Source organism: Amblyomma maculatum, chromosome 2 (assembly GCF_055883805.1).
Source record: "Amblyomma maculatum isolate TAMU_Amacu chromosome 2, ASM5588380v1, whole genome shotgun sequence".
Lineage (NCBI taxonomy): Eukaryota > Metazoa > Arthropoda > Arachnida > Ixodida > Ixodidae > Amblyomma > Amblyomma maculatum.
In genome coordinates, this window is record NC_139345.1 from 158303488 (window position 1) to 158880203 (window position 576716).

Sequence of the window (576716 nt, forward strand, 5' to 3'; positions counted from 1 at the left end):
TGAAGGCATTTCTCTAGCCGACCTCATCACCCTTCTCTCCTCTGAGGAATCTTGCTGCACTGAAAGAAAGTGCCGGATGCTATTCCAAGTGCAAAACTGGTAACCAGTAGCAAAGAAACTAGGCTGTACCTGACAAATTTTGTTTCTCTTGTGACATTGTGGTGTGATGTGCACCTGCATCAGACGAGCAGTGTTGCTACTTTTATAAAATGTTTTTATGCAACATGCTCAGAAACCAAGCAGAATAATACCGACAGTTTTTTTTACGAGGTAATTAATACTGTCACGGTGTTGGCGACTGGGGCTAGATTAACAGAGCCGGTACAGGTAGAGTCACACGGTCCAAGGTTTAGATACGTCCTGCGAGTCCGGAGCCGATTCACTTCAACGTCGTCTTTCACTCTGAGCGCCCCCTGGCATTCCTCCCTCCTTAAGCGTAATGCTCACAGTTGCACGTGCACACAAGCGTACAAAACTAACCTCCCCCCCTCAAAAAAATGTTTGTAGATGTAGTTTGTCAGTCAGCGTGCAAAGTACGGCTTCAGTCGCAAGACATGAACTGTCTCTGGACGAGGTAGTCGATGGCCTGTGTGCTCTGATCCATCCGGGAGCACCTCGTAATTGACGTTACTGATGCGTCGCACGATTTTATACGGTCCGAAGTAGCGGCAAATTAGCTTGTCTGAAAGGCCGCGGCGTCGAACAGGAGTCCACACCCACACCTGGTCCCCGCTGTTGTAGGAAGCTTGTCTGTGGCGAAGGTTGTACCGGCGTGAATCCCTGTCCTGTTGCTGGGTGATGTGGACGCGTGCTAGTTGGCGTGCTTGCTCAGCATCTTGGGCAAACTGCTCGGCGTCAGAACAAAGTTCGGTATCTGTTTGGTAAGGGAGCATTGCGTCCAGCATCGTCCGAACCTCCCTGCCGTTAACGAGGCGAAACGGCGTGAAACGCGTAGTCTCTTGGACTGCCGTATTGTATGCGAACGTCACATATGGTACGATCGCATCCCAAGTCTTGTGCTGGGCGTCGACGTACATCGCCAGCATATCCGCGATGGTCTTATTAAGCCTTTCCGTCAGCCCATTGGTCTGCGGATGGTAAGCAGTAGCTTTTCGATGCGCCGTACCACTGAGATGAAAGACTTCGGCCATCATTTTTGAAGTAAAGGCAGTCCCTCTATCAGTAATAATACAGGTAGGAGCACCGTGCCGTAGTATGATCTGGTGTACAAAGAAATGGGCAACTTCAGACGCTGTACCACTAGGTAACGCTTTGGTCTCGGCATAGCGAGTCAGATAGTCTGTGGCGATGATTATCCAACGGTTGCCACCAGAGGACCGAGGAAAAGGACCGAGAAGGTCCATGCCGACTTGATCAAATGGTGCTCGTGGTGGTATTATGGGCATGAGGAGGCCCGCAGGCTTTGATTGCGGAACCTTCCGACGCTGACATTGCCGACAGCTCTTGACATAGTGCTTAACAACAGAGGCAAGGTTGGGCCAGTAGAATGTCTGTCGTATCCTAGCAAGTGTGCGAGAATAGCCCAAGTGGCCAGATGTTGGTTCATCGTGGCACGCGGAAAGGATTTCCTCTCTCAGAGCTGTGGGTACCACGAGGAGGTAGGTTCTTGACTCGGATCTAGAGTTCTGCTTATAAAGCACACCACCTCTCAGGCAGAAAGTTGAGAGGCTCCGAGAAAAGCACTTAGGTATGGTGGCTGGCTGACCTTCTAAATAATCAATCAGTGCTCGTAAATCTGGATCTGCACGCTGCTGATGTGACATATCTGAAGCATCAACAGCTCCGAGAAAACTGTCAGCGTCATCCGTGTCTGGTGGAGCGAGCTCGACAGGCGCGCGGGAGAGCGTGTCAGCATCTTCATGCTTATGTCCGGACTTATAAACAATAGTGAGATCGAACTCCTGTAGGCGAAGGCTCCATCGCGCCAGGCGGCCGCATGGGTCACGCAGGTTGGCCAGCCAACACAAAGAATGGTGGTCAGTGACAACTTTAAATGGGCGACCATAAAGATAGGGGCGAAATTTCGCACCAGCCCAAATAATGGCGAGGCATTCCTTTTCAGTAGTTGAATAGTTCGTCTCGGCGCGGGATAAAGTACGGCTGGCATAGGCGATGACTCGTTCAACACCCTCTTGACGTTGCACGAGAACCGCCCCAAGGCCAATGTTACTGGCGTCGGTGTGTATTTCTGTCTCCCCCTGCTCATCGAAATGGGCTAGAACAGGCGGCGATTGGAGACGGAGACGCAGCTCGGCAAAAGCAGCTTCTTGTTCGTGCGTCCAAACAAAAGGGGTGTCTCCCCGGGTGAGCTGAGTCAGCGGTTCAGCGAGATCAGCGAAGTTATCGATAAAACGCCGGTAGTAACTGCACAAGCCGAGAAATCGGCGAACAGCTTTCTTGTCACGTGGAATCGGAAAGTCCGCAACAGCAGCAATCTTGTCAGGGTCGGGCTTCACGCCGGCGGCGCTGACGACATGGCCGAGAAATTTAAGCTCTCGGTAGCCAAAGTGGCATTTCTGTGGCTTAAGTGTCAAGTTAGCGGATCGAAGGGCTTCGAGTACTGACCGCAGGCGCTGAAGATGTTGTGCAAATGATTCTGCGAAGACCACCACGTCATCTAGGTAGACTAGACAACACTGCCATTTAAGGCCGGCGAGGACAGTGTCCATCATCCGCTGAAATGTGGCCGGCGCGGAACACAGGCCGAAAGGTAGAACTTTAAATTCGTAAAGGCCGTCGGGTGTGACGAAGGCCGTCTTCTCACGATCTCGCTCATCGACCTCAATCTGCCAGTAGCCACTTTTTAGATCGATGGACGAAAAATACTTTGCACGCCGAAGGCGGTCGAGAGAGTCGTCAATCCGCGGCAAGGGGTAGAGATCCTTCTTGGTTACGGCGTTCAGTTTGCGGTAATCGACGCAAAAACGTAACGTGCCGTCTTTCTTTTTAACTAGAACGACCGGGGAGGACCACGGGCTATTGGAAGGCTGGATAACCTCATCTTCGAGCATTTCCTTAACTTGTGACCTAATAACTTCGCGCTCGGTCGAAGAGACGCGGTAGGGGTGCTGGCGGATTGGGCGCATATTATCGAACGTCACGATCTGGTGCTTGGCGATGGGAGTTTGATTCACTTTTGACGACGATGCAAAACACTCTTTGAATTCGAGTAACAATGAAAACAGCTGGTCGCGCTGGCTGACCGATAGCTCTGAGCTGACATCGAGATTGTCGAGGGATGTGGGCGGTGGCACGGTTTCTGCGGACAAGCACTCGGAGACATCAGATATGCGTTCGGCGAAAGCTACGGAAGTGTCACGAAAAAGGTGCCGATACTCGTGCGAAAAATTTGTAACAAGTACCTTGGACTGACCACGGTGAAGATGTATCAAACTGCGGGCCACGCAGACTCCTTGTGTCAACTGTAACGATACGTTAGTTTCGGCTATTGCGTCACCATCGTTAAGGGCATTGCATTTGACATTAACGAAGGTGCTGGTTCGGGGTGGCAGAGTGACACTGTCCTCATAAACTCGAAGCACATTGAGTGGTCGCTTTGCACCGCTGAGGGCCACTGCTTTCTCAGTAGAAAACGAGACCTTAGAATTCCGGAGGTCAATAATTGCGCCATATTCACGAAGGAAATCTACGCCCAGAATCAGGTCACGCGAACAGCTTTTCAGAACAAGGCAGCTTACCACAAATGTTGATTCTTGAATTTGAACTCTGGCCGTGCACATGCCCAGACGAGTAATCAGATGACCACCCGCGGTGCGAACGTTTGTGCCAGCCCACGGAGTCAAAACATTCTTGAGAACTGCGGCAAACTGGCTGCTCAAAATAGAATAATCAGCGCCAGTATCCAACAGAGCCCGAACATGGCGACCATCAAGTACTACGGGTATGTCCAACGAAATCTGCTCGCGAATGTCAGGCTTCTGAGTCTTTGAGTGCTCTGCGTTGGCGTACGCGGTCTGCTTCACCTGCAATTCGTCGTCGTTGCAGGTGTGTTGTTGCAGCGTCCGTTCCACCGGCAGTTCGTCGTCGTTGCGGGTGCCTTGTTGCGTCATGTGTCCCACCGGCAATTCGTCGTCGTTGCGGGTGCGTGATTGCGTCGTTTGTTCCACCGGCAATTCGTCGTCGTTGCGGGTGCGTGGTTGCGTCGTTTGTTCCACCGGCAATTCGTCGTCGTTGCGGGTGCGTCGTTTCGTCGTCGGTTCCACCGGCAATTCGTCGTGGTTGCAGGTGCGTCGTGGTGGCGTCGAGGTGGCGGTATGATCGGTAACCGCGGACTTTTCCAATATGGATGCGTAGTCTTTCCGTGTCCGCATCAACGGGGGTCTCCCGCGCCGCGATGTCCAGCGAGCCTACCCCCGAAGGTCGCTGGTTTCAGTTTTCCCTCTGGGGACTGAGCGAGCGGCCCTGCGCTGCCCATGAGGAACTCGTAGCAGATGGCGACGGGCGAGACCTGGGTGACGGTGATCTAGATGGTCGCAGACGAGACGGAACGATCCGGCGCTGATCATTGACGAAATCTTCAACGGCTCGAGGCCGTTCGCCGTAGCGAGGCCGCGGAGAATCAGCGGAAAACCCTTCGAGACCTAGTCGACGGTAGGGACAGCGCCGATAGACATGACCCGGTTCGCCGCAGTGAAAGCATAGCGGCCGTCGGTCGGGGGTACGCCACTCGTCTGCTTTCCGTGTAGGCGGTCGAGAATCTGTGACGTACTGGATCACGGGGGCTGCTGTTTTCGGCCCAGCTACGTTCGGAGGAATCAGGGACGGCGACGAGGGCGGAGAGTATTGCAGCACCTGGGAGTATGTAGGGCGGTGACACTCTGGTGGTGTAAGAGGAGGAGTAGGGCCAGGTTCACCGATTGGAAATGGAGGCCGTAGCGCTTGCTGCACCTCGTCGCGGACAACGCTGGCGATGGAGGAAGGAGCTGGTTGAGGTGTGCCATACATCAGTCGGAGTTCGTCGCGCACGACGGAACGTATGAGCTCCCGTAGCGCCGATGTGTCCATGCTATGCGATGGGAACTCAGCAGAGACGGAGGCGGCGTGGATGGTGGGATCCCGTGCCGAAGCTCGCTGCTGAAGCACTTTCTCTATAGTGGATGTTTCAGCAAAGAATTCTGTAACAGTTTTCGGCGGGCTGCGCACCAGGCCAGCGAAAAGCTGCTCTTTGACGCCACGCATGAGGTAGCGCAGCTTTTTGTCCTCGGACATCGTAGGATCCGCACGCTTAAACAGGCGCGTCATGTCTTCGATATACGCCGCTACAGTTTCGTTAGGCATTTGGATCCGAGTGTGTAGAGCGCGTTCGGCCCGTTCGCGGCGATCTGAGCTTCCGTAAGTTGCCGCAAGATGACGTTTGAACTCACTCCAAGACGACAGCTGCTCTTCATGGTTCTCGAACCACGTCCGAGCGCCATCCTCGAGGCTGAAATATACATTTCGAAGCCGTGCGGCGTCATCCCAGAGGTTGAATGTAGCTACCCTTTCGTAGTGCTGCAACCAGTCGCCGACGTCTTCATAGGTGTCCCCGCGAAAGGTCTTTGGGACGCGGGGGTTTTGCAACGTCACGTAGGTGGGGGTCGCGCCAGGCATTGCGACGACGTCGTGGCTACTGGTAGTCATGCCCGAGGGGGAAAACTCAGGTGGTAGGCCTCGTTGCCTGCGGCTAGTGCGGTGAACGGGCGTTTCCTCGAATATATGACCAGCACTCCTGCTTAGCGTAGGGGTACGGGACATCAGACCTGACCTCCACCAGATTTGTCACGGTGTTGGTGACTGGGGTTAGATTAACAGAGCCGGTACAGATAGAATCACACGGTCCAAGGTTTAGATACGTCCTGCGAGTCCGGAGCCGATTGACTTCAACGTCGTCTTTCACTCTGAGCGGCCCTTGGCAATACATCTGCCACAACACAGTGACCCTCTGCATGCGGTGAAATGTGCATACAGCGTGCTATGTCTAACTCAGGGCACATTAAATGCCATCAGCGTGAAAGCTAACCTGTTGCTGCCAGTGGGCATCTGGATACACTTTTTATTGTATTTTCATTGCTGCCAGAAAATCTTATCTGATTATTTTTGCGGCTGCGTGAAAACGTCCCCGCCGCGATGGCTCAGTAATGATCATAGACGCTCGGCTCTCTGACCCACAATATGTGCGTAGCCCAGCTACGACGATCGCATTTCGATGGAATTAACACGCTAAAGGTGGTCCGATGTCAGCGCATGCTAAGATCGCCAGATATATGGCCTAATCGAGCTCTCCACTATGCGTGCTTTCACTACGCCACTCCACCGGGCCGATATCCACACGCTACGCCACTGAAGCCGACACGTATACCCGTAGCAGACTTGCTAACATGATGGAAACGGTGGGCTGCCGCAGGCAGTTTCCAACGACAGTGATAGCCTGAGAAGGCCAGCGTTGTCGTCGGACAGGTGCGTCTCTTCTCTAGAGGCAACTGCAGCCCGAAAATCTGTTGGGCGCTTCCAATTCTCAGTATTCGTAAACAATTCTTTAATCCTGATACTCGCCGATTTCTCTGCGCGACTAAGTCCATAAATGAAACACACACAGCTAGCCACATGCGGGCATCTCAAGTAAGGCATCGCTCACACTTGACGCCCGGCTGTTTGTGGGGTTTGCGTCGAGTACCGCCGTTCGCTCAGCCTAGCTGCTGCTGGACGTCCGACAGCGTGCACTGTGGTCGCAACTACCGTAACTATAATAGTACAGTATAACCGCTACGTATACGTAAGTATCTCACTATCTCCTCAGCCTTGCCCTGCCGCGCGACGCGTATATGCAGCGTAAACACTGTTCGCACCGACCCTTCAGCTTCTCGGCATCGCAGCGTTGGCATTTTTGTAATCGGCGCCAAGTATCAGATGATGGCGTTATTTTTTGTCACTTTTTTTCTTGTTTTTTAAATTTCGTCATCAATTTCTGTTTATACGCGTTTTAGCACCGCCCCAATTTTCACGTCACGGGTACGTCACAACATTGCCGAAAAGGTGAATATCGAGGATCGGGCCCCGGGTGAATAAACCGGCGGTGGATACTAGCAAAAAACGACTGGAATATTGGTGGCTTAAAAGCAGAGAAGTGACATAATGTTAGTAATGTAGAAACAAAAGTTTAATAAATAGAATGATGGTTTAGTTAACCAATCTAAATCAATAATTAGGATATAGGGAGAAAAATGAGCATGATAGCTACTGCTACCACCCCGTTTCAAAGGGGACGCTCCTATATTCCATCCACCCATCCATCCACATTGTCGTGTACTGATATTAAAATGCAGTGCACTAACATTGTACTGGCCTATATTTTAGTACAATCTTGATGTAATAACAACATAGGCATTTATGTAATGATATAATATTCCAGAGCACGATCCGCGTAATTTATCAAGGGACTATATGCTGGTGCGCAGTGAGCTGATGCGTTTTGGCTCTGTACCTTTGGCTACATAGCCACAAAAAGTTGTCCGGGAGTATAGAATAAAGAAAGGGATTGTGTAAAGAGCGGATACTTGGCGAAATATGGCCCCAGAAAATGACGCAAGACTGATAACGTTAGTATTAGCTTCACGATCCACGAACTGGATGGCGCCACCAGCATTTGTCGCGCCGCGTGCGCGGGCATGGCAAGGGCCGTCTACGCGGGCTGCGTGCGTGTTCGTGAGGACTGACTGCGGCTTCTTTGGCCTTCGAAGCGGAACTACTGCAGTTGGTCAGGACGGCAAGGGGAGGAACGTTATTCTGGTTTAAAACGTTGCATTTTGAGCAGTTTATGCTGATCGCACCGGCCGGTTTCTTGAATTGCGCAGCTCGTGAACAGGCGCCGGTGCTCACGTCATGGGTCGGCCAGTTCGTGACAGCCCGGCAGCTTCCAGCAAAGGCAAGGGGAGAAATTGTTGTTTGCAAACGGCGCTGCATTTCAAGCAGTTTAGCTCAGCACTCTGGCTGGCGCGGTTGTGAAGGGAAGGCCAATATGTGCTAGTTAATGGCGCAACAAGGGCTCGCCGGTTACTGCGCAGTTAGATAAGAGCGAACCCACGCCTGACGCTCGTTGCTTGGTTTGCCTAGTGGTTTCTTTTGCGTGGTTTCTCGTTGAGTTTTACGTGTTAGGGTGTTTTTTATGGCCTTCACCAGTCCGCAATCTCTTTTAGGTGATGTGTTGGCCGGGTGACATCTGAACATCGAGAGTAGCCTAATGTGTTAAAGACGAGCGTTCTCACGTGGTGTGTACGGGACAGTTATTGTTAAGAGGGCAGGAAAAAAAGCTACCGCACGAAATCTGAAGAACCAGAAAATTGTGTGTCGAGGATCGTCATCTGTAACGCAAAACCCACGGGAGTGCGCTTTAAAAAAAAAACAATAGAAAAGAAACGCCGAGGTGCTTCTAAACAGCTTGATACTAAAGAAGTGGAGCGCCGATAATTCCGTCTTCTCCGTTTCTGAAAACATGCATTCCACCCGCGCATTTATTTTCAGTGCTCCTAACGCGCACTGTGGTATCCCCTGTGTTGTTGTCGCCGGGTATCAAATATTTTTATCAAATGAAACGCGTAATCGGCTGTCTATGCAGCTTTTAAAACCAGACTAACATCGGGAAATGAAGCACTGCTTGGAATTTATTGGTAGAGATCTTCGCCGTGTAGCTTGATTTGTGTATTTTACGTGGGTATGCACGCGAGGTTCGATAAGTTCTTGACCAATCTGTTTACACAGTGTCAGTAAAAGGCATACCACGATGACATATATTTCCACTGTAAATTTTCCAGCTGATGCTAGGATTCGGCATTCTCTGCTGTGTGCCCTGGTGAGACAATTGCAGCATATGTGCAAGAGGTACGGACCAATATCCCGCATTCCACGAGTCGATATATTTGAGCCTTCGGCTAGCCATTTCACGTGATTTAATGTGCACATCAAGTATTTCTAAAACGATATAATTGTTATTTAACATGGCAAATATGTTAATGGGCATGAAATAAATGTCCGCATTGTTTCCTGAAGTATTTATATTAGCACATATTTTCACATTTCAACAAATTGACCATCTGAAATTATGCAGGCTAAGCTTGATTGCTTTCTATTTACCGTCCCAAAGAGACCCAGGCTATAAAGACGCGCACAATAGACGAACCATTCTTATATTGAGACTGTTGAGCATTCTGGCTATGAATTTAACGAGTGCTAGTTACATTGCCATTGTAAAATGAATACAGGGCACTTTGTAGCCTGAGTCAATGTTTTCCAGCTTATTTCGGGCTTACAGAATATTTGTGATTAGGACCCCTTCAGATTTTCTGAAAAAGGTAATGCTGAGGATGGAAGAAGTGACCGTCTGCTGAAATTTTGCTGCCAAGGTCATACCCAAAAACACATGCTTGTATGGGAAAGGGTGCGCATTTAAGCTGAAAGCAATGTGTCTGTGGCATAATACCCAAGTCTACTTCGAATATATTTGTTTGAAATCTGTGCTTAAAATACAGGGTATTGTGACGAAGCCACGAATATATTTTGAGCATAGTGTATGTCTGTTTTCTTGTGTATCATTTTCCATACTTTCTTTGTATATCTGGATGTAATGCTACATTTGTCTACCTATATATTGTTCCTTGCCTTGTTTGATTTTTGTTTTACTTTTTATAATGTATACGTGGGCTGATGTATCGTACGTTTTGTCTGTGTTCCTGGTTGCTTTCGTGCACCAAACTGACAGAATTGTATCTGTTTTGTATTTGTATGAAGCAAAATAAATGTTCATTTCACAGAGCTCTTGGCGTCTTTCCTGCAACACTGCTGTTTAGCAAAGGCATTGACGCAGCTGCTTTGATGGCCAGTCAGCAGTAATTGTTACCTAATTTTATATTTCATTGCTGAAAATGAGTAGAAAAGTAATACCACACCGTACAGAATAGAAATAATGTGCCAACGGGGTACGGAAGTACGGCAAGCACTTGCTAGCATTCAAACTGCGCGCCATGGCGTACCACATTTCAGCACTCAAACTGCGCGCCTTCAACCGAAAGCGGATGTGCGTCAAGCATCAGCCGCTTGGTGCGCTAAAGTTAATTGGGCCGCTGGGCCAGCTGGGCCCTATGGAAGTGTCCGCTCTTTACCCTGTCCCTTTCTCTATGAGTGTAGCGCCATGTGCACACAACTGCCCAGCGGTCAATATGACGACGCTCGGGGCGCCCTCTTTGCAAAGATACTGCCGGACAACGTTTCCTGGCTATCCAGCCAAAGAGCCAAAGCTACAGAGCTGAAACGCATTAGCTCACTACACATAAGAATATAGTCCCTTCATAAATTTCGCGATTCGTACTCTGGAATATTATGCCATTACCAAAATGTTCACGTTATTATTACATCACAATTTTATTATAAACAAACCAGTACAACGACGGTGTATTGCATTTTCTAATCAGTACACTCAGCCGTAAAAACTAAACTTAGTGCTAACAGTGCAAACGGGAGGATTGCGCCAACTGTCGGTAATATCCCGAAGCGTACGTCGACGGCTTCTGTTAAGCAATGCGCTCTTTTCCGCAACGTATGTAGCGCGTGACATTTTTGAACTGTAAATTTACGTTCACTGAAGCCTCAAGTTGTCTAAAGAAATACATTTCTGCATCGTTGGCTGCTCCAAAATTATTATTTCAAGTAAAGGTTGAACTCAAACTGAAACCGTAGCCCAGATATGCTGGACTTAGATGGTGTAGTAATAATAATGTGACGAAAGTTAAGTCCTTGTAGCCTTGGCTGCATAGCCAGAAAAGGCTGTCTGCGAGTAGCTTGTTCATGCTCAAAGTGTACTGTGGGCCAGACCCTACCCGGAAGGTCAAACCCCGAGAGGCTCATAGGCTCTTTCATTTCACTGGGTCTGGAGCCCATATTAACTGTGTTATTCGGTCATTCTGACGTATTTCCGGTATCTTTTTTGCCTGCTTAGACACCCTCCCTTCAGTAAGATTTTCTATTGCTACTTTTTAAATCACCCATGATTGTAGTAGCCGTTTTCCCTGCTATCGCAAGGGCATTGGCTACCAATCTTCTACGTGTAAAGGAGAAAATGGACAACAGTGCCTGAACTTTCTTATTCTACTAAAGGCTTCAAGAGTCACAAAATTGGTATTTATCATGCTGTGGGGCAGATAAAAAGAGTTGTGGGCAGGTAAGGAGCTCACTCAAGGCGCCAATTGGGCCAACAGGAATCGAGCGCTCTTCTATGAATGACTTCAATATACCTATTAGATGTTGGTTATTTTAGACCGTTAGCGTTCATGACCTCAGATAGTCATAAGAGAAGCTGGTAAAGAGCAGTGGTAGTTGTAGCAGTAGTATATGACATATTCCACCGAAGATTACAGGTCGAGCATTATGACTGTCCAGATACCCACGAAGTTGTTCTTCCCAGTCAGCGCAATCCGATGGATCCAACTGGTGATAGAAGGGAGGGCGGGCAAGAATTATCTGTAGAGCAGCCGGAAAATATAAAAAGCAATGGGATAGACGATGGTATTAGGGCAGCTAGGTGTACGAACAATCCTCGCTGGCTTGTCGTGCCGCTGCTCATAGTGTGCCGGTTCTGCAGCAGGCGGTGAAACCTTGCTCGAGGCCTTCGACACAAGGTGCACAGCTGCGAAGCGCTCGTAAATATGGGAACAGGGTCGCGAGGATTTGTACAGAGCACGGTGAACGCACACATTACATTATTTTGTGAGAGCCAATTCAGCCTTGGACGAAATAAGCCGAATATATTGTGGTGCTTTGTATTGAATAATCTTGTGTTGAAAAACGCAGGGCGCTAAATAACAGATGTTCGCTCTCGCTCTCACTTAAGTTCATATTGGTGCAAGATGTAGATGCAGCTACGTTACGATACTTCTGACAGTGTTTCTGACATTTCGTGCACATTTTAGGCTATAATTTCAGAAATGTTGCGCGTAATTATTCGAAAGACTGCTCGTGAAACTGCTGACAAAAAACTTGTGGAAGATGGCGTGCGTAAACTAGTTCCTCTTGCTTTCGTTTGCAGCTATCAATTATACGAGGAAATTCCTGCATATGTTTCGGACGCTGAATATTGTACACTTCCTTCTAAAAAAGCATACATTGCTCAGTTGCCATTTATTTCAAACAAATATCTGTAATGAGCGCAAACCAAATCCGCTATTACGCTAGGACCTCACTTGGTGAGGCTTATCTAGAAGTTCTGTTCTAGTAACTAGCCTGCACGAAATGTGATGTTAAAAGGCTTGATAAGATTAGCAGAACAATTGAAGGCTATACTGTACTATAGGGCGGGCCCATGCAACCTTGGTTGAGGGGCGAAACAATATATGTACGATTCCTGATCGAGAAGTCAGTTCAGTTCAGTCGTTCAGTCGTGTCCGACTCTTCGTGACCCTATTGACCATGTCACGCCACGCTTTCCGGTCTCTCACTATCTTCCTAACATCACATAACTTCATCTGCAGTGCCTCGAGGATGCCATCTAACCATCGCGTTCGCTGCCTACCCCTTCTCCGGCGACCCTCAACCTTTCCCAACATCAAATCTTTCTCCAGCGACTCCTCTCTTCTCATCAGATGACCAAAGTAGCTGAGCTTTAACTTTAGAATTTGACCCTCCAATGAGCAGTCAGGGTTTATGGTCGACAATATTGACTGATTTGATCTTCTGGCAGTCCAAGGAACACTCAAGAATCTTCGCCAGCACCACAATTCAAACGCGTCAATTCTTCGGCGGTCAGCCTTTTCCCCAGTCCAACTCTCGCATCCATACATCACAACTGGAAAGACCATAGCACGAGTTATACGGATCTTGGTTGGCAGACTAATGCCTCTGCTCTTTACTAGGCGGTCAAGGCTAACCATTGCTCTCTTTCCCAGAAGCAGGCGTCTCCTAATTTCATGGCTGCAGTCTCCTTCCGAGGTAATCTTGGAGCCTAAGAAGAGAAAATCTGTAACAGCTTCCACTTCTTGTCCCTTGATGCTCCAGGACTTGATAGGGCAAGACGCCATGATCTTTGTCTTTTTAATGTTCAGTTTAAGCCCAAACTTCTCACTCTCTTCTTGTACGCGCATCAGAAGTCTCTTGAGCTCCGCTTCACTTTCTGCCATTAAAGTGGTATCATCCGCATATCTAAGGTTGTTGATACGTTTTCCAGCAATCTTCACTCCAGCTGAAGACTCGTCCAGACCAGCCTTCCTCATGATGCACTCTGCATATAGGTTAAATAGGCAGGGCGACAGTATGCAGCCTTGCCTCACTCCTTTCTCAATTGGAAACCAATCAGTAAGACCATGCCCAGTTCTGACTGTGGCCTCTTGCCCTTCATACAGGTTCCTGAGGAGACAGATGAGGTGAATTGGAACTCCCATCTTTTGGAGAGCTTGCCATAATCTGCTGTGATCTACGCAGTCAAACGCTTTCGCATAATCAATAAAGCAGAAGTAGATGGGTTTCTGGAACTCTCTTCCTTTTTCCATGATCCAGCGAAGGTTGGCAACTTGGTCTCTAGTTCCTCTGCCCTTGCGAAACCCAGCTTGCACGTCCGGAAGCTCCCTATCCACATACTGCTGCAGACTACCTTGGAGGATTTTCAACATCACCTTGCTAGCATGCGAAATAAGCGCGATCGTGCGGTAGTTGGAACAATCTTTGGCACTGCCTTTCTTTGGAATGGGGATGTAAACTGACCTCCTCCAATCCTGTGGCCACTGCAGGATTGTCCAAATCTTCTGACATAATGTGCGCAGAATGTTAACAGCGTCATGGTTGAGGTTTTGAAGCAACTCAGCTGGAATGCTATCAATTCCGCTAGCTTTGTTCTTAGCAAGGCTGGCTAAGGCCCATTCAACTTCACTCTTCAGGATGCCCGGCTCGAGATCAGTGATCACAACCGTCTTATGTTGGGTTTGCACATTCGAGTCTTTCTTGTACAGTTCTTCTGTGTATTCCTGCCACCTCTTCTTTATCTCTGCGGCTTCAGTGAGGTCCTTGCCTCGTTTGTCCTTTATCACGCCCATCTTAGCACAGAAGCTTCCTTTGATATCTTTGATTGTCTCATATAGAGCTCTTGTGTTCCTTAATTGGCTGTTGTCCTCAACTGCTTGGCACTGTATGTTCAGGAAGGCATTCTTATCTCTCCTTGCTATTTTCTAAAAATCCGCATTGAGAACCTTGTATCTTTCTCTTTCCCCCATAACTTTTGCCATCCTCCTTTCCTCAGCTATTTGCAAAGCCTCTTCAGATAACCAGTTTGCTTTCTTGCATTTCTTTTGCTTTGGAACTACCTTAGTAGCAACTTCTTGTATTATATCACGAACATCAGTCCACATCACTTCGGGCTCTTTGTCTTCTAGATCTAATTCTTGAAATCGATTCCTCACTTGCACAGCATATTCTAATCGAACTTGATTCAGATTATACCTGAAAGGCCTTCTAGTTTTCTGCGTTTTCCTCAATCGAAGCTTAATCTTGGCAACAAGAAGCTGATTATCGGTGCCACAATCGGCCCCAGGCCTTGTTTTTACTGCTTGTATAGCGCTTCTGCATCTCTGTCGGCAAATAATATAATCGATCTGATTCCTGTACAGACCGTCCGGCGAAGTCCATGTGTACAGGTGCCTCTTGTGCTGTTGAAAATGAGTATTCGCTATGTTCAGGTTGTTTTCTTGACAAAACTCTACTAGCCTCTGCCCAGCTTCATTTGGCTCACCAAGACCGAACTTGCCTGTAACTCCGGATATTTCTTCACTCCCAAACTTAGCATTCCAGTCTCCTATGAGAAAAACGACGTCTGATGATGGGGTACGGTCTAAAAGGCATTGTAGGTCCGCATAAAATCTCTCAACGTCAGCTTCTTCAGCAGTAGTGGTCGGTGCATAGACTTGGATAACTGTTATGTTGAAAGGGTGACCTTGGATCCGAAGTGAAATCATTCGGTCGTTTTTGGGGTTGTACCCTAGCACTGCTTTGCCCATTCTTCTGTTTACTATGACAGCGACCCCATTCCTTCTCTTGGATTCGTGCCCACAATAAAAGACATAATGGTCGCCGGAGTTAAATTCTCCCATTCCGGTCCACTTGAGCTCGCTGATACCCAAGATATCAATGTTCAATCTGTCCATTTCTCGCTTGACGATATCCAGTTTACCTTGCGTCATAGATCTTACATTCCATGTTGCTATGTGATACATCTCCTTGCAACATCGGACTTTCCGGTCGCTCCCCGACACATCCACAACTGAGCGTCCTTTTGGCTTTAGCGCAGCCGCTTCATTCGTCCTGGAGCTACTAGGAATCGCCCTTTGTTCATCCCCAGTAACATATGGGACGCCTTCCAACCTGGGGGGCTCATCTTCCGGCGCCATATCATTATTGGTATTGTGACTGGCCATAGGGTATCAGTATCAGTATACTATGTAGCTGGGGACAACAGAAATTTTATAGCATTAACGGGAATGTTGCAGGTATTGTAATTATGCTTCTGAAGAGGTATAAACTGAATGTTGTTGAGAATTGCGCGCATGCATGTAATTACGGTGCCCACGCACTCTCTGGAGACGGAACCCCCACTGGTAAAGCAAAAACACAGTTTACTGGAATCGTATGAGATTTGATTGCTAAGGAAAGCAAATAGTAGTCTACAGACTAGGGAGTTAGTGATTATGGCATATTTTCTATAGAAATTGTAGAGGGGAGTTATTTGTTGAGATCAAAATAATTTACGAATCATAAATACCTTGTTCATTATTTGTACTTGTTTAAAGAAGCCTCACTCTAAAGAACTCACTTTGTACTCACTCTAAAGAAGCCTTAAAACATTTAAAGAAAGTCCATGACACTTTCTATTGCTACTTTTTAAATCACCCATGATTGTAGTAGCCGTTTTGCCTGCTATCGCAAGGGCATTGGCTACCAATCTTCTACGTGTAAAGGAGAAAATGGACAACTGTGCCTGAACTTTCTTATTCTACTAAAGGCTTCAAGAGTCACAAAATTGGTATTTATCATGCTGTGGGGCAGATAAAAAGAGTTGTGGGCAGGTAAGGAGCTCACTCAAGGCGCCAATTGGGCCAACAGGAATCGAGCGCTCTTCTATGAATGACTTCAATATACCTATTAGATGTTGGTTATTTTAGACCGTTAGCGTTCATGACCTCAGATAGTCATAAGAGAAGCTGGTAAAGAGCAGTGGTAGTTGTAGCAGTAGTATATGACATATTCCACCGAAGATTACAGGTCGAGCATTATGACTGTCCAGATACCCACGAAGTTGTTCTTCCCAGTCAGCGCAATCCGATGGATCCAACTGGTGATAGAAGGGAGGGCGGGCAAGAATTATCTGTAGAGCAGCCGGAAAATATAAAAAGCAATGGGATAGACGATGGTATTAGGGCAGCTAGGTGTACGAACAATCCTCGCTGGCTTGTCGTGCCGCTGCTCATAGTGTGCCGGTTCTGCAGCAGGCGGTGAAACCTTGCTCGAGGCCTTCGACACAAGGTGCACAGCTGCAAAGCGCTCGTAAATATGGGAACAGGGTCGCGAGGATTTGTACAGAGCACGGTGAACGCACACATTACATTATTTTGTGAGAGCCAATTCAGCCTTGGACGAAATAAGCCGAATATATTGTGGTGCTTTGTATTGAATAATCTTGTGTTGAAAAACGCAGGGCGCTAAATAACAGATGTTCGCTCTCGCTCTCACTTAAGTTCATATTGGTGCAAGATGTAGATGCAGCTACATTACGATACTTCTGACAGTGTTTCTGACATTTCGTGCACATTTTAGGCTATAATTTCAGAAATGTTGCGCGTAATTATTCGAAAGACTGCTCGTGAAACTGCTGACAAAAAACTTGTGGAAGATGGCGTGCGTAAACTAGTTCCTCTTGCTTTCGTTTGCAGCTATCAATTATACGAGGAAATTCCTGCATATGTTTCGGACGCTGAATATTGTACACTTCCTTCTAAAAAAGCATACATTGCTCAGTTGCCATTTATTTCAAACAAATATCTGTAATGAGCGCAAACCAAATCCGCTATTACGCTAGGACCTCACTTGGTGAGGCTTATCTAGAAGTTCTGTTCTAGTAACTAGCCTGCACGAAATGTGATGTTAAAAGGCTTGATAAGATTAGCAGAACAATTGAAGGCTATACTGTACTATAGGGCGGGCCCATGCAACCTTGGTTGAGGGGCGAAACAATATATGTACGATTCCTGATCGAGAAGTCAGTTCAGTTCAGTCGTTCAGTCGTGTCCGACTCTTCGTGACCCTATTGACCATGTCACGCCACGCTTTCCGGTCTCTCACTATCTTCCTAACATCACATAACTTCATCTGCAGTGCCTCGAGGATGCCATCTAACCATCGCGTTCGCTGCCTACCCCTTCTCCGGCGACCCTCAACCTTTCCCAACATCAAATCTTTCTCCAGCGACTCCTCTCTTCTCATCAGATGACCAAAGTAGCTGAGCTTTAACTTTAGAATTTGACCCTCCAATGAGCAGTCAGGGTTTATGGTCGACAATATTGACTGATTTGATCTTCTGGCAGTCCAAGGAACACTCAAGAATCTTCGCCAGCACCACAATTCAAACGCGTCAATTCTTCGGCGGTCAGCCTTTTCCCCAGTCCAACTCTCGCATCCATACATCACAACTGGAAAGACCATAGCACGAGTTATACGGATCTTGGTTGGCAGACTAATGTCTCTGCTCTTTACTAGGCGGTCAAGGCTAACCATTGCTCTCTTTCCCAGAAGCAGGCGTCTCCTAATTTCATGGCTGCAGTCTCCTTCCGAGGTAATCTTGGAGCCTAAGAAGAGAAAATCTGTAACAGCTTCCACTTCTTGTCCCTTGATGCTCCAGGACTTGATAGGGCAAGACGCCATGATCTTTGTCTTTTTAATGTTCAGTTTAAGCCCAAACTTCTCACTCTCTTCTTGTACGCGCATCAGAAGTCTCTTGAGCTCCGCTTCACTTTCTGCCATTAAAGTGGTATCATCCGCATATCTAAGGTTGTTGATACGTTTTCCAGCAATCTTCACTCCAGCTGAAGACTCGTCCAGACCGGCCTTCCTCATGATGCACTCTGCATATAGGTTAAATAGGCAGGGCGACAGTATGCAGCCTTGCCTCACTCCTTTCCCAATCGGAAACCAATCAGTAAGACCATGCCCAGTTCTGACTGTGGCCTCTTGCCCTTCATACAGGTTCCTGAGGAGACAGATGAGGTGAATTGGAACTCCCATCTTTTGGAGAGCTTGCCATAATCTGCTGTGATCTACGCAGTCAAACGCTTTCGCATAATCAATAAAGCAGAAGTAGATGGGTTTCTGGAACTCTCTTCCTTTTTCCATGATCCAGCGAAGGTTGGCAACTTGGTCTCTAGTTCCTCTGCCCTTGCGAAACCCAGCTTGCACGTCCGGAAGCTCCCTATCCACATACTGCTGCAGACTACCTTGGAGGATTTTCAACATCACCTTGCTAGCATGCGAAATAAGCGCGATCGTGCGGTAGTTGGAACAATCTTTGGCACTGCCTTTCTTTGGAATGGGGATGTAAACTGACCTCATCCAATCCTGTGGCCACTGCAGGATTGTCCAAATCTTCTGACATAATGTGCGCAGAATGTTAACAGCGTCATGGTTGAGGTTTTGAAGCAACTCAGCTGGAATGCTATCAATTCCGCTAGCTTTGTTCTTAGCAAGGCTGGCTAAGGCCCATTCAACTTCACTCTTCAGGATGCCCGACTCGAGATCAGTGATTACAACCGTCTTATGTTGGGTTTGCACATTCGAGTCCTTCTTGTACAGTTCTTCTGTGTATTCCTGCCACCTCTTCTTTATCTCTGCGGCTTCAGTGAGGTCCTTGCCTCGTTTGTCCTTTATCACGCCCATCTTAGCACAGAAGCTTCCTTTGATATCTTTGATTGTCTCATATAGAGCTCTTGTGTTCCTTAATTGGCTGTTGTCCTCAACTGCTTGGCACTGTATGTTCAGGAAGGCATTCTTATCTCTCCTTGCTATTTTCTAAAAATCCGCATTGAGAACCTTGTATCTTTCTCTTTCCCCCATAACTTTTGCCATCCTCCTTTCCTCAGCTATTTGCAAAGCCTCTTCAGATAACCAGTTTGCTTTCTTGCATTTCTTTTGCTTTGGAACTACCTTAGTAGCAACTTCTTGTATTATATCACGAACATCAGTCCACATCACTTCGGGCTCTTTGTCTTCTAGATCTAATTCTTGAAATCGATTCCTCACTTCCACAGCATATTCTAATCGAACTTGATTCAGATTATACCTGAAAGGCCTTCTAGTTTTCTGCGTTTTCCTCAATCGAAGCTTAATCTTGGCAACAAGAAGCTGATTATCGGTGCCACAATCGGCCCCAGGCCTTGTTTTTACTGCTTGTATAGCGCTTCTGCATCTCTGTCGGCAAATAATATAATCGATCTGATTCCTGTACAGACCGTCCGGCGAAGTCCATGTGTACAGGTGCCTCTTGTGCTGTTGAAAATGAGTATTCGCTATGTTCAGGTTGTTTTCTTGACAAAACTCTACTAGCCTCTGCCCAGCTTCATTTGGCTCACCAAGACCGAACTTGCCTGTAATTCCGGATATTTCTTCACTCCCAAACTTAGCATTCCAGTCTCCTATGAGAAAAACGACGTCTGATGATGGGGTGCGGTCTAAAAGGCATTGTAGGTCCGCATAAAATCTCTCAACGTCAGCTTCTTCAGCAGTAGTGGTCGGTGCATAGACTTGGATAACTGTTATGTTGAAAGGGTGACCTTGGATCCGAAGTGAAATCATTCGGTCGTTTTTGGGGTTGTACCCTAGCACTGCTTTGCCCATTCTTCTGTTTACTATGACAGCGACCCCATTCCTTCTCTTGGATTCGTGCCCACAATAAAAGACATAATGGTCGCCGGAGTTAAATTCTCCCATTCCGGTCCACTTGAGCTCGCTGATACCCAAGATATCAATGTTCAATCTGTCCATTTCTCGCTTGACGATATCCAGTTTACCTTGCGTCATAGATCTTACATTCCATGTTGCTATGTGATACATCTCCTTGCAACATCGGACTTTCCGGTCGCTCCCCGACACATCCACAACTGAGCGTCCTTTTGGCTTTAGCCCAGCCGCTTCATTCGTCCTGGAGCTACTAGGAATCGCCCTTTGTTCATCCCCAGTAACATATGGGACGCCTTCCAACCTGGGGGGCTCATCTTCCGGCGCCATATCATTATTGGTATTGTGACTGGCCATAGGGTATCAGTATCAGTATACTATGTAGCTGGGGACAACAGAAATTTTATAGCATTAACGGGAATGTTGCAGGTATTGTAATTATGCTTCTGAAGAGGTATAAACTGAATGTTGTTGAGAATTGCGCGCATGCATGTAATTACGGTGCCCACGCACTCTCTGGAGACGGAACCCCCACTGGTAAAGCAAAAACACAGTTTACTGGAATCGTATGAGATTTGATTGCTAAGGAAAGCAAATAGTAGTCTACAGACTAGGGAGTTAGTGATTATGGCATATTTTCTATAGAAATTGTAGAGGGGAGTTATTTGTTGAGATCAAAATAATTTACGAATCATAAATACCTTGTTCATTATTTGTACTTGTTTAAAGAAGCCTCACTCTAAAGAACTCACTTTGTACTCACTCTAAAGAAGCCTTAAAACATTTAAAGAAAGTCCATGGCACTCTTAGTGTCGCACAGACTATACATGCTGCTTGTCACCGTTACCCAGTGACTATAACCATTCACTGGGTTCAAGACAACAAACTTTTGAATACCATAACAGCAGACGTGCTTCCTCATGCAGATGATGTGTCATAACCTATTCATGATTCCTTGCCACCGGATCCACTCCTGACCCATTTGACATCATCAGCATCCTTCAGGCAGCGTACACGTGCTCTAATTCCCCCGTGTACGTACCCCCTTCCCCCCAATCTAACAAGAGAGGAGGTATCTTTGAGACGGCTGAGGGTCGGAGTGGCTCTTACGCCCGCCGTTCGACACCAGTGGCAAAGTACTACTATTCCAGTTCCCGACAAATGCCCACACTGCGAAGAACCGGTTTGCGACACCACTGTGCGGCATCTAATATGGACATGCCCAGGAACTTCGCATATGCGCAACACCATTCTACAAAAAGCTGGACTTTCACCAAGTAATGACTCTCATTTCCACTTATGGACAACAAACAACATTTATGCACGCAGTTTGTGTGACTTCTTGCACATGGCTGCAATCCACACATTCCTGTGACGCTATACCACCACCTTTTATGCCGTGTGGCAAACTCAGCGCCATAAATAAATAAATAATAAATACCTTGTTCAGCAAACGGCAGCATCGGAAGAGGGCATAGGAGAGCCCTAATAGAACTGCGGAGAGCGGTAAAGAGTAAATTTGATATAGGCAAGAGCAGAGACAAGACAGGAAATAGCTTTACAAATACAGATAAGATTAAAAATGTAGCTTAGAAGTTTTACACTGATATATATAGCAAGTGAAATAATAAGGATGCTAATGAGTGGGAACGTAGCAAAAGCAATCAGCCGTTGGACTGACAACAAAGAATTAAATAAAGCCCATGAAGCAATGAAAATAGAGAAATCAGCTGGGGAGATTCAGATAACTGCAAATTTATTGAAAGATGGTAGGGAGTACGTGCAAGGAAAACTGGCTTCCATGTTTGTGCAATGCCACATGCGGTGCAGTAATCTTCGAAGAACACTAATATTACATTGATCAATAGTGAAGGGGATGCCAGGTTCTTAATAATTTATTACAGACACATCAGCTTAGTGTTCATTATGTGCAAGACATTCACTACCATAATCAAAACTGTGACCAGGTTCACCCAGACTTAACCGAAGAGGCGCGTAGGCTTCCCCAAAGGCTGCTCGGCAGTAGGTCATATTCACATTAGCCAGGTCCAGATGGTAGAAAATGCTAGGAAGATAACTGACCTTTATTCATCTGCTTCATAGATTATGAGAAATTATTTGACTCAGTCGAAACCTCAGCTGCCATGACGACGTTCTCGAATCAGGGTACAGGTGAGTCTTGTGTGAAAGTGCTGGAACATATGCGTAGCGGCTGCACAACGATCATTGTCCTCCATAAACTAATAAAATCACTAAAATTAGGTCTTTGGTTTGGTTTGTAGGGGTTAGTGTCGCAAATCGATTCAGGCTGTGAGAGACGCCGTAGTGGAGGACTCCGGATATTTAGACCACCTGGCTTTCTCTAACGTGCACTGACATCGCAGAGCACGCGAACTCCACTTCGTTTCGCTTCCATCGAAACGCAACCGCCAGCAGTCGGATTGAAACTCGGGTACTCCTGTACAATAGTCGGGCGTCGTAATCACTGCGCCAGCGCAGCGGAATGAAATGAAGTGCGTAGGCTAGGACACACGATCTCTCCATCGCTATTCATCGCTTGCTTAAAGGAAAATCCAGATACCCAGATGGGGAACAGTTGGGGATAAGGTTTAACAGAGAATCAACGATTCGCTAGTGACTTCTCCTTGTTAAGTGACGCCGGAGAGGAGTTGCAGAATATGAGTAGTATCCCGAACCGTCAAAGCAGAGCTGTAGGCCTAGAAAGTTATGAGCATGGAAGAAATGTTCAATAGTTTAGGGAAGGAACAGCACTTCAGAATACGTAGCAAAGCCGCTGGAACTGACACAAAAAATAAGCCTACTTATGGCACAGGTAGTAACTGCACATCGCAACAAGGAATGTGCAATAACTAGGAGAATAAGACTGGGAATATGAATAAGTGCTTTCAAATTATGAATGCTAGATTACCATTATCCCTCAAGAGAATATTATATAATAGCTGTATCTTACGAGTACTCATTTTTGAGGCACAAAAGTGGAGGCTAATGAAAAGGGTTCAACCTAAATTTAGGAAATTGCATAGAGCTATTATGGAAAGGAAAATGCTAAGCTTGTCGTTAGATAGGATGCGTGCAGAGTGGGTCAAAGAACAACGCGAGTTAGTGATATTCTCGTCCAAATCAAGAAGAAATGGGATTTGGGCAGGACATGCATGTGAACACAGTATAGCTGATGTTCTTTACGCGGAACAGGCTGCATTTGTTAGAGACTGCAAACATGTCAGGTAAAATAGGAAGAAAGGTGGGAAGATAAAATGAAATTAATTTGGCGGCGATTGTGTGGATGAAGCTCGCAGTGCATGAGGTTTTATGAGGGGATATGGAAGACGCCTATCATATGCATGAGTTTAGTAGCCTTAAGATTATGGAAGAAAACGTATTAAGGGATAGAGGAAGAAGTGTGTACCTGCTAAGGTGGCTTCGTATCGCTCCCCTGAATAAACTCGCCACCTACGTAAATACGTGTACTCTCTCCAGAGAATCTGACGGCGAGAGGAAGCTGGAACCTTCCTCGCCTTCCGAGAAAGGTTCCAGCTTCCTCTCGCCGTCAGATTCTGAGTCCTCCAGCACATGGCATCCATGCATAATTGCAGCTAAGCTGGGAACTGAGTCTAGGCCTAGTGCTTACGCTGCCACGCTGGCAGAGGTAGCTTCACCGGCGTCGCTCGCGGCAACGCCTGCCCCGCATTCCACATCGCAATCTGAACCTCGGCCCGAAGTCCAGCTTGGTGCTCCCGGTTCATCAGCAACAACGCCGATCCCGCCTTCCCAAAATGCCCAATAGCCGGTAAGTGACCTGTCCCCTGGGCGGAGCACGACAACGACTACCCAGTCAAAACGATGAGATGGGCATCCAACAGTGCTACAGGATGAGACGTGCTCTCCAATGGACTTATCGGCACAACCATCCCTGTCAACAAGCCCCCGTACCTCTCACATATGTCCTTCGGAAGACCATCAACCGAATTCGTCTTCAGCAAGTGATGCCTGTCAAGAAAAGCGCTCTTGTTTAACGATCGAGAACCAGGTTGCGCCAACACCAGGATCGACATCTTATAAAGTGATGATTAAATCTCTATCTAACAAAAGCCTGACGGATATACCGAACAGGGTTCTCCAGGCTAACTTGGACGCTTGTCTCGGAACCAGAGGTTTTCGGGGCTTCACGGCCAGGAAGAAGTCAAACACTATAGCTGTGTGGCTTCCGACACTCGCTGCGGTGGAACGTATGCAAACGCTTAGTTGTATTTCAATCACAAGCGAGATATCAGTGCCTGTCCAGGTGTATCTAGTTGAAGGCTCCGACTTGCAGCGCTGTATCGTTTACAACGTCGACTAAACGAGGATCAAGCCACACTTCCACGTGAGCTGTAGTGCCCCACGCACCGCGTCATCCAGGCACGACATATGGGAAAAGGGCGTTCCTGCATGGTCACCTTGCAAGGCCCTCCGACACTTTCAGCCTGTCTGTACTACTACGGCTGCATTTTAAGATCTCGGCAATATAAACCGAGTGTGGTTTACTGTTACAACTGTTTCCGGGCTGGGCACATGCGCAAATCTTGCCCTTTCGCTAATGCCGGTGAAGTTACGTCTGAAGGAAAAGTTACGTACCGATGCGGCCTCTGCAAATCGGACGACAACAATATTATATCTCCAAGTTGTCCGACAAAGCAAAAGGCAACACAGAAGGCTCGTCTTCGGAACACTAAGCATTGACCAATGCAAGACATAGCACCATTACAGACATCCAATCGCTTCGCTGCTCTCCAGTGGTATGACGAAGAGTGGCCAGAGCTTCCTGAGCCCGCTTCGAATGCACCTCCAACTAAGACGAAGTCTAGAGATACGGTGCTCAAGTAACGCCGTCGACAACAGCCAATACAGAAACGCACTGAATACCGGGGGACGATATGGCTGCAGTAGGCGAGCTAATCACTCGTCTCTTAGCAGAGGTCTCCAAGCTCCGACAACACCGCGAAACGCTTGCTCGACGTCGACGAGCTGCGGAATTAACAGCCAATTCTATCAATGGAGCAGCACCGTCGTCTTCTTCCCGTGCAACTGTGCCATTTGCTGCCTGTACTAAGTGTACCACAATGCCCACGGATAACTCTGCAACATCGTTGCTCCGCTATATGGTCAACCAGTTGTCCAACCTGACGCCCGTGATACTACAACGCTTGGCCTAGTACCCGAAAATGACGAATACCGGTCGTCCTGGTGTGCTACAGTGGAACTGTAGAGGCATTTCCACGAAGGTGGGCGAGCTCAAGACCCGACTACGAATTAACAAGCTCCGGGTACGGGCTATGTTATTACAGGAAACAAACGCCTTATTAACAATTCCGGGCTTCAGTGGCTACGTGTCTCCTTCGATGACCGACCGTCGCGTGCAGACTCCTGCTCCACGGGGAAAGGCGACGGTATATGTTGATACACGGTTTCCTCATGTACGCCTTTCTCTCGAAACCTGGTGCACTTCATATCGAGAGGTAGTAGCAGTTGCTGTGAAATTTCCGAAAGGAACCGTTGTGATTGCTTCATATTACGTTAGACCAGCCGGAGGCTCCCCTTCCCGTATTAATCTTGGCTGGTTATTACGTGTCCGTCGGCAATACCCCGGGTATCTGATTTTAGTCGGAGGCGACTTCAACGCCCCTCATCCGGATTGGGGGCATCCCATTGCACGCCCTCGTGGTAGGCGTGTGCGGGACGCCTTCACTGATGCCCTGTTTGTACTGCTCAGTCACCTTGGGACAGCAACGCGACTTGTGCGTCAGATACGTAATGCTGCCTATGCTCCTGACTTGACGTGGTGGTCGGGGGCGGGAACTCCATCGTAGCACATGGAGTCAGACTGCTCGGGAAGTGATCACCGCCCTATCATCATCGGTCTCCACCCCTCACGTCTCCGCCCTTTACGCCGCAAATGTTCTCTGATTAACTCGGACAATTTTAGTTCACGTCTCGATAGTCTGTCTTCAGATTCGTCGTCACTCCTTGTTGAGCGCATACAAAGTGCACTAAATAGCGCTACGACTACTCCCTGAATTGATGCTGGTCGACCGGCACCAGACCTCGGCCTGCTTAACTTGTGGGCTGCCCGCCGTCAAGCCGAACTGGTTGCAAGACGAGACCCTACTTCAACTCAGGCACGTACACGACTGCATTATCTTACGGTTGAGGCTCGGAGATATGAACGCGATCTCCCACGATGCCAGTGACATGCATGGTGCGAACAGTTTTCCGCTAAATCCTCGAACGCCTCACTGTGACGAACGTTTTTTGCAATGGAACATGGTCGCCATTCTACTGACGCAGCAGCAACAGCATGCTTTGCAGCTAATTTGTCGCCGGATGATTTCGCCAAAGAAGCAGCACGAAAGTGTTTCCCAAAGTATGATACATTGCCTCCTTCAGCTGCTAATTTTAATTTGGCAAGTATCCCTGCAGATGCATACACAATACTATCTGCTGCTGATGCAGATAGAATTGCGAGTCTCTTTTCTATGGCTTAGCTACTGGCTGCAATTGATGAGGCGAAACGAAAACAGCGCCCGACTCGGACAAAATTCAGTATGCGGTTTACAAGAACCTGAGTGCCGTTGCACTCCCTCAACTACTAGACACTATAAACAATGTATGGCTGCATGGTGTCGTACCTGAGAGCTGGAAATCCGCTGTGGTGATCCCTATTCCCAAACCAGGAAAGCTCCCAACAGACCTAGCTAACTTGCGACCAATCTCATTAACATCAACGCCGTGCAAACTAGCAGATAAAATGCTTACTACGTAAATTTCTTGGTAGCTGGGACAACACAGTTTTTATCATCCCGATCAAATTGGATTTCGTCCACACATATGTACAGAGGACGGGTTGGCGGTCTTGGCATCAGCAGTACTGTCATCTATCCGCAGCCGCAATGTGCGTACCATATTAGCAATGGTTGAAAAAGCATACGACATCAGTCATGCTGCAATCCTTAACGTCATTGACTTGCTCCACATCCCTTTGAGAGTAAGCAGTTTTGTCGCATCATTTTTGGATGAGAGAACATTTGCAATACGCCTCAGTGGTGACGCAATTGGTTCATTCGTTCCGCTACGTGGCGTGCCTCAGGGATCAGTATTGTCACCGACATTGTTCAATATTGTTTTCATCCCACTGCCATGGCGCTTACGTGACATCCCTGAAATCAACTTTTTGCAATACGCTGATGACATCACGGTATAGAGCACTCACCAAGATCTGCTCTCTCAGGAGACTGCTCTTCAATCAGCCTTAGATATTACCTCTGATTGCGCTTCTTCCATTGGCCTTCAGCTTTCCGTGTGTAAAACTACATACACCTGTGTCGCTAACCACTGGAAACGCCGTAAACTTACTGCAAATCCAATTCGTCTCTGTCCATGAGGCACCCCACTACAGGAAAGTCCGAGTGCACAAATTCTCGGCTTAACGATTCACCAATCAGGATCAGCGACTGCTTGGCTTTCTCAGGCTAAAAAGCAAGCTATTACACTATGGGTTTGATTAGAAGAATTTCTCCTAAAACGGGTGGTGCTGACTCGTCTGTTGCACGCCAGTTGGAGAGGGCGGTGCTGCAGCCACGTATTGTTTACCAAGCCCAGTTCCAGCATCTTACAAGAGCACAATGGGATCGCCTTGAAGCCGTAAATTGGGAAGCTGTGAGGACCATAACATGATTTCCACGACTCACACCGGTCCTAGCATTACAATTAGAATGCGCAGCTCAACAACATCGATGAAACGGTGCAGCAGCGCCGTGATGCTCGCAAACTCAAAGCGACTTTGTCACATTCCACGCAAGCACTGAGGGTGTACGCAACGTCACACCTGCGCCAGTTCTCCCTCCCTGGAAATTTGTACATTTAGGAGACAACAAGCCAACTGATATCCGCGCAGACCAACGTCTGCCAACTCGGCATCGTTGCTTCGCCAGAAATGTGAAGAGCAAGATACTCACCTGCCTCAAGATTCCATAGTAGTGTACGTGGATGGAAGCCTGCAAGGCTGTGAAGCCGAAACAGCAATGTACCGTCCACGGAGACCTAGCCTGAATTAGACCACTACGTTCCAGCTTTCGGAACCAGCTACATCTTTCTGCGCTGAGCTCGTGGCAGTTCAGGAGGCACTCTGCTCCGTGGCTTCCATAACCATGCTCCCTACAGCCCACGTTGTCATCCGCACTGACTCACTTCAAGCAGACGTCTGCTCCGACGTGTCAGCCGCTGCCCTAAAATTTGCCAATACATCCACCAGCTTGCGGCGCGCATCCCACAGCCAGTACGCATTGATTGGGTCCCACGGGATCTGCTGCCTTCCCAAAGTCAAGCTGAATTAGCAACCCACCTAGTGAACGAAGACGCATCAATCCCACGGTTCCTTGAAGTGGATGATACTACCCTCTTTTTGTCAAGAAAGGAACACTTCCGGCGCCACACACGTGCACTTATCCCTCGGTGTGCGATATCCCTTCGCAGCGGTCTCACCCGTGCAGAGGAGGTTGCGTTTAGGAGGATACGGGTCGGTGTTGCCCTCACACCAGCTGTCACTAGGACGTGGTCCTACCTCCAACACTTACATCCCCGTCCAGGGTGCCCGATCTGTAAAAGCGAAGATGTTGAGGCCGACATCCACCACTTTCTGTGGGACTGCCCAACACTTAAACCAACACGAATCCAGCACCTGAGCACAGCTGGCCTTTCAGCAACCAATCCTGCCTCATATGTCACTTGGACACAGGGACCTCATCATCGCTTACTTCTGGACTTCATAAATCAGCCAACCTTTTTTCATTCATTTAATCATTTATTCATCCTTCATCGCATACCCTACTGATACCCTGAGGCAATAAATATCGATTAAAAAATTGTCTGGGAACACGGCCATTTGTTTGATCAACTTCTCTTGAGGCAACGTTTTTCTTCTCGGCAATGAAAAAGCTACCTTCTAATCACTATTTAATGTCACATGGTCGTGCTATGTCCACACGGGTTCGTGTTGTATGCGCGTTCTCACTGACAACTGGATTTGTACTAGAGGTTAAGTAGATCCAGGGATGTAATCGGCGTCCGATACAGGCATATTAGGTCATGAGTGCTAGCCGACTTCCTGGCCAAAATGGCACGCGGCCGACCATGGGCCGCCAAATGCCCGAGCAACCATTGCCAAACAGGTCGGCGTTCAGTCGGGGTTACAAGCTCGGGCTATGGGTGCTGGTAGACCTTTGCCCAACCTAGTACATGACCGACCAGAGGCCGCACAATGGCCAAGCTACCATGACCGAATATGTCGGCGTTCAGTCGGGTACCCGAACTTGGGCCTTGGTTGATGGCCGGCTCCCGCCCTACCTGGTACATGGCCAACCATGGGCCGTCATTCGGCCGAGCACCGTATTTCGGCCAGGTCGGCTGCCGACCAGCTGCTGATAATCGGCCTTAGATCGGCAGTCGGTCAATGCTGTCTGGTACACGGTAGGATTAATCGGAATCTCCTCCTGTAGCCATGGTCTGTTTGAAGATAATAATATTTGGTCACAGACTTCAGTAAAATAATTATCATTGGTAGGTGGACAATGCCTTTTTCTTGGAATGTCTTGTTTGTCTTAAAATATGCTCAATTTCAGCTTTTAGCGTAAGCGCTTCGCACGTCTTTCCATCGCCAACAGGGGAAAAACACTCCGTAGTTCTCAAAACTACATTGATTCGTTATGCAGAATACTTATTCACTGTAAATCATCAAACGCAAAATTTTGTTAAGTTTTGCAATGTAAATATCTGACTCATATCACCCGCACGTGTACGTACCAAAATAAAAGAAGGCTTTTCTTTAGAGGTACGAAAATCACAGTATTGAACCACGCAGCTGCAATGCCCAATATGCTTTGATGAGTGTTGCCAACGCTGCTTAGCTTGTGGAGAGAGAGAAATCGAATTAGAAGGCGCGCACACGTTCAGCCTGTAATAGAAGTCATCGAACGCAGTTTGTCTTCCTTCTGTAGTTAAGCACCAATTTTTGTTGGAAACTTAATTGCCTAAGTAACAGGTTTTCATTTTCTTATAAGCCAAGACCTTGCTTAGCAGATTCTGATTTTTCTCGAAAATATTGCCATACATCTTTAGCTTAATCATTATTCCACTCTTTCCTATGCTTCTACTCTAGTTCTAGATTTGAATGCTCATGTGTTTGATGCATAAATTTCTTTTTGCGAACAGTTTTTTTGTCGCGAGCTCAATGTGAATTGTTGTATCGAAAATAGCACGATCTTATCAAATTAGCTTGCCTAAAACCCAATCACAACAATATGAATACTGTTGCACAAGCACAGCTTATTTTATTTCTCAAAAAGGAAAGAGTTTATGCCTAGAGCCCTGTGACTGGCACTTTTCCTGCAAAACCTTCAATTTAGGCCCCGAGGTCCCCAATATCTTCGCAGAACCGTAAGGCAGTCTAGCGGCCACCCGCCCGTTTCTAAATCAAAACTGAACTGCTATTGATAGGTATTTCCTTCTCTGTGTTTTTACTACCGGACGCATGCGGAAGGCATCGCAGAATCCTTGTCCCAAGATTCACCTCTCCTTTATTCACTGTTGTAACCTCTTAACACCTGTCTTCATGGTTATAAACTATGGTTGTGATCAGCATTAGTGTGTGTGCTTCCTCTGGCTTTAGCTGTGATCTCAGCATGTTCTTCTACACATTGTATTTATTCTGTACCTTTGGCTACTTGTGTTAGTGTATGTCACTGTGTTATTCTATTTCGACTTAATATTGCTGTTGATCCCAAGAAATAATGCTTATTAAAGTATGTATGTTCCCTTTCCTGCTTTGACCGTTTACGCTGCACAGTATTATGTAAATAAATAAATAAACAAACAGAACTCTAATGAGTTATTAATGGCTATTTTATTCGTCAGTTTGTTCTGCAATGTGAAAGTATATGGCCAACATTAAGTATCGCTATGTATCCCGGCCTACACATATGATATCAAATGCGTTATCTTCAGCTCCTTCATGCTTTCATAAATGTTTCACAGTGTTTCGGTCATGTGATATGACATAAACGTACACAGGATAGTCAGATGTAAACAGGTGCTGGTTGAAGAGCCATCATTTTATGACTCCCTTACCACCAGATGTCCAACCCCCATGCATTGCATTTTTATTTCATGAAGATAAAACGTCTAATCTTGCTTAAGAGCGTACCGACCAACCCAAAGTTGGTGAGCCTTTTAATACCTATACTGCACCAGGCTATATTTGTTTTCTGATTAAGAATATCGATTCATTAATTTAGCGACGAATTCTTTAACATCAATATTTCTTGTGAACGATAGTGTCCATAAGTATGATCCAAGCCTGCAGCGGTCCTGAAATGCTAGTAAGATGTAAACCGATTAGCGATTTTCTTATACTCTAAATGCAGTACACGAAGTAAGTCTGGACATAATGCTATCTGACGACTACAGGTACAATTATTCACAGTACAGACTCTTGAAAGGCGCATATACTGCTCTAGACGTTTATTACTTGCTTGCGATGAAGCTTCGATCATTGTACCAAAACTTGAGCAGATACGAACAATGCCAAACTTTTACTCAAAATGCCTCCCAGAGCTTCCACAGCTTTTTATAAATGAGGGAGTTTGCGTATTCTCAAGGACTATGACTTTTCTGCTTATCAAAACATCAATAACCTGATTAGTACGCATCTTTGTGAATGTCATTATCTATTTTTCCTTTTTTACAACACTGTCATTTCTTTCTAACGACGGCAGCAAGAGCACCAACAACGCAGCAAGGGCAGCCAGTGCACCGACAAGACGAACCAAGTTGTCGTACGAGCCCATGGTGTCCCTGAAGAACCCTGCGATTGAAAGGGAGAGTTCGTGTTACCATTGGACTTTTTTTTTCAGTGCGTTTATATCCATACCAAAATTAATTTGAAAGTCGACATGCGCTTATCTAGAGCGATGCTGTGAGCACTAAAACACTACGTTGTTGATTCCGTCTGCCACAACTCATAGAACGAAACAAAAATGGAAGTACCATGGGACAGGACTCGTAGAATTTCTCTGAGCAATCTTTTTTTTCTGCAAGTGCAAAAATTAGTACACAGCGGAAAATGTGGAGCATTTACTCCCAGAGTTAACCTTTGGTCCTCCTCTTCTTGTTGATGTAGTCTTGCACCGTCAGGTCCTCGCGCTGGAGAAGCGGTTCGTTTGGCGTGCGACACGTTGCAGAGGAGATGACACAGATGGGCAGACTTCTTGTCAGAAAGGAATAACTGAACAATTTATTTACACACTATTTACATTACGGCCGGTGTGTTCGCTACCATCAAAGGCAAACTAGAACGCCAGGCTACAATGCGTCCGCAACAACACACTGTCCTGCCTGGCCGACGACACGATTTTAGTTCCGATGCCTGGGCGCAGCCATCTTAGTTTGATGGTGGCGCCCCGTACGAGCCAAGCTGGAAAAGTCCGCTCCGGCTCCTCTTGACGCCATCTACGGCTGTGCTGTGCTTGTTGATGCTGCGATGCGGCAGTGTAAAAGTGCTGCTTCGCGCTGTTCGTGAAAGCTATCCGACACCTTAGTGCTATATTGTGGTTTCTTTGAGCGCGCCAGCAAACTGTATGCCATCCGTTTGGCGTGACGGCAGCAATTGGAAACAGCACTATCAGCCGGAGCGACAGCGAAGGATTGTGCTTCGCTTCCGCAGGCCGAACTCGTCAGAGTTAACTGTGAGGATGCATCTCTTCTATCTTTCACGATACATCTATTTTCATTTATATTTTATAATCGCAATGGTATCTGTACGCACAAACACAAAGCGAATGAACTGTACGGGCAGCTATCGAACGTGAAATACAAATACTACGAAAGATGTTTTCCAGTCATCGCCGCATTTATTTATCGTGAAGTGCGACCCATTTCGAGCTGACCTGCTTCAACAATGTGTACTTTCAAGCTAAACCACGGTTCAAGAACAGCACATAAAAGAAGTAGTGCCTAAAGTACCATCCGTCAACGTTTTCTTTAGAGTCTTGGCGACGCAGCAACATCGTATCTTTGTCCCGTCGTAGCAGCATCGTTTGCACGACGTATTGTTCAGCAAAACGTCGAAAAAGTGCGTTCAGCTGCACCACTAACGAACACGACAAATTCGCAGCCCATACAGTAGCGCTTACGAAAAAGGTGCTGCCCGCTGGCACGGCAGACGACGGCACTCTCGCCGAGCACTATTCCCTAGTCGTCGCTAAGCCTAAATTGTTTCGCATCGAAGGCACATATCCGACGGCGCTCTGTAATTGCTCAGCGCTGGAGTGAATGTTGTCTCATGGAACTGCCTTATTACCGATCCCATTGTATAAGTAAAAGAAATATGTAAATTTCGTTGACGCTTCAGCAGCGGAGGTAGCGTGCAGACGATGAGCCGCGCGCCGCACCAGCGGCAATGTGTTGCGAAACTTGTTTGTATTGCAATTATCAATAACCCGATATGGGTCAGATATCAGCAAGCAATTTTTTTTTTCCTTTTTTTGCTGTTGGCTTATTGTTTAAGTGAAGGGCAGATTTTAGCACGCTCTTCTGGCGCTGGCGGAAAAGATCCTCCGTATCGTTGGCGCGGACGGCTTGTGGGAGGCACGGCCTGCCCGGCGTGCACGTGTGCACGCCGGGCACGTACGGCGAAGGAAGCAAAATGGGCATCAAACTCGCAAGTCAGTCATTGGTACTAAGTCTATCTGACTTACACAAAACGTTCACAGGCGAATTAAACCAGAATGGAGATGAAAGCGGTGAAGCAGAAGCATATCACAGTAGCACTCGGACTGTCGATGCATGCTTCCCGCATACGATCACGGCAATCATCTTACGATTTCTTTGGTTGTTTGTGCAGTCCATGATCACGCATTGCTGTCCCGATGACATTACCACTAAAATGGACGCTGAAAAGGTTTTTAGGCCTCTCAAACAACAATATACCGAGGTACAAGGCTGTTCTGCTATGCAAGAAGCGTGCGGATGTAAAGCCCACTTGGTACTGGCAATAATGGACCGGCGCAAGGAATCTGGTTAGAGAGTAGTTTCCTTCTCTCCTGCTTGCTCTCGGTAAAACAGTCTATACTACTAGCGGTTCCTCGGAGCGCGGTTAGCGCATGGCCTAACCCGGTCCGAACCTCTCTTTCCTACTCTCCACCGAGAGTCCCTGTCCAAAGTCTCTCTTCTAAGTCTCCTTGGTGTCAAAAAAACAACCTTAAGTCAACTCCCACAGCATTTCAGTGTCCAATAGGGAGCGCATTTTACAGGGGCCAATCAATGAGTTATTTTCAAGTTCTAAATAGCCAATGGCACGCTGCGAGTCAACTTACAGGCACAGCATGCATTCCACTCTCCCAAGAGCAATAAAATAATATAAACACACTCAAACGCAGAAGCCACCAGCTGTGCTCACTGTAAGATTACACACAGTGCCTGCGCTCAGCTGGCCATCGGAAGGAGGCGACCAAAAAAAAATGAAAGGAACAATTAAGCGTCCCCTTTGGGCGCGTCGGCTCCTGCGCCTGTTCGGCCCGTAGCCTTCCCCATGCTACACTCTCCGACCGTCCCAGGCGGCTTCTCCAGAAGGACCAAAAACGCAGCGTGCGGACAAACCGCGGGGAGCGCGACACACCGACCACTTCCCACAACTCGCGCCTCCTTCCAAGATCTTTCCTGCGGTTGGTTTTACTTCCCAGTCTGGCGGTCTTCTGCAATGAGCATTTGCCCCAAAGTTTTGCGACGGCCGAACAATTATGGTGGGGGCGACTCGAAGAGCCGTTTAGAAAAAAAATGGCTGAGGCTTAGCTTGGTTAAGCCTGGTCAGATGCGAAGCATATTGATTGCTAAACTCGGCTTTCCATGGTTACACTTGGCTAAACTTTTCTTTCCTTGGTTTGGAATGCACAATGTTTTCCCATCGCATAAAACTAGGTAATAGCATGACTCGTTCATCTCTAATCTAACTGTGTTACCGACACGCACAACGAACATGTCGTCCCCCAGGCCAACGATACTCGATTGCCACTACGCGAATATGTACGCAAAGCAAAAGCTCTTAGAACACCGACGCGCACGGCGTGCAACCGCAGCCGACGGCGCGAGCTGGACCCCCGTCTCTCCTCTGTCGTGACGTCAGCGTATCACGTGGTGTGACGTCACCATACCACGTGGTCCGCAAGGCGTGCAACCGCAGCCGACGGCGCGAGCTGGTCCCCCGTCTCTCCTCTGTCGTAACGTCACCATACCACGTGGTCCGCATGGCGTGCAACCGCAGCCGATGGCGCGAGCTGGACCCCCGTCTCTCCTCTGTCGTGACGTCAGCGTATCACGTGGTGTGACGTAGCATTCCACATTCTTTGCACGGCGTGTAACCGTCACGAAGGGCTGTGGTTTACCTCTAGCAATATGCTTCGCATAAAAAGATCTAAAGACGCCGACCAAAGCTACACCCGGTTATGCCGATGTGCGTGGCCTACCCAGCCTGATAGCCCGCAAACCTAACTGCCAGTATGTGCAGTATGTGCTTTCTTATTTATCGACGACGCTTGATGTGGTCTCGGAATGTGAAGTCTGGCATCCAACACCGCTGTTCGAACATCAGTCTCCAGCAATAAGGAGCAAGAAAACGCGTGGCAAGTCAGCTCCTTATGAAATTTATAGACGGCACTGGGTCTGTGTGGCCGTATTCTGAACGGCTCTGGTAGCAGAACTGTTGATAGTAATTTTTACAAATCAATCAGCCCTTAACTTGTGATTTTTTTAATTTAATACAGCACGCTCAATAAATGCCATGAAACAGAAAACGGCCGGTATTTTCTTTGAACCATCAAAGCTGCAGAAAAAAAGGACACACACTAATATCACCTGTCACATGATGCAATATCCGCTTTTATCCTGTTCCGAGCAATGTTGTTAGAACATTGATTTCGAGTGCTCTACACCACCGTGTGTGAACTGCTCCAAATTTTGTATTTATGAAAAACCTTGCAACAAAAAAAAATTGGTACAAGTACATCTTCCGGCGCATTTCTCGTTTTGTTTTTCTTCTACGTTTATTCGGCCTACAGTAGCTAATTTTCGTTCCTAAGTCGCATTGTCGCTGCAATTTCACGATTTCACTCATACCTATATGATAGGCCCCGAAAGTGGGTACACCGCCGATAAAATTCCATGAAAAGGTTTCACTGGACCCAGAAGTTAGTATGAGTATTTGCCAGGGAATCGCATCCATTATTTTAAATGCATTCTCCTTATAAAAAGAATGGGCTAACCTAACAACGATCGAAGTCTTAGGATAACGGAAAGGAAACACAAACACGTTTTGTTTCACAATTGACAGTTCGTACAAAACGCCCATGAACCATCGTATATATAGTTTAAATATAAGGCTGCCTAGCTTGAAGCTCTGTGACCATGAAATGCGCAGTAGATGTACGCTTACCTGTTATGGACGGTGTGGCGAGAAGCAGAGGACCGGTAATGAGCCCGGACATTCCCCATGTTACGGGTACTCGGCTTGCGCCGAGGCAGTCAGCAACGAGCACCGGTGAAAAAGACACTGTCGCCGCTAAAAGGAAGGACGCCGTTATCCAAGCCAGCATGAACTGCGTCAAACCACGCGCGAACGTCGTGACGATCAGAGCAGCCGACAGGAGGGCGAAGGTGAGCGCAGCGAGCACACTCCGCTTGAGGTAACCTCGGTCAGCGAGGAACGGTATTGCTACGTGTCCGAGAATAAGATCGGTCGCCGCAGAGTAAGTGCCGATTAGCTCAGCGTGGGCAATTGGTACCCCTTTGTCCAGGGCATAGTCGACACTTATTGAACGGTTTACTATTGCCCAGTAATTCATCACCATGTTCTGAAAGACAAGTATGTAGAACCTCGGGTCGCCCAAGAGCGTCTGTACTTTGCTGCAGCATGACTTTGCACGATTTCTTTGACTAAGCTCACAAATTGAATGTGCGTCCGTGTGGATGTTTTTATCCCCATTTGATTTGCTGACGGGAAACGAACTTGCCTGTGAAAGAGAGGGGTTTTCTTGACATGGATCACCGCACCGCAATGCCCGTTCCGCGTTTAAGGTGTCAGTGCTCTGAAATCTAAGGTCCGCGTCAGAGCATTCTGTACCCACAGCTGAGGAATGGTAGTTGGCCTCGAAGCAAACACTGTCATCTTTAGTTTGACCACCGCTATTCTCGTAAAAATAGGCCTTGTTATTCAAAGAATCTTCGGCAATATCACCGTGTGAAAGCATGCTCAGGCTAACTACATTTAAGAACTGACGTTTTCCGCTGGTGCAGTCTCCAGAAAGTTCGACTTTCTTGCACACTGATACATTCAACTTGCAGCCACCTGTCATCGACCGCGAATGAGGCGAGTTCACCACTTTGTTATCGCAGTGAGCCGAATCAGCACCTCTACGCCTGAGCTTTGGTCGTCGAAGCAACAGCATGAAAGCAGTCACGTTCATGAGAAGCGCTCCACAAATCAGCAGAGCTCCTCTGAACCCGTAGTGGGCGTTCAGCTTGGACACCACAGAAGGAAATATCAGGACGCAGAGCGTGCGTCCTGAGTCCTTGACTCCCATCGCCACTCCACGGTTCTTCCGGTAGAAGATTCCTATAGTAACAGCCATTGTATTGTCCAGGACACCATGGCCGAAACCTGCAGAAGCGGCGAATAATTAAGGATGAAGGCAATTCTGCGTTCAACTAAACAATTAGAGTTGATCATATCACGCCTCAGCCCGCAATTGGGTCCTGTCCCTCCGTATTTACTGCCCCGACTACTTCCTCTCGTCGCTGGTTACAGTTGGGCGCTTTCATGCGCAGGCTGCATACCGAGCAAATCCATTAAAAGTCTGTGTAGTTCACTTCCGCAGATAGTTTTGAACTTAATTCTGCTAATAAGCAAATTGAACACATATTTTCTCAGAGCACTGGAATCTACAGCCTGGAAAGCGCAGCCATTAACAGGCGGCGTGCACGCAGTCGTCGCCTTGAGCGTAGTACCACCTTCAAAATCGTTGCTTAGCACACACTATAGTAAGACGCTGCAGGATACCCTTTTCATGTCGCGTACAGGTGGCAAGCCGAATCCTATTATAATGCGGCATATTTAGCGCCGACACCTCCTGTTCTGGATGTTCCCGTCGATCGCTCTATAGGCAATGAATGCACACGTCTCAGCCAACACATTTCACGGAAAAAGGTCGCCTGCATTTGTCATGCTGCTTAATTCGGGAAAATATGCTACGGCAGTGTTGCCTTTCCGTTCTAACAAATGCTCAAGCTAGATTCACATCATAATTGGAGCCACAAACGCACGTCGTGTTGTAAGTAATCACACTTGAGCTTTGTAGTGGTTGGACACCTAGCCATGCATGTAAGAGTGGAAACGGTAATAGGTTATTGGACATGAAGCGCACTAAAGACCAAGGACCGGAAGAACAATGACACTAGACGAGCGCTAGCTTACAACTACAGCTTTCTTCATGAGGCCTGGGTACATGGAGAAGGAGGCATGACACGTGGATATGAAGGTGAAATTAAAATAAACAACCTGTCTGCCTTAGTTCTGGTATCCACTCTTGATCGCTGTTTTACAATGAGAACGTTTACCAACTCGTCTAACTCAACGTTCCAGTAAGCTTTCACATTGTTTCATATTGTTGTCTAGATAAACAAGCCAATTAAACTTTTCTTTTAGCTTGTTCGTCTAGATGTTTTTATGACGATTTTAAAATGAGTGCGGCCGACTGCAGCGGGCTTTCTCAATTCGGCAACCAACGAGCACGATTTCTTATATTGCAGCAGCCAAGTTGCTTACTTCTCTGCGGGCAATATATTTATAGTGGCTGCACACCGACCATAATTCTGCATAAAGAAACAAAATTACAGTAAACAAAGGGGTTAGGCAAGGAGAGACGATCTCTCCAGTGCTATTCATAGCTTGCTTAGAGGAAGTATTCAGTGACTTGGAATGGGAGCAGTTGGGATAAGAGTGCATGAATATTACCTCAATAACCTGCGATTCGCGGCATTGCATTGATAAGTAACTCAGGGGATGAACTGCAAAGAATGACTGATGATCTATACAAAAAAGCAGGAAATTATGCCTGAAACTCAATTGTAGACAACCAAGTTAATGTTGAGTATACTCGGGAATGAACAGCAGTTTTGCGATGGGTAGCCAAGCACTGGAAATTGTAGGTGAACAGTCTACTTAGGACAGGTAACCGCAGATCCTGATCACGAAAGGGAAATAAATAGGCGAATGAAATTTTAGTGGAAATTAGGAAGACGACATGAGCAGGGATTGTAGTGCAAAGAGAAGACAGCCGTTGCTCATTTAGGCTAACAAATTAGATTCCAAGGGAATGAAAGCGCAGCAGGGGCGGCAAGAAGTTACGTGCGCGAGTGAGGTCAAGAATTTCACAGGGGTCAATGGATGCAGCTAGCACAGGACAGGGATAATTGAAGAGATATGGGAGAGGCCTTTGCTCTGCAGTGGGTATAGTCGACTAATGTTGATGATTACCATCATTTCACACCAAAATGTGGTTGCTGATATCCTATGGCTGCAGTTCACCACCAACCAGTCGCTAGCAGCTAGTCAAACAGAACATTAGGAATACCAGGATCTTCCTCGCCCCCTGTCACCTACAAAATCATTAGAACACGGAATTGTCATAACTGATGACATCCTGAACCACGTGAATATGACTACAGGTGCTCAAACCGCTGTAATGCTATCAAAGGTGTATGAGGCTGTACTGGAAGTGGTTCGTGATGGTGGAGACCATAAGTATAACACCCTTATTCCTTCATCCAAATTGAATGAACGATACTGGTAACCAAATCTCGCTGCCTATTACCTCGCTGCGTCACCGCGTGCCATATCTGCCAAAACAACAACCGCGCCGTGTGTCTGGTGCAGAGATTGACTACTCGGTTGCACACATTGCAGCAAGCAGTGCTCTTGTCGAAAGAAGAAATCAAACTTTAATTTCCCCTCTTCGGAAGCTGCATCCAAATGACTTAACTTCTTGGACCAGCAAACTCAAAGAAACTGCATGCCATCAACTCAAGCAACAACGCAAGCAGCCACTTCTCCCCATTTGTACTACAATACGGCTACTTTCTTAAACTCCGATATCAAGGTCACCATCCTGCCACAGACAAGATGCTTCAAGACCACGTTCTGATGTTGCTATAGAACGTAACTATCATAACAGGAAATGCTGAGGAAGCACATGTGAAACAAAGGCCGTGGTAGATATATAGTGCCGGTAAGATGGCTCCAAAATTTAAAAATGATTTACTAGACTACCAATCAGAAGACTCCCGAAGACTCCTCAACGCTTGACGGTTGTAATTTTCCTGTTGATGGTGACAATTGCTTGTCTCCTCCAGTAGTGTCTGCTGATCTGGAAACCCTTGCTCCTGAAGTATCTTCATCGACATCACGCCGTCAACGTCGGCCACATTAGTAATTGAAAGATTACTCCAGCTCCCAGTGAACGCTATTGTCCACTTCTTTCCGAGACTGAAGGGACTTGGTCTAGCGAAGAGATGGGCAAAAGGGTCGAATGTGGGTGAAGGACTCACTCCTTCCGCCACCTACCCGTCAGGGGACCCCTACGAAGCAAATTTAGTGGCCAAACCTAGACTGCGTGTGCGAGTGCGAGGGAGAGATGCACGCGCTGCTGCAGCGCAAAGACATTCCCTCGTGTAGCAGGCCGCCATGCCTAAATAAAGTGTTTGATCTATACAACGCCATACGCCTCGCCAAACATGGCGTAGCCTTCCACAGCCTAAAGCCCACGCCTACGCCCTCAACACCACTGTGAATAATAACTTTGCACCCATCCGTATCACAAACATATATTCTCGTTCGCAAAATCCTCAGTGAAAAAAATTCTGCTGGCGTTCCATGATGTGTGGACAGCAAAGCATCTCGGGTTTACACGCGTGTTGCGCCATATCCAATAAAACTATCACCGGCCACGGTTAAACGCAGACGTTGCACATTACGTCAAATCGCGCCATAAGTGTCGGCGAAGTTGGACGCTGCCAGCCAGACCAGCTGGAATGCTGAGCGTCATGCCACACTCGAACGATCCCTTTCAGCAAACTGGAATGATTCTGCTCGGTCCCTCCCCAGTTTCATCAACGACCAACAAGTGGGTCAACGTGCCCACCGACTACCTTATCTACAACACTGAAACGAAACATCTACCAAATAGTGCTGCACTAGAAAACGCAAAACACTTTATCGAGCAAATCTTGTTACTTCATGGCGCACCAGAATTTCTCAATAATAACAGAGGCGCAGCGTTTACGAGGAGGCGTTCTATACGATGATGCGACGCGGACTACAAATTGGGGATCAAGTCCTGTTCGGGTGTTGATTGGCGTCACGGACTAAGTGAAAACTTGTTACACGGGTACTTCGGCCCATATAAAGCCATTTGCCGCGTCAGACAACTGGGCAACGAAGTCATTCCGGATGGTGAGACAGTATCCCAGTGGCGCCACACGTGCCCAGAATTGTGCATTTTGTACGCCTTAAGCCCCATTTCGAGTGCTAAATGGTACTTGATGTCTGCACCTTTAATACTTATGTTTACTTTGTTTATTTTGGGAGTATCAAGGCGCTGTTTTTTTTTTTTAACGGGGAGTAGTGCCGCGAACCGTCGTAATCTATTTCTTGCTGCCAAGAACAGTTGGCATGCAGTTCTACTCTGTCTGTACGTGCAGAACGACCTTGTGCTTTTCACGCTCAGTGCCGCCGAGTCGCGGCTCTATCCCTTTGTAACTCAAGATGCGCCGTGAATTATCTGGAATAATTATAGCCAAGCGCGACCGCTTCCACATTGTTCCAGACTGTTCTGTTTCATTTGGCCAGCTTATCTAAAAGTTCCTACGCCGACTTAAAACTGAGCGCTTCCGAATGCAGCTTGTTTTTGTAGTTCCATGACCAACAAGTGCGCCTACTTCTGTCACAGCAGCCGAATTGCCTATATCTTCACAGGCTCAAGTCAGCCCACTAAAAAGTCGCTTTCAGTGCTACGCGCCTGTCTGTTGTTGCTTATGGCATTGTCATCACAACAGGGCAGTATATACAGCCTAGTTTCATCTCGTACTCGATGGTTTTCTTGGATATATCTTGCACCCATAAGTGGCCACAAGGGCCGTCAATACGTCACACTGCTCCTCGTGACATAATCTTCTATGAAAGAGGAATAAAGTAACCTGTGAATGTTTATTCTTACCGTGCAAGGCTCCCAAGCACAGTGCCATGGGTTCTATGTGAGTAACAAAGGATGATGCTATGACACCAACCCATAGAAAAACGCTTCCGAGCAGTGAAATCTGAAACACAGTCAGGAAGCGCTGCAAAAGCATCACGACGAGACCTGAAAGAAAAAAAAACAATACGTTACATGTTGAGCATGTAGTTAGCAGCGAAAAAGAAGTTAATGATCCTTCTGGAACATAAAATTGGTGTTGATATTTACATTAGCACAACGCAGCATGTTCACATCACATGTTCGCATCACTCAGTCTAAATTGTGAAATGTTGCAGTGGCGAAAGCTTCAAAAAGAAATAATATTGCCCCTAGATGAAGCAATCAATATGGTTTCCTACAGATCATCTCCACAAAGATAGATCCGAAAACTTCTCTTTTTGTACACTTGGCCTACGAGGGAAGCAGCAATCGATTTTCAGTGTAGCTCTAAGCACTCCAACAGGGCACAGCCGAAAAGAAAGCGAATATATGTTTAAACTTTGAGTTGGTTCGGTTTGGGAGGTTTAACGTCTCAGAGCAACTCAGGCTATGAGAGACGGCGTAGTGGAGGACTCCAGAAATTTAGACCACCTGGGGTTCTTTAATGTGCACTGACATCACACAGCCCAAGGCCGCCTTGTTTTCACCTCCACCGAGAAGCGGCCGCCGAGAGCGGGATTCGACCCCTCATCCTTGGGAACAGTAGCCGAGGGTCGTAACCTATGCGCCACCCCGGTGGGCAAATTTTGAGTTCTGTCGCTGTTAACATGTACTAACTAGTTGGTGCCTTACGTAGAGGTTCTCTTTATGAGTCCTCTGCAGGTAGCGGGTAGCGGAATTGAAAGTAAGGGCAACTGTTACAATATTAGCCTGCAAGAAAAGGTGATAGACGAGGATTAGGCAACCGCTAATCTTTTAAGAGAGCTTTAAAGAGCTAGCAGTACAGCTTCGCTATGCGCCGTGGATTAGGAATGCCACTATAGGGTTATCTTCCAGCAAGAATTATTTGAAAGAGATCTTTAGAAGGAGAGTTAATTGCAATCAAAATGCAAAATTCTACGCATTCGTGCCTTTCTTTCCACATTTCTTATACTCGCAAAGTCTGGCACTAATCCACCGGCCCGGCCACCGAAGCGTTAGCCTTCGATCTAGTGCGTTTTCAAGTTTCATGTATCGCCACACGTATAACTTCCCCTTTGTGGTGACTGGTGTGGCCAGGTGCAGCGGCACCCGTCGTCCCCTCCATTCATGCTGTTTTTCGGTGCACTAGAGACATTACTGGCTTTTACATATCGCGTACTGTCATTATACATCATGTCTCCGACACGTGCTGGAGGTGTCTGGGCTCATCTCTCCATATACCGATTTTGTGAGCGTTGCTATCGCATCCCGACACTGTTTTTCGATGTGAGATCTATGGAGTGCTACGGCATTTGTGCTGTCCATCAACGCCCAAGCATCGTTTATGGACCACAGTCAAAAATTTTACACCAAGTGCATCAAGACGTCAGCATGCGCGGCTACAGTTTATCGGTCAGCCAGCAGTGGGGAAGAAAGCGTTCACGTTTGTGCATGGCCCTTCTCTGCAGATGTCTGTAATTTCATCTGGTTCGGATTTTCCAGAAATACTGCATCTGTGCAAAGGTGCGTTACTAAAGCTACTGCTCTACTTTTTCCGACACCGGCGATAAGTGAAGAATTATAATACTATCACTATTAGTTGGACATGGTAATCACAGCATTTTCTGGAAATATTTTAGTAGCTAAGGCTGGTATTTTGCGGGATGCTTGCGCTCAGAAGCGCGTATTTGTCGCAGTAAGCCACTATGAAGAATTGTGCATAATCTAGGCACAATATAATATAATATAGATTTGGATATCTTGCGTTTATAGTTAGGTCACACAGAGAAATGTACCCATCTTTATCATAAGAACTGTTTTATAGCACAGATCTACGGAAACAGCATCCCGGCCGCTTGATTGCTGGATTTAACACTTTAAAGCAACATATGAGCTATGAGTGCTGTTGGGTTGCTACAACTTTTGGACACCTGGCTTTCTTTATTCTATGGTTTATTGTAGCAGCTGTTAAAAAGACTTGGCCTTGATGAGTTAACCACTATGTGGTTTTTCATTTTATTCCAGGAGGTTCAAAGTGCGGGGCTTGTACAGCAACACTAGATGCTGCCTGCTGCATTTACAGCGACCATCCGCTACTTTATTGCTGACATTCAATAAACACAAATGGTCATTTTACAACTCCAACCATACGTCCATGTTCTAGAGGCTTTCCACACCCCCGCTACTTCAGCAGCTGTACCTACTGGCAAGTCATGTGAAAAATCAACATTAGAAAAATGTACTTGTTTTCTGCTGCTCTCCTACTTGACCCCCTAGCGCGCGGTGTAGCTACGCTCTGCTGCTGTGACGATAGACTGCCATTGCTTTCTACTGCTGCCCTACTTGACCTAACATTTCGTGGTGTAGCCACGGTCTGGTGCTGTGATGATGGATTGTTGTTCCTTTCTGCTGCTGTCTTGCTTGACCTCCCACCCTCAGATGCAACTATACTCTGGTACTGTGATGATAGATTAGATTTTTGTTGCCTTCGGCTGCTGTCCTGTTTGACCTGCAACCCTCTGATGTAACTCTACTCTGGTGCTGTGATGATAGATTAGATTTTTGTTGCTTTTGGTTCTTGTCCTGCTTGACCTACTACCCTCTGATGTAGCTATTCTCTAGTGTTGTGATGATAGATAGTTGTTTTTTTCTGCTGGTGTCCTACTTGACCGACCACCCTCTGATGTAGCTATGATTTGATGCGATTACGATATGTTGTTCCTTTCTACTGCTTTTCTGCTCGGCCTACCTACCACCCTTTCATGTAGCTATGCACTGGTGCTGTGACGATAGATTGTTCTTCCTTTCTGCTGCGTTCCTGCTTGACCTGCCATCCACGGATGTAGCTGCGCTGTAGTGCTGTAACGATAGATTAAATTGTTGTTCCTTTCCGCTGCAGTCCTGGTCGACCTGCCACCCTGTTAAGCCGCTATGCTTCAGTAGCTGTGACGATAGATGAAAACTCCAGAGACACCAAGAGTAAAAACTTCTAGGGGGGACTTTGGATCACTGAGCTGCCATGAGGCGAAAGCCTCTATCGCGCTGTGGTCCGAAATCCTCCACCTCTTCGCTCTGGTTTCACTCCCAAGTTCGCGATGAAGCGATAGCGTAAGCTGCCAACCAACAAATAAAGCCCCGCTTTAACCGAGCTGTATGAACGTGCCTGCGTGACCTAGGGATAAAGTAAATGCAAGGGTCTTGGCAGGCTGATTCTCAAATCACTCTCCCATATGAATGGAGAGCCCGAGTTGGCAGCTCCTGCCGAACGTAATGTCAGGAAGCCATACGTCAAGTTACTGCTCGGCCATGTGAGCTGCCAGGTACCCCCTCCCACGTAACGGAAGCGTTAAGGACGGACGGACAGACAGACGGACACGATCCGTGAGCATGAGCCATTAATGGCCATCGCCTTAATACTTATTTATTTACAGTACCTTCAGGGTAAAAACACATTATAGAGGAGAGGGGCGAACAAAATTATTAAAGAAATAGCAAATCAAAAAGGCGTAGAACAACAGCAAAAGTACCATTTGAAAGAATCATGGCAAACGTACCAAACTAAAAGTATGAAACTTTGTATGAACTAATAGATCGAAAGAAAACGCAAAACCTGAACGAGCAATGATAAAAACAAATTGATAAAAAGGGCAGGTAAATGGGGCCCAGTACAACAGGAATGTGAACAGCAATGACGTCATTCAGGAGCAGTTTACCGAGTTATTTAACGAATTTTTAAAAAGGGCGGGCTCTTTAATATTAACTAGTGATGCAGGCAAATTATTCCGTTCAGATGAAGTATTTGGCGAAAGTAACCATTTTGCAAGATGAAATGCGAACTTTGTGCTGGTGATCATGGCAAGCAGAAAGAAATGAAGATGGATGAATCTAAGATGATCGGAGTGTCGCGTTGTGAAAATAAATTTTGGGAAAGCGAAAAATGCGCGCTATCTTCCTACGGATTACGGTTGAGTGTTTAGAGCTGCTTTCATTTCTGTGTCACTGGCAATGCTGTTGGCGAGTATGAAACCGACTCATTGATTTTGTTAGCTTCTAATGCTTCAGTTAATGTAGTGTGATGTGGGTCCCATATTGATGAAGGTTATTCTAACTGTGGTCAAACAAATGTTTTGTAAAGTTTCCTTTTTAGCGAAGATGGTTCTAGGAAAACATTACGCTTCAGGTAACCTAGAGTTTTATTGGCTTTGGATGTGATGACTTCTATGTGTGGTTTTCGGGACATTGTGTTAGTAATGTGAAAACCAATGTAGCGGTATGAGTTTACGGATTATAAAGTAAAATTGTTTCGTACGTATGTTGAACAAGGAGTGTTAAAGCGGGAAATAAGCATTGATTAACATTTTTTTAATGTTAAGTTCTATTTGCCATGTACAGCACCAGTTAATCACATAATTCAGATCAGCTTGAAGCCGACTAGTTTCTGTTGTGTTAGGGCCTTTGGTCATTTTGCGGTGTATCACGCAATTATCTGCAAACGAACATAAATGGGAAGCAATTTCATCGGGTAAGTCGTTTATGTAGATTAAGAACAAGAGAGGGCCTAGAACTGATCCTTGAGGCACCCCAGATTTGAGGATTCAAGAGGATTTTCAGTGTCGTTAGCAGCAACGAATTGAATGCGGTTAGAAAGGAATCGATACACTCATATACAGTTGTATCAATGTTAAGGCATCGGAGCTTATGTAGTAGACGACTGTGGTTAACCTCGTCAAATGCTTTATAAAAATCTAGACAGATGCAGTCAATTAGGAAACCTGAGCGAAAAAAAATAAAGCTGGAAATGCACAGATTATTTACATGACCTACAATCTGCAAACCTTCTGGCCATCTTACAGGCCCTCACCTCGATTACTGCAACGTGACACCTGCCAACCAAGCTGTAGGAAATTCGCCCCCCGAAAAGGAGTGTGGTAGCGTGTAGAAAGGAAACTATCCCATAACTTCTCCGCATTGTTGGCTGTACAAGACAAAAGGAGAGAAGGTGATTTTAAGATATGATTCCGGACACTCACATTTAATTAAACGGTCCATCGCCAACGCAAGTATAATTCAGAGCATCAGGAATTCATATGTACATAAGGTAGAGCAAGGACTTAGCCAACATGTTGCAAGGTTGAAAGTCGGCGGGTAACCGAATATCCGCCTGGTCTCGATTTCTAAAAAAATTCTAAAAACATTGACGGCAAAAAAATATAAGAAAAAAATTATCCTGAGGGTTCCAAGATGATCACGCGTCCGACTGTCATCCCGCACGTGCACGGACTATCGCACGATCTCAAAAAGATTGCGGCCAGGCACGATGCTCCTGTAGTGTTCACGGCACCCAAAACGCTATCGGGGTTGCGCGCGAAAATAAAAAGACTTGATAAGACACCCAAACTGTGTTGCACCACCAACCATGAGATGAAATACGTCAAAAGCGATACCGGCGTGGTTTATTTCATTCTCCTCTCATCCGGAACGAAGTATGTCGGCCAAACGGGCCGTTGCATAAACAAAAGGCTAAGTGAGCATGCCTACAATTGCAAATCCATCGCGAATACAGGAAAGCTGGATACGCATTATCAGCACTGCAAATGCCAGCCTCAGTTTGAAAAAACCGCTGTAATTTCGCATTTTGATACAACGTCAGCTATGTATTGCTGTCGTTGTCTGCGAAAGACGTTGATCTGCTTAAGCTATCGCGATGAGTGTGTCTAGCTGTATGCCTTTGATGTCTACGATGATTGTTTTCCTCAGGTTTACTCGTGTTTTATGTTTGTCTGATGACGATCACGTTTTTTGTGTATAAAATGACTTCCGTTTCTTCCACTAAAACCAGTTGTTAGTTCGCGCTCCGTGGTGTTGTGTTTATTGTCGTTCTAGGTGTTAGCGCGGTGAACCACTATGAAAACTAGAGCCCAAAAACCACCACACACAGACATAATAAAAACACACAACACAAGCGCTCTGTGTTGTGTGTCGTTATTCTGCCTATGTGTGGTTGTTGTTTTTTTGCGCTCTAACTTTATAATGTAGAATATGCACCAACTCGCCCAGTAAGACGTTTTAATAATATGGTGATTAGAACTAACCAAGACCACCAGTTTGAGAGACACATTGAGCACAATCTGAATGTGGCTTAATAACGCGTGGTTTGCCACTATTCATGCCAAACTCAACAAGCAAAAGCCGCTTCACGGAAACTGCGACACAAGTACGCGCGCGGGGAATACACCTACTCTCCCCGTACTATACTGTATAAACTAGGCTGCCAACCCGCCCCCTGACACAGCACTGCAGGCAGTCGGCGCTCTCCACTTAACAAAAACTTTTTCCTGGAAGCTGCTTAATGCCAGCGCCATCCAGAACATTTTATGGATCAGTGATGTTATAGGGAAGCCTGCATATTTCAACCATTTTTGACGTGGAGTCCTGTAATCGCCAAATGTATGGGTTTGAAGATATGAAATTTTGTACCACTGCCTGCTCTCACGCCATACCTCTAATTTCTTCTGGTTCCATTCCCACGCAGGCCACCCATGGTAGGCACCAGGGATAGCGTGCCGTTGCCGCTCTCTGAAACAGAGTCGACTCTGACGGCGCTGATTACGCTATCGGGATCGCTCTGCGTGTGTGTGCTCAGCGCCATGACGCAGTCCATTCTCATTACAAAACTTATCCAAGGTTCATCCATGATAGGGCAACTTATAAAGGCACAGACTGTTTCATCAAAACTAATTTCACAGCCAGTCTCGAAAGAGGCTGATCTGTAGCTCTCGCACCTCTCATCTCACCAACAGGGATATGTAATATTCTCTGTCGTCATCGGTGACAAGGTATTTTTATATGCATAACATAACGGTGGTAGAGCTTATGTGCTAGCTATATATTAGCGCACATCCAAATACAGCAATGTTTGCTTATTTTGACACCAATAGCCATGAGTATACGACTCTATTATTGTGCTAGCACTTCACTTTTTCGAGCTATATAACTCCCTTCGTAGAAGTACATCCAATAATTATCACGAATGAGTAAAATATTCGGTTAGCGTTCAATTATAAGCTCTATCACTATTCATATACATTTGAGCTTGGCTAAAACTACTTGCCTTCTGGTCGAATATTTAGAGTAATCCCCTAAGGTAGATTTGTAATAAGCGTAGATAATATATTTGTTGGTAGCTTGCACCCAAGCCTGCGCTTGGGTGCATGTCAAAGAGTAATTGCTCCCTTATTACTACTTGCATCCTATGCAGGTTTTAAGAGGTGCTGAAACGCAACCTAATCGAGAAGGCGTCGAAATTAGTAGGCAGCCGCCTGAGGAGTAGGCAGTTACCTGCTTTGCTAATATCGACTCTGACTAAAGAATAATCTACAAAATTTATCGAATGATGGCTGGAACGTCCCACGCTGGCGGGTCAGTGGTATAGGAGAACAGAACAAACATCGTACGTTGTTTCGTCTTGCGCAATGCTGAAATCCTGCCCCGGCAGCAAATATCTAAGTCCATTCTTTAACCAATTGTCAGAGCATCCGTGCGCGCAAAAAGCGTGCTGTTTAAGCGGTGTGGCTTGGTATCATTACCCAAAGATAATTACATCTAACTTAAAATTCGCCATTCATTTGTTGTATTCAAACGCCCGTAGAAATGCATTTGCAAGCAGGCACTGCAGACGACCGATCTTGCGACAACCTGAATAACAAACTTTTACATGGCCCCGAGGTCGATTGCTGATCCCGGTCTATATAAACAGATGGCGCATAAGCCGACATAACAAAGAAAATTTCAGGATGCCGCAGCTGGCCGCATCGTCTCGAGCTGGCTCGTTTCATTATCTGGATCATGACCCTGACATGCAAACTGGAGCAGCTTGAACACTTACTGTTACCGTTTACCCTCAGGGGCGATGCACGTTGCGGAAAAGTGGTGGCCAACATTTTTTCGTATTTGGATCACGCTGCTCAACCGCTAGCTGTGTATGCGAACTACACTCCGTTGGTGCTCAGGAGAGCAGCAGCGGAAATTCAGCGATGGCGAGAGCTATCCCGTCATTAAAAAATTTAAAAGCTCTGCTCTCCCAATCAAATGGCACTCGTACACGTTTGTTGAGCACCCGCCTACACCAAGAAAGAGGAGTTCTTTTTTTTTTTTTTTTCATGGATACAAAGTGCTTGAGGATGAGAAAGTATATGCTGGGTTTCAGTCTCAAAAAGTCGGGTCACTAATTATAAGACATTAGCACCATTTTGGACACCCTTGGCCCTACAGAGATAGAGATTTAGATTTCATACGAAATACTCGTCGAGCTAGCCGCCCGGCTTAAACATGCAGCCCTGCATCTAATCGATGAAAAGATGGAAAGTATTGTCGATAACTTCGGTAAAATTGTGACGCTACACAGCTTGGATTCCGTAAAAAACTGTCCCTCGTCACGAAGTTTAATGAAACCGTTCATTACTGACGCCAAAGCGTTAAAGGAAAGTTGAAACGGTTTTCAAATTGCATGAACAAATTGCATGAAGTGCAGTGGTTAGAAGGAAGGGGCCTTATTCATCATTTGTTTAAATTTTTGCAGAATTCTGCCTATAGACAAGCCGGAATTGCTTGTGTGAAAGAAGGCCAGGTCGAGACGCCAAAGTCGTGACGGCAAGGCAAGGTACGCCGTGTTAGCGTTTTAATCTGATGGTGAACCCAGGCGCGTGGTGAAGCCGAAGCCGCGGGAAGAAGACGATGGTATGTACAAAAGAAAGAAGAAGAATATGGTATGTACAAATGAAAGAGGATCCGTGGAAGGCTCACACAATCTTCCCTGGGAGTCGGAAGCGGCCAGCCTGGCCGCCCCTAACCAACCGATGCACCGCGACGCACGAACGGCTTCAAGCGGGGGACATGAACAATTTCAGTTCCACGGTGGCGTCGATCGGCTGGGGGATCAACAGGTGTGACTTGGTAGTTCACGGGGGAAGTTTGGTTTATGACCTTGTAGGGACCAAGATAGCCAAACTGAAATTTATCACTAAGGCCAGGGGCGCGCAGTGGTGTGTAAAGCAGGACTTCGTCACCGGGACGAAAAGAGACCGCACGATGCGTAGAATCGTAGCGACTCTTGCGGTCTTCCTGGCACGCTTCTGTGTTGAGGCGGGCAAGATGACGGCATCTGGCCACACGGGATAAGAACTGGGCTGGTACTGATGAGGAGTAGTCGGGCGTAGAGAAGAAGGAAGTGCCGAGCACTGTAGTGGGTGGACGGCCAAAAAAGAGGGAAAACGGAGAGTAACCGGTAGTCCGCTGTACTGCTGTATTATAGGCGAATGTGACGAATGGTAGAATTTCGGTGATCCGGTGTGATGTACATGGATATCATATCGAATAGAGTGCGATGAAATCGCTCAGTCAGACCGTTAGTCTGGGGATGGTAGCTTGAGGTTGTCTTATGAAGAGTGGATGACACATGAAGAACTTCGGCAACGACTGTCGATAAGAAGGCCGTCCCGCGGTCACTTAGAAGCACCCGAGGAGCGCCATGACGCAGGACAATTGATCGCAAAAAAAATTAGCTACCTCTTCGGCGGAACCAGTCGGTACAGGGGCTGTCTCATCGTAGCGTGTAAGGTGGTCGACAGCTGTTATAATCCAATGGTTACCCCCATCGGAGAGAGGTAGGGGACGATATAAGTCGATGCCGACTACGTCGAATGGCGTGGCGGGACATGGAAGAGGCTGTAGGAGGCCAGCGGGCGAAGAAGTGGGCCGCTTGCGACGTTGGCACAGATGGCAGGAAACGACGTATTTAGCTACGGTATAAGATAGGCCAGGCCAAAAGAATCGTCTTTTCACGCGGTCATATGTTTTGTCAAAACCAAGGTGACCTGCAGTAGCGTCATCGTGGAAAGCCGCCAGTATACGTGGGCGAAGCGCACGCGGCACGACTGAGAGCTAACGAGTTCCATCAGGGCAATACACGTAGCGGCGTAGTATGCCATCTTCGAGTTTGAAATTGCGAAGCTGTCGGCGAAGCCTAGCATTGGGCGGGTTCGAAGCGCTGATAAGGCGGTCGATGATGGGCCGGCAGTAGGCATCAGCTAATTGCTGCGAGCGGAGTGCATGTTTGGGCTCAGAATCGTCAAAAGAAACTGTTGTGATATGCGTCGGGGGAAGAGATGGTCGGCTGTGGTCAGAGGTGGAAATGCGTTGCGAAGAAAAACAGCAGGCTGATTCCGTAAGTGGGCAGCGAGAAAGAGCGTCGGCGTCTTGGTGTTGGCGACCCGATTTATAAACGGAGTCGAAATGTTTCCCTGTCAAATTTTTCAGTGAAGACAACCAGGAAAGAGCATGGTGATCGGTCACAACTGTGAAATGCCGACCATAGAGGTAGGGGCGAAACTTTTTAACAGCCCAGACGACGGCAAGACATTCCTGCTCGGTAATGGTGTATAGTTTTTCTCAGCTGGAGTCAAGGTCCGACTAGCGAAGGCAATGACTTTCTCACGCGAAGTTGCATCGCGCTGCAGAAGGACAGCGCCAAGACCGTGACCACTGGCATCAGTGTGCAGGATGGTAAGAGCGCTGTCGCTGAAGTGGCCAAGAACAGGATCTGATGTGAGGGCGTGCTTTAGGACGGTAAAAGCAGTGTTGCACTGTTCAGTCCACACGAAAGAGCTGCGCGCTTTAAGTAGTTCATGAAGTGGCGCAGCAATGGTTGCAAAACGCCTTATGAAACGCCGGAAATATGACGCCAGGCCGAGGAAACTGCGCAAATCTACAGTCCGTTGCGGACGAGGAAAGTTCAAGACCGCGCTGATTTTATCTGCGTCTGGACGAATGCCGTCACGGCTAACCAGATGTCCCAATATTTTAATTTCCTTCTGTGCAAAGTGGCACATCTTGATGTTGAGCTGAAGGCCCGCTGAAGAAAGACACGTCAGGACTTTATTCAGGCGCGTGAGATGGTCGATAAAATTTGCCGAAAAGATAACAATGTCGTCCAAGTAACATAAGCAGGTTCTCTATTTTAGGCCACGAAGTACCGTATCAATCATCCTTTCAAATGTCGCTGGTGCGTTACACAGGCCCAAGGGCATAACATTAAAGCTGAAGGATGTAGAGGGACGTCATTTACTCCACAAAGTTCAGGTCCATCATATGGTGTCATTACTTTCCGCAAACGGTGGCACAAATCAGCGCGAATAACAGAAATTGCAGCCCCTGTGTCAATCAAAGCTTCGACCGGTAATCCTTCAGCTAACACGGAAACCATATTGTACGGGCGATGAGGACTTTTGGTAATTTCGCAGAGTGCAGTTTCACCTCCGGAAACTGCATCCCTTAGTTTTCCGAATGACGGGCAGGAACAGTTGTTGCTGGTCGAAGTGAAGAAACAGAGCGGCGGTATGGGGAAAGGGACCGGCGTCGGGATACATGGGCGCCACTTGGTTCAGACGAGGATACCGGTGGTGGAGAGGATCGACGAGGTGGGCTGGGAATAAGTCGTCGCTGATAATATGAGGGTACATCACTTTCGAAGGCATCGTAACCACGCCGCTCGTTCTGAATGCGTCGACGACAGAAGCGGGATATATGTCCTCTGATACCACAGTAGTAGCACACTGGGCGAGAGGGGCGCAAAGGTGCGTAATAGGGTGGCGTAGGCTGAGCCGTCGTCATGGCGTTGATGTGGTTGTAGGGCGGTGCTTGTCGTGGGGGGGGGGGGGGGGGAGGAGGGGGGGGGGACAAAAGGAGGAGGGGATGCAGCAACGTGAGCATAAGTCGGCGCTGTACGAGATGCAGGAGGGTCAGGTGCGACAGGGTAGGTGATAGTTGCCAGTTCTTTAATGATGGTGCGGAGGCTGGCGTCATTAGAAGAAGAGTGATCACACCCATGCCGGCAGAAAGGGCTCAAGGCTTGGAGCTCCTCGCGGATTATCGCTCGAATTAGGGCTCGTAGATCGAAGTCAGTAGAGGGCGGGCCAGTAAAGGAGCCGGGCTGCAATCGGGAGGACTGCAGCTGTTCGAGGCGTTGACAGGTCGTAATAATGGAATCAACACTTCATGGATTCTGGGCACGTAGGATGTTATAAGCCACAGAATTGACTCCTTTCATGACATGGTGCACGCGTTCAAATTCAGGCATGGTGGGAAAGTGAAAGTATGGCCTCTATGTAAGACGCATATACGACTCATCGGAACCTTGAAGACGGGAAGAGAGCTTGTTACTCGCGATCTCAGTCCGAATTGCCCGGTCGGCGAAGTATTGGCGGAACTGCTCTTTGAAGGTGGGCCAGTTAGTGGTGTGGGGCTCGCGGTTGATAAACCAATTCCTGGCGACCTCAATAAGGTAGAAGGAAACGCGTTGAGGAAGTTTAAAGCGTCATCCCACCGGTTGTAGGCACTGCAGCGTTCATAAGTGTCAAGCCAGTCATCCACGTCCTCGTCGCGACGACCGGCGAACAGCGGCGGGTCGCGTTGTCGTGTGGGCACAGTGGGAAGCGGCGGTGTAGCCGAGGTAGAGGGTCCGGCCAGGTCGGGACTGCTCTCGGTTGACATAACGATGGTGGTTGTTGCCAAACGGCGACCGGAACGTAGCTCCAGCGAGAGGCAGGGCACAAGGCAGCAAGGGGATCAAATTTCACCTCCACCACTTGTGAAAGAAGGCCAGGTCGAGACGCCAAAGTCGTGACGGCAAGGTAAGGTACGCCGTGTCAGCGTTTTAATCTGATGGTGAACCCAGGCGCGTGCTGAAGCCGGCGCAGCGGGACAAAAGAAAGAAGATTATGGTATGTACAAATGAAAGAAGACCCGTGGAAGGCTCACACTTGTTAGAAAAAGTGCCGCGGGCACGCTCTTTTCGCTGCCGGGAGCGGCGGAAGCGGGGCGCCGAATTTAGGGAACAGGCGGATGTGACGTCAATCTTGGAATGCTGGCCGGCAAAGCCGATGGCGTGATTTGCACTGTTGGTCCGCTCCATCCAGAGCTTTGGAGATTAACGGCTCAGCACAATCTGCTGCTGGTGACGTCTTTCTCCAGTTCGGTCATTCTGTTCTAAAGATTTCGCGTGTTCAAAGGTTCCACGAGGTCGACCAGCAGACACGCAGCTATATATTGCAGAGCAGCGCGCCCCGCGCTTCGACACTTTCCGACAGTGCGCCTCCTTTGCCGAGTTGTAAAGTAAACGTGTTCAATGTTCGAAAAGCATTTCCCTCGTGCCATTAAAATAAAGTTAGAGAGTCTCTTATTAAATATTTTTTAAGAGGAAAACGGCGAAAGCCTGCCCATACTCTCCTATCATTTGCCTGTCATCATTTGCCTCTTCCTCTTTCCGTAGTCGTGCGGAATCATGCTAATTAACACTCATAACTAAACACATTTACTCAGTTCCAGTCAGTTGCGGCCATTACTAGTCATCGTCTGATATATTGGTCGTTCTGTAATCATCATCATTTTGTTAGTCATCACCATCATTCAATAACTCTATTGATAACTATCGTTTAACTTGTATTCATTACCATCACCGTCAATAGTTTTTATCCCCATTTTCCTCCTCAGACATCTCTTATTAGCAAGTGACACATCCCCGCACAGATCCCACGCACAAATTCGACGCACAGATGCCGCGCACAACTATCGCGCGCAAGTTTCGCGCAGGGGATTTCGTTCCGTGAGCTTAGAAAGAGTGCGTAACGCGACTAGTAGATCAGCACCGCTTTCGACTGTGCGAACATTGGTGGTACAGGAGACATGGTGCTTCATAGTTTCCCGGAAGATAAACTTTCACCGCAAATGAAAACAAAAATATCTCTTAAATGAAAAGAATAAAAATTGTTGCCTTTTAAATCAGATTGGTTGGATGATTTTCGTGCCGATGACGACCACTAAATCTTGGCAGTGATTGCGTCAACTTGGGATCCTAATTAAGTCAGCGCTACTGAAGTCGGGTGCTGTTCTGCCGTTGTTCTCACACCTTTATAATTAAGTTAATATCCCAGTTGCACGGCTGGCCTCATTGCCGTTACGTTTAGCCGAGGTTACCGAATTTAAATATGAGTCGCGGCTCACTTTACACAGCTCGTCGCCATTCTCGGCTACGTCAACCATTACCAATTAAGTGTACACGGTGATCAACAGAACGAAGCGGCATTTGCAGTAGCCATTTATAACGCAGTGTCTGGAATGCCGTACGGTTCGCGCGGCCACAGCGCACTCAATTAAGCATCGTCCGAAGGCAACATTGCATGCATCCCCATGCCGCGCCGGCCGCGCCGGCCGCGCCGGCCGCGTCGCCCGCAAACCGTACGTTGGATCCCTTGCGCTACGCTTCAACAAAGCGTGCTAAGATTTATTGTTATCTTAAATAATAGGCTCAGGAATGAATCAGTGCCAAAAATTAACCCTTAGTGAGGATCGCTGACTGGTACCGAGATGCTAATAGGAGTGATAACTGTGATAAAAGTAAATTTCTCTTCACAGCTGTGCAGCAGCAGCCGCTCTTCTTTATACCTTAGCTCCTCCGCTAAAGCGTCGTCGTAGTAATTAATCGTCCCTTAATTTCATTGTGAGACAAAGGGATTGACAGTAAGACCGTTCTATAAGTAGACCGTTTACTACATAGCTGCTCAGTCCCCAAGTGTCGTCTGCCGTAGCGTCGATGCGAAACAAGTAGCCTAAAATTGAACGAGGTCGACGGAGAAAACTCCTGTGGGCACTATGGAGACACCTCTGAAGACGTCTCCAAAGCCGCCAAAGTACTATAGGGCTAAATAAAGTTTTTCCTTCCTAACGAAGACCAGGGAATTTAGTGCCCGGACTGAGCGGCCGTCCGCCGCGCTCGCTGCCGGCAGCTCGCAGCATCCGATGCTGCAGGATTCGCGAACTTGTCTGATTTCGTAATGCGGCTGGAAACGGACCACTTCAAGGCCAAAGCCTTTAATGCCTCATCGTTATCAGCGGAGGTACCATGCTTTCGAGAGCGACAGTTAAAAATACATTAATAAACTACAGTTAAACTACATAGTTTGTATTCCCACCCTGCTAAAATCCCAACACTGGGATTGCAGTATCAATAAATAAATAAATAAAAACAAACCTTGCCTCCATCGGGAATCGAACCGCCATCCCCTGGATCCCCAGCCAAGCGCTTTAACAACGGCTCCACGCCTTTTTTTTTCTTTATTGCCTGTTTTGAGTTCACATCAATTCAAAAAAAATCCACAATAATGGTAAAACTCGCAACAACCAGACTTCGGCTGTCACGAAAGGTTTAAAATTTTTTGAGGACAGCCAGTTCATCGAGCACACTGATCCAGTCAGGTGGATCAGAAAGCACCCGATACGTTTCTCTAAGGAGCAGCAGACTCTCGATAAAGTTCTCGCGTACAGAACGCGTGTTGATATCTGCATGTTGCACTTGCATCCTTGTTTTCCACAGGCTGTGGAGGCCCAAGACCATGACTAAATCCAAAGGAATACCCTCACTCTCGACTGGAAGGAACCGTATGCCATACGGATCTAACGGAAGGTCTTTCTTTAGTGTTCTCTGGAGAACATCCCAGTGAAAGACTGGGTGCCAGCAATCCAGAAAGACGTGCTCGATTGTCTCTGGTTTTTTGCAAAGGAGACAGTCTGTTGTCCAGGGAACGAATAAGCCTCTTTCATGTAACCAGGTTTTAACGGGTAATGTGTTGGAATGTAGCTTAAAGAAGAACGTTTTAACTGAAGGCCTAACTGGCATCTTTTTCACACGCTTTAAGACATCCTGTCCGGGGCCTCCACGGTGTGGTTCACGGTAAATCGGCAACGGTATCGTCACATCCAGAAGATCTTTGTACAGCTTCTTCTTACACACTTTGCTCAAGTATTCCATTGAAAAACGCGCATGCAACATTCTGAAAGACAAGACAACTTCGCGCATGTACCCTTTTAAAGCGCCATTCATATTCTCACCAGAACAGACAACGTATTCTGGAAGCATTTTACACAGTCGTACTTGCATGACCGTCTTCAAGAATTTGTCGTTTTGATCACGAAGGAAAAAAAACGCGAGACAACCTGTCGCAAAAAGAGATGCACAAGGCCCAAGCCCCCCGCCTTAACAGGAAGAAAGAGGTTGGTTCTGCTGCACTTTTCCCATGTTGATGCCCACATGAAAACGGCTAAGACACGATGAATTTTTTTAATGCTAACACGCGTCGCCGAAAGCACATTCATTACGTACCATATCTTTGCTACAAGGAAAACATTCCACACATAAGCGCGTGAGAACATTGACAACGGCTTGCCCTGCCATGAATCAGCTTTCTCTCTCGCCCTCTCCGCTTGGCCAGCCCAGAAAGGGGTGGGATCTTGGTACGATTCAAGCGGCACGCCTAAATACTGGGTCGGCAATTTTGACCATTGCAAACGAGAAAAGTATTCAGGCGTAACATCCCAGTCTCCATGCCAGAAACCGGCACTTTTTTCCCAATTTACTTCACAGACTGTCTGTCGGCAGAATTTTTCAACAAGGACAGTAACTTCTTGAATGCTTTCTCTGCTTGAACAGAATACAGCGATGTCATCTGCATATGCCAGCATTTTGACCTGTGCTGACTGTAGCATAAAACCAATTATACGTTCAATATTTATGATAGACCGGCAGAGAGGCTCGAGGGCCCGGATCGTGAAACGCTCTTCGCAGTTCCCCTTGTCTACCGCGAGGATGTTAGCGGGATTTCGCGAGTAACAAATACTGCGCCTTTCCTTTCCTGTAAACGAATTATAGAACGCCGGTGAACTTTGATGCCTTCAATGAAATGCTGGTTGTGTTCGACATGGGGCGCGCGACATACCGTCACGACAGGTCATGACGTCACCAGGAGATTCATGCATATAGACCAACACCGATCTGTGATGTACGCACGATGCGGTGACGTATCTGTCGCAAGGCTGGGCCGACTGGAGGTGAAAAGTAGGTTTTGCACCCGTAAGAATATATAAGGAACCGAAATATTTCTAAGCAGTTTTCTAATTTCACGGGGCACCTATGATGTCGTTATTCGGTACAGAGCAACTATGAACATCCTAGAACAGATCGTAAAAGTATGAAATCTCATTGCCGAGGTGAAGTATATTTAAAACACCGCGAAACGTATGGGGTGTGAGTGGAGAGGGCCACCCATAGAAACACATCTAAACAAAACTTATCGCAACATTTTTCTCGTTTCACAGGGCCCCAGAAATGGTGCCCGGTCGTTCAACGTTTGACAGCGCTTTGAAGAGGTGTATGACAAAGAATGTGTATGACAAAGAAGTGAATGACAGGAAAAGTAGAACGGTAGGCTTGAAAATCAATATGCAGAAGACTACGGTAATGTTCAATAGCTTAGGGAAGGAACAACAGTTTACGTTAGGTAGCGAAGCACTGGAAGTATTAGGCGCATTTGGCAAGCACTCGCAGATTATGACCAGCAGCTTACCGGTATCGCTCAAGAGGAAAGTATACAACAGCTGCATCTTACCTGTACTCACCTATAGGGCTGAAACGTGAAGGCTAACAAAGAGGGTTCTACTTAAGTTGAGGATAACTCAGAGGACTATGGAAAGAAAAATGTTAGGGATAACGTTAAGAGATGGGAAACGTGCAGAGTGGGTCAGAGAAATAACTCAAGTCACTGGCATTCTAGTAGAAATCAAGAAGAAGAAATGGGCATGGGCCGGAGATGTAGCGCGAAGAAAGGATAACCGATGGTCACTTAGGGTAACAAACTGGATTCCAAGGGAAGGAAAGCGTACCAGGGGGCGGCAGAAAGTTAGGTGGGCAGATGAGGTTAAGAAGTTTGCAGGGGTCAAGTGGATGCAGCTAACACAGGACCGGGTTAATTGGAGGAATATGGGAGAGGCCTTCGCCCTGCAGGGGGTATAGTCAGGCTGATGATGATAACAAAGTATGCTGCGTCATTGCAGATGTAATTTACTTTTAAAACCCTTGTTGTCTAGAATACGAGTTAGAAATGCATTGCGGTAGCGCGGCCCATACAAATTATCTGTAAAGAACCGTTCGCAAAGAAACTGACTTTCCGCCTACAAAAGCAGTCGTTTGCTAAGAGCTGGTGCATTATTTTAAGACCATGAATATATGTGCGCAACAAGATTTCACGTCTCAAATCTCTGTAAAGCACATTTATCAATAAATATGTTCGGAGCGTTTCCAGACGAACCAGGAGCGAAACGCCCAAGCGGCTTTTTTTTTTTATGAAAGTTTTGTACCACGCCCCGAAGCCTTGTTGTATGGCGGAAGTAAAAAAAAAAGCCAAGTGCTGGTGGCGCACATGAGCCGCTTAATGCAGTAATTGATACCGTCGAGACAAGGTTCATTTTGTAAATAGAGAGGAATGAAACGGAACAGGAACGACGTCATTCCGTTCTGAAATCATCGATCGTGGCTAAGTAGAGGCATCAAGTATTAAAATAAACATATATACAGCTGCGGCGCAATACAAGCATGTGGTGACAAAGTGATTTCAGGCAGAGTCATGCGTCCAGGTGCACGACGCCGTTAATGCAAAGCTTCTTTTAGTAGCGCTGTTTACGCGATTCGGACAAGCTTTTCCCGTAGTCCGACATTGCTTCAGCGCACACCACATTCCCTTGCAAGTACTGCAAGTCCGACGATTTACGGAACTGTTCACAGCACGATAAAATGACCCCGCACAGTTGCAGACGACCATACACTACCAAAGTTGGCAGACGCTCCGGAGCTGGAGGCGGCCGCGGTGGGTATCGCCAGCTGCACCGTCGCCTGTTGCAATTTCGCGATTTGTGTTCGGTTCACATTTCCGTACGGTGCTCGACAACTGCTCTTTAAATGTAATTCTGTCTAGGATGTATCACTTGAGCGACAATATTATCAAGGTAATCTACCCACGCATCAACATATCAAACTGTGAACAAAACTGCGCGATTCGCTGCGCCCAGCTTGCAGTGAGCCTTTTGGGGGTATCCGGAATTACAACATAAGTTATGTGGGGAGTTTTAAAAGTAGATTGCCTCCGCAATGAGGCAGCATACTTTGTCTCATACTTCAAAGCGCTGGGCAACGTTTAAAGGCCGGCCGCCACTTCTGGTGCTCTGCAAAACAAGAAAAATAATCCGGTAAGTGTGTTTACATGTGTGTTTCTATGGATCGCTGTCCCAACTCATACCCCCAAACGTTTCACGGTGTTTTAAGGATACTTCGCCTCAGCAATGAGGTTTTATACTTTCACGATCTGTTCTAGGATGCTCATGGTAGCTTTGTACTGAATAACGACATCATAGCTGCGTAGAGAAATGAGAAAATTTCTTTGAAATATTTCGGTTCCATGTATTTTTATGGGCACTTAGCCTTCTTTTCACCCCCCAGTCGGCTGCGGCGCCACGAGCGGCCCCTTTGTTTGTAAGCACGGTGTTGGTCTATACACCCTATTCGTAAATACGGTGCTGGTCCTATAGACCCTATTCAGCCCCATCGAGATGGTGCAGTGGCAAGACGCCCGTCTACTAGCTGTACCGGAGGACCCGGGTTCGATCCCGACAGCGGCGGCTGCGTTTCGATGGAGGCGGAACGAAGAGGAGTCCGTGTGTTGTGCGATATCAGCGCACGTCAAAGATGCCCAGGCGGCCGAAATTACTCCCCCTCTTTCTCACTTTCCACTTTCACTCCCCAGTCCTCCCTTCCCTCACGACGAGGGTCAGATGTCCACAGAAAGTGGACAGATAATGTGCCTTTCCCTTCCTGTGAACCATCTCGGCGTCCGTGCGGTCCCTTTCATTTGTCCCTTCCTGCAACGCCGCACCACACAGCAAACGGGAGCAGACCCAGATGCTTAGGAGGCGTTAGTACTGCAGGTATCAGTGGCGTTTGAAATTGATTTACAGGACAGAAAAGGCGCAGTATCTGTCACAATTCTCCGCGTACACATCTACCATGCCCTAAAGGAAGGGAAGGAGATGGGACTGAAAGAAGAGAGGGAAATAGAGGTGCCGTAGTGGAGGCCAAAATGGTTTTCTAATAATAATAATAATAATAATAATTGGTTCACAGGAAGGGAAAGGCGCAGTATCTGTCACACTTGCTATGTGGACACCTGAACGGCCGCCACTTCGTTTCGCCTCCATCGAAACGCAGCCGCCGTGGTCGGGTTCGAACCCAGGAACTGCGGACAGTAGTCGGTCGTCTTACCACTGCATCACCCCGGCGGGGCTGGTTTTCACGCCTCATCGCATTTTAGTGGTCCAAAGTGCCCTTTAAAATTTTTTTTTCGATGTTGCGTTGAACAACACGCCCCAAGCTGCAAGGACGGGACGGGCCACAGCTGCAGTGGGCGATACTGGAAGGATGTATAAACGCGCTGCGGACTGCACCCTAGCAAGGCGCCCGTGTGCTGTGCGATGTCAGGGCACGTTAACGAACCCCAGGTGGTCGAAATTACTCCGTAGCCCACCACTACGGCGTCTCTCATAGCCTGAGTTGCTTTGGGACGTTAAAACCCACAAACCAAACCAAACCTATACAATGACTGCTTATTTTTGCTATTGAAACATGATTTAGCGTGCAAAGGGCAATTGTTAAAGCAGGCAAGCTCGTGCGCTTTTCGCACTCGGTGGTCAATTTCCGACTCGCGGAAGTGTGATAACTTCGCAGCGTCGTTCGTAGAGCCGTATTTTGGAACCGCTGGCTGTTCGAACGCGTAAGGTAAGTGTCCAAGCTGTTGTGCGTTGCTCGAATAATCAATAAAGTTTTAAATCTAGCTTTCAAGTCACCTGAAGCAACGCGCACACAGCAACAACGCCGGCGCCGGCCGGAGGTTGATTGATTGATTGATTGATTGATTGATTGATTGATTGATTGATTGATTGATTGATTGATTGATTGATTGATTGATTGAAACTTTAATTTCCACCGATTTAGGGGGCCCCCTACTCCCCGCTCCTGGCACGCAGGCCTGAGGAACGGGGGCTGCCGGAGATACCGAGAATGACGTCATAATGGGTCCGACCAATTACGGGCAACAGCGGCGTTTGTTGGAGGGCAGACCCACTGGTGCTGGTTTTTTTTTTTTTATAAAAACAAACTGATGTTTGCGTACTTTTCCGCCATTTTTAAGCACGATAGTCGTGTTCAGCGGACAAAAAAGTAAGAAAATACCGCACAGAACTTATTTTTTGCGAAAAGTGTCTCAGCTTCCCTTTAAAGGCCCCGTATACTGTGCATACCTGTCGTCGGCATGGGTGCTGTAAAAGGAAAATCATGGATACACCCCACACAAATCTTTCTTGCCATCTCGGGTAGCTCCATTCTGATGCCACGGTACGATGGGATTCCAACCCGGGACATTTAAACCTCGAGTAAGACACGTATGCAATGCAGCGCCACATTCTACCGGCTTCTTTAAAGCAGGGTTTTATATCTAAGCCGGGTGGACTGTCACATGTCGGAGTAGTTTTCGTCTCTATGCTAATGCGTGTGCGTTAGATAATCAGCATCATCAGCCGCACTATACCCACTGCTGGACGAAGGCCTCTTCTATATTCCTCCAAACAACTCGGTCATATATGCTAGCTGCATCCGCGTGACCCCTGCAAACTTCTTAACCTCATCCGCCTACCTGGCTTTCTCCTGCTACGCTTGAATTCCTTCCCATCGTATCCAATCTGCTGCCCTTTTCGACCATCCCCTTTCTCTCTTCGCACTGCATCTCCTGACCATGCCAGTTTCTCTTCTTATCTCCACTATAATGTCGTTAACTCGAGTTATATCTCTGACTCACTTTACATGCTTCCTATCTCTTAACGGTACACCGGCATTTTCCGTTCCATAGCTCTCTGCGTTGTCCTCGACTTAAGTAGAGCCCTTTTCGTTGGCCTCCACGTCTCAGCACCATAGGTTAGTGCAGGTAAGATGCAACTGTTATACTTTCGTATCAGTGATTAAGTGAGCAGTAAACTTGGAGTATACTAACTAGAATCTGGACCAGCAAAGGGAACCGTGATTTCTCCCAAAACACTGTCCTGTCCACAAATTCTGCCTTCCTGTATCCCCATTTCCCCCCTTTAATTGGATGAGATCGATGTAACGCGTCTACAAGGCGTTTGACTGCGTTGCCTATCCAGAGCGCATCAAATAATTACTTACGCCGGTGTCAACTGCAAACATTCTTAAGTTAAGGCACATCACTTCTCTTTACCACTAAGAGATTGTAACTAAAAAAACGTGCTTAATGGAGCCTTCAAGCGTGAAATTCTGGACTGTCTGTTCTACAGCTGTATCACGTTGTCACACTGGCAATGATATGTGAATACTTGCTTCCGACGTATGAAAATTGTCTTTCGCTGCTGAGTGTCAGTGAAGATGTTGACTCATAGAAACCTGTTCTCAAGGCCCTTCCATTGAGCAAAGGTTGCCAAAGTCAAAGTGAAAAATAATTGCTGGACCTAGGGCTGCAAAAGCTTTTGTGTATACGTCCATCCCAACATTCAAACTCAAAAAGCAGCATTCATTGAAAGTGAGAAAGGGAACATTTGCTTTCGTCTTTGTTTTTGAGAAATATAGGCTGCCCTTTTAAGTACAAAGACGCTGGCGCAATGACCAGTCTTAGGTGATAGATTTTGCGGTAATCTGCCTAGGCGCACCACAAACTGAAAAATATGGCTTTCAGTTTAATACCATTAGTTCGTAACAAGGCAAACATTGCGTTAAGAACTAATGTTTGAAAGAATTGGGATGCGTAAATATATCTCGAAGTTCGAACCTGCGGAAGCCTGTACAACTCCCATGGTTGTGCTTGGCCAGGAGGCGGCTTCCCGGTTGACACCAAACGCATCCATGAAGTACACGTAGAACAAGCCCGATGTGGAGGAGATGGACGCACAGAACACCAGTGCCACACAGCAGATGAAAGCGACGTCCCAGTCTTCCTTCTCTTCTACCGGAGTATCGTCCAGCTGACTGCGCGGCACTCCCTTGTGACGTTTAACGACTTCAGGTGGACGTTCTGCGTGTAGCGTGAGAGTGACGCTTGTTGTTGTGGCTGTAGGAATAAGCAAAAGAAAATGCACAGGTCTGGTACTGGCTCGGTAAATGAGCCACCTCCGCTGCCTGTTTGATTGATTTATAGGAAGGGAAAGGCGCGGTAACTGTCTCACTTATTTTATGTGGACACCTCAACCGCGCCGTAAAAGTAGGAGGAAGGTGGGATAGAAAGTGGAAAGAGATAAAGAGGAGCCGTAGTAAAGGGCTACGGAGTAATTTCCACCTGGGGATCTTTGCGTCCTGCAGACAGAAGAGAAAATAGAGAAGAAAGAAAGGGAAGAGGGAGAGAAAGACGTGCGCCGCAACAACAGCCGTCGTCCTCCACCGAAACGGTGGCGGGTGCAATGACGAACTACAACAGATAAAAATTCTGTGGCAGGCCAGCCCCCGCCGCAAGCGGCGGTGACCTACCTGTTTTGTTGTTGTTGTTGTTGTTGTTGTTGTCGTTGTCGTTGTTGTTGTTGTCGTTGTTGTTGTTGTTGTTGTTGTTGTTGTTGTTGTTGTTGTTGTTGTTGTTGTTGTTGTTGTTGTTGTTGTTGTTGTTGTTGTTGTTGTTGTTGTTGTTGTTGTTGTTGTTGTTGTTGTTGTTGTGGCTGTAGGAAGAAGGAAAAGAAAATGCACGGGCCTGCTACTGGCTCTCTAGCTGATCCACCTCCGCTGCCACGAGCAGACAGAAGAGAAAATAGAGAAGAAAGAAAAGGAAGAGGGAGAGAAAGACGCGCGCCGCAATAACAGCCGTCGTCCACCACCGAAAAGGTGGCGGGCATGGTAGACGGGTGCAATGACGGCCTACAACAGATAAAAATTTTGTGGCAGGATGGCCCCCGCCGCAAGCGGCGGTGACCTACCTGTCCCAGCCCCATCAGGGGGAGTATTGTTTTCCCAGCCCCATCAGGGGAGTATTATTGTTGTGGCTGTAGAAAGAAGGAAAATAAAATGCACGGGCCTTGCTACTGGCTCTGTAGCTAAGCCACCTCCGCTGCCTCGTGCAGACAGAAGAGAAAATAGAGAAGATAGAAAAGAAAAAGGGAAAGAAAGACGCGCGCCGCAACAACAGCCGTCGTCCACCACCGATGTGGTGGCGGGTGCAATGACGGCCTACAATAGATAAAAAAATTCGGTGGCAGACTAGCCCCCGCCGCCCCATCAGGGAAGATGGGGCTGAGACAGGTAGGTTCCTTCAAATGCTCATGTTGCAGAAGCAACTGCTCCAACTTGTAATCGTTTCTCAGTAGTACCCTGAGGTAAGTTTTCATTATGCTATTCTAGCTCTTATAGCTTTAATTAACACATTAATTTTTTTCCTACACCAAAATCTTTAATAATATTTGTTTTCAACCTTCAGTGCTCCAGCTATTGTACTACATATTTCAGTCGAATGGTTAGTAAGTCGATTGGAGTCAAAAATTCCGAAACTGTTTTAAAAGTGCTCACCTACTGCAAGTATACTGCCAACATGGCGCTGAGTAAACGTGGTGGTACTTGTTACGCAAAGAGAGCGTATGAACTGCGAATAGAGCAGAACCCAGCGTAATACATTGGCTTCGCTGCATGCCATTATTTGTTGCTTTTTTTTACATTTCATCAATCAAATAGCAAAACAAACCTTATCTTTAGCTGCGCCTCTTCTAGGCGTCTGATTGACAGTTGCAGTGAGAAGTCGTATCTTAACACGCGGCTACAGTTATTATATTGCCGCTGCTTTGGAAGTGAAAACGGGACTTCATTAGGCTGCTTTCAGAAAAACATATTGCACAAATACTAGACCGCTCTGCACAAATACTAGAAATATCATTGTCGTTTGTGTGTTTTACTTCTCTTTTTTTCATGTGTCCAACCTTTTCCTCCTCTGTGCACGAACTCCCGGGGAAGGAAAAAAAAAGTGCTCATGGTCTGCAGGCCAACGGCCCTAGGTACAGGTGCGGACATAAGTAAACGGAGCACGCTATTCCGGCTACGGAGTAATTTCGACCACCTGGGGATCTTTAACGTGCGCTGACATCGCACAGCACGAAGTGGCGTCCGTGTGCTGTGCGATGTCAGCGCACGTTAAAGATCCCCAGGTGGTCGAAATTACTCCGTAGCCCTCCACTACGGCTCCTCCTTCTCTCTTTCCACTTTCATTCCCACCTTCCTCCCTTCCCTTACGGCGCGGTTCGGGTGTCCACAGAGCAAGTGTGACAGTTACTGCGCCTTTCCCTTCCTGTGAACCAATTTAACTTTAACTTCCGTGTCGGACATAAAAAAAAATTATTTGCACAAAGCGCACTGGCGTCTACTACTAGCATGTACACATCACAGTTGCAAGATTTAATTACTCAAGTCATGAAAAATATTAGAAGCGAAGGCGTGCTCCAATGACTTTTTTTCCGCACCGATACATGCAGCACGAGTGACTGCAGGGGAAACGGGTGTTACGTACGCTTCTGTCGGCAACGGACAATGTTTAGAGTCAGAAAAAAAAAAATATTATAGAACCCCATACCCGTGGGTGTGCCGTCGCTGGTAATTCCGGCTTCCGGTAGCGATATATGTGATTCCATGCTCGGAAGTCAAACAGAATAGGCGGGCACACAGTTCCCTCTCGAAAGCTGGCAACCAAATGCCTTAGCTATAGGGCCCAGGAAAGTCATATCCCGTCGAGAGGTCGCTAACAGCTGCGTGGCAGCGGCAGAAAGCATACGCTCTGTAACAACACAGGAAATCCACGGGATACGGACCAGCTTTACACGACACACGCTAAAGCAGAAGTGTGTGATGAGTCTCATGACTGCGAAAGATCATTGACACTGGGTATTTCGTAAGCAAAAGAATTGAAGTGTACATGAGGGGCTCGTTGTGATACACAAAGGAAAGAAGCCAACAGACGGGGATGTCAAGGAAAGCGTAGAATTTTTTTTTTTGCTTTTTGTTGCTGACTAGAATTTGTGATATAATCAATTTTGGGACATATACAATTAAAGACAAAGTAGAAGGAAAACGAACGTGTCGTCGATGATGGAAACCGAACCCACGACCGCCGAATATCGTTGTTTCCGGTGTTCTTACCAACTGAGCAACTGAGGCTATATCGACCGCTGTCCAACCTTCTACTTTCTTGACTATTAATGTTGTTTTTTTACCGAGCCTTGAGAATGTTCACAAGCGCCACATTACAGCACTAATTCAGGTCAGTAGCAAAAATAAAAATAAAATTGGAGGACGCTTAAGTTTCGCCTTCAAGAGTGGAACGCGATAGCAATATTGCACCTCGTTCGCACCGCCCACTCATTCGCTCGGTATGCTCTTGAGTCACACAGCGTTCGGCGCGGCAACGAAACGTGCGCCTGAGCAAGCGGAACGAAACAAAGAACTCGGTGTCTCGGAGGGAGAAAGCCGGGCAGCGACGCGCCATGAAGGCGGACGCGATCATTGGGCTGACGCCTTGATGGGATCGTCCTCTATCTCGCATGGGAGCACCACGCAGAAGCATGATTCCTCGGAAGCAACTCGGCACACATCGCAGGGGACGCTTTCCCAGCAGAAGCGCTACGGCACAGCGATCACGTCAGAGGCGTCCGGCATCAGACGCTGCACCTAGCAATCGCGCTGTGAGCGGAAAGAGGAGCCGCGTCGCCTAAACACCACTGTTCGAGTGACGCACGCTGGATGTTGGAAGGGAAGAGAGCGAGAAAACTTATTAAATGCAAGGGTATTGGGGCATCCTCGCACCGGTACCCGCGCGGCCCGAAGGGGAAAAGCGGGCGAGCGAAGATAGTGATCTAAAGAAAGGAAAGACGCTTGATTCTACAACCCGTGAGGGTGCACGGCGAAACGTCAGGGGCGAGTGGCGCGCCACGTGTTGGGGCAGCGCCGCACATTGCGAGGAGGGGTTCTTCTGTGTTTGCCGCAAGATGGCTCTGCACGTGCGCAGAGCGCAGAAGAAATGTAGCGGAAACGTACTTCGCTACTCGTGTAACTGCGACTTCTGTAAGTAACATGCTCATAATTACCGATATACACCGCAGTATAACGTTCTACGGCACGTTTCTAAGGCAAACCGTATTCACTAGAAGCGCTTTTGTACCGCTTTCAAGCATTGAACTCGTGGCTGAGTGGTAGCGTCTCCGTCTCACACTCCGGAGACCCTGGTTCGATTCCCACCCAACCCATCTTGGAAGTTGCTTTTTATTTATGAAGCGCATGCATGAAGTGCGTGCTGGGATTTATCGCTCACGGCCAACGCCGCCGACGACACCGGCTTTTCTGCGACACGAGCTCCTTAACGCTACCGCGTTATTAAATGTCGAGCTTCTGTGGCGGCGATACGCTTCGACAGTGAAACGATGGACGGTCACGATTATCCAGCGATTCGCCGTGGGGGTGCATGGTAGAGGCCAATAGTGATAAATTCCAACGCGACCAAATGGTCGGAGTGGACTACGGAGATGCTGTAGGGGCACTGGCGGGTATCGAGAAGAGACTTGCGGTCGGGGTGGTCATTTGCGGTTATTTTGCGCCAAAATGGCTCTCTTTCAACTTTCACTCCCATCTTCCTCCCTTCCCTTACGGCGCGGTTGCCGTGTCCACAGAAAAACAAGTGAGACAGTTACCGCGCCTTTCCCTCCCTATAAATAAATAAATAAATCTCTTCTGTCTGCACGAGGCAGCGGAGGTGGCTCAGCTACAGAGCCAGTAGCAGGCCCGTGCATTTTCTTTTCTTTCTTCCTACAGGCACAACAACAAGATGGCTACGCGCGCGTCTCGCGGCTCAGCATTGAGGAGGTGGAGCGGCCGCAGAGCTGTAGTAGAAGCCGCTCTCTCTGTCTATCCGTCTCTCCATGAACTTGAAGAGGAGGAAGGGAAAGTGGCGACGCCCGCATCACGCGACTTAACACTGAGGGGCCGGAGCTACCGCATGGAGTAAGATAGTGAGAGAGGGGCGTGCCAGTTGCGAATGTCGCGGCCGTCGCTGGGTAGCCTTTCACAATTGTGTGTGCGTTTGCTTTGCGTCGCAATGGATGAAGCCGGGCCATCTGGCACTGCGGCGCATGTTTGCTGTGCCACGGCCGCTCAATGGAGGCGCACTTGCGCCTCCATTCAGCAGCCGTGGCTGTGCTCAACGTGCTGAAGTACAACGGTTACGAAGACAGAACCGGAAAGCCGGAGGTCCATGAATCGACAGTTAGGTTTCCAAGGCTTCTCCCAGAAACGAAGTGCTTACCGCAGGTCCACTGTCGAGGGGGAGATTCCGAAGAGGCGGCCAAGGTCAAGTGGCAGCTTGACGCGAGTTTATTTATGACGGTCGCGCAGGCGGCCGCTCTTCGGAAGCGGTATAGGAACATGTAAAACATGGAAGCTGTATAGGAACATGGAAATGTAAAAGGGCGACGCCGTCGGTTCTGCCCATTCCGATTCTCGGAAAAGTCGCGCTTCGACCGTGCCGCGAAGGAGGCAAACCAGAGCAGGTAAAACTTGAGGTTCTTGAATAGGCGGGGGGTGAAGAAATTGGGGAGCACAGCCCTATAACTGTCTCCTAGTACAGATTAGGGACCACCGCAACGGGGCTGTGCGGGGGAGGGGTAAGTGGAGAGAAGTGATAGATAGTGAGGGGGAGGAGTGGCAAAGGGAGGCAGGGGGGAGGAGAAGGCGCGGCAATGCCAGAGGGGCTCACACCTGCGGTGTTAGAGGCGGGGGCGCAGTTGTGTGTCCTCCAGAAACACAAGGAGGAGACTGAGGGCGGCAGTTTGCTTGACTGACGGATACAGCTCTTCACTCAGCGTTGACGAGGGAAGTCCCAGATGTCGGTAGCCCAGTTGAAGGGCAGCTCGCTGTTGTCGCAGGGAGGGTCAGACACAGAGCAAGAGCTCGAGGGTTTCTTTGGGGGCACCACACAGAATACACACTGCACTGGGAGCATGGCGGAGGCGCGACATTCGTTCAGTAGTCCGCACACAACCGATGCGCAGACGCAGGAGGCAGACAAAGTCCCCACGGTCGAAGGCTCGCGCGTCGAGTAGGCCGATGGGCTGGTTGGCGGCCACATGCTTGTCAGGGTGTTCGCGGCGAACGTAGCGAGCGATAATGAGTCTCACTGGATCGTAGTGGGAGGCTGATGACGAGAGGGGCACGGGGAGGTGGTGCGCCTGCTTGGCCAGCTGATCGGCGGTCTCGTTTCCATGGATGCCAGCATGTGAGGGCGTCCATTGGAAGACGACTTGAGCTCCGCGCAGCTCCAACTCGTCGAGCTTGGTGACGATGACGAGCGGGAGGTTGTGGCCTCTCTCGTGGTTGAGCAGGCTCTGCAATGACGAACGGGAGTCAGTCATGTTTGCCGCATTGATAGGGCGCGGCATATCAAGGATGAGTTCGAAAGCAAGGTCGATAGCGGCGAGCTCTGCGACGGTGGAGGGGATGGGCGTGGGAAGCTTGCACTGCTTTTTTAAGCCCAAGACAGGGGCAACACAAGCTGCCGTAGCAGAGTTTCCTTGGTTTGAGACGGATCCGTCAGTATACATGAACTCGAAATTGTGAAGAGTTCATGCTGCACTGCTGCCACCTCTTGCTGGAGAGCACAGAGCGGGGTGAAGCGTTTAGCTGTTACTCCCGGAAGGTTTGCGGCGACTTGCGGTGGGCGGTAACGATGGGGAGGCCTCGGTAGGTGCGCCGAGTTGGGAGGACCGAGAAGCTCGTTGAAGAGTAGCAGCGCCCTTCCCACTCGTGAGCGACTGTTGCCGAGCAAGTAGCGGAGCAGAGGCGCAAACTCAGGTGCTCGGTGGATACGCTCGACGTGGTTAAGGAGCGTTTGGAGCGCTCTGAGGGAGACAGGCGAAGAGCGTATCTCCGCATAAGTGGCAGGAATTTGAGAGAAGCTGGGCAGGCCGTAAAAGAGCCGGAGAGCTGTCCGGTGGTCTGCGTCAAGGGAATGCCACTTGAATGGGGCGAGGTTGACCAGAGGCAGGACATAGAGCACCTTCGACGTAGCGACAGCGTCGTATAGTCGCTGGCATAATGCAGGTGTGGCACCTTCGCCGCGCGCAAGAAAGCGACGTGCTTGAGCAGCGACTCGCTTCGTCTCTTTGAGGAGGTCGTTGACAGCGGGAGACCGCTTTAGTGTGCAGTCAGTGAGCAGACCTAGGTACCGTACCTGCTTGCACCACGGGAGATATTGGCCGCCGATACGAAGTTTGACGAGCTGCCAACGCGCAGTGTAGCCACATGACTGTACCAGTAGTGCCTTTGTCTTATCACTGGAGGCAGTCATTCCGATGTTTGCCAGGAAGGCCACAACACTGTCCAGAGCACACTGTAGGAGGCGCACTTTGTCATGACACCTAATTGTCGGGGAGGTGGCGAAAAGGGCTACGTCGTCAGTGTAGACGGCAACACGCACAACATCTCGAAGTAGATGGCCCATGCTGTCTGCTAGTCCCGCTAGCACCCAAGTTGAAAAGAAAGGGGCTCAAAACACTGCCCTGGGGGACACCACATGGCACAGGGCGAGGAGCGCTGCGTTCAGAGCGAACGCGCACACGGATAGTTCTGTCGCTGAGGAAAGCACGGACATAGTCGAGCAAGTGTCCACTTATCCCATGGCCTTAAGCGAGTCCAAAATGGCCCAGTGTGGGAGGGAGTCGAAGGCACTCTTCCCGTCGAGCAGGATGAAGAAGCCGGCATGACGGGACAGGTGAGCTTGCTCCAAAGTCGAGACGACATCGGCGATGGAGTCCGCTGTGGAGCGTAGGATTCGGAAACCGCTCTGTTGTGGGGCTAGCGCGTTGGTAGCCTTGGCTCCTAGTTGAGCCGATGAAGAGCCATGTCCTCAAACACTTTTCCAGGAGCGGAAGTGAGGTAAACCGGTCGATATGAAGTGAGGTTGTTGCGGGGCTTGCCCCTCTTGAGGATAGGAACGACAGCAGCCACACGCCAAGCTTGCGGGATGTTCCCACTGCTCGAGACCTCGTTGAATGCTGCGAGCAGTTGGTTTTGCTGCTGTTTCTGGAGGTTTCGGAGCATTTGATAGGTGACTCCGTCTAGACCGGAGGCACCATGCTTCTTGTGGTGGTCTAAGGCGCGACGGAGCTCAATTGGGGTGAAGTCCGCGTCACACAGGGCAGAGATCTGGTGTGCAACACTAGGAACAATGCAGAGGGCACCGGCAGGTCGAACCCGAAGTGGCGAAAAAGGAGCGGTTGAGGCTACTGTGGGCGGTGCAAACTGGGTGGCCAGTTGCTCCGCAAGTTCGAGGTTGGTGAAGCCTCGTTGAATGGCCACGGCGACAACCGGACACCATGGGATGTCAGGTTGCAGGAACGAGCGCATTATGCGCCACACTCGGTGTTGATGACGTCCGGCGCGCGAGAGGGCCGCACAGAAGCTGGCCCAGCTTCGCCGACGGAGACGCTTTGCATGGCGACGGCAAGCCGCTTCGATGTGATTGTATATAGTCCATAGTTCACGCCGACGAGCGCAGATGGCACGACGCTGGGAACACGGCGCGCGGCACGAAGGTTGAGGAGCTTTAAGCAGGAGACACATGTGAAGCTCGACCGGCGTGCCGCAGCGAACGCCGCATGCGAAGTGCCGCCGCACTGCCAACCGGGACACATGGAGCACCGTGCGTCCGGGAGAGCGAGCTTCCTCAAGCTCCGCCCACAGCCGGTGTCACCGCGCAGCGGAGACGGAAGGCTGCTTGGCTTGGTAAACTTCGCATGAATTCACGCTCGTACAAGAAATGCCAAAACAGCGATATTATCAGAATGATTGTCTACTGTGCTCGTGCAACAACAGCATGCCTGCACACGTACGAAGCTTTCGGCAACGATGCCACCCGCGGACGCGCTGGGCGACGAACTCCACCCATTCGTGCTTGCCCTAGTCGTCGCTAGGCCTAGCTGGTGTCGTACCGAAGAGGCTGCGGACCGCGCTTCGGAACGGGCCAACGCTGTAATAAAGGTTCGGATTTCATCACCAGCGTACTGAGAAGGCCATCTTATAAAAGAATGAACATAAGCTCGATTTGAGCGGCGCATTCGGCAGCGGAGCGAGCAGACGTTTTTGCGATCGACCGGGCAGGCAGCAGCAGTGGTTGTGCGAACAAACTCGCTTGTGTCGCAATTATCACTCGTAGCAGCACGTCAGTATCGGCCGGCGATGTTCACAATTTACTTGTACTTGACAGTCCTGTATTTAGGGACTTTTTATGTACACGAAGAAACAATACTGAAGGGTTTTTCAGATGCCAGCGGCCGGCGCGTCCGCGTCGTCCGCACGGCAGCACCTCGGCGGTGGAGCCAAGAGGCGGTCCACCGCACAGCCCCTACGTCACCGTGACGTCGCCGCTGTTCTCCTTCGCATTGGCTGCAGCCACCCGCCGGAGCGTCGCTTCGCATGCGGACTGCCGGAGACATCTGCCCGGTTGGACGCGGGCGAAGAGCGCCGGTTTGCCGGATCGAACTCGTCCGGACGCGGCGCGCCGGAGCTGATCGCACTCGCTTTTCGGACATGTGTCCCCGCCTTTATATCGGGCACCCGTGTACCTGCGGCCACAGTACACTTAGTTGTAGCCGTTTTCGCGCGCTCACTTATGTGGGCGAAGAAATCTGCCTCCGATCGGTCCCTGGCGCACAGTTGCCTGCCACTGAATCTGTTGTGGGCCGTCTGCACCCGCCACCGCTTCGGTGGCGGACGACGGCTGTTGTTGCGGCGCGCGTCTTTCTCCCCCTCTTCTTTTTCCTTTCTCCCTTATTTTCTCTTCTGTTGTTGCTGTGGGTGTAGGAAGAAGGAAAATAAAAGTGGCCAGAGCTTCCTGAGCCCGCTTCGAATGCACCTCGAGCTAAGACAAAGTCTAATGATACGGTGCTCAAGAAACGCCGTCGACAACAGCCAATACAGCAGCGTACTGAACTACCAGACGACGATATGGCTGTAGTGGATGAGCAAATCAATCGTCTCTTAGCAGAGGTCGCTAAGCTCCGACAACACCGCGAAATGCTTGCTCGACGTCGGCGAGCTGCAGAAGTAACCGCCAAATCTAGTAATTGCCCAACACCGCCGCCGCAACAGGGCCATTTGCTACATCTCCCCAGTGTACCACAACACCCAATGATAACTCTGCAACATCGCTGCTCCGCTATATGATCAACCAGTTGTCCAACCTGACATCTGTGATACTGCAGCGCTCGGACTAGCACACGAAAATGGCGAAATCCGGTCGTCCTGGTGTACTACAGTGGAACTGCAGAGGCATTACCACGAAGGTGGGCGAGCTCAAGACCCGACTGCGATTTAACAAGATTCGGGTGTGGGCTATGTTACTTCAGGAAACGAACGCCTTGCCATCAATTCCGGGCTTCAGCGGCTACGTGTCTCCTTCAATGACCGACCGTCGCGTGCAAACTGCTTCTCCCCCGGGAAAGGCGGCTGTATATGTTGAAACGCGTATTCCTCATGTGCGCCTTTCTCTCGAAAACTGGTGCACATCATACCAAGAGGTAGTAGCAGTTGCTGCGAAATTTCTGAAAGGAACCGTTGTTCTCGTTTCATATTATGTTCGACCAGCTGGAGGCGCCTCTTCCCGTCTTAGTCTTGGCTGGTTATTAAGTGTTCGCCGGCAATACCTCGGGTGTCCAATTTTAGTCGGAGGCGACTTTAACGCCCCTAACCCGGATTGGGGGTATCCGACTGCAAGCCCTCGTGGTAGGCGTGTGCGGGACGCCTTCACTGATGCCCTGTTTGTTCTGCTTAATCACCCTGGGACAGCAACACGGCCTGTGCGTCACATACGTAGTGCTGCCTAGGCTCCAGACGACGTGGTGGTTGGGTGCGGGGACTCTCTCATGGCACATGGAGCCAGACTGCTGTGGAAGTGATCACCACCCTATCCTCATCGGTCTCCATCCCTCCCGTTTCCGCCCTTTACGCCGCAAATGTTCTGTGATAAACTGGGACACATTTCGCTCAGGTCTCGACATTATGCCTTCAGATTCGCCGTCACTCCTTGTTGACCGTATACAGAGAGCACTAAACAGCGCTACGACTACTACCTGGATTGATGTAGGTCGACTGGCACCAGATCTCGGCCTGCTTAACTTGTGGGCAGCCCGCCGTCAAGCTGAGCTGGCTGCTACGCGAGATCCTACTTCGGGGCAGGCACGTACACGACTGAATTATCTTACTGCAAAGGCTCGGAGATATAAACGCGATCTATCGCGACGCCAGTGGCATGCATGGTGTGAACAATTTTCTGATAAATCATCGAATGCCTCACTCTGGCGAACGTTCCGTGCAATGGAACACGGTCGTCGTTCTACTGACGCAGCAGCAACAGCATGCTTTGCGGCTAATCTGTCGCCGGGCGATTCCGCCAAAGAAGCTGCTCGAAAATTTTTCCAAAAATACGATATACTGCCTCCTTCAGCTGCAAATCTTAATTTGGCAGGTATCCCTGCAGACGTATGGAAACTACCATCTGCTGCCGACATAGATGGAATTGCGAGCCCCTTTTCGATCTGAGAGCTGCTGGCTGCAATTAACGATGCGAAACGGAAAACAGCGCCCAGCCTGGACAAACTTCAGTATGAGGTTTACTGCTGCACTTCCTCAACTACTAGACAGCATAAACAAAGTGTGGCTTGATGGTGTCGTACCTGAGAGCTGGAAAACCGCTGTCGTGATCCCTATTCGCAAACCTGAGAAGCCTCCAACAGACCTCGCCAACTTATGACCAATATCCTTAACATCAACGCCTTGCAAGCTCGCAGAGAAAATGCTAGCCACACGACTTTCTTGGTGGCTTGAACAGCACGGTTTTTATCACCTTGCTCAAATTGGATTTCGTCCATACATAGGTACAGAGGACGGGTTGGCTGTCTTGGCATCAGCAGTTCTATCATTTACCAGCAGCCGCAATGTACGTACCATATTAGCAATGGACGTTGAAAAGGCATATGACAACATCAGTCATGCTGCAATCCTGAATGCCATTGACATGCTTCATCTCCCTCCGAGAGTACGCACTTTTGTCGCATCATTTTTGGACGGAAGAAAATTTGCAATACGCCTCAGCGGTGGCACTGTTGGTTGATTCGTTTCACTACATGGCGTGCCCCAGGGATCAGTATTGTCTCCGACGTTGTTCAATATTACTTTCATCCCATTGGCGTGGCGCTTACATGATATCCCTGAAATCAAGTTTTTGCAATACGCAGATATCACGGTATGGATCACTCACCGTGATCTTTTCACTCAAGAGGCCGCCCTTCAGTCAGCATTCGACGTAAGCTATGATTACGCATCCTCCACTGGCCTTCAACTTTCTGTGTGTAAAACTTCATACACGTCTGTCGCCAACCGCTGGGGACGCCGTAAGCTTACCTCAAATCCAATCCGTCTCTCTCTATCAGGCACCCCAATGCAATAAAGTTCGAACCTGAAAATTCTGGGCTTAACAATTCACCAATCAGGATCAGCGACTGCTTGGCTTTCTCAGGCAAAAAAGCAACCACTTCATACTATGAGTTTAATAAGACGAATTGCACCTAAAACGGGTGGCGCTGGCTCATCTGTTGCACGCCAGTTAGTGAGGGCGGTTCTGCAGACACGTATTGTTTATCAGGCCCAGTTCCAGCATCTTACAAGAGCACAATGGGATCGCCTTGAAGCCGTAAATCGAAAAGCTATGAGGACCATAACATGCCTTCCACGACTCACACCGGTCATAGCGTTACAGGAGAATGCGCAGCTCAACACCATCGATGAACTGGTGCAGCAGCGCCGCGATGCTCACAGACTCAAGGCCACTTTGTCACATTCCACGCAAGCACTGAGGGCGTATGCAACGTCACACATTATTCTTCAGCCACCTGCGCCAGTTATCCCTCCCTGGAAATTTATACAGTTAGGAGACAACAAGCCAACTGACATCCGCAGACCAAAGTCTGCCAACTCAGCATCGTTGCTTCGCCAGAAATTTGAAGAGCAAGATAATCACCTGCCTCAAGATTCCATAGTAGTGTACGTAGATGGAAGCCTGCAAGGCTGTGAAGCCAAAACGGCAATCTACTGTCCACGGAGACCTAGCCTGAATCAGACAACTACGCTTCAACTTTCGGAACCACTTACATCTTTCTGCGCTGAGCTCGTGGCAGTTCAGGAGGCACTCTGCTCCGTGGCTTCCATAACCATGCTCCCTACAACACACGTTGTCATCCGCACTGACGCACTTCAAGCAGTACGTCTGCTCTGACGTGTCAGCCGCTGCCCTAAAATTTGCCAAGACATCCACCAGCTTGCGGCGCACATTCCGCAATCAATACGCATTGAGTGGGTCCCACGGGATCTGCTGCCTTCCCAAAGTCAAGCTGATTTAGCAACCCGCCTCGTGAACCAAGACGCGTCAATCCCACGGCTCCTCGAAGTGGACGACGCTACCCTCCTTTTGTCAAGAAAGGAGCACCTCCGGCGCCGCACACGTGCACTTATCCCTCCGTGTGCGATATCCCTTCCCCGCGGTCACACCCGTGCAGAGGAGGTTGCGCTTAGGAGGATCCGGGTCGGTGTTGGCCTTACACCAGCTGTCACTAGGACGTGGTCGCACTTCCAACACTTATATCCTCGCCCAGGATGCCCGATCTGTAAAAACGGAGATATCGAGGCCGACATCCACCACTTGCTGTGGGACTGCCCAGCACTCAAACCAACACGGATCGGGCACCTGAGCATAGCTGGCCTTTCAGCAACCAATCCTGCGTCATACGTCACTTGGATGCAGGGACCTCATCATTGCTCACTTCTGGACTTCATAAAATCAGCCAACCTTTTTCCATTCATTTAATCATTAATTCATCCTTCATCTCATATCATACTGATGCCCTGCGGAAATAAATATCGACTAAAAAAAGAAAAAAAAAAGAAAATGCCCGGGCCTGCTACTGGCTCCGTAGCTGAGCCACCTCCGCTGTCTCGTGCAGACAGAAGAGAAAATAGAGAAGAAAGAAAAGGAAGAGGGAGAGGGAGAGAAAGACGCGCGCCGCAACAGTCGTCGTCCACCACCGAAGCGGTGATGGGTGCAATGACGGCCTACAACAGATAAAAGCTCGGTGGCAGGCTAGCCCCCGCCGCAAGCGGCGGTGACCTATCTGCCCCAGAACCATCAGGGTCTCTCTTCTGTCCGCACGAGGCAGCGGAGGTGGCTCAGCTACAGAGCCAGTAGCAGGCCCATGCATTTTATTTTCCTTCTTCCTACAGCCACAACAACAGCAGTAACGCCGACATCGCACAGCACACGGACTTTTCGTTGCAACTCCATCGAAACGCAGCCGCCGAGGTTGGTATCGAATCCGCGTACTCCGGCATAGTAGTCGGGCGTCTTAGTGCCGGAGTGCCCGGGATCGATCCCGACCTCGGCGGCTGCGTTTCATCATCATCATCAGCAGCAGCAGCAGCCTGACTATACTCACTGCAGAGCGAGGGCCTCTCCCATATTTTTCCAATTAAAATGGTTCTGTGCTAGCTGCATCCACTTGACCCCTGCGAACTTCTCAACCGCCCCGCAGGGTGGTGCAGTGGTATGACGCCCGACTACTGTCTGGAATATCCGGGCTCGAACCCGACCTCGGCGGCTGCGTTTCGATGGAGGCGAAACGAAGTGGTGTCCGTGTGCTGTGAGATGTCAGCGCACGTTAAAGATCCCCAGGTGGTCGAAATTTCCGGAGTCCTCCACTACGGCGTGTCTTATAGCCTGAGTCGCTTTGGGACGTTAAACCCCACAAACCAAACCAAATCATCCGCCCACCTTACTTTCTACCGCCCCCTGCTACGCTTTCCTTCCCTTGGAATCCAGTTTGTTACCCTAAGCGACCGTCGGTTATCCTCTCTTCACACTACATGTCCTGCCCACGTTCATTTCTTCTTAATTTCTGCTAGAATGTCGGTAACTTGGTTATTTCTCTGACCCAATCACTCTGCAGGCGGCTTCCTATCTCTGAATGTTACCTCTACCATTTTTCTTTCCATAGCCCTCTACGTTCTCCTCAACTTAAGTATAGTGCCTAGTATATTTCCAGGCACTATAACTTAATACCCTCTTTGTTAGCCTCCACGTTTTAGCCCCATAGGTAAGTATAGGTAAGACGCAACTGTTGTATACTTTCATCTTGAGCGATACCGGTAAGCTGCTAGTCATAATCTGCGACTGCTTGCCAAATGCGTTCCGTCCCCATCTTATTCTTCTTGTTATTTCCTTTTCATGGTCCGGATCGGCGGTTACTACCTGTCCTAAGTAGACATATTCGGCTACTGCTTCCAGTACTTCGCTGCCTAATGTAAACTGCTGTTCCTTCCCGAGGCAGTTGAACATTACCTTAGTCTTCTGCATATTGATTTTGAAGCCCACCTTTCTACTTTTCCTGTCTAAGTCATCAATCATTATTTGCAGTTCTTCCCCCGAGTTGCTTATCAAGGCAATGTCATCAGCAAATCGCAGATTACTGAGGTAGTCTCGATCATCTACCCTTGGAGGATGGAGGCGAAACGAAGAGGTGTCCGTGTGCTGTGCGATGTTATTGTCAGCGCACGCTAAAGATCCCCAGGTGGTCCAAATTACGCCGTAGAACCAACACGGATACTATGACAGCGTCGTCTGCGCGCTGCACGACGCGATTGCACTACGCTCCCACCGTCTGTCCCCACGGTGACACTATGCCGCACACTCATGTCGTGCTCGCTCCATTCGAACTTACGGCACGGCATGAGTGGCGACCAGCCGAACGTGTGGCAGCGCACGAGTGCGCAAAAAACTCCACGAGTGCCGTCAGCCGGACATCATTATACATTGTGTGGACAACTAATTATGTTTTCATATTTTGTTCTTGTACATTGTACATTAAGAAACGAAAGGCGCAGTAAATGTCTTTTACCTTCAAGGTTGTTCAAGGTGACATCGCATGACCCTGGGCTGCCTCTCTGCTTTTTTTTAATTGGTTCATATAAGAAAGGAAAGGCGCAGTATCTGACGCGCTTGCTCTGTGGACAGCTTAAACTCGCTGTGAGGGAAGGGAGGAAGATGTGAGTGGAAGTGGAAAGAGCGGTGCAACCACGATGGAAATTGGTGCACGACAAAATCGCTGCGTCGCGGCCAGTGAAGATTTCGCTTCAAAACCTAGAAAATCCGTGCGTGTCGCTTTCGCTTCAGGCGCTTTTGGCCTATGTCCAAACGTAGTGTGGCTATGAGACCTCTGCGCGATAGGAACGACGCCGTACCTCCAATCCCACGCTTAATGAGCGCTGTAAAGAACCCCAGGTGGTCGAAATTTCTGAATTCCTCCACTGCGGCGTCTCTCATAGCCTGAGTCGCTTTGGAACGTTAAACCCCAAAACAAAACCAACGACAGCAAACGAATGCGTGCCAAGGAACGCTACGCGCCAAGACGGTCTATCGTGTAATCTCACACTTGCAGGTGAAAGTGCAACAAATACTGCGCCTTTCCTTTCCTGTAAACCAATTATAATTATATATAACACTGCAACGAACGCGGGCAAAAAAAAATTGCCCTGTGTGTCATGAGCTCCAGCCTTGCTAGCAAAAGCTCTAGAATAGGCACGGATAAAGTGGAAAGGGAATAAGGGGAATAAAGAGAGGAAGCGAAAAAGGACGTAGAGCGTCACTCAAGCCGGTGGCTGCTAGGTAACTAAACAATTCCCCTGTATGTCTTGAAGGCAGTCAACTATCGTGGCCATGAACGAAGGATCTTATTCGCCGTTAAAGGGTGAGAATCGAGGTGGTCCAGCGTACAACGCAACTCGTGTCTGTCCTTCAGAAATGCAGGATTCCCACACGAGATGTTTGACTGTCTGTTTACAGCCACAATTTTCACAGTTAACGCTCTCCGTCATTCCAATCAGGAAAGCATATTTGTTCGTGAAGGCAACAACGAGCGATAACCGGCACAGCAACGTTGCTTCTCGACGCGTTATCTTACCGGGAAGGCAAAGGCACAGTCCAGGGTCCAGTGCCCTGAGGCAGCGGTTGCAAAACTCCCCCGCGTTCCCCGCTGAAAGTGTAATCTCCAGTGCCAAAGAGCGAAGCGCACATGCTGTGTTAACCCTCGATGTGGTACAGCTTGTGATCTCGCCAACGATTTGGCCATGGGACCCGCGGCTTAGTGCAGCTTGTAGGCCCTCAAAGGCAGCTTTAGAATATGTGAACATGGTCCAGTCATGTGGAGGTTCTTGGCAAATGAATTCAACTGCAGCGCGTATGGCAGCTAGTTCAGCAGCAGTAGAAGTGAGACACGACGTTTAAACCTTTATAAGAATTTACTTGTTGTTGTTGTTGTAATGGTTATTTATTGTATGCACAAAAGGAAAGAAAACATGTTTGCCAGCCCCGGTATCTGCTATCTTATATCTGAAGCACCTGAACTGGGGCGGCGGAAATAAAGGGATAGCAAGGAAAAGGTAGAGGAAATCAAAGAGGTGAGTGATAGGGAGAAAGAAAAGGGTAGGTAAAAATAAAAGAAATATATACACTATGGTACAGTATACAGCAGTTTGCTTGAGGCCCACCCGCAAATGTCTTAAGTCACTGAGCACTCGGCCCATCGGGCGGGCCTCCGCAATAGCTCTGCGTCCAGGCAACTTCACAGCGCACGCACTGGCCAACTGTACAAAGCACTGACGGCTGTCGTGGGCGATCGGCCGTTATTGTGGGAAATAGCACACTTGGAGCGTTCAGTCCCAGCGCGCACTATCTGGCGAGGTGAAATAGGCGGGTCATCAAGCCCGCCTGTTCGATGTACTCACACAGGCTCACGTGAGCTCGTTCGCGGACGCGCGCACAGCCCGGCGGCCACAGGAGCACAGCTACGCTGTCCGGGATTACCCCCTGCGCTCTGTAAGCCGCCAGCAACTCACGTCGTGGTTCGGCTAGCGCGGTGCAGCGCAGTAGAATATGTTCGAAAGTTCCTACCGCTCCACAGCCGTCACACACGTCACTAGTGGCAAGTCCGTGGCGCATCCGTCGTTCCCCAGGCCACACACATCCAATGCGTGCACGGAGGATCATTGCGCGTTGCAGCCGAGTCAGCGAGCGGCCGCTGACACTGTGAATGCGCTCACCTCTTGCGATGCGTGTTCGGGGTGCTGCGTCTGGAGGTGATCGTCGATTACCGCACGCACATCCTCCAAAGCGAGTTGCTCGTCGCTAGGAGGGAGTTCATGTGCTGCGGTCGCGAGCTCGTCGGCACGTTTGTTGCCCTCTATGCCGCAGTGCCCGGGGATCCACTGTGCCCGTATAGCGCAGCCACGCTCCGCCAAGCGCTTGAGACGCGCGCGAATCTGACACAGCAGCGGAGTTCCCCGGCCGGTGGTTCTAAGGCGGCTGAGGGCAGCGCGGGAGTCACATAGCACGGCACACCTGGGTGGCGGCGGAGTCAGTTCAAGCAGTAGGTCCAGGCCTAGGCGTAGGCCCAGCAGCTCCGCCGTGGTGGAAGAACCCAGGTATGACAGGTGCAGCTGTCTGTGCAGTTGCAGGGCGGGGATGGTAGCCGCCGCTGCTAGCGAGCAACTGTCTCTGGCCACGGAGCCATCGGTGTAAACGAGGAGGTGGTGTGTGTGTTCCTCGTAGATGACGGCTCTGGTCAGCTGCTGCACTGCACAGGGCGGTGTGGTGCGTTTCCCCGCGATTCCGACAATCTCTCGCTGAACCTCCGTAGCAGCGGGCCAGGGCGAGAAGAGGTCGTAGGCGGGCGTTGCATTGGTGAGCTGCTCGTACTCGAGCAGCGCCGCTCCCATACGCGAATGGCGATGATGTCGCAACCGATATAATAGCGGGCCGCCGTCCTTTGCGCGCTGTAGGCGATCGATGTGTCGGAGCGCCCGCCGCGTGGCCTGAAGTTGTAAAGGCCACGCACCTGCCTCGGCCAAAGTAGCTGCGCATTGAGAGTTCTGAGGAAGGCCGAGGCAAATGCGGAGCGCCTTGCGATGCTCGACCTCTAGCTTCTTCCAGCATGGTTTGCGCAGTGTGACGAGCGGTAGCGCGTAGAGTATTGCCCCCAGAGCCGCGGAGTTGTACAGCCGTAAAGCTGCTTGCTGGGAGATGCCCTGGCCTCGAGCAGTGAGCCTGTGTACGGCGGCGGTGGTTCTCTTCATCTGCAGGCAGGCCTTGATCGCCGCGGGTCGGAAGGAAAGGCGCTGGTCTATGTCCAACCCCAGGTACCGCACCGAACGTCACCACGGCAAGAGGGTCCCGTCCAGTGTGAGCGGCGGTGGTCGTTTGCGCGAGCTCGGAACACAGGCCATTGCGACGGATTTGTCCGCGCTGAGCGAGAGACCTAGGCCGCGCAAAACAGTCGCTCACCGCCGTCAGAGCTGCCTGCAGGCACGCGCGCACCCGTGCTGTCTCGCCCGGCGGTCCCAGGCACCACAGAGCAATGTCATCTGCGTATATGAAGATGTACGCATGATGCCGGCAGCCTGCAGGCAGGCAGCCTGGCACCACCGACATCGCCACATTGAAAAGAAAAGGTGACAGGACAGAGCCCTGCCGCACACCTAGCCCGACCGGGCGAGGCGCCGAGAGAGCACCCCCCACGCGAACGCGCATGGAGCGCGCCTGGAAAAAGCTCCGAACGTATTGTAGCAAGCGTCCGCCCATGCCAGCCCTCTCAAGCGTCGCGAGAATGGGAGCGCGGCAGACGTTATCAAACGCGCCCGTCACGTCCAGCAGTAGAAGCAACGCAACTTGCCTCACTGCCTTCGCGTGCTCGAGCGCGCTGACAACATCGGAGATGGAATCCGCAGTGCACCACATTCCGCGAAAGCCCGTCTGCCGCTCATCAAACAAATCCGCCGCCGCAGCCTGCTCGTTAAGACGATGTAAAGCCATGTGTTCCATGAGCTTACCAGCCGCAGATGTTAGCGCCACTGGACGGTATCCCACGAGCTGGGTTGGTGGGCGTCCTGGCTTGAGGATGGGGCAGACGACTGCCGTGCGCCAGTCCTCCGGGAGGGTCCCGCGTTCCCACACTAGGTTGATCTGCTGCAGGAGAACCAGCCGTTGATCTGCGTCAAGGTTGCGCAGCATCTGGTAAGTCACCCCATCCGGCCCTGGCGCCGAGCGACGGTGGCAGCGCTGTAGCGCATTGTTGAGCTCCGTCACTGTGAAGAGGGCATCACAAGGGTCACCAGGGGTAGGAGCGCTGGCTCTGTCTCCGGGACTCACAGGTGAAGTTTGGCTGCCTGCGTTCGCGGGGCTTTGCGGCGCAAAGCGGTCCGCAAACCGCTCAGCTAGCTCCTCGTAGCTAAGGCCGCTAGAGATGGCGACAGCGGCCAGCGGCTGCGGGTTCGCTTGTGGCGTTGTGACGCATCGCAGGATGGTAAAGAGCCACCGCGAGCTACAGTCCTCCTCCATCTTCCTGCAGAGCGATGCCCACTGCAGGCGGTAAAGTTTGTTGGAATGCCGCCTCGCTGCTGCGTCCAGCCGATTGTATACTGTCCAGTCGGTTGGTCGGTCCGTCCGCCGTGCTCGTCGCTCAGCTTTGTCGCGTTTTTGTCTCAGGTCGAGCAGCTTGTTGTCGGGCGTTGGTTGCCCTGCCCGAACCTCTACGCGGCGAGTGGCTGCGAACGCGCTACGGACGAGACTGGAGAAGAAATCCGCGCCGGACGTAGCTGCGGCTTCTACTTCGCTGCGGAATCGGTTCCAGTTGACAATGGAGTAAGTGCGCGTGGCGCGAGCTTCCTTGGCAGTGGGCTCAATGAGGATAGAGAAGTGACCAGAGCCCCAAAGTGATGGTGCGCGATTCCAGGTCGCCTCGATGCCGCTGGACGCGAACGCAACGTCTATGCAGGAGCCGAGTGTGCCGCGTCGCCGGAAGGTGGGCTCGCCGGTGTTCAGTGGTGTGAGTCCCAGCTGTGTTGCCATGGCGTGTAGGTCGTCTCCTCGCGCGGTGTTTCGGGCACTCGCATTGCCACAGACCCCACAGAGCTGGATCAACTGAGCCGTTTGGATAGACATGTATGCGATGTTGATGTTTGAAATGCAGATAATTCAACGTCATTTGTTTACGAGCAGATTATACATTCTGGCTTTCTTCGCAATTTGATTAGTGTAAATTTGTGTCCGAGGTTCATGTGAGCTTCATATGGGGATCATGGTCTTAGGGCACGGCTGAATTGCGAAGGAATAGAATATAGGTGTGATGAGCTTCTCTAACTTTGGCGAATGCAGTGCTTGGGCTAATTATTGGAAGGGTTGCTAAGTGATGACTGAAGACTCTTGTTAGGTGCCGAATATGTCTTCACATTGTGTCAAGAGCAAGATTTGGGCAGTAACGGGACATTTCCGGGCGACAAGAACAGTCGCTGTTGTTGAGACACATTTAGGGAGTCCAAGGCATATAGAAAAAGCTTGACGTTGTAGCCTTTGAAGAGTCTTCAGGCTCGTTTTTCTAATGTTATTAAATGTGGGGAAGCTGTATCACATGAAGCCCAGAAACAGTGACAGGCACAGTTAAAGCATCGAGTGCACTGGTGCGCCCCACGACTTTGCCCCTAGGAAGGAGAGAACTTGGACAATCGCTACAAGTTTTCTTCTCATTATTTGCCATTGATGCATATGTAGTAACGTGATATTATTTTACGGGTAAATGCCTCTAGGAGACATCGGTCGAAATGCTTAGGTCTTGTAGAAGGTACGACGCCAATATCGTTGAAGCCTTTTGAAGCCTCGCATGAACTTGGGGATGGGTTACACTGGATATTCAAATACATATATCATCTGCATAGATGCAGATTTCATAAACTCCAGTACAGTACAGGAACTCCAGTACAGTAGTCGGGCGTCTTACCACTGCACCACCCCGGCGGGGCGCTCCGCTTTTGGGAAAGGTGAAATTTTGCGGTTCAAATGTCCACAGAAACAAGTGTGACAGATACTGCGCTTTTCCCTTCCTGTGAACCAATTATTTTTTTTATTATTAATATTCCTGTCTATATTACTCCGCGCTGTAAACCAAATTGCAACGCCGCTGATTCCTGCTGCACTGCGTCTGCTTCTAGATGTTATAGAGGGGCGGCGTTCGAAGAAGCGCCAATGAATGACGCCGTACGGACGCCTGGATGGAACGCCCGGTGGGGTCAACTTTGCATATGCCTGAATCGCCTGGTGACACCATCACCAGTAGCGACGTCATGATCGGATGTGATGTCATTATGACGTCAATTTCTCCGATGTAGCAAAATTTCGCCCTTCCCAAAAGCGGAGCCAGCGTTTCTGTCTATCTTACTCGGTGCTGCACTGCTGCAGCCGTGCAGCAGTCATGCCATCACCTCGTGGCTCTGTTCATGGCTGGTTTTGCGGCTATTAAGAAATAAAAACACTACATATTGTAACCTGAAGGGGAACACTCCCCAGGAATGAGCTTGGTAGCTTATTGTAATGTTGCGTTAAAAAGGCAAAAACGTTGCTTTTACAGGATTCGAACAGATGTTTTAATCGCTTATTGCTGAGGTAAGTAGTGTCAGTCCATTGCGCTACTGAAGCAATGAGTACGGCAACATTTTAAACCCTGCTATTATTCCTTTTTACAATATTTCCGCTATCTGTCGCCAGGTGACGCTGTTCAGAGGACCCTACCGTTGAGGGAACGGAATCACGCTGCAATGCACCACCACGGCGGGGTGCAGGACAAAGCTTCATTAAATGTATGTCAGTAATATTTATGAAGCACTGATTACTTATAGTATTCCTAAAACGATAAAAATTTGCGAGGAACTTTAGCGACTAAATCCCTAAACCTGGCAAAAACCCTCGACTTCCTAGAATTTGCGTCCAATCGCCCTGACTTCACATCTCTGTAAACTCATCGAGCGCCTGCTGCATACCCGAATTAGTCACTACATTGAATACGTCCGTCCTGGATTTTATCTAACTCAAGCCGGCTTTCGCCCTAACCTCGGAACGCGTGACTGCCTTTGGCTTTTGCGAAGAGTTCTGAATAGAGCTCATCGTAAAGCGCTACCTATCTCCTGGCTGTCGATATACACAAAGCCTTTGACAATGTTCGCCATGAGGTTATCCTGGAGGAACTCTCCAAACGCTTTCCTAGTACTCGTGCCCAAACCTGGATCCGCAATTTTTTTATGTCTAGACCCATTCAGCTACATGGCAAAGCTCCGGGATGGGTGCCGAAAACCTATTACTTGGATAGGGGTGTACCTCAGGGCTTCATTCTCGGACCCATATTGTTCAACTTGGCCATGACACGCGTCGCCGAGAATCTGGAAATCAGCACAAGCGCAAGATTCGCTAAATATGCCGATGATATTACCGTCTGGACTGAGGCAGCGGATTACGCAGACATTCTACGCAGACTGAACTTCAGGCGGCCCTTCTTTGCCTTGAAGATGCACTAACCAAAACTGGCCTCGAACTCGCACCACATAAAACAGAATTGATTAGTATCGACGGAAAACATAAAACCAACCCCAGTATGCAGATCCATCTTCATATTGAAGGCAACACCATCACCTCCTCAAATGGGCAAATCCGCATTCTTGGCCTGCCAATATCAAGCTGCAACAGTCCCCAGAAATGGGTTTATCAGCTACAACGCCTTTGGCCAGCACTGCTACACACTATTATTCGCCTGTCCAACCGGCACGGCGGTGCGCGGCTACATGCCTGCCGTGCGATGGCCTAAGCAGCGGCGGTCGGAAAAATCCTCTAGGACGCACCCGTCCTCCAACTGTCGAAGACTGACTTCGCTAAGGTCGAACGCCTTCATCCCGCAACACTACGCACTATTACCGGTCTACCTAAGCACACTCCTATAGCCGAACTAGACCGCTCACTACCATCGTTACCGAGTCACAGACGCGTCATCGAATACGTCTGGAGAACACTGTCCAAGAGCGTCGCCTGCTGGCCTGGGATGAACAGTGTAACGACAAAACACCAGCCCTATATGCATCTCTTCCCCCTAGGGAGATTCCAGTAGTCACATGCCTCCATCGCCGACCTATAAACCGCGATTTTGTCATTCCCCGAGAGCTCCTCGCTGCCCATCACCGACAAAAACGAATCCCTGATACGAGTGACATATACGCCGACGCATCGATTAGAAGCGAATTTGCGTCTATGTGCTGGGTATGCGTTGACAACCCTTCACTTTCAGGCGCTTATGCCTGCCACCTACCTCAAGGTACACCTCTTCATGCTGAACTCCTCGCGATTTGGGGAGCCTTGTCAGGAGTGCCTTGCAGCGGAACTGCTTCAATACGTATTCTTACTATTCCTATGAAGCCTACAAGGAAATCGCTACTCCGGGTTCACAAGATGCAACAGCTACGGCCATACAGGGTCTCCTTAAACGCCACCAACTCGTGACCAAAACTGTCGTTATTCACTGGACCCAAGGTCACTCGGACAAATCACGGGACAATGCGGCGGCACACGCCGCGGCTGTCTTGGCAGGTGGGATGTCCACTTCCCCACCCCCCACGATTAATCCTTATTCGACCTTGGGCGGGCAACTCACCCCTTCTCTTGCCCTTATGCACTATACTCGGACCAGTCTTGGGACCAGTATACTTGGGGAGGCGTCAGATCGACAGCCAGAGGCCGGCAGCTATTCGACTTCGCACTTTCCAACAATTTATTATTTCTCAACGACGGCCAAGCAACTTACTATCAAGGAGCACCGTCCAGTGCTCTTGATATCTCCATGATCTCTGCTGATCTGTCAGCTTCAACAACCTGGTCTGTGGACATCGAGACTCATGGCAGCGATCACCTACCTACATATTTTGAGGTTTGTGGCTTTTCTCTCGCCTCTCAGCGGCATAAAGTTCGCTACACGAACTGGAAAGCTTTCGCTGATGCCGTAGAAAAGCAGGATCTGTCAAACTTAAATTATGACTCCTTCATTGCTGCAGTAGCACATGCTCAAACATTGCACACGAGAGTCCTCCACCTGCCAAAGGTGTACTCAGCTGTTGACGCCGAATATGAAAAACTTCGAGCAATACGTCGCAGAGCAGAAAGACGAGCGCGCAAGACACTTTCTAGAGACGATATCCGGACTTCTAGGCGAGCACAAAAACACGTTCAACGCCATTTGGACAAGCTAGAAAGAAGGGAATGGACATCTTTTTGTGCAAAATTAGATCCTAGAAAGCCACTATCTAAAGTATGGAGTATTGTACGAAGCTTAAGAAGTCAGCCTTCACAACTACATCCCTTCGAGTGCGTGGCTCTAAATGCCAATACTACTTGTCTTCATGTAGCAGGGATTTTCTGTTCAAAGATAATTGCTCCATTAGCAGCTCCTTCACTGCAAAATGTGCTCCCCACCTTTGTCCCGTCGCCTAACACTTCTTTCCTAGACGAATTGTTCACTATGGAAGAACTTCAAGCTGCGCTAGCAGTTACCAACAAAAGATCTTGCCCAGGGCCGGACCGTGTTAGCTACATTTCGCTGTCGCGTTTTGGAAGAAAAGCCAAAACTCAGCTGCTTACCATCTATAATAACTCTTGGATAGCTGGCAGCCTTGTAGAGAGCTGGAAGACCGCGCGCGTAATACCCGTCCTTAAACCTGGTAAGCCATCAATTGATCTAAACGCTTATCGTCCTATTGCACTGCTGAGCTGTGCTGGGAAATTGATGGAAAAAATTGTTCATTCACGCCTTACCTGGGACTTGACGAATAGGGGAATTTACCCTCCATCAATGTCTGGCTTCCGAAAAGGCCGAAGCAGTATTGATAATGTTATTGCTCTTGCCAACTGTGTCAGGCGCAGCAAAGCTGAGCGGTCTCTAATTATTGCCGTTTTCCTTGACGTTAAAGGAGCATTTGATAATGTCACGCACGAGGCGATTCATTCAGCCTTGCGTTCAATTGGCATTGCTGGACGAATGTATAACTGGCTTTCTGATTATCTTCGTGATAGGACCATTTACATGTCAACGGATCAAGGTGACACGTCCTTACATCATATGTCTCGTGGCGTTCCTCAGAGAGGGCTTTTAAGTCCAACCCTCTTCAATATATCTCTTCTTGGTTTGGACAGGTCCTTGCCACCTACTGTTGAAATCTCCCTCTACGCAGATGACATCTGCATATGGTGCTCCGGAAGAAACAGGCGCATTGTGCATGCTCGGCTACAAAAAGCAATAGTTGGCATTGCATTATTTTTAAACAAGCGAGGTCTTGTTATATCTCCAGAAAAGTGCGCAGCAATTTCATTTTCACGACGTGATCTCTCCCGTTATGTACTGAAAGTTGCTGGCACTCCTATACCGCATGTCAACCATCAAAAATTTCTAGGTGTGACCTTTGATAGGTCTCTTTCATGGTCACCTCACGTTCAACAACTTAAGACCAAACTCTCCTCACACGTATCTATATTCCGTATGCTCTCAACGACCAGAAGAGGCTGCTCTACCGATTCCTTATTATGGCTTTATGGAGCACTTTGTGAAGGTCTGCTGTGTTACAGCCTCCCTGTTCTTCAAGGCCTCTCGCAGTCAAGCATTAAACTACTTGAAGCCATGCAGGCCAAAGCTTTGAGAGTGTGCCTTGGTCTTCCAAAGAACACTTCCACAGTGGGCACTCTGGCGGAGAGCAGACGTCTATCTGTAACCGTGCTGATACCGCAGGAGCTGCTTCGCGCCCAGCTGCGCTTTGCACGTGAACCTACCCACCCGTTTTCAGAGGAAAGTATGACATCACTCTATGACATCACGCGCAGTACTCAGACGATGCGCGAAGAGGGCTCTGGGACTACCCATCTCGACCTCGACTGAACGCCTCCTCGAAATGGGGGTTCACAACAATTGGACGGAACTAGCGGAGGCTGTGCGCATGGCGCAACTAGAAAGATTAAGCAGAACCACCACGGGAAGAACCATCCTCGGCTGGGTGGGACTGCAGTCAGATAGAGGAACAAGCCACAAAGTAGACATTCCACGAGAGTGTCGCGAATATATAATAGTGCCCCCCCTACCTAAAAACATGCACCCTACGTACAACATGGAGAGGAGACAAAAGAGGGCCGAGACGCTCGCAAAGAAAGCGGGGAAAATGAAGCCGGGGGAGGTCGCTTACGTGGACGCGGCTAGCGGGAAGTCGGGGGCGGCGGTGGCTGTGGTCGTCAACGGCCGCGGCGTGCCCGCCGCCGCCGCGTCCGTTAGAAGCCGAAATGTAGACACGGCTGAAGAAGTTGCAATAGCGCTCGCTTGCGTTGGAACGGAAGCCAGCATAGTTATTAGTGACAGCAAAACAGCTGTCTGGAACTTTGGAAAAGGGAGGGTCTCGACGGAGGCAGCCAAAATTTTAGAGAAAGGAAAACTTGAAAGAAAGATTCGAATTATTTGGACCCCCGCGCACGAGTCCGTCCCCGGCAACGAGGCGGCGCACGAGCTAGCCCGAGCTCTCTACTTCCGGGCAGCCGTAGAGCCGCCTGATTGCGATGGGATGAACGAGAGGCTGCAAACTTATAAGGAAATTTTAGAACACTACAGACTTAGCAGAAGGTCCCTGCCACCACCGGACCGAACGCTAACTAACAAGGAGGCCGTCGCTTGGCGGCGCCTGCAAGCTGGGAATTTCCCAAGTCCCGTCTGGGTTTTCCACACGCAAGTGGAGGAAAAGTGCGGACGATAAATGCGAAACCCGCGGAGAAAGGGGTACTCTTGATCACATAATCTGGCAATGCCTTGATTCCCCTGGCGCCAAGGAAAGCATAAATAGTAGAGAAGCCTGGGAACTGCTACCGCGGAGCGAGTCCCCCGCCAACCAGCAGCAAGCTGTCCGCCTGGCGGCTGAAGCCGCGAAGAAACACTGTCACTTCGCCTGTCTTTAGTCGCGGAGGCCCCGGCCTCCGTCCCATAGGCCTGCGTGCCGGGGGCGGGAAGTAGGGGGCCTCCTACATCGGTGGAAAAATAAAGTTCATAACAACAACAACAACGTCATCTTTCCCACCATGGAGGTTTGCTTCATGGGAAATTTGGACAACTATACCTGGCATCGAAAGAAAAGCCCACACCCCAGGACCCGCACTTAAATACTTCGCCCTTGAGCACATCTGTGCACGCTACAGTCATCATTGCCACATCTATACTGATGGCTCTGTCACAGCTATTTCTTCATCCATCGGCGTGTGGATACCATCAATGCACACCACAATCTCGGCAACACTCAGTCATCGCACTTCAGCTGTGGCTACTGAGTTAACAGCTCTGAGAGAAGCAATTATATATATTCTACAACAACACCCTGCAGCACGGGTTATCTTCAGCGATTGTCGCGCTGCACTACAATTGCTTAAATCATCAAGAATTCAGGAAGAGCTCGTTATTGATATAAATAAGCTACACACGGAGGCCTATGACCTGAGTCACAGCATTGTGCTACAGTGGTTACCTGCTCACTGCGGCATCGCGGGCAACGACTTCGCCGACGCCGCTGCAAAAGAACTAAAAGATTCCACAAGGACAATTTCAGCACCATTCTCACGAAGAGATGCAGCAAGACTTGTAGCAACTGAATCATGGCGATTGCAACGCTCTCTGTGGTGTGACCCGAACCATCAATATCGACCTCTACACCGAATAGATCCCACTTGCGTCTTTCGAATTCCTCACAATTTGAACAGGTGGCATCGAAACTGTCTGCACCGAATCCGCTTGAATGTGTCATACACAAACTACTTCCTACATAAAATAGGCATAGCGAGCAGGCCTCTCTGCTCTACATGTGATGTGTGTGAAAATTTTGAACATTTGGTAACCTCCTGTCAACGGTTTACTGCACATCGCAGGACACTGCGCAATAATTTAAGCTTACCTAAAGACACAACCTTGCGCCTTGAACATGTCCTGGGTCCTTGGTGCGACGGATCGTCTGCTGCGCGAGCTACCAAGGCCTTATTAACTTTTTCTGAAGGACACAGGGTTGATTAATACCCTTTAAAACTCATCTGTGTGTGATTATGCGCGTGTGAAAGTTAACTTTTCTTAAGGACACAGGGTTGATCAATACCCTTTAAAACTCATTTGTGTGTGATTATGTGCGTGTGAAAGTGTGTGACACCGATTCTCTTTTTTTTTTTTCATTTATTTCCCCTTCCCCTCCCACACTCTGTCACCCTCATCCCTCAACCCTCATCAGGAGTAGCATGCTAGGCTTACCACCAGGCAGACATCTCCTGTTGCCATTAAAATATTTCTCTCTCTCTCTCTCTCTCTCTCTCTCTCTCTCTCTCTCTCTCTCTCTCGGACCAGTCTTCGTAGCCTCAGTCAGCATCGCATGCAGGTGGCCACACCAGACCCACCTTTTACGAGAAGAACCCACCTCACCCGAAGTCAAGGAGTATTTTTGAATAAGCTCATCGCCCATGCGGCTTACACGCCACGTATTATGGCCCGCTGGCGTCAGTATGCAGAGAAAATGATTACGTGACCCCACTGTACGACTCTAACTCGCGGCGGCATATCTCTACTCTGAGATTGCCCTGCTTTTTCTACTGGACGCTCCGAGATCAAACCCTACCGCCTGAACTACCATTCCCTTCTAGAAACTGATGCTAACACACAGATATTTGCCAAGTATGGCTCGCTTAGTGGCCTGATTAGAGCAACGTGATTTGAGTGACGACCTAAACAATGAAGATTCTGTCTACTCCCCTTTATCCTCATCCAGGGCCATGAGCCTTCCCATTCAATAAAGTACATTCAATCAATCAATTTATAGGAAGGGAAAGGCGCGATAACTGTCTCACTTGTTTTCTGTGGACACCTCAACCGCGCCGTAAGGGACGGGAGGAAGGTGCGAGTGAAAGTGGAAAGAGAGAAAGAGGAGCCGTAGTGGAGGGCTACGGAGTAATTTCGACCACCTGGGGATCTTTAACGTGCGCTGAGATCGCACAGCACACGGACGCCTCTTCGTTTCGCCTACATCGAAACGCAGCCGCCGAGGTCGCGTTCGAACCCGGGTACTCCGGCACAGTAGTCGGGCGTCTTACCACTGCACCACCCAACACCTTCTCGACTTTTACAAGATCTGCTCACATCCTCCTCTCCCCAGCGTCTACGTCACGCTAGTTGTTCTTTTCTGCCAACACCTTTGGCGTTTAGACGGTACACCATCGCTCCTGTCGCGTGGCGTTCTTTGGCGCGCGTTCGTGGGGGATAGATGGCAGGAATGCTAGAGAATATGAGACTTCTGGTTGGTCGCTTCGATTTTGGTGGCTGGTGATGTCACCTCTCTCGACCAACCAGGTGCGCCGCTCGCCCGGATAGCTTTGTTCGACGACAGTATGAGCCAATAAAGGCTTTCTCCGAACGTTTGTCTGAAAAGCAGAGGGAGAAGGCAGCTCGCCAGTGTGAAGCCAGGAAGCGACAGCTAGCTATGGAGACAGAGGAACAACGTGAAGAGCGTCGAGCCAGACGTCGCGCTCAAGATGCAACTCGGCGAGGTGCTTCTTCTCAAGCCATCGAAGCAGAACAAGACTTACCGGGGTGGGACTTAATGACTACTCTTAACGGTGAGGACTCTGTGTATCTACATGCTTATCAAAGTCCTCTCTAACCAGTGCGGAGTGCAAGAATGCAACTAGACGGTTACAATGTGCTTAAGAAAGTGAAGAGGAACGCCAAAAGCGACTTGAAAAGGCGCGTGCGTCTAGGGTGAAAACTAACGAGGCCGGGAAGAAACGGCATGCAGAAGAATCGCCTCAAGAGAAAGCTGAACGTTGTAAGGAGAGGCCGGAAGGGTCACTTGCAAAGGCCGGCTTCACTGCTATCAACGGAGATGTACAGAATCAAAGGTGTACAGACTATGCCCGGAGACCACAAGCGAACACATGCAGCCAAGGATATTTGCTCTCGCAATCTCCTAGGCTTGAAAAATCGGCGACTCTTAAGCCAAAATTGCGGTGGTCAAAAACCGCGTCTGCCGGGGCGAGAAAAAAGAAAAAACAAAGAAAAAAAAATGAAAAAAAAATCGGCGACTCTTAAGCCAAAATTGCGGTGGTCAAAAACCGCGTCTGCCGGGGCGAGAAAAAAGAAAAAACAAAGAAAAAAAATGAAAAAAAAATCGGCGACTCTTAACTACAGCTAAGCCACTGTGAATTTTTTTAAGTTGTTGAATTGTTATAAATGTATTTTATAATGTTGCAATAGGTGTGCGCATAACGTTTCAGCAACGTTAAAAGGCCATTAAGGGCATTGTATCAACGTTTGATTCAGCGTTATTTTAACGTTTCGGTGCTACTTGGGGATTGTGAAACGAATATCATAATTCTCTGTCTACCGTGAGGATGATACCCAGGTAGCACAAAATGTTATAGTAACGTTATATATTTGTTATGTACGTTGAAATAACGTTATTTGTTATGCGATAACGTTAACCTAATGTTAAAATGTAACATTTAATGTTATTTGTTAAATTACAAACGTTTCCACAACGTTTATGTTATAACTGAATTGTAACGTTAGCAATAAAACATTTGTATGGCACATTTAAACTTAGCAAATAATGTGTATATTGTCCCTTATAGAAATGAAAATTAGCACTAAAGCAAGCACAACACGGAAATACATAGACATGAAGCTTGTACAAATACAAAAATTCATGCTCAATGTCATAACAGTAACCACGCTATAAGGAAGTCAAGACAAAACTCTTCATTGACATTGTATGTATGTTTGAGCACGGCCGCTCAAAAGTACGCCTCCATTGAGCGGCCGTGGTTTGAGTAATGTTTATGAAGCACAAACTTATAACGTTATGAAAACGTTACTACAATGTTAAAAATACATTCAAGACCAACATGACCCCTTCAATTAAGTACCTAATTTAGCACTGTTTCAAGGCTTTTTCTCAGATTTTTAGCAGTAATGATAGACTTTAACTAACAGAACTTTGAAATTAAACCTCTTGACTCCATGCCAGCTACAGATTATATTGTAACGAGTACAAGGCAGCGATCACTGATCGGAACAGTTTCACGCGCTACACTCAGTTTCGTCCTCTTTGTCCTCTGTTCTTCTTTGTCCTCTTTTCAGAGAGGCATGCGGCATTACCCCCCCTCTTCGAAAGCGGCGACTCGACGCTGAGAGTGTCTTCATATTATGCACACAGGAGAAGCAGGGAACACAAAGCTGCACACGCGCAAAAGATCACTGCCTCTCGTAATACGGTTTCATCCGCACTACATGAACAGTTTCAGCACTTGAGTGCCGCCGTGTTGAAGGTCGTTGGCCCCGAGCAACAACTTCGTAAGTCACGTTACTAAGACGCCGAATGACCTCGTATGGCCCAAAGTAACGGCGAAGTAGTTTCTCGGAGAGTCCTCGACGGCGTACTGGTGTCCACACCCAAACAAGATCGCCAGGTTGGTAGTGAACGTCTCGGTGTCGGAGGTTGTACCGACTGGCATCGCGATGTTGTTGTTGTTGAATACGGCATCGTGCGAGCTGGCGCGCTTCTTCGGCCCGCTGTAGAAATATGTCGACGTCTGCATAGGCGTTGGTGACATCGTCGCCATGACTTATGGGTAGCATAGCGTCCAACATTGTGGTGACGGGACGACCGTAGACTAGCTGGAATGGCGCAAGACGCGTCGTCTCCTGTTCAGCCGTATTGTATGCAAAAGTTGCATACGGAAGGACTTCATCCCACGTGCGATGCTCAACGTCGACGTACATGGAAATCATGTCTGCAAGCGTTCTATTGAGGCGTTCAGTCAGTCCGTTTGTTTGCGGATGGTAAGCAGTAGTCCTACGATGACTTGTGCGGGTAAGACTGAAGAGAGCCTGCATTAGTTCAGCCGTAAAGGCTGTACCGCGGTCAGTGATAATAACCGATGGGGCACCGTGGCGCAGTACGATGGTCTTAAGAAAAAACTGGGCTACTTCTGCAGCAGTTGCACGGGAAAGTGCCTGTGTCTCGGCGTATCGCGTTAAGTAGTCCGTCGCCACTACTATCCATCTGTGCCCTGATGCGGACGTTGGGAAAGGGCCCAGAAGATCCATGCCCACTTGCTGGAAAGGGGCTGTCGGCGGAGGTATCGGCTGAAGGAGCCCTGCAGGCTTCAGCGGAGGTGTCTTTCGCCGCTGGCAATCTCGGCATGTTCTCACGTAGTGCTGGACTGAAGGTAGCAACTTAGGCCAATAGTACTTTTGTCGAATGCGTGCTAATGTTCGGGTGACTCCTAAATGACCAGCCGAAGGCTCATCGTGGCAATATATATATATTTTAAGAATCGTTTAGAAACTGCACTTATTTACAATTCACCACTAACACATTTGAGGGCAGTGCTCATGGGTAGCATATATAAGGATCAGCCCGCGTTACAGCAACAGGTGAGTGCGACATGATTTATATATGTATAGTTGTGCGCTATGTTGTATTGTGCTGTGGTTGCTCCTGTAGAATTCTTCATGCAAACTTGATGAAGCTGCTATCGTGCATGCGCATAATATATAGGAACTGCGGAGTTCGGTTTCTCAATGTTATTATTTTAAGTTACTAAATTGTTATATAAACGTATGTGTAATGTTAAAATGGCATTATAATTATGTGCGTGTATTACGTTTAAGCAACGTTAGAAAAACATGACATGAAGAACATTGTATTAACGTTTGACTCAAACATATAAATAACGTTATTATAACGTTTCGGTGCCACTTGGATAGCAGCGACGACAATCACGTCGCAGTTAGTGATAATGGCTATACTCACATTAGCAATGATAATAATGGTGCATTTAGTTGACAATGATAATGATAATATACCTGATACACCGTGTGCACCAAGAGCACAGCCTTTCGTATTTCGGCCGTGTGCAGGATAGCGTCTGCCGGCATTGCATGCTCCAGCCGTAAAACTGGATTCTGCCGATAGAACGCTGGTGAACTTTGATGCGTTCAACTGAACGCTGGTTGTGTTCGATGCAACGCTGGGTAGTACGCACTGTCCGAGCCGAAACGCATGGCCGCCGCCGTTCGCCACTGCGAACCGCCTGCCTATATAAATAATTTATTCTCTGCTAGTTCTTCCTGAGTCATGAGCAAGGCAACCGGTAGAAGTCCTTTGTCTGCCGCTGCGTGCACAGTTACTGCGCTTATAGTGCCACCGCCGCCTTTCCTGTTGTAGCGCAGGTCACATACACGTTTAGATCAAGAACTGGTAGTGGAGTGTTTCTTGAAGAAGGAATATGTGTGAAAGACAAAAAAAGCTGTCTGAAATTATAGATATGGTCTTGCTCGAATTCTTCCCCTCATCTATCGAAAAGCTGATGAGCGGCGCTCAAACCGCGCATTAGGGAGGGACGCAATCGTCGGCAATTTTTGTTTTTGTTTTTTCATATTCGATGCCTTAATTGTTGCTGCTCTTTTGAATGCAGCGCACGTGCAAATGACAACAAGCGGCTATTCAAGATGCCATTCGCGGATAGAGAAGCGAAGCGTCGATGGCTCGCCTACCAATCGGCCGGCCTGTTCTCAACCCAGCACCACGGACCCATGCGAGGCAAGCCAGCGACTCTTCTCCCATCCTTAATTTTGCATGTCGCGCCACACGTTGCACGCGAATTCGTTTGTTTTTCGGGATGCTAAGCGCCTTGTGTCCGCTTATCGTTTATTTCCATTTTCGTGTCCGACCTGTATGCAGCATAAGCTTCAAAAGCCCGTGCTTTTTATCGACTCGCTCGTGCTTTCCAACGCGTTGTCTTTGACCTGGGTAGAGCTCCACCACATCATTTTGATGTGTACCGTATTTAACGAAGGAGTAACTTTACTTTTCCACCCAAAGGGTGCATGTTACTTGTGGAACGGCTCAAAACAGCGCCCGACTCCATGCCCTTAAAGAACGTAACTGGGGTGGTCGGCGAAACCGACGCTGTCGGCGACGCTGAAAGACGATGTATGAAAGTATGTTGCCACGAATCATTGAAAGCTTAATTTTTGTTGTTTAACAGCCGCCAGTATGCTGCCTTATCACCGTGGTTGTGTCAGACGACATGATCTTGTGTTCTTTCGACGAAGCGCTAAATGTAAGGTGCCGTACGGACACCTGGATCAGTCGCCCAGTGAGGTCAGCTTCGCATATGCATGATTCGCCTAGTTACATCACGACCAGTCATGACGTTTTGGAGCATTATAAGTAGTAGACATTCCCTTTGAGCGTCATGTATGATGTTGTAGTGAACTAAACAGCGAATTCGAGGTTTTAAGGTGAACGCCTTTAATATGGCTCATGACTCGCCAGCGTGTCCGCGCGTTGGCGAGAAGTGCCCGAGAGATTCGCGCGATACCGCTATATTCACTCCGTGCCAGATTTTATTGTTCTTTTAGCAGTTGTGCTAATTATCATGTTATGCATGTAAATGGCTGAAAACATATATGTTTCTTTATCGGCATGTATATATATATATATATATATATATATATATATAGAGAGAGAGAGAGAGAGAGAATATTCTTACCAGACTTGTCAGGCCACTGCGAGTTTCCTTCAATGGGAAAAAAATAAAATGCGCTCATGAATTCCGTGATGACTGTGTCAACGTTGTTCACATCACGCTAGCCCAAAATGTGCCGAAGTAAACGGCATACCGGTGCTCAAGAGCATATAGCACGTATAGGGATCTTGCCTGATGCAATGCATGCTGGGTAATCCGCCATGATGTCGCTGTAACGGAGGGCAGTGCACCCAGGCTGAATTCCAGTGGCTAGAATTGAGCAAGTGCCGTGTCGTTTTCGACGGTCCACCGAGCAAACACGCGGCTTTTCGTGCGCTGCGCTTACGTGCGTCCAATTGTCGGCAGATTCCTGAGGATCGTACGCGTCGACGCTGTGCCCGAAAAATCGGGCGCGTTATGAAGAAATGCAAAGCAGTCCGACGCGGACCTGTACAAGCTACGCGCGAACGATCTGACCATATGCGTCTGGACCTGGCCGCCGTCGACATCGCCGACATTCATGAATTCTAGCCCTGGCGAGTATAGTTATTGATACTTGCCCGGATTGTCGTCGATCTAGCGTGTGTTGGCCCGTGCGAGTAATTCGCGTCGGCGTCGCTAGAGAGATCCTTTGCCTTCTCGCATTCGTGCAGACGTATTTTTGGAATCGTGAAGAACCCGCAGTCGGCCTGTCCGGTCGCGCCAGCATCGTCTGCGCGCACTACACGACCACGTATAGACGAGGTTAGTGTGGTAGTGCCATACTGCGTCGTCTACTGTCAACGACATCCTCATGGTGGATTACCCAGCATGCATCACTTCATGAAAGCTTCCTATATCAGCACTTTCACGATGGGGCCCCGCCGGGGTGGTGCAGTGTAAGACGCCCGACTACTGTGCCGGAGTTCCCAGATTCGAACCCGGCATGGCGGCTGCGTTTCGATGGAGGCGAAACTAAGTGGCGTCCGTGTGCTGTGCGATGTCAGCGCACGTTAAAGATCCCCAGGTGGTCGAAATTGCTCCGTAGCCCTCCACTACGACTCCTCTTTCTCTCTTTCCACTTTCACTCCCACCTTCCTCCCTTCCTTTACGGCGCGGTTGCGGTGTCCACAGAAATCAAGTGAGACAGTTACCGCGCCTTTCCCTTCCTATAAATCAATCAAATCAATCAGTCCACGGATCGTGTGACAGATACTGCGCCTTTCCCTTCCTGTGAACCTATTATTATTATTATTATTATTATTATTTTATTATTCATCATGGACGTATAATATAAACCAACACAGTGTTTACAAACAAAGGGGGCGCTCGCGGCGCCGCAGCCGACTGGGGGTGAAAAATAGGGTTAGCGCCCATAGGAATACATGGAACCTAAATATTTCTAAACAGTTTTCTCATTTCATGGGGCACCTGTGATGTCGTTATTCGGTACAAAGCAACTATGAACATCCTAGAACAGGTCGTCGAAATATGAATTCTCATTACCTGGGCGAAGTATTTTTAAAACACTGCGAAACATATGGGGGTGCTAGTTGAGAGGGCGACCCTTAGAAATACATGTAAACACAACTTACAGCAACATTTTGCTCGGTTCAGCAGCGTTGAACCTTTCTCATGTTTTGGTGAACGTTTTGTACGACGCCCCGACGTCATGTTGCATGACACGCTACATTCTCTTGCAAGTAATGCAAGTCTGACGATTTGCGGGAGCGCTCACAGCACGATAAACTGACCGCGCACAGTTGCAGACGACCATGCATCACCTGTGCTGTCGCTAGCAGACGCTCCGGAGCTAGAGGCGGCCGTGGTGGGTATCGTCAGCTGCGCTGTCGGCTGCTGCAATGCGCGAATCTCTTTCGGTCCATATTGTCGTATGGTGTTTGGCAACTGCTTTTTAAATGTAATTCTGTCTAGGACATATCACTGGAGCGACAGTATTATCAAGCTTATTTACCCTATGCGGCAGCATATATCAGACTGTAAGCAAAACTGCGCGACTCGCTACACCCAGCTTCCTTTTGGCGGTGTCTGGATTCATAGCACAGGTTATTCAGGGAGTTTTAAAAGTAGACTGCCTCCGTAATGACGCACGATACTTTACCACACACTTCTTCAAAGCGCTGGTCAACGTTTAACGACCGGCCACCACTTCTGATGCTCTGTGAAATGAGAAAAAATGTTCCGGTAAGTTGTGTTTACATGTATTCTGCGGGTCGCCCCAACTTGCAACCCCCCTCCCCCCCCCCTTATTTCACGGTATTTTAAAAATACTTCGCCTCGGTAATGAGATTTTATATTTTGACAATCTGTTCTAGATTATTCATAGTTGCTCCGTACCGAATAAGGACATCACAGGTGTCCCGTGAAATGAGAAAACAGCTTTGGAATATTTCGATTCCATGTATTCCTATGGACGCTAACCCTATTTTTCATCCCCAGTCGTCTCGAGGGAGAGAGCGCGCGCTCTTTGTTACGGCCTTCTCAATCGCCGCCGCGTGAACAATGGGAACTTTTCTCCTTGAGTCACGCTCTCCGCCGCCGCAAGGGGCGCGACCTGCTCACTGTTCGCTCCTCATCTGCTTCAGTGGCAGCGGGTGGCTTTTGACTGCTTTCGCGCTGTCGCCCGCGGGTTTCGTGGTGAGTGCAGCCCCTAAATGAAAGATTACAGAAGGTAGATGCTGCAGCGGCATCCTGTCAGCGTGCTACACACGTGAATGGAGTCTTTATATTAAAAAACACTGTCGCTCAGCAAACGCTCGACAAGCATATACATGTATTGCGGCATGGTATCTACTTTTGTTCATTTTAGTCTGAATTTTTGCCCAAGCCTGTACAAGAAGATGAATAAAAAAAGTGAATGAGCAGTGATCACATCGAAGCTTCTTCAAGGCAAACATAACAGCAACAATGACAAAACTGTCTTTCAGCGCTAGATGAGAAACCATCAAGGTAACACCGAAGTTGAAAATAATTTTATAAAAATGTAATGTAAGTTGCACAATGCTTGCATGACATAAAGTATTAGTAGTATAACGTCAGAGTTAACGCTTTTAAGTTTTGTTTTCAATTTTGCTATAATTTATAGACCAGCAAATGTTTTATGTTGTATTATAAACATGATTTTAATTTTGCAAATAAACGTTGTTTTAATTAAATGTTTACAGATATCATGATTATTTCATTGAAAAACAGGTAATCTATTTCAAGCACTAATTCCTAGCAATATTTTGTTTCTTTTTCTAGTATGTTTTTGAACTAATAGTTCCTTGTAACTATCTGTGCAGTAATGCCTGCCTTAGAGAGCAATCGCTGCCCTATTATTTTGGTAGAATGCTTTGCTTATTACACATTCGCCACTGTTACTCAAGGGACACTCCTTAATAATGGATATAAAAGCTTTTCTCTGTGCTATTTATTCAGAGGTGACTATAGGAGTTGTATGTCGCGCTGTAAAGCGCGCCTAGGCACCTAGTGTCGACACCGACGAAATCATTTCAGCTCTGCCGCAATCAGTAACCGAGGAACTGAAAGAAGTGATGGTATCTCCTGTCATCCCATTACCCACTGTCACGTATTCTGGTTTAGCTTACGTCGCTGGATACATTGTGAAGTTAATCAGTGACTTCGGGTGTGACGCTTGTGCTATCCTTCTTGAAACCAGCGAAAGAAGCAGCCCCATGTACACTATTCTGCGAGGACAAGATTCTAGCGGACTGCATTATCCAAAACCAGAGTTTGTAGCTCTCTTGGACAAGGTTGTGTCTTTTTTTGAAAAAGCTGTCGTGCACCTACCACACACAAATGTCCTTGAAGTCCTTCAAATCTTAATCCAGCCAGCACTTGAGAACTCACCTTTGCTGAGTTGCCCGGAAGGCATTGACAATAGCCAAGGTCCGCTTCTTTAATATGTGAGAAATTTCTCAGAATCGTTGTCAATTATGCTAAGAAGGTGACAGACAGGAACGAAAGGCCAGCTCCTTATGTGCACAAACCGTCCAGAAAGATTTTGAGACTTTAATTTTCTAGCCGCATGTACCGTTTTGATGAATGAGTGCAATGTGCTAACTTTGAAGGACATTTTTTTTTATTGCTTGTTGCTCTTTTCAATTATGCATATCTGTTTATGCCCATTTCCTTGATTAAATGCTTTTTTTTTATCACATGTATTGAACTGACTACGACTGTCTACGTGTGCGTCAGTTGCGAGACTACGTATACATCTGCTGTCTTTCAACCTGCTGATTTGCTTTAAACGAAGTTAGAACAGCCCACTTCACTAGACAACTGAAATGTTAACTGTATGCGTAAATTTTTGTTCCTTACTCTGAATCTGAGACGTGCTATGAATTTTCGTCAGTGCCTGTTTTGCTATAAACGAAAACGGCAGCGGTTGACAGAATATCCACCGAACAGTTTGCCATGCACTAGCGTCAGGTCGCGCTATACCTGCTTACAGCTTTCAAAGGCACACTGCATAAAAGGGTACATATAGTTTTGTGAAACATTTAGGGGCAAAAAGTGTTGATGTAAGTGCACCCGAAACTTCATTCCACCGTGCGCGACAGCACTAACGAAGGCGCGCGCGCTCTCGCGCGCACGCGCATTATTGACTATTTTATTGCTCATACACGATAAATCAGAAGCTGATTACGGCTTCTTCCTATAAGCCATAAGGGGTGAAATATCAGGACCTGCCGGTTACAACCGATGCGGGCGGAGCGAAGAGCGAGCGCGCGTTTCCCTTGCGCGTGAACGGCTGTGGCGGAGGAGCAGCAGTGGGGCGGTGGCGACCCCACCGAGGCGCGGCGGGCGGTGGAAACAGACCCCACTGGAGAGGCCGTAAGAGAAGAGAGAAACGCGCTCTCCCTCGAGACCGGCCGTGAGGGATCTTGCATGAAGCGATGCGTGCTGGGCAATCCGCCATTATGTTGTCGCTGGCAGCAGACGGCGGGAAGGGCTAGCCAGGCTGAATGGAGCGAGTGCCTTCTCATTTTCGACGGTCCACTGAGCAAACAACGGCTTTTCGTGCGCTGTCCTTACGTGCGTGCACGATCTTGCAAGATATCAGTGAGGAACGTACGCGTCGACGCTGTGCCCGAAAAATCGGGCGCGCTATGAAGAAAGGCAGTGCGGCGCGGACCTGTTCACGCTAGGCGCAGACGACTGGCTGTACTATGCGTCTGGACCTGTGGTAGCCCGTCGACATCGCCAGCATCGCCAACATTCATGACTTCTAGCTGGCGAGTAGTTTGATACTCTCGCGGATTAGCGTCAATCTCCGTTTGTTGGCCCGTGCGAGCCATTCGCGTCGGCGACGCTAGATGAATCCTTTGCATTCCCGCACTCGTGCATACGTATTTTTGGAATTGTGAAAAACCCGCAGTCGGCCTGTTTGATCGCGCCAGCATCGTCTGCGCGCACTACGCTACCATGCAGACGAGGCTAGTGAGAGTGTGTGCTGCATCGTCTGCTGCCAGCGACATTATCATGCGGATTACCCGACATGCATCGCTTTATGCAAGCTCCCTATATCACTTTTAGCTTTAAAATTGATTAACAATATTTCTTAAATTTGTTTTCATTACCATTGCAGCAGGTGCAGCCGTTTTACACGCACGTCTGCTAGCAGACGTTAGAAAATGTGCGGAAGTTGTCTGCAAGCGGCTGCTCCGCTGGTACGAGGAGCGTCTGCTAGAGTATAGCTTTGCGCGGTGGCTGCTAGGCAGATCAGAGGGTCAAGGTACTGTAGTTAGGGTGGTTGCTAAGTCCCCAACGCTGCAGGCACGGATAACTCAAGGAGGCACTGGTAGAGTTCACGAAAAGTTCAGCAAAACTGTGCACCGCATTTGTGCACAGTTTTGCTGAACTGAGTGCCGAAATGGTGCAGCTGCTGCCGCCGCACGAAAGCAGACGACAGCTTGCGTGTTGTGGTAAACAGCGAAGCAACCCTAGTTTTATTCCACTCGTCAACGAGAACGGTGCGCGTGTTCGCCAAAGAAACGACGACGCGTATACTTCAAACCATGTCCACCAAGTAAGCAGGTGCATGCGTTATATGATGCATGCTCACTTCAATCGTCATCAGAAAAAGTTGTGTGCGCTTCGTGCCAGCTGCCGCATGGGGCACGTGCATACCGAGGCTGGTTCATGTGAAAGCTTTACTGCATGTGTTATTTGAAAATTCGTCACCTTATTCGGCATGTTAGCACCATTTGATGTGAATTATCCGCAGCTAGCCGACGACATGCATGAATGCTGTCGGCTTTTACTTAATGAATGAATCCTGTCAACAGCGCTAATCATCCCGAACATGTATATTTTCAAATAGCACATTGTACAATGTACGTGTACTGATCCGGGTTCGATCCCAGCCGCAGCGGCTGCGTTTCGATGAAGACCAAACGCATCGGCGCCTAAATCTCACGTTTGGCAGGCGACCTAATTCAACGGCTTCCGATGAACGAAGGGCGGAGGAACAGTATCGAGATTTCATGCCGGGGCTTAGTTGATCCCGACAAGTAAACAATCAGCATGCATCACACCGCAGGCGTGTTTCCTTGGCGAGAGAGAAAGAGAGAGAATTTAAACATTTTTTTTTTTTTCATCTATAGAGTTTGTGGGGGTTAGATGTCCACCATCTTCCGTAGCGGTGGTCGTCCGCTCTTATTCCAGGGCCCCGCAGGATGCCGCCGCCAGCTGGGCCCGTCGGATCAGACTTTCTTGGTCTTCCCGCCGGTCGCTGGAGAGCATTCCCTCCCACTGCTCCACACTCGGGTTTGTTACGATAGGCGCTACTGGAATTCCCTGACATTACTTGTGTTCTCGTTAACAAGTGAGGTAATTAACTCGGGTCTTTTAGCCATTTGGAACAACGTACAAGCCAAAATCATTGAAGCTAGTTAATGGCAAAACTTCGTTTTCATGTGATATTTGAAAATCTACCAAGTTAACCGGGACGCTGGCATTGGTTGACGCGAGTTGCACACAGTGGCCGACCGCAACTGAATTGTTTACGACGCCAAGCGATGGCCCAGCCTGCACTCTACCTTTCGTTTATATAGGAAGCAGCCGGTTCCGATGCAGTACCTGAACTATACTGGAACTGGCGCTGCACGCTTGTGGCATCGGCGCAGAACTTTACGGAACTAGTGTAGAGACCGCAGCTGAATCGAATTTACGTAAAGAGTTTGTTTCAGTGGAAAGCTAGTGCCTTCGTTTGTAAAAATGACAGAATGCACCACGCATGATAATCTTTGAGATAATTATAGTTGCGGGGGAACACTCAAACAGTGCGCGCGCGAAGGGAAAAGAGACAGGCAAGACTTTTAGGGTGTAATAATTTGCGCCAACTATGTTGCGTTAAGCTTCTTGGTTAAAATGGATCACGGTTTTACTGCGACAACATTTTTCTGTTTCACTTTTCTGAACAGAATCAATTCACTTACAATCTGTTTGAGTAGCTAACCCTTCTAAGCCTCGGCATGAAAAATCGATACTGTTCCACCGCCCTTCGTTCATCGGAAGCAGCGGAAGCCGTTGAAGCCGACTGCCAAGCGTAAGATTGGGCGCCGTTGTATTTGGTCTCCATCGAAACGCAGCCGCTGCGGTTGGAATCGAACCCTCTGTGCCACCACTGGCGAAAGGGGTGTTCAAAATGACGGTTTGCCTATCACGCTATAGTAACCTTTGTATGAACCGGATCACATATGCCGTTTGTGAATTCCTTCACCAGCCAGCATTCCGAAACAGACTTCTCCAGCCTAACCACATTACCGGAATTCGCATTGCAATATGCTAAATAATGCCGGATGGGGCTCTGTCAGTGCCTGGAGTACAACCGAAATTCAACTGATCATTTCTGCTGTGTGTCCCTCACGTTGGTGGTGCACTGGTTAAGATGCCCAACCACAGTGTCGGAGTACCCGCGGGTTCGATCCCGACGCCGGCGGCTGCGTTTCGATGGAGGCGAAACGGAGAGGCGTCCGTGTGCGGTGCGATATCAGTGCACGTTAAAGATCCCCAGGTAGTCGAAATTACTCCGTAGCCCTCCACTACGGCCTCTATTTCTCTCTTTCCGCTTTCACTCCCACTTTCCTCTCTTCCAATATAGGCGTGGTTGAGGTGTCCACAGAATACAAGTGAGACAGGTACTACACCTCTCTCTTCCTGTGAACCAATTATTATTATTATTATTATTATTATTATTATTATTATTATTATTATTATTATTATTATTATTATTATTATTATTATTATTATTATTATTTTTGCTATGTCTTCGCTTTGGTACATGAGCAGCGCGCGGAAGCGTGGAAGCATGCAAACGCTGATAAATCTGCAGCACATGACTTGTACACACGCCTGGCACTTCTGGAGCTCAAAAAAAAAAAAAAAAAAAAAATGTCTAGCATATCATAGTTCTCTGTGCAGAAGACGATGCAGTGGAGCCTGGATAGAAGTGCGCCCTTCCCTATGGCGGCATAGATGCAGCTGTAAGGGCTGTTTGTTGCCGATTGACGCACAGAGTCGGATGTTGTAGATGAAACAACGCCTAGGTCGCTTGCGGCGCGGCAGTATCGAATCATGGTTTAAGTGTAACACCTTATCGACCTTTATTATTGATGTTTCGGCAGCCATTCATAATGAAACACGAACGGATTGTGGCAAAAATGCGCGCTGAAAAGCTCGAGCGAACCCTAACACAGCCGCTCTCGAAAAAAGCGCGCGCTTCTCCACTCGAGACCGCACTGGAACGGCGGGGGAAAGGTTTCAGGAACTCGGTACAGGTATGAGGTCATGGTGACGACATGAACTGCAGCATCGGCGCTCAATTTGAACTTTGAACTGCAAGCTGTATTGCGCCGGGTGATGCACATTTTCTTGCCTCGAAGCTTGGTGAAAGGGAAATACTCAGTCATTGCTATAGCTGCATGGATTTTTTTTTTTTTTTTCAAAGAACGACTGTGTGAAATGCATCTGTTTATTGGTTCATTCGCGTCACTTGCGCTCATTTTCGATTTTATGTTTGGCGTGGAAAAATGCATCGGATTTCCTAGCGCTGCAAGCTTTAGAAAACTAGTTTTTCTTTTTTTCGGGATCTCTTACGGCCTTGTCTTGTGCACGGCTTCGAACTACGATCATTTAAAAGTTAATTAGTGTATTTTAATTAAATAGGTGGGGAACTAGAGTAACTTTTCAGCATATATTGTTCGCCACAACAGAAAGTTTGTTCCGACAAATATTTTTTCTTCTATTTTGAATCCACTATTTCTTGAACTTACTTACGTCTTCCCTGAAACAACATTTTAGCTGCACTTTAAGTCCGAGCTATATACCGGCCGTTTTTAAAGGTCACCATTGCGCTTTCATCAGGGGAGCGTCCCTGTACACACCACAAGCTGAATTAGGACATGGCGATACAACTCATTTCCAAGAAATTAATATATGACGGCAGGGCCTGTGATTTGGCAATTCGTCTGACATGACAACTCGTCTCATGACAACTCGACTACTTTTCATGGAGTTGCATAGCGTATGGCGTATGCGGCACACCAAATTTCGCACTGGAAGGCCTTAAACCTAACAAGAAAGAGGCCTGCAAGACAGCCTTAGCTGAGCTCGTATTCGAAGAAAATACCAGCCCTGTATCGTTTTTGAATGTGAAGCTTTTCGAGCATAGCAGAAAAACCAAACTTCGGTTGCATGTGTTGTCTTTGGGAGGATGTGTAGCAGGTTGGAGAACATGGGAAACCTGGGGGATTTCACGCAAAAGCAGTAAATGATTTCTATCGTAAAATGTTTACTAATGATTTCAACCGCTGAACGACATATGCTACTACGCCACAGCCCATAACTTGTAGAAATAAATAAGCGACAATTTTATGACAGCTTTTATAGTCATTCAAGTGACTTCTACATGATGCGGACATAAGTAAACGGAGCATGATTTTCCGTTAAAATTACAATCGCACCTTCCGCAATTGATATAAGAAAGCAATGTTTGTCCAAGTGAAAGGGCACTGGATGTGGTCTACTACCGGTTCGCACATACCATGACTGCCAGTTTAAATTATTCAACGCGCGAAAAATTTTAGAAGGAAATTGAGTGCTCCGTTTACTTTTAATAATTGTCACCCGTTAATAATTAGAGGGTATTATTAACGATGCGCCCTTAACGGTGCGCACACTCCCAGAAACCCTTAGAGTGAGTGGGGGTCTATAGCTGTTCCGGTCGCAAAGGAGATGCCCTCGACCTGCGTGGCAAGCTCAGCCGGAATTCAACTACCTTGTAGTGACAGAAGGGGGTGGTCGTTTGGTGCCCAGCTGTCGCCGGTTCAAGCCAGAGTAAGGGTAGGAGTCAGAAGTCCGCGCCGGTATATTGAGACCTGAGAGCTGTCGTTCGACGCGAGTGAAACTTATGAGATCAATTTTAATTAGGCGTTATTCGGCTGGCGTAGGTGAATTCCGTGTCATATGACCCGTGTAACTATTCCTGATCAAGAAAATAATTGGTAGGGCTAAGCTCAGCCACGTCAATCACCGTCAGCTGAGTGGCACTTGCAGCCAGAAGGTCGACGGGCTGTTCTGTCCCTGTTTCGAGGTCGTTAGCGCCCGCGGTGCCCGCGGCACGGCACGCTGGCCCATGAGTACCGGGTCACGGGCTCGACCGATGAAAGCCCCCCCCCCCCCCCGGTACAAGCTACAAGGCGATTGGAATAAGGGAGTAATTACCCATAAGCAGGCGCCCACCCAAGCACGGCTGCAGTACTGTTATAAAGGAAAGCTTTGTTAAAACTTGGTATTTGAGAAAGCTGCATTATCTCTCCTGGTCGTATGTGGTATGGTTGCCATCGGATGGATGGTGATGAGCAATATTCCTTTTTTATTACAAATCTGCTCCACTTTGGGGGATTCCCCTGAAATATATTTGACAAAGTGCGATAGGCACTTTTTTTTCTTCCTTTTTTGTGAAGAAGCCACACTTTCAAATTGTGGCTTACGTATGCAGGTGCCTTCGTGGTCTTGATTTGTAATTGGCCGGGGCACGAACGAACGTTGAAGTTGGCGATGCTCTGCGCGAGAAAGTGCGCCTGTTTAACACGTGTGATGCCTGCGGTGATGGCGGATGAGAAAGGTATCTGCCTCCTTTGGTCAACCAATTGTATTCTTTGCGACAAAACAAACAACTGAACACGCTTTCATAGAGTGTTGGGAAGATATTTTCCACTGGGACGTCCTTCAGAGAAATTGAAAAAAAGGGTCATGCCTCATAAAAATAGAATCCGCTAATTACTGGTCAAAAACGATGGCGGGGTAGCATATAACGCATTTTAATAGTTCTGATCCTCCACATCCTATGGAGGACAAGAATGCATGTCACTCACGCCGATGAAAATGTCGGCTCTAGGCATGAAATTTTTCATTGACAGTGTGACAGCTAAATGTGCGGGATTTTTTCAGAGCTCAACCCTAGCCGTCTGAATGGCTGAACCTGTTTGATAATTGGGCAGCATTGAAGAAGTTTCAGCGTAATGTGACAATTAACGCATGTTTGACATGACCCCCCCCCCCCCTTTTTTTTTGTTCGGTTGTATTCTGCGTATTAAAGCAGGCATAAAATAAAAACGGCGGTGGCTGTAATTAATGCAGTGGCCATGGAATCTTATGTGCGCGCTGCGTGGTTTCGAATCACGTTCACGATCGTTCGCGCTAAGCACGTGTTTTATTTATATGTCGTTTTTATGCGTCCATCACACTTTGAGAACGATAAATGCGAGCACTGCGGGGAGAGAGGGACCCAATCTGGGATTGTGCTAGCTCCCTTAGGGGCTATAGACAAATATAAATTGTAGAGAAGTCTGGGAAGCCCTGCTGCGGAGCCAAGTCCCTGCTCCACAGCAACAAGCCATCCGCCTGGCGGAAGAAGCCGCGAAGAGCCAAGACCTCTTTGCCTGCTTCTGATCGCGGAGGTCTCGGCTCCCGTCCCTTATCTGGTGGGAAAATAAAGTTGTTAGCACATCACATCACGGGAGAGTGGCTGCACAGCCTCGGGGAGTACCATGAATTCGCCGACACGTGATCTTTTGTTCTGCGCATGCACTACTTTCGCGCATGCGCGGACATCAAGATAACCCTTCGGCGACTGCTATGCAAGCGTCACTGCCTCACACTTGCAAAAGAACTGTGAGTTGAGCTAGATGGTGCATCATTTTTTAAAAATACACGGCGCAACAAACATAGGACAAGCGAGTAGACGGGAACAGCGCTGAACACTTCCTCTGCTTTCTCGAGTGATGCACACGCTTTACAGCGCAGAGGTGGGCAATCTCATGAGGTTTCGACCTCATGAGGTGACCTCGACTTCAAAATGACCTTAAACTCACTGAATGAGGTGAGGTCGTCTCAGACTTGTCGGCGAAATAGTATCCAGTATTCTGTTCGGACGTACGAGTATTTATATAGTTTCTTTTTTTGGACGCGGGTGGGAGTTGGACCTTTTGCTCCGGCGCAATTTGACGGGCGAGCCAATGTTCGCGACAGCAAAGTGATTCACATTTAACCCTCTTTCCCAGCTGTTTCGACCCCTGTATGTTTTTAATGAAGGCGTGGTGTTCGAAGAAGCAATTTTGCCTATTCTTGTAATACGCCACGGGATCACAGAGCTGTCAACAAACACCTAGGACACTAAAGTGATCTTCACCGCCGCTTGAAGAGAAGGGGATTGGCGATTGGGACCCCATAACATCAATAGCATTCCTCTTCGAAATTTTCTGAAGGTATTCCTATTTTTTTCCTAATTTAATGTATTCGGTCGCAAGATAATGTACGGTTAATGATAAAAAAGCTTGCCAACCATGATATATTTTTTTTTCGAATTAAGAAAAAGAGCATCGTCATTGTCGTCATCATCACTAGGGTCAACAGTATTTTTATTTTCAGTGCACGGTAAGAACTGGCTTGTTTTATTCCTAATACGAATCTTATACACGTATGTCGGATAGGATAAACTCTGTATTGCATTATGGACCTATGCATAGTAATGTGGCACACAACGTAACCGACAAAAAAAAAAAAAAAAGCGGGGGGGGGGGGGGGGGGTAGGCGAGGAGGGGGAGAGAATAGCCACTTTAGTGCAGAGTTGGACATGTCTCCGGAGTTTTTCTGCTTTTATCTGAGATATTAATTGTTGTATCAAATTAGGAGTAAAATCCAGCCTACATATGACAAAATTCTCGCTTGCCTATATATCCTAGAATTACCGAGAAATGTGTATTTGCTTTAATTTACGGTTTAATTTATTGATTCATACTTTTTTTTTTTTTGAGGTCGAGCGCCCGACCTCAACCTCACATTTTGAGTTTGAGGTGAGGTTGAGGGAGGTCGCCAATGGTCACTTGAAAAGTGAGGTGAGGTCGCCTGGGAGACCTCAACCTCAGTTGCTGAGGTTGAGGTTGAGTGAGGTGGCCAAATATTTTTTGAGTTTGAGGTGAGGTTGAGGGTTTGAGGTCAAATGCCCACCTCTGTTACAGCGTGAGCATGTTTTGCAGCTAAGAAAACGCGCACGAGCCATAAGTTTTCCATCGGCATCTTACAAGTTGTTTGCAGCACTGCGAAAGGCTGGGTTCCGATCAGTATCATGCGCACGACAATAGGTAATTAGGCTCTGGGCCTCTCGGCAACCCGAGTTGGTGGGCGTCACAGTAGGAGCAAATTACTGACTATAGGGTGCATGATATGCTGAATGGGCCAGGGTGGTTCTCCTGCGTCTTTGGCAGGGCTGCAAACATAATTGTGAGGCGAACTATAGTGTCATTAGCACCAAAAACATCGGCGGTCGGAAATGTTGCTCATCTCTTCCTAAACTCAGCGCACGTCGGCACTCGCAAGCATATGAAAAAAAAAAAAGAATATTAAAAACTACAAGTCCCGACTGCGATGGTCAGCTAGAAAAAAAAGAAAAAAGCCCCGATGATGTCGTCGGGGAGAGAGCGCGCTGATAGAGGTATAGCACTAATTGTCGGTTGCGAGCCGTCGCCTGGACAACTTTTAAAAAATTATTTCTAAATTATAGGCTATTTTACTCTCATGCTCAAAAAGACCACCTCTACGGATTTCTTGCATTACTGCACCGCAAGAACCGTTTCAGGGGCCCTATGTTCTCAGCAAAACCAGTCATGGTTTCTCTCACTGCGCATTCCAGAAACCAAGTGTGGCCATTTTTTCCCATTTTGCCTCTGTGTGATGAGTAAAATTAGTCAAAATTTTTTATCTTACCAGCTGCGCTCAGAAAGCGTAGCGTGCTCGCTGCATGCATACGCCATTTGCTTAGTTGGCGCAGGTGCCGTAACTAGTCAAAACTAAGGCCATTTGCTGCAGCACCGTCAGTATATCGACCTACCGCAGAAAACTGGGCCACCGAAGCCACGCACGCTCAGACTACGACTGAAAGTATAGTGTTTGAAAGCGACGCAGTCACTGCGCGTGAGTGTGGTTCCATAGGCTTATTTGTATTTCGCGGGTGTTGTTGAGGCTGGAGAAAAATAGCAGTTATATTTATTTGATCGCAAATAACAGAATAGGGGTTTCTGAAGGTAATTTCCTACTTTAAGAAACATATTAATACTGTCTAAAAGAATAAAGATTACTTTCGACATCGCAAAAGCAGGTAATGAAAAAGAAAAGAACAATTTACTTGTTATTGTGATCTTTAGATATATTTATTTAACTTAGTGTTGCGATAATGAAGGACAAATTCTTTAAGATTGCTTTTAAGACCTCTAGTTTCGAACATAAGACGCGCGACTGCTCTAGCGCTTTCCTTAAAAACTGTGCAGGCAACCCCATTAACGCCATTGGGCGGCTGGCAACACGGGTAGTGTTCCATGGCGGCGAATCTGGCGCTTGTTTGTCAAGTTACATGTGCGACGTTGTCCGCATAGTGGGCCGGTCATTCTTCTTACCTATGCGTCGTTGAATAGTACACGCTTACTTGGGGCATTAGGCACTTGGCAGTGACTTCCTGCTGATGCTTCAGTGTGCGCCGCAATGTGAAAATCATCTTGGAGCCACAGGCAACGTACCGCTAACACAGGTTCCGAGGTAGGTCTTGCTCAGAGTTATGTTTTGGGCCTCTGCATGTCGGTACAGGCTCTTGGCGATAGCTGCACTCTGTCACCTTTGTTGAACATCTTCTAGAGGGTTAACATGGTCATATTGGCGGTTGCGTTTTATTTTTTTTTTAATTGGCGCTGCCTATTTTTTGAGAGCCGCGCTCGCGTGAATGCCCCTCCTACTATTCAATGGAAATTCACGTGATGTCCGTGCATGTATTCCGTGCCCGTGTTGAATTTTGTTTTAATTGTAAATGGCTTCTTGTACCAATAAATACTGGTTTTTGAGGGAGAGGTTCTAGCTTCTTGCGCCGTTAGAGCTCTGTTCGAAAACGCGCTTGACGCTTGTGAATGCTAACCAGGCGTTAGGTATGGGTTTAGTTTAGTGGTTATCTACACGCTCTCAGGTTGTGGTTCGAGCTACCACAGGATACCTGGAATGCGTTACACATACAAGAAAAAATCCAGCTAAAGCACGTCAGCATTTTCTCTAGTTATGCGACGTTTGCAGTTTGCATCATAGGTCTTTCTCGGTCGTCAACGCGAGGAGGTGGTGCCTTTCGGATACTTGTGGATTAAACGGTGTCTAGGAGGAATCAGCTATACTACGTAACGAAATGGCACTCTTCTGGTATACCCTAACCCACAGGGTTTGATAGTTCTTTGACAGTGCTGTTTTTGCTTGACAGACTGATTCAAAGAGTCACATGTGTGGAGCTATGCGATTAGACTGCTTTAGATCAGAAGACAAACCTCTATATGAGGAATTTACACGAAACAGTGACAAATAAATGAAAAAAAATATATATATATATTTGCAGTATTCTAGTGTGAACACGCCCCATTTCACCCAGTGTTGCTCCTAGCAGGATTGGCACAGTCCCTTGAAATCCTGGAATCGTGGAATGTCCTTAATTTTCAGAAACTATTTCAAGTGCTTTTGAGCAATTTTTTAATGTGCAAATAATTGAATGCTCTTTTCCCAAATTAATGAATATCCTGCTATCATGCTGACAAGTGCAGTTAAAATAATTTAACACTTAATTTTTTTTCAGTGGTTGTTGGAGTCTTCAAACTCTATGCAACTATGGACACAGCTGCTGCTGCACCTATATGTCAGTGTTACTAGATCCTTTCCAGTTGTCAAACTTTCTTCGCGATGGCCGTAGATGCGTGTTCCCTTTATTTTGGCTCACCAGATGGCGCGGCAGCGACAGTTAGCCTAGAGTTACTATATATGCTCTGCCAGAGTTGCGTGTTCCATTTCTTTCACTGCCAAGCAACCTTGTACCACCGTTAAGCCAACCCGGCTGGCACTCCCGATACATTGCATCATCCACCGTGGAGATGGCTTGGTGTGTGAGCTGTAGCAACGGTGACTTATTTTTATTGGGACAGCCAGAGTAATCGCTTCTCGACTGCCTTTCCAGTCTTGCTGCTCAACTCCTTCAAATATGGCGTATGGCTTCACTGCACAACTCTGTTGCTTATGCGGCACCTTTGCGCAACTCTCTGCAAAGCCTATATAGTAACTTTAGGTTAGCCCGGCACCCTGAGCAGCGCATCACGAAGCCATTGAAAAAGATGTAGTGCCAAAATGGACGACACTCGGAAAGACTCGAACAGGACAGGCTCAACTTGCAACTGTTTATTCACCGCAGAAGAAAGTGAATATAAGGCATAGAAAACTAGATAGAAGCAATCAATATATCATGCACGCGAGGGGTACATAATCAAAACCGCATGGAAAACCTAGGCACGCACGTGTCTATCTAGAAATGCCCTTTCATTACCATACATTGCAATAGATGTTGTGCTTACACAATCACTACTTATTTCATTGATATAGAATGCCTCCAGCAGTTCCCAAGTTATCTTATCCTTACTCCTGTTTAAGATTTTTGTCTCCTTCAGCCTTGCTTTCCACCAGTTCGTGTCTTTTCCCACACAGGCTTTACAGTGGTGCGGTAAATGAGATTCGCGTGCGTGCCTAGATTTTCCGTTCTGATTATGTACCGCTTGCGTGCATGATATTGATTCCTTCTATCTGGTTTTCTGTGCCTTATATTTGCTTCCTTCTGCGGTGAATAAACAGTTGAAAGTTGCGCCCGTCCTGTTTGTCCCTTTCTGAGTGTCGGCGCTACAAAAAAAAAAAAATTGCAAAGGAGCATGCACCAACTAGCTTCCCAGCAAGTATTAGTGAGCAGCACGAAGCACTGATGGCTCGCCTAGCAAATCATGTAGTTTGCGTTAAAATTGTAACATGAATTGCGCTGCGCATATTTTTGCCACTCATTAAGGCTCTATTCAGACATTGGGGAGAGTCTATAACTGAGTGGAATGAACTCGAGAAAACACAAGTGGCAAAACTGCTTGGAACAGTCTTTCACTGCTGCTCTTTGCTGTAAATGAAAATAACCAAAACAAAGAAACTGCTTCTCTCAGTGACGTAAGCACATTTGTTTCAAGGCACAAAGGACGCACAAACATGCTTCAGTTGGTCAACAATGCTTCACGACAGACAAGCTTTCTTGCTCGCGATGGCGATATTCTCATGGGGTTCTAGGCGACAATTCACATCCTTCACTTTAAAGTGCATTCTCGTTGCAATAAAAAAATACAATAGTTGGCACGTAAACGTTGGCTTGTGCTGATCGCAGCCCAGCTGCTTTAGATTACTGTCATCCAGCTCGTCCTGGACCTTCCAAAATAGGTCTCCACAGAACGTCAAGTGAAATGGACTTATTCACAACTCTCATAAAGAGCAGCATTATCTTGCTGGGGTGGCTCAGGCTTCATTCTTTAAAGCTCCGATACGTGGTTAAATATGAATCGCACCCTACTACTGAGCTGCTGAACTTATGTCCTACAGACACAACTGGCACTCTACGTGCTTGCAGACTTTATATGTAAGTTTTATACTACACTGTTATCTACAGAACCTCTGTAGCAGCAGTGTTTATCAATTGTTTGTTGAGGAGTGAACAATGGAAACGAAGTAATTCTTAACAGCCTAGACTCAATTTCATTTTGCAAGCTAGCTCTGTGTGAGTGATATGCCTTTCCAGTGGTCTTCAATGTTTCTTCTACATCTACAAGTACAGCATTTGGCTCCCCTTGAACACTTCCACTCAGTGCTGTCTTGATGGGCGTGTACAAGCTCAGCAGGCAAAATATCTGAAATTCACGACAGTAGGATGGGATTCATCACCCCCAAATGAACCTGCGAGGCCAAAATGCCGCTGATAAAGAAAACAAGCATTATATAGGAAAAGTGCACATCTGTAATTTTAACTGAAAACTGAAACAAAGCCATTCTGTTACCTCCAGCAGGTCTTGGTTTTAGCTTGGCAGTCACGAGGACAAAGAAGGCACACAAACGACAGGCGCTAGACCTGTCGTTTGTGTGCCTTCTTTATGTAAGATGCTCCCTTGTCGAAGAGGTAACTTATAATGTCTAGTGTTGGCGACAGTGTGACACGTAGGAACTCCGTTGTCATTTGCGAGGCAAATAGCTTCATGCCCTTTTGGTCTGCATTTTTTTTGGTCACGTTCAAGAGCTGCAGGAACTGCTTGATGATGTGAAAAAAATATTGCGTAAATAAAAAATTACAGTGAAGTCAAGTGATAGAATGTAAACCAGCGAGCGTTATATTAGGGAAGATCAGGTAAGATGCTTGCCTTTATCTGTTTAGAATGGCGCCTGATCCTCTGGATGGAAACTTGATGTTGAGTGCATCAAATACATCATTGACCATCCTTGTGAAGATTTCTCTGCCTTCTGAGTCTTTCAAGGCAGCTACTTTTGCTTCCCTGTTCATGCCTACCCAATTGATGTTCCATGGCTAAAGAGCTGTAGAAGAAAAAAAAAATTCAATTTTCTAATGCCAGTACAGAAAAGAACAGCACGCTCTGCAAAAAGCATGATTTACCTGTGTGGCAAGTCCGACTCTTGTCCAAAAAAAGCTTGTGCAAGGTGTGGCATTGAGCACATGTAGCCATATAGCTCAATACAGTGAATGTGTTGCACCTCCATGTTTTGCCTTCCTTCCTTGCTACCACTGACAATGATGTTTTTAAGTACTTAAGGGCATCCCTGACCAAGCTTCAGCTTTTCCATGTACTGGATCAAGCATTTCAAGCCATCAGATGACTTCAAATCAATGCTTTGCTTCCCGGCGTAGACATTGCGCTGCACAAACCAACCACTCACACAGACGATTGAATTCAAGTCCTCTGACAGTGCCACAGATGTCGTTACATGTGTTTTCTTTACATTGAGCTTGTATAACATTGCCATTCCTTCAAGAGTGTTAAGAGGCCACCCTTGAATTTTCTGTCCCCTTTTTTTCCAAGCGAGGTAGCATGGGAAAGATTCGCTGTTTTTTAGTGGCACGCTGATTCTTGTTGAGAAGTTGTTTTCATCAGAGCTATGACCGATTGCTGCGGTCACATGCTCGCCTTGTTCTTTTTGGCGCTTGATGGAAATGACCTTTGAAGGTCACAGATGGAACAAGAGCTCGAAAGCTTTTTGTCCTGCCTTGGTGTTGCGTGCTCCCATAGCTGAAGGACAACTCAGAGGGCTATGGAACGAAAAAATGGTAGGGGTAACATTAAGAGATAGGAAGCATGCACAGTGGGTCAGAGAAATAACTCAAGTTACTGAAATTCTAGTGTAAATTAAGAAGAAATGGGCATGGGCAGGACATGTAGTGCAAAGAGAGAATAACTGATGGTCGCTTAGGGTAACAAACTGGATTCCAAGGGAAGGAAGACGTAGCAGGGGGTGGCAGAAAGTTAGGCGGGTGGATGAGATTAAGAAGTTCGCAGGGGTCAAGTGGATGCAGCTAGCACAGAACCGGATTAGTTGGAGAATTATGGGAGAGGCCTTCGCCCTGCAGTTGTTATAGTCAGGCTGATGATGATAGCTGAAGACGTTCTGCGTCATGGGGCAGCATAAAAAAATCTTTTATCCATCAGATTGCACAGAATTGGGACCGCTTTTACAACCTGGCACAAAAAACTGTGGCCCATGGTTCACTGGCAACTGCAGACAACTGCAGATGCAAGTGCAAACGTTTCCACACGTGCATGCTGCCGCCGGACAAGCCCGGCACCTGCTACGCACCACAACATGTTGTCCACTACGTTCGCCAGGCAAACTGCATTCGTGTGCATCCCCACGCGGATCGCAATGAAGAAGCGTCAGGCGGCACTGCGGAGTTCGAGAACTGGAAAGGATCATGTAACGTTCACCTATGTGGCATGCAGTGGCAATATTGAGCACGACACTAATCAAGCTGCACATATTTTCTTAAAGCTATAATCCAGAGCACTAAGGTAGTTTAAAATAAAATAAAATAAAATGAAATGAGCTATATAAAGCTAGTGATATCTATCGCAGGCTTTGTCAGATCGTAGCGCTGCTACAAGTACAGCGGCAGCAACGGTTGTTTGACGTCTTTGTTTTAAAATGTATTTGAAAAGTGTATCAAGAAAGTATAAACAGTAAAAGTAGCTGTAATATATCACGAGAGAAAGGTAGGCTGCTTTGAACAAAAATAACCTTCTTTATGACGTTGTGACATAGTCATGAATGTAGTAAGTTCACTGCAGATGCTCCAGGTAGCTGCCATGTTAGGCCCAACGAAAGGAGATACCATGGTGCTACCATCCGCTCAGACCCGATTTTCTTGACCGATTTAAATATGAGTTCCTTGTTAAACTACATGTTCTCGTTACTGCCACCAAGTCGTGATGTCTACCAGAATGTGCTAATATTTTTACATCCTGCTCCAACAGTAGACAGTCTCTTTGAGCATTAACCAACCAAGATGCCATCACACTTACCAATAATGGGCAAAAGCACCTTGCAGATGCAGAGTAGGGGAGTAGCTGACTTTCTTGCAGGGGTGGAAGCGCTGCTCCATTTGGTCCATTGTGCTCCAAACTGCCCTTCCTGCTCCATCCTGCTCCAAAGCACAATATTGCTCCAAAACTGCTCCAAATCATCTGCCTAAGAGTATTGACATCAAATTTAGCAGAACAAGCGCTGTTGCAACACAGTGGGCAATTGTATTGCCTACAAAAATGTAATCTTATTTAATTTATTTAGGCAACTTTGAGAAGTACAGTAAGGCGGTTGCATGTCGTGAGTTGTGCGTACTGGCTATAGGAGCCGCCATACTCAAAGCAGTGGTAGCACACCAGTGGTATAGGTATAACTAGGGGTTGGACTTTTCGGTTTAAGCCGAAAAGCACCGATAAAGGCACTTTGCGATGAAAGCATTTTAAAAGTTTCGGTTAAACCGAAAAGAGTCAGTACCTTTTCATGCACATCTCAAACTCTCGATGACGGGAGAAAATTACAGCAGTGTTCAAACCAGGGGCATGATGTGAGAAAGTGGGATCGTTGGTTTAAGCACAGCAATTGAGGATTTCGAGGCATTGTTCATGGTCTCACGAATAGGGAAAAAATGACATCCGTGCTTCCCGACCCTCATGGACATGGTAAGCGTTCAAGAAGGGTCGCCTGCGGCAAGGCAGGCACTTTGAGGGGTGTAGGACAGACCAGAGAATTTGCAGCGCAAGTGTATCCAGGAAATCGCAGAGATCAAAGCCCGCCAGTTTCTTGCCACGTGACACCTCTCAGACACAGGCCGAGAGAAGCGAGTTTGTTTTTTTAGTGATCTGGGTTATGCAAAAATTTGATCGTAATAAATAATGTTTCAGTTACTCCTTTGTCAAACGTGTGAATTTATCTATTACATATGCATTTTGTCTTAGCGCTAATTTTAAAGACTAACTGTACGTTACATAAAATGCATAAAACAACATGCAAGAAAAAAAAGCCAAAATGTACACTATGTCACTTTTAACTGTACATGAATGCATTATCTCACCGAAAAAACCAGATATTTCTTGAGCAGAAAATAATATTAACTGAAAAACACCGGAAGTTGTGTTTCCAAATAAATACCGAAAAAAGTAGGGGGGGGGGGGGGGGGGGGGAGGAATGTCCATTTTCACATATCTGTGCAAGCTGTAGGGACTAGTGTTTCCCTTCTTCTGGGAGAGTGAAGACACTGTCTTTGGGTCAGTAAAAAAAAAGAAACCTGGAATGCTGCTGCTCCAGTATAGAAGCACTGCTTTTCATCGTTATGGCTAAAGGATTTTGGTTGCTAATTTCTAGAATAGACCAGTTTCACCACACTCTAAGTGCTAGTGCAAGCTTGTGTGGTGGCCATGGTGCCTCTTGTCTTTTCTGCTTTTATTGCTCCTTCTAGACTTGACGCAGCCCTTAGGCACCTAACACATACTCGATGTGGCATGTTAAATGGGTAGCATTTTGTAAGGCTGCAAGGGGCTACAGCTACTAGGCTACAGCTACTAAGCCTTTGTAGCAGTGGCAACACTGTGAAGCTTTTAGCAAAATTGTGTTCATCAGGATGAGTGTAAGGACGAACATGCAGCGCGCGGAAGACTGCCCCAGTACCGATATATTACATAAGCTGTTGCCTGAGCACCCAACAGTTTGATCTCTTGCATAGTCGTAGTTTATTAAAAATGTGCATTATTTACACCTTGTGACGCATTCTTGAGGAGTAGCAGAAACATGCTTTTGTGAGGAATATTCGGGCTTGTGAATTTATAACACAAAATCAGTGGTACTGAGTTCATTCGTGTTTTGCCCACAGGCAACATGGCAGTCAGTATGCATATGCCAATTTTTCTGTTTGGCAGTTGAATGCCTGTGGTCACTAATGAAGCTTTTTTGCGCCCACTTTTTACTGACTTGCCGTGTGCTTTGATGCAGGCTGGGCCTCGCCTTTGTCGGTCGAGATGACTTTGACACTAGACCCGCTCACACAGATCAACACTTATCGGTCCTTTGTGTCCATGCTGGAGGATCCAGCTGCAAGTGAGTGGATGACATACAATGTTTCCTTTTCCTCTTGAAGTTCGCTGTGCTTGCACCTTGATTAAGTAATTTTGCCTTGGTGCTTTTCTTATTCAACCCTTGTTAGAGGAAAACATACTTGGGGTTCTTGGCAGAAAGTGTAGTTCAGATTAAAAAAAAAAAATGTGCCTCACATGACCTCAAAGTATTTGACGCTTTATGTAGTCCATGGGCTCTTTTTTTTTTTTTTATATATGGGTCGCAAGCATTCGAAAGACGAAAATTGCTAGGATTTTGTGTCTACACCTTTAACACTCCAGATTTGAGCTTGCCAGAGGCTGCTGTGTAGGGTAATTATGTGATCATATGTATCTCTAATGCCTCAGATGTTTCAAAATGCTTCTCTAATTCGTCGTTTCGTCGTTGAAAGGGGTAGCGTTGTGCCTTTTCTTGCGTGCTCTTTATTCAGAGGGTGCCTTGATATTTGAGCAGCTGTGCTGGAATCTGTCTCAGGACTGCTGCTGCCTTGCTCACTTTGTGTCTGCTTTCAAGCAAATCTTTGTGGCCTCCTTTTTGTGTATGCTTGTTTGACTATACTCGAGTTAGTGTAGGTTATCCTCTCATGGAAACCAACTTGCTTTGTTATTTTCTGTTTCCTTTGTTTCAGAGGATGAAAGTAAGCTCAAGGCAGTTCAGGAGCTAAGTGAGGAACTAGAGGTGAGTTCGATCGCTGTCTGCATAGGGGCTGTTTTCATGCTGAGCAAAAGTTGTGAGGTACTTGTTGGAGTAAATAGTGTGCTATTCAAAGTGCCTTGCCCCATCACATCTCTCATGGAGCTGCCTTGAGGGGATCAATCTGGTGTAGCTGTGTAGTATCTCTCATTGGGCAGGTGTTTCAGAGCCACAGGTTGCCGAGTTGTGGTTGGCAATGTGTGCCATGTAGGCTCACAGATGAAAGGGTAAACAAACTGCCTGGCTGCGATGTCCCACCAAAAACAAAGCTGGGTTGTTGCAGGGCTGAAATCTGGGTCCCCCATTAAATGCATGTCAGTGGAGCCATGCATCACATCTTTGTCCTTGGTGGCATATAAAATTGTGAAGTGTAATAGGCATACAGGCATCAAAAATTACTGTAGTGCACAGAAAAAGAAAAGCATTAAGACAGTGCTTTTTGCAGGGCTTGTGGTTTGGACAGTGTGTGCTACTAGTGAATAAGACAGCAGCTGCTTGCCTTTGAGGTTTATCCATTACTGCAGTTAGACTGTTAAAGGGTGCTGCACAAGTTGGCTGGAGTGGGACGCCTGTACTACAAACAATGGAAATGCTGTAGTTGTGTGATGGATGAGCAGGTGGATGTGTGCTACGAACCAAAAGTGGCAGGCATTTTACCCGTACAACCTTGTGCTACTCACTGAAATGCAGCCCATCCATTAAGTGTGATTGTGTAAACCATGTCGCAGACCATCGTCACCTCAGTGCACTACCCCACTTTCCTGGACCATGCGATGCGGGTGTTCCTACGCATCCTCCAGGAGGGCAAGCCACAGTTCATTGCCGAGCACAACATGCAGGTGAGGGCCGCCACTTCATCATCGGGGATGGCTTTTCATTTGGCCGACTGTCGACTGCTTAGAGTGCGCCAATTACATGTGCTGTTTAAAGAGAAAATTGGGGTATCTCTATTCAAATACAATGAAACTTCATTGATGCATTATTTTTTAAATGCGGTAAAAAACAAATCCTGTTATCCGGGAAAACGTATGATCCGAACTGCCTGACTTTGAAAACATTAAAGGCTGAATGAGGTACATAGACATTTATACTGTTCACTGCATAAAAGTTTAAATTAGCGTTTATAGACATCAAGTATGTACATTTCCCTTTTTAGCTCTCGCAGAATTCAGTCTGTATTTGCATTGTCCTAAGCGCGGAAAAGATTTAGTAACAAATACTTGTCGTTGAAGGCTTATAGGCGTCGTGTTTTTGTTCATGCTGCGTCCCCAAGACCTGACCCGCTCGTATGCAAGCGAATGGTTATAGTTATCAAATGGTTCATCCCTATGTCCCTGAAGAACCGCCAACAAGCCTCTGAGTTTCTCCTCATGAAGTCATGTTTCCACTGGAACGGGTGCCTCGTATGTTGTCTCGTTGGCCTTTTCTTTTTCTTGATGCTTTGCCTTTTTGCACCTAGCCAGTGCAAGAAAGCAACTGTGGCGGGTGAGCGCCGCTGACCAGCTTCTTATGTCGCGAGCGCTCGTTAGCACATGTCAGATTGATCAAAAAACTTATTATACGGCCACAGTTCATCAAAATTTCGAGCCTAGTAATCGGGAATCCCGTTGTCTGGGAATGCATGAACCAGAAGAAACATAATGCATCTCTATGGTAGGTGCTTTACTGCCCGTGACTTTGATTGTATGAAATGGGAAATCTTGAACCGGAAATGTATCAGCAAAGCTCTTGTGCAGTAAAGTCTCATTAATTTGACCCTTGTTAGTTTGAAAATTCGGATAATTCAAACTAGTACTAGTAGTGTGGTCTGAGCTGATGCTCATGTAACTTTACGGCATCAGACGCTTATTAATTCGTACATGGACGGGCCTAGTTCCAATTTATTCGGACAGACAATTCATCGAGGTAGGATGTGTGCGGCTAGTGGTTGCTGAAATATAAAGGGATCACTGAAAGGTATAACATAAAGCAGTTGTTCGCTCCTATTTATGTTGTCCCTTTCTTGAATACAGGCATTGTTAGTATCAGTGTTATCCTTCGTTCTTGATTTGTGCGTCAATTTTCGTGCTGACGTCTTTAATAGCTACGTGTGCGCTAACCGGCTATGGTACAACCAGTTTAGGAGACGGCTTCTGCGATTTGGAAATTTGATACATTAGAGCCATACCTTGCCTTTGTGCTTAAAGAACCTTTTCTCTTGTACTTGAGTTCCTGTGCAAAATTTGGCATCTTTTGCAAGCTTTAAAATGCATTCCAATAACACTCTACATTAGGTCCATTCTTTGGGGAGACTTACTGTTCTCTTTTTGATGTTGCATGAAGTTTGGCAAAGGCAGGGGGTGTCAGCATTGCAGTTGCCTCACTCTGCGTGATGTGACTTTTTCTGCAGCAACTGCGGAAGCTGATCCTGGAGATAATCCATCGCATCCCGACCAATGACCACCTGCGGCCCTACGTCAAGCAGGTCCTCAGCCTGATGTTTGAATTGCTCAAGGTGAGCTTTATTAGATTCTTTCGGTCTGCACTCTGCCACTTGTTGTGGTCACTACTTCGATCATGCCACCTGGCACAGTCTTTGCTTCTGGGTGTTCTTGCCTGCTAGCACACAGCTCCACTGTCAGTCATTGCTGCAGCCAGGATACAGTATCTCGGCAGAACTCTTTTTTTGTTTCTTGCTGCTGGCTCCCTATTTCTATATGGCATTATAGCGCCATTATGGGAGACATGCAAATGGAAGAGTGGAGCTCGTCGTGCGAAGAGAACTGCACTCTCAAATAGGAAGGCTTTGAAATTCCCATGCATAAAGTCTTAAGTTTCTCCATCAAGAGTTTTTGGCTATATAGCAGCATACTTGGTCAGAAAAAAAGTAGACAAAAACATTTAAAACATTTAATCAGCTTTTTTAGCTAACTTTTGGCCCACCTTGTTTACGCTGTCAGAAAAAAGTTTGAACTTTATGAACTGTTGCTAAGATAAGGAGATTTCGAGATAATTGCTTGTTTTGCAGCTGGTTGGCTGCCTCTGTTCGCTGTAAAGATTCTCGGCATCATTTATGTAACCGTTTGTTTACTGCGAGTGGCGAGTACAGTGAAGGAGAGTTCGTTGAGGGTGCATATAAAAGATGCGCAACATGCCAACTAATTTTTTCTTATGTGTCTTCTTTTTGAGGGCTTGCACTGAATGGCATAAAAGAAACAGCCAGAAAAGCAGGACTTAATGTAAACAATACCACAGTGCTCATCCAAGCTCCACTGCTTTAAGTCCATGAATGCCTCCACTACTTTTATGCACAGATTTTTGAGGGCAGCATTGTTGAAAACGCAACAAATAAGGCACGGTTGGACCATACGGTTCAGGTGCAAGGTTTTTGGTCCATCTCTAAAAGACACAAACTGAAAACCGCAGACTACTCGTTATTTTTGATAATAGATAGTTTGTCGCTGATATTGTTCTGGTCATGAGTAGTACATAGTTTTCTCTAGTAGCTGATGCCAGTTGCTAGCTGGTCTAAGTGGGTCAGGTTGATCCAAACGAGGGCTCTTAGCAGAGCAAATGCTGTTGATCCGGTGTAGTGGAGGACATTGCTCATTGTGGTGTGAGCATGGGAATTTGAAACAAACCCTGCGGAGGGAGCTGCTCGTACAAGGAAATGCATGTGAACGCACATGAAAGGCTAAAGGAGGGAAGGTCGTGAAAAGTGGTCTGCTTTCCCGTTGCAGGGGGAAGGTGCTCAGCATTGGAGGTTCATTTCTTGCTTAATATTGTGTAGTGCTGAGGTGGACTGCAAGGCCTGAGTGGGGCTCAGGGTGTGATGAGAAAAATTGCTGCAGAGGAGCTCCCGTGCGTGCGCCTTGTCTCGAGGTGCCCGGTCGAGCTTTTGTGATGGTCTGTTGGCTGATAAGATCTGACCCCTGCGCTCCAGGTCATGCCTTGCTGGAATCAGAATATGAAGTGATAGCACCAAACGGCAAGGAGCTAGTGAAAGTTTACCATGAAAGGAGGCTGCCACACTAGGTGCGCTAGGGAAAAGCATCGGTACGAGGGGACGTGCAGGGAAGGCACTGTTCTGGGCTTGAGCTTTGAAGGGTACGTCTTCTCCAGGGGAGGCGGGAGTAAAACACAGGGTAGCCTAAGTTTATCATGCTAAACAGTAGTCTGCTGCTGTTTTCAGGCTGGAGAGAATGCAGGGCATACTGGTGCGTGTTGCATGCAGTACCAGCAGGCTGGATTACATCATACACACAGCATGTGTTCAAACTTCTCAGTGTGCAGTGTAATGTTAAATCGAATGCACACTGAGGACGAAAAGTTCCCCTTGATAGAAATGTCAATCATAATAATTATTCACTGTAGCTCAGCATACAAAACAGGATTGTATTTTGCTTGCATGCACTGTTAGTGTTAAATTTTTAATTTTTGTCTGCAGTATACAATACATTTCTTTTGTCCTAAGGGGACATGGCTCTTAAAGCTATTTTTCCTAATTTGATAAAACCTGGTAGTTAAATCTCATTACAAGAGACACTGTTACAAGAGACACTCGGTTATAACAGACATTTGAAAATGGTTTGGTTGGTTTTCCTATGTCTGCCATGTTAACAACATTGCATACAAGAGACGTGGTTACAAGAGATACTCGGTTACTAAGGACAACTTTTTCAGGTCCGTGGAGTGAATTCTTCACTATTTAGAAGAGACACAACCCAGGTGTGCTCATGCAATGCAGCTGAAGCGTACCAACTCGTACATGATGCACTTCAGATTCCCTTAGCTAAATTCTGCTCCATATCAGTGCCCTTTTTGTTGTGTATGTCAGGAACTGAGGAGTGCTTCCCCATGATTGGAAAGTCAAAACTGCATCGCATTACTGTTACCTACGAAGAAAATTAAAATGCATGAATGACATCAAGCATTTTTAACTCCTCACTGTTAAAATTTGATCACAAGGTGAAAGCTTAGAGTCCTGACGTTTTTCTCTTTGTGAATTATCTGAGGGTGACGAGCCTGTAAGCATCTGAGGTTGACGAGCAAGTAATAGGGCCTCAAAGGTATTAGAGCAACAGGAAGGCTTGCAAAATGAAGTGCATTATCTCCAGAATTTGGGAAGGAATACACTCTGCACTCACAAAGATACATACTAGTATGAATAACTTCTTTAAGCTTTCTTGAACAATTTCCTATTAATGCATGTGAATGCATTTATATACTGATGTGCAGTAAACTGATCAACACAGTGATTTTAGAATTTTTGTTTACAAGAGACCTTGCTTACAAGAGACATGTTTTTCGGGTTCCTTGAGTGTGTCTTGCAACGAGGTTTTACTGTATTCCGATTCAGTTTCTTGCACTGATTTCAAGTAACTATTTTCCCAATTGGCCAATTAGTTCAAGAAGATAGATAAATGAAATTGTTCATAATTTGCGGGAACAATGAAAAAATAACCGTACTAGAAAAAATCACATGGACACTTTGCTAGGTACTAGAAAGCATAACAAATAGTGCAATGTTAGGAGCACTTTATTGTTATAACAAATATTAACAATGTTATAGCAGTTCAAAGTTCATGTTTCCAAATGTGGGTGTCCTCCTGTCTGATTTAGAGCAAAAATTGAAAATTTGAGCTGCTATAATATCGCTAATATTTGTTGTATCAAAAAAGTGCTCCCAACGTTGTATTCATTACGATTTCTAGTACTTAGCAAGTATGGTTATTTTTTTCATTGTTTTGACAAATTATGAACATTGAACTCATTGGCCAATTGGAAAAATATATACATATTTGCAATCAGTGCAAGAAACTGAATCAAAATACCAGGTTTTATAAAATTTGCTAAAAAATTGGAACAGTAACTTAAACCCATGTCCCCTCCCCCTTTTCTGTAAGGCTAATTGGACCTATATAGCCAGTTGTCTTCTACAGCCAATGTCTGTTAAAAAAGAGGTCCAAGAGGTCCAAGTAATGAGTCATAGCGCGGCCAACCGTTTGGGTGAATGGTGTCTCTTATACCCGACTGTCTGTTACATCAATGTCTTACAATGGGGTTCAGCTGCAATTTGATTTGTATTCATTTTCGGAAAACTGATATTTGAAATTTTCGAACATTCGAAAATGCCCGAATACACCCAAAATTTTCAAATTGACCCCAGTTTCACTGCATTGCGCGCTTCACTGCAATACTTGACTGTTTTGACTATGCAGTGAAGCATCCTCAAACCACAAAAGGGGAGCTCCACTCTTGTGAATAAGATTCTAACGTTTCTGTCATGTTTGTAGGCTAAATGTATGCCGCTCTACATCTTTATCCTAGTAGTTTTGTAAAATTTTCACACCTCCACTGGAGGCTTGTTAGCAGTGAAACTTTGCTTTAGAAAGCTTGAGTGTTTTCTCCCTCGTCTCATACCAAGTTCGACAATGAGACTTGTCTGGTTCGCCATGCAGATGTGAAACCAAAATAGTCTGTGACAAGATCGAGGAAACAAAAGGACACCAAGTTGTGATGCTTTCTCCTAGGGATGCTAGTGGTGCCACCATTGTCTTTTAGTGGAAGCTTGGGGTTGGTGGGTTTTGCTACCTTGATCTCGTCGGACGATTCTGGTTGCGCATCATTCATAGCCTAACCATGAAAGTGTCACTGTCAAACTTGGCACAAAACAAAAAAGCGAAAGAGGGGGGGGGGGGGAGAAAGGGGAAATCAATATGCAAGTTTTTGCGTGGTTTTCCTGTATGTGAGCCAGCAGTTGAGGCGCGGGAGCATTTTTCAAAGTTACCACTTTAAAGATGCAGACACTATGTGTAGCTGATTGAAGGCCACTCTGTCCTTAAGCATGCAAAACTATGTGTATATTCTGTCTCTGGCTTTTCACTAGTATTTCTTAAGAGTTTCACTATTTCACTAGTTTCACTTGAGTTTTTCAATATTTCTTGCATAAAAGCTTTTTGATCTCACTTGGAGTACTGCCTGCAGAGCTTTCATTCACAATTGCTTTCATTATCATAGAACTGTGTGCAGAATAGGTCATGCATGTTGAGTTGCAGCTGATCAGCATTTTTACATGCGTGTATGCTTGCGTGTGTGTTTGTGCATGTGTGGGGGGATATGCACTGGTGCAAAGAAATGAAAGAGGTGAACGACATCGGCTTCGGGATTCAACGCTGCAACCTTTTTATTCTGATGCCTGCTTGACTCTGTGGCTGCTTTCCTACCTGATTGACAGGTTGCCTCATTATATATGCTACTGATTGACTGTGCCCAGTATAAGAAGGGAAGTGGTGTGCTGGCCTACTGTGCGGGGTGCAGGTCACATGGGATGGCAGTTTCGGACTCCGGAATTTCAGGGAGCATTGTATGTGCAGGTGGAGAATGAAGAGAATGTCCTGGTGTGCCTTCGGATCATCATTGAGCTGCACAAGCAGTTCCGGCCACAGTTCAACCCGGAGGTGAGCGCCATGCCTTGTGCAGCGTGCGACTCTGATTTTGGGCCCAATAGCATTCCATGGACGACTTGAGTCGGGGCCAGACCTGAGGGGGTCAGTTCTTCTGGTCAACATAAAGTGAAGTGCTGTAGCCAGAATGTTCTGTTAGTGACATCCTCTGTTTTATTGTCGGAGCCGGAACACGTGGAGGGAGCGTATCCGATTTCTCGCCGCATGCTTCCTGTCATGTCCTTGCAACGTTTCAGTGGTGATGTGTAACTAGCCCTTCTTAGAGACGTTTCTTGGAGACACAACTCGTAGCCATGGCGTCAAGAGTGAGCACTGGCACTTTCTTTATACCTTGTTATACGTGTTCTTTTCATTTATGTCCCTTTCAAGCGAGAGGTATTTGTACATTGCAGTTGATTGTTTTGCTTTCCTGAAATATTTTTTCTTTCCTGCATATCTTTCAGGTACATGAAGGGGTAAGGAATCACAGCTGCTCCTCAAAGGGAACAGCTTTTTATTTTTCAAAGTCATGATGCTTGTTGTGTGTCGGTGTGTTCTTGGCACAGAGGCATTGAAGTATGCACAGCCCGTCAGGTTGGCTCATTGCACCCGTGGGGCTGCCACATTCTTTTAGTGTGCATAGCAGGGGCTTAGGTTTGCATCCTGCTGTCAATTCCTGCAGGTGTAATTGTTTTAGGTGACCTAGTTCTTGGAGAATGCCCAGAGGGTATCGTGCATGCTTCAGTGCTCACAAACCTGTGCGGTACTATAATGCTTTTTTCAGCAGTGTACTTTGTGCTTCACAAGGTCAATCTGCGGCTTTTCTGGACTAAGGTAGGAGCATGGCGTATTTCTGTTTGTTCAAGGTGTCCTTGGAAATCGTCATCAGTTTGGTATTGGACAATGGGCCTGATTTGCGAGGCACTCTGAAAGCAAAGATTGGGACTGTATTTTTGCGAGTTGCATGGCAAAGTTTCCAAGTGGGGCATGTTTTCGGAGTTTGAATTGCACTATTCTTGTTAGATTGTGCCATTATCTGCAAAGGCGCAAATTTCACCTTGGTGTAGCCATACCTATGCTGTTGTAATCAAAAACAGCTAAGGAGTGGATAGAGTGTTAGCTACACTGGCCGAGGTTGGGCAGTTTCGCGTGGCTCGTGGAGAGTCGTGCTGCGTAAGCGTGAGGAGCAGTGATGTCACATGGCAGCACCGGAGCCGCACGCTCCACCACCATCACGCTCGTGCCTCACCGGTCTGTGCATTCCAGAGGAGGGATGTCTTAGCTACGGCAGACGCACTGGCACCGGCGCGTGCCCAGCTGTGCGCCTCCGTTGCATAGTACCCTAACGTTACATGTATCCTGGCACAGCCGAGCTAAGCCACTGCCATTTTTTTGCATTTAGACAGGGCATAATGTGTCCAGGGCCCAGGGCGTGATGAGAAAAAATGCTGCTGAGGTGTTCCCGTGCGCGCCTTCCACATTTGGTGCCCGGTCGAACTTCTGTGACGGCCTGTCAGCTGTTAAGATCTGACTCTGGGCTCTGGAGCATGTCTTCCATTCCATTTCTTGTGTGGTAAACGTGGGAGCACTGTTGAATGTTTAACTTTCACAAGGTTGCTGTTTATACCCGTTTGAATTGGCAGCAGGATATCTATGCAGGTGGACTGTTATAACTTCATTAGTGCCTTAATTGAACGATTTCTGACATTGCACTGGGCAGCCGCTTTTGGCAGCTAGCAGTCTTTGCCAGAATTATGGTTGGCTAGTGTCCAGTGTTACGGGCACACCGAGGACAGCTCCATCTGATTACTGTTGACAGTAAAAATTGGTCCTCTGGTTTTGGAGCCGGAGCGCTAGGCTCCAAAAGATTGGCGTGGATGCATGCATTTTGCCTATGAAATTGGCCAGTGACTGCCGCATCTATAATTGGTGTTTCGTTTTTAGCTAAATAAAACCTAGTTTTTCTGAGAGAACTGTCTCTGATTAGAATGTGCAAACAGGCAAATTTGTTCTCAGATGATCCAGAGGGGTCTTTTAGTACCCATGCCACCATGTTTCTGCTGAAGAGAAATATGTGCTGCACAACAGGGTTTCCTTTTAAGGAGAAAGGTGGGGGGTTCTTTCAAAGCACAATATTTTGCGTAGGAAAATAAGCTGACTGCCATTTTTTTTTCTTCTTGGTCAAGTGAGTCATCAAAATATGAAACGATTATCCTTCCAACCAGAGCATTTGTTGAGTACTCCGTCCCTGATCTTTGTGTATCAAAACTAATGTGCAAGAGCTGTTGCAGCGACGAGCCCAGGCATAAACTATAGTGGTTCGTTTCCTGCATTTTCCCTGAATTTTTTCTGCATTTTCTCTAAATTTTTCCTGCGTTTTTCCTGCATTTTTCCTGCATTTTTCTGCATTTTTTTGCATTTTTCACGCGTACCACTTAATGACTGAAGTTAAGGCTCAACACTGCGACTATAGATCCTAATCACGCCGTCTGTCAGTGCTGAGAGGCTAGTTTAGCAGGAAGTATGTGGCAGGGCATACTGTTTTTTACCATCACAATTTAACCTGCTTTAAATTCTCAACTGGCGAAAAAATAGGGCACATATCCGCATTTTCTGGCACCAGCTCTGACTTCCTCTCACTGACTTCCTCTCAAGATTGATGTCTAGAACGTTCGATTTCATAACAGTTTTGTTAGAAACGCTGTTGAAAATTTTTACTGGGAATTTTTCGATCAATGAGTGCGCCTGTTTTTATGTAGTTCGATGCTGGAAACCATGAGCAGCGACCGCGATGCCGACTGGTGGACAACAAAAAATGACGTACCAAAAACATATATAACTTTCACTCGCCAGACACTGATCGGACATTTCTTGCACAGAGTAAAGTCCTTTTCAGTTTCACACTCAATGCTGTTACGGCACAATAACGCACGTCCTTGTCGAAACTTTCAGTGGGCACTGTCATTGCTTCATTCACGAAATCGCACACTGTGGCACCATCTAGTGGCAGAACCTGAAAGCATACCTCTCACGGTGCGAAAGCAGGGGTGGTTTTTATTTAAGGACACACTGGAGAGAGCGCAAAATATAATAAATTATGGCAAGCACTCCTAGAAGAAAAAAGAACAATGTGCAGTTACGAAAATCAGCAATATTTTGCTGACATGTAGTCACGTGGGGGGCTACGCTGAAAGTACTAGGGTTTCTCCGCTAGATAGTGCCTCGGTTGTTTTTATGCGATTTTCAATGGCAATTTAAAATTGTACAGCCTCTTTTCTTTGATATTGTAGTGCTCGATCTGTACTATATGAGGCAAGATCTTTTCATTTCCACCATAATCTCATGACATATTGTGGCCAGCGGTCTATCTCTTTAAACATTGAGACTGCTTTACTGCCGTCTCTAAACCTGTAATGCTCACGCCTCAATCTGTAACGTTTGTATAATCATTACAGTGTTGTTTTCTATTATTTATTTTGTTTCAATTTTTGCTTTTTATTGAACTTTGTTGTGTCTGTGTTATATTGTCTTCTTGTTGCCTATATTACTATGCATCATACTGTATCCCACACTGCTAGAATCCCGTATGGGATTGCAGTATTTATTTATAAAGAATTAAATAAATTTCAAGTTTAAGCTCTGCCTCACTAATTGCCCCTCCTAGAAAAAAAAACGTTAAATCCACCTGTGTTGAGGGAGCCCTGGTCGCTGGAACCGGTGTGCAGAGTGCCACAACACACGTGACAAGCTGGACTCGTCAAAAGCCAGATCCAACAGGCTGCTTATGATGAGCCTGGCTTGTCCTAGTCTGCTAGGGGATTATGGTAGGCGGAGGTTAACACTTCTTTTCCACTAAGAATTCATATTGTTGCTGCCTCAGATCCCTACTCCTAGACAGTGTCTGTTCGGAACTTGAGGTGCCGAGGCACAGCTTTCATGATAGTAATGGATGGATGTTATTCAAGTACTGCTGGCATGATGCTGGCACTTGATTTGCAGTGCTGGATTATAACAAGTGTAGCAGGAAATTTTTGTACCAATTCTCCCATAACCCAAAGCTGACCATGCTACACTGCGCTTTTTTGAAATGAAATAAATGGGCAAATTTAAGCCTCGCAAGGCACTTTGATCCCACCCTTTCTATTCTTGCTGTTCCTGCCAAGGGGCTGAGGCTCATTTTCTTGGAAAGCGTGAGCTCTCTTTTCAGTGGCATCCTTGTGCATTGCATCACCCATTCCAGATCCAGCAGTTCCTGGAGTTTGTGAAAACCATCTATAGGGAGTTGCCGAATCACCTGAATGCCATCTTTGAGCCGCGGCCGCCCCTGAAGTTCAAGGACCTCAGCGAGCTGAACCTGGACGCTGTGCTCCAGGAGACCTTCACTCTCACCAATGTGCAGCTCGAGAAAAAGGGGCCCGACGGCAGCTGTGCCTCGGTTTGTGAACTCTGCATGCAATTCCTTTGTCTCTTGCCTCTTCCTTTTTTATATACCTAGTCTGTTTTTAGGACATTGGGCTCAGCTTTTCACTTTGACGTCTTGCATTATGGCATTTAGACATCACGCGAATCATTGAAGTGTGAAATGTCATTTTGAGTAGAACTCGTAATGCCCTCTGTCAATGATAGATGTGACTAAGCCAGCTTCCAACCTGTCATGACTATTATTGTTGTGGCAGATGAACAATGCTGGCTGTTACCAGAAGTGTGTCTGAATGTGTGCCAACTCGTGCAGCGTGAGCCACTGATGTGGTGCTTGAACCATTTTTCAATCGTGAATACATCACCGCCCAGATGCGCATTACAGTTATAAATTATGGGCTGATTAAAATTCCTTGTCTAAAAATGCAGAAAATGTAGGGGTGTGCGAATAGTGGTTTTTTGATCCGAAGCGAATTCGAAGCGAATAGTGATTTTCTTCGAATAATTTCGAAGCGAATAGTTCGAATAGTACTTCTGGCACTAAAAAGAGGCTGAATCACAGTAGGCATTTCCAAAACCATTTATTTTCCCAATACACGATGCCATTACATACTGCACTGAGGCTTTATTTAAAACCACACTTCAAAATTTTAAGAAAGCACCTAAAGTGAGTGATGAACAATTTTTGCTGGCTTGGTAATAAAAAGAGATACTGCGGGCTTTCTAATAAGAAATTCGAGATAAAATTTAAAAAAAAATGAGAGTATAACAGAACTGTGCCAGTAGTACAACCAATAACTGAAACTATAATAGTAACTGCACTACACTGCAGCAAGAGCACTAAGAACAGTAAAGAAAAAAAAAAGACATTCTGCACTTCCGGTGACAGCTGCCATTTACAGCCCAGCATACTCCAATCTAAATGTTATCGTGCAGAAACACAAGCTGTTCTACATGACGGGTGAGCAGGTTCTCTCTCTGACAGCGCACAATGTTTCCTGCAGCTGAAAACAGCCTTTCGCTGGTAGTCTGTGTTGCTGGGATTGAAACATATTTGCGTGCAAGTGGTGCTATGGATGGGTACAGATGACTGCTGTTGGTTCTCCACCATGTCAAAGGGTCTTCAGACTGCAGAAGGGGGCTTTTCAAGTACTCTGCGACTTCATTCTTCACTGTATGGTGTGGTCGGCGGCTCTTATCGGAACTAAATTTGTCAAAGGCGCACCACACAGAGTCACCCGAAGTGGAAGGTCTTGGAGATGCGCAGACCCCGCTTGGAACCTCAGCATGCTGATGCACTAGCACCGTTTCTTCTGCTGCCTTACAAGGAGATCAAGCGCCCATTTCTTTTCAGCTTCGGTAGTGTAGCATGCATCTTTGTACCTAGGGTCAGCCAACATGGCTAATGCTGGAAGCTGAGACATCTTGATGTCAGGAAATCTAGACTTGATGCTCTTTAATAGGCTGGATGCAATTGATGCTGCATCATAATCATTCAAATGCTGTGCAAGAACGATCCTTGTGCATTCAAGCAGCGGGATAACTTGTGAGAGAGTTGGGTAGCTATCCCCAGAGAGTTCAGTTGTGGCCTGATCAAGCGGCTGCAGGACCTTTACTGATGCTGCTAGTAGCTTCCACTCTTGTGCGGTGAGATTTTCAACCACGTCACATTCTGAAAGTTCCACAGTAATAGGGGCACGAAGTCTTAGAAGTCTGGCCATCATGGCATGCTCGCTGTTCTAACGTGTCGGTACGTCCTGCACTACTTCAAGACAATCCAAAAGCATGCTTTTCTGAATTTCATTAAGGCGTGCTCGAGCCTTGGCATTTCGCTTATACCGACCTACTATTGACCTTGCTTTTGCGCAAAGCTGCGCAAGCCCCGCCACATCTTTTTTGACGTCATTGATGCATAACTGAAGCGTGTGGCCGAAGCACAGCACGCCCTGCCACGACGATCGCGCAACCGCCGAAACAAAGTTTCTCCCGTTGTCAGTGACCACAAAGGTTGACACCGTTCCTTCAGATGGAAGTTCCCACTCCTCTATTACAGTTCCGATGAACTCCGCCAAGTTCTCTGCAGTGTGAGCACCCGCCAATTCGGTACAGGCCAGTGCATGTACATGTTGCACAAACGCCTTATCCATCACATGGCAAGTGAAACTTACATAGCTGTCGTACGCTCGCGATGTCCAACCATCCATTGTGATAGAGAAGGACTCCACTCCGCTTGCGAAGACCTCTGCAAGCTTCGTTCGCACCTCTTCTTTTTTCGATGCATAAAGGTCGGGAATGATGACCCTCGAGAAAGTCGTTCGTGACGGCACTGCGTAATCGGGCATGGCGAGTTTTATCATATCACGAAAGCCAGGCTCCTCAACGATGGAGTACGGGTGCATATCGCGTGCAATGAATCGGCCGACCATCTTTGTCATCTGTTGCGCTTTCGGTGCTGTCGCCTTCATTTTTGGCGCGAAACATTCAGCAACTGACGGTTGCTGAACACTCGGCTGGCTCGCCTTTTACAAGGTGGCAGCGTGTTTGCGTGCCTGACAGTCGTCCTGGTAGACCTTAAAGAAATCGGGGTGTCTTTTCAAGTGCGTCTGTAATGTCGTCGTCGTCCCCGTTGGCGTCTTCAAAACGGCCTTGCATTTCAAGCAGCGAGCCTCATTGCCGGGGGCAACTTTCATGAAATAGTTCCATATTGGATTACCTTTCGTAGACGCACTGGCCATAGTGCCAACGATCGAACCAGTGGTCGAACGGGTAGAATGTCCAACAGTGAACTAGACAATCACTTGCCACATACGTTGCTTGCGTTTCTATAGTTTAGGATCCTCGCTTCTTGGGCTTGGGTTGCGTCTTCTTTTCAGTTGCGTCGATGAGACTGCTGCGTCCAAAGAAGTCAAAATGGCACATAGGTTGACCAGACCTCCTAGCAGCACTGGCAGCACCGCACCATCGCGTCTCCAAGGCTCCCACACCACCGATACGTTGGCCGTACTATCGGGGACAGAAGTGCTCAGGACGTGCCGCGCAAGGCTCAAATGCATCGCCATCACCTAGCGGCCGGAGGTTGGCGCGTCTATTTCGCTATCCGAGGGGTGCTCGTATGGAAACGTCGGCTCTGCTGTGCGTCTCCTGGGTGCGGAAAACTGGCGCTCTTCCCGGTCTATGCCGTCACTCTGACAAGGCGTGTCGCACGATGCATTTTTTTTTTGCATTTCACTAGCAGCTCGCGGCTGCTGTTTGCCGGAGCGTTGCTTCCCTTATTAAGCCGAAGCATTGTAACATCGTTCCGGTTACATTCCCAGACTACTACCCCCTCGAGCAAGAATGGAAATGGCTGTATGAAACTCAAGCGCCGCAAGCAAAACGTTTTTCGCACCGATCGCGCGTTCTGACAAAATTATTCCCGATAGTACCTCCGAGCAGCACTTAGCATCGCGCTTCCAAGATTGCTCTGAGCCTTCAGCGCACCGGAGTGCCTGAGTTGCGGCGACGAAGTGCGGCACACCACCGAAGACGGCTCAGTGCCCTGATCACGACGGCGTTCCATTCCCATCAACGCGCAAGCAGTCAAAATCGCAAGAAAAGACGCCTGTCACAGATGGATGCGATCATTTCGTTCTACTAAAGTTCGGCAGTCACGTTTTAAGTCCGCAGCCTCCCCTATGCCGAGCGTTCACGGCAGTATAACGCTCCACGGGTGCGCAATAAGCTTGGCGTTATCACACTCTAAAGGCGCCCTTCCCATTGACGTAAGTACACACTTCGGCGACATCGAGTCTCCGGGCTGCCGCTGAATTTTTCGCCACTCCGAGAACGGTCGCCCATGTTCGGTACGCATGATTCGTCACCTGACTGAATGAAGCGATAGCGTGGTAGGGCTGCGTGTTTATCTTTGCATCTGTCCTGTCGGATAATCTTTTCCGCAACTCTTGAAAAAGAAAAAAAGGAGGGGGGCCGACGAATTTTCGGGCGAACGACCTGCATACGCTTTCGCGTAAAAAGCCATCTGTGTGGCATTACTCGAAATCGAAACCACACAAAGCAAGCGGGCGAGCGGCCCAGAAACGCAATTCGCGCGAGACGAATACTTCGAAATTTCGAATACCGAGAATTCGGTTCGAAGCGAATATCGAATGCTGTGTTATTCGATCGAATATTCGAAATTATTGAATATTCGCACACCCCTAAGAAAATGCTATCGGCAGTAGAGAGTGTAGCGAAAACATGAGCCAGCGGTATGCGCTTTTTGAGCCCAGTTATGGAGAGGCCACATAAACACATAAACGTTGCTGGGAAACTTACTACAAAGTGGATTTTTAGATGTTCATGTCATTACCTTCCCTCATGTAATGTCTCACAGGAGACCTTTGAGGAATAAATCAATATAATAAATAAATCATAGCTTCATTTTATTCTCTCAGCCACTTAGCCGCGTAGTGAGACAGCTTGCCAAGCACGTAGGCGCTTTGACCGCTTTGACATATACTATGGTGAGGCTGCCCAAAAGTAATTAAAAATATGCCTCTGCCCGTTCCACTAAGTATAACAGGTTTTGACTGAAAGCTCGTTAATTCAAACTTCACAGAACCGGGAAAAAAAGTTTGAATTATCCGACTTTAGAATAATAGAATGCCCTCGAAAAAATTGACAAGAATCATTTGCATTACAGTAAATTTACCCCTCACATAATGGAGCCATCCCCCATTTTTGCCATTGAGAATTTGGGAAGAAGAAAGCGTTAGGGGTTGCGCGTCCCTTCATTTTGTGCCGTCGCGTTCCACAGTGCATTTCTTGGCAGTGCGTCAAGATGTTGCGCAGCGATAACATCATGGTGTGTTTATCTTTTCACATTAGTTCTTTAGGCAGGGCACCTGGAGAGGGCTTATGATACCACGTGGAGGTTTGACATCCTCCATGACCTAGCGGATTCAGGTATCTGCGGCAGTATGCTGAGCTGTTTGAGTGACTTCCTGGCCAGCCGCACATTCAGAGCCTGCCGAGGTGCAACTTTCTCAAACACTTTTACTCAAGAGAACGGTGTACCCCAGGGGTGCATCCTGAGCACAACCCTCTTCGTGATCAAAATGAACTCCATAGCAAAAGTCATCCCTAAGTCCATAATGTACTCTGTTTACGTAGACGACCTGCAAATAGCGAGTGCCTCTTTCAGAATATCTACTTGCGAGCGACAGATACAAATGACAATAAATGAGCTGGCTACCTGGGCGGATAAAAATGGATTGAGGGTTTCTCCTCAGGAAACGGTAGCGGTCCTGTTCTCTTTAAAATGAGGCCTACAGGGCGACCCCACACCATATCTTAACCAAACTGCACTACCACTAAACCAGGGACATAAATTTTTAGGCATCGCTTTTGATAAAGAAACTAACATTTTTACCGCACATAAACAACCTAAAAAAAAAAAAGCGTCCCAGGACCTCAATGTCCTCAAACTATTGTCACGAAAACGTTGGAGGTTCTAACAGAGGATGCTTAGAATGTATCCATTGTTCACTCATTTGCTCTAAGTTAGACTGTGGGTCAATAGTATATGTCTCGGCAAGATCATCCTACCTGAAGTGACTAGATCCAGCCCAATCTCAGTCAGTGGTTGTCATCCGGTGCTTATTGGACATCTCAATATCAAGTCTGCATGTGGAAACTAATGAGCCTACCTTAGACAACCAAGGAACAACACTAACATGCACATATGCTCTAAAAATTTGTTCTCAGCCAAAACACCTCTGTTCTAACATAGTCATGAATTGCACATCGAGAACAGTCTTCAGCAACAAGCCCTGGGCAATAAAGCCACTGCTCTTGCATTTCGAAGAAATATGCCAGGACGTATATTTATATATATATAATATATCGAATGAAATGCCCAGTATTGCCACAAGGCATGAGCCGCTTCCTCAGTGTTAGTCTTCCTGCAGTTTTTGAACACAATTAAAAAAAATGTACACTCCACATGAGCACATATTACATGAATACCTTGCATTGAAAGAAAAATATGTAAAGATTATGCTGCATTTCACACAGATGGTTCAAAGACTAACAACTATGTTGGTGGTACAAGATTGAACAGAAGAAACAATACAGCTACCTCAGTGTGCATCAGTTTTTACTGCAGAGAGTTGCGTTGTTTGTGCTGCTGTGGGGTAAAATAAGGAATGGAAACGTCGCAAATAGCGTCATCTACACAGATTCTCTAAGTGTACTCACTGCAATAAACTCATAAAGTTTAGTTGAACTAGTATAACATGATATAAAATTCTGCTGGGTTCCCAGTCACGTTGGGATTTGCGGCAGTGAGAGAGCCATCGTTTGTGCTGCACAAGCAAGAACCATAGAAATAAAACTCGTGAACTTGCCACACAGTATTTGTATAAAGTTAGTACGCAGTAAACTAAAAGCCAGGTGGCAAGCTGCCCCAAAGCAAACAAGCTGCATTCTTTAAAGCCCATTGCAGGAGTATGGAAGTCATGCCGGCATCAGGAACATTTTATCGAAGTTATTTTATGTTGTCTACACTTGGGACATGCGCACATCACATAATTTCCTCCTGACAAAAAGACAAACCAGTGTATGAAATGTGCATATGAAATGTGCAGTGATGACTTCACAGCCAATCACATTTTTATCTCATGCCCACAACTTGAGGACCTTAGGAAAGATATTCTACTGTATTTTATGATGAACACATTTCATTTCATCTTGCATTGCTTTTATGCAAACATGCATTCGTCAGTTTTTCTCTTGTTTGTACATTTCTTAAGAAAGCCAATGTTTTAAACCAAATAATAAGTATCGTAACTCTAGACATGTTACATAAAAATTATCAGAAATTGTGTTTGGTGCATCATAGCCAGAGTTGCTTATGCACTATAAAACCCCATATTTAACCATCTTTGTGGCAGGCACCAACCACTGCTACACAATCATTGGAACGAGTGATGGTGCAAACGATGCTAAAAGCCAGTGTCTTGATCGTGACTTACCACGTGCTTTCATTGATGACTGATGGTTGCGAGGATGGACGACTGTTGCAAAAAAGCTTTTCCTGCGTAATGATTTGGTTTACCATTTGGAGACCCGTAGGGCCTGTCTGACATCATAGTCTTTCATGGGCATTGGATGGGATTATGCCGACAGAAATACTTACTCGTACTTCGAAATAAAGGGATCGGTTTAGTTATAAGTTTCGGAGGTTGCGTCGAAGCGAAGAGCGGGCAGCGGCGGCCGCTGTGCCGGTCGTGGCGTCGTTTAGGCTTCATCTACTCTACCATGGCTTTACCTGGTTTCATCTTCTGTTCCCGTTTTAGATGTGTGCACCCTCTAAATATGCCTTCTTATCGGGCGTTTGTTTGGCCCTGTGCTGGGTGCTAGGCCGCCCAAACGTAGCAGGGCATAGTTCAAATTATCCGTAGCGGAGCTGACTCTCGTTCGAATTAACAGGCATTTTATACACAGGCTTCTATGGAGCTTAGCCGTACCAAGTAACATAGTTAGAAGTATCCGAAAATTCGGATTGCCAAGGGTTAAATTAACGAGCTTTTACTGTGTATTGTTTAGGAACTGCTGACTGGTGAATTCTGACTCATGTGACAGTGACAGCAATGAAGCAGCTGAGCGGAATGGCTTGTTGAGTGAACGCAGCGACAAGGAACCCTCTTTCTGCCTAAGAATGCACGGTAAAAGATGAAACCCGATAAGCGGAATAAAAAATGCTTATTATTCTATAGGGCATTGTAGTTTATTACTGGCAGAAAATGTCCATGGAATTTATATGCAAAAAAGTGAGCCTGCCAAGGAGTGAGGAGCAGCCAGAAAAAAAATCTGCAGTGGAACGGTTAGCAAAGGTTCAGTCAGGTGTGTTTTTTATGGGAAGTGAACAGGTCTTTGGCAGCACAGCGACATCATTGAAGAGGAGAAATGCCGGGGTGTACGCTGCTTGCCTGCTTGCTCTCTCTAGTGAGTGGTTTCTTTCCTCTGTGCAGTACAATTTGATCCCCCGGGCGGTGCTGTCCCTCAAGGTACTGGCCGAGCTGCCCATCATTGTGGTGCTCATGTACCAGCTGTACAAGCAGAGCGTGCACGACGACGTGGCCGAGTTCATCCCACTCATCCTCAACACCATCACCCTGCAGCCGAAGCCCCAGCACAGGTGGGCAGGGAGGGAGACAGCTGCTTTGGACAAAGGGCTGCATGTCACTTGGAATGGTCAGAGATATACATATATATTTTTTTACAGAAGCGCCAGAGCAAATTAGTACTGTGCAAGGTGTGCATCTGTAAATAATCACCAGAGGTCACGTCACTGAAACGGGCTGCGAGTTGCTTAGAGTGGTTGTGCTGCTTTATATTTTCTTTGTTACCTCTAGTGCTCAGTAGGACTGCACTCATTACATTGTTCACTGGACTGTTTAAGTGCAAGGCATGAAACGTGGCAGCTTAATATGATGCATGAAAACATTGCATGCCATTATCTGCTGTGTTTTCTTTTGTTTGCTGCTAATGCAATGCGCTTCTCTGAAACTTGCAAGTCTTACTGTACTAAAGCTTATGTAAGAAAGGTAGGGGATGAGACACTTATGATTTCTGAGGGTGTTTCCTCTGCATGAGACTGATTCCTCAAAATGCTCATGCTTACCTGTCATCCTTGCTTCTTGCCTTCATCTTTCTCTTTTGTTCCCTCTTCCCTTTCTTCCTATGCAGAGCAGCCTACCTGAGCAGCCCTCTTGTTAACCTCCCTGTGTTCCCTCAGTACTCCTCGTTCCCTCCTCTTGGATCTGAAAGTGTTGGAAGAGCTGGTTGGTTGTTACAAAGGGATCTCGAATGGGGAAGTTATGTGGCTGAAGCTGGTCTGCAGACCGTTTCACTGACAGGGTTGGGCCAGTGAGTAGTTGTTTGGTTTTCCGGCCAGTCAGCATTGTCTGCTTGCCTTCCAGGATGAACCCGGCCTTCAACCGGGAGGTGTTTGTGGACTTTATGGCGGCCCAGATCAAGACGCTGTCATTTCTGGCTTACATTGTAAAGATCTACCAGGTGGGAAACCCCGGGATGGAATCCCCGAGGATCACTCTGCACGAACTCTTCAGCATTGGCGAGGCACGTACGGAATTGCATGCGCTGCTGCCCGAGCCTTCAGGGCGAGTCTTCAACGCAAGCCTAAGTCGGTCGCCCATGTTCTTGAATAACGCCAAGAGGTGAAGTCGCAGTCCCTGGCACCAGTCCTCTCCTCTACGAGGGGAAGACCATTGGGAGGGAGGGGTGGGGGTCGTTTAGCGCTTTTTTTTTGCTCACTTGATCGGTGACTGCCATTTCGCTTGTTCCACTGGGCTTGCCGAGTAAACTGAGCCTGCCTTGCATGTGTGGCACCGGTGTACCTAGTGGAGAGAGAAAGAAAGAAATGAAGCTAGGAAAGCTCAGCCATTCAAGCATGACAGATTCCTCTCCAGTGCCTCAGCTCCCATCATCGGGTGAAATTATTAGTGGCTTATGCATAGCAGTCTGTTTTTATTACCTGCACACACACAGTTGCTTTGCAAGCTCAGTTCTGCATGCTTGCATGTTTTTCATTTTATGGAGCTGCGCATAACACACTACAGCTTGCTGAGTTGTGCAGTGAGCACTAAAGACCTGCTTGCGTAGATTTGTGCTTGCCTCTTCTTATGCTGGTAACATTCAGTGATCCTCTCATTAACAAGGGTCTAACCAGTGGTCACCATGCGATTACTTAACCCTTCAACCACTAATTTATTTTCCGAAAAAAGTACCAAAATCGCCAATTTTTTTAAGTAACCGTAATTTTCTCCATGTAATTATGGTTTAGTTTTGGTTTGGCTTTGGTTTGTGGGGTTTAATGTCCCAAAGCGGCTCAGGCTATGAGAGACGCCGTAGTGGAGGACTCCGGAAATTTCGACTACCTGGGGTTCTTTAACGTGCACTGACATCGCACAGCACACTGGCGCTTTGCGTTTCGCCTCCATCGAAAAGCAGCTGCCGAGGCCGGGATTCGATCCCACGTCCTTGGGAACAGAAGTCGAGTGCCGTAAGCACTGCGCTGCCCCAGCAGGGTCCATGTAATTATGGCTCTGAAAGTATATTACTTCCATGGTTTGTGGTTAAAATTAACACTAAAAGTTTAAAAAAAAAGAAAACTGTTCTCTAGGGTGGCTTTCCCACAGTGCATCTGCATTGTGAAATGACTCTTTTGAGCCTTCAATTAGGCGTCAAAGGCGCAAAAGGAGTTTTTTATGGTCGACTAGCTCTCTGGTGTTCAAAATTGCAACCAATGCAATTGATAACCGTAACTCGTCTTTCGAGATGGCAGCACCGCTATATCGCGCCGGACGAGTGTAACTCGTCATTGGCGATTTTGGTACGATCTGCCATGACAAGTACAGCTCAGGGTTGGCAGTTAAAGGATTAGCTCTGACTTTTGTTCCTTGTTTTTGGCATCAATCATTTTGTTTCCTGTAGTCTGCTGTAAGAATTTGTATCACATTGCATTTCGTTTTCTGCTGGGATGCTGCAAGCATTTGAGGTTTTTGATGTGTTTCAAAATATACATTGCTTATGTTCATGTTGAATTAGAGGATCTTGTAGTATTTTGTATTTCAGTGGCACTAAGGCAAAGACAAGCAGTTATACTTGATTGATTCGTTAATCTTCTGGTACACTGGCTGCGCCTTTTTTTTCTTCATAAAGGTGCCTAAATTTCTTATTTAATTGCAAATGAAGCCAGGCTTTATTTTTATTTTTTGCACCCCCCTATTAAATGCGGCTAATGGCATGGCAGTCTCTGAACTGTCTTGGCAAATTATAGAGAAAAAAATTTGATGGCTACAACACTCGCTAATGTGAGTGCCGTAGCCATCGTAAAAAAACCCGGAGTTTTCATTTCAGTAGTGTGAGCAAGAAGCTCGCATCCATTCGTCAACAGTGCAGTCCCACATTCCACGGGGTTACCACTAGAGTAGCATCACCTAGCGGCTAGCTGGATAAATTTTATGAAGTTCTGACTATAGTGAAATACACACAGCCTCCGGTTAAGCAGCAACAGCTGGTGGCAATTCGGAGGAATTTCAGGAAAACTAATGGCAGCACATTAAACGCAGTTCTCTTTGGTTCTGGGGTGCAGTGTACTAATACTGTGGGTCCGAACGGGAAAACCAATAGTTCAAATGAACTTGTTCTATTTTTTTTTTGTATCACTTTGCTGATATTTTGCATAATGTGCTCCAAAATTTGAATAGGACACTTCAGCTTCGCTTCTAAGGGCAAAATGCGATAGCATTAAGGGGTCCCTCAGGATCCCCACACTGCTTTTTACTGTATTGTCCAAAACGGCAACATTTCGTATAGCCATGGAAGGTTGCCCGGGCCCTAGTCTATTCTTGTGCCTCCGGTTGCCTTTTGCCACAATAGGTTGGCCACATGCAGCCCCCTATCGGGGGTACACTTGAGTTTCACCTTTAAGTGTGGTATGTGATAGCTTTGAAGGTCCCTCAGTTTTGTCTGAGACGTCTGTGTTCCAGATGACCATGATGACCAGCAATTTGATTTTAATTGACCAGCCAAGCAACTGAAGAGTGAAGTTGAATGGGCCTTAGCCAGCCTTGCTAAGAACAAAGCTAGCAGAATTGATGGCATTCCAGCTGAGTTGCTACAGAACCTTAACGATGACGCTGTTACCGTTCTGTATACCTTATTTCAGCAAATTTGGACAACCCTGCAGTGGCCACAGGATTAGAGGTCAGTTTACATCCCCATTCCAAAGAAAGGCAGTGCCAAAGACGTTCCAACTACGGCACGATCACGCTTATTTCCCATGCTAACAAGGTGATGTTGAAAATCCTCCAAGGTAGGCTGCAGCAGTATGTGGATCGGGAGCTTCTGGACGTGCAAGCTGGGTTTCGCAAGGGAAGAGGAACTAGAGGCCAGATTGCCAACCTTCGCTGGATCATTGAAAAAGCAAGAGAGTTCCAGAAACCCATCTACTTTCTGCTTTATTGATTATGCAAATGCATTTGACTGCGTAGATCACAACAGATTATGGCAAGCTCTCCAAGAGATGGGAGTTCCAATTCATCTCTTCTGTCTCCTCAGGAACCTGTATGAAAAGCAAGAGGCCATAGTCAGAACTGAGCATGGTCTTACTGATCGTTTCCCGATAGAGAAAGGAGTGAGACAAGGCTGCATACTGTCGTCCTGCCTATTTAACCTATATGCTGAGTGCATCATGAGGAAGGCCGGTTTGGACGAGTCTTCAGCTGGAGGGAAGATTGCTGGAAAAACGTATCAACAACCTTAGATATGCAGATGATACCACTTTAATGGCAGAAAGTGTGGTGGAACTCGGGAGACTTCTGATGCGTGTACAAGAAGAGAGTGAGAAGTTTGGCCTTAAACTGAACATTAAAAAGACAAAGATCATGGCGTCTTGCCCTATCAAGTCCTGGAGCATCAAGGGACAAGAAGTGGAAGCCGTGACCAATTTTCTCTTCTTGGGCTCCAAGATTACCCTGGAAGGTGACTGCAGCCATGAAATTAGGAGACTCCTGCTTCTGCGAAAGAGAGCCATGGCTAGCAGAGACATCAGACTGCCAACCAAGATCCGTATAACCTGTGCTATGGTCTTTCCAGTTGTGATGTATGGATGCGAGAGTTGGATTGTGAAGAAGGCTGACCGCTGAAGAATTGACGCGTTTGAATTGTGGTGCTGGCGGAGACTCTTGAGTTCTTGGACTGCCAAAAGATCAAATCAGTCGATATTGTCGACCATAAACCCTGACTGCTCATTGGAGGGTCAAATTCTAAAGTTAAAGCTTAGCTACTTTGGTGATCTGATGAGAAGAGAGGAGACGCTGGAGAAAGCTTTGATGTTGCGAAAGGTTGAGGGTTACCGTAGAAGGGGTAGGCAGTGAACGCGATGGTTAGATGGCATCATAGAGGCGCTGCGGATGGAGTTATGTGATGTTAGGAAGATAGTGAGAAACTGGAAGGCGTGGCGTGATATGGTCCATTTGGTCGCGAGGAGTTGGACATGACTGAGCGACTGAACTGAACTGAAGCAACTGTTCATGATGATATTAAAATATGGTAGAACTCCGCTATAGTAAACTCTGATATAGTTAACCTTAACCGAAGTCCCAGTTCATCTTCCCTAGAAGACTACATTTTTCCGCCTTTATAGTAAAGACGTTTTTGATAAAAATTGGTTCTAATAAAGTGCATCTGGCCACTGCAACATACTTTTCACGAAATGACGTCAGTGCATGCTTGCTACCTAGAATTGCTAGGCAAATTTTTCTTTTGAAAACAAAACAAAAAAAAAAAGATCACCTCTAGTGTTTTTTCAATGTCTAACCACCAGGCTCTCCAGCTGTGAGGAGAAGCCAACCTTAGATAGGCATTGAAACCGTGAGGGAAAGCGTGCAGTGCGTAGGAAAAAATCAGTAAAGCTGGCTACAGACGTGGAAAGAAGGCGGTATGGTCTGTTCAGAAAGTACGAGAATAAAAGTGCTGCGGGAAATAGGGAAGTGAAAAAACTGCTGAACTGCTGAGCGCGAAGTACGAGGCAGCGGTAGCAAGAAGTGGAGGCGCGGCATGTTCGGCTTTGTCGTGCTTGACTGCCGTGCCTCTTAAATGACAAACGGCGGAAGACAGCACCATGTTCATGCAAGGTTTTGGTTTTTACGTGAAACCAAACTCGGTTGTATTTGTAGCCACATTGCATTCATGCTACAGAAATACTATTATAATCTTATAACTGAAAAAAGGTAATTGCGCAAAAGATATAGGGGATGAAAGGTATTTTAGAATGTTTATTTTTCATAAAGCAGCAAGGATGTGTTTAGCTAGTAGCCATGTAATTACCAGACAGCATCTTCAGGGCCATGCCATCACCGACAACTGATATAGTAAAGCCCCTGATATATAGTAAAGATTTTTGCCGGTTTAAGTGACATTACTATAAAGCAGTGGTGCAACTGCTGCGCCGATTGCGCCAAACTGCGCCAAATTGGAAATCCTGCTACATGTCTCTGCAAAATCGATTTTTTGCTTATTTCTGTACCATGCCTGCGCCAAAAGCTGCTGACTAACTGCCGACAGCGAAACTGAACTGTCGCGAAACCAAAACTGACATTTGCTGGCAAAACTGTGCAAGGCAGAAGAATACTTTTGCAGGTCCTGGGCAACGTTCTATATCCAAGAACGTTGGTCCTGGGTGGACAATTACGTGACACAAAATTGACGTTTGTCTACATCACTTCTGAGTCTCCTGCCAGTGTTATTATTTTTTTTTATCTACTGGGAGTGAGTGAGAGGGTGTTGCAAAATATCTCTCAAGTGAAAGGTGAAAGGAGAGGCTGGCAGGCTGGCCGTCGAAGGTTCGAAGCACGTTCAAACGCATTCAAACGCATTCAAGCGCGTGACAGCTTCGAGCTTCCCTGTGTACGATGTGACTGTGTGTGTGTGTGTTCGTGCATGCGTGCGTGCAAAGGATGTGCGAGCAGGCCGGCCAACGCAGACGGCGTGATTTCAAACGACCTACGCTTTGGACATGCGCTCAGCAAAGCACAGCTGGAGCAGTATGCACGCTTGCTTCTTTTTTTTTTTTTTCGTACCAGTGAGGTATGGGTTGCAAGGGCCTGAGTAGCAGCGGACGGAGCGCTAAGGATTTGACTGCTTCTGTGCGCGCGCACTGGACTCTGTTGGCCACTTTTGTACCTTAAGTTCAACCCGGTGTGTGAAACATCTGGTATAATTTCACAGCTTAACTTATACGCAGGTACTCAATATATTTGCAGTCCCGCATACTGTCAGTAAGTACCTTTGGATGCTTTCAATACAACGAGGAAAGCATGTGCACAAACCCTGCAGTGCACTGCGAAGAAGCAGACTCGCGACTCAGAGTCCCTGCGTTGCTTTGATTAACCAGCCACTTGCCAAACCACCGGAATAAAAAGAACGAAAGCAATGATGGCGAATGCATGGAATCGGCGCTCACTCTACATCATACGCGCATCGTGCCTTTTGACTGAGCAGCGTCAGTAGCGCGCCTCTTTCTAGGAAAAAAAGAAATCTTCACCTAGGACCCACAAAAATATTCTTCCCCCTTTCCCTCCAATCAGCACAGGTCTTGAAGGCAAAAGGCGCCCTGATGTGCAAGATAAGGACACCCAGAAAAGAGGTTAGAATTAGGAAAAGGTACAGGAAGAGATCAGGCTGGCCAATAATATGAGCACCAATGCTGAGTTGCTTTTCTGAAAAGGAGTCAAGTCTAAAAATTTTGCAGACGTTGAGAGTGGACAAGCCCTTCTGAAGAATGAACAGGAAAGGCTCGTAGCAGCACTGTCCAACCTGAAGTCATCAAGGCAAGAGAAAAAATAGTGCCTTAAAGTTGCAGTTTTAAGGAAAGGCAGTTCTGAACTTCTACAGAGTTTTTATAATAAGAAAGCTAGCTACCTTCTTTCCACGGCTGTAGTGTTTATGGTGTAGTTGCATATCTCGTTATGCCTTCCCTCTGAATAAAAACATTCTTGTTTTTAGCAAAACCTCCTGTTTGCTTAATTTGGGGCTATTTAAGGAAAGAACAGCACTTTAGACTACATTTGAGCTTGAAGCTTGTATTTGCATGGCTATAGCCTTTATAAACATCTGAACAGTTGGGTTTCAGAAATAAAACAAGCCTTCTTTATTTAAGCGTCTCGAGATGTGAAATTTTGCTACAAAACGCGTTTTTCTTTTTCTGCTACAAAAGCTCAAATATTTGCTACAAAATGCCATTTTTCTTGCTACAAAACGTGCGATTTCTGCTACAAACTGCAATTTCGTCTGCTACAAAAAGCCAGCTGCCAGTTCCACCACTGATAAAGGGGTTCTAATGTATTAGGTGTTGAGGCTTCCATACTGCTTACCACAAAACTTACCGCCCTTATGATACAAAGGATTCTCTAGCCATTGTAGGCTCAGGATTTATGAAGAGTGTGCACAACCTTGTGGGCCTCACCTTAGCTTGTGATTCTGAAGTTGCTGCATACAGCAACAACGTTTTGCAGGCTGACTGACTAGCATGCAAAGCAAGTGCAGCTTTTGTTCTCCCCACCACCATAGTGCTGAAGTGAAAAGAGTGAAACAGTCTTGGCCCAATGAAAAAATGCTCTGATTGGGCTTAGTTAGAGGTTATTGAGGGGCAGTGTGGCAGTGTAGCTTCCACGATGTTATGTGCCTTGCCCTATTTCTCTTCCTGGTGGAAATGACTTGTTTATTGAGGTGCTGATCTCTCGGTGCGTCGGGGCTTGGTGTTTTCTACAGCGTGTTTTTAAAACGTGTGTGTGTCTATTACAGATTGTTTGCGTGTAGTAGGATCAGCGCCTCTTACCTTTCTTCCACTGGCCCAACTGCCCCACGGTAACCTCGGCAATGTTGTGAGTGGGGGACATATTGGGTTTTGATGATGCCCTTTCTAGGCGGTCTCTGGATGAATTGGTCTCTTATCGTTGTGGTGTGGTGTGGTGAATGCAGGAGACGGTCGGGGTGCACTGCAGCCAGCTGGCGCAGGGCATGCTGGGACTGCTGATGCTGTGCCCCCAGGAGGTGGCACACTTGCGCAAGGAGCTCCTCATTGCTGCCCGCCACATTCTGGCCACCGACCTGCGCAACAGCTGAGTGACATTTTCCACTGGAGGGACATTATGCGTTACGTGGATTGTGGCGTGGATATGCGCCTCAATGCAGGCTTTTCGTGGTGTTGTAAAAACGGCGAATTTTTGTACTTCTTTTACATAAACTGAGTAAATCACTCAGCACTTCTGGTCGCAATTATGTATTTCGCTGGTGGTGGTCCAGCGCCTGCATTCTCGCTGTTTCTCTCTTTGGGGCTTGAGGCGCGAAGGAGACAGTGGTGATGCCATGAGCCTAGATGGTGCTACATTGCTTAGCACCACGCATCTTATATTTCTTATATTTCTGTCAGACTAGTAGATTTAATGTCATTTTATCAAATTTCATTCGGTCTCTTTTGCTGCTGCACAGTAACATATAACGTTATTTGCAAATGAGGGAAGTTATGACCATTGGTAAAAAAATACTTCAGTTGAGGAACATCAGTGTACACAAAAGGTGTTTGTAATCATTGTGCAGCATCTTAAAGTTGATTAAAACATTTATGTGATAAGTGAAATGCGGAACATTATTTCCGGCTGTGCAGTAGCACTTCAGCCATCAAAATCCAAGCCAAACATAGAGTTGCCCACAAATCCGATACAGTGCAGTCCACTTATAACGATACCAGATATAGCGATATATCACTTATAACAATCAAATTCTTGAGATTTATCATTTTTTTCATTGCACCTATGTAAAAATAAACCAGATATAACGATCGATTATCGGCGGTACATCAGGTACAACGATAGCTTTATCGCCGCCCGGTAGGTGTTTACCACGAAAGTTTGATTGAATATTCAATAAGACAAAATATTAAGAAGATAATGATGTGAAAATCGATATATGCGGTGAAAACAAGGAAATGAGCACTGTCATCATCGCAATTGCAGTCACACAAAGGGTGCTGCTGCGGCCGTATGGTCATCGCCATCGCCGATTCTGCGTCTGTGGAAGATGGTGGCGACCACATTGACAGACAGCGAAATAGCCCACGAGATGAAATGGCAGATTCATCAGGATTTTTGGCAGGGTTTCAAGGTTGGAAGCCTCGTGAAAAAATACGAACATTCGCACTCTACGATTTTAACAATCGTCAAGGCTGGGGATGTCCATCAGTTCATCCAGTCGCTAATCGGATTCGTGCATCAAAAAGGACTGCCGCCAGCATACATGCTACTGGAAGCGATGCTCACAGCGATTGTCAAGCTTCAGCTGCTGCTCAAGCGAGGGCGAATTTCTGACTTCATTAAAGGGACAGAACACTGGAATTTAGGTCTCTATATTTTTCGCCGCATTGGAAAGGTTGGTGTCTAAAATATTCGATTCCATAACGGTTTTGTTAAAAACGCTGTAGAAAATTTTTACTGGGAATTTTTCGATCAATGCGTGCTCCCGTTTTTATGTAGTCCGACGCTGGAAACCATGAGCAGAGACCGCGATGACGAGTGGTGGTCGACAAAAAAGATGTACCAAAAACAAAATAACTTTCACTCACCAGACACTAATCAGACATTTCTTGCGCAGAGTAAAGTCCTTTTCAGTTTCACGCTCAATGATGTTACGGCACAATAACGCACGCCCTGGTCGACGAAAGTTTTAGTTTGCACGGAATTGCAACATTCACGAAATTGCAACACTGTGGCGCCATCTAGTGGCAAAACCTGAAAGCATACCTCTCGCGGTGCGAAAGCAGGGGTGGTTTTTATTTAAGAACGCACTGGAGAGAGCGCAAAATATAATTATGTCAAGCACTTCTAGAAGAAAAAGAACGTGCAGTTATGAAAATCAGCGGTTTTGCTGACATGTAGTCACGTGGGGGGCTACACTGAAAGTACTAGGGTTTCTCCGCTAGATAGCGCCTCTGTTGTTTTTATATTTTCAGTGGCAAATTAAAATTGTAAAGCCTTTTTTCTTTAATATTGTAGTGCTCAATCTGTATAATATGAAGGCAAGATCTTTTCATCTTCACCATAATCTCATGACATATTTTGGCTGGTGTTCTGTCTCTTTAAGTAGGCTTAATTTATTTTATGGCTATTAATGTATACTGTAATAAAGTGCTTAGTGCTGTTTATGATGATTAGCATTGTTTAAACCGATTTACTCATCGTAAGTAGGCAAGCCTACATGCACAGAAAAATATGTGGGTGTATTTTTTTGTTTTCGCCGGTCCAGATATAACGATAATCGGTTATAATGATTGGATTTTCAGATTTTTTTCAATATCGCTATAAGTGGACTGCACTGTAAGTGTAAACAAACAGTATGGCTGACACAGCGCATTGCATGCACACTGCAGAGACCTTTTTTTGGAAACGTTAAGCACTCAGTTACAGCTTTAAATATGTACGAGATGAACACACAGGGAGAAGCGGCCACCAAGGAACAGAGAACTCGAAAGTATTTTGAATCGTCGGCATAACTGGGCCGCTGCTGCGACTGAGAGTGATGGTGTTCCACGAGAGCCTGCAGTGTGAATAGTTTTAGACCTAAATTAAGTTTTTAAAACAAACCTCATGGAATATAATTTTTACCTTTGACTGTGCACAGAGCATTTTATCGTGTTGCTTGTTTCTGCTGCGTATCTGGCATCGAGAGTATGCGTTCTGTTCGCGACAAAATGAGTTTCCCGAACTCATTTGATGCCGAATCTCATTCGAACCTAATGACAAATTTTCTCGTGGAGCAGGTGAATAATGACATTAGATGCTAATGTCATTTGATTCGAATGATATTTAATTTGATATTGTGACAGGGGTATTAGTCAATAAGAAGGCGGACTGGCATCACAGCTGCAGCCAATGAGAGTGGCACGTATAACAGTTGCGGCCACCACTAGGCAATGCTGCACAAGCACGTGTTACTCTGGGCTGAGTAGCTGAGTGTCGATCGCACACCCTCAAATTCGGACTGTCTTCCATGATGTCAGTTGCTCCTTCTTCATGAACAGCAATGTACACGCGGTGCTCCCGCGACCTCGGCTCCGAGCCGCTCACTAGGTCGCTCATTGTTACGCACCTTTAATTTTTTTTTCAGCATTCATTTGGGTGCAAACTTAATGTCTCTGCAGCTGGAAACGCATTCTTTCCTAGACTCTTCCTTTGTGGCCTTGCATCACCAACTGTGTTTTCTAGTCATACCAACAACAGGTGAAATATGTGCGTGCAGGCATGAGCTTAGCTGTGGCCAGCTTTGCCTCATCAATCTCTGGCCTCTTTGCTCTGTTGATAGTGCTTTTTGAAAATATCAGGCTCCTAATTGTGCCAGTGAAAATGAAGAGAAGCTTGAAATTTATAGATATCGGATACTTAGTGTAAGGTGTTTGTAACATGGTTGCTGAAACGGCAGAAATGGAGGTCAAGTTGGGAAAATGGCAGCATCTTTGATGGATGCTGGGATTATGGGGAAGCAGGGTGGACTGCTTCGTTGTGCCTCCTTCATGGTGTGCTTTCCTTTTCCTTTTTCCCTGCAGAATTTGTTGGATGCATGGAGCAACTGTTCGATGAAAACATCCTCATTGGAACTGGCTGGACGGCTTATGAATCGCTTCGGTGAGTGGGTTTTCTGATAGAACCCTTCTCAGCAGCAGTTTCTGCATCTGCCCTCGTTTTCATTATGTCGTGGCATTCGTTGGCATTCGTGAGTCCTACCGCTCTTGCCTTTCGCATGAGCTGTGGAAGTCTAGAGTGCTTCTCATTAAGGGGGGACACTACCTTTGAAAGCCGAAAAATTAAAAAAAAAAGTAATTTTTGAAAAAGTGCTTTTTCCAGTAGTATATGCTATAAACTACCCTTTCTGCAAATATCAGTGTTGTATTCCTTGTAGAAATACTAAAATTCAATAATATAACAAGCCGTACCAGCCGCAGCGCCACAAGAAATTGCCGAAAGGGTAGAAATGTATTCCTTAAATCAGCGTACCTGCCGCTGACATTGCCACTTGCTCTGCGTAAGAACTGAAGTGCACTAGAGTATGCTAGAGAAATAACTTTTGTTAATGACATCCTAGTGGAAATCAAGAACAAGAAATGAACATGAGCAAGACATGTAGTGTGAAGAGAGGACAACCGATGGTCCATTTTGTAGGTAGCGCGAAAAACGAGGACCAAGAGTAGAAGGGCAAAAGCACAAAAAGAACTGGCATAACCAGACCCACATGGCACTAATCTCTCCCGTCGCTTCCTTCACCTTTTTTGGTAACTCTTGTTTGCTTTCGTGATTTTGAGGCTCTTATGCTTTTGTTTTTACATCTTATCTTTATAGCACCCCGACAAGCTGTACCATGCCCTACACTTTTTCTGTACTTGATGCTATCACGTTTGTTTTCTTGTGTTTTGTTTCGTGAGTTAGGTATTTTTTCTGTGTTTTTCAATAAAAAATTTAGTTGTGAAAAAGCGCTCGTGTTGTGCCCTTCTACTCGTGGTCCTCATTTTTCGCGCTACCTACAAAATGAACCGGATTCAACTCTCCCAACTTTCAACCTTACAACCGATGTTCGCTTAGTATAGCAAATTGGATACTAAGGAAAGTAAGGCATAGCACGGGGCAGCAGAAAGTCTGTTGGGCAGTTGAGGTTAAGAAGTTTGCAGGGGTCAAGTGGGTGTAGCTAGCACATTGGAGTAGTATGGGAGAGGCCTTCGCCCAGCAGTGGACACAGTCCGGCTGATGATGATGAAGCGCTTGTGTGCAGGCCACTGGCGTACAGCACTCTGGCTGACCTGGTACACCACGTGAGGCAGCACCTCCCCCTGAACAACCTCTCGTCGGCAGTGGCAGTCTTCTCGCGCAACGTGCACGATGAGTCGCTGCCCGCCTCCATCCAGACAATGTCCTGCAAGTTGCTGCTCAACCTGGTCGAGTGCATCCGCACGCGCTCCGACCAGGAGAACGGAAATGTACGAATATTTTCCTGGTTATTTTGTCATTAAGATAGGGGGGCGATGATGACACTAGAATGCTAGAACGGCCCAGACAAATACATTGCTCATTGAATATGACTTGGTGGAAGCAACGGTGCTGGAAGGGGCCTTATTACAACATGCTATGCATCGGGCTGTTTGAGGTTTAGCAAGATTGTTGCTCGGTCTAGTTGGCGGAGTTTGCTCATTTTGGCAAAGCACAAGAAAGACAGGGTCCGGTGTCTCTTTCACGTCCCTGTCTACTTTTCCACGTCGGGCTTTGCCAGAATTAGCTTTTTTGAGGGTTCGTATCTTATCAAATTCAGTCTTTCTTAAAATTGGGCATTGTTTTGTGAGCTGAAAACAGGGTCTTTTAAATTTTTCCTTAAGTAGCTCTATACCTTTCATTTTTGTTAGTTATTTGTGCAGGGAATGTAGAGTGGGCAGCTGAGAGGAATGTGTTTTTTCTAAGGGGGCAACGATTGAAACCAGCATTTTTATAAAGAAGCGCTCACCAGTTTTTATGTCCTCAAACCTAGCTTCCTTTACTTTTTACAAATTTTCTCCTTTTTATTATAATCCAATTTGATTGCATTTTCAAGCTTGTTTTATACCTTCCATGTCCTAAAAATATTGCGACTGCCGAGGCAAGTCCTCGCTACTAATGAAATCTTCCCCACTGAGCAACAAGGCTTGACATAGTGTTATATCAGTTCGGAGTCGTTCTTCTACATTTTTTTTTTTTTTTTGCAAAAGAGCCAGCGAGCAGCGTTTCCGCTCGTACTTCGCAGCAGCGCCGCCATTCCCTTGGCAGCGCGCAGGCCTTTTACCTGCAAGAGATTGTAAAACTATTTGTTATAGTTTAGGATAGCTCCCGGTTTCCACACGGTGCCGCAATTCTTCTGCCTGTAGCGAGGAAGCGAAAAAATTCGCTTCAGGAAGGCAGTTTTGGCTGCATTTTGTGTTGAACAAGTTCTCATGAAATGGGAAAGATGAGGCGATGATTTAGAATGCATTCTCGTCCCAAGATGTAGTGCTATGTAATGATGCGTACTGCAGGAAGGATGGGTGCCATTGATGCACACCAGTTTTGTGCTGGAATTATTTTTAGGAAAGCCACGGCGTCCTTTCAGAATTAGTGCAATGGTCTGTGGCCTTGCACATGTTGAGGAGGCCATGGTCGCCACTGAGGGCAATTGAGCTGTTCCCGAGGAACATGCAGAGGTAGCAGTGTTTTGATGACACCATGAATTAGGCTTGTTGTGCGGATATTTACGGGTGTGAGCAAAATGTTGCAGAGCACTCTTTCGATAGTTGAGATTTTTTTTTCTCTTATTCAACAGTGTTCCATGAGACAATGAATGCTATGTTTGGATTTCAAGAGCAGCATTGTAGTTCTACATTTTAAGTGCAGCATTTGTATTGCAGCTTTTTGTATTTTTATGCCTAGTGTTAACATTGATGTCTTGCCAGGAGCTTCAGGTTGCCGTAAAAAAGAACCAGCTTTTCAGCCATTCGAATGAGCTGTTCAAGTTCAAGCTGACAGGTGTTTAATGGAAGACTTAGAACTAGTTGACAGTGACCTTTGTCTCGGGGCAGCAGGTCTCTGGCTGTGGGGGCGTATGGTGTGAATGAAGAATGCGGTTAGCACAGCCTGTTGGAGTGATAGTGGGTGCTGTTTGACCTGTTGTGCAGGGACGGGAGTTGCTTATTCGGATGTTGGAGGTGTTTGTGCTCAAGTTCAAGACGATAGCCAAGCTTCAGCTGCCCCTGCTCATGCAGAAAAGGTGAGCCCTCGACGCCGGCTGCGCTGCCAGCCACCAGTGGCTTTGTTTCATTGTTTCATTCATTGTTTCATAAACAGCTTCTGGATGTGTGGCACGGTACTGGAGTGGAGAGTCGGAGTGTTGGCTTGCCCAGGCTCACATGCATGCATGCAGATTAACTGAAATTGGAATGTGAATCAGCGGTGCCTGATAATCTAGTTCAGGGTTGTGCTGGCATTAACTATGTTGTAAGAGTAATGAGCTGCGTGAGCTATGGAACGGAAAATGGTAGGTGTAACATTAAGAGATAAGAAGCATGTAGAGTGGGTCGGAGAAATAACTAGAGTTAATGACATTCTAGTGAAAATCGAGAAGAAAAGATGGGCATGGGCAGGGCAGGTAGTGCAAAGAGTGGATAACCGATGGTCACTATGGGTAACAAACTGGTTTCCAAGGGAAGGAAAGTGTAGCAGGGGGCAGCAGAAGGTTAGGTGGGGGGGATGAGGTTAAGAAGTTCGCAGGGGTCAAGTGGATGCAACTAGCACAGGATCCCAGGTTAATTGGAGGAAAATGGGAGACTCCTTTGCTCTCCAGTGGGTATAGTTTGGCTGATGATGATGAGTAGGAAACTGCTCTGGTCTTGTGAGTTGGTTGAAATATTGACGAGGGAAGGCTACGACTCTGCAGCGGTTAGGCTTATTAGGCGGATGCCTCATTTGTGGCTTCAGAAACACTGCAGTGTATCATCTGGGTCATTCCCATGCCATGTTTGCTTGCCTCTCTGCAGCCGGCAACAGGGCCCACAGTCCGAAGCAAATCGTGAGGACAGTGCCCGTGCCAGCCTTCAGTTCTCAGCCTCCCTGGCTGACCTCAAAGAGGAGAAGGTGAGCTGCTCTCTCCTAAGTGCAGAACGCCTTGAGGTTTCACAGCCTCTCATGTGGTGTTGAACTTCGCACCAAAGCGACTCATGAACTCTGTTAACTCTTTCTGGAGATTTGATAAAATGGGGTAACCTTGTGGAGCTGGTTTTCTCAAAAACAACATAGAGCCTGTGTTCTGTGATCTGATGCATCAGCTGACACCGCGGTGTAAGAAATGCTTTGAAGCTCCCGTAGCCCGCTCAAAGGTGCAGAACTGGGGAGCTTCATGAGATGCCTTGCTGTGTGGTTGGTACCGCCCTGCCCGCAAGTTCATGACAGCCGTAGCATTAATTAGTAGCATGTGTATACCTGGCAACCCTCCTAATTAACTCGCAAGATTCGTGATTTTGGACAGCACTTTTGGTTGTTTGAGCAATGCCCTATGTTTCCTTGAAGGTTGTTCCTATGTGTGCGAAACTAGCTTTTGCAAAAAACTCTACAAACCTGCGGCTGCTCGGTAGTTGCCAGCATTAGCATAAGGGTATATCCCCTGCCCCTCAACCATTGCTTTGAACAAAAATCTCGCCCGTTTTCGACATCGTCAAGTTGGGAGGTATTCTTATGGAAGTATTCTTGTGGAGGCGAGCAAGTTCTGCACATCATGAATGTGCTGAACGATCATTGCCATGCATGCAAGAAAAATGCTAAATGGGGGTTTTAGAAATGGCCAGCCTAATAAGTGGTTGAAAGTCAAGTGCATTTTTTATTTGCGTATCTCAGAAAATTTTGTCCTTGCATGATAGTCCTGTCTTGCTTAGAGTTGACTACAGTTACGAGTGCATTTCAGATGATTGCCGCACATTCTCAAATTAATGATGTGAGCTTTTGTTGTCCCTCGCTGTGTTGTCTTTTCCGACATTTACAAGTAGCATTACTCTTGAAAATGTTTCATGGCTTTTGCCCATGTACACAGAGTTGTAATTAAACCCTCGGGCCTTGTGCAGTATTTCATAGCTAGCTCTTGGGTGCTGTTGGCAAATGCCTCTTAAGAATGTGCAAATTATTTAGGGAAAAACCGTTGCCTGCTTTGGTATTCGGACGCTGCGACTTTGGAAGGGTGAGGCATGTGAAGTTTGCATTGTGTTCTATTAGGTGCGGCCAATGTATGAGACTCTGTTGGAGCAACCTCTTTCTTTTCCATGTGATGTGGTCTGCTTGGTGGCTGTCACCGTTTCATTGCTGTTAGTGCTAGTGTCTGTGCTCTGGGAAGCTAGTGCATGAATTGTGAATTTTGTTGATAGAAGGAGCCCTATTGCACAACGTGCAGATTTGTACGGACCAGTGTCTGTGCGGCTAGTAGCCGGCTCAAGTGCAATATTGAAAAATCTCTTGCCAAACAGAAACTCGTTTGCCGCCGCTGGCATTGAATGAAAATGGCTGATCTGTCAGATGCTGGCCAACCTCAATGTAGCGAAATAGGTCAGAAGTCTCGAAGTAGTTCGGAGCAGCTGAAATTTCATAATTAAAATTTAGTCAGAAAGGCATCCAGGACTAATGTAAAGTAGTCGTTAAAGGATGGCTACTCAGACAGCCGATATTAGGAAGCAGAGAAATACTCTTTCAGAAGTTTTTAGTCTTTGTGGGCACTTGCAGCAACTCGGAGAGCCTTGGAAAACAGTCCCAAATGCCAGTTGCTCCCTTTTGCTGAAGGGCATCACCAACGCTGAGTGAACTGCCGGCTGACCTGCCTTGCAGCTACTTGTATAGTTGGGAAATTGCTTAGTGCTGAGTGCAGCATGCAGTAATGCATACTGGAAATGAATACAATGAATTATTACTGGCCCATATTTATAAAAATCTTATACTACAAATATTCAACTCTTCCAAAATATATTTATTAAACACATGTAGTTCTGACACTTCTAATTACTATCTACTTATACATGCAGTGATTACTATTAGTTCTTACTATGTCTTTTATGCACAAGTGTTTCATACTTAAAGTAAGAACTTTGTGTCTTTAATAAAAATATTTTGGGAGAGTTTGATAGTTCTAGTATAATATTTTTATGTATATATGGCCAGTAATTCATTGTATTCGTTATCAGTGTGGATTAAAATCTCAAGTTGACCTTTGTTAATTTACAAAATTTGGATAAATCGAATTAGGCTGCAGTTATGAACGATGCCCATGTAAGTGTATGGAGTTGGACACTTGTTGCTGAGCTCGCATCAGGTAATTCAGATGAGGTTCATGTCGAGGAACGACCTGTGGAGCTCTGCGCCACTGAAATAGACCTTCTCAAACCTCAATTGCATGGAGCAGTGGGACCTCACTTACTTCAGGCATGCACACTTGTACGTGCACTGACGAGCAGTTTTGGTTTGGTTTGGTGTGTGGGGTTCAATGCCACAAAGCGACTTGGGCTATGAGAGACACTGTTGTGGGGGGCTCCAAAAATTTCGACCAGATGGGGTTCTTTAAGGTGAACTGACATAGCACAGCACATGGGCACCTTACTTGTTACCTCCATCGAAAAGCGGCCGCTGCAGCCGGAATTCGATCCGTCATCTTTGGGAACAGCAGTAAAGTGCCCTAACCACTGTAACGCCGTGGTAGGGCTGACAAGCAGGTTTCACACTGTCAGAATGTAGCCCAGTAGCACAGTTTGTTTTGCTTCTCCTAAATTCGCATCATCCTGCTGCTACCATCTGGCATGCACATGGGTCAGTTGCGCTGTTTCGGACACTGCTTTGTGATGGCGTCACACTGTTCTAATTCCTGCTCATATTACACTTAATTGCAACCACGTGCTTGCTTCCTATGCTATTCAAGTATGATGAAATGTCGCATTTTGAAAATGCTTAATGTCCTCAAAATGTGACGTTTCTATTTGTGAAGAGATACCTTTTCTACTGAGTCATGGTGCGAAAAAGGCACCAGAAGCATTTTAGAATTTTGGAGCAATTCTTTGCCATACCCAATTGCGTGCGCAAAACAGAGCACAAAAAAATCACCACTGTCGCTTATTTTTTTTTCCAGATGTGTAGACAACTATGCTACAGGGGTACATTGGATGAAATTAATGTGAATAAAATGGCTGCTGGCAGTTCTTAGGAATAATTAGAACACTTTTTCTTGGTTCCTTGACGGCTGAACTAATGAGCTCTTACTGTAGTGAGGCTCGGCATTAGTGCTTGAAAAGTGCTTGGGCCGCTCCTTATGTCTGGTGTTATTTTCCTTGTTCCTGCCGTGTGGCATGCAGAACAATGCCTACACGGTGGCCGACTGCCGGGGCCTGGTGAAGACTCTGGTGTGCGGTGTCAAGACCATCACCTGGGGCATTGGCACCTGTAAGATGCCCGGTGGTGAGTGTGCTCACTACCTCAACGCACCCCCACCCTCCCTGGGTGGGAGTGTCGGAGGGGTAGGGGAGTAAGTGGCTTCCTCACATGGACCTGGGCTTTTTGAGCTAGGCAAATGTAGGGTTGCTAGAGAGCACAGCTGACCCTGATTTAAGCTTTGTGGTGCTACATGCCCCAAAAGAGCCAGTACCAGTGAGATTCAGTCAAGCAGCGGGCACTTCAAAATTTTGATGCTGTTTTGGAATCTTTCAGTAATGCCTTTTTTTTTAGTGTCAAAATTAATTTGTGGAAATCCTGTCTCAACAATTGGAAGCTGTTATCTTCATATTGGCTTAATCTGAAGCATTTTCTAGAGGCAAATCTGTTAATTCCTGAAAAATTCTGCTTTCACTGATATTTGATTGTGTTTTTGCGGCGTAAAGCATTGGCATTGAAGTCATGCACTCGGAATGAAGTCATGTGTGCACCATGTGAGGTATGCTCACGGAGCACATTCATTGATGAGTGCATTGTATGTCGTTGATGCTCGCTCTTTGACTGTGCCTGTAGAGGACAGTGCCATGTCATGTGGCATGTCCGCTCACAGTGACCCTAAATTTGCCCCAGACGTGTTGATTATAAGGGCTTGTCACTTGCAGTTTGCAGCAGCCTCTTGTTAATCTGAACGCTTGTAAACCCAACCAGCTGGTGTTTGTCAAGCTGCTTCTGCGGTCCCATGAATAGAGAAACTAATAAGACTCCCTGAAGTTCTCTTAATTTGAAAGAGATCAGGTTCCCCTTTCAGCAGAAATCATTGAGAGCACTGTGCTGTGCTTGTGGGGTGCTGGTCCTCTCTTGCCTGTGGTGTTTAGTGGTTCATAGTTGTTGAAGGGGTTGTTGCACTGAGTAAGATGTAGACAGAAGAGTTGGGGGACACTTTGGCTCTGACTATAAGGGTTTCATATGGCCATGTTAATGACTGTGGTTTTTAGCTTCTCTTGTGCATTGTTCATGCATGTGCGTTCTGCTACTTGCCTAATTGTTAATGAATTTGTGCCTCACAGACTCATTAGCATACAGTCATAAGTCACTACTTTGGGTGAAAGACCATCTGACATAGATATGAAGCTTCGTTTTAACCAATCCCTATGAATGTGCTCTGGCTTGGGGTAGGGTGTCTGACTCTGTATCAAAGAGTTGTGGGAGGGTTCACTTCCAATCTCACGTTCCCATCTCAAAAGAGCTGCCAGAGTCTTGCAGCTTCTATGTGAAGCTCTCACTGATGTAATAATGACTGCAGCCTGTCGAGACTTAAAGGGACAGAACACTGGCCAAGGTATGTCGTGAGGTTATGGTGGAAATGGAAATATCGTGCCTTGTATAGCACAGATATAGCACTACTATATAAAAGAAAAGAAGAGGCTATACAATTTTAATTTGCCTTTGAAAATAGCTTACAAACTGAGGTGCCATCTTGCAGAGAAACTCTACAGTCGAACCCGGTTATATCGAACCCGGATATATTGAATTTTGGTTATATTGAACTCTCGAAATATCCCCTTGAAAATCCCATGTAAAAGTATAGGAAAGCCGCGTCATATATCGAACTCAATTTCACCGGTCGTTCGATATATCGAACTCCGCACCACGCACTGGAAAGTGTGCCTTCCCGAAAGACGATCGCATCACCCTTTGCCGTTTGCCGCGTAACGTTTTCAAGCCACACGCGGAAGGAATGAGAGGGGACAGTTCGGCGACGGCTGGTCTGGGCAGCGCCGCACCCATTCCCCAAAGGCGCACGCATCTGCAGTTGTCGTTTCCCGCGCGCCAACACATGGCGTTTGCAAGCCATGTGCGTGGGTGTGCCCATTCTTTTGCCGAGCTATCTCTCTCCTTCAGCACGCGCAACGCATGCGCCAAGCCGGCTCAGCCAGTTTTCAGACAGACGTCGGACGCTTTCTCCAGCGTGTGTTGCGAACCCTCTGCGTGCGGCGGGGCGGCGGCGGACGTGGCTATGGCGCCTGCGGATGTTAAGAAGCGACAACTCTTTTTTTTTTTTTGCAAGAGTCATCCTTTCTTATCGTTGTGATGTACGCGCGGCGTAGCGTAAGATATGGCGGCTGCGGACGTTAAGAAGCGGCAGGTTTTTTTTTTTATCATTTATACTTGCATGTATGAATCAGCGAAAGTACGCGGTCAGCTGCTGCGATCATGACGCTTGCCCCAAGCGCGGCGTGATAAATCGAACCAGGCTTGTGCAATCAAGCCTTCACGGGCACTCTGCCAAGTTCGCTCCCCGCCACCGCAGGAGCTATCAAAAGATAAGCGCACCCTGACGTTATCGCTGCGCAGCATCTTGGCACGCTGCCATTGAGCTGTGGATGAGACGACTGAAACGGACTGACACGTGCCATCGACATGCAAGCGGAAATGCTGGCGATTTCTGCCGCCGCGTTGACACAGAAACCTTGTTTTGAGCTGCCGCGGTGGCTCGAGCTGCGAGAGGGACGCAGTTCCAACAAGTTTGAAAATTTTCGCTTTGTCGCTGAGATCGCTCAGGCGCTTGCCTGTGAGCGAGCACATTTTTTCTTTTTTTTCAAATTTTCGGGTGCAAAAGTGGAGGGTGGGTTCATTATGCGAGTGGGTTGATTACGCGACAAATACGGTATCGTTTTTTCGCATCGTAAGTGCCGTCACAAGCAGATTTCTATATATCGAATTATCGATATATCGAACTATTTCGCGATCCCCTTCGAGTTCGATATATCCGAGTTCGACTGTATTACTATCAATGTATTAACCCATGTGACTACATGTCTGCAAAATATTGCTGATTTTCTCAAGTGGACACTTTTTTTTTTGTTTTGTTCTAGGAGGGCCTATCATATTTTATAATTTGCGCTCTCTATAGAGCGTCCCTTAAATAAAAACGACCCGTCATTTCGCATCGCGAGCATGGCCTCTGAGATCACCTCCGCGCTCGCGTTTCTCTCTGGCTGTTTCATTCGGCCGGAGAGAGTGCAAGTTGAAAAGGGGCGCTCGCCACCTATGCAAGTGTTCCGCGCAGTTTGGCACACGAGTTTCCTCAGCTTGCGCTCGAACCACAGTCGAGCAGCCAGCTTTAAAATGCCACGGGCATGACGTTAGTCAGCATTTTCGCAATCGTTAGCATACTAATAATATGAGGCCCACATGCGCAAAGTTAGGCAGCGACTACCCAAAAAGCTGCATGCCCGTTTTTTTTTATTTTGTCAGTGTGTATATATACACGCCGTGCATTTGCAAGTTCATTTCCTTGCTCAAGTATTCACTCAAGAAGTACTTTGGTTTGGGCTAGTTGGCTTATAGCTGATGTTGATTCTGAGGACGGCGCGGAAGGGACGAAAACAAAGAAGGAACACGAAAACAGGAGAGGCGCCGTCCTCGTAATCAGCAACAGTATTTACGAGTGTGGTGACTTAAATAGATATCCATCGCATGAACGCAATTCTATAAATGGTTCTGCCACTGGCCATAAGATTATTGCTGACTTGGATGCATGTCACTATAGCTTTTTTTTTTTCTCGCACGGTTTTAAAGCAGCCTTGGAAGATCGTAAGCACGCAAGTTCGATAGAAGTGAAGAGTAATCATGGGACGTTTAGGCACCTCTGCCGTCATGATTATATGCGAGGTTTTCAGAAGTGATCCCGTTCAAAACGGATCAGCTTATACAATCAAGTAAGGAGAAGCTATTACCTCGTTCGCAAACTATGCGGCCCATCATAACATATATGTGCGCAATTATCACGCGAGTTGCAGCTTGTTAATGCGAAAGCATTACTCCGCTATGTTCAGATTTCTGTCCGCAAACCGCGTACGCAGAACGTGTCTGCAGCAGTTGTAATTGAGAAGCAGTAGAGGTTATTGAATGGTGTCAATCGATAGAGGGTGACGTATTGTTGTGTCCGAAGAAACAATTCGGTGAATAAGTTAGTCTGGTAATTACGTAAATACAGGCAAAAAAATATAAAAGTTGATCGCAGCAGTTGTAAGAGAAGCGGTAAAAGTTAATGAGCAGTGTCAACTGATAGAGGGTGACATATTATTGTGTTTGAAAAATGATTAGGTTAATAAGTTAGTCAGGTAATAAGGTAAGTCAGGTGTAACAAGACTTTTCAACAGAAACATGCATGCCTTTGACCACTCGAGCATACGGTCGTGACGCTGATTGACCGCCAGCTTCATGAGTAACCGTTAGGCATTCAAAGACTACCACCTACACACGTGGTCTTTTCGAGTAACTGTTTCACAAGCAAACTATCTACAAAAGTGCAATGTGTAAATTCTAAGTACAACGGAATGCATTATGTGAAGGTATTGGTGAAAACATTTATTGATTCTTGAGCCTTATTGTCTGTATTGATGGGTTGGCTCCATATCGCGTAGATTGGCCGAGAGCTTGTGGCTTTCAGCGACTCTTAGAGCCCAGCCCACCAGCTCCTTCTGTGCAGTTGGGTTTGAGCTGGACACCACGATCTATTGAAGAGCAAGTCGACCTAATGATCTAGAATGGCGTGATTCAGCCCTCAAGCAGCCCTCAAGCAGCCCTCGGCGTCACCTGTTGTCCTCATGAAAAAGAAAGATTGTTCTATCCGCTTCTGTGTCGATTATCGCCACCTTGATAAGATTACACGAAAGGACATCTACCCTCTCCCACGCATCGACGACGCTCTCGTTTGTTTGCAAGGCGCCGAGCTCTTTTCTTCTCTAGATTTACGTCCCGGGTACTGGCAAGTTCCCCTGGAAGCGGCTGATCGCCCCAAAACTGCCTTTGTAACTTCTGACGGCTTGTACGAATTTACAGTTATGCCATTGGGCCTTTGTAATGCTCCGGCAACATTTGAGCGGATGATGGACACCATTTTGCGTGGCCTAAAGTGGAAGACGTGCCTCTGCTACCTCGACGACATTGTCATCTTTTCTCCTGACTTTGATACACACCTCTACTGTCTGAAGCACGTTTTGACCTGCCTATCTGATGCCAGACTGCAGCTGAATTTGAAAAAAATGTCGTTTCGCCGCCCGCCAGCTCACCATTCTTGGCCACGTTGTCTCCAAAGAAGGTGTATCTCCAGATCCTGCCAAACTTCGTGCCGTAGCAGCCTTTCCCAAACCAACTTCCATTAAAGTTCTGTGTAGCTTCCTCGAGCTGTGCTCTTACTTTCGCCGCTTTATTAGAAATTTTGCTTCAATTGCTGCTCTCATGACAGACCTTCTGTCCGGCAGTTCCGACCTTTCGTCGTGGTCGCCAACGTGCGACGATGCCTTCACTGCTTCACGCCGCATCCTCACGGCACCGCCTGTGCTACGTCACTTCGATCCCACAGCTCCTACTGAGGCCCACACGGACGTCAGTGGTATATTGGTCTTGGCGCTGTGCTCGCTCAGCACAAATCAGGTTATGCTGAATACGTGGTCGCCTATGCTAGCCGTACACTCATGAAGGCTGAATTCAATTACTCTGTCACTGAAAAAGAGTGCTTAGTGATTATTTGGGCTCTTACTGAATTCCACCCTTACCTCTATGGCCGCCCTTTTGACGTAGGGACGGACCACCATGCGCTTTGCTGGCTTTCCTCACTGAAAGACTGGTCCGGCAGACTGTCAAGATGGGCTCTTCGCCTTCAGGAATATGTAAGCGTTGTTTACCGCTTCGGCCGCAAGCATCACGATGCCGATGCACTTTCCCGCTGCCCCCTTACAGCTGAGGTCGCGAGCCTTTCCTCTTCCGACGATTCCCAGCCATCGCTTCACATCAATGACATGCTGTCAGTGCAGCGGCAAGATCCTTGGATAAATTCTATCCTCGATTTTATCTCCAATCATACAGCTGCTTCTCCATTGTGTGCTCTCCGCCGCCATGCTTCCGACTTCACCATTCGTGGTAACCTCCTCTACCGCCGCAACCACTGTGCAGATGGCCGCAAGGGGTTGCTAGTTATTCCCCAGTAGCTACGTTCGCAAATCTGTGACTATTTCCACGCTGACCCACAATCCGGTCACACGGGTGCCTTCAAGACCTACACTTGTCTCCAGCTGTGTTACTACTGGTGGGGCATGTACACCTTCGTACACAAGTACGTTCGCTCATGCCTCACCTGTAAACGTCGCAAGACATCTCAGCATTCTGCTGGAGCGTTGCTGCCGCTACCCAGCACCTCCACCAAATGAAAGAGGGGGGTTTATTGGGCATATCAGCAGGACTCTATCAGCAGGACTGGGTAGATCAGCGGCGAACACAGCAACAGCGAACACAGTCAGGTCCAACACAGTCAGGTCCAACACACGCAGCGATCACGATGCCACCGACTGGAATGTTCCTCGTGCACTTCTTCCTCTTCACAATAGTTTGAAATTTTTTGTGTTGAGACTGATTTATGTTAGTCAAAACAGGTCAGAACAGAATGAGCATTTATCAGTTCTGATGGAACTGTCTCAAGGTGCTAAAAATGGCGAGGTGGTGAAAAAGTACAATGTGTCTAAATCAACCACCTCGACAATTCTAAAGAACAAGGAAAAAGTCGCTAGCTCCGACACTAACACGGCGGACAGAAAGCGCCTGCCGAAGGCCACCTATGTGGACATAGAGGACGCGCTACTCAAGTGGTTCGTTGAAGCAAGGGCTCACAACATTCCGGTAACTGGACAAATGATGCTGGGCAAAGCCGAAAACTTTGCATTTCTGCTAGACTTTCCCGATTTTTGCCCAGGCAATGGCTGGCTACATTGATTCAAAGTGCAGCAGTCAATTGTTTTTAAATCGATTGTTGGCGAGGCGTGTTTGGTAAGTGGCCAAGGCGTTGCCACTTGGCTTGCGACAAGCCAAGCAGGATGTGTATAACGCAGACGAAAAAGCATTATTTTATCAGATTATGCCAGACAAGAAGCACGCCTTGAAAGGGGAGTAATGCGCTGGCGGAAAATGCAGTAAAGTGCGCGTTACAATGCTTCCGTGCACTAATATGAATGGCAGCGACCTGCGCATGCCTTTTGTTATCGGGAAAATCAAAGAAGCTACGTTGCTTTCGGAGCTATGTACCCGTGTGCTAAAGGCTCAATACTAAATCCTGGATGACACTCGATTTATTAATGTGAAAGCATTACTTCGCTATGTTCAGATTTTTGTCCTGCAAAATCGTATCTGCAGCAGTTGTGAGTAATTGAGAAGTGGTAGAGGTTAATGAGTGGTATCAATCAATAGAGGGTGACGTAAAGTTGTGGTCGAAAAAGTAATTAGGCTAATAAGTTATTTATGTAATTAGAATAACTCGTTCACAGGAAAGGAAAGGCGCAGTATCTGCCACACTTGTTCTGTGGACACCTGAACTGCACCGAGGGAAGGGAGAAAGGTGGGAGTGAAAGCGGAAAGAGAAATGTGTGCCGTAGGGGATATGACATCAAGGATGTGACGTCACACAACCGGAAGTAGAGCCGAAAAGGGCATAGGATTGGATTGGCACGCAATTTGAAACTTGAAAGTACCAAAGACTAAAATGTGGAAACAAGAAGTGAAATAATGTGAGGTAGAGGATATGACGTCATGCAACCGGGCATAGAGCTGAGAAAGGGCATTGGAAGGGGTTGGTGCACAATTTGAAAGTATCAAAGACTAAAACGGGCAAAGAAGTGAATTGGGTAACTAGAAGCAACTAGAACCAACCAACAGCAGCATCTGTGCTTTCGCATTACTCCGATACAGATTCTGCAGTGCTCTTCAATTTATTCGCAGAGTGGCTGAATGAGTTTGAACATGACATGCAGAGGCAAAGCAGGTGTGGACTGCTGTTGCTCGACATCTGCTCAGCGCATCACGTGCGGGCTGCTGTTGCTCGACATCTGCTCAGCGCATCACGTGCAAACTTCTCTGACAGCAGTAACTGTAGGGAACCAGAGCTGGAGTTTGCTCCGTGACGCCAGCGCTCTGTTTCTAGTGGAGCGGAGTTAAACTACAAAACCGACGCGCATCCGCGTCCGCGCTGCGCACGGCTGTCTACAGAGTCTGCGCAGCCCGCTCACTCGGGAGCGCATGCCACAGGCAGCCGCACATACATGCGGAGTGGGCGAAGGAGAGTGAGGACGAGGGGGAATGGTCGCGTGTCTGCGCGCTCAAAGCCGGCGCTCTTTGCCACTGGGGTTTCTTATTTTTGCTTTTTTCTGTGCCCCGGCTGACATAGAGGCTGGCTGTAGGCACGTTTTTTTTATCGGTGTTTTCGAAAGTGAGAATTTACGATTAATTGATCGCCGCGGACATTGTTTTGAAAGAGCGCTTGTTGGCAGGCTCAGACATTAAAAAAACCATGAACGCGAATTCGCTACTCGAAGGCAGAGGCAAGCGACAGGTATTTTGAAGAACTTGAGGCGGCCCCTCTTGATGTCTCTGTCCATGTTCAGAGAATGAAGGGTCCAGCCTTCTCATTGAGAGTTGATATGCATGTACACAGCGACGAGGGCTCCGGGCGCTGGTTGGGGAGCTTACTTTCTATTTGTGACTGCTCACTTGAAAGGGGCCTATTCAACTCTTTGGGGACAGACGTGTTAGGTGATGCTACCGGCACCATGGTGCCTGCTTTCGGTGCGTTTAGGATGCGTTCCCTACAAAGGCACAAAGCATGCCGCCTTACCCTTTGGTTCCTGCTGACAGCTGTCACGGGGAGTTCACTGCTGCTGTGCTGTCATCCGAAATCAATGACCTATCTACCTCTAATGATGAGGGGTTTCTTAACGACCTGGATCATTGACGAGAAGCTGAGGCATACCATTTTTTGCGGCAGTTTCCTCTCTCCATGAGACGGAAGAGCGAGGAAATGCCTGACGACTTTCCATGCAGGCGGGGACATCTCTCCTCGGAAACCTTTGTCTTCTTAATTCCACAGCTACGCTGTGCAATTCCTAGTTCAGTTATCTCCTCTAGCGAATGTGCAGTTTTGAGCTCCTGAAGCAGGATTGCGTATGAGGATAGAACGATTGACGTATGTGTTTTTCCTTTAAGCGCCAAGTAATAATAATAATAATAATAATAATAATAATAATAATAATAATAATAATAATAATAATAATAATAATAATGATTTATTGGCAACAAATTTACAAAGTAATAACCAGCCTGTTTAAGCATACATGCTTGTGAATGGAGTGATGGCATTAATGACTTGTATCTGTTTCTTGAGGCTGACTTGGTTCCGCGATGGCTGCTGCAGCACCACCAGTTACAAACGGTCGAGATGCGAGCGGTACGGGATAAAAAAAAAAAGCCGACAACCATCCCGTTAACGTTTCAACACTAGTTTTGCAAAAAAGCGCGCCATCACTTTTTTATTCTAGTTCTTTTTTTTTTCCCCCGTTTGCTGGAGTGCGACGGTGGCCAGAACGCAGCCAGAGGAGGAGAGAAACAGCAGAGCGTGCACTCGCAAACACGTGCTGGAAAGTTGCGCGCAGCAAACAGCATGCTTTTCGATGCGGCGGGGAGCAGACGACGCAGCCGCGTTGCGTGGAGGTTTTGACGGGGTCTCCATGGAGGGCGCTGACGCACAGAGCGGCACAGCGCCCCTGGCCCAGGTTTTCTCCCCTATACTTTTTCTGCCACCCAATACCAACAGAAACTGCAGCCTCTTGATTTAGGCATAATATGTTCTTTTAAGGCATCATATAGGCACCACATTGTGGAGCGCTTTTTCATCGCCATTGACCGTCTGACCACTACCTTGTCGCTCAGAGTTTCACTGTATTCAACCCTTGAGATGGTGAAGGTTGTCTGGCGGAGATGACGGCCGGTTGCGTGCGGAACTGTTTATGCAAGGCCGGCTTCGTCGACGCAGTGCCGGATGTCAGGCCTGATTGATGCCTCCAACAATCATTCCGGCAGCGATTTCTGGCAGCGCGTCGTCTGTTCTGACGTGGGAGGCTATGACATTGGTTGGGACGATTTTATTTCTGTGGATGAAGACACTGATGTTGTGGAACCGTGCACGAGACGAGGACATCGTTTCTGAAGTGCGGGCTGAAAACGATTCGGAAGAATTGGATGACGATGAAAAATCGGAGCCAGCACCCGTAAGCACGTCTGTAGCAATGGGCTACGTAGAGGGCCTCAGGCAACTTGTTTCTGCCAAGGGCCTCGGCGAAGAGCACACTTCTGCTTTAAATAAACTGGAGACCACCCTCATCGCATATGCACTGCAGTAACAGACGATTATCGCACTTTTTTGCAAAGAAGTAAATTTTGTGTTTTGACCGCCAACTTTCTTAGTCTGGGGTCCACTTGTTATGAACTTTGGTATATCACAACCGTACGCCGCGCGACGTTCAGGTTCGTTATAAGCATGCTCGACTGTACACACTTGTACATATCTTGTCTCGACAAAGTGGTACAGTTTGAGTCATCTGAAGTTCAAATATTTAAGTTCAAATGAACACATTTAATGTATCCGAGAAAACATTTGATCCCATGTGCTTGATTGTGAAAAATGCAAGTGTCAAATGTGTCAATGGAGGCACAGAGGCAGTTACAGTAGAACTTCGTTGATATGTTCCCAGTTCATACGATTTCCTGTTTCATATGTTAAAAATCGCGGGCAGTAAACGATCTCCCATAGAGTTACACTATTTTTCTGCCACTTACTTTGTTCGAAGTTTCGACAAACTGTGGTCGTGTAATATGTTTGCGATCAACCGGACATATGCTAGCGAGCTCACAACATAAAAAGCTGATCAGTGGCGATCACCAGCCACAGTTGCTTTTCTGCAGGGCCTAAATGCAACGGGGCGAAGCATCAAAGAAAGCTAACGATACCTTTCCTGCGGAAACATGACTTCACGAGGAGAAACTTGGCGGCTTCTTTTGCGGTGCCTTAGGGGCATAGCAATGAACCTACAGCTACAGTGAAAGCTCATTAATTCAAATGGTACCATGACCGGCACGGCGGCCGGCAGCGCAAGAGGGCAGTGGTTGGTGGCTGCGGCAACGGCTGTCTGCTCCTCTTTCGCGCAAGCTCCGAAGCTTGCTACTAAATAGTCGTTAATTTGACCCCCGTTAATTCGGAAATGGGGGTAAGTATTTCTGTTGGCGCGGTCCTAGCCAACACCCATAAAAGGCTGGACGTCGGATGGGCAGTATGGGTTTCCAAATAAAAAACCAAATCATTGCACGAGAACGTTTTTTGGGACAGTCGTCCATCCTTCCGCCTATAAGTCATCAGTGAAAGCTTCCGCCCATAAGTCATAAGTGAAAGCACACAGTCAGTCGCGGTCATGACTCTGGCTTTTAGCACCGTTCGCTTCAAAAGGCATTTATACTGTCACTACTATGATGGCACTGTGACGGCGCCCACCCCAAACACGACACGATAAAGTGAGGCCTGTGCAACCGGACGAGCGCTGGCACCTTGCCAAGTTGACCTCCCCTCCCCCCCTCCTCATTTTCTCATAGAGCTTGCGAGCACGCCGGGATGTTATCGCTGCGCAGCATCTTGGCGCACTGCCAAAAAATACACAGGAAAATGCGAAGGTGACTGCGCGAAACGTAGGGATGCACTAATGAACGTTTTTTTTTTCTTTTTCTCCTTTCAGGTTCTCAGTAGCATAAGTGGGGGGGGGGGGGGGGAGGGGTGTTCATTTGCGGGGGGGTCATTACGTGACTAAATACAGTAAATTTACTGTAATTCATACGGTTCTTGTGAGCTTTTTTGGCACCATTCGATAATTCGAACTTTTCTTCCCTGTCCTGTGAAGTTCAAATTAACGAGCTGCTACTGTATTCGCTTGCATACGAGTGGGCCGGGTCTGGAGAAAGCAGCATGAGCAAAAGCGCGGCAGCTATAAGCCATCACGATGGCTTCTCCACATGTCATTATTGCAAAGGGGCGAAATATCTGAAACAATTAAGGAAGCGATCCCGGTTCGTCATTCAAATCTTTTTTAGAACAAACGCAATTACGGATTGAATTCTGCAAGAGCTAAAAAAAGGAGCTTGCATACTTCATGTCCAAAATGCTAATCTACACTTTTATGCAGTGACTTCTAAATGTCTTTGTACCTCATTAGCAATTATCTTTTTTTGATATTATGCAGTTTGGATCTTATGTTTTCCCAAATAATATATTTTTTCTGGCAGTTTTTAATAAAACTTATCAACGAGGTTTTACTTTGAAAAGGGCTTACTGCAGCTTTGTGCATATGGTCCATATGGGACAAATGGTTTCCATGATCCAGCGAGTTATGCCCGAATAAGCTATCACTTACAGTTAAACCTCTATGTAACAAACCTTCATAGAGTGAATTCCTCGATATTACAAAGTTCTTCCATTCTCCATAGCCACCCCCATTGAAGTGCATGTATTTGAAAACTTCATGTGACGAACATGTCGCGGTGGTTGACCTTGATTTAGCGAACTCTGGGCACTTACTATTCCTTTGTCCTGGATTACTGAAAGTTTGGAAGAACCTCTTATGTTTCAGGATGGTAAAACGCGAACTGACGTGCAAGGAACATCGATGGTAGCAACTAGTGACCGCAGTTGATACAGTAACGTGCACAGTTTCAGCGCCGATGGTGCATCTACATGGTATACTTGGCAGTCTTCACTGCTTTCGCTTTTGGAATGTGGCACTGCAATGGTTTATGCTTTAAAGTAGCAACATTACTCGCTGGCTTTCGCACGTCGGTAGCAGGAACGGTGAAGCTCGCCTGCAGGGCAAGGCAGTGTCGGTTTCTCAGGGCAGTGGTGGCCGAGCAGGAACCTGCGTGAAGATGCACATGCCTCCTTGCTCGGCGGCGGGCCAAACTCTTGAACGTGCTTTCCCCCAGACTGACACCATAGTAACCCGTACTTCGACTGGCCTTAGTTTTTGCGTCTACCGGAAACAGACGCATTCTGGAAGATACCTAGGTTTTAATTCAGTGCGCTCAGTCAGTCATAAGTGGTCAATGGCTGCATCTCTAATCAAACATGCTAGGGAAGTATACAGGGAAGATGCAGCCCTAAACCACAAAACAAATACCATCAAAAATGACTTGAATGGATACAGCTATCCGCTTTCCTTCATTCAGAACATGCAAAGATTGGCTCCATCGAAGAAGCCAACCACCAGGGAGCCCCTATCCCGTATGCAGCAGGGATCAGCGAGGCGCTGGTGCGGATGCTTCACAAGTACGGTGTCCATGTTGCACATGTCCTAACAATGAGCTTGTAATGTGAAAGATCAGCTCCTTTGGGCCAAGTTTCCCAGCGTGGTTTATAAAATTGCCTGCGTCGACTGTTCATCAGTTTACATAGGCGAAGCAAAAGATTTTACGAGATGCCTTGCGAGATGCCTGAAAGATAATCAGTACGATGTATGTAAAGGAAAGGTGACAATGAATGCAGTCGCAGAGCATGTGCAGGAGACTGGCCATGAAATTAACTGGGATGAAGCAGATATAGTGGCAACGAAAACGAATGCATCAGCCCGCTGAAATCTCGTTACTAACCATCCAGACTACACTTAACAGAATAAAAAAGATGTTGGCACACCCTATTTATGCGAAATCTCAAAGAATGATTCTAACTGCTACGAAAAGTCAGGTGTGTCCAGCCGGTTACTCATTGTGAACGAGGGAGCCGTAGTGCTCCCGAAACGTCATTTGTGTTTGGCTATAGTCAGGGGCCAGCGAACCTCATCAAGCCATGATTCCTTACAAGACTGTATGCCGTCAAATCCTCGACTACATATTCGCAAGAAAAAAAAAGGAAACAAGTCGTGATGGTGCCCCATTGCCCGTATAAGTTGGGAGCATACACTGGGTGGGTGCGCCCAGCAAACTCGCCACATGAGAGGTTTGCGTGTAGTGCACAGGGAGACGTGTCACTCCAATCGGTAGCGAGCTCTCACCAGGAGCACTTTTTAGAAATTTTGTGTTAATTTTACACTCAAAGTAAAGCTTTCAAATTTGATTCTAATACTCATATAGACCACTCCGTGTGTTTCCTGCATTAGAATATTACTGCAAGTGGCATTTCAGGGGGTCCCTTTAAGTGTGGTTTGTATGGTTTGCAGCAAATCTTCACTGCAGTGTAGTTTTGGATTGCGTGGCGCACATGTGCCCCTGAGATTATTGAAAGTCACTGTCGCAGTGCCTACTTCTCATCCAAGGGAACGAAATAACTGCCAGCACAAATGAGTTTTGCAAATGGTATGCAATTCGAGCTTCTGACGGTGTAGGCAACTTGCATATGAATGGACACCTCATTTTATTCATGGATGCGTCCTGCTTGGAACAGTCATCGTCACAAGGTTCCTGTCATCCGCTGCTTATCTTAAGCTACCTTCAAATTTCGGATCGTTTTTCTGAAGAAAGGTTGAGCGCGCTGTTAAAATAAATTTTGCAGGCTGGTGTTGCACGCTGTCACCCAAGAGCGGCTTGCATCACATAACACTCACTGCTGCTGCTATGGATGGGAGGTGCTTCGATGGCAGTGCCTGTGCTTATACACTGCCTTGACCACGGCTGGATTGGAGAGGGGCAGCGAGCGCCCGTACTGCTGCCTTTAATTTAGCCGTGCCCCAACGAAATGTCGAAAGCATCCACTGTTGCATTGCAGTGCAGCAGGTATCTGCAACTGCGCGCTTCCGCAATCCACAAGCAGCATTGCAGTTTTTTTAAAGGCGAAAGCCTTTCTTGGCTCATGTGTAGCATCTGGAGGAATGTGCCAAATGAGACATTCATAGGCAATCCAGCAGTAGCCACATAAGTAAACATTGGCTGAATTGGCTAAAGTAACTAAACATTAGATAATCAATAGCCAAAAGCCATAAGGCAATCCAGAAAGGTCGTAGGTCAATCCACAATCCAATTCAGTGGCCACATAACAAGCCAATGTTAAATCCAATGGTAATACTAAAAATAAAAATTTCTAGTAATAGATATGTAAAAATAATTAAAATACAAAAAATATCCAAGTGAAGTCAAAATAAAATAATGAAAATACAGAAATAAAAATAACTCGAAAAATCGGAGCTTTCTCCTTACTGCACCTAAGCAGTCTTCAGTGGCTGCTAAAATTTTTTTGTACTGGAATTTGGGTGCGTATGGCACATCGAGCCTCGGCATCACTTGGTGGCTCAGAGGGGCTATCGCTTCATTGGTTTGCCGTGAAATTTTGATCTTACATTCCACCTAGATCATCTTAATATGAATGGTGTAGGCTGCCACCTCGAATTTTCTGGTCAAACTTGCCATTAGAAATTTCGGGACTGCAGAAATCCTTTGAGCTATCCGGGATTTCAAATTAAGTTTGGATTATCGAGGACTTCCTGTAGCTTCCTGCGTTTAAAATTTTGATGGGCATAGTGGAATTGGGTCAGCATCACTGCTTAACTACCCATCTCACTTGATGGCAGGCATTTCTGTATTGCGATTAATCGTAGCTTTGTAATACAGTCGAACCCAGATATATCGAACTCGAAGGGGATCGCGAAATAGTTCGATATATCGATAATTCGATATACAGAAATCGGCTTGTGACGGCACTTACGATGCGAAAGAACGATACCGTATTTGTCGCATAATCAACCCACTCGTATAATGAACCCACCCTCCACTTTAGCACCGAGAATCTGAAAAAAAAAAAAAAAAGCGTTAAAGCTAGCTCGCTCACATGCAAGCGATCTCAGCGACGAGCGGCAGCGACAGAGCGAAAAATTTCAAACTTGTTGGAACTGCGTCCCTCTCGTTGCTCGAGCCACCGCGGCAGCTCAAAACAAGGTTTCCGTGTTGCCGCGGCAAAAATCGCGAGCGTTTTCGCTTGCATGTCCATGGCGCGCGTCACTCCGTTTCGGTCGTCTCATCCACAGCTCATTTCTTGGCAGCGTGCCAAGATGCTGTGCAGCGATAACGTCTGGGCGCGTTTATCTTTTGATAGCCCCTGCGGTGGCGGGAGCGAACTTGGCAGAGTGTCCCTGATGGCTTGATTGCACAAGCCTTGTTCTATTTATCACGCCGTTCTTGGGGCGGGCGTCATGATCGCAGCAGCTGACCGCGTGCTTTCGTTGATTCATACATGCAAAAATAAACGACTCCCGCGCAAAAAAAAAATAAAAATACTGCGGTTCTTAACGTCTGAACAGCACAACGATAAGAAAGGATGACTCGCAAAAAGAAAAACAAAGAGAGCTGCCGCTTTTTAACGTCCGCAGGCGCCATAGAGGGTTCGCAACACACGCTGGAGAGAGCGTCTGACGCCTGTCTGAATATGGGCTGAGCTGGCTTGGTGCATGCGTAGCGCGTGCTGAAGGAGAGAGCTCGGCAAAAGAATGGGCACACCCACGCACATGGCTTGCAAACGTCATGTGTTGGCGCGCAGGAAACGATAACTGCAGATGCGCGCGCCTTCGGGGAATGGGCGTGGCGCTGCCCAGACTAGACCAGCCGTCGCCGAACTGTCCCATCATTCCTTCCGCGCGTGGCTTGAAAACGTCACGCGACAAACGGCCAAGGGTAATACGATCGTCTTTGGGGAAGGCACACTTTCCAGTGCGTGGTGCAGAGTTCGATATATTGAACGTCCGGTGAAATTAAGTTCGATATATGACGCGGCTTTCCTATACTTTTACATGGGATTTTCAAGGGGATATTTCGAGAGTTTGATATAACTAAAATTCGATATATCCGGGTTCGATATAACCGGGTTCGACTGTATTATGTGCACGAAACCTTACCCATGCTAGTGCTGTCTTTTGCCGTCTTGCCAAGTGCATCCACTATATGTGAAGGTTATGATTATAAAGCTCCCTTTTTTATTCAAATTTTCAACACTTACCTAATGGTGGTATTCTGTTTAGAGAAATGCGTTTGGGTGATAATGTGTAGGATTGATGAACAGCTTTGCAGTCTTGGCCAGCAAGCAGTCTAGCTGCAGTCAGCTGCCGATGTTTATGTTTATATATTTAAGGTCCACAGCAAAACTGAATTTCATGCAGCCTCTAACGGAATGACGTGTGTTTTCTGTGACACAAATCATGCATTATGCTTCTCGGTTTCGGTGTGCTTCCATGGACTAGCAGGTCCACCCATCACGGGTCTAAAATAGCCTTTTGGAACCCAATGAGTTTTATTCATCCATCCATGTCTGCTGTGCCCCGATAAAGAAAAGAGACAATGTCACTCCTCGGTATCTCCTGTGAGGGCTCGGTGAGATGGCTCAGTGACTGGATCTTGGGTGCTAGGGCAATATGGCGGGAATGTTTACCCTGGCAATGATGTGCAGGGCAGTAATGATGGGTAGTGAGACAACATGGCAGAAATGTTTGCCCTGGCAATGATGTGCAGGGCAGGGATGACTGGTGGTGAGGCAGCAGGGCAGAAATGTTTGCCCTGGCAATGATGTGCAGGGCAGTGATGATGGGTGGTGAGGCAACATGGCGGAAATGTTTTCCCTGGCAATGATGTGCAGGGCCCCTGGAGGAGAAGCAGTTTCAGCCCAAGGAGACGCTGGTGTTCATCCGGCTGGTGAAGTATGCCCTACAGGCACTGGACGTCTACACGCTCCCTGGGAACAGTTTGGGCGGGACCGGCTGTGGGGCCGGGGCAGTGGGTGGAGCCGCTGCCTCCTCCGCACGCACCGCGGCGCTGCAGTCGGCCGTGCGCTCCAAGGAAGAGAAAGAAGTCCTGGACCACTTTGGTGGTGTGGTGAGTGGACTGCTTCTTATGGCATGGAGTGGGAGAAGTAAAGGTTCGCCCTGAGATTTGAGCAGTGAAAACCTTTTTTGACCTCAACAACTGGCATTGCTGTCCCTCAGTGAAGCTTGGTGTGTTTATCACATCTCAGGTTAGTTTGAAAATCTGAGTTTATGATAGTAGTTGGCTTGGTACAGATCCACAGACATTCTTACTCTAAATTATGCAGCCTGCTTTCAATTCCTGGATGAAATGAGGGAATCCTTGGCTCAGGCACATGGTGGTGATGGCAGTGCACTAACATTTTTTTTGTCTATTTCAGTTCACTATGATGAGCCAGTCAACCTTCAGAGAGGTCTTTTCCACCACAATTGAGGTAGGTTGGCATGAGGTAATGGGGGAAAAAACTTGCTCGCAGAAAGCCAATGTGGCACAAACAGTGAACAGTGCTGTTGCATCTGGTTCGTTTTGCATTGTGGCACCACAGATGGTTTGACAGATGTTGTCTGTCTTCAATTAGAGCAAATACAGTAAAACCTCGTTGATTCTGATCTCACGGGAGTGAAAAAAATGTCCAAATGATCCAAATGTCGAATTATCGAATGAGCAACAAAAACTGCATGTGAATTGCTTTTTTTTTTTATTGCATACCTTTACTTTGTGAAAAAGTCAGAAATGCTCATTTGCTTTTTCGCGGAAAGCTGGGCAGTGAGGGCCAGTTTGTGGATGGGGGACAACCCTTCCAGGGTGAGCAAGTTGCCAGGAGCATCATAACAGAAGTCCTCTAAAACTGCTAAAGCATCCGCGACTTCTGTAGTGGTATGACGCACTGGGGGCTCATTATGCGAGCCCTCTTCGCTGGGCGCCTCATCTGCCACATCGAGGGCATCGCTGATTATCTCGTCATCGCTTACATATTTACACGATTGTAAGTCTACCCCTTTTTTGAAATTCGAAAATCCGATGTTGGGGCATCGATTTACAATTGAAACCAAAGCATGGCACTGATAACAAGAGCAAGACAAGACAAAAGTTTGCTCTATGGATGTGCAACATTCAGTTACTGTGCATGCTTCTCGGGAAAAATTTTTCTTTATCTTTTACTGCGCAGCACAAACAGCAGCTGTGGGAGTGTCGATAGTTTACGGAAGAGCCACGGCGGCACTTCCAGGGAGTGCCGATGGTTGATGGAAAAGCCAACACCGATCATTTGTTGAGTTTGGGCTCGTTGCGCGTTTACACTTTTAACTTTACGATCGGCTACATGCTTCGTCACGAGCTCTCCAGTTCAAAAAGCACTTGGCGCTTGTTCCATGCAGTGTTGAAGGAGGCGGCTATCGTTTATGCCGAAGAAACAACTGCGCTGTGGGCCGCAAGTTCGAAGCTTCTAAACGGGTTGCCGGAGTGGCGGCGGTAGCGGGGGCAGCGAGACAAAATTTTGAACTTTGATGCAAGGTGAAGAGGCTTCCAAGGGATACAGATGGTACGCTACCTTGGAGGCCAAGCTTGCCGCGTATATCGCCGAAATACAGGATCTGAAGTGGAGACGAGTTGTACAGCCAGGCAATAAATTTTCTTTGTTGAGAGCATCCACCTCGGTATGTTCTCCTTTTATTTTTTTTTTTTCGGGACATGCGGTTTAGGGGGCCGACTTACAATCGTGTAAACACGGTAACTGGCCAGTGACAACAACGCCGTCATCGATGAAAGTGTATTCTGCGAGATTCACTTCGGTGGGCAGCTGGCTGACAAATGACTCTTCGTCGTCGTCCTACTCTGCTGCTGGTGCTGCAGGCTCCAATTAAGCTTGTGACAGACTGCACAAATCCACAGTGCCTGGCGTGTGTGCCCACACGCGAGTCGGAATATGAATGGCACTCAGAAGCGTGATGACGCACGCCTGCTTCCGATCCATGCAAAGAAGCATACGCTCCAGCACTTGCCTGCTGTACTTTTTTTTTTTACATATTAGATAACTCCGTGATCCATAGGATGAAGCGCGACGGTAGTGTTACGAGAAACACGAGCCGGACCGTCGGCACAGCAGCAGAGTTGCGAATGGATAGAGGATGGCTGTAGCGATGCGCGCCTAAAACCCACCTTTCTTTGTTTGTTTGTTTGTTTGTTTGTGTGTGTGTGTGTGTGTGTGTGTGTGGAGAGAGTAGCGCCGCCTTCCGTACGTTTTTGAAATAGTAGTCTCTGGCGTTCCCGGTCCTTGGAATGATTGCCGTAGTGATTCGTGCTCCGAAAACTAATTCCCGCGGCAGCCTCGGCCCACCTCCAGTCCGAATTAACCGGTATGCACGTAATTTAGCTCCGAATTAACGAGAGTTTGCTGCCATAGACCTGTGTACATTTTTGAAGGGAGGGAGTGAGTAGGCCGAATTATCCGAATTTCCGAATTAACGGGGGTTGAATTAATGAGGTTTTACTGCATCTTGACATGTTATGGCTCAGTAGTACACCCTTTTTCAAAAGTTTAGAGCCAAAGAGGTCTGTTTCTGTCTAGTGGTACCTCTTTAGCATTTGTAGAAGTCGTTCACATTGGAGAGCCTGGGACAAAAATTCTTACCTTCAGTAAAGTTGGACCTCTGAGAATACATTATGAACCGCACGGTGTGGCTCGGAAGCAAACCCCCTGGGCTCTAAACTTTTGACAAAGAATGTACATGCGTGTATGTAATGGTATATCAGTGCAAGTGCAGATGGGTAGATGCACTGAACATGGGTTATTAGGGTCCTCACAGCTGGCATGTTTGTGCAGACATATTAGAGCTTTAGTATTAGATTAGAGAGAGAAGTCTAGTAGTTGCAAAATATGCGTGCTTCCTTTGCTTTGTATGCATGGATGCCATTGGTGAAATATTAATTTAAAGAATATTGCTCTACAAAGATGTTTAATGATTTCAAATGCTGTGAATGCAGGGCACTCAGGAGTGCCATATGAAGCTACATAGACATACTAATTGCTCACTGGTTTTTCAGACTCTGTTAATTCGAACTTGCGGAATATTTTGAGCTTAACTGAGAAACTGTCATTGCACTCTTCTACTTGGATTGATCTACAGTTCAGGTCACCTATAACGACATTGAGAAAGCCAGAAAATCCGAAATTATTATATCTGGACCGGCAAAAAAATAAAAAAGCAGCAAAACACATTTTTTCCTGCAGGGGCACAGCAGCAGCAGCATGTATTCTTGCCTTCTTGCAGTGATGAGTGAATCAGGTTGAACAACGTGAATCATCATAGAGAGCACTGAACACTTTATTACAGGATACATAAATAGCCGTAAAATAGTATAAACGTGCTTATGAAAGTGAAATTCGCGCTTGCTTGAGTGGCAGCTGAAGCTTGACAATCGCTGTGATCATTGCTATCAGTAGTGTGCGCTGGCGACAGTCTTTTTTGCGTGCATGAAACTGATCAGCGACTGAGTGAACTGCAAGACATCCGCGGCCTTGATGGTCATTACAATCCTAGAGTGCAAATGCCCGCGTTTTTTCGTGAGGCTTCCACCCTTGAAACTATGCTGGAAATCCCGGTGACTCTGCTCTTTCACATCGAGAGCTATTGTCTTCATTGATGCAATCTTCCATAGGCGCACAACCAGGTGATAGCGATACAGCTGCACCTTTTGTGTGGCACGGCCAAGGACAGGCAGTAATTGTGATGATGATAGCGCTCATTTCCTAACCGTTCGCAATGTCCCCTCGCGGATTTCACCATGCTGGTCTGTTTTCAGCACTTGCGCTGAGTTTTCATGTCATTCTCTTCCTAGCATTTTACTCTTTTATCAAATATTCAGATGAAATATCTCCGTAAACATCTTCCGGGTGGCCAAAAAGCTATCGTATCCAATATGCCACCAGTAATCGATAGTTATATATGGTATATTTTTGCATAGGGGCAATAGGAAAACTGATCAATTCCAAGAATTTGGTCATTATGAGCAATATTATGAGCATTACGTCCATAACACTCATTATATTTGGTATCATTTTAAGCAGATTACATTGTACTTTATTCGTGTTCTACTTGATTAGGAGTGGGCAGCTTAGTTGTTGCTAGAAGCTGTTAAAAGGTTCTTTTGCACATGTACCAGTGCTTTATCTGGACCAACTTGTAAGAGAGCAGTAGGATTTTGGCTTTTTAAAGAGATTGATTTCTGTGAACCCTAATTTGAAGTATCTATCAAGAAGGGCACTCTCTGCTGTTTGTATTTACTGACCTTTGTGATTCTCTTGCAGTATGTGGTCGAACGATTGAACAAGAACTCTGCGCTCCAGGTGAGTGGCAGACTTTCTTTGACGTATTAGTGTGAAAGGCCTCATTTCGGCAGGTGTTGTCAGCATTGTGAGTGGAAAATTGTGATCATGGCTCTGGCAGGGGGTAGTTGGCGGGGAACACAACCAGGCATTGTTTGGTCGGCAGGTTGTGCGACATCACGGGACTGTACTACATGGCAGGAGCTCTGAACTCTGGCTTTTTCTTTGAGGTGGGAGGGTGAAATGGGAATCGAATCTTCTGGGAGTCATGGGCAGTAAGACAAGCTACTCCTAAACCACGCACGCACATCCGTACGGCTTGGTTAAAGCAGTGCTACTTTATAAGCTTCCTGCAATGAAGTTTGCTGAGACATGTGGCGCTACCTTGCGCCCGATGGGAGCTAACAATTAGGCTGCCTAGAAGCAGACGCCATGTACGTTGCGACCGCTTGTTCCTTTTGTGTTCGCATTTTTGTATCCTTTTGAGTGGGATTTACTCATTTAGTGGCTTCAGTGGTCTTCAGCAGTCTCTTGCAATGCTTCGACTACTACAGATGAGAACAAGAATAAAAGTAAACGCAGGGGCGGTGAGAAAGACTGCCACAATCGCGAGGAGGACCCAAGCGTACCGCTTGCTGGGGAGAACCTGGGAAAAATGATGAGACAAGAGGATAGTGGCTGTGAGAGAGTAATGTAACTGAACTTCGCTTTTTATGGGGTCAATGGCGTACAGACGCCAAGGGGTTAAAATAAGACTATTGCCTGTTGAGCGGAGGAAACGGTATATGCTTCTGACTCGGGGTGCCACACGCTGGTTGGAGCATTCCTCAGAATGCGCTGCGTGTTAAATTTGGTGTCTACTGGTGTATGCTGTGCAGGATTGAGTGGCATTGTCCTTCTTTTAAAGGACGTAATGTCCAGAAGAGCAAGTCGCTCAGCTGCAGCATCGAATTCCAGCCGCATTTCATAGGAGGCAAAATAAAAAAAAAATGGGGTGCCTATTTGGAATTTTAAAGCTAAAATAAGTTCAAAGCTTCCAATTACAGATTTGGATAAGCATAATTACCTGTAAAGTTCTTTACCCTTTGACTGTTTATTCTGGAAAAAAGAAAACAACCCCAGTGTGTGAAAATTTTTTACTCTATGCGTTTAGCGCAGTACCCGTTCGGCAAAAATGCCGTGGGACGGAATGTGGCTGTAGTACCCGTACAGCAAAAACAGTCTAATGGTTAAGGTGCTGAAAAAGTCGAACTGGCGATGTGTGCAAGAACTTCGTTCTATAGTTCCACGCCAAACATTTATTGCACTTACTGCTCAAGCTGCTCAAGCTTTCTTGTTCCAGATAGTAGACCATTCTATCATTAATAGCAACAGTAAAAAATCATTACTCTAACAACCTTCAATGGAAGCTTTTCCAGTAAGTGCCAGTATTGCCCGCCGGCTTTCCTCATCCTTGATGTACGGAGGTTCAAAATGCATACCGGTTTTTGTTGAGGCATGCTGCAACTGGCGGTAACCTCACCTGCCTTCCTGTAACCTCCGTGGCCCTGTCGAAAGCTGCGCACCACGAACAAAAGTCTTCGTCATGATATTAAACTGTAAAGCGAAACCGCGAGGAAATTATGCTGCTGTAATCAAACAGCAAGAAAAGAAAAAACAATCGATCAGTCTCTTCTCAGGTTCTTTCAGCACTGAGGTGTGAACATGCGTAATAGGTAAATGAAAAGCGTTTACATCAGCCAGCATTTTCCATTCATTTAATCATTGCTTAATTTTTGATCACATATCCCACTGATGCCCCGAGGCAATAAATATTGTTGCAAAAAAGAGGTCCGTTCACTCGCGTCAAGTTCAAAGTCGTGCGCACGGCTGCTCAGCGCGCACTTCGCGACGATGTTGACACTGTTCATTTTCTAAACATGACCATTCTCAAACAGGTGGTGTCCTTTCGCCAGTATTGGTGTTCGGAAGTAGCTCTCAAGACATTCGATTGCCTTAAAACTGTAAAAAGTAAGAGCTGGTATGCTTCCCGCCATACAACGCGAATGGAACCTGACCGCGCCGACTGCCTCAAATTACTCAGTGCCGCCGTTGGTGGCGCTGAATGCTGTGCTCCACTAGCACTGCCTGGCCGCTTCTGGTTGCCTATAGGTATCTATGTTGGGTGGTGTTTCACATAATTTGGTAGCTTACGAATGAATGCTGTATGCGTGTGCTAAAAGAGCCATAAGTTAAGGGTTTGGCGATTTAAGTGAGTTGCTAATAGTATGTAAGCGAGCGAGGGTCTGCAAGAGAAGCTGCAGATAGGAGCGTCCCTAATGTTTTTTTTTTTTCTGTGAGCATTGGACATTGCTGATAATGCTTGGCGGGGAGAAATGAGGACAGGAGTTTTTGTTCCTGAATGTGCCACTGCAGAGTTGTGTGTGTTCAAATTTTGAACTGTAAGAATGGAAGCAGGGTCAACCGACAGTTTTTTTGTTCACCGTCAATCATACATATTGTGGAACTTGTGTGCCAGTTTCCAGAATAGTGTAAGGTCTAATAAATGGCTTGTTGCGAGCGAGAGGAAAGCAGGAGTGGCACTCTGTTAAGGCACAAGTTTGACGTTTCACTCTCCTGTTGCTAGGAGCTTTGCACCAATCTTTCTTACTTCTCCCTTCTTTCTCGGTTCATGGGGGCCTTGTGATAAGGTGTGCACTTTTGTGCCTTCTGATTCGCTCTCGGTCCTTTTTTGCCACACTTTCAAATAAAATGTGAATTCTGTTCAAACCTACGAGCCCATTTGTCAGTGGTGTTGCCTCGGTTCTGTCGCAGATTGTGGCCAACTTCTTCTTGGCCAACCGTGCCACGTCTCCCATCTTCGCCACCATCCTGGTTGAGTACCTGCTGGAACGCATGGAAGAGATGGGGGGTGAGTGTTCATGCCTTCTGCGAATACTGGCTACCTTTTTCTTTTTTGGAACAGGTCAAAGGTGTTCCTATAATATGTTTATCCTTCTGTGTAGTTGTTGTGTTGTAGAGGCCGCATTTGACAGTGGCTTGTGCACAGTGTATTTTTTTTTAACAAAAGATGTAAATTGGGAACAAGATAAGGGTGGAAGTGCTGCTCCATTTGTTTCATTCTGCTCCAAACTGCATTCTCTGCTACATCCTGCTCCAAAACACGATATTGCCCGAATGCTGCACCAGATGCCCAGATGCCCAGTTGCCTCAACGTCTTGCCATCAAAATTTTCAGAGCGTTGTCTTTTGTTGCATATTGGGCCAGTAATGGTATTGCCTACAAAAACATATGGTCCGACCCAATCTGATCAAGTGACAATGAGGAACCCAACAGGCTGTTGTGAGTTGCATGCCAACACTGTAGTGGCCGCCATAGTTGTAATGATGGTAGCGTACTGGTGGCAGGTATGACTCATACCTTTCATTCATACCTTTCAATATTTCTTTGGAAATAAATTTAAAATGAGCCACATCCTTTTCTGGTACATTTTTCGTGATTTGTGCAAGCAATCAAGACACCAGACACCTGCTTTTGAGAAACTGTCTGTGTCTGCGCGTTTTAGTTGAAACAAGTTTCCCCGCCCCTTGCGGAAAGCACAAGTTGTGCATGTCTCGAGGATGAAGCTCTGCCACTAACGAGACTCTGACTGACAGCCCTGGGGGCTTCGTTTGTGAAGGGGGAAATGTTGGGAAGCACTGAATAGAGGAAAGTGGAAGTGTGTGGAACAGGAAGGAGCTTAACATTTTTCTGTTAGTGCACCAGGTCTAGGTGGAGTCGCACTCTGTAAACAAATCTTGAAAATATAATCAAATGCGAGAGCAGGCTTTGCGATTCAACCACGTTTTCCCCACTTGGCAATTGGAATAGTGAAGTATCAAAATATAATAGCATGAGGAACCACTGATCTTGCAATTAGGCAGAATCAGTAGGCACTATTCCCACTTGTTAAGTAATTTGAAATGAAATGAGCGTGCATGCATATCGATCAATGGACAATTTTAATGCATAGTATATACTTGTCTTTTACCCACTATACGGAATGTGTGTACAGAATGGGCCCGCAGTGGCTTTGTAGCTTGTGTAGTGGCACATCCGCCCTTATGCTGTTCATACATACATTGTGTAGTCACTTGTGTGTGTGTATGGGGCATTCCTTTTTTATTACAGCCAACCCAGACAAGTCAAACCTGTACCTGAAGTTGTTCAAGCTGGTCTTTGGCTCTGTGTCCCTCTTCGCTGCTGAAAACGAACTTATGCTCAAGGTCGGTGCATATTATATACACTGCGATGCACATACTTGCATTGCAAGTAGTGACTTTCTTCTTCTCCTTTCGAAAATTTCGAAAATATCTAGCCACACTAGCCTTTTTATTTTTCTTTACTACTATACCAAGCTTTTATTGAATTGTCTCGATGCGCTATCAGACGAAGTGAGCACCTGTAGGTCGAACTAGGAAAACAATCTTCGCTCACAGAAAAAAAAAAAAAGAAAAAAGAAGAAAAAAAAAGAAGAAACGCCAGGATGGAAATTGACTACCCCAAAGCCTTCTGCGATTGGCTGCCTCGCGAGCTACTGCCGGGTGCCTTGTGAAATTTTCTAAAAACCCAGAACCTGAGCGCAACAGCGATGAGCGAAAATGCTTTGGCGGCGCTTTCACGCCCATCGACGCTCCGCTGCACAAGGGGAGCTTTTGTAATAAATGCAAAATAATTCTCAGGAAAAACTGAATTTTATTATTTTGGAAGGAAGAACTGAGTAATTATTGCCTCCTTCGCGTTGGCATTTGGCCCGACAAAAGCGTCTTCGAGTGGCTGAACTCATCGCATAAGCCGTAGGTCGCCGCCGCTGTATTCAACTTTGTTGCAGAGCGTGCGGGCACCACATAAACAACAAAAATCAGTCAACGCTTCGTGCACATAACATGACGAAACAGAACCACACAATCACTAAATCGCTCTTGCCGGTATGCACGTGTGAAGGGCAGCTGACTGAACAACGCTGAACTGAACCAACTGCCTGATAATACCTATCAGTCCTCGCGCGTGAGCAGCGCTCACGTGACTGCTCCCAAGGTGGAAAAATGGCTGCATCCGTGGGAATTTCGTTTTCACTCTTCGAACGTAACCGTGTTCGGCACTTAGTGTAGGAACAAAGGTCGGAGCCCCTATCACCTTTGCCTTTGGTCCTTCCGGTCAAAATTTCGAGATATCTGCATTACACCAGAGAAATGTTTCGAGATAAACGAGAGTTAATACACAGCACCTATGGGGGGTGAAGGCGCAGCGTGGAGCATTTTCAATCGATTTTTCGAGATATGAGAGTTTGTGTTAACGAGGGTTTACTTAATGTACTATGCCCTCCTTACCATTGTATGTTATGTAGTGTCTTCTGGTGTGACATCGTGCTGTCTTTATTACAAGTTTATGGACCGCTTTGGGCTTGTGCTGGTCCGAGGCTTTCACTAGGGCTCTCCTTCTATGCGGAGGTCACGTGACGTGATACGACCGAATCTCAAGGATGTGAGCATTTTTGATGCGACCTTACAGGCTGACATGAGTTTGCTAATTCTTCGGCCAGTCTGCGTTATGTCTGCCGCACCCAGAATTTTGGATGTTGCGAGCACTCCTTGTTGCCACTGTGGACGACAGGAATCATGACCTGCGACAGCGCCCTCAAGTACTGCCCTTATACAGTTGAACCCCTTTATAAGAGACATGTAAGGGAGAGCAGTTTTTGTCTCTTATATGAGAGGGCTCTTATAAGCAGGGTACCATTTTTTTATTCTCTGATCAGCCCTTATTTCAAAGTAAGTACCTTATTACTAAAAGAAGCACAAAAGACTGGTATAGCCTGTTGCAAAAAGGTTATTATCATTTGGATTCATATTATGACCTGCTAGGTCGACAGCCACACACTGGATACAATCCACATTCCTTCCACCAGAACTTTCTCACACTGCTTTGCGGGTGAAATAGTTCTCAATCTTGCTCTGTTTCATGGCTGCATTTACAGTGTTTTTTAGCACAGCTTCTTCCAGCTTCGTGGCAAGACCAAGAGCTTCATGCCCACTGGGCCAAAGCTGTATGTGATGGCGCACTTGCCCGAGCACTGACATGACCTCACCAGAAGTCAGCGGTGGTGCAGAATCAGTTTCATTGTCGGACTCATCCGTTGCACTATCCTCTTGGTCTTCTTCCTGCACCATTCTGACTATGTTCTCATCTGTGAGGTCTTCTGCAACAAGAATATTGTCATCGGCTTCAACAAAGCTTTGGAATGTGCCGCACTCTTCAAATTTACTTTGAATGATTGGCCAAGTTTCTGGCTCCTCATCTCCACATTCCATGTCTTCATCTTCAGTGTCCCCTTCCTGCTGCAGATTAAAACCCGCTTTTCGGAAGCACCCTCTCACTGTGCTCGTTTTGATGTCACTCCAAGAGTGAGTCAGCATTTCAATTGCTGTCCTCACATTGATAGTTGTTTCCTGCTTCTGCAGCATGTTAAAGAGCAGTCGCCCTCCCCCTGGTCCAGAGGCTGTAGCAGAGAGGTGCAGCCTGGAGGGAAATAGCTGAGCTGAACAGCTTTCAATGACGGGGGTTTCATATGTGCCGAACAGCTGTCCAAAAACATCAAGATCTTCCTGTTTTTTCTCGCCATCTTCTCATCAAAGCTTGTCAGCCATTTATTGAAAATGTCTGCCGTCATCCATGCAGCCTGATTAGCTGTGTACTCCACATTGATGGAGTAGTTTTTTAAGCATCTTGGGTTTTTAGCTTTGCCAATAACCAAAATTCTTTCTTTCTCAGTTCCGTGCATGTTAGTGCAGAACATAGCTGTAAGGCGCTCTTTGGACTTTTTGCCTCCACTGCAGTTTTGGTTTGTGAAGGCAAATGTTTTGCCGGGGAGCATTTTGAAAAATATTCCAGACTCGTCAAGACTGTACACATCACAAGCCTTCCATCCGCTTAATAAAGACGGCAGCGCCTCATTCTTCCATTGCCTGATGGTGTTTTCGTCAGCAGCATTGCTCTGACCGCAAATAGCTTTGTAGCTGATACTATGAGGATGCTTGAATCTGTCAAACCATTCTTGACTGGCTTCAAACTCAATGCCAAGACCGAACGCAAGCTGCTTGGCTTTGGCTTGAATTAAAGGCCCGCTGAGTGGAATGTTTTTGCTCCGTGCGTCTTGAATCCAGAGAAGCGCTTCTTCTAGTATGGGATGGGACGACTTACGCAGCTTGGACCTGCTTGCCCCAGTTGGTGCTTCTTTGATGATCTTTTCTCGCTGAGTCCAGATTCCGCTGATTGTCTTGCGTGACAACCCAAACTTCCTGGCGACGTCTGCTTGCTTCATCCCGCTGTTGAGGTCCGCTATGATGTCCAACCTTTTCGCGACCGTAAGGCTAGTACGGCGCTTGACTGAGCAGTCCGCCATGCTGACTAGGTGCCCGGGACGTGGTAACAGCGAAGCAGCCAGGTGGCGATGGTGAACGTTGCACAACGGTAGCGATGACAGATAAGCCCAGTTCACAATGTTCCTAAAAAGCAGCGTCGCGTCGTGGCGGCGCAGTTAGGGTTAAGCGCAGTAGCAGGAAAGTTTCATTGATGCTAACTGCGATGCTGCTGTCTAAAAAAGCATGTGTGCGGCCGCTTGCGCGCTGCTTGTCTGGGCTTGGCTTGGCGATTGCCTCGCTTTCATGGCTTGTTCGCGCCAACTAAGACGCTATGGTGGCTACAGCCACCATGCGCTAGCTGTAAGTTTAAGTGCTTTCCTATGTTGCAATTCGATTGCAGGGGCTTCTCGTCGGTATTTTATAGCTGACAGACCCACTCTGGCTTTGCAGAATTTATAATAGTGACTGCGCACTTCTATCGTCCCCCTTTGCTTCCACAATGGGCCCAACTGCGATTAGCGACCGATGGCACTGCATCGAAAGTTAAAATGTCTGCTACAAGAGAGATTGTTAACCAGAATGCAAGGATAATTTGTTCTTTACAGTTTATATCGAACCTGGATATATCAAATTTTGGTTATATCGAACTCGCGGAATATCCCCTTGAAAATCCCATCTAAAAGTATAGGAAAGCCGCGTCATATATCGAACTCAATTTTGCCGGTCGTTCGATATATCGAACTCCGCACTACGCACTGGAATGTGTGCCTTCTCCAAAGACGATCGCATCACTCTTGGCTGTTTGCCGCATGACGTTTTCAAGCCACGCACGGAAGGAATGAGAGGGGACAGTTATGGACAGCGCCGCGCCCATTCCCCAAAGGCGCGCGCATCTGCAGTTATCGTTTTCCGCTCGCCAACACATGACGTTTGCAAGCCATGTGCGTGGGTGTGCCCATTTTTTTGCCGAGCTCTCTCCTTCAGCACGCGCTACGCATGCGCCAAGCCAGCTCAGCCCGTTTTCGGACAGACGTGGGACGCTTTCTCCAGCGTGTGTTGCGAACCCTCTGCGCGCGGCGGCTGACGTGGTTATGGCGCCTGCGGACGTTAAGAAGCGGCAGCTCGTTTTTTTTTTGTTTTTTTTTTTCCGATAGTCATTCTTTCTTATCGTTGTGCTGTACGCACGACGTAGCGTAAGATATGGCGGCTGCGGACGTTAAGAAGCGGCAGGCATTTTTTTTTTTTTTCTGGCGGAAGCCGTTTATTTTTGCATATATGAATCAACGGAAGCACGCCGTCAGCTGCTGCGATCATGACGCCCGCCCCAAGCGCGGCGTGATAAATCGAACCAGGCTTGTGCAATCAATCCATCACGGGCACTCTGCCAAGTTCGCTCCCCGCCACCGCAGGAGCTATCAAAAGATAAGCGCACCCTGACGTTATCGCTGCGCAGCATCTTGGCACGCTGCCAAGAAATGAGCTGTGGATGCGACGACCGAAACGGAGTGACGCGCGCCATCGGCATGCAAGCAAAAACGCTCGCGATTTTCTGCCGCAGCGACACAGAAACCTTGTTTTGAGCTGCCGCGCTGGCTCGAGCGGCGAGCGGGACGCAGTTCCAACAAGTTGGAAATTTTTCGCTCTGTTGCTGTTGCTCGTCGCTGAGATCGCTCAATCGCTTGCATGTGAGCGAGCTGGCCTTAAAGCATTTTTTTTTTCAAATTCTCGGGCGCAAAAGTGGAGAGAGGGTTCATTATGCGAATGGGTTGATTACACGGCAAATACGGTATCGTTTTTTTGCATCGTAAGTGCCGTCACAAGCCAATTTTTGTATATCGAATTATCAATATATCGAACTTTTTCGCAATCCCCTTCGAGTTCGATATATCCGGGTTCGACTGTATAACTGATTGTCTTCTATGTCCGATGTCTGTTACAAAAGAGGTCCAATTAATGGGAGAGATAGGGCAACCAACCAAGTGGGTGAAGAGTGTCTCTTATAACCGATTGTCTCTTACATCCGTGCCTCTTATAACGGGGTTCAACTGTATAGCCAACGCCACGATCACAACCATATAAACTATGTTATAGGTCAAGTGTGAATATAGGTCGCCTCCTTACCTCGAAGGGGAAAAAAAAAATAAAACAAGAAAAAAAAAAGTGGAGAAGCGCATATATTTACAATATCGGCTGTGTTTCTGCATCACCGGAGCTACCATTGCACTACGAACTTCCAGCAACATCGTTACAAGACTACTCTTTGCTGCTCGCCATCTCCCAGAGTGTGTCATCTAGTTCCATCAAGCGTGTTGCTTACGCAGCATTTCTTGAGTGAGGGAATAAACTTTATTGAATTAAGACAAAAAGGTAACGAACGGGCATGCAAACAACTGATCTTGTCCACGGCACCGCACACTCTTTTCTGAAACGCCGAACTGTCGCTGAAAGGGCGGCTATGTTGTTCGCTTTGGTGAACATCACTTTTTCTGGAACGCCACGGTAAACTGCCTCCACATGCTGTTATTTATTGCTAAAGCGGCATTTTATGCTCTCATAGGTCGAACGAAAGAGCACACGTGAAGGTAAGTGCGCTTGGGACGGGAAAAAAAAATGCTAGTAACTGCAGGATGTCGATACGGTTTTGGCTGTCCGTTCACGAGCAGGCGCGCCATTTGTTGCCAGATTGCCTCAAATTCTGCTAAAGATCACTACATAAGACAAGGGGTGACTTTAGCTTTTTTTTTTTTGAGAAAAAACAGACTTATATTCCAATTTATATATAGTAGTTATGCGGTGCGCAGAGGGAGTAGTGAGCGTGAGCACGTGGTTCGCTCATTGGTGACTCTGTGATAGCTAGTTGTGCTGTACACGTACAGAATGCGGTGAGCGGTGGTGTGTGGCCCACACATAGCTGATGCCTTAAGAGCATGGACACGAGGTTATCAGATTTCCAGCATCATAAGTGAGCGTAGGCACATGACCAACATACAGTTGAACATCGATACAGCAAACAGCAATATTGCAAAGCTTGTGATGCAGCTAACATTTTTCGTTGCAACTTCTTGCTTTCATTAATTTTTCCTTCAATTTAACAAAGTAGTTTTGCATTGAAGTTTCAGTCTGAAGTCTTTACGAGCATAGAAAGCAAATTTCGACAAATTCTACCACCTGGAAATAAAAAATGAATTTTTTTTTTACGTATTACAGAAGTGTGCGGCATGTTGGTAATGCAACACAGTGAAGGAAAGGGAAACTTTCCCCCTTAGTGAAGCTCCATCTACTCGGACATTCGTATACAGTCAAATCTCGTTACTACGAACACTGCATTAACGAATTTAAAAGTCCCCAGTATGTTTTCTGTTTTCAGTGTAGAAATATTTAAAAATGACGAATTTCAATGTAGCGTATATTTCAGGATAACATAGGTATTTTATTTTTTCTTCTCTAATCTAGGAACAGCAGTATTATGAATTCGGCTAAAATTAACAGCACTGCAGCTCGCAACTCTCATGTGAAACCGAAACTGCCATTTCTACATATATGGTCCATGGGCTGTAACTATCATCATCAGCATACCTAGTGCCAGCTCCTAGCTCCATCACAAAGTTGTGGCAGTAGCCAGCAGGCCTAGCCACCTGCCTTTTTTCTGTGTTGTGTGTCGTTTGCTGGTCGAAAATGTATTTTTTTTGTCTCAGATTATCTTATCGCAATTTTGTGGGATATTGGACAATGAATGCAGCCAGTGAAGGTGGCAAGAAGATAAGAGGCAGTTTCCCCTGGAAGAAAGCGACGCAGGGAAAAAGCGAATCGGCCTGCAGACAGCTAGCATTGCCCCATCGACCGCCGCAATCATTTTGAAAGGCCGAGACAAGATTTTCAAACTTCAAGAAACACTGAAGATGAGGCCATGTAAAACTGGCATTTTTTTGCACATAGACAAAGTTCGTGCTTTCATCGCTCGGTACAGTCACGTACCCGATGAGGTGTTGCGCAAAGTAGGATGTGCTGTATTGGTGTCATTTAGTGTGTGATCGTGTGTCCTGCACGCGGTAGACGGAAATAACTATTTTTTATTACAACAATATTTCAAAATAACGGTCCAGCTTGATTTGTTATATCGAGATTTGACTGTAGCATGTGGCTTTTGATGTCCAGAAGGACGTTCTGACTGGCGTAACGTTGTCTAAAGCATCTAATATATTTGCTGGCATGCAAAGAAAGGTTTAGACAGTCATTTCGTTCTCTTTTAATCGTGGTGCTCATACTTGTGTGATTGAGATAAGCCCATGTCGCCCCGCTGCAGTGGCCGGTAATTAGACTGCTAATCCAGAGGGTGCATATTTGATCCCGGCTGCGGAGGATGCTTTTTGTTGGAAGCAAAACACAAGCTGTCTATGGGCTGTACGACGTCAGTGCACGTTACAAGTTCCGTGAGTTGAAATTTCCGGATCCCTGCACTATCCTTCATAGCCAATGTTAGTTTGGGACTTTAAACGTCATAAGCAAAACTAAGCCATGTCTCATTGTTATCGGCCCCATGAACTGTGAACAGAATCCACGCTCCAACGGCGCCCTAAGGTCTGTGCTTCAAAAAACATGGACAGTGGTTCACAACGCTAAATGAAGCATACGCACTATTTCGCAGCAACCTGCTACTTGTATGTCTCGTTCCAATCAGCGCACGAGAGTCCATGACGGGTCGCAGGGTTGCTTGAAGTCAATAATGAACTCCCGCAACATTGCTCTGTTTCGTATTTGATGAAAGCGCCTGCTCTGTGGTTATCACTATATCAACATTTCAAAGCTTGTAATAATTTTCAGTGATGCCGTTTATACTTCCAGCCATCAATCAAGATTTCGAGATAAATAATTCGGTCAGAAAATACTTAGTGGGTTATACCTAAATGTACAGCTTCAGTGGGAAGCTGCTCGGCTCTACAGAAAACCTGGACTAACGCTGTATTTTGAGGTACAGTAAACCCTCGTTAACACGAACTCGCATATGTCGAAAAATCGGTTCAGTCCAAAATTTTCCACACCGCGCCTTCACCTCCCATTGGTGCTATGCATTAGCTCCCATTTATCTCTAAGCATTTTTGGGGCGTAATGCGGATATCTCGAAATTTTGACTGGAAGAACCAAATGCAAAGGTCATTACCGAAAGGTGATAGGGGCTCAGAGCGAGCGTTTTGTTCCTATACTAAGTCAAGTTCGAAGAGTGAATACAAAATTCCCGCAGACGCAGCTGTTTTTCGCCTTGGGAGCAGTCATGTGAGCACCGCTCGCGCGCGCGGGGGCTGATCGGTCTTATTGGGCTGTCAGTTCAGCCAGTTCAGCATGGTTTGGTCAGTTGCCCTTCGCACGTGCATAGCGGCAAGAGCGGTTTAGTGATTGTGTGGTTCTGTTTCGTCATGCTATGTGCATGAAGCGTTGATTTTTGTTGTATATGTGGTGTCCGCAACGCTTGCTCCGAAACAAAGTTGAATGCAGCAGCGGCGACCAACGGCTTATGCGATGCGTCCAGCCACTCGAAGATGGTTTTGTTGGGCCGAATGCCAACGCGAAGCAGGCAAGTATGACTTCCAAAATAATAAAATTCAGTTTTTCCTGAGAATTCTTTTGGGTTTATTACAAAAGCTCCCCTTGTGCAGTAGAGCATCGACAGGCCAAGCCGCCACAGCATTTTCGCTCGTTGCTGTCGCGCTCAGGTTCTGGGTTTTTAGAAAATTTCGCGTCTCACCCGGAAGCAGCTCGCGAGGCAGCCAACCGCAGAAGGCTTTGAGCTACTCAAGTTCAGTCCCAACTTTTTTTGTTTTGTTTTGTTTTGTTTTGCGAACGAAGTTTGTTTTCTCAGTCCGGTTTGAGCGAAGAATTTGCAGATGCTCACTTCGTCTGATCCGTGCATATAGGAGCGCATTGAGACGATTCAGTAAAAGCTTGGTAGGGTAGTAAAGGAAAATAAAAAGGCTAGTTTGACTAGATATTGTTAATTTTCTAAAGCCGGAGAAAGCCACTTCTTGCAATGCAAGTGTGCATCTGTAGCAGCACACCACTGCGCTGCGACCTTTTTTTTTTCTTTTTTTAAACGTGATGTGTAAAAAATTTTATCAGTGTTATTGTATTTCAAGCTGTGCAGTGTTAGAAATGGGATATAGCGTAACTGTACTCTCCTTGACGGAATGACGACAAGGTGGTAACAAAGCAACGCTGAAAACGTGGCTCTGTCGCAGAGTCCCGTAGCTCCGTGCGGTGTGCCTCAGCGGAAACGATAGGCGCAGGTGGCGGCGGCGTGCGACGGATGACCAGGGGCATAGCCTGCTTTATACTCTGTGCCTGTCAACGCGCCGCGCAAACAACAGAGCGGTGCCATCGAGTAAAGTTGCGCGGTCCCCTCGCTGAGGGCGCCGCTGACGTAGGGGTTGAGGCGCACGGGTCGCACGGGTACGAATGTTGGCGCGGGGCGGGCGCGCTGTTATTCGCTAGCGGGGCAACTGTTCCTAAGCATGAGTCGTGCATATTCAGCATATTTACTTGTAAGGCCGACATTCACTAAGCATAACAAGTGATCATGATACTTGTTAGGCAATAACACCAACGCTATATATGACATTTTATGTCAGGCAGTTTCAAGAAATTGCGCATGGCTTGAAAAGCTGCATGACTGCTCCGCTAGCGCCAATGGTAATAGAAAAATTACAATGCTAGTCTGCGCTGCAATAAAACAAAATTTAAAAAGAAAGGCACCAGCATTTATTTACACATTTCACAACAGCAATTGTGCTTCAAGAGTACCATGTAGAAGTGGTGTGATGAATAGCTGCCACAAGTAGGGAAAAAAAGTTCACGGTGACTGCTGTCACTGATAGCACTTCAGAAGGCAGCTTGGTTTACAAATGATTGGAACAACTGCATCGCAGTATGCCATTGAGATCTGTAATGAGAACAGTTTTGGTATCAGCTGTTACTTTCAATGATTCAGCGCGTCGTACAAACCTTCTTTCCTTGTTTTTTTAGTTAAAAAAAAAAAAAAGATCGATCACTCCAAAATAATCGTCACAAAAGGCAAAGCTTGTGTTTTTATTCTTTCACAGAATTGCGCAGTTAGAGAAACAAAAAATACTGTGCTGGAGCACATGTAACGTACCACACAGGTGAGCTAACCAGAGAGGAAATTCGCATCGCAGTCCAGAAAATACACGTGCACATTTAATATTATTACCTTATTGACGCGTAATGAACACAGTGCTGTCATTATTTCTCACAGGCCTTAATGCGGTTGAGTGCGAGAAGGGAAACTAATATAGGCTTTGCAAGATTTGGTTCAACTCACTTTAAAGTAGTCATCTTCACAATAGGTAAATCTTGTGTTTCTATTTTATCACAAATTTTCGTAATTAGCGTATACTGCAAAAAAAAAACTTCGCAGGAGCACACTAACACACTACGCAGAGGAGCTAGGCGGGGAAGCAATTAGCATTGCAGTCCAGAAAGCACAGGTGCGCATTTAACATTACTATTGCAGTATATTGACGCTTAATAAACACATTGGTGCTGTCACTATATTTTACAAGTCTCAAAGCAGCTGAATACTATGCAGCGATCGCCGCAAGGACAAAGCAAAGCTGGCACTTACCAGTTGGTGCAATGCTGTATTCCTGCAACACCCGAAGGCAGAGAAAAGTAGAAGCATGACCTTGCACACAACAGAACAGTCCACGAAACAGCGAGACAGCGGCAGCGCGTGGCTATCCGGACCGCTTTGCAACACTGCGCACCCGGCACTCGCCTGGTGAAGGTGACCCTACGTCGCTGTTGCCATCTCTCGGCAGCCAGCGGCGTAATTTGTCAACGGAGGAGGAGCGGCGGCGACGGCCGTGGAGCGCGGAGTTGACAGGCACAGAGCGTATAAAGGAGGCTATGCCAGGGGTTGTCACCAAGAATTTTCGGCATTTTGCTTATCTCGAAACTCCGCTTATCTCAATTTTTCCCGGATTTTACAACTTCGAGTTAACGAGGGTTTACTGTATGCGGTTTTGAGTTCATGAAGCTTTATTGTACTACTCACGCCGCTTGTTTTTTTTGCGTTTCTTCTAAAATCGCCTGTACCAGCCTCACGAATGTATGAAGGCAAAACAAAGTGGAACAGAAAGGTTTCAGGGATGCACAATATAATTTGCACCGCTGGAAGACAAAAATATTTATGCAGCGAAATTCGCAATATGTTTTATGCCGGAAACTATGACTTCGTTTCACCGAGGTTCAACTGTATTGTCATGATTGGGAGTAGTGAGCAGTGGCCATGCGACTGTAAAGAAAATTCCATCAGCTGTAAACAGTTCTCTGTGAATGCATTTTTCATGCTTGTGCATGCAAATTTTAATGCGAAAGCATTTTTGGCTCATCAGTGGCGTGCTTTGTAAGTGACTGTCCGCGGAATGTCTGGTCAAAAGACTGATCCAAACAAATCGTGCACAATCCAAGTAGCAAATCAAAAAAGCAAGATGCAGAATCCAGTCATGACTGCTTGGTTATAATGCCTTAATAACATTGCATAATGACTAGCCACATTAGTGATATCCCTAATCCAAGCCATAGCCAACAGTGCAATATAGAATCTACAGAACAAGCTAACCAATGCAAGATGCTCCTGTGTGCTTTCGCATTACTGCACTTAAAGAGACTTAAGGGCACCCCTTGAATTTTTAATCATTTTGGGATATTTTTTTTGCGATCCTTATGAGACTTGTTGAGATTCTACTGTAGGTATTCCGAAGCAGCCTTTGGTTCAACAAAAGGAAGACACCTATATGTGATGTTTATGCAGCCCCATCTGCACCGCATTGTGAACCGGTCCATGGAGCTGGCGCTCAGTGCACGGGAGCCGTACAACTACTTCCTGCTGCTGCGCGCCCTCTTCCGCTCCATTGGAGGGGGCAGCCACGACCTGCTCTACCAGGAGTTCCTGCCCCTGCTGCCCACCCTGCTGCAAGGTGGGCCACGCATCTAGCACCTAGACTCACTTCAAAACCAAGCTGCTCATTTTATCGCCTCTCAGTAATCAAGAAATACTAGCGCTACTTTACTAAAACAAACCCTCTGTCTTCCAGTGCTCTCCAGATGCTGCCTAATCTCGTGTCTTTGCCTTTTCCATTCCTTCTTAAACCACCCCCAAGAACTTCGTCTCACCTAAACTACAGCCATTGTTTCACATGCATTATGTGTTGGCACCCGCACTTCCACCATGAGCAGTTCATTTTTCCCCGACGCTATAATCATCTGCTCTGATTGTCAGATGGTCTGCGATAAACTAGTTAGCCAGCTTTCGTAGTTTCACGAACCGGTTCCTTGATACTGCATATTATACTTGATTTTGAACTTCGTTAACCACACTACAATGTTGAAATGTAGCTGTACCATCTCTTGTACTTGATTGCTTGATTCTGTTTCTTTGCTTTGTTTGTTTATGGTGTTGCTTTATTTCTTTCCTTTGTTCTGCCACTACGTCAGCTTGTACGCATGCCCCCTCTTGTATAATGGCTGCAGGCCTTTAAGTGGCAAATAAATAAATGAAATGCATAGTGCCTTGTGCAAGCAGCACATTTTGCTTGGCTTTAAAATGAGTTACGGGGGACCCGGGCCTTTGCGGTCGAAAATCTGTCAGAAAATCGGATTTTTGATCTTCTCGTTTTCACGATTCAGAGATTTTTCCGCAGCTGCCTCCGAAGTTTCGTTGAAAAATATTGGCTAATTTGCGCGTTACAGCATTCCAAAGACTAGAATGTGCGCGTGTGGCCCTTTAAACTGAGGTCAAATCGTGCCAAATTTCGACCGCCTGCAGTTAGAGAAATATGCGATCCGCGGGCATAATCTTGGTGTTGTTCGAAAGATCGCGATTCAGGCCATTCCTATATTTCGGTTGGCGACCATGAGTGAGCCCACCAAAGTGAAAAACAAAGGAACAAAATCGCATGAAACACACGCTGCTATCGGTCTCCCACCCGCACGTGAGCAAAATGGTGAGCTTTCGTTGGCTGACGGCGTTGACTGCTTGTGGTCCGGCGCCATTTTGAGAAGGTCTCTCCGTTATGCCTAGTCGGCCTAGCGCCGTTCCCTCGTCGCAACCACAACACGAAATGCGCAATATTTAGACTCACGCTTCGTTATTAGCCTAAAAAATGTAGAGAGAGAAGATAAATGCGCTGGGGACGCTGCATCGCTGCATCTGGTTATCTGCAATCAATGACAAAGCACAGACACTCTGCGTCGAGTCCACGATGGCTTGATAACGGCGTAGCATAGCCGGTCGTGCTCAGTGCGACAGCGAGGAGTGGCACGACCTGCTGCGTACGGAATCGTGATAACGCAGATGAGCAAATGCAGCTGTGCAGCTTTCCACGCCGGGATAGATTGCCTGGGAGGTAGTGTCGCGACCGGCCGCAGCGGCAGTCGCGAAGCAGTGTCCCGCGAAACGCGAAACATAAAGATTGCGCGGAATGCCAAATCCGGTCGAAATAAACTTGCTTCTGAATACTACACAGTGCAAGATGAGCAATGGGCACTTATCACTAGTTGCAGGCCGACTGCGTTTACAACATGAACGTGAGAATGGTGATCGCGCACCAGAACTTGGCACCAACTTTTGCGGAGGTCACGATGCAAACGCACTCGTCTTGGCGGCGGCCTCCGGACCATGCGTTCCGTTCGCCGGAAATTTCATTCCTTGAGGGAAAATTGTATTGATGGTAAATGATGCATTGACATCGGAAGCTAGTGAGAACCCACTTTAATGAGTTACTGTTAGCTTTGGTGCTTAAAAAATTTGTCAACTCTTTTTTCTTCAATTTCTCAAAATTAAAATATTGATGACTGCACATGCTTGGAGGTGCAATATCTCTGGTTCTACTTAAGATACTTGCTATAATTCCTTTTGCACCAGAAAAGTAAACTCATGTAGGGTGCAAAAGTATCAATGAATTTGTGGTAAATAATGAGGAAAGTTTTTAGAATTTGCATGGTTTCTGGAGTGTCCAGGTGGCTTTTTGGTCTCTGAACTTTCACAAGCTGTAACTTTGGTTAAAATGGGACCAGAACATTCAATCTTAATTTTTGCATTCTCTGAATTCATTTGATAGATCAATTTTTATTGTAACTCCTGTAGTTTTACCGATAGCTCACCTCCATGCAAAGAGCATAAAGTGCTCAATATCTTCAAAACTAAATGGCTTACAGGAAATTTATGTGCATATTTGAATTCAGCACAAAAAGCTACCACTAAATGAAAAATATTGTCTGAAGACAAGGGTCCCCCTTTAAATGAACGCTGCAATGTTTGGAGTGTGTTTGCTAGGCATAGTTTAATTTTTCATGCATTCACCACTGGCCAGTGTGAACTATTAGAAATGTGGGGGGGGTTACAGGTCTCTTATTTGATGATGGTGCATCTCTTAAATCCGGGAAAGCACTCTCATACAAGCATTTTCGTTGCCCTCAAGGAGCTCATGCTAAGGTCATGCGGTCGACGTGGTTTTTGCAGACTTTGCAAGTAGTACAGTTGAAATCTAACTGTAACTAACTGCCATGTAACAAATTACTTAATGTTACAACACGAAACAAACGAGGACGAAAAAACACTCTTAAACACAGGATGCCGTACAGCGCCCGTTTTGTGTTTGCATGTTTCTTCGTCCTCATTTGTTTCGTGCTTTTCTTTAGCCATGTAGCCATGAACCAGCTAGCCCAGGCAAAAGTCTTGATTCAATAGTAGGTAGTTCACAATTCACCGACAATTTTCACTTTGAAGCATGTGTATTTGCACTCTGTGACAGGTCCTGACTTTGATATAACAAACTGTCTTTGCTCAACTGTCTCTTAGCTGGCGCTGTGTTATCTGAAGTTTGACTAAAGTGTGCAGGTGCTTCACACTGGCAGCACGAACTGCCACGAGGGGAAAGTCCTCAATCACAGTGATCAGCTAACACAGCGGCACTGTTAGCACCTCACTGTGGCGGTTGAAACTGTCGCTGTAGCTTTCACTTTTGTGGCGTTACGTAGAGGTACAGTTGTGATTAAAAGTGGTATACTACGCCACGCAGTTTGAGAAACCTGCCCATCAGCATTTTCTGACAGTGAAGCAGTTACTTCTTCACTGGCATCCAAACTCGATCCGCGACTCTCTGCAGCGCTTTTCTGCAGGCATCCAAACTTGATCCGCAAGCCTCTGCAACGCTTTTCCGCAGGCATCCACCGCGGCTGTCTGCAAAACGTTTCCGCAGGCATCCAAACTTGATCCCCGACCCTCTGCAGCGCTTTTCCGCAGGCATCCAGACTTGATCCGTGACCCTCTGCAGCGGCTTTTGTTGTAGCCCATGAGCAGCCTTCGGACATTTAAACTGCACATACCGTACCATGCCATTCTAGTCCAGACTTGTGTGGCCGATGTACTAGTGGCCAGTGTGTTACGGCGGACTCTAGTGTAAATTGTGTATGGAGAGTAGTGAAGGGCACATCAGAGTTCAGTCTTGCTGAGCGTATGCTTTTGGCACACTGAAGGACGGACGTTTGTGCATGTGCAGGGCTGAACGGCTTGCAGAGTGGCCTTCACAAGCAGCACATGAAGGACTTGTTTGTGGAGCTGTGCCTGACGGTGCCCGTGAGGCTCAGCTCCCTGCTGCCGTACCTGCCCATGCTCATGGACCCCTTGGTGTCGGCGCTCAATGGTTCCCAGACCCTCATCAGCCAGGTGCGTGGTTGCTTTCACATTGTCAGTTCAGCCATCCTGTCAGATCTGCAGCTGTGACTTTTGGATAAGATTAACGTTTTGTTGACCCTCAAAGTCTGAGTTGGCAAACCTTTCGCTCGGCCAGTCTCGGCATAACAATTTAGTTAGCTTCAGCGTCAGCTTTTTTTTCTAGTCGTGTTCCTACCTGGCATGCTGTTGCCTGCTTCTTTAAAAAAGGAGGAAAAAAGGCAGCGGCATGCTTTAATTCTGATACATATGTTGCGCAGAAAATCCGCCGTCGATGTTGGTGTTGGCATTGTGAGCGCAAACTCATGGGCATGTCGTTGGCAGGTGATACAGTTGAACCCCTCTATAAAGAAAGCCCTCAAGAACGAAATTCTCGCGACAACGAAAAATTCTGGCGCCCCCGGCGAACTCCCATAGGGTTCAATGCATTTGTCCCCTCTCAACAGCGAAGGGTTTTTAAAAAGCAGTCCCGCATTAACGAAAGTTTGAGGTAGTGTTCTGCAACATTTTTTCGGCACATCAGCCAGTCGGGAACATAGAATGGGCGAAACTGCAGCAGCACACTCATCCGACAAGTCGAGCCCGTTCATTTCACCTGCCAACAAGCACCGGCGCAGCCATTTTTGTTTACTTTCGGTTGGTTCGGTAATGATGATGATAGCAAAGCATATTTTTTTTTTTTTTTTGCCCGCTGAAAGCGGCTTTTTGCTAGCCTGTCTGTTGGCCACTACGCATGTATGTGACGTTTCACGCCACGTGACGACACCGCCGGCCAACCGGGGAAGAGCAAGGAACCTCCTTTTTTTTTCTTTTCGCTAGTGCGCCGACCACGCGACCACGCTATCTCGCCGATCTCGCCATCCGCCTTGTGCCGCTCGCGACTTGCCTGTGTACAGTGTTTTTTGTTGTTTTTTTTTTACTGTCGGAAACATGCCGCCTCCTGTAAAGAAGCGCAAGTTTTTGACGCTGCAGGAAAAGGCTGCAATTATCGCCGAAGCTGAAAAAGGCAGGAAGAAGACTGATATTGCGGAGGAGTTCGGTATCCCGTGCAGCTCGCTTTCTACGATTCTGAAATCAAGGAATGGCATCATGGCGGCACTCCAGAACGGCGCGCGCGCTCAGAACAAGACTTTGGCAGCGCCGGTCTACGAAGACGTGGACAAAGTCGTATTTCAGTGGTTCCTGGACAAGAGAGCGAACAAGGTGCCTTTGTCCGGAAGCCTCCTGCAGCAAAAGGCGATTGACTACGCGTGCATTCTGGGGCACGACAACTTTAAGGCGAGTGCCGGACGGCTAGGTCGATTTAAAGCACGGCACTGCATTGTCGCCAAAGTGTTGTCGGGGGAGTGTGCGAGCGTAGACGCTGAAGCAGCATCTTCCTGGATGGAGAAAAGTTACGAAGGCATAATGGACTAGTACGAGCCCTCCGAAATTTATAATGCGGACGAAACGGGCTTCTTCTATGAAATGTTGCCTTCAAAAACGCTAGACCTGAAAGGAAAAAAATTCCATGGCGGCAAGCTGAGCAAAAAGCGGGTCACCATTCTTTTATGCTCTAACATGGATGGATCTGACAAGCGTCCCCTCCTCGTGATCGGCCGGAGCAAGACTCCACGGTGTTTTAAACGTAACCGAAAGCTTCCGGTCCAGTACACTGCAAACCAAAAAGCGTGGATGACGCGCGCAATATTCACAAGCTGGCTGGAAGCCTTTGATACGGACATGCGAAAGCAGGGCAGATCTGTCTGCCTTTTTTTGGACAACTGCAGTGCTCACCACATTGAAGATGTTGCCCTGACGAGCATCCGCTTGATTTTTTTCCCCGCGAACTGCACATCCGTTATCCAGTCTCTTGATCAGGGGGTTATCAAAAGTGTGAAGTCTGCGTACCGAAGAAGGCTCATACAGCGGATGTTGCTAAACATCGAAATGAAGCGACCGACGGAAATTGACCTCTTCATGGCGCTGGAGATGCTTGCCGGCGCGTGGATTGCTACTTCGGCCACGCTTGTCCAGAACTGCTTCAGGCACGCCGGTTTCGCAGCTGGTCAGCACGCCTTGGCAGAACCGGAAGCTGCAAGCGGTGACGATCTGCAGCCACTAACCGAAGCATGGAACGCGCTTCGCAGTGTAGATGCAATGGTGCCAGAGGCTGTTGAACTGTAGGACTTTTTGTGTGCGGACGCCGACTTGATCGTGCACGAGGAATTCAGCGACGACGCTATTATCGACAGTGTGCGCAAAGGAAATGAGGCGATTGACGACGAAGATAGCGAAAACCAAGCACAAGGTAAGCAAGTAAGCTCGCGTGATGTGCTTGATGCATTCGATGTGATCCGACTTTTCTCGGCGACCACGACGACGACGACGAAGCTATGCATAGCTTATCAAGCTGCGAAGCCAGAGTCGTCAAGCTCCTGCACAGCAATGTCAAGCAGAGCAAAATAAGCGACTTTTTTAATTAAATCTTGGTTCTGGAAGGTAATGGGTGTGCTTATTTGTCCATTTTCGCGACAGCGAAATTCTCGCGACAACGAAAAGGTTTTCCTTCCCCGGCGGTTTCATTATTGCGGGGTTCGACTGTAGCTCTCAGCTGACATGGCTGAGCACAGATTCTTTAATAGTTTGTGCTACTTAGCGAGACACCATTATATTAAAAAGTTGGGGGAGCTGCCAACTTGGATTGCTCATTTTAGGTCACAGGTGGCGGTTGCCATGGCAACCGCATCATGACGTCACCACAAGCGCATCTTTTTTGACATTTCTTTCGGCAAATGTCTGAATTCGTTTTTGCTTGATTCTATATAATCACCTCCTAATTAATTGCAATGCATTAATTGTCCTGTTTGTCAAATATTTTGGGGAATTCCCCAAGGTGGAGTAGATTTCAGGGGTGGAAGCGCTGCTCCAATTGCTCCAGTCTGCTCCAAACTGCTTTCCCTGCTCCATCCTGCTCCAAAATGCAATATTGCTCCAAAACTGCAATATTGCTCCAAAACTGCTCCAAACTAGCTGTCTTGATGTTCTGCTGTCGAATTTAGCAGGACACAGGAGCAAGGTCACAGCACCAGGGGCAAAGATATAATGTATCTAGAAAGGTTAATGAACTATTGGCAACAGGCAATGCAGTAAAAAAAAGCTGAAGGATGAAGGTTACCCTTCAGTGCCATCTATCTTTCCTAAAGGCACTACTGTCCAGTGCTCATCAGGAATTTATCAGCATAGGGGTGAGATCAGAAAGGATATGCACAAGATAGAGAACGGAAATGTTGTGCCCGTTAATCTGAGCTCCAAATTAGTGCTGCTACTTTAGAGCATCTAAGTGATAGACTCGACATTTGAATCTCTCAAGTCATAATAGGCGAACACTTCAGGCCAGACTGGGTGTTCAGTTATGAAGTGCACCAGCAAGTGTTCTGTTTGCTGCTACAGTCGAGCCCACTTATAGGGAACCAAAGCCGAAGTTTGCTCCGCGACGCCAGCGCTCGGTTTCCAGCGGAGCGGAGAGGAACTACAAAACCTACGCGCATCCGCGGAGTCTGCGCAGCCTGCCCGCTCGGGAGCGCATGCTACAGGCAGCCGCACGTGCAAGCGGAGCGGGAGAAGGAGAGTGAGGACGAGGGGGGATGGTCGTGTGTCTGTGCGCGCAAAGCCGGCGCCCTTTGCCAGTGGTGTTTCTTATTTTTGCTTTTTTCTGTGCCCCGGCTGACACAGAGGCTGGCTCGAGGCACGCTTTTTATCGGTGTTTTCGAAAGTGAGAAATTATGATTAATTGATCGCCGCGGACATTATTTTCAAAGAGCGCTTGTTGGCAGGCTCAGACAAAAAAAACAAAACATGAACGCGAATTCGGTACTCGAAGGCAGAGGCAAGCGACAGGTATTTTGAAGGACTTCTTCTTGTTGAGAATTGATACGCGTGTACACAGCGACGAGTGCTCCGGGCGCTGGTTGGGGAGCTTCCTTTCCATTTGTGACTGCTCACTTGAAAGGGGCCTATTCAACTCTTTGGGGACAGACGTTTTAGGCGATGCTGCCGACGCCGTGGTGCCTGCTTTCGGCGCATTTAGGACGCATTCCCTACAAAGGCACAAAGCATGCCGTCTTACCCTTTGGTTCCTGCTGACAGCGGTCAAGGGGAGTTCGCTGCTGTGGCGCTGCCATCCGAAATCAATGACTTATCTACCTTTAACGATGAGAGGTTTCTTAACGACCTGGATCACTGACGAGAAGCCGAGGCATGTCATTCTTTTGGCAGTTTCTTCTCTCCGTGAGACGAAGAGCGAGGAAATGCCTGACGACTCTTCATGCAGGCGGGGACATCTCTCCAAGTAAACCTTTGTCTTCTTAATTCCACAGCTACGCTGTGCAATCCCTAGTTCAGTTATCTCCTCTAGCGAATGCGCAGTTTTGAGCTCCCGAAGCAGGATCGCGTATGAGGATAGGACGACTAACGTATATGTTTTCCCTTTATAAGCGCCGAGTGATGGCATTAATGACACATATGTTTCTTGAGGCCGACTTGGTTCTGCGATGGCTGCTGCGGCACCGCCAGTTACAGAGGTGCGAGATGCGAGCGGTACGAGATACCTAAAAAAAAAAAAAAAAACCGACAACCATCGTTTTAACACGAAAGAGAGAAGAGAGAAAAACACTTTCACGAGTTTTTGCGAAAAAGCGCGCCGTCACTTTTTCATTCCAGTTTTTTTTTTCTTGCCCCCTTTGTTGGAGCGCGACAGCGGCCAGACTGCGGCCGGAGGAGGAGAGAAACAATCGAGCGCGCACGCGCAAACACGTGCTGGAGAGCAGCGCTGAGCAGACAGCATGCTTTTCTATAGGGAACCAAAGCTGGAGTTTGCTCCGCGACGCTAGCGCTCGGTTTCCAGCGGAGCGGAGAGGAACTACAAAACCTACGCGCATATCCGCGCCCGCGCTGCGCGCGGCTGTCTGCGGAGTCTGCGCGGCTCGCTCGCTCGGGAGCGCATGTTACAGGCAGCCGCACGTGAAAGCGGAGCGGGAGGAGAGTGAGGACGAGGGGGGATGGTCGTGCGTCTGTGCGCGCAAAGCCGGCGCTCTTTGCCAGTGGTGTTTCTTATCTTTGCTTTTTTTTTGTGCCCTGGCAGACATAGAGGCGGCTGGAGGCACGCTTTTTATCGGTGCTTTCGAAAGAGAGAAATTTTGATTAATTGATCGCCGCGGACATTGTTTTCAAAGAGCGCTTGTTGGCAGGCTCAGACAAAAAAAAAAAAAAAAAATGAACGTGAATTCGGTACTCGAAGGCAGAGGCAAGCGACAGGTATTTTGAAGGACTTGAGGCGGCACCTCTTGATGTCTCTTACATGTTGTTCAGAGAATGAAGGGTCCAGCCTTGTTGAGAATTGATACGCGTGTACACAGCGACGAGTGCTCCGGGTGCTGGTTGGGGAGCTTCCTTTCCATTTGTGACTGCTCACTTGAAAGGGGCCTATTCAACTCTTTGGGGACAGACGTTTTAGACGATGCTGCCGGCGCCGTGGTGCGTGCTTTCGGCGCGTTTAGGACGCGTTCCCTACAAAGGCACAAAGCATGCCGCCTTACCCTTTGGTTCCTGCTGACAGCGGTCAGGGGGAGTTCGCTGCTGTGGCGCTGCCATCCGAAATCAATGACTTATCTACCTTTAAGGATGAGAGGTTTCTTAACGACCTGGATCACTGACGAGAAGCCGAGGCATGCCATTCTTTCGGCAGTTTCCTCTCTCCGTGAGACGAAGAGCGAGGAAATGCCTGACGACTTTTCATGCAGGCGGTGACCTCTCTCCAAGTAAACCTCTGTCTTCTTAATTCCACAGCTACGCTGTGCAATCCCTATATTAGTTATCTCCTCTAGCGAATTCGCAGTTTTGAGCTCCCGAAGCAGGATCGCGTATGAGAATAGAACGATTAACGTATGTGTTTTTCCTTTCTGTTTCTGTTTCTGTTTCTTGAGGCCGACTTGGTTCTGCGATGGCTGCTGCGGTACCGCCAGTTACAAACAGAGGTGCGAGATACGAGCGGTACGAGATACCTAAAAAAAAAACCGACAACCATCGTTTCAACACGAAAGAGAGAAGAGAGAAAAACACTTTCACGAGTTTTGCGAAAAAGCGCGCCGTCACTTTTTCATTCATTTTTTTTTTCTTGCTCCCTTTGTTGGAGCACGTCGGCGGCCAGAATGCGGCCGGAGGAGGAGAGGAACAACCGAGCGCGCGCGCGCAAACACGCGCTGGAGAGCAGCGCGGAGCAGACGACAGCATGCTTTTCTATGCGGCGGGGAGCAGACGACTCGGCCACACTGCGCGTAGGTTTTGACGGGGTCTCCATGGAGGGCGCTGACGCACAGAGCGGCGCAGCGCCCCCTGGCCCAGGTTTTCTCCCCTATGCGGCGGGGAGCAGACCACGCGGCCGCACTGCCTGTAGGTTTTGACGGGATTTCCATGGAGGGCGCTGACGCACAGAGCGGCGCAGCGCCCGCTGGCCCATGTTTTCTCCCCTATAACGGCCCCACTTAAGACGAACTTTCGCTTATAACGAATGAGACCGGAGCGGCCGCCAAAATATACATTACTTCAATGGCACAAGATCGCACGTATAACGAACGTCCATGAGCGCTGCCGATCGGTTACAGCGAACGGACGGCGTAAACCCGGCGCCCCGATACGAGATAACGATGGGCTCCCATCCCTTTTGGTCTGTTTTCTCAATCCTCCTCGCAAGCGAGCTACCCTTTGCTCGCCGACGCGCGCTGCCTACGAGTGTCGGCGCGTGGTGTGGCCTCCAAGGCCACGCTGCCGCCCCTCCTCGCATCTCCGCTCCCCTCTCCTCTCGCCGCCCCTCCTCGCAACTCCGCTCCCCTCTCCTCTCGCCATTCCCTCGTCTTCGCCTGTCTCCACGGCGCCGGCCTTCGGCATAGTCTTTGAAGTTTCGTCGTTTCGTTTCCTGGCTGTTCCATTGAGCGGCCGTGCCAGGGGCGCGGGGCGTCAGGAGGCAGGCCTCTCCATACGCTAGCGGTTGTACTGTTTGCACGGGCGGACTGAATGCGCGCGCCGCTGTGTTCAGTACGGCGGTGACGGTTCGTGGCTTCCGAGATTTGCGGAGGTAATCTCGGAGGCCATGGGCAGTTGAAAGCAACTACGGTAGGAGCCAACAGGTGGCAGCACTGACGCTCGGGGATGCCTCTCATTGGTCTCCCCGCTGCATACCATGACCCGCTGTGTGTCCGTTCCGTTCCGTTCCATTCCTTAGGCACTTCCTCGCTTGCCTCGCGTGATTGTAGCACGTGCGCACGTGCTCCGTCAGTTGCGGCGCTTTGTTGTCATTTTTGTGTGTGTGGTGTGAGCGCTTCGTCTGTCGGGCCTGAGTCGTATAATTCGGGATGGCGGACGGGAATTGCCTGCCTGCAGCGGTCGCGAAACGAAAAGCGCTGGACATGGCAACGAAGCGAGCAATTGTGACTGAACTGTCTCAAGGTGCTAAAAATTGCGAGCTGGTGAAGAAGTACACCGTGTCGAAATCTACCACCTTGACAATTCTCAAGAATAAGGAAAAGAGCGCCAGCTCCGACGCCAACACAGCGGACAAAAAGCGCCTGCGGAAGGCCACCTATGCGGACGTAGAGGATGCGTTGCTGAAGTGGTTCGTCGACGCACGGGCTAGCAACATTCCGATAAGTGGACCAATGATGCTGGGCAAAGCCAAAGACTTCGCATTCCTACTAGATTTTCCCGACTTCTGCCCATGCAGTGGCTGGCTACATCGGTTCAAAGTGCGCCATGGGATTGTTTTTAAATCGATTGTCGGTGAGGCGCGTTCGGTAAGTGACTAGGACGTTGCCAATTGGCTTGCAACAAACCAAGCCATTATTGCAAGCTACGCGGAGCAGGATGTGTATAACTCAGATGAAACGGCATTATTTTATCAGATGCTTCCAGACAAGACGCACTCCATGAAAGGGGTGTCATGCGCTGGCGGTGACAAAAAGTGCAAACATATTGACACTTAATGCTTTTGCATGAATGAATCAATGTATTAAGTTTGGGACAGTACCTTTGATGGCTGAAAATTGCGGAAAAAAAAAAAAATGTTCGTAAAATGACATCGTGGAAACCTACAGCCTAAACCACTTAGTTTACAGTTGAACCCGGATATATCGAACTCGAAGGGGATCGCGAAATAGTTTGATGCATCAATAATTCGATATACAGAAATCTGTGTGAGGTGCTGCTTGCAGTCGTGCAAAAGATACCGTATTTGTCGTGTAATCAACCCATTTGCATAATGAACCTACCCTCCATTTTGCAGCCGACAATTTAAAAAAAAAAGTGCTGGTGGTGTGTCCCTCCGATTCAGCTGCTGCATCCATAGTTCATTTATTGGCAGCGCGCCAAGATGTTGCTCAGTGATAACATAACAGCGGGTTTCTCTTTTTTGACTATACTTTTGATGTTGGCTTCTGTGATGGTAGGGAGCGAACTTGGCAGAGTGCTCGTGATGACTTAATTGCACAAGCTTAGTTCGATTTATCACGCCATGCTTGGCGCGGGTGGAGTGTACTGCCACAAAATTATTGGAAAGCGTGATAGCTGCAATTACTGTTCGAAGTGAGCAGTGCTAAAAACTGGTTCCATGATCGCAGCTGATCGCATGCTTTCGCTGATTCATAGATGCAAGGATGGACTAGGTACTTTCGCTTAAAAAAAAAAAAAAAAAAAAAAGCCACTTCTGAACGTCTGCAGCCGGCATAGCATGCTATGCCGCATGTTCATCATGATGACAAGGATCGACCACTCAGGAAAAAAAAAAGTCTGCTTTTAATGTTCACAGTCACCATTGCTTACGCTACGCCACACACTCAGCACGACAAAAAGGATGGATGGCTCTCACAAAAAAAAAAAAAAAAAAAAAAAGCCGCTTCTTTTAGTTAGCAGACGCTGTAGCTTACGCTGTGTCGCACCTTTAGCACGACACAAGGTGCGCATGGCATGTCACCTGCCGTGCACAAGGAGTCCCAAAACACTGGAGAAAGCGTCCGACGTTCACTCTGCCACAGGGACCTTGCGCTGGAGTTTTGAATAGGGTGGCGCTGCCTCGTGGTATAACGGCAGCTCTGCTTATACTGCAGCACGTATTTCGCAGGCTTTCTACATCAACTTGCACTTCTTTCTGCCCCTTTGTGAGCGTGAAAAGACTCATAATGTATGATGGGCATCATTGTGAACCGGCAGTAGCCTAAAATTAAAAAAAAATCACTGCGGCTGCCTTCCGGCGAAATGCTCAAAGCATGCGGCATTGATCTTGCCACGTACCTCTTCGTCTTAACACTGTCACCGCTTCTATATTGCCGCTTTTGTTGTAGGGTTCCATGGTCAGGTTAACAATTTGAATCTGCTGCTCTCTTTCATAGCCAGACAAAAAGGGGCTACGGTGTGATTGGTATGGGCGATCAGGTGCTCTGGTTCAAGAGAAACTCATTTCGCCCTACGCTGGCCGCTCCGCCTGCTCAAACTGAAATATATGGAGTACAGAAACCGTCCGTTATGCTACTGTTTTCGGCAGCTGCACAAGTATAAAACCTGCCCATACGTCAAGCAGCAAAAGGTGAGGATGGCAAAGAAACCGTCCGTTATGCTACTGTTTTCGGCAGCTGCACAAGTATAAAACCTGCCCGTACGTCAAGCAGCAAAAGGTGAGGATGGCAAACTAGAGCTCACTTAAAACATTTGCTATCTCAGTGAAAACAGCCATTCACTTTCAAGAGGAAACAGCAGTAGACGTCATTTGGCACAGATTTATTACTGTAAGCACCCGACAAAAGCGTTTCGATCATTATGCACCGAGTGTTCCTGAGCTGACAGTACGTCCCCACTACGCCAACAGGCAGAACCTTTGGCATGAGGGCTGTAAGCACACAAGTTAGAGATTTACAATTGAGCAGTGGAACGAGGTCAGCGTACTTTCACTGATATCTGTACCTAACTGCGAACACCGAAACTCCTACTGCGTCAAAATTTAAACGTTTCTGCAGACCCAGCTTAGCTTTGTGTGTGATTTCCAGTGCGCGGCTACTTATAAGCTAAACGGAGCGTAAAAAGCAAAAAACAGTGCAGGATGAACTAACAAGTTCAGGGACAAGCAGGCAATGCATTGAACGGAATCCCCAGCAGCCCATGCACGGCCGGCCCGCATAAAGTTCCCATCGGAAAGATTCTTAATGCGTCGGAGGGGTTATTCACGCTATCTATCCCTGTTGCAGTTTCGTGTAATCATGTTCTTAACCTTAGTTGCATGTAAAGCTTTCGAAGACCTCTACGAATTCGCGCGACACCCGCCTAGCTGTATCGACTGGCAGCGCGCCGAGACTTCGTCTCCGATTTTTATCGGTCGTATAATGCTTGACATTGGTTTATTGCCTTTTTAATTGTGATAACCTTGAAAGGATTTTCAGCGCCTAAAATTTTTAAAATTCATGCATAATGCAAATTAAAGCGGTGGATCCATACCGACTGCGTGCATTCGTATGCAGATGCCGGCAATTTGTACTACCCACCAGACGCCTAGAGTGCGTTTTTTAGCACCGTTTTCAAGGTGCCCCCCAGCAGCGCAGCGTGCTGCTTCGAACGAAGACCGGGAAAGAGTGACTCTTCTCCTGAATGCCACGGCTGCATTGGCTGCGTCTGCTTCGTACCGGCTCTTGCCAAACCGGTTCCTTCTCATACCTTCATGCACATGGCTTGCAAACGTCACACGCTGATGCGTGGCAAATGATCACCGCAGATTTGTGCGCCTTTGGAGAAAGGGCGCGGCGCTGCTCTAGACCAGCCGTCGCCAAACTGCTCTCTCTGAATCTGCGCGTGGCTTGAAAACGTCACGCAGCAAAAGGCCGAGGGTGATGAGATCGTATTTGGACAGCGCGTACCTTCCAGTGTGTGGTGCGGAGTTCGATATATCGAACGACCGGTGAATTAGCAGTTTGATATACGACGCAGCTTTTCTGTATCGCATTTACACAATTTTAGGTCAACTAGAATGTGAGTCGACCCGCCTGTGCCCTTCCGCTGCCAGCCACTCGTACTCACGGCGTAGCAAATCCTTGAAGGGCTTGTTCACGCTGACGTCTAGGGGTTGCAGCTGCCCCGTCAAACCGCCAGGAATCATAAGCATGTCTGTGTGCTCCTTCCGCAGCTCCGCTCTCACCTTGTCTGTAAGATTGCCTCAGAAGGAATCTAGCACAAGAAGGTTGGGGATGCGACTTCTAAGTGATGCCCCTGGCCTCAGAAGCCACATCATTCCACTACCATGTCGTCGGTCATGTAACCCTTCTCATTCACGTGCATGACACTTTTTGGGAATGGCCCCGCAGGGGTGGCGCAGTGGTTACGGCGCTCGACTACTGTTCCCAAGAACGCGCGATCGAATCCCGGTCTCGGCGGCCGCTTTTCAATGGAGGCGAAAAGCAAGGTGCCCGTGTGCTCTGCGATGTCAGTGCACGTTAAAGAACCCCAGGTGGTCGAAATTTCCGGAGTCCTCCACTACGGCGTCTCTCATAGCCCGAGTCGCTTTGGGACGTTAAACCCCACAAACCAAACGAAACCAAACTTTTTGGGAATGCTTCTGATGGCATTGTCTTTCTTTTAAAAACGTATGTATGGAGCTTCGTGCCATCTGCCATGATGGTGAATCGAAGCTTCTCATTTCTTGTTGTGAGGAGTTCCACCTCGCGAGCTCAATTCGTGTTCACTGTCGTGTTGTTCGTCATGTCGAAGTATACGGGGGTTTGATCAGCATTGCTGATCTGGCTGAGCAAGTACTGTCGTGAGTCTCGAAGTTTGAGGAAGTGCCTATGGGAAGCAAGGACTTTCTCTTCATATGCGATAGGCAGCTTCTGGCAAATGCATGTACGCCGACTAAGAGAAAAGCCAGACCTCTTCTTAAATTTAGGTGCCTAAGCCCTGCTGGTTTTGAAGTCTGTCCTTGGAATCTCCGCTTCTGTAGCAAAGACACGGGTTTGTTATGGGACCATTTCTCATGTCACTGGAAGGGACCGATCCCGTACCTTAGTAACATATGTGGCAAGCTTGGCCTCCAGCCTCGGAAAACTTCTTGACTTCAGCCCGCGGAAACCTCTTCGTTTAGCATTACAGCTGAAAACCTTGCCTCACTGCCGTCGCCACTCCCGCTCCACCAATTCAGATACTTCGAAATTTCGGCCCACCGCACAGTTGTTGGTCTCTTCTGCATAAATAATCGCCACCCTCTTGAAAGCTGCCGTGAAAAAGCGCTGAATACTTTCCGGAGCAAGAGAATTCATGACTATGTGTGTTTGGCACTGAAGCCAAAAACACAACACAAAGAACCAAAGAACGACGAAAGGCGATGCTTAATGTAGTAGCACTTCAACACCGCGTGATCAGCTGGCTCTTTCGTCAACCATCGACACTGCCCGGAAGAGCCGCCGCAGGCTCTGCGATTGGAACAGCAGCCTTCAGTCAACTCTCGACACTCCCATTTGTGCAGTGCACATAGATAGAAGGGATTTATGAGTGCGGTGCATAGAGTGAAAGTTAAAAAAAAATGGTCTGTTAAAGAAGCTTGCAGTATTGCTGAATGCAACGCCTACAATCCGCCTTTTGCGCGAGGATGTGGCGCCTTCATGCGGGAGCGGGCGGGAAGCACATTGAGCGGCAGTGTAGCAGACGACGCGAAAGCACACCATACGAAAAGGCCACGCCAACGCAGGTAGAAAGCGAAAGCTTTCCCCCTTTTTTGGCCTCGGAGCGGAAAGTAGTGACAGTGATTGCAGCATATCATGTTCACGCAGTATGGGGGAAGGTAGAGCGTTTTCACAATCCACTCATAACGCACGTACGCATATACTATCTTCGTATTGTAAGAGCGTGTAGCGCGGGCCGTGTTCGACGTGACAGAATGAGACGCTCTGTGTGCAGGTTTTCGGCACAGGAGAGCGTGGGGGCAGAGAGAGAGAGAGGGATCTCAAAGGGCAAAGCAGCCAGGGGTTTGTTGATGCTGCAGAGCTAGGTGGAATCGTCTCCTGTGACTTTGAGCGGCGCATATGCGTGGGGTGTCTTGAGTTACCGAGCACAATGCGGTCACCGCGGCGCCGGCATGGTGCAATGGGCGTCGCTTCCTCCTCGCGTCATCTACAACCGTGCAGCTATAAGATTTCATCCACGAAGATCGGCAGAGAGTCACATATACACATCCCGTGAAAAGGGCATTGTCCCGGCCAGAATGCACACCTGCAGGAAACGCGCTGCATTTTTCTGGCAATGGATGATTCAGAGCTGTAGCCGGTTTCTGGCCTCAGGAGTCAGAACGGATGTGGTCGCAGTGGTGAAAAGGTTCTCGGTGCGCAGAGAATGGTCATTCTGTTGTGAAAGGATCTCCAACGTTCATTTCTGCCTCCGCCGCGATTTCTGCGGAATCAACAACTTGGTGTCACATGTGAATCTCCTACATATCGGATGCGCATCTCGGTCAGGAACCAACCCTGTTCTACGTCCAGAGCGATCCACTCTGCAAGTGAACGTGCATGAACCCTCCAGGAGGCTCATTTATTGTGCCGGGCGGTTTCCTTGCCGTTGCGAACGGTTGGACGAAGACGACGATTATCAAGCTCCCTAACGAAGTGCATCTGATTGCGTACATTAAAGGAACAAAGTCCGAATGCTTTGGCGTGCACGAAGGCGAGCCTTTAATTAGAAAAAAAAATACTGTGCGTCGCGTGCAAGTGTCAAGTGCGTCATATATGCTCCGAGTGGCAAAAACACAGATACTACAGGTATGTATGCATCTAAGCGAAATAGGCATGATGAAAAGTACCTACTGGAGTTTTCACCCAGGCTGTAGCGCACCAGTGATAGCTGCAATGAGGATTTCTTCGGTGCGTGATTGCTTCAGTTGCACCGGGGCCTGAAGGCGATGTATTTTGTCCCTTCTTATCTTTATGTGCGAAAGGGCTAGGTAGCTTAGATATCACAGGCGGCTGTGTGCGCTAGGCCGTAATATTTAGCATGTTTTATCGTGACTGCCACCTCACTAATAAGAAAAAAAAATACGGCGTTTTAATGCACTGCCGTTCGCGAGCCTCATGACCAGCTCAACCACTCGGCTCGCTAACGGCGGTGCATCACAACAAACACCCTTTTTTTTCTTCTTTTTAGTCAGGCGGCAGTCGGGATAAAACATGCTAAATATTACGGTCTAGCGCACACAGCCACCTGTGATATCTGCGCTACCCGGCCCCTTCGCACATAAATAAAACAAACGACAAAATACATCGCCATCAGACGTCCCGAACAAATGCTCATTGTGGCTATCACTGGTGGGTTACAGGCTTGGTGCAAACTCCGGTAGATACTTTTCATCATGCACATTTCCATTAAATGCATACATACCTGTAACGAAGTGTTTTTCGCACAGTCGAGAGCACGCAGTCGGCTGCCAAGGTCGCCCATTCACGTCTTGACGCTTGGTTGCCCTAATCCAAGCTTCACGCCGTTGAAGGTCGCGGCTCGCCGAAGGAAAGCTAACAAAACGCGTCTTGCATCCCGGCACGCCTCGAGAGTGGCAGCCGTAAGCGGCACAGGTGGTTGGCATCGTTTTACCGAGGCTGTGAACGTGACCGCGCCTCCAGCCCCCGTGCGTTGGCTATGAGTGCGGCGACGAGAAGCGCCGTCGACGCCGCTCAGTGTGTTTTCATCAGTCCCCGCTGGGGCTTCGCGCATGCGCAGAAAACTCGCGCAAAAGGCGGATTCTCTTGCAAACACAACCCCCCCCCCCCCCCCTTTGGATTTTAAAATTAAAAAAAAAAAGTCAGGTAGTCTTACAATCGTGTAACAGGGTGTCTAGCAACCTGGAAAACCGGGAATTGTCAGGGAAATTTTATGCACCGGGAAAAATCAGGGAAACGTCATGCAAGCCATCAAAAATTTCGCCAAGTCAGGGAAAATGGCACGATATATTTTTTGCGGTGCATTTTCATTCAAGTATGTTGTTCATGCAGATTTCTTTTTGTGTGTGTGCGCTGAGTGTGGTACCGCGCTTAATACTTCCATGTCCACTATCACAAACTCTGTACTGGTGTCGCATTCCGTGCAGACGGCGAGGTGAAACTCGCGTTGGGTCGCCGACTTCCCTGAAATAACGGATTTTCTGCTGACCACTCAACACAGTGCACCGGCTCTGCCATAGAGCATTACGCGGCGGCGGCATCAAATCGAAGTGTACTGTGATCCAGAATGCGATTCACGCTGTAATCTGAATTCGCGGTGTCGTCATCGGGCAGCGTGGTTGATGTTCCCTGCATATCTAACAAGTCTGGCATCGGCTGTAATGCAGGTCTCGACAGCACGCTTGTGGCCGGTGTCTTTGTTTTTGTTCCACTCATTGCATGCACATTACAATCTACTGTTATCCGTCATATCAATCGCAAGGAAAAACTCTGCACAAAGCGGTGCACCAAGAAACAAAAATGCAGACGCTCACAAACGGCAGCGACTGCGGTGAACACAAAACTGAAAGAAAAAAAATAACTCTCTGATTATGCCAGCCAATGGGAGAGACTGAATGATGCACTGAAAGTGCGCCACGTGAGAGCTAATCAGAGACCATAAACGGTCTTCGGAAAACTGGCGTGCACAGCCAGTCCGCTTGACCGAAGCCATTTTGAGATGGCGAAAATTCCGCACAAAGAAAACAGTTCCAAACCAAGGCCTAGATGGCGGCAATCGGCCGGCTGCAACGCCCACGGCACGCGGGAATTTCGAACAAATTTTCTCTTTTCGCGGGGCATTTCGGGGCTGCCATGACATTTTGGCCATCGATTCTATCTTATCTTCTGACCAAATTCAGTGTTGATAGCAATTTTATCAAAATAGCTCTTTGGGCCAGTTGGTTCATACTTGGCACATCAAAAGACATGCGCAATAATAGGGGTTGTTTTTTGCGCTGTTTTTTTTTTTGTGTGTTAATAATTGAGTGCAGGTGCCCTAAAGGATAAATGTTCCGAAAATGAATTTTTCTCAATTTTTTACCATTTTCGACCGTTTTAAGACGTGCGTTTCCCCTTAATTAACTCTGCGGCTGTTATAATTAAGAATTTTCGCTACTGCAAGCCAACTAACTTTATTTTCCAGGTGATTGCGCGCGCATTTATCAACAATCCGAAACGTTGCAACTCAAACTCAACTTCCTTTAATGGACACGGGCGTCGCCAGTATTGACGCGAGGCACCCTATATATACCCGAACTTTTACCAATCAAAATAGCTGTTCTTTGATACATGGGGACTAATATAGGAAGTTTCGCAACTGGTAGTATCAAAGAGCTTTGTTGAAGCTGTCGTCAGAGTGCTTTTAATTTTCAGTAAACTTTTGACGTTTTTACCAGCCATTAATATAGCAGCCTTTCGCTATTGTAAATTGCAGGATATGAATAATAAGTAGCTTTTTGTTGGAAATCATTAGTCTGTGCTCATTATCATCAGCGGTTACATTTTTGAGCCTCTTCACTCGTCAGGGAATTTGACCTGAAATAATCAGGGAAAGGCTGGAAAAGTCAGGGATGTTGAAAATAGTGGTTTGCTAGACACCCTGGTGTAAATACGGTACTTTTACATGGTATTTTCAGGGGGATATTCCGTGAGTTTGATATAGCCGAAATTCAAATTATCCTGGTTCAACTGTATTCACTCCCTAAGCCACTAATTCAACTTTATAAGGTGCAAATTAGCTTAATAAATCCCATCTCTGTTCATTTTTTCTCGTTTTCTCAAAACACAAATTTTTGATGGTTTACTGGTTTACAAGAATGCCTTTGCATCTAGTTAAAATTTAAGAACAATGTTTCAAGAGCTCTGTCTCCCCTTACAGCGGGGCTTTATGTGTCTGATGGCAGGCTGTGATATCGCGTCATACCCTTAAGAGTGTGAGCTCAAGTGACCCCCATAATTATTTTCTTTCTCTTCTCTGTCAGGGCCTGCGCACGCTGGAGCTGTGCGTGGACAACCTGCAGCCCGACTTCCTGTACGAGCACATCCAGCCTGTGCGGGCTGAACTGATGCAGGCTCTGTGGCGCACATTGCGCAACCCAACCGACAGCATTGCACAGGTTGCATTCCGGGTGCTGGGCAAGTTTGGGGGCGGCAACCGCAAGATGCTCATGGAGCCCCAGCGGCTGGACTACTGTGACCGCGACTCACCTGGACCCTGCATTACGGTCCACTTTCAGGACCACAAGAGCCCCATAGCTCTGCCTGTTGACAAGGTGTGTGTTGGCGAGTTGCTGCCTGATTAACAGATGTCTCATTTGGAGAGGCAAAGGTCAGAGCAGTAGCCACTGACAGCACTTGTGTGCTTTGTGGAACAGGGAAGCAAGACCCCACAGTTAGTGCTCAAAAGCAGCAAGGAAACTGAAGAATGAAAAAAATTACAAGGGTTCAACGCTGCTGAACCAAATATTGAGCGAAACCATTAGCTGCGGGTGACCTAGCGTTGTTCTTCTCTTTTTCTTCTTCCTCAGCCCGCATATAAAGCCCAGCTTTAACCAACCGACATGAATGTACCTTAGTGGCCTATAGGGGTAACGTGAATGCCAGTGTCCTAGCAGGCTGATTCTGACAGGGGTCTCCCGCAGCTCCTGCTAGCTTGGGGTCGTCTACGGGGGTCGTTTAAAGGGCAGAGGTCAGTGGTGGTCACTGCCATTCTACGCTGAAGGCTCAAACTGCGAGCAGTATTGCTTTCGCAATAAAAAGACTGAGGCGAGTCGTGTGCGCCCATCTCAGCTACGTAGTTGCGCATGAGATTTTGCCGCAGATAGCTTTTGTGCATTGGTAGCGGGAACGGCGGAGAGCACCGGTCTTGTGAGCCAGAGAGCCCAGGCAGAGAGAGTGGGAACATGTGTGAAGATGCATGCACCTCCTCACCTATTGGCAGCGCAACCATGTCCAATCTACTCTAGATACCACCTCTAGCCTAGCTGTGGTGCGTACGGTAGATTTAGACCCTTACTATGCGTGCTTTTCACGCGTAGCCGTGTCATACGAGCTGCAATGGAGGTGGTGGTGGTGGTGGCGGCTGCTGTTGCAGTCGTTGCGCCATGGCTGCAGCGCGATTACAAAACCTTTCACGATTTGTATAACTTCGGCTGATGGGGATTTACCACAATCCCTTAAAGATCGTTTCAGCTTCATTGTCCCTTCTAGTCGTCATGCAAAAGTTCATATGACAAAAACCTGGATGTACAAAAAAAAAGGACTTTTTTTTTATTTCGTTATAATTTCGTTATAACCAGGCTTAACTGTATGCACGGTTCACTGTATTCTCACATCCAAGTGGAGCATGGGATATGGATACTCTCCATTTCACAACAGCCTCACTACGGAAGAAGCCATATCTTCGCGACAGATTGAAAGCCTCATACGAACCCGTACACGCAGAGCTCGGCCGTACGTGCACAATTTGTTGATCAATGACTCATGGGAAAATGTAAAGGATTTTGACCATGCTTTCTAGCTGATTCCTCTAAGTGTTTTTCTTTTTAACCACGACTTTGCAAACTAGTTTTCTGGTCTTACCTGCCCCCAAAAATCTGTCAGTGGCTATGTTTGCAAAGAGGGTGTTGTTTAGATGGTCAGTGTGCTTTATGTTTTAAACCTGTTCTTTCCTTTATTTTTTTCTCCTTGTAACTCATATGCTGGCATTGGCCCTTGTCCTTCCTGTCGTTCAACAGATTATTGAGACAGCATTCAACGCCCTGAAGCAGAGTGGCATTGATTCATTCTACCGGCGCCAGTGCTGGGAGATCATCCGTGGCTTCTTAGTGGCCAATCTGCAGCTGGACGATGATCGCCACTCCATGCTGCAGCTTTTTTCACATCCCAGGTGAGGGTGGGCTTTTCGGAAGAACTTAAGTTCCCTTGTTATTGCGAGAATTCTTGGTCAACATTTCTGGGGAAGTAGCAGGGCTTAGCAATTTCAATAATAGAACGAATCGCAAATGTGGCGCCAAATGCTGAATAAGCAGTACACATCTCACCTCTCTCTCCCCTGCCATTTCAGCTGTTAGCTTCACAATTAGTAGAGAAAAAGTGCAAATGAGGTGGCAAATGTTGAATAAGCTATACGAATACTCATCTCATTTCTCTGCCTTTGCTTTCTCTGTCTCCCTACTTTAACAAAAGAAAAATTTAAAACTGGGGCCTGTGAAAAGCACTCTTCTTATAAAATTGGTCTCGTGTTAAAATTCTAATAGTCGTCGGCTGTCATTCTCCCAAAACTTTTGTATGGGAGAATTATTTAACATTCTTGTTTCTCTTTTTAACTGCCCTGCCTCTGACTCAGGGGTTAGGGTGCTCAACTGTTGATCCAAGAACGCGTTTTTGATAGTGGCTTTACTATGTATTGTGCGGTGTCAATGTAACAAATAACTCCACATGGCCGACATTTCTGGGGGTTCTCCACTATGTCACTCATGGCCGATGTCTTTCTGGGGCGTTAAACTGTGTAAAGCTTAATCAGATCTTTTGTAATTTATTTATTCACTTCAGTAACACGTGTCCTAGTTGTATTACTTTTTTTGTGCTTAGGTTTTTATTCGGTATTCTGTGTTTCATGCCTCCCGTCGAACTGGTGTACGTTTTACTTGGGTGGGTTTTGTTTGTGCTTCATCTGGATGGCGTGTTTATAACTTCCAGTTGCCACTGAGCGTAGCAGATTGTCAAAGGCATGCTTGTGCCACGATACAGCTTGTCACGGTTTTCAGTGACGCTCATCCGCCTCTCCCTCAGCTTTGGCACAGGCGAGATCGCCCCCGTCCAGACCTGCCCGTACAAGTGCACCGATGTGGAGACACGCAAGGTGCACCAGATGGCTCTGACTGGCATGTTCGGTAGGCGCCCTGTTTCAGTCTTCCTTTGATATGTGTACTGTGCAGAAAATTGTTAGCCTTTTGTTGCTGACTGCATGTCAGGTCTACAGAGACAAGCAAGTTCATCCAGTTTGCATGAGTACTGTCCAGCGGAGCAAATTAAAATTTTGGTGTTGCTGGCTTCGCCGGGGCACGTACCGGCATTTTTTGTATACCAGTCTGGCGCTGCGCTAAAACGAGTGTTGTCTGTGAAACTTGGTAACTTATTTTTTAAAGTTTCACTTCCATTTTTGTGCAGATGTTCCACTCGAGCGCTCTAGGCAAGGTTACCCAGCTGTGTATGTTGTGTTGCAGTGTAGCCAGAAATGCTTGTGTGCTGCAGTGTACATTTAACGACTAATTTTTCACACCCTGCAGGAACCCCAAGATGACTTAAAAACATAATTTTACAGTGGAAATCGGTTCGTTTCAACATCTTATTGTCAGTACTGTGATAAAGGAAGTAGTCAGGAGTGTTGTGCGCATTCTGAAAACTATATATTGAATGTCCCCTTGATGGGCAGCAACTGGTTTCATAAGCTCAGCGTTCGATCGCTGCGCTGTGGTCATTGTGCTGGGAATGAACGCGTCAGTCTGGACTGAGTAGTTGAAATGGGAAGACAAACCCGCCAGTGCGGGCCGCTGTATGGTATGTGGTGGCCGCTGTACGGAGGTCTTGGAATAACAAGGTGAAAGTGGTTGTAAAGAACTGACTGACGGCTGAGGCAAATACTGCATCGGCATTGTCCATTGTAATTGGGCCAATGACTACAGCCAAAAGCCAGCCTTGCAACCTGGTGGCACATTACAGTATACAGTTTAGTAGGTTGTGAATAATCGAAGCTACTCCGCCGGGGTGGCGCAGTGGTTAGGGTACCAGACTGCTGTGCCCTAGGATGCAGCATTGAATCGCGGCCTCGGCGGCCGCTTTTCGAGGTGCGTGTGTGCTATGCGATGTCAGTGCACGTTAAGGAACCCCAGGTGGTCGAGATTTCCTGAGCCCTCCACTATGGTGTCTCGCATAGTCTGAGTCACTTTGTGACGTTTAATCCAACAAACCAAACTGAATACTGAGTAATTGCAACTGGTTCTTGTCAGTTTCCTTTTTAGGCCATTGGATAATTCGAACATCGGATAATTCGAGCTTTCTCCCCGGTCCCGTGACTTTGAATTAACGAGCTTTTACTGTACCATTTGTGTCACATGTAATCAACTCACTCTCATAATAAACCCACCCTCCACTTTTGCTGCTGAGAATTTGCAAAAAAATTAATAAATAAAGCGGTAGTCGGTGCCGCGTCCCTTCGTTTCAGCCGTCGTATCCGCAGCTAATTTATTGGTAGAGTGCCAAGATGCTGCGCAGCGTTAATGTCACTACGTGTTTATCTTTTTACTATACTTTTGATGTTAGTTTCTGCAGAGGTGGGGAGCAAACTTGGCAGAGTGTCCATGATGGCTTGATTACACAAGCCTGGTTGATTAATCACGCTGCGCTTGGGACGGGATAATAATTGGGAAGTGTGGTAGCTGCAAATGCAGTTTGAAACGAATAATGCTAAAAGCGGGTGTTATGATTGCAGCTGACTGCATGCGTTCTTTGCCATAGATGCAAAACTGGACTGTCGCAAAAAAAAAAAAAAAAAATAAAAAGATCTGCCACTTCTTAATGTCCGCAACCGTCATAGCTTATGCTACTCTGCATGTTCAGCACGACGACACGACTCGTATTGCACGTCACCTGCCGCACATAGAGGGTTCACAACATATACTAAAGCATCAGACGTGGAGTTCAGTTGAGTCGTTCTGTCTGTCTTCCAAGGGCTGAGCTGGCTTGTTGGCACGTGCGTAGTGTGTGCTGCTAGGAACGAAGACCGGGAAAGAGGAAGGGGAGAGAGTAAGCTCGGCAGAATGGGCACAGCCTTGCGCTTCGCTCTATCGTGTTGTTTCCCTTCTCCCGAACACCATGGCTGCATTGGCTGCGTCTCCTCCGTGCTAGGTCGGCTCCATACCGACCATTGCCAAACTAGTTCCCTTTCGTTCCTTCACGCACGTGGCTTGCAAATGTCACATGCTGGCGTGCGGCAAATGATTACCATAGTGTGCTTCAATGGCCAGTGCCTTTTTCGAGGCACCCTAGATCACCGCAGATGCGTGTGTCTTTGGGGAAAGGGCGCGGCACTACTCTAGAAGGCCGTCATCGGACTGGTTCTTTCTTGTTCCTTATGCATGTGGCTTGAAGACGTCACGTGGCAGACGGCCGAGGTGATGCGATAGTCTTTTGGGAAGGCGCACCTTCCAGTGCAGGGTGTAGAGTTCGATATATCGGACAGGTGAAATTGGAGTCCGATACACGACGCAACTTTCTTATACTGTTACGTAGAATTTTCAAAGGGATATTCCGTGAGTTCGATATAACCGAAATTTGAATTATCCGGGTTTGATATATTCGGGTTCGACTGTAATTGAAGCTGTTCCCCATCTGATTGAACCAGAACGAGCCCACTCATATTCGAATTAATGAGTGCTGGACTCCGTGGACTTATGAGGGACTTTGCTAGAACTGCGTGCCTCGTTCGAATTATCTGAATTTTCAAATAGGGGTATTAACAAGATTGTCAAAACAAGTGCATTTGTGAAAGCGTAGCGAAACTGGAAACGGGCATGTTATACTTGCACTGTTCTGGCTAGTATTATAGTAAAATGTTGAGCTAATTTCGTAAGTGCAAGGTACTCTGATATCACTGTCTTTTTTTTTTAATATAAAATGCATTACTATTGTATTATTGTTTTCCTGTCCTGCTGCCATTGTCACTTCACACTGAGTGCTCATTGTGTTGAATGCAAGCATCAACCTGTTGAAGAAAGAATGCAGATGTGCAGCACTGCTGCTCTGAGCGTGCACACACATTGTATTTCAGCGGCGGCGGCCATCAAGGAGCTGCACAGCCAGGTGCTGCCTTTCCTGGTGTCCCTGGTGCACCACTACACCCTGGTGGCTGTGGCCCAGCAGGCGGGGCCCCTGCGCCAGACACGGCCCCCGACACAGGGCATGGACCCAGCCGTGCTGGTGGATGCCGTGGCTGCCATCATGGCCCATGAGGAGAAAGAACTCTGCAAGGTACGCTCTTTCTTCCTCCCCCAAGTTGACGCGAGCTCAACAGCAAGCATGCCACAAAGCCAAGGGATCGCTTTGCATATGCAGCACAGCTTTCGCGATCTCCACTGATCCCCGGCTGTGAAGGGATCCAGGATCCCACGCATTATTTTGGCATTGCGAGGCCGTCACAGCACAAAAGTTTCCATGCACTGATGTCAGCTAATGTGATTGCTGAGCAGTGTGGGCATGGTGTAGCCTGTACTATGCTTTGTTGCCTTGGAAACAACTTAAATTGAACCTTCGAACCTGCACACACCCACTCTCAGCTCAAAGGGACTGAAAGAGATTATAAGAAAGAAGTGTACATGACTGAATGAACGTAGGGACTAGAATGTACAAAGCCCTCCACTGACAAAGACACTCAACGTTTCATGACAGGAGCTTCTTGTACGACTTCATTGCCAGGTTCCTGGAAACTTTTCTTTTACTTGACTGCCTTGCTTGCAGGAACTATCGTGTGACAATAGTTTCGTGGATTCTCATCCAGATTTTCACTGTGTCCCTTGATAAATTGTCTTTACGACTTTTTCCACTTCTGTAAATTACTATGATTTTATTATTCTGTTGTTAATTTGACATTACGGTAATGCGACTACTTGCAGACTTGGGTTTCATCATACTGTATACAAAAAAAAATCATCAAAATATTTTGAGAAAATCATTTCATATGCATAGCTTTGGGTGAATTAAAAGTGAGTACAGGCTCTAGCCATGTTTAAATGTCATGTGTCATGCCAAGAATTCTTGGTTTTTTCTATTTGGCATTTTTGTTTTTCTATTTGAAGTATTTTTGTGGATTTTTATGTGCAGCCATTGAATGCAATTCCCGACTAGCGTGGATAAAAAGATTTCCCTCAGATCTTCCCCTTTTAACTTTTAAAAACCACATGAGAGCGTGGCGTGCCAGTCACATGTCTGTCAGCTGTTGTATGGCCGGACTGGAGCAGCGGCGGTGATGCTGGAGTCCGGCCATGGCCGTTCATGACCTCCGAGATCACCGCACGTGCACGTGAGATCTCGAAGGCTATTGGTCATTGGTACTAGTGTTTGTCGACGTCGCTAAATGACGGGGCACGCAAATGCGTGGCCGATTTAAGGGGGGACACCCCTCTTAAAACATTTTTCCTTATTTATGGGTGGATCCGATTGAAACTTGCGCAGTTAATATATTTTTGCATGCTGATTTCAAATATCTGATTAGTTTTTTTGTAGACGAAATAGTTTTCAAAATATTACCTAGTTCACGTTTTTCATTTGGAGGCGAGTTAATTACTAAACACTTCATGGCATGATGAGAATAGGCCTGCCAGAGTGATCTAGAAGGACCATAGAGTGCCGCTAGCCACGAATTAACATGCTAGAAGAATTTGAACCAAAGTTACACGAAGTCAAACTTATGACCAAAAACCCAAGTTGGCTCCTAAAGTTGATAATTAATTCTGTAAATGTTGCCGCATAATAAGTGTACATATTTTACTCCTATTGCACTGTCCTAGAGTTTTTCTTTCTAACAAGACAAGAATGAGAGCTGCAGCACAAATAGTTTAAGGGATATCTCTCCTGCAAAATTGCAGCACCCTCAAAATTGCAGTTTTGAGAAAATGAGGAAAAACATTTCACAGTATGTAGGTGTAAATTATGTCAATGATTGATATGAAAACAAGATCGGAAACAAGTGGAAAGGGTTCTAAAGCAAAAATTAATGGCCTATGCAAATTTGAGCCAAAGTTATGCAATAGGAAACGTTTGAAAGGAAAGGCCCATTTGGGTGCCCGAGACAAGATAACCTACTCAGTAAATTTTCCTTTCTGGTCACTGCATTTACCCTTGTTTCATGAGAGTGGTAGGATTCCCTTTCTAAAAAAAAATTTATAGCAATAGCAAGAACAGGACCGGAGATATTGATTTCCTCCAAAATTGCAGCACCCTCAAAAATGCTGTTTTTGAGAAAACAAGGAAAAACATATCAGAACATGTAGATCAAGGTCTGACATATCAGTATGATCAGAAATGGTTGGAAAGTAAATTAAAGCAAAAATTAATGTTCTATACCAATTTGAGTTAGTTACACCATAAAAAAAAAAAAAAAAAAACTCGAAGTAGAGGCGGTCCATTTTGGTGCCAAGGACAATCTTTTCAGCAAATTTTCCCCTACGGTTCTTAGATTTACCTTGGTGTCAAAAGATACATGAGGTTAGCTTTCTAGCAAAAGAAAATAACTGTAGCAAGAGCAGGACCAGAAATAATGATCTGCTGACTGTGTTCAAAATTCAATTTTGAGAAATCGACAAAAAACGTTTTGGGCATATTTTTGAATTACCAAGGCTAACAGAAACTCGATAAAATGAGTTATGACTGGTTTTTGGTGTGAATGCACCATTTTCCATCGAGATAATTGCCCCTGCAACTCAGATGCAAGTTTCTTTCGACAAAGTTTGCTATTCCGCATGCCGTGCGTGATGCAGTTTCGCGATTGCCGCTGCCGCCGCGCCACTAACTTTTCCGAGTGTTCGATCTTTCGCGCCCATGAAAACTGCTTAGGTATCACTTTTTCATCTGCATCGTCGGGATTACGATGCTCGCACGCAACAGGAATCTCCTCGAGGAAATCGTTCGCTCTCCTATCTGTCGTGCCGAGCATCATCGGCTTCGCTCTTATCGGCCCATCGCGGAGCGTCAGTGCTTGGTCGCCGATTGCTGATAACAGGATGCCGCGTTACCGGCGCGCCTCTTTTCTCTACCTTTCTTCGGTTTTTAGGCTCGAACCTAAATTTAGGCACGCTCGAACCTAAATTTTCCCCATTTTACGACGTGGCCATGACGACGGAATGTCGCTAAACCAGCTAGGCCTAAATACGCGACCTTTTCAAAATAGCGCCAAGCTGCAAGCAGCCGACGCCGGCAGCCAACCAAAAGTGGTCGTTTGGGTCACGTGCTTTTTCTTTCGTTATACAGAAAGAACTCTTAAAGAAATGAACCATAGACCAACCAAATTTTGATTTTAGTTCGTTTTATCTGATAATTCGCTATATCCGTGATCGTTATAGCGAGGTTTGACTTATATCACTTAAGGGGAGACACTGGTCTTAAAGCAAATTTTTTTATTATTAGAGATATCACAATGGGGGGGGGGGGGGGGGAGGGAGGGGGGGTTATTCGGTGTGTATATGTATTTCTTCCTAGTGTTTTCAAAAATATAATTTGTTTTACTATCTCTCAATTAGTTCTTATACTATGGAAACATAACTGATGCCTAATTAGGTCATTTCTTACGGGTGATTAAGACACTTTCCCTCAATATTATTTGGCTCTGATTAAAATGTTGCTATTTATATTATCACAGAGGTGCGTAACCATATAAAAATGTCCAATTATGCCGTTGCCCCATAATTTTTAAATATAATTAGCTGACATTATTCTCCCCCAAATTTGATATGTTCAACCTAGCAACATAAAAATAGCATAGCTCCACAGTTCAGTTCTGAATGCAACGGTGTAAGACATTAAAATTGTACCACAAGAACGTAATGAAAAGTTCCGTAAGGCTAGTCATGTTGGCAAAAAATATGAAGTTGAGAAAATCGCATTTGAAGTTTTGACTCTGACTGCAGAAAATTTTGGGAGGAATCTTCAAATGTAGATTTTATTTCAGTGTACCCTATCTGTCCCCCTGGAAAACAAAACAAAGTGTCTTATTCCATCCAACCAAACATCTCCTAAAAATTTTGAAGATGTGTACGTGACAAAATCATGAAGTTATGGGTTTACTTGAGCGCGGGGCTAGGATGTCCAGCTCCAAGGATAATATCTTCAGCCCTGCGAACGGTTTCTTGAGGGAACTAGCGGTCCCGTGCCAAGGTGGCCTGTGGCAAACAGTTGGGTGGCCCTGAAAAGCTCTGTTCTGACGCTCATGCTATTGACCACTCGCATCTTCGCGATCTCGCCGCAGGTTCCGCGCTATTTGTGCACAATAAAGTTGTTAATGCTTTCATGTCCACAATCGCGAACTCTGTACTGGCATCGCATTCCGCGCTGAGGCCGCGGAGAAACTAGCGCGGAGAAACTAGCGTTCGGTCGCCGACTTTCCCGACAAAACGGACTTTGTGCCGACCGCTCAACACAGTGCGTCGGCTCCGCCGTAGAGTAGTATGTGGCAGCGGTATCAGTTTATCCTGATCCGGGATGCAGTTCGTACTGTAATTTGAACCCGCGGTGTCGTCGTAACGCAAGTCCCGACAGCACGCTTGCGGCCGCAGCACCTTCTGGCTTTTGTTCCACGCCTGTTTCGATCGCAAGGGGAAAAAAAGAAAAAACGATTGGTACAAAACAGTGCTTCGCGAAACGCGAGCGCAAACGCAGACGCACGTGAAGAGGCAGCCACGGCGGCGAACGCAAAACGGAAAAAGAGAAAAAAAATGACGCACAGGTCACGCCAGCCAATAGGAGACTCTGAACGGCACGCTTGAAAAGCGCGCCGCGTGACAGCCAATCGGAGACCATAAACGGCCTTCGGAAAACCAGCGCTCGCAGCCATACCGCTTGAGCGACGCGATTTTGAGATAGCGCAAATTGCGCACGAAGAAAACAGCTTCAAACCAAGCCGAAGATGGCGGCAATCAGCTGGCTGGAACGCCCGCGGCGCGCGCGGGAATTTCGAGCAAATTTTCTCTTCTCGGGGGGGCATTTCGCGGCTGTCGTGATGTTTTGAAAACAGATTTTATAGCATTTCCTGACCGACTTCGGCGTTAATAATTTGAGTGCAGGTGCTCGAAAGGTTAAACCTTCAGAAAATGGGTGTTTCTCAAAATCGATTTTTTTACCATTTTCGGCCGTTCTAAGACCCGCGTCTCCCCTTAATTGCAAAATAGCAAATATGAACTTCCTAGTGTCAAGCAGCACTGGCTCGGGAGATGGTGTGGAAAGCATTAATGTCAGCCTTTAATCTCAAACTTGTGAGCAGCGGCACGATAGAGGGTTGGTGGACAGGTGGTTAGTTTGCATTTGCACCTGTCGACAGCACACTGGAAACAGTTGCACTAGATGGATAACAACTGCTGTGTTGTGGCTGCTCCAGTCCTCAAGGAACCTAGAGGGCAGGGCTTTTTACTAACCACCCTATGCTCGTGCTGCTTGTCATGGAGGGTGTCGTGGAACAGGACATAACTTTAACGCCATGTCCTTGTTCTCTTCTGTCTGGCAGGTGGGACAGCTGGCTCTCCTGCTCATCACGGAGAATACGGCTACGGTGCTGACATCCCGGGAGCGGGCCTGTCAGCTGCCATTTTTGGATTACCTGGCTGACCGTCTGTGCATGCTCTGCTACGACCGGGCATGGTACGCCAAGTCTGGTGGCTGCTTTGCTATCAAGTGCCTAGTCGAGCGGATGCCTCTGCGCTGGGTGCTGGCCCATCAGTACGTCTTCCTCAAGGCACTCTTCTTCATCATGATGGACCTCACAGGAGAGGTCTCCAACGGGGCCGTGGACATGGCTAAGTGCGTATTACTTCACTCTCATTACCTTCCTCGAATATTTGTCTAGAAAGTGGGTTACCATTCAGGGCTGTGGAGCTGTGGTGAAATGCAGTTGAGGCTGAGCCTACCAAAAACGACGAGAGCAACGCTTCTTAAAACGGCACTAACTCAGAATACTGGTCCACGATTCAGATGGCTGACAAATGCATGGCTGATGGTTGCTGTCATCTTGGGCTAGTGGTGGAATTTAGCATAAGAACTGTGCTTTGAGTCCACTTCTTTGCCTCTCAAGGGGCGGCCTTCTACCCGTCGTCTTGTCTATTGTGCGAAAGTCAGAGGCTCGGAAGTGTCTGTGCATCATGTATTAGACACTACTTTTGCACAATTGCTTGCCCTGCCGGGGCCACCTTGATTCAGGAGCCCAGTGCGAAATTCAAGTGGGCACTCCTGCATACCATGGTTCACCAAAGCAGGAGTGTGTATCTCTCAGTAGAATTGGGAAAGTGATGAAGATGTTCAAGAGGATTGTTTGAAATTTTAATTCAGTCAAACCCATTTATAATGATACCGGTTTTAACAATACAGTAAAAGCTCGTTAATTCAAATTCCACGGGGCCGCCAGGCCAGTTCGAATTAACCAAAATTCGAACTAATGAAAGTGAGCAAAAATGAAGGCGTTTGATGCCCGGAGGGCACGAAAAACATTTATTTAGCAAAAAAGTCTGTTATCATCTTCTGCTTCTTCTCTCTGAGGGCTACCGTACTCACTCGGTCTTCTAGCATGCGAATGCGACGCAGGGAGTCTTCTTCCCCCTCTTCAAAGCTGAAGAAAAGGCGCGCGACATTCAGCGCTCCCATAACTTCTGCCGCAGATGGACACACGGGCTCTTGCTCCTCGTCGTCGTCCTCGTCTTCTGCCTCTTCTGGGACAGACTGCTCCCCAACAATTTCAGCGACAATGTCCTCATCACTTAGGGCACCGCACACTGCTGCATCGCTGTCTACTCCAACGTAATCATCAAAACTGACGTCCTGCAGCACAGCACGCACAGCCGCAGGCAGAGGCTCCGGACTCCCATCGTCGCCACTTTCTTTCATACTTCCGGCAGCAAAGCCACAGTGGTGGAAGCAGTTTGCAATTGTGGACGGCGTGACCTGCTCCCATGCACGCACCAACATGTGCATTGCTGTGAGCAATGTGATGGTGCTGGTCTTCTGGTTTCCAGTGCACAAAGTCATGCGCTCGATCATGTGGCGCCTATAGAAACATTTGATGTTTCTGATCACCCCCTGATCCATCGGCTGCAAGGCCGCAGTCGTGTTGGCGGGTAAAAAGACGAGCCTTGTGGCTTTCAGCTCGGCGTCGACTTTGTGTGCCGAGCAGTTATCCACAATGAGGAGAACTTGACGCTTCCCTAGCTCCATCCTCTGATCGAATTTCAAGAGCCATTTTTTAAACAATTCGCCCGTCATCCACGCCTTGCTGTTGGCGGAGTATTCCGTCGGCAGCGTCCTAATGTTCTTGAAACATCCAGGCTTATGTGCCTTGCCGACAACAAAAAGAGGGACCTTCTCCGTCCCGGTCATATTAGCGGCGACCAGAACAGTAATCCGCTCTTTGCTTCGCTTGCCGCCAGTGCAGCTGTCCCCTTTAAATGTTACTGTTCTGTCGGGCTGGAGCTTATAAAACAAAGCCGTCTCATCAGCATTGAATATATCATGTGCCGAGTAGCTTTCTAAGTACTGCTGCAGAGCACCGCTTCGCCACGTGGCACAAGTTTCTGCATCCACTTCTTTGGCTTCTCCAGACAACACCCGGAAGACAAGATTATGTCTGTCTCTAAAGCGGTGAAACCATCCTTCGGAGGCGACAAAATCTTCCACATTCAAGCGCAGGGCGAAATCGGCCGCCTTCGCCATGATAATTGGGCCGCTCAGTGGAATGTCAGCGCTTCTCATTTCTTTCACCCACGTGATCACAGCGGTCTCAATTTCCGGATACTTGGCTAACCAAAGCCTTTTTCTGTTGCTGGCGAAATCTTCGGCTTCATAGGCATCCTCGATGGCCTTCCTTTTTCGGACGTACGTCGACAACGTGCTTGGTGGAATCCCGTGCTTTTTCGCGATTTCCACTTTGCTGGCCTTCCGTTCATCCACCTCGCGTAAAATAGCCACTTTCTCCTTCACCGTCCTGGCACAGTATTTCCCACGCGAACACATCTCGCGGACACAAGCTCACAACAAGCGGCGTGCAAAACGAGGGCTCACGAAATGCAACACGAAACCGTGGTCGATAACACTAAAACGTCGTTCCTCGAAGGAGTCGCGCCAAGAAAGACTGTTTAGAACTTGTTCCAGCACCCTAGCGGCGCCCCGATGGTTGTGCCATCTATTGTTCTGCCGTGAAAGCTTCCAACGATGGTTTTTAACAGCGCCGCTTGGAGGCGCACAGTTCGAATTATGGGTGGCGGCGCCAATTTTTGAGTGAATTAACGAGCTGTTACGCGCATAGACTTCTATGCACTGCGGACCGGACCACGATGACTATTTCAAATTATCCAAAATTTCGAATTAACGAGTTGTGAATTAACGAGCTTTCACTGTACAGTCACCGGCCGATTTTTCGGATCCTCAAGGGACCGCAAAAATGTCCGAAAAATTGGGCATTCCGAAAAAAACAAGTCCAAATTTTACCCGAAAAGGCCATTTACTGCTTACGTTTGAGGCCGGAAAAAGTCTCGAATGTTCTTTTGTACCATGGTCCACTTCCATGCTAACAGGTCTGCCTCAATTTCAGCGAGAGTTGTTGTGTCACTGTAAGCTGACGAAAGAGTTGCACCGTTTGCTTATGTAAACGGTCGCAACTCAGCTTGTGTCGACTGGCGGGTCGTCCTCGTCATCAATCTCAGACTCCGCAAGCACTTGGGAAATGATATCGTGATCTGTCAGCTCAGTACACAGTTCCAACTCGCTGTCCACGCCCGCAAAATCCGGAAACAAGACGGTCGAGGAAATTTCGACGCCTGCAGTGCGAAGGTCATCAATGCGGTCGTCACACCAACACTGCGAGTGCTTCCTCGCTGCCGCATGCACGCAAAAAATTGGAAAAAGTTCCTTGAAGCATTGAAGCCGAGAGTCAAGCGCAAGCTGAAGTAGTGACAGAATGTGGTTTTCCCGTTTCTGCAGCATGACCACGGCTAGGCTTATTCACTAAGCTCGGCAAATCATGGGAAGCGCACAAAAACAGATGAACAGGCATTCAGCCTCGATCCAGCTGAAGAACGGCACTGACGCCACTGGTTTCGAGGCTACAGGAGGAAACAAACAAGATGGCGGCGACGCAGCAGTTGGCCTGGCTGACTCTTGAAAAGTTCGAAAAATCAAACAGCCCTCCCTACAGTGTCCGAAATTTTGAGCCGTTTAATACATTGAGTTTATGAGGTACAGTAAAAGCTCGTTAATTCGAACTTCATGGAACCGGGAAAAAAGTTCTAATTATCCGATGTTCGAATTATCGAATGGCCTCGAAAAAACTGACAAGAACCATTTGTATTACGATAAATGTACCTATGGAATTGCATAACAAACTCACTCGCATAATGAACTCACCCAGCCCTGATTTGTGCCTATGAATCTAAAAAAAAAAAGCGTCAGTCGTTAGCGGGTCCCTCTGTTTTCACCGTCGTCACGGTCCACAACACATCTCTTGGCAGTGCGCCAAGATGCTGCGCAGCGATAACCGCGTGTTTACCTTTTGACTTTAGCTCCAGCAGAGGGGGGGGGAAGGGGGGGGGAGCGAACTTGGTCTTGTCTGGTTGTGCAAGCCTCCTTTTGAGTATGTTCCCTTTATCATGTTATGAGCAACTGGGGCAGGCGCGGGCACCGTCTACTGGGATAGCAGCAAGCGGCTTTTGAAGCGAACGATGCTATGGGTGGAAGGATGGATGGCTGTCGCAAAAGAAAAAAAAAAAAAAAAAAGCTTGTTCCATAGTGCCCGTCCGACATAGAGGAGTTGCGGTCCGAGATTACAGCCTTTCATGGGTGTCTGCTGGGACTGCGCTGACAGTACTCATCGGTATTTCCAAATTAACAGGGCTGGAATTAAGAGTATTTAGATGCGAGCTACGGAGGTTGCGCAGAAGAGAGAGCAGGCAGCTGCCGCAGCGGCCATGCATTGACCTTGCCGCGGCCGCCGTCCCTTCCCTCCAACGCCGCCGACCGCCGCGCTGGTCATGGCGCCATCTAAATTTTACCCACTCTTCCATGGTTTTACCTGGTTCCATCTTCTGTCCCCATTTTGCACGTGCGCAGCCTCTAATTATGCGTTCCTATCGCGGAGGTGCGTCTTTACTTCTTTTTTTCTGCCAAGTGATGTGCGCCAAAGCCTCCCAGACACGGTAGCGCGTAGTTCGAATTATCAGTAGCGAAACCGACTTGCGTTCGAATTAAAGGGCTTCTTTATACGCAGATCTCTATGGAGCTTGGCCGGACCAAGCAGTGTAGTTCGAATTATCCGAAAGTTCGAATTATCGAGGTTTGAATTAACAAGCTTTCACTGTATATCCTGGTACTGGGAAAAAGTCCGAATACTCAAGCATGTCTGAAAAATAGGGTGTCCGAAAAATCTGTCGTCGACTATATCGGTTATAACAATAGGCAGCCACTGCACTGTCATGTTTGCCATGTGTTCTATGGTAAAATAAACTGCTTATTACAATGGATTTATAATATCATCGGTTATATAGTCGGATATGGCCACGAAAGTCAGCAAAAACACGGAAACGTGGCAACCACAAAAGCGCGCACGTATGCAGAAACACCAACAACGCCGGTGCAGTGACACTAAAAAAAACATCGGCACAGAGCGCTTCGAGGCAATGTGTAGGTCGGGTGCACCGGGGAAGCTTGCATGGCTCGGAGATGTGGGGGAGGACAGAGCACTTCCTCACGTGGAGAAGGGAATGCGTAAGGTGCTGCTAGGCACGGCCATTCTGAGCGAGAGCTTTGAGCGCTTCCCCTCGGGACCGCCCGTGGCCTGGGTAATTCGCGTCCTCTCTGCCTCTGCATGGTGGAGCAGTCCATCTTGAGGGTGCGCTGACCATGACACACTGCACTATCCTCTCCTATTTGCTTTGTCCAGGCCCCCCTTCACGGTTGCACTTGTTTTGTGGCAGGCATGCAGCAGCGTTTGTGCACATGCCTTTCTAGCATGGTTCTCCTAGCGGGCCATTATCGTTGCCACAATCTTGTTGGCCCTGCATTTTCTGTGAACAGAGATGGAGGATCCTTCTTCCGGAAGCACGCACAACCGGCGCAGAAGAGGAAGCCTACAGCAATACCGCTAGAAGTTTAGCAGAACATTGTATGCGAGCACAAGGACGGCGTAAAAGTGTGCAACTTGGTGCGCAAGTACAGCCTGACTTAACCGACAGTATTGACAATCATCCGCAACGCACTCAAAATTGAGAACGAAAGCGATGCCAATGCTACCCATGCAATGGACGATGCCCGAAAAAGGGTTCGACACAGGGCCTACTAAGACGTAGAACAGGCGCTCTACCAGTGGTTCAACGCCCATGCAGCAAGCTTGCCGATTAGTGGCCTGAATTTAGTGGAGAAGGCGAAACACTTTGCATACCTCCTGCGCAACACCGATTTCCAGCCTGGTCGTGGTTGGATTCAACGGTTCAAGGAGAGACGTGGAATCATTGTCTACAAGGCTGTCATGGGCCAGGCAGGATCGCTCGATGTAGACACTAGGCAGAAGTGGCTTGGGGAAATACTGCCCTGCATCTAAGAAGCATACGCGCACTGAGGCCTGTACAATGAGGACAAGACTGGGCTGTTTTTCCAAATGCTAATGCAAAGACGCACGCTGTCAAAGGCGATCCCTGTAAGGGCAGCAGGCAAAGCAAATTGCGCATGACCGTTTTTTTGTGTGCCAACGTGGATGGCAGTGACAAGTGCCCCGCCTTTGTCATAGGGCAATCCAAGAATCCCCGCTGTTTTCGTGGTACCGCAAGGATCCCGGGTCGCTACTGTCATGACGGGAAAGCATGGATGAGATGCAAACTTTTCCGCGAGTAGCTGGTCGAAGTTGATCAAGGGATGCGGTGCGAAGGCAGGAAGGTAGCATTGGTGCTCGACAATTGCACTGCACACCAAACAGCTCAGAAGCTCTCGCTTGTGGAAGTTTTTATTCTCGCACCTAATACTGCAGGCTTGCGGCCTATGGATGCACTTCAAAAAACCATATTGCCGACGTGTTTTGAGCAGGCTCGCGCTGAACCTCGCCATTTATGTCCGAGAACACCAACCAGCACGGGCTACCGCAGACGCAGAAGGTCTCGAAGCTCCTGCCGACACAGCGATGACCGAACTTTGGTCCATAGTGAGTGGTAGTGGTGGCGATTCGTCAGGACTTGAGGGACTTTTGCATGATGATACAGTCGCGACAGATGAGCCGACAAATGAGGCTGTCATAACAGCAGTTACTGGTGTGGATGACGGTGACAGTAGCGACGACGACGAACTGGGACCTGTGCAGATTGCATCTCACCAGACAGCTTTGTGAATGATCGGCTCCCTGCTGGACTTTGTTTTTGCTAAGAACATTCTACTGCACTACAGTCGAACCCGGTTATATTGTTACGTGGAAGATTTACAGTCCCAAAGCTGTCCGCACAACTAACGTTGATGAGGGCACCGTTTTCACAACACGCAGTGTCGTCGTCTTCTCGGAGTCTGTTGCACTTCTTCATCCTCATCACGAACAGCGAATACAGCTAAGTAACACTACCCCCCGCGGGAAAAGCACAGTCCCGGTGCGATCTATGTTAACGAAATAGAACGTTGATGATAGGGCTTTAGACGGGACACATGCACTATTTCGGAGGTTGGAGCTGTGGACGTGGACTTCGGAACCACAGATTCAACTTTGTAGGTGGCGTTGGTCACGGAGCGCAAAACACGGGGCAAAAGTTTTTCACACAAGCCCACTCGACGGCACGGGAGCCACAGCAAAACGAGAGATCCAGGAGTATAGTGGACAATACGGTGGCGGCTGTCGTACCGGATCTTTTGAGAGTCTTGGGATGCAGAGAGCCTGGCATGAGCTATCCGGCGGGCATCATGAGCGCGGGTGACGGCATCACTGGTGTAAGTACTGGTGGCGTCTGCCGCGGGTAGAGAGGTGTCGAAGGGTAGTAACGGGTGTCGGCCAAATAATAAATAAAATGGGGAGTATCCAGCGGTAGAATGGACAGGTGAATTGTAGGTGAATGTGACAAAGGGGAGATGAACGTCCCAATCTCGATGGTCGTCAGACACATACATGGCCAGCATGTCTGTGAGGGTACGGTTTAGACGTTCCGTGAGGCCGTTGGTCTGGGGGTGATATGCGGTGGTGAATTTGTGGCGGACGGAACACGAACGGAGAATTTCGTCAACCACTCGCGACAGGAAACAGCGGCCACGGTCAGTTAATAGTTCGCGAGGAGCACCATGATGAAGAATTACGTTTTCTAGAAGGAAGTCAGCGACGTCTGTGGCGCAGCTGGTCGGGATGGCTCGGGTAATAGCGTACCGAGTAGCGTAATCGGTGGCGACGGCAATCCATTTGTTTCCCGAGGTGGAAACTGGAAAGGGGCCAAGGAGGTCAACGCCTATACGGGAAAATGGGTCAGTTGGTATGGGTATCGGCTGCATATGACCTGAAGGCAAAATTGTGGGCTTCTTCCGACGCTGACACAGTTCACACGCGGCAGTGTAGTGCTGGACAGAGCGGTAGAGCCCCGGCCAGTAGAAACGTCGGCGCAGGCTGTCATATGTGCGAGAGACACCCAAGTGGCCAGCCGTGGGAGCATCATGGAACTGTTCAAGGATGGTGGAACGCAGGTGTTGTGGAACGACGAGCAAAAGGACTGTGCCATCTGGTCGCATATTACGTCGGTATAGGGTGTTCTCGTGGAGCACAAATAAGGCGAGAGGTCAGGGCGGTCGGCGGTAAGACGGAGGATAATGGAATGCAGAGAAGGATCTAGGTGCTGTTCCTTGGCAATGTTGGTAAAGGCGGAGACAGATAAGACATATGCATCATCGTCAGAGTCTGTAGGACTAGGGGAGTCGACGGGATGACGTGACAAACAGTCTGCATCTTGGTGAAGCCGGCCGGACTTGTAGACGACTGAAAAGGTGTATTCTTGTAATCGTAGCGCCCAGCGCCCCAAACGGCCAGTAGGATCTTTGAGAGAGGAAAGCCAGCACAAGGCATGATGGTCTGTTATCACAGTAAAATGGTGGCCAAACAAATAAGGGCGGAATTTCGTAATAGCCCAGACAAGCGCCAGGCACTCTCGCTCTGTAATAGAATAATTTTGTTCGGGTGTTGAGAGGAGGCGGCTGGCATACGCAATCACCCTTGTACGGCCGTGTTGTTGCTGAGCGAGAATAGCTCCTATTCCTTGGCCACTTGCGTCGGTACGGAGTTCAGTATTGGCCAAAGGGTTGAAGTGGGCCAAGACTGATGGAGCAGTTAGAGCAGCAATAAGCTCTGAGAAAGCTGCAACTTGTTCTGGCTCCCAATAAAATGAAACGTCTTTCTTGAGGGGTTGGGTGAGCGGACGAGCAAGGACTGCGAAGTTCGGGACGAATCGTCGGAAATAGGAACATAGGCCAATGAAGCCTCGGACATCGCTGGATGAACGCGGAGTGGGAAAATCTTTGACGGCACGTATCGTGTCAGGGTCAGGCTGAACACCGGAAGCATTAACCAAGTGACCAAGCACTTTGATTTCCCGATGGCCGAAACTGCATTTCTTTGAGTTGAGTTGAAGGCCTGCGCGGCGGAATAGCTCGAGAATGGTAGAAAGGTGAGAGAGGTGGCTGTCAAATGTGGACGAGAAAACAATGACGTCGTCTAAGTAACAAAGGCAAGTCGTCCACTTGAAGCCGCGCAGCAATGAGTCCATCATCCGTTCGAAAGTTGCAGGGGCGTTACATAGGCCAAAAGGCATGACTTTAAATTGATAGAGGCCGTCAGGGGTGATGAACGCTGTCTTTTCACGGTCTCTCTTGTCGACAGAAATCTGCCAGTAGCCGGAACGAAGGTCGATGGATGAAAAGTAGCTGGCTCCGTGCAAACTATCAAGCGCGTCGTCGATGCGCGGAAGAGGATATACATCTTTTTTGGTTATCTTATTCAAATGACGGTAGTTAACGCAGAATCTCCAACTGTTATCCTTCTTCTTGACCAACACGACAGGGGATGCCCAGGGGCTACTGGAAGGCTCGATTATGTCGTTCGTTAACATCTTTTCGACCTCCGTTTGAATGACTCGTCGCTCGGCAAGCGAAACACGATAGGGCCGCCTGTGGATAGGACTGGCGTCCCCGGTGTCAATGCGGTGGGTTACAGCTGTCGTTTGACCCCATGGGCGGGTGCCGAAGTCAAAAAGGTCACTGTAGGTAAACAAAAGCTTGTGTAAATCGGCGGCGAATTCAGGTTGCAGATCAGCTGATATCATGCTGTTAAGCGGATCAGGGCGCGATGTGGACGACGAGGGGGTGTTGGCAGGGACGGCAGTTGTATGATCTGTAGACAGAGCTGAAATGGCACAATCGGTCATCGGTGACAGCGAAGCTAATGAAATTCCCTCGGGCAGTACTTGAGTTGAAAAGCTGAAGTTAAGGACTGGGAGAGTGGTGCGGTCCTGGGAGATGTGCACAATTAGATGAGGAAGGGTGACGTGCCGCTGCAGCATGACATCAGTAATGGGACATTCGCCATCTGGGATGGGTGGAAATGGCGACATAGGGATGTAAACGACAGTTTCAGGAGGAAGGTGGCTAAACTGTGCTGATCGAAGTCGGGATGAGCAGGAGGGGTCTTCAGAGCAGAGCGGAAGGTCCAAGCGAAGTAGGCCGCTAGAGCAGTCAATAAGGGCAGAGTGGGCTGTTAAGAAATCAATGCCAAGGATAACGTTGTGGGGGCATTCATGTAGGACGGTGAACAACACTGGGGCATGATGGTCAGCAATTGTAACTCGCGCCGTACACATGCCAACCACGGCAGCAGGGCTGCCATTGGCGACGCGAACTGTGGATGAGACGGCTGGCGTAAGGACTTTCTTGAGGCGACGGCGAAATGAGGAGCTGAGAACGGACAGTTGGGCACCTGTATCAATTAGAGCAGAAACGGGAACTCCATCCACAAGGACGTCGATACGGTTATTTTGTAGGGCAGGGGTCAACAGAGGTTTTTTAGTCCGGGTCATAAATGCAGCGTCACCTCCGGGAGCTGCATTGGCTAGTTTTCCAGTACGTGGCCAGAATATGACGGTGGCGAATTGCGGCGAGGAAGAGGAGAACGCGAACGTCGTGCTTGCGGGGATGGTGAACGCTAAGTAACAACAATAAGTAACAGCTAAGTAACAATATCGTACCCGGATATATAGAATTTTGGTTATACAGTCGAACTCTGATATATCGAACTCGAAGGGGATCGCGAAATAGTTTGATATGTCGATAATTCGATATACAAAAATCGGCTTGTGACGGCGCTTACAATGCCAAAAAACGATACCATATGTGTCGCGTAATCAACCCACTCTCATAATGAACTCACCCTTCACTTTTGCACCCGAGAATTTGAAAAAAAAAATGCATTAAGACCAGCTCGCTCACATGCAAGCGATTGAGCGATCTCAGCAACGAGCGGCAGCGACAGAGCGAAAAATTTCAAACTTGTTGGAACTGCGTCCCTCTTGCCGCTCGAGCCACCACGACAGCTCAATACATGACTTCTGTGTCGCTGCGGCAGAAATCGCGAGCGTTTTCGCTTGCATGTGGATAGCATGCGTCACTCCGTTTCGGTCGTCGCATCCACAGCTCATTTCTTGGCAGCGTGCCAAGATTCTGCACAGCGATAACAGGGCGCTTTTATCTTTTTATAGCTCCTCCTGTGGCGGGGAGCGAACTTGGCAGAGTGCCCGTGATGGCTTGATTGCACAAGCCTGGTTCGATTTATCACGCCGCGCTTGGAGCAGGTGTCATGATCGCAGCAGCAGACCGCGTGCTTCCGTTGATTCATACATGCAAAGATAAACGGCTCCCGCCAAAAAAAAAAAAGCCTGCCGCTTCTTAACGTCCGCAGCTGCCATATCTTAGCTACGTCGCGCGTACAGCACAACGATAAGAAAGGATGACTCTCGCAAAAAAAAAGAAAAAAAAAAAAACAAAACAGAGAGAGCTGCCGCTTCTTATCGTTCAGACGCCATAGCCACGTCAGCCACCGTGGGCAGAGGGTTCGCTGCGCACGCTGGAGAAAGCGTCCGACGTCTGTCTGAAAACGGGCTGAGCTGGCTTGGCGCATGCGTAGAGCGTGCTGAAGGAGAGAGATATCTTGGCAAAAGAATGGACAGACCCACGCACATGGCTTGCAAACGTCATGTGTTGGCGCGCGGGAAACGATAACTGCAGATGCAAGCGCCTTAGAGGAATGGGCGCGGTGCTGTCCAGGACTAGCTGTCCCCTCTCATTCCTTCCGCGCGTGGCTTGAAAACATCACGCGGTAAACGGCCAAGGGTGATGCGATCATCTTTGGGGAAGGCACACTTTCCAGTGCCTGGTGCGGAGTTCGATATATATCGATCGACCGGTGAAATTGAGTTCGATATATGACGCGGCTTTCCTATGCTTTTACATGGGATATTCAAGGGGATATTTCGTGAGTTCGATATAACCAAAATTCGATATATCCGGGCTCGATATAACCGGGTTCGACTGTACCGAACTCACGAAATATCCCCTTGAATATCCCATGTAAAAGTATAGGAAAGCCACGTCATATATCGAACCGAATTTCACCGGTCATATATCGAACTCCGCACCACGCACTGGAAAGTGTGCCTTCCCCAAAGACCGCATCACCCTTGGCTGTTTGCCGCGTGACATTTTCAAGCCACGCGCGGAAGGAATGAGAGGGGACAGTTCGGTGACAGATGGTCTGGGCAGCGCCGCGTCCATTCCCCAAAGGCGCGTGCATCTGCAGTTGTCTTTTCCCGCGCGCCAACACGACGTTTGCAAGCCATGTGCTTGGGTGTGCCCATTCTTTTGCCGAGCTATCTCTCTCCTTCAGCACGCGCAACGCATGCGCCAAGCCAGCTCAACCCGTTTTCAGACAGACGTTGGATGCTTTCTCCAGCGTGTGTTGCGAACCCTCTGCGTGCGGCGGCGCGGCGGCGGACGTGGTTATGGTGCCTGCGGATGTTAAGAAGTGGCAGCTCTCTGTTTTTTTTTTTTGTTTTTGCGAGAGTCATCCTTACTTATTGTTGTGCTGTACGCGCGGCGTAGTGTAAGATATGGCGGCTGCGGACGCTAAGAAGCGGCAGGGTTTTTTTTTTTTTTTTGCGGGGATTCCTCCGGAGTCCTCCACTACGGCGTCTCTCATAGCCTGAGTTGCTTTGGGACGTTAAACCCCACAAACCAACCAACCAACCATTTTATTTTTTTTTTTTTATTGTTTATCCATGCATGGTATAAATCAGCGAAAGCACGCGGTCAGCTGCTGCGATCATGATGGCCACCCCAAGCACGGCGTGATAAATCGAACCAAGCTTGTGCAGTCAAGCCATCACGGGCACTCCGCCAAGTTCGCTCCCCGCCACCGCAGGAGCTATCAAAAGATCAACGAGCCCTGACGTTATCGCTGCGCAGCATCTTGGCACGCTGCCAATGAGCTGTGGATGAGACGACTAAAACGGACTGACGCGCGCCGTTGACATGCAAGCGAAAATGCTTGCGATTTCTGCCGCCGCGGCGACACAGAAACCTTGTTTTGAGCTACTGCGGTGGCTCGAGCGAGCAGCGAGAGGGACGCAGTTCCAACAAGTTTGAAAATTTTTGCTCTGTCGCTGCCGCTCGTCGCTCAGTCGCTTGCATGTGAGCGAGCTGGCCTTAACGCATTTCTTTTTTTATATATATATATATATTCTCGGGTGCAAAAGTGGAGGGTGGGTTCATTTTGTGTGTGGGTGATTACGCGACAAATACGATATCATTTTTTCACATCGTAAGTGCCGTCACAAGTAGATTTCTGTATATCGAATTATCGATATATCGAACTATGTCACGATTCCCTTCGAGTTCGATATATCCGGGTTCGACTGTATATTTAGCAGTTGGATGCCCTGCAGAAAGATGTCGGCCACATTGCCGGGAGACAGACAACGCTTATGGATTACAGGTTTCTTCCCACTACGAAATAAAAATTGTGTGCTGCCTTGTCCTCACTAAATGTATAGTTTATAATACTTTGTTTGTTTTTTTCCACCTATCCCGGTTAAAACAATTACCGGTTACAACATTTCCATGGCACTTTAATGTTGTTATAAATGGGTTTGACTGTACACACATTAAAGTGTGAAAAGCTTCAATTCAAAATTCTAACAGTATACTTGAATTTGTAAGAGGAAATTTTAGGTTGTTTAGATCTTATTGCACAGAGCAATTTATCTGCTTTAAAATGCAACAGTAATTGTTCATGTGTCAGCGCTACATCTGGAAATATATCATAGGCAACAGTACGTGCAGTAGTCAAATGTCCCATTTTGAGGAAGCAAGAAAAGTTTCAAAACAAGCTCAGAATTTATTTATTGTAATTGAAGCTTAGATTTCAATGGATCTTATGATAGAAGACTCAAGGTACATAATCACAATCAGAACTCTCATTTTATTTTCAATCGTTCGAAGTTTTCAGCATCTGTAGCACATGTTCGAGCACCTCGTTCAAGGCTGGGAGGCTTGGCGCGATTAACACCATCTCACTTCTTGACGCTTCTTCCAATTCTTTCCAACCGAGATTGCTTGTGGTGGCTAGCGGACATCCAAGGAAGTCTTCGCTGATCTTGCGCTTGGAGATGAATTGCAAATTTTTCGGCTTTGGAAAGAAGTCTCATGTCGATGTGCACACTCTTGGGTGCGACGATGGATGCTAGCACAGCACATGTCACCGATCCTTCTGTACGCACACTGCACTGGCTCATTTGGCTAGTCGTTGACGGTGCTGGCAGTTTCTGTGGCTCCTTGCACGTCCGAGGCCGCCGTTTTTTATTTTTACTGAAGGCATGAGCCGTTTGAAGCTTCCTTTTTCAACCAGGTATTGCGGCGGAGAAATTCAGTAGCAAGGCAGAATGGCGGAATACGCTCTTTTGTGCAGCAGACTATGCTTCCCGGCGTCCAATCGGGAGGCAGGATTTGCCCCACGGTGTGCCAGATTTTAGTATTTTTTTTTTGCAGTGGTCTAGCTTCACAGTTGCCAGATTGAGAACCATCCCTCACTAGAAGCAGAAAGTAGAAGAGTGCAGCAGTGCAGGTTTTGAATGATACCAAAATGGCCGCGCTCCGCTGCGCCGTTGCCGCAGGGCGCGAGGTTGAATTCGATCAATCTTGAGTCCTTTTTATGAGCGAAAATTATCACGTTACTTTCTTCAAAATCTAATAACGCAATAAATACTATTCGGGGGACCATACTAATCTGAAATTGGTTCTTCAGATTCCAAAATAAATGTTTGAGAAAAGCGATTTTTTTTGTGGTTAAAGACCCAGGTCTCCCTTTAACCTGGGTAATACATTAAGCATGCTTAAATTTTGTGAGAAAATACGTAATACTGAGACTACACATTTGGAACTACAAATGTGAGCCTATTTGGTCATGACGCTGGCCAGCAGTGTCGCTGGGGCTGCTCCTTACGTGGGGACACCCGCAGGACCAACCTGGAGAAGATGCTGGCACTGTGCGGTGCCCCACTGCCTGCAGACGCCCCGGACGACCTGCGCGCAGCGCAGCACAAGTCCCTACAAGAGATCTCCCTGGAGCTGGTGCGCCAGGTGACATCGCCCAACACCTGCGTGCGCCAGCAGGCCATGCGATCGCTCGAGGCGCTGGCCACGGTCTCTGGGCAGTCGGTGGCGGCACTGATGGAACCGCACCGCGAGGTCCTCGCTGACATGGTGCCCCCCAAAAAGCACCTTCTGCGTCACCAGCCACTCAACGCCCAGATCGGCCTCATGGAGGGCAACACTTTCTGCACAAGTCTTCAGCCGCGCCTGTTCGCGCTGGACGTGAGCGTCACCGAGCACAAGACCTTCTTCACTGAGCTGGTGAGCCTCTGCGAGGCGGAGGATGCTGCCCTGCTTAAGCTGCCCTGCTACAAGGGCTGCAGCCCTGCGGCGCTGGTCTCTCTGCGGCGTGCCGCCTTGCGCGCCCTGGCAACCTGCCACTACCTTCCCTGCCGCGAGCGGGTATTTCACGTGCTGTACCGGGCACTCAACGCCCGTGACCCGGAGCTACAGGAGGCGGCCTTCCGCTGTATGTCGGACTTCGTGGCCGCCTGCAACATTGACATGGAAATGGTGAGGAGTGCTTCGTTTTTCACCTTCTTGCCTTTTCTGAGTGTTTTACTAGGTTATATCATGACTGAGCATCATTAATATTGCGTGAAGAGTGATATTTTAGTTTTAATTGAACAGATGTAAAAATAAGGCTACAGCAAGTATAGCAATTGAAAATTAAGAATTGCACGCTGATTCGCCACAGAAAGTAACGAAAGTAATTTGCTTTGTGAAAGATGCCAATTAACACCATTAAATTTGCTTGTGTGCGAATGGTGTTAAATTTGTCTGCATGGCAGGAGTATTAATGTACCGTATATTGCCAATTATAAGTCGACTCCGATTATAAGTCGACCCCCCAACTTGCGACCGACCCCCTTTGGGCAAAAAAAGTTAGAGAATTTAGGTCGATGCTGCCGCACCCTGCCGTTCTAGCTCGCCCAAAAAGTATTTCAGAAGGCCTAGTCATAAAGAAACATTTATTCGTTCACAAGACATCTGTCGTCGCTTGTGAAGACAGTCGCGATCATCTTATGAGCCACTGCTGCCGCTGGTCGTCGGAAGCTGTGCCAAGATGCCGCACGTGGAGAACTCCGCAGAGACCATTTCTGTTGGTAGTCTATGCCAGGCATCGTTGACCGATTGAGCCACTTCGCCCAAAGAAGCTCGCTTCAGCCTCCCTGTTGGTGTCTTTGGGTTTTCTTGCTGGAGCCTCTCTTTGTAGAATGCACCGATGCGGTCTTAGAATGGCTTGTTCAGCGCCACATCCAGTGGCTGAAGAATAGGTGTCAATACGCCTGGAATAATGACCAGGTCGCATCCCGCGTCCGCTACCGCTTTTTTCACACGGGCGGTTATGTGGCCGCGGAAAGAGTCCAGGATGAGCATGCTGCGGGGCTTCAGCAGTGCCCCCGGACGTCTGCACCACACGAGACGAAACCATTCCAGGACCATTTTTTCATTAAAAAATCCCTTCTCATTCATCCGCACGATGACTTTTGGCGGGACCTTTTCCTTCATCGGGATCATTTTCCTCTTGAACAAAAGGAATGGCGGCAACTTGTGCCCATCTGCCATACAGCATAACATGACCGTGAAACAGTTGTGCGTGTTGTCCGTTGTCAGCAGGCGAACCTGATGCTCCCCTTTTGCGGACATGGTCCTATTGCTAGGCATATCAAACCATACTGGAGTCTGGTCACCGTTGCCTATTTGACTAAGCAGGAATGAATGTGTTGCCTGCAGGTCATTCACATAGCGCAGAAAGGCGCTCTGTTTTTCTTCGTAGGCTTCGGGCAACCGTTGGCATACGGTCGTTCGTCGCCTCAGGCTTAGGCCGTTCCTCTTTATGAAATTCGTCACCCACTTCTTAGACACTTTAAACTCGGTATGCGGGATGCACATCCCCTCCGCGACAGCGCGCGCCTTTGTTTCAATGTCGTTGTAGCAAACATGCAGGCTGTTGCTTCTCTGGCCGTGAACCCAATCTCGAACCGCCTCCTCAATGGCAGGGTATTGTTCGGACTTCGACCCATGAAAGGAACGGCGTGTAGCAGCACACGCAAAAAGCTTACTTCTTTGTTTTCTCCAGCCTCTCACGCACTTTTCTGAGACGTTGAACTTCCGCCCTGTTTCGACGTTGTTTTCTGACTCGGCGTAAAGGCAGACTTGCCGCTTGAAAGCAGCACTGTACTGTTGCCGAGGTTGCAGCGGCATTTTGCAAGGCGTCCGTCGAGTGACAAAAATCACATACACCGCCGTTAGCTGTCACGTCGGCTAGAGTTCAGGCGGTGCGACAAGAAGAAATGGCGAAATGCACACAATGTTGCACAACACTCGAAAATGCTTCTCTGCTCATGTTACCGGTTGCTTGTGGTCGTTTTGGATTGGGTTGGATTTGTAGCTGCCCCATTTGTATCAAACATTGCCAGCCCGCCCGGCTTTGGCCGTTTTTTCGTAGAACGCCCACGGTTTGTTGATAACAAGTTGCTATTGTATTAAAGCAAACCTTTGGTGCATATCTCAATTAAATTCAAGTTTCTTTTTAAAGCAGATCCGCTTTCGCATTGTGTCTGACTACTTTTATGAAATTACGAGCGCACGGGGCGTGATATTATCTGCGTCTCGGTTGAAATTACTTTTGACCTCACATATAAGCCGACTTTAAGACTCCGCATATAAGTCGACCCCAATTATGAGTCCACCCCCCAACTTTTGGATGGACATTTAAAAAAAAAAGGTCGACTTATACGCGGCAATATACGGTAAATGAGCGAAAACATTTCTTACCGCACCATGCAGTTTTGGTGGTGTTGCATTTTCCTGCTGCTTTTTTTGTCTTGTGTCTTGCTTCCAATACTGGGTTTCCTTAGCTGGTTTGCTCTGGAGATAAAGAAGAATCTTTTTAGTGGCAAACTTCAGCCTCTTGAGGCCGAGCAAGCCAGTATAGTCATTAACTTGCCGCTGTGCACAAACTTTTGCAAACATGTAAAGTGTCCTGGAATATTGTTTGTTCGCAAAAGTGCCGGATTGTCTAGTACAATATCTTGTGTTTGGCATCAACAAGGCCGTCCTGCTGGGCTGCTCTTGGTGCCGAGAGTTCTGGAGACAGTAGCTCGACAGTCTTGAGTGACATGGTTTGCATGCCATGTTGCAGGTACACAAGGCTATCCGATCCCTGCTGATGCTGCTGGGGGACTTCCGGCAGCTGTCGCTGAGCGTGATCCAGCGGCTGAGCTACCTCACCCAGCTGTTCCCGCACACGTTCAACGAAAAGCTGTGCGACCAGTTGCTCCAGCACCTGGGCTGCTGGTTGGAGGTGGCCGCTCGCACCCCACACCGGGGACCTGGAGCCACAGAGGTGCGCCAGTGTGCGGCCATCATCGCCATCTTCCCTCAGATCCCCGCTGCGGGGCCTGCCTTTGTCAAGCCCCTCGTGACGCTGGTGCTTCGCCACGAGCAGCAGCTCATGGTGGAGGCCGGCAGCCCTTTCCAGGTACCTTGCCACGTTCATCATCGCACCCTCAAAGAGAAATACAGTAATTGTACTTACTCCTATGTTGGTTGCTTAGTACAGTCGAACCCGGATACACTCGAACCGCAATGTAACGAAATTCGCGATGTAACACATTTTTTTCTTTTCCCAATCACTTTCCCATTGAAAACCATGTTTTTTTTTTTCACGACTTAACAAAGTAATTATGTACCGCACTTTCGATGTAACGAAGTCCTTGCGCATCGCATGCATGTGCCAGGAGCGACTTTCATAATCGAATGAGAGATAAAACGCATTTTGTATTTGCCCTTTTACGTGCCAATTTTGCCAGCAGTTTGGGAATCTGCGAGAACGTACAGCCGCACCATCTGTCGTACACATACAAAACCCGTGGCACGGAAGTTTCAAGACTCGTCACGCCATGACGCCACTGGAACGTGAAAGCACAAACCGGAAATACGCGTATGTGAGGCCTGAGGAGGCTGACAAAGAGCATTGCGTTGTTGAGCTCGACTGAAGCCTACGAACAGCAGCAGCGTTTCTTCGACTTGGCGCCGTTCATCGTGCAGTGAGTTTTGCGTCCAAGGTGAATGCTCCTCGCAAGAGAAAAGTTTTGTCTATGGACATGAAAGCCAAGATCATCACTGAAGTAATGAATGGCGAAAAGAAGAAGACTGTTGCCGAAAGGTATGGACTTTCGCAGAGTTCACTGTCTACGATTCTTAAATTGAAAGACAGCATTATGACTGTCGTTAGTGCGGGTGGCTCAAGCCTGCAGCGGAAAAGATTAAAGGTGGCAAGCTACGTCGACATAGAAAAGGCCCTCTTCACGTGGTTCTTGGATATGCGTGCCAAAAACACGCCGTTGAGCGGGGCCATTCTATAACAGAAGGCCCTGACCTTCGCTTGCATTCTTGGGTGCGACGACTTCAAAGCCAGCAGAGGGTGGCTCCAATGATTTAAGGAGAGGCACAACATTGTTGGAAAGGTGGCCAGCGGCGAGTTGGCCGAGGTGAACGAGATTGGAGCATCTGACTGGCTGCATGATTGTGTTCCGGGCATTTTGGCGCGTTTCGACGTCGCTGACATTTACAATGTCGACGAGACAGCATTTTTCTATCGGCTGTTGCCAAAGAAAACATTGGCGCTGCGAAATGAAAAATGCCATGGTGGCAAGCACAGTAAGCAGTGTTTAACTGTTCTTTTCTGTGCCAACATGAATGGCAGCGATAAACGCGTGCCATTCGTAATTGCAACAAGTGAGAAGCCACGCTGCTTTAGCGGCAAGAAAACGATGCCGGTGAAATACACGTCAAACACGAAGGCGTGGATGACGCGGGAGTTGTTCACAAAATGGCTGAAGGACTTGGATGCTGAAATGCGCAAGCAGGAAAGAAGCATCTGCCTACTTGTGGACAACTGCTCTGCGCATCATGTTGAAGACTGTGCGCTCACCAACGTCGAGCTTGAATATTTTCCCGCAAATTGCACTTCCCTGATACAACCACTGGACCAGGGTATTATTAACAGCGTGAAGTGTTCATACCGTAAGCAGGTGATTAAAAGGCTGCTGCTGAACATTGAGCTCAAAAGAGAGACCAAAATCGACGTATTTATGGCCTTGGAGATGCTATAGCGGAGATTATAGCGAATTGCTTCAAAAAAGCGGGCTTCAAGGATAGCATGCACTCAAACCAAAACTGGGTTGCGAAGCTAATGACAACGACCACAAAATCATGCCATCCACATCCAGCACAGACGGTGACTCGTGGCAGCTACTCTATGATCAGGGTGGTGCTCCCAGCGACGTGACGCTTGAAGACTTGTGCTCTTACAACCGAAGAGCTGGATGATGCCGCTATAATTCAGTGTCACCGACACTGGAATGGAGGATGACGACTCTTACCAAGACGCCCATGTGGTGAGCGAGCAGCGTTCCTACACCGACGCAAGTCATGGATGCGCTGGATGTTCTGCGTGTGCACGCGGGCGTGCATTCACATGAGCAGACCTTGGTAGCTCTGTCTACATACGAGCGCCTTATAACGCCGACCTTTATTGAAAAGCGTAAGTTAAAGTTGACGGAGTTCTTTGCTGCCACGTGAACTGGATCGACTGCACATACTCCACAAAGTTCCAATAAACATTTTTGCATTCATGAAACAGTCTCGTAATTCAATGAATAACACGACCATTGAGTTCTTGCAGCATCAGTTTTTTTTGTTTATTTTTTTTGCGTGCGATGTCCTCTTAGAAAAAAAAAAAGGCCAGTGTTGACAAACTGATAGAGCTAGTGTGACCGTACCGTTAAAACGGGCGAGCAGCGAAAGAAAAGTAAAATAAAAACATGCCCTGGTCGCATACAGCGAATAAAATAAAGTGCAGAGCAAGAAAAGCGACGTAATTAAGCACTGATAGAAACCGTTCACTTAACCGTCACATAAGCGTTCGCCAAGCGCTTCGTCACGGGCACAATCCCACAGTCAGCAAGAACTAGCCACGCCCAAGGTAGTCGTGCCGGCGCGCCGGCGTGAGCGATGCGAACATATTTTTCTTTATTTTTTTCCCCATTGATGCGTCCCCACTTCCTAATGTTTAATGATGATGATACCAGTGGCGACATCTTGTGGCAGCTTTGAGTACTAGACGCTGCGCTCATTTTTTGCTATGCGCACACGGAGAAAAATGATGCCGTCGCGGTGTTTGCTATCACTTATTATGCTCCTGATTAGAAAAAAACATCCGGTGCCTTGTTAGCGCTGCTATTACTAGACTGTCTTGCGTATTTCCTCAATAACTGTTTTACAAGTTCCCATCAACTAGCAGTGCTCCACGAGCCAGTTATACTTTATTTTGACAGCCGAAACATGGGAACCTCGGCGTAACGAAATTCGTGATGTATCGAAATTTTCGGCGGCAAGTAAGACTTCGTTATATCGAAGTTCAACTGTATATCGAACTCGAATGGATCGCGAAATAGTTTGATATATCGATAATTCGAATACAGAAATCTGCTTGGGACGGCACTTACGATGCGAAAAAACAATACCATATTTGTCGCGTAATCATCTCACTCGCATAATGAACCCACCCTCCACTTTTGCACTCGAGAATTTGGAGAAAAAAAAGCATTAAGGCCAGCTCGCTCATATGCAAGCGATTAAGCGATCGCAGCGACGAGCAGCGGAGACAGAGCAAAAAAATTTCCAACTTGTTGGAACTGCGTCGCTCTGCCGTTAGAGCCACCGCGGCTGCTCAAAACAAGGTGTCTGTGTCGCCGCGGCAGAAATCGCGAGCGTTTTTGCTTGCATGTCGATAGCGCGCCACTCCGTTTTGGTCGTCTCATCCACAGCTCATTTCTTGGCAGTGTGCCAAGATGCTGCGCAGCGATAATGTCGGGCGTGTTTGTCTTTTGATGGTGATAGCTCCTGTGGCGGCGGGGAGCGAACTTGGCAGACTGCCCGTGATGACTTGATTGTACAAGCCTGGTGCGATTTATCACGTTGCGCTTAGGGCGGGTGTAGTCCACTCCCACAAAGTCATTGGAAAGCGTGATACAGTAGCTGCAAATGCTGTTTGAAGTGAAAAATTCTAAAAGCTGGTGTGCTGATCGCAGCTGACCGCATGCTTTCGTTGATTCATACATGCAAAGATAAACGACTCCCGCAAAAGAGAAATAATGATAAATGCCGCTTCGTAACGTCATATCTTATGCAAAAATAATGATAAATGCCGCTTCGTAACGTCATATCTTATGCTACGCCGCGCGTACAGTGCAATGATAAAAATTGACTACTCTCGCAAAAAAAAAGAAAAGATAGATCTGCCGCTTCTTAACTTCCGCAGGTGCCATAGCCACGTCAGCCGCTGCGCGCAGAGGGTTCGCAACACACGCTAGAGAAAGCGTCCGACGTTCTATCTAAAAACGAGCTAAGCCACTGAGCTGGCTGGGCACATGCGTAGCGCGTGCTACTGCGAACGAAGGCTGGGAAAGAAGGAGAGAGCGCGGCAAAAGAATGGGCACACCCTTGCGCTTCACTCTGTCGCGCTTTCCTCCTCTCGTTCCCACCAGTTCTCTCTGGTTCATTCACGCACATGGCTTGCAAACGTCGCGTGCTGGCGCGCGGGAAACGATAACCGCAAAGGCGCTCGCCTTTAGAGAATGGGCGCGGCGCTGCTCAAGCCAAACTGTCTCTCTCATTACTTCTGCGGGTGGCTTGAAAACATCACGCGGCAGACGGCCGAGGGTGATGCGATCGTCTTAGGGAAAGGCACACTTTCTAGTGCGTGGTGCGGAGTTCCATATATCGAACAACCAGTGAAATTGAGTTCGATATATGACGTGGCTTTCCTATACTTTCACATGGGATCTTCAAGAGGATATTCCGTGAGTTCGATATAACCAAAATTCGATATATCCGGGTTCGATATACAATAAAAGCCGTTAATTCGAACTTCACGGGACCGGGAAAAAAGTTCGAATTATTCGATGTTCGAATTATCGAATGGCCTCGAAAAAACTGACCAAAACCGTTTGTACTACGGTAAATGTACCGTATTTAGTCACGTTACGAACTCGCTCGCATAATGAACCCAGCCAGCCCCGATTTGTGCCTACGAATCTGAAAAAAAAAAAATAATAATAATAATAAAGGCGTCAGTCGGTAGCGCATCCCTCTGTTTCGCACCTTCATGGTCTACAACACATTTCTTGGCAGTGCGCCAAGATGCTGCACGGCGATAACGGCGTGTTTATCTTTTGACTTTAGCTCGGGCAGGAAAGCGAACTTGGCAAAGTGCCAGCGCTTATCCGGTTGTGCAAGCCTCCCTTTCAGTATGTTCGCTTTATCATGCTAATAGCAACTTGGGCGGGCGGCACCGTCTACTGCCACTCCAATCATCGGAGCGAACGGTGCTAAAAGCCGGCGTCATGATCGCGGCTGACTCGCGTGCTTCAGTTGACGACTGATGGGTGGAAGGATGGATGGCTATCGCAAAAAAAAAAAAAGTTTAACCCATAGTGCCCGTCCGATATCATAGCCTTTTATGGGCATTGGCTGGGACCGCGCCGACAGTACTTATCCCTATTTCCAAATTAACAGGGTTGGAATTAACGAGTATTTAGTTGCGAGCTACGGAGGTTGCGCAGAAGAGAGCAGGCAGCCGCCGCCGCCGCGCGGCCATGCACTGACCTTGCCGCGGCCGCGTCCCCTCCCTTCAACGCTGCCGGCCGCCACGCCGGTCATGGCGCCATTAGTTTTACCCACTCTTTTATGGTTTTACCTGGTTCCTTATTCTGTCCCCGTTTTGGACGTGCGCAGCCTCTAATTATGTCTACCGATCGCGGAAGCGTTCCTTTACCTTTTTTCTTTCTTTTGCCGCGTGATGTGCGCCAAGCCGCCCAGACGCGGCAGCGCGTAGTTCGAATTATCCGTAGCGGAACCGACTCTTGTTGAATTAACGGGCTTTTTTATACACAGATCTCTATGGAGCTTTAGTGTAGTTCGAATTATCCGAAAATTCGAATTATCGAGGTTCGAATTAACGAGCTTTCACTGTATCCGGGTTGGACTGTAGTAGAAGGGTGGTCCGAAAAATTAGAATCCATCAATGTGCATCAATATTTACAGCCGAATGCTATGTTGTCCTGCAAGCTGTAGAAAAAATTATCAACACGAACATCGAGAATAGCGTTATTTACGCAGATTTGCTGAGCATACTTACACCTCTAAATTCCAAAAATGCAACCATGCCATTACGGTAATAGTATAGTATACAATATAGCAAAGATAACAGCACAAGGACATAACATAACGTTTTGCTGGGTTTCAGGTCACGTAGGCATCGACGTGGCTGTTTTATGTTCATCCATATTGTTGCTAAACACTCGGAAAAATGCGCTTGCAGAGGTTTCATCGTATTGCTTGGAATCTCTACACTTTCAGGCACCTCTGCGCCGGTTTCTAGAGCGACACCCTGTCACAGCCTTGGAGCTGCTGCTCGCAGATCCACAGGTAAGTTGGCACCACACACCATATAAACGCATGTAAGGGCCGCACCCGATGGGCTGCACCCCCTAGTCATCGAAGCCAGTAAAAAAAAAAAGATCAGTGTAAGGGTCGCACTTGAACTTTCGAGACCCATGCGAAAATAGTCTTCAAAAGGCACGCGCACAAATGTTTCCAGATGCCGCCCACGGATTGTGCCCAAATTCATGGGTCATCTTCATTATTTTATTTTCCCTCTGCCGCGAGCTTCTGCAATCCATATCGGCATCTGTATCACTAGGCCCAGCCACCCTGGCTTTGTTTTGCAACTTTCCAAGGCACGTAAGTGCAGTTAAACCTCGGTATAACAAACTTCAGTATAACAAAATTCATGATATAATGAAGTTAACGGAGTTATCTCGTGATGACGAAATAAATGTCTCCGTAATTTTATTATAACGAAATCTTGAGATAAATTTTAACCGGAAGGACAAAAATTTCGCAAAGGGGATGACTGCAAAAGGGAAAGCGTTGCCAGCGCGTGAGACAGGCAATTCACGCGGACTGGCTTCCCGGGGGAGCGCGGCATATGCTCCCTACCAGCAAGAGATTAGCGATAAGCCGCTAGAGTATCCGCGCTCCCGCCTCCCGCTTTTTTTTTTCTCCCTCTCTCCTTTTGCTTCCTCACAAATGGAAAAGGGCGGCAGCTCCTCTGCTCACCCCTTTGCTACAATCCAAAAAAACTCTTCCCCGTGCCTGCGAAGGCTGAAGCGTCGGCGTGCATGCTGTCTGTCATCCCTTTCTTGCACGGCTCTCGCGCGGCCGCCGCTTCCGCAGGAGGACCCAGGCAGTGACACTGACGCCGAAGACAGCTAAGCCCAAAGTAACCGCGAAGTGCATGGCGCAGTAAACGTGCTGCGGCGCTATGCGAGTTTAACAGGATAGCAAGAAACGATGCAATCCCTGTGGGCCTAAGAACGCAGCGTGGGGCCATTTTTTGTAGCTAAGCAGACGCAAAAGTAGGTCACGGATTACTTTCAGTGGAAATAAAAACGAAGTCCTTATAATTGGCAAGTGCTTAGGTAATGTTTCCGCATACTCTGCACGGAATTTCGATACGAAATTTTATAACGAAGTAAACTGCCGATTTTTACGGCTTCATTATATCGAAGTTTAACTGTAGTGGTAGCCTGGTTGGCATGGACGCAGCTCTTGGGATTCCGCATATCGCGGTAAGCCGTGTTGCGACTGCCGTTGTGGGTGGTTGCGGCACTGCCTCACTGCGTGATCTATCACGGCATTCAAAGCTGCTTAGGCATCACTTTTTCATCTGCACCATCACCATTAAGGTGCCCGTACGCGGCAATAATTGCTTCGACAAGGTCGTTCCCGCTCCTTACTGCCACACTGAGCACAACCGGCTATGCTACACCGTTATCAGGCCATCGTGGACTCGACGCGAAGCGCTGTTGCTTCGTCATTGATTGCAGATAACTTGATGTGGAAGTGTAGCGTCCCTGATGCATTTATCTGTTTTGCTGCTTTTTTAGGCTAATAACGAAGCACGAATCTAAATATTGCGCATTTTGTGCTGTGATCATGTCTAAGGAGCAGCGCTGGGCAAACTAGGCTTAACGGAGACTTTCTCAAAATGGCGCCGGACCGCGAGCAGCTGACACCGCCAGCCAATCAAAGCTCGCCATCTTGCTTATGTGCGGTGGGAGACCAATAGCAGCGCGTTTCAAGCGATTTTGTTCCTTCGTTTTCCACTTTGTTCGGGCTCATTCATGGTCACCAATCGAAATAATTGAAAAGCCTGAATCGCGATCTTTCTAGTGAGACCAAGATTACGCCCGCGGAGCGCATATTTTTCAAACTGTAAGCGATTGAAATTCGGTGTGATTTAACCTCAATATAAAGGGCCACTTGCGCAGATTTTCGCCTTTACAATTCTATAGCGTGCGAATTAGGTGGTACTTTTCAACAAAATTTCAAAGGTAGCTATAGAAAGATCTCAGGATTGCGAAAACAACGGACAGAAAATCCAATTTTTGACGGATTTTCAGCCGAAGAGACCCAGGTCCCCGCTTACATATTGCACCTGTCACCCAGGCTTTCTTATTGTGCCTGTAGATGAGTTCACCGTTCCGCGGCAGCTGCGCATTTTTGAAGTAGCAAGGCTTCGCCGTTGTCCCGACAACCAGTAGTGGCAGCTTGTGTTTGCCTCATATGTTCGCTCCGAACAGCGCGGTAATCCTGTCCTTGGCCTGTTTTCTACTGTTTTCTACCTTTGACTGCGATGTCCTTCACTGCAAATGTTTGTTAGGAGCATCTTAAAAAAAAGTGCAGCCTCGTCAGTGTTGTAAGCGTTGTCTGTTAAGCAGCAGCACCAATGTGTACTTCTTCCAATTCTCGATAACGCTTTTGTTGGCGCTGCCGCTCTCACCACAGATGGGTCAAAACATTATGTTCCTTAAAATGGCTAAACCATTCGTTACTACACCTGAATTCTTCGTGCCCAAGTTACAGAGCCAGGTCGTTGACCTCCCGCAGTATCGTTCCATTGGTGGGAAGGTGGGCTGCGTTTGCTTTCTGCAGCCAGCGAAGCAGAGCAGATTCCACATTCGTTATGCAGGAGCCCGCACTTGTGACCGCTTCGAAGAATGTGTCTTGCCGTAGGCCTCTAGTATCTTTGACTTGTCGCTGATTGTTGCGACAACATGGAGAGGGGCACGCCGGGTCTTAGCAAACTCTGTCTTGTAACAAGCGTTCTTTGCCTGCTTCTTGGATCAAGCAGAACTTCTGCTGCAGCGTTAGTCTTGCACTTCGGCGTTAAAGTCTTGCACTTCGGCATTTCGTTCACTAGTGCGGTCACAAAGCTAGCACTTCTGCACAGCCCAAAAGAACAAGGGCACAGTAGCTGACCCTGACCGCCACGCGCAACACAAAGAAATGGCGAGGTGAGACTTGCGTAGTGTGTACTTGCAGCATAGGAGGCACGGGGGAGGAGCGGTCGCAGCACGGAACAAGTGCTGCTGCTGATGCAGTGGGAAGCACGGTGTAAGATGGAATAGGAGCGAAATCACTTGAAAAACAGTATGTCCGCTATGTTGCAGTGAAGCATGTCTTCTCCTTTGTAGGCGCGTGTTTTGGCAGTCCACGGGGCACACTGAGGACCGATTTTTGTGCTCAGAGTGCTCTGGCTGGGGTACTTCGCCTATAAATCTTCACCATCGCTATGTGGCTTTGCCTTGTGGCATTGTAGTGATATCGGTTCCTGGATTTGCGATGAAGCATGAGTCTGGGATTGCCATGTAGCACCCCAAATATTTGAATCAATCGACCTGGCGCAGGCCACTAGTTCAAATTATCCAGTCACATTTACATTGGAAAATATTGGACTGCAGAAAATCTTCTAATTATCCGAGATATCGAATTAACAGAGTTCGAATTATCGAGGTATTACTGTATTTTATTCGCTCCCTGGGCCTATAATTTAACTTTATAAAGTGCACACAAGCGCCCATGTTTTCTCGTTTTCTGAAAAAAAATTTTTAGACTTTTTGCTAGTTTTTAAGAAGGATATCTTTGCATCTAGAGCAGATAGAGTAATCGTAATTTCAGTGCATTCTTGAGTGATTAAACTATACAATGTTGGGAACAGAGGTCTCATTTTTTTCTTGCAAATATTTTTGTGCACTTTAATTTAAATAGTTCATAAATCATTTTCTCCTAAATCAAAATACAGTGTTGTAAAATGACTAATATTGCCTTGTTCAAAAATGTAGTTTCTACATTGTATTCCTTGTACTGTATACTACTTAGCCCCACGTTTATAATAGTTCGCTGATTAGTCATTTTCTTTTCCTAGTGCTTGTGTAGACAAAGGAGTGAAAATTTCGGATATTTTGAAAACTGATTGGCATATTATAAAAGTGATTACATATTTGAAATCAGCATAAAAAATTGTAAGACTGCGTTTTCATTGCATTTAGTCTAATAGTAAAGAAAAGTGTTTCCTAGAGCCCTGTCTCCCCTTAAATATCTGGGGTGATTCCGGCCAGATGGAAGGAGGCAGTAGTGAAGAATACCTCCTCCTCTCCTCTTTCAGGTGCAGGACGAGCAGCTGAGCCGTTTTCTGGAGCACCTGCTGCGGGACGGGGCCACGTTCCGGGCAGCACTGCAGCGGACAGTGAGCTGCGTGGACCGGCTGGCACAACTATTGGACGAGGGACCTGAGCTGCAGCGCCTGGCTGTGCGTCTGGTGGCGGCAGTGGCGAGGCGCGAGCCCCAGTTCCTGGCAGAGCGCCCCATGCTGGTGCAGCGCCTGCGCTCCGTCTGGGTATCTGACGCTTTCCAGGCGGGCGCTGGTGGACTGGCTCAGTGGCGAGAACCCAAGCTGCTCTGCCGCTGCTTGCTGGCTGTCGTGCAGCAGCGGCCCCACGAGATAGAGCTCTTGTTCCAGGTATGGAGGTGGGAGGGGGCTGAGTTGAGTCGGTTAGTAAATTTTACGAACGGTGTGGCACGCAGGACTTAGTTTCAGTAAACGAGTTTTAAGAACAGAGAAGGGATGTTACCTATGGTTGGAGCCAAGACTCTCATTCATAGAGGTATCAGCTTACAGCAACCTCAGTAACCTCATTCAAGAGCATCTAATGTAAGTGAGCACAAATAAATTACTCGAAATATGAGTAATCTTTCCCAACTTGCAGCCCCTACTGCCTGAGAAGGATGAACATTCACAGTGTGCTCTTTGAAGCATTGTACAGTAAAACCTCATTAACAATCTCCATAAATTTAGATAATTCATACTGCTTCCAGCTCAGCCTAAGGCTCATTCAAGTCTATGGTTGGATTTATGTATGCCTCATAGCTGATCTTTGTTTCAGGCAGGTTTTCTGGAGTCTGTAGAACCAAACCTGTAATTTGGTCGAAAAAATCTGCGAATTTAATTTGTGTAGACTGGCCTCAAAAATTATGCACTTCGCCTTTCCACATTTGCAAGCAGTTATATTAGTATTATTTATTTATTTATTTACAAATACTGCAGGCAGCAGTGCTGCCTAGGCAGGAGGGGGTTACAAAAGGTAAGTTTGCAAAGATTGCTGAAAAGTATCAATGTTAGCACATTCAACTAGCACATTCAACAACCGAAGCAGACAGATGATTCCATTGTTTGGGTGTGAATGGAAAAAAACATTTTTGAAACTGCTTAGCGCTGGCATTGTATGGCATTATTACTTTTGTGTGGTTCAGCCTTGATGATCTTTGCGGTGCAGAAAGTACAATCGAACCTGGATATATCGAACCCGGATATATCTAATATTGGTTATATCGAACTCGCGGAATATCCCCTTGAAAATCACATGTAAAAGTATAAGAAAGCCGCGTCATGTATCGGACTCAGTTTCACCGGTCGTTCGATATATCGAACTCCACACCACGCACTGGGAAGTGTGCCTTCGCCAAAGACTATCACATCACCCTCGGCCTTTTGCCGCATAACGTTTTCATGCCACGCGCGGAAGGAATGAGAGGGGACAGTTCGGCGACGCTGGTCTAGGGCAGCGCCGTGCCCATTCCCCAAAGGCGCTAGCATCTCGTTTCCTACGCGCCAGCATGGGACGTTTGCAAGCCATGTGCGTGAAGGAACCAGAGAGAACCGGTGGGAACGAGAGGGGCAAAACGCGATAGAGCGAAGCGCTAGGGTGTGCCCATTCTTTTGCCGAGCTATCTCTCTCCTTCCTCTTTCCCAGCCTTTGTTCGCAGTAGCACGCGCTGCGCATGCACCAAGCCAGCTCAGCCTGTTCTCAGACAGAACATCGGACGCTTTCACCAGCGCGTCCTCTGCGCGCGGCTGCCTGCGGAAGTTAAGAAGCGGCAGATCTATCTTTTTTTGTTTTATCCTTTTTTTTTTTTTTGGCTAGAGTCGTCTATTCTTATCGTGCTGCATGCACGGCGTAGCTTAAGATATGGCGTTACGAAGCGGCATATTTTTTTTTTTTTTTTTTTGCAGGAGGTGTTTATCCTTGTATGTATGAATCAACAAAAGCACCCGGTCAGCTGCGATCATGACACCGGCTTTTAGCATTTTTCGTTTCAAACAGCATTTGCAGCTACTGTACCACGCTTTATCCCGCCGGGGCGGCACAGTGGTTACAGCGCTCGACTACTGTTCCCAAGGACACGGGATCGAATCCCGGCCTCGGCGGCCGCTTTTTGATGGAGGCGAAAAGCAAGGCGCCCGTGTGCTGTGCGATTTCAGTGCGCGTTAAAGAACCCCAGGTGGTCGAAATTTCTGGAGTCCTCCACTACGGCGCCTCTCATAGCCTGAGTCACTTTGGGATGTTAAACCCCACAAAAGCCAAACCATAGTATCACGCTTTCAATGCATGCTTTCCAATGATTTAGTGGCAGTGGACTACGCCCACCCCAAGCGCGGCATGATGAATCGAACTAGGCTTGTGCAATCAAGCCATCACGGGCAGTCTGCCAAGTTCGCTCCCCGCCGCCGCAGGAGCTATCAAAAGATAAACACACCTTGACGTTATCGCTGTGCAGCATCGTGGCACGCTGCCAAGAGATGAGCTGTGGATGAGACTACCATGCAAGCGAAAACGCTGGTGATTTCTGCCGGGCGACACAGAAACCTTGTTTTGAGCTGCCGCAGTGGCTCGAACGGCTGAGGGACACAGTTCTAACAAGTTGGAAAGTTTTTGCTCTGTCGCTGCCGCTCGTCGCTGAGATCGCTTAATTTTTTTTTCCAAATTCTCGAGTGAAAAAGTGGAGGGTGGGTTCATTATGCGAGTGAGTTGATTATGCGACAAATACGGTATTCTTTTTTTGCATTGTGAGTGCCGTCCCAAGCCGATTTCTGTTATCGCTGTGTAGTATCTTGGCACGCTGCCAATAAATTAGCCGTGGATGCGACTGTCGAACTGGAGGGATGCGCCACTGATCGCTTGTTTTTTTACTTTCAAATTCGCGGGTGATTCATTATGCGAGTGGGTTGATTACGCGACAAATACAGTATCATTTTTCATGATCACAAGTGATGCCTCAAGCCAATTGCTGTATATCGAATTATCGCTATATCTAACTATTTCGCGATCCCCTTCGAGTTTGATATATCCGGGTTCAGCTGTAGATACGATTCATTTGGCAGTCCTGTTTTGCTGTGATATACAATATATATCACTGTATTATTTTATTATTGGATGCTCTTGCCCTTATAAATGTTGTGCTTTACCGTTGCCTTTAGTGGTTTTATGATCGAAGAGCGCTTCGTTGCGGTGGTGCAGTGGTTAGGGCATTCAACTGCTGTGCCCAAGGATGTGGGATTGAACCCTGGCGGCGGCGGAGGCTTTTTTGATGGAGGCAAGAAGCAAGGTGCCTGTGTGCGGTGCTATGTCAGTGCACATTACCTTAAAATACCTCAGGTGGTCGAAATTACTTCCTGGTGTCCCTCGTAGCCTCAGCCGCTTTGGGACACTAAACCCCATACAGCATACAGCAGTGTATGGTTGAAGAGCACTGTTCCGAGATGCACTAACTATTTGCTTTACCTAACACTGTCTCATTCGCTTCCTTGCAGCTGCTGCGTGCATTCACGGGGCGCTTCTTGCCAGACTTTGGCTTCCTGCGGGAGTTCCTGGACTCGTGGGCAGCCAAGGGCCAGACAGTAGAGTGGAAGCGGGCTGCATTCTTCCGCTTTGTGGAGGTCTTTGGGGACCCTGCCTTTCCACAGCCACTGCTGGCCAAAGTGCTGCAGCAGCTCCTCATCCCAGCCTTTGCGGCTTCTTTCGAGCGTGGCGAAGGCGAGGCTCTCATCGGGGGTCCCCCACAGCCTGAGCGGGACTCGCCTGACAACGTCATCTCGGTCTTTATCAACCGCGTGATCGACCCCGAGAATCCATTTGGCACATCAGACGCCGTGCGCATCCTGTTGCTCCAGTTCTCCTGCCTCCTCGTGGAGCAGGCCTCGCCGCATATCCATGACGCAGCCAACAAGTATGTCTACTTCCTTCTCTTTTTTTCTTGCTTGTCTTGCACCATGCCTCATGAGAGCATGCATTTTATTTTTTCTCTCATCTTGTGCTGTGTCTTATGAGAGCGTGCGTGTTTTATTGCGAAGGCAATACTACTCTAGGTTTCGAGCCTTCAGCGTAGCGCGGCGGTAGCCACGTCTTACCCACGTGACGCTGACACCACACCCCACGTGACACTAGGGTGAGAGCTGAGCTACAAACTCAAGTGGTTGCGTAGCGCGGCGGTAGCCATGTCTTACCTACGTGACTCTGTGACGTCGCATCCCACGTGACACAAAAGTGAGAGATGGGCTTCCAGCTCAAGTGGTCGGTGTGGCGCGGTCGGAGCTGCGGCTCAGTTGGCAGGAGCTGCAAACTTGGGTCTCGCGTTTCATATGGGACGGTTATGTCAGAATCAGCCTGCTAGGACCCTGACATTCAAGTTACCCCTATAGGGCACTAAGGCAGGTTCATATCGGTTGGTTAACCCTCTCATGCATACGGGCCTCATATGAGGACACATATTTATCCGTCTATAAAATTCCTTCAGTCGCTCAGAGCGTGTCACTGCCGCATGGAGTCCTCAGCCGAGGACATGTGAAGTTTCCTAACATGTTTCATAGATGGCACTAGCTGTCCATGTTTCTTCAAACGCCAGGCTCTGATGGGGAGTAGGCTTGTTTGAGGTCTCTGAATCTTCCAAAGAAACAACAATTAATTCTTTGACAGGCGATAGCTCTTTTCGACAATAAAAATTATCTGCGCCAAGTATAACTCTCGAATATTGTCCGTGAGATTTGTTGCCATTTGTTTCTCGATTTTGACTTGTATACAGAGAAGAGAACATGTGTCCTCAAGTGGGGACATCATGCATTGAAGATATAGCCTCACCTACAGCGCCACCCAAAAACCTTACCTGCAGAATGCCAGGCCTGGGCTCAAAGGGCCTGCATTTTCCCGCGCTTTGCGTTTGCGGTGCAGTCTGCTTTGGCGGGAGTTTCGTTGTATATAGATGTCGCACTTACTTACGCAGTGGAAAAAACAATAGTTTCCTGAAATGTCTTCAAAGCGAGGACTGTCCAGGGAGGAAATCGACGCTCTTTTGGACCTCTCATCTGACTCCGATGACGATTCCGAGGCGGATGATTGGGAGCAGCTACTCACCGATTTGGACACTTCAAGCAGCTCAGAAGAAGAGGGGGATGACAGCGAGCCTGTGCATGCCAACGGCACTTCAACAAACCCTGGAGTAAGGGCACCTGTGAGGGCATCTACCGCGAGAAAGGACACCACAGTATGGGTCGCCGATAAAGAAAACGATTATGCAGGGAAGCCTCCTGGTTTTACTGGTGAGCACAGGGTCAACGTGCACGGCACGCTCCCAATTGACTACTTCTTGGCTGTATTTCCAGAATCTTTACTGGAACAGATTGTTTTTCAAACAAATTTGTATGCAGTTCAAAAAGGCAAAGAAAACTTACGGTTGACCTTGCCAGAGCTGAAAGTCTTTCTTGGCATGTGCATTGTTATGACATACATCAAGTATCCAAGAATCAGGAATTACTGGTCTACAGAATCCGGACTTAGAATGGACATTGTCGCCAATGCAATGTCTGTAAATCGCTTTGAGGAGCTTCGAAGATTCCTTCATTTCAGAGACAACAGCGACACAGTGACATTCCAGAATGACCGCGTTGCTGGAATGAGACCAGTCATTGATGCACTCAACGAAGCATTTTGCTCTGCAGTTGATCCTGAAGAATACCAATCCGTGGACGAGATGGTGATACCATTCAAAGGGCGCTCTTCCATAAAGCAGTACCTGCCAAGCAAGCCGAAGCGCTGGGGCTTCAAGGTGTGGGTGAGAGCAGGAGTGTCTGGCTACATTTATCGCTTTGAAGTCTACCAAGGGGCAAGCGGGGGACGAGCCAACGTTTCAGGCGAATATGGCATGGCGGGTGATGTTGTCATCAGACTGTCCGAGGGACTTCAAGGAAAAAATCATAAACTTTCTTGCCGATAACTTCTTCACATCCATGGCCCTCGTCAGGAAACTGAGAGAGGATGGCATAATGTTTGTCGGGACATGCCGAGCAAACCGTCTGCAAGGAGCAGATAAAAAGCTAAAGTCCATGAAGGAGCTCAAAGCGCTCGGAAGGGGAAGCACATCCATTTGCACATCAGCGTACAACATCACGGTGACAAGGTGGCTGGATAACTCGCTTGTTCACGTTGTTTCAAGCTATGCAGGACGGGACCCTGAAGGCACTACGAATAGATTCAACAGGAAAGAGAGAAAAGTAATCGATGTCACCAGGCCATACTCCGTGGAAGTATACAACAAACACATGGGAGGTGTCGACCTCATGGATTCCTTGATTGCAAGGTACAGAAATGACGTGCGGAACAAAAGGGGCTACTTGAGAATTTTCTTCCACCTACTAAATGCTGCAGTTGTGAACGCCTGGATTGTATGGAGGTGGGACAAAGACACGGATCAATATATGGACCAACTTGAGTTCCGAAGTCGCATTGCCAAGGTGCTTATATTCCGCGGGGAAGTAGCGCAGAGCTTGAAGCGACGAGGCCGCCCATCCAACGATCCTCCTCCACCATCACTAAAGAAGAGGGTGCTTCACCATGTGTCACTGGAAAAAAGGTTGGACGGCGGACAGCATTTCCCAAAGAGCATCCAGAAGTACGCCAGCCGCTGTCGAAGTCGTGCCTGCCGTAGCAAGACAAGGTACCTCTGTGGTCGCTGCAACGTCCCTCTATGTCCAGAGTGCTTTGAGTCTTTCCACAGCCCATAAGCAGAGTATGCAAGACCCATCGTCATCCTTTCAATGTGATTTGTTGCCTCTTTCGGTGTTCTGGTATGAAAGCTCTATATTTTTGAGACTGTCACTACTTTGTTGCGTACTTAAGCCAATTACCTAGACCACCTTACGGCATGTTGTCCTCATATGAGGACACATCAAAAATATAATAAGGATGTTGTTGATTACTTGAAATAAATTATTTTGTGATCTTTGTGGCATATAGTGACATTTTTATGCAATAATTTTTTTATACACTGAGTTTAATTCATGCATGAGAGGGTTAAAGTGGTGCTTCATATGTGGGCTGAGGAAGAAGAAAAAGAAAAGAACACTCGGTCACCTGCAGTTAATGCTTTCGCTCAATATTTAGTTCAGCAGTGTTGAACTCTTGTAATTTTTTTTCTGTTTTCTCTGATGTCTAGCACTGTGCCTCATGAAAGCATGCTTGTTTTTTTTTTCTCTCTTGTCTCGCACCGTGCCTTATGAGACTGCGTGTGTAGTTCCGTCAGTTGTATGCAGGATGGAAAGGAGCCGTATGTACTAACCAAACCTAAAAGCTGTGTGGCTATGCAAAAATTTGCACCGAGCATGCTAGGCTGTCAAGAAGAGGCTCCAAAGCTATTGGTTGGTTAGTTCACAGTCAGTCATGAACTTGACCATGCGAGAAAGTGATATGAGTGAAGCTGGAAAAGTAGTTGAATACAGATGGAAGACAAGTACGCAATATGAAATGCTACTTTTAAATTTTATTTGGCGATAGAAGCCAGCGAGGACTCCCACAATTCATTGAGCATTGTCTGACGCAGGGATTCTAAGACTGAGTTCCGCGGGCTGCTTTTGTGGGTTGGAACACTTGTACTAGATGGCCCCCTTCCCCTCTCTCCTTTCTTCCCCGGTCCCTCATCTGGTGAGGCGAGGCATCGGATTCGAGGTGCTGGGCTGAAGTGTTGCCACCGGCGAACCCATTTGCACGCAATAATTGTTAACTGCCAAAATAGAAAAAAACATGCTTACGCTCTATGCTACCTTTAGAGCTGGAGCGACATTACGCTCCATGCTACCATTGTAGCCAGAGCGGCATATAGCCAATGAAGGTCATGCGGAGTCTCATGAATGAGTGCAGAAATGAGATGGAGCGTTCGTGATTATAATGTATTTTTTTCATTCCTGTCTTCGATTTATAGGCCTTAGCATGGGTGAGAGGTGGGAATTTTAACGATAATGATTGCCAAAAGCAAGAAAACACTGAAATGCTTACAAAATTGGATGAAATGGCAAAAAAGGGCCATGGTTTAACCCTACTTGAACCTGGTTATGAGAGAAAGCACCTACCACGCTGGCTCAGTGATTAAGATGTTCGGCTACTGATCTGGAGTACCCAGGTTTGAACTAGGGGTGTGCAAATATTGAATTGTTCGAGTATGAACCAAATATGAATATGGAAAAACGCCTTCGGATATCTGATGAGTGAAATAGCGAACATTGTTCGTCTTATTAGAATTAGCATGTATTTGAAAATAAAATTCAATTGCAAATAAAAGGAAGTTTGTACTCCGCTGAAAAATCCAGTAGTAATAACTTCTGCAGAATGTTTTAGACTGGTATGCTGTACAGGAAGGACCTGCATGACACCGGGTAGAGCTAGTTATAAAAGTATAATTATAGTGAAAAAGTAAATGCCGTGACATTATCACTGCGCAGCATCTTGGCATGTCGAGTAAATGAGCTGTGGATGCGACGGCTGAAACGGAGGGACACGCCACCCACTAACGCTTTTTGTTTTTTTTTAATTTCTCGGCATAAAAAGTGGCGGGTGGGTTCATTATGCCAGTGGGTCGATTGCGCGATAAATACGGTATAATTTTTCACTCCCAAGTGGCGTCTCAAGCAGATTTCTGTATATGGAATTACTGATATATATTTAACTATTTCGCGATCCCCTTCGAGTTCAATATACCGTATTGATTCGCATAATGCTCGCACTTTTTTTCGCGGACAATTGATGCCAAGTTGGGGTGCGCGATAATTACGTGGGGATAATTTTCGAGCAAATGTTTTAGAGCGCTAAAAGCAAAATTATATAGGTGCGAATTGGGATTCCTAGGTTCAGCTATTGTAAATGTAACTAAAACATTACTTTCAAGCATAACTTACCCTTGTTTTAAAAGTACAGGGTCGCCAAAAGCACTTTATTTACTGCACAAAGCCTCATCATCGCTCCCTGCGTTCCATGGTATAATGCTCACGGCAGACCATACAGTTCTACTCTTGATCAGAAAATTGATCCGAGCCTGTGTCGACAGTGCAGTCGCTGTCTCCAGTGGCGTACTACGCAGAACTCGACGCCGAAGTGCCTGCTGGCAGCGCGGTTGCCATGCTGTAGCCCGTACTCTAAAGCTTTCAGCTTAAAAGCAGCTGTATAACTTGCGTACCGCCCCACCGCGATGTGGCACCAAGAACACTGTAGACGGTGGAACAAAGCAAGCAACACGGACAGAACAAAGGAACAACAACGAGACTCGGAGACATTTCGCAAAATGGCGACGACTGCGAGCATCATGGAGGTAAAAAAGAAGACTAGCATAACCAATGATGATGATCTACCCGAGAACGCTATCGCTGCCTGGTAGCGCGTGCACACAACGATGCCAGCTAGGTTCAGTAGCGCTCCAAAGATGGCGCTTGTTACTACTAGCAGACGCAGTAAAAGCTCGAAAAGTAATGACTGATCAGCTTCGCGAGTTCGTTACATCAAGGCTGACCACCTTCGTTACATAGAGATCGAAAATACATTGGCTTTAATGGGTGTGGTATTGGGGAATTTAAAAACTTTGTTAAATTCAGGAATTCGTTACATAGAGGTTCGTTACATTCAGGTTCAATTGTATTCGATAATTTTCGACTGTTAAAAAATTCAAAATATCAGTTTTTCAAATGCTAATTCGAATCGAACGACATAATTTGGTTCGTATTTGAAATATTTAATATTCGCACACCCCTAGCTCAAACCAAACCGTGATGGCCGCATTTCAATGGAGGCAAAACGAAGTGGCATCCTTGTGCTGCGTGATGTGAGTGCACATTAAAGATCCCCAGGTGGTGTTTGCCGCAGGCACAGAGCGAGAAGGGTCACGCCATGGTACATGCGTGGCTTAGGTGCTGCCTAGGCTTAGGTGCTGTTATGCTTAGGTGCTGCCTTGACTACAGCCAGGCCCGAGAGAAGGAAGCTATGATTGTGCACGCTGCTGCCTTTTGTTTGTCCGTGCCGTAGCGAAATTGTGGGAGCACGCTACTTTAAAGCTGGTATCCACGGCAATGGTGCAGTGCAGCACGCTTTCTCTTTTGCAGCTGCACACTTCAGTGGTCTGCAAGCCAAACCACAGAGTGCTTTTCTTGTACTGGAGAGTTTGGGGCTAGGATGCTCTGGCATATTAAGAAATAGCACTTCTTGTGGGGTGGTGCCATTGGGCCGTTGCTTCGTTGGTGTGCGGCAAATTTAAGACTGTACTTTTATTTACAGCATTCTAGGTCATCGTTGGCACTTTGAATTTCTTGCATTTCATCTTATATCAAATTGCCAGTGCTGGGATTCAATCCCGAAACTTTGTGCTCAGCGACAGAATTCGCTGGCATTTGCAATCGCAGTGGGTAGCAAGCAGAACAGGATAACACACCCTGACATGCAGTAGGGATGCATAATATATGTGAATGAGGGAGCAGCACAGGACTGTATGAAAGCAATGTCCATGGCCTCGTAAATTCGTGCACAGTGTTTGTGGAGTCTGCTGTCGGTCCTGTGACTATGGCACCTCCTTTTTCTTGGCAGGCGGCAGGGCATCAAGCTGCGGCGGCTTATGACCTTTGCCTGGCCTTGCCTGTTGGGCAAGAACTGTGTCGATCCGGCCACTAAGTACCATGGCCACCTGCTGCTGGCCCACATCATTGCCAAGTTTGCCATCCACAAGCGCATTGTGCTGCAGGTGAGTAGGCAGGGGGACGTCGTGCCTTGTACTCATTTTTCTCACGGCACCGAGCATTCGGAAAAGCCAGGCAGCATAACACGGTGAAGCCAGTCAAATTAATTGAAGCCAGGTGGCGACCCTATCGCCACATATCCGGCAGCAAAAAATCGAATAATTGCTGAGATATTGCGATAAGAAGTTGAGGTTTTTTTCTTGTTCCCGCCTATAATTGCTCGTTATATTGTGTGTTTATTCCTGGATACTGTCACCAAAGGGCAAGATGTATCAAAATGCATCAATTGTTACTTGTCTCACTTTTGCCTCAGTTTTTAAATTCTGTGCACTTTTATGGCATGTTTCTGGACCATTTGCCATTTTGCTCCCAGCAGCTGGCACATGTTGCGGAAAATTGAGAGGCAGGTGAAGAATATTCAGCTCTGTCGGCTCCTTTTTCTTCTTTACTCCTCCCCTCACACAACCCAGCAGTTGCACAGTGCCCGCAACCGCGCATATTGAGGAAATGAGAGCTATGTTGCTAACTCAGTAAAATTTGGCACCAGAGGTCGCTGGGGCATGATTTGACACTCCAAACTAAAGTTACTATTGGGTGTGAGGACATACCGTGACGCCACCTCTCTGAGGCGCCCGCATAACGAAGTGAGTGAGATAATGCACATTGAATTGCTGCTATAGGATGCTTTCCTAGGCAGTTTAGTTGCGCGTTCGCAATATGTTCATTTATTTATTTAATATGCACCTCTGACTGGGCCTGTGTAAGCTTAATTTGAGGTATGAGACCCACTCATTCGGCAACAAAGCACTTCACCGAATCAAAGTTATTGAAGTTGGCGAGCTTTGCTGCTATAATGACGTGCAACGGCTGCATCATTGCTGCTGTTAAGAAAAAAAAATATAACTGAAGTTACCACACAACCAGTCAGATGTAAGCAGTTAGTGCACAGGTAATGGGATTCCTCTGCAAGAGCAGAGGACGTCAGGAGCCTGACAGATGCCGAGCGGCTTCGCATAGCGCCGGCAGAGGTGGCACCGTTCGCCTGCTCTCTTGAACATAGTAGTAGATCAAACAACTTTGACTGTGGGGATGACATGGATTAAATTTTTAGCAAGTGTGAAGACGTGCGTTCCACGCAGCGAATTATTGTGCACGCTTCACAAGTGATAAGCGCAAATTAAAACGCATGCTGTTTCTCTGCCGAGTCACCAAACATTTAGCACCAACTCTATGGACTGTGAAGAAGACGGGCCCCTTCGCTGGATGCTAATGAAGAGGAAGCAGTTGTGAAATTGTAATCATGCTGATTGTGTTGGTCTTGATCGCCTCGCTTCCTCGCCGACCTCGACACCATCCTCGACGTACTTCTATATTTGGTGGAGGTGTGACCTGATATCCTTGCCTCACGCTGGAACTTTGGGCTCGCATGCTCCCGGCCCCCCCGATGACCCTGCCGGTTGTCTGCTCTGGCTCACACCAGCGAGACCCTGCGCTCTTCAGCGGGACTGACGAAACTGACTGCTGAAATATCTGCTGCGCACATCATGAGAATAACCACTCGCTGATTTGCCCATTCAAATTTTTTAATAAGAAAAGTTTTGTGAGTTTGTATTTTGGGTAGCAATGGGAGCTTGTGCCGGGTTCCCACGCTTACGTCCGGGTACAGAGCAGTAACAACCATAGCAACAGCTTAAATGAACTTCAGAAGCCCCAGTATCGATGCAGGGTCAAAAAGTGCAAGACTGGCACTCTATATCAACCAAAACCTCAGAAATAAACGTGACTATTAGCTTTTAGAACGCACAAATTCAATTGAGCGTCTGCTTCAGCAGCAGTAAGAGGAGTCACATGATCCCACTTTTTTTCCCTAGGTCGACACTAGTGCCGTTCGCTCCAGTGGTGGCGCTTGCGCCCAATATAGGCTTTGCTAGAGTTGCATGTTCTATTTCTTTCGCCGTGAAGTAACCTCATACCACGATTAAGCCAACCTGGCAGGCACTCTCGATACATTGCATCATCCATTGTGGGGATGGGGTGCGGCGTGGTGTGTGAGCTGTATAGTGATGGTGACGTATTTTGATTGGGACAGCCAAAGCAATCACTTCTCAATTGCTTTCCAATCTCGCTGCTAGACTCCGGCAAATATGGCGTATGGCTACACTGCACAACTCTGTTCCTGATGCGGCACCTTCGCGCAACTCTGGCAAAGCCTATATAGTAACTCTACTCCTAACCTTCTGTTGGTGAGGCATTTAAGGAGTCTCCAGACCTCCCACTGCAAAATATTTCTGAATTGAGCAAATCGTTGCCAGGCTAAGTCATCGTTTCGACTAGCACGTTGACTCCCTGGAACACGTGCATCCCCTTCTCCTTCTGTGACTGCCCGAGTTTAGACATTGGCAGGTATGCTAGCTAACTATTTCGGAGGCCTGAAGACGTTTGACCATGAGGCCAGGTAGGTGGAGAAATTCAAAAATGTTTTAATATTGGAATAACTTCCAACACATCTATGAGTGCACATTCAATATGCATCTAATGGCAACATTTTATGGTGGTTCTGAAAGTAAGTAAAAAGTAAGGTAACCAAACTCACATGGACAACCTTCGGTTTTGTTCCACAGGCAGAGGTACTGATGTGCAGTAGTAGGTCATGGGCACACATCACTTTTCAGTGTAGTCACCATTCTTGTCGAAGCTATTGTTTGAGCAGTGTGCTGTGGCATTAATGCTGGCAGAGGTGCATGCATCATGTCCCCGAAGACGTGTCTTAATGGCTTGCTGAACTTCTGTATTGTTAGTGAATTGTCTGCCACACAGGTGTTTCTTCAGTGATTCCAAGAGAGGTAAGTCCCCGAATGCCTAGTCGGTGCTTTAGGAAGATTGGGACGGACGTACACATTGTCCTCTCCTTCCAAGAAATGTCTTCATCCACTGGAAGGGCATGGCTCACAGTGGGAATGATGTGCAGTGCACTTTCATGTGCATTGTGGGGTCCCAGTGCAGAATATATAAGGAGCACTACTGTGTCATTGCAGGAAGATGCTTGTGAGCTCGCACCTTATTTCAAGGCGAAAGTTTGAGGTCATGAGTTGCGTCCGCAGAAACTGTGGGCAGAAAGTATCCGCTCCACCTACCTGTCATTCATCAGAGCAGTAATAATCCGGTCTGTGCCGGGAATCGAACCGCCATTTCTCGGATCCCCAACGGAGCACATTTAACAGAACAAATTTTCTTTAATTACGAAGTTTCTGAGAAAGCTGCATAGCGTTCCTTTATGAAAGCTTTAGGCAGGTGCGTCTGCAGAAACTGGACAGAAAGAATCCTCTCTATTTGTTAATAATCAGAACAATAATAATCCGGTCACCAGAAATTGAACCTCCATCCCTCGGATCCCCAGTGGAGCACTTTAACACGAAGTTTTCTTTAACTACGAAGTTTCTGGGAATTCTGCATAACTTTTCTTTTGTAGCCGTATGGCTGCGCTTGGGTGGGTGTCAATGTTTAATTACTTCCTTATTACAAATCAGGGTGTGCGATATTTGAATAATGAATATTTGAATAACTCACTGCGCCACGCCCGGCCATATCGTACTGCTTCTCTAGCGAGAGAATGATAGTAGCGATGATGGTGACACAGCAGTTAGTGGTAACAATGATGATGACGATAGTAGCGACGATAGTGATGGTGCATTTAGTTCATAAAGATAATGAGAGCAAGCACGATGCACCGTGTGCAGCAGCAATGCCCAGGCTTTCTCATTTTTGCAATGTAGATTCTACAGTGCTCTGGGAGTTCATTCCCTACAGACTCGCAAGCTAGCGTAATGGTGGTGCAGTAATAATTAGCTCATCAATAAAATTTCGGTTCAGCCTTGTTGGTTCATGATTTTCTACGGAACTGAAGAGCGCAAACAGTAGAAAATCCACAGAGATGTCTTTTCTACGTCTTCTCTGTGGATTGCCTACTGTTTGTGCTCTTCAGTTCTGTAGAAAATGATTAGCTCATGCCAGGCAGTGAGGGTGACAGCAGAGGGCACACCTTTTTGCGCGTATTCCACATGTCGCAGGTAGCCTCCGACCTCCCGGCGCTATTGCTTGGGTCATGGTCATTCTACAACTCCTGGTCATGGAACACCGACCTTGAAGTCGTCGAGACTGACTTTCCTGTACGGGCTGTAAAACGTGGCTTGTGCCAGCACATTGCCCCAGAGTGGGCGTCAACCTAGAGCACTCTGAAGGTTGCGCACTTTGGGGCCTGTGGCAAAAGGCAGCGGGATGCAGTGCAGCAAGGGGCACAGGCGGTGACAGCGCCGTACCATGCCAGCATTGAAGGCTACGGGTCGACTATGCCAAGCTGCTGACGTGCTCTGTTTGTGGATCATGTCAGGGAAGAGAATGAGATATAAGTTGTATTGGGAGAAGCAATCATGGGAACATGTGCACCATAGTTTCCAATGGTGTCACGAAGGTTGCCAGCGCCCCATTGGTGGTTGCAAATCCCTCGTTGCTAGGAATACCTCTGCCCTAAGTTCAGTGCCTTTTCTGTTGTCATTGCTTTAGCAACGGTTTTAGTACTAAGTTGGCACACAGGTTCAGTGAAGAGCAACGGTTTCTATCCCTTCCAAGGAGACGTGCTCTTGTTTCATCGCTGAAGACAGTTCTGCTATGTGGCTTTCAGAAAGAAATTTATTGCTCCTAATTCAAAAGCTTGTATTTTTTAACAGTCAAATACATAGTATTGAGCCCTGAATTCAGGCTCGTGCCGTGGAAGATTGACCTTAGCAAGGTAGCGAAAGTAAACTTTCTTGAGCTAGTTTGAATCAGTCTATTATTCGAATGCAGGCATGTTTTGTGATTGATTTAGGTAGTCCTTGTCATATTTTGTCAACTGCAAGACTCCTTTCGAGTATTGACTCATCAAGTGTGGTGATGGGTAGTGACCCTTCTGTAGTAGCCGGTATTGTTAGCTTCGTTGGTGCTTAGTGTGTAGTCCGACTTGGCAGAAAGACATGGGTGGGCCAGCCAGTGGGCTCTTCTGTGAGGTTCATGCAGTTCTGGCTGGTGTCTTAACACCTCATAGGGATGGTATAGTTGGTGGCATCAATTGCCTATCATCTCGGACATAAGACATCTGGTGGGGTTTTCAAAAAGGGAAACAGGAAAAGACAAATCACAGAAATGGGCTTGCTTTGCATCATCATGTGTGCCTGTAGAGCATGGATTCAACTTGTTGTGCAGTTAACATGCTCAGTTGGAGTGTGGTGATTTACATTTTAGCGGTAGTTACAGTAGAACTCCGCTATAGGAATCTGATATAGTAAAAACTCGAAGGGGGCGCTTTGGCTCACTAAAGTGCTTCAAGGCAGAAGCCTTCCGCCGCTTATGCCTTCTGTACTGCGTCTATTTCTGTATGCTCTGTCATGTGGCGTTCGAGGAAACACCAAATGAAAGGCGTCGCACGAACGCCTGGATCGAATGCCCGGCGGCACCAGCTTCGGATATGCGTGAATCTTTTGGTGATGTCATTACCAGTCATGACGACATGACCGGATCTGATTTATTATCACTTCCGGTTATTAAACATGACCGGATGTGGCGTCATCATGACGTCGCATCCGGTCATGTCACAGCCGATGACGTCACCGTGTGATGTTAATCAGTCATCTGTCATTATTCATGACTATTTAGTCATGAGTAATGGCTAATTAGAAGTAGTTAATGACTAGTTAATCAATAGTTAGTGCTGGTTAGTGACTAGTTAGCCGTTAGTATTGGTGTGTATGAAATATCTAACCATTACCATTGGTTAGTGATAGTTAACCATGACTTCACTTTCTGGTTAGTGTTAAACACCTTTAAGAGACACTAAAGACACCCAAATATGCTATCAAAATCTAATAAACGGCATTTGGTGACACTGTCGCTGCATATCCGGCAGCAAAAAATCGAATTATTGCAGAGATATTTCGTTAAGAAGTTGAGCTTCTTTTTGTTCTCGCCAGTCGAATTTAAACTGTTTTCTCCTACTACATAGTAGGGTAGGATGATGCACACTATTGACGCAGGAGGAGGAGACCCCATGATTACTGGCGCGCAGGGAGCGGAGAATACATCGCAGCTGCGTGTCCAGTCATGATCTTCATTCGATATGCACTTAGGCTAGGCGCATCTGGTGCTCCGAGCTCGTATTTCAGGCGCCGCAAGCCCAAATCAAACTGTCCAAGCACGCACGAAGTGCCTCCAGCCGGAAAATAACCAAAACTGAAGTGGACGCCGGTAGTGCCGTGCTAGCTGAGATACTAGCAGCATCTACCGACAAGCGGACAAAATGAGTAAATTTTTATACAGCCGAACCCGGATATATCGAACTCGAAGGGGATCGCGAAATAGTTCGATATATCAATAATTCGATATACAGAAATCGGCTTGGGACGGCACCTACGATGCGAAAAAACGTTACTGTATTTGTCGCGTAATCAACTCACTCGCATAATGAACCCACCCTCCACTTTTGCACTCGAGAATTTGGAAAAAAAAAAAGCGTTAAAGCCAGCTCTCTCACATGCAAGCGATCTCAGCGATGAGCGGCAGCGACAGAGCAAAAAATTTCCAACTTGGAACTGCATCCCTCTGCCTGCCGTACGAGCCACCGCCGCAGCTCAAAACAAGGTCTCTGTGTTGCCGCGGCAGAAATCGCCAGCAGAAATCGACGACAGCACTCCGTTTCGGTCGTCTCATCCACAGCTTATTTCTTTGCAGCGTGCCAAGATGCTGCACAGCGATAACATCGCAGCGTGTTTATCTTATGATAGCTCCTGCTGCGGTGGGGAGCGAACTTGGCAGACTGCCCGTGATGGCTTGATTGCACAAGCCTGGTTCGATTTATCACGCCGCGCTTGGGGCGGGCGTAGTCTACTGCCACAAAATAATTGGAAAGCGTGATAAAGTAGCTGCAAATGCTGTTTGAAGCGAAAAATGCTAAAAACTGGTGTCATGATTGCAGCTGACCGTGTGCTTTCGTTGATACCGACATGCAAGAATAACTCCCACAAAAAAAAAAGGAAAAAAAAAGCCGCTTCCTAACGCCATATCTTACGCTACGCCGCGCGTACAGCACAATAGTAAGAACAAACAACTCTCGCAAAAAAAAAAAAGATATATCTGCTGCTTCTTAACTTCCGCAGGCGCCATAGCCACGTCAGCCGCCACGCGCAGAGGATTCGCAACACACACTGGAGAAAGCGTCCGACGTTCTGTCTGAAAACGGGCTGAGCTGGCTTGGCGCATGCGTAGCGCGTGCTACTGCGAACGAAGGCCGGGAAAGAGGAAGGAGAGAGATAGCTCAGCAAAAGAATGGGCACACCCTTGCACTTCGCTCTATCACGTTTTCCCCCTCACGTTCCCAGCAGTTAGCTCTGGTTCATTCACGCACATGGCTTGCAAACGTCACGTGCTGGCGCGGGGGAAACGATAACCGCAGATGCGCACGTCTTTGGGGAATGGGCGCGGCGCTGCCCTAGCCGAACTGTCCCCTCTCATTTCTTCCGCGCGTGGCTTGAAAACGTCACGCGGCAAACGGCTGAGGGTCATGCGGTCATCATTGGGGAAGGCACACTTCTTAGTGCGTGATGCGGAGTTCGATATATCGAACGACCGGTGAAATTGAGTTCGATATGTGACGCGGTTTTCCTATACTTTTACATGGGATTTTCAAGGGGATATTTCGCGAGTTCGATATAACCAAAATTCGATATATCCGGGTTCGACTGTATTTGCCTTGTAACATTTAAGTTGTTTTTTCGTCTTTTCGCTGTCGTTTACGTGTGATAAAAGCATGTTATCATATTCGAGACAAAACAGACTACCGCATTCAAATGGTCAACTTGATTCGCATTTGCTAGCCTCCGGGATCCGTTGCGCGTCACATGATTTGTGGTTGCGAGACCCGGCCATTTCGGCTGTGGCGACGATACCTATATTCCTGTTCTTCCTCTTTACTACCTTATAACAGCTCTGTTTTCAGTAAGAGTGCTTGTTTTGCAACCAGGAACTGGCATTCTATCAATGCAAGCCCACTTCATTTTTCTCTTTAGTGTCCTTTTACTGTGATAGTTAGGATGACCTCCAAATACATGGGTTCCTATGGGCAACTGCCTAACTTTGTTATTGTTAGTCTTAAATTATCATGAAATTATCTTGAAAATGGCCTAAATTATGTTTCAAAATCATCCGATTGTTATTGATTAAGTATCGATTCAATGGTTGGCATATGCCCATATAAGGCAAGCACCTGAAATGCGGACACATTTGCTTATGATAGTTCAGTTCAGTTGAGTCGTTCAGTCATGTCCGTCTCTTCGTGACCCTATGGACCATATCACGCCACGTTTTCCGGTCTCTCACTATCTTCCTAACATCACATAACTTCATCTGCAGCGCCTCGAGAAGGCCATCTAACCATCGTGTTCGCTGCCTATCCTTCTCCGGTGACCCTCAACCTTTTCCAACATCAAATCTTTCTCCAGCGACTCCTCTCTTCTCAATGGATGACCAAAGTAGCTGGGCTTTAACTTTAGAATTTGACCCTCCTATGAGCAGTCAGGGTTTATGGTCGATAATATTGACTGATTTGATCTTCTGGCAGTCCAAGGAACCCTCAAGAGTCTCCGCCAGCACCACAATTCAGATGCATCAATTCATCGGCGGTCAGCCTTCTTCACAGTCCAACTCTCGCATCCATACATCACAACTGGAAAGACCATAGCACGGGTTATACGGATCTTGGTTGGCAGTCTGATGTCTCTACCCTTTACTAGGCGGTCAAGGCTAGCCATGGCTCTCTTTCCCAGAAGCAGGCGTCTCCTAATTTCATGGCTGCAGTCACCTTGTGGGGTAATCTTGGAGCGTAAGAAGAGAAAATCTGTCACGGCTTCCACTTCTTGTCCCTTGATGCTCCAGGACTTAATAGAGCAAGAGGCCATAACCTGTCTTTTTAATGTTCAGTTTAAGGCCACACTTCTCACTCTCTTCTTGTATGAGCATCAGAAGTCTCCCGAGTTCCACCTCACTTTCTGCCATTAAAGTGGTATCATCCGCATATCTAAGGTTGTTGATACGTTTTCCAGCAATCTTCACTTCAGCTGAAGACTCGTCCAGACCTGCCTTCCTCATGATGCACTCAGCATTTTTAAATTGGCAGGGCGACAGTATGCAGCCTTGTCTTACTCTTTTCTCTATCGGGAACCGATCACTAAGACCATACCCAGTTCTGACTGTGGCCTCTTGTCCTTCATACTGGTTCCTGAGGAGAGAGATGAGATGAATTGGAACTCCCATCTCTTGGAGAGCTTGCCACAATCTGTTGTGATCTAAGTAGTCACTCTTGCATAATCAATAAATTAGAAGTAGATGGGTTTCTGGAAAACTCTTGCTTTTTCCATGATCCAGCGAAGGTTGGCAATCTGGTCTCTAGTTCCTTTTCCCTTGCGAAATCCAGCTAGCACGTTTGGAAGCTCCCGATCCACATACTACTGCAGCCTACCTTGGAGGATTTTCAACATCACCTTGCTAGCATGCGAAATAAGCGCGATCGTGCGGTAGTTGGAACAATGTTTGGCACTGCCTTTCTTTGGAATAGGGATGTAAACTGACCTCCTCCAATCCTGTAGCCACTGCAGGGTTGTCCAAATTTGCTGACAATGTATACAGAACGTTAACAGCGTCGTCATGGTTGAGGTTTTGAAGCAACTCAGCTGGAATGCCATCAATTCCGCTAGCTTTGTTCTTAGCAAGGCTGGCTAAGGCCTATTCAACTACACTCTTCAGGATGCCCGGCACGAGATCAGTAATCACAACCGTCTTATGTTGGGTTTGCACATCCGGGTCCTTCTTGTACAGTTATTATGTGCATTCCTGCCACCTCTTCTTTATCTCTGAGGCTTCAGTGAGGTCCTTGCCTCGTTTGTCCTCTATCACGCCCAGCTTGGCACAGAAGCTTCCTTTGATATCTTTGATTGTCTTATACAGAGCTCTTGTGTTCCTTAATTGGCTGTTGTCCTCAACTGTTTGCACTGTATCTTCAGGAAGGCATTCTTATCTCTCCTTGCTATTTTCTGAAAATCCGCATTGAGAACCTTGTATATTTCTCTTTCCCCCATAACTTTTGCCATCCTCCTTTCCTCAGCTATTTGCAAAGCCTCTTCAGATAACCAGTTTGCTTTTTTGCATTTCTTTTGCTTTGGAACTACCTTACTAGCAACTTCTTGTATTATATCACGAACATCAGTCCACATCTCTTCGGGCTCTTTGTCTTCTAGATCTAATTCTTGAAATCGATTCCTCACTTCCACAGCATATTCTAATGGAATTTGATCCAGATCATACCTGAAAGGCCTTCTAGTTTTCTGCGTTTTCCTCAATCGAAGCTTAATTTTGGCAACAAGAAGCTGATGATCGGTGCCACAATCGGCCCCAGGCCTTGTTTTTACTGCTTGTATAGCGCTTCTCCATCTCTGCCGGAAAGGAATAAAATCGATCTGATTCCTGTACAGACCGTTCGGTGAAGTCCATGTGTACAGGCGCCTCTTGTGCTGTTGAAAATGAGTATTCTCTATGGTCAGGTTGTTTTCTTGACAAAACTCTACTGGCCTCTGCCCAGCTTCATTTGGCTCACCAAGGCCGAATTGCCTGTGATTCCAGATATTTCTTCACTCCCCACCTTAGCATTCCAGTCTCCTATGAGAAGAAGGACGTCTGATGATGAGTGCGGTCTAAAAGGCATTGCAGGTCAGCATAAAATCTCTCAACGTCAGCTTCTTCAGCAGTAGTGGTTGGTGCATAGACTTGGATAACTGTTATGTTGAAAGGGTGACCTTGGATCTGAAGTGAAATCATTTGGTAGTTTTTGGGGCTGTACCCTAGCACTGCTTTGCCCATTCTTCTGTTTACTATGAGAGCGACCCCATTCCTTCTCCTGGATTCATGCCCACAATAAAAGACATAATGGTCACCGGAATCAAATCGTCCCATTCCGGTCCACTTGAGCTCGCTGATACCCAAGATATCAATTTTCAATCTGTCCATTTCACGCTTGACGACATCCAGTTTACCTTGCGTCATAGATCTTACAGTCCATGTTGCTATGTGATATATCTCCTTGCAATATTGGACTTTCTGGTCACTTCCCGACACATCCACAACTGAGCGTCCTTTTGGCTTTAGCCCAGCCGCTTCATTCGTCCTGCAGCTACTAGGAATCGCCCTTTGTTCATCCTCAGTAATGTGTGGGACGCCTTCCAACCTGGGGGTCTCACCTTCCGGCTCCTTATCCTTAATGCTATCGTGACTGGTCATAGGGTTTTCTTGGCAGGAAATACTGGAGTGGGTTGCCGTTACCTTCTCCAGTGAATCACATTTTGTCAGAACTCTCTGCCGTGACCTGTCTATCTTGGGTGACCCTATACAGCAGAACGCACGACGTAGTTTCGCAAGCCCCTCCGCCACGGCAAGGCAGTGATCCATGAAGGGGTAATGATAGTATGAGGCATTAAAGACTTTCGCCGTAATATAGTAAAGGGAGGCTGAAGTCCCAGTGCATCTTCCGTAGACTGCTGTACATTTTTCTCCCTATATAGTGATGACATTTTTGGTGAAAATCTGTTATAGTAAAGTGCGTTTGGCTTCGGCGACGACTTCTCATGAAATGACGCATCGCACGCATGCTGCCTAGAATCACAAGGCTAATTTTTTGTTTTTCTGAAAAAAAAAAAAAACTTTTTTTTTTAATGGTATTACCACCATGTTTAGTAGCACTCAGGAAAAGCCAACTTTACGTAGGCTTTAGAGTCATGAGGGAAAGCATTGCAGCTCGTAGGAAAAATAAGGTAAAGCTGTCTACAAATATGGAAAGAAGGTGGTGCGGCTGTTAAGAAAGTAAAGGAGAGTAAAAGTGCGGAGAGAAATAGGGAAGGGAAGAAACGGCCGAACATTCGCAGCACTGGGCAGCACGAAGCACAAGGCAGGTGGCAAGAAGTGGAGGCATGGCATGTGCTGTTTTGCTGTTCTGCGGCGCTTGGCTGCCACATGTATTTCATCTATTGCCTTTTAAAAGACAAACAGTGGAAGCTGGCGCCATGTTCATGCAAGGCTTAGGTTTTCACATGAAATCAAACTGAAAAGATGGCAGGAAGAGACGATAAGATAGAGATGGGAGGTATTTAGTGTTTTTTTTAATTAAGCAACAAAACGTGCTTAGTAGGTAGCCATTTAATTAGCAGACAGAATCTTCAGGGCCATGCCATCACCAACAACTGATGCCTGTTAAGCCTGCCTATTTAACCTCTATGCCGAGTGCATCATGAAGAAGGCTGGGCTGGATGAGTCTTTGGCTGAAGTGAAGACTGCTGGAAGATGGATCACCAACCTTTATTTATGTGGATGATACCACTTCTATTGCAGAAAGTTCATGAAGGAGAACTCAAGAGGCAGAGGCTCTTGACGTGCTTGAAAGAAGAGATGGAGTAGTTTGGTCTTCAGTTGAACATTAAGAAGACAAAGACCATGGTAAATTGCACTATCAAGTCCTGGAACATACAGGGGCAAAGAGTGCAAGCAGTGGCGGATTTTCTCTTCTTGGTCTACAGGATTACCTCGGAAGGGGACTGCAGTCCCGAAATTGGGAGACGCCGGCTTCTGGGAAAGAGAGCCACGGCTAGCCTCGACTGCCTAGTAAAGAGCAGAAACATCACACTGCCAACCAAGATCCGGACAATTCATGCCATGGTTTTCTAGTTGTGATGTATGGATGCGAGAGTTAAACTGTGAAGAGGGCTCATCACACATGACTTGACGCTTTTGAATTGTGGTACTGAATGAGACTCTTGAGAGTTTATTGGATTTACAGAAGATCAAATCGGTCGATACTGGGGAACATATATACCCTGGTTGCTCACTGGAAGGTCAAATTTCAAAATTGAAGCTCTCAACTACTCTGGTCATCTTACGAGAAGAGAGGAGTCACAGGAGAAACCCTTGATGCTGGGAAAGATTTGGTGAACACAAGAGAAGGGGTAGGCAGTGAACGCAATGGTTAGATGGTATCCTCGAGGCATTGCAGCTGAATATGTGATATTCGAAAGATAATGGCAGACCGGACAGCTTGTCATTATATGGTGTATAGGGTCAGAAAGAATCAGCCACAACTGAGCGACTGAACTGAACTGAGTGGTTGGTTTGGGGTTGTCCACAGCTGCCTCAGAACTACGCCATGCACAGTGCTCTTCACTACACATAGTAACGTCAACCCCAGTTGTAATGAACTGGCCTATATGAAATAATTGTACATATCAAACAGTCCAAGAATCCCCTTGAAAATCCCTTGCAAAGATTGGTTGAGATGTCATGCAGAAAAAGTTGCAATCGTTTTTTCAGTAGGGACATGCGAAACGTAAAGAAAAGGCATGCCTCAAGCCACTATTGTACAATGCTGCAGTGGAGACTGTAGCGCGTGTTATTTATTGAATTAGCCCTATGGTGGGGACGGAACTCTCTCATCATGAGTTTCTGAATATGCAATGTTTGTGGGAATTCAAAGGAGAAGCCATGACCAGCTCGATCGACTGTGTCATGCTTTCACATGACACAATTGTGCTGTTCGTGGCAGAGAGCATCGAGCGGATCGATCCATGCCAGAAGCATGCCAGGATGATTTGCATGGCTATGCCTCAGGGCAGTTTGCTCATGGTGAAAATGTCGCGTCCTCTGGGTTGCACGAGATGCATCCGCCAGACGTTGCATTAGGTTCTCACATTGATATAATTTTCTTGCTTTGCTTAGTTAGGCCTGGTCTCTGCAGAAAACCCTGCAGGGCGACATGCAAGTCAGTTCAGACACGCATGTCGAGGAAAAGAGTCCCGAGATGCCGATGTCGTCAGCGATGAAACCAAACAAAAGAAAATAAATGAAATAACAAGTATGCAAACACACAATATAGAGGTACAAGAGAAGAGGTTAACCTCGTAAGTGAAGCTAAGTGCAATCCTGTAATTTTTTTTTTTTTACTAGGAGACAATGAAAAAGTGCCGGTGTCATATTATTCTCCATAGTATGACAACAGGTGTCATACTATGGAGAATGCCGGCCTTCCTGTCCATGCTTTGTGGGAGCCTGCAGTGACGTTGCGTTGCTCTTTTGCCCTCCTCCCCCAGGTGTTCCACAGCCTGCTGAAGGCACACGCGGTGGAGGCCCGCTCGGTGGTGCGGCAGGCCCTAGAGATCCTGACGCCGGCCATGCCTGCCCGCATGGAGGATGGCAACACGATGCTCACCCACTGGACCAAGAAGATCATAGTTGAGGAGGGGCACACCCTGGCTCAGCTGGTGCACATGCTGCAGCTGCTGTACCGCCATTACCGGGTCTACTACCCGGTGCGCCACCACCTCATCCAGCACATGGTGAGCTCCGTGCAGCGCCTGGGCTTCACACCCAACGCCAACATTGAGCACAAGAAGCTGGCCGTCGACCTGGCCGAGGTGGTCATCCGGTGGGAGATGCAACGCAACCGCGAGGAGCAGCAGCAAGTCCAACAACAGCAGCCGCTACCAGCACAGCAGCAGCCACAGACCTCCGAGGTGAATGCTGTGTTAATAGTGTTAAACCTTGACAATTCAAACTTGGTTAACCTCACTGCGGTGGTTCATTGCTTAAGGTGCTTGACTTGTACGCTCAGGATGCAAGATTGAATCTCTGCCACAGCAGTCACTTTTTGCTGGAGGCGAAAAGCAAGGCACTTGCATGCCATGTGATGTCGGTGCACATCAAAGAACCTAGGTAGTCGAAATTTCTGGAGCCCTTCACTACGCAGTTTTTTCTAGCCTCAGTCACTTAGGGACGTTAAACCCCACAAACCAAACCAAACTAAGTCCCTGATACCTGGATATTTCTTAGAACTAGAACTGCACGTCTCCTGACTGGCATTTAGTGGTGGTGGTGCGCTGAGACTTGTACGCAGTACTCTGTGCAAGCCCAGTAGAAAGTACCTAAGTACCTCATGCCACATTGGCCAGGCAGATTATACATATGCTCTTTTCGCCACTCTTTTTTTACGCGAATGTGCTGCACTTAAGCAGGAGCAGTCATGTGTCATTTATGTTCCTGTCTGGAACTCCACCCTTCTGACAACTCGCGAAGTTCCGGCTTACTGAATCGTGGAGAAGCTTCATGCAGCTCAATGCATGTTCAGACTCCTACGTTTTGCATGGCTTGAAGCCTTGCAAAGACTTTAAACTTCAGCAAGTGGAGGCTTCATTGTGGGTGCCCCGTGATCTTGAAAAAACAATGGTGGTGCAACTTGCGCAGTAAAAGTGGTGCACCGCAAGAGTAATTTTTATAGCTCACAGTTTTGAAGCATATGAACCATATAGACAGAACATGTAAACAAGGTCTGCCCTTGCCTGCTTAAAGGGGACTGCAAAGTATGATATTCATGGCATTTTAGACTTCATTTCAGCTCTCTAATGGTAGCTGCGAAATTGCTTTGGCTCATTGGTGGCTCCTTGGTGTGGCATATGCAGGAGAGTCGGCGCTTGCTGGACCAGAGTGGCCGGGTACGGCAGGCAGCCCCGCGACCAGACCGTCCCATCGAGAAGCACCATGCGGATGCCCTAGTCAACTTCCTGCTGCGCATGGCATGCCAGGTGAGGCATGTGGAATGATGGCAGTGTGCATGGGCACTGCCTTCTTAGGCATGCCCTGGAGCAGAGCCTGCAGTCTGAGCGAACTATTTCAAACCAAAGCAGTTCGGTGTGCAGTCGCCGACCGGTTTTTCATACTCCACGGGACTCTCGAAAAGGGTCCGAATAATCGAACAGTTCAAAAAGTCTGAACTTGGAAAAAATCACTTTTCTGCAAAAAGTTGGGTTTAAATATTACGCACTTCGGCACTCTTCATGTTTCATTTATATGTCTGTAATAGAGAGTTGTAGCATAGCGCGATCCGCTACTGTGGGTGGCTTCCGCGTGCTGCTTGTGCGCATGCACCATTGTGATCCGATGTGGCGGGAGTGGCCGCCAGTGTTCACGCCAATTGGTCACAATGCAGCAGGCGGGTGCGCCGGCGGGAAACATACAACTCGCTTGGAGTGATCTCCGCATGTGCAGTGCCCCGCAGAAGAGGATTGTGCTAAGCTATAACCACTATACATCTCCAGTTAGACTATCTCAGCCATGCTTTCGTCATACCAAGATTGTGGCATAGCTGCAGGTCTGCTCATGCCATGAACTAACACAGGGGCCATAACATTCAGTTTACATCGGTAATGGTGATGACGACTATGAGATGGAACTCGCTGGGAAAAGCGAGTTTAGACTATCTCAGCCATGCTTTCGTCATGTTCATACTAAGATTGTTGCATAGCTGCAGGTCTGCTCATGCCATGAACTAACACAGGGGCCATAACATTCAGTTTACATCAGTAACGGTGATGACGACTATGAGATAGAACTCGCGGGGAAAAGCGAGTTTAGACTATCTCAGTCATGCTTTCGTCATGTTCACGCCATGATTGTAGCATAGCTGCGGGTCTGCTCATGCCATGAAGTAACACAGGGGCCATACGAAGTAATAACATTCAGTTTACTCCAGTAACGGTGATGACGACTATGAGATGGAACTCGGTGGGAAAAGCGAGTTTAGACTATCTCAGCCATGCTTTCGTCATGTTCATACCAAGATTGTGGCATAGCTGCAGGTCTGCTCGTGCCATGAACTAACACAGGGGCCATAACATTCAGTTTACATCAGTAACGGTGATGACGACTATGAGATGGAACTCGTGGGGAAAAGCGAGTTTAGACTATCTCAGCCATGCTTTCGTCATGTTCACGCCATGATTGTGGCATAGCTGCAGGTCTGCTCGTGCCATGAACTAACACAGGGGCCATAACATTCAGTTTACATCAGTAACGGTGATGACGACTATGAGATGGAACTCGTGGGGAAAAGCGAGTTTAGACTATCTCAGCCATGCTTTCGTCATGTTCATACCAAGATTGTGGCATAGCTGCAGGTCTGCTCATGCCATGAACTAACACAGGGGCCATAACATTCAGTTTACATCAGTAACGGTGATGATGACTATGAGATGGAACTCGCTGGGAAAAGCGAGTTTAGACTATCTCAGCCATGCTTTCGTCATGTTCACGCCATGATTGTGGCATAGCTGCGAGTCTGCTCATGCCATGAACTAACACAGGGGCCATATGAAGTAATAACATTCAGTTTACTTCAGTAACGGTGATGACGACTATGAGATGGAACTCGCGGGGAAAAGCAAGCAAACGCAAGCCCCAGTGCATGTACCAACCTCCCCCTTTCCCCCTCGCCTTGCGGGCGGCAACATTGTCGAGGCCCTGGCAGATTACACCTAAGTTTTATTTTCAGTCTAATTTCGTGCTCTTTGTAGGTCACCGCAATGAAAATGATGAACAAGGAGCCAAGCAAGCCAGTCAGAATGACAGAATGACTGCCTAAGTGCCTTTCGCAGCTGTGCAAAACCGGTCAGTTGTAGCAACGATGCCCGCTCGTGTCTCTTTCATGCCAGAAAAACGAGCCTTCAGTCCTAAAAACGGTCACTGGAGTATTGCTGGCATCAATTTTAATCCGAAAAATCAAACTTTTGGACTTCATGAGAGTCCTGATATCGGTCATGAAAATGTGCGCATTCTTATGGGGAGCGTGGCTGTTCCTGAATGAAGTTGGAAATATCGCGCAAGTCCGAATTATTGAAATCCAAAAAGTCTGTTGGCTACTGTATTTCAGCATAGAGAAATGAAAAGGCTGCAAAGCAGGCTTTCAATGGAGTCATAAATAAGTGTAGGCGAAAAGCATTTTGGCATGCCACTTGGATTTGCACTAATGTTTTCATGGTCGGGACAAAAGCGAATGTTTTGAGCCCTCACATTACGCACGTGATGCCTTTCCTTGTGCCACTATAATGTATGACCCCCCTTTGTGCTGCAGTAATGTGTGTTATGGCCACAATTTAGAATGCGGCACCACATTTTTTGAACACCAAGGTGCGTACTATGTGAAGCATGCACAATGCCAGCGTCAGACCATGCCAGATCTTTGCCTAGGGCCTTGCTTTTCCGCACCAACTAAAAAATCTCCCTCATCCCAAGAGTGCTTCCGCAAGATTGCTTCCTCCCAATTTTCCGCAATGGTGCAAGGTGTGCTTTCTCGCACAAAAACGTTTCCTATTTCCTTTTATTTTTATTTTTTTAGCAGGCCCTATGGTAATAGGGAACGCTGCGCCTCGCGGTCACTGCGAAAGTTAGTCTTAGCTGAAAGACGCGCGAAATAGTTCCTTTGTTTTTAATACAGTGTGTTTCACATAACTTGAAACAAGGCTTAAAAAAAAAATGTTGCAGCAAAGCTTGGTGAAACCACCAGCATGTCATTTTTCGTCATGAAGCACTCCTCAAAGTATTTTCTACATTTCGCTCAATCAGTAAACTAAATAAATTTTGCTAAATATTTATTATTCACTTTGCGGCCAAGTGGATTTCTGCAAGTTGTGGAGGGGGTTTGGAAACAACCTGTCCAGATTTTTCTACCAAGTTAGTCAAATCTCGTTACTGTAAATGCCACATTAGCGGATTTTTTTATGTTAACGAACATTTTGAAAATCTCCAACTGATTGTTCATGCGAGATCCAACGAGATCCGACTATACCGGACGGTCACTATGAGTTAAACTTTTTTTTTTTTTTTTTTTGCGATAGCTATCCATCCTTTCACCCATCGGTTGTCAACGAAAGCACACGAGTCAGCCCGGATCATGACGCCGGCTTTTAGCATTGTTCGCTTCAAAAGCCGCTTGCTGCTATCGCGCGTTCTAATGATTGGAGTGGCAGTAGACGGCACCTGCTCCAGTCACTCATAGCATGATAAAGCGAACTTACTCAAAAGAAAGCTTGCACAACCGGACAAGTGCTGCCAAGATCGCTCCCCCCCCCCTTCCCTCCCCCCTTCCCCCTCTGCTGGAGCTTAAGTCAAAAGGTAAACACGCCATTATTGCTGCGCAGCACCATGATGCACTGCCAAGAAATGTGTTGTGGACTCTGAAGGCGCGAAACACAGGGGCACGCTAATGACTGACGCCTTTTTTTTTTTTTTTTAATATCGTAGGCACAAATCGGGGCTGGGTGGGCTCATTGTGCCAGTGAGTTCATTATGCGATAAATACTGTACATTTACAGTAATACAAATGGTTCTTGTCAGTTTTTTCGAGGCCATTCGATAATTTTTTCTCGATCCCGTGAAGTTCGAATTAACGGGCTTTTACTGTATTTTGATGTGGCTGTGCGTATAATATGGCTGTTTTTTCCGGCATTTCAAGGAAGGCTACGAAATATAAAAAAAATGTGACGTGACTGCTCCTGCATTATACAATATTGCAGTGCTCCCAACAACCATGACTGGGCCCAAGTGAGTGGCCACCGCTCATTTTACGGACTGCACCATGACAAATGTTTTTAGGTGACTTGAGTGCTTCTTCCTTTTATGTTTTGTCATTGTGATAGCTCGATAAAATCTCTGAGTTCGATGTTGATGTTCTGCTCATCGCTTATCGCTGATCATGGCTCGGGCTTTCTGTGCTCCAATAGAATAGGCTGGCGCGCATTTGAGATTATGCTGATAGTGGTGTTCGTTGGCCGCTCATTTTGAAACTGGGAGCATGCAGGTTTCATTAATTCAAAATTTGCTTGGCAGTGCCGCAATACGGTAGCGCAAGACCACAGTCTTTCATTTAAAGACCGCTGGCTTTCTTTCATCATCAGCAGCCTGACTATACCTACTGCAGGGCGAAGGCCTCTCCCATATTTCTCCACTTAACCCGGTTCTGTGCTAGTTGCATCCATTTGACCCCTGCGAACTTCTTAATCTCATCCACCCACCTAAATTTCTGCCACCCCCTGCTATGCTTTCCTTCCCTTGGAATCCAGTTTGTTACCCTAAGCAACCATCAGTTATCCTGTCTTCGCACTACATGTCCTGCCCATGTCCATTTCTTCTTCTTAATTTCCACTAGAATGTCGGTAACTTGAGTTATTTCTCTGACCCACTCTGCACGCTTCCTATCTCTTAATGTTACCCCTACCATTTTTCCTTCTATAGCCCTCTGGGTTGTCCTCAACTTAAGTAGAACTCTCTTGGTTAGCCTCCACGTTTCAGCCCCATAGGTGAGTTCAGGTAAGATGCAACTGTTATATACTTTCCTCTTTAGCGATACTGGTAAGCTGCTAGTCATAATCTGCGAGTGCTTGCCAAATGCGCTCCATCCCAATCTTATTCTTCTTGTTATTTCCTTTTCAAGGTCCGGATCTGCGGTTACTACCTGTCCTAAGTAGACATGTTCGCCTACTGCTTCCAGTACTTCACTACCTAATGTAAACAGCTGTTCCTTCCAGAGGCTGTTGAACATTACCTTAGTCTTCTGCTTATTGATTTTCTTCTTCAGCTTTCTTTAAATGCTGGAAAAAAACGATCACGTAGGAGGTAGGTTAAAAAAAAATCTGAATTGGTTGTACCTTAACCCCTTCTACAACTTAATGAACTGGACTTGGCGCTCTTAGTTAATTAGCTGACTAAGTGCAATATTAAAAATTATGCAGAGGACCACTACATGACTGTAAACAATATGTCGTTAGTCTGAGCCATCTAAAAGGTTCGCTTTTTTAAATCCTTGGTTCAGGTTATGTGAAACACCCTATATATTTAGCTATATGAGAAACCAACCAGTCATCATTTGGTCACGCATTGTCCATCTTATCCTAGAATCTTAACAAAGTTCATCTTAACAAGAATTTGCGCACCCCTACCAATAATGCTTAACACTGGAACTGAGCACCCAATCCCTTTCTGCCACTTATGCGAGCGCTTTGAGATAGCTCAGTCCCTAGAGAGATTAAAGTTAGAACATGAGCCTGAGCGAAAAAACATACTCCCTGCTGTTGTTTCAGATGTGGAGTAATGCTTTTACAGGCGTATGGGTCATGCATGCCCTAAATTCAGGAGAGAAGCTTTATTTCAATAGCAGCAGTATATCCAGTCAAAACTGCTGATTACAGTTGTCATGTGTAATGGATGCTCACTTGTAGTGCTCAGTCACTGCAAACATAGTCTACCATATATTGCTACATATGTCTCGTCTTTTTTTTTTGTTCTGAGGCAGTAAAGAATAAAGAAATACCCTTTTTGCAAAAATGGCCATCCAAAATCAAAAGGAATGAGATGTCTCCGAGGCTCCCCCTACACCCCCCAGGTGTCTCGGCTTTCTCTGGGCCCCGTTGCAGTGGTGCAGTTGTTGTTAAGGCGCCGCTCGACTGCTGCGCCCACGGATGCTGGATTGAATCCTGGCCGTGGTGACTGCTTTTTGATGTATGCGAAAAGCAAGATACCCATGTGCTGTGTGATGTCGGTGCACATTAAGGAACCCCAGGGGGTCAAATTTTCAGGAGTCCTCCTCTACTGCGCCTCTCATAGCCCGAGCCACTTTGGGACATTTTAAACCCATAAACCAAACCACCAGGTGTCTCTGGTATCTGCAAAAGGAATATTTTCAAATGGACACCAGTTGCGATGTGGGCCTTGATGTTGCCAAGTTCAGACACATTGTACTACCTGTCGGAGCTTACTAGAAAATAGAAATTTCTACTTGGAGACACTGCCATACTCTTTGGCTCTGTGTCATTGTAGCTACAATTCTTCTTTTTGCTGCTGACTTTCAGTTAGGCCTGTGCTGACTGTAGGTCATGAAAGTCCTACTAGCTCGTTGGTGGAAACAGAGCGCACTTAAGTGCCTGTTATAAGAATGATAAGGCTTTAATAGGCCAGCTCACTCGTGATGTCAGCTCTTCTGTGCAAGGTCATTTCCTGTACTTTGAATGGCACCTTTATCAGAAAGCTGGCTTAGATGTGAATTACAGTAATAAAGTGCGCTTTTCTCTCTGAAACATTTTTTTTATCCCTGTGCAGTTCTAGTTAACAACATTGCACCATTTTCCATAGAGGTACAATTTTCTATATGCTGGCAATGCTGTTAGGAGTATAGTTATAAGTTGTTGCCATTTAATTAAAAAAAAAAATCCGCGTCTTGATGGAATTGCATAAACAGGTTTGGCGTGCGACCTGATACCGGTGAACACCTCCGGAAACGCACTCCCTCACCAGAACAGGAGTTGGCCACCCTGGTGCAATAATTGGCCGCAACCTCTCATGATTAGTTCCATAAAACCCCGGCCCTCAGTCACCAGCGGCTGCGGAACAACTGACCACGGTGGCGGTCAGACCTGTGACGCAGCAGGGGGTGCTAAGAACTTCTGGCTCCGCTGGACAGGCCGTCATTGGAAACTGACCCTGGCAACGTTTAACGCTAGAACCCTAGCTAGTGAAGCTAGTTTAGCAGTGCTCTTACAGGGACTAGAGGGTATGAAATGGGATGTCATAGGGCTTAGTGAGGTTAGGAGGCCGAATGAGGCATGTACTGTGTTATCGAGGCTTACCGTAGAGGCGACAACAAGGAGTAGGTTTCCTTGTCAATAAGTACATGGCGGGTAATATATATGAATTCTATAGTATTAACGAGAGGGTGGCAGGCATCGTAATTAGGCTTAATAAGCGGTTGTACAGGCCTGAAGGTTGTACAGGCCTATGCACCTACATGTAGTTATGATGACCAGGCAGTTGAAAGCTTCTACGAAGGGGAAATCAGCTGGAGATCAGATAACTACAGATTTGTTGAAGGACGGGGGGATATCGTGCTAGAAAAACTGGCCACCCTGTATACGCAGTGCCTGATTTCATCGACGGTACCGGAACCATGGAAGATTGCAAACATTATCCTCATTCATAAGTAAGGGGTCTCTAAGGACCTTAAAAATTACAGACCAATCAGCTTACTGTCTGTTACGTATAAGGTATTTACCAAGGTAATCGCTAATAGAATCGGGACAACCTTAGACTGCAATCAAGCAAACGATCAAGCAGGTTTTTGGAAACTGTACTCTACTATCGACCATATCCATACCATCAACCAGGTAATAGAAAAATGCTCAGAATATAACCAGCCCTTATACATAGCATTCATTGATTACAAAAAAGCATTTGACTCGGTTGAAACCTTGGTGGTGATGCAGGCATTGCAAAATCAGGGGGTAGACGAGCTGTATGTGAATGTACTGGAAGATATATATAGTGGCTGCACAGCAATCATAGTTCTGCATAAAGAAAGTAACAAAATTCCCATAAATAGAGGAGTTAGGCAAGGAGATACAATCTCCCCAGTACTGTTCACAGCTTGCTTAGAGGAAGTATTCAGAGACTTGGAATGGGAGCAGTTAGGGATAAGGGTAGATGGAGAAACCTCAGTAATCTGCGATTTGCTGATGACATTGCCTTGCTAAGCAACTCGGGGGATTAACTGCAAGTAATGATTGACGACCTAGACAGGAAAAGTAGAAAGGTAGGCTTGAATATCGATATGCAGAAGACTACGGGAATGTTCAACAGCTTTGGGAAGGAACAGCAGTTGGCATTAGGTAGCGAAGAACTGGAAGTAGTAAGCGAATATGTCTACTTAGGACAGGTAGTAATCGCAGATCCAGACCATGAAAAGGAAATAACAAGAAGAATAAGACTGGGATAGAGCGCATTTAGCAAGCACTCGCAGATTATGACTAGCAGCTTACCGGTATCGCTAAAGAGGAAAGTATACAGCAGTTTAGCAGCTAACCTGTACTCATCTATGGGGCTGAAACGTGGAGGCTAACCAAGAGGGTTCTATTTAAGTTGAGGACAACTCAGAGGGCTATGGAGCGAAAAATGGTAGGGGTAACATTAAGAGATAGGAAGCGTGCAGAGTGGGTAAGAGAAATAACTCAAGTTAACGACATTTTAGCGGAAATTAAGAAGAAATGGACATGGGCAGGACATGTAGTGCGAAGAGAGGATAACCGATAGTCGCTTAGGGTAACAAACTGGATTCCAAGGGAAGGAAAGCGTAGCAGAGGGCGGCGAAAGTTAGGTGGGCGGATGAGGTTAAGTTCGCAGGAGTCAAGTGGCTGCAGCTAGCTCAGAACCGGGTTAAGTGGAGAAATATGGGAGATGCCTTCGCCCTGCAGTGGGTATAGTTAGGCTGATGATGATGATAATGACCTTGGTGTGTGGAAAGCTGGCTTCAAAAATCGCAGCCTTTGCGCCATTTCCTGCCTTTGGTTTGCAGCTGATAATAATTGCATCATGCCAGTGTCAAGTTTTCTTCAGGTCCTCCCCACGGTCTCCAATGCTAGACTGTGTGATGCGGCCGCAGGTTATGTCATGAGCACCCTGCACTAAGCGAGAACAGCACGTTGTAATGGTCATGAAGATCGAGATGGGGGAGCCCACTGGAAAAAATGACACAAAGCAATTGCCTCCGCTCTCCACCTGCACACCCATCTTTCTCCTTGTGTTCGTTTATTTTCCTGGCATTGTGTGTCGTAACTTATGATGCCAAGGACGAGCATACCATTAACTCGACCCTTTACTCATCATTCACTCAGTTACATGCAAAAATATTGTGCAAGCCCAAATTACTGCAATCCGAAAAATGATGTAGCTGCTGTCTCTTTTCAGTTGCAGTAGTTTGGTGTGGCAGTTCTCAGGTGTTTTTGAAGGCTGCCAGTGAACAGTGCGAGCTTGCAGTTTGGCAGCTGGCTGATACGGGCCTCTTTCTGCATGCAGGTGAATGAATCGTCAACAAACATTGGGTCACAAGGAGAGGTGCTCTCTCGGCGATGTGTGGCGCTTCTCAAGACTGCTCTCAAGCCTGACGTGTGGCCCAACTCTGAGCTCAAGCTGGCCTGGTTCGACAAGCTTCTCATGACTGTGGTATGTGCATGGCATTCGATCATCCCACCATTTGGCTTTGTTAAAGTTGCCAGTTTCTCTATTCTTGAGTGTCTTCTCTCGAGCCTAGTCATGCTACAAGTGCTACTAGGAATAGGGTGGGACTTCTTATGGATGTTGAAAACCGCCTGGTTTTAGCCCTTGTCAATTGAGTTAGGCCTCAATTGACTGGCACAGGTAATTTTGATGAATACGATGGTAGTAAGTTCAATTTTTTTGCTACCTTGGCCACGTTTTGAAACTTCAGTAAAGTTTCCTGTGTTCTCTAAGGGGGGCACGGCTCTTGAGATGAAAAAATCTCGAAAAAAATCGATTTTTTGAAAGTGACATTTTCAGAATCTGTAGCTATTGTTACGGTACGCAGTGAAAGAGACGATGACGAAGTGCTGGGCTAGTGGAGAAAGACGATGCTGCAGCTACGTCTGGTTCTCCTGTGAGTGTGTCCCTGACGGTGAACTGTTGCGGCTACGACGTACCATCGCCTCCTAACATATCGACGTGCCTCGTAACATCTTGGTGGAGGTGCGGGGTATCGCGTCAGGAAGGGCGCAGTCGGAGCCGCAGCAGCTACCACCGGAACGGTGGGCTGGACAGGGCTGTGCGGACGGCTGACCAGAGCTGAGGCTTACGCTCGCATTAAGGCCTACGTTCACGAATTCTTGGCGAAGACAGCTTGGATCAGCGCTATAGCAGCATCCGCCGGCTGAGGTGTGAATGCGACGGGGGCCATTGCCCCCAGCTCTCTGCGAACGATCCTGGTCAAGTTTGGCTCATGGGACGGCTGTTGCAGTGTTGGCAGATCTTCACACGAAGACGTAGCACCTGTGTTTGGCAAGCGGTCGAAGCGGGGAGCACTCGGGGAGCCTCGTAACACTATTATTCCTTCAATTCGCCAGGTTTTATATCTCACGGTGCAGTATTTGGGCCACAGAATCAATTTATAGCATCACTGTCAGCTGAAATCCGCGAAAAAAACTTTTTTTTTTCGAGGCGCGTAGGTCGTTTTCTACGCGTGCGATCGCAGCCATCTTGGTCTCGTTGGAAAGAGCGGCTTTTTTTTTTTTCCAACTTCCCGCTGCAAGTGCCTCCGCCGGCGTACTGGTGATGTTGAAATCCGAGCATAAAAAAAAAGTCCAAACGCGCGGTTCTATTCGTTGAGCTAGCACACGTGATTGAAAAGCACGCTGTGATTGGCCATGCAAAGTTCCCGTCGTCTGCTCCTCTGCGGGTGACTCGTCTCTCCTTGTTCAGTCGTAGGGTTGTGACGAGTGCGGCTTGATGTCGGAAGCAACGTCGAAGTTTGCCACGAGTCACAAGTTTGGCAAAAAGAAAAAACGATCGGCCTACAACTTCAAGAAGCACTCAGTTCCTTCGGCCGGCGTCGAGAATAGTCCGCCGCCAATAGCAAGTGATACCGAAGCCGCGGACAGTACCGAAGTGGACTTAGGCCTAACCGGATCGCCGACGAGTGAATGCATTCCGGACAGCAGCCGCATTCGGTGCGACACCGAAATATTACAGCGTACGGAGTTGGTTGCAGAGCGAAATGGAAGCCCAAGAAAAGCTACAAGTTCTTTCTTTTTCACTCGCGCTGACGATGTTGCGGCCACGCCATCGGACATCGAGACGGGCTTCGTTGTCGTCAGTTTGGACTCAATGAACGTGTTGATGTTGTTTGTGAAGTGCAAGGTGTGCGGCGGTAGCGTCACGGTAGGGAAAGGTGAACGTGAATATGTCCTCACCATAAAGATTATTATCGAGTGCGCGTGCTGCGGTGATGTTGCGTCGCCGTGGAGCTCGCCCCGTGTGAACGGAAAGAAGTGCAACCCGTTCGTTGTGAACGTCCTTGCTGCGCACGTGATGCAAGCCACCGGGAATCGACAAACGGCACTGTTATGAGATTTAATGCTGGTTGCCGAAACTCCTCTGCAGCAATATTGAAAGAGCTGCACCTCAACCCTGGGACACCAAGCATGAAGCGCATGGCAGAGAAAGACCACCGCCGACCAGTGGCATCTGCAAACAAGTGCAAGACCACTGCGGACATGCAGCACGCTTTCAAAAAACGCCATTTGGGTGGCCATAGTCAGTCTGACTACATCCCTGGTGCCTTCTAGTCACTTACATTGCAAAATGTTGCAATATTTTCTCTGCATTTTTTATTAAAAGAGAGCCAATATCTTTTTTCTCTTTTTCTCAACACACCGATTCTTGACTTCTTGCTTATTTGCAGAAGCAATATCTCTGCCTTCAATGGAGGTAGAACCATAATTTTTGTTGTGGCATGTAGCTAGAAGTGCAAAGCACACAATGTTAGGAGCAGATTTTGCAATTTACGTTTTAAAAATTTTTAAATTTTGCTCTAGGTCAGACAGTAGGGCACCCACATTTGAATGGTGGACTTTGAAATGCTATAACATCGCTAATATTTGTTTTATCAAAAAAGTGCTCCTAACATTGTATACATTATGCTTTCTAGTACCTAGCAAAGTATCAATATAAATTTTTTTTAGTGTGGTTACTTTTTCATTGTTTCTGCAAATTGTGAACAATTAGTTTCATCTATCTTTTGAACTAATTGGCCAATTGGAAAAATAGTTACATATTTGAAATCAGCGCAAGAAACTGAATCGGACTACCTAGTTTTATCAAGTTTGGTCGAAAATTAAGAAAAAATAGCTTTAAGAGCCATGTTTTCCCTTAATGGAAGGAAAGGCTCCTTACTTGAATGTCATGCATCAAGCATTTCAGATTGCTAAAGCAAAGTTTTTGTCACGACAGTGTTTCTTGATTTCTTGTTGATTAATGATGAAAAATTAGCGTAAAAGATGTCAAAATTTTCCTCCCCCTGCAATAATAATAATAAAAGGAAGATACTGCTTCTTTCTAACAAAACTTATATGAAGCAAATGTCAGCTTGTGTTCTAACTTGTTCTACCGTTAACTAATTTAAAGGAATTCTGTTTGTGTATCTTTGCGTTCACCATATAGCATAATTGCCAAAAATGCTGTGAGGATCAAGCTTATGCTCACTACTCCACTAGGCTTCTGTTATGGTGTTTCACTTTCTGGTGGTGGTGGTAAAACTGTAATCTCCAACAGATACAGGATAGGCGTCAGCCTATCCGCCTACACGACGGCCTGGTGTCCTTGGGTCTGGGCGGCATGTTCGGCCAGTCGGATTACACCTAGCCGAGTGTCAAGGTGTGAGCTCAACAGTATAGTCTCCCAAAATTTTTCTGTTTTTGACTGTTGATATATAGGTAATAGGCATTGAAGGCTGGCCTTCCTGTGATGTGGGGGCAAAGCCTAGGCTACCTCTGTGCTGTCATAGCCGTTCGGAGTCATTGCTTCGTTGTGTGGTCAGGTGTGGTTAATGAGCATGTTCTGAGCCTCTGCATGCTGCCTTGCAGGAGAGCGCGCAACCGAATTACGGCAACATCTGCACGGCACTGGAGCTGCTGGCTTTCCTGCTGAGCATCTTGCGCAGTGAGGCCATTTTGGCGAGCCTCAAGCCGCTGCAGCGGGGCATCGCTGCCTGCATGAGCTGCCCCAACTCCAAGGTAATCCGGGCTGTGCACGCGCTCCTCGCGCGCCTGATGGGCCTGTTTCCCTCTGAGCCGACCACCTCCGCCCTCTCCTCCCGCCACGAAGAGCTCGAGACCCTCTACGCTTCCATCAGCAAGGTGGGTGAAGTTTGTGTGCCTTTCGTTTTTGAAAAAAATTCCGTCGCAGAACTGCATAACTTGAGGTTCTAGGTCACATCTAAGCGGAGCAGGTGGCGGGTCTGCTCTATGTTCTGTGCGATTCCAAAACTTTCAACTAAATGCTCATTAACTTGATCCTGTTAATTTGCAAATATGGATAAGTCTCACTGTTAACACGGTCCCACCTTGCAAGACTGTGGCGTCCAAGCAATATCGCCACTGTAAGCTGTCATCAAAATGGCGCTCCTCAAACATGAACTATATTTTTAGCAGAGTTGATCATGTACCTCTCACATGCGCGCTATGACAAGCTTGCGATATTTGGACAGCCTCGTCTTTGATAATAGGCCGAATGCTCAGCCTTGATTCTACTTTTATGGGCTTCACGGCATTCCGTGCCAGCTCATAGAATTTTTAGACACTTTGCTAGTTTACAAGAAGGATATATTAGCATCTAGAGCAGATAAAAGAATAGTTTTTATTTCACCATGCACCTGAGTGATTAAACTGTAAATGCTGGGGACAGATTTCTCATTTTATTCTTGCTAACCTTATTGTGCACTCAAATTCAAATGGCTCGTAAATCGTTTTTTCCTACATCAAAATTCAAAACCTTTAAAATGACTAATGTTGCCTTAATCAAAAAAGTAGTTGCTACATTGTATTCCTTGTGCTGTATACTATCTAGCCATATGTTAATAATAGTAATTTCTTGCTATTGTTTGCATAAAAAAAAAGAATGAAAATGTAGACTATTTTAAACACTAAAATTGACATAGTATCAGAAAAGTGATTACATATTTAAAATCAGCACAAAAAAATTAAGACTGTGCACTCTCATTCCGTTTAATGTAAAAGTAGAGAAATGTTCCAAGAGCCCTGTCCCTCCATTAGCGGATTTTTTTTTTTACTATTCGATTATTTGGACCATTTCATGGGTCCCACTGAGTCCGAAAAATCGGTCTGAGACTGAGCGCGTGAGGTCTAGTGACATGGCCACACTACCGGGGAATGCTGATGATTGATGGAAGAGTCAATACCAGTCATTCATTCTTCATGTTTTGTTCGTTAATGATGCCTGGACTTGATGGCCGGCCACCTACATCGTCATGAACTCTGTCATGAACTTGCATTCAGGTTGATTTACAATTTTGTAAATATGGTAGCAATGGACCATGACTGTATACATTAGAGACCAAGTACTAATATAGCCTGTGCCTCGTTAAGAGGAAGGAATGGACTGGTCCAGAGAGTGTTATTCATGGAGCAGACAGAATGTTATTTGACGGAAGAGTGGCTTAGTGTAGTGTAGAATGGTGTAGAGATTAACTCTGAAGGATTTTGCGTACGAAACTGCCACTCCCTTCGTAAGTCGGCATTGTCAGGCTCTGCCTTATACCTTTTCGCGATTTGTTCCATTGCAGGTCGTGTTTGATGGCCTGACAGCGTACGAGAAATCAGCTGCCCCACCACCCTCCTCTCTATTCGGTTGCCTCATGATCCTAAAGGCAGCATGCGTCAACCACCCGTGCTACATCGACCGGCTCATCACGCCCTTCATGCATGTGCTGCAGAAGATGGCTCGTGAGCACCTGTCCCCCGCCAGCGCCATGGGGGGTGCTGCTGGCCAGGAGTCGAGCTCTATGGGCTCCGAGCTCCTCATCCTGAGCCTGGACCTGGTGAAGAACCGGGTGGGCGTCATGGGCCAGGAGATGCGCAAGGCCTTCATTGGTGCCATACTGGTCGGTCTCATTGAGAAGTCCCCCGACGTCAAGGTGAGCACGGGTCGTAACTGAAAACAGTGAAACGAAATGGGTGAGAGAAAAGGAGCAGTAGTTTGGTATGTTGCTTTATTTATTACGCTTAAATGTCTTTACATATAAAAAAATCGAGTGACATCAAGAAGGATATTTTCTCCGCAGTTAGGACAGTAACTGAGGGTGTGGCCACTGTGTGCAGGTGCTGCGGGCCATCACCAAGATGGTGGAGGACTGGGTGAAGAGCAAGTCTCCATTTGCGGTGAACCAGTCGCCAACGCTGCGCGAGAAGTCCATCCTGCTGGTCAAGATGATGCAGTTCATGGAGAAGCGGTTCCCTGACGAGCTAGAGCTCAATGGCCAGTTCCTGGAGCTGGTGAACCACGTGTACAGGGACGAGACCCTCAAAGGCACCGAGCTCACCTCCAAGCTGGAGCCTGCCTTCATGGCTGGACTGCGCTGCGTCCAGCCCGCCATTCGGGCAAAGTTCTTTGAGGTGTGACACCCCTCCTGATAACACTTTAGATGATTAGATGAGCACCGCCCTTTGTCTTCCGAAAAATTGCCTCTGCTTGTGTGAAAATAGATTTTGTGAAAAAAATCCCGTGGAACTTACAGCTGCGTCACTATCACCACCATTATCATTAACAGCTGCACTAACGCCATTGGCATCATCAGATAAGCAGCTGATGACACAATGCAATCCAATGTTGTTGTGGCTGATTTGCTGGTACAGTGTTCAATAGAGGCTTTACAGTGATAAAAGTAGTGTTCTCCCCGTGCAGTCCCTGAACCAGCTGCTGCCACGTTGGCGTAGATCACAAAGTCCCTTCTGTGACTGTTCGGACTTGGCACAAAATTTAGAATTTGGTGCTAGGTACTGGGTAAACATGTCCTTGACTCACCAGTACTCCACCGATAGCAGGTTTGCCACCTTTATCGCCTCAAGAGTTCCTTTCAATGGCTATGAGCCAATTGGCTCAGACCCCACATCAATCTGCGTGCATCTGTCTCCTCTTCTTTGAACTCTTCAATAAACCATTACATGGCGTAACAGAGGGTACGTTTAACTTTCAGTACCGGGCAGTCCTGGACTACTTGCTGACAGGTGTCGGATGTTCAGTTTTCCTTGGGCAGCCTCCGGCCACGAGTACTGTTTCTGGGCCAGCTGCCATATTGAGTTAGACTCTGAGCCCGTTCTGAGTACTTTTCGTGTTCTTGCTGACTATATCATGCTCTAAATAATGTACGTGTTCCAGCTTTGCGTTTTTGCTTTCTTCCTCGAATTTGACTACACTTGAAAGCTTCCAGTACTCCGAACAGGGATTGTTTGTTCGCGCTGCCCAGAAGTTCTTCACCTGTTTCGTGATCCTTTCATTCTGCAGGACTGTAAGCATAGTAAGTGAACTTCTGTTATAACACTTGTTATAACACTTGCTTTTGCAAATGCTTTCGTGTGCTTTTGAGCACAGTGAGCTGGGCCTTTGGAAGAACTTTGTGAATAGCAAAGGCAAGCAAACTCTGCCAAACTAAAACTCTTCACATTCAGGCATGTCACACTCCGTTTGTGAAAAGCACCGACTGATTCTCACCTCCATTAATCTTAGTATTACATTCACCCCAAAAAGATAAACATGCATGCAGCAAAAGAACTGCGTCATGACTGATGGTTGCCATCCATCGTCTGCTAAAAGCAAACAGTGGAGAAAGCTTGCATAGTCCATGTGACCATAACACTACTTCTGGTCAGAGCAGAAGCCGAGACCTGTCAGCAAGTAGTCCGGGACTGGAAAATCGAATGTACCCAGAATGTCGTGAATTTTAATGCACAGCAAATGGCAATGACACACCAGCAAAAAACTGAAGACTTCATTGGCACTTAGTTGTTACTGTCTTCTGCAGCTTGCTTGTTTTTCACCCATGCTGACAACAAGCATACGTACAGGCGATATGAAACTTCTTTTCATGGTTTATGCAGTTCTGTTGTATCTGGGCTTGTAGCATGAAGATTGAAGGCACAACAATGAAACATCACCGGGATAAACCTTGCGTGGCCAATGCTGTATGACATACAGTTGTATGGTTTAGCTGTGAGGTATGGTCCTGTCGTATGCATTTTGCCTACAGCTTAAAAAAATTGCAGCCACCGCCGATAGGCGTTGCGATGCAAGAGCGTAAGCTGTTCGGTGGTTAAGATGCTCTGCTACTGAACCGGAGTATCCAGGTTCGATGCCGACAGCAGCAGTCGCGTTTTGATGGAGGCGAAACGCAGTGGCGCCCCTGTGCTGTGTGATGTCACAATGGCTCCCGGAATTTACATCCCCGTTATGGCTTCAATGACCAGAGGTCATCTATATGGCTCCCTCTTGCATTTAAAATCTCGACTCGACTAGCAATTTTGTGTGCATTAACCCCCCAGTGAATCGTTAACACCGGCCCGAATCTCAGGTGATCAGCGATTAGACCACAATTTTAAACCAAATGGTTTCCCCTGCCGAGTTTGGAGCCGCCGACAGATGACAGAAATCGCAGACACGAGAACTAAGAGCTTACACTGCTATGAACACAATTTCTCAGCCGCAATAGAGAAGGACTGTGCAGTGTTAATGCGGCCAGAAGTGTGCACACATTGTCCACCTGTGCTTTCCACACTTTTTCCAGGCTACTGTGTCCTTGCTCGAAGTGTGTGTGTGTTTGTGTGTGTGTGCGCGTGTGCGTGCGTGTGTGCGCGCGTGCGTGCGTGATCTTGTTCAAAGCATTAACAGTGGTGTTCTACTGCAATTAAATATTTTTCTCCATTCTTAGGACTTCCAGAGCTTGCTTCGTAAATGCCACACTATGTACGGAACTGTCATTCTCTACAGGCTGTTTGTATACCCTGCTCTTGCTCTTGGTGCTCTCTTGGAGCCTTCCCATGTGCATCCTTCCTGTGTTGCCCCCTCCCTTGGCTGACAACAGTAACAACGATAAAAAAAATTGACCCCCTAATTGACGTTTTGGAACCCGTATAGGCTCCGAAACTTCATTTTGTGGTTTTGAAATGTCATTTTTTTTATCGACTTTGTCAGTGACTGTTTGCTGTTCATTCTAATATATGCCTGATTGGATGAACTGTCGTCGAACCCTGGACTGCAACAGGTGCTGGACAGCAGCCTGCGGCGGCGCCTACACGAGCGGCTCCTGTTCATCGTGTGCTCCCAGAACTGGGAGACCATTGGCCCCCACTTCTGGATCAAGCAGTGCATCGAGCTGGTGCTGGGCACGGCCGTTGCCAATGCTCCTTTGCGCAGTGGGCAGACGGCAACCCTACTGCCTGCGGCCACTGCAGGCTTGCAGTCCCTCGAGGACCTGGCCACCACATGCCCAACTACAGCACTCAAGGAGGAGCCTGCCGACACCGAGGTAGGCCCCCGAGGGGACAACAGGTAGTTGGTGCCCAGACCACCAATGCACTCACTGCTGCACTCGCCACCTTCTGTAATAGGCTCTTCCCTCTTGGCTAGGTTACGAATTTCGTGATTTTTCTCTTAAGCGCCCCTGTCCTGTGCCAGTCCTGTGACCTTAGAAAGATTTAGTATAGCTGATCCGCTATCCGTCACCGTGACCTTCTACCGCGCAGCTGGTGCGCACGCGCGGATTGGTGCCACTGCGGCACATGTATGTGCAGACTTGCAGCATGTGGCGCCATCTATCAGTGTCAGAGATGGGCATGTGCAGTGGAACGTGCGGGGGCGGGTCACGGTAAGGGATCGCGGTACGCTAAATCTCTCTATTGGCAAAAGAGCATTCTGCTCGCTCGTCTTCGCCCCTTGCTTCACTAGACCCAGTGATGGAGTAGAATTGGAGCTTATGAATAATTTGGGGCATTTTGCATTTTGATTTTGCGTAAGCTACTTTATCACCTAATGGTTGTCTTGAAGACTCACTGGGACGTCGGCTTACTGTTTCGGAGAGTCTACACAGACCGTGCCATTGTTGCTGCTTGAGCATGCATCATTGAAACGTGAGGCAGGAGTTTTGTTGAATTTGAGTGCTGCCGCTGCTCTTCTGTGTGCCACTCAGGAGGAAATTGACATTGAGCTTCCGTCGGCGGCTGTGGGTGAGGAGCGCTCCCTGCTGGAAGGTGCGGGCGCCTCGAATGGGGCCGGCCGGGCACGCCAGAACCTGCAGCAGCTGGTGCAGCGCCAGGGCCGCTTCCTGGAGGGTGTGCGGGAGCTGCGCCTGGGTGCCTTCCTGTCGGCCACGGTGCAGCTGTGCCACCTGGATACTCCGCTGGCACAGCACCTCTGGCAACAACTGATGCCCCGCCTCTGGAAAGTGCTCAACGACCGGCAACAGAGTGTGAGTGGCCGACTCAGCATTTGTGGCCACAGGCCAGCGGGACAGGTTTTAGGAACAGCCGTACAAAGTACATTAGCTTTCCAGCGTAGTAAACTTGTGTGTTGTAAAAATATATTGTAAAGTAAAACAATGATTGTTTGATCATCCCCAAAACAGTGTTGAAGTGATGCTCACTCGCGTTGAAAATGTTGACAATGAACTTCCGTGCATCACAGAGCTGTGCTCGCATCCATTTTTTCTGAAAAGTTGGACCTGTGGGCTCCATTGACTCTGAAATATTTGTCACAGCTATGTATATGGTGAGGAGCTTGGTGGTGCTCAGCAGAGTCCAGGATTTCATGAAAAAAAAAAAAAAAAAAAAAAAAGCCAGCTTCGAATATCAGATAACTGTTCTGTCTGAAAAAAAAAAAAATCAGAAGAACATTATCAGGCAGCGGTTGTCACCTCTATTACTTCTTCTGAATAACGTGTAGTCTTTGCAGCTGAAGTAAACAAAGCTAGACTGTCTGCGCCATACAAAAAAGATAATGTGATGACTTGGTATGCTCAGAAATGTTTTTTTGGTCGTGGAAGTGCAAAAAAAAAAACGCTGACAACAGCTAAAGACAGACACACAAGCGCTTTGTTGTCCGCTGTTCATGCTTTTTGATGAAATTGACGAGTCGAACAGGACTACATTATTGCTAGTAAACCCTCATTAATTCAGCTTCCAAAGAACCAAAATAAATACTTGAGTTATCGAAAGTCTGTTTGCACAATGTTTTGCACACTCGAAAAAAAGAAAAAGAACAGAAAAAGAACATATACAGTAGCCGACGGGTAATTCGGACTCCAATAATTCGGACTTGTAGGATATTTCGGACTTCAGTGAGGCACCGTCAGTCACCCCATAGAAGCGCATACATATTCGCGACGGATATTTCGGACTTTAAAAGTCCGAAAGTTCGATTTTTCGGACTAATTTCAGTCCCCTGCAGGCCAAAATCTGCCATCTTATAGGCTTTTCGCCGGCGCAACAAGCGCCATCTTGGATTGAGGTGGATTGGCTCTGCAGTTGGATTGGCTTGACATGGTTTCGGTGCCCCATTTTTGCCAGGAGAGGCCCCTGCAATCTCTGCCACTTCGAGGTGGCAGTCGGATTGTCATCGCCGTCAACCTGCTTTTGTTGCCAACGCTGACGCGGGCAGCTATCTCTTTGTGCTTTGTCTCATACGTCCGCCGTGTTGTCACACGAGTTTCTCCGACCGCGTCAACCGAGTGGCGCGCCGTCAATCCTTTGGCCGTTTTGTGATTGCGTCCGGCGGTTCCACCGCTCTGAACGAAAAGTGCCTCATTTTTGCGTGTTTGACGAGCGGTGTGGTGCGCACTCGGGCTGTGGACATGGGCCCGCCGGTGCTGCCGGGTCCGTCAAAGAAGCGTGGGAGCTATTCTACCATGACCCTTGAGAAAAAGGCAGTGATCATAAAGCTAGTGCTGAGTGGGCGAACGCAAGCTGACGTGGCCAAGGAGTTCGCACTGTCGAAGCAAACTATTTCGGATTACGTGAAAAATAAGATTTTTTCCGCCTTTGAGGCGTCCCACAGCAGCAGCCAGAAGAACGACAGGAAAGGCGACCACCCCGAATTGGAGAAGGCCTTGCTACTCTGGCTTAAAGCTGCTTTAGCGAAAAACCTTCCAGTGTCGGGCGACACGTTGAAGGAAAAGGCAGAGACCCTGGCCGTGAAAATGAGAATTGAAAAATTCAAGTTCACCGACGGATGGCTCCGCGGTTTCAAGAAGAGACACGGTGTGTCTTTTAAGAAGATGTGCGGGGAGAGCGGAGCCGCCAACCCAACACTTTGGCGCAAATACAAGCGCAAATCGTCGCCAGCAAAAGAAATTTGCCGCAAGGTAAAATCGGCTACTTTTTTAAGCCGATTTCCTCTGAATAAAGTGATTTTTTGTGCTTCACGGATTTTTCGGACTGTTCGATTATTCGGACCATTTTTCGGGTCCCTTCAAGTCCGAAAAAACGGTCGGCGACTGTAGACCCAGTGAAGGCTTAGCAGGTTTTTCATTACACAACGTAGAAAAACTCAAGACAGGTGCGCTGTTTCAGACTGCTGGAAGAAAACACGCACACTAGCATTGCAATGACTTCTTTTAAAGAAGAAATTACCAGCAACATGCTGATTGGAATTTGGAAACAGAGCATGCAGCTGTGTCTGCAGGCTAACATTTGAGTTCACAATCCGAAACTACATCGCAGGCTACTTTCTGGCCTAGTGGCAGGCCCCCCCCGGCAACCATTACTCCTACCATTACACGTGCTTCGTAAGGGCATGGATCATGGGTCAACATGATCGCGTGCCTCGCTGTGAAGCCTCTACTCGCTCCTTTGAACCTCATGCATATTTTTCCAAGAGGGCTTTCCTCGCATACTTAAATTGATCAAAATGACACAGCAGACCTCTTTCTCGAACAGTTGTAAAGCGACAGAAAGAGTACCACGTGTATGAGCATTATGGATGGATTAGACTATAAAAAGAAAAGTATTTGTGTTGTGACAGTTCACGGTTGTAGGTGGCTAGGCACGTTCCTCCTCGCCCCTGCTGAGCTCCTCTGGCATGCATTGTGCAGGCTTTGGCAGGGGAGCTGGTGCCTTTCATGTGCAGTGGCAGCCATGTGGTGCAGAAGGACTGTCACCCCAACGCCATTGGCACCTTCATGGAGGCCCTGGCCCAATGCAACCCGCCAGTGCCCATCAAACCTGTACTCGTCAAGGTGGGTTATGGACCCTGTTGGTAGCGGGGAAACGCATTTGTTTTGTTGTAACAGTTTAAGTGGCACGTCTGCATAATTGGAAGGGGGTTAGAACTTGTTCCTTCAGTCTTTCACAGCACATGCTGCATACCAGAAATCAGTTAAAGGGTCGCTCGTTTCACGGAAAAGATGCCTGCCTCAGAGCTCTGTCCAAAACAGCACTGGAGGAAGACATTTGTTCAAGATATTTGCAGCCAAGTTTCCCATCCACTGCAGCAGTCTAAAGAAAAAATGTGCACAACAAACTAGTTCGCCTCAAGTGGAGGCTGTATCAATGTTGACATTGCCAGACTTGTGAATAATACACAATGGCACATAAAGGGCTAGAGACAGTTAACAAAGCAGTCCAAGTAACAAAGCAGACCAAATCTAATGTCAAATACCTGGTGAGTGAAAAAATAAATGGAGAATTTTAAATAGCGAACACCATCTTGTTTATTTCATAATTCACGTGGTATTTGGAAATAAAATTAAGCCAGTATTGCGCAGGGTGGATGGCTGTCGCAAAAAAAAAAAAGAAAAAAATTAACCCATAGTGCCTGTTCGAGATAGCCTTTCATGGGCGTTGGCTGGTACTGCGCCGACAGTACTTATCCCTATTTCCAAATTAACAGGGCTGGAATTAACTAGTATTTAGTTCCAAACTACGGAGGTTGTGCAGAAGAGAGAGAGCAGGCAGCCGTCTCCTTCCTCCAATGACGCCGGCCACCGCGCCGGTCATGGCGCCATTTAAGTTGTACTCACTTTTCCATGGTATTACCTGGTTTTGTCTTCTGTCCCCATTTTGGACGTGCGCAGCCTCTAATTATGCCTTCCTGTCACAGAGGTGTTCCTTTAGTTTTTCTTCTTTTTTCTTCCGCGTGATGTGCGCCAAGCCGCCCAAATGCAGCGGCGCGTTGTTCGAATTATCTGTAGCGGAACCGACTCGTGTTCGAATCAACGGGCTTTTTTATACACAGATCTCTATGGAGCTTGGCTCGACCAAGTAGTGTAGTTCGAATTATCCGAAAATTCGAATTATCGAGGTTCGAATTAACGAGCAAATTAACAATGGCTGCCCCCATTTGAGATGAAACTGAAGTGAGAACGATGTTTTTCCCAGTTTTCTCGGTTGCTTCCGCATGCACATGCTGTTGAGAAGGCTCTCTTCACAAAATGGCCCCATCACGTTTTGCTTTCGAGCATTTATGTCACGTGGTGTGAGAATGCCAGAGTTTACCTTTCTGTCATCTTGCACTCTTTCTCTCTGGCGTTGTTGCAGTACCTGGGCCGCTCGCACAACCTGTGGCACCGTGCCTGCCTGCTGCTGGAGCAGGCGGCCCTGGCAGGGCGGGGGGGTAGCACGGGTGCCGGTTCCTCGACTGGCGTAGGTGCCAGCGTGCGGGGCGGCATCCCCGAAGAGGCCGGCGCAGCCGAGGATGCCCTAGCCGAGCTTTACTCCCTTCTGCGCGAAGAAGACCTGCTGGGTGGCCTCTGGCAACGCCGGGCGCGCCATCCGGAGACGCCGCTGGCCTTGGCACTGGAACAGCAAGGTTGCTTTGAGCAGGCTCAGGCTGCCCTGGAAGCTGCCATGTCGCGCGTGCCGCGGCATGAGACGGCCTCATCCCTATTGCAGAGCGAGTGCCGCCTCTGGGAAGAGCACTGGCTGAGGTGGGTTGTTCTCTTTTGGCCAGAGCGCGTTCTTCGAAGCTCACATAATAATGGCTTATGGTGGTGTGAAAGACATGCTTATAGTGAGATGTTTAATGTAATAAATGCATATATTTGAGGAATTAAAATGAATTGAACCTCTAATAGCCCTAGTGGGTCACCTCAGTGCTGTGAGAACAGCATGTGAACAGGTACCTAGGAGGCAGACTGTACACATTTCAAGTAAAGGACAGACTGGCCCTTCTTGCTGTAAGCAAGAAGAATGTTTATTTTACTTCTTTCCTCTCCACTACTTCTGCGCACAGTTAAGTTTGGGTGTTGTCGAGAATGTGCTCATAGCAACAGTCCAGGCCACTGCTCTGACAATCTTGACAGCTTGTTATTTGAACTTCAAGACACCTGGAAAAAAAAAAAAAAAAAAAAAAGTCGAATTATTGAAGTTCGAACTCTCAAATGGTCCTAAAGAACTGACAACAAATTTAGTTTGTGAATGATTGGGCAGTAGTTGCTGATGTTGGGAAGGGAAAATAACTGCACTACAGAAAATTCACATGGACAGTTGCTAAGTACTAGAAAGTATAACGAATTACAATGCTAGGAGTACCTTTTTAGCGATGTTATAGCAATTCAGAGTTCACTGTTCCAAATCTGGGTGCTGTGGGTGCCCTACTGTCCGATTTTAGAGGAAAATTGAAAAAGTTTAATCTGCTATACAGTCGAACCCGGATATATCGAACTCGAAGGGGATCGCGAAATAGTTCGATATATCGATAATTCGATATACAGAAATTGGCTTGTGACGGCACTTACGATGCGAAAAAACGATACCGTACTTGTCGCATAATCAATCCATTTGCATAATGAACGCACCCTCTACTTTTGCACCCGAGAATTTGAAAAAAAAAAAAATGCGTAAAGGCCAGCTCGCTCACATGCAAGCGATTGAGCGATCTCAGCGAGGAGCGGCAGCGAGAGCAAAAAATTTGTAACTTGTTGGAACTGCGTCCCTATCGCCGCTCGAGCCACCGCGGTAGCTCAAAACAAGGTTTCTGTGCCGCCACGCCACGGCAGAAATCCAGAAATCGCAAGCGTTTTTGCTTGCATGTCGATGGCGCGCGTCACTCCGTTTCGGTCCTCTCATCCACAGCTCATTTCTTGGCAGCGTGCCAAGATGCTGCGCAGGCGGCGCCTTTTTATTGCTCCTGCGCTGGCGGGGAGCGAACTTGGCAGAGTGCCCGTGATGGCTTGATTGCACAAGCCACGCCGCGCTTGGGGCGGGCGTCATGATCGCAGCAGCTGACCGCGTGCTTTCGTTGATTCATACATGCAGGATAAACGACCCCCGCGAAAAAAAAAAAAAAAAAAAGGGAACTGCCGCACGTCCGAACAGCACAACGATAAAGGATGACTCTCAAAAAAAAAAAGAGAGCTGCCGCTTCTTAACGTCCGCAGGCGCCATAGCCACGTCAGCCAGCCACCGCCGCGCACAGAGGGTTCGCAACACACGCTGGAGAAAGCGTCCGACGTCTCTCTGAAAACAGGCTGGGCTAGCATGGCGCATGTGTAGCGCGTGCTCAAGGAGAGATATAGCTCGGCAAAAGAATGGGCACACCCACGCACATGGCTTGCAATGGCGCGCGGGAAACGATAACTGCAGATGCGCGCGCCTTTGGGGAATGGGCGCGGCGCTGCCCAGACCAGCCGTCGCCTCTGTTGCTTCTCATTCCTTCCGCGCATGGCTTGAAAACGTCACGCGGCAAACGGCCAAGGATGATGCGATCGTCTTTGGGGAAGGCACACTTTCCAGTGCGTGGTGCGGAGCTCGATATGTCGAACGACCGGTGAAATTAAGTTCGATATATGACGCGGCTTTCCTATACTTTTACTTGGGATTTTCAAGGGGATATTTCACGAGTTCGATATAACCAAAATTCGATGTATCCGGGTTCGATATAACCGGGTTCGACTGTAACACTATTTGCTATTCAGTTTGCCCTGCAGTCTCACTATTTGAATTGTTAAACATACCTAGCATTAAGGAATCTTTCTTGTTGTTCGGAGCTGGAGGCGGAACAGTGCAGCGTTTCAACATGGCAGTTTGCAGCAGTTTTCACACACACTAGCGTGCTTACATGCGGCTAAATCCTGCATGGGATATTGTGCTGACATTGTGGAGAGCCGGCAATGTGCAGAAGTTCTGTGTCTAGCCTATGGTGTAAGAATATCTTTCAATGTCTTTTGGTGTTTTTCAGCATGCCTGATAGCTCAGCCAGAGTCATTTTGCCACTTTAAACAAGCTAAACCAACACCAAATCAAGCTAATGTTTGAGAATTTTGCAAAGCCCTCCGCGCAGAAAACATGCAGGAACCACAAGACTTGGCAAACACTGGGTTGGGGTGTGGGTTGGTTATGGACTTGGGATTTTGTTTTGAAGCCAGGCTTTGTAGAGGCTTCCTCTCAAGCGGAGCTGTTGCAGGTGCTGCAAGGAGCTGAACCAGTGGGAGCTGGTGCTGGAGTACGGCAGCTCCAAGAGTGCTGCCAATCCACACCTGGTGCTAGAGAGTGCGTGGCGTGTGCCCAACTGGCCCCTCATGAAGGAGGCCCTGTCACAGGTGAGAGGCCCCCATTGGCTAAGTGAGTTCTGCCACGATTTCTTGTTTCACACACTCAAAATAGTGAGCAGTAAGAAACTTCTCATAGAGTTACACTACTCTTCTCCTGGCTAATATGCTCCCAGATAACATGATTTCCCAGTAAGGTTTGAAATTTCGACAAATTGTGGCCGTATTTTAAATTTTGCGATCAACTGGACATGTACTAATGAGCGCTCGTGACGTGAAAGCTAATCAGCTGCACTCAATCCTGACAGTTGCTTTCCTGCAGTGCTTAGATGCAAAAGGGCGAAGCATCTGAGAGGCCAACGAGCCAACATACGATGAGCCTGTTCCCACAAAAATGGCATGAGGAGATATGCGGTTGCTTCCTAGCGGTGCCTGTGGGCCATATGGGAGCTTGCATACGAGTAGGCTGGGTATGAAGAACACATGGGCAAAAATCCGATGAGTAAATAATTACACTACCTTCTTCACATGTCACTGGTATAAGGAGGCAAAGCATCTTGAAGCAACCAAGGAAGCGATCCCAGCTCATTATTGCCTTCTATAAACCCATTTGTTACTGAATCTTTTCTGAACTTAGGACAACACAAATACGGACTGCATTCTACAAGAGCTAACACAGGAGCTTTTCGTACTCTGATGTGTATATGCTAATTACACTGTTATCAACGAGTCTCAATTTTAAATGTCTTTGTATCTCATTCAATAGTTCAGTTTTTCAAAATCGAGCCGTTTGGGTCATAAGTTTTCCCAGATAAGCTTTATTTTTTTGCTAAATTTCGTGCACTCGTGTAGCGAAAGCAGTACAAGCGAAAGCAGTACAAGAAGTGAGGGGAGGGGATTGACATCACACCTTATGCTGTGCCTGTGCAGATTTCTCGATTTTGCATGAACTAGCACAACTACTCACTTATGACGAACGCCCAGCATAGCAATAATTTATTATGGGATAGTTGCAGCCAGCTAAGTCGCTGTTCATAAACCGCACCAGTATCATGTACTTTATGCAGCCATTGCCATATACAGTAGAATTTTGTTGATACAAATCTGGTTAATGCAAATTTGGGGATAATAAAAATTTACAAAATTCTCCAGCCAGAGTACATCTGTACAATGTGCAGAATTTCGGATGTTCTTAACGCTCTCCCGCGGCACTACGAATGCTATGAACACACAAACCCCGGCCGTATTCTTGGGCTTTACGCACTGCCTTCACATCGTTGACTTTGCAGTCGCTAGCCGTGGTGTGTGCACCGCGAGTAGTTTTTGACAGCGTATGCACGTTACTGCCGTTACAATCACCTGTTGCACTGTAGGTACAAGAAGCAGTCTTATCGGCCCGTGGCCCACACATCACTACGTTGCGATCGCCTGTAACGCTTTACGTGCCACTTGAAGCTTGTGGCATCATACGGGCTACAAATTGCCGACGTTATCATCGCCAGTTATGCTGCGCATCACGTGCAGTTGGCGGCAGCTCACCCGGCGAGCGGGCACATCCCGCACATCGTTGACTCTGCAGTCTCCAGCCGTGCTGCACGCACAGGGAGCAGTTCGCGGCGACGCACGGGCCGCACATCATCGTCACGGTCGTCTCTCGCGCTTTACGCGCCGCGAGTGGTGAGCTGTGGCCATGAGGCCGTAAGCAGGTCTGCGTGAATGCCTTTTTGCAGGCTTCTGCGTACTGATATTCGTTCCTGTTTATTCCGATGATGCAAATTTTTTTCGCTAGTTCGTGAGATTCTTATCACCGGGATTCTACTTTATATGGTACAGAAAAGGATCGGCAAATCGGAATCAGGATTGGGAAGGCATATTTGAATTCTGCACCACCATCAGCAGTGAAAAAATTAACGCGAGTCACACGAGAGCCTCAAACATTGGTTCAGCAAGGTTGGCTGCATAGCGTAGCAACCAGGCAATTGCACGATGGTTTCTTCATGAGACAGTGGTGTCATTCTGGCTTTGCAGGCTAAGAGTTATTACAATTGGGGAAGTATTACTACTGAACAGGAGTTCAATAAACATAAACTGTAGAGTACTTGCACGCACTTTCAAGTGCTGCTCCTGGATCCAGATCAAAGCGGTGGAGCTCGCGTGCACGTGGCACAGAGGCCTTTGGAGTTTATGCTAGCAACAAAGCTACAGCGGACAATGCTTTGAGGAAAGCCACCGCCAATCATAAGAGGTCTAATTCTGCTACCGGTGCACTGTAAACACAGTAATATTTTAATTAAAATGGGTGCAGTTTATTTTTTTCGTCACCTTCAGCAGTGCAGCAGGCCACGAGAGAGCTGTCTCAAGACTTCGGTTGGCTATCTGGCATCACCGAACCACTACCGGTGAACTGAACATTAACTTTCACACATGACAGTAATATCATGCTGAAATAAAGCACACCACACTGAGGGCCGCGTTCAAGCAGACTCGTAGTTCACTGCATCTCGCAGGTTTACAGCTTTAGCACTGCCAACAGGCACCAAGGATGCACAGCCAACCCAGAATATTGAAATCTTTTTAATACAAATCGAACATGATTATGGGAGAAAAATGTCTTCGAATAGCCTTGTTTCTAGTTAAATGGTTAAACCTGCGTAACAGTGAGCCCTTTTAGTCCGCATAAGCAACCTAAACTTTTTGTGCATTGCCAAAGCAACCTAAACTTGTTGTGCATTGCCAGGAATAGATTCCTATACCTTTTCTGGTCTAGGTGTGAATGCCTAAGCATTGGTATAGTACTATTGAGCACTCGTGTGCATTATTGCCTCCCCCCTTCCAGGTGGAACTGAGCTGCCCCAAAGAGCAGGCGTGGCGGGTGAACCTGTATCGGGGCTACATTGCCATCTGCCACCCGGATGAGCAGCACCTGTCGCTGGTGGAACGCGTCGTCGAGGTCATCACGGGGCAGTGCATCCGCGAGTGGCGCCGCCTGCCCCACATCGTCTCACACGTGCACGTGCCTCTACTCCAGGTGGGTGCAGGAGAGGAAGGCTGGTGTCAGGGAAGTTGAATGAGTAAATATGGAAAAGTGATGTTGAGTGTGGGCCAGCCACAGTGGTTTTGACATGGAGGTACGCAAGCATGGTTCCTTAGAGTGCTTTCTGAGGTTCCTTAAACACCTCGGTCTATGCGGGATTCAAGGGGAAGGCTAGCTTGGCATTCCTGTTACCGGCAGCCTCTGAGGTACCTGTCACTATTGTAACACAAGCAGCTTACTTTTCGCCTCACGCTTTCACAGTGGCCAGTCTTCTGGGGTACTGTTCTAGGCACTGGAAATCAGTTGGCTGTGGCAGCTTTACTCGTTAGCGTTCCCATTGTGCTGAAAAAAGAAATCTAATGCTTCGCCTTCAGAGTGTTGCTTACGTCTATTTCATTCCAGGAAATTGAACTTTTGAACTACACGGGCTGAAAGTTTTGTCGTTTATACAAGGCATTTCAACAAGCACTTTATTTCATAAATAGGAAGTGCAGAATAGGAAATATGTTTTCAGGAATGAAGTCGTAGCTTATAAACTAAACCTGGTTTTAAATTAATGCAGTGCCAGTGAGGAGCTTGAAGCCATGTAGATGAGGCCACATCAGTTTTTGAAACAAAGCAAAAATAATTTTGTATAAAGTCCTGCAGCCTAAAGAAACTCAGCGCTTTTTTCCGCACAAAAACAAGACTGAGCTTATTACATACTCTGGAAGCTTGTTGGAAATAGAACGTCTGCTGATGTGTTGCAGTGACTGGCACCCAATTCCAATTTGCCTTTGATGTTGTGCCTCATCATGTGCATTTTTTCTTTTTTGGCACAGAAGGGCAGCCATGGCCAAATGTCATTATTGATAGTGACTGAGCTGTAGAGCCAGCAGTCACAATAGCACATTGCCAGTAAGCATTGTTTCCACCAGGCTTCCTCTGCATAAGTCATGCAATCAATTTGGCTTTTTTATGGGAAGAATCACTTGACTTCCTTGTGCTGCAAGGCTTTAGAAAACTTTTTTTTTTTTTTTTGCGTTTCGAAAACTGCTACAGTCAAACCTCGATATAACGAACACGCATATAACGAATTATTGAATATAGCGAACTCTTCCGGAATATTTTTGTTAGACACATGTATTTTTAACTTCCCTAGCGAACGCGTTTCGGCATGAAACGGATATTACGAACTTCGCGACGCCAAGCGCTACCTCACTTTAGTAGCAGGAGGCAGACTTCGTTGCACTACATGTGTGTTATGTGACGCAGCAAACGTTCAGGATTACCTCGCAGGTGCTGACAGCGCCACAGATGCCACGACGGCATTGGGAGTTGACAGCCGAAGAAATCTATGGCTTCTGAGATTACCCCCCGGGCGCCTGTTTGTGCACACGGAGGTGATCTCGGAGGCCATAAGAAATCGTTTGCATCTCACAATCGCCGACAGCGCCGCTTCAGCAGCGGCGGCAGCGGCACAATCGAATGTTTTTTGCCTTTTTGCATAGAGGAAGGAAACAACTTGCTCTTTTGGTTTTTGCGCCATTCGCGTTTTTTGGTTTTAGTGTTAGGAGCGGCGTGGCCGTCGTAGTGTTCGGCAGAGGCTGCGTCGGTCGTCGTGTCGAGTGTGGTGCGTGGGTATGCTTAGTGCTGTGATGGCAGTGAACATGAAAAAAAGAGCAAAACTGACTTTAAAGACCAAGCTCAAGATAAAGGCAGTTTACAAGAAGAGACTGGTTGACACTCTTCTCGTGAAGCTTCTTATGAAGCAGGACTTGAAGATCGACTTGCTGGGAGCATTAAAGCGGCATGGGACAGCGTGAAAGGCGAAACGATTGCCAACTGCTTTTGGCTCGCAGCTTTTGTTCCAGCAGAGGCCCGCACATCAAGTGACGATGGGGACGAAGCAGAAGCAGAGCTCCGCGAGCTCGTTGAGGTGACATGCCCGCAACAATGACTGTAGAGGACTTTGTAGGCGGCGACGACATCGCGGTGACCACGGCTGTACTGACGAACGCCGAAATCGCTGTGGAAGTTTCTGAACATCCCGCAGACAAAGCTCAGGCTGACCGTGCAAATGATGAGAACATTCCGACTTCACAAGAAGTGCTTGCTGCATTGGATTTACTGCGCCGCCACTAGAGTGCTATCGAGAGCAGTGGGTTTGCCCTAGTTGAGCGTTTGCAAACTGTGGAACAGGGCGTGATACGGAACGCGATCAACACAAAAAAGCAGGTCGCGATAACGCAGTTCTTTGCGAGAAATAAACGGACGTGACCCAAGAAGGCACCCTCCGAGTTGCTGTGCCTTCTCTGATTGAATTTTGCTGCTCTTGCATGGATTTTCTACGAAATTTTATACAGTAAAAGCTCGTTAATTCAAATTCCACGGGGCCGCCAGGCCAGTTCGAATTAACCAAAATTCGAACTAATGAAAGTGAGCAAAAATGAAGGCGTTTGATGCCCGGAGGGCACGAAAAACATTTATTTAGCAAAAAAGTCTGTTATCATCTTCTGCTTCTTCTCTCTGAGGGCTACCGTACTCACTCGGTCTTCTAGCATGCGAATGCGATGCAGGGAGTCTTCTTCCCCCTCTTCAAAGCTGAAGAAAAGGCGCGCGACATTCAGCGCTCCCATAACTTCTGCCGCGGATGGACGCACGGGCTCTTGCTCCTCGTCGTCGTCCTCGTCTTCTGCCTCTTCTGGGACAGACTGCTCCCCAACAATTTCAGCGACAATGTCCTCATCACTTAGGGCACCGCACACTGCTGCATCGCTGTCTACTCCAACGTAATCATCAAAACTGACGTCCTGCAGCACAGCACGCACAGCCGCAGGCAGAGGCTCCGGACTCCCATCGTCGCCACTTTCTTTCATACTTCCGGCAGCAAAGCCACAGTGGTGGAAGCAGTTTGCAATTGTGGACGGCGTGACCTGCTCCCATGCACGCACCAACATGTGCATTGCTGTGAGCAATGTGATGGTGCTGGTCTTTTGGTTTCCAGTGCACAAAGTCATGCGCTCGATCATGTGGCGCCTATAGAAACATTTGATGTTTCTGATCACCCCCTGATCCATCGGCTGCAAGGCCGCAGTCGTGTTGGCGGGCAAAAAGACGAGCCTTGTGGCTTTCAGCTCGGCGTCGACTTTGTGTGCCGAGCAGTTATCCACAATGGGGAGAACTTGACGCTTCCTTAGCTCCATCCTCCGATCGAATTTCAAGAGCCATTTTTTAAACAATTCGCCCGTCATCCACGCCTTGCTGTTGGCGGAGTATTCCGTCGGCAGCGTCCTAATGTTCTTGAAACATCTAGGCTTATGTGCCTTGCCGACAACAAAAAGAGGGACCTTCTCCGTCCCGGTCATATTAGCGGCGACCAGAACAGTAATCCGCTCTTTGCTTCGCTTGCCGCCAGCGCAGCTGTCCCCTTTAAATGTTACTGTTCTGTCGGGCTGGAGCTTATAAAACAAAGCCGTCTCATCAGCATTGAATATATCATGTGCCGAGTAGCTTTCTAAGTACTGCTGCAGAGCACCGCTTCGTCACGTGGCACAAGTTTCTGCATCCACTTCTTTGGCTTCTCCAGACAACACCCGGAAGACAAGATTATGTCTGTCTCTAAAGCGGTGAAACCATACTTCGGAGGCGACAAAATCTTCCACATTCAAGCGCAGGGTGAAATCGGCCGCCTTCGCCATGATAATTGGGCCGCTCAGTGGAATGTCAGCGCTTCTCATTTCTTTCACCCACGTGATCACAGCGGTCTCAATTTCCGGATACTTGGCTAACCGAAGCCTTTTTCTGTTGCTGGCGAAATCTTCGGCTTCATAGGCATCCTCGATGGCCTTCCTATTTCGGACGTACGTCGACAACGTGCTTGGTGGAATCCCGTGCTTTTTCGCGATTTCCACTTTGCTGGCCTTCCGTTCATCCACCTCGCGTAAAATAGCCACTTTCTCCTTCACCGTCTTGGCACAGTATTTCCCACGCGAACACATCTCGCGGACACAAGCTCACAACAAGCGGCGTGCAAAACGAGGGCTCACGAAATGCAACACGAAACCGTGGTCGATAACACTAAAACGTCGTTCCTCGAAGGAGTCGCGGCAGGAAAGACTGTTTAGTACTTGTTCCAGCACCCTAGCGGCGCCCCGATGGTTGTGCCATCTATCATTCTGCCGTGAAAGCTTCCAACGATGGTTATTAACAGCGCCGCTTGGCGGCGCGCAGTTCGAATTATGGGTGGCGGCGCCAATTTTTGAGTGAATTAACGAGCTGTTACGCGCATAGACTTCTATGCACTGCGGACCGGACCACGATGACTATTTCGAATTATCCAAAATTTCGAATTAACGAGTTGTGAATTAACGAGCTTTCACTGTATTACGAATTATGTATAGAGTGAACTATTTTCCGATTTTTTAACTGTTCGTTATGACGAGGTTTCAGTGTAGCGTCATCTGTTGCCAAGCTTTGAACTCCTTGTTGGCACTAATCACACAACTAATTAACGAGCTTTGTTAAGTAGCTGCATACCGTATATTGCCACTTATAAGTCTACCTTTTTTTTTCTAAAAGTTGGGGGGTCGACCTATAATCGTGGTCAGCGTATATGCGGAGACTTAAAGTCTGCTTATAAGCGGGGGGTCAAAAGTAATTGCGACCGAGTCGCGGATAATATCACGCCTTTGTGCTCGTAATTCTATTAAAGTTGTCAGATACAATGCAAAAGTGGATCTGTTAAAAAAAAAAGAAAACAAATTTTAATCGAGATTTGCACCAAAGGTTTGTTTTAATGTGATAACAACTTGTTATAGACAAACAGGGAGCGTTCCATGGAAAAACAGCCAAAGCTGGGCGGGCTGGCAATGTTTGATACAAATGCGACTGCTACAAATCTAATCCAATCCAAAACAACCACACGCGACAGTCACATGTGCCGAGAAGCATTTTCACGTGTTGTGCAACATTGTGTGGATTTTGCCATTTCTTCTCGTCACACCACCTGGACTCTAGCCGACGTGACAGCTAACTGTGGTGTATGTGGTTTGTGTCACTCGACGGACGCCTTGCAAGATGCCGCAACCTCGGCAACAGTACAGCGCTGCTTTCAAAGTGGCAAGTCAGCCTTTACGCCGAGTCTGAAAACAACGTTGAAGCAGGATGGAAGTTCGACATCTCAGAAAAGTGCATGAGAGGCTGGAGAAAACGAAGTAAGCTTTTTGCGTGCGCTGCTACACGCCATTCCTTTCGCGGGCCAAAGTCCGGACAATTCCCTGCCGTTGCGGAGGCGGTCCGAGATTGGGTTCACAACCAGAGAAGCAAGAGCTTGAGTGTTTGCTACAATGACATTGAAACAAAGGCACACGCTGTCAGGGTGGAGATGTGCATCCCGCGTACCGCGTTTAAAGTGTCTAAGAAATGGAGGACAAATTTAATGGAGAGGAACGGCCTAAGCTTAAGGCGACGAACGACCGTATGCCTATGGTTGCCCAAAGCCTACGAAGAAAAACGGAGCACCTTTCTGCGCTACGTGAGTGACCTGCGGGCAACACATTCATTTCTGCTTTGTCAAATAGGCAACAGTGGCCAGACTTCAGTCTTGTTTGACCAGACTCCAGTTTGAACGATGCCTGGTTTGGACTACCAATAGACATGGTCTCTGCGGCGTTCTCCACATGCGGCATCTCGGCACCGCTTCAGACTACCAGCGGCAGCAGTGGCTCATAAGATGATGGTCGCGACTGTGTCCTCACAAGCAACGACAGATGTTTGTGAACGAATAAATGTTTGACTCTGCCTTCTGAAATGCGGGCGAGCTAGGTACTCAGGGTGCGGCAGTGTCGACCTAAATTCGGAGTATAACTTTTTTTTGCCAAAAGGGGTCGCGAGTTGGTGAGTCGACTTGGCAATATAGGCAATATACAGTAATTAAAAGACTTTACATATTAACCTCGCTGGGGTGGCGCAGTGGTTACGGCACTCGACTACTGTTCCTAATGATGCGGGATTGAATCCCGGCCTCAGCGGCTGCTTTTCGATGGCAACGAAAAGCAAGGCGCCCGTGTGCTGCGCAATGTCGGTGCACATTAAAGAACTCCAAGTGTTCAAAATTTCCGGAGTCTTCCACTGTGGCGTCTCTCATAGTCTCAGTCGCTTTGAGACGTTAAGCCCCACAAATCAAACCAAACCAAATTTTACATATTAAGTGAGTTCTACTGTTGCTGAGAGTTTGTTCGTGAAAATATTTTTTTCTTGAACTCTATATTTTAGTATTTTTTTACGTGTTCACTGAAACGGTGTGCGTGCTACCAAAAGGTTTGGCAAAACTCGTCATATATGCAGGTATATAGGGGTTGTCCGAGCTCTTCTTTTGATGTGTCCAGCTCAGTGTGTGCTACCAAATGGTTTGACAAAGCTGGACTTTCCTTTGTGTGGAAGTCTCGCACTGAAGCTGACTCTGTTGCCCTCACAGGCTGCCCAGCAAATCATGGAGCTTCAGGAAGCTGCCCAGATCCACCAAGGATTACAGCCAGCCGCCACAGTTGCAGCAGCCGTGGGGCGCCCTGCACCACCCACTGTGTACGACATGCGCGCCATCGTCAAGACGTGGCGAAACCGGCTGCCTGTTCTGAGTGATGACCTTTCCCACTGGAGCGACATCTTCACCTGGCGCCAGCACCACTATCAGGTGAGGCAGCATTTTGTTTCTTGCTCAGGCATTTTATGTGCTTTTCCCAACTTTACTTTTAATATCTGCATCGTTCTTTTTCCAGCTTGCTATGAACTTGGTGGGCTTTGTCTTAAAAGTGGGAAGCTGGCTTTTGAGGCTTCTTTTTTATTTGTGCGTAGATGTGGAATGGTCTCTGATGAACTTCCTTCTGTGGCCTTTTGCCTTCTGTATTGTCATAAGGGTGCACGGAATGAAACATTTGCACCTGTAGGACTTGCAAAGATAAACATTGGCATGACCACTTTCACTGGGCAAACCAATTAGGCACTCTGGTAGCACTGCGAGGGTTTCCATTTTGCGTGGACTTTTCCCACTCAATCTCGAGTCGAATTATTCTTCAATCAATTTGTTTTTACACGTCGACAGTAGGAGGTAAAGAAAAAGTTCACAAACTCCTAGGCCATCGGCCGCTGTGTTGTAGCTGTTATGCAGTCGATCTTGGATATGTGAAATCTTGAGATATTGATCAAACAGTCAAAGCACCTCTGTGAAAGACCTGTGCCTGAGCATAGCACTGCGGTTTGCATTTACAGTAGAACCGTGCTGACGTGCTCCTGGGTGCCCAACACAATGTGCATGTTTACTTTTTAGACATGGCAGGACATATGTGTTGCCATTTCCGTTGTGAACTCGGGCACTGTTCTTTTCAACAAGTGGAATGAGTCGAATCTCTTCACCGTTTATCACAACATGCAAGCCATCATTATGCAAGCCATCCTCTTCGTTCTCCATGCGGCTGCCGCAGCTGCCCAATTTTGGCACTCACCGCTGAGGAGGTGTAGTTTTCCTCAACTTTTCGTGAACTGGACCTGCACGACATCTGCACTTTTTGAAACGAACGGTAATGTGCAGAGGGCGCCGTATGCAGCACCACAAGAAGCAGTTCACATAGTGTAGGTGAATTGAATGGGCCTTAAGTCAACCGCTGCTCTGTGACATCACCAAAATTTGCAGTTTATTTTTTACTTTTTTTTTCCTCGCATGGCCAGCTCGACGGCGCCACGCGACGGTGAGTAAAGCTTTGCAGTGAAGCACCCATGCACTTCGCGAAGTGAACACTCTACCGTAAAAGCGACCGTCAAAAGTGTAAAAATGTCACAATATATGCGGTACTTATGTCACTTGTTGAAGAACTGCGTCACTATCATCTGCTGGTTTACTTTGTTAAAACTGGATCCATATCCATATCGCCACCATCACGGTCTCCTGTCGTGCTTTATGCGCTGCGAGAAGTTCGCAGAGGCACGTGGCCTGCACATTGCTGACGCCGCGATCATCTGTCTTGCTGTAGACGCCGCGGGTGACGAGCTGGGGCTGTGCAGCCATAGCCATTTCTACTGAATGCCTTTCCTGAGTTCTGTGTACTACTGATATTCGTTCGTTTTGACGATTCAAATTTTTTCACGACTCAGTGGGATTTTTATCGCCGATGTTCTGCAACATTTTGCTATGAGTGATTTCGCTATAACCGACTGCACATCTTATAATTGGTACCGCAGTGCTGTACCAGCTGTTGTTTCTGAACAGATGCTTATACTGTAAAGACTTGTTTTTCAAAACTGTCTTCGCATGGTGTGCAGGCTATTGTCAACCACTATGACAGTGGTGCCGGCCAGGCTGGTGCTGAGGCTCCCGGCAACCAGGCTATGCTTGGGGTGCATGCTTCGGCCCAGTCCATCATCCACTATGGCAAGGTGGCACGGAAGCATGGACTCACCAACGTTTGCTTAGACTCCCTCAGCAGGTGCGTCTGATCTTGAAATGCTGCATTTGCTTCTCTTTTTTTTTTTTTCTTCACACTAAAGTACTCTAGTCGTGTGACTCTGTTCCTGGCAAGTGAAGCATATCCGTTCTTATTGTTCAGTTCTATTCTGGGCTGATCCAGGGATTAATGAGGGCATGGAGGGTTTCTGCTAATGACAAAGGAGGAAATTAAGTGGAATCGTTGGACTGCTGTTGTCTTGAGGAATGTTTGCGAGCCATTTTTTGAAACCTCTTACTTTAAGATGCCACCAGGGTTTCCCTATATTAGGGACAACTTTTTCTGTCTGTGCGGCCAAAGCTACATAACCAAGTGCACCACTGGGTAGCACCTCCCCTCACTGCAAACCTGATGCTGCTAGCGGTGACTACTGTAAAAACCCGCATGTACCGTACTTACCAGATTCTAACACACACCCAATTTTTATAGTTAACAAGAAAAAAAAAAATTCTTATGTCCCCAATTTTAACGTTGCACGATCGAGGAAAACTGGACAGCTTGTGCTATAGGAAGGGGAGATTTATTGTTCTACTTTCACTCTTCGTCGCTCTCGGATAGCTCCTTGTTGCTTTCAACCGACCACAGCATGTCCTCAGTGCCATCCAGCGCATTTGAGATGTAGCACCTTCTGAATGACATTCCACTATGGCCGATGCGATTGTGGCCCATGCCTCGAATGCCCATCCAGCGAGCGTCTCCAGGGGTGTGCACTTAAGCCCATTGTTCAAGCACACGTCGAGTGTTTGAAGCTGCGACGTCATGCCTCCAGGTATAATGCGGTCGGCATTGCATGCAGCGAGCTTGTCTTTAACGCGCTGCTCAAGATGACACTTGAACGCGTTTAGGACGAGCATAGCGCGAGGCCCAAGGTTGGCCCTGACCCTTTTGCGCCACACGCAATCAATCCAGTTCACGACTATGCCGGTGTTCATCCAGCCTTTCTCGTTTGCTCGGACAATGACTCCTGGTGGAAAATTTGCTGCCTTCGGAAACGCCTTCAGTCTTCCGTTTCATCAGCAGTGCAGCAGAGTATCGCACTTACTCGCGTCTTCTCATTGCCTGTCGACAAAACGCGCACTTGCTTGGCCCCTTTCACTTCAATAATCGCATTGACGAGCATGTAGAAGTACAGTGGCGTTTGGTCAGCGTTGGAGATTTGTGCCGTCTGGTAGCCATGTTTATGCCGTAATGAAATAGCATACCCCTGAAAAGCACAAAGATTCTCTTCAAAGGCTTCTGGTGATTTCTGACATATTCCAGTTCATTGCCAAAGAGAAAAGCCCTTCCTTTTCATAAACTTTGATATCCAATTTCTACTGGCCTTAAACTCTCTCCTGGACATACTGCGATGTCTAGGCAGCTCCAGCACTTTTACTTTTATCATCTCAGTTATGACCGGCATGTGGTTCTCTGGGTTTTTTAACGAAGTCCAATAAGTCATCCTGAATTCCAGGAAATGGGCCTTTGCAAGATCCGTTGGACCCTTTACGATCTGAGGAAGGTGTGATCTTTCTGCTTTCTCCAGTCCCGAACTCACGTACGTTTCCGGCATGGCGTGAGCACATGTGGTGGCTCTGTTGCCGTCGGTTTCCATGCACAAGATGACCTTTTTCTTAAAGCCGGCCTCGTAGTGGAAGCGGCGGACCTTTAGTGCGGCCCCTGCCATCTAAGTCAGGAAACGCATAGACGCAACGGTTGCAATGCATCTGCACAAAATGAATCCGGACTCCCAGCATCAGTGAGCGTTGCTGCTGGCACTTACAGAAACAAACAGCTTCGGCGCCATCTTGAAATGTCAATGAAAATGGGAAGGACGAAATTCGCGCCATTTTGGTTTGTACCCAAATCTAATGCACATGCTACTTTATGGTTTATTTTTTCTGAATAAAGGTGCGCGTTAGAATTGTTTAAGTACGGTAATACGGATTCGCATATAATGCGAGGTGCAATTCGAGATAGCAGAAGCAAAAAAACAAAAAAATCACAGATATAATTCAAGTTAGGTAAGGTCAGCATAAATATTTATTTTCACTACATTTTGCAGCTTCCCTGCAAGCCATACGCACTCTGCACTTGCGTCCAGTGCCATTCCGCATCAGTCATTGAGTAGTGTGACGAACCTTCATGTGCCTCTTCACCCCGGTAGTACACATTCACCCCGGCAGTTGAAAGCCACATGAATCTCTGGCTCTTCTAAAACCAGTAGGCCGCTTCCAGCTTGGACACGAGACAGCAGTGCACAAGCCACTGGATATCATGCGCTGCGCTTGCGTCTGTCTACGTCTAGCGTTGTGCACTGGCGAGCGACGTGTTCATTCAGGAAGGTACTCAGATTTGGAGTTTTTGCGATCGCCATTGTCCAGTACGTGTATTACCTACCGAAAGCCATCTGTATCATTTTTTTTCCATAGCTCTAACATACCATACAGACTGTAGCTCTAAACGCATTTGGTATCCCATATTTCTCGAAAGTGTGACCGATGCGCCCTTGGGAATATTGGTCAATCATCTGTTATTTGGCTATAGGGCATAGGGCCCGTATGAGACTCGTGCAACATGCCGCGTGATCCTTTCGCTGTCCCTACATTATGCAAGGTGTGCTCGGCATGCCTCTAGTTGCATGTGTGTCGCTGGCACCGTGGTCGGTGATACCGAAATCATCGAAATGGTCAGCTGATGCCACTGCTAGATAATGCTTCGTCTCGCTGGAAGCCTGATGCTGATAGCGCTGATTAATAACCAGGCCAGAACTGCGAATTTAGGCTGGAATTAGTTTGCATCCACATGTGATGTGAAAATCGGACAGGATAAAATTGTGGATAAAAAAACCCTTAATATAGGCGGCTTTTACAGTAAGGACGAAGTCAGAACTGCAGACTTCTGAGTTCATATTCTGAGAAGTGTCTTCCTAATCTCGAGTCATCTGATTAATACCCGTGTATTCAGCGTTTCCACCAAAGTGCAACACAATAAAGGCAGTTATTCCCCTGCCAATCGCACTGTTGGCATCTTATCACTCGAAGCAACTACCATTCCCACCAATCAGATGACTTAAGGTCAGGGAGATAATGACATTTCAGAAAACAATGAAAACAATGCAGAAAGTAAACTCTGCTGAAAATTGTTTGGATCTACATATACAGTCGAACTCGGTTATATCGAACCCGGATATATCGAATTTTGGTTATATCGAACTCACGGAATATCCCCTTGAAAATCCCATGTAAAAGTATAGGAAAGCCGCGTCATATATCGAACTCAATTTCACCAGTCGTTCGATATATCGAACTCCGCACCACGCACTGGAAAGTGTGCCTTCCCCAAAGACTATCGCATCACCCTTGGCCGTTTGCTGCGTGACGTTTTCAAGCCACGCGCGGAAGGAATGAGAGGGGACAGTTCTGGACAGTGCCGCGCCCATTCCCCAAAGGCGCGCGCATCTGCAGTTGTCGTTTCCCGCGCGCCAACACATGATGTTTGCAAGCCATGTGCGAGGGTGTGCCCATTCTTTTGCCGAGCTATCCCTCTCCTTCAGCACGCGCTACGCATGCGCCAAGCCAGCTCAGCCCATTTTCAGACAGACGTCGGACGCTTTCTCCAGCGTGTGTTGCGAACCCTCTGCCCGCGGCGGCTGACGTGGCTATGGCGCCTGCGAACATTAAGAAGCGGCAGCTCTCTCCGTTTTTTTTTTTTTTTTTTCTTTTTGCGAGAGTCATTCTTTCTCATCATTGCGCTGTACACGCGACGTAGCGTAAGATATGGCGGCTGCGGACGTTAAGAAGCGTTTTTTCTTTTTTTTTTTTTTTTTTGCGGGAGCCGTTTATCTTTGAATGTATGAATCAACGGAAGCACGCGGTCTGCTGCTGCAATCATGACGCCCGCTTCAAGCGCAGCGTGATAAATCGAACCAGGCTTGTGCAATCAAGCCATCACGGGCACTCTGCCAAGTTCGCTCAATGCCACTGGAGGAGCTATAAAAAGATAAACGCGCCTGATGTTATCGCTGCGCAGCATCTTGGCACGCTGCCAAGAAATGAGCTGTGGATGCGACGACTGAAACGGAGTGACGCGCGCCATCCACATGCAAGCAAAAACGCTCACGATTTCTGCCGCAGCGACGCCGAAACCTTGTATTGAGCTGTCGTGGTGGCTCGAGCAGCAAGAGTAACGCAGTTCCAACAAGTTTGAAATTTTTCGCTCTGTCGCTGCCGCACGTCGCTGAGATCGCTCAATCGCTTGCATGTGAGTGAGCTGGTCTTAACGCATTTTTTATTTTTTTTTTTAAATCTCTGGTGCAAAAGTGGAGGGTGGGTTCATTATGCGAGTGGGTTGATTACGCGACACATGAGGTATCATTTTTTGGCATCGTAAGTGCCGTCACAAGCAGATTTTTGTACAGTACAACCTCGTTAATTCGAAGTCATCGGGACCGTGAGAAATCTTCGAATTAAGCGGGTTTTCGAATTAACCGAACACACCAAGAAATAAGACTGAGGCAAAAAAATTCGTTGCAGGAAAGTGTTACCTTTATTCGGCATATTTTGAATTACTACTGAAAGTAATCAGAGATGCTGGTTTGCCGCGTCCGGTAGTTTGCGGCTCCTAAGGTCATGCTCTCGAGTTGGTCAAATAGACGAAACTTCCACCGCGGCACTCAACAAAACTGCGGATAAAGTTCAGCGATCCGATAACTTCACCAAGAGCAGGTGCTCGGGGAGGCTCGTCGGTGCCGTTGTCGCTATTGTCGCTGTCATCACGTATGTTCGTACCAGCAGGGATCTCACCCTCCAAGTCAGAGTTGCCAGTCTGCTCTTCGCTCTCAATGTTGATATCCTCGGCGAAGCCGACTGCGTTGGACTCATCCTCTGCGCAGAGCGCATTGATGCGGTCGCAATACTCTGCTCCTTCTTCGTCAAGAATAGTAGTACATGGGTGGTCTGCATCGGCATCAACAGTGCTTTCACTGGAAAAACCAGCGTGTTCAAAACACCGCCTGATCAATGTGGGCTCCACTTGTTTCCAAGCGTACACCATGAGGCATATGACTCCGAGGAGGTCGATGGAGTACTCCTTGCCATTGTCGTAGCAAAGGAGCATGCGCTTGAGCAGGTGGTACCGATAAATCTTCCTAGTGTGGTGAATGGCGCCTTGGTCCATCGGCTGTGAGATCGAAGTGGTGTTCGGAGGTAAAAATACCATCCTGATGGCCTGGAGATGTGGGATGTCGCCATGTGCCGGGCAGTTGTCGACGACAAATAGGACATTCCTGCCCGTGGCCGCGAACTTGCGGTCAAGTTGCCGCACATACTCTTCAAATATTGCACCTGTCATCCAGGCTTTCTTATTGTGCCTGTAGACGAGTTCATCCTTTGGCGGCAGCCGCGCATTTTTGAAGCAGCGAGGCTTCCCCGTCTTCCCGACGACCAGTGGCGGCAGCTTGTGTTTACCGCACATGTTTGCGCCGAACAGCACAGTAATCCTGTCCTTGACCTGTTTCCTACCCTTGATGGCGGTGTTCTTCACTGCGAATGTTTTTGTTGGCAGAATCTTATAAAAAAAAGTGCAGCCTCGTCAAGGTTGTAAACGTCGTCTGCACCGTACTCGCTAAGCAGCGGCGCCAATGTGTGGTTTCTCCAATCCTCGACAACGCTCTCGTTAGTGCTGCCGCTCTCACCACAGACGGTGAGAAAGGTTAAATTATTGCGTTCTTTAAAACGGCAAAACCATCCATTGCTGCACTTAAATTCCTCATGCCCAAGTTGTAGAGCTAGGTCGTTGGCCTTCTCCCGCAGTAGCATTCCATTGACGGGAAGGTGGGCAGCGTTTGCTTTCTGCAGCCAGCGAAGCAGAGCAGCTTCCACATCTTGATACGTGGGAGCCCGCACTCGCGACCGCTTCGAAGAATAGGTCTTGCCGTAAGCCTCTAGTATTTTTGACTTGTTGCTCAATATTGTGGACAACGTCGAGAGGGGCACGCCATGCCTTTTGGCCAACTCGGTCTTCGAATAAGCGCTCTTGCCTGCTTTCTGGATCAAGCAGAACTTCTGCTGCAGCGTTAAAGTCTTGTACTTTGGCATTTCTGCACTGCTACGGTCACAAAGCTAGCACTTCTGCACAGTCCCGCCCAAAAAACGGCACAGCAGCCGACCCCTAACCACAGCGCACAACACAAAGAAATGGCGCAGGCGAGACCGGCGCGGCGGTGGTGGTGGCGTACTTGCAGCGTCGGAGGCACGGGGGAAGAGTGGGCGAAGCACACCAAGGGATGGAGTGGGGGCGAGGTCATGTGATAAAAACCGGTATGCCCGCCGTATTGCAGTGAAGCACGTCTTCTCCTCTGCAGGCGCGTGTTTCGGCGGTGCGCGAGGCGCACTGTGGACCGATTTTTGTGCAGAGAGTGCTCCGGCTGGGGCGCTTCGCCTATAAATCATCACCATTACTATGTGGCTTTGCCTCGCGGCTCTGTAGGGCCGTCGTTTCGCCGGGTTTGCGGCGAAACATGGATCAGGCATTGCCGCATAGCAGTCCAAATTTTCGAATTAACCGGGCTGGCGCAGGCCGCCTGTTCGAATTATCCGGCCAAATTTACATTGGAAAATACGGGACCGCAGAAAACCTTCGAATTATCCAGGATTTCGAATTAACCGAGTTCGAATTATCGAGGTTGTACTGTATATCGAATTATCGATATATCGAACTATTTCGCGATCCCCTTCAAGTTCGATATATCCGGGTTCGACTGTATTACAAGGCAGAAATTCTACATAATAAAACTGAAAAAAAAAAAACAACAACAACTTTATATTACGTGCAGGCTTTTATGGCAATCTTTGATAAGCCTTAGAGTTCTTGTAAGTTATGCTGATGGGTGGAAACAAATTTTGTTTGGATTACATCTGTTTCTTTCATAGCCTTGTTTTGGGAGATAGTGTTTTCTCCTTAGTCTGAACTACTTGTGGTGACATTTGAAATTATTGAATTCAGATCGCTGCCAGGTTTTATTTATTTGCATTTACATCACTGTCAAAAGTTCTTTGTTCAGGCACCTCTACTTTTTTGGCATGGAGCTGTCCTAGTGGAGGTATTGACTAGAAGAATGCGGTGGCTGTGCTGGCTCTTGCAGGATCCACACCATCCCCAGTGTTCCCATCGTGGACTGCTTCCAGAAGATCCGGCAACAGGTCAAGTGCTACCTCCAGATGTCCAGTGTGACTGGCAAGAATGAGCTGCAAGAGGCAAGCATCCATTCCATAGCCATTGCTGCTATGTAGACCACTTTTTGGTGGCATCTTTGTTAGTTTTCTTTTTTCTTTTTTTTTTTCTAATCCGCATCTATGTAATAAACAGTTGCGTACTGATTTTCTTTGCTAGCGAGTGAAGGCAAGCAAAATAAGCATTATGCCAAATATTTGATTTTCTACTGGCGGACTCATTTTTACAATAAAAGCACTGGAAAATGTGGCACATAACGACTGTATCGGTATTGTGAGATGTGTGAGCTTGGGTGTTTCACTGGCTTGCAGGGCCTGGACGTGATAGAGTCGACCAACCTCAAGTACTTTGCCAAGGACATGACGGCCGAGTTCTACGCGCTCAAAGGGTTGTTCCTAGCCCAGATGGGCCGCTCGGAGGAGGCTAACAAGGCACTGAGTGCGGCTGTCCAGATGCACGACACCTTAGTCAAGGCGTGGGCCCTCTGGGGTGACTACCTGGAGGGCTTGTTCAGCCGTGACCGTTGGGAGGGCCGCCAGCTGAACCTGGCTGTCTCGGCACTCACCTGCTTCCTGCACGCCTGTCGACACCAGAACGAGCCCAAGGCCCGCAAGTACCTAGCCAAGGTAGGCCTTATGTCCCCATGCAGCGGTCACTTGGGCCTAGGCATGTGCATGTAGTGAATTTTCAGTTTGAAGCAAAGGCAAAGTAATTTTGTTCGAATAGTTTGCATTTGGAAATGTAGCACTAAAAAAAAAAAAAGGAGTTTGTTAGCATTTTTTAAGGATGTTTGCAGAATTAATTGTAGCAATTGAAATAAAAGCTAAACAAAATAGAAAATGTTTTGAAACTTGCATTGGGTAATGTTCAAAAGGTAGCAAATGCTAGCAAAAAGGAGACCACGCCTTCTCGAACATCATCCCTTTTAAAAGCACTTTATTCTAGAGGTTGTTATGAAACGCCAAAATCCAACACTTTTCTGTTTGCAGGTGCTGTGGCTGCTGACGTATGACAATGAGCAGGGGGTGCTAGCGGAGGCCGTGGACAAGTACAATGCAGGTGTGCCCCCGCTCCAGTGGCTGCCCTGGGTGCCCCAGCTGCTGACGTGCCTGGTGCGGCCAGAGGGGCGCCAGCTGCTCAACCTGCTGGTGCAGGTGGGCCGGGTGTTCCCCCAGGCCGTCTACTTCCCCATCCGCACTCTCTACCTCACTCTCAAGATTGAGCAACGGGAAAGATGTGCGTTCCCTTTACTTCTGTAGTGTTCCTCTTTCTTGAGCCACCACTGGTGCTCATGTGCTCCAAACCTGTGCCCTGTGCGTAAGACGAGAGAGAAAACTTGTTGATATTGTACAGATTTATTCCGCTAGCAACAGTGCAAACTGTATGCCATCATAGTCATTTGTTTCAACGATAGGTGACTCTTTCTCCTCGAAATTCTTAAAAGAGAATAGGACAATCTGAGTTGATCAGTTACACTAACTTATCTTTGTTTACTAAGCGTGCTATCGCATTGGAAAGCTCTTCATCTTCATAAAGCGAGAATCCCAAATGGGATTAGGCGCATATCTGTAAATAATCATAGCAGTAGATGGCATGACTGCTGTTTTGTGGTAACCACTGGTACATGCATCCTGAAGCTGCAATGCTGTCAATAGTTTATTTTGTTAGGCTGGTCGTCTGGCACTGATAACTAGTATAGAAGGCCTGAAAGGCAGGCTGTTCTATCATTTTGGACCTCTATTTGCCTCTGACCTCTGCCCTTGTGATTTCATCCTTGCTGATCGTTACTTTGAGAGGTTTGATACTGTGAGCACACTGTATACACATATACAGTAAACCCTCGATAACACGAACTCTCATATCTCGAAAAATCGGTTAGGTAGAGTCGAACCCGGTTATATCGAACCCGGATATATCGAATTTTGGTTATATCGAACTCACGGAATATCCCCTAGAAAATCCCATGTAAAAGTATAGGAAAGCCGTGTCATATATCGAACTCAATTTCGCCGGTCGTTCGATATATCGAACTCCGCACTACGCACTGGAAAGTGTGCCTCCCCCAAAGACGATCGCATCACTCTTGGCCGTTTGCCGCGTGACGTTTTCAAGCCACGCGCGGAAGGAATGAGAAGGGACAGTTCTGGACAGCACTGCGCCCATTCGCCAAAGGCGCGCGCATCTGCAGTTATCGTTTCCCGCGCTCCAACACATGACGTTTGCAAGGCATGTGCTGGGTGTGCCCATTCTTTTGCCGAGCTTTCTCCTTCAGCATGCGCTACACATGCGCCAAGCCAGCTCAGCCCGTTTTCAGACAGACGTGGGACGCTTTCTCCAGCGTGTGTTGCGAACCCTCTGCGCGCGGCGGCTGACGTGGCTATGGCGCCTGCGGACGTTAAGAAGCGGCAACTGTTTTTTTTTTTTTTTTTGCGAGAATCATTCTTTCTTATCATTGCGCTGTACGCGCGACGTAGCGTAAGATATGGCGGCTGCGGACGTTAAGAAGCGGCAGGCTTTTTTTTTTTTTTTGCGGGAGCCATTTATCTTTGCATGTATGAATCAAGGGAAGCACGTCGTCAGCTGCTGCGTTCATGACGCCCGTCCCAAGCGCGGCGTGATAAGTCGAACCAAACTTGTGCAATCAAGCCATCACGGGCACTCTGCCAAGTTCACTCCCCGCCACCCGAGGAGCTATAAAACGATAAACGCGCCCTGACGTTATTGTTGCGCAACATCTTGGCACGCTGCCAAGAAATAAGCTGTGGATGCGATGACCAAAACGGAGTGACGCGCGCCATCGGCATGCAAGCGAAAACGCTCATGATTTTCTGCCGCAGCGACACAGAAACCATGTTTTGAGCTGCCGCGGTGCCTCGAGCGGCGAGCGGGACGCAGTTCCAACAAGTTAGAAATTTTTCGCTCTGTCGCTGCCGCTCGTCGCTGAGATCGCTCAATCGCTTGCATGTGAGCGAGCTGGCCTTAAAGCACATTTTTTTTAAATTCTCGGGCTCAAAAGTGGAGAAAGGGCTCATTATGCGAGTGGGTTGATTACGCGGCAAATACGGTATCGTTCTTTCGCATCGTAAGTGCCGTCACAAGCCAATTTCTGTATATCGAATTATCGATATAGCGAACTTTTTCGCGATCCCCTTCGAGTTCGATATATCCGGGTTCGACTGTATGTCGAAACTTTTTCACGCAGCGCTTTCACTTCCGATAGGTGCTATGTATTAGTCCAACCTTGATATAACGAACACTCATATAACGAATTAATGAATATATCAAACTCTTCTGAAATATTTTTGTCAATTACATGTATCTTTAACTTCCCATAGCGAACGCGGTTCGGCATAAAACGGATATTACGAACCTCACGACGCCAAGCACTACCTCACTTTAATAGCAGGAGGCAGGCTTCGTTGCACTACAATTGTGTTGTGCGGCGCAGCAAACGTTCAGGACTACCTCGCAGGCGCTGACAGCACCACAGATGCCACAACGGCATTGAGAGTTGACAGCCTAAGAAATCTATGGCCTCCTAGATCACCCCCGCGCACGTGTTTTCGTGATCTCGGAGGCCATGAGAAATCTTTCGCATCTCACAATCGCTGACTTCGTTGCTTTTGCCTTGTTGGTTTTTGCATCTTTCGCGTTCTTTGGTTTTAGTATTAGCAGCGGCGTCGCGCCGTGGCCATTGCTGCGTCGGTCGTCGTGTCGAGTGTGGTGCGCGAGTGTGCGTAGTGCTGTGATGGCGGTGAACATGAAAAAAAGAGCAACACTTTCGTTAAAGACCAAGCTCGAGATAAAATCAGGGCCTTCAAGGCAGTTTACAAGAGAAGACTGATTGACACTCTTGCTGTGAAGCTTCGTATGAAGCAGGACTTGAAGATAGACTTGCTAGGAGCATTAAAGCGGCATGGGAGAGCGTGAAAGGCGAAATGATTGCCAACTGCTTTTGGCACGCAGGTTTTGTTCCTGCAGAGGCCCGGGCATCAAGTGATGATCGGGACGATCTCGACGAAGCAGAGCTCCGCGAGCTCGATGAGGCCTGAAACGTTTTTTCGTGTTTTGTTGGTGACATGCCCGCAACAATGACTGTAGAGGACTTTGTAGGTGGCAACGACATCGCGGCGACCACGCCTGTACTGACGAACGCCGAAATCGCTGTGAAAGTTTCTGAACATCCCGCAGACGAAGCTCAGGCTGCCCTGCAGACGATGAAAACATTCAGACTTCACAAAAAGCGTTTGCTGCATTAGATTTACTGCACTGCCACTGCAGTGCTATTGAGAGCAGTGGGTTTGCCCTTGTTGAGTGTTTGCAAACTGTGGAACAGGGCATGATACGGGATGCGATCAACACAAAAAAGCAGGCCGCGATAACGCAGTTCTTTGCGCGTAAATAAATGGACGTGACCCAAGTAGGCACCCTCCGAGTTGCTGTGCCTTCTCTGATTGAATTTTGCTGCTCTTGCATGTGCGGTCGAGTCCACTTATAATGATACCGGTTTTAACAATATATCTGTTACAGTAAAAGCTCGTTAATTCAAATTCCACGGGGCCGCCAGGCCAGTTCGAATTAACCAAAATTCGAACTAATGAAAGTGAGCAAAAATGAAGGCGTTTGATGCCCGGAGGGCACGAAAAACATTTATTTAGCAAAAAAGTCTGTTATCATCTTCTGCTTCTTCTCTCTGAGGGCTACCGTACTCACTCGGTCTTCTAGCATGCGAATGCGATGCAGGGAGTCTTCTTCCCCCTCTTCAAAGCTGAAGAAAAGGCGCGCGACATTCAGCGCTCCCATAACTTCTGCCGCGGATGGACGCACGGGCTCTTGCTCCTCGTCGTCGTCCTCGTCTTCTGCCTCTTCTGGGACAGACTGCTCCCCAACAATTTCAGCGACAATGTCCTCATCACTTAGGGCACCGCACACTGCTGCATCGCTGTCTACTCCAACGTAATCATCAAAACTGACGTCCTGCAGCACAGCACGCACAGCCGCAGGCAGAGGCTCCGGACTCCCATCGTCGCCACTTTCTTTCAAACTATTGCTGTGAGCAATGTGATGGTGCTGGTCTTCTGGTTTCCAGTGCACAAAGTCATGCGCTCGATCATGTGGCGCCTATAGAAACATTTGATGTTTCTGATCACCCCCTGATCCATCGGCTGCAAGGCCGCAGTCGTGTTGGCGGGCAAAAAGACGAGCCTTGTGGCTTTCAGCTCGGCGTCGACTTTGTGTGCCGAGCAGTTATCCACAATGAGGAGAACTTGACGCTTCCCTAGCTCCATCCTCCGATCGAATTTCAAGAGCCATTTTTTAAACAATTCGCCCGTCATCCACGCCTTGCTGTTGGCGGAGTATTCCGTCGGCAGCGTCCTAATGTTCTTGAAACATCTAGGCTTATGTGCCTTGCCGACAACAAAAAGAGGGACCTTCTCCGTCCCGGTCATATTAGCGGCGACCAGAACAGTAATCCGCTCTTTGCTTCGCTTGCCGCCAGCGCAGCTGTCCCCTTTAAATGTTACTGTTCTGTCGGGCTGGAGCTTATAAAACAAAGCCGTCTCATCAGCATTGAATATATCATGTGCCGAGTAGCTTTCTAAGTACTGCTGCAGAGCACCGCTTCGCCACGTGGCACAAGTTTCTGCATCCACTTCTTTGGCTTCTCCAGACAACACCCGGAAGACAAGATTATGTCTGTCTCTAAAGCGGTGAAACCATCCTTCGGAGGCGACAAAATCTTCCACATTCAAGCGCAGGGCGAAATCAGCCGCCTTCGCCATGATAATTGGGCCGCTCAGTGGAATGTCAGCGCTTCTCATTTCTTTCACCCACGTGATCACAGCGGTTTCAATTTCCGGATACTTGGCTAACCGAAGCCTTTTTCTGTTGCTGGCGAAATCTTCGGCTTCATAGGCATCCTCGATGGCCTTCCTATTTCGGACGTACGTCGACAACGTGCTTGGTGGAATCCCGTGCTTTTTCGCGATTTCCACTTTGCTGGCCTTCCGTTCATCCACCTCGCGTAAAATAGCCACTTTCTCCTTCACCGTCTTGGCACAGTATTTCCCACGCGAACACATCTCGCGGACACAAGCTCACAACAAGCGGCGTGCAAAACGAGGGCTCACGAAATGCAACACGAAACCGTGGTCGATAACACTAAAACGTCGTTCCTCGAAGGAGTCGCGGCAGGAAAGACTGTTTAGTACTTGTTCCAGCACCCTAGCGGCGCCCCGATGGTTGTGCCATCTATCGTTCTGCCGTGAAAGCTTCCAACGATGGTTATTAACAGCGCCGCTTGGCGGCGCGCAGTTCGAATTATGGGTGGCGGCGCCAATTTTTGAGTGAATTAACGAGCTGTTACGCGCATAGACTTCTATGCACTGCGGACCGGACCACGATGACTATTTCGAATTATCCAAAATTTCGAATTAACGAGTTGTGAATTAACGAGCTTTCACTGTACAACAATGAAAACCTGCTGTACAGTCCACTTTTGTATGTTTTCTATGGTAAAATAACCCGCTTACTACAATGCCCCCTTGCCACATTATCGGTTATAACAATTAAGCCTGGCTCCTGGGTTCTCGTGCCAAAAGGTAGTTGAATGCGAAACCCTTTCTCGTGCAAGCCAGTGAGATGTATGGGTAAGATGCTTGTGGCGATTTCACCCCAGGGGCCTGCGTGCTCCAATCTCCTCTGCTTTTAAATAAAAGTTTCGTCTATCTCTCTCTCTTCACCCCAGCGTTGCTTCGGGATTTCTCAAGCTGAGGGGCAGCCGCGGCAACCTTCTCGTATTTTTTACAAGACCCCTTTTGGGGCCACCAAAACGATGTCTCGGCGAAGCTCACATTTCACTTGCCATCCGTGACCCGTCTCTGCAGTTATGCTTTTTTTCGTGCAAACTGTTTATAACAATTATCGGTTACAACAATGGAAATTTTGTGGCACTTGAATATTGTTATAAGTGGACTCGACTGTGTTTGCTACGAAATTTTATATTACGAATTATGGATAGAGCTAACTATTTTCCGATTTTTTAACTGTTTGTTATAAGAAAGTTTCACTGTAGCTTCCGTTTATCTCGCAGCATTTTTCGGGCGTAATGCGGATAGTATCTTGAAATTTTGACCGGAAGGACCGAAGGCAAAGGTATTTACCGAAAGGTAATAGGGGCTCTGAGCGAGTGCTTTGTTCCTATACTAAGTGCTGAATGCGGTCACATTCGAAGAGTGAATACGAAATTCCCGCGGACAGCCTTTTGCCTTGGGAGCAGTCCCGTTAGCACCGCTCGTGCGTGGGGGTTGATGGGTCTTATCGGGCAGTCTGTTCAGCGTGTTTCGGTCAGCTGCCCTCCGCACGTGCATACCGGCAAGAGCGATTTTTCTTTTTTTTTTTTTTTTCCGATGTTTATTGTATTAGGGCATTTTGCATTTCAGCGATTTCGTCGCGCTATGTTCACAAAGCGTTAACTTTGATTTTTGTTGTGTATGCGTTGTTCGCAACAAAGTTAAATGCAGCGGCGGCGACCAACGGCCTATGCGAAGCATTTAGCAGCTCGAGGACACTTTGTCGGACTGAATGCCAACTCGAAGCAGGCAAGCTTTAGCCATTCTTCCTTCAAAAATCAAAATTCAGTTTTTCCTGAGAATTCTTTTGCGTTTATAACAAATGCTCCTCTTGTGCAGAGGAGCCTCGACGGGCTGAGGGCTGCCAAAGCATTTTCACTCGTCTCTGTCGCGCTCAGGTTCTGGGTTTTTAGAAAATTTTGCGTGTCACCGAGATGCAGCTAATCGCAGAAGGCTTTGGGCTACTCAATTGCCGTCTGTTTTTTTTTTCCCACTTATAACGGCCCCACTTAAGACGAACTTTCGCTTATAACGAACGAGACTGGAGCGACGGCCATAATATACATTACTTCAATGTCACAAGATCGCACGTATAACGAACGTCCATGAGCCGATCGGCATCGGTTACAGCGAACGGACGGCGTAAACCCGGCACCCCGATACGAGATAACGATGGGCTCCTATCCCTTTTGGTCTGTTTTCGCAATCCTCCTCGCAAGCGAGCTACCCTTTGCTCACCGACGCGCGCTGCCTACGAGTGTCGGCGCGTGGTGTGGCCTCCAAGGCCACGCTGCTGCCCCTCCTCGCAACTCCGCTCCCCTCTCCTCTCTCCATTCCCTCGTCTTTGCCTGTCTCCACGGCGCCGGCCGCCGGCATAGGCCTCATTCTCACAGCCGGTGCTCCTCTCCGTCGCGGCGGCAGCGGCGGGGGACACCGCACGACGGATAGAACGGCGCGATGTTCAAACATAAAGGGCCACCGGACGCCGTCAAACCTGTTCGGGCGGGGCTTCGCCGCTCCCACGCGACTCTACGTCAGAGCGCTTTGTTTTTTCTCCTGCAAGAAAAAAAAAAAAATACGGAGGGCGGCTGCCCTCTCTGCAGCGGTGGAAGTCGTGTACTCCGCGTCTCTACGGGGGCAAAAAAAAGAAGCGTGCTGTCTCACGTGCTCTAGTTTGGAGCTAGAAAGCGTTTTCATCTCAGCTTTGGTAACGGTACAAACACCACGCGTACTGCGCCAAAACAGATGTTTAATTATAGCAAGCATGTATTAAACCGCAGAAAGTTATGCTCACTCCAGTAAAATTATTCTTCGCAATCAGCACAATCACAGAAAACGTAATGAACTATTCTATCAATAAAAGAATTGTTCGCGACAACACAGCAGGATGGTTTTGATACAAGGATTAAAAAATCAAGTTAGAATGGCGCCGACTGAAATAATATTTCACGCAAATCTGTCGGAAGTCGAGGTTAGCTGTGACGTCCTGCATATTGCAGAATTAAATAAAATCGCCATTTTTTGTTAGCCTCTTGTGCTTTGGTGCTTCATGGGACCGTAAAAAAAAACGTAAGAGCCGGGAAGTAGGACATATTGAAAAATGACAGTAGTGGGCAACTGAATGCATTTATTGCCATGTTATCACTTGAAGAAGTCATGCAGCGTTGTCTATCTCATCTTTTCGCGTCCGGTGAGCACAACTCTCTTCTCCAAAAGTTGCAGTGCCATGTGGCTCTCGCGATCGTCGCGAACGTACCTTCTGAGAAGGTCCAATGCCGCCACAGCCGATGTAAACGTCGGTTCCGTCTGCGGCGCATCCTCCTCCTCCTCTTCCTCTTCGTCGCCACTGTTGTGCGCGTCTACACACTCGGCCACGATCTGGTCGATAGTGATCATCTCAGAGGTGGCAACGGCATCATCTACAGACACGTAATCGTTGTACACGATCCCGTTCACGCCAACCGCTTCCATGGCCGTGTTCAGTTCGCAGTCCTCGGGGGTTCCGGGGTTGTCCACGGTTCCTGGTTCTGCTGCGCTGTCTGCGTCGCCGAAGCACTTCACAAAGCAATTCCTGACCGTTGTGGCGGTGACAGCACTCCATGCCGTGGCCAGATAGTGCATGGCATCCAGGATCGTAATGCCAGTTGGCTGTTGCCCGTGGTCCACAGAGGCCAGGGATCGCTTCACGATGCATTTCCTGTAAAAATGCTTCACGTTTTTGATGATGCCAGCATCTGTTGAAGGTGGCTGGTCGTGTTGGCCGGAAGGTAAACCACCTTGATGTTCTGCAGCGACGTAGTGTCCTTAGGATGTGCGGAGCAGTTATCTAAAAAAAGGACGACTTTTCTGTCCTGACAGCCCATATTCGAGTCCATGTACGCAAGGAACTCGTCAAAAATTGTGCACGTCATCCAAGCCTTGCTGTTGTTCTTGTAGTGGCAGGGCAGGTAACGTATATTCTTTAGGCAACGTGGGTTTCGAAATTTGCCGATGACCCACGGCTTCATCATCTCGGAGCCATCCGAGTTGCAACACAACAAAACGGTGAGACGGTCTTTGCTGCATTTTCCGCCATGGCAAGCCTCGCCTTTCAAGCTAAGCGTCTTCGAGGGCTGTACTTTTAAAAAGAGGCCCGCTTTTTCGGCATTGAAAATGTCCCTAGGTTCGTAGCCGTCAATAATGCGCGCCACGGTCTCTTTCCAGCTGCCTACAGTAGCCACGTCCACGCTTGCGGCCTCCCCATTCACGGTTCGGTAGCAAATTCTGTGCCTTCGTTTAAATCGGTCGATCCAGCCGTTTGACACACTGAAATTGACGATCCCGAGCTTGTCTGCTATCTCCAGTGCTTTTTCGCGCAAAATGGTGCCATCAAAATTAACACCTGCAGCTCTGGCTTGCTTGAACCATTTGTACACCGCCTCGTCAAGCTGCACATGCTCCGCACCGCGGGCTTGCTTGCTTTTGATGTCAAAGGACCGGGCATTTGCTTCGATCTCGTTTCTTTTCGAAATAATGGAGTTGAGGGTGGATGGCATAAGTCCCAGTTCCTTAGCGATGCACACCCGCTTCCGCGTTGGGTTTGCATCCACAGTGCAGAGAATATTCAGTTTATCCTCCAAGGATAGCGCTTTGCGCTTTCTTGATACCATCTTGCTGTATTTACGCGCTGAACGGTTGGCACGCGCCAGGTGGGCGATTGAGTGCGCTGGACGCGTGTGCACACGACCGCGGAACGAATTCACAGCCGGAAAATACACGCGGAAAGAGTCCTAAGTTCGGCAATCGTGAAGTCAGTCGCACACACACCAACCGCACAAAGGATGGAGCATGGAGTAATGAAAGACAGCAAGACGCAAAAAAAAAGCGCAACTACTGCTGCTGCTGATGATGACGCAGCCTGCCCAAGCGTCACTAGTGCCCTCTGTAGACACGCCAGCAACGCTAGGCCAAGCCAGGCCAAGTCAATTCGCCGAAAAAGTAAACATGGCCGTCGCTGCTTGTTTTTCGGGTTAGCTTGGGGTGTGAGTTCACAACGTATCATGCGGGAACGTGTCCCAAGCTACGACGTAACAGCGGGGTTTCTAATACATGGAAGTCTATGAGAGTCATGCTGGGACTAGACCACAAGGACGTAGCAGCCAGGAAAACGCAGCACCCGGGAACACAACAGCGGGGTTCTACTGTATACTGTACAAAACTCCACGCAACTCAAGACTACTATCAATATAAGCATTGTTCACCAGCAATGGAACGTTCCTGTCGATACCACCATTCGTGATATTAAGGTCCAGTTCAGTTCAGTCGTTCAGTCGTGTCCGACTCTTCGTGACCCTATGGACCATGTCACGCCACGCTTTCCGGTCTCTTATTAAGGTAGCACTTAATATTTCGCTATCACCTGCAAGTGCAAGCAATGCGGCTTCAAAAGCGGTGGCTTCCTCTCGAAACGCAGTTTCGTCACAGCTTTTTTTTTTTTTAAAGGGTTCTCTGTCTTGCGGGGAGATTGCGACCTTTTCTTACATTTCTTTACCCCATTGATATGCTTTTTCTTTACTTGCTTTCTTAGACCTCCTCCCCTTGACGAAGTTTTCTTGCCGCGCCATTTACCTGCTGTTTGCATTTTTTTACTCTCTCTCTCTCTTTTCTTTGTTCAGTTTTCTCCTCTGCTCCTTTCCTCACCTCGCCCGTTACCTCTTCCTTTCCCTTCATCACCTGTGCGGCAGTCGTTATGACTTCTTCTTTACTGCCTCGAACCTTGTTTGCCACTCCGTACTTGTTTTTGGCTCTGGTTGTGTCTATATAATGGCTCTTAGCTCAACCTGTGAGCCACATGCTTTACATGATTTCAATTTCTCAAGAACCTGTTCTGCGTTTGGATCGACATAGGTTGGCGAGAAAAACTGCCAGATTAACTATTTGCAACGAGGTACCGTTTGCGTAGCTCCAAAATGGAAGGGAGTGAAATTCCAAATCTACTATTTGAAAATAGTGTTACCTCAGCATCTCAGATAAAAAAAAATTACCTGTCTCTTATATTCCACTTTTAGTGTCGCGACTTCTCGCAGCAGTTCAGAATTGGAACGCCTTCTTATGTCAGCCTCAGTGCAAACACCGCACGTATTACGGAACAACAAATGGGTACGGATATATATCAAGCCAGTATTCAAAGCTCAGCATAAATGTGCACATCTATAATATTATTCATGGCAGTCAGCGCAATCGAAAAAATCTATAGGAACATATATAACTCTGTCATCAATAAAGGAATGGGTCGCCAGAACTTGCAAAATTTCTTTTGATACACCCATTTAAACATACAACTGAAATATCGTTAAGTTTTGCAGGAGGTCATGTTTAGCTGCGACACCCGATGCAATGAAAAAAAGAAAAAAAAAGAAACGGCATCTGTTGTCTCTTGTCAGCGCGCGCTTCGCGGAGGGCAACCCCCGCTTTTCTCTCTCTCTCTCTCTCTCTCTGTGTTCGCGCGCCGCCGTCTGCATGCGAGCCCGCGATGATGGCCGCTCCGCCGGCGCTCGCTCGGTCGCGACACGCAAGCCGTGACTTAGAGTCACGTGAGAGAAGCGAGCGCGCTCACTGGTTTGTCTTTCGTGGGGCGGAGTCCGCCGCTCGCCGGACCGGCGGCGCCTTGGAGCAAAACCCCACGGCGCCGGCCACCCGATTTCGGAGAGTACTGGCCCCATTAACTCCCCTTCTCGGGCGAGCGCCAGCGCGACGGAGGCGATGGAGAGAAAAACCGGCTGTGAGAATGAGGCCATAGTCTTCGAAGTTTCGTCGTTTCGTTTCCTGGCTGTTCCATTGAGCGGCCGTGCCAGGGGCGCGGGGCGCCAGGAGGCAGGCCTCTCCAACGCTAGCGGTTGTACTGTTTGCACGGGCGGACTGAATGCGCAGCGGCGCGCGCCGCTGCATTCAGTATGGCGGTGACGGTTCGTGGCCTCCGAGATTTGCGGAGGTAATCTGGGAGGCCATGGGCGGTTGAAAGCAACTACGGTAGGAGCCAACAGGTGGCAGCACTGACGCTCAGGGATGCCTCTCATTGGTCTCCCCGTTGCATACCATGCCCCGTTGTGTGTCCGTTCCATTCCGTTCCATTCCTTAGGCACTTCCTCGCTTGCCTCGCGTGATTGTCGCACGTGCGCACGTGCTCCGTCAGTTGCGGCGCTTTGTTGTCATTTTCGTGTGTGTGGTGTGAGCGCTTCGTCTGTCAGGCCTGAGTCGTATAATTTGGGATGGTGGACGGGAATTGCCTGCCTCCAGCGGTCACGAAACGAAAAGCGCTGGACATGACAACGAAGCGAGCAATAGCGGCTTTACAAAAGTTAGCGCCATCTAGTGAAAGAAACAGAAACTGTGCGCGGTGGCCATGTTTTGTTCAGTCCGCCCGCGCCTCCCATAGAGTATGCTGTCAACGTGCGCCTTCGTAGAACCCGTGCATGCACCGAAAGGTGCATTGGAATGCTCACAAGTGACTGTTTCATTTTTCAACATCACAGCAGTCGCTGTTAGCTCCAAGCTTTATTCGGAATGATGCCAGCATGTTGCTGCGTGCCCTTCTGCAGCCAGCGCACCGTCGTAGACGCGCACGGAATCAAGGTATACGCGTGTATGCGACCGTTCGTTTGCAGTCCTAATCTGCTTTACAAGTGTCACTTGCATCATGTAAAGCATTGCTGCACGTCCCTCTGACTGGCAGCTAACTCACATAGCGTGCTATAGAGCCGTGTGAACTTGAAGGATAAGCTTATGCTGCGATGGAGGACACGGGAGAAGGAGCAATGCATGTATAACGAACGCTATTGTGCAAATACGTTCTGTGAAACATTTTTTATGTAGGTTGCATTTACTCGGGCATGATTACCGAAACTACTTTTCACAGTCGTACGAAATGGTAGTGCTTGGTGCAGAGAGGAATACGGTTGTCTAGTGCGCCCGATGTGCGTGTTTCACGCTGCAAAAGCAAGCGGCTGCCAAACCCGCGGCGTCTAGAAAAGCAGGAATAGATTGCATCCCACTAGCTTGTTGTAACATGCTCACGTGCAGCCCATTTCGACCAGTCCACGTCCAGAGCGCGCAGCTCAGGTTTTATACCTGCCAGCGCGGCCGATAAAATAACGAAGCGTGCGCTTCACTTTTGTGTGTTTTTTCGAGTCACCCGATGGTTCGCTAATTCACAGCTACCTGAAATTCACTGGAATGTTTAAATATGTCGATTTCTAGTTTATTCCCTCTGTCAGAAAGTAAACATTTGAAGCCGTAATCTCATATGAAAGCGCTGACTTTGGAAGCTTCGAGAAACTTGGAGGAGGAGGAACTCGGCTGAAACGAAAAGAAATTTGAAAAGTCAACTCACATTACTGCGAAGTGTTTGCGCTTTGTGCAACTGGCTGTGTTCATAAAATCAGATTTATATTATATCATATTGTTATAAAAAAAATTAGGGGGTCACTTAAGCTCCGCCGTTAAAGGTATAACGCGATAGTGTCTCTCTCTCATACACACACGCGCACGATGTTTTCTTTCTTTCTTCACGTGTTATATTTTAGCTCTTTTATTTATTTATTTAATTATTTATTCTATTTACCAAATACTGCAGGCCCTGACTGGGCCCTAGCAGGAGGGGCGAAAAGAATACAATGCAGTGAAAGATGAATTCATCAAAAGTAACATACTACATACAGGTGTAGTATGTTATATGTTGTTATGTATGTTATATTTTTGTTATGTATGTTATGTTATATTTCTATCATTTCTTTATTTATTTTTATTTTATTTGACGTTTTATATTTTTTACACCAATACACATGCGTCAGCAACAATCGGCTTTTCATTCTGAGCAATTTAACACTTTTGAACACATTCTTCAATTATTTCAATTAATCAATTACACACTCTAAATTTTCTTCCTTAGCATCACCAAGCACTGGTTTTTCATTCTGACACCTTTACACCCTTACTTTGCAATTCCTTTTTTTCGTGTTTTTATTTCATCAATTGATCAATTAATTACAAAGATTTTATTAACTCGTCATCGCATATCGCACACCAATCATTATTCAATCACTGGAAGCACAAATTACCATGGCATTTTTTTTTTTACGCAGCCCCCGATTATTTCAGAGACTAATGCCAACTACTGCGTCGACGGCATGGGCAGGAAAGTGCTAACCGCCAGTCCAACTTACATCGAATTACGCACGATTCTTTTATCATAAAATAAAATGCATCCTCACTCATTTCACCAACCAAGTATCTTCCAGTGGGATGAGCGACGGTGATCGCACAAACCAAGCAAACAAACTCGCGATATCTCTCTTAGGCGTTTAAGTAAACAGCAAAGACGCACAGACAAAAAAAATCCACATTACAGAACTCTGGATACTGTACCTGGATATGGATGACTCTGCGGATTGCCGAGGGGCCCATTCACGACTCCGTAGAGTAATTTGTAACTGCGCTCGGCAGCGCGGCCAGTGGGCACCGCCACGTCTCGGCTGTAAAAATACGCTTCTAGGCGTCGCTAACAGAAACCGACAGGGGCCGAAGAGAGGTCCAAGCACAGCACACTAGGTGAAAGCGCTGACTGACGGACACAAAGCGAACGGATGGAGCGAACAAAATATGGCGGCCAGCGTGGGATCAGCGTGCCGCTCACGGTTGCCAGACATACTTTTGTAAACCATCTATTGTGACGGAACTGTCTCAAGGTGCTAAAAATTGCGAGCTGGTGAAGAAGTACAACGTGTCGAAATCAACCGTCTCGACAATTCTGAAGAATAAGGAAAAGATCGCCAGCTCCGACGCCAACACAGAGGACAGAAAGCGCCTGCGGAAGGCCACCTATGCGGACGTAGAGGATGCGCTGCTGAAGTGGTTCGTCGACGCACGGGCTCGCAACATTCCGATAAGTGGACCAATGATGCTGGGCAAAGCCAAAGACTTCGCATTCCTACTAGATTTTCCCGACTTCTGCCCAGGCAATGGCTGGCTACATTGGTTCAAAGTGCAGCATGGGATTGTTTTTAAATCGATTGTCGGTGAGGCGCGTTCGGTAAGTGACCAGGACGTTGCCAATTGGCTTGCAACAAACCGAGCCATTATTGCAAGCTACGCGGAGCAGGATGTGTATAACGCAGATGAAACTGCATTATTTTATCAGATGCTTCCAGACAAGACGCACTCCATGAAAGGGGAGTCATGCGCTGGCGGTAAACACAGTAAAGTGCGCGTTACAGTTCTTCTGTGCACTAATATGAATGGCAGCGACCGGCGCATGCCGTTTGTAATCTGAAAATCCAAGAAGCCACGTTGCTTTCGGAACCATGTACCCGTGCGCTACAGGCACAATAAGTCCTGGATGACACGGAATTTATTCGCAGAATGGCTGGGCGAGTTTGACCGCGACATGCAGAGGCAAAGCAGGCGCGTGCTGCTGTTGCTCGACAATTGCTCAGCGCACCACGTGCAAACGTCTCTGACGGCAATGACTGTACTTTTCCTGCCGCCCAATACCACTTCTAAAGTGCAGCCTCTTGATTTGGGCATAATACGCTCCTTTAAGGCATCGTATAGGCGCCGCATTGTGCAGCGCTTGCTCATCGCCGTTGACCGTCCGGTTCTAACTTGCCGCTCCGAGTTTCATTGTATTCAGCCCTTGAGATGGTGAAGGCGGCCTGGACGTAGGTGACGACCGCTTGCGTGCGAAACTGTTTCCGCAAGGCCGGCTTCGTCGGCGCAGTACCGGACGTCGGGCCTGATGCCTCCGATGATGATGATTCCGGCGGCGATTTGTGGCAGCGCGTCGTCGACTCCGACATGGGAGGCCCTGGCATTGGTTGGCAGGATTTTATTTCTGCGGATGAAGACGCGGATATTGCGGAACCGTGCACGGACGAAGGCATCGTTTCTGAAGTGCGGGCCGAGAGCGACGCGGAAGAATCAGATGAAGATGAAACGTCTGAGCCAGCACCCGTAAGCACATCTGTAGCAATGGGCTATATAGAGGGCCTCAGACAACTTGTCTATGCCAAGGGACTCGGCGAAGAGCTCGCTAGTGCTTTAAATAAACTGGAGACCGCCCTCATCGCATCTGCACTGCAGAAACAGACGAGCATCACAGACTTTTTTGCTAAGAAATAAATTTCGTGTTTTGACCGCCAACTTTTTTTTTTTCTTTTTTAGTTTGTGGTCCAGTTACTACGAACTTCGGGATATAACAAACGGACGCCGCGTGACGCTCAGGTTTTTTATAAGCGGGCTCGGCTTATTGTTAATTTTATAAAGAGCAGGAAAGAGTCACTGCTTGCAATGCAAGTCTGCATCTTAGTATAGCAGCACACCGCTGCGTAGTAAAGGAGAATAAGAAGGCTAGTGTGGCTAGATATTGTTAATTTTCGAAAGGAGCAGGAAAAAGTTACTGCTTGCAATGCAAGTCTGCATCGTAGTATAACAGCACACCACTGCGCTGTGACCTTTTCTTTTTTTTTAAACGCAATGCGGTACAATAAATTCATCAGTGTTATTGTATTTCAAGCTGTGTAGTGTTTGGAACGGGATATAGCGTAACTGTACTCCCCTTGACCTAACAATGATGGGGCGCTAACAAATCAGCACTGAAAACACTCCTGTCGCAGAGTTCCGTCATTCTGTGCAGTGTGCACCAGCGGCAACGACAGGCTTTGGCGGCAATGGCGCGCAGCAGATCACCAGGGACTGTCGCCAGATATTTTTTGCATTTTGCTGAACTCGAAACTCTGCTTATCTCAATTTTTTCTGGATTTTACAACTTCGAGTTAACGAGGGTTTACTGTAGCGTGCAAAAGTATGTTTACCAGAGCACATAAGGAAAAGTTTCCAGCTATGTGGGGAGGTCAGTGAAAGAGGGGAGAAAGGATGAAATAACTGAGGACTGCATGGCAAAGGTCATGGTGCAGTAAATATAAGCCTTTATGTGTTTAATGGCTAGGGCTGCAGGGGCTGCAGGAAGGCGGGGCATCCAACCTCCATTTGGAATGTACTCCTTTGTTCAGTGAGTGTTACAGATTAGAGGAGGGAGGGGAGGTGTCATATCCAAATTTTGCTTACAGACTGCAACATATTGTATGTTGCTGGTTTTGTCTGAGGCAGGCGCGAGTTAGTGGACGCACGATCGAAATGCAGAGATGTATGTATGCAACACCTCTTGTGGCCACCGCAATAGATCTGCAAGCACTGGTGGGCTCAGAAACCGAAGTCTTGTGCTCCAACTTCTTGCCGAGGTATTCATTGCAAAATGTTTTGCGGGCTTCTCTGGTAATCCAGAATCATTTCAAGGTGCCCACCTTCTTCAGATGTGAAAGGTCTGGTGCTGTTGATGCAATCTTTTGGACAGTTTGAAATTTGTAAAGTTAATGAGGGAAAAAAAAACTACAAAGCAGGCAGGTGGACGGTTGTATGCTGGGGGCTGCTTATGTGGTGAAATGGGAAACGATCAGCTCAAGCACCAGGTAAAATGAAAGGTAAGATACACTGACAGAAAAAGTAAAGCAAAATGCTCATCCAGATAGCATTCTGTAGATAATCTTTGCCTTTGAGGACTGGATCACAGTGAGGACTGGATCACAGTGGTGTTCTCTTTCACTTCAGTTATAAGACTGCTGGGGCAGTGGCCATGGTACCCGAGATGTTTCTGATTTTTCAACAAGTTCTCACATGCGTGTTGGCTGTGTTGTGCAGACAAAAGCAGCGAAGAGGCGAGAGCTCCACCCGCTGCTTCAGCTGGGGTCACTTCCCAATCACAGCAGCAACCCACTGAAGCAGCCTCTCCTCAGGCTGGTGAGTTGCCTCTTGTCCCTGTGGCACTGAGAAAGTTCAAGTGTCCATCTATTTAAAGCATGCCTGTCATAGAGGGAAGCACAGAAGTAGTAGCAATACAAAGAGTTTACTTCTGATGTCATAGGAGTGAGAAAATTTTATTTCATTTCACAAACAGGTGCATTGCCAAATACTTGAGGTCTGCCTATGGTCAGGCCAGGCATAATTTGCGCTAAAAATTGAAAGAAAGTGGGATTTTTAATGAACTGATACCAAACTCCTCAATTTGTGCACTGTAGTGCAAGTTCCGACCCATACCACACTGCATGTGTGTGCCACTTGGCGACACACTCCTGGTGTTATGACCGACACACTGGATGAGGGGTCAGTTACATTAGCTACCATCTATATCTTCATTTTGGGTTACTAAGTGCTCCAGGATGAGGGGACATTAACAGAACAGAAGGTATGCAAGAGAGTGAAGTATGTCTCTTGTTCCTGAATTTTTTTTTCTCCTTGGTGAGTTGGCAAGAGCCCTTGATCCTTGATAGGTGAGTGTGCTGAGCAGCGGAATGGTCTGAAAACGCAGGGGATGGTGCCCAGGCTGACGCTGGTGGGCCCATCCGGGCCACGCCTTCCATGTGGCGGTGCTCAAAGATCATGCACTTGCAGCGTGACCTGCACCCCACCGTGCTCTCCTCCCTGGAAGGCATTGTGGACCAGGCAAGTGCCCCACCTCTTTGATCGATCACCATGCTAGGGATGCAGGTTTACTATATGCAACATGAGGATCTCCCATCTTACTTGCACCTAGGGGGGTGTCCACGCCCTGGAAATTCTCATATGCCGACGGCACCATTGAAAAATTTTTCATCACCTACAGTGAGGCTGTCAACTGCCAATAGATAGATAGATAGATAGATGTGTTACTGAATGGAAAGGCAGAGAGGTTGGCCAGCAAGGTGAGCACCTGGCCTGCTACTCTGCACCTGGCAAAAGGAAAAGGAGAGGAAAGAGGGTCGTGATGGTGACTATGTGATGAGAAGAGGTACAACACAAATACACAGGTACAGCAACTTGTCTCACAAGCACGAGTCTAGTCCCGTGTCACTCAAGCAACAGATAAAAGCACGCATCGCTGGTTGAGCTTTCCACTTGTCCGGCCAAGAAAAGAAATGTTCTACTTAGATATTTGCAACTAAAACTAAGCTGTGGCATGTACACCCAGGCAAGAGCTGCACTGTGTATTTCTACTGCCGGTTGTAAGTTACAGCAGCTGTGGAATGGGAAAACCAGAAAGCAAGGGCTAATAGGGAACCCAAGCTCAAGTTTCGCCGTGCGATGGCAGTGCCGCATTCCTGGCATGGTGGCGAAATGTGAAACGATGGGACATTGCCGGAGCAGACGCTCCGCTAGCTTCCTGTGCACGTGCGCCGATCGAGTTGCGCCTGGCAATTAATTGGCGATACAGAAACCGTTCCGCTGATGCGAAACGGAGGTACTGTCATGGGTAGCCACAATAGTATACAAGCAATGTGCCAAAAGACTAGGCTCACGTGTGGAACTTTGCAGTTTTCATTGAAAGCGTTTCCACAAGACCTGTTTTCCAACTGCATGACAGCATTCTGAGAAGTCTCGCATTCTTTGTGGAAACGAAAAAGGCCAATTTTCCCCTTCATAAAGTCAGAAATGTTAGACAGTTGACAAAGACATCTTAGAGAGGCATGAAAAGAGTACAATGGTTTAACACCATGTGTAGGAAGTGAAGGGGGTGCAGGATTATCCTGCTCTTCGCTCCGCGCGTGTCTTGCTTTGTTGATTTTTTGTGCTCTCTCCCTGCTTTGCGAGTGCTCTGAAAGCAACCAAATCAACAGATATCCAGCGTGCGACGTCCGCGATCGACAATGATGTGTGAATGTGCCCTACGACCAAGAGTACTGATAATACGAAGAGTACGATTTCAGAGTACTGATAATACTTCCGCAGTTTTTAAACATATTATATACGAAAATATAATTACATAGCAGGCTTACCTCGAGGTGCACTTCCTGCGTTTTCGCTAACGTGGGAAACGCATTCACAATCAATATTTACTCATCGCCGTCTGTCGTCTGCTCTACAGTGCAGACGTGAATAAAAATTTTCTCGCCTATAATTACGTTTGCTCCATAAAAATACGCGGCAGGTTGTCCAATCATTAAGACGGAATGCAGGCGGCATGTCGCGATGCGCCTGCGGGGGCGCGTCAGGGTGCGTTCGAGAGAAAGCGCGTGGCGCACGTCGCAAAGGTAGCGAGCCGAGCCGGCGGCGCCCCAGTGTGTTTTTCTGCCACCGATGGCATTGCCCATCAGGAGCTGCAGCGCCGCCCAGCGATGCTTTGGGAGCCTATAGGATGCTATCAACGACCGGCCTGTCACCGTCTTGTGCAGATGGTGTGGTTCCGGGAGAACTGGTACGAGGAGGTGCTGCGGCAGCTGCGCCAGGGGCTGGCCAAGTGCTATGCGGTGGCCTTCGAGAACCGGGGCGCCGTGGCCGACGCCACGGTCACCCCGCACACGCTCAACTTTCTCAAGAAGCTGGTGTCCACTTTCGGAGTGGGCATTGAGAATGTCTCGTCAGTGACCACCACCTTCTCTAGTGCGGCCTCAGAGTCGCTGGCTCGCCGCGCGCAGGCCACGGCCCAGGACCCAGTCTTCCAGAAGATGAAGGGACAGTTCACCACCGACTTTGACTTTGCGTGAGTGCAAGAAGCACCGCTTTCTCTTGTAGCTTGCAGAAATCCTGAAGGGGGGGCAAATGAGCTCTAGTGTTCTGGAAGCCCTGTACATTAAGCTGTGACTGTTATTGCGATGTATTACTGCATATATGTCTTTTCTTTTTTTTTTTACATAACTGATCAAGTGAATGTAGGGTGCACTGAGCCAGTCTATTTGCAACGCCCGAGTTGGTTTTTATTGGGCTGCACGTAATGCACCTCCATTTTTGCTGCCATTATCGCACACACATATGTTACCATACACTTTCAAGCTACTGCAAGACCACCAGGCACAGATGTGGTAAAACCCCACTTTTAACAAGGTATACAAACGTACCGGCACGGCCTAGCAGTGGTGTGACCGACTCAGCCCGGAGTTCAATTTCTGTCTCACTCTGACATGTCAAAGGAGGAGCCTTGTTGGCAGCACCTACCAACCTGGCCATGTCCAATGGTCTCCTGATGTCGCACTACCCAATAATCGATCAGTGCCTGTCCATGTCACTTACCAAGCTGCCAGAGGCCTCTGTGCCCATTGTTTTTTCCTCACAGTTGGCTGATTTTCTAAAGTTTGAGGCCTTTAAGGCTGTCGCATTAAAAAATATCAATTGTACCTCTGTCACACGGAACACATTCTATTCTCATTGAACTCTATCTGCATTCAACTTCTTGCAGATCAAGGTTGTCAGACGGCAATTTTAAAGTGCAATTGAGCCCGAACCTGCTTAGCTCGAAGCCGCTTCAGTTAAACAATTCGAGCGTCGGCGTGGGGGATCGATGGGCTTCCCTATACAGCAGGTGTTTCTTGCTGCTGCTTCTGCCTTCGCTCGTACAGAGTGGTGTTGGTGACCACCGCTGCGTCCGTGGCTCAGCGACACATTGCGGTGCGGAGATGACGGCTTCCCTTCTCAACTGTAGACATTTATTTACACTTGTTTACAACTATTTACAATAACGTCGTCGGGTGCGACATCAAACATGGAGAGCTAACTGCAACTGGTGAACGATCTGAGGTCAGATGCTAGCAGAATCAGGCCTTGGCCTTCTGCTACACTTTAGGCCGGAGTCCCTTGGGCCCTCTGTCAGCCTAGTCTCTCTCCTCGAACAACCAGTCTGCTCTCGACTCTCGTCCGAGCCCAACTCTGCTCCGAGCCCAACTCTCTTCCAAGCCCAACTGTCTCAACGCTCCTTCCTTAGCGCTCAAAATTCCAGTCTAGTCCGTTGACCAATCAATGACTAGTCACTCTGTGGCCAATAACATGCAGTCTTTTGAAATGGGCTGGCCAATCATTGTGCCACATATACCCCTCTCCTACGCATGTCAAATAAAACACACACAAAGCACACACTAAGCGGCGAGTGATTGCGCACACAAACATACACATCTGCAATTTACTCCCTCTCCAAAATCCTCCCATGCGAGAGGCGCCAAGCAGTCGCAAAGACGAACGGCGTCGACGGTTACACTTCCGACAATACACACACAAAAACACACGCGCAAACCTCAGGCCCAAACATTCCGATCCCTGCTCTTGGCCGGTTGCGCGCGGGCGGTGGATTCAAAGGGACACACAGGCGTCTTCCCAGGAAGACGTGTCAACAGCGCGTTCTCCCAAGGCCCGTGTTACGCCGCGTTTCGGGATTTATGGCCTCCGCGCCCTCTCCACTCAAACCGGGGGACACAGCAGTTAGCGCCGAACCCACAACCACAGGCTTACGCCGTGCACTCTAAAGGTCTATTCACACTTGCGACTAGATGAGGACGCGCGACTACCAGTCGCGCGACCAGAGGAGAGGAGCTCGCCACTACCGATGTTCACACTTGCGACAGTCGTCTTCTCGTTCTGTTCTCGTTCCGAACGAGTTGGAAGTAGGAGAGCTGCTGGGCGATGACAGTGAACGTCGGTAGCTGCCGCCTGCCAGACACTTCAGCTTTTTCAGGAGAGCCGGTACGCATGCCGCGCTCTCGTGTTTCCAGGAGAACACCGGCGACGAATAGACGATGTCAATCACCGTGGTGTCAATATAAAATGTTGTACCTGCGTGAAAAACCCATTTCTGAAAAGTTCATGGTATTTACCGGACTTTCCAATCTCCTCCCAGGCCATATCCTATCTCCCTGCCTTTGAATTCCGGGTGCCGTTTGTTGAAAAGGTAGGGGTATTCTTTAATTGCATTGAGAAGGTGCTCGATCGAGTACTCCGGGACCTCGCTGATTGGTGAAATGGTTTGCGACTAGTACCGTAAAAACCCGCGTATAATACGAGGTTTTTTTCCAACTTTCAGCGTTCCAAATTTCCGCCTCGTATTATTTGCGGATCCCAACCAAAATGTCAAAGTTTTGCGAGAAGTTCTGGTTTCGTTGTTGCCGCGTGGCTACGGCTTGGCTTTGTTATCGATGTGCGGCTACGGCTTGGCTTCGTTGCCCTAACGTGGCCGCACCCCGCAGTGGCCACGACGTCGAGGTTATGGTGGCTAGAAGGGGTAGGTGACGCGACCGGGAGGCGAGCGCCGCGCTTCCATTTCATGCCATGCGTAGGTGGCGCTGCTGTCCGTACTGCGATGCGGCGAGCGCGCTGCGCGCAGGAAAGGCTGGCTGCGCCGGGTTCACCGCGCGTGCAGAAAGCTGGATTTTTTATTTTTTCGCGTTCACGCTGGATGTACCCGCGCAGATTGGTCTGAAACTGAGGTGAAGACTTTACAGCCTACAGTGATCGTCAGTCTGCGTACGCTTTTAGCTCGTGAAAGCGCTCACTATAGAGAGTAATCTTGCGAGTCTCACACGATCTCGCAACTCTCAATAAAGGAGCGCCACAGAAATAAGCAGTCCCGCGCAAGCAAACCAGCATCTGAATATGACTTTTATTACACACTACGTTCAGGAACTTATCACGGAGGCATACTGCACAAATGGGAAACTATAAAAGTGACTCGATCGTTAAAAAATAGAAAGCTTAGAGGGTAAGGATATCATGTATCACATATTATTGCACGTAACAGAAAATAAAGTGACTCGTTGAAAAATAGCTTAGACCATCGTCAGGAACATCATGTATCACAGAAACATACTGCACATGTACATTATGACTGAAACTATAAAAGTCGTTAAATAAAAAGTGGAAAGCTTAGAAGGCACACTTCAGAGCACTCGTCGAAGTTTTAACATCTTCATTCGCTCCCGCGTTTCGTCCCGTTTTGCGTTCTGAGATTTCACGTAGAAATGAAGCCTTGTGAGCACATAAAACTTGATGATTCTGTTTGTGAGTGCTGTTTTGTGTTCTGGGCAGCCTACAAGATTCAACTTTGTAAGCTGGAGAAAAGATACCAAGTCATTAGGCTGTCGCTTCTTACTTGCTTCACACTGAAACAGTGGGTGAATGTGTTTTCTAGTGACGTCACTAGTGCATTCAGCTGGTCAGATGGATATAAAAGTCCTCCTCTGTCAACAGCTGCCGTGAGGGCTGCTTCAGCTGGCGGACTACCACCTTTATTCTGCAGAAGCTCCTCGCAGCACTCAGCACACTTTGTGGTCGCAATGCTTTTCCGCGCGACATAACCGGCCACGTAAAAAATCAGCCTGGAATCCCTTGCTTGAGCACACATCGCCCGGTGATCAAGGTCACAAGCACTGAGGACTTCATATGCTTCTGTAAGGTTTCCAATATCCAGAAGCTCGTCAATTCTCCTCTGAGAACTCGTCTCTTTTGCGCTAGAAGCATCAAGAAGGCTCCTTATAAGTCCCGAAGAGACATTGCTTTTTGCTGGTGATCTTGCTAAATTTTTAAAGCTTAGCGTGTTCACAGATATCAAAAATTGGCTGGCAGTCGGGTGATCGTTACAACCAGACATTTGTCGAACGATGCCAAAAAGTCTTTCGATGGGGTCCTGGCACAAACGACTTGTCATGAGATAACGGAACCCCACCTCGGTTGTCAAATACTTGAGAGGATGTAGTGTGCTGGTCAGAGTCACGCGAAGACCTTCAGCTGTGCTACATGCTAAGGAAGCCCGATCCAGCTGTATCTTCCCAGGAGTTCATGTAGGACAAGAAACTTCGAATGCATTCTTCGTGGTGATCTCCATGTCTCAGGGCATCTGAGATGCACCGTGATGTCATCGCTTTAATCAAGCTTCTCATCATTTCGATAAAACTGATGGTCGCCGCAACGCTGCCCAGCTGTGTCTCGATTTTATCTCGGTAGAGGAAAAGACCTCTCAGCGTCTCCTCACTAAGGAGCCAAAATGCATAGTTCACTCTTTGTTTTTCGAAGCCAGAAGGACGAACAACTGACTTGTTTATGTGGGGGCATTGCCTTGAGAGTGGTGTCATGCATTTCATCGCACTTTCGAGCGATATCGATGTGATCGACAGTGCGTGCGTGAAGTGCCGGACAATATACTGTTCATCAAAGTGAAGTTCACAGAGGGCTGAGTTCTCGTCGAGAGCTTTGTCAGCCCGGGGCACGGCTCGTCGCCATGCTTCAAAGCGTTCGGGGTCCTTTGGCACAGAAAACAAAGAGACACGCTCACCCGACTTCCTTGACCATACGTAGCCAGACGTACAGTTAGGCGCAAAGCAGTGCGTTTGTCTCGCTTTCTTTGCACGATGATCCATTTACTGATCCAGGACACGGACCTGAAGCATGCATGCCAACAAGTACCCCTTCACAAAAGAAACACAGCGAAAAACACGTGGGAGCACCGTCGAGACGAGCAGACGACAACCGCACGTGCGCACGCATGAGCAGGGAGCGGGGAGCGCGGGAGGCATCGAAGTGCTGACCGCAGCGCCGCTGCGGCCACCGCGGTGGCGGCATGAATTGACGGCGCGCCCTTTCGCCGCGAACGCGCCGGCGTTGACGCCACCTACCCCTTCTAGCCACCATATCGAGGTGTCGTCTCTTCGTTGTTGAGTCGTCGAGTGCGCACAGCATCAGCGCATGTGCTCTCGTGCAAACCACGGTTCGCGAAAAAGTGCACGCTTTTTTCTTTAAGTGAACGAGCAAGATGCCAGGGTCTCGGAAACAGTACTCGGCTGCTTTTAAGAGAAAGGTGATTTTAGTTGCTGAAAACATCGGCAACAGTGCGGCCGGGAGGCAGTTTGGCGTCACCGAGGGAAGCATTCGCGGATGGCGACGACAGAAAGAAGCCCTTTTCGCGTGCAAGGGAATGCGAAGAAGCTTTCGCGGGCCAAAGAATGGCGCATTCCCGGAAATTGAACTCGCTCTGACGGAGTTCGTACGAGAACAGCGAGCATCGCATCTAGCTGTGAGCGTAGAGCTTATGCAGGCAAAAGCTAGGGAGCTTGCAAGGGAAAAGGGAATTCCGAGCTCCGCCTTCAAAGCAAGCAAGCACTGGATACATCGCTATATGTGCCGTGCTGGATTCTCGCTACGCCGGCGAACCTCGATTTCACAAAAGCTGCCCGAATCCTTCGAAGAGTTGCTGGTGGCTTTTCAGCGCCACGTGATTTCTTTGCGAAAGACCAAAAACTTTCAGCTGGGGCAAATAGGCAATGCTGACCAGACTCCGGTTTACCTGGACATGCCATCGCCCCTCACCGTCCATGAGAAGGGCTCTAAACAAGTTTGTATCCGGTCTACTGGAAACGAGAAGACGCGGGTTACAGTCATGCTATCGTGCACGGCAGACGGTCGCAAGCTCCCGCCCTATGTCATCTTCAAGCGCAAGACAATGCCGAAAGGTGAGGAGCTGCCGAAGAATGTCATCGTGAGATGCCACGAAAAAGGTTGGATGAACGAGGATCTCGTCCTCGACTGGGTGAAGTCAGTGTGGTGCAAACGGCCCGGTGCGCTGTTGTCCTTCCCATCCATCCTCGTGCTGGACGCGTTTCGTTGCCATTTGGCCGACTCGGTGAAGAGGCTGCTAAGCGACTGCCGCACAGAACTTGTTGTGATTCCGGGTGGGATGACCTCACAACTTCAGCCTCTCGACGTTTGTGTTAACAAACCCTTCAAGGACGCAGTCAAGCGATGCTACGCGGAATGGATGCGGTCAGGTGAGCCTGCAGTGACGCCGGCCGGGCGGCTGAAGCGAGCATCGCCAGCCACGCTGTGCAAATGGATTGTGGACGCGTGGGCAAGCATCCCAGAGGAGCTTGTGCGCCGTTCGTTTAAGAAGTGCGGCATCTCAAACGCCCTCGATGGCACAGAAGATGAGTACCTGTGGGATGATTTGTCCGACAAAGAAATTTCCGAGGAAAGCGCTGCTGAAGATGAAAGTGATTGAAGTGTGAGGTCCTATTTCAATAAATGTCTTGTTTTTTCTCTCTCGTATTATATGCGGTAAAAACTTTTTTTTTCCATTTCGCGTCTCCAGAATTTCACCTCGTATTATATTCGGGTTCGTATTATACGCGGGTTTTTACGGTAGTCGCGCGACTGAAAATTCGAGCAGTGCCCGATCGGCCCGCGGCAGTCGCTTTTCGACCGATGCGACCGTTTGCGACTGTCGCTTTTCGACCAAAACAGTCGCGCGACCGCTGCTAGTCGCAAGTGTGAACGGGCCTTAACTGCACTGCTCTGCCTCCCTTGCGGCACGGGACGGAGAGAGCCGGTGGCGTCGCCCGCTTCCATGTGTTCAGGGCTCACTTCCGAGAAGCGGTCGTCTGCGCGACTGTCATAAATCAGCCCGCGTCAAGCTGCCCCTTGACCTTGGTCGCCCCTTCGGGATCTCACTTCCGCGCGAAGCCCGCAAACTTAACTGCTTCCTCAACTGCTCTTGAATTTTCAAGCACATTCGAGAGTGGGTGTCGCCACCCTCGACGTCACCTAAAGCATTTGACGGAAACTTCTCTTTGGTCATTTAAAACGGCCATGTAGCACCAAACACTTCAATCCTTCTTGAAAACTTTAACATAGATCGAGTTCAATGAGGATCAGAAGTGTTCGTCTGACAGAGGTATTAGATCAGTCCGTGAAGCATTGGCAAAACGTGACTGGTCAGTCTACTTTGAGAGCAGAGTAATCAATGTAGTGAAGCATTCCCAGAATGGACAGGGCCATTTGTAAAGAGGAACCACTGCTAATGTGTCCCACTGTGAAAAGAGCCCTGGAGTCATACAATTCTGGAGCGGTTCTTTGGCATTTCTAATAGTGTCAATTAGGTTTCATCTCAGATGTGTAGACAACCATATTTCTGGCATTTATTACATAAGGGGATCGCGAAATAGATATCGATAATTCGATATACAGAAATCAGCTTGTGACGGTACTTACGATGCGAAAAAACGATACCGTATTTGTCGCGTAATCAACCCACTCGCATAATGAACCCACCCGCCACTTTTGCACCCGAGAATTTGAAAAAAAAAAATTGCGTAAAGGCCAGCTCACTCACATGCAAGCGATTGAGCAATCTCAGCGACGAGCGGCAGCGACAGAGCGAAAAATTTCAAACTTGTTGGAACTGCGTCCCTCTCGCCGCTCGAGCCACTGCGGCAGCTCAAAACAAGGTTTGTGTCGCCGCGGCAGAAATCGCATTTTCGCTCGCATGTCGATGGCGCGCGTCACTCCGTTTCGGTGGTCTCATCCACAGCTAATTTCTTGGCAGCGTGCCAAGATGCTGCGCAGCGATAACGTTCGGGCGTGTTTATCGTTTGATAGCTCCTGCGGTGGGCGGGGAGCGAACTTGGCAGAGTGCCCGTGATGGCTTGATTGCACAGGCCACCCCGCGCTTAGGGCGGGCGTCATGATCGCAGCAGCTGACCGCGTGCTTTCATCGATTCATATATGCAGGATAAAAGACTCCCTCAAAGAAAAAAAAAAAAGAAAAGAAAATTGCCGCTGCTTAACGTCCGAACAGCACGATAAGAAAGGATGACTCAAAAAAAAAAAAGAGCTGCCGGTCATCCGCAGGCACCATAGCCACGTCAGCCACCTCGCGCAGAGGCCCAGAGGGCTCGCAACACACGCTGGAGAAGGCGTCCGACGTCTGTCTGAAAGCGGGCTTAGCTGGCTTGGCTTGGCGCATGTGTAGCGTGTGCTGAAGGAGAGAGATAGCTCCGCAAAAGAATGGGCACACCCACGCACATGGCTTGCAAACGTCATATGTTGGCGCGCGGGAAACGATAACTGCAGATGCTTGCGCCTTTGGGGAATAGGCGTGGCGCTGCCCAGACCAGCCGTCGCCGAACTGTTCCTTCTCATTCCTTCCGCGCATGGCTTGAAAACGTTACATGGCAAACGGCCAAGTGTGATGCGATCGCCTTTAGGGAAGGCACACTTTCCAGTGCGTGGTGCGGAGTTCGATATATCGAACGGCCGGTGAAATTAAGTTCGATATATGACGCGGCTTTCCTATACTTTTACATGGGATTTTCAAGGGGATATTTTGTGAGTTCGATATAACCAAAATTCGATATATCCGGGTTCGATATAACCGGGTTTGACTGTATTACCGCGATGTAAAGGCTGTTAGAAATTCTTAGCGCCATCCTATAACTCGCAAGTTTTGGATAATTCCAATTATGGTTCGTTAAAGGGTGACCTATTGAGGTTTTATTGTACATAGAAACAAAAACAAAGAAAAAAATTAGCTTAAGTATACTCTAATCTCCGTCAAAAATGGCCATCCGGTATCAAAGGAATCGATATACACGAGTCGTTCTGCGCTAGCCGACCTACTTGTAGTCTAAACTTGGTTCGGCCGAGTCTCAAGTATTATGTGCATCATGCCACTGTCAGTTTCCACTATGATACATGGAGCTTATGTGAAGGTATATGTATATATATCTTTTTGTATGTAAATTGGTGCAGCTAACAAAGATTTGAAATTATTTTCGGTACAATTAAACCTTGATTGAATAAATGGCTAAAATCTACGGTTCAATTTCTAACATTGATATATTACTGCAGTGAAATTCGTCTCATACCATGCTAGATAGCCTCCCAAATGCGTGGCACTCGCAAGAAAAAAAAAAAAAAATTATTTTGTACCTTACCTCAGTGGTTATGGTGCTTAACTACTGATCTGAAGGACGTGGGATAAAATCGTGGATTCAGTAGCCACGTTTCTACGGAAGCAAAGAGCAGGGGTCCCATGTGTTGTGCAATGTCGGTACACGTTAAAGAACGCCTGGTGGTTGAAATTTCCAGTGGAAATACAAGGGGGTACTGTGCACAAAATGATGCGGACGACAAGGGAACACAGCAGCAACAACAAAAGAAAAAAAGCTGTTGCCTTGACCAAGTCTTGCACACACATAGTGCATGAGGGCCTCAATAATCAGGTCAATAATGACGAAGGCTGGCTTGGCTCTTTCGATCATTGTTGCTGTGGCAAAAAAGCTTCTGCACAAACTGAAATACAGGGCGTGCCGGCCATTCTAAGGAAATGAGGTCAGCGGTTCTGGCTTTTTTTTTTTCTTTGCTCCTTGTATTTCCTACTCATCCGTGACTCTTTGTACGAAGTACCCCCTTTTATTTACCACAATTAGCCGACTTGCCAAGCAACGCACTCTCAATTGCCAGTGCTTCCACTACAGTGTTCTTCAAAGCTCGGATTGCTTTTGGGGTCTTGTATTTTTCCCCTTCCATTATGGTGCTGCACGGAATTCGTAATGTCTTTTGGAACTGCATTGTGGCTTGGTCTCAACCTGTACAGCTGTGACATCCTTCCAAAAAAGCCTTCATGTACTATGTTTTCAGGGAAAGCGCCCCCCATCATTGCTGCTATGATATGCAGTGTATTGTTGTTTTATATAGGTGTGCAGCCATAGCACACTTCTAGATGCAGTTTTCAAGGGAAAACCATCAGATTCTGTCAAACAACCAGTGGTTTTCATCAAGGAATTTCAGCTCCATCTTTTGGGTTTGCATTTTAGGGGGCAGCATGCAAATTGTCCTACGTTCCAGCTTCTAAAATTGGTGCTTGCTGTGTCTTGCAGTGTGCCAGGTGCCATGAAGTTGCACAACCTGATCAACAAGCTGAAGAAGTGGATCAAGATTCTTGAAGCCAAGACCAAGCTGTTGCCCAAGTAAGTACGCACGACAATACTGTTCGGGACTTCTCATGGGAACAGTGCAGATGGGACATGAGCCTTGAGTATGGGACAAGCACCTAGCTCACATACTGGTAGTAATGAAATTAATGCAATTTTACGCAGTGCAGGGGGCTATTGATTGACTCTACTCCAACCCATGGTGATGTCCACAGGTCAGGCCGGCTCACTGTTGGGAGGCACTGACTGAAGGGAAAATAAAGTTAGCATTTTTGCGACTTCTCTAGTGGCTGTTGGGAACTTGCCTGTGGCACTGCTTGGGGTGGCCCTTCATTTTGTTATGTCACAGAAATGGAGCTTTGGGTGGAGCACAAAATGTTGTTTCAAAGTGGGCCTTGTCATAAGAACACTGCCATGACTCTTCCTTGTATGGAACCCAAGAATGTGGGAGGGAATCCCAGCCATGGCGGGTACGTGTGCTGTGCGATGTCAGTGCAGGCCCTCATATCCTGAATTGCTTTGGGATGTTAAACCCCATAAACCAACTGACTCCCTTGTATGGAGCTTTGGAGAGAAACTGCTACTAAGAAGCCAGAGGTTTCAGGGGCAGTTTGCGAAAGCATTTGCTCTCCTACCAACCCTTTGCAGGTCGATGCTAATTGAGGAAAAATGCCGGTTCCTGAGCAACTTCTCCCAACAGACGGCTGACATTGCTCTGCCTGGGGAGTTCCTCCTGCCCAAGGTAGGGGCCGTTCATTTTGCTCCACTGCTTATTTCAAGGGTGAATGCATGGGTTACGCATATTGTCACTAGTGAAGTGTTGGGGTAAGTGCACTGAGGTGGTTGGTGGCGAAATTGGGCGGGATGAGCACCAAAGTTTTTTTTTTCTCTCTCTCTCTGAATGTCTTGTTTTAATGTTACAAACTGGAAATTGTTGCTCATCTTAAGTATTTCAAATCAATTTGTTGGCACTCTTTAATAGGACTACATTTTACGTGTATCAAGGCTAGGTTAAGGGGGGACATGGGTCTTGAGCAAAATTTTCTTAATATTTGTCCTGTCAGTATGAAATTTGCAGGGTTTATGTAAATTCTTGTGCTGGTTTCAAATATGTTGTTAGTTTTCTTCTACATAAATTTGCTGAGTAGTTACAGCAACTTTGCTGTTCCAGACTTGCGGGAAGCTTGTAAAAATATCTACTGAAGGGAAATTGCTAAAATGCACATGGATCTGTTCTTGAATGTCTAAGGAACGCAATAAAACAAGTTTTGTGCTCCTGCCTTACTACAAGCCAAAGTTATGGAAGTTTTAAGTTTCAGCTTCACAAGTGCAACCACCCCCTTTCTACATCTTCGTATGTTTAAAAATTTTTCATGCAGTTGAGACCTTGTATAATAGCTTTATTGTGTTCCTTTAACACTCACGACCCAGTAAAAATAAAAATCATTACAATCTAAGGAGTAGGAGAGCCACAATGCCACCCGCAAAATAGAAGGGTAGGCAAAATTTTCATTTTGAGAAAAATGGAAAAAACGAATTGCAATGTCAAACACTAATTTAATCAAACAAAAACTGTAGAAATGCAGGCCACTGTGGCCTAGAAGGCTCCTGGACAGTAATCTGCATTGGGTTTGCCCTTCTGCTTTCGTTTTGCTGCAGTCTGAAAAGCTGCAGAGGAAGCACGCTTCCTCTCTGCTCTCAGACATTCACTGGTGCAATGCACACGTTTACAATTTAAAATGGCTATAAACCTCCAGGAATGTAGTCTCTTTGCTTTCCAACGTCCAAGTGTCGCCTCTTTCATTTTGATTTGCAGTTGCAGCACATTCAGTTGTCACTTTTTCGTTTTTTTTTTTTTTTTTTTTTTTTTTTTTTACGTACGTCGTTTTGCTACGTCCTCGCATCAAGACCGTGGTGAGGAACGTTTATTGCGGAAAAGAAATGTAATTTGGAGCTGTTTGCTGCTTCCCGGTGCTCTGCATTGCACTGGAAGCAAGTGAATTCCCTAAGGACTATGAACGAGGTCTGATCGGCGCAAACGCGCGGCGAGTTCTACGAAGACGTGTCCCGCAGTTTACGCATTGGAGAATAAGTTTGACGGCGATTCCTTACCCCCTTCACTTTTTTAAATGCCAATATCGCCGCCGTATGTTTTACGCTTCGCCAATCTCGGCAAACTGTTTAGATCTGACGATCGTGAACTCCGCATCGCCAAGCGGACTGTCCGCCGCGCTGCCGTCATCGTTACGAACACAATCCGTCTACCGCTTCGTTGCTAGAGTTGGCGCGAGTTCAAGCTTTTCCTGTTTTGAGCTTATCTTTCTGCTCATCTGCGGCCAGCGTTATCACTGTCGCGGCGGGTGCGACCGCTGGCAGTAGCAGTCCCCCGTGCTGGGGAACACGCTAGGCCTACTTCAGGCTCGTACACACGATCGTTCGGCGCACGATTTCCGTCGGCCTGAGCGCGCACAGCCGGGGCAGGGCATCACTTGAGATGATTATTCAACTATTTTTTTTTACTTTTTTCACAAATTCTTGCCATGAACGCACCTCGCGGTTCGGAACCAAGCGCGGCCGGCGTCACGTCTCCGCCGTCTCCCCGCGGCTCGGGCGCGCCGAGCAGACGCCGTCAGCCAGCTCCACCAATGCGGGGACGCCTTATCGTCACGTGCACCCCGAAAGCCAATGGGATTGCAAATGCCACGTTTTCTTTTTTTGCTATTTTTTATGCGACCAATGGGCGAATGTAAACAGCAGAGGCGTCAATTTGAAGACGAAAGGCGGCTCTTTCGAATGAGACCAAGATGGCTACGGTGCCGCGCACAAAATGGGAGCTACGCCTCGCGAAAAATGGTTGTTTCGGGAGTCGTTTTCGGCCCAAATTCGGGCGACATCGATTATATAAATTGGCATTGTGACTAAAATACCGACCCTAGAGATGAAAAACTTAGCAGATAGGTAGATAAAGAGCTACTGATTTCGCAAATCACATTTTCTAAAAAGTGATTTTTTCGCGATTTTTTGGTCCGCAAGACCCGTGTCCCCCCTTAAGTGACTGTGCTGATGCTGTTATATTATTAGCGGTGGTTTAGGTAGGACGCATTTTCTTTTCATTCCGCATTTGCTCGGGAGATTTCTGCTTTATTGTGGGAATTTTCATCACCAAAATCCAGCTAGCTACCCTTCATGGCCTTTTTAAATTTTTTAATATTGGTTATATATTAGAGTACCCCGCAATGGTTTATTTGTTTTTCTTAAGCCTGCCTTCGTCTCTTTACAGCACAACCACTACTATGTGCGCATTGCCCGGTTCATGCCTCGCGTGGAGATTGTCCAGAAGCACAACACAGCCGCCCGGCGGCTCTACATACGGGGACAGAACGGCAAGGTGAGGGCTGCTGGCTTAAGTCTGGGCTGTGGATTGCACATGATGCATTCAGCATCACTGCTGGCTGGCAGAAACAACAGTAAAACCTTGGCAACATGATCCCTTTTTAGTTCTAAGATTTGGATCATTTTGATTGCCAGGTCACAGCCAATGCCCATGCAAGTCTGTGGCAGTGCATCTTGTTAGGAGGATACTGAAGGAAACGACCAAACCAAGGAAGATGGATTGATAATTTCTTCGGAACACGATCAAAGTGTCTTCTACATAAATTGGGGGCTATGTTGCTGCATAAATGGCAAATGAAAGTCCCAATGCGCTTTCACTTTGAAACCACCCATGAAAGTTTAGTGCTGTGCCGCATCATTTTTGTCCAACGACTGTTTCAGTGACACTCTCCAGCCAATCGGCGGTGTCACTTGATATCAGTGTATGATCAGAAATGGTTGGAAAGTAAATTAAAACAAAAAAATGTTCTATCCCAACTTGAGTCAAAGTTCACCATAAAAAAAAAAAATAAAGGTGGTCCATTTTGGTGCCAAGACAATCTTTTCAGTAAATTTTCCTCTACGGTTATTACATTTACCTTAGTGTCAAAAGATACATGAGGTTAGCTTTCTAGCAAAAGAAAATAACTGTAGCAAGAGCAGGACCAGAAATAATGATCTGCTGACTGTGTCTAAAATTCAGTTTTGAGAATTCGGCGAAAAACGTTTTGGGCATATGTATTTTTGAATTACTAAGTCTAACAGCAACTCGATAAAGTGAGTTATGACTGGTTTTTGGTGTGAATGCGCCATTTTCCATCGAGATAATTGCCTTTCGACAAAGTTTGCTATTCCGCATGCCGTGCGTGATGCAGTTTCGCGATTGCCTCTGCCGCCGCGCCACTAACTTTTCCAAGTGTTCGATCTTTCGCGCCCGTGAAAACTGCTTAGGTATCACTTTTTCATCTGCATCGTAGTGATTACGATGTTCGCACGCAACAGGAATCTCCTCGAGGAAATCGTTCGCTCTCCTATCTGTCGTGCCGAGCACCATCGGCTTCGCTCTTATCGGCCTATCGCGGAGCGTCAGTGCTTGGTCGCTGATTGCTGATAACAGGATGACGCATCACAAGCGCGCCTCTTTTCTCTACCTTTCTTCGGTTTTTAGGCTAGTATGACGCTTGAACCTAAATTTTCCCCGTTGTATGCCGTGGTCGTGACGACGGAACGTCGCTAAACCAACTAGGCCTAACTATGCGACCTTTTCAAAATGGCACCAAGCCGCAAGCAGCCGACGCCGGCAGCCAACCAGAAGTGGTCGTTTGGGTCACATGCTTTCGGAGCCCAATAGCAGCGCGTGTTTCGCGCAAATTTCTCCCTTTGTTTTCCGCTTCGGGTGTTCACTCGCGGACGCCAATCGTGGCATGAGAATAGCCTGAATCACGATCTTTCTAACGAGAGCAAAATGTTGCCGGTGGAGCGCGCATTTCTCGATCTGCGGCCGATCAAAACTCGGCACGATTTGACTTCAATTTAAAGGGGCAAACGTTCAGATTCTCAACTTTGAAGCGCTGTAACGTGCGAAATAGGTGGTATTTTTCAACCTAAATTTGCATATAGTTGTGGAAACGTCTCGGGACCGCGAAAATGAAGAAACAAAAAAATCTATTTTTAGACCGATTTTTGGCCGCAAAGAGCTGTGTCCCCCCTTAAATTTAGGTAGCCTGGCTCATACCTTTTCTGAGATATATCTATCTGCATTTTCGTTTGTAAATGTGTGGAGCTTTTACTTTGCTGCACCCTCTTACGGTAAAGCCCTCTTGGCTGACAGTTTTTGGCCTGTATGTTGATTGTGGATAACGATCGTTGATGCAGATCTACCCGTACCTGGTGGTGAACGACGCGTGCCTGAGCGACGCGCGGCGGGAGGAGCGGGTGCTGCAGCTGCTGCGCATGCTCAACCACCAGCTGGACAAACAGAAGGAGACAGCACGGCGCTTCCTGCACCTAGCTGTGCCTCGTGTGGTGGCTGTCAGCCCCCAGATGCGCCTCGTCGAGGACAACCCAGCCTCAGTCTCCCTTCTCCACATCTACAAGCAGGTTCGTCACGAGGGCACCAATGCTCTTGTATACGCCCTGCTGCTAGCAGAGATGCACAGATAGTGGACCAGAGGGTGTTCAAAGCAATTCTGTGGTTATACCTTGACCCGGAAGCAAAGCCAGGATATTTTTCCCAATGAGTTGCACTGTGCAGCTTCTGGCCAGACCAAGCTGTTCTGTACAGTAGAATGCCACTTGAACAAACATCTTAAACGTAGTATTAGTTGTACAATCTTTCCTAAATCTCTCACCAACGCTTCATTGAATTCTATGCAAAATCCTTTCATTTTAACAAAAATCAGTGTATTTCTCAATTCAGTTCCATGACCATTTTTCGCAGGGTCATCCTCCTGTCTCACTTTTGGAACCATGCTTTATTACTGCGTGACAAAAAATGTCCATCATTTGGCTTTAAACTGGATTGGCTATCTGAATAAGCTCACAGCCAGCCGAATCCATAACTAGCTTTACATGCTGAAAAGGCTCCACACCTATAGCCAGCCTCCGGAACTTCAGCACTACAGTAAAACCCCGTTAATACTACGTAGTTGGCGGGGACGCAGCAAAAGTATGTACTATCCGGCAGTACACCTTAACCGATTACAGCAGATTTGCCATTACGCACCCTCCAAAAGTGAAGAAAAAAAAACCAAGCACTGAAAATTTCCTGTGAAGACACGTACGTGCACTTTATTCCCATCCTGCCGACCAGAAGTCGGTCATTTTCAGTTGCCGCTGTGGCGGTCATGCGGTGACAACAGCCGTCTCAAAATCAGCGAGACTGCGAGCAAGCTTCTCCATAAGGCCCATCTTCTCAGCAAACGCTCTCATAACAGTTAATGCCTGAGTGGCTTCCGTCACAGTAAAGCCTGAATCGGCTCTTTCCAAGTCATCGCCGCTGTTCTCATTCTCGATATCCTAATCGCTTTGGGGAGTGGCATAGTGCCGCCCGTTCACACACACACTCACGCAACAACCACTTCGCAAAACACCACAGCTCAATACAGACGATGCAATCACCGGTTGCGCACTACATCCACAAAGCAAAGAAAGGCAGATAGGCTACGTCCGCTATGTCGCAACTGCATGCCTGCGTGCGTAGCGCGAAGTCACGTGGGCGGGCTGGATTGGATTGGATTGGATTGGTACTGAGGCTGGGTTGACTGTGATGGTTACTGTGATAGGGCTGCCTATTGACATGGACATCACTGCGGCAAACAGTGTTCGTTGAAACACGGTCAAAATAACCGCATACTTTCTCTAGAATACTTTCTAGTACACTATAGTTGTATAACCGGCAGTCTGCACGTTCATAACGCTTTTTGGAAAGGTGTAAACGTTTTGCATCACAGCACGGCGTCAGCCGAACTGCAACGAAAATATTGTACAGTGAAATCTCGTTGATACGATTCGGCTAAATACGCTTTTCGGCATAATACGTTTTTTTTTTTCGTTCCCGGCCGATGCCCTATAGAAGTAATGCATTTTTGTACGGCTAATACGATCGTATTTCCACGTCGGTTTGGATAATACGATCGTGGAAACGTCTTCCGTAAATCTCGCGCAGTTTCGATTTTCGCGCCAGGAGGCAGCAAAAGTGTCCTAGCAGGATCTGACAGTAGCTGCAGTGGTCGCAACTCCCCTAGCGCTCGTGGCCGATTTTCGATGTTGGACATGACCTTTGCTAGATACGTGTAGGAATCGCATCTCTCCAACTATGATGATAACATCAGAGCCAGTCCTTTGCAGAGGGTGGGCAGAGCTACTGAAATTATCGCATCGAGCGAAACTACAGGCACGGCGGACTGAACACGCGACGACATGCGCTTCGTATGCTCGAGGCTTGGCCTGGCTCGGCTCGAGTCCGGCCGTGCCTCAGCACAGCGTCTGCAGCAGTGTGGCGGCCTCTGGGAGCCATTTTCCCAAACTCGCACAACAAAAGCGCCGAAGCGCACCGAAGGTTTTTAGCGCCATCTATCCTAAGACATAGTAATCACGGTAAAATCACGTGACCAAGAAGCAGTGATTGGCGCATGCATTGAATATGCTGTAGGCTTTGTTGGCTTTGTGTTTGCCATTTCTCGTTGCCATTTTGGTTTTCCAAGCGTTCAGCTTGCACTTCGCACTTGTTTTTGTTTTGGTGCCGCGTTTCACCCGTGTGCTTCACCATGTCTAGGAAGCGTAAAGCGTTATCGCTGAAAGAAAAACTTGATATTCTCGTAAAAGTCGACGACAATCCGCAGAAGAAACGTGTCGACCTGGCACGCGAACTTTGTTTGCCTGTCTCCACGCTGAACACGATCGTCGGCAAGCGAGAAGAAATTCGGAAAAACATTCAAGTCTTCGGCGCCGGCGTGAAGCAAACAAGGGCGCGCCCAGCATGGCAAGATGGAAGAGGTTCTACTGGCGTGGTTCAGGGAAGTAAGGGCGGCGGGCGTGAACGTGGACGGGACAGTTGTTCGCGAGAAAGCTGATGAGATTGCACTCTCGTTGGGCATTGAAGATTTTAAAGCTTCGGGTGGGTGGCTCCATCGTTTTAAAACACGACATGGCCTGTCGTATAAAACCGTTTCCGGCGAAGGGAAGTCTGCCGACCAAGATTATACTCCGTTTCATACATCAGGTGCAACGCAGCGAAAGCTACGCAAGTAGTCCGCAAGAAAAAAAACAGGAGGCGTATCACTACGCGCTCGTTCTGTAGGCGAGTGGTTCCTGCCGAAACGGGCTCTATTCCGAGCATACACGTTTGCAATAACACGCTTCGCACGCTTAGACATCTTCACAGAGCGGATCTTATAGAAAAAATGCGCACCAAAGAACCATTTATCAAAAAGAGATGCGCAGCGCGGAGGGCACAGCCAGCGCCATCTGGTGGCACAGCTGGCAAGGTTGCGGGGCAGCAAAACGCGGCACGAACAAAAACGACATAAAGAAACATACAAATTAGCCGAATCCGACCTTTTCTCCCTAAAAAAGGTGCTTTTTATGAAGTTGAGGGCAAATGTAAAATGTATTAAGCTTGCAGACAAAACAACTATTATTTTCTCTCGTCAAGAGCAGGTACTATTTTTTATCGCGGATGCGGAGAGCGCAAACAAGAGCTGTAGCTTTGGTAGTGTTGCACTTGATGTATGAAACGCAGTATAGGTCTCCAACTGGCTTTCGACTCTGCTGGCGGTGATTGCTCAATACCAGCCAAGGGACGTGTTCAACGCAGATGAAGCTGGGTTGTTCATCAACCTCCAGCCCGAGAAAAGTCTCAGTATGAAAGGTGAGACGTGTCAAGGTGGAAAAAAAAGCAAAGAAAGAGTCACCGTATTGTTGTGCTGCAATGCTGATGGAACCGAGAAGCTCAAGCCTACCGTCATTGGCAAGTTCTGGAAGCCACGCTGCTTCTCGCGTAACCCACGCCTTCCTGTCGTTTACAAAGCGAATAGGAAGGCATGGATGACCGGAGCCCTTTTCACAGAGTTCCTCACCCATCTGGATGCCCGGATGCGTGCCGAGAACCGTAGAATTCTTCTATTTCTCGACAATTGTGCCGCGCACCCTGTCGATACTTCGTGGCTGCAAAACGTCAGAGTAATTTTCCTGCCGCCCAACTGCACCAGCCACTTGCAGCCCCTAGATGCAGGAATCATTAGAAACGTGAAATTTCACTTTAGGAGCTTGTTGGTCAGACGCTTTTTGGCCAAGATTGATCGGAAAGATGCCAGCTTGAAGGTGGATCTTCTTGATGCCATTCATTTTCTAGCGATGTCATGGGATCGCGTCAAACCCGACACCATCGCCAACTGCTTCAAGAAGTGTGGCTTTTTTTGTGCATCTGGCGATACGGAGGAACATGGAGCTGACAGCGCAGAGATTGACATCCCGGACTGGGGTGACCTCGATGTCGGCGTGTCTCCGGAAGAGTTTGTATCGGCGGACGACCAACTGGCGACATGCGAATTGCGCACCGTCCAAGACATCATTGCAGATGTTACCGCTGAAGAGGAGAGCGACGACGATGACAACCAAGACGCCGGAGATTGCAGCGGCGATCGTCGGCCATTAAATACTGACGGTGCACTCCAAGCTTTGGACGGGCTTCGTGGCTTTGTCGCGTCTGCGGAGCTGAGTGAGGAAACTGCTACTCGTTTCTGAGAGTTCCAAAAAAGCTTTCTTCAGGACCTCGAAAAGCAAAAAGTGCAACGCAAAGTGACGGATTATTTTAACGTGCTTTAATAAAAGCAAGTTCTGTGCCAAGTATGTATTATTCGCGATCTCTTGGAGTCCGTTTTGGATAATACGATTTTCGGATAATACGCTTTTGTTGTCGGAGCCCGTGGGAATCGTATCAACGAGATTCTACTGTATTAACAGTTAGGCACTTCACGAGCCACTACGCTTTAAGTGGTGAACCAATACATAGGTTTCAATAGCGGCTCAGCCAGGGAATCTTCACAACTACGTTTTAACCGCAACTACTTGGTAAGCGGGTACATATTAACAAGGTTTCACCGTACTAGGCATTTTAACTCAAACTGCATATGTATGCATGCGGGTTAACAATGGCCTCCTTGGAGAAAATGTAGGCCCTTGCTGCCGGCAGACTGTTGTGCCTTGGACACAGAGCCTGGACGCAGTGACTAAGTTCTAGACCGCTGGAGTCCTAAGTTCAAATGTGCTGCAAAAAGTTTAGTGCATTCTTCGCTTGCAAATGATCGCAGTCACAAATAGATGGGTTGAGACATGATGACCACCTGATGTTTCTTGTAGCTAATGGAAACAAACTTCCCTGCACTTACTTCGGTTCAGCGAATTTTAAATTTAACAAATTTTTTCCTGAGGTTCTTTGAAGTTTGTCCAAGCGAATTTTCACTGTGGTTGTTTCTAGAGCCCCCCCTTCCACTCGGCGAATAATGACTCGAGTCTCGTCCTTTCCTTGCCGCAGAGGTGTGGCCAGCGTGGAGTGGAGCATGACGCCCCCGTGGGCCGCTACTACGAGCGGCTGGCTGCAGTGCAGGCACGAGGATCTCAGGCGAGCCACCAGGTGCTGCGGGACATCCTGAAGGACGTGCAGGCTACCATGGTGCCTCGCACCTTGCTGCGAGACTGGGCCCTGGCCACCTTCCAGGCACCCACCCACTACTGGACCTTCCGCAAGCAGGTGGATGTCTTGCTTATTCTGCACATCCGCAGCTGGCCTTTGTGGGTTCAGCCAGAGCAAGCTGGCTTTTGAGGGCTTTCTGGCTACAGGTTCGAGCCTGAAAGTCACTGCCACACTATTATCGAGCACAAACAGAGCCATATGCTGGCTCGGTCTCTTTTATGAGGTTTGACAAAGCAACGTCGGCTGTCAAGAACACGTTAATAAGTGGACTGGGGAAATTTCGACCTTCTGGGGTTCTTTAATGTGTGCTGGCACCTTGCATTTTGCCTCTATCGAAACTCATCCGCGGGGGACGAGAATGAACCCACATCCTTCGGATCAGCAGTTCAGTGCCCTAACTACTGGGCCAACTCCGCGGGGTTAAAACGTATGCCTAGCATTGGGCCAGTACGAATGCACCAAAAGATTTGTGCACTAAAACTGCCCTATTTGGTGTAATATAACTGAACTGGTTTAGCTTGGAAACTTATCTTTCCTTTATGCAGCACGGGCGAGGTAAGAATGTTACGCGCTGGTTTATAGTATTTAGAGTCCATTTTTTTTTAGTGCACTATGGCAGTGAGTTGCGGGTGGGGTCACCTTACATTCGAAGCCAACTTGTGTGCGATAATACAGTAGCCGACGGGTAATTCGGACTCCAATAATTCGGACTTGTAGGATATTTCGGACTTCAGTGAGGCACCGTCAGTCACCCCATAGAAGCGCATACATATTCGCGACGGATATTTCGGACTTTAAAAGTCCGAAAGTTCGATTTTTCGGACTAATTTCAGTCCCCTGCAGGCCAAAATCTGCCATCTTATCAGCTTTTCGCCGGCGCAACAAGCGCCATCTTGGATTGAGGTGGATTGGCTCTGCAGTTGGATTGGCTTGACATGGTTTCGGTGCCCCATTTTTGCCAGGAGAGGCCCCTGCAATCTCTGCCACTTCGAGGTGGCAGTCGGATTGTCATCGCCGTCAACCTGCTTTTGTCGCCAACGCTGACGCGGGCAGCTATCTCTTTGTGCTTTGTCTCATACGTCCGCCGTGTTGTCACACGAGTTTCTCCGACCGCGTCAACCGAGTGGCGCGCCGTCAATCCTTTGGCCGTTTTGTGATTGCGTCCGGCGGTTCCACCGCTCTGAACGAAAAGTGCCCCATTTTTGCGTGTTTGACGAGCGGTGTGGTGCGCACTCGGGCTGTGGACATGGCCCTGCCGCTCTCGATATGTGTGCGGACCTCACGGACGACGAACTTGTACGCCAGGTTCTTCAACCTGAAGACGAGTCGGACTCCGACGACGACTCGGGCGGCCTACCACAGCCATCGCTTGCACAAATTACGAACGCTGTGAACTTGCTGTCTAGCGTGTACAGCGAAACGACAACTTTGGCGCAAATACAAGCGCAAATCGTCGCCAGCAAAAGAAATTTGCCGCAAGGTAAAATCTGCTACTTTTTTAAGCCGATTTCCTCTGAATAAAGTGATTTTTTGTGCTTCACGGATTTTTCGGACTGTTCGATTATTTGGACCATTTTTCGGGTCCCTTCAAGTCCGAAAAAACGGTCGGCGACTGTATACGATAATTTTGCAGAAGCTGGGACATTCACAGTGTTGACCTCTTGGCATTGTCTTGTTTATGTGCAGTTCACACTTCAGCTGTCGTTGGCAGGCTTTGCCGAGTTTGTGATGCACCTGACACGGCTGAACCCGGACATGATGTACCTGCACCAGGATTCAGGGCTCATGAACTTCTCCTACTTCAAGTTTGACGTTGATGACATCTCAGGTAAGGACCCATGGCCATCCTTTTTTCAGCACTGTCTGCTATGTGGGAATTGTCTAAAAGCTGTGGGAAAAACATATAGCTTGCCAATAGCTGTTAGTGTTGTCAATTCGCAATTCAACCTCAGCAAGCCATCCATGACAATCGTAGCAGTTATTTTTACTCTATGAGAAAAATTATTCAGTTTAATAACTATCATTTGAAATCTTTTTATGGCCTGCTGTTTTAAAACATTTAAAACCATTACCGTGGGACTTGTACCTATAAGAGTCATACCTGTTGTTTGGCTGTTGAGTTGAGAGAATTTCAAGGTTTTGAACCTGCTGTCAAACTTGACACTGTTGCTGCTGCTGCATGACTTGTGTTTGGTGCTTGATAGCACCAGCCGCTTATGCGCCATGAAACCCAACACAGCTCGAAAATAGTAGATGGCATAGAACAAGCGTGGCTTTATCAGTGAACTGCAGGAGAATGCCAAAAATCTTACTCCTTCGTTCCTGTTCTGCACCTGTGCGTTTCCTGTTTGCATTGAATATGCGTCGGTTCCCATTTGTCCCCTCACAGGTGACCTGGATGCCAACCGGCCAGTGCCGTTCCGCCTGACACCCAACGTATCAGAGTTCATGACCAGCATTGGGGTGGCAGGCTCCATGACTGCCGGCATGATTGCCACTGCACGCTGTGTGGCACAGCCGAGCTTCAAGGTGCAGGCCCTGCTGCGGGCCGTTCTGCGCGACGAGATGATCGCCTGGCACAAGAAGGTGTGTTGGCTCCGTCAACCTTTATTGTTTGTGTCCTCCGTCACCATGGCTGCTCGATGGAAGTGCACTAGGTGCAATCTGCCACATCGCCCAAAGCAGTCGTGATGTGCCTCGTTCCTGTTATCGTTGCTCTGGGATAGCTGCTTGCCGAAGTCCACGCTTTTTTGGAGGCATTAGAATGACTGTCACTAGCCACTGTCGGGGTTCAAGGGTTCCCTTTCTTGAAAATTTGAAAACACAGATTCAGATAGCCCCACCGTGATGTCACTGTAGATATAAGATGCCAGACTACTGGACCGGAGTACAGTATAATCTCATTACAACAGACCTTGAAAGTGAAGATTTTGGTCTGTTGTAAAAGAAGTGTGTAGTAAGAGTAATACTATTACAACAGACTTTTATGTAGGCACTAAATGAGTCTGTTATAACCAGAGTGAACTACAAGCGACATATATAGCCAAAGAATAGATTATTTTGTCTCTAAGCCTTCTCAAAAAAGCTTGTCACCTTTGACTGTACTGTACATTTAACAGCTTTGGACACTATGCGTGTCTCCATCATCACAAGGCTGTTAACTTCATCTGCTGCCATACCCTCTTGCTCAAAATATTTCTTCAGGCATTGGATGGATTCCAAGGCTTGAGAAGTTATTTTTTCAGCTCCAACTCCTCCGCTACCTTCCTCCTCTTCATCTTCTATGTCAAGATCTGCAGTGGGCACTCTGCGGACTTGAGCGACAATTTCTTCATCTGTTAACTGCTCCGTGTTCACCAGGTCATCATCTGCAGTTACATAGTCCGAGAATTCTTGGTTCCCGAAGGCCTCTTCAACAGCTGCCCAGAGACCTGGATCTGGTTGGTCTTCCTGCGGCAATATGAGGTCTGAGCAGTCACTGTCACTGACTGGAAAACCTGCTTTTCTAAAGCAGTTTTTTTATTATAGTTGGCTGAATCTGCGCCCACACAGAAGAAAGAACCTGGACAGCAAATCTCAGGTCAATCACTGAGTCTCACTTGGCTTGCATGTCAAAAAGCAAACGCTCAGCAAGGCGTGTGCAGTACCTCGACTTCACTGAGTGCGCAATGCCCTGGTCGATAGGCTGCGCTTTAGACGTTGTGCAGGGTGGAAAATACGCCACCTTTGTGGCCTGAAGCTGTGGAAGCTGCATGTGGCTTGAGCAATTGTCGAGGAAGAGCAGCACATTCCTCTTCTGCTTCTGCATTTTGCTGTCAAAATCCAGCAGCCACCTGTTATATATGCTTTGCGTCATCCAGGCGCTTTTATTATAATCCCAGTCAACGGGAAGGTGCACATTCCGCAGGCATAGCGGTCTTCGAGACTTGCCTATTACCAGCAGCTTCTCTTTTTGACTCCCGTCCATGTTGCAGCAGAAGAGAACACTAATTCGCTTCTTCGACTTCTTGCCGCCATGGCACGTGTCTCCGGAAAAACAGAGGGTCTTCCCTGGCCTCAACTTATAAAATATGCCGCTTTCGTCAGCATTGAAAATGTCACGCGGTGCGTAGCCTTCGAGGTGCATTGGGAGGACCTCGGCTTTCCAATCTGCCACAACAGTGTCGTCAACGCTGGCCGACTCGCCAGAGAGGCACTTGAAGGCGATTCCGTGTCTTACTTTAAATCGGTTGAGCCAACCTTCACTGCACTTGAAGTCTTCTCGGTTGAGAACAACAGCTAGCTGCTCTGCACGTTTCCGCAGAAGCAGACCGTTCACGGGTATGTTTCGCGAACGGGCGTCGCGAAGCCACACCAGCAGGGCCTCCTCGACGTCGGGGAATAAAGCCCCGCGAAGTCGAAACCTCTTGGGCTGCAAATCACTAGAGACTTCCTTTGCCAGGATTGCCTCCTTGGCGCTCATGATAGAGTTCACAGTTTGCTTCGATAAGCCGAAAGACGTGGCAACGTCCACCTGCTTCTTGCCTCTCTCGACCTGCTCGATGATGTCAAGCTCGTCTTTCAGGGAAATCTGCTTGCGCTTTGTCGTTTCTGGCGGTTTAGGATGCACGGCACTGGCTGATGCAATCGGCTCCATCACGCTAACGTCCCGACGCACAGGCTGGCAGAATAAACTAAGCACACGCCGCGCTGAAAAACGTTGGCACTGAGCGTAACGTCCGCACGCACAGGGGTTGACAAGACAAAGGAAATGCCAGGACGACAGGCCGCTCAGAACAAACGTTGGAGCCAATGGGAGCCATCCGTTACATGGCGCTGAACGTAAACGCCACAAAACATTTTATGCCGAGGGGTCGCTATCAAACGGCATTTTTTTTTCTTAAAAGTATTTTGGAATTATAAGTTCTAAGTAATCGTAGCCATAGAGCTAATACACATCATAGCAAATCATCCCTCCTTCTATCAAAAACACGATCAAAAATGGTCAAAGCCAGTCCAATTTCAATCCGGCCGAATCCAAGCCAAGTACGGCCGCATCACAATGGCCGCCGGCTGTGTTGATCCTGCTGGCCATGGAGGCTGCTGGCGCTGTTCCCCCCCGAAAGTTTCCGAAGCGATGTTTGAAGTTGGAAGGTATTGAATTTGGAATATCTGCGAGTAAAGAAGTCCGCTGTAAAAATTGTATAGGAGGGAAATTATACCCAAAATTTAGTCTATTGTATCCGAATGTCCGCTGTAGCAGAGTCTGCAGTAAGCGAAGTTTAGTCAATTGAATAGATAGGAAAACCAACCAAACATCGCAAATCGGTACGTTATAACCGAATAGCCGTTGAAACCGGATCCGTTGTAACGAGATTATACTGTACCTGAGTTTGAAACTGATCGCCGGCGGCTACATTTTGATGGAGGTGAAATGGAGTGTCGTTCGTGTGCTGGGTGACGTCAGTGCACGTTAAAGAACCCCAGGGGGTCAAAATTACTCTGTAGTCCTGCACTACAGTAGACTCTCGATAAACGGAAATCAGTTAAACGGAACATACGCTTAAACGGAACAGATGCTTAAATGGAACAAACTCATCAGAGTTGGTTGGTTTTCTATCAACGCAATGTAAAAACAATCTCGTTAATCGGAACTCAAGTTTATCGACCATCGCATAAACGGAACGGAAAGCAAACTCGCAACCAAAACTAGTTGGGCAAATGCAGCGCCATCGCGGTGCGCATCACTGTCCCCCTCCCCCTCAACCTCCTGTCGGTTTGGCAATTTCGGCTATGGTTTCGGGTTTTCTCGCACAGTGCGCCACGTCGCTGCTTGTTGTCGCAGTGTGCGTGCTGTTCCGTATTCAGTTAGGCCTAAGCCTCAGAACCTTTGTTCGGTGTCGTAGCGACATTTCTTCGCGAAGTCAGGATCCGATGGCTACGCAGAAAAGACAGCACAATGCGCTTGCACTGGAAAAGAAGATGGATATCATCAGTGACTTCGAGAATGGTCGCTTTACTAAAACGGCGCTTGCGACGAAGTACGGTGTCCTGAAGAGCAGCCTGACGCGAATCCTCCAAGACAAGGACAAGCTGCGGGCGGCATTTGAAACGTCGCGCTTTGGTCCCCAGCGAAAAAGACTATGAGCGGCTGACCACGAGGATCTGGAGAAGTGCCTCGTGCTTTGGCTGCGAAGGGCTCGCAGCGAAAACATCCCCATCAGCGGACCACTCATTCGTGCTAAAGGAGAAGAATTCGCTCTCCAGCTCGGCATTGAGGGCTTTTCATGCAGCGACGGGTCGCTGACTAGATTTAAAGACCGGAACGGTGTAGTGTTCCGTGCCATTTCAGGGGAAGCTGCCGCTGCCAATACGACAGCATGTGGAGAGTGGAAAGCAAGACGGCTGCCCGAAATTCTAAAGGAATACGACCCTGAAAACGTCTACAACGTGGAGCACGAAATCATTTTTCAGCAGCCATTATATTAAATCGCAGTTCCCACTACCCTACCAGCAGAAGAGTAAGCGGTCTGTTCTTTTTTTGTACTCTGAGAAAAAAAAAATGTTCGCTGTGTACTTTGTGCAGTAAAGTTCTTGCCCATTGTATACTGTTCTCCTTATTACCGAAATTTTGCATTTCGGGATTCACTTCCGTGGAAATCACAAACTGCGCGCCTGCCTGTTGTGTCGGGACTGCGTAAGCTGATTGCGCAATGCTGAACCCATTCTCTCGGTAAATGGAACTCCTGATAAACGGAACATATTTTCCCGGTCCCTTGAGGTTTCGTTTAACGAGAGTACACTGTATAGGGAACCCAAGCTCAAGTTTCGCCGCGCGACGGCAGCGCCGCATTCCGGGCGTGGTGTCGAAATGTGAAACGATCGGGCGTTGTCGGAGCTGACACTCCGCTAGCTTCCTGTGCACGCGCGACGATCGCGTTGCGCCTGGCGTTGGAAAACATGCCTTGCTCAGACGCTTTTACAGATTTTCGCAAATTGGCAAATAAGTGAACCAATTAAAATTATTATTATTATTATTACTATTAACAAAGATATGTTCGGAGTACAGTACAAAAGTGATCCTAGCTATGGCTCAACTGACACCACTCTCACGGAGCACCCTATTCCCATCACAGGGTTTGTGAGTGCAAACCAAATACAGTCGAACCCGGTTATGTCGAACCCGGATATATCGAATTTTGGTTATATCGAACTCGCGGAATATCCCCTTGAAAATCCCATGTAAAAGTATAGGAAAGCCGCGTCATATATCGAACTTAATTTCACCGGTCGTTCGATATATCGAACTCCCCACCACGCAGGGGAAAATGTGCCTTCCCCAAAGACTATCGCATCACCCTTGGCCGTTTGCCGCGTGATGTTTTCAAGCCACGCGCGGAAGGAATAAGAGGGGACAGTTCGGCGACGGCTAGTCTGGGCAGCGCCGCGCCCATTCCCCAAAGGCGCGCATCTGCAATTATTGTTTCCCGCGCGCCAACACATGACGTTTGCAAGCCATGTGCGTGGGTGTGTCCATCCTTTTGCCGAGCTATCTCTCTCCTTCAGCAAGCGCTACACATGTGCCAAGCCAGCTCAGCCCGTTTTCACACAGGCGTCGGATGTTTTCTGCAGCGTTTGTTGCAAACCCTCTGCGCGACGCGGACGCAGCGGCTGACAAATATTAAAAAGCGGCAGTTTTTTTTTTTTTTTTTTCGGGAGTCATTCATCTTTGCATGTATGAATCACGAAAGCACGCGGTCAGCTGCTGCGATCATGAGGCGTGATAAATTGAACCAGGCTTGTGCAATCAAGCCTTCACGGGCACTCTGCCAAGTTCACTCCCTGCCACTGCAGGAGCTATCAAAAGATAAACGCGCCCCGACGTTATCGATGCGCACCATCTTGGCACGCTGCCAAGAAATCAGCTGTGGATGAGACGACCGAAACTGTGCCCCGACGTTATCGATGCGCAGCATCTTGGCACGCTGCCAAGAAATGAGCTGTGGATGAGACGACCGAAACTGAGTGACGCGCGCCATCGACATGCAAGCGAAAACGCTTGCTATTTCTGCTGCGGCGACACAGAAACCTTGTTTTGAGCTGCCACGGTGGCTCGAGCAGGTCCAACAAGTTTGAAATGTTTCGCTCTGTCGCTGAGATCGCTCAATCGCTTGCATATGTGCGAGCTGGCCTTAACGTTTTTTGTTTTTTTTTTTTCAATTTCTCCGTGCAAAAGTGCAGGGTGGGTTCATTATGCGAATGAGTTGATTACATGACAAATATGTTATCATTTTTTCGCATCGTAAGTGCCGTCACAAGCCGATTTCTGTATATCGAATTATCGGTATATCGAACTATTTCGCGATCCCCTTCGAGTTCGATATATCCGGGTTCGACTGTATTATCATAAATGAAGCACAACCATTTAATAAGAACTGAAATAAAACACAATGTAGTACAAGCTTGGATTTCACCTGCCTTCCGAGCCAACAAGCCGGTTATGTCGCGTGCAGCGCACGGAGGACACGTGTGCTTATGAGATTGCTAGCGTTCTTGTCTTTGAAGAAACACCTCCTTTGGATTATATACTTATTCTTCTACTGCAAGATTTGCTTTGGTAATGTCATAATAATAAAATACAAATCCATATATATATCGCTTGCTACAGTCCAAAACGATGACCAACGAGCGAGCCACTTTATTTCACAGTACTGATGATACTTTAGCAGTTTTTAAACATATTATATATGACAATATAATTACATAGTGGACTTGCCTCGAAAGGCACTTCCTACGTTTCTGCTAACGTGGGACGCATTCACAATCAATATCTACTCATCCCCGTCTGTTGTCTGCTCTACAGTGCAGACGTGAATAAAAAGATTCCCGCCTATAATTAAGTATCCTTCATGGAAATATGCATCAGGTTGCCTAATCAAGACTGAATGCAGGTAGCATGTCGCAGTGCGCCTGCGGGGGCGCATCAAGGCACGTGCTCGTGCGAGAGAAAGCGCACGGCGCACGCCGTGAAGGCAGTGAGCTGAGCCAGCGGCGTCCAGTGTGCGCTTTCTGTCCGCGCGACAAAGCAGCGCGGGACCTCTGCACGTGCGCGGAAGCAAGAAAGCAAAAGGAGAAAACTTTTGCACGGGATGCCTAGGTGGTGCCACCACGTGTATCCCCAGTTTCTATTTTTTTGTCAGAGATGGCGCTCCCTGTCAGCAGCAGCAGCGCCATTCGTCGGTGCTTTGGAAGCCTATGGCACCTCTTTCTCTTTTTCCGGTTTCACTCCCATTTCCCTCCCTTACCTTACGGCGTGGTTCAGATGTCTGCAGAAAAAGTACGACAGTCACTGCACCTTTCCGTTCCTGTTGGCCAATTCAATTGTTGTTGTTGTTATTATTCAAATGGCGATGCCATAACTAGGTTTTGTATTGATGCCGGCATATCAACGTCATTATGTTTGCCTAATGAGGATTGAGGCTAGTGTGTAAGCGATAAGAGGTCATGCTCACATAATGCAGCCGCTCGACTCAAGTGCATGGCTTCGTCAATGACTTCGTCATATGGCCATGCATTACTTTTAAGAAAGGTTATCGAAAAAAAAGGTAACCCACACGTGCAACATCCCATGCTCCTCAGCGGCCTTGATAGCTTAGAACAGTCGAATCTTGCTATAACGAACACAGATATAGCGAATTATCGGATGAAACGAACTAAGATCAAAGTTTGGTTGGTCTGGTTTTTTTCTATAGGAGTTCTTTCTGTATAACGAAAGGAAAATTTCAAAATTTGAAGCCAGATCGTTTATAACGAAAGAATTGTTGTTCATTAAAACGGCGAAAATGCGCAAAGGAGCCAGAAAAAAAACAAAGGAACGCAATTTTTCAATTTATCGAATCGCCTGCCGCAGAAGTGGGTTTAAACCGCTCGCGTGTTTGTGTGCTGCGTCATTCAGCAGTGGCGATAAAACTACCGCCAACGGCTTATGGCCTTCGCGATCACACCTCCGTGCGCGGTCTCGGCGGCCGCTTTTTAGTGGAGGCGAGAAGCAAGGCGCCCGTGTGCTGTGCGATGTCAGTGCACGTTAAAAAACCCCAGGGGGTCAAAATTTCTGGAGTCCTCCACTGCAGCGTCTCTCATAGCCTGAGTTGCTTTAGGATGTTAAACCCCACAAACAAACAAATCCATGCGCGGTGATCTCGGGGGTCATAAACGGTCATGGCCGGACTCAAGCGCCGCCGCAATATTTTTAAATTGCCTACGCGTTTGCATGCTGCATCATCTAATGGCAACGAAAAAAAAAAAAAAAACGGCCCATGGCCTCTGAGATCACACATCCATAAGCGATGATCTTGGAGCTCGTGAACGACCATGGCCGGACGCGAGCGTCACCGCCGCCACCACCGCCGCTGCTCAAGTCTGATCATGCAACGGCTGACAGGCAAAACAATTTGGGCCAGCTACACAAGCTGAATCAAATGCTAATTGTCACTAAATTAGGTGACATGTCACCTCCTAGCTGTGCTTTCAAATTTTTATATTAGAACATGGGTACATTAGCTAGCATATGGTGGAGACAATAGTTTTTTCTGATTTTTTTTTGTAACTTCGGCATTATAGGGTTGGAACGATGGTTGCCAAGAGCTTGGGGCGTCACCAGTTGCAGGAAACTTTCTGCACCATGGTCATTTTACAAATGCTGAATGAACAGAAAGTCTCTCGATGCCCATTTAGACTTTCTTGCTCTTTAACAAAGGCACTCTTAGGGCTGTCACCCCAACTCCAGCTGTTCATTTCACAGTATATTTTTGTACTACAGTCAAACCCGGTTATATCGAACCCGGGTATATCGAATTTTGGTTATATCCAACTCACGGAATATCCCCTTGAAAATCCCATGTAAAAATATAGGAAAGCCGCATCATATATCCAACTCAATTTCACCAGTCGTTCGATATATCGAACTCCGCACCACGAACTGGAAAGTGTGTCTTCCCCAAAGACTATCGCATCACCCTTGCCCGTTTGACACGTGACGTTTTCAAGCCACGCGCGGAAGGAATGAGAGGGGACAGTTCTGGACAGTGCCGCGCCCATTCCCCAAAGGCGCGCGCATCTGCAGTTATCGTTTCCCGCGCGCCAACACATGATGTTTGCAAACCATGTGCGAGGGTGTGCCCATTCTTTTGCCGGGCTATCCCTCTCCTTCAGCACGCGCTACGCATGCGCCAAGCCAGCTCAGCCCGTTTTCAGACAGACGTCGGACGCTTTCTCCAGCGTGTGTTGCGAACCCTCAGCGCGCGGTGGCTGACGTGGCTATGGCGCCTGCGGACGTTAAGAAGCGGCAGCTCTCTCTGTTTTTCTTTTTTTTTTTTTTCCGAGTCATCCTTTCTTATCGTTGTGCTGTACGCGCGATGTAGCGTAAGATATAGAGGCTACGGACGTTAAGAAGCGGCAGGCTTTTTTTTTTCTTTTTTTTTCTTTTTTTTTGGTGGGAGCCGTTTATCTTTGCATGTATGAATCAACGGAAACATGCGGTCTGCTGCTGCGATTATGACGCCCGCCCCAAGCGCGGCATGATAAATCGAACCAGGCTTGTGCAATCAAGCCATCACGGGCACTCTGCGAATTTCGCTCCCGGCCACCGGAGGAGCTATAAAAAGATAAACGCGCCCTGACATTATCGCTGCACAGCATCTTGGCACGCTGCCAAGAAATGAGCTGTGGATGCGACGCTCGAAACGGAGTGACGCGCGCCATCCACATGCAAGCGAAAACGTTCGCGATTTCTGCCGCAGCGACACAGAAACCTTGTATTGAGCTGTCGCGGTGGCTCGAGTGGCAAGAGGGACGCAGCTCCAACAAGTTTGAAATTTTTCGCTCTGTCGCTGCCGCTCGTCGCAGAGATCACTCAATCTCTTAGATGTGAGGGAGCTGGTCTTAACGCATTTTTTTTTTTTCAAATTCTCGGGTGCAAAAGTGGAGGGTGGGTTCATTATGTGAGTGGGTTGATTATACGACACATGCGGTATCGTTTTTTGGCATCTTAAGTGCCATCACAAGCCGATTTTTGTATATTGAATTATCGATATATCGAACTATTTCGCGATCCCCTTCGAGTTCGATATATCCGGGTTCGACTGTAGTGTAGCACGACATGGTAGCTTGAAAAGGCCTCTTCATTTGCCGTCTTGATCCTCCGGGGTGGTGCAGTGGTTACGAACTACTGTTCCCAAGGATGTGGGATCGAATCCCGGCCGTAGCTGTCGCTTTTCGATGGGGGTGAAAAGCAAGCAGTGTGCTGTGCAATGTCAGGGCTCGTTAAAGAACCCCAGGTGGTCAAAATTTCCGGAGTCCTTTACCATGGCGTCTCTCATAGTGTGAGTCGATTTGGGACTCCGCAAACCACACCAACCTCCTTGTTTGTGGATTTTTTTTTTTTTTTAATGCTTTAGGTGCACCTAGTCAGAATATCAGAATATGACTTGAGCGAGAGCATCTTCGGCGGAAGTCCGCCTGGTTGGGTACACTGGTTTACAGTGTGCTGTTTCCTTGATACAGTTTACAGTTCGCAACTTGCTACCTTACATGAAGCTACTGTTCACATGAAAAAGAAAAAGAGGAGTCTTTGACATTGGGGGAAACAGCAGTAGTACACTGTTGCTGTGAGAACCCCCGTTGACAGGATGGCAAATGAGCAAGACACGTTACAATCACTAACAGAATCACTGCAGCTTAAGCCATTCCTTTCCACTACACACGGCAGCAGTCTCCTTTACCTTTGTGGGATATATGCATGCACGAAAGCAGTCGCAATAGCCTGCACAGGGCAACCACCCATCTTGCACACGCACAAGTTTGGCAGAGTGGGTGGTCATGTATTGTCGTCTTCTACCATTCAATCTGGCTTCCTCTGCATGTGGCCCAGGCAACAGCTGGAGCAGTTGATGAATGTGTTTCAGTATAGAATGATGCGTTTGCCAGCAGCGTTTTGATTCAGGCACTGTGAGGTGTCAGTCCTCATGGTCTGCCATGAAAAGAATCTTTGGGCTCCTTCCTTGAAGGATTGGGCAGATATCATCGTCGAAAACTTATGCGTATGCCGATGCCCTTCCTAAGCGCCTTGCATTTGCAAGCTGTCGTGGTCTGCAGCTTGCATGGCAGCCTTCATTTTTTTTATACTTTATATCTTTATATTCTTTATATCAATCGGCAAACAGGGCGCCTAATTACAATGATGTGTTGTTTGTTCCTCACACAGAAGCAAGACGACAATGTCACTCCTGGATCAGCACCACAGGACATGGAGGGCGAACTCCTCATCAGCATGGTCTCCAAGGCTGTCAGTGCGGTCATGACCCGGCTACAAAGTGAGTGTGACCGGTGGCGTGTAGTACAGTAAAAGCTCGTTAATTCAAATTCCACGGGGCCGCCAGGCCAGTTCGAATTAACCAAAATTCGAACTAATGAAAGTGAGCAAAAATGAAGGCGTTTGATGCCCGGAGGGCACGAAAAACATTTATTTAGCAAAAAAGTCTGTTATCATCTTCTGCTTCTTCTCTCTGAGGGCTACCGTACTCACTCGGTCTTCTAGCATGCGAATGCGACGCAGCGAGTCTTCTTCCCCCTCTTCAAAGCTGAAGAAAAGGCGCGCGACATTCAGCGCTCCCATAACTTCTGCCGCGGATGGACGCACGGGCTCTTGCTCCTCGTCGTCGTCCTCGTCTTCTGCCTCTTCTGGGATAGACTGCTCCCCAACAATTTCAGCGACAATGTCCTCATCACTTAGGGCACCGCACACTGCTGCATCGCTGTCTACTCCAACGTAATCATCAAAACTGACGTCCTGCAGCACAGCACGCACAGCCGCAGGCAGAGGCTCCGGACTCCCATCGTCGCCACTTTCTTTCATACTTCCGGCAGCAAAGCCACAGTGGTGGAAGCAGTTTGCAATTGTGGACGGCGTGACCTGCTCTTGCATGCACCAACATGTGCATTGCTGTGAGCAATGTGATGGTGCTGGTCTTCTGGTTTCCAGTGCACAAAGTCATGCACTCGATCATGTGGCGCCTATAGAAACATTTGATGTTTCTCATCACCCCCTGATCCATCGGCTGCAAGGCCGCAGTCGTGTTGGCGGGCAAAAAGACGAGCCTTGTGGCTTTCAGCTCGGCGTCGACTTTGTGTGCCGAGCAGTTATCCACAATGAGGAGAACTTGACGCTTCCCTAGCTCCATCCTCCGATCGAATTTCAAGAGCCATTTTTTAAACAATTCGCCCGTCATGCACGCCTTGCTGTTGGCGGAGTATTCCGTCGGCAGCGTCCTAATGTTCTTGAAACATCTAGGCTTATGTGCCTTGCCGACAACAAAAAGAGGGACCTTCTCCGTCCCGGTCATATTAGCGGCGGCCAGAACAGTAATCCACTCTTTGCTTCGCTTGCCGCCAGCGCAGCTGTCCCCTTTAAATGTTACTGTTCTGTCGGGCTGGAGCTTATAAAACAAAGCCGTCTCATCAGCATTGAATATATCATGTGCCGAGTAGCTTTCTAAGTACTGCTGCAGAGCACCGCTTCGCCACGTGGCACAAGTTTCTGCATCCACTTCTTTGGCTTCTCCAGACAACACCCGGAAGACAAGATTATGTCTGTCTCGAAAGCGGTGAAACCATCCTTCGGAGGCAACAAAATCTTCCACATTCAAGCGCAGGGCGAAATCGGCCGCCTTCGCCATGATAATTGGGCCACTCAGTGGAATGTCAGCGCTTCTCATTTCTTTCACCCACGTGATCACAGCGGTCTCAATTTCCGGATACTTGGCTAACCGAAGCCTTTTTCTGTTGCTGGCGAAATCTTCGGCTTCATAGGCATCCTCGATGGCCTTCCTATTTCGGACGTACGTCGACAACGTGCTTGGTGGAATCCCGTGCTTTTTCGCGATTTCCACTTTGCTGGCCTTCCGTTCATCCACCTCGCTTAAAATAGCCACTTTCTCCTTCACCGTCTTGGCACAGTATTTCCCACGCGAACACATCTCGCGGACACAAGCTCACAACAAGCGGCGTGCAAAACGAGGGCTCACGAAATGCAACACGAAACCGTGGTCGATAACACTAAAACGTCGTTCCTCGAAGGAGTCGCGGCAGGAAAGACTGTTTAGTACTTGTTCCAGCACCCTAGCGGCGCCCCGATGGTTGTGCCATCTATCGTTCTGTCGTGAAAGCTTCCAACGATGGTTTTTAACAGCGCCGCTTGGCGGCGCGCAGTTCGAATTATGGGTGGCGGCGCCAATTTTTGAGTGAATTAACGAGCTGTTACGCGCATAGACTTCTATGCACTGCGGACCGGACCACGATGACTATTTCGAATTATCCAAAATTTCGAATTAACGAGTTGTGAATTAACGAGCTTTCACTGTAGTAGTGGCTGCACTCTGATTCATGCCTGGCCAATTAGCTTGATGTTCGCATGGTGCTGCTGACAAGCATGATTCCACGTCTGGCTAGATTTTTCCATGCTGAGTTTTCACATTATCCCTTGAACTCACTCGCTGGTTAACTTTCGGTTGTAAACAAATAAAAATATGAAAATGTTTTGCAAATCATATCAAACATTTTTGAACAATTTTGAATGCAAATGCAGGCGGCTTTAACTAGAGGAAACGGTTTTCAGAAAACAAAATCAGGACATGGAAAGAAACAGATGTACCTCATAAAAATTTTGTGTAATTTATTGCACACATAAGGAGAAAAAGGGAACTGTGTAGTAGTAATAGTAATAAGCAACCTTGTAGACTATTGATGCATAATTCTCCAAATCATAACATTATCATCCTCAATGAATGAAAAGCTCATGGAAGAATGTCATAAAGCATCGATTGCAAGGTTGTAATTTGCTGAAAATCTCCTTACTGATGGAGTAACGAATTAGGCTTTTGCTGGGAAGGGCATGGTGCGACGTGTTGCCGGCAAAAGTCAACAAGATGGCTCACAAAATGAATAAAGAGCATCAACTTGGGTTTCAACGTGAGTTGAACCATTCTATCCATGCTCTCACATTGCCCTGAAACAGTGCGCTGGCAAAGGAATGTCTCAGGAAATGCAGCTTTTCTGATGAAACTTAACACATGTACCATTCGTGCATTGGCTTTGGTACACAGCAAGCCATGCAGTGGGCATGAAAAGGTTGTCGCGAACCAAAGATCTAACGACTGAAACTACTTGGCAAGGGAGAGCATGAGGGCCACGTTGCACAAATGAAGTTGTATCGTCTGCATTTTCCTTGTCCGTAATGACTTGCCACATACTGGTTTTCTTCTCTGACGAAAGTTGTGCGTGATGAAAGTGGTCGCCGCAGAACAGCAGTAGGAGGGCACGTTCCAAGCCTTTGCTTTTGTAGGTGCTGCATCCCTTATCATAGTGACGAAAAGCAATAAGAACACCGGCGGGCATTTGCATCGTTGCCTTCATAGCGAGTCGTCGACTGCATCACGGTCTGACAGAGGAACTTCCTGCTTAGTGCTCCTTTTAATGGCTGTAGGCACAGTGACTTCACCTATTGTTGTCACATGGGCGTTTTTTCCTTGTGGTGACAGTGTGGTGACAGGTGTGGTGACAGAAGAGTAGCCTGGCAAGTACTGCAGGTAAAATGATTAAGAATATTCGCAATTTCCACTGAATGTGTGCCACACAATTTGCATGGGAAATATACTCACAAGCTATTGGAAGGTTCAAATATCCTTGCATCCCATCATGTGTAAAACTCGGTGTTGGTACCTGAACGTTTAATCTGCAATATGCAAACAAAAAGAAAAAGCACTGCGACTGCCCTCATTCTTCGGCTGCTCATAGCGATTGTCACGTGTTAGCAAGGGTAGGGAAGGTTGCAGCTGTGGTAATGCATTTGCAGCATGGCTCCATGGTGTCCTCTGTTACATGACCAGGATGTGGATTCATTAGGATCTGGGCTAGACTGTGTGATATCTCTTGTTTTTAGAGGTATATATATATATAGTGGTATATTTTGGTTTGAAGCAAATGCGATGAAAATGGGGAATTCTTCCCACTAATTTCACTGTGAATAGTTTGAGTGGCTTTTTGAACTAAACAGCTTAGTCAGGTGCTTTCAGAACCAGTTATCTTCAATAAGCCTGCGTAAAAATTGTATCCACTGATTTTAGGGTGTATAGATTGACTAGCTTTTTAAATTTGAACCAAGCGGCTTACTTACAGTCCAGCCCACTTATAACGAACTTGATCGTCACGCGGCATTTGTTCATTGTATCCAAAGTTTGTAGTAAGTGGACCACCTATAATACGGGCAAAAAGAGCAAGCGAGACTAAAGTTAACAAGTCCGTGATGCATGTCTGCTTCTTCAAAGCTGATCGCATCACTGCCGTTTCTAATTTTTCCAGCGCTGTAATACGTTCATCGCCAAGGCCTCTGCTGCACACGAGTTCCTTAAGCGACTCGATGTAACCAATCGCGGTTGAAGCATTCACAGCAACCGGTGCTAGAGCAGCATCCTCGTCATCGTCCTCGTCGGTCTCTGGGCAGTCGGGAAAGGCTCGCACTTTACACACAATAGCTTCGTCAGTGCATGGCTCCGCAATGTCGGCGTCATCAGCAAAAACGAAATCGTCCCAGGCAACGTCAGGTCCAGCCAGCTGCGTGCCAACGACGCGTTGCCACAAGTCCTCGTGCGACCGGCCTTCCGGTGGGTGATCTATGGCGTCCTCGGTGCCTGGGCCCATAAAACCCGCCTTGCGGAAGCAATTTGCTATGTACTCCGCGGTGAGTTCCATCCACGCCGCTTTCAACATCTCCACGGCGGCAAGCAAGCTGATGCGAACTGGCATGGCAGCATCAATCGCGATCAACAAGCGTTGGATTACGCGCCGCCGGTAGCACACCTTGAACGCATGAATGATGCCCATATCCAGCAGCTGAATTTTGCAGGTTGCATTGGGAAGCAAGAAGAGCACTGTCACCGCACTCAAGGAAGGCTGCACATGGTGCACCGCACAGTTATCCAGCACGAGCAGGACCTTCCTGCTTTTTCGTGCCATGTCACGGTCAAACTCGACAAGCCACTCGGCAAATAAGTCACGACTCATCCAGGCTTTGGAGGCTTTAGCCTTGGAGAGCATCAGTGGTCCACTGATCGGAATGTTGCGAGACCGGGCGTCAGTGAACCACTTCAGCAGTGCGTCCTCGGCGTCCGCGTAGGTCGCCTTCTGAAGGAGCTTTCTAGTCGTCGGGTCGGCATTCACAGTAGCACCAAGAACCTTTTCCTTGCCCTTAGCAATGGTTGAAATGGTCGATTTCGACAGTCCGTACTTCTTGACCAATTCGCAGTTTTTTGCACCTTGAGCAAGTTCATTAACAATGGCAATCTTTGTTGCGATGTTGACAGCTTTCCTTTTAGCACCTGAAGAGGTCGACGTACAGTCCTCCATCGCACCAGGCGCAAGTAAAGCCCTTGGGCTCACGCGTTGAGGCAGCCTTCAACTCCCCGATCTGGGAAAGGCACGAATGCGGCAACGATGTCAACGCAGTGCCATCGCACAGAAAGAATCAACGGCGCAACGCCCTCAGCGCGAGGTGGCAACGGAGCGACAAATGGAGAACCGGTTTGAGCCGGTAGAGCAGGCGCCTGACTTTCAGGATTGGCCGACGCAGATCACGTGGATGCATCACAGCCACGCGGGCGGCGCCACTTCCTTTTCGTTTTCATTTTTCAACACGTGCTTCTTTTTTTTTTTACTTTATTTTACCCGCAAAGGAGCGCCGGGGGACACTTTGTGCGCTCTATGTTCACGTCGTGTCAGGGGAACACGAAGTGTGCGAAATTCGCCAGCTGCGGGTTCGCAGTCGAGTGAAATCGCTCTTAACGCCGCCGGCTCGGTCAACTGCGGGGGCCCGACAGCTTCGCGTTCGCTCTGAATGTTGAGGTCACAACAGTTTGTTCTATGTGAGACACTGTGCCATTGCCCTAATATATATTTTGACGGTAGCACTGCCCTCGTTTGTACTAAGCGAGCATTCGTTATCATCATCATCAGCCTGACTATAGCCACTGCATGGCGAAGGCCTCTCCCATATTTCTCCACTTAACCCGGTTCTGTGCTAGCTGCATCCACTCATCCGCCCACCTAACTTTCTGCCGCCCCCTGCTACGCTTTTCTTCTCTTGGAATCCAGTTTGTTACCCTAAGCGACCATCGGTTATCCTCTCGTCGCACTACATGTCCCGCCCATGCCCATTTCTTCTTCTTAATTTCCACTAGAATGTTGGTAACTTGAGTTATTTCTCTGACCCACTCTGCACGCTTCCTATCTCTTAATGTTACGCCTACCATTTTGCGTTCCATAGCCCTCTGGGTTGTCCTCAACTTAAGTAGAACTTTCTTGGTTAGCCTCCACGTTTCAGCCCCATAGGTGACTACAGGTAAGATGCAACTATTGTATACTTCCCTCTTGAGGGATACCGGTAAGCTGCTAGTCATAACCTGCGAGTGCTTGGCAAATGCGCTCCATCCCAATCGTATTCTTCTTGTTGTTTCCTTTTCATGGTCCGGATCTGCGGTTACTACCTGTCCTAAGTAGACATAATCTCCTACTACAGTAAAAGCTCGTTAATTCGACTCCCGTTAATTTGGAAAATCGGATAATTCGACCTTCGCGCCTGGTCCCCAGAATTATGTATAGGAGTCTATGGGACGAAACTCTCGTTAATTCGGACGGATTTGACCGCACAACGGATAATTCGGACAACTTCGGGCAGCTACCGAGGCTCGAAAACGAAAATAAGACGAACGCGGCGCAATAGCGATACCCAAAAGCAGCATCGCCATGGGCATCAATTAATCAACTTGGCTCGACTTGTGGCTGAACGGGCGCTTTTTCTTGTTTTTTCACGGGTCGACATTACTGGCGGTGCCATTTTGCCGTTTTGCTGCTATCGGTTCGCTACGCTGTTGTATTGAAGACTGCTCGCTTTAGTGCGGCTCATTGCTTCTCTGTTGTGCGCTGGTATCACCGCACTCGGCCCCGATTGCAACACCGGCGAAACGGCCGAAGAGCTACGAGGCCATACCAAAGTGGAAATTTTGCGGGCCCTTAAGAACGGGCTCTCCCGACAAGAAGCGATGAAAAAATATGACATTAAAAGGAGTACTTTAAGCGCATATGTAAAAAATGAAGAACAGATTCTTCAGGCGTTCGAAAGCGAGAAGTTCCAAGCGTCAAGAAAGCGTCTGCAAACAGCAGCTCATTCGGAGTTGGAAGTAGCCTTGCTTCGGTGGGTGGTCAACTCTCGTGATGCAAACCTCCCATTGAGTGGACCCCTCATCATGACGCAGGCCGAGAGGTTTGCACTGATGATGCATATTGATGGATTCAAAGCGTCAGAAGGGTGGTGTGCGCGCTTTAGAGACAGACATGGTCTCGTTTTCAAGACTGTGTGCGGCGAAAGAGGTGCCGTCAACGAAGATGTTGCCAACAACTGGAAGAATGCTCAGCTGCTGGAAAATATCGCAGCATATGATCCAAATGACATTTTCAATGCTGATGAAACAGCACTTTTCTTTAAGGCATTGCCTGACAAGACTGTGACAATGAAAGGAGATCCCTGCTTCGAAAGAAAAAGGAGTAAAGGACGAATCACCGTTATTTTAGCCGCAAACATGACAGGGACAGAGCGCTTGCCGCTTGTCGTCATTGGAAAGGCACAAAAGCCACGGTGCTTTAAGAACGTGCCTGCTCTTCCGGTGGAGTACCGGGCTAATAAAAAGGCCTGGATGACATCGGAAATTTTTCGCAGCTGGATACAAAAGTTAGACCGACAGCTTTCCGCGAAGAACCGCAAGGTGTTAATTGTCCTTGACAACTGTAGTGCACATAACAGTGCCACCGGACTGAACAACATTGAAGTTGTTTTTTTGCCGCCCAACACTACATCGGCCCTCCAACCGATGGACCAAGGTATAATTCAGTATGTGAAGACTAAATACCGCAGGCGCATGCTGGAACGCATGCTACTGTGCAATGAAGTCGGTAAGCAGTACGACGTGGATCTTCTGAGCGTGGTCAACATTCTTGCCTACGTTTGGAAGAACACGCCTGCGCACGTCATCGCTAACTGTTTTCGACACAGTGGCTTCGTTTTGCCTGAGCCCTGCAATGACACAGTGGCAGAAGTGTCGCCAGACGACAATGCAGATGTCTGCCCGGATTTCGGAGGTGTGCTACCGGATGCGGTGACACTCGCCGATTACATCAGCATTGATGACGCCGTTGCTACAGCCGGCTCTCTAACTGAGGAAGAAATTGTCCGGGACGTACTGCACGGCGAAGATTCGGAGGAGGAAGAGGGGCTACGAGAGGAGCAGCCTCGGCCCCCTCGCACTGTGAAAGAAGCAGCAGAGGGCCTCGTTGTGTTAAAGGAATTTTGTTGGGGCACTGCAGATGGCATGCGCGCTGCTGAGCACCTGGAAGGACTGAGGAAAATAGTATCCACGCGGGTTTTTGCGGGAAAGCAGATAAGCATCCGTGATTACTTTAAGTAATAAAGGTATGTTGAGATAAAATCGTGCATGTTTTTGTTTTTTTGTTCTCTCGGTAATTGGGACATTCGGTTAATTCGGACATATCTTACGGTCCCTAGAAGTCCGAGTTAACGAGCTTTTACTGTACTTCCACTACTTCGCTACCTAATGTAAACTGCTGTTCCTTCCCGAGGCTGTTGAACATAACCTTAGTCTTCTGCATATTGATTTTCAAGCCTATCTTTCTACTTTTCCTGTCTAGGTCATCAATCATTATTTGCAGTTCATCCCCCGAGTTGCTTAGCAAGGCAATGTCATCAGCAAATCGCAGATTACTGAGGTATTCTCCATCTACCCTTATCCCTAACTGCTCCCATTCCAAGTCTCTGAATACTTCCTCTAAGCAAGCTGTGAATAGTACTGGGGAGATTGTGTCTCCTTGCCTAACACCTTTCCTTATGGGAATTTTGTTACTTTCTTTATGCAGGACTATGCTTGCTGTGCAGCCACTATATATATTGTAGCGTGTGCAACAGCAGCCGCTAGGCGGCTGCTCATCAAGAGTCTCGTGCGCGGACTGCATTGTTGCATGATTGTGGCTTTTAGGCAGTGAGTCCACAGATACCTGCTAGGCATACGTGTCAGGCGTTGGAAAGGGCCGCTCTCCTGATCTTTGTGCACCTCATGCTAGCCCTGTCTCGTGCTTATGCTGACGTGACTGCTTAGCTAATTTCAAGCAGAGAATGGCAGCTATGGCAGCTCATGCAGATGTGACTCGTTCCGCGGAAATCTAAGAAGCTTCGAGGCCTGCAGTTGGTGCGCTCTACAGTGCTGGTTGAGACAGGGTTAACACAGCCACCAATACCTGACAAGTGCACTGAAATCACATTAATGTAATTCCATTTTGCACATTTTTTACACAGAACAGATGCCTCTCCATATCAGCCTGCAGTTGGGAGAAGATGCACTGGTCGAAGTTAACAATGTTTTTCATTTCCTAAAGGATGTAAAAGAAACAAAATCAGTCCTTATTCACAAAATAAACATAAACCTTGTTCCTGGCGCATGATAGCCACAGTTACTTATGCACCGAAAAACCGAATAACAATACAAAACAATGCAATTCTACTTATACTTTTTTTTTTTTTTCATTCCCGGCTGATGTGCTCTAAGGTAATGCATTTTTGTCCTGCTAATACAATTGTCTTCCCTCCTGGGTTTGCATTAAAACATCTCAAAAATGTTTCAAGTACTCAATTTCTCTCCAAGAGGCAGTGGAAATAGTATTAGGAGGGGTATCAGTAGCCCATAGTAATGGTAACGCTCATGACCAACGTTTCAGTATAATGCACAAGCATTCCTATTACGTGAAAACCCATCTCTGTTGCGAAATTCCATGGTAACCATGAAACGTGACATCACGCAGACAGCCGGCGCAGCCGAAGGCAATCAGATATGAACGGGGTACATCAACAGACATCTCCACCTCAACTACAGCTTGCTACAAGGCTATGCATACCCTGCAATTTTCACCTCTTTGCAGCGAGAATGTTTGAATATCGCCGATCTAGTGTTCAATTAATTCAGACATATGATGTTTGAGCACAAACTTTCATGCCAATAGAAACATTTCCAGTTAAGTTGCGGCCACAAAGAGTAAGGTAAACAGTCTTAAGTGTCCACCAAATTTTTCGCTCTCTTAATAACCCCCCTCCGTTACTTTTGCTGTTGAAAATTTACTTTCTAATTTTCATAGCTGATCTCTGTTTCGTGTCCTAACTGTGACATTCCCCAGAACTGACTTACCTCTCTCGCCTACCTCTCCTCCATGTGTTTACCTCTTAAAGAGGGCTGCTGCTGGTGTAATGCTCTCAGAGAAGTTGGCAGAGCGCCCAACTAAGCAATGAAATTGGGACTCCACTCGTTTCTGCAACTTTCAGGAAAGCTTGCTTCTGGAAAATAAGAAACAAGAAGTCCAGTGCGAACAACAGATAATTTCAAAGCATTGCAATAAGTTCTAGCTCTGCCAAGTATATTTCATTCAAGACTTTTGTACACCATTGTGTATAATGTGATTCTCTGATAATACGTTTTAATTTTTAATGCTTGTGTGGCAACTGCCCGTGTGCACAAACCGGCTTTGACGTACATGTGGGCTTGCAGGCGCGTGGCGCGTAGACCCTGGAGCTGAGCCTTAGTCTTGCAAACGCCTCAGTACTATCGTGAAAAGTGTGCATTCATACAAAGCAAGCATTCCGCAAACATTGCTCACCTGAGGCGAATATGAGCTTTAAGTAATAAACATTCGGATAGAATTGAGTACTGAATACTTGACTGTTCGACCGAACATTTGAAATGATTGAAACTTTGCACAGGCCAATTAATTTTACTTTGCTACATCGGGGCTAGGTGGCACAATTACTGCTTGTGAATGTTGCCCTTGAGGCACAGAGTGAAGCACAGGGTTCATGCGGGTCCTTGAAAACCCTTCAATTTGGATGAAGTGTTTTCAAGGGCCTTGAAAGTCCTGAAATTTTCGTGGCGCCCTTGAAAACCCTTGAATTTTGGTGTTTTGGTGTGGTAGGGTAGATGGTCACAGAAAAACGCTAGTATCCTTTGAATTTTCAGTTTTCACAAGTCATCTTGTTGAATGTGACTTTACCGGCAGACCACCATGAGGCAACAGGTGTTTTGTGTGGGTGTGTGTTACTCTGGGTGCAATTCGAAACAAAGTCCCATGTCTTTGCTGGACGCCACGCATGACTACCGTAGCCCAGTAACCTACTCCAAGAGCAAGGTTTGGGTGTGAGGTGAAAGGAGACTGTGCGAATGTAGTTCAGGCATTGCACCCAGTGCGCCATAAGCAAGGGGAGCCTACACAATAACAACGCAAGTTGTTCACCGGCACACAGCAAGCATGCATGCCTCACTCTGCAAGAGCAGCGCAGGCATCACCTAAAGCCATTCCATAAAATTTTCTTCCCACTGTAAAAAAAGCAAAATTATATAGGTTTTAGCATTGCCAACAGCTGTGCTGCCACCTAGGAAAGTTTCCTCCATGCGTGCAACAGAGGTTGAGCACTGCTTGGCCGTAGATGGGGGCTAGACACTTTGCTCTCTAGTCTGTGCATGCTTTTTCACAATTCTTGGGCACGCAGGGGAGACTTTGTTCTTGTTACTAGACAGACCCTATTCCCCCGCATATTTGTTACCCACTGATAGATCGAGAATTTTGCAGTCACGTTGCAGTTACAGCTGTGGTATGCTAGGCTGTGTCTTTGATCCAATAAGTATGTGGAGGCAGCAGTGAAGAAAGAAGTGAATCTTCGAAAATACATGGCATTTCAAAACATATTAACGTGCTGTCTAGAGCCACTTGTGCCAACAAAGCTCCACTTCGCATTAAATTTAGCCATGGTCTTCTAGCATTTTCTTCAGTTATACCAAACAGACAAGTCATTGGTATTCTTTTTGGCGGAAGACCTTATCTGTGCAGTTAGAAAGCTCTTGCTGAAATTTGTCAAGGCCTCAGTTCTGTGTTCATCTACAGGGATATAAGCATTTTTAAGATGGCTGTAGAGCATCCAAGAAACTGCACTTCACTCGAGAAGGTTGATATTGGCCACAGAGCAAAGAAGGTTCTGAAAAGCTGCAAGTTGAGCTCGAAGGAGGTGTTCACATTTAAGATTGAATGCAAGCAGTTCCTCTTAGCAGTAACAAAAAAAAAAAATACTAGACAAAGCCCCACTGCAGTCTTCTCTAGTTCCAGGCCTTACCTCACTAGACCAAAGGCAGATGTGCTCAAAGCCTGCAAAGAGCATAGAGGGCTTTAAGAGCTTTGGATGCATTGATTGCTGCAAAGAGGCTAAGAGAAATGCAGAGACACTGCACTTTCAAAATATACAGATATTCTGCAGGATCACAAGCAAAAGCTAATACTTTTCGACAGAACAATTTTCATTACAATTGAACATAACTTCATGCTACAGGGAGCTCTGGAGAGTTTGTAAACTATTGCTTATTCTCAGTTATGGGCAAGCAAGTGGAGCGAGGGTTCAGTGTGAATCGCAAGTTGTCATGGAAAACATGAAAGGTGTTTCTTATAGTATATCCCAACGGACTGTGTGCGATGCTGTGGAAAGATCGGGTGGCATAACTAACGTGAACATCTCATAAGAGTTGAGAATGTCTGTGGCTTCTGCAGACCAGCAATACCGTGCTTTTCTGGAAGCTAAAAGGAAGCAGGAAGACGAAAGTGCAAAGCAGCAGAATAAAAAACGATGTCTCGGGGAGGAAGAAAAAAAAAGGAGATTGGAAGCGGCTCTTGCAGAGTTGAATGCTTCTGCGGACACCCATGCCGAGATGGCAGGAGCTACCTATGAAATAATATGGATTAATTCAAACAGTTAGAGGAAGACTGCTAAAGAAAAGGCAAAGGAGATTGTAAACGTCAGAGCTGAACTTAAAAAAAAAAAAAGGGCGAGCTTTCATGAAATGTTGAACTAATGTAGAGGAAATTAGCTTTCTCGGTCTTGTGAGAAGTCTCTTGTGCAATCAATCTTAGATACTTGAGATGCGAGAAACGTTTCTTTAAAAAAATGATTTGTTTTTAAGTCGTCGAAAAAAATAGTCTAGGATCTTTGGAAGTCTTTGAAAATGCTGAAAATCAGCATGAACCCTGAAAGCAATGTGCAGTGGTCTTGTTGAACTTATGCGCCTCTTTGGCCATTTTGTGGGGACTTAAGCATGGAATTGGTCCTGGTGCCTTCTATTTTTATTAATTTGTTGGTGTCGTGAAGTGACACGCATTGGATGAGTGTAGAAAGAGCTCTCTTTCTTAGCTGAGGTGACTTCATACCATTCAGTTTCGGTAACTTGAACTGCAAGGACATTAAAGTCGCTGTGGAGAAACTCCTAGGATTGTGCCACTTTGGCCTTAGCTATCTTGATGTAGCAGGGGATAGTGAATGTTCATATAAGCTGAATCAGCAACAGTGAATTGGATAAAAGCAGACTCATTAGAATTGAATTGACAGATATTACATTGATAGCATTTCATTTTCACCCAAATGTACTGCCTTTTTCTGACTTCTTACAGCACTGGCCACTTTCGATGGAACCGACAGCAAAGTGAGCACCCTGGTGGCGGCTGCCAACAGCCACGACAACCTCTGTAGAATGGACCCAGCATGGCATCCCTGGCTGTGAAGTGTGACTGTCTCATATCTGCATCACCATAACTGCTCCATCATCACTTGGACTTATGCCGCTAGCATTTGTTGTATTTTACATGGGTTTTATGTGCACCATGCTATTAAAGCTGGTGGGCCGTGTTGTACAGTACATCGTGTTGTCTCAAAGTGCTTCGACTAGAAGGTTTTGGGCTGCATAAGGAAACCTGCTTGTGGCAGCCCGTCGTGAACTTTGTGTTGTCTCCAGCAAGATGTTATCGCATTTAGGAAGAAAGGTGAGTCTCACTGAAGACAAAATAATTGCATTCGTACTCATTTAAGCATGCACAGCAACAGTTTACTGTATGCCGCTAGCATTTGTTGTATTTTACATGGGTTTTATGTGCACCATGCTATTAAAGCTGGTGGGCCATGTTGTACAGTACATCGTGTTGTCTCAAAGTGCTTCGACTGGAAGGTTTTGGGCTGCATAAGGAAACCTGCTTGTGGCAGCCCGTTGTGAACTTTGTGTTGTCTCCAGCAAGATGGATGTTATCGCATTTAAGAAGAAAGGTGAGTCTCGCTGAGGACAAAATAATTGCATTCGTACTCATTTAAGCATGCGCAGCAACAGTTTACTGCCCATAAAGGGCAACTCTGCCGTATTTCGAACTGTAATGAGTTAATGGTTGATTTATATTGCTGAAGGCTTGGTCGTCGTTACACGATGCGATTTTATTTTTTACAGCATAAAAGGAATAATTTTAAATAAGCTAAAAACTTTAATCAAAATTGAAGCTCCCGTATAGACCTGTGAGAGCACGGCTTTGCGTAACGTCGCATGATGACGACACAGGACTGCAGCCGGGCCACATGCACCCACTGCTATTCTGTCAAGGTGTGCAAATATCAACCGCCGCCACATACGCCACACATGTGGATGAGTCATGCTAGGTGTCATTGGGTAGTGACAGCCAGGACTCGTCATTTAAGCAGTACTCTGCATGCATACCCAAATGAGGACAGAACTAGCGAACGATCTTGAATGCGGCTAAGTTATTGCTGTATGAAACATTCGCTAGAATTTTTTAACCATTTATGCACTCACAAACCAACATCGACCTAGGCGAAAATTGTGGAAAATGATGACCTGTCCATGGAGGAATTTCTCTTTTGTTGGTATGTGCCTTCCAATGTTCAATTCGTGAGGTCTGCAGAAACATGCTCAGGCATCCTTTGGGTCGATAGCTCAGGAGCATTTCCGCTGAGGATCTGCCCCTATTTTCAGATAGTGTGCGCCTGTGATCATGTAGCCATCGGTTTAATCGAGTTGAGGGTGTTCCACTTGGTAGCTTTTTAGACCCTATTTAACTGCCCTCGCCACTCTTTCGGCTAGCCCATTAGATTAGGGGTGAAATGGTGTTATACGGATGTGTCGTATGGAATTCTTCGTGATGAATTCTTTGAATTCTGAACTGAAGAAAGCATTAATATAGCAGACACCAGACAAGTGAACAGACAAAATCATCCAAATATGCTCCTGAAGATCTCAATAGTTGCAGCGCTGGTTGCACTATTAGTTGCGACTGCTTCAATCCAGCCTGAATAGCTGTCAACAACAACCAACACCATTTTGTTTTCGATTGGACCGGCATAGTAGATGTGAACGCGAGTCCAGGGCTGAGTTGCTGCTGGCCATGCTGCTGGCTTGGAAGGTGGCATTGCTGTCGTCTGTTGGCAGACAGGTTGGTCAAGATTTTGCATCTCAACGTCTCATTGGCTGGCATAGGTAGTCGAATCAATGAGTCTACATTTTGGTTGCTGGATCCGGGCTTGTACTATATGGTGTACTTATAGGCACCAAGGATAATCGCCTATCTCTAGATGCGTGATGCTGCAGTATTCGGAATGTGCCTGCTTTTCGGTTCATGGCTAGTATTCTATATGAACTTCCTGCACAAGTAGTCATGGAGCTTCACCGCAGCAAACACGAGAGCTAGGGCCTCCCTTTCCAACTGAGAATAGTTCTCTGCTTTTGTGAGGGTACGGGATCTGAACGCTATTGGCCTTTCAATACCATTGATCCCGTGGGATAGCACTGCTCCAATGCCCTCTGGCAAGGAATCGCATTCTAGAACTAGTTCCTTCGTAAGTCGTAGGGCACGAGCAAATCAAAGTTCATCAGGGAGTTAACATTTTCAAAAGATCTCTTCTCTTCAGAGGTCCACTTCCATTTGCTGTATTTCTGTAGCAAGCGTTACAGAGGTGCCAGGAGACTTGGCATGTTAGGCAGAAAGGTACGGTAATAGGTAATCAGGCCCAAGAAGGATCTAGGTTCTTGGATGTTATTGGGCGCTGGTGCTCTTTTATGGTGTTCATTTTCTTTTCCGTTGGATGCAAGCCGTGTCGGTCAATAATTTCTCCCAGCTAGATCACTCGTGCTACGAACCCCGCCGGGGTGACGCAGTGGTTACGGCTCTCGACTACTGTTCCCAAGGACGTGGGATCGAATCCCGGCCTCGGCGGCCGCTTTTCAATAGAGGCGAAAAGCAAGGCGCCCGAGTGCTGTGCTATGTCAGTCCACGTTAAAGAACCCCAGGTGGTCGAAATGGCGTCTCTCATAGCCCGAGTTGCTCTGGGACGTTAAACCCCGCAAACCAACAACCAACAGCTTGTGCTACGAATACAAACTTGTATTTCTGCAAGCAGATACCATTTTTTCGAAAGATCTCCGGAATCTCATTCAGCATCTTCATAGCTGTTGTTTGCCTCTACGATCAGGACAAGAAGACTTCAGTACCTAGCAGATTTTTTAGCACTTCTATCTTCCTTTGGAATATGCTAGTGGCTGATGCAATGCCATATGGCAGCCTCTTGTAAGCAAATAGGCCTTTATGGGTGTTCAGTGCAGCTGTTTGCTTTGCTTGCGCGTCCACCGTAGGCTTACATAGGTCTAACTTTCAAAACCAGTAGCCATCCTAAGAGAGGCAAAAATGTCTTCTAAATTTTTCCAGCAAGCTTTAGAAAACTGGTGTCCAAAAACCCCAGATAAGGCTGCTGATACAATGGTGTAGGGAACACAGACTCAGTGAGAACCTGGGTCATCTGCTTTCTCAAAGGGCTATACAGGTAATCTAAAGAGAAGCACACAGTGATGAAATTGAAAGTGTGTGCAACCTCCTTAAGAAATCCCTCTAAAGCCCCCTCACAAGCCTGCCCAGTCGGTGCGATTAAGTAAGGTAAGTGAGGACTGAGATGCCTAATGAGCACAGCTGCAAGAAACTGATGGTTTGCAGATTTGAAAAATAAAAAAACTGGCAACAAGTTGATGCACGAACAGGTGAACAAGGCCCATTCCACAATACTCTAAGGGAAGGAACGAGTTGTTATGCAGCATGGGCTCTCTTGAGAGCGCCACACGAATGTTGCAAATATTTTGTGTATTACTTTTGCCTTACTACTCGCACAATGCAGGACTTGGACATACGCAAGCTTTACCGACAGAAATATGTTGCAGACCTGTGCCCTCGCAAATGCTCGGGAGTTCCCTACCTACCCAAGCCTGTGTTTGTCATCGCATAGGTAAATTTGAGAATCCCTGTATAGCTGCACTGTTGCAAACTTGGTGCAGCAGAACCGCTAGGTACTGAAGAGGGCTATAGTACCAGCATATTCCGCCAAACTGGCTTGGCCTAGAGTCCCAGTGACCCAACCAAAAGCCATTGGATTTATCTAAATTAAGTGTCGCGCCTGATACATCACAGAACTGTTTAGTCAAGTGTAAAGCCTCAAGTATGCACTCTTTGTCAGAACAATAAAGGGTGACATCATCAGCGAAGGCTAAAATCTTGACTTACAATCTTAATCTTAACGTCCCGGATCGTGAGTAGCGCATCTTATTTCTACTTCTCTAGCGTGAGGATGATAGTAGTGATGATGATAGGCTAGTCAGCGGCGCATTTCGGACGAGCGTGTACTCATCATTGGACAGAATGGGATTGGACTAGATTAGCTAGATTGGGCGGGATAGAACTGGTTTGGTTTGTGGGATTTTAACATCCCAAAGCGACTCAGGCTATGAGGGACGCCGTAGTGGAGGGCTCCGGAAATTTCGACCACCTGGGGTTCCGTGCACCGACATCGCACAGCACACGGGCGCGCGCTTTGCTTTTATTGGACAGGATTGGCTGGATTGTATTTGACTAAAATAAACTGCTTGGACTAGATTGGTTTGAATTGGATTAAATTAAATTGGATTGGGTGGGGTTACATTTTATTGTAGAGGAATAGGCAGCCCAGCGCCAGGTGTGTCGAAACGGCTTTTTGCGGTGACGTAAAAATGACGTGAGCGTGAAAAACGATTTTTAGCATTGGTATTCATGATGCATGGAGGGTATATATATAAAAAACTGGGGGGGGGGGGGGGGGGGGGGGGGGGGGACAGAGGTATATATGATAGAAAGGGAAGCACTTACGCTTGCATTACGAATGGGCTGGAAGGAACCGCCCAATGTCAAGAGCAGACTCCTGAAATCTGATTGGCTGACGTAGTGTGGCGGGAAATACGTCATGCCACGGCCGGTCTGAACCTAAAGGCAGATCAAGAGGCAGACACACCACACATCCTATACTCATGTAATCAAGACAAGCCATCACAGAGTCTGCAGCTCTCTACCCAATCTCAGTGGGAGGCCGCGCTGCTCAGCTCCGACCCGGAGGTTCAACTCCGCGTCACGGAGCGGGCTGAAGAGGTCGCCGAACGACATCGTCGGTCGGCCACCTGCCGTCCGGCCTAGAAGAAGAGCCCACGGCGGGGACGGGAACGTCAACCCACCCCGCGCCTACGACCTCTTCTTTAAATAAAGTTTACCTCCTCCTCCTCCTAAAGGCAGATGAGAGGAGAAAGATAGACGCGCTCATCAGAAAATGCGTTAAAAAGGCCCTAGGCCTCCCAACATGTACATCGACGGAGCAGCTACTGGCCCTAGGACTGCACAATACGATTTCAGAAATCACGGAAGCGGTTAAAACCTCGCAACTTGAAAGACTCAGCACGACGCGAGTGTGAAGAGCTACGCTAAGTAACCTTGGAACAGCCACAGACAGGGGGCAAAAGGAAATGGGTTGACATTGACAGGAAATCAGGGCGCACCTAAAGATCCCTCCCCTACCCAAAAACATGCACCCTGAGTTTAATAGGGAAAGGCGACAGAAAAGGGCGGAAGCGATAGAAACAATGAATATATCGGAGCAAACCCCCAAATGAAGTTGCCTACGTAGATGCGGCAGGAAACAGACACAGTCGATACATGACCATAGGACCATAGCCATAGCGGCGGTAGATGGGATGGATGATGGATGGATGGATGATAGTGGCTATGCCCTTTGAATCGGGCGGCAGCTTGCGCCGCCTAGCCAAAAAATTAAAAGAAATATATTTATATCTTCCCCATTTTTAGCTTCTAATTCGCCCGTATCTGCCCCCCCTCCCTTTTTTTTTCCTCTTTTTATTCTCTTGACTTTTTCCACCAATCCTCTAACCTCTCTTTTGTTATCAGAACGCGTTCCTCATCCATTCGTCCATCTTCCCCAGCAAATCCCAGTGCTCTCTCCAGATCTGCCGCTTTTTCCGCGGGAAGGGCAGGACGAAGTTTTTGGCACCTTAGAACAACATGTTCCGTTGTTTCCTCCTCAGTTCCGCACGCCGCGCATAATATATCTACTTCCTGAAATTTTTTCCTGTACGTTTTTGTTCTGAGGGCCCCTGTTCTAGCCTCAAACAGCAATGAGCTCCCTCGTGAGTTGTCGAATAAACTTTCTTTCTTTATATCCTGTTTTCGAGTTCTATACATACCCAATGCTGATTTTCCTTGCATTCTTTCCTCCCACATTTTCCTTTCTGCCTCCTTTACCTGCTTTTCAATGCTGCTGTTTTGCCGCGGTGTATCTCCAAACTCTAGGTACTTAAATCTGAGCTTTCGGGTTCTGTTAGTCCATTTCGTATTCAGGCTTTTCATGAAGAGGTGCTTGTACATTTTTCGTGCCCACCTTGATTCCTCCATTTCGGTTAGTCTCTGATCATATTTTAGTTTGCTAATTGCCTCTCTAACCTCAAATGATGCCCAGCCCATATCTCCCTGGACTCCTTCATTAGGTGTGTTGCCATGTGCTCCCAATGCCAATCTACCTACCTTTCTCTGTCTGATTTCAAGGCCTGACTGTACTTCTGATTTCATGCACAGGACTGCATTTCCAAAAGTGAGTCCTGGTACCATAACACCCTTCCATACCCCTCTAACAACCTCATACCTGTTATAATTCCAGAGGGCCCTGTGTTTCATAATATCCGAACTCCTTTTCCCTTTGTCTATCGTAATTCCTTCATGCTTTTCTAGGTAATTTTTTCCTTCGTTGATCCATATGCCCAGGTATTTATAGCTCTCCACATGTTCAACCTTGGTGCCTTGTATTTCCAGCACGTCCCCCCTTTCATCATTAAATACCATTATTCCTGATTTTTCACTGCTAAATTGCAGTCCCAGCTTTTCGCCCTCTTCTCCACAGATCTTAAGCAGCTCCTGCAACCCATCCCTCTTATCTGCCAGCAGTACAATGTCATCCGCGTACATCAATCCTGGTAGAACTTGTGTTACTTTCTGTCCTCCCTGCATATAGCTTGCATCGAATCCTTTATTACTTTCCTCCAGGCGCCTTTCCATTTGGCTCATGTATATCATGAAAAGCAGCGGTGACAGTGGGCACCCTTGCCTAAGCCCCCTTTTTATTTTTGCGGGTTTTGTTGTTTCCGTCTCCCATACTATCACTGCCTCATTATCTGCATACACTTCTTGTATGAACTGAACCAGGTTTTTATTCAGGCCATATTCCTTCAACTGGTCCCACAGTTTTTTCTGATCTACACTGTCGTATGCCCCTTTAATATCTAAAAACGCTATCCATAATGGTCTCTGACTTGCAGCTGCTGTTTCTATACACTGGGTAACCACAAATAAATTATCCTCTAGTCTTCTGTCCTTGCGGAAACCATTTTGTAGTTCTCCGAGGATATTCCCTCCTTCTACCCATTCCTCCATCATTACTTTTACTAACTGCATTGCTACCCTGTATATAACTGATGTAACTGTGATTGGCCGATAGGACTTTATGTTATCTCTGCTTCCCTTGCCTTTGTATATTAGTCTCATCCTGCTTAATTTCCAATCTTTTGGTACTTGACCGCCCTTTATTGTTTGTTCAATCAACTGTCGCAATTTTACTTTGCTTTTTTGTCCTAATCTGGTAATCAATCCCATGGGTATGCTATCTGGTCCTGTCGCTGTTCCCAAGGGGACCTTCCGTTCTATTCTTTCCCATTGTCTTGCTGTCATCTCCTTATATTCTTGCTCCTCGTCCCTGTGGTCCTCATTATTCTCCATTTCTTCTGCGGCTTTCACTTCCAGACTGGCAAAGGCTGTTTCTATTGTGCGCCTAACATATTCCTGTGCTTCCTCTCCCTCCACTCTTTTTCCTTCCTCTGTGGTCAGTGAGCGTTGGACCCCTTCCGTCTTTTTTGCTTGTAGCCTTATGTGGTTCCAAAACCTCTTTGCAGCATTTTTATCTTTTTTACTTATGTCCATCATCCACTGGACCCCAGCTTTTCCTATTTTGATTTGGATTAAGGTTGACGCCTCCCTTTTTCTCTCAAGGTACTCCTCCCATTTGGATTCTACTTCCCTTGGTGTGGCTTCCCTCTTCTTTGCTAATCTGTGCTCTCTGGATGCCTCTTGACGCCTGGTTATGGCTGCTTTAACTTCAGCATCCCACCAGCTTTTTGGTTTATATTTTCTCTTTCCTCTTCTAATCTTGCCCTTTTTTAGTTCTCTTTTAAATACTTCTACTAGGTCATCGTATGTCCATTCTCTATTTGGTTGTTGGTTTACTATGTCTTCAATGCGCTTTGACCCTTTTTCCAACTGTATATCATTGAGTTTCTGGTTGCTTTCACATACCTGCATTTTTGTTGCGGCCGCTGTCCCGCCAAATTGGAGTTTAATTCTTTTGTGATCGCTTCCTAAGCTCTTCGCCCCTTCTTCATCAATTTCCATACCTACTAACCTGTCATACAGCTTGTGGGACATCAGACAATAGTCGATTGTGGAATGAGAGTTATTTCTTTCCCATGTTATTTTTCCCTCACACTTTATTTCTGAATTAACTATTGTGAGATCCTGGGCTTCACAAAATGTTCCTAACATTTTGCCTGTCGTATCGGTAGCTCCATCAAAAAATTCCATATGGGCATTCATATCCCCTAAGATTATCACTTCCTTATTCTGGCCAAATTCCTCTATGTCTTTAGCTAAACATCTGAAATGTTCTGAATTTTCCTCATTCGAGTCATTTCCTGTTTTTAGGTAAACAAACCCTAGTATTGTATCTAGGTTTCCCACTCTACCCTGGAGCCATATATGTTCTCTGCAGCTTTCTGTTATCCTTTTCCAATCTTGGCCTTTGATTAGCGCCCCCAGGCCACCTCCTTTTCGGTCCTTTCCTTTTCTATTGCACCCCAGCCATGAGTATCCTTCAATGTGTGGAGGTTCTTCACTGTCTCTAAGGTGGGTTTCTGCTACACCAAATACTACAAAATTTCCAGTTTGCAGCTGCTCCTGAATTTCATCCCATTTAATTCTACTTCTACCCCCTTGCATATTAATGAAGGCCAAATTTACGGGTTGTTTCTTTTTCCTCCTCCGTGCCTTCGTCCTGCCCTTCCTCCCTCCATCTTTGTCTCCTACTTCTCGGTATGCAGGGGCAATCTGCTCGCCTGTAAAAAAGCTAGCGCCCTTCGCCCCATCCGCAGCCCAAGCTGCCATCCCGCTGGTGCGGTGTAATGGATGCCATCAGGCGTGAAGGGGAGGTAGTTCCTATCCCCATGTATCACCCTGTTCACATCCATGACATCGCACCTGAGGGCCTTCCCTACCTCCCAGATCATCTCATTAGCCCTCAGTACTTGGTGGGCTACATACGGGCCCTGTCCCTTGACTGCCGGCACTGTGCACAGCACTATGTGCACATTCTCAGCTGTGGCCCGTAGCTTCGCCACCCCTGTTCGTATCTGCCTGCCTAGGTTTTGTCCTCTGTTCTTCAGTACGTCATTTACTCCGGCATGGATGACTACCAGATTGTCTCCTTCTCTATTTTCCCACAGCATATCCCTTGTCCTCTCCACTACCTGCCCAAAACACTCGCCTGGCCTGCTTTCCACTTGTACTTTCTCAGTAAACTTCACTGTCTTTAAGACTGCCTTTTTAATTCTCGCGACATTAGAGCTCCCTACCACCCATACCCTCTTGCTGCCGGCTCCTGTCTCTTCCCTGTCAGTGGTATCCAGTCCCTGCTGTCTCGACCCCTGTGTCCCCTCTTCCCTCCGGTTACCATCGGGGCTCGTGTCCCCCATAATCGCTACATTCTCCCTGCGCGCCCCCTGTGACGCGTCCGCCCCCCCGTCGTCCAGGGTGGCATTACTGTCTGCATTCTTGTGGAGTGCCTTCCGTCCCTCTGCCTGTCTCCTTGTCCACTCTTCCACCTGATCTTCCAGTCTGCTTGCCTTATCGCGTACTTCTCTCAACTCGCGCTGTAGGTTCTCCACCCTGACGCCCCACTCCTTCTCGACTCTTGTCTCAAACTCCGCCCTTCTCTTTCTTTCCTCCTGAAGCTCCTTCCTCATCCGTTCTACCTCCTTGGTCAGCTCCCCCTCTACTTTCTCCACCGCCGTGCATATTTTGCATTTCAAGCTGGCCTCCTCAGCTTCCATCATGCTCTCAAACCCTGTCTCGTCCAGGAAGCACCAGCGCTCACACGTTCCGCACTGGACGAGATCCCCAGGATCCCCACCCTTTGCTTTCCTGGTCGGCCGCCCCATAGCCTCAACTCTGCGACAGAATTCGCCTTGCTCAGAAAATTTTTCCGGACTAGGCCTAAATACTTTTTCCTAGCGCTGTTCTATGTTATTTAAGCGATTTAAGTCCTATATGTTTTCACTTCCCTGTCTCTGATCTTAAGCTAAATTATAATCTAAATTTGCCGCCACTATACGATTACATATAAAAACTGGTAAAAGAAAAGTACTCAGCTTCGGCTTCGGTCGTCCTTCGGCATGGCTGCTGCTCGGTCCTCTCATCACGGTGGCTACCATACTAGGGAAAGAAACCGAGATAGCGGAGGAAGCTGCGATAGCGATCGCTTGCGTTGGCACCAAAGCTAGATATATTATTAGCGACAGTAAAACTGCAATCCAAAATTTCAGTAGGGGGAGGGTAAACCCCCCCACCACCAAAATTTTAACACAAGGAGTGATTGATAGGACGATCAACATCATCTAGACCCCGGCGCACGTATCTGTCAGCGGTAACGAGGCGGCCCACAGTGCAGCTCGAGCTGTACAGGATGGCTCGGCTCAGGCAGAACATAATAGAGAAGGGCGATTAATCTCGTATCAAGACATTACAGAACACTACAGGCAATGCCGGAGGCGTTTTCCCCCACCAAACACGGCGTTAAATAGAGGTCAGGCAATAGGGGAGAAAACCTGGGCCAGGGGGCGCTGCGCCGCTCTGTGCGTCAGCGCCCTCCATGGAGACCACGTCAAAATCTACGCGCAGCCCGGCCGCGTCGTCTGCTCCCCGCCTCATAGAAAAGCATGCTGTCGTCTGCTCCGCGCTGCTTTCCAGCACGTGTTTGCGCGCGCGCGCTCGGTTGTTTCTCTCCTCCTCCGGCCGCATTGTGGCCGCCGTCGCGATCTAACAAAGGGGGCAAGAAAAAAAAACTGGAATGAAAAAGTGACGGCGCGCTTTTTCGCAAAACTCGTGAAAGTGTTTTTCTCTCTTCTCCCTTTCGTGTTGAAACGATGGTTGTCGGTTTTCTTTTTAGGTATCTCGCACCTCTGTTTGTAACTGGCGGTGCCGCAGCAGCCATCGCGGAACCAAGTCGGCCTCAAGAAACAGATATATGTCATTAATGCCATCACTCGGCGCTTATAAAGGGAAAACACATACGTCAATCGTTCTATCCTCATACGCGATCCTGCTTCGGGAGCTCAAAACTGCGCATTCGCTAGGGATAACTGAAATAGGGATTGCACAGCGTAGCTGTGGAATTAAGAAGACAAAGGTTTACTTGGAGAGATGTCCCCGCCTGCATGAAAAGTCGTCAGGCATTTGCTCGTTCTTCGTCTCGCGGAGAGAGGAAACTGCCGAAAAATTGGCATGCCTCGGCTTCTCGTCAGTGATCCAGGTCGTTAAGAAACCTCTCATCGTTAAAGGTAGATAAGTCATTGATTTCGGATGGCAGCGCCACAGCAGCGAACTCCCCCTGACCGCTGTCAGCAGGAGCCAAAGGGTATACAAGGCGGCATGCTTTGTGCCTTTGTAGGGAACGCGTCCTAAACGCGCCGAAAACAGGCACCACGGCGCCGGCAGCATCGCCTAAAACGCCTGTCCCCAAAGAGTTTAATAGGCTCCTTTCAAGTGAGCAGTCACAAATGGAAAGGAAGCTCCCCAACCAGCGCCCGGAGCACTCGTCGCTGTGTACACGCGTATCAATTCTCAACGAGAAGGCTGGACCCTTCATTCTCTGAGCAACATGGAAGTGACATCAAGAGGTGCCGCCTCAAGTCCTTCAAAATACCTGCCGCTTGCCTCTGCCTTCGAGTACCGAATTCGCGTTCATGTTGTTGTTGTTTTTTTGTCTGAGCCTGCCAAGAAGCGCTCTTTGAAAACAATGTCCGCGGCGATCAATTAGTCATAATTTCTCACTTTCGAAAGCACCGATAAAAAGCGTGCCTCCAGCCAGCCTCTATGTCAGCCGGGGCACAGAAAAAAGCAAAAATAAGAAACACCACTGGCAAAGAGCGCCGGCTTTGCGCGCACAGACGCACGACCATCCCCCCTCGTCCTCACTCTCTTTCTCCCGCTCCGCGTGCACGTGCGGCTGCCTGTAGCACGCGCTCCCGGGCGAGCGGGCTGCGCAGACTCCGCAGACAGCCGCGCGCTGCGCGGGCGCGGATGCGCGTAGGTTTTGTAGTTCCTCTCCGCTCCGCTGGAAAACGAGCGCTGGCGTCGCGGAGCAAACTCCAGCTTTGGTTCCCTATGGCGTGGAGACGCCTGTAGACTGGAGTACGTACCCAAACCCAGTACTAAATAAACATATCCGATCGGACTGCGAGGACGATAAATGTAGAAAGTGTGGGGCGAGAGGAACCCTCGACCATATAATTTGGGAGTGCGCTTACTCCCCAGGCAGGGCGCAAAACGTTAGCAGTACCTGGGAAACCTTATTGCGAAGCTCGGACCCTGAGCTCCAACTCACCGCCGTCCAACTGGCAGCAAAGGCCGCCGGCGAAACCAAACCGGCCAGCATCTAATGCGACCATCCCGTGCGGCTGGGCCGCTAAGTCCCCTCCCCCTTAAAGGGAGGTGAGACAGAGCGGCCCGCGTATTTGGGTTTGCTCGGGACGGTGGCTCTGCAAGAGAGAAAACGACAGAAGAGACGAAGAAAGTCGGCTGTTCCGACTACCATCTACACCCCCAAAGGCGACGCAAGAAGCTTGAGAGAGCAGAGCCCAGCGGCCCAGGGCCCAGCGGCCCAGCGATTCAAGGCGTATGCTTTTTCAATGGGCGTTCATGTCGGCCACCGCGAGGCGGCGCAAGCTTGAGAGAGCCGAGCCAGGCCGAGCGGCCCAGCTAGGGGCCACCCTACCCTAACTACCCTAACAGCGCCCTTAGCATCAGCGCCCCTGGCGGCATCGGTGAGCAGCGGTGCCATTTCCGGTAATGGAAACGCGCCGCGCTTTTCACACCTGAACAAGTTCTAGCCACCCTAGTATGGTTTTTCAATGGGCGTCATGTTGGCCGCGGTAGCACGCTGCTCCAGCTGGCTGACTTCCGAGGTTTCGATTTCCGTGTTTTTAACTGGTGGCGTGTGTTGTTTCGTGCGCTTTTGCGCACCTAATTAAGCTTAAATTCGTTATTCCAACCGAACTTGTGTTGCCATCGACGGATGAGTGTCCAGCTGGCGGACTTGACCAGCTATTTACGTGCTTTTAACCTGTGGCGTGTGTCGTTTAGTGCGCTTCTGCGCACCTATTTAAGCGCTTTTTTTTTTTTTTTTTATACCGGAAAGCTTTTCCAGCACCTGTGCTTGTTGCCATCGGCTGATGAATGCACCCCCCGAGGCGGCGCGATGCTTTGAGAGACCCCGCGGTCCAGCGATTCGAGGCGTATACTTTTTCAATTTATTATTATTATTATTTTTTTTTGTGTGTGTGTGGTGAGCATTATTTCTCTGAGAGATTACCGAGGTAATTGTTTTAAGTGTGTACTTAGGTACGTATACATTCCCTTTTAGCGTGCATTGTATGCATGTATTTTGAAGCTTCAAAACAGCACTGACAGTGCTTACGAAACGCAATTCTGTCTGCATACATGTACTTTCAATTATTTGAATGTAAGCGTGCCTTTATAATTATTAAAAATGCAGCAGAGCGCGGCTATGCCGCGTACCTGTATTGTTTAAAACGAGTCATGCACGAACTGTTCCTTCCTTTCGATGTCATCCCAATTAAGACCACACGGGTCCCGAAATGTTTTTTTTTTTTGTTATTGTTTAGTCTGCGTTCCATTTTCACGTGTCAGTATGTTATGTACATCTGTTCCCAATCAGAGGAGCTTCCGTCTAACTGTCGGCTTCAGCCTCAGCGTCGGTGGCTTAATTCCACCTGTTCTGCTTTTAGAAAGAACACCTGGTTTCAATTTCCTTACCAACTTTACTGCCCAGTCCCTGCACAGTCTTCTTCTAGCCATTCTTGCAGGACGAAGAAACACCCGAATGACATGAAATTTTCATGTGGTCAAGTGGAACGAAGTTTGGACTCTATTCAAAAGGCGTTTATTTTTGAGGAGTCAGCACAACTATTATCCTTCAGTGCCAGCCATGTGTAGAGTGTTCTGACTGAAACTTCTTGTTTCCTGAACATAAGTGGAAGCGCTCATTTTTACAGCTTATTTCCAGCCTTCTTTGCATCAAGTTAAGTGGGCAACAATTCAAGATGGTACCTCTTTATCTGCTACACAGGATGGCAAAGTGAATATTTAGTCATTTATATATTTTGGTATATACAACATTATTTAATTAAATAGCAGGTATTATTTTAAGGGGTGAAACAGAAATTTAATACAGGCAGTATGTTGCAGCATATGAATCCGTTTTGAAAAACAGAAAGTACACATTTATATACTGCATTTGCACAAACCAAGAACAAATGCAGGGGATGACAATTATGGGCCTATACAGGTGAAAGAAGTGAAAGTTTGTGGACCGCACTTATGCAGACATTATAAACCTGCTCAAAATACAAAATGTGGTGCAAACACAGTGGCCTCAACATGTCCACAGACGAAAAAAAAAACAAACTAAAAGTGGATTAAACAATTTACAGTTCGGTCTCATAACAGGCTGGCAGTTATTTAATGGGCTTTTCAAGTAAATTGTTCAAATCGCAATAAAGATATTTTTCCACATAAGTAAATAGCAGAAATCTTTTTTTGCATAATAAATGATAAATAAGGAGGGTAAAACATGACCCATGTAATACAATAAAACAATAAGTGCAGAAAGCATACAAAACATGCATATTCAAAGGTTTATAATTTGTAGTAACCTAACTAAACTGCATGACATGCACCTTTATCTTGGAACTTCAATCGCCTAACTGTGTCCTGCATCAGATGTGCCTGCCTTGGGCCGACGAACTTCCAAACCACATTCACCTACCTGAATTTCTGCTGCCTTTTGGCATTTTTCTTTCCTTAGAGTTCACTATTGCTTATTCCCTTAATAAAACATGCCTTGCCACTCGTCTTATTTTCAGGTTCAGCAACGGCATCAGTAACTCTCGTTTGTACCCAGACCCACCCTTACTGCCTCGTCTTCCTTGGCTGTACACCATGTCCTTCACTTCTACTATGCTGACCCCAATTTAATTCCCATCTGTATTGGTATCCTCACAGTTTGTCCCATATGCAAGCACTCGTGATGCAACTATAATGTAGTTTCCTCCGAAGTGATGTACTGGTAAACTGATATTCATTACCTGGTAATACCGGCCTAATGCTTTTCACTTTATTTTTCCCCCTGACTTCATATTTTCCTCTTTTGATCCAGATCTATTGCCATTACCTGCAACAATGCTGCGCTACATGTTATAAACGGTTCTTCCTTTTCGTTTCCTCAAATTCAATTCAGATTCATTGTTCTGCTTTACCTCTTTGGGTGCTCAGCCAGCTTCTTTAGTTTGTTTATTCATTTTAGTTATACACTTCAGGAGTGATGGACACAAGCTGTGCAGTATCACTAAACTAAGAATAAAAAATGGTTGTAGAGTATTTATCTACGGAGAGAAAATAAACAAGCACAGATGTTTAAACAACTCAAACTCAGAGCAGTGGAATATAGTCAGCAGAGTAATGTGTTTTTAGTTATCGCATTTGTTTTCTAAATATATTTGGTCTCGTATGAATGTGCAAGCTGAAAGTGTTTTTTCAGTCATGTCTAAATGAAGAGCGAGTGTAAACAAGACAATATTTTATGTTGTAGTATGCTCACTTCATAAATATGGTTGTGATATACAGACCAACACGGCTGGTGAAGCAGACAACAGAAATAGATGGATTATGGTAACACTTGAAAATACACTCATGACAGGTATTATTAATCATGACAGTAATGACAGAGGTTCTACGTATGAATCAACTATTGCCATGATCACATATTTATTTCACAATGATCAATACAAAAAGTTCCCATGCTTATTTTGGTGTCAGTGGCTGTTGGCACTCTTAGTGTAATACGTGTATATAGATATATATGTAGCAGACATTCGTGCCACTTGCCAGCGACTTGACTACCTACAGTCGCGCCGCCTCAACAACACCTGTGATCCGAGCCAAGCTCCCGAAGCCGATCTGCGCACCATGATCCGCTCTATTATACGGGAAGAGCTCCACAATGATATTTCGTCGGTGCCTGCTTTCTCACGTCCACCTGTTCAATCTCCTGAGTTGCATGGCATTATCAAGGAGGACCTTGCTTCATTCACTCGTCCCATGGCTACAGAACCACCAGCCCCTTCCTAAGTCCCTACGTATGCTGAAGTTACTGCGGCACCTCCTCGTCTTCCTGCCCATCACTGGCCTGTGTCACCCAGCCTCGCCGCCCTGTCCTCGCGACAACCGGTGTGTGGTAATTGGCGGCCTCTCCCACCTCGTCCAGTTTGTTTCTACTGCGGCATCCGCGGCCATGTTACACGCGTCTGTCGCCGATGACTGCGAGATGAGCGTGCGAGCTACAGGTACGTTTGACGTGACGACGCGTACCAGCTTACGCCTCACCAATATTACACCAACAATGACCTCCGTCGACTTCCCCTGACCTGTCTATGACAGCACGGCCATCGCTTCGCCGCTCCCCATCACCCTTTCAGCGGACTTTGTCTCCCCTTCACCCCCATCTTCAGCTCCTGCCTGCCGCACGGAAAACTAGCCTGTGCAGTTTCCGGAGGTAAAACTGCACTGTCTGCCGTCGCTCCAATTCCTCCACTGCTCCAATCGAACATGTCGACTCTATTCGTTGAAGGAAATGTACTGGAAGCTTTAATTGATACTGGTGCCGCTTTTTCCGTTATGCAGCTTGACTTGTGTTTAAAACTCTGAAAAGTGTGCACTCCTTACAACAGTCCTGCTTTACGTGCTGCAAATGGAGAGAATATTAACCCTTGTGAAGCGTGCACAGCCCGAGTCATCATTGACGGTATCTTGCACTTCATTGAGTTTGCTGTCGTATCCTCCTGTGTCCATCAACTCATCTTCGGCTGGGATTTCCTCCAAAACGCCTCAGCAGACATTAAGTGTTTCGCTCCCACTCTTGAGGTCACTGCAGGCAGCGTTGTTGCCGATAGAGAACGACCTTCCTCCCGCTTAGTTATGGTTGCCGATAACGTCCTCTATCCGGACAACGAAGATATTCTTTCTGTGACTTCTGACGCCGTCACCGATGGTGACGTCCTGAGTACACCCAGCCCTCATCTCCTGTCAAGAGGTGTTATCATCATCGTGTCCCTTCTTCGATTTTGTAGCGGTTCTCTTCTTGCTGCCTTCAACACCACATCGGAGCCCATTCTTCTGTGCCGCGGCTCTACTGTTGCATCAGTTGCTTCCGCCCAGCCTGTCGCTCTTCTTCCCATTTCCACCTCTGATCGCTCTGATTCATCCCCTGCCTCGCTCAGTGCAGCACTTCGCCACACAATCAGCACCGACCTGACAGCAGACCAGACAGACGCATTGCTCGCTATATTGAACAAGCACGCAGACCCGTTCGATGTCAATTTCGGCGCATTGGGTCAACCCGCTGCAGCAACGCATCGCATCCACACTGACGGATCAGGCATAGTTAGGCGCCAGCCATATCGTATGCCTTCAACTGAGCGCAAGGTTATTCAGGAAAATGTTCGTGACATGCTTGCACGCAACATCATATGCCCATTGTCCAGTTCTTGGTCACCGCCTGTTGTTGTTGTGCTAGTGCAAAAAAAAAAGCCGGTTCAGTTTTGTGTAGATTTCCGTGCTCTGAATAGAATCACTCACAAGGATGTGTATCCCCTCCCACGAATTGACAACGCCCTCGACTTTTTACAAGGTGCCCAATTTTTTTTCAGCCTTGACTTAAGATCAGGCTAATGGCAGATCTCCATGCATGAAGATGATAAAAGGAAGACCGCTTTTGCAACACCCAACGGTTTATACGAATTCAATGTAATGCCATTTGGACTCTGCAACACTCCTGCTACGTTCGGGCGCATGATTGACACAGTTCTCCGCGGCCTCAAATGGAAAACATGTCTCTGTTACTTAGGCGACATCATTTTCTGATCATTTTAGTCGTCTCGATAAAGTTTTGACAGCTCTTTCCAGTGCCGGCCTACAGCTAAACACGAAGGAATGCCATTTTGCATTGAAAATCTATTAGTTCTTGGCCATCTCGTAGGCAGCGAAGGAAATAAGCCTGACCCTGAACAAAATCGCTGCTGCGCTGCACTTTCCCCACCCGACTAGGGTCAAAGATCTCCGCAGTTTCCTCGGCTTGGCATCATACTTCCACAAATTCATCCGCGATTCAGCCTCTATTGCCTCACCTTTACATGCGCTTCTTCACACCGATATGCCTTTCGTCTGGTCTCTTGCTGCGAAGAAGCATTTGAAATTCTGAAGCGTGCTCCGACTTCGGGTCCTATCCTCTGCGATTTTGATGACAAAGCTCCGGCTATTTTGCACACCGACGCCACTAGCCATGGCATTGGCGCTGTCCTTCTGCAACGCCAAGACATCTCTACAGAAAATGTTGTTGCCTATGCACACCGAACTCTGACTACTGCAGAACAAAACTGCACTATTACCGAGCAAGAATGTTCATCTGGGCTGTTCAGAAGTTTCATCCTTACCTGTACGGCTGTCACTTCACGGCCATCACTGACCACCACGCCCTATGCTGATTATCCTCTTTGAAAAATTTGTCCGGTCGTCTCGGGCGGTGGATCCTCTGCCTTCAAGAGTACGACTTCACTGTCACTTACAAATCGGGCAAGAAGCACAAGGACGCCGACGCTCTCTCTCGTTGCCCTATTGCTTCGCCATCGCAACACATGTCCTCACATTCCTCTCCTGTCCCAACGGAGTCACGCGATTTAAACTCTACAGTTATCCACTCTTTATTTGAGCGCCGCCTCTATTGCTCCCATGCCAGACATAGACTGTAATCTGGCTCACCACCAGAGTGCTGACCCTTACTGTCGAAAGCTGATTGATGGTCTCACCGGTGTTATGAGACCTCCAAATGCCCGTCTTTGTTTTCGGCTCAAACATTTCAAGTTACAGAATGGCACATTATTTTGGCACAACTACAGCCCACTGGGCCACACCTGGGTTCCCGTAATTCCTTCTTCCCTGCGTCCTCAAATTCTACAAGGATTTCACAACGACCTTACCGCAGGTCACCTTAGATACCACAAAACCTACGACCGCATCAAAAGTCGTTTCCTCTGGCCTGGCCTTTCAACCTCACTATTGAAATATGTAGTGTCTTGCATCCCTTGTCAACGCTGCAAGCGGTCTACGTCGCCTCCTGCCAGTCTCTTACAAGCTCTCCTATGTCCTTTCACGCCTCTCAAGTCGTCGGAATAGACTTATATGGCCCCCTGCCCTTGACTCCAGCTGGCAACTGCCGAGTCGTTACTGCCGTTGACCACCTCACCCGATACGCTGAAGTCGCACCACTTCCTTCCACCTCCGCTTCCGAAATCGTCAACTTCTTCATCCACACCATACTTCTCCACGGCGGCCCTCGCCTCCTCCTTAGCAATTGTGGTAAGTCGTTCCTCTCCACCGTCCTTGCCGCAGTGCTTCATGCTTCAGGCACAGTGCACAAAACTACATCTCCTTACCACCCTCAGACCAATGGTCTCACTGAACACTTTCATCGCACCCTTTCTGATATTCTATCCACCTATATTCACCCTCAGCACAACAACTGGGACTCTTTACTCCCCTTTGTCACCTTCGCCTACAACACTGCCGTTCAACAAACCACCACCTACTCTCCATTTTTTCTTGTTTATGGCCACCACCATACCTTCTCACTCAAAGCATCTTTCTTCTCAGTTTCCACTCCTTCTGCCGCACCTTCCCATGAACAGTTTGTGTCTCGTATCACCCACTGCCGTGATTGTGCCCGCCTTCAAACTGAAGCCACTCAAGCTTCCAGGGAAAGCACATATGATACAACCCATCGCTCAGTGTCTTTCAGCCCTGGAGACGAAGTGCTACTCTGGACATCTACTCGCATCCCCGGCCTGTGTGAAAGGTTTCTGAGCCGTTTTATTGGCTCGTACACGGTTCTAGAACAAACTTTTCCAACTATCTCATCACACCTGCATCGCCTGTTCGCGATCACCGGTGTCGCGGCACTGACACCGAAGTAGTGCACATGTCGCGTTTTAAACACTAACTGCCGACCTTAAGCTATAATTTACGACCAGGATGGTCGCTTTCGTTTTGGAGGGGGAAGGTTGTAAGCAGTGTGAGTGAACTTCATCTTCATCTAAGTGTAATCATTATCAAGTCGTGGGAAAAAGACGAAGTGGTGATGAGCTGGGGCTAGTCAGTAGCTGCTGCTTCGGCTTATCTGAAATAGAAAGGTGAATTCGCTGGTGCGACTGTCTGCCTCACGAGATATATATATATTATAATGTAATGAGCACCTTGTTCTCCCTGCATTTGTTTGCTGATTAGCCTAATGTTTGCCATATGGGCCTTGTTTCTGAAAGCCTTGATGTCGCAGGTAGCGCCCAGCTCCCACTCTTCCTTTAAGTTGACATTCCACATGACAGCTGAGGACCACCGACAAGGGTGGTTCTGGTGAGCACCGTCAAGTGTAGGTTACACGCCACACAAATATTGAGCAAACTTGAACACTGAATAACCACTATTGTAGCTTAGTTGATAAGAGTACCAGACACTATATTCGAGGTTCACAGGTTTGTATCCCACCAGTGACCTGTGGTTGTTTTTTTTCTTTCTAATCAATTATTTACAAGATTTTATTGGTATTTCACATTTATTGACACATACACAGGCACACACACAGATCAGTTAGACTAGCTTTTTACTCGGCTAACATCTGGTTGTTTCGTTCTTCTACCTTCCAGACTGTTACCGTCATCATTGATTGATCCTTAAAGACCTTGAGCGGGCATTATTTTTGGGGAAGCAAGGACTAGTAGAGAATGTTCATTGTCGTAGATTTTTTATACAATGGAAAACAAACAAAAAGGCATGGTAACAACATTGCAATACAGTGCATAACAATAGAACAATGCAAAAACCAAATGGTCAAGGGCACCAGTGCATTCATGTCAGCATATGCTTACACATTAAGGCGGTTTATAGAAGCACAATATGCACAAAGTAGTACGCAGACAAATGACAGGTCGTATATGTTAGTAAAATTTGAGAGAGCGAACAAAGCAAAACTCACTTTTGAGGCTACGCAGACAAATGACAGGTCGTATATGTTAGTAAAATTTGAGAGAGCGAACAAAGCAAAACTCACTTTTGAGGCTACAGTAAGGTAGTTAAGAAAAATTTAAGTCAAAATGCTGCTCATTTTAATTTAGCAATTTGGACAGATATTAACAGTCTAAATTTCAAGTTCAGACATTCCTGGACTATAGATTTCGGAATCGAATTCCATTCATCAATGGCCAGTGGCAAGAGAGACCTATTGAAGGTATTTGTGTAGCCTGTTATTAACCTTTTCAAAATTGGCCAACGGGCACTGCCATATTGGAGACTGGGCTGTGCTCATAACACAGAAAAAAGCTGCGGATTCTGCGGAAGGAACCACCACCGGCCTGAATGTTTCACGTTTGGCCTCAGACCTCCTGGAGGCCAAACGTGAAACGTTCAGGCCGGTGATGGTCCCTTATTTTCATAATGTGTCACACCATATGAAGAAGATAGCAAAGAGGCATTCTATCCCTAAGCTCTGCTCCCGCACGTGCAGTGATGGGCGTCTTGGCTGCCAAATCAGGCACCGAACTACTCATGTTCTTTGCACCATTGGAGTGGTGTATTCCATCCCACTTTCCTGCGGGAAGACGTACATCGGGCAGACTGGCCGCTGTATTAATAAGCGACTGAGGGAGCATGCGCTAAATGTTAAGAAAGATGACAAAGGTGTTCATCTCGTGTCCCATATTCTTGCTTGCGAGTGTGCACCGCGATTTCATGAGACGACGATTCTTGGCAGAAGCAAAAATAAACACGCGGTTGGCACTTGAAGCTTTTCATATCAAGAAAGAAGGCGAAAACTGTATTAGCGATATTAGCTACAACCAATGGTAGCTGACGGTAACAAACTGGATTCCAAAGGCAGGAAAGCGTAGCAGGGGGAGGCAGAAAGTTAGGTGGGCAGATGAGGTTAAGAAGTTTGCAGGTGTCAAGTGGATGCAGCTAGCACAGAACTGGGTTAGTTGGAGGAATATGGGAGAGGTCCTCGCCCTACAGTGGGTATAGTCTGGCTGATGATCACGATATGTAGAATTTTTATAGCCTTTGCCTATTACCTTATAAAATGAATTGGAAGCTAATGCTGTATTTTTATTACATAGTCTTTGGGAATTATTATTTAAAAACTGTGGTGGTGAAAATTTATAAGTTGATTTGTGTATGCAACAGGTCAGATTAAATTTGCAGAACGTTTCATTTTGTTCTCCCCCTTTCCAACAGAGCAGGAAAGAGGCAAGACCAATTCACAATTGTGCACCTAACTGTAATTATGACTTGGCCCGTTATGAACACTATGCACATTAATGCTTACATGAGCACCACCGAAGCACGTTGGGTAGCTCTGCTTGAGCAGGCCAAAAGCAGCTTTGTAGCTCTCGGTGCTTTGAGAGCTGTGCAGCAGGACCGCTAGCGGCAGCGCTCCAACCACGGTCGCTGCAAGCACCAGCGTTACGCTGCTTTGGGACTCATCGCATGAGGCTGTGCTGTCGATGAATATAATCTCCTTGGCAGAAGTCAGCCCTTGCGTCCTCTTCATTATTTGGGTGACTATAAGAGCTGCCCAGCTGGTACCATCTTCAGATTTTGTGATCCTGACATCGATCCCTGCGAAAGGTGACACGTGCTTTTAACCTTGTACTATCGGCTGTGTCAATGCTTCATGTGACGTAACCAGAACACTATTTTCGTACAAAATAATAGAGACCTTTCTTTAGATCCAAGCAGGGAGGTAGAAAATAAAAGCAAAATGCAATGAGAAGGCAAACATTAATTAAAAACATGAAATAAAATTGCAGTATACGACAAATGCATTTTCTAAAATATGCTATAAAGTTTGTTGCCAATGGTAATCAATACCATTTGTAGAGGTAGAGCTTGCCACTCGGAAATTGTTCTTAGAAAGTGAAACTTCAGAGCATTAGTATGCATTAAGTGTGGTGTTCATCTGTGATTATGATGACAACAATTTCTGAATTTTTCTAAAACTTTAGGTAGGTATATACAGGCCAAGAGAGATGCCTAGTATGGCATGATTTCATTGTGGAGAAAGGGTAAGGCTGACAGTCACTGAAATGAAGGAAAGCATTAGGGAGAATATTTATATCATCTCCTAATTTGTGGTGTTGATCAATGCAATTATTTCTTTTGCCTGAAAGATAATTTATTAGAGAGTAGAAATGTGTTCACAAATGACTATATGGGGAAGGCAGCAATTGTGCGAGAACCGCCTGTGCTTCTGTGATATCAGGAGCAGTAAGACCCTCTTTGGTCCCACCCTTGTTGTGTAGCAAATGGCCTCCGTTTAGGTTATTTACTTATTTTTGACCGGAAATAATGTGGTGCCTGCATTAAATTAACACATGAAAATAGAATGAAGTGTAAATAATAGGTGGTAATGAGAAATTTTATTTCGGATTCTCAAATGAAAGCAGTAGTAAATACAGCATGAAAAGAAAATTATGTAAATATTCTGAGACACAAAACATTGCTGTTATACTACATGACAAACCTGTAAGCTTCAATTCCGTGTGTAAGAAAGACTCCAGCCTACCAGAAAGCACAATTGCTATCTGGCTAACACTACGACCCATTACTACAGCAACAACCAGATAGGCAGGGATATTTTTGAAGCTTACTGCATTGCTAAGAAGCCGGTCACATGTGTAGCATAACAGTCTTTTGTGTTACAAGGAAATGAGATAGCCTTCATTGATAAGTGCCTTTCACTGCAGCATAATCCTTGATGTTTTGTTTTGGTTTCGCACATTTCACCGTATATACTTTCTAATAAATCTTAAGTTGTTAGACAGCACCCGTGTCGTCCTCTCCTTTCTCTCTTTTGCACTTTTCCACAATGTGAACTACTTTTAACCCACCCAATACAGTTTACTGTTTATCATGGCTTTCCACACATAATTTTTAAAACCGATTTTTAATAGGGCGCCCTTGCTGAGCAGATATGCGTATATAATTGAGGGCTTTGTAGAGCTGTGCATGTAACAAAAGTCAGAAGTCTCTGGAATCATGGAAAACACGCAGAGGAATTTCTTTTTTTATTTTGATAGTGTGGTTGATTGAATTGGGAAGTTTTTCATAAATGATATTTTAGATGTCGGATCATTAAACAGGACACAAAAAAGACGAAATAATTACTGTTTGTGCTATCCAGGAGTAAGGTTTCACTGCTGGCAAACAGTTATCAAGCTAATGACTGCAAACACCTTTTATAGGCTATTGTACACTTTCTTTTATGCCTTGTTTGCACCGTATCATTCTTATGGTGCATTCACCCTTTTTTTCACCTTCATATCACGAGATTTTGCATTTCACTTAGTATAAGCCATGTTCACCTTATCCAGCAAGTAACATGGCAATCATATGGTGTCTATGAGGCTGTGAGAAATTCATGGTTTTGAATCTTAGCCATTCAATCTTTTTTCTGGGGTATTTTATGTGACGCAGTACAAACACAGACATGTCACTTTATATTGCTCTTGCCAACTTAACATGTTATACCCACTATCAACTCTCACAGGCTAGATGCATGCTCATGACAAGTTTAAGATATGAAAATATTCACTGCAGCTTGTAACGCTAAAACATTAAATACCACATGAAACCAGTGGGATTTGTCTACATTGCATTTTCATGCACCAGGCCTATTACTATGTTAGCGGCTCCTGTGGCAGGCACAATGTTCACGAGACAGAGAACTGACTGTTTGGCCTGCAAATCTCAAAGTTCCAGGTATTGAAAAGTGGAGACTAACATGGCCATTGCTCCGAAGCTTTATGGTTAAAGCCTGACGTGGCCTCTAGAAGGGAAAAGAAAACTGTAATGCAACCTCAGATGTCGGCCTTTCCAGGCTGCAACAACGTTATGGATTTATGCCCTGAGGCTATAAAATCGCAAAAAAAAAATTTCTCCATCACATAGTACTGTTGAGCATATTGCAACTTACCGTTATGAAGATAGGCTGGTGCCTTTTCAGCCAGCTTAGTCAAAGGATCTGCAGTACTGCCAAAGTGTTCCTTCCGCCAGACCCGGTACCAGTTGTAGACTGTGTTGGCACTCGGGTTTACAGCACCACTCGCCAGTTTTTCTAGCCCGTCATCCTCTACTTCCAGCTTTCGTTGGTGTAGTGCTATGGCCTCTGCTGGGCTGTGGCCATCATTAAAGTAGGAATGAAATGCTGCCCGAGTGTCAGACGTGCTCCGCAGCAACCGCAGGCCATCCGCGCAGTCAGTAGCATGATTATGGTCATCCATGACCCTGATGACAGCAGGCAGCGGCACAGTTCGCTTCAAGAAGCCATCCCTCTTCTTTGTGTCCTTTGTGACTTTCTTGACTTTTATGTCAACGAAGGCTGGGCAGTTTGTAGCGTTCCGGCCAGCAGTCTTGTTGCGACTGCTATGCTGGCATCTCCACCTTTTGTGGAATACAATCCTAGGGAAAAAATGGGGGGCTATAAGAATGGCTTCAAAATAGTCACAAGCAAAAGCTATGGGAAGTATGGTTTGACATGCTTTAGCAAGGTTGTAGAGGGGGTTTGCATTAGGGGGATGCTCAAGCTTCACCTTAAGAGGTAAAAAGCAAAGCCTCAATTGCCTGCGAAGTTCTCGGCGAATAACCATGCATTACACCAGTGTTGAGTGCTTTATGGTACGGTTAAAAAATATTCTTATAGCAGCTGTCCATAGGCCACTATTAGGATACAAAACCCAATTTTTTGAATTAATGAAAACTTTGTTGTCAAGCCTCCATTCAATGCAAGGAGCCTTCTTAGTTATGGGTGATGTGAATATCAATATGCTTGGTGAAGATTCATCTTCTGAGTGCCTAGAAACCATACTTCGCGCTTCCACTTGTTCGAATATAATTTCCTTGCCTACCCATGTTACCGATACCGGTGCCACACTTCTAGATATCTGCATTACCAATTGTACATTGTGACCAGTGCTTATCAGGTGTGCTTTCCCTTTATATCAGTGACCACATCCCAGTTTTTACATGTATCCCGACATGTATTAATGACGTGCAATTTGCCTCTTTCACCGAAACTGGTCATGTACGCTGATGACACAAATATTTTTTTCTCCGCACAAACCTCTACCAAATTGAACACTGTCATAAATAGTTATTTGAGCAAACTTTGAATGTTAAAAATGCTAAATGTATTATTTCGAGCCTCATAACAAAGTCTGTGACACTGAGCTAGTCCTACACTTTCAAGGTGCAGCATTGCAGTGTGTGACTTCAGAAAAATTTGTAGGCGTCTGGTTTGAAGAAACCATGTCGTGGAACACACATGCTAGCAAGTTGGCGATAGAATTAAGCAAAACAGTTGGCTGTCTCTATAAGCTGAGAGGATTACTTCCAGTAAAGCTCAAAAAAGCAATATGTTTTGCTAATTTCTACTCTAGTCTTTCATATTGCATTTTAGTTTGAGGAGCTACAACCATCCATAATTATAATAAACTAGAGCGGCTACAAAAAAAGGTGCTACGAATTCTTGACAACTTTTATGGAAACCCTAGCCAGCTATTTACTGATCGCTTGTTTACTAAACATCATATGCTTAAAGCAACTAAATTATATGATTACAAACTGTCTTTCTATATGCATAAATGTACCCCTCCAAATGATACACACATCCCTTGCATGCTTACAGCTTACGTAGGGAAGTAAAACCAGTGCCACATACATGAAAAAAAATTATGGCCGGGCCACTCTTGACTACCGCATACCATCACTTTATAATAAACCTAAAGCCCACATTGACTTTACTGCTCCACCTAGCGCATTTAGACACGAATCAACAAATTTTATGATGAGGCAATGAATATTACTGTGATGTTCATATTCATTTATGATATCTGATGTGTGTATAATTCTTTAGGAAGTGTAAACGCTGCTTTTGCTCTCATGTTCATATCCATTTTTATTGTGCTGTGAAATGCACTGCGAGATGCTGCTGTAGGCCCAGTCAAGCTGTCTGTGGTAGCTTTTTCCATGGGGGACCCCCGACTTGTAGGTTGGAAATAAATTGGAAAGTAGAATGCCCCACCACTTTTTATTATGTTTTTTATATATTTTTACTTTAAGTGTGTTTTGGGGGAAAGTAAGGTGCAGGTTTTCGGTGGGCATCTGCACCAGGTCATACTGCCGTTTCATTCTGCGATTGTTAATAATAATAAGTGGTTTATGGGAAAAGAAAGTTGCAGTATTTGTCTTTTTCTGTGGACACCTAAAAATAAAGATTAGTTTTTGGCGTAAGAAAAGTGCGGTATGTCCACTCAAGGTCATTTGGATGATGCCAGGCGAATTCAAAGTTGCATCCCAAGAAGTAGAGCTTACAATCTAAAAATATAAATTTACATTCCAGCATAACTAAGCAGACTTTTGTTTCAATTCATATATTAGAAAAATGATACATTGAAATTACACTATACTCATTTATTCTTCATTTAAGAAGCCACATTAACTTGTGCATTATGATGCTGGGCCATCAACAAATTGAATGCACAGATACTATCACACAAAATGAAACAACCAAGAACTTTCAGTTCAGTAGAGAGAACATTGGGTGTAAGCAAAATTAGTTAATCAAGAGAAAACTACAAGGAACGAGCACATGCCAAGTCAGGTAGTAAAATACCTTTTAGGATCGGCCACTTCCCAGTCGACTACCCACGACGTACTCGTAGCATTGCTGTAGCTGCTCAGCCACTCGTACGCGTCCCCATCAGTGTTGAGGGCGACACGAAAGCATTTGACGTTCTCTTCTGCTGCAGCGCGCTACGACAATGAAGCCGGTAATGCAGGCAAAAAGTTCAGCAGAAGCCAAGAGCGCGCGTACGGCGCTACACGAACGAAAAATTCAGCAGCAGCCCGAAGCGTGCACAGTTCAGCAGAAGCCAAGAGCGCGCGTACGGCGCTACACGAACGAAAAATTCAGCAGCAGCCCGAAGCGTGCACACGCGACGTTACCCGGCAGGTAGGCAGTGAAGCGCACAAACGACGTTACAGGGCAAAAAACGTTCAGCAGCAGAACGTCCAGAAGCGCGGCGACAAAAGGCGCGCGCGCGCAACACCCAACAAGCGAGAGGTGCAGGGAGCAGGACGTCCAGAAGCGCGGCGACAAAAGGGGCGCGCGCGCAGCACCCAATGAGCGAGAGGTGCGGGGAGTGATAGCCGCTGGCCGGAACAGCCCGCTTTCTTCGTCTCTTCTGTCATTTGTCTCTCGCGGAGCCACCGTCCCAAGCAAACCCAAATACGCGAGCGGCCCACGCGGTGTGGTCCTTCTCTGTTGGACAATAAAAGTTTTCAACAACAACAACTCAATGCGCGCGCTCCCTCCCCTCTAACGACCTGTGCAGGAGGGGCAGTTGCCACCTATGGCCGCTAGTCTCCGGGGCGCTGCGAGCCAACCCCGCTTCGCTCGATGGGGGCCGATAAATGTTCTCGAGGTAGCCTCGGCGCGCGCTGTTTGAGACATTTGCATAGAGTTGCTGGACGGCCGCTCTCAGCGCGTTGAGCAAGAACATGACAACCGTGTCTTATGCAGCCACGACGTGCAAGTGGGGGCTATAGTATATGTGGATCTGAAAACACTGAATTTGGCATTGTGTGAGGGCGCATATTATCAGCTGGCACAGCTGGATCATTTGCGACTGGCAGGAGTAAAAGTGAAGCAAGAAAGAAATCAGCGTTAGCAATCATTTATTTTCCTCTTAAAGGAGCCGCGAAGCGCTTCGTAATATGATATCGGTTATGCTTCAGGTCACTTCTTTATGTCACAGGGATACTAGCTCAAAAAGAATTACAAGAATCGGTGCACAGGAACGGGAGTTATTCAATGAAGAAATTTAAAAATAGAAGCAAACAAAAAACTGCCCTCAACTCAAATTTTGCGGGGCTTCCCATTCCCATTTCGCTTTCCCATTGACGTCATTGGGTGCGGCCAATCAAAAGAGGCAAACCGATGACGTCGCGGAAGTTATCACTGCATGGTTGCCTGTTTGCTTTAACTCGTTCCTGCCAAGGATGGCAGCGTCGTTTCTATGGTTACAAGGAACACGTGGGCGTAAGTTGACAGCGTCGCGTCGCTCCCATGTTGATAAACAGGTGGATGGTCAGTGACGCTTCACCATCCGATATCAGCACTGCTAGCACCTTAGGAGTGCATAAGAAGTCACCGTAAATGGACTTGCCAGACTAATCGGAACTCAAACGCGAGATATCGCGACGGAGCGACGATCTGCGCGTTATTCCGTGCGGGGATACGCCGAAAGGGGACGAACAGCAGCCGACCAGCGTCGTCGCGTTACAGTGGTCGCGTCCACCGCGCGGTGTTGACGACGATCGCCCAGCAACGCTGCCAGACCACCACCAAGCTGACGATGCGCACTGGTAAATATGAACCGCAGCACTTTTTTTGCATCTTTCTTGGGACTGAAACGAATTCTTGTAGAATGCAGTGGCTCGATTAGATCGTTTCCGCCAAGTCGTTCTCGGTACGCAGGCACGCCTCGCGAACTTCGAAAAACAACATACGTGTATATTGACGAAATGTGCCTTGTCCATATCGCGATTAAAAACGTGGTGATAGAGCCACTGTGGTAACATTACGTTCAATTTTAACCCCGGAAGTCACGCGAGCGGAGAAAACACCACACTGATGACTTGAAACTGTTGCTGCGTCCAGGTGTACGGAGCCTCTGTGCTGCCGAGATGTTGAGCCATGTGGTTCCACATTAAGGACGTTTGAACCTTTCCAACATGTGTGCATGCTGTAAAAGCACAGTATTTCACTGGATTCACTAGTGCAGCTTACTCATTTATTATCATTGCATATGTGTAGAAAGCACTATCAGTAATGTAATGACTAATCTATAGCAGAACTTATTAGATCTATGTACAACCTTTTCTTTCATATTTTTTTATTCCCTGAGGCGAGAAAACATAAAAAAAAAACACTCTACATAGGGTATTTTGTCTCAAGGTATGGAGGTGATTTGTGGTGGTACTCTTTTTGCAGTATGCTAGACATTTGAGTCAAACCAATGTGGACTGGAGCTTTGTAAATCCCGAGATTGCTCTTTCACAGATGTCTCTCTTCTTTTCATTCTAGAAAATGTTATGTGGCCTACCACCAGTTTGCAAGATGAATTTGGGGAAGAGACTGAACTGGAGAACAAAGAGTGATCCCTTCAAGTGCGGTGACCATGATTAGGAAGATGTTTCCATCGGAACGCTACACAGGGTTAAATTTCCCAACTGTGAGGGGTAAAAAATAAATAAACCAGTTTTGTTTTTTCAAGCTTCATTTGTTTATACAGTGCACAGCTTGCAGCACGGATTACAGCATGTGGTACTGTTAAGCCGAAAAGCAATTAGTATGCCAGGCAAAGACAGAAAAGGGCAACACAGATATACAACTTTTGAAACACTTTTTTTCAGGGCTCTTCATTTTCGGTCTTACACTTTCCGGAACCATGAGGCCAAACTACAACACCATATTGCAACACCAAGAAGAACCGAGAAAAGCAAATGCTTCCCCTGTGGTCATGGTAATGGCCATTTTTTAAATTTTCCTTAGCAAAACAGTGCACAGGGTGACGGAACAGAGTCATGATGACACTAACACAGAACTCGCTAGCAACTGAATAAATATATTGCTTGCAGGCAAGAAATACTGCATGCTGCTCCACAAAGAGACATGCACCAACTGGCCAGGCTACTTTCTGTGATGCATCTTGGAAAGGCTCTTGTGCTTGGAAAGGCTCTTGTGCCAATGGCACTTCGGATACACATATAGGTGTCTGTTCCAAGGCTCAGCCACAACAATACCTATATTCTGGTAGTGAGGCAAAAGTTCTGGCAATGCATAACTTTGACCTGCAGCTATTTTGACGCATGGAGTATTGCAGCAAGATATGAAGGCAGCAAGGTATGAAGCAGACCATGTTGAGCTTCCAATGTCGAGAGCATACCAAAAAAGAAAAAAGAGGTTCATATTCTTGATGTGCAAGATTCGACACCTACTCCTTGCTGCCAAGTATACTAACCCGGATAGCACTTTTGGAGCCACATAGATGATAGGCAGCACTAAATTCAAGCAATGGTCACTCCAAATGCAGCAAGGTGCCAGTGACCACTTCACTTGGATGTTGAATGAATGCAGGGGCAGGTCTACAGCAGAGGCTGAAGGATAATAGGAAGCGTGGCTTCTATCACTGTCAACAATGTCTAGAAGTTTTCACAAATAGGAATCTGTGTTCTTGTCACCCTGAGAGACGGATAGAAATTTAAATCAACATGTGATCTGAGGAGATGAGCACCAGTTACAAAGCTACAGTTAAAATTTTCTGTGGAAGCACATACAAAGAAACAACAGAAAGAGCTTGTGAGCAGAGTTGTATCCTCACAGCTGCTACTTTAATGACGTCCAACCAAAGATTGGTGATGTTATCAAAACACACATGCGGAATTTCCTGGAGTATGTATAGCAGCGAGACTTATATCAGAAAAACAGTTTACGTGGCAGTTTTTATCGGTCATATATCTAGACAGAGATCTTCCTTTTAGCAGGCCAGTTTCAGAGAGGGCCACAATCTGGACCACAGGTTTTGTTCAAGAATATTTTCAGTTCAGGTTCGTCCCAGCGCAGCGGCACTGCATTACAACTGGCACATTTCGCTGGTTTTGAGTTCTGCAAATTTCAACAAGGTCATACACAACACAAGCATTGCTTTCTAAGTGCTAAACATTAACTACAAGAAAAGCACAGCTGTAGGGAGTTGGTGAAGGTTCCAGGTAATATCGCTGGACATATGAACACAGGGCTTCGAACAAAATATAAAGGAAGGAAGGACAGATCTTCATTTCTGAGCTCCGTAATTTGCACTCCATAATCCCTCACAACGTCGGAAAAAGATGCTGACTGGGACACACTGGACCACAGCAGATTGTTTGCATGCCACTTATGACGTCTTGCAGTGGCCTGGTCCCTCAAGAACACGAACATTTTTGCTACAGCCGTTTGAACTTGTTTGCACTTAGGGGACAGTGGAGACTGGATCAAATGCAGTTGGTCAAAAACATGGACACACTTTGCAGATGCAGAAAAACATTCATCTTCAGCACACAGGTCATGCACAAGGTCGACACGGCACGGTTAGATTTTGGGACTGGCAACAAGGAACTTTCAATGGTGTAGTGGAAGCCAGTAGGAGCTGCTATCAAAACCAGCTGGATGATCACCACACCTGGCATAAAGTCCATTTTGCAAGTTTTGAAGTCATGGATGAAACCACACAACATGCAGCAATGATTCTTGGTATAAAACTTTGTCTAAGACATTTTGCATCTAAGGCAATGGGAAAGCATTTCAGCAAGCTCGATGGCTGTGTGCTCTTTGAACCCGCAGTCAAATTTTCTGTGGCATATGCTGTTATGGCAAATGTCAGGAAAACACAGTAGAACAGTGCACAAACACTTTGTAGCAGTCAGTGAGCAAGGTCATTCTTCATGTATCATGTCATAACACCTTGATAACACATCTCCTCTTATGCAGCTTGCAGAAACCAGGCTTTCACTGTGATGTTGGCAATATGGGATGAGAAGAATGTGACTTGATCTTCTGTACGAACATTCATTTGCAAGCCCTTGCATTGAGAATCAGCTGCGAGTCTGTGCTGATCCCAGTACTAGTACTATGGGTTCATAAGGAACATGATGAAGCTTTGCCTTTTGAAAATGATGCCTTTCGTCGTTGGAGTAAGTGTCACCGAAATCCACGACATTCATTGCTTCAGACTCTTATTGTCCACATTGCTATACCAGCCACTATCTTGTCGCTTCTCGTGATCGTTGAGTGATGTGGCCGCGCTGAATTGTTGCTCATTCTCATGGTCTGGCAGCTCCATTAACCCACGGCCGATTCCTCAGCACTGGCCTCCTTTGGTTGTCACTGGCCCCTTAGAAATGCTCATGCTGGAGCAGCCATATCCTTCCCATAGGGACAGCACTGCCTTAAAGATGTGGCCATATTCCAAGTCTGCAAACACTACAATAAAATTGCAATTATTACCCTCCCCCCCCCCCTCTTGCGTTTACCCACAGCCACAGCCAGTGTGGCAAAGGAACTACAACTGGCAGCCAAAGTAGCAGATGCGCTCATAATGTGAGTGCATCGCGTGAGCGCACTTGAGAGCTCGGGCGGTGCTATGAGGAGGAATGGCAACGAAATTTTAAGGTCGAGCGCTGTGTACAACCTCTCGAATTATATAATATTGGTCAACTGTCGTTGCGTGGCTTGTCTGAGAGTTTGCGCAAGCTTGTCGTATTTTTTTTTTCAGAGCGTGGCTTGCCGGAGCTCCGACTGCATTATCGAAAAATAAAAAAAAGAGCAGGCGGGGTAGTTGGCCCCCCGAGTAGTTGGCCCCCCGACCTGTGGCTATGCTGCGGTGCCGCTGAACCGCTTTTGGGCCCAGCCTTCGCCACCATTCTACTTCCGCCATGATACCTGAGGCAAACACAGGGCAAACAGGAGCTACATGAGCAACTATTTCTACTAGAGGGGCGCAAAATTCTTGGATTCGGGAAAATAGACAGAGCCTCTAGCGTTATTTTTTGTAACATTTTATTTGAAGTGCTTTAATCTAAAATAAATATGTCGGTTTTGTAAGTATATTAGAAAACGCAAGACCATTACAGAGCGTATCATTAATCATGAGTTCATTTAGCCGTGAATTTATTGTTCGTCCAATCATCAAATCGGACCCAATGTTGTCATATCCGCTGCCAAAAAATGGCCGCTGTGTGCCGGCACCATCAGTGGTCCGAACTCGCTTTCACGAACAAATTAAAATATTAAATACTGGATAATACATAAAACAACCACCGTTAATAGTGTCACTATAACTCAATCTACGTAACCAAGAGGCAAAACAATGTGCTTAAAAATCGTTTCGGGGCTCCTTTAAAGGCCGGCACAGTCAATGTGGGTACTTGAAAGTGTAAGGATCAAAGCTTAAAAAAATTTCTCGTTCATCGTCGTGAGGATGCTTCACTACAGTTGACAAAGAACCACTTCCCATGAGTTTGAACATGGTTCTGTTCGCTGAGCAGTTGTCGGTAACGATGCGAACCTACAAAGCCGCATTCCTCAGCTGCAGCGATGACGTCCTTCGTCCACGCATACAAGTCTCTCCCGCTCAGTTGCTTGGTGAAATGGTATGAACACGGGATCTTGTAGGAGCTGGCCACTCCATGGAGCACGAAACACAGGTGTTCCGTTCTTGGTACGCGGTGCAGCGGTGCACCCTTTTCCGGCTTGTCTTTCAGACTTCCGGTCGTATATGCACTTTGGCTTTATTGCAGCTTCATCTATTATTGATGAGGCCATGTGCAGTTTGTGGCTGAGAAAAGAAGCCTCGTGAACCAAGCTTTCTTTCATGGCACCACTCATTCCTGAAGAAGTTGAGCTGGGACCGATATAGCGCTGCAGTGTGCACTTATGTGGCAGTGTCAGCAGATTAATACCGGCATGATCATAGCCTTTTAGAGAAAGAAACCGCCATGTGATACACTGTCTGATCACGTCTTCGGGATAAGACTGGAATTTCTTCTGGTACCCGTCAACTTGGTAAAGCAGGAAAACAGCCTTTTTCTCCCCCTTTTCCGCGTCTGAAGCAATATTTTTCAGAGCTGAGTAACGTTTGTCGTTTCGATATGAGGAGATCACCTTCCTCTCTGCATCTAATTGCTGCTGTGCTTTTGAGCAGTTGGGGCGATAGTACGGCACTTGCGAACGAAGCCTAGATATCATTAAAAGGTATCGACTTGCTCGCTGTGCATCGTTGTTTGTTGTTTGAGTGCCTATGATATCTCTCTGCTTGGTCTCACGCTCCGGCGACTCTGGCACTGCACCCTCGCATTCTGGCTGTGCCTTTCGTTTTGATGGTTTCCTAGAAGGAGCAGTGTCTCGAACTTTTGGGGTCCTACGAACTTTTTTCGCACTGGGTGCTAGGTAAGAAGGATATCCTTCAAATACGGTTGGCACCCCTAGCAAAAAAGACCAATAGGGTGCGTTATTGGTTTTATAAGAATCGGTATTGGTTCTGTAGGTATTCTGTGTTTTATCTGCATTTCTATGAGACTCATTCAGAAACTCATAAATCTTATAGACTGGTACATATTTGTCCCATAGGCAATAGTATTGGTTTCATAGGTTTATCGGTGGGTTGTATAAGAAAAGCATCAGACCAGTGCAGAAGCCCATACATCTTATAGGCTGATACATGCTTGTCTTGTAGACTACTACATATTGGTTCATGTGTCTGATACATCAGTATGCCTTTGTTTATGGGTCTTGCATGCAGGATCAGTACGTTGGAGATTTTAGGTCTTTGTCATTGTTTCCTTTTCCATCTCGGACACATCCCCAAAACTCACGCATTCATCCCGTTTATTGAGTGTTGCCGTAACGTACAATATTAGCCGCAATAACAATTGAGAACGCTGCGCGCGGTCTCAACAAACTACGTACGGTTGGAGCCGCAAGACGCGCGACGCTGTTGCTACTGGATCACTGAATGGAGATGGGAAAGCACGCGGATATAGCACGGTTCTGTCCGGGCCCAGCTCAGTCACAATCACCTACATGTGCAGAGCAGGACGGTGAAATGGATTGAGAGGCGCGCGTCCAAGCAACTGCAACGCTGCAACCGCCGCCGAAGCGAGAGGAGTCGACATCGAGCACGCGACGAGTACGGCTCGAGCTGCCGACGCGGTAGCGCGATGCCGGCGGCGCTTCGCAGCGGAGAGGTAGGTTTCTTTCTCTCACTCCCACTCCCGCGCAAGCGTTCCCGTGCTGGCCTCTCTCATCCTCCTTTCCACCTCTCCTCTGGGCGCGCATGCGCAGCTCCGTAGAGGCATTGGCGCTGGCGCGATCGCTGATCGGGTGGCAGTTCGGTCGGTGCCCTGTGTTTATAAGTTTTCGCCGATTTTCGGGGTGCTTCTCGAGGATATCAACGTTCCAGCGCACGTTCAGCTTTTGATCAGGTGCGTGTGCATCACTTGCAACTTCGGGCTGACGTTTTTACTTTGTCAGTGTATGATGTGGCTTTGCGTTGCAGAATGCCGTTGCCTGCACGCCAACAAAGGAATTTGAATCGCGCGGTGTGATATAACGCAGCGTCGAGTTTTAAAGTTGTCGGCACGATTTCTTGAAAGTATTGATGAAACTTTTTAGCGTTAATCTGTTTTCGAATATCGTGCGCACTGTGTTTAAGTGGCAGAACCTGTGGTGAGGCGCAAGGCGGAATGTTGGTTCAGCAGCTACCTCGGCGTTCAGTAATGGCGGCGCCTCTCCTAACTGACGCGCGCAATCGCGGTTGCCGGTATATGTGTGGACCGAGTTTTTGAAGTCATGGTGGTGTCGCGTTCTTGAAATCGCTTATTTTTCAAGCTGTAACGCAATTTTTTATTTCTTTCAGGTGCCTTAGCATTCGAGAGACTACATCATCGGGCCGAAATCCGCAATCTTGGAATCGAGGGCTACCTGGATGCAGTCAATGTTTGGATTATGTGCCAGTATGCGTTGCCGCTGTCATTGTGGATTAAAATGTGTATACATGCACCTGCTGCGTAACTCATCCCTAGAAAATGGAACATAGCTGCCCTCTCCTTTCAGGTGTCCGGAGAGGTAAAACACCCGCAGCTACTCTATGAGACCAATATTCCATAGGGCCTACAAAACCAATTGGAAGCCTACTGGTTTTGTAGGTCTATCAGATTATTGACAGCTATGGGTGTACTAGCATTACAGACCTATCAGTTTATCAGATGCCATAGGACCGATAAAACCATAGCCTATACGACCAGTAAATAATTGACCTATAAAACCAATACTCCAGTAGACCTGTAAAACCAATCGGCTAGGATACCCATAAGACCAATGCTCTGGCAGACCTATAAAACCAATATCAATAATCTGATAGGCTATTAGTTTTCTATCGGATTTTTTTGCTAGGGACTGCACCGGGAACCAGTTTTCTTATCTTGCGGTCACTGACGTAGTCACTCTCCAAAAAGTGCCTGCTACATACTGTAGTCCACGGTGATCTATCATTAATGACGAGATTTTCCCGAGAAATGTTTCTTTGCCGTTTGGCGCACAGTTCCTGGTCAACTGGAAACTGATGAAACGACACACCGGCAGTCTTCCCGGATCGCGACTGACAAAGCGGCCCACAACAGTACACCATAGCCACCAACACGCGCAGCTTCCCTTCACAAGTTTTTGAGGCGAGTATCCATGAAAAGTCTACGGCAAAAACTTACTGAGAAACGCGATCTTCTCAGCAGGGCGCTAGAAGCTTGAACCACACAGGAAACTTTTCGTCCACGCACACAGCGGCAAAACCAACAGGCAAAAAAATGGGCACACGTGCGCGCCAACTTGCTTCTCAAAACGTGCTCCGACGCCGCCGCGCACCCCTAGCATGGGTTACAGGTAAAGCCCAGGGGCTTTAGGGGCTTTAGCTAGAGTTGGCTCACGTCGCCCTCTCGCGGAGACCAGCGGTGGCGAAGCGCAGAAAGAAATGCATTGTCCCCTCGGTGCCTGCTCAGGCCGTGAGGGAGGGAGCGCGCGCATTGAGACCGGCCGTGGTCATGCATAAACATTAAATAATGACGTCAAAATGACGTTTCATTACGCAAAGGATGTTCTGCCATTGATGTAAATGACCAAAGTTGGGCGCCGCATTTTGAACCCTTGAGTCGGCGGCTGTTAGCTCACCGCAGTCTGGTAGAGAGTTTGGAGGGTGGGGAAAGTAAGCTGGCACATCTTGTTGTAATTGCAAAAAGCACTGAAGCGACGTCATAAGAGAACTTTTCAGCTGCGTCATCTTTTAGAGGATTAATAAACAAGACGCAGATTTACAGCCGCAGCTACCCTCCCGTTGCAAATTCTTTGGTCTCATAGAGAGACCATGAATCCGCACCGTCTTTGCCAAGCGCATCAATGTGGCCCGCAAACTCGAGCGGTTGATCTGCGCGAGACGAGGCATTTCAGAGAGCAACAGAAAGGGAATTTGTGTGAGCATGCAGGTTGTTCATGATGGTTTCGCGGGCGCTCTTTAAACAGAGACAAGTGAAATAAAGGCGCCAATCCCGTGTTTTCTTCTCTTTGTCTCTGTGTTAAACAGCGCCCACCAAACCCTCATGGATTTCAGAGAGCACCGCGATGCTTTCTAATTATCTGTCTGATCGGTTAGTACCTCACATTACCCCGGCCAGTGCGACTCCAGTGCACTATCATCAATGCTGCTGGATTCCTAACGTCGTCAGGATCATACGGACACCATTGCGAAGTACGTACAACGATTTTTGGCCATTTACGGTCGATTTGTTCTGCGACCACGCCGTATGCTCTGCTAGACCTGCTGCCCCTCGCCGCGGCTGCATCGGGCGCCGAGCGAGCCCACGCGCCGCCTGCCGCCATGAAGGTGACTGTGGAGGGCGTAGAACTAACGCCCGAAGAATTTGCAGCAAGTGAATGGCTGACTAAAGTGAACAAGCTCCGGGAAGCTAGAACAGTGAAAGGGACACCCACACCCGAAGTTCCCGGCTCTCAGGATGGACTAGCGTCCTAAACGACCCCCGATTGTGAAAAGGTAGCAGACGCGCTTACGCCTCGCCAACGTGGACGCCAACTCGCTTGACGCTCGGTAGCTTACAATCAGCCCCGCCTGCCTAGCAACACGCTCACGCTCGTCGTCCGCCCCAGAGGAGGATTACTACTCCAAGACAACTACATTTCAACTGCTCGAAGCGGACAGCACGGCAGCAAACTTCAACCGCGATTCCATCCGGCATGAGAACCTTATACAAGCCAACTACCTACAAAACACTTTTGCCTACTGCCCACCAAATGTCGAAGGCGCTGAGCGCCTCATACATCTTAAAGAGCTCGTCATCGACCAACGATCGTACGGAATATCAGTGTACTGTGCACCAGACGACTGTTCAGGAAGAGGAGTGATCAGAGGGGTTGATCTCCGTCTCGACCATGCAACTATTCAAGCAGAACTCCAGGACAACCGAAATCCTCCTATCGAGAACTTCAGAAGATTCGGCAACACCACTGCCGTGGTGATCACATTCGCCCAACCTAAGGTCCCTGCATGGATCTATTTTTGTAACAGCAGACACCGCTGTACCATCTTCAAAAAGAAATATGAGGTATGCTACCGCTGCGCCGAGCTCGGCCACCGATCCGACGTATGCGTGAGCACAGTTACCAAATGCCGAGGCTGTGGGCTTCCCAACCCGGCCAACGACCACTCCTGTACGCCGACCTGCCGTCTCTGCGGGAAAGAACACCACACGGGCGACAGCCGATGCAAAGAAATATTTCGCACTCCCTACGCCGTTAAGCGCCGTCAGTGGGAAAATCGCTGACAGGCTGAAGCTGATAAGCAACAAGAACAAGCCTCCTCACGCCGGGTAATTTTTCAACACGCCAGCCGCTGGGACCGCCGATGTTCCGGCAGCAATCAACGCAGTCTCAGGGACCGCTCGGAATCCTTCCCACCCCTCAGGCCAAATGCCTCAAGGCTATCAACTCGGACGCTGTCCAGAACGCGGCCAGGTACGCCGCCAGCAGCAGCAGCAGCAGCAGCAGCAGCAGCAGCAGCAGCAGCAGCAGCAGCAGCAGCAGCAGCAGCAGCAGCAGCAGCAGCAGCAGCAGCAGCAGCAGCAGCAGCAGCAGCAGCAGCAGCAGCAGCAGCAGCAGCAGCAGCAGCAGCAGCAGCAGCAGCAGCAGCAGCAGCAGCAGCAGCAGCAGCAGCAGCAGCAGCAGCAGCAGCAGCAGCAGCAGCAGCAGCAGCAGCAGCAGCAGCAGCAGCAGCAGCAGCAGCAGCAGCAGCAGCAGCAGCAGCAGCAGCAGCAGCAGCAGCAGCAGCAGCAGCAGCAGCAGCAGCAGCAGCAGCAGCAGCAGCAGCAGCAGCAGCAGCAGCAGCAGCAGCAGCAGCAGCAGCAGCAGCAGCAGCAGCAGCAGCAGCAGCAGCAGCAGCAGCAGCAGCAGCAGCAGCAGCAGCAGCAGCAGCAGCAGCAGCAGCAGCAGCAGCAGCAGCAGCAGCAGCAGCAGCAGCAGCAGCAGCAGCAGCAGCAGCAGCAGCAGCAGCAGCAGCAGCAGCAGCAGCAGCAGCAGCAGCAGCAGCAGCAGCAGCAGCAGCAGCAGCAGCAGCAGCAGCAGCAGCAGCAGCAGCAGCAGCAGCAGCAGCAGCAGCAGCAGCAGCAGCAGCAGCAGCAGCAGCAGCAGCAGCAGCAGCAGCAGCAGCAGCAGCAGCAGCAGCAGCAGCAGCAGCAGCAGCAGCAGCAGCAGCAGCAGCAGCAGCAGCAGCAGCAGCAGCAGCAGCAGCAGCAGCAGCAGCAGCAGCAGCAGCAGCAGCAGCAGCAGCAGCAGCAGCAGCAGCAGCAGCAGCAGCAGCAGCAGCAGCAGCAGCAGCAGCAGCAGCAGCAGCAGCAGCAGCAGCAGCAGCAGCAGCAGCAGCAGCAGCAGCAGCAGCAGCAGCAGCAGCAGCAGCAGCAGCAGCAGCAGCAGCAGCAGCAGCAGCAGCAGCAGCAGCAGCAGCAGCAGCAGCAGCAGCAGCAGCAGCAGCAGCAGCAGCAGCAGCAGCAGCAGCAGCAGCAGCAGCAGCAGCAGCAGCAGCAGCAGCAGCAGCAGCAGCAGCAGCAGCAGCAGCAGCAGCAGCAGCAGCAGCAGCAGCAGCAGCAGCAGCAGCAGCAGCAGCAGCAGCAGCAGCAGCAGCAGCAGCAGCAGCAGCAGCAGCAGCAGCAGCAGCAGCAGCAGCAGCAGCAGCAGCAGCAGCAGCAGCAGCAGCAGCAGCAGCAGCAGCAGCAGCAGCAGCAGCAGCAGCAGCAGCAGCAGCAGCAGCAGCAGCAGCAGCAGCAGCAGCAGCAGCAGCAGCAGCAGCAGCAGCAGCAGCAGCAGCAGCAGCAGCAGCAGCAGCAGCAGCAGCAGCAGCAGCAGCAGCAGCAGCAGCAGCAGCAGCAGCAGCAGCAGCAGCAGCAGCAGCAGCAGCAGCAGCAGCAGCAGCAGCAGCAGCAGCAGCAGCAGCAGCAGCAGCAGCAGCAGCAGCAGCAGCAGCAGCAGCAGCAGCAGCAGCAGCAGCAGCAGCAGCAGCAGCAGCAGCAGCAGCAGCAGCAGCAGCAGCAGCAGCAGCAGCAGCAGCAGCAGCAGCAGCAGCAGCAGCAGCAGCAGCAGCAGCAGCAGCAGCAGCAGCAGCAGCAGCAGCAGCAGCAGCAGCAGCAGCAGCAGCAGCAGCAGCAGCAGCAGCAGCAGCAGCAGCAGCAGCAGCAGCAGCAGCAGCAGCAGCAGCAGCAGCAGCAGCAGCAGCAGCAGCAGCAGCAGCAGCAGCAGCAGCAGCAGCAGCAGCAGCAGCAGCAGCAGCAGCAGCAGCAGCAGCAGCAGCAGCAGCAGCAGCAGCAGCAGCAGCAGCAGCAGCAGCAGCAGCAGCAGCAGCAGCAGCAGCAGCAGCAGCAGCAGCAGCAGCAGCAGCAGCAGCAGCAGCAGCAGAAGAAGAAGAAGAAGAAGAAGAAGAGCCAAGCAGCCTAGCGATTAGCGGCGCATGCTTTTTCAGTGGGAGTCTTGTTGGACGCAGCACTAGCTTGAGAGAGCCTATAATACAATTACTACTACTACTACTACTACTACAACTACTACTACTACTATTACTACTGCTACTACTAAATAATAATGATACACAGTAATATTTTCTGCTAATTATTATTATTAATATTATTATTATCATTAGTAGTAGTAGTAGTAGTAGTAGTATAGAGGAAGACTCGTTTCACGAAGTTGGCACTAAATTGTCTAGTTAACGGCCGAATGAACTGGATAAATATTATCTCCACAGTTTTAATTAATAATAATAATAATGATTGGTTCACAGGAAGGGAAAGGCGCAGTATCTGTCACACTTGTGTCTGTGGACACCTTCATCCCTTGGTGTCCACAGACACGCGTGTGACAGATACTGCGCCTTTCCCTTTCTGTGAACCAATTAATATTATTATCATTAATAATTAAAACTGGGAAGATAACATTTAGCCAGTTAATTTGGCCGTTACCTACAGACAATTCAGGGCCAACTTAGTGAAACGAGTCTTCCTCTATACTACTACTACTACTACTACTACTAATATTAATAATAATAATAATAATAATAATAATAATAATAATAATAATAATAATAATAATAATAATAATAATAATAATAATAATAATAATAATAATAATAATAATAATACTAGTAGTAGTAGTAGTAGTAGTAGTAGTAACAGTAGTAGTAGTAGTATAGGCTTTCTCAAGCTAGTGCCGCGTCCAACATGACGCCCATTGAAAAAGCATGCGCCGCTAATCGCTAGGCTGCTCGGCTCCTGGGGGCGGTAGATGCTAGTCGGAACAGCCCGCTTTCTTCGTCTCTTCTGTCGTTTTGTCCCTTGCGGAGCCACCGTACCGAGCAAACCCAAATACGCCACCGGGGCAGCTCCAGGGCCCGGCTTCGCCAAAACCGCCACCGACTCCACCTCAAGCGGTGAGTACGCTAGGAGGGACTCCCACTTCTCACGCACTCGAACAAGCCATTACACACCTCACGGCCGCCGTAACACAACTGGTTTATAGAGTCGAAACTATCGAAAAACGCTTAGACGCTCCTCCTACTTCCCCCGCACCAGCTGGCACTGCCCACAAACGCAAGGCTCTTGCCGCAAGCGATACGCAAACGGAAGACATACACGCACAGATAGCGCGCCTCGAAGCACAGGGCGTCTTCTTTCAAGGCCGTATTAAATCGCTGGAGGAACATATTGAGAACTCCTTTCGCACCCTCAGCTCTCAGTTTGCTCTACAGCTAGAATCTCTTGGTAAGGCAATCGACTCCCTCTGCAAACATGAAGGCATGACCCCGCTCCCAGTTCAGACGCCAAATCACTCAACGACCTCCACTCCGAACTTCTCCCAACCTAATCATGGCGGCTCGCTCGGGTAACACTACCATCTGGCAATGGAACTGCAGGGGGTTCGCGCGCAAGAGCGCGGTCCTTCAGCAGTTCCTTACCGCGAGCGATCCCCCAGAAATCTTTGCCCTTCAAGAAACAGGGAAACATGCGAAATTGGCTGTATATCGGACATACACATCGGGTAGAGCAAACTCCCAGGTGGCTACTCTAGTTGGGCGAAACCTTACGGTTATCTTACATGAGCTAGACTCCACTTTCCTATATCCTTCTCGAAATTCGCCCCCAGCCCTCTCGTGCGACCAGGCAAAGCCTTTTCGTGCTCAACATCTATAGCCCACCCAATAACGCAAGGCCGTCTTCGGGCCACCTTTCCTCCGAGTACAGCAGCTAGCGCGAGGGCAACCTCTAATTATTCTTGGTGATTTCAACGCTCCGTATCAAGCATGGGGTTACCAATACGACACACTTAAAAGCTTTGGGACGATTGGCACACACTCCATCTGAACCTCTTAACGGATATCACCCAACCCACTCGGAGAGGAACGGGCGTCTCGCGGGACACAACAGCGGATCTCGCCTTTACGGGACCGGGGATTGCAGCTACCTGGTGCAATACTCAGGAAACATTCGGAAGCGACCACTACGTTCTGGAGATTGTCATTCAGGAGCCTACTCGACAACGTACGCGACCAGCTAAAGTGGTCAACTGGGACTGCTTTCGCGCCAAGCGAAAAGAGCAAGGTTCTTCCCAACCTATCACAGACATTGCCGCTTGGTCAGCCGACATCCTCAAACAAGTTGCAGATGTCACTGCTGAAGTTGCTGTGGAAGACTGTGTACAAAACTGCGACATATATTATGCCCAACTGTGGGACCGCAAGCGCAAGCTGGAGGCCCTGATGCAAACTCGCAAGTGGGATCGGAATCTTCGACGACGGCTCGCCCGAGTCCATACAATTACATCGAAAACTATGCCGTAGAGCTTACACGCCAAAACTGGCACAATATATGTGACTAGATGGATAAGGCTCCTAACACCAGAAGCACCTGGAAACTACTCCGTCACCTCATCGACCCTGAAGGGAGCGAGTCCCAAGCTCACCAGCAGCTCCAGCGTATCTTCCACCAATTTTCGGGCACCTCAGACGCCCTCAAACAGGAGCTAGTAGACACCTACATCCACCCAGGACCGGTGAAATCTTTCCCTCCTTATCAGGGGAAGGAAAACGTCCGTTTAGGTGCTCCCATCACTTTACCGGAGGTACGAGCTGAGCTTAATCGTCTCAAGACAAACTCAGCTGCAGGCCCGGACCGGATATCTAACCGTATGCTTCGGAACCTCGACGACGCCTCGATTCATGCTCTCACAGACTTTCTGCAAAAATTCTGGGAGCAGGGAGCCATCCCGCAAGAGTGGAAATGCGCCAACCTCGTGCTCATCCCCAAGCCGGGCAAACCACCTACTCTCTCGAACCTCCGCCTCATTTCTCTCACGTCCTGCGTGGGAAAACTATTGGAGCATGTAATTCAGACCCGTCTTCTTCGTTACCTAGAAGAACATCACCTACTTCCAGACACGATGTTTGGTTTTCGACCACACCTTGCGGCCCCAGACATCATGCTCAAGCATCAGGTGCTGACACATTTCACTTTGGACACCAAAGTCATAGTTGGTCTAGATGTCGCGAAGGCCTTTGACAATGTCCGGCACGAAGCCATTCTGCAGAACCCCCAACCATAGGGGTGGGACAACGAACGTATGCATATATACGCGACTTTCTCACGAACCGCACAGTGCAACTTGACGCCGGCTCCGGAGATCCTTCCACCATCTCTCCTGGAAGCCGGGGTACACCCCAAGGCTCAGTGCTTTCCCCACTTCTGTTCAATATTGCGCTGCTTGGCCTGCCCAATCTTTTGGCAGATATCCCCCACTTGCACAGGCTATACGCCGACGACCTCACTCTGTGGATTGCACACGGCAGTGACGGCCAGATCGAGGAGACAATGCAGACAGCCATCGATCGCGTTGGTACCTACCTGGCCACAGTTGGTCTATCCTGCTCGGCCACCAAGTCTGAATACATCATTGTCCCAACCCAGGGAAGACGCCCCAGATCGCCTCCGGCATCCTTCAATCTGCAAGTACAGGGCACTCCCATACCCCGTACCGACCGAATCCGTATCCTGGGCCTTCATCTACAAGATAATGGAGGAAACGCCACTACTCTTCAGCGAATAGATCAATATGTAATCCAGATCAGCCGCCTGCTCAAGAGAGTCGCCAACAAGCATAAGGGCATGCGTAAATCCAACCTTTTGCGCCTCGTACAAGCCTTTGTTTGTACGCGCATTGCCTATGTTTCCCCTTACCTTCGCTTCACGCGAACAGATCGGGAACGACCGGATGCATCACTGCACAAGGTATACAAGACAGCATTGCGTCTACCCATGTCCACTTCCACCACCAAACTGATGACCCTCGGGATCTCCAACACAGTCGACGAGCTGATTGAAGCGACTCTAACTTCCTAATATGAACGCCTCTCGCTGACACATGCGGGCAGTGCAGTCAGGTAGGAATCACTTCTCTGAGAGCGACTTCTAGTATATGGACCTCACGCCTGAGCAGAGACTCAGTCCTGTATACCTCCGCTTCCCAAACGTATGCATCCAGAGTATCATACAGAGCGCAGAGCCGACCGAGCCCGGCAACTCCACAAACGTTTTACCGGTCGCCCCGACGTTACGTACACAGATGCCTCCCACCACCCCCATCGCCCCGCTATGGTTGCAGTTGCATTGGCACCGCACCGAAATTGGCACAACGCCTGCAGCGTCCTCAACGCCGCAACTGTTACCACCGCGGAAGAGGTTGCCATCGCGTTAGCTCTGACCGACCCCTCCACCAAAGTAGTCGTTAGCGATTCCCAACAGGCAATTCGTAACTTCGATGCAGGTCGCATATCCCGGCAGGCACACACTATCCTCCGATCTCTCCCCTTACCGCCTACACCTCGTCTTCTCATATGGACCCCAGCTCATATGAGGCGCTCAGCGGGAACGCACAGGCGCATGCTTTAGCCCGAGAACTCAGCTACCGGGCGGAGCACCCTCCTCAGCCTGCCGCTTCCTCTGACACTCCCCAAGGCACTCATTTACGCCTTGTTACATACACGGACATCCTCCAGCATTATCGGCTAGAACGGTGTCTATACCCCCCTGCACACCGGGAACTATCCCGGCGCGAGGCCGTCCATTGGCGCAAAATACAAACAGGAACCTTTCCCAACCCATGGCTATATAGCAAAATTTTCCCAAATCTTATTGCACCTAGCTGCAAACACTGCTCACAAGCGGCCACATTCATTCACATGGTGTGGACATGTATACGACACAATGCAGACAATACAGCTACAGTGGATGCGTGGGAGTCCCTCCTGCGTACCGCCGAGCTTGCCCAACAGCGCCAGCTCATTTTGCGCGCATTGGAGGCCGCAGAGTCCCAAGGGATCCCTGCTGGCCTTCCCTAAGCAGTGCAACCAGTCTTTCGGCTGGTTCCCCTTCTTTGGGAGTAAATAAAGAGTATCATCATCATCAAACACTGTCTTTTTTTACCTTGCACTATGCACACACTGCAATTTTAATGAATTGAACTGCCACGATGGGCAAAGCAAGCAAGAATACTCACAGCTTCTATTTTAATAAAGGAATGTATGTTCCATGTGCATGACACATGCTGGCTTGCCACATGTGATGTGTTTCATATGAAGTTTTCATTTAATATGCATGCGGGCTCTCCATTTGCTTATTTTTCAGAAAAAAAAAATAAGTACTCCGGAGCACGGTACGCTGTAATCATATGATGTAGTTGAGTGACATTTTGTGTTAATTGCTTTTTTAAATACAACCTGAAAATAATCTCCCTTTTTTATTTGCGTTTTACCGTTTCGACAGTAAGGAATACGCGCGCGCGGCGCCTCCCTAGATTCATACCATGATTTCCTCTATCATCTTTCGCTTTCTGTCCATATTGTCAGTTTATCCGCCTCTGCACGTGTACGGTAGCCTGAGAATCGCCTAATTATCTTTCCTGCTATTCTGTTCTTCAGTTTCGTTCTCTTTCTCGGACATCTTTTGCGTTTCGCAAGAACCTTTCGCACGTCAGCGAGCGCATGAAAATTTAACCGACTAGGTGTAAGGCCTAGCGTATGCCTTCCACTGTGTGTGTGTGTGTGTGTGTGTGCGTGCGTGCGTGCGTGCGTGCGTGCGTGCGCGTGTGTGTGTGTGTGTGTGTGTGTGTGTGTGTGTGTGTGTGTGTGGGTGTGTGGACTCACTCTCTCTCTCTCTCTCTCTGCGGTGCTTTCCGCGCTCTACACAACTCAAGCCGACACAATATGTTAGAAACTTAAGCAGACTTGGTGACCTGACGGTAGCTGGTCATAACCCGGCTTTTCGAAAAAGGTGGATAGCACAGCCAGTACCTAACGGTAATTGATAGTTTGAGACTGCGAGCGTTGCCCTCTGAGATGGACATTACCGGCTGCGCCGGCACCTCTTCGCCAGTGCTAGAGCTACTTTGGAAATCTGTCGATTCCTTCTGTTTACGACCAAGCTTCCTTAAACGTTTTAGTTCTTGCATTTAAAAGCCGCTGATAAGTGAACGTGAGAGGTCATCGGCGCATATGGGCAGCAATGCAACTTTCCGCTCCCATTTTGCACCAACCCACTGCGAATATTCCATTGTGGTTCTTGCGCTTCAGCTGAAACTCGCGCAGCCTTTCGTGCGTAGCTGATGCCGAATGTTCGACCGCAAGTATGTCATGGCACACTGATACCGCGACGCTACAACATACTGCACTCGCCTCACTGCAACCCGAGGCTTCCGAATCACGGAATGTACCGCAGAGTATCGGTTCCTGCAGCAGCACCGTCGTTTTTCATACTTGGCGCCAATATATAGTAGCAGACGACAGCGCGCTTTTTCTGTTTTCTGTTACTTTATTTCTTTTTTTTTCTTCAGAATGCGTAACCTGATTGTGTGCTTACGTAACCTGGCACCATCCTACTTGACACGTCACGCGTACCTCACAATTTGAACAAAATAGCTAATTGTCGAGAATAGGGCCCCTGGGCTAGGTGAGTTAAGCAAGGGGCAATTTTTTTTTCCGTACTTGAAATGGGTTAGAGAGTATGTGCGAGCACGTAATAGACCAAGTAAACCAAACGTAAAAATATGAAGTGCGCTTTAACTCGCCAGTTCGCGGACTCTTCATTAGCACTCCGCACCCAGCTCTCCAGGTGACTACAAACACACGCGGGCACACTGGCACGAGAAGGAATCTGGGCGGCCTACACTCGCGAGCTGTTCCATTTTTTGTAACCGCGCCGTACGTCCAGGATGAAACGGTTCTCTATTCCCATGTGGCGAATGCTGTCGTGGGAAGGAAGGGGTCTGACGGGTCCCTCTGTAATTTTTCGGATTGCCAAGAAGAGTTCTGTCTACCGCCGCTTCGTCATCAAGCGGCCGGGGTCTTCCATGCCATCGCTGCCGGTACTCGGGCGACTTAACTGCATCAAAACGTACTTTCGGAATTCTAGATGTCAAAATGTATTTACAAAACATCAAATGCAGCCACTTGGTCGTTTCTCTTGCTATAATTTCGTGCTGCTCAAGCAAGGCAACTACATATAGCCGGCTCCAGACAAATGCAGCGTTTCACCACTCAAGCGGTTCAGAAAGGACCAAAATGAATGTACGGCGTCCGGTGAAAACATGGAAGTGCCTTTAGCAGTGAGCAAATACTGCACACAAAATTTCGTACCTTTGAGGAAAGCCAATAATCCATATGCACTGGCCTTTGGCCTAACCCAATCGGCATATTATTTTTAGAACTATATCTGTTGTTTCTCACGTTGAAGATGGAGGCCTCTACGCACATGTGCATAGGGCGGCGATTTCGGAATTGTGAATATCAAGAGCGACAAGACAGACCCATATAATTCGCTTGCCTGTATTTACTCCACATCGCGACTTAGATTTCGAAGCACAGCGCAAAGAGAAGTGCCGTCTCTATGGTTATATATGGTGCAGTGTTGCCTACACGGAACTTTTTCCGGTGCTGCGTATAGCCGAGTTCTTCTTACGGTCACCATCTTGGCTCGACTGTGGCGCTGATTCACGCTGCTATTCAAACCTCACCTTGTGTTCGCGGCCGCATTCATCTGCATGCTATTTCGCTGCTTCTTCGATGCTTTGGCGGGCGTGCAGTGACCACGCGGCTTCCGGCAGCTGTCGTAGCTGTAATGCTTTTTCCTTTTAGGAGCAATGCACCAGCGAATGTCAGACGCACATGGCTAATTTTCATGACGCAAAATTTTAAATGATGGCTTACGCTTTCACTGCGTTTGTCTCTGTTTTTAAATTACTGCGCTTTATTAGCATGTAAAGCTGTAGTAACCTGCTTAAAGCTGAACCCTTAAATATTATCATCTGCAAGAGGTTTTATACAGAACGTTACAGTGGCTGCAGGGTCATTATTAGAAGCTGGCAACAAGACAGGCTACGAAGAAGTGAGACTAGGTCTCGAAACGTGCTGATCACTTAGTAAGTCAGCCAAGCGAGGGTAGACGCACTGATAGGTGCTGGATTAAAAAAATAATAAAAGAGCACTCGAACAAACTGAAGAAAAGGCGGTATAACATTACGGCATCAACAACCATAAGAGATAGAGTTCAATGACTCAAGAAAAATCTAAAAATAAAACGCTATAAAGTTAGAGCCCATAGAACGAAGGAAATAGCTTAAATGAACCATCGGACTGGGGGCGTGTGCAGAAATTTTGGAAAAAAGGGACAGCAAGACCTTACCTTACTTTTCATTCCACCACTAACTTGTTTGTGTTATTTTTCCCTACTAGTTTCTTCTACTCCCTTATGCGCGACAGTGTACGTTTACACAAGAACGATTTTCTGAAGCCGTGTACCAAGTTTATTACAGCGTAAGGTATCATTCTTGAAGACTTATTACTCCGTGACGAAGTAGATTCACTCAGCTTCGTTTGTGTGTGGTCACGTGGTGGGATTGAGAGTCGTGCACGTAGCTCTGCAGCTGCAGTTATCGATCTTGGGTCTGTCACCAGAAACCGAAAGGTGCTGGCCTGAAAGCACCAACGCGAAATGCTCTGGCTGCAAAGGTCCTGGCATGGAAACCTCTCGGGCGAAAAAAAGCCGGCCGGGCAGCCAAGAAAGCTGCTGGTCCTACGGAGGCGACCGGCAGCGCAGAACCGGGGGTCCCCACGAGAGCAGCGGCAGCCGAGCAACGGAGGGACAAGTTCCTCAGGAGGGTCGTCTCGGGTCGCTGCAATAGGGATGTGAAAGCCACATACAACGCTGAATGTTAAGCTGAAATTCAGTGGGACATTTAAAGGGCCAATGAAAAGCGCACCAGGAATATGTATACTATCAATCGTCTTCGCAACGCGCACATTTCTGAGCTAGTTTCATTAGCACCGAACATAGGGGCGATTGAAAATGTTGCTTCTCCTCTCCTTACTCAACTCAGGCCACGCGGCGCTCAATTAAGAAAGAAAATTAAAAAAAGGCGCGACGGCGCCCCACCACGCCCCATTCCGCCCGCATAACTTGGGGGCGTCCAATGAGTGGTCACGCCCAGCAAGCCCCCATGACGTCATCGGGAGATTTGCGCGTGGGGGATGTATCACCCAAATCGGTTGAGAGTGGTCGCCAGGAGCACTTTATAAAAATTACTTGCGAATTATCAGCTCTACGTAAGCTTTTCAAATTTCACTAGAACACTCACTAGACCACCTCTATTGATTTCTTACATTACAATTTTACCGCAAGTATACAGCGTTTCAGGAACCCTTTTAATGTTCGCCTTAAGGGTATGACACAATAGGGGTAATTCCTTGATTATAAGCATAATCATTAGCATACAGTCATAGGATAACACTTCGCGTGAAATATCACAGACATTGTTCCCCTGCCGCACAACCGTGCCTTCGGTGGTCTATAGTCGGTTGCGTGTCTGTTTCGCATACAAACGGTCGTAGATTCGAAGCATTCTGAAGATCTGGGAAAGCTGCCTGTAACTTTAGAAGGCAGAAATAAATGAATTTGAACTTGAATTGAAATCATCTGAGACGAGTGGCGACTGTTAATTCGCTTTACGTGTGGAACTGAGTTTTCTGAAGAACAAAAACGTAAATATGCTTTGAAATTAGTTATCACAACCTGATGTTGTTTGAAGCACATCTCGGAGGACAGATATCCCAATTCCCTCTCAGACAACGCAACGGAACGGCTAGTGGTACCCTAGTGATGAATGTAGAAGGCCACCATTGCCTCGCGTTCTTCGTTGCATTTGCAATGCTGCTACTAAAACTGCGCACAATAGAACTTGATACTAATGTACTGAAATGGCTTGAATGCTTTCTAACAGAACGTCAGCAGTTCGTAGCAGCTAATGGCACTAACTCAAGCTTACACCCCGTCCTTTTTGGTGTTCCGCAAGGTACCGTGCTTGGGCCCATTACTCTTCTTAATATTCATTAATGACCTGCCTGATTCCGTTACCTCATCAATTCATCTATTTGCCGAAGATTGTGTCCTTTTCCGTGAAATAATAACTGATAATGACGTAAGCGCAATACAAACTGATATTAACAATATCTCTTCTTGGTGCAATGCATTGGAAATGATACTAAATGTTAACAAATGTGAATTCTTACAAGCGTCAAGGTCGACTGGCAACTTACCTGCATATCATCTTAACAACGTTACACTCGAATCAGTAACGTCATACAGGTAAGTAGGCATTCACATCACATCTAACATTAGCGGGAAAACATGTCGAATTTATTGTCAACAAAGCTAACCGCCTGTTAGGCTACTTAAAATTGGAACTTTCACTCAGCCCCTGATAACACTAAGCTTCTCTTTTACAAAACCATTGTTCGTTCGCAACTCGAATATGCATCGTCAGTTTGGGATCCATGCACTAATGATCTTATTAACCAGCTAGAAATGACTCAGAACAACGCAGCTCGATTCATCTTCTCAACTATCACCGCACTGCCAGCGTATCCGCGATGAAATCTAATCTCAACCTGTTAACTCTCGCAACTCGTCGAAAGCTCGCACGTATATGCCTCTTTCATAAGATATTTTATCATGAGGACCTACGTAATAAACTGCTCATTCCACCTTCTTATATATCTCGCATAGACCATATTCACAAAGTGGGCATAACAACATGAAATAGTATAGTTTCCTTGAGTCATTCATACCCCGCACATCGAAAGACTGGAATCGCCTTCCCACTCCAATTGCAACCATCACTAATTTTTCATTATTCCAGTCTGCCGTGCGCAATGTCGACCATGAAAATTTTCGTTAGTACTGTACAACTTTTGCTTTAAATTTTCTGTGTTCACCTCCGAGTACCGTGTATTTAAACATTTCCGCGAAAATACCGTTTGCATATTGTGTAATGATATCTTCTAATACATTTTTTGAGTTCGAAATAATACTTGTTTAATATTGCGCAATTCTTAACTATGCCGACATCTTTTTTTACTTCTATACTTTTATATGCTGTGCATTTTTTGTATTCCCATACTCCACCCACTCCCCTCTGTAATGTTCTTACCCTGAGGGTAACAATAAATAAATAAATAAAAATAAAAACCCAATTCACAGTCAGCGCTTGTTCGTGTTATACCTTAGTCTTGCGTCCTGTCTTTGGTGCGCTGGGAGCAAAACTGAGTGTTGTTGGGTTTAAGTTTCCTCGTGAGGTCATGTGGCTGTGACGTCAGGATCCTGTCGACCAATCAGATTTTTCACGATCAATTTCGCCGACAACGCCATACTGCAACACGAGAGCCTTACGCTATCGCGTAATTTCTCCCTTGTTGCATGCTTACTGCCTTCACACGTGTAAATTATTTGCCTGCAATCCACGGGCGCATCTAAATTACTCGATTCCGTCAAGAAACTTCTTGTGGTTTTCTATGAAGGCTTGGTGCACGAGTGATTTTATGGCTCTACTTTCTAAAAATGTCTTAAAATACTGCACTCCTTCAAAGTGTAATGCAGGAACTTGCTTTGAGTTGTAGCCTAGCGCGATCCGCGCTAGGATACAACGTGGTGATTCATGCTGCATGTACTCTGTAGCACGTGTACGTGTAAACGTGGCCCATCAGGACCACCTGCGTAAATGAAAACGGTGCACATCGTGGTTTGCGCTAGGCCAGATCTCTTTTTATAGATACACGCAAAAACTAAGACAAAAGACTAAATATGCGTCACTTTTTTTGCGCTGTTGGCCAACTTTGTACTATATGTGGTGCAAGGATAGCTGCGCGTGCGTGTGCTGTCTCTACCTGTATTGAGAGACAAGTGTTCAAAAAAGCAGTGTGTGGAAAAGGTCGGATTATAGTTTTGCCTTTAGCTTTCCATGATTGCTTGCTCTTTATGCACCAGGTCTCATTTAAACAATGGGCTTTTCTGCTCATGGTTACACAGCTTGCATGGCTACTGCATGTACTTAGTGGGGCATAATAGCCTCTGCCGAATTAATTCTTTATGTGGAAGTTGAAAAGAAGCAGAAAGCATAGATGATTTTTACCTGTGGATGTGACTAGAAATCAAAGTGGTCTTAGTAAAAAAGTTAGAAGATTCGAGATATGAAATTTCCCTACCTCCTTCATGACGGTTATGCCATGGAGAGTAACGAGCAATAAAAATGACCTCAATCTGTGTGTTACATTTGTAGTGTTCGTTTACAATAGCAGGGAAGAACAGACGGCAAAGAAGGTGAGTTCTCTAAGTAGCCCTACGGAAACAAACTGAAAACTGAAAAAAAAAAGAAAAAGAAAAAAAAAGAAAAGAATCGGTCGCATAGTGTTGGGGCGAATTTATGCGTGACACAATGTGTAGAGACATTTAAGACTGCTTGGATGTGATAATGCGATAGCATGAACACGACCGCAAAGGCAACAAGAGTCTCTTCACAATACCTCTTACAGCGTCGACACAGCCGCCACTCGCATGCTTATTCGAACCTGAATTTAGCGTTTTGCTGTCGCATTATCTAAGAACGATAATAAGAAATCGAGTATTACTTCATTATCGCACCCCGCCGGGGTGGCGCAGTGGTTACGGCGCTCGACTACTGTTCCCAAGGACGCGGGATCGAATCCCGGCCTCGGCGGCAGCTTTTCGATGGAGGCGAAAAGCAAGGCGCCCGTGTGCTTTGCGATGTTAGTGCACGTTAAAGAACCCCAGGTGGTCGAAATTTCCGGAGTCCTCCACTACGGCGTCTCTCATAGCCTGAGTTGCTTTGGGACGTTAAACCCCACTAAACTAAACTAACTAACTTCATTATCGCAAAACGCTACTCCAAACATCACAAATGTCGATCCGGCGTTGCCGCTGCATGTAGTAGCTATATAGGGGATCTATGTGCCGCCACGCGCGGAAAACGCTCTCCCGCAGACCAAGCCAGTGTGATTGGTAAGCTCTTCAGCTGCGTACTGACGCGTGAATGCGAAGAGAAATGCACCGGCATGCGTGCATAGGGTGTCTTTTAGCGCGAATGACCTTACTACTCTACTCGGACGCATGCTTCAAAGAGCCACTTTTCTCTTTTTCTTCACACGCGTCCGCTCTCTTCGTACTCCTGCTGACGAGCAGCTGGGTGGGACGTGAAAGTGGCAGCACTTGGATGGCTCTTTCGATCAAAGGAGGCTGTAGAAGTTATGCTTTGAGAGGGACTCGTTTCTTATGTACACTTACCGTAAAGAGCGCCACCAAGGCCCGGTCCTGAAAAATAAGAACATTACTTGATTAGCATTCCTGATAGCATAACAGTACACTTTTATAGCGGACTAATTGTGCACCAGCGACGTGTGTGGAGCGTGAAGCCTTTTATTGTTCTATAACACCAACTATAAGAGCAACACGAATAAGCAGGGCTTCCCCTTTCCCCTTCACGAAAAAGGCAAATTGTTTCACGGCAGCAGACACCGTTTTATTTTCTATCTTACAAAAGGAATCATTATAAGCACGAACCGTGACAACAACCCCAAGCAGCTATACAGTGTTTGTGGTTGCGGGCCAAACAGTATATTCGCCCGAAAGTAAATAAAATAAAATAGTGCTATGAAATCTTAGATTGTTTTGTGGCGGTATAAAAAGTTAGCAGGCGCAGTTGCTCACCGTGCCGGCAAACGAGCACAGTTTCCGGACGGCACACAGGTCGTCTGTGCAGCCCAGGTCGCCGACGGCATCATCCAAGCGGCTGTTAAACTGAAAAGCAAAACGGGCGGAGAAAAGCAGAGCACTCGATGAATTGTCCAGTATATAGTGAGAGCACACAAGGCATCATTACGAACTGTGAATAGTTGAAGCGGTGGCTCGAAATTCTAGCTGCATTTTCTGAGGACGAGTAAGATCGCAGTTCTTCTGCAGGCTCCGTTTATTTAATTTAGAATAAAAAAAGTTATCACCTCTGGACTAGGCAGATAATCTTATATATGTCTTGACTGATGCCTTGATGTACTGCTTCGAAAATTGTGCGCATTGGTATGCTACGTTGCGAAGGATATGCATGTGAGCCAGCGTTATATATCCTACAATAATCTTTACTTTTTTTTTTTAGCTTAGAGTGTACGCCGTCATCCACGAAGAACTGGTTCTTCGTGTACGGCCGCTGCATTCCTTCAGCATTCGAGGGTTTGCAAAATAGTTCTCTTCTCGGAACGAAGACAGTTCAAAACTGTATATCCACAGAAGAGGACACGACACAAAAGAACGCTGTCCTAGAAATGTACTTCAGTAAAACACGATGCTGGGCTAGTTGGGGAATCATACTCGGACACTTGCGTTGCATGTTTCGTGGCTAGATGGAAGCTCGAACTCACCTCACCAGCCTGGTCTCTCACACATGCAGCTTGTTCTTTTACCTGGTCCTCCGTAGCAACTACAAATACGGAGGGACAGAAAGGATGTAATACACGTTGAAGGGAAAGTTTCTCGGATGGCAACGGCAGGCAGTTGTTATGGTTAAAACTATTACTTATGCAACAGGCAACCGAGGCAGGTGCGTATAGAGAAAACAGCAAGGCATAGGCAGGCATAATGCGAAATACGAAGGCAAGACCAGCATATTGTACACGGAGAACCTTTGCAGTTTGAAATATAAGCATGGCCCATTATTCGGTATCAGTGTAACTGTATTTATTCGGGTCTCTTGGAATATTTGCGGGCAATGATATAAATGCTGATTTTATTTTATTAAGGCGATAGCCTTGCTAGGCTATGTCGGCATCAGAAGTGTCTGCAAAATCTGCGTGCAAAATGGGTTGCCGGGTGGGACGTCATCAGCTGCTGACGTCACAAGTCAAGATTCGAAGAGTAGTGTGGTGAAGTATATAAGACAGTGATTATTCAATACAAAGCTATGGTCATTAGTCATAAGTCATGATGGGCTGTGTCATTAAGTAAGAACATTAGTTGCCGATCATTAGTTGGAATAGTTAACGACCATATGAAAGGGTAATTATTTGGTGATCAAACTTATCACTGTGATTAAGTAATTGTCAGAAATAAATTATTTAATTGCTCTAATTAACTATACTAATTATTCAATACTTGAAGTCATACTTGTCTTCCAGCCAACAATGCCGACTCGAAACCCGCTAGGCAGGCCGTCAGTAAGGCCGGCCAGGTGAAATTATGAAGTGGAAACTAAAGTGGTCCCACTTGAACGCAAGTGGGAATTCAAGTGGTCCCGCTTGAAGATAGTGTCGGGCAAAAAAGGGAATTAATCCGGTTTCATTTGAGACTAAGTGGGCTCACCAATGTGCACTCACGACATAACATTTAAATTTTTGTCGAAAAGGCAGAACTAATGTGGTTATTATAATAAGAGCTGTTGGCAGTTTAACCTATTAAATTATATTAATCATTTACGCTATCATTGCAGAAGAAAATATCTGAAGTCACTTTACTCGACAGGCAAGCTTCACTGATACCAGTAAAAGAGCCTAACAAAGATGTTATACAAATGGGAGCAAAATGAGCATCAGTGGTCGCATATTGTATATAGTGTTGGTACTCTAATGTTGGACAGATTTCTTGCGTTATATGCCTCTGTATTTGTCTTGCCTTATATAAAACCATGTGTAATTCTGTCTCGATTCAATTTTGTTTTTGTTTCAAAGAAGTGGTCCCGCTTGCGAAAGTTTCGTCTGGGCGGGAAAAATTGTGTATTCTCCGTTGACTCAGTAAGGCCATTAAAAAAAGAGGTGGCTAGAAATTAATAATGCGATGCAAAGGGAAGAGTGCTGCTGATCGTACTCTAACATTAAGTGACAACTATTTGAATGTAAGCTTAGGTGTAAAAAGGGAGTGGCTCTACATTCATAACACAGTTTTGTCGCGTAGTAAATTACTTAGTATCTGATTCCTTGTTGACTGTGATAAATATTTTCCCTCATTGCAGGGAGACGATACCGAACGAAAAGCGTGCATACTTACAGCATATGGCGGCTTGCCGTGCTGATGCCAATGCAGCTGAGCAGGCGAAAAGCGCGCTGGCAAGCAGAAACTTCATGTTCGCGTACACCGGTGGTGTTCTCGGCTCCGGAAAGATGTCGAGATGTGTGTTCCGAGGGCTCTACTACAAGAGCATTATATACACCTTCTACCCAAACAAGAGGAGAAAGGAGGCCTGAAGTTAACGTCCCCGGATCTGATAAGCAGGGGCGAAAGTATAGCCCCATTGTTTGGATTTTCGTCCATGCCGTCGTCACGGCGTCCTTATGGCTTGCTTGCCTTTCACGGTCCGTGTATCTTTATGAATCGGACAGTTATAGAACGCCGGCGACCAGAGACGCAAACAGCAGCTAGACTCTGCCCGATAAAGGAACTCGCGACTTTATGGTATGCGCGCATCCTGCCCGGTACTGCGCTGCCTTCCCCAAAGCAAGGGCTGCAGTCATAGCCGCGCTCACATAATGTCTAGCCTTGAATTCGCTAAAAACTTCTGAGCAGGTATTGCCACCCTCCCCTTCGATCCTAAACCTGTGTCTGAGCACGCCCTCCAGCAAAACCCTTGGCGATACACTGTCATTAGTGGTCGATTCATTGTCCCACTTAGTTTTGTCCGTAGCTGTCTCGACTTGCAGTACGTTGTGGTTCTGCAAATAGGGACGAGCGTCGGACAGCAGCGAGTTGGCGGTGAAGCAGCGTTGCGCCTTTTGGGATTGTTCCTCTCTCTCATGCCTCGATAATTACTCCCGAAACTGTGCCTAATGTGCAGATCTTAGCCACCTGTACCGAATATCCCAGTATCATTGTAAGTGCGAGAAGAAAAAGAAAATACCGAGGGCACTAAGTTGCTGACTCACGACAGCAAGCTCGAAACGCACTCAGAAGATAAAAGCAATATTGCGCTACGCAAAGAGCGGTCAGCAGCGGACCTGCACGAGTTCGTTAACCTCGACCCGTAAAAGAGATGTTTGAGAACAGTGACGACAGAAAGACTGGAACATTGCTTCACCATCCGAGCAGTAATTTGGGATTCAAACTGAGGTAATGCGCAGACTTCACAAAGTAAAAGTGAGGACATTGAATTTGGTGTCCCCACCTTGACGACTTTATAATGAACAGTTAACTAGCATTTACATAAGGAAAACTTTCTGCATATACAATTGTGTGACCATAGATGAGTTCATTACAAAAGAACATTGTCTACAGTGAGTTAACTGCGCACTTCAGACGAGTTTATCTCATGTTTAAGAATCAGTAATAGACAAAGTGGGTATTTATTGCGACGAGATATTGCGACACAGCGGCTGTCGATAGGCTGTGGTCACTTTGGTGCACTCGTTAGAAAAACTTCGGCAACGTCAAATTAGATTGGAATTCACGCAAGGAACAAATTCACAAATGCTGTTCGCGAGCATGATGCAGCTCTAAGTAAAGGGGATCGTACTCATTTTTTTCTGTTGCTGAGCTTCTACGTTTTTCTTTTTCTTTTTTCTTTATTGTCTCCGTAGACGCTATGAAGGATACAGTTGTTGATAGCAAGTTTCCAAGTATGTTTCGTTGATTGCATATAATATTTTTATTTATACGCGTTGTCAGACATCCCCTTCCTGGAATTGTACAAGTCCGATGCTCCAACCAACATGAAATTGGCTAAAATATAGCCCATCTAATGAAGGAAGATCCTTTTAATAAGTGTGGTGAAATTTTGTGTCCTTGGAACACACTGCGTAGATGGAACTATTCTAAACGCTTCTCTCACTACGGCCATTGCTCAACAAAGAAGAGTCTAACTTTCCTCAAAAACAGACAACAGTTTTCCTTCGCTTATGCAACTGACCAGGAATGCTAGTATGGCGCCATTTTTGTTTTGGGTGCTTTGGACAACATAAAAGAAAAGACTCTTAGCGCCGAGTCAAGCTTTACGGATCACTTTATTTCCTGCCTACAAGCATAGTGAACATCACATAAGAAATGCTGACACCCTCTGCTCACGGGCCTACAGTGACAACTACCACACTCGTAAAAAGAAGTATTTGCCACACGCATTTTTGGTGAGCGATCTCTGACAACCGGCCATTGAGGTGGTTCTAATAGAAATTATAGCTCACAAATCGATGCTTCGAACTTTTTTTCGTTTGCGTGTCAGCACGTGACGATTTTGAATGCCCGTGACGACGAAGACAAGAGGAAGTTATCTCAAGGCGGCCTTCGTCATTAAGCAGAAAAAGAAAGACACTGAAGAACAAAGCTTTTACCGAGGAAACATGGCCTTGTCCAGCCATGTGTCCAGACCACGAAAGCTCATAACTTGGTTATCCAGCTGGACTCCATCCACATCAGCCAATGTTTTCCAATCATGGTCCAACAGGTGAAAGGTAAACTGTTGCCCGCATTACGCGTCTCGTTGGAGTCCATTTTCAGCTTATCATCACAATCAGATGTTATTAACCCTTGCTTTCCTGTTATCCAAGCATACCACTAGGGCCAACGGTTTTAATCAGATGCGATTAAGAACGGATGTGGAGCTAAAATCACAATTTTCGTAACAAAATAAACATGTTTTTCAATTTTTGTTGCCTTGGAGTGTACAGCCTCGTCCACCTCTAGCTGTAACACGCTCACTGCTTTCAAAGCGTCATTGCTTCCGGTCAGGCCTAGCGGTAAAGCTAAGTGGCAGGCCATATGAGGCAGCATGTCCGGGTCCCTGTGTGCTTGAATCGATTTACATCAATATGTGTCTGCGTCGGACCCAATGTTGCTTTGAAAGCAGTGAATGTGTTACAGCTAGAAGTGGATGACCCTGTACATGTATTAAAGAAATTCCTTGCCAAGTTTAGTTGTCATCAGGAGGCACTTACCACTGAAAGCGCCCATGAACACTACTTTCAAGACGCAGCCGTATAGCGGACAAAAACTCCACGCGGAGCGAATCCCCCAGTTAGGATGTTTAGTCTTCGCGCTCTCTAGCCAAAAACAACCTGCTATCGAAAGTACAACCGGGAGCTATAAAGTGAACCCGAAATGGAAATTTTGGGCCATGGCAATAGCGGATTCGCTGAAAATCGAAATGGATTAGGTTGACTAAAACGCAGTACGTAGCCTTCGAACGCTATTTAGCACCACTGAGAGGCTGGTAACCAAAGAGTTAGACAAGCTAGAGATGGAGCATGGTGCCTAGGCAAAAAGGCATGCCCAGCAAGCAACCAAAAATGCATTTCACAAGAGCAGACAAGGCCGCTGGACAGCTTTAAGGCTGAAAATAAAAAAGCAACTCAACGTAATTGCCGCAGATGAGAGTCATGTTGTAAAGGGTGGCCTAACGTATGCACCAGGCTACTTTGCTTTATTAATTTAGACTTAAAATATAATAGCATGTTCTGAAATCTCAGTTTATTTGTCTCAGGTCACACTTTTTGCAAGAGCGCAGCCATTAGAAAAACTACCATTTCCAAACTGTTTCGCTAAAGGCTGCTTTCAAGGAGATTTCTTGACTGAAATTTTATTTGGAACAAGATAAAGCACATTTTGGATTCCTAATTATTCTCTAAGGTAAGACAAGTACCAAACATGAGACAACTACAACAGAAAAAATGAAGCTTCAGTCCCGCATCCCCCCTTAACCCATAATCCATGCATGTCACTACCGCCAAAGGTTTCGAAATAAATGGCTTTTTGAAATTTTCAGTCGGGCCATGATAACTACCTTGGATTTCAGATTTAAGACGGCATCTTAAGGTGGGGTACAGACAATTTGTTTTTCCCTCGAATACGTTTATAAATTATGCTTTACAAGCCCAGAGTGCTTGCAAAGCTACAAATTGCAGCAAAGTTTCAATAGTACGAGTTGCAGCGCCACCGTAAATCGGTGGAGCGTAATGCAAAGTTTTAATAGACACTCAAGCACTAGCATAGCCGATGGGGGAAGAACACACGCGGGCCCCAGTTATAGTGATGTCTGACCGCATGACGGCGGCAATGAACGACTAACATTGTGGCAATAGCATGCAGCAGTGTACGCAGCAGCAGGCCAATCGCTATGGTGCAAAGCTGCTGACACCTGGTGTTGACTTTGACCAAACGTGCGGCGTGAGTTCCCCTGAATATCCGAAGCCTGTCGAAAAACATTCCGCGTTCGTGAGATGCCGAAATAAGCTCTTCTCAAAGAGGAATTAGGGCCTCCTTGCGGACACCTGGCCGCTATACTCTCAAACCAGGGCCACGGTGCTGCTTCTTGCTAGTCGGCTCTGTCACAATACAGATGCAGAAGCTTTGCCTATTTGAATAGCTGATAACAATTGCTACGAAGTTCCTCCACGGTGCAGTAGACACCGAGACAAACTCGTTCGATACCCTTGTTGCAGCAACATAATTCTACACATTACAACATGACTTCTATAGTTGTGCAAGCAATCGCTGCCCTTCTTTATTTCCTGGCTCCCGTCACTTCCTGCCAAGACTTCTGTTGTAATGAGAGACACAAAGAGATCGATTTTTTGCATAATATAGACCTTTCGCTTCGGAACTTGCTCTATGACTTGTGTAGGTGTGTGAAACTACGCTTAGGGCTCCAGATTTTGCATACATGCACTCTCCGCAAAGCCAGAGGCTCAAAGACTTACTTGGTGGGATGGGAGAGAAGAAGCTTCTCTGAGTCGCTGTTGTTGTTGGGAATTTTGTAATCAGCCCGCTATTTGGAATAACCTTTTAGGGGCAGAACCGTAATCTCCCGGCGTCAGCACTCAATGTTAGTAATCACCTTGAAATGTTGAATATATAAAACGTTGTAACTTTAGGGGCAACCATCAAGCTTTTATGTGCAAATTTCTCACGTGAACGTGCACGGCGATCAGACATGCACAACAGTTGGCAAGAACAACACATATTTTTTAAAGCATATCGCGTTTATTTCATCACGAGTTCCAAAAGTACTGTTGTGGGCACCATAAAGGAGCGTTGCACACGTTGCCCATCATCTGCAAGCAGTTCAACTTTGCTTGCACTCTGCATAGGCTTTCTTGACAACCTCGACTTCATCAGGCTGAAAGCAAGAAAAATCCAGGGTTTAGAAAAATTCAAACGCATTTCTAGGTAGGCTCTGGTTCCTTGTGAATGCCTCATACATGCAACCGAATTAACGTCAGCTTTCATGTTAGATGTTTTAAGGTACCGAAGTTACTCAGGCTATAATGGACACCGTAGTGCAGGGCTCTGGAAACATCGACCACCTGGGATCTTTTAACGTGCAGAGACATCGCACACTAGACAGCGCCTTGTATCTTGCCTTCATCCAAAGGGGGCGTGGTTGTCGGGATTTTTGTCCACAGTTGTCGAGTGCCTTAATCTCGCTGCCTCGATGCGCGCGCTCCCCTACGCCGTGCAAGAGGGCGCATGAATCAAGGCACCTTACCTTAACCACTGAACCACTGCCGGGGTGCAGACAAACCATGCTCCAAACATGAGCTTTACATTTAATATTATAGCCGTTATTACCAGTCCGTAGGACCGGTTGTTTTTAACTTTGTCGCCTGAGATTTTATTTCAATATTTGAATTTCGGCGGCGGTGTCCACGTTCTAGTGGAGGAGCATATCAGGGCGGCCGTGTTCAGTGCATATTAAAGAAAGTCGTAATGAATAAACTGTCTGTAACTCTACACTATGGCCTCATTTACAGCAGATCTTGCTTTGGGACTTTAAACCCTAGGAACCAAACCAAATCAAACAGGCCAAATTATTCTTTTCAGATCACTAGGAGCGAAATGCGGGTGCACCCGCCACTTGGGGCCCTTTTTGCTGACTATAAAAAGATGAAGAATAAAGAGCGAATAATCGAGTACCAGTAGTGATTTTTTCTGCGGAGCCATTTTCACTTGGGAAAACTATAGTATATGGCAGTTACGGGTTACTGAAGAGGGATAGCGTTGCTTATTTGTAATCATTATTATAAAGTTTTCAAAGGTTGAAATATTGAACTTACGAGTCAAAAGTTGCTATCGGAAGTACGAGCACAGTACAGCACTAGGAGCTTTATCTTATCCGCACGCCTTTTAATCACCTTTTCTGAGCTGGTTGGTTCGTAAAATATATTGTTATATAAAGCTCAATGGGACTTCGTGATGCGATGCGCCGAATTAGAAGTGTGCTACAAATGCATATATATTTATTTCATCATCCGGGATGTTAGGCTGGATACAAAACTCCAAAAGCTGGTTTGAATAGGAATGCGTCTTTAAATGTGCTTCGAACCACGCCGTGCGCAAAATTGGCCTTGTCCGCTCTGTATCGGCCACACGCCCACTTCTCGAGTAAAGCTTGATCAGGCTATCGTTTTTACGGATTTCCATCCGCTTTTTATCCGCCTACTGTGCAGAGGTTTTTTGCGCCATGGTTCATATCCGCCTAATCACTGGCGAGCGCAATGTGCGTGTATATCTTCCAGCAACCACGAGACCAATGAGAAATGTTAAACACTGACTGAGCCGTTTGCGCATCTCCCGGTTAATTTTTGGTTTCTGTTTTCACGCCGTGGGTGCTCGTCCTAGATAGGTATACCCTGGTGATGATGCACGCGTTTAACTAGTCAGGCTGGCTCGACAAACGCTTTTATAATCTACGTGATTGATTCTTTTTTTTTTTTTGACTTCACATAGGCACCCACGTACTGTCGCCAAGAGGATATGACTCTCCATTAAAACTGCGTAGCCCGTTTTATTCTTAGCAGTCGCAATACGCACAATAGCACGGGCTTAACAAGATGAGAGAGCATATAAGCTGATTAGAACAGCACAACATCGGTGTTCTCAACTACGGTTACTCAGTTGTAGAATGCATTGATAATATGCAGGAAAAGAGCAATGAAAAGGCAGCGAAAAGTATAAAAAGGTGAAATCAAGTTTTCGCATCACCGATAAAAAAACAAACAAACTGATACGATTTGTTTTCATTGTTTGCATTGCACTTGTACAAAGCGATCTTAACAGAACCGTCAATGGTGCATGCAGGCTAAATTGATATTTATGCCTTATTCTATTGTTCTTTTTGGACCATGATCACGATTTCTTGTTTGGAGTGTTTTGGGGCGTGTACTTGACAAAGTAATCAGCCCCGACTGCAGCAGTTTAAGAAACAGAAACTCTCTCGCTGTATAAGCAAGTATTACTTCTGTTCCTGAGGGAACGCATAATGCTATCAGGAGCAAACTCTGTCGCTTTGTTCTCCTTTGCTTTATGTCGCAAATGGGACTGCATTCATTTGTTTCTAACAATTGTCGTGTACTTTTATGCAGACAGAAATAAATAAAGAAGAAAAATAAACCGCTGGTTTTGACGTGTCTAAAGCGCTGAATTGGCAGTTGATGGAAGAATGTCTGATTGCAAATAAATGCATAACATTACACCGGCGCATGATTCAATACTGGCTGCGATTATAGTCACTGCCGCTGTACATACTGCACATTTGGTGCATAATTTGGGAATACAAATAAATTTTTGCTGTATCAAAGCATCAAATTCTAAAAGCTTGGAGATGACAAGAACGCTAAAAGCTTCGCTGAATGGAATAATTGAGCTTATTTTGTGTTTTGGCGTTTTAAGCTGAGGCACTTTTTGACAAGCAATGATAGATACAACAGCGCTTTCTAAGGCAATTCCAGTGTGTTCGTGTCGGAGTGTTATCTGAAAGGAATGATTAGGTTAAGAACTCGTAGCATCGTTTCGTTTCTTAATATATGTGCTTATCAACGCTGGCACAGAGGTTGTATAATGCGCTGGACATAAAGTAGATAATAAGGGCACTGGTTTTTCTGCTTAAGAGTTTCGCGAAGTATGTGCAAGCTAAAAGCCGTAGAGGCAAAAACGTACTTACCGTGGCATATGCATTAAGCTTCTCACCCTGCGAAAAAATAAGAATAAATTTTGATTAGTGGTGGGCTTTTTGAGAGATTTTATTGCATGAAGTTTTACAAATTAACGTCTCTGAGCTTTCTGAAGTGTTGCGCCGGCGGTGCCGTCCACATAACACTGGGGTGCCCACCGGTATGTGAGCACGCAGGTGCCCAGCTGTAGCAGAAATACGAGTTTTTCACTCTAGCGAATAGTTATAAAAAAGCTAACTAGTCTTTTCCAAATAATTGTCTCCAGCGAACGAAAAAAAAAAACTGCAGATTAGCATAGGCGACCCTGAACAGTTCTTTATTTATTTGATTCCGCCATGGTTTTCCGTATTCATTAAAACCTTGACTACATAGATGGGACACCCGGGGTATATATTATAAATAGTGTATATATTGTAAAGCTGTCCTGACGAAGGGATACCATTCCCGAAAGTGTCGCAAAATAAACTGTGAAAACGAACTGTCGCGTCTGTCCTAATGTTCTACTTTATTCAGTAAACTGGCCTATTGAAACCTACTGGATCTCTCTCTCTCTTTCTATATATATATATATTGTTTATTGTGTTTATTCGGTAAACCCAGATGGATTCAGCCGCTCAGGAGGAACTCGCTGCGGAGCGTCAGGCGTGACAAATCAGCAAGGCAGCGACCAACTTCTTCGTCCTCGAGTGTGCCAGCACGCGATGCATGGCAGTGGTTATGAAGACGAAGATTGCCACACTACAATATATATATATATATATATATATATATATATATATATATATATATATATATATATATATATATATATATATATATATATATATATATATATATATATATATATATATATATATATATATATATGAGTAATTATTTCATGCACCCAATTTTAGAAACAATGCCTCCCTGGAGACGTGTGAAGCACCCATAACGGAAATAAATGTCGACGCAGTTGGCGCAGCTATGCTTATGATGAGTAAGAGGCACTAACTTCATCATTTCCTCTTCACGAGGCTGTTCACATATATTCGTATGCACGATTCTTCAGTTCTAGGTGCGTAATATTTTGCAGATACTGAGGCAGTGATTTTAAAATTTATTTCATTATGCAAAAGTGCACAATAAATCAAACGGGTATATATTGCAATTCCAAAAAGCATAATGTCGCTTCCATATAAAGCACTTATATTTGCTAGTGCAGTCCCAGAAATTCGCTGTCTTAGAAAACATATAGACTCAGGGCGCTTTTTAAAAACAGTTTTTACACATTCAGGGTACCCTTAACGCGGGCATCGATCCCAATGCCATTTATGTGTAAGCACCCGTTAGAAACCCTGCCTTAGGAACAACAGTGAACACCTTAATAACATTTTAACCGCTAAGCAGTAGAATCATCTTTATGTTAAGGATTTACCTGCGAAAGGGAATTATCTCGGAAAAGTGTCGAAACATTGCACTTACGAAGTCGACGTTGGCATCACATTGCTTCTTAAGGAGCTCAATGACGTCGCCCCCGTGTTTGCTGAGGATATCCTTCGCCTTCCCTGTGATCTGCATGGAAAACATTACAATAAGTAACTAAAGGACCTTTGAGAAAACGCAGATGAAGCTATCCATACGCGCCGTATTTTGCGCTTTCGAGATGTAAAAAGCAGTGAAATTCGCTGAATTGTACCTCGGTGCCAACGTGGTCTCCCATGCACTTTACTAGGGCCATGACCTGGTCGTCGTTCAAGCCTGGAAAGCGAAAAAAAAATGAAAATTAGATGATATATTGTGAAAGCACGTTATTTGAGACGCTGCAATGCGACGAAATTGAGTTCCCTGCAGCTAAGCTTTATTTACTTCTGCGATTCAGAGCAGGTAATGTGCACGTGGAAAGCTCGAACCAAATGACTCAAAGTGACCTTGTACTAAATGATCTTGAAGAGTAAGACTATGTAAATCAGTTAAATGTTTAAAAAGAACGTCCAAATACCCGTGCAAAGATTGAAAAGGCAGATTGGTAGCGCATAATTTGAATCTTCGTTCACTACACCTGGTAATAGTTAGCGCATCAAAGTCAGTTGATCGGTTATGTGCAAATGACCGTAAATGTGTGACATCTTCGCAGGTGTGTAAATAGAACCCATGCATCGCAAGCTGGGTAGCTATGAGAGCTGAAAAGGAAGTAACGTGCGCTTTAAATGGAAATATAGTGTGTTGTTGAAATAAGTGAAAAATGGAAAAACTCTACAGTCTATTTTTTTGCCACTGAAAAGTATTTAGGAGACCGCAGGCTTCATTTCACATGAAAGTAAGGATCGAACCTCTTTCTTCGTGAACCTGTTTTGTCCGCTAGCGCACCGTTGACACGAAAATAACATCCTTTCATAACATGTTTTAGACTACGTTAGTGTAACTAACCAAAAGCGAATCACTTGGCTGCCATCGCTTGTTACAGATGTTCTGGTAAACGGCGCTTATACAGAAGTGAAAGAGCTCAAAGTAGCCCGTATATGTTCCAGTGTGTCAAACAGTTTGATGTCCTTCCTTTCGCGGATATCCACAGTGAATTACACGACACACTAAGCATCACGATATGCTAATGAAAAGGAATGCTATTCTGCGGGATGTGATAAGCTGGATCGATGGAAAAGCACTAAACGATTAGTGAGCATTTTTCTGTATGGAAACTTTCATTGCTCTTTAGCGAAGCTGATGTCGATAAAATTAATTACCTTTCTGGATTTAAAATTCTAAGCGAGGTTAGAACATAAATCTCGACTGGAGCGTCAACATCTACAGTGTCGGTCACACTAACCGTGAACAGGGTGGCATGTGACTTTTGAGTTTTATTCCATGCCGTCTGGCGACACAACGAGGAACGTACGAGCTTGCGATTTTAACATTTGATGAGCTTATTTTCCCTTTGCGAACACCAAGTGATGGATTGCTTGTGGCGTCAGGAAAGCTAGTTAGAAATTTGAAAGCAAAACTTGCGGTCGTTGGATAAACCTCAAGTCAGCGGCAACCGCTACACACAATTCCTTCATGACAGAAAATAATCCTCTTTTAAAGGTTTTCTGATTGCCTAAACGAAAAGTTAGGCACCAGGCAAAATTATGAGGTCAACAGTTCGGTATCTGTGACTTAATTGATGAAGTCAAATATAAAACAAATGGCTTAATTTACCGTTCAGTGAAGTAATACGCATGCTGCGAATCTCTGCCCATAGTTAGAAACTGCTTTGTTTTTTTCATTTCTATCCTATTATAGGAATAGCGTAATCCTCCTGATCCTGCGCAGTTTTAAACCCCGTGGATGTTTTTCGCCTTGTTAGGTGCGCATGTTAACACTACCATTACTATTTAAGATGCGCCACCTGCCTCTTCCTTGGTTTATTGTATAGATATTAGCACACGGTACATTCTTTACCATGACAGAAGGCCAGCTATGGCCTTGCATGGGTAAGATTAATGTAATATCTTGCTCGCCCACAAATTGTCTTGAGGGCTATTAACGTTAGACTTGCTCTTGGTAAAATGTTTACGGCTAGATTAAGGTAGAACATATACATAATAAGATTTTGGCATCATGATTCACGCAAGAAGCAATAAAAGCGTCCGCCAGGGCGAAGTAAAAGGGGTTAAAAATTCCCACTCACCGGAAATCACGTAGATCTTCAAAAGCTGATTTAGAGCTGTTTAGAGCGTCGGATTTCTCTTATCATTTAACCACAGTAGATGCAAATGCTAAATGACGTAAGCGTGTAGTCATTATAGGAGCTTTTCGAAACAGCTTTTCGGATACGCGCCTTTGCATTTTATTTGCTTGAACATAAATTATTGCGGCATTATCTTCGCGCTTGAGGATGCAGGTGTTGGAAAACTAACAAACATGCTGTTTGATAGAATTTTTATGTCCACGCCACGAAGCACAAGAAAATAGGTGGTGTATATTTATTAACTACCGTGATACATTGATGGCTCAATGACGGGGTTCATAAGTTTGCGCTATATGCCGAAGTACACTCCAAAATTGGTTTAGTGTTGCTTCGGCAAACACAAGAGCGTTGAATTAAGAGCATGGCTCGATCGTACAAAGTCAGAAAATAATTTAAGTTTGGTCTTACCGCACAGCTCGTGGGCACCCTTGACGACGAAGGCCCCAGCAACGATGAGTGCGCACACGAACAGCACCTTCATTTTGGACGGGCTGAGAAACCGGAGAGAGACGGGGACTCTAATAGTGAGCTGGACTGAAAACCTTCGTGCTGACAACCGTTATATATGCATGCGCTCTGCAATCAAAAGACCTCGGCTAGAACAATCCCCCACCTCCCTTCCTAGAGCTTACCCTGTGAGATATTTCGCAATATTCTTTAATACTTAGCGACCGGGATTGCATCGTTCTGCTGTCATCTTGAGAACATGAACGTAACAAAGAAACTGGACGGAAACCATAACTAAATAGGACTACTCCTTTCTCTGTGTATATGCTGCAACGCTGTGTAAGCGGAAGCTGTAGCAACGATGACAGGCATGGCGCTTTTCGATCACAGTCTGCTTACGCTCATCCTTCCTGTTTCTTTTTTTCCGTTCTTTTTTTTTGTCACTGTCTTGTCACGCCTAGTTTACCTCGGTGTCATTGGCGCTGCGGTGCGCATCGAGTGCGTGAGCACTGGTTGCGCATTGCAAACCTCGAAGCCTTCTGTCCCTTCCCGGTGAATCATCGCGGTGTCTTTGTGGAAGGGGTTCGCGTGCTGCAATCGGCAAGGGCACTACAGACCACCGCTAACCGCCTTCGCTTCTGTACACTCCATATGTCATAAATACGCTAGGAATTGCATTAAGGCCGGTATCCCAAGCGATTACAAAGGCTAGAGGAAAGAGTTTACGGATAAAGAAATAGTAAGGCCATACACGTAATAAAGGAGAAAGGCTAGAAGCAGTTTTAGGGATGAAAAGAAAGTAAAGCGAAGAACGTAATAAGAAAGACGTTGGCCAAACTGGCGTGAAACTAATTTCGCAGTTCGCCCGTCATGACCGAAAGGCTGCGCATCTCTAGCACTCAAGGGAAACTAAATACACGTACGACTGTTTTTTGTTGACCAAGTGTTGGTTCCGAAGATCATGCAAATTTTTGATGTCATCAATGCGGTACCGAACAGGGTTGTGCTGTTAAAAAATGGCCGTCATATTAGAAATAAGTTTCGTTTATTCAATGGACAGTTCAGCGAAGGGGCAAACTGAACTGAACAGTTTACTGCCTCAAGTACGAAGGAAGTTATCTTAAAGATTGAGTAAATGGCGGCAACTTTGCACACGCCAGTTGGAACAAATATCGTTAAATTTTGTGAGCTGTTATTGGAAGACGTAAAGTTAGGGACGCACGGAGAAGAAAACATTCCCAAAATATTTTTGTAGCTCAAGATATTTCACCTAAAGACAGCCTTGGCACACATAATGATGACTGCTAGGTTGAAACGAAACGAAAAAGTTTGAGAACCCCTGATTTAGACAAGTATGCCACCGTTGCGGCCATACTCCTCACGTGTTGATATGGCAGCATCAGCGCTAAGTAGTTGTTGTTGCTAGCCTCTTGGAAAATGCACATACCCACCATAGGGGGGTAGGCCAAGATGATGGCGTCATTTTCAACTTTCATCTGCGATGCTGTCAGTTTTAGCGGTGGAGCACGCGGCTGCTACCAAGTGTGAGCCCAAGTTAGAAATAGTAGTCGATTATTGATGAATACTTTATTGTTCGCAGAAAGCGCTACATTACTGTGTACATGGATGGATGGATAGATCATAAGAGCTTTCGCCTTTGAAACGGGATGGTGGCAGTTTCCACCACATTAGGATTTCCCCCCGAAGTCTTGAATGCAGCTATAAGCAACTCAACTATTTCGTAAGTTTGGTTATTAAATTTCAATTTCTATCGTTACGTCACCTATCTGCTTTTCAGCCACCAATCTTCGAATAACATTTTGCTGACTTGCACCGTAGATTCATTCAACCGATCACTGGTGTAAACTCTAAGGTCTCAGGGAGAGTGACTGCGTCTCATCGAGATCCGGATAGATACCATCATTAGTTTGTAAGTTGTTTCTACGCACCTACACACACTGCACATGTGTCATCTTCCTGGTTAAATTTCGTATTGTAGCTTCGTGTTCTAGGGCACCAAGATCTAGCTTCAAAAAGTTGGCCACTGCGTATTGAGTTATCAAAGAAATGTTCAGCCTGGGCTGTCTTTCCCCGTTTAGATACATTTCTACAGTCTGCATTGTTTTCATGTCATTTATCTCATTTATTAAAGCGAAAGCCTTTATTGCCTCATCGTTGCCGTCAGCAAAACTGTCACGCTTTTGCGGCGGCTCTGATTGGTCGATGCGGGTTGACTTCATGGAGGTCTCGACCAATCACAGAGCACCACCACAGTATGCGCAAATGCGTGCCTTATATGGCCATATAGCAATCGATGACTAATCAATAAATACTAATTGTATTCAGTCTCTAATTAATTATAACTACTAATTAGTGACAGATGCGTAAATATTTAAATACCAAGCAATGTCGTTCACCCCGTAAAATGAACCACACAACAGTAAACGTAGAACAACTGTGAAGATACAAGGAGCGCGATCTCGTCGCTACCAAGCAGAATTCCCTGAATAAATGCACTCGCAGATTGTGAAAGAGTAGTCGTTCGTTTTGCTCTTAGCGGCATTCATCGCTACATGCGCAACAGTCGCGTAGCAGAGTGCAGCACTCAGGCTTTCACCTTTCATCACTTTAGTCGCCAAATTATCCTCGAATTTTATCTTCTATGTCTTTTACCTGCTGTTTAATGCTCATTATTTATACGACCTTGTGCCCCGAATACTTACTCGTCGATATCCTGGTTATTCCCCTCCATTTTGAGTCAACGATCTTTATGTAAAAGTAGTTATATACTCTAGCTTGTCACCTGATAATGTCAATTTTTCTCAGGCGTTTCTCATGCAATATTTTACTTTGAGCTTCACGTGCTTCGGAAGATGCCCAGCCCATATCATCCCGCCTGGTTTGTCGTTTTGCCACGGGCACCTTGTGCTAATCGTCTAGCAGCTGTCAGATTTATTTCCAATCACGACTATGCCTCTACCTTCAGGCCCCAAACCACATTGCCGGAAGTAAGCTCGGGCATCAAAATTCCTTCCCAATGCCACTCAGCAAATCATACCTGCTGTATCCCCGCAATCCTCTATGTTTCATCATCCCGGCATCTCTTCGCGTTTTTGTAATAACATACTGTTCGTGCTTTCTTGTGTATGACAGTCCTTCGCTTATTCATTCCTCCGGATATTTATATCTTGCCACGCTGGGTATTTCATGGCCTTGTAGTTTAAGCACGTGATTGGTTGAACCATTGAAAATTACCAGACACCACTTACTTGCGTTAAACCTGAAGTCTAGTGTGCCCATTTCATCTTCATAAGAATTAATTGCAGTTTGCAAGTCTTCCTGTTTATCTGCTAGCAGTACAGTACAATATCGTCCTCATGTATTAAACTCGGAAGACGCTGCTCCACAACTTTTTCGCCTAATCTATACGACAGATTAAAACCCAAATTACTCTCTTGTAGCCTTCTTTTCATATTTACCATATAAAGCAGGAACAGTAGTGCTGACAGAGGACAACATTTTTTTTAATCCCTTGCATATCTCTACAGTTTCTATGCTTCATATTCTTTGCGATGTAATTTTTACTCTATTATCTCGGTATATTTCCTGTAGAAAGCCTGTTACCTCCATATTGTACCTTCATCGCTTAATATGCTCCACAAGAGTTCCCTGTTTACGTTGTCTTAGGCCCCGGTTTCGTCTAAGAAGACTAAATATAAAGTTGTTCCCCCCCCCCCCCCCCCCTTGCAGTTTCTATGCATCGGGTAAGAACGAACAGGCTATCATCTAAGCGCCTGCAATTTATAAATCCGTTCTGATGTTATCCGAGTATATTATGACTTTCTACCCATGACTGAACATTTAATTTCATTGCTTGAGTTGCCAGCCCGTATATAACAGATGCTATCGTAATCAGCTTGTAATATTTAATTTGCAATCTACCCCCTTTCTTTTAAAAATCTATTTTATTTTACTCTGCCAACAGCTGTCCGTAATTTGCTAATTCGTTATGATGCTTTCCAAAACTTTCAACAACGCTTTCTTACTTTTTGGTCCAAGCGCGTTAATCAGTTGGATTAAATTTTCGTCCACTGGGGATCTGCATTTAAGAATTATCGATTCCGCCCTTTTCTAGTTTAGATTGGTTAGTTTTAAGCGGCTTTCTATCTCATTGTCATGCGTCACTTCTTTATGTGGGGGGATTACCCTATCCGCCCTCCTAAACGACTCATCTATAACTAACTTAAAGTAGTTTAGAGAGCCGTCTCCGTCTAAATATTTTCCCTCGGTATCTACAGAATTAGTTCCTCATTTCACTGATTCTTTTTACCCAGCCAGCTTATATGCTTCCAGATGTTTCTTGCTCCGCCTTTAGCTGCATCGCGGAGTTCAGCCACGCAGCGATCAGTGGAGTGCTTTATTTTGCATTGGACGAGGGCCTGTACAACTAGCTGTTTTTGTTTGTCGATACGGTTCTCATTTGTGGTCTATTTCCTCCTGAGTGAGTGAGTGAGTGAGTGAGTGAGTGAGTGAGTGAGTGAGTGAGTGAACTTTATTAACTGCTCGGGGATCTTTTTCTTCGCCTCTTCAACCGAGGCTGACGAGCGGTTGGCGCCCCCAGTCCAGGGCACCACTGGCTTTCGCCAGTTTGCGAGCTCTTGTGACCAGGTAGAGCTGAGCCTCCGGGTCAGAGCTGGCCAGCAAAGCCTCCCACTGTCATTCATTTGGGTTTTCAATTTTTTGTAGTTGATGTGAGCTGCATTCCCATGTTATGTGGTACAGGGCAGGGGTCTTCCCGCACCACGGGCACTCGTCTCTGAATGTCGTGGGATGCATTATGTGCAATATGTGTAAATTAATGAAGGTGCCCGTCTGTAGCCGCCTCAAATTTATGGCCTCCTCGTTGCTGAGCTTTTTATGCGGCTCCGGTGGTACTTTCCGCAAGCCTCTGTAGTGTTGTAGTATTGTGGTGTAGTCAGGGTCAAGCGGAATCAGGTCCTCTGTCGCGAGATAGCTGTGCCTTCTTTGCCTCTCGGTGTTCCTTTGAAGCCGCCCGTCTTTATTCGATGTCTTCCCTAGTTTTCTTATTTCACCAACTTCGTGGATTCCTGTTTTCGTACCAGCGGTTGGCTGCTTTACTTTTTAATTTTGTACTCATGAGTTGTTCTACCCGATTGCAATCACTTTGTGCTCTGGGGCGTTTCTCCACTGCTTCCTTTGTATGAGCTGCTAGCAGCGCTTTTGTTAGTCGTATAATTGAGCGTTTTCCTTTTTTCCCTCCTTAATTTCTCTTTTGAAAAGGGGCCCTCAACTGTGAACAAACGCATTTATGATTACTTCCTTGACTGTAAAACTCCTCTTCGTCCATTTATATCTTAGCGAGCATGGTATAAATTCGCTGCAACATTAGGCAACATTCAGTGGTCGTCGTTCTGTTCCGAAATTCCCACGGGATTTGTCCTTCATATTTTGCTTCTCTGTTTACAATAACAAGTCTGGTTCGCTCATAGAAGCCTAACCTTAACTTCCCGTTTGAATCAGTGTATCCATCTAGAATATTCGATGTGGCTGTTGAAGTCTCACAATAGTAGTATAATATCGGCATCACCTCCAAACTGGTCAATATCTCACTGAGACATTTCGCAAGATTTTGTTTACCTGCCTGCAGTGTTCCCCTGTACCAAAATGAACTGCCTCTAGGCATATACATTTACCGAAAATTGTTCCTGACACACATATATGTTATTTGCACGGTGATGTTATTAATTGCAAATTCTTGCCTTGTTTATCAACGTAGCTATAGCTCTTCCTTTCTTCTCTGTTGTTCTAATGCACCCTTTCCAGACGTAGCCACGTAGCCATCAATACACGGGGGATATTCTAGGTCTCTGAGTTGTCTCTCGCATAGATCTCACACGCCTACTTTGTCGTCCTTCAATTTCTGTTCCCATGCAGGGTGTAGCACTGGCTTAAACAATCCTTCTACAGCGAATTCTTCTCACTTTGTCCACCATGTTACTTCCATGGCCTTGGCCCTTGAAGTAAATGGCTAGTATTTTAAGTTTACACGGTCGTCCACTCTTAGCTTGAATATGTGAATATGCGGCATGCGCTTTGCAAAATGCCATTGCATCCGTCGCAGCCGCGCATCGATGCTAGTCCTCAGAGGGACCGGCAGCCGCAACTTCAAGCCACTGTCTCTTCGCTGCGGTGTGCAGATGTGCATCGATGCAAACTAGCTAATACATAGGGGGCCCAGAAGCTGCTCCACGTCATTTGCCTCTTCGCTCCGGTGTGCAGACGCGCATTGAGGCAAAGTGGTCTATGCGTAGAGGAACCAAGAGCTGCTGTGTCATGTCTACCTGTTTGTTACGGTCTGCAGATGCGCAACGAGGCAAAATGGCTGATGTGTAGATGGACCAGAAGCTGGCGCTTAATGTTCTTTGCCTGTTTACTAAGGTGCACAGCCGTTCATCGAGGCTAAGTGGCGGTTGAAGACTGGTTGGTCAGTTTCGACCGTGTGACGGGCGTCAACCAGTGGGACAGTGAGCACAAGCTGCTGCTGCTTAAAGTCTTTTGCCACTTTACTACAGTGCACAGCCGTGCATTGAGGCTAAGTGGCTTGTGCATGGAGGGCCCAGGAGCAGCAGCTTCACGCCTCTTCACTCCGGTGTGCAGATGCGTACTGAGGCAAAGTGGCTTATGTGCAGAGGGACCAGGAGCTGCTATGTGATGTCTGTAGATTTGCTATGGTGCACAGCCGCACATCGAAGCATGATGGCTCATGTGTAAAGGTACCATCAGGTCTTGCTTCTTGTCGTCTGCCTCTTTACCACGGTGCGCCGGCACGCATTGAGTCTAAGTGGCTTGTATCTAGAGGGACCAGGAGCTCTTGCTTCACGTCGTCTGCCTCTTTGTTACGGTGCACAGACACGCATCGATTTTGTAGCGGTTCTCTTCTTGCTGCCTTCAACACCACATCGGAGCCCATTCTTCTGTGCCGCGGCTCTACTGTTGCATCAGTTGCTTCCGCCCAGCCTGTCGCTCTTCTTCCCATTTCCACCTCTGATCGCTCTGATTCATCCCCTGCCTCGCTCAGTGCAGCACTTCGCCACACAATCAGCACCGACCTGACAGCAGACCAGACAGACGCATTGCTCGCTATATTGAACAAGCACGCAGACCCGTTCGATGTCAATTTCGGCGCATTGGGTCAACCCGCTGCAGCAACGCATCGCATCCACACTGACGGATCAGGCATAGTTAGGCGCCAGCCATATCGTATGCCTTCAACTGAGCGCAAGGTTATTCAGGAAAATGTTCGTGACATGCTTGCACGCAACATCATATGCCCATTGTCCAGTTCTTGGTCACCGCCTGTTGTTGTTGTGCTAGTGCAAAAAAAAAAGCCGGTTCAGTTTTGTGTAGATTTCCGTGCTCTGAATAGAATCACTCACAAGGATGTGTATCCCCTCCCACGAATTGACAACGCCCTCGACTTTTTACAAGGTGCCCAATTTTTTTTCAGCCTTGACTTAAGATCAGGCTAATGGCAGATCTCCATGCATGAAGATGATAAAAGGAAGACCGCTTTTGCAACACCCAACGGTTTATACGAATTCAATGTAATGCCATTTGGACTCTGCAACACTCCTGCTACGTTCGGGCGCATGATTGACACAGTTCTCCGCGGCCTCAAATGGAAAACATGTCTCTGTTACTTAGGCGACATCATTTTCTGATCATTTTAGTCGTCTCGATAAAGTTTTGACAGCTCTTTCCAGTGCCGGCCTACAGCTAAACACGAAGGAATGCCATTTTGCATTGAAAATCTATTAGTTCTTGGCCATCTCGTAGGCAGCGAAGGAAATAAGCCTGACCCTGAACAAAATCGCTGCTGCGCTGCACTTTCCCCACCCGACTAGGGTCAAAGATCTCCGCAGTTTCCTCGGCTTGGCATCATACTTCCACAAATTCATCCGCGATTCAGCCTCTATTGCCTCACCTTTACATGCGCTTCTTCACACCGATATGCCTTTCGTCTGGTCTCTTGCTGCGAAGAAGCATTTGAAATTCTGAAGCGTGCTCCGACTTCGGGTCCTATCCTCTGCGATTTTGATGACAAAGCTCCGGCTATTTTGCACACCGACGCCACTAGCCATGGCATTGGCGCTGTCCTTCTGCAACGCCAAGACATCTCTACAGAAAATGTTGTTGCCTATGCACACCGAACTCTGACTACTGCGGAACAAAACTGCACTATTACCGAGCAAGAATGTTCATCTGGGCTGTTCAGAAGTTTCATCCTTACCTGTACGGCTGTCACTTCACGGCCATCACTGACCACCACGCCCTATGCTGATTATCCTCTTTGAAAAATTTGTCCGGTCGTCTCGGGCGGTGGATCCTCTGCCTTCAAGAGTACGACTTCACTGTCACTTACAAATCGGGCAAGAAGCACAAGGACGCCGACGCTCTCTCTCGTTGCCCTATTGCTTCGCCATCGCAACACATGTCCTCACATTCCTCTCCTGTCCCAACGGAGTCACGCGATTTAAACTCTACAGTTATCCACTCTTTATTTGAGCGCCGCCTCTATTGCTCCCATGCCAGACATAGACTGTAATCTGGCTCACCACCAGAGTGCTGACCCTTACTGTCGAAAGCTGATTGATGGTCTCACCGGTGTTATGAGACCTCCAAATGCCCGTCTTTGTTTTCGGCTCAAACATTTCAAGTTACAGAATGGCACATTATTTTGGCACAACTACAGCCCACTGGGCCACACCTGGGTTCCCGTAATTCCTTCTTCCCTGCGTCCTCAAATTCTACAAGGATTTCACAACGACCTTACCGCAGGTCACCTTAGATACCACAAAACCTACGACCGCATCAAAAGTCGTTTCCTCTGGCCTGGCCTTTCAACCTCACTATTGAAATATGTAGTGTCTTGCATCCCTTGTCAACGCTGCAAGCGGTCTACGTCGCCTCCTGCCAGTCTCTTACAAGCTCTCCTATGTCCTTTCACGCCTCTCAAGTCGTCGGAATAGACTTATATGGCCCCCTGCCCTTGACTCCAGCTGGCAACTGCCGAGTCGTTACTGCCGTTGACCACCTCACCCGATACGCTGAAGTCGCACCACTTCCTTCCACCTCCGCTTCCGAAATCGTCAACTTCTTCATCCACACCATACTTCTCCACGGCGGCCCTCGCCTCCTCCTTAGCAATTGTGGTAAGTCGTTCCTCTCCACCGTCCTTGCCGCAGTGCTTCATGCTTCAGGCACAGTGCACAAAACTACATCTCCTTACCACCCTCAGACCAATGGTCTCACTGAACACTTTCATCGCACCCTTTCTGATATTCTATCCACCTATATTCACCCTCAGCACAACAACTGGGACTCTTTACTCCCCTTTGTCACCTTCGCCTACAACACTGCCGTTCAACAAACCACCACCTACTCTCCATTTTTTCTTGTTTATGGCCACCACCATACCTTCTCACTCAAAGCATCTTTCTTCTCAGTTTCCACTCCTTCTGCCGCACCTTCCCATGAACAGTTTGTGTCTCGTATCACCCACTGCCGTGATTGTGCCCGCCTTCAAACTGAAGCCACTCAAGCTTCCAGGGAAAGCACATATGATACAACCCATCGCTCAGTGTCTTTCAGCCCTGGAGACGAAGTGCTACTCTGGACATCTACTCGCATCCCCGGCCTGTGTGAAAGGTTTCTGAGCCGTTTTATTGGCTCGTACACGGTTCTAGAACAAACTTTTCCAACTATCTCATCACACCTGCATCGCCTGTTCGCGATCACCGGTGTCGCGGCACTGACACCGAAGTAGTGCACATGTCGCGTTTTAAACACTAACTGCCGACCTTAAGCTATAATTTACGACCAGGATGGTCGCTTTCGTTTTGGAGGGGGAAGGTTGTAAGCAGTGTGAGTGAACTTCATCTTCATCTAAGTGTAATCATTATCAAGTCGTGGGAAAAAGACGAAGTGGTGATGAGCTGGGGCTAGTCAGTAGCTGCTGCTTCGGCTTATCTGAAATAGAAAGGTGAATTCGCTGGTGCGACTGTCTGCCTCACGAGATATATATATATTATAATGTAATGAGCACCTTGTTCTCCCTGCATTTGTTTGCTGATTAGCCTAATGTTTGCCATATGGGCCTTGTTTCTGAAAGCCTTGATGTCGCAGGTAGCGCCCAGCTCCCACTCTTCCTTTAAGTTGACATTCCACATGACAGCTGAGGACCACCGACAAGGGTGGTTCTGGTGAGCACCGTCAAGTGTAGGTTACACGCCACACAAATATTGAGCAAACTTGAACACTGAATAACCACTATTGTAGCTTAGTTGATAAGAGTACCAGACACTATATTCGAGGTTCACAGGTTTGTATCCCACCAGTGACCTGTGGTTGTTTTTTTTCTTTCTAATCAATTATTTACAAGATTTTATTGGTATTTCACATTTATTGACACATACACAGGCACACACACAGATCAGTTAGACTAGCTTTTTACTCGGCTAACATCTGGTTGTTTCGTTCTTCTACCTTCCAGACTGTTACCGTCATCATTGATTGATCCTTAAAGACCTTGAGCGGGCATTATTTTTGGGGAAGCAAGGACTAGTAGAGAATGTTCATTGTCGTAGATTTTTTATACAATGGAAAACAAACAAAAAGGCATGGTAACAACATTGCAATACAGTGCATAACAATAGAACAATGCAAAAACCAAATGGTCAAGGGCACCAGTGCATTCATGTCAGCATATGCTTACACATTAAGGCGGTTTATAGAAGCACAATATGCACAAAGTAGTACGCAGACAAATGACAGGTCGTATATGTTAGTAAAATTTGAGAGAGCGAACAAAGCAAAACTCACTTTTGAGGCTACGCAGACAAATGACAGGTCGTATATGTTAGTAAAATTTGAGAGAGCGAACAAAGCAAAACTCACTTTTGAGGCTACAGTAAGGTAGTTAAGAAAAATTTAAGTCAAAATGCTGCTCATTTTAATTTAGCAATTTGGACAGATATTAACAGTCTAAATTTCAAGTTCAGACATTCCTGGACTATAGATTTCGGAATCGAATTCCATTCATCAATGGCCAGTGGCAAGAGAGACCTATTGAAGGTATTTGTGTAGCCTGTTATTAACCTTTTCAAAATTGGCCAACGGGCACTGCCATATTGGAGACTGGGCTGTGCTCATAACACAGAAAAAAGCTGCGGATTCTGCGGAAGGAACCACCACCGGCCTGAATGTTTCACGTTTGGCCTCAGACCTCCTGGAGGCCAAACGTGAAACGTTCAGGCCGGTGATGGTCCCTTATTTTCATAATGTGTCACACCATATGAAGAAGATAGCAAAGAGGCATTCTATCCCTAAGCTCTGCTCCCGCACGTGCAGTGATGGGCGTCTTGGCTGCCAAATCAGGCACCGAACTACTCATGTTCTTTGCACCATTGGAGTGGTGTATTCCATCCCACTTTCCTGCGGGAAGACGTACATCGGGCAGACTGGCCGCTGTATTAATAAGCGACTGAGGGAGCATGCGCTAAATGTTAAGAAAGATGACAAAGGTGTTCATCTCGTGTCCCATATTCTTGCTTGCGAGTGTGCACCGCGATTTCATGAGACGACGATTCTTGGCAGAAGCAAAAATAAACACGCGGTTGGCACTTGAAGCTTTTCATATCAAGAAAGAAGGCGAAAACTGTATTAGCGATATTAGCTACAACCAATGGTAGCTGACGGTAACAAACTGGATTCCAAAGGCAGGAAAGCGTAGCAGGGGGAGGCAGAAAGTTAGGTGGGCAGATGAGGTTAAGAAGTTTGCAGGTGTCAAGTGGATGCAGCTAGCACAGAACTGGGTTAGTTGGAGGAATATGGGAGAGGTCCTCGCCCTACAGTGGGTATAGTCTGGCTGATGATCACGATATGTAGAATTTTTATAGCCTTTGCCTATTACCTTATAAAATGAATTGGAAGCTAATGCTGTATTTTTATTACATAGTCTTTGGGAATTATTATTTAAAAACTGTGGTGGTGAAAATTTATAAGTTGATTTGTGTATGCAACAGGTCAGATTAAATTTGCAGAACGTTTCATTTTGTTCTCCCCCTTTCCAACAGAGCAGGAAAGAGGCAAGACCAATTCACAATTGTGCACCTAACTGTAATTATGACTTGGCCCGTTATGAACACTATGCACATTAATGCTTACATGAGCACCACCGAAGCACGTTGGGTAGCTCTGCTTGAGCAGGCCAAAAGCAGCTTTGTAGCTCTCGGTGCTTTGAGAGCTGTGCAGCAGGACCGCTAGCGGCAGCGCTCCAACCACGGTCGCTGCAAGCACCAGCGTTACGCTGCTTTGGGACTCATCGCATGAGGCTGTGCTGTCGATGAATATAATCTCCTTGGCAGAAGTCAGCCCTTGCGTCCTCTTCATTATTTGGGTGACTATAAGAGCTGCCCAGCTGGTACCATCTTCAGATTTTGTGATCCTGACATCGATCCCTGCGAAAGGTGACACGTGCTTTTAACCTTGTACTATCGGCTGTGTCAATGCTTCATGTGACGTAACCAGAACACTATTTTCGTACAAAATAATAGAGACCTTTCTTTAGATCCAAGCAGGGAGGTAGAAAATAAAAGCAAAATGCAATGAGAAGGCAAACATTAATTAAAAACATGAAATAAAATTGCAGTATACGACAAATGCATTTTCTAAAATATGCTATAAAGTTTGTTGCCAATGGTAATCAATACCATTTGTAGAGGTAGAGCTTGCCACTCGGAAATTGTTCTTAGAAAGTGAAACTTCAGAGCATTAGTATGCATTAAGTGTGGTGTTCATCTGTGATTATGATGACAACAATTTCTGAATTTTTCTAAAACTTTAGGTAGGTATATACAGGCCAAGAGAGATGCCTAGTATGGCATGATTTCATTGTGGAGAAAGGGTAAGGCTGACAGTCACTGAAATGAAGGAAAGCATTAGGGAGAATATTTATATCATCTCCTAATTTGTGGTGTTGATCAATGCAATTATTTCTTTTGCCTGAAAGATAATTTATTAGAGAGTAGAAATGTGTTCACAAATGACTATATGGGGAAGGCAGCAATTGTGCGAGAACCGCCTGTGCTTCTGTGATATCAGGAGCAGTAAGACCCTCTTTGGTCCCACCCTTGTTGTGTAGCAAATGGCCTCCGTTTAGGTTATTTACTTATTTTTGACCGGAAATAATGTGGTGCCTGCATTAAATTAACACATGAAAATAGAATGAAGTGTAAATAATAGGTGGTAATGAGAAATTTTATTTCGGATTCTCAAATGAAAGCAGTAGTAAATACAGCATGAAAAGAAAATTATGTAAATATTCTGAGACACAAAACATTGCTGTTATACTACATGACAAACCTGTAAGCTTCAATTCCGTGTGTAAGAAAGACTCCAGCCTACCAGAAAGCACAATTGCTATCTGGCTAACACTACGACCCATTACTACAGCAACAACCAGATAGGCAGGGATATTTTTGAAGCTTACTGCATTGCTAAGAAGCCGGTCACATGTGTAGCATAACAGTCTTTTGTGTTACAAGGAAATGAGATAGCCTTCATTGATAAGTGCCTTTCACTGCAGCATAATCCTTGATGTTTTGTTTTGGTTTCGCACATTTCACCGTATATACTTTCTAATAAATCTTAAGTTGTTAGACAGCACCCGTGTCGTCCTCTCCTTTCTCTCTTTTGCACTTTTCCACAATGTGAACTACTTTTAACCCACCCAATACAGTTTACTGTTTATCATGGCTTTCCACACATAATTTTTAAAACCGATTTTTAATAGGGCGCCCTTGCTGAGCAGATATGCGTATATAATTGAGGGCTTTGTAGAGCTGTGCATGTAACAAAAGTCAGAAGTCTCTGGAATCATGGAAAACACGCAGAGGAATTTCTTTTTTTATTTTGATAGTGTGGTTGATTGAATTGGGAAGTTTTTCATAAATGATATTTTAGATGTCGGATCATTAAACAGGACACAAAAAAGACGAAATAATTACTGTTTGTGCTATCCAGGAGTAAGGTTTCACTGCTGGCAAACAGTTATCAAGCTAATGACTGCAAACACCTTTTATAGGCTATTGTACACTTTCTTTTATGCCTTGTTTGCACCGTATCATTCTTATGGTGCATTCACCCTTTTTTTCACCTTCATATCACGAGATTTTGCATTTCACTTAGTATAAGCCATGTTCACCTTATCCAGCAAGTAACATGGCAATCATATGGTGTCTATGAGGCTGTGAGAAATTCATGGTTTTGAATCTTAGCCATTCAATCTTTTTTCTGGGGTATTTTATGTGACGCAGTACAAACACAGACATGTCACTTTATATTGCTCTTGCCAACTTAACATGTTATACCCACTATCAACTCTCACAGGCTAGATGCATGCTCATGACAAGTTTAAGATATGAAAATATTCACTGCAGCTTGTAACGCTAAAACATTAAATACCACATGAAACCAGTGGGATTTGTCTACATTGCATTTTCATGCACCAGGCCTATTACTATGTTAGCGGCTCCTGTGGCAGGCACAATGTTCACGAGACAGAGAACTGACTGTTTGGCCTGCAAATCTCAAAGTTCCAGGTATTGAAAAGTGGAGACTAACATGGCCATTGCTCCGAAGCTTTATGGTTAAAGCCTGACGTGGCCTCTAGAAGGGAAAAGAAAACTGTAATGCAACCTCAGATGTCGGCCTTTCCAGGCTGCAACAACGTTATGGATTTATGCCCTGAGGCTATAAAATCGCAAAAAAAAAATTTCTCCATCACATAGTACTGTTGAGCATATTGCAACTTACCGTTATGAAGATAGGCTGGTGCCTTTTCAGCCAGCTTAGTCAAAGGATCTGCAGTACTGCCAAAGTGTTCCTTCCGCCAGACCCGGTACCAGTTGTAGACTGTGTTGGCACTCGGGTTTACAGCACCACTCGCCAGTTTTTCTAGCCCGTCATCCTCTACTTCCAGCTTTCGTTGGTGTAGTGCTATGGCCTCTGCTGGGCTGTGGCCATCATTAAAGTAGGAATGAAATGCTGCCCGAGTGTCAGACGTGCTCCGCAGCAACCGCAGGCCATCCGCGCAGTCAGTAGCATGATTATGGTCATCCATGACCCTGATGACAGCAGGCAGCGGCACAGTTCGCTTCAAGAAGCCATCCCTCTTCTTTGTGTCCTTTGTGACTTTCTTGACTTTTATGTCAACGAAGGCTGGGCAGTTTGTAGCGTTCCGGCCAGCAGTCTTGTTGCGACTGCTATGCTGGCATCTCCACCTTTTGTGGAATACAATCCTAGGGAAAAAATGGGGGGCTATAAGAATGGCTTCAAAATAGTCACAAGCAAAAGCTATGGGAAGTATGGTTTGACATGCTTTAGCAAGGTTGTAGAGGGGGTTTGCATTAGGGGGATGCTCAAGCTTCACCTTAAGAGGTAAAAAGCAAAGCCTCAATTGCCTGCGAAGTTCTCGGCGAATAACCATGCATTACACCAGTGTTGAGTGCTTTATGGTACGGTTAAAAAATATTCTTATAGCAGCTGTCCATAGGCCACTATTAGGATACAAAACCCAATTTTTTGAATTAATGAAAACTTTGTTGTCAAGCCTCCATTCAATGCAAGGAGCCTTCTTAGTTATGGGTGATGTGAATATCAATATGCTTGGTGAAGATTCATCTTCTGAGTGCCTAGAAACCATACTTCGCGCTTCCACTTGTTCGAATATAATTTCCTTGCCTACCCATGTTACCGATACCGGTGCCACACTTCTAGATATCTGCATTACCAATTGTACATTGTGACCAGTGCTTATCAGGTGTGCTTTCCCTTTATATCAGTGACCACATCCCAGTTTTTACATGTATCCCGACATGTATTAATGACGTGCAATTTGCCTCTTTCACCGAAACTGGTCATGTACGCTGATGACACAAATATTTTTTTCTCCGCACAAACCTCTACCAAATTGAACACTGTCATAAATAGTTATTTGAGCAAACTTTGAATGTTAAAAATGCTAAATGTATTATTTCGAGCCTCATAACAAAGTCTGTGACACTGAGCTAGTCCTACACTTTCAAGGTGCAGCATTGCAGTGTGTGACTTCAGAAAAATTTGTAGGCGTCTGGTTTGAAGAAACCATGTCGTGGAACACACATGCTAGCAAGTTGGCGATAGAATTAAGCAAAACAGTTGGCTGTCTCTATAAGCTGAGAGGATTACTTCCAGTAAAGCTCAAAAAAGCAATATGTTTTGCTAATTTCTACTCTAGTCTTTCATATTGCATTTTAGTTTGAGGAGCTACAACCATCCATAATTATAATAAACTAGAGCGGCTACAAAAAAAGGTGCTACGAATTCTTGACAACTTTTATGGAAACCCTAGCCAGCTATTTACTGATCGCTTGTTTACTAAACATCATATGCTTAAAGCAACTAAATTATATGATTACAAACTGTCTTTCTATATGCATAAATGTACCCCTCCAAATGATACACACATCCCTTGCATGCTTACAGCTTACGTAGGGAAGTAAAACCAGTGCCACATACATGAAAAAAAATTATGGCCGGGCCACTCTTGACTACCGCATACCATCACTTTATAATAAACCTAAAGCCCACATTGACTTTACTGCTCCACCTAGCGCATTTAGACACGAATCAACAAATTTTATGATGAGGCAATGAATATTACTGTGATGTTCATATTCATTTATGATATCTGATGTGTGTATAATTCTTTAGGAAGTGTAAACGCTGCTTTTGCTCTCATGTTCATATCCATTTTTATTGTGCTGTGAAATGCACTGCGAGATGCTGCTGTAGGCCCAGTCAAGCTGTCTGTGGTAGCTTTTTCCATGGGGGACCCCCGACTTGTAGGTTGGAAATAAATTGGAAAGTAGAATGCCCCACCACTTTTTATTATGTTTTTTATATATTTTTACTTTAAGTGTGTTTTGGGGGAAAGTAAGGTGCAGGTTTTCGGTGGGCATCTGCACCAGGTCATACTGCCGTTTCATTCTGCGATTGTTAATAATAATAAGTGGTTTATGGGAAAAGAAAGTTGCAGTATTTGTCTTTTTCTGTGGACACCTAAAAATAAAGATTAGTTTTTGGCGTAAGAAAAGTGCGGTATGTCCACTCAAGGTCATTTGGATGATGCCAGGCGAATTCAAAGTTGCATCCCAAGAAGTAGAGCTTACAATCTAAAAATATAAATTTACATTCCAGCATAACTAAGCAGACTTTTGTTTCAATTCATATATTAGAAAAATGATACATTGAAATTACACTATACTCATTTATTCTTCATTTAAGAAGCCACATTAACTTGTGCATTATGATGCTGGGCCATCAACAAATTGAATGCACAGATACTATCACACAAAATGAAACAACCAAGAACTTTCAGTTCAGTAGAGAGAACATTGGGTGTAAGCAAAATTAGTTAATCAAGAGAAAACTACAAGGAACGAGCACATGCCAAGTCAGGTAGTAAAATACCTTTTAGGATCGGCCACTTCCCAGTCGACTACCCACGACGTACTCGTAGCATTGCTGTAGCTGCTCAGCCACTCGTACGCGTCCCCATCAGTGTTGAGGGCGACACGAAAGCATTTGACGTTCTCTTCTGCTGCAGCGCGCTACGACAATGAAGCCGGTAATGCAGGCAAAAAGTTCAGCAGAAGCCAAGAGCGCGCGTACGGCGCTACACGAACGAAAAATTCAGCAGCAGCCCGAAGCGTGCACAGTTCAGCAGAAGCCAAGAGCGCGCGTACGGCGCTACACGAACGAAAAATTCAGCAGCAGCCCGAAGCGTGCACACGCGACGTTACCCGGCAGGTAGGCAGTGAAGCGCACAAACGACGTTACAGGGCAAAAAACGTTCAGCAGCAGAACGTCCAGAAGCGCGGCGACAAAAGGCGCGCGCGCGCAACACCCAACAAGCGAGAGGTGCAGGGAGCAGGACGTCCAGAAGCGCGGCGACAAAAGGGGCGCGCGCGCAGCACCCAATGAGCGAGAGGTGCGGGGAGTGATAGCCGCTGGCCGGAACAGCCCGCTTTCTTCGTCTCTTCTGTCATTTGTCTCTCGCGGAGCCACCGTCCCAAGCAAACCCAAATACGCGAGCGGCCCACGCGGTGTGGTCCTTCTCTGTTGGACAATAAAAGTTTTCAACAACAACAACTCAATGCGCGCGCTCCCTCCCCTCTAACGACCTGTGCAGGAGGGGCAGTTGCCACCTATGGCCGCTAGTCTCCGGGGCGCTGCGAGCCAACCCCGCTTCGCTCGATGGGGGCCGATAAATGTTCTCGAGGTAGCCTCGGCGCGCGCTGTTTGAGACATTTGCATAGAGTTGCTGGACGGCCGCTCTCAGCGCGTTGAGCAAGAACATGACAACCGTGTCTTATGCAGCCACGACGTGCAAGTGGGGGCTATAGTATATGTGGATCTGAAAACACTGAATTTGGCATTGTGTGAGGGCGCATATTATCAGCTGGCACAGCTGGATCATTTGCGACTGGCAGGAGTAAAAGTGAAGCAAGAAAGAAATCAGCGTTAGCAATCATTTATTTTCCTCTTAAAGGAGCCGCGAAGCGCTTCGTAATATGATATCGGTTATGCTTCAGGTCACTTCTTTATGTCACAGGGATACTAGCTCAAAAAGAATTACAAGAATCGGTGCACAGGAACGGGAGTTATTCAATGAAGAAATTTAAAAATAGAAGCAAACAAAAAACTGCCCTCAACTCAAATTTTGCGGGGCTTCCCATTCCCATTTCGCTTTCCCATTGACGTCATTGGGTGCGGCCAATCAAAAGAGGCAAACCGATGACGTCGCGGAAGTTATCACTGCATGGTTGCCTGTTTGCTTTAACTCGTTCCTGCCAAGGATGGCAGCGTCGTTTCTATGGTTACAAGGAACACGTGGGCGTAAGTTGACAGCGTCGCGTCGCTCCCATGTTGATAAACAGGTGGATGGTCAGTGACGCTTCACCATCCGATATCAGCACTGCTAGCACCTTAGGAGTGCATAAGAAGTCACCGTAAATGGACTTGCCAGACTAATCGGAACTCAAACGCGAGATATCGCGACGGAGCGACGATCTGCGCGTTATTCCGTGCGGGGATACGCCGAAAGGGGACGAACAGCAGCCGACCAGCGTCGTCGCGTTACAGTGGTCGCGTCCACCGCGCGGTGTTGACGACGATCGCCCAGCAACGCTGCCAGACCACCACCAAGCTGACGATGCGCACTGGTAAATATGAACCGCAGCACTTTTTTTGCATCTTTCTTGGGACTGAAACGAATTCTTGTAGAATGCAGTGGCTCGATTAGATCGTTTCCGCCAAGTCGTTCTCGGTACGCAGGCACGCCTCGCGAACTTCGAAAAACAACATACGTGTATATTGACGAAATGTGCCTTGTCCATATCGCGATTAAAAACGTGGTGATAGAGCCACTGTGGTAACATTACGTTCAATTTTAACCCCGGAAGTCACGCGAGCGGAGAAAACACCACACTGATGACTTGAAACTGTTGCTGCGTCCAGGTGTACGGAGCCTCTGTGCTGCCGAGATGTTGAGCCATGTGGTTCCACATTAAGGACGTTTGAACCTTTCCAACATGTGTGCATGCTGTAAAAGCACAGTATTTCACTGGATTCACTAGTGCAGCTTACTCATTTATTATCATTGCATATGTGTAGAAAGCACTATCAGTAATGTAATGACTAATCTATAGCAGAACTTATTAGATCTATGTACAACCTTTTCTTTCATATTTTTTTATTCCCTGAGGCGAGAAAACATAAAAAAAAAACACTCTACATAGGGTATTTTGTCTCAAGGTATGGAGGTGATTTGTGGTGGTACTCTTTTTGCAGTATGCTAGACATTTGAGTCAAACCAATGTGGACTGGAGCTTTGTAAATCCCGAGATTGCTCTTTCACAGATGTCTCTCTTCTTTTCATTCTAGAAAATGTTATGTGGCCTACCACCAGTTTGCAAGATGAATTTGGGGAAGAGACTGAACTGGAGAACAAAGAGTGATCCCTTCAAGTGCGGTGACCATGATTAGGAAGATGTTTCCATCGGAACGCTACACAGGGTTAAATTTCCCAACTGTGAGGGGTAAAAAATAAATAAACCAGTTTTGTTTTTTCAAGCTTCATTTGTTTATACAGTGCACAGCTTGCAGCACGGATTACAGCATGTGGTACTGTTAAGCCGAAAAGCAATTAGTATGCCAGGCAAAGACAGAAAAGGGCAACACAGATATACAACTTTTGAAACACTTTTTTTCAGGGCTCTTCATTTTCGGTCTTACACTTTCCGGAACCATGAGGCCAAACTACAACACCATATTGCAACACCAAGAAGAACCGAGAAAAGCAAATGCTTCCCCTGTGGTCATGGTAATGGCCATTTTTTAAATTTTCCTTAGCAAAACAGTGCACAGGGTGACGGAACAGAGTCATGATGACACTAACACAGAACTCGCTAGCAACTGAATAAATATATTGCTTGCAGGCAAGAAATACTGCATGCTGCTCCACAAAGAGACATGCACCAACTGGCCAGGCTACTTTCTGTGATGCATCTTGGAAAGGCTCTTGTGCTTGGAAAGGCTCTTGTGCCAATGGCACTTCGGATACACATATAGGTGTCTGTTCCAAGGCTCAGCCACAACAATACCTATATTCTGGTAGTGAGGCAAAAGTTCTGGCAATGCATAACTTTGACCTGCAGCTATTTTGACGCATGGAGTATTGCAGCAAGATATGAAGGCAGCAAGGTATGAAGCAGACCATGTTGAGCTTCCAATGTCGAGAGCATACCAAAAAAGAAAAAAGAGGTTCATATTCTTGATGTGCAAGATTCGACACCTACTCCTTGCTGCCAAGTATACTAACCCGGATAGCACTTTTGGAGCCACATAGATGATAGGCAGCACTAAATTCAAGCAATGGTCACTCCAAATGCAGCAAGGTGCCAGTGACCACTTCACTTGGATGTTGAATGAATGCAGGGGCAGGTCTACAGCAGAGGCTGAAGGATAATAGGAAGCGTGGCTTCTATCACTGTCAACAATGTCTAGAAGTTTTCACAAATAGGAATCTGTGTTCTTGTCACCCTGAGAGACGGATAGAAATTTAAATCAACATGTGATCTGAGGAGATGAGCACCAGTTACAAAGCTACAGTTAAAATTTTCTGTGGAAGCACATACAAAGAAACAACAGAAAGAGCTTGTGAGCAGAGTTGTATCCTCACAGCTGCTACTTTAATGACGTCCAACCAAAGATTGGTGATGTTATCAAAACACACATGCGGAATTTCCTGGAGTATGTATAGCAGCGAGACTTATATCAGAAAAACAGTTTACGTGGCAGTTTTTATCGGTCATATATCTAGACAGAGATCTTCCTTTTAGCAGGCCAGTTTCAGAGAGGGCCACAATCTGGACCACAGGTTTTGTTCAAGAATATTTTCAGTTCAGGTTCGTCCCAGCGCAGCGGCACTGCATTACAACTGGCACATTTCGCTGGTTTTGAGTTCTGCAAATTTCAACAAGGTCATACACAACACAAGCATTGCTTTCTAAGTGCTAAACATTAACTACAAGAAAAGCACAGCTGTAGGGAGTTGGTGAAGGTTCCAGGTAATATCGCTGGACATATGAACACAGGGCTTCGAACAAAATATAAAGGAAGGAAGGACAGATCTTCATTTCTGAGCTCCGTAATTTGCACTCCATAATCCCTCACAACGTCGGAAAAAGATGCTGACTGGGACACACTGGACCACAGCAGATTGTTTGCATGCCACTTATGACGTCTTGCAGTGGCCTGGTCCCTCAAGAACACGAACATTTTTGCTACAGCCGTTTGAACTTGTTTGCACTTAGGGGACAGTGGAGACTGGATCAAATGCAGTTGGTCAAAAACATGGACACACTTTGCAGATGCAGAAAAACATTCATCTTCAGCACACAGGTCATGCACAAGGTCGACACGGCACGGTTAGATTTTGGGACTGGCAACAAGGAACTTTCAATGGTGTAGTGGAAGCCAGTAGGAGCTGCTATCAAAACCAGCTGGATGATCACCACACCTGGCATAAAGTCCATTTTGCAAGTTTTGAAGTCATGGATGAAACCACACAACATGCAGCAATGATTCTTGGTATAAAACTTTGTCTAAGACATTTTGCATCTAAGGCAATGGGAAAGCATTTCAGCAAGCTCGATGGCTGTGTGCTCTTTGAACCCGCAGTCAAATTTTCTGTGGCATATGCTGTTATGGCAAATGTCAGGAAAACACAGTAGAACAGTGCACAAACACTTTGTAGCAGTCAGTGAGCAAGGTCATTCTTCATGTATCATGTCATAACACCTTGATAACACATCTCCTCTTATGCAGCTTGCAGAAACCAGGCTTTCACTGTGATGTTGGCAATATGGGATGAGAAGAATGTGACTTGATCTTCTGTACGAACATTCATTTGCAAGCCCTTGCATTGAGAATCAGCTGCGAGTCTGTGCTGATCCCAGTACTAGTACTATGGGTTCATAAGGAACATGATGAAGCTTTGCCTTTTGAAAATGATGCCTTTCGTCGTTGGAGTAAGTGTCACCGAAATCCACGACATTCATTGCTTCAGACTCTTATTGTCCACATTGCTATACCAGCCACTATCTTGTCGCTTCTCGTGATCGTTGAGTGATGTGGCCGCGCTGAATTGTTGCTCATTCTCATGGTCTGGCAGCTCCATTAACCCACGGCCGATTCCTCAGCACTGGCCTCCTTTGGTTGTCACTGGCCCCTTAGAAATGCTCATGCTGGAGCAGCCATATCCTTCCCATAGGGACAGCACTGCCTTAAAGATGTGGCCATATTCCAAGTCTGCAAACACTACAATAAAATTGCAATTATTACCCTCCCCCCCCCCCTCTTGCGTTTACCCACAGCCACAGCCAGTGTGGCAAAGGAACTACAACTGGCAGCCAAAGTAGCAGATGCGCTCATAATGTGAGTGCATCGCGTGAGCGCACTTGAGAGCTCGGGCGGTGCTATGAGGAGGAATGGCAACGAAATTTTAAGGTCGAGCGCTGTGTACAACCTCTCGAATTATATAATATTGGTCAACTGTCGTTGCGTGGCTTGTCTGAGAGTTTGCGCAAGCTTGTCGTATTTTTTTTTTCAGAGCGTGGCTTGCCGGAGCTCCGACTGCATTATCGAAAAATAAAAAAAAGAGCAGGCGGGGTAGTTGGCCCCCCGAGTAGTTGGCCCCCCGACCTGTGGCTATGCTGCGGTGCCGCTGAACCGCTTTTGGGCCCAGCCTTCGCCACCATTCTACTTCCGCCATGATACCTGAGGCAAACACAGGGCAAACAGGAGCTACATGAGCAACTATTTCTACTAGAGGGGCGCAAAATTCTTGGATTCGGGAAAATAGACAGAGCCTCTAGCGTTATTTTTTGTAACATTTTATTTGAAGTGCTTTAATCTAAAATAAATATGTCGGTTTTGTAAGTATATTAGAAAACGCAAGACCATTACAGAGCGTATCATTAATCATGAGTTCATTTAGCCGTGAATTTATTGTTCGTCCAATCATCAAATCGGACCCAATGTTGTCATATCCGCTGCCAAAAAATGGCCGCTGTGTGCCGGCACCATCAGTGGTCCGAACTCGCTTTCACGAACAAATTAAAATATTAAATACTGGATAATACATAAAACAACCACCGTTAATAGTGTCACTATAACTCAATCTACGTAACCAAGAGGCAAAACAATGTGCTTAAAAATCGTTTCGGGGCTCCTTTAAAGGCCGGCACAGTCAATGTGGGTACTTGAAAGTGTAAGGATCAAAGCTTAAAAAAATTTCTCGTTCATCGTCGTGAGGATGCTTCACTACAGTTGACAAAGAACCACTTCCCATGAGTTTGAACATGGTTCTGTTCGCTGAGCAGTTGTCGGTAACGATGCGAACCTACAAAGCCGCATTCCTCAGCTGCAGCGATGACGTCCTTCGTCCACGCATACAAGTCTCTCCCGCTCAGTTGCTTGGTGAAATGGTATGAACACGGGATCTTGTAGGAGCTGGCCACTCCATGGAGCACGAAACACAGGTGTTCCGTTCTTGGTACGCGGTGCAGCGGTGCACCCTTTTCCGGCTTGTCTTTCAGACTTCCGGTCGTATATGCACTTTGGCTTTATTGCAGCTTCATCTATTATTGATGAGGCCATGTGCAGTTTGTGGCTGAGAAAAGAAGCCTCGTGAACCAAGCTTTCTTTCATGGCACCACTCATTCCTGAAGAAGTTGAGCTGGGACCGATATAGCGCTGCAGTGTGCACTTATGTGGCAGTGTCAGCAGATTAATACCGGCATGATCATAGCCTTTTAGAGAAAGAAACCGCCATGTGATACACTGTCTGATCACGTCTTCGGGATAAGACTGGAATTTCTTCTGGTACCCGTCAACTTGGTAAAGCAGGAAAACAGCCTTTTTCTCCCCCTTTTCCGCGTCTGAAGCAATATTTTTCAGAGCTGAGTAACGTTTGTCGTTTCGATATGAGGAGATCACCTTCCTCTCTGCATCTAATTGCTGCTGTGCTTTTGAGCAGTTGGGGCGATAGTACGGCACTTGCGAACGAAGCCTAGATATCATTAAAAGGTATCGACTTGCTCGCTGTGCATCGTTGTTTGTTGTTTGAGTGCCTATGATATCTCTCTGCTTGGTCTCACGCTCCGGCGACTCTGGCACTGCACCCTCGCATTCTGGCTGTGCCTTTCGTTTTGATGGTTTCCTAGAAGGAGCAGTGTCTCGAACTTTTGGGGTCCTACGAACTTTTTTCGCACTGGGTGCTAGGTAAGAAGGATATCCTTCAAATACGGTTGGCACCCCTAGCAAAAAAGACCAATAGGGTGCGTTATTGGTTTTATAAGAATCGGTATTGGTTCTGTAGGTATTCTGTGTTTTATCTGCATTTCTATGAGACTCATTCAGAAACTCATAAATCTTATAGACTGGTACATATTTGTCCCATAGGCAATAGTATTGGTTTCATAGGTTTATCGGTGGGTTGTATAAGAAAAGCATCAGACCAGTGCAGAAGCCCATACATCTTATAGGCTGATACATGCTTGTCTTGTAGACTACTACATATTGGTTCATGTGTCTGATACATCAGTATGCCTTTGTTTATGGGTCTTGCATGCAGGATCAGTACGTTGGAGATTTTAGGTCTTTGTCATTGTTTCCTTTTCCATCTCGGACACATCCCCAAAACTCACGCATTCATCCCGTTTATTGAGTGTTGCCGTAACGTACAATATTAGCCGCAATAACAATTGAGAACGCTGCGCGCGGTCTCAACAAACTACGTACGGTTGGAGCCGCAAGACGCGCGACGCTGTTGCTACTGGATCACTGAATGGAGATGGGAAAGCACGCGGATATAGCACGGTTCTGTCCGGGCCCAGCTCAGTCACAATCACCTACATGTGCAGAGCAGGACGGTGAAATGGATTGAGAGGCGCGCGTCCAAGCAACTGCAACGCTGCAACCGCCGCCGAAGCGAGAGGAGTCGACATCGAGCACGCGACGAGTACGGCTCGAGCTGCCGACGCGGTAGCGCGATGCCGGCGGCGCTTCGCAGCGGAGAGGTAGGTTTCTTTCTCTCACTCCCACTCCCGCGCAAGCGTTCCCGTGCTGGCCTCTCTCATCCTCCTTTCCACCTCTCCTCTGGGCGCGCATGCGCAGCTCCGTAGAGGCATTGGCGCTGGCGCGATCGCTGATCGGGTGGCAGTTCGGTCGGTGCCCTGTGTTTATAAGTTTTCGCCGATTTTCGGGGTGCTTCTCGAGGATATCAACGTTCCAGCGCACGTTCAGCTTTTGATCAGGTGCGTGTGCATCACTTGCAACTTCGGGCTGACGTTTTTACTTTGTCAGTGTATGATGTGGCTTTGCGTTGCAGAATGCCGTTGCCTGCACGCCAACAAAGGAATTTGAATCGCGCGGTGTGATATAACGCAGCGTCGAGTTTTAAAGTTGTCGGCACGATTTCTTGAAAGTATTGATGAAACTTTTTAGCGTTAATCTGTTTTCGAATATCGTGCGCACTGTGTTTAAGTGGCAGAACCTGTGGTGAGGCGCAAGGCGGAATGTTGGTTCAGCAGCTACCTCGGCGTTCAGTAATGGCGGCGCCTCTCCTAACTGACGCGCGCAATCGCGGTTGCCGGTATATGTGTGGACCGAGTTTTTGAAGTCATGGTGGTGTCGCGTTCTTGAAATCGCTTATTTTTCAAGCTGTAACGCAATTTTTTATTTCTTTCAGGTGCCTTAGCATTCGAGAGACTACATCATCGGGCCGAAATCCGCAATCTTGGAATCGAGGGCTACCTGGATGCAGTCAATGTTTGGATTATGTGCCAGTATGCGTTGCCGCTGTCATTGTGGATTAAAATGTGTATACATGCACCTGCTGCGTAACTCATCCCTAGAAAATGGAACATAGCTGCCCTCTCCTTTCAGGTGTCCGGAGAGGTAAAACACCCGCAGCTACTCTATGAGACCAATATTCCATAGGGCCTACAAAACCAATTGGAAGCCTACTGGTTTTGTAGGTCTATCAGATTATTGACAGCTATGGGTGTACTAGCATTACAGACCTATCAGTTTATCAGATGCCATAGGACCGATAAAACCATAGCCTATACGACCAGTAAATAATTGACCTATAAAACCAATACTCCAGTAGACCTCTAAAAACAATCGGCTAGGATACCCATAAGACCAATGCTCTGGCAGACCTATAAAACCAATATCAATAATCTGATAGGCTATTAGTTTTCTATCGGATTTTTTTGCTAGGGACTGCACCGGGAACCAGTTTTCTTATCTTGCGGTCACTGACGTAGTCACTCTCCAAAAAGTGCCTGCTACATACTGTAGTCCACGGTGATCTATCATTAATGACGAGATTTTCCCGAGAAATGTTTCTTTGCCGTTTGGCGCACAGTTCCTGGTCAACTGGAAACTGATGAAACGACACACCGGCAGTCTTCCCGGATCGCGACTGACAAAGCGGCCCACAACAGTACACCATAGCCACCAACACGCGCAGCTTCCCTTCACAAGTTTTTGAGGCGAGTATCCATGAAAAGTCTACGGCAAAAACTTACTGAGAAACGCGATCTTCTCAGCAGGGCGCTAGAAGCTTGAACCACACAGGAAACTTTTCGTCCACGCACACAGCGGCAAAACCAACAGGCAAAAAAATGGGCACACGTGCGCGCCAACTTGCTTCTCAAAACGTGCTCCGACGCCGCCGCGCACCCCTAGCATGGGTTACAGGTAAAGCCCAGGGGCTTTAGGGGCTTTAGCTAGAGTTGGCTCACGTCGCCCTCTCGCGGAGACCAGCGGTGGCGAAGCGCAGAAAGAAATGCATTGTCCCCTCGGTGCCTGCTCAGGCCGTGAGGGAGGGAGCGCGCGCATTGAGACCGGCCGTGGTCATGCATAAACATTAAATAATGACGTCAAAATGACGTTTCATTACGCAAAGGATGTTCTGCCATTGATGTAAATGACCAAAGTTGGGCGCCGCATTTTGAACCCTTGAGTCGGCGGCTGTTAGCTCACCGCAGTCTGGTAGAGAGTTTGGAGGGTGGGGAAAGTAAGCTGGCACATCTTGTTGTAATTGCAAAAAGCACTGAAGCGACGTCATAAGAGAACTTTTCAGCTGCGTCATCTTTTAGAGGATTAATAAACAAGACGCAGATTTACAGCCGCAGCTACCCTCCCGTTGCAAATTCTTTGGTCTCATAGAGAGACCATGAATCCGCACCGTCTTTGCCAAGCGCATCAATGTGGCCCGCAAACTCGAGCGGTTGATCTGCGCGAGACGAGGCATTTCAGAGAGCAACAGAAAGGGAATTTGTGTGAGCATGCAGGTTGTTCATGATGGTTTCGCGGGCGCTCTTTAAACAGAGACAAGTGAAATAAAGGCGCCAATCCCGTGTTTTCTTCTCTTTGTCTCTGTGTTAAACAGCGCCCACCAAACCCTCATGGATTTCAGAGAGCACCGCGATGCTTTCTAATTATCTGTCTGATCGGTTAGTACCTCACATTACCCCGGCCAGTGCGACTCCAGTGCACTATCATCAATGCTGCTGGATTCCTAACGTCGTCAGGATCATACGGACACCATTGCGAAGTACGTACAACGATTTTTGGCCATTTACGGTCGATTTGTTCTGCGACCACGCCGTATGCTCTGCTAGACCTGCTGCCCCTCGCCGCGGCTGCATCGGGCGCCGAGCGAGCCCACGCGCCGCCTGCCGCCATGAAGGTGACTGTGGAGGGCGTAGAACTAACGCCCGAAGAATTTGCAGCAAGTGAATGGCTGACTAAAGTGAACAAGCTCCGGGAAGCTAGAACAGTGAAAGGGACACCCACACCCGAAGTTCCCGGCTCTCAGGATGGACTAGCGTCCTAAACGACCCCCGATTGTGAAAAGGTAGCAGACGCGCTTACGCCTCGCCAACGTGGACGCCAACTCGCTTGACGCTCGGTAGCTTACAATCAGCCCCGCCTGCCTAGCAACACGCTCACGCTCGTCGTCCGCCCCAGAGGAGGATTACTACTCCAAGACAACTACATTTCAACTGCTCGAAGCGGACAGCACGGCAGCAAACTTCAACCGCGATTCCATCCGGCATGAGAACCTTATACAAGCCAACTACCTACAAAACACTTTTGCCTACTGCCCACCAAATGTCGAAGGCGCTGAGCGCCTCATACATCTTAAAGAGCTCGTCATCGACCAACGATCGTACGGAATATCAGTGTACTGTGCACCAGACGACTGTTCAGGAAGAGGAGTGATCAGAGGGGTTGATCTCCGTCTCGACCATGCAACTATTCAAGCAGAACTCCAGGACAACCGAAATCCTCCTATCGAGAACTTCAGAAGATTCGGCAACACCACTGCCGTGGTGATCACATTCGCCCAACCTAAGGTCCCTGCATGGATCTATTTTTGTAACAGCAGACACCGCTGTACCATCTTCAAAAAGAAATATGAGGTATGCTACCGCTGCGCCGAGCTCGGCCACCGATCCGACGTATGCGTGAGCACAGTTACCAAATGCCGAGGCTGTGGGCTTCCCAACCCGGCCAACGACCACTCCTGTACGCCGACCTGCCGTCTCTGCGGGAAAGAACACCACACGGGCGACAGCCGATGCAAAGAAATATTTCGCACTCCCTACGCCGTTAAGCGCCGTCAGTGGGAAAATCGCTGACAGGCTGAAGCTGATAAGCAACAAGAACAAGCCTCCTCACGCCGGGTAATTTTTCAACACGCCAGCCGCTGGGACCGCCGATGTTCCGGCAGCAATCAACGCAGTCTCAGGGACCGCTCGGAATCCTTCCCACCCCTCAGGCCAAATGCCTCAAGGCTATCAACTCGGACGCTGTCCAGAACGCGGCCAGGTACGCCGCCAGCAGCAGCAGCAGCAGCAGCAGCAGCAGCAGCAGCAGCAGCAGCAGCAGCAGCAGCAGCAGCAGCAGCAGCAGCAGCAGCAGCAGCAGCAGCAGCAGCAGCAGCAGCAGCAGCAGCAGCAGCAGCAGCAGCAGCAGCAGCAGCAGCAGCAGCAGCAGCAGCAGCAGCAGCAGCAGCAGCAGCAGCAGCAGCAGCAGCAGCAGCAGCAGCAGCAGCAGCAGCAGCAGCAGCAGCAGCAGCAGCAGCAGCAGCAGCAGCAGCAGCAGCAGCAGCAGCAGCAGCAGCAGCAGCAGCAGCAGCAGCAGCAGCAGCAGCAGCAGCAGCAGCAGCAGCAGCAGCAGCAGCAGCAGCAGCAGCAGCAGCAGCAGCAGCAGCAGCAGCAGCAGCAGCAGCAGCAGCAGCAGCAGCAGCAGCAGCAGCAGCAGCAGCAGCAGCAGCAGCAGCAGCAGCAGCAGCAGCAGCAGCAGCAGCAGCAGCAGCAGCAGCAGCAGCAGCAGCAGCAGCAGCAGCAGCAGCAGCAGCAGCAGCAGCAGCAGCAGCAGCAGCAGCAGCAGCAGCAGCAGCAGCAGCAGCAGCAGCAGCAGCAGCAGCAGCAGCAGCAGCAGCAGCAGCAGCAGCAGCAGCAGCAGCAGCAGCAGCAGCAGCAGCAGCAGCAGCAGCAGCAGCAGCAGCAGCAGCAGCAGCAGCAGCAGCAGCAGCAGCAGCAGCAGCAGCAGCAGCAGCAGCAGCAGCAGCAGCAGCAGCAGCAGCAGCAGCAGCAGCAGCAGCAGCAGCAGCAGCAGCAGCAGCAGCAGCAGCAGCAGCAGCAGCAGCAGCAGCAGCAGCAGCAGCAGCAGCAGCAGCAGCAGCAGCAGCAGCAGCAGCAGCAGCAGCAGCAGCAGCAGCAGCAGCAGCAGCAGCAGCAGCAGCAGCAGCAGCAGCAGCAGCAGCAGCAGCAGCAGCAGCAGCAGCAGCAGCAGCAGCAGCAGCAGCAGCAGCAGCAGCAGCAGCAGCAGCAGCAGCAGCAGCAGCAGCAGCAGCAGCAGCAGCAGCAGCAGCAGCAGCAGCAGCAGCAGCAGCAGCAGCAGCAGCAGCAGCAGCAGCAGCAGCAGCAGCAGCAGCAGCAGCAGCAGCAGCAGCAGCAGCAGCAGCAGCAGCAGCAGCAGCAGCAGCAGCAGCAGCAGCAGCAGCAGCAGCAGCAGCAGCAGCAGCAGCAGCAGCAGCAGCAGCAGCAGCAGCAGCAGCAGCAGCAGCAGCAGCAGCAGCAGCAGCAGCAGCAGCAGCAGCAGCAGCAGCAGCAGCAGCAGCAGCAGCAGCAGCAGCAGCAGCAGCAGCAGCAGCAGCAGCAGCAGCAGCAGCAGCAGCAGCAGCAGCAGCAGCAGCAGCAGCAGCAGCAGCAGCAGCAGCAGCAGCAGCAGCAGCAGCAGCAGCAGCAGCAGCAGCAGCAGCAGCAGCAGCAGCAGCAGCAGCAGCAGCAGCAGCAGCAGCAGCAGCAGCAGCAGCAGCAGCAGCAGCAGCAGCAGCAGCAGCAGCAGCAGCAGCAGCAGCAGCAGCAGCAGCAGCAGCAGCAGCAGCAGCAGCAGCAGCAGCAGCAGCAGCAGCAGCAGCAGCAGCAGCAGCAGCAGCAGCAGCAGCAGCAGCAGCAGCAGCAGCAGCAGCAGCAGCAGCAGCAGCAGCAGCAGCAGCAGCAGCAGCAGCAGCAGCAGCAGCAGCAGCAGCAGCAGCAGCAGCAGCAGCAGCAGCAGCAGCAGCAGCAGCAGCAGCAGCAGCAGCAGCAGCAGCAGCAGCAGCAGCAGCAGCAGCAGCAGCAGCAGCAGCAGCAGCAGCAGCAGCAGCAGCAGCAGCAGCAGCAGCAGCAGCAGCAGCAGCAGCAGCAGCAGCAGCAGCAGCAGCAGCAGCAGCAGCAGCAGCAGCAGCAGCAGCAGCAGCAGCAGCAGCAGCAGCAGCAGCAGCAGCAGCAGCAGCAGCAGCAGCAGCAGCAGCAGCAGAAGAAGAAGAAGAAGAAGAAGAAGAAGAAGAAGAGCCAAGCAGCCTAGCGATTAGCGGCGCATGCTTTTTCAGTGGGAGTCTTGTTGGACGCAGCACTAGCTTGAGAGAGCCTATAATACAATTACTACTACTACTACTACTACTACAACTACTACTACTACTATTACTACTGCTACTACTAAATAATAATGATACACAGTAATATTTTCTGCTAATTATTATTATTAATATTATTATTATCATTAGTAGTAGTAGTAGTAGTAGTAGTATAGAGGAAGACTCGTTTCACGAAGTTGGCACTAAATTGTCTAGTTAACGGCCGAATGAACTGGATAAATATTATCTCCACAGTTTTAATTAATAATAATAATAATGATTGGTTCACAGGAAGGGAAAGGCGCAGTATCTGTCACACTTGTGTCTGTGGACACCTTCATCCCTTGGTGTCCACAGACACGCGTGTGACAGATACTGCGCCTTTCCCTTTCTGTGAACCAATTAATATTATTATCATTAATAATTAAAACTGGGAAGATAACATTTAGCCAGTTAATTTGGCCGTTACCTACAGACAATTCAGGGCCAACTTAGTGAAACGAGTCTTCCTCTATACTACTACTACTACTACTACTACTATTAATAATAATAATAATAATAATAATAATAATAATAATAATAATAATAATAATAATAATAATAATAATAATAATAATAATAATAATAATAATAACAATAATAATAATAATAATAATAATAATAATACTAGTAGTAGTAGTAGTAGTAGTAGTAACAGTAGTAGTAGTAGTATAGGCTTTCTCAAGCTAGTGCCGCGTCCAACATGACGCCCATTGAAAAAGCATGCGCCGCTAATCGCTAGGCTGCTCGGCTCCTGGGGGCGGTAGATGCTAGTCGGAACAGCCCGCTTTCTTCGTCTCTTCTGTCGTTTTGTCCCTTGCGGAGCCACCGTACCGAGCAAACCCAAATACGCCACCGGGGCAGCTCCAGGGCCCGGCTTCGCCAAAACCGCCACCGACTCCACCTCAAGCGGTGAGTACGCTAGGAGGGACTCCCACTTCTCACGCACTCGAACAAGCCATTACACACCTCACGGCCGCCGTAACACAACTGGTTTATAGAGTCGAAACTATCGAAAAACGCTTAGACGCTCCTCCTACTTCCCCCGCACCAGCTGGCACTGCCCACAAACGCAAGGCTCTTGCCGCAAGCGATACGCAAACGGAAGACATACACGCACAGATAGCGCGCCTCGAAGCACAGGGCGTCTTCTTTCAAGGCCGTATTAAATCGCTGGAGGAACATATTGAGAACTCCTTTCGCACCCTCAGCTCTCAGTTTGCTCTACAGCTAGAATCTCTTGGTAAGGCAATCGACTCCCTCTGCAAACATGAAGGCATGACCCCGCTCCCAGTTCAGACGCCAAATCACTCAACGACCTCCACTCCGAACTTCTCCCAACCTAATCATGGCGGCTCGCTCGGGTAACACTACCATCTGGCAATGGAACTGCAGGGGGTTCGCGCGCAAGAGCGCGGTCCTTCAGCAGTTCCTTACCGCGAGCGATCCCCCAGAAATCTTTGCCCTTCAAGAAACAGGGAAACATGCGAAATTGGCTGTATATCGGACATACACATCGGGTAGAGCAAACTCCCAGGTGGCTACTCTAGTTGGGCGAAACCTTACGGTTATCTTACATGAGCTAGACTCCACTTTCCTATATCCTTCTCGAAATTCGCCCCCAGCCCTCTCGTGCGACCAGGCAAAGCCTTTTCGTGCTCAACATCTATAGCCCACCCAATAACGCAAGGCCGTCTTCGGGCCACCTTTCCTCCGAGTACAGCAGCTAGCGCGAGGGCAACCTCTAATTATTCTTGGTGATTTCAACGCTCCGTATCAAGCATGGGGTTACCAATACGACACACTTAAAAGCTTTGGGACGATTGGCACACACTCCATCTGAACCTCTTAACGGATATCACCCAACCCACTCGGAGAGGAACGGGCGTCTCGCGGGACACAACAGCGGATCTCGCCTTTACGGGACCGGGGATTGCAGCTACCTGGTGCAATACTCAGGAAACATTCGGAAGCGACCACTACGTTCTGGAGATTGTCATTCAGGAGCCTACTCGACAACGTACGCGACCAGCTAAAGTGGTCAACTGGGACTGCTTTCGCGCCAAGCGAAAAGAGCAAGGTTCTTCCCAACCTATCACAGACATTGCCGCTTGGTCAGCCGACATCCTCAAACAAGTTGCAGATGTCACTGCTGAAGTTGCTGTGGAAGACTGTGTACAAAACTGCGACATATATTATGCCCAACTGTGGGACCGCAAGCGCAAGCTGGAGGCCCTGATGCAAACTCGCAAGTGGGATCGGAATCTTCGACGACGGCTCGCCCGAGTCCATACAATTACATCGAAAACTATGCCGTAGAGCTTACACGCCAAAACTGGCACAATATATGTGACTAGATGGATAAGGCTCCTAACACCAGAAGCACCTGGAAACTACTCCGTCACCTCATCGACCCTGAAGGGAGCGAGTCCCAAGCTCACCAGCAGCTCCAGCGTATCTTCCACCAATTTTCGGGCACCTCAGACGCCCTCAAACAGGAGCTAGTAGACACCTACATCCACCCAGGACCGGTGAAATCTTTCCCTCCTTATCAGGGGAAGGAAAACGTCCGTTTAGGTGCTCCCATCACTTTACCGGAGGTACGAGCTGAGCTTAATCGTCTCAAGACAAACTCAGCTGCAGGCCCGGACCGGATATCTAACCGTATGCTTCGGAACCTCGACGACGCCTCGATTCATGCTCTCACAGACTTTCTGCAAAAATTCTGGGAGCAGGGAGCCATCCCGCAAGAGTGGAAATGCGCCAACCTCGTGCTCATCCCCAAGCCGGGCAAACCACCTACTCTCTCGAACCTCCGCCTCATTTCTCTCACGTCCTGCGTGGGAAAACTATTGGAGCATGTAATTCAGACCCGTCTTCTTCGTTACCTAGAAGAACATCACCTACTTCCAGACACGATGTTTGGTTTTCGACCACACCTTGCGGCCCCAGACATCATGCTCAAGCATCAGGTGCTGACACATTTCACTTTGGACACCAAAGTCATAGTTGGTCTAGATGTCGCGAAGGCCTTTGACAATGTCCGGCACGAAGCCATTCTGCAGAACCCCCAACCATAGGGGTGGGACAACGAACGTATGCATATATACGCGACTTTCTCACGAACCGCACAGTGCAACTTGACGCCGGCTCCGGAGATCCTTCCACCATCTCTCCTGGAAGCCGGGGTACACCCCAAGGCTCAGTGCTTTCCCCACTTCTGTTCAATATTGCGCTGCTTGGCCTGCCCAATCTTTTGGCAGATATCCCCCACTTGCACAGGCTATACGCCGACGACCTCACTCTGTGGATTGCACACGGCAGTGACGGCCAGATCGAGGAGACAATGCAGACAGCCATCGATCGCGTTGGTACCTACCTGGCCACAGTTGGTCTATCCTGCTCGGCCACCAAGTCTGAATACATCATTGTCCCAACCCAGGGAAGACGCCCCAGATCGCCTCCGGCATCCTTCAATCTGCAAGTACAGGGCACTCCCATACCCCGTACCGACCGAATCCGTATCCTGGGCCTTCATCTACAAGATAATGGAGGAAACGCCACTACTCTTCAGCGAATAGATCAATATGTAATCCAGATCAGCCGCCTGCTCAAGAGAGTCGCCAACAAGCATAAGGGCATGCGTAAATCCAACCTTTTGCGCCTCGTACAAGCCTTTGTTTGTACGCGCATTGCCTATGTTTCCCCTTACCTTCGCTTCACGCGAACAGATCGGGAACGACCGGATGCATCACTGCACAAGGTATACAAGACAGCATTGCGTCTACCCATGTCCACTTCCACCACCAAACTGATGACCCTCGGGATCTCCAACACAGTCGACGAGCTGATTGAAGCGACTCTAACTTCCTAATATGAACGCCTCTCGCTGACACATGCGGGCAGTGCAGTCAGGTAGGAATCACTTCTCTGAGAGCGACTTCTAGTATATGGACCTCACGCCTGAGCAGAGACTCAGTCCTGTATACCTCCGCTTCCCAAACGTATGCATCCAGAGTATCATACAGAGCGCAGAGCCGACCGAGCCCGGCAACTCCACAAACGTTTTACCGGTCGCCCCGACGTTACGTACACAGATGCCTCCCACCACCCCCATCGCCCCGCTATGGTTGCAGTTGCATTGGCACCGCACCGAAATTGGCACAACGCCTGCAGCGTCCTCAACGCCGCAACTGTTACCACCGCGGAAGAGGTTGCCATCGCGTTAGCTCTGACCGACCCCTCCACCAAAGTAGTCGTTAGCGATTCCCAACAGGCAATTCGTAACTTCGATGCAGGTCGCATATCCCGGCAGGCACACACTATCCTCCGATCTCTCCCCTTACCGCCTACACCTCGTCTTCTCATATGGACCCCAGCTCATATGAGGCGCTCAGCGGGAACGCACAGGCGCATGCTTTAGCCCGAGAACTCAGCTACCGGGCGGAGCACCCTCCTCAGCCTGCCGCTTCCTCTGACACTCCCCAAGGCACTCATTTACGCCTTGTTACATACACGGACATCCTCCAGCATTATCGGCTAGAACGGTGTCTATACCCCCCTGCACACCGGGAACTATCCCGGCGCGAGGCCGTCCATTGGCGCAAAATACAAACAGGAACCTTTCCCAACCCATGGCTATATAGCAAAATTTTCCCAAATCTTATTGCACCTAGCTGCAAACACTGCTCACAAGCGGCCACATTCATTCACATGGTGTGGACATGTATACGACACAATGCAGACAATACAGCTACAGTGGATGCGTGGGAGTCCCTCCTGCGTACCGCCGAGCTTGCCCAACAGCGCCAGCTCATTTTGCGCGCATTGGAGGCCGCAGAGTCCCAAGGGATCCCTGCTGGCCTTCCCTAAGCAGTGCAACCAGTCTTTCGGCTGGTTCCCCTTCTTTGGGAGTAAATAAAGAGTATCATCATCATCAAACACTGTCTTTTTTTACCTTGCACTATGCACACACTGCAATTTTAATGAATTGAACTGCCACGATGGGCAAAGCAAGCAAGAATACTCACAGCTTCTATTTTAATAAAGGAATGTATGTTCCATGTGCATGACACATGCTGGCTTGCCACATGTGATGTGTTTCATATGAAGTTTTCATTTAATATGCATGCGGGCTCTCCATTTGCTTATTTTTCAGAAAAAAAAAATAAGTACTCCGGAGCACGGTACGCTGTAATCATATGATGTAGTTGAGTGACATTTTGTGTTAATTGCTTTTTTAAATACAACCTGAAAATAATCTCCCTTTTTTATTTGCGTTTTACCGTTTCGACAGTAAGGAATACGCGCGCGCGGCGCCTCCCTAGATTCATACCATGATTTCCTCTATCATCTTTCGCTTTCTGTCCATATTGTCAGTTTATCCGCCTCTGCACGTGTACGGTAGCCTGAGAATCGCCTAATTATCTTTCCTGCTATTCTGTTCTTCAGTTTCGTTCTCTTTCTCGGACATCTTTTGCGTTTCGCAAGAACCTTTCGCACGTCAGCGAGCGCATGAAAATTTAACCGACTAGGTGTAAGGCCTAGCGTATGCCTTCCACTGTGTGTGTGTGTGTGTGTGTGTGCGTGCGTGCGTGCGTGCGTGCGTGCGTGCGTGTGTGTGTGTGTGTGTGTGTGTGTGTGTGTGGGTGTGTGGACTCACTCTCTCTCTCTCTCTCTCTGCGGTGCTTTCCGCGCTCTACACAACTCAAGCCGACACAATATGTTAGAAACTTAAGCAGACTTGGTGACCTGACGGTAGCTGGTCATAACCCGGCTTTTCGAAAAAGGTGGATAGCACAGCCAGTACCTAACGGTAATTGATAGTTTGAGACTGCGAGCGTTGCCCTCTGAGATGGACATTACCGGCTGCGCCGGCACCTCTTCGCCAGTGCTAGAGCTACTTTGGAAATCTGTCGATTCCTTCTGTTTACGACCAAGCTTCCTTAAACGTTTTAGTTCTTGCATTTAAAAGCCGCTGATAAGTGAACGTGAGAGGTCATCGGCGCATATGGGCAGCAATGCAACTTTCCGCTCCCATTTTGCACCAACCCACTGCGAATATTCCATTGTGGTTCTTGCGCTTCAGCTGAAACTCGCGCAGCCTTTCGTGCGTAGCTGATGCCGAATGTTCGACCGCAAGTATGTCATGGCACACTGATACCGCGACGCTACAACATACTGCACTCGCCTCACTGCAACCCGAGGCTTCCGAATCACGGAATGTACCGCAGAGTATCGGTTCCTGCAGCAGCACCGTCGTTTTTCATACTTGGCGCCAATATATAGTAGCAGACGACAGCGCGCTTTTTCTGTTTTCTGTTACTTTATTTCTTTTTTTTTCTTCAGAATGCGTAACCTGATTGTGTGCTTACGTAACCTGGCACCATCCTACTTGACACGTCACGCGTACCTCACAATTTGAACAAAATAGCTAATTGTCGAGAATAGGGCCCCTGGGCTAGGTGAGTTAAGCAAGGGGCAATTTTTTTTTCCGTACTTGAAATGGGTTAGAGAGTATGTGCGAGCACGTAATAGACCAAGTAAACCAAACGTAAAAATATGAAGTGCGCTTTAACTCGCCAGTTCGCGGACTCTTCATTAGCACTCCGCACCCAGCTCTCCAGGTGACTACAAACACACGCGGGCACACTGGCACGAGAAGGAATCTGGGCGGCCTACACTCGCGAGCTGTTCCATTTTTTGTAACCGCGCCGTACGTCCAGGATGAAACGGTTCTCTATTCCCATGTGGCGAATGCTGTCGTGGGAAGGAAGGGGTCTGACGGGTCCCTCTGTAATTTTTCGGATTGCCAAGAAGAGTTCTGTCTACCGCCGCTTCGTCATCAAGCGGCCGGGGTCTTCCATGCCATCGTTGCCGGTACTCGGGCGACTTAACTGCATCAAAACGTACTTTCGGAATTCTAGATGTCAAAATGTATTTACAAAACATCAAATGCAGCCACTTGGTCGTTTCTCTTGCTATAATTTCGTGCTGCTCAAGCAAGGCAACTACATATAGCCGGCTCCAGACAAATGCAGCGTTTCACCACTCAAGCGGTTCAGAAAGGACCAAAATGAATGTACGGCGTCCGGTGAAAACATGGAAGTGCCTTTAGCAGTGAGCAAATACTGCACACAAAATTTCGTACCTTTGAGGAAAGCCAATAATCCATATGCACTGGCCTTTGGCCTAACCCAATCGGCATATTATTTTTAGAACTATATCTGTTGTTTCTCACGTTGAAGATGGAGGCCTCTACGCACATGTGCATAGGGCGGCGATTTCGGAATTGTGAATATCAAGAGCGACAAGACAGACCCATATAATTCGCTTGCCTGTATTTACTCCACATCGCGACTTAGATTTCGAAGCACAGCGCAAAGAGAAGTGCCGTCTCTATGGTTATATATGGTGCAGTGTTGCCTACACGGAACTTTTTCCGGTGCTGCGTATAGCCGAGTTCTTCTTACGGTCACCATCTTGGCTCGACTGTGGCGCTGATTCACGCTGCTATTCAAACCTCACCTTGTGTTCGCGGCCGCATTCATCTGCATGCTATTTCGCTGCTTCTTCGATGCTTTGGCGGGCGTGCAGTGACCACGCGGCTTCCGGCAGCTGTCGTAGCTGTAATGCTTTTTCCTTTTAGGAGCAATGCACCAGCGAATGTCAGACGCACATGGCTAATTTTCATGACGCAAAATTTTAAATGATGGCTTACGCTTTCACTGCGTTTGTCTCTGTTTTTAAATTACTGCGCTTTATTAGCATGTAAAGCTGTAGTAACCTGCTTAAAGCTGAACCCTTAAATATTATCATCTGCAAGAGGTTTTATACAGAACGTTACAGTGGCTGCAGGGTCATTATTAGAAGCTGGCAACAAGACAGGCTACGAAGAAGTGAGACTAGGTCTCGAAACGTGCTGATCACTTAGTAAGTCAGCCAAGCGAGGGTAGACGCACTGATAGGTGCTGGATTAAAAAAATAATAAAAGAGCACTCGAACAAACTGAAGAAAAGGCGGTATAACATTACGGCATCAACAACCATAAGAGATAGAGTTCAATGACTCAAGAAAAATCTAAAAATAAAACGCTATAAAGTTAGAGCCCATAGAACGAAGGAAATAGCTTAAATGAACCATCGGACTGGGGGCGTGTGCAGAAATTTTGGAAAAAAGGGACAGCAAGACCTTACCTTACTTTTCATTCCACCACTAACTTGTTTGTGTTATTTTTCCCTACTAGTTTCTTCTACTCCCTTATGCGCGACAGTGTACGTTTACACAAGAACGATTTTCTGAAGCCGTGTACCAAGTTTATTACAGCGTAAGGTATCATTCTTGAAGACTTATTACTCCGTGACGAAGTAGATTCACTCAGCTTCGTTTGTGTGTGGTCACGTGGTGGGATTGAGAGTCGTGCACGTAGCTCTGCAGCTGCAGTTATCGATCTTGGGTCTGTCACCAGAAACCGAAAGGTGCTGGCCTGAAAGCACCAACGCGAAATGCTCTGGCTGCAAAGGTCCTGGCATGGAAACCTCTCGGGCGAAAAAAAGCCGGCCGGGCAGCCAAGAAAGCTGCTGGTCCTACGGAGGCGACCGGCAGCGCAGAACCGGGGGTCCCCACGAGAGCAGCGGCAGCCGAGCAACGGAGGGACAAGTTCCTCAGGAGGGTCGTCTCGGGTCGCTGCAATAGGGATGTGAAAGCCACATACAACGCTGAATGTTAAGCTGAAATTCAGTGGGACATTTAAAGGGCCAATGAAAAGCGCACCAGGAATATGTATACTATCAATCGTCTTCGCAACGCGCACATTTCTGAGCTAGTTTCATTAGCACCGAACATAGGGGCGATTGAAAATGTTGCTTCTCCTCTCCTTACTCAACTCAGGCCACGCGGCGCTCAATTAAGAAAGAAAATTAAAAAAAGGCGCGACGGCGCCCCACCACGCCCCATTCCGCCCGCATAACTTGGGGGCGTCCAATGAGTGGTCACGCCCAGCAAGCCCCCATGACGTCATCGGGAGATTTGCGCGTGGGGGATGTATCACCCAAATCGGTTGAGAGTGGTCGCCAGGAGCACTTTATAAAAATTACTTGCGAATTATCAGCTCTACGTAAGCTTTTCAAATTTCACTAGAACACTCACTAGACCACCTCTATTGATTTCTTACATTACAATTTTACCGCAAGTATACAGCGTTTCAGGAACCCTTTTAATGTTCGCCTTAAGGGTATGACACAATAGGGGTAATTCCTTGATTATAAGCATAATCATTAGCATACAGTCATAGGATAACACTTCGCGTGAAATATCACAGACATTGTTCCCCTGCCGCACAACCGTGCCTTCGGTGGTCTATAGTCGGTTGCGTGTCTGTTTCGCATACAAACGGTCGTAGATTCGAAGCATTCTGAAGATCTGGGAAAGCTGCCTGTAACTTTAGAAGGCAGAAATAAATGAATTTGAACTTGAATTGAAATCATCTGAGACGAGTGGCGACTGTTAATTCGCTTTACGTGTGGAACTGAGTTTTCTGAAGAACAAAAACGTAAATATGCTTTGAAATTAGTTATCACAACCTGATGTTGTTTGAAGCACATCTCGGAGGACAGATATCCCAATTCCCTCTCAGACAACGCAACGGAACGGCTAGTGGTACCCTAGTGATGAATGTAGAAGGCCACCATTGCCTCGCGTTCTTCGTTGCATTTGCAATGCTGCTACTAAAACTGCGCACAATAGAACTTGATACTAATGTACTGAAATGGCTTGAATGCTTTCTAACAGAACGTCAGCAGTTCGTAGCAGCTAATGGCACTAACTCAAGCTTACACCCCGTCCTTTTTGGTGTTCCGCAAGGTACCGTGCTTGGGCCCATTACTCTTCTTAATATTCATTAATGACCTGCCTGATTCCGTTACCTCATCAATTCATCTATTTGCCGAAGATTGTGTCCTTTTCCGTGAAATAATAACTGATAATGACGTAAGCGCAATACAAACTGATATTAACAATATCTCTTCTTGGTGCAATGCATTGGAAATGATACTAAATGTTAACAAATGTGAATTCTTACAAGCGTCAAGGTCGACTGGCAACTTACCTGCATATCATCTTAACAACGTTACACTCGAATCAGTAACGTCATACAGGTAAGTAGGCATTCACATCACATCTAACATTAGCGGGAAAACATGTCGAATTTATTGTCAACAAAGCTAACCGCCTGTTAGGCTACTTAAAATTGGAACTTTCACTCAGCCCCTGATAACACTAAGCTTCTCTTTTACAAAACCATTGTTCGTTCGCAACTCGAATATGCATCGTCAGTTTGGGATCCATGCACTAATGATCTTATTAACCAGCTAGAAATGACTCAGAACAACGCAGCTCGATTCATCTTCTCAACTATCACCGCACTGCCAGCGTATCCGCGATGAAATCTAATCTCAACCTGTTAACTCTCGCAACTCGTCGAAAGCTCGCACGTATATGCCTCTTTCATAAGATATTTTATCATGAGGACCTACGTAATAAACTGCTCATTCCACCTTCTTATATATCTCGCATAGACCATATTCACAAAGTGGGCATAACAACATGAAATAGTATAGTTTCCTTGAGTCATTCATACCCCGCACATCGAAAGACTGGAATCGCCTTCCCACTCCAATTGCAACCATCACTAATTTTTCATTATTCCAGTCTGCCGTGCGCAATGTCGACCATGAAAATTTTCGTTAGTACTGTACAACTTTTGCTTTAAATTTTCTGTGTTCACCTCCGAGTACCGTGTATTTAAACATTTCCGCGAAAATACCGTTTGCATATTGTGTAATGATATCTTCTAATACATTTTTTGAGTTCGAAATAATACTTGTTTAATATTGCGCAATTCTTAACTATGCCGACATCTTTTTTTACTTCTATACTTTTATATGCTGTGCATTTTTTGTATTCCCATACTCCACCCACTCCCCTCTGTAATGTTCTTACCCTGAGGGTAACAATAAATAAATAAATAAAAATAAAAACCCAATTCACAGTCAGCGCTTGTTCGTGTTATACCTTAGTCTTGCGTCCTGTCTTTGGTGCGCTGGGAGCAAAACTGAGTGTTGTTGGGTTTAAGTTTCCTCGTGAGGTCATGTGGCTGTGACGTCAGGATCCTGTCGACCAATCAGATTTTTCACGATCAATTTCGCCGACAACGCCATACTGCAACACGAGAGCCTTACGCTATCGCGTAATTTCTCCCTTGTTGCATGCTTACTGCCTTCACACGTGTAAATTATTTGCCTGCAATCCACGGGCGCATCTAAATTACTCGATTCCGTCAAGAAACTTCTTGTGGTTTTCTATGAAGGCTTGGTGCACGAGTGATTTTATGGCTCTACTTTCTAAAAATGTCTTAAAATACTGCACTCCTTCAAAGTGTAATGCAGGAACTTGCTTTGAGTTGTAGCCTAGCGCGATCCGCGCTAGGATACAACGTGGTGATTCATGCTGCATGTACTCTGTAGCACGTGTACGTGTAAACGTGGCCCATCAGGACCACCTGCGTAAATGAAAACGGTGCACATCGTGGTTTGCGCTAGGCCAGATCTCTTTTTATAGATACACGCAAAAACTAAGACAAAAGACTAAATATGCGTCACTTTTTTTGCGCTGTTGGCCAACTTTGTACTATATGTGGTGCAAGGATAGCTGCGCGTGCGTGTGCTGTCTCTACCTGTATTGAGAGACAAGTGTTCAAAAAAGCAGTGTGTGGAAAAGGTCGGATTATAGTTTTGCCTTTAGCTTTCCATGATTGCTTGCTCTTTATGCACCAGGTCTCATTTAAACAATGGGCTTTTCTGCTCATGGTTACACAGCTTGCATGGCTACTGCATGTACTTAGTGGGGCATAATAGCCTCTGCCGAATTAATTCTTTATGTGGAAGTTGAAAAGAAGCAGAAAGCATAGATGATTTTTACCTGTGGATGTGACTAGAAATCAAAGTGGTCTTAGTAAAAAAGTTAGAAGATTCGAGATATGAAATTTCCCTACCTCCTTCATGACGGTTATGCCATGGAGAGTAACGAGCAATAAAAATGACCTCAATCTGTGTGTTACATTTGTAGTGTTCGTTTACAATAGCAGGGAAGAACAGACGGCAAAGAAGGTGAGTTCTCTAAGTAGCCCTACGGAAACAAACTGAAAACTGAAAAAAAAAAGAAAAAGAAAAAAAAAGAAAAGAATCGGTCGCATAGTGTTGGGGCGAATTTATGCGTGACACAATGTGTAGAGACATTTAAGACTGCTTGGATGTGATAATGCGATAGCATGAACACGACCGCAAAGGCAACAAGAGTCTCTTCACAATACCTCTTACAGCGTCGACACAGCCGCCACTCGCATGCTTATTCGAACCTGAATTTAGCGTTTTGCTGTCGCATTATCTAAGAACGATAATAAGAAATCGAGTATTACTTCATTATCGCACCCCGCCGGGGTGGCGCAGTGGTTACGGCGCTCGACTACTGTTCCCAAGGACGCGGGATCGAATCCCGGCCTCGGCGGCAGCTTTTCGATGGAGGCGAAAAGCAAGGCGCCCGTGTGCTTTGCGATGTTAGTGCACGTTAAAGAACCCCAGGTGGTCGAAATTTCCGGAGTCCTCCACTACGGCGTCTCTCATAGCCTGAGTTGCTTTGGGACGTTAAACCCCACTAAACTAAACTAACTAACTTCATTATCGCAAAACGCTACTCCAAACATCACAAATGTCGATCCGGCGTTGCCGCTGCATGTAGTAGCTATATAGGGGATCTATGTGCCGCCACGCGCGGAAAACGCTCTCCCGCAGACCAAGCCAGTGTGATTGGTAAGCTCTTCAGCTGCGTACTGACGCGTGAATGCGAAGAGAAATGCACCGGCATGCGTGCATAGGGTGTCTTTTAGCGCGAATGACCTTACTACTCTACTCGGACGCATGCTTCAAAGAGCCACTTTTCTCTTTTTCTTCACACGCGTCCGCTCTCTTCGTACTCCTGCTGACGAGCAGCTGGGTGGGACGTGAAAGTGGCAGCACTTGGATGGCTCTTTCGATCAAAGGAGGCTGTAGAAGTTATGCTTTGAGAGGGACTCGTTTCTTATGTACACTTACCGTAAAGAGCGCCACCAAGGCCCGGTCCTGAAAAATAAGAACATTACTTGATTAGCATTCCTGATAGCATAACAGTACACTTTTATAGCGGACTAATTGTGCACCAGCGACGTGTGTGGAGCGTGAAGCCTTTTATTGTTCTATAACACCAACTATAAGAGCAACACGAATAAGCAGGGCTTCCCCTTTCCCCTTCACGAAAAAGGCAAATTGTTTCACGGCAGCAGACACCGTTTTATTTTCTATCTTACAAAAGGAATCATTATAAGCACGAACCGTGGCAACAACCCCAAGCAGCTATACAGTGTTTGTGGTTGCGGGCCAAACAGTATATTCGCCCGAAAGTAAATAAAATAAAATAGTGCTATGAAATCTTAGATTGTTTTGTGGCGGTATAAAAAGTTAGCAGGCGCAGTTGCTCACCGTGCCGGCAAACGAGCACAGTTTCCGGACGGCACACAGGTCGTCTGTGCAGCCCAGGTCGCCGACGGCATCATCCAAGCGGCTGTTAAACTGAAAAGCAAAACGGGCGGAGAAAAGCAGAGCACTCGATGAATTGTCCAGTATATAGTGAGAGCACACAAGGCATCATTACGAACTGTGAATAGTTGAAGCGGTGGCTCGAAATTCTAGCTGCATTTTCTGAGGACGAGTAAGATCGCAGTTCTTCTGCAGGCTCCGTTTATTTAATTTAGAATAAAAAAAAGTTATCACCTCTGGACTAGGCAGATAATCTTATATATGTCTTGACTGATGCCTTGATGTACTGCTTCGAAAATTGTGCGCATTGGTATGCTACGTTGCGAAGGATATGCATGTGAGCCAGCGTTATATATCCTACAATAATCTTTACTTTTTTTTTTTAGCTTAGAGTGTACGCCGTCATCCACGAAGAACTGGTTCTTCGTGTACGGCCGCTGCATTCCTTCAGCATTCGAGGGTTTGCAAAATAGTTCTCTTCTCGGAACGAAGACAGTTCAAAACTGTATATCCACAGAAGAGGACACGACACAAAAGAACGCTGTCCTAGAAATGTACTTCAGTAAAACACGATGCTGGGCTAGTTGGGGAATCATACTCGGACACTTGCGTTGCATGTTTCGTGGCTAGATGGAAGCTCGAACTCACCTCACCAGCCTGGTCTCTCACACATGCAGCTTGTTCTTTTACCTGGTCCTCCGTAGCAACTACAAATACGGAGGGACAGAAAGGATGTAATACACGTTGAAGGGAAAGTTTCTCGGATGGCAACGGCAGGCAGTTGTTATGGTTAAAACTATTACTTATGCAACAGGCAACCGAGGCAGGTGCGTATAGAGAAAACAGCAAGGCATAGGCAGGCATAATGCGAAATACGAAGGCAAGACCAGCATATTGTACACGGAGAACCTTTGCAGTTTGAAATATAAGCATGGCCCATTATTCGGTATCAGTGTAACTGTATTTATTCGGGTCTCTTGGAATATTTGCGGGCAATGATATAAATGCTGATTTTATTTTATTAAGGCGATAGCCTTGCTAGGCTATGTCGGCATCAGAAGTGTCTGCAAAATCTGCGTGCAAAATGGGTTGCCGGGTGGGACGTCATCAGCTGCTGACGTCACAAGTCAAGATTCGAAGAGTAGTGTGGTGAAGTATATAAGACAGTGATTATTCAATACAAAGCTATGGTCATTAGTCATAAGTCATGATGGGCTGTGTCATTAAGTAAGAACATTAGTTGCCGATCATTAGTTGGAATAGTTAACGACCATATGAAAGGGTAATTATTTGGTGATCAAACTTATCACTGTGATTAAGTAATTGTCAGAAATAAATTATTTAATTGCTCTAATTAACTATACTAATTATTCAATACTTGAAGTCATACTTGTCTTCCAGCCAACAATGCCGACTCGAAACCCGCTAGGCAGGCCGTCAGTAAGGCCGGCCAGGTGAAATTATGAAGTGGAAACTAAAGTGGTCCCACTTGAACGCAAGTGGGAATTCAAGTGGTCCCGCTTGAAGATAGTGTCGGGCAAAAAAGGGAATTAATCCGGTTTCATTTGAGACTAAGTGGGCTCACCAATGTGCACTCACGACATAACATTTAAATTTTTGTCGAAAAGGCAGAACTAATGTGGCTATTATAATAAGAGCTGTTGGCAGTTTAACCTATTAAATTATATTAATCATTTACGCTATCATTGCAGAAGAAAATATCTGAAGTCACTTTACTCGACAGGCAAGCTTCACTGATACCAGTAAAAGAGCCTAACAAAGATGTTATACAAATGGGAGCAAAATGAGCATCAGTGGTCGCATATTGTATATAGTGTTGGTACTCTAATGTTGGACAGATTTCTTGCGTTATATGCCTCTGTATTTGTCTTGCCTTATATAAAACCATGTGTAATTCTGTCTCGATTCAATTTTGTTTTTGTTTCAAAGAAGTGGTCCCGCTTGCGAAAGTTTCGTCTGGGCGGGAAAAATTGTGTATTCTCCGTTGACTCAGTAAGGCCATTAAAAAAAGAGGTGGCTAGAAATTAATAATGCGATGCAAAGGGAAGAGTGCTGCTGATCGTACTCTAACATTAAGTGACAACTATTTGAATGTAAGCTTAGGTGTAAAAAGGGAGTGGCTCTACATTCATAACACAGTTTTGTCGCGTAGTAAATTACTTAGTATCTGATTCCTTGTTGACTGTGATAAATATTTTCCCTCATTGCAGGGAGACGATACCGAACGAAAAGCGTGCATACTTACAGCATATGGCGGCTTGCCGTGCTGATGCCAATGCAGCTGAGCAGGCGAAAAGCGCGCTGGCAAGCAGAAACTTCATGTTCGCGTACACCGGTGGTGTTCTCGGCTCCGGAAAGATGTCGAGATGTGTGTTCCGAGGGCTCTACTACAAGAGCATTATATACACCTTCTACCCAAACAAGAGGAGAAAGGAGGCCTGAAGTTAACGTCCCCGGATCTGATAAGCAGGGGCGAAAGTATAGCCCCATTGTTTGGATTTTCGTCCATGCCGTCGTCACGGCGTCCTTATGGCTTGCTTGCCTTTCACGGTCCGTGTATCTTTATGAATCGGACAGTTATAGAACGCCGGCGACCAGAGACGCAAACAGCAGCTAGACTCTGCCCGATAAAGGAACTCGCGACTTTATGGTATGCGCGCATCCTGCCCGGTACTGCGCTGCCTTCCCCAAAGCAAGGGCTGCAGTCATAGCCGCGCTCACATAATGTCTAGCCTTGAATTCGCTAAAAACTTCTGAGCAGGTATTGCCACCCTCCCCTTCGATCCTAAACCTGTGTCTGAGCACGCCCTCCAGCAAAACCCTTGGCGATACACTGTCATTAGTGGTCGATTCATTGTCCCACTTAGTTTTGTCCGTAGCTGTCTCGACTTGCAGTACGTTGTGGTTCTGCAAATAGGGACGAGCGTCGGACAGCAGCGAGTTGGCGGTGAAGCAGCGTTGCGCCTTTTGGGATTGTTCCTCTCTCTCATGCCTCGATAATTACTCCCGAAACTGTGCCTAATGTGCAGATCTTAGCCACCTGTACCGAATATCCCAGTATCATTGTAAGTGCGAGAAGAAAAAGAAAATACCGAGGGCACTAAGTTGCTGACTCACGACAGCAAGCTCGAAACGCACTCAGAAGATAAAAGCAATATTGCGCTACGCAAAGAGCGGTCAGCAGCGGACCTGCACGAGTTCGTTAACCTCGACCCGTAAAAGAGATGTTTGAGAACAGTGACGACAGAAAGACTGGAACATTGCTTCACCATCCGAGCAGTAATTTGGGATTCAAACTGAGGTAATGCGCAGACTTCACAAAGTAAAAGTGAGGACATTGAATTTGGTGTCCCCACCTTGACGACTTTATAATGAACAGTTAACTAGCATTTACATAAGGAAAACTTTCTGCATATACAATTGTGTGACCATAGATGAGTTCATTACAAAAGAACATTGTCTACAGTGAGTTAACTGCGCACTTCAGACGAGTTTATCTCATGTTTAAGAATCAGTAATAGACAAAGTGGGTATTTATTGCGACGAGATATTGCGACACAGCGGCTGTCGATAGGCTGTGGTCACTTTGGTGCACTCGTTAGAAAAACTTCGGCAACGTCAAATTAGATTGGAATTCACGCAAGGAACAAATTCACAAATGCTGTTCGCGAGCATGATGCAGCTCTAAGTAAAGGGGATCGTACTCATTTTTTTCTGTTGCTGAGCTTCTACGTTTTTCTTTTTCTTTTTTCTTTATTGTCTCCGTAGACGCTATGAAGGATACAGTTGTTGATAGCAAGTTTCCAAGTATGTTTCGTTGATTGCATATAATATTTTTATTTATACGCGTTGTCAGACATCCCCTTCCTGGAATTGTACAAGTCCGATGCTCCAACCAACATGAAATTGGCTAAAATATAGCCCATCTAATGAAGGAAGATCCTTTTAATAAGTGTGGTGAAATTTTGTGTCCTTGGAACACACTGCGTAGATGGAACTATTCTAAACGCTTCTCTCACTACGGCCATTGCTCAACAAAGAAGAGTCTAACTTTCCTCAAAAACAGACAACAGTTTTCCTTCGCTTATGCAACTGACCAGGAATGCTAGTATGGCGCCATTTTTGTTTTGGGTGCTTTGGACAACATAAAAGAAAAGACTCTTAGCGCCGAGTCAAGCTTTACGGATCACTTTATTTCCTGCCTACAAGCATAGTGAACATCACATAAGAAATGCTGACACCCTCTGCTCACGGGCCTACAGTGACAACTACCACACTCGTAAAAAGAAGTATTTGCCACACGCATTTTTGGTGAGCGATCTCTGACAACCGGCCATTGAGGTGGTTCTAATAGAAATTATAGCTCACAAATCGATGCTTCGAACTTTTTTTCGTTTGCGTGTCAGCACGTGACGATTTTGAATGCCCGTGACGACGAAGACAAGAGGAAGTTATCTCAAGGCGGCCTTCGTCATTAAGCAGAAAAAGAAAGACACTGAAGAACAAAGCTTTTACCGAGGAAACATGGCCTTGTCCAGCCATGTGTCCAGACCACGAAAGCTCATAACTTGGTTATCCAGCTGGACTCCATCCACATCAGCCAATGTTTTCCAATCATGGTCCAACAGGTGAAAGGTAAACTGTTGCCCGCATTACGCGTCTCGTTGGAGTCCATTTTCAGCTTATCATCACAATCAGATGTTATTAACCCTTGCTTTCCTGTTATCCAAGCATACCACTAGGGCCAACGGTTTTAATCAGATGCGATTAAGAACGGATGTGGAGCTAAAATCACAATTTTCGTAACAAAATAAACATGTTTTTCAATTTTTGTTGCCTTGGAGTGTACAGCCTCGTCCACCTCTAGCTGTAACACGCTCACTGCTTTCAAAGCGTCATTGCTTCCGGTCAGGCCTAGCGGTAAAGCTAAGTGGCAGGCCATATGAGGCAGCATGTCCGGGTCCCTGTGTGCTTGAATCGATTTACATCAATATGTGTCTGCGTCGGACCCAATGTTGCTTTGAAAGCAGTGAATGTGTTACAGCTAGAAGTGGATGACCCTGTACATGTATTAAAGAAATTCCTTGCCAAGTTTAGTTGTCATCAGGAGGCACTTACCACTGAAAGCGCCCATGAACACTACTTTCAAGACGCAGCCGTATAGCGGACAAAAACTCCACGCGGAGCGAATCCCCCAGTTAGGATGTTTAGTCTTCGCGCTCTCTAGCCAAAAACAACCTGCTATCGAAAGTACAACCGGGAGCTATAAAGTGAACCCGAAATGGAAATTTTGGGCCATGGCAATAGCGGATTCGCTGAAAATCGAAATGGATTAGGTTGACTAAAACGCAGTACGTAGCCTTCGAACGCTATTTAGCACCACTGAGAGGCTGGTAACCAAAGAGTTAGACAAGCTAGAGATGGAGCATGGTGCCTAGGCAAAAAGGCATGCCCAGCAAGCAACCAAAAATGCATTTCACAAGAGCAGACAAGGCCGCTGGACAGCTTTAAGGCTGAAAATAAAAAAGCAACTCAACGTAATTGCCGCAGATGAGAGTCATGTTGTAAAGGGTGGCCTAACGTATGCACCAGGCTACTTTGCTTTATTAATTTAGACTTAAAATATAATAGCATGTTCTGAAATCTCAGTTTATTTGTCTCAGGTCACACTTTTTGCAAGAGCGCAGCCATTAGAAAAACTACCATTTCCAAACTGTTTCGCTAAAGGCTGCTTTCAAGGAGATTTCTTGACTGAAATTTTATTTGGAACAAGATAAAGCACATTTTGGATTCCTAATTATTCTCTAAGGTAAGACAAGTACCAAACATGAGACAACTACAACAGAAAAAATGAAGCTTCAGTCCCGCATCCCCCCTTAACCCATAATCCATGCATGTCACTACCGCCAAAGGTTTCGAAATAAATGGCTTTTTGAAATTTTCAGTCGGGCCATGATAACTACCTTGGATTTCAGATTTAAGACGGCATCTTAAGGTGGGGTACAGACAATTTGTTTTTCCCTCGAATACGTTTATAAATTATGCTTTACAAGCCCAGAGTGCTTGCAAAGCTACAAATTGCAGCAAAGTTTCAATAGTACGAGTTGCAGCGCCACCGTAAATCGGTGGAGCGTAATGCAAAGTTTTAATAGACACTCAAGCACTAGCATAGCCGATGGGGGAAGAACACACGCGGGCCCCAGTTATAGTGATGTCTGACCGCATGACGGCGGCAATGAACGACTAACATTGTGGCAATAGCATGCAGCAGTGTACGCAGCAGCAGGCCAATCGCTATGGTGCAAAGCTGCTGACACCTGGTGTTGACTTTGACCAAACGTGCGGCGTGAGTTCCCCTGAATATCCGAAGCCTGTCGAAAAACATTCCGCGTTCGTGAGATGCCGAAATAAGCTCTTCTCAAAGAGGAATTAGGGCCTCCTTGCGGACACCTGGCCGCTATACTCTCAAACCAGGGCCACGGTGCTGCTTCTTGCTAGTCGGCTCTGTCACAATACAGATGCAGAAGCTTTGCCTATTTGAATAGCTGATAACAATTGCTACGAAGTTCCTCCACGGTGCAGTAGACACCGAGACAAACTCGTTCGATACCCTTGTTGCAGCAACATAATTCTACACATTACAACATGACTTCTATAGTTGTGCAAGCAATCGCTGCCCTTCTTTATTTCCTGGCTCCCGTCACTTCCTGCCAAGACTTCTGTTGTAATGAGAGACACAAAGAGATCGATTTTTTGCATAATATAGACCTTTCGCTTCGGAACTTGCTCTATGACTTGTGTAGGTGTGTGAAACTACGCTTAGGGCTCCAGATTTTGCATACATGCACTCTCCGCAAAGCCAGAGGCTCAAAGACTTACTTGGTGGGATGGGAGAGAAGAAGCTTCTCTGAGTCGCTGTTGTTGTTGGGAATTTTGTAATCAGCCCGCTATTTGGAATAACCTTTTAGGGGCAGAACCGTAATCTCCCGGCGTCAGCACTCAATGTTAGTAATCACCTTGAAATGTTGAATATATAAAACGTTGTAACTTTAGGGGCAACCATCAAGCTTTTATGTGCAAATTTCTCACGTGAACGTGCACGGCGATCAGACATGCACAACAGTTGGCAAGAACAACACATATTTTTTAAAGCATATCGCGTTTATTTCATCACGAGTTCCAAAAGTACTGTTGTGGGCACCATAAAGGAGCGTTGCACACGTTGCCCATCATCTGCAAGCAGTTCAACTTTGCTTGCACTCTGCATAGGCTTTCTTGACAACCTCGACTTCATCAGGCTGAAAGCAAGAAAAATCCAGGGTTTAGAAAAATTCAAACGCATTTCTAGGTAGGCTCTGGTTCCTTGTGAATGCCTCATACATGCAACCGAATTAACGTCAGCTTTCATGTTAGATGTTTTAAGGTACCGAAGTTACTCAGGCTATAATGGACACCGTAGTGCAGGGCTCTGGAAACATCGACCACCTGGGATCTTTTAACGTGCAGAGACATCGCACACTAGACAGCGCCTTGTATCTTGCCTTCATCCAAAGGGGGCGTGGTTGTCGGGATTTTTGTCCACAGTTGTCGAGTGCCTTAATCTCGCTGCCTCGATGCGCGCGCTCCCCTACGCCGTGCAAGAGGGCGCATGAATCAAGGCACCTTACCTTAACCACTGAACCACTGCCGGGGTGCAGACAAACCATGCTCCAAACATGAGCTTTACATTTAATATTATAGCCGTTATTACCAGTCCGTAGGACCGGTTGTTTTTAACTTTGTCGCCTGAGATTTTATTTCAATATTTGAATTTCGGCGGCGGTGTCCACGTTCTAGTGGAGGAGCATATCAGGGCGGCCGTGTTCAGTGCATATTAAAGAAAGTCGTAATGAATAAACTGTCTGTAACTCTACACTATGGCCTCATTTACAGCAGATCTTGCTTTGGGACTTTAAACCCTAGGAACCAAACCAAATCAAACAGGCCAAATTATTCTTTTCAGATCACTAGGAGCGAAATGCGGGTGCACCCGCCACTTGGGGCCCTTTTTGCTGACTATAAAAAGATGAAGAATAAAGAGCGAATAATCGAGTACCAGTAGTGATTTTTTCTGCGGAGCCATTTTCACTTGGGAAAACTATAGTATATGGCAGTTACGGGTTACTGAAGAGGGATAGCGTTGCTTATTTGTAATCATTATTATAAAGTTTTCAAAGGTTGAAATATTGAACTTACGAGTCAAAAGTTGCTATCGGAAGTACGAGCACAGTACAGCACTAGGAGCTTTATCTTATCCGCACGCCTTTTAATCACCTTTTCTGAGCTGGTTGGTTCGTAAAATATATTGTTATATAAAGCTCAATGGGACTTCGTGATGCGATGCGCCGAATTAGAAGTGTGCTACAAATGCATATATATTTATTTCATCATCCGGGATGTTAGGCTGGATACAAAACTCCAAAAGCTGGTTTGAATAGGAATGCGTCTTTAAATGTGCTTCGAACCACGCCGTGCGCAAAATTGGCCTTGTCCGCTCTGTATCGGCCACACGCCCACTTCTCGAGTAAAGCTTGATCAGGCTATCGTTTTTACGGATTTCCATCCGCTTTTTATCCGCCTACTGTGCAGAGGTTTTTTGCGCCATGGTTCATATCCGCCTAATCACTGGCGAGCGCAATGTGCGTGTATATCTTCCAGCAACCACGAGACCAATGAGAAATGTTAAACACTGACTGAGCCGTTTGCGCATCTCCCGGTTAATTTTTGGTTTCTGTTTTCACGCCGTGGGTGCTCGTCCTAGATAGGTATACCCTGGTGATGATGCACGCGTTTAACTAGTCAGGCTGGCTCGACAAACGCTTTTATAATCTACGTGATTGATTCTTTTTTTTTTTTTGACTTCACATAGGCACCCACGTACTGTCGCCAAGAGGATATGACTCTCCATTAAAACTGCGTAGCCCGTTTTATTCTTAGCAGTCGCAATACGCACAATAGCACGGGCTTAACAAGATGAGAGAGCATATAAGCTGATTAGAACAGCACAACATCGGTGTTCTCAACTACGGTTACTCAGTTGTAGAATGCATTGATAATATGCAGGAAAAGAGCAATGAAAAGGCAGCGAAAAGTATAAAAAGGTGAAATCAAGTTTTCGCATCACCGATAAAAAAACAAACAAACTGATACGATTTGTTTTCATTGTTTGCATTGCACTTGTACAAAGCGATCTTAACAGAACCGTCAATGGTGCATGCAGGCTAAATTGATATTTATGCCTTATTCTATTGTTCTTTTTGGACCATGATCACGATTTCTTGTTTGGAGTGTTTTGGGGCGTGTACTTGACAAAGTAATCAGCCCCGACTGCAGCAGTTTAAGAAACAGAAACTCTCTCGCTGTATAAGCAAGTATTACTTCTGTTCCTGAGGGAACGCATAATGCTATCAGGAGCAAACTCTGTCGCTTTGTTCTCCTTTGCTTTATGTCGCAAATGGGACTGCATTCATTTGTTTCTAACAATTGTCGTGTACTTTTATGCAGACAGAAATAAATAAAGAAGAAAAATAAACCGCTGGTTTTGACGTGTCTAAAGCGCTGAATTGGCAGTTGATGGAAGAATGTCTGATTGCAAATAAATGCATAACATTACACCGGCGCATGATTCAATACTGGCTGCGATTATAGTCACTGCCGCTGTACATACTGCACATTTGGTGCATAATTTGGGAATACAAATAAATTTTTGCTGTATCAAAGCATCAAATTCTAAAAGCTTGGAGATGACAAGAACGCTAAAAGCTTCGCTGAATGGAATAATTGAGCTTATTTTGTGTTTTGGCGTTTTAAGCTGAGGCACTTTTTGACAAGCAATGATAGATACAACAGCGCTTTCTAAGGCAATTCCAGTGTGTTCGTGTCGGAGTGTTATCTGAAAGGAATGATTAGGTTAAGAACTCGTAGCATCGTTTCGTTTCTTAATATATGTGCTTATCAACGCTGGCACAGAGGTTGTATAATGCGCTGGACATAAAGTAGATAATAAGGGCACTGGTTTTTCTGCTTAAGAGTTTCGCGAAGTATGTGCAAGCTAAAAGCCGTAGAGGCAAAAACGTACTTACCGTGGCATATGCATTAAGCTTCTCACCCTGCGAAAAAATAAGAATAAATTTTGATTAGTGGTGGGCTTTTTGAGAGATTTTATTGCATGAAGTTTTACAAATTAACGTCTCTGAGCTTTCTGAAGTGTTGCGCCGGCGGTGCCGTCCACATAACACTGGGGTGCCCACCGGTATGTGAGCACGCAGGTGCCCAGCTGTAGCAGAAATACGAGTTTTTCACTCTAGCGAATAGTTATAAAAAAGCTAACTAGTCTTTTCCAAATAATTGTCTCCAGCGAACGAAAAAAAAAAATTGCAGATTAGCATAGGCGACCCTGAACAGTTCTTTATTTATTTGATTCCGCCATGGTTTTCCGTATTCATTAAAACCTTGACTACATAGATGGGACACCCGGGGTATATATTATAAATAGTGTATATATTGTAAAGCTGTCCTGACGAAGGGATACCATTCCCGAAAGTGTCGCAAAATAAACTGTGAAAACGAACTGTCGCGTCTGTCCTAATGTTCTACTTTATTCAGTAAACTGGCCTATTGAAACCTACTGGATCTCTCTCTCTCTTTCTATATATATATATATTGTTTATTGTGTTTATTCGGTAAACCCAGATGGATTCAGCCGCTCAGGAGGAACTCGCTGCGGAGCGTCAGGCGTGACAAATCAGCAAGGCAGCGACCAACTTCTTCGTCCTCGAGTGTGCCAGCACGCGATGCATGGCAGTGGTTATGAAGACGAAGATTGCCACACTACAATATATATATATATATATATATATATATATATATATATATATATATATATATATATATATATATGAGTAATTATTTCATGCACCCAATTTTAGAAACAATGCCTCCCTGGAGACGTGTGAAGCACCCATAACGGAAATAAATGTCGACGCAGTTGGCGCAGCTATGCTTATGATGAGTAAGAGGCACTAACTTCATCATTTCCTCTTCACGAGGCTGTTCACATATATTCGTATGCACGATTCTTCAGTTCTAGGTGCGTAATATTTTGCAGATACTGAGGCAGTGATTTTAAAATTTATTTCATTATGCAAAAGTGCACAATAAATCAAACGGGTATATATTGCAATTCCAAAAAGCATAATGTCGCTTCCATATAAAGCACTTATATTTGCTAGTGCAGTCCCAGAAATTCGCTGTCTTAGAAAACATATAGACTCAGGGCGCTTTTTAAAAACAGTTTTTACACATTCAGGGTACCCTTAACGCGGGCATCGATCCCAATGCCATTTATGTGTAAGCACCCGTTAGAAACCCTGCCTTAGGAACAACAGTGAACACCTTAATAACATTTTAACCGCTAAGCAGTAGAATCATCTTTATGTTAAGGATTTACCTGCGAAAGGGAATTATCTCGGAAAAGTGTCGAAACATTGCACTTACGAAGTCGACGTTGGCATCACATTGCTTCTTAAGGAGCTCAATGACGTCGCCCCCGTGTTTGCTGAGGATATCCTTCGCCTTCCCTGTGATCTGCATGGAAAACATTACAATAAGTAACTAAAGGACCTTTGAGAAAACGCAGATGAAGCTATCCATACGCGCCGTATTTTGCGCTTTCGAGATGTAAAAAGCAGTGAAATTCGCTGAATTGTACCTCGGTGCCAACGTGGTCTCCCATGCACTTTACTAGGGCCATGACCTGGTCGTCGTTCAAGCCTGGAAAGCGAAAAAAAAATGAAAATTAGATGATATATTGTGAAAGCACGTTATTTGAGACGCTGCAATGCGACGAAATTGAGTTCCCTGCAGCTAAGCTTTATTTACTTCTGCGATTCAGAGCAGGTAATGTGCACGTGGAAAGCTCGAACCAAATGACTCAAAGTGACCTTGTACTAAATGATCTTGAAGAGTAAGACTATGTAAATCAGTTAAATGTTTAAAAAGAACGTCCAAATACCCGTGCAAAGATTGAAAAGGCAGATTGGTAGCGCATAATTTGAATCTTCGTTCACTACACCTGGTAATAGTTAGCGCATCAAAGTCAGTTGATCGGTTATGTGCAAATGACCGTAAATGTGTGACATCTTCGCAGGTGTGTAAATAGAACCCATGCATCGCAAGCTGGGTAGCTATGAGAGCTGAAAAGGAAGTAACGTGCGCTTTAAATGGAAATATAGTGTGTTGTTGAAATAAGTGAAAAATGGAAAAACTCTACAGTCTATTTTTTTGCCACTGAAAAGTATTTAGGAGACCGCAGGCTTCATTTCACATGAAAGTAAGGATCGAACCTCTTTCTTCGTGAACCTGTTTTGTCCGCTAGCGCACCGTTGACACGAAAATAACATCCTTTCATAACATGTTTTAGACTACGTTAGTGTAACTAACCAAAAGCGAATCACTTGGCTGCCATCGCTTGTTACAGATGTTCTGGTAAACGGCGCTTATACAGAAGTGAAAGAGCTCAAAGTAGCCCGTATATGTTCCAGTGTGTCAAACAGTTTGATGTCCTTCCTTTCGCGGATATCCACAGTGAATTACACGACACACTAAGCATCACGATATGCTAATGAAAAGGAATGCTATTCTGCGGGATGTGATAAGCTGGATCGATGGAAAAGCACTAAACGATTAGTGAGCATTTTTCTGTATGGAAACTTTCATTGCTCTTTAGCGAAGCTGATGTCGATAAAATTAATTACCTTTCTGGATTTAAAATTCTAAGCGAGGTTAGAACATAAATCTCGACTGGAGCGTCAACATCTACAGTGTCGGTCACACTAACCGTGAACAGGGTGGCATGTGACTTTTGAGTTTTATTCCATGCCGTCTGGCGACACAACGAGGAACGTACGAGCTCGCGATTTTAACATTTGATGAGCTTATTTTCCCTTTGCGAACACCAAGTGATGGATTGCTTGTGGCGTCAGGAAAGCTAGTTAGAAATTTGAAAGCAAAACTTGCGGTCGTTGGATAAACCTCAAGTCAGCGGCAACCGCTACACACAATTCCTTCATGACAGAAAATAATCCTCTTTTAAAGGTTTTCTGATTGCCTAAACGAAAAGTTAGGCACCAGGCAAAATTATGAGGTCAACAGTTCGGTATCTGTGACTTAATTGATGAAGTCAAATATAAAACAAATGGCTTAATTTACCGTTCAGTGAAGTAATACGCATGCTGCGAATCTCTGCCCATAGTTAGAAACTGCTTTGTTTTTTTCATTTCTATCCTATTATAGGAATAGCGTAATCCTCCTGATCCTGCGCAGTTTTAAACCCCGTGGATGTTTTTCGCCTTGTTAGGTGCGCATGTTAACACTACCATTACTATTTAAGATGCGCCACCTGCCTCTTCCTTGGTTTATTGTATAGATATTAGCACACGGTACATTCTTTACCATGACAGAAGGCCAGCTATGGCCTTGCATGGGTAAGATTAATGTAATATCTTGCTCGCCCACAAATTGTCTTGAGGGCTATTAACGTTAGACTTGCTCTTGGTAAAATGTTTACGGCTAGATTAAGGTAGAACATATACATAATAAGATTTTGGCATCATGATTCACGCAAGAAGCAATAAAAGCGTCCGCCAGGGCGAAGTAAAAGGGGTTAAAAATTCCCACTCACCGGAAATCACGTAGATCTTCAAAAGCTGATTTAGAGCTGTTTAGAGCGTCGGATTTCTCTTATCATTTAACCACAGTAGATGCAAATGCTAAATGACGTAAGCGTGTAGTCATTATAGGAGCTTTTCGAAACAGCTTTTCGGATACGCGCCTTTGCATTTTATTTGCTTGAACATAAATTATTGCGGCATTATCTTCGCGCTTGAGGATGCAGGTGTTGGAAAACTAACAAACATGCTGTTTGATAGAATTTTTATGTCCACGCCACGAAGCACAAGAAAATAGGTGGTGTATATTTATTAACTACCGTGATACATTGATGGCTCAATGACGGGGTTCATAAGTTTGCGCTATATGCCGAAGTACACTCCAAAATTGGTTTAGTGTTGCTTCGGCAAACACAAGAGCGTTGAATTAAGAGCATGGCTCGATCGTACAAAGTCAGAAAATAATTTAAGTTTGGTCTTACCGCACAGCTCGTGGGCACCCTTGACGACGAAGGCCCCAGCAACGATGAGTGCGCACACGAACAGCACCTTCATTTTGGACGGGCTGAGAAACCGGAGAGAGACGGGGACTCTAATAGTGAGCTGGACTGAAAACCTTCGTGCTGACAACCGTTATATATGCATGCGCTCTGCAATCAAAAGACCTCGGCTAGAACAATCCCCCACCTCCCTTCCTAGAGCTTACCCTGTGAGATATTTCGCAATATTCTTTAATACTTAGCGACCGGGATTGCATCGTTCTGCTGTCATCTTGAGAACATGAACGTAACAAAGAAACTGGACGGAAACCATAACTAAATAGGACTACTCCTTTCTCTGTGTATATGCTGCAACGCTGTGTAAGCGGAAGCTGTAGCAACGATGACAGGCATGGCGCTTTTCGATCACAGTCTGCTTACGCTCATCCTTCCTGTTTCTTTTTTTCCGTTCTTTTTTTTTGTCACTGTCTTGTCACGCCTAGTTTACCTCGGTGTCATTGGCGCTGCGGTGCGCATCGAGTGCGTGAGCACTGGTTGCGCATTGCAAACCTCGAAGCCTTCTGTCCCTTCCCGGTGAATCATCGCGGTGTCTTTGTGGAAGGGGTTCGCGTGCTGCAATCGGCAAGGGCACTACAGACCACCGCTAACCGCCTTCGCTTCTGTACACTCCATATGTCATAAATACGCTAGGAATTGCATTAAGGCCGGTATCCCAAGCGATTACAAAGGCTAGAGGAAAGAGTTTACGGATAAAGAAATAGTAAGGCCATACACGTAATAAAGGAGAAAGGCTAGAAGCAGTTTTAGGGATGAAAAGAAAGTAAAGCGAAGAACGTAATAAGAAAGACGTTGGCCAAACTGGCGTGAAACTAATTTCGCAGTTCGCCCGTCATGACCGAAAGGCTGCGCATCTCTAGCACTCAAGGGAAACTAAATACACGTACGACTGTTTTTTGTTGACCAAGTGTTGGTTCCGAAGATCATGCAAATTTTTGATGTCATCAATGCGGTACCGAACAGGGTTGTGCTGTTAAAAAATGGCCGTCATATTAGAAATAAGTTTCGTTTATTCAATGGACAGTTCAGCGAAGGGGCAAACTGAACTGAACAGTTTACTGCCTCAAGTACGAAGGAAGTTATCTTAAAGATTGAGTAAATGGCGGCAACTTTGCACACGCCAGTTGGAACAAATATCGTTAAATTTTGTGAGCTGTTATTGGAAGACGTAAAGTTAGGGACGCACGGAGAAGAAAACATTCCCAAAATATTTTTGTAGCTCAAGATATTTCACCTAAAGACAGCCTTGGCACACATAATGATGACTGCTAGGTTGAAACGAAACGAAAAAGTTTGAGAACCCCTGATTTAGACAAGTATGCCACCGTTGCGGCCATACTCCTCACGTGTTGATATGGCAGCATCAGCGCTAAGTAGTTGTTGTTGCTAGCCTCTTGGAAAATGCACATACCCACCATAGGGGGGTAGGCCAAGATGATGGCGTCATTTTCAACTTTCATCTGCGATGCTGTCAGTTTTAGCGGTGGAGCACGCGGCTGCTACCAAGTGTGAGCCCAAGTTAGAAATAGTAGTCGATTATTGATGAATACTTTATTGTTCGCAGAAAGCGCTACATTACTGTGTACATGGATGGATGGATAGATCATAAGAGCTTTCGCCTTTGAAACGGGATGGTGGCAGTTTCCACCACATTAGGATTTCCCCCCGAAGTCTTGAATGCAGCTATAAGCAACTCAACTATTTCGTAAGTTTGGTTATTAAATTTCAATTTCTATCGTTACGTCACCTATCTGCTTTTCAGCCACCAATCTTCGAATAACATTTTGCTGACTTGCACCGTAGATTCATTCAACCGATCACTGGTGTAAACTCTAAGGTCTCAGGGAGAGTGACTGCGTCTCATCGAGATCCGGATAGATACCATCATTAGTTTGTAAGTTGTTTCTACGCACCTACACACACTGCACATGTGTCATCTTCCTGGTTAAATTTCGTATTGTAGCTTCGTGTTCTAGGGCACCAAGATCTAGCTTCAAAAAGTTGGCCACTGCGTATTGAGTTATCAAAGAAATGTTCAGCCTGGGCTGTCTTTCCCCGTTTAGATACATTTCTACAGTCTGCATTGTTTTCATGTCATTTATCTCATTTATTAAAGCGAAAGCCTTTATTGCCTCATCGTTGCCGTCAGCAAAACTGTCACGCTTTTGCGGCGGCTCTGATTGGTCGATGCGGGTTGACTTCATGGAGGTCTCGACCAATCACAGAGCACCACCACAGTATGCGCAAATGCGTGCCTTATATGGCCATATAGCAATCGATGACTAATCAATAAATACTAATTGTATTCAGTCTCTAATTAATTATAACTACTAATTAGTGACAGATGCGTAAATATTTAAATACCAAGCAATGTCGTTCACCCCGTAAAATGAACCACACAACAGTAAACGTAGAACAACTGTGAAGATACAAGGAGCGCGATCTCGTCGCTACCAAGCAGAATTCCCTGAATAAATGCACTCGCAGATTGTGAAAGAGTAGTCGTTCGTTTTGCTCTTAGCGGCATTCATCGCTACATGCGCAACAGTCGCGTAGCAGAGTGCAGCACTCAGGCTTTCACCTTTCATCACTTTAGTCGCCAAATTATCCTCGAATTTTATCTTCTATGTCTTTTACCTGCTGTTTAATGCTCATTATTTATACGACCTTGTGCCCCGAATACTTACTCGTCGATATCCTGGTTATTCCCCTCCATTTTGAGTCAACGATCTTTATGTAAAAGTAGTTATATACTCTAGCTTGTCACCTGATAATGTCAATTTTTCTCAGGCGTTTCTCATGCAATATTTTACTTTGAGCTTCACGTGCTTCGGAAGATGCCCAGCCCATATCATCCCGCCTGGTTTGTCGTTTTGCCACGGGCACCTTGTGCTAATCGTCTAGCAGCTGTCAGATTTATTTCCAATCACGACTATGCCTCTACCTTCAGGCCCCAAACCACATTGCCGGAAGTAAGCTCGGGCATCAAAATTCCTTCCCAATGCCACTCAGCAAATCATACCTGCTGTATCCCCGCAATCCTCTATGTTTCATCATCCCGGCATCTCTTCGCGTTTTTGTAATAACATACTGTTCGTGCTTTCTTGTGTATGACAGTCCTTCGCTTATTCATTCCTCCGGATATTTATATCTTGCCACGCTGGGTATTTCATGGCCTTGTAGTTTAAGCACGTGATTGGTTGAACCATTGAAAATTACCAGACACCACTTACTTGCGTTAAACCTGAAGTCTAGTGTGCCCATTTCATCTTCATAAGAATTAATTGCAGTTTGCAAGTCTTCCTGTTTATCTGCTAGCAGTACAGTACAATATCGTCCTCATGTATTAAACTCGGAAGACGCTGCTCCACAACTTTTTCGCCTAATCTATACGACAGATTAAAACCCAAATTACTCTCTTGTAGCCTTCTTTTCATATTTACCATATAAAGCAGGAACAGTAGTGCTGACAGAGGACAACATTTTTTTTAATCCCTTGCATATCTCTACAGTTTCTATGCTTCATATTCTTTGCGATGTAATTTTTACTCTATTATCTCGGTATATTTCCTGTAGAAAGCCTGTTACCTCCATATTGTACCTTCATCGCTTAATATGCTCCACAAGAGTTCCCTGTTTACGTTGTCTTAGGCCCCGGTTTCGTCTAAGAAGACTAAATATAAAGTTGTTCCCCCCCCCCCCCCCCCTTGCAGTTTCTATGCATCGGGTAAGAACGAACAGGCTATCATCTAAGCGCCTGCAATTTATAAATCCGTTCTGATGTTATCCGAGTATATTATGACTTTCTACCCATGACTGAACATTTAATTTCATTGCTTGAGTTGCCAGCCCGTATATAACAGATGCTATCGTAATCAGCTTGTAATATTTAATTTGCAATCTACCCCCTTTCTTTTAAAAATCTATTTTATTTTACTCTGCCAACAGCTGTCCGTAATTTGCTAATTCGTTATGATGCTTTCCAAAACTTTCAACAACGCTTTCTTACTTTTTGGTCCAAGCGCGTTAATCAGTTGGATTAAATTTTCGTCCACTGGGGATCTGCATTTAAGAATTATCGATTCCGCCCTTTTCTAGTTTAGATTGGTTAGTTTTAAGCGGCTTTCTATCTCATTGTCATGCGTCACTTCTTTATGTGGGGGGATTACCCTATCCGCCCTCCTAAACGACTCATCTATAACTAACTTAAAGTAGTTTAGAGAGCCGTCTCCGTCTAAATATTTTCCCTCGGTATCTACAGAATTAGTTCCTCATTTCACTGATTCTTTTTACCCAGCCAGCTTATATGCTTCCAGATGTTTCTTGCTCCGCCTTTAGCTGCATCGCGGAGTTCAGCCACGCAGCGATCAGTGGAGTGCTTTATTTTGCATTGGACGAGGGCCTGTACAACTAGCTGTTTTTGTTTGTCGATACGGTTCTCATTTGTGGTCTATTTCCTCCTGAGTGAGTGAGTGAGTGAGTGAGTGAGTGAGTGAGTGAGTGAGTGAGTGAGTGAACTTTATTAACTGCTCGGGGATCTTTTTCTTCGCCTCTTCAACCGAGGCTGACGAGCGGTTGGCGCCCCCAGTCCAGGGCACCACTGGCTTTCGCCAGTTTGCGAGCTCTTGTGACCAGGTAGAGCTGAGCCTCCGGGTCAGAGCTGGCCAGCAAAGCCTCCCACTGTCATTCATTTGGGTTTTCAATTTTTTGTAGTTGATGTGAGCTGCATTCCCATGTTATGTGGTACAGGGCAGGGGTCTTCCCGCACCACGGGCACTCGTCTCTGAATGTCGTGGGATGCATTATGTGCAATATGTGTAAATTAATGAAGGTGCCCGTCTGTAGCCGCCTCAAATTTATGGCCTCCTCGTTGCTGAGCTTTTTATGCGGCTCCGGTGGTACTTTCCGCAAGCCTCTGTAGTGTTGTAGTATTGTGGTGTAGTCAGGGTCAAGCGGAATCAGGTCCTCTGTCGCGAGATAGCTGTGCCTTCTTTGCCTCTCGGTGTTCCTTTGAAGCCGCCCGTCTTTATTCGATGTCTTCCCTAGTTTTCTTATTTCACCAACTTCGTGGATTCCTGTTTTCGTACCAGCGGTTGGCTGCTTTACTTTTTAATTTTGTACTCATGAGTTGTTCTACCCGATTGCAATCACTTTGTGCTCTGGGGCGTTTCTCCACTGCTTCCTTTGTATGAGCTGCTAGCAGCGCTTTTGTTAGTCGTATAATTGAGCGTTTTCCTTTTTTCCCTCCTTAATTTCTCTTTTGAAAAGGGGCCCTCAACTGTGAACAAACGCATTTATGATTACTTCCTTGACTGTAAAACTCCTCTTCGTCCATTTATATCTTAGCGAGCATGGTATAAATTCGCTGCAACATTAGGCAACATTCAGTGGTCGTCGTTCTGTTCCGAAATTCCCACGGGATTTGTCCTTCATATTTTGCTTCTCTGTTTACAATAACAAGTCTGGTTCGCTCATAGAAGCCTAACCTTAACTTCCCGTTTGAATCAGTGTATCCATCTAGAATATTCGATGTGGCTGTTGAAGTCTCACAATAGTAGTATAATATCGGCATCACCTCCAAACTGGTCAATATCTCACTGAGACATTTCGCAAGATTTTGTTTACCTGCCTGCAGTGTTCCCCTGTACCAAAATGAACTGCCTCTAGGCATATACATTTACCGAAAATTGTTCCTGACACACATATATGTTATTTGCACGGTGATGTTATTAATTGCAAATTCTTGCCTTGTTTATCAACGTAGCTATAGCTCTTCCTTTCTTCTCTGTTGTTCTAATGCACCCTTTCCAGACGTAGCCACGTAGCCATCAATACACGGGGGATATTCTAGGTCTCTGAGTTGTCTCTCGCATAGATCTCACACGCCTACTTTGTCGTCCTTCAATTTCTGTTCCCATGCAGGGTGTAGCACTGGCTTAAACAATCCTTCTACAGCGAATTCTTCTCACTTTGTCCACCATGTTACTTCCATGGCCTTGGCCCTTGAAGTAAATGGCTAGTATTTTAAGTTTACACGGTCGTCCACTCTTAGCTTGAATATGTGAATATGCGGCATGCGCTTTGCAAAATGCCATTGCATCCGTCGCAGCCGCGCATCGATGCTAGTCCTCAGAGGGACCGGCAGCCGCAACTTCAAGCCACTGTCTCTTCGCTGCGGTGTGCAGATGTGCATCGATGCAAACTAGCTAATACATAGGGGGCCCAGAAGCTGCTCCACGTCATTTGCCTCTTCGCTCCGGTGTGCAGACGCGCATTGAGGCAAAGTGGTCTATGCGTAGAGGAACCAAGAGCTGCTGTGTCATGTCTACCTGTTTGTTACGGTCTGCAGATGCGCAACGAGGCAAAATGGCTGATGTGTAGATGGACCAGAAGCTGGCGCTTAATGTTCTTTGCCTGTTTACTAAGGTGCACAGCCGTTCATCGAGGCTAAGTGGCGGTTGAAGACTGGTTGGTCAGTTTCGACCGTGTGACGGGCGTCAACCAGTGGGACAGTGAGCACAAGCTGCTGCTGCTTAAAGTCTTTTGCCACTTTACTACAGTGCACAGCCGTGCATTGAGGCTAAGTGGCTTGTGCATGGAGGGCCCAGGAGCAGCAGCTTCACGCCTCTTCACTCCGGTGTGCAGATGCGTACTGAGGCAAAGTGGCTTATGTGCAGAGGGACCAGGAGCTGCTATGTGATGTCTGTAGATTTGCTATGGTGCACAGCCGCACATCGAAGCATGATGGCTCATGTGTAAAGGTACCATCAGGTCTTGCTTCTTGTCGTCTGCCTCTTTACCACGGTGCGCCGGCACGCATTGAGTCTAAGTGGCTTGTATCTAGAGGGACCAGGAGCTCTTGCTTCACGTCGTCTGCCTCTTTGTTACGGTGCACAGACACGCATCGAGGCAAAGTGGTTTATGCGTAGAGAGACCAGAAGCTGCTACTTAACATCTATGGTGCACAGCCGCATATCAAGGGCAAGTGGCTTATGCGTAGAAGGATTAGAGGCTGCTACTTAACACTGCATCTTCTCTACGGTGTACGGCTGCGTTGGACATAGTGGCATCTCGGAAAGCGCGTGCCACACAGTCATGTGTTCAAACTACAAGTGGATGACTGTGTACATGCTACAGCTCTCTTACTCATAGCATGAAGCTAGGCTAAGTTGGACAAATTATAGCGCACCTCATAAGTGGCCAGCAAAGAAAAGCTGCTCCAGAAAATTAGATGCATTCAATGCCATAGAATCCTTACTCATATACATGCTAGTGACAATTCAGATGCTTCACCCTCATAAATGCCAGAAAAACATAATCAAGGGTGTATCTGTAATTGTCCACCTTGCTCTTTCTTTTCAGATTTGAGTCAAGTGTGTGTTCCATTGCTGTGGGTGGTTCAGGCATGAACATTGGGATTCTAACCTTGCAACAAGTATGGTATTGTAGTTTAATTGCAAAATGATACTAATAGCCGCAACCTTATCTCCTTATATTAGTGTTGCCAAACTCTTCATTATTAGTTTGCTCTGCATTGTTTCTGTCTAGCTGGTGTGCAGAGACGTACAGACATATGACTTGTAGTGGTATACTTTGCACTTAGAAACATGGTGTGTTTGTTTTCTGATGTGTTGTTTTCATTCCTGTAATGATTTTCATTCTTATATAACTGTTTGTTACATGCATTTCTGAAGATGGCGAGCACTTTTGTCCAATGCTCCAACAAAGCAGCCAGGGGCTTCCAAATCTGCCACAAAACTGTATATCTTTAATGCTAATTCTGATGCTTGATATCACAAAAAAATCTAGTACCAACTGTTGAGGTAGCTTTAATTGACCCCCCCCCCCCCCCCGCCCCCCTTTGTTATAATCAGGCCCAGCAGACACTCTATTTTGCATTTGTAATGCCCTAGGCCCTGCCCTAAGGCACTACGCCAATGTCAATACCATTTTTATAGCTATGGCTGAAGCACAGCACTCACGTCTTTTATAAACTTGTTATTACTAATCTCTTATCAAAGTGGTGGCTTATACTATGGGGGCAAAAGACTCTGTACTGTATGTCTGGAGATTTTGGACTAGAATCTCGATGCAATTGAATTATCCCCTGTAGCAAACATAAAAAGAACTTATGTTCAAACTTTCACATCGACAAGTATGGTCTCAGACTCCTGGTCAATGCGACATTTATATACGCGTTGATTGCAGTTTGTGTGGTCCACAGTTTTGTCTCCGATATTACATAGGGGCAAATTATGGACCATCCTTGGACAGGGGCCGTTCATTTGACCCCCACTATCCTCACCCTTAAATCAGGTACAGTGTTTCTTGTGAACAGCTGGCAGCATCCATACCGACCATAATTTCCATTTGTAATTCATGCTGCATACAGCCCCATTACATCAGGAGCTTATGGTTGCCAGCTTTCTCTTTGTGTTTTGTGTAACCTTGTTATTGTAATGTCTCATATATCACTGTGAGTAAAGTAACTGCTTTTACCTCTTGTAGAAGCAATAAAACGACACAATCACTGCGGCGGGCCACGCTTCCACATTGGGCTTTAGCCACATGTTAAATATATTTATTTATATCAGTTACACTAACATAAGTTACTTCCTCACATCTGCTCTAAGGAGACTCTTTTTAGACGCTTTCGCTAGCCTACATGTTGATGACGGTATACCCCTGACACGCCCCGGGAGTGTCTTCGGAAAGGGGATACCTTACAAAAATGGGTTTTGAAACTCTATTGTCGGACTATTGACCCCTTTTGAATGTACTGAATTTCGAGACATTCAACCCCTGCTGAGTGGAATCTTTAAAGGGCCAACAGAATTTTCGTTGTGTTCTACCCAATATACTTTCTGTACTATTGTTTCTATATGCTTTTTGTTGTCAGTTTTCAACATGGACCACAGCAAAATGTTGCGCAGTTTACAGAATAAAAAGGTGACAATTTTAAATGATGTTATTATTATTGACTTCTTTTCAGCGCTGGAACAATTAATTTAGAAATTTACCCGCTAAGTCACTTAAAATGCAGGTTTGTGCGACCAATGCATACCTGTGGAATACTGCAATGCTGTGGCTGTGTTTTATGTTAATATACAGCGTCCTTTATGCTTAGTTCCTCTGCATGTGCACTCAATATCTTGAGCTTTGCTGAGGGCGCATAGCAGCAAACATTTATAACATGCTATGTTTGGACAGAGTGGCATGTTGAAAAGACGACAGAAAAACATTAAAATGCTGAATGCCAGGTTCTGATCAAACTATGTTTATATATTTTGGTATTCTATATTGGTTTCGCTGCAGTTATGACCTTGGTATATGACCGTGAAAGTGCTGGAAGATATATATAGTGGCTGCACAGCAACCATAGTTGTGCATAAAGAAAGTAACAATATTCCCATAAAGAAAGGTGTTAGGCAAGAAGACACGATCTCCCCAGTGCTGCTATTCACAGCTTGCTTAGAGGAAGTATTCAGAGACTTTGAATGGGAGCAGTTAGGAATGAGGGTAGATGGAGAATACCTCAGTAATCTGCGATTTGCTGATGACATTGCCTTGCTAAGTAACTCGGGTGATGAACTGCAAATAATGATTGATGACCTAGACAGGAAAAGTAGAAAGGTAGGCTTAAAAATCAATATGCAGAAGACTAAGGTAATGTTCAACAGCCTCGGGAAGAAACAGCAATTTGCGTTAGGTAGCGAAGCACTGGAAGTAGTAGGCGAATATGTCTACTTAGGACAGGTAGTAACTGCAGATCCGGCCCATGAAAAGGAAATAACCAGAAGAATAAGATTGGAATTGAGCGCATTTGGCAAGCACTCGCAGATTATGACTAGCAGCTTACCGGTATCGCCCAAGAGGAAAGTATACAACAGTTGCATCTTACCTGTACTCACCAAGAGGGTTTTACTTACATTGAGGACAACTCAGGGGGCTGTGGAACAAAAAATGGTAGGGGTAACACTAGGAGATAGGAAGCGTGCAGAGTTGGCCAGAGAAATAACTCAAGTTACGGACATTCTAGTGAAAATTAAGAAGAAGAAATGGGCATGGGCAGGACATGTAGTGCGAAGAGAGGATAACCGATGGTCGCTTAGGGTAACAAACTTATTCCAAGGGAAGGAAAGTGTAGCAGGGGGCGGCAGAAAGTTAGGTGGGCGGATGAGGCTAAAAAGTTTGCAGGGGTCAAGTGGATGCAACTAGCACAGAACTGGGTTAATTGGAAAAATACGGGAGAGGCCTTCGCCCTGCAGTGTGTATAGTTAGGCTGATGATGATGATGATATGACCGTTCTGAATGGAGGTGCACACGTGCAGTGCCATCTGAAAAATTGAGGGAAACTGGTACTTGCCTGTGGAGAGATCTAATCAGAGTTCAGCAGAGATAAGTTGAAATTCATTTTCCCTTTTTTTGTAGGACGAGCCCAACCTGCTTTATCCAACTTAGACCTGCAAGACCAGCAACAGCTGATCGAGGGAGTGCGCAGGATAGTAGCGGCTTCTGGCATTCCAGTCTAAGGAGGCCACTCGCAGAGGACTCTACTATCTCCTCACCAGTTCCCAAATATTAGGTTTCAATAAATACCTTTTCCTCCTCCACCTCCCCAAGGGAAGAGCAGTCACGGCCAAGGATATTAAAAAAAAACATTAATCATATAGATTCGTAATACTCCAGTTGGCCAGCTTTTTAGCATGCCATTCTGTCTATATTTGCATGCAGCATTAACATGAATATTTTTTTAATGTAGACTATTTATGCAATTTTTGCAATAAAGCCTAACGAGAATCGAGAATGTTTTTACAAAACCACACGCTGGTATGCTAGTGCACTTCGTATGTTTTCAGAGATTGTGCATTTATGTAAAGCTCTTTGATGGAAATTTTCATTGCACACTGCTGTTTAATGCTTTACAGGAAACTTGAACATTTGTTGCATATTCTGTTGTTTGCTTTACTCTCACGACAAAGACATTGAGCATTACTAGTATGTGACTGAAATTTCCATGGCACATGCTTGCTGAGCTTTACACGAATGCTATTCGCCAGTTTTTACACTCGCCGGGGTGGCGCAATGGTTACGGCGCTCGACTACTGTTCCCAAGGACGCGGGATCGAATCCCGGCCTCGGCGGCCGCTTTTCGATAGAGGCGAAAAGCAGGGCGCCCGTGTGCTGTGCGATGTCAGTGCACGTTAAAGAACCCCAGGTGGTCGAAATTTCCGGAGTCCTCCACTACGGCGTCTCTCATAGCCTGAGTTGCTTTGGGACGTTAAATCCCACAAACCAAACCAACACCAATAGGGGGCCCTGCAAGTTCCGGAAAACTTCCGAATTTCGCCTTCGGCTGTCCGCCAGACGTCCGTGAGACGCGATCCGGATGCACATACGGTAGTTCGACGGATGTCTGCTCTACGCGTGTCGAACATAACCGGATTTCCGCCGAACGTGCGATCCTCTGAAAACGGACCTCCGTCGGTCGTCCTTCGGACGTCTATGGCCGTCTGGGCATTACCATTGCCGTACCCTAGATTTGAGATTAACGTGACGAAAGATATGCACGTTATTTCTTGCCATAATTGCGACGGCACCACCCTTTGTGTAGCGTTTATGGTGGTTTTATACCATTCCGCATCCCTATTAGCACCCATCTGCTAGTCAAGTTGTAGCCTATAGTTTGCGAAAATGATTCCAGCCGACTGTACGTATATGTACCTTCAATTGTATGCCGTTAGTTGTAAGTGCAGGTGTCAACCGAAAAGGGGAGAGAGCTACAGCGTCTTCCTTTACCGAAACTCCAAACTATATAAAGATGTTTAACATTTTTTCAAACTCTGCGAATCACTCCTACTCTTACGCTGAAGCTTAAACATCCTGCTGAATCATTTAGCAGTGATTGGAGCAGAATACAGAGACAATGGTATCTTAATCTGTTGCTTCTTTAAACACAACACTGTAAATATAAGAATAAAATTAAGCGAGCCGACGCTGAGGCAGGGATCGATTATCGAGCGTTAGCTGTTAGAAATGTACTTTTGTGTTTTCACGGTTCCATAAACTAATTTAGCAATGCTCTAATCAACTTTGTTATTATACGGATCACATGGTCTATATCTAGCTTCGCTATATCCGGTACACTGCTTCGTTATATCAAAAATGAGCGCTGAGAGCTTAACTTAAACAGCGGTATGTGCAGCGTAAAACGACTAGTCATTTGACACCAATCGCGACATCCTACGACAAACGGTCGTTTCCAATGGCCGTTTGAACTTCCCCGATGGCCTGGTTTAGGAGAGCAAAGGTCACCGGTTTGAATCTCCCGCGTAGACTAAGCTTCGACTCAACTAGGTGTTTTGCGCTCCCTGACCCGCCGAATCGTTTGACAGCAACCCGAAATTTCTGCGCCAGAGGGATGATCCATAAAGTTTAGAAAAAAATGTGGGGGCTGAGGGGCCCAACCTCTATGCTCACCAGACTGTGTTATACCTAGTAAAACGAAAGGTTAGTTGCTAACTGCGGTTCTTGAGCACTGCCGCTACGCGTCCGTTGTTGCTATGAAACTTAATTGTACTCACGTGGTATAGTCCTTGGCCGCGTGTTATTTACACATTTTTGCTATGTGACGGCCATATTGGGATGTCATTTTGAGACTATGGCTCCCATAACCTTGGATTGCGAAAAACATGGCCTTGAGAAACGTAAAAAGTAGGGCTAAAGCCGTAAAACTTGCAATTTATTTAATTGCCAAAAAAAAAAGATATAGTTAAAGAGCCTATAAGTAACGCCACAGGTTCCATCTTGGTTATGTTCGAAGCTCTGGGTCACAGATCATTCTTGTGCCAGCGTATATCAAAAGTGTGCTCAAAGATCTGACAAATGTTTGTACGCGTCTTCCAGTAGTACCGCTCCACTAAATACTAGCTATGCACACCCCTGAAAAATGTAGAGATTGTTCTATCTAAGCGGGTGCCATTTAGACTTCACTGGTATCCTAAGGATGAGACTTGGTTTAGGGATTTTGCGCAAGGTTCTGAAATACATAGGCGAAATTAAAGGTATACCATATCAATGCAGAACTATGAGAGGCGCTGCCAACATGCTTCCTAGTTTAAACATGAATTATAGATAGCCCCTATACGCCCATTTGTAAGAAATAATGCCGTTAAACAGAATGTGTTTTTTTTTTCTCAGAAGCACTCGTGTTCAACTAATGAGTACTGTCAGCGTTGTTGGCTGCTCGTGAGTAGACGGATCGAGCGAATCCCTCGACTCACGAGCAGCCAACAACGCTGACATGAAACCCGCTACGCACAGCGTCAGCAAGGTGGAGTAAGAAATATTCTTGCATGTGTTCTGCTTAATGTGCAAAATCAATGAAGAAAGAGGTGCAAGAAACCATAACGTTGAAACAAAGTACAGCAAAAAACTAACCGCCCGCTAATATTAGGGATAACTGCCTGTATGCAAGCGTGGACAGAAAACAACAACTGAACTGGCTTCGTCGGCAAGACAAAGCCTCGTCGTCTCGTGACTTGCTTCATTCTTTTTTCTTTGAAGACTAAGCGTACACTGAAGATTTCCACAGATTTAGGGTGGCAATATCGGCCAAAAATATGTGAATACCAATAGCATACGGCTGCTTGCCGTGCTATCCCAACGCACATAAACTGTCGAAAATTGAGCTGGCAAGCGAAACGGTATGTTAATGTTGCTCTTACTCGGAGCGATATCAAGATTTGTGTTGTGACGGCTGTGCGGAAAAAACATATACGCCGTCTACCGAATAAAAGACAATTGGCCATAAGTTAACGGCCCCGGATCTGATAAGAAGGAGGGAAAGTAGAGCCCTGTGTTTATATTTCCATCTATGTGTTCGCCCCTTTCGTGTATCTTTATGGGGCTTACAGTTATATAACCACCGGCGAGAGCGTCAAGGTAGACGCAGACAGCTGCGTGACCCTGTCCGATAAAGGAACACGCGTATACGTGCATCCTCCTTTGTATCCCGGACTCCGTCTTCCCCAAAGCTCCAAGCTGCAGTCGTAGCTCTGCGCTAAACAAGTCCCGTCCTGAATTTACGAGATGTGCTTAGAAGGTATTCCAGCCTTACCTTTCGATTTTAAGCCTTAGCCTGAGCACGTCCTCCTTCAAAACTGTTTGCGATACACTACCAGTAAGGGTTGACTCATTTTCCCGCTTACTGGTTTGTCAGCAGCTCTCCTGGCTCGTACTGCGTTGTGATTACGTCTGCAAGCAGACAGGAGCGATAGGCAGCAACGAGTAGGCAGTGAAGACACGTTGAACATGATAAAATTCTCTCTCTCTCCTGCTGCGAGAACGACTCCTGGCCCCTAGGTTCGTATTCGGAGTTAGCGCCCGTATCGAAAGGGTCGCTATCTCACTGACCGAGAGTCACCTATTTGTTGGAAACTCTGGAACCGGAAGTGGTAACAACCAAACTGACATTCGGTTTGGGTATTCCCACCAGTCAGAGGACTCGATGTCGGGGAGATATCGACATTTTCGATAACGGAGCATACTCGGAATATGGACCCTGGAACTGTAACTTACAGCCCACCTACGTCTCCGACATAGGCCCCTAAGGGATGCCACTGAAAGCCACCCAGCGACCATTTTCGATAGTTCTTCGGCAGGGATACTAGCTACCCTTGCTCATTCGTCGTTGCAAGTGCTGCCGACTTATGCAGCGGCGTTTTTTTTCCAGCTCCTGCTGATTTGTTCTATGGTGGTCTGAAGCATACAATGAAGGTGCCCCTATGTGTAGAATCGAAAACATTGATGACGCTGCAGCCAGCTGGGAGGAACTAATATCTTACACGCACCAGGTGCCTCCTACAAACAAGCTCTAAATGACCAACGACAGTGTTGAGACCAGCTTCATTGTGGGCATGCTTCACGAGCCGACCAATTATTTGAACCCAGGCATTGGCAGCGATTTGACTTTCCTTTCCATTTATCCTGACTGCTTTGCAAGCTCGTTTAATATGTGTGCATACTGACGCGCCTCGATCCAAAGTGATATTTTGCGCCGATCACTGATACATCGTGGCAGCAACGCTGCGGAATATCTCTTCATCAGCCGAATTCACAACACTAACGCGACGCTATGTCGTTGAGGGTACCGTGCCATAAAAAATGCGACTTTGTCGTCTTCATGAGTCACGAGCGAAAATTCCGATTTAATATTAAGACTAAGGGAGAGATCGAAATGTTCAGATTGGTGTTAAATTTCTCAATGAATTTCTTGCAACCAAATGAAAGCAATTGAGCAGAAATGAAAACTGAGTAAACTTTGAGTGGGAGAGGAAGTCGATTTCTTTCGGGTTGCAAGACATACACGTTGCTCATAGGTCACGAAGGCTCATTGGTTCAAGTTTATTAAATGTAGTTTTACTGTATGCGCGTTGCGAATGGGGCTCGACAACATAGTAGTGTTCTCCTTTTGAAGGCGATCCTCACTTAAGCGCATTTATGTTTAAAGCTTCCCGGATGGGATTAGCAGCCACAATAAATTAGATCATGACAATGATAGGTTTCACCACCGCCTACAGCTGCAAATAGATCATCATCATAATAATACGGGCTATATGGTGCGAAGGCCTCTCCCATTTTCCTCCAATTAGCCCTGTCCTGTGGTAGCTGCATCCACTTGACCCCTGCCGACTTCTTAACCTCATCCGCCCACCTAATTTTCTGCCGCCCCCTGCTACGCTTTCCTTCCCTTGGAATCCAGTTTGTTACCCTAAGCGACCATCGGTTATGCTCTCTTCGCACTACATGTCCTGCCCATGCCCAGTGCTGCACGCATTTTTGTGGAGCAACCAGTTGTACATGCCATTCTAGTGTTGTATACGCACACACGTGTGCGTACTTTTACAAAGTACACATTTGTCCAAAACTATTATTGCAGTAATGGAGAGGCATGTATACTGCTTGCTTTTTCTCATTTCTGTAGTTGATTGTGCTGCTTTGTATTTTGATGTGAAATAAATTGCTGTGCAGCTTGCTTGGTGCACATAAGTCAGCATCTCTCTTATTTATTTATTCTCAGTCTCATTTATTCAGGATACCGAAACCCGCAGTACTGCTGGACTGGGAAAGCGGTTCGAATTTCCCCCACCAAACAGCTTTGCAGGACGACCAGGCGATTCCTCCGCTAGAGGTGACGCCAGATCTCGCGCAAAAACTGCCTGTACGCAGTGTACCTATAGAGACTGCAAAAAAAAAAAAAGGTTGCTGCGCTAAGGTGGAGGTGCTCAAAATAAAAAAAAAAAAAACAATTGTCACACAACCAAGAATCTCATTTTACAGCAGCTGCATAATGTGATCAGTACATTCCAGTTTCTTTGGAAGTTTTCTTTCACTGCTGTGAACTTTGCTGTTAGGAGGGTCAAAATTTTAGAAACCTGGCTGAACGTGAAAACTTGGTTCATACGCTGCAGGCTGCATTCAAATTATTATAGGTGCCAGTTAATTGTCTGCTAGGCTCTAATACAAACTACAGAGTTTAATGCAAGAGAAACCGATCTTGAGGCTGGCACCAGAAGTGGAGCATGACAGTATCTTGCGGGACCCAGGAGTTATATGCACAGCATATGACAGAGCGCGGATCTCGGGCGCATCAACAAGAGCAGACCGGTCTTCCAAAAGGCCGAAATATGCCATTTGAAGTGCTTATATGTTCAGGCAGCCCTGAACAAATATCGGGCTGCTTGTGATGCATTTTGCACATTCTGGTATTTTTTCAGCTACTTCTGCTACCTCCCAACAGCACAGGGACTCGAACTAGGTGTCCATGGCGCGGCAGCGGCCCAAGTGACACCTACGATAAATGTATTCTTATTATTCATACTGCGACACGCAAAACTGCAATTGTCGTCATTCTTGTGCTGCCTTCCCGTAGCAGCACAAGCAGCACAAGCAATTTCGGAAAAACTGCTTTGGGCATGCACAGGGTGTGTTTTTGGAAGTTCATCCGCGCGCTCGCGTAAAACGCTACATCGTTTTTTCTTTTCTTTTTTTTTAAAGGAGAAAGCACAATGGAAGTGACAATCAGCAAAGTGTGCGAATGACATGCTAGAGCAGCTAAATCACTACGTGAGGTCATATGTACAGTCGTGCACGGACGTGGTGAGACCAGAATTTTAGAGAAGTGTATGTCAGCGCTTTCTTACAATGCAGGAGCTGCTTTCGAGATATAAGCGTAGGCTACTGGCTCTAGCTAAAATGCTTTTTTATCTCAGAAAAAAAAAAAAAACAGTGTAAGCTCGAGACATGGAGGGTTGTTTCTTTCTTTGACCGTGTCTCAAGAGCGCATTGTTTTTGTTTTTTTTCCAAGCTAAAATATTTACCTGATAACTTCGTCTGGCGCGCCTTTTTGTACACAAAATCATAACCGCAATGCTCCGCGTATGTCGTCTCTCCACCTTTGCTCATGACTTTATGTGAGGGATATACGGCATTCAAACGACGCGAACAACAAAGTCCATGACACTACTGAGAGCCATAAGAGGCTGTTTACCAATTAACAGTTGAAGGAGAAGCGGCATCCAAACAGCGTATACGTGCTCGTGACAAAATATACGCATTGCTTACATGATAAAGCAGCAAAAAACCCGAGTACAGAATGCTAGGTCACGGCCGGTCTCGAGGGATAGCGCGCTCTCCCTCGAGACCGGCCGTGGCTAGGTATACCTTGTGCGTGTCAGCGATAGCTTTTATAATTTGCGATGACAATTCGACTGGTGTGACAGAGATCCGACGAACACGAACGAAAGTATCTTAGCCATGCGCAGCAAAGTAACGCAAGTAAATTGCTTACCAGTTGACGTTCCCTATACGTTCAGAGGCCGCCGGCTCGAGGTGAGCTGCGTTGGGCTGATCGCGGCCTGCCTCCACTTCCAAATCGCTGGCCAGTGGATCGAATATGAAACGATCAGCCAGGTTTGAAACAGCGGGATCATCTTTTTAACTGTCTCTGTCGATGTCATCGTAGTCGGTGTCCTCCCCAAAATAAAATTCTGTCTTGTCAACATGAGACTCCTATCTGGGCATTTTCCCTAACTCCGAGTGTAGTGCGTGTTACCACGTGCGCGTCAAGCAGACGACGCTTCCACTCGCTGACGTCACGGGTTTTCGGTCACGTTAGTTTTCCATGTTACGTCAATGGTGTTACGTCTTCTGTGCTCTGACGTCAAGCAAAATTCAGGCAACTACGAACCGAAACAGAAACTGCTGCTTGGTAGCAACACGATAATAAATTCTGAAATGCAATTTCATGCTTCTAACGCAATATTCTGTGCTTACGCCATCACTACGGGCTATTTAAAACACAAATATACAACACAAAAATTTGATGTCCCTACCCCTTTAGCGTTACACCTACCATGTTTCGTTCCATAGCCCTTTGTATTGTCACCATCTTAAGTAGAACCTTCTTCATTAACCTCCATGTTTCAGCCCCATAGCCGAGCAGAGATGGGCATTTGACCTCAAAAAGTGCAACCTCACCTCAACCTCAATAAAAATTTCCTGACCTCACTCAACCTCAACCTCAAGCTTTGAGGTTGTGGTTTGACCAAGTGACCTCACCTCAATTTTTCTGATGCCACCACCGACCTCACTCAACCTCACGTCAAACTCAAAGTGTGAGTTTTAGGTCGGTTGCTCGACCTCAGAACAAAAATAGAAAAGATTTTTCACTTGAGAACACTAACTATAAAACGTCAGGGCACAAGTTCTGTGCAATGACATGCTAGAATGATGACAGAAATTTGAAAAAAACATTGAATATGATGAGGCTTACTCGTAAAGTAGACAACAAATTGAAATGAACATTTGCCGGCGGGGCTACTGATTTATAGCAGGCTGACTTAATAACGGCAGCATTATTGGTCAGTTTCAACTCCTTAAATTTTATTTTTATAATTTGTTTTGATATGGTGAATTTTGACTTAATTCCCGCTGTAATGCTTCTGTGTCCTTGGCGCTGCTGGATGCGAACACCCGAAGGTCTACAGTGAAACGCCGCACATATCTGTAACCGACAAATAGTGTTTCCTCTATGACAAGCAAGCAATAATTTCTCGGTGAAGACATTTGTCTGCGATTTGAAATCGATTCGGATGACGAAATCACAAGCAATCTAATGTTTCTTCAGTGTTACGTCTCTGCTACAAAAAAAAAAAAGAAATAGATCGACCACTTACGTATATGTGGAAGTTGTAGTACCATAACATTCTTTTATCAAATTGACTTTTCACGTGGAACTGATCACAAGACGCGGACGGAACAAAATGGTGTAATATGCAGAGAGGCTTAGTTACGAAAAGGTAAAGCGTGCTTGACTTTTGACTTTGCGCTACTTTCGATATTCCTGACGAGTTGGTTGTGCTGCATGGAACAAACGCCGTGACAACTTATTGGAAAGATTACCTCCTCTTCTACATATAATTACTAACGGTGAATATGCAGCCCCAAAACAGTCCTTTTTTTATTGATGTAAATTAAAGAGAGATAATTTGCACATTACTTTGAGATGCTGAGAGAAGCTCAAAAGCTGGTTTCCTTGTCCACACAGCTTCATGTCGCAGTGAATGCATTCCAAGTTTACAGTGCTTTTCGTTTCTTTTGTGTGGCTAATGTAACAGAAATGGCCTTCGATGTCTTTGTCAATTCGACAATTGCGCGCGTACACATCATTATCGGCATATTTAGATTTTTTTTCGCTATATCTGCCATAACCGCAATCATGTCATGCACCCTCGATGCTGAACGCAACAATGCGATAGACCTCGAAGAAGAAGGGCAGACCTCAGCTGCAAAGGGCGGAAACTTCCGTCATAAATTACAGCAAGTCGCCGACCACGGCCATGGCTGCGTCTCTTCGCTTGAAAAAGACGGCCACGGTAAATGGCGAAGAACATAGGATGTTGTTTAGATGCTGCCTTTTTTTTTTTGCCAATTTTGGGCTGCTAACCGACGTCGTTTGGGGGTGATTTCCAAGCAGACGTTCTAGGAACGATTGCTGTCGATGAGAACAGGGGGTAGCCTCCTTTGCTATGGACTGAGACACCAGCTTCTAGTCGCGGCGAGAGAAGCACGCCCACTGGAAGGATGAAGCGCGAACACTTAACCCATGTTACGGGAGTTGTTTCGTTTTTCTTTGACTGCATAACATCATGTTAGAGAGGAAAGTCAGCAGGTGGTGAGCAGGGTGGCGACGAGTCTACGAGGAAGAGCAGAGTTTGAAAACCGACTGGCGTGCCCCCCTGCGAAACGATGAGATGGCTGCATGGTCGACAAGAGACAGAAGTCCGCGCAGCCGCCGCGGCGTTCCGAGAAGCGAGGAGGGCCTGTCTTTATATTTCTTTAGACCAACAGGAATACGCCAGTCGGAGGTAGCGCACAACCAAAAGCCAAATAAGTAAAAAAAGAAAAGAATGTCTCGAGAGAAAGAATTGTTTTTTTCCCTTTTTTTTCTTAGGGAGAGGGGGGGGGGGGGGGTTGACAAGCGGCCATACCACAGAAAAGCGGCTGGTTGTGAGTAAACGGGTGCACAAACGCCAGAGGGGGCACTGGTAAGTGACCACACAGAACGAAGTTAGGAAAGAAGGAAAAATAGGGGTGTGCAAGTGTACTGGAAAACTTAAGAGAAGATGAGACACATCTTCACTCGCGCCTTCACACGCTCGAGCACCGCGCACGCATCTCGCTCTCTCGCCCACACTGCCACTGTCCTTGTTGTAACTCTGAACCCCGTTGACAGAAACGCGCTTAAAAATACCTAACAGAAGAAGAAGCGCCTGTCTCAAAAAATTTACCCTCATGTGTTTCGACTCCTAAAGAAGCTCTTAGAAGAGTAGAAAACATCGCTAAAGGTTTAGAAAAGCGTTTTTTGTCAACACTTCCCAAATACCCTATGTTTGTAGGCCCCGTATATACAGTTAAGGATGTCCCTAAAATTACTTTTTCTCAGCTTTCTTCGATTGTAATGAGGTTACCAACTGCTGCGCCTGGCCCTGACGGTGTAACGTCAAAAATGTTAAAAATCCTCGTTGAAGTGTCTCCAAATTCCTTGTTAAAATTGATAAATTACTCAATTATTCATTCTTGGATACCTGGTGACTGGAAACTAGCCAAAGTGATTCCTTTACGGAAACACAATGGTGGTGGCTATACTTTGGAAAATATCAGACCAATATCTTTAACATCAAACTTGGTAGAATTAATTGAAAGGGTATAGTACTCAAACGGGTTACCGAGTTTGTCGAACAAAAACATATTCTTAGTCCCTGTCAAATCGAATTTCGAGCAAAATTTTCAATATGGAATGCACATACCGACCTTGAGAGTCGAATCCTTCTTGCGCGGCGCAAAAAAAATGCATGCTGCATTGGTGACTCTAGATATAGAGAAGGCTTATGATAGTGTAGAGCCCCGAATTTTATTGCACAGATTAGAATCGCTATGTTTTCCACAATACTTAATTGATTAGATATCTACATTCCTACAAAACAGACAATTTTACTGTTCATTGAATGGAGTGCATTCTGGCAAATATCAACAAACCAGAGGTGTCCCTCAAGGGGCAGTTCTCTCGCCCGTGCTCTTTAACATTTTAATGAGTTCAATTCCCACTCATCAGGAGGTTCGCGCGTATGTCTATGCGGATGACATCGCATTCTTTACGGCTGCACCTGACATTCAATCCCTCAACAGGCGCCTGCAATCGTACCTAAGCTCCCTTCAAAATTGGTTAGGTGACTTAAGATTTAAATTAAACGTTAAAAAGTGCGCGTTCCTTGTTTTCCAAATTCAGGATCTGGTAACTCTTGCTCTAACATTTAAGCAGGAAATGATTCCTCAAGTTAAGTCTTTGAAATATCTAGGGGTGATTTACGATGACCATCTGGCATGGAGGGATCACATTGAACATGTTGCAGCGAAGGAGGCACGTGCCGTGGGTATGTTGCCCAGGTTAAGCAATCCAAGGTCTGGGGTGCGGCGAGACGCACTTTTAATGATTTATATTATGTAGGTCCGCCCAATTATAGAATTTGGATCTGTGTTATTTTCTGGTTCACCTGCTTACAAAATTCGTCCGCTTGTTCTTTTAGAGCGGGAAGCGCTTAGATTATGCCTTGGGCTCCCCAAATTCGTGGCTAATAATGTATTATACCTTGAAGCCCGAATACCACCGTTGTTAACTAGATTACAATTCTTGACTGTCCAGACGTATCTGAAAATATATGAATCACAATTCCACCGCTCCATATCAATTTTTTGTTGCGAGCCAGACTCCTTTTTTGGAGTCAGATGGCCTCGGTTTCATACCCCGCAGGTAATTCTAGTGCAAAATCTGTTACAACCTTTGCACGTAGTCCTTTCTAACATCCTTCCAACAAAAGTAAGTGCATCATCGGTTCAAATTGTATATGATGACATTTTCCTAAATAATGCAAAACACTTAGCACCTCACATTTTAAATAGATTATTAGAAGATCATTTACAAAGTCTTCCCGTTAGCATAACGATAGCAACGGTTGCTTCTCAATTTAATGAAAAAGCCGGCGTTGGAATATACTGTCCGCTTTTAGACTGGGCTTTTTCAGTCCGTCTTCCGGATTTTACTCCAATTTTCCAGGCGGAGTTGCTGGCGGTGGTGCTTGCTCTGCGCAAACTAGACCCAACATACTCAACAGTGGCTGTAATTACAAACTCTTATTCTTTGTGCTTGTCGCTTTCTTCGAATATGGGCTCGCCAATTTTAAACACCTTTCTTTCATTGCTCCCCTCACATTTGAGCCTCATACATATAGTGCGGGTACCAGGACACAGCAATGTGACAGCCAGTGAGGTTGCAGACAGACTAGCCAAAGATTCTCTGAACGGCCCTGTATTGCCCATCCTCCCGACAACAGCGTACATAACAGCAGCACGATTTCGGCGGCGTGCCTTATTAAGCACGCAGTCTGGACCTATTTTATCCTCGGATGACTACCTGCCCCTCAAGTATTCCTGGAATAGGAAATCATGTCAATCACGGCAGAATGAGGTCTCTCTAACAAGGCTACGCTCTCGTATTCCGCCCCTAAATTTCTATATGTACAGGTCTGGTTTGGCGCTTTCTCCTGTCTGCGCATTCTGCGGGGAACCGGAAACAATAGACCATTTCTTGATATTTTGCCGCCGTTTTACCATGATGAGAAAGCGGTACTTAGAGAAGCCGTTACAACAGCTGGGTCTTAATTTTAGCAGCCAAATTTTATTATCGTTTGGTGCCACCATGCTTGGGTACAGCCACAGGTATGTTTTCAACGCCATTCAAAACTTCTTAATAGAAACAAAACGTCTACCTGGCTAATATGCTTTGAAGTTTTAATCTGTACATATAAATCTTACTATTCTCCTACTGCGTGCGTTAGTATTTACTCTTATATATTTTGGTTTATCATATTTACATTTCCTTTTCTATTCCCTAGCATTTATTATTTTTTTTCCGATGTATTTATACACCTCAAAATCTAATATCTCTGCACCTCAATTCCTGGCCGATCCCCCTGTGTGGGACAGTGCCCTCCGTAAGAACGAATGACGAAGACGCCCCTGTGGAGCGATTTCCGCCTCGGTGGGCCCTTTCTCAAGTAAGAAAGTCCAACCGGATCCCTCAGGCGCAGGCTAGGCTTAGCTCGGCGTTGCCGAGCGAGGCTGGGCTACGCGCCTGCATGGATTCTGCTCCGCCGACGACAGCTGTGCGGATTTCCGCTGTGTTACAACCTGGCGCAACATCCACGTCCACGCAATCATCAACGCCTACATGCCCCCAGTCTGCTTCGTCTTCGGATGAAACGACTTCGGCTTGTCCCATGAATTGCTCCGCCGCCTCTGTGCCTGTAACCCTCCCTCAAGGAACTGTGCCCGTCGCACCGATTCAGTCTTCCCTTCCAAGGCCAACTACAGCGTGTCAGCCCCTGACACCACCACAGATGCCGCCAGTGAGTCGAGCCTCGCTTCCACTTGCTGCTAACTCGTTCCGCGTCATCATCAAGCCTACATTGCGCTTTGATATAACGATTATCCCTCCCCGGTGTGTCCAAGCCACAATTGACCAAGTCCTAGGTTCTACTAACTACTGTGGATTTGTCGTCCATCGCCCATCGAACACCATTACGGTGAACTTGCCATCCTTGGTGGACGCCCAGAAAATGTGTGCAGTTACTCAAATTCCCCTGGATGCGAATGAGCATGTCCCAGTGCAAATATATTTTGCCTCTGGCCCTGACACCCTCCGCTGCGTCGTTTACCATGTTGACAGCAGAAGTCCTTCTGAGGAGGTGCGAGCAAACATTCGCTGTTCAACTCACGCAGTGTTGCAAGCACGGCCTCTGGGGTGCCGGGGTTCATACCTACTCACTCTACAAGGCCCGCTGACTTTGCCTGAGTACCTAACCTATTATGGTGCGATTATAAAACCACAGCCCTTCCGACCTCGTCGTATATTTTGTTATCACTGCCATAAAGAAGGACATATGCAAAATACCTGCCCTAATCCGGCAGCTGTGGCCGACATGAATGAACCAATAGCGCTTTGTGCCCTATGCAAATCGGCGGACCATGACATGCGCTCCCCCGCTTGTCCAAAGAAGAAGCGAACGAGGCCGTCGCGCAAGCCGCCTGGAAAAGAAAATATTCCTACAAGTAATCGCTTCGCTGCTCTTACATGTGATGAAACCGACTTCCCTGCACTTCCTTTACTTGACCCACCTGCTCATCATACGTCTTCTCAGCATGGTTCATACGCACAAGCGACCCACCCTCGTGGATCATATGGTACACCAAAACGGCCAGTGCACCAATCACATGTGGATGCCGCAGATGAAGACGCTGTTTTAGACAATGCCATTGCAGAGGCTCGCCAACGTCTAGACGAACTAACTCACCCAGCTCCGAGAACAGCGTCGCTCTCACCCCTCTCGAAGAACTATAATACCTCGTGATAAGATTTCAAATGAATCACCTCCAATAAGCATCAAACCACAATCACGTGCAGACAACACGTTAACCCCGAATGCCCCGACAGTGGATAAAATATTAGCCCTTATGGAGCAGGTGACCTCCCTCATCGTAGAATCTCTTCGGCCTCGCAATGGATAATGCCCTGTCTATGGTGGTGCAGTGGAATTGTCGAGGCTTTGCGAATAAGGCCTCTGAAGTGAACATCCGTCTTCGCGACAGAAAGCTAAAGGCGTGGGCCTTCTTACTTCAAAAGCATAACTCACTTCCTCGCCTTTCAGGATTCTGCGCTTACCATTCACCTTCCATTCCTGATCGCCGTTGTATCACCTCTTCCCTCAGCCCAGGTAAATCTGCAATTTATATTCACACTTCAGTTCCCCACACACCGATAGACCTTTCACGCTGGTGTAGCACACGCCAAGAGGTGGTAGCACTCCTAGTTAAGCCTGTACGCACGTCACTTATACTAGTTTGCTTTTATGGCCGTCCTGGTTCCGCATCTCCTAATCTTGGATGGGTTCGTTTTCTGCGTTCTACCTACTCGGGTATCTCTATTCTAGTCGGTGGAGACTTCAATGGCGCACACACCTCGTGGGGTTACCCATCGGATTCTCCCAGGGGTGCACACATCCAGGGAAGCTTTTCAGATAATTCTTTTCATCTTTTAAACCACCCGCATACATCTACCCGTCCACGAGGTGGGCCTTATTCACCTGATTTGACTTGGTGGTTAGGCCCTTGTAGCCCTCGTTGGGCTGTTGAACCAGATACCTAGGGTAGTGATCACAGTCCTATCTTTATCTCTCTCACTCTTTCGCGGATGCGTAAAATACGCCGTAGCGTACAAATAACAACATGGGACTCTGTACGCGCAGACAATCGCTTATCTGATTTCACCCCATCATCAGCATTGTCTACTCTCTCTGCTGTTCTTGCGTGCCACACGATTACCACCACTGTAAATGAAGACGAGCCAAATCCGGACATCCACCTCCTGAATCTTTGGGCTCTGCGTCGCCAGGCAGATCATTATGCTGCTCGTAACCCCGATGACCCATCGGCTATCCCCGCTCTTCACCGGGCTACCGCGCGTGCGAGGCGGTATGAAAAGCGTCTAGGAAGGCAACGTTGGGCTTCATGGTGTGAGCGCCTGTCCTCCAAGCAGAGTAATCGACAACTCTGGAGAGCGTTCCACGCCATGGAGCGCTCTTCTCAAGTTTCTGATTACACAGAGAGCATTCGCCTTGCGATGAACGCAGATGGACACATTTGCAAAACAGGCGGCCAGACAGTTTTTTCCCCACTATGATTCCACCTCAACTTCTCCACCTTGCTTACCGGTTACCGAACCCCCCGATGCGATTACTTCTGACCTAACCATGGCAGAGCTGCTGGCCTCCATTGAACGCCTCAAATCTAACTCTGCTCCCGGGCACGACGACATACCTAACTCCTTATTCCGCAACTTGGAAGGGACTGCTTTGCAGGCCCTGCTTGATGCATTCAATGACGTGTGGCATTCTGGTGTCATGCCGGACGAGTGGAAGCATTCTATTGTTGTTCCAATACCGAAGTCAGGTCATCCTCCAGTATCTCTCTCGGCCCTTCGTCCAATTTCCCTGACGCCAACAATCTGCAAGCTTTACGAAAACATTCTCGCCACTCGCGTATCGTGGTGGTTGGAATCCCATGATTGTTATCCAGAATCCCTATTTGGCTTCCGCCCGCAAATAGGAACGGAGGGCGGTCTTGCTACTTTGGCTGCTGACGTGCTTGACCACTCTCGGCACAGTCATCTTGTTAGAACTGTGATCGCTACAGATATAACAAAGGCATGTGATAACATCCTTCACTCAGCCATTCTTGCCTCCCGACAAACTGTTGGTCTTCCTCGCAGGTTTCTCCTCGCCATTCACTCCTTTCTAACAAATGGAACATTCAGTGTGCGTGTCCATGAAAAGCCCTTTGGTCACTTCCCCTCAAACAGAGTAGTGCCCCAGGGCTCCGTTCTCGCCCCTACATTATTTAATGTGGCCTTCATTCCACTTGTTCGAGTCCTAGAGGCCATCCCTTCTATACGCGTGCTTGCGTATGCCGATGATATAACCTTATGGTGCTGTCACCCAGATACGTCTGTCCATCAGGCGGCCCTCCAGCATGCGCTGGATGTATTGACATTTCGCCTCCCTCCTTTGGGCCTAACTCTTTCGCATACAAATCCTTTTTCATTCGAATTGGAAATAAAGCTGGCTTACGGAAAGCTCCCACTATAAATTTTATGATAGATAATACCCCAATTCCTCAGGTACAAACCGTTCGCATTCTTGGTCTTCTTCATTCCTCTGGGACTGGCACCCCGTGGCTGACAGCCATCCGTAAGACCGCTCACGCTACTTTAGGTCTCATTCGTCGCATAGCTATGCGCTCTGGCGGCGCGCGTGCTCAGACGGCCCGCCAGCTTGTTCGCTCTGTCCTCCAGCCACGTACCAGGCACAGTTTCAACGTCTCACCCGCAGACAGTGGGACTCCCTTGAGGCCATCAATCGTGAGGCTATGCGTGCAATAACATATCTTCCCCGCCTAACACCCATACCAGTACTTCAGGAGTATGCCCAGCTAAATACGCTCACTGAACTCGTTGATCAGCGGATGGCAAACAGAGCTCGCAAACAGTCTTTACAACTACATCATTTAAAGACACTACCTCCATGGTCGTACTGCCAGCTCACGGACAATCGCCTCGCTGCTTCCCCGTCGGTATCATCCGCACATCTGCCTGAAGGGTGCATATTATATACCGATGCATCACATTCTGCAGAGCGAGGAGTTACTTCTGCGTATAGTCCCTCTCATCCGCATCTCAACCCTCACGTGACATATACCGCGGATACATGCACCCCTCTGGCACTGGAACTTCAAGCAATTTACGATGCCATACATTCTCTTCCACCAGTTCCTACATTCAATGCAGTTCATCTTTACACAGACTCTCTCACTGCCCTTAAACAGCTTAAGGCCGTTCGACGCACATTCCAAATAACACAGTCCATACATTTGCTATGTTCAAAGTACCTATGTCCTATTCGCATACACCGATTTTGCGGCCATGCTCGCGATCCACATAATATACAAGCAGATGCTATGACGCATATAAACACATCAGACGATCCACCACCTTCCCCTCTTCCCCCAGATTCGTTCCTGTCCCACTTTTCCGAATCGCAAGTTCTGCGTCAGCGACACGCGCTCTCATTCCCCCGTGTTCACACCCTCTCCCCCGTAGTCTTACTCGGCAGGAGGAGGTGACAGTGCGCCGGATCCGGGCAGGGGCGGCTCTGACCCCATCTGTTCGACATCGATGGCGGGAAAAAGATCTACCAGTGACTGACAGGTGCCCTCACTGTGAGACTCCACCTGACGTCTGCGATGTGCATCACTTGTTGTAGACGTGTCCGTCAACGACGCACATTAGGCAACGGATAATCATGAAGGTGGGCCTGCGGTGGAATCGCGATAGTGATTATGAGAAATGGACAATGGACAATCGCTATACTGCCAACCTTCTCGAATACATAAGCACAACTGGACTTCACTCCTTCTTTTAACTTTCTATCCCCTGCATCCCATTCCCCCTTTCTCAACTTATGCCTTGTGGCAAACTCTTGGAAAAAAAATACCTAAAGCTCACAAACTCACAGAAGGAACCCCAAAATAGAGACTGAGGCTCGCGTATGTGCAGTGGCTTACTTTCCAAGAAATGCCGAGGGGTTCCCGGTTCCGCGCTTCGTCCGCTAGTTGAGATCGGACACCGACTGCGGAGCCGAAAGAGCACAAGCCAGCTTACGATGCTTACAAACAAAAGGCGCGCCCGCCACTTTGGCTGCAAGTTGTAAAACGGTGGGGAGGCCCTCGATAAACAAACATTTAAATGAAAAAGTGCTAGCTCACATAGGGTATGAGAAAGGGATGACTGCAGGCAGTCGTCAGTCACCCGTTTGTTTCAAGTTTCAAGTTTATATCATACATACATACAAAACAAAATAATACAGTAAGAGTTGTACAGAAGGAGGTCCCGTAGTACAATACTGTCGGGGGGACCTCCCAGAACAAAGTAAGTGAGGTAGAAATGTAAAAAAAATGGGAAGCAGTGTAACAAGTAATTACTATTATAAAAAGTACAACCTACAAAATAACGTTTAGAAAATATACCAATGAAAATAAAGAAGATAAATATACAGCCCATTAACTTCAGTGCATAGAACAGATAAAATAGCACATTCAATTGGGAGCTATAACAGTTCTTAAATGATTATTCGAGAAGGGCACATAAAATTCATCTTTTTATGTCATGGTTAGTTTAATGCCTAATGACAGAAGTAATAATAAAATAATAATAATAATAATAATAATAATAATAATAATAATAATAATAATAATAATAATAATAATAATAATAATAATAATAATAATAATAATAATAATAATAATAATAATAATAATAATAATGAAAGAGTGGATTGCACAGATGCTACCAGTCCTAGCGCTGTCCTTCGCGTTAACTCGTACAATATACAATAGCAAAAGCAGATTTTATTTACTAATTCGTGGGGCGACTTCTCGTCAAGCCATTCATCTCTCGTTTCTTCTGCATCCTTGTTCTTTCCATATACCTCTGTGAAACCTCCTCTCTAGGGCCGTCCTCACCAAGCAATTACTTGGTTGCCAGATCTTGCGCTTTCCTCTTTTCTACTATTCTAGTTTTTCTATTTTTTTTTTCCGAGAAGTCGACACACCCACGTAGGTCTGGAAACCCTTCGAGTTTGCGCAAACTTTCTTTACCTCCCAAACACACTCGGAATGGTGGAGGGATCTTGTTTCACTTTCTTTCGAGTTTGCAACCGTCGTCCGACCCCACTTATTTACCGCGCTGCACTTTATGCCCCCCCCCCCCCCCCCCCCTCCCCTTTTTTTTTTCGTCTCGAACAGAAACGCACAGACGTAAACCGTTCGTTACATGCGCGTTGGTATAGCCAAAAGAGTGTGCACGACAGGTATTATAGGTATTATAAAAGGTGTTCTGCCGGCTATTTTATCTCTGTGGGAAACAATAATTTCGACCTCACAAGCCGACCTCACTAAGTTACGACCTCACTCAACCTCACCTCACGGCGTGAGGTTGATGTCGACCTCATGAGGTTGCCCACCTCTGTAGCCGAGTATCGGTAGGATGCAACTGTTATACACTTTCCTCTTGAGTTACAGCGGTAATCTGATAGTCATAATGTTTGAAAACCTTACAAATGCGCTCCATTATAATCTTTTTCTCCCTGTTAACTTCAATTTCGTGGTCCGGATCTGCGGCCACTGCCTGTGTTATGTAGACATATTCGCCTAGCACTTCCAGCTCTTCGCTACGTATTTTAAACTGCTGTTCCTTCCATTGTGTTGCTTATGTATAGGGGGCGCTATCAATAATCTCTTGTATATTAGACACAGTCATCGAAATAAAGGGGCGTTCCTGGTACGCCGTCATGTAGTCTCGTCTGGTCGACGAAGATAGCAACGAAGTGTTTCGCCTGACTGAGGTTTCTGTTGCCGCGGTTCGTCCAAGGGGCGTCGCCTACAAGATGGAATCGGTCGGACTGCAGCCATTACCGCGTTTTCTTCAGACTCCCGGGGACACGACAATTCTCTAGGAGCGGTGGCGTGATGATTTCACCAACTTTCTGCAAGCGACGGGGCTGGAGTCGCAACGCCCCTGCGAAGAAAAGCCATTCTGCTCAATGCCTTGGGGTTGAGGGATGCCGTGTTTTTCGCACTTTGGGTTCGGAGCCAGTAAAGACGCCACCACGGGCACCAGCCACAGAGAAGGACAACTGAAGGGAATTGTGGCTTACTGGAGCATCATTTTGCAAGTCCCGTGAACGTATTAGTCGAGCTACGTCAATTCACGTTAAGGAGAAAAGTAACAAATGAGCCGATACGAGCGTACGTCAGTGAGCTCCGACAGTTAGCAAAGACGTGCGACTTTGGGGATTTCTTGGAGGCGGACAAGGTTGTTGACGGGCACTGAGATGCGACATAAATTGATCGTGAAGGGTTCGAAACGTACGTGGACAGATGCGGTAGAAATTCTGCAAACATGCCAGCAGGCAGCGGAAGGTGCTGAAGTCTGTGATCAAGGGTCACTGCAAGCGGACATAGTGCATCATATTTCGAAAGGCAGGGGGCACGAAAACGATTCAACAACGGCTCGGGTGCTCAAATGTTATCGTGCGGCATTACAAGGCACCTGCAAAAGGTCAAGGAGATGCTGTCATCATATGGAGTGATGGCTGTTTGACATGTCGTTACATGTACAGGTGACGGCTGATGGCTCTGCATAAGGGCTTGGAGCTGCGCTGCACCAGGTAGTTGACGGCGAAGTGCGCACAGTGGAATTCGTTTTCAGGACACTATTTCCACAAGAACGCAAGTACTCTACCGCGGAACGAGAGGCACTTGCATGTTTATGGGCATGCGAACATTGGCATATATATCCGAGAGCCGCAGGTTCGTGCTACGAAGTGACGATCAGGCATTGGCAACACTGCTTTCAACAAGCGGAATTAGAATACGTGCACTGCGCATTGGACGCTGGTGTATTAGGTTGTTGCGATACAATTTTACTGTGCAATATACAAAATGACAATCCAATGTTGTTGTGCACGCACTTCCTTGGCTACCTTTGAGGTTAACTGAGTACAAACTGTATCGTCGAGGAACGCAGGCAGGACATGGCAGGCCGTGAGCAAGGGGAACAACCAGACGCTGGTTTATTCATCAATCTCTTATATACCGCAACTGGGAGAGGGGTGTGCTTCCTGTGCGTTGAACGCATCTTGTTGACGTCACGCGCTTTATCGACGCGTGGCTAGTGCCACGTTCGATACGATACATCCTCCCTTGTTTACTAAAGAAATCATACACATCACACTGTAGAAGGAACTTAAACTGTTCGGAGCACAGGCTATAGCACTTGTTCAAAGTTCCGGTCATAAGTCAACCTCTGTTGCGGCCTTCGTGGCCGCGATGACCTTCTTGGAGCAGGTGAAGGTTTATTATGCGGGGGGGGGGGGGGGGGGACGCTGCCAGGAACGTTGTCTGTGATATGCCTGCTTTCAGGGGTTGTCGGAAGCTCTGCGGCATTGTGGCTGCATGATGCTGAAGTAGAACTTTTCATCACCTTCCTGGCTGGCATCGGAACTGATACCCCAAGAGCTCCTTCGAAAACCTCCTTTGTTGCAGTAGGTGCCGTCGATTGTGCCGCAGGATCGTTTCGTCTTCAGTAACGACTTCGTACGATCTAGGATACCTTGAAATTTCAAGGACCTGTGGTTTGGTTGCCCATGCCCCTTTCTTGACACCAACAATGTCTCCAGGGTTCAGCGGGGGAAGTTGTCGGCTAGGACGAATTGTCTGTCGACGCTTCTACACATTGCGAACCGGGCGCTGCTGCACATCAGGCAATAATGTTCGTAATTTCCTCCCTTGTAGCACTTTGCCAGGTGACGGCCCGGATTCCAAAGATATAGACCTGTAGGCAAGGAGACCCAACCAAACGTCTTGGTACAATGCACTAGTTTTCTTTAAAATTCGTTGAATTGCTGAACCTCCTTTTCTTCCATACTATTGGATTGAGGGTAAGTCGACTGGAAGCGATATGGATGAAATCGTAAGTGCGGGCAAAAGATGCAAAATCGTGGCTTGCAAATTGTGGGCCATTGTCCGAGCAGACGTCAGCTGGTGTACCATACCTAGCAAAAATCGCACTTGTTGCTTCAATGACGGCTTTTGAGGACGTGTCTTTGAGCGACGCAACTCCCGGAAGGTTAAATGAAGCATTATAGACGCAAAGGTACGCCCGTCCACCATGCTGAAAAATGTCAATACCGACACGATACCATGGGCGCAACATCAAGGGTTCTGGAGGCTGTCGGCAGGCATACAGGCATACATCTTGCATACAGAGCATGCTGATCGAGCGAAAGCTTCTATGTCCGAGCTTATCCCTGACCAGAATACGAGGTGCCTTGCCCTTGCCTCGCATTTGTTGATGCCCAGGTGTCCCTGATGAATTCTTTCCAGTATTTGTGTTCTCAAGCTAGCTCTTTGGAATTATCACTTTGCACCCCTTTAACAAGACTCCCTTCACTTAGGAAAGCTCTCCTTAAAGTGACTTCCATCGTCCTGTGCGCTCTTTCTGCCACTAAGTTCGTAAGTACTTGCTTTAGTTCGTCGTTGCGGTTAGTTTCCTCGGCTAACCGCCTCCAGGTATTCTCAGGTGATGAGGGAAGAAACAACACTTATTGCGTGTACTTCCACGTCGTCGTTTATGTCGTTGAGTGTGCTTGGCCCAGTTTTGCCCGCGACAGCATGTCAGCCAGCAGAAGTTCTTTGCTTAAAATGAATTTCAACTGTACGTCATAGCGAAGGAGGAGCAGAAATAACCGCTGTAACCTCGGGGGCATGTCCCCGATAGCCTTCTGTGATATAGCTGTCAAAGAGTGATAACCTGTTTCATATGTCAATCCTACGACCGTATACCAAGTGATCGAACTTTTCACAACCGTATACCACACACAGCCATTGCCTCCTTCTTAATTTGCGAGTAACGCTGCTCAGGCTTCGTAAGGGCACGTGAAGCGCGCGCAACTGGCTTCAATGCGTTACCGTGGTCCTGTAATAGAGCGGCGCCGATTCCATTTTGTGACGCATCACAGGATTTGCTTTTGTCGGGCCGAACACGGCTAGTAGAGGCTCTTTACTTAGATGTGGTATAGCTGCTTCCGTTCTCGCGCATGATGTGACGTTCAGACAGAGTTTTACTTGATAAGACGTCTGAGGAGCGTTATCCTCTGCGCAAATGACGGCATAAACTTGCTAAAGTAGTTGACGACGATAAGCATTCTTTGAACTGCCTGCTTGTCTGTCGGTTCTGGCATTTACAGCATGCACTTGGTCAGTGAGGGGTTAGGCCTGATGCCTTCCTTATCGATCACGTCACCCAGAAACTCGATTTTGTCGACACCAACACAACACGTATCTGGGTTAAATGTCAACCCTGCTCGTTCTGCCGCTAGCAGCACCGACTTCAGGCGCGTGTCACGTTCATGCCGCGACGACCCCCATACCAGTATGTCATCAACATACACTCTGACACCTGAAAGGCTTTCAAAACTTTTATTCACTGTTTTTTGGAACACTTCAGACGCGGATGATATCCCAAAGAGTAAGCGTAGAAGTCTGTAGCTCCCAAATGGCGTGAAAAAGGCGCAGATTTGAGATGATGCATCACCCATTGGAATCTGATGGAAACCAGAATTTGCATCAAGACGCGTGAGCACTGTTGCATCTGACAACTCTGCTTCTATGTCCTCCCGGCGAGGCATTGTATAATGGTCTGTCTTGGTGCAATGATTAATTTTCCTGGGGTCAATGCACAACCGCAATTTCCCGTCTTTCTTACGGACAATAACGAAGGGACTTAGCCAATCCGTGGGCTCAGTGACTTCGGCTATGATCCCTGCCCATTCCATGCGATCCAGCTCTTCTCGGAGGGGCTCCTGGAGCGCGAGTGGCACACGTCGGGCTGGTTGTACTGTTGGTGTGGCGTCATCACGCAGAACCACTCGGAAGGCCCTTTGAACGCATCCGGTTCCTGTGAACAGATGGTGAAACTGTTCGGCAATTTCTTCAGAACTGTTTTGAGATACCGTATGTACGCGTGATAGAAGACCGAGACGTTCACTGGCGTGTAGGCTTAGGATGGCTTGATGGCCCTTGTGTACGACGAAGAAGTCAAGGAACGCACACCGATCACCAAGTGCTACCTCTGTTCGAACGACACCACCATGTTTGATTACGCCCCCGCCGTAGGCACGCAGCAGAGCACTGCTTGGGCTCAGGGGCAGCTTCGGGTGAATTTTCTGATAGCATACCAAGGACAGCAGATTTGCTTGTGCTCCTGTACCGACTTTGAATTCAAGGGCCATGCTGCAGATCTGGGCTCGTACTGTCCAGTCGCGTTGCTTTGTTGCGCTTCTTGACGACACGTCGAGAATGTCGAAGCTATCCTCAGAGCCTTGTAGCTCGCCTACATCAGCAAAAAGTTTGCAGAAGGTATCAAAATGGTTCGGACTTTCACATTTCCTGCATAATTTTCTATATGCAGAACAGCTCTTTGGCATGTGGCTGCGTCCACACCTGCCACATGTGTAAAGCCTGGGTGGTGCCTGGCCTTGATGGCCTAAATTTTCCTTCCGCACAACATTCATCTGGCTTTCGTGCGCTGCCCACACCTTCTGTTGGTACGATGCTACCTACACTGATTTAGCCGCTTGCTCAGCCTTCTGTAACGTCAGCTGGTGGTCCTGGAGTAGTTTTTCTTGAACTTTCTGGTCAGCGATTTCATAAACGATCTGGTCCCTAATCACTGAATCCCTCTGAGAATCGAAATTTCATACGTGCACCTGCTTCTTCAGGTCTCGAAGGAATGGTTCGAAGGACTCACCAGGGGCCTGGACTCTCGTGCGGAAGATGTAGAGTTCGTGTACCTCGTTCAGCTGCGCTGAGCAGTGTGCGTCAAATTTCTACGCGACGGTTGCCTAGTTGCTCTTGCTTTCCTTCCCACCGAAGCTGAACGTGTTGAATATTTCGATGGCTTCGTCGCCCGCGACACTCAGTAGAAGCGCTGTCTTCGCCGATTTTGTGCGCGGCTTGTCAACAGTTCTGATGCGGTGAAGAAAAATTCAAACCTTTGTTTGAATGCCTGCCAGTTCTTCGCAATATCTATATCAGTCCTCAGCGGACCCGGTGGCTTCTGGAAATCTTCGGTTTACCAAGACAGGGCGTCGACTGCAATCCCACTTCTGACACCATGCATCATCTAGGAGTGCAGATAGGACATGGCAGGCCGTGAACAGTGGAACAACAAGATACAGGTTTATTCATCAATCGCTTTTATACCGCAACTGGGAGAGGGTGTGCTTCCTGTGCGCTGAACGCACCTTGTTGACATCACGCGCTTTATCGACGCGTGGCTCGTGCCACGTTCGATATGATACACAGACCTGTTCAAGAGGTGATCGCTGCAGTTTCCAGACTGATAATTAAGAGTGAACTACAAGCAACAACAGCTGCTAATCTGTTGCCAAACGAGGTAGCATGGTACGTTATGTCTAGATGGCCGGAAAAGAACAGTTTAGCCGGAAAATTAAGGGTCTATTTTTGCATTCAAGGAGAGCTGTCAGGGGTAGATGAACTGCAGTTGCGTGCTGAACGAGTCGTACCCCATGTGGGACTCTCTTCCAGATCAGTCATGATGGCACACGAATCGCATCCAGGCATTGTGCGAAGAAACAACGATTGAGGGAACAGTATTGGCGGCCCGGAAAGGACAATGAAGCTGAAGTTACGATTAGGAACTGCACGGTTTACAAAGCATCCGATAAGTCGGCAAAAACGGAAGCGTCCCCGTTGTAGCGAGTGGAGTGGCCAGAGAAGCTATGGTAAAAGCTTGAAATTGACATCGTCGAATCGATGGAGTGAGCCTCTCCGGAGAGTACAGATTTGCGGTAATTGTCACTGATCACACAGGAAGTGGCCAAAGGTGGCATTCATTTCCAGGATAACTACACAGGCTTTTATAGAAGTACTCCTGGAACTGTTTGCGCGAGAAAGGTACACACAGAGCAGCGTGACGGATAATGGGCGTCTGTTCATGTATACATGTTTTGAGCAGTTTTTGCAAGAGGACTGAGGGATCGAGCACTGCGTTACAACATTCTATTACCCACAAGGCAATGGGCAGATTGAGCGATTTAACCGCGTGTTGAAGGAATATATCCAGATTGCAGCGTTGCAACGGAGGCCAGTGAAAGAGACAATCTCTGAATACTTGGGTGTGTATAGGGCCACTCCACATGCAGCTACAGGTGCATCATCGGCGTTCCTGCTGCATGGAGGAAGACCGAAGACAAGACTGGATGTAGTTCCGTCCAGGACAGGAAATTTTTGAGCAAATTCTAGTCGCCATGTAAAATTTGAAACATCGGGTCGGAAAGCAGCAGCAACGAACAAAAAGGTGTACAGATAAAAAACGCGGTCCAGAGCGTCCACCACTGACCCAGGATATTTCGTGAAAATAAAACAAGATGGATAGAAGATGAAGCACAACGTTTTTTTGCCGATACGAGTAGAGAAACGAGCGGGCAAGCACTTATTTTTGTTGGAAGATGGCACTAAATGGAATGCATAGAAGCTAACGGTAGTTGCCAAAGGAGGGGCCGAAGGGGAAAAAGTGTTAGCTGACACGGATATAGGCGACGTGGTGCAGCCAGAAGATTTTTCTGTGAACTAGAGGCTCATGGAGCTGACAGGGCGGAATCGGAGACCACTGCTGCCTGTATGGACGAATCGGAACTGGAGCAAACTGAGGACACACAAACGAGTATTCCTCATCCTCGAAGTGCGCCCACCACATCAGCGGAGTCTGTACCTCAGCTGCCTGCCCAGCAAAACGCCGCTCGACTGCAACGAACTAGAAGACCGCCAGTAAGGTATGCGGACGAGTTTGCATGACACATTAATACTGGAGTGTGCCATGTGCTGTGAAGCGCGCGCGAAGGTAGTTTGAGTGCATTGTTGTGTTACTTCCCTTGCGTTGTGTTATGAGGGGTAATACGTTTGTAATTGTAGGGGGCGCTATGTTGTGCATGTATAGAGGGTGCTATAAATCATTAATCTCATCTGTATTTATGGCACAGTTTTTGGAATAGAGGGGCATTCCTGGTACACCGTCATGTAGCCTCGTCTAGTCATTCAGCATGCACGCCACCGCACCCAGCCTTTCCAGCATTACCTCAGTCTTCTGCACATTATTTTTACGCCTACCTTTCTGCTTCTTCGATATGCATAATCCTTAGTTGCAATTGGCCCCTGAGTTACTTAACGAGGAAATACCATCCGCGGAATTGCATATTACTGAAGTATTCCTATCGACCCTGATGCCTAACTGCTCACATTCCAGGTAGTTGAATACATCCTCTAAGCAAGATGTGGATACCACTGGGGAGATCGTATCTCCTAGTATAAAGTCTTGCTTAATTGGAATTTTATCTCTTTATTTATGCAGAACTATGGTTGCTGAGCAGTCACGATAGATATCTTCCAGTACTTTTACATTTGGCTCATCTACATTGTTATCTCGCAATGCTTGCATGACTTCTGAGGTTTTGATCGAGTCAAATGCTTTCTCGTAGTCAATGAATGTTATATATAAGGGCTGGTTACTTTTTTACCTGGTTTATAGTGTTGATGTGATCTATGGTAGAGTACCTTTTCCGAAATCCTGCTTGATCCTTTGGTTGATTACGGTCTAAGGTTGTCCTGATCATATTAGCGATTACCTTAGTAAATACCTTGTACGTAACGGACAGTAAGCTAATTGGTCTCTAATTTTTCAAGTGCTTAGCATCCCCTTCCTTATGAATTAAGGTCATGTTTCATAATTCTGGTACTTCCGATGTCACGAGGCATTGAGTATACAGGGTGGACAGTTTATCTAGCAATATATATCCCCTCCGTCCTTCAACAAATGTGTAGTTAAAGTTTATATGGCTTTCTTAACCTCGCCATTCGTTACTGGCGGAACCTCTGATTGGTGTTCACTACATCTAATTTTATTTTTGTCCTCACTACTTTGGCTGCTGTAGAGGTCCGTATAGAACTCTCGACTACCTTGATTATCTTGTCCAATGTTAGTAATAACATTGGCCGCCTTGTACCTCAGTGCACACAACTGATTTTTGCCTATGTCTAATTTTCTCTTTGCCGCTTTCAGGCTACGACCGTTCTTTAGAGCGAGCTCAATTCACCCCATTATATACTTCTTTATGTCGGCCACCTTGCGCTTATTGATTAGCTTTGATATCTCTGCCAGTTATATTCGGTCTGTTGGGTTGGAGGCATTCATACTTAGGCGTTTCTTTATCAAATCTTCGTCTCTTTAGACAGTTTATTGGTATCATCTCTAACAATTCTACCATTTAGTTGCACCGCACAGTCAGTAATGATATCTGAATGTATTATTCATTGCCTCTAGGCTAAGGTCGCGTTCCACGGTTAGCACTGGATAACTATTCTGTAACGAGAGCCTAAATTCTTCTACTTTTCTCCTTACTGCTAATTCGTTGATGGTCTCCTTCATCATAGGTTTGTTGCATTCGCTCTTCAAATCCCGAATTCGAGACCGTACCTTCCTGTGGTCACTGCATCGAACCTTTCCGCTTACTTCTACATCCTGCACAATTCCAGGATTAGAACAGACTATAAAGTCAATTTCATTCTTAGTCTCCCCAATAGTGTCTTTTTATGCCCTTTTCCGATCCTTCCGTTTTTTGAAGAAGGTATTCATGATTCGTAAGGTATTCCGTTCTGCAACGTCAACTAATGCATACCTCCTGCTAATTATTAACTTTATGTCATAGTTGGCCACTGCATGGTATCCAGGTTGACCTATCTTGGTATTGAAGTCGCCCATCAGAACAGTATACTCTGTTTTTATTTTCCCCATTGCCAATTCAACATCTTCATAGAAGCTTCCCACTGCCTGCTCATCATGACTTCATGTAGGCGCGTATGCTTGTACAACCTTCAGGTTATACAGCTAATTATAAAGCTCAGTTACGATGCCTGCGACCATTTCATAATGCTATAGAATTAATCTGTATTACCAGCTATATCCTTATTGACAAGAAAACCGTTTCTCCGGTAAACCTCGATAAAATAGTACATGCGCATCCTTCAGTACAGTATGTGCCTCATTCAGCCTCCTAAGCTCACTAAGCCCTATGACATCCCAGTTCGTACCCTCTCGTTCCCCTAACAACACTGCTAAACTAGCCTCACTAGCCGGGATTTTAGCAATAAACGTTGCCAGGGCCAGTTTTCAATGGCAGCCTGTCCGGAGCCAGAAATTCTTAGCACCCCCTGCTGCGTCACAGATCTGACCGCCGCTCTAGTCAGTTGTTCAGGAGCCGCTGGTGACTGAGGACCGGTGTTTTATAAGACTATTGATGGGAGGTTGTGGCCAACCACTGCACCAGGGTGACCATCTTCTGTTCTGGTGAGGGAGTGCGTCCGGAGGTGTTCAGCTGCCTCAGGTCGCACACCGAATAGATTAAGCGCGCTTAATTGCACGCTTACAGCCTTTGATAAATTCTACGCTTCCTAAATATTAGGCGCTTCGGTACAAGCCCAAAGCTTTTACAGGCTCTGAACAAACACCGCATATAGGGGAATAATTGAATGTACCATGCGCTTGAGGCACCGGGTTTCATTACTTAAATTTCGTATCTCGCGTTAAGTCATATACGCGCCTTTAACGTGCACTCTATATCTACAGAAAGACTCAAAAATTTAGGCCCCACAGTAATATGCAGCACCGTACTATGAAAGTGAACATGAGTACGCAGTAAACAACATTTTTTTTGCAATATCTAAACGCGAGTGGTAGCGAATGCCAGGAAATTCACGACGGCGCGCCGATATTATTTCAAATACCTTCATGTCGAATTATGAGACGGATATGGCTAGTGACTTGTAACCGTGAAATGAGCCCAAACAGTCTGCTAAGTTCGCATTCCTTGCATAACTGGGGAGAGTAAGAACAACCTCCAGCTCGTTTATGTCTTAGTGCTTGAAGGATTACGCAGGAAACCGTATTGCCGGTGATGACTAAAATTTCTGGTCACAGTCTATTGGCCGCATTTGGTATTTTTGCAACGATGCAAACGCCGTGGAAAAATGACTTCATGACACAATGACTGCGTAGGAACACACGGCGGGCGGATGACGCCGGCGGTTTCACTCCCGGATATGCGTATAACTTCGTCACCAGTGGCGTGGCCATCGTTTTGCACGCCGCCTGTTCATTCGAGTAGAGGTGTAAGTGCCATAGTCAAAATAAACCGAAGAAACTACAGCGTTGTTGGCTCTCGACGACAGGCTCAAAAGGCACGCTAAAGATAAGACCAATACCGCTCTACGGAAAGAAGTGACCATAATGGCCCGGCGTGAGTTCCTTAACCTCGGCTCATAAAATGGGCGTTCAGCAACAGGAACTGCAGAAAGACCGGACTGCCTGTGCTTATACCTTGCCGGTAGTATTCTAGGGTCGATAAGTTGCGATAACCCGCACAGACTAGACAACATAAAAGTGGCGACATTGAACTTGAGGCCTGTACCGTGACATGTTTGTAAGCTACTACAAGCCAGCTCTTTCCTAGGAAAACTTTCTTCTCAAGCAATTTGTCTGAAGACGGAGTAGACAGTAGAGAGTTTTAGCACTGTGTACGTAAGCATACGCAGAAACCTTGCGTACGTAGGCTGCCTGCGTGCTGCTTACTGCGCATGCGTCATACGCATCACGATTCTTGGGTACTGCGTATACGTTGCTCGCGTACGCAGAAATCCCTACCTCTGCGTGCATTCGCTGAACCGTCTGCATGTTGCTCTCGCGTATGAGAAAGCTCGACAGACATTTTTGGCTATATGGCCGCGCATGATAAGCAGCAAACACGCAGCGCGTGTCCATATCTTTTCTTTTCACTGCAGGCGATTTGACGTTTCGCAAGAAGAAAAATCTAATTCATTTGTTGCTCCGCAGTAGAGGGCGCGGATTGCCTTATGCGATGCACAAATTGTTTTCTATGAATGCGCTGCGCGAACGTTCGAGCTTCTAGCTGGTGTATTTCGTCGCCAGGATCTCTGAAACTTGAACCAGTAAGTTTACCGTGGGCTTTACACCTATAGACAAGCGCCGTATTCACAAACAAATGGAGCGCTCGGGACCCCGCCGCAGACTGGGGGTGAAATGTATAGAATATGTGGAAGCGAAATATTTCAAAGCCATTTTACGTCTTTACGGGGGCAGCTATGATTTTGTTTTTGGTATAGAGCAACTAGAAACATCCTAGAACAGACTGTGAAAATATGAAATGCCATTTCAAAGGCGGAATATCTATATAACGCTACGTGACTTATAGGGGTAAGAGCTGGTTGAGATCTTAGAGAACATGTAAACACAACTTACCGCAGTATCTTTCTCGTTTAGTACAGTACCAATGGAGGCTGCTTATCATTAAATGTTGGCGAATGCTTTGAATAAATGTGTGACTAAGTATGCTGAGTCCTTCCGCGGGTAATAAACGGCGCTAAAATATGTGTTGTGAAGCCGTACATACCGCACACACGCTCGCTATGCGCTGGGTGCTTCTCCCAATCGCGGGAGCTTCTCGTATACAGCTGCCGTATGTATACTAAATTTTCTTAATACCTTTCATTCAACGTAAGCAGCCCATAGACAAAACTACATTCAAAAGGCATTTTTAAACTTCGGAGGGGAACGGTCCATTGTAGCAGACGGCGGCGCAGCCGATCGCAGACGAAGCCAGCGACCGCGAATGACATTCGTGTGAGCAGACGGACTGTTGATCGTCTGCTGTTGTGCACGGTTCATTTTTCGTGCCGAGCGATGTCTGCTTTTAGCTTAAAAGCTTGTATCATTTGAGCGGCCGCCTTTAGGAGGGAACGCTGAAACTTTCGGAATAGCGGACAGCTAAATTTCAGGCGTATGCAGGTTTTTACAACGCAGATTCATCGAGGCGCGTTAAATATTGTTTGGCTCCAAAAAAGCTGTAGCATATTTTGTCATACTTTTTCTTCAAAACATTCGCTAACTTTTAACCATCTGCCGTGTTCATTGGGGCTGGCCTAAACCGGAAAATTATTTCGGTAACTTTTCTTTGCCTATGGGCCACGGTGTCGACTTTTACGGCATACGTTTCGTGGCATTTTAAATATGCTCCGCCTCTCTAATGAGACTTCGCATAGTTTCGCAGTGTATTCTCCGAGGTTCATAGTTACTTTGCACTGAATGATGACATCATAGGCGCACTGTTAACTCAGAAAACTGCTTTGGCATGACATTCTTTCTTCCGGAAAAACGGTTTGCTTCTTCGGATTCAAAATTTGCACGGGGTTGTATTGTTAATTTTCGTTTTCTACTACGTTTGCTGGGGGTAGTGCTCCGATTCGGTTAAAGTTATTAATTATATCCTCATCCTCTGTAACAACGACGAACCAAATCAGCACCTTTGCAGCATGGGTTCCATCTCTCGGCTGTCGGAAAAACGAAGAAGCAGGAGTTGCTGCGCTGGAAAATTCAGTTCTTGAATGGCACTGCAGAGGCACTGCAGAGGCCACTGCGCTTGCCACGTTAGCTTTCAGACCCCTGCGTACGTATGCGCTTCCGCCTTACTAAAAGTCTTTCTGTGGCATGTACGCGACCGTGGCATAGCGTTCCGCAAAGTACGTGGGCTGTGCGTACGTAGCGCTCACTACGCAGTACTAAAACTCTCTAATTACAGAAGAGCATCCGTAATCGGTGCGCTCTAGGTGAGTTTATCTCATACTTCGGACTGAGTAAAACATAAGGCATTGAACCCCCACGAAATTCCTCGACACAGTGGCTGTTGATTTGTTGTCCCCGATAGTTTACGTGTATTGTTAAAATTTTGGGAACGTCAAGTGGTCCTTTTTCATGCGATGAAAACAATTAAATGCAATGTGAGAGTAGGGTAAAGCACAGTTTACCGATTAGTGGTGATTGTATGCCTTGTGATCCACTTTCTAAGTTTTTTTTATATGACCAGACATCTGTGACATTAACGCTGTAATTAATTTATTCTGCCTGTCTTCGTTGCCGCTACAAATTACACTTCCTGATAGCAGGTTTCAAAATACCGTTTTTGACCTCATATGATGTTTTTATTTTTACTTCTTGTAATACAGGAAGTCCATTTCCTGCAATTATGAAGCAGGAGGGCGAGCACGATATCTGTGGGAATCTAGAATTTGCTAAATGAAATAAAATATAATGCTGGAAATTTTTAATTGCGTGTAGTGTATTACGACTCTCTACCACCTGTCATCTATGGAGTTATTCGCAATGCCGCTCCTCCTAGTGCGGTCGTTGCTCACCAAAGGAGGATCTCAATGTCGCTGAGGCCGTTT

General features: G+C 47.0%; 6 protein-coding genes, 1 long non-coding RNA gene and 1 pseudogene across 9 annotated transcripts; 2 read left to right on the top strand and 6 right to left on the bottom strand.

Moving 5' to 3' along the window:
- Positions 1-31763: 31763 nt before the first annotated feature.
- LOC146200266 (monocarboxylate transporter 12-like) lies at positions 31764-72934 on the bottom strand. The gene is made up of 7 exons (XM_084592313.1): positions 72746-72934; positions 71477-71819; positions 65258-65536; positions 42357-42500; positions 37464-37744; positions 36521-37097; positions 31764-31900 (listed from the first exon to the last, which is right to left on the bottom strand). The coding sequence occupies exons 1-7, from the start codon at positions 72932-72934 to the stop codon at positions 31764-31766; spliced, it is 1950 nt and encodes a 649-aa protein (XP_084448439.1).
- A 42886-nt stretch (positions 72935-115820) lies between these two features.
- Nipped-A (Transcription-associated protein Nipped-A) lies at positions 115821-403283 on the top strand. 3 transcript variants are annotated; one of them, XM_084595462.1, is made up of 62 exons: positions 115821-116080; positions 123908-124012; positions 124659-124708; positions 125452-125562; positions 127113-127217; positions 132079-132162; positions 136388-136582; positions 144579-144745; positions 145530-145689; positions 153115-153253; positions 156731-156809; positions 157948-158152; positions 159851-159942; positions 160709-160805; positions 164048-164150; positions 181594-181829; positions 182140-182193; positions 186067-186105; positions 188899-188995; positions 190255-190349; positions 202309-202474; positions 206057-206223; positions 223235-223525; positions 224990-225141; positions 226047-226147; positions 229084-229283; positions 234523-234815; positions 249560-250205; positions 252841-253179; positions 259125-259193; positions 263278-263631; positions 266761-267176; positions 273839-273992; positions 288192-288614; positions 289557-289679; positions 298768-298914; positions 302346-302618; positions 304064-304414; positions 304599-304892; positions 307535-307798; positions 308459-308737; positions 311357-311500; positions 312801-313189; positions 315667-315802; positions 318588-318779; positions 325243-325458; positions 327081-327244; positions 334386-334497; positions 334786-335100; positions 335464-335710; positions 353056-353154; positions 353723-353856; positions 355563-355870; positions 365796-365885; positions 366498-366591; positions 369130-369237; positions 371097-371321; positions 376258-376473; positions 378103-378244; positions 378806-379002; positions 389657-389765; positions 403039-403283. In XM_084595462.1, exons 2-62 carry the CDS (start codon positions 123934-123936, stop codon positions 403146-403148), a joined length of 11436 nt encoding a protein of 3811 aa, XP_084451588.1. In that variant the 5' UTR covers positions 115821-116080; positions 123908-123933; the 3' UTR covers positions 403149-403283. The 3 variants fall into 3 exon arrangements, with proteins under 3 accessions (XP_084451588.1, XP_084451589.1, XP_084451590.1); XM_084595463.1 differs by having other exon boundaries at positions 164048-164135; XM_084595464.1 differs by having other exon boundaries at positions 145530-145626.
- Positions 137865-138908, bottom strand: LOC146200268 (zinc finger BED domain-containing protein 4-like; annotated as a pseudogene).
- Positions 403284-416003: 12720 nt separating the features above from the next.
- Positions 416004-417698, top strand: LOC146200269 (uncharacterized). The gene is made up of 2 exons (XR_014704809.1): positions 416004-416390; positions 416948-417698. It is a non-coding gene; the product is annotated as an uncharacterized LOC146200269 (long non-coding RNA).
- A 2999-nt stretch (positions 417699-420697) lies between these two features.
- On the bottom strand, positions 420698-432873 carry LOC146200270 (uncharacterized). Its single transcript, XM_084592315.1, has 6 exons — positions 432844-432873; positions 430946-431085; positions 428249-428733; positions 425600-425892; positions 422474-422609; positions 420698-420744 (listed from the first exon to the last, which is right to left on the bottom strand). Exons 1-6 carry the CDS (start codon positions 432871-432873, stop codon positions 420698-420700), a joined length of 1131 nt encoding a protein of 376 aa, XP_084448441.1.
- Positions 432874-465828: 32955 nt separating this feature from the next.
- On the bottom strand, positions 465829-473165 carry LOC146200271 (uncharacterized). The gene is made up of 5 exons (XM_084592902.1): positions 472897-473165; positions 470458-470519; positions 470244-470333; positions 468770-468796; positions 465829-465946 (listed from the first exon to the last, which is right to left on the bottom strand). The coding sequence occupies exons 1-5, from the start codon at positions 472967-472969 to the stop codon at positions 465893-465895; spliced, it is 306 nt and encodes a 101-aa protein (XP_084449028.1). The 5' UTR covers positions 472970-473165; the 3' UTR covers positions 465829-465892.
- A 6042-nt stretch (positions 473166-479207) lies between these two features.
- LOC146200272 (uncharacterized) lies at positions 479208-492455 on the bottom strand. Its single transcript, XM_084592316.1, has 6 exons — positions 492426-492455; positions 490528-490667; positions 487831-488315; positions 485182-485474; positions 482056-482191; positions 479208-479311 (listed from the first exon to the last, which is right to left on the bottom strand). Exons 1-6 carry the CDS (start codon positions 492453-492455, stop codon positions 479208-479210), a joined length of 1188 nt encoding a protein of 395 aa, XP_084448442.1.
- A 33014-nt stretch (positions 492456-525469) lies between these two features.
- Positions 525470-532746, bottom strand: LOC146200273 (uncharacterized). Its single transcript, XM_084592903.1, has 5 exons — positions 532478-532746; positions 530039-530100; positions 529825-529914; positions 528411-528437; positions 525470-525587 (listed from the first exon to the last, which is right to left on the bottom strand). Exons 1-5 carry the CDS (start codon positions 532548-532550, stop codon positions 525534-525536), a joined length of 306 nt encoding a protein of 101 aa, XP_084449029.1. The 5' UTR covers positions 532551-532746; the 3' UTR covers positions 525470-525533.
- Positions 532747-576716: the final 43970 nt, after the last annotated feature.

Bases quoted from the DNA above. Each gene is read 5' to 3' on its own strand.
- LOC146200266 (XM_084592313.1), bottom strand. From the start codon at position 72,934: ATGGGCCATCTACTTCGAGATGTTGTGCGTGTTGCCGTCTACACTGAC. The intron at 42,501-65,257 runs GTTCGAACTTCG...TTTTTCTTTCAG, and splicing joins AGTTGTACAGGCTTCCGCAG to GTCTCGTCGTGATGCTTTTG. The intron at 37,745-42,356 runs GTAAGAATAAAC...CCGCTTCTGCAG, and splicing joins GTGCTTGGGAGCCTTGCACG to GTTTCGGCCATGGTGTCCTG.
- Nipped-A (XM_084595462.1), top strand. From the start codon at position 123,934: ATGACTTTGACACTAGACCCGCTCACACAGATCAACACTTATCGGTCC. The intron at 156,810-157,947 runs GTGAGTGGGTTT...GCTTGTGTGCAG, and splicing joins ACGGCTTATGAATCGCTTCG to GCCACTGGCGTACAGCACTC. The intron at 366,592-369,129 runs GTAGGGGCCGTT...GTCTCTTTACAG, and splicing joins GGGAGTTCCTCCTGCCCAAG to CACAACCACTACTATGTGCG.
- LOC146200270 (XM_084592315.1), bottom strand. From the start codon at position 432,873: ATGGACAAGGCACATTTCGTCAATATACAC. The intron at 425,893-428,248 runs GTAAGTTGCAAT...CACCTTTCGCAG, and splicing joins ACCAGCCTATCTTCATAACG to GGATCGATGTCAGGATCACA. The intron at 422,610-425,599 runs GTAAGCATTAAT...CACTGCGGCAAG, and splicing joins CGTGCTTCGGTGGTGCTCAT to GACGGTGGAGAGGAACGACT.
- LOC146200271 (XM_084592902.1), bottom strand. From the start codon at position 472,969: ATGAAGGTGCTGTTCGTGTGCGCACTCATCGTTGCTGGGGCCTTCGTC. The intron at 470,334-470,457 runs GTACAATTCAGC...TTTTCCATGCAG, and splicing joins GAGACCACGTTGGCACCGAG to ATCACAGGGAAGGCGAAGGA. The intron at 468,797-470,243 runs GTAAGTGCAATG...ATTTTTTCGCAG, and splicing joins GTGATGCCAACGTCGACTTC to GGTGAGAAGCTTAATGCATA.
- LOC146200272 (XM_084592316.1), bottom strand. From the start codon at position 492,455: ATGGACAAGGCACATTTCGTCAATATACAC. The intron at 490,668-492,425 runs GTATGTTGTTTT...TCATTGTCGTAG, and splicing joins CACATTTCGTCAATATACAC to CGCGCTGCAGCAGAAGAGAA. The intron at 488,316-490,527 runs GTATTTTACTAC...TTTTTTCCCTAG, and splicing joins GAAGTGGCCGATCCTAAAAG to GATTGTATTCCACAAAAGGT.
- LOC146200273 (XM_084592903.1), bottom strand. From the start codon at position 532,550: ATGAAGGTGCTGTTCGTGTGCGCACTCATCGTTGCTGGGGCCTTCGTC. The intron at 528,438-529,824 runs GTAAGTGCAATG...ATTTTTTCGCAG, and splicing joins GTGATGCCAACGTCGACTTC to GGTGAGAAGCTTAATGCATA. The intron at 525,588-528,410 runs GTAAGTACGTTT...TCTTGCTTTCAG, and splicing joins AGCTTAATGCATATGCCACG to CCTGATGAAGTCGAGGTTGT.